This window comes from Mesoplodon mirus (genome assembly GCF_964341445.2).
Source record: "Mesoplodon mirus genome assembly, chromosome: 4".
NCBI lineage: Eukaryota > Metazoa > Chordata > Mammalia > Artiodactyla > Ziphiidae > Mesoplodon > Mesoplodon mirus.
In genome coordinates this window covers 95,409,667-95,933,277 of record NC_138979.1, presented here as the reverse complement: position 1 = coordinate 95,933,277, position 523,611 = coordinate 95,409,667, and the positions used below count along the sequence as shown (strand labels likewise).

The window sequence follows — 523,611 nt, the reverse complement described above, 5'->3', positions numbered from 1 at the left end:
AGAAAGCAACTTACAAAAGAAGGAGAGCAAAGAGCTCTTTTTCTCTTCTTGGCCTTACATTGATCTTTCCAAAGTTATTCCTATAATCTCCAAGCCAGATCCTCTGCCTTAGTCCATGGGGACCCCTTTCCATTATCTAAACATCAACTGCACATCCCTATGTTGGCATCTTTGCTCAGGCCATCCTCTCCTTTTGGGAGACCTTTCCCAACCTGTCCTTAAAGGACCAGATCACACATTCCCTCCTCACCCCTTTTCTGACCATCTTCCTAGCATCTCTGATCCCCCTCTCGTGGGCACTGCCAGAGACCAGGTTTAGGTTTGGTACTGTCCACCGGTCCTTATCCTACAATGTCTGCTATCTTCCCTCCCAGCTTATAGGTTGCTTAAGGTAGGACTGTAAGAACTGTGTCTTCATTTTTGCAAGCCCCCCCCCCACACACACACACAGCCCTACACTGTGAAGGAGAGAGTCAACATTAAGGAGCTACATGTGGTGATTTTTTCCATTTGTTCAAAAGTTTCTGACATTCTTATCATCCTTCCTGAAATTTCAAGACTAGAGTTGGCTTTCTTTGGATTACTAAGCATATTTTTGTTAAATGCTTCTAAGAGATATTATTTGGTCTTAAATGCTCTAGTTATTCATGTACTACCTAGTCTGAACTGATTAAAATATAATATTTCTTTCTAACCAATGACACTGACAGAATGAGGAATCTTAATGGGAGGAGAAAGTATAGAAGGGCTTGCCATGCCTACAGCAAGACCACAAAAGACCCACCTCACGTTTATTCCATGCACAGAAGCTCTCAAAATGCACACGTGTGTGTGTGTGTGTGTGTGTGAGAGAGAGAGAGAGAGAGAGAGAGAGAGAGAGAGAGAGATATTTCTAGCACTGATTCCTTATCATTTTGAAATATTCATTCATTTTTAAATGCAAGTATCTTGCCACTGAATATTCTCTTGCAAATAGATCTTTGAGTGTTTAAATAAAAAAATAATTTTACAGTGTCATAGGATTATGTACTTAAAATCAAAGAGCATCAGATTTGTCCCATCAATTTAAGCCCCAAAGCTCTTTATCCATCTCCAAAATATAAGATTACAGCAGTCACCACTATTCCTCTGCCAGGCTCCCTTGTCACCCACATTTCCCCTTGACTCTCTTCCTCATTTCATTCTGATCTGTGCTTAAAGTCACCCACTCCAAGAGGCCTGCCCTGGTCAGCCCACCTAAAACAATACACACACCCCTATCACTCCCTATCCCTTATCTTCCTTTTTCTCCATAGGAAAAATACACAGCCATCATACTGTGTATTTTCTTGTTTCTAGTCCAGTTTCCCCCTCCAGAAGGTCAGCTTCAGGAGAGCAAGGACTTTGTCTTGTTCACTGATGTATATACCCTGGGCCTAGAACTGTGCTTAGTAGGTGCTTGATGAATGTTGAATAAACAAATGAGTAGTAATAACATAGTTGGTAGCTCTTTGCTGCTTACTAAATATGTATGCATCCTCCTCTACAATGTGAGCTCTTGTCTCATTCTCTGTTGCATTTTAACAGTGACCAGCAGAGAGTAATTCATTCACAATTGAATTAAAGTTGAACTTTCAAGTATAATTATCTTTATGACACTTTCCATTTCTATTAAATTTCCCTTTATATGGTGCTCTCAACTTAATTTCTCTCAGCTCACCTTGTCAGTCCCCAAAGTAGTACCAGTTGACAGGCCTAATTTAAATAGACTTCATCACAGGCATGTGCTTAGAGTGAGATATCAGAACCCTTTGTAGCTACATCTTGCAGCATCAAATTCAGGGGAGGGGGAGGAGGCTAGGGGAAAGGATAGAGGCCTATAGCACATCAAAGGTGAAGAAATAAGCTGCTCATTCTTCAGGGCACAAACAGAGGATCTATATTTGCTCTGGATAACCCAAAAGAAAAGTATATCTCTGCTCAAAGTCACAGGCAAAAATAAGGGTTTAAAAGTTCTGCTTTTTTCCTCTCCTAGGTACAGAACCAAAAGAATTGATGACAGGGTTTCAAACAGATACTTGTGCACCAATGTTCATAGCAGCATTATTCACAATAGCCAAAAGATAGAAACAACCCAAATGTCCATCAACAGATAAACAGATAAGCAGAATATGGTATATACATACAATGGAATATTACTCATCCTTAAAAAGGAATGAAATTCTGATACATGCTACAACATGCATGAACCTTGAAAACATATGCTAAGTGAAATAAGCCAGATACAAAAGGACAAATATTGTATAATTCCACTTATAGGATGTACCTAGAGTAGATAAAAAAATAATAATAATAATAGAGGATACCAGGGACTGGGGGAAGGAGAAAACGGGAAGTATTCTTTACTGGGTATAGAGTTTCAGATTGGGATGATGAAAAAATTCTGGAGATGGAGAGCAGTGATAGTTAACACAGCATTCGGAATGCATTGAATGCCACTGAACCATATACTTAAAATGGTTAAAATGGTAAATGTTATGTTATTCCCACTAGATAATATTACCTGAACAGGGATTAATCTTTAATCTTCATTAGGCAGCATATACATTGTCGGACACCAAAAGTTCCGTGTGTTTAAAAGGCCTTATTTTGCTTTAAAACCTTACTTTTCACAAATGTCCCACCTGTCTATAATCTAGAGTTTCCAAGCATCATTCTCAATGATCACCTCAATTTGTCCTCACAACAATCCAGTGAATTATGTTAAAGGAATTTTCAGAGCATTATATCTCAGCACTTGAGAGAAAAGTTTTTCCTAACTTATTCACCCTCTTACCTAGTCCTACAGCTTCACACACATTTCATAACAAGGAATAGATGGAAATTTTTATACTTAAGAATCTAAATCCACACAGCTTTTCTGAACAGAAAAAATAGCATTATATTTCTTAGAACCTGTGAATATGTCTAGCTTCAATACCAAGACAGCTAAGAAAACTAAAGAATTACTGTTTTTTTTTAATTAATTAATTTATTTATTTTTGGCTGCATTAGGTTTTCGTTGCTGCACACGGGCTTTCTTTACTTGCCTCAAGCTGGGGCTACTCTTCATTGTGGTGCACGGGCTTCTCATTGCAGTGGCTTCTCTTGTTGTGGAGCACAGGCTCTAGGAGCATGGGCTTCAGTAGTTGTGGCACGTGGGCTCAGTAGTTGTGGCACACGAGCTTAGTTCCTCCGCAGCATATGGGATCTTCCTGGACCAGGGCTCGAACCTGTGTCCCCTACATTGGCAGGCAGATTTTTTTTTAACATCTTTATTGGAGTATAATTGCTTTACAATAGTGTGTTAGTTTCTGATTTATAACAAAGTGAATCAGTTATATACATATGTCCCCATATCTCTTCCCTCTTGCATCTCCCACCCTCCCACCCTCCCTATCCCACCCCTCTAGGTGGTCACAAAGCACCAACCTGATCTCCCTGTGCTATGTGGCTGCTTCCCACTAGCTGTCTATTTTACGTTTGGAAGTGTATATATGTCCATGCCACTGTCTCACTTTGTCCCAGCTTACCCTTCCCCCTCCCCATATCCTCAAGCCCATTCTCTAGTAGGTCTGCATCTTTATTCCCATCTTGAGCCTAGATTCTTCTGATCTATTTTTTTTTTTAGATTCCATATATGTGTTAGCATACGGTATTTGTTTTTTTCTTTCTGACTTACTTCACTCTGTATGACAGATTCTAGGTCCATCCACCTCACTACAAATAACTCAGTTTCGTTTCTTTTCATGGCTCAGTAATATTCCATTCTATATTATGTGCCACATCTTCTTTATCCATTCATCTGTTGATGGACACTTAGGTTACTTCCATGTCCTTGCTATTGTAAATAGAGCTGCAATGAACATTTTGGTACATGACTCTTTCTGAATTACGGTTTTCTCAGGGTATATGCCCAGTAGTGGGATTCCTGGGTCATATGCTAGTTCTATTTTTAGTTTTTAAAGGAAACTCCATACTGTTCTCCATAGTGGCTGTATCAATATACATTCCCACCAACAGTGCAAATGGGCTCCCTTTTCTCCACACCCTCTCCAGCATTTATTGTTTCTAGATTTTTTGATGATGGCCATTCTGACCGGTGTGAGATGATATCTCATTGTAGTTGTGAATTGCATTTCTCTAATGATTAATGAGCTTGAGCATTCTTTAATGTGCTTGATGTCAATCTGAACATCTTCTTTGGAGAAATGTCTGTTTAGGTCTTCTGCCCATTTTTGGATTGGGTTGTTTCTTTTGTTGATATTGAGCTGCATTAGTTGCTTGTATGTTCTGGAGATTAATCCTTTGTCACTTGCTTCAGTTGCAAATATTTTCTCCCGTTCTGAGGGTTGTCTTTTCGTCTTGTTTATGGTTTACATTGCAGTGCAAAAGTTTTGAAGTTTCATTAGGTTCCATTTGTTTATTTTTATTTCTGTTTCTCTAGGATGTGGGTCAAAAAGGATCTTGCTGTGATTTATGTCATAGAGTGTTCTACCTATGTTTTCCTCTAAGAGTTTGATGGAGTCTGGCCTTACATTTAGGTCTTTAATCCATTTTGAGTTTATTTTTGTGTATGGTGTTAGGGAGTGTTCTAATTTCATTCTTTTACATGTAGCTGTCCAGTTTTCCCAGCACCACTTATTGAAGAGCCTGTCTTTTCTCTACTGTATATTCTTGCCTCCTTTATCAAAGATAAGGTGATCATATGTGTGGGGGTTTATCTCTGGGCTTTCTATCCTGTTCCATTGATCTATATTACTGTTTTTGTGCCAGTACCATACTGTCTTGATTACTGTAGCTTTGTAGTATAGTCTGAAGTCAGGGAGCCTGATTCCTCCAGCTCCATTTTTCTTTCTCAAGATTGCTTTGGCTATTCGGGGTCTTTTGTATTTCCATACAAATTGTGAAATTTTTTGTTCTAGTTCTGTGAAAAATGCCAGTGGTAGTTTGATAAGGATTGCATTGAATCTGTAGATTGCTTTGGGTAGTAGAGTCATTTTCACAATGTTGATTCTTCCAATCCAAGAGTATGATATATCTCTCCATTTTTTGCATCATCTTTAATTTCTCTCATCAGTGTCTTATAATTTTCTGCATACAGGTCTTTTGTCTCCTTAGGTAGGTTTATTCCTAGATATTTTATTCTTTTGGTTGCAATGGTAAATGGGAGGGTTTTCTTAATTTCACTTTCAGATTTTTTATCATTAGTGTATAGGAATGCAAGAGATTTCTGTGCATTAATTTTGTATCCTGCTACTTTACCAAATTCATTGATTAGCTCTAGTAGTTTTCTGGTAGCATCTTTAGGATTCTCTATGCATAGTATCATGTCATCTGCAAACAGTGACAGCTTTACTTCTTCTTTTCTGATTTGGATTCTTTTTATTTCTTTTTCTTCTCTGATTGCTGTGGCTAAAACTTCCAAAACTATGTTGAATAAGAGTGGTGAGAGTGGGCAACCTTGTCTTGTTCCTGTTCTTAGTGGAAATGGTTTCAGTTTTCACCACTGAGGATGATGTTGGCTGTGGCTTTGACATATATGTACTTTATTATGTTGAGGAAAGTTCCCTCTATGCCTCCTTTCTGGAGGGTATTTTTCATAAATGGGTGTTGAATTTTGACAAAAGCTGTCTCCGCATCTATTGAGATGATCATATGATTTTTCTCCTTCAATTTGTTAATATGGTGTATCACGTTGATTGATTTGCGTATATTGAAGAATCCTTGCATTCCTGGAATAAACCCCACTTGATCATAGTGTATGACCCTTTTAATGTGCTCTTGGATTCTGTTTGCTAGTATTTTGTTGAGGATTTTTGCATCTATGTTCATCAGTGACATTGGCCTGTAGTTCTCTTTCTTTGTGACATTTTTGTCTGGTTTTGTTATCAGAGTGATGGTGGCCTCATAGAATGAGTTTGGGAGTCTTCCTCCCTCTGCTATATTTTGGAAGAGTTTGAGAAGGATAGGTGTTAGCTCTTCTCTAAATGTTTGATAGAATTTGCCTGTGAAGCCATCTGGTCCAGGGCTTTTATTGGAAGATTTTTAATCACAGTTTCAATTTCAGTGCTTGTGATTGGTCTGTTCATATTTTCTATTTCTTCCTGGTTCAGTCTCGGAAGGTTGTGCGTTCCTAAGAATTTGTCCATTTCTTCCAGGTTGTCATTTTATTGGCATAGAGTTGCTTGTAGTAATCTCTCATGATCGTTTGTATTTCTGCAGCATCAGTTGTTACTTAACCTTTTTCATTTCTAATTCTATTGATTTGAATCTTCTCCACTTTTTTCTTGATAAGTCTGGCTAATGGTTTATCAAAATTTTTTTTATCTTCTCAGAGAACCAGCTTTTAGTTTTATTGTTCTTTGCTATTGTTTCCTTCATTTCTTTTTCATTTATTTCTGCTCTGATCTTTATGATTTCTTTCTTTCTGCTAACTTTAGGGGGTTTTTGTTCTTCTTTCTCTAATTGCTTTAGGTACAAGGTTAGGTTGTTTATTTGAGATGTTTCTTGTTTCTTAAGGTAGGCTTGTATAGCCATAAACTTCCCTCTTAGAACTGCTTTTGCTGCATCCCATAGGTTTTGGGTCATCGTGTTTTCATTGTCATTTGTTTCTAGATATTTTTTTATTTCCTCTTTGATTTCTTCAGTGATCTCTTGGTTATTAAGTAGTATCTTGTTTAGCCTCCATGTGTTTGTATTTCATACAGATTTTTTCCTGTAATTTATATCTAGTCTCATAGCATTGTGGTCGGAAAAGATACTTGATACGATTTCAATTTTCTTAAATTTACCAAGGCTTGAATTGTGACCCAAGATATGATCTATCCTGGAGAATGTTCCATGAGCACTTGAGAAGAATGTGTGTTCTGTTGTTTTTGGATGGAATGTCGTACAAATATCAATTAAGTCCATCTTGTTTAATGTATCATTTAAAGCTTCTGTTTCCTTATTTATTTTCATTTTGGATGATCTGTCCATTGGTGCAATCGGGGTGTTAATTTCCCCTGCTGTGATTGTGTTACTGTCAATTTCCCCTTTTATGGCTGTTAGTATTTGCCTTATGTATTGAAGTGCTACTATGTTGGGTGCATAAATATTTACAATTGTTATATCTTCTTTTTGGATTGATCCCTTGATCATTATGTAGTGTCCTTCTTTGCCTCTTGTAATAGTCTTTGTTTTAAAGTATATTTTGTCTGATATGAGGATTGCTACTCCAGCTTTCTTTTTTTTTTAATAATTTTTTTATTTTTTAAAATCATTTCTTCCCAGGAGTTTTTTTTTTTTTTTCTTTTTGCGGTACACGGGCCTCTCACTGTTGTGGCATCTCCCGTTGCAGAGCACAGGCTCCGGACACGCAGGCTCAGCGGCCATGGCTCATGGGCCCAGCCGCTCCGTGGCATGTGGGATCCTCCCCAACCGGGGCACGAACCCGTGTCCCCTGCATCGGCAGGTGGACTCGCAACCACTGCGCCACCAGGGAAGCCCTCCAGCTTTCTTTTGATTTCCGTTTGCATGGGTTATCTTTTTCCATCCCCTCACTTTCAGTCTGTATGCGTCCCTAGGTCTGAAGTGGGTCTCTTGTAGACAGCATATATACAGGTCTTGTTTTTGTATCCATTCAGCCAGTCTATGTCTTTTGCGTGGAGCATTTAATCCATATACATGTAAGGTAATTATTGATATGTATGTCCCTGTTACCATTTTCTTAATTGTTTTGGGTTTGTTATTATAGATCTTTTCCTTCTCTTGTGTTTCCTGCCTAGAGAAGTCCCTTTGGCATTTGCTGGAAAGCTGAATTCTCTTAGCTTTTGCTTGTCTGTAAAGCTTTTAATTTCTCTGTCGAATCTGAATGAGATCCTTTCTGGGTAGAGTAATCTTTGTTGCAGGTTTTTCTCCTTCATCACTTTAAATATGTCCTGCCACTCCCTTCTGGCTTGCAGAGTTTCTGCTGAAAGATCAGCTGTTAACCTTATGGGGATTCCCTTATGTGTTACTTGTTGTTTTTCCCTTTCCTCTTTTAACATTTGTTCTTTGTTTTTAATTTTTGATACTTTGATTAATATGTCTTGGTATGTTACTCCTTGGATTTATCCTGTATGGGACTCTCTGTGCTTCCTGGACTTGGTTATCTATTTCCTTTCCCATATTAGGGAAGTTTTCAACTACAATCTCTTCAAATATTTTCTCAGTCCCTTTCTTTTTCTCTTCTTCTTCTGGGACCCCTATAATTCGAATGTTGGTGCATTTAATGTTGTCCCAGAGGTCTCTGAGACTGTCCTCAATTCTTTTCATTCTTTTTCTTTATTCTGCTCTGCAGTAGTTATTTCCACTATTTTATCTTCCAGGTCACTTATCCATTCTTCTGCCTCAGTTATTCTGCTATTGATCCCTTCTAGAGAATTTTTAATTTCATTTATTGTGTTCTTCATCTCTGCTTGTTTCTTCTTTAGTTCTAAGTCCTTGTTAAACATTTCTTGTATTTTCTCCATTCTATTTACAAGATTTTGGATCATCTTTACTATCATTATTCTGAATTCTTTTTCAGGTAGACTGCCTATTTCCTCTTCATTTGTTAGGTCTGGTGGGCTTTTGCCTTGCTCCTTCATCTGCTGTGTGTTTCTCTGTCTTCTCATTTTGCTTAACTTACTGTGTTTGGGGTCTCCTTTTCACAGGTTGCAGGTTCATAGTTTCTGTTGTTTTTTGGTGTCTGTCCCCAGTGACTAAGGTTGGTTCAGTGGGTTGTGTAGGCTTCCTGGTGGAGGGGACTAGTGCCTGTGTTCTGGTGGATGAGGCTGGATCTTGTCTTTCTGGTGGGCAGGTCCACGTCTGGTGGTGTGTTTTTGGGTGTCTGTGGGCCTAATATGATTTTAGGCAGCCTCTGTGCTAATGGATGGGGTTGTGTTCCTGTCTTGCTAGTTGTTTGGCATAGGGTGTCCTGCACTGTAGCTTGCTGGTCACTGAGTGGAGCTGGGTCTTGGTATTGAGATGGAGATCCCTGCTAGATTTTCACCGTTTGATATTACGTGGAGCTGGGAGGTGTCTTGTGGACCAGTGTCCTGAACTTGGCTCTCCCACCTCAGTGGCACAGCCCTGAGGCCTGGCTGAAGCACTAAGAACCTGTCTTCCACACAGCTCAGAATAAAAGGGAGAAAAAAAAGAAAGAAGAAGATAAAATAAAATAAAAGTAAAATAAAATAAAGTTATTACCTAAAAAATAATTATTAAGAAAAAAACCTTTTTTTAATTAAAAAAAAATGGACAGACAGAACCCTAGGACAAATGGTAAAAGGAAAGCTATACAGACAAAATCACACACAGAAGCATACACATGCACACTCACAAAAGGAGAAAAAGGGGAATATATATATATATATATATATATATATATATATCGCTGTTCCCAAAGTCCACCTCCTCAATTTCAGATGATTCGTTGTCTATTCAGGTATTCCAGAGATGCAGGGTACATCAAGTTGATTGTGGAGATTTAATCCGCTGCTCCTGAGGCTGCTGGGAGAGATTTCCCTTTCTCCTCTTTGTTCACACAGCTCCTGGGGTTCAGCTTTGGATTTGGCCCCGCCCCTGCGTGTAGGTTGCCTGAGGGCATTTTTTCTTCGCTCAGACAGGATGGGGTTAAAGGAGCAGCTGATTCGGGGGCTCTGGCTCACTCAGGCCGGGGGGAGGGAGGGGTACGGATGCGGGGCGAGCCTGAGGCGGCAGAGGCCGGCATGACGTTGCAGCAGCCTGAGACGTGCCGTGTGTTCTCCCGGGGAAGTTGTCCCTGGATCCCAGGACCCTGGCAGTGGCAGGCTGCACAGGCTCCCGGGAGGGGAAGTGTGGATAGTGACCTGTGCTTGCACATAGGCTTCATGGTGGCGGCAGTAGCAGCCTTAGCATCTCATGCCCGTCTCTAGGGTCCACGCTGATAGCCGCGGCTCGCGCCCGTCTCTAGAGCTCCTTTAAGCAGCACTCTTAATCCCCTCTCCTCGCGCACCAGGACACAAAGAGGCAAGAAAAAGTCTCTTGCCTCTTCGGCAGCTCCAGACTTTTTCCCAGACTCCCTCCCGGCTAGCCGTGGCGCACTAGCCCCCTTCAGGCTGTGTTTACGCAGCCAACCCCAGTCCTCTCCCTGAGATCTGACCCAAGCCCGAGCCTCAGCTCCCAGCCCCACCCGCCCCGGCGGGTGAGCAGACAAGCCTCTCGGGCTGGTGAGTGCTGGTCAGCACCGATCCCCCGTGCGGGAATCTCTCTGCTTTACCCTCCGCACCCCTGTGGCTGCGCTCTCCTCCGCGGCTCCGAAGCTTCCGCCCTCCGCCCTCCCGCCCCCCGCAGTCTCCGCCCGCGAAGGGGCTTCCTAGTGTGTGAAAACCTTTCCTACTTCACGGCTCCCTCCCACTGGTGCAGGTCCCGTCCCTATTCTTTGTCTCTGTTTATTCTTTTTTCTTTTGCCCTACCCAGGTACGTGGGGGAGTTTCTTGCCTTTTGGGAGATCTGAGGTCTTCTGCCAGCGTTCAGTAGGTGTTCTGTAGGAGTTGTTCCACATGTAGATGTATTTCTGATGTATTTGTGGGGAGGAAGGTGATCTCCACATCTTACTCTTCCGCCATCTTGAAGCTCCTCCCCCAGGCGGATTCTTAACCACTGCGCCACCAGGGAAGCCCAGAATTACTGCTTTAAGTAAACAGGTTAATCACCTATATAGCAAGCAGAACGCCATACCCATAGTTTGAAATCTATAGTTGGAAGAAATGGATTTAACAAACATATTTTCATTCAACAATGCAGGTACTCTGTTAGGCAATTTGTGAAACATAGAAAGATGAACAAAATGTGATTTTTGCTCGAGACTCTTGTCGTGTGTTGGGAGGAGTCAGACATGGAGATGAGAAGATTCTACCAGGAATTGGAAAACAACAGGCTCTGCTACTGAGAAAGAGACCGCCAAACAGGAGAGTCAGTCACTCTGTGTTGATTAAAATCTAATCACAATGAAATGTACTAAGATTTAATCAATTCCCTGGAATTTAGCCATTACAAGAGTTTTAGGCTTGGGCTTCCCTGGTGGCGCAGTGGTTGAGAGTCCACCTGCCGATGCAGGGGATACGGTTTGTGCCCCGGTCCGGGAAGATCTCACATGCCGCGGAGCGGCTGGGCCCGTGAGCCATGGCCGCTGAGCCTGCGCGTCCGGAGCCTGTGCTCCGCAACGGGAGAGGCCACAATTGTGAGAGGCCCGCGTACCGCAAAAAAAAAAAAAAAGAGTTTTAGGCTTTTTTGTTTGTTTGCTTTCTCACTTTTTAATGCCTACGTAGGAAGATTCAGCTGACTGAAGTATCAAACCAAGGCTTGGTGTCAGCCTGAATGACAGAGAAGTATCTCTGGCCTTAAATTATGATTGGACACATACAATAAAAAAGGAAAGACAATCAGAACACATTATACCCCGATTCTATAAACAACCACCTGCAGTGAGCAGACTAGAAGCCACCTTGAACATACTGAAGAAGCATCTCCTTGAGAGGAACCCTGGAATCTATGCTGTAAACCCACACAGTAAAACGTGGGAAATGCTGAGGTATGAACCATATAATGTTGTGCAAACACTTAACTGCCTTAAACTCTAGCTTCCTGGTTATAAAATTAAGAAACTTAAAACCTTCTTAAGCTGTTTGTGAAGATCAAATGAGATATTCACTAAATGGATAATAAATGAATATAAAGTATAAGTGCATGTGCAAATTGCACGTACAGTGATAGAACAAGAATAAATAACACATAACCCAACATCTGTCACACAGTCATTGTCCAGCAACGGTCAATGTCCTTCCTGCTATCTCTCCAGAATCTTCCCAAATGGCTAGCACATTTCCTATATCAGAAGTGAAGGGAGACCTCCAGGTGCTGAGCTTCTCCACATCTCCAGTTCTTCCCATCCTGTTACAACCCCCAAAGAGAAAAGGAGAACTCTTCTCTTTAGTGTATTCTTTCAACAAGCCATAAAACAGCACAAGAAATAGACAGTTTTAAAGAATGAACTCAATAAGGATAAATAGAAGTTTTAGTATTTTCTTCCTGCACCCCAGGGAATTGTTTGAAAACCACTGCTCCATGACAAGGTTCGGCTGGTGAGAGAGGTGCACTAAAAATGTTCCTGCCCCACCCATGTCCTTTTCATTTCAGTGATTGAAACTTACTCACTTCCTGTTCAGAAATGAGTTCACCAAACCTTGAAATCATACATACCTTCCTTGTCTTTAATATCAAAGAAACAAAAAAAATAGAGAGTTTTCTAACCTCTTGTAGTTTCATTTACTGCCTGGTACTTTCTGTGGTGTGTTGAGCTGAAGTTCACCATGAGAATGTAACTCAATTTCTCCTCCCCCAAGCTCCCCACCAATACTTCCTGTTGGTTAGTTAACCTTTTGTGTAAGGAAGTAACTTTTCTTACATTGGTCAACACCAACGACTGACCCATTGCTGATGGTGCCATTTCCTACGTGTAAATTTCCATCCTCGATGAAAAGACACACAGTTGAGTTTTTGTTATTACTCAACTAACTCACAAAAAGAACAGAAAGGAAACCACAGAATGTACGAAGGAACACATTTCTTTATAAGTTAAGCCCTGATAGGGACCCAGATTTAGGAATAGAAGAGTTTCCTGCTCAACTATTAAAACTTCAGGAATTAAAAGTAAACTAAAAATAATATAAATCCACTACTATACTAAAATTAAGCTGGTGTGATTTTTTAAATAAGATACCCAAATTCCTGGATGCTAAAAGTTATCTTTCGGGATGAACTCCTCCCAGCAATTTGGACGTTCCCTCAAGGGCTCTTCTGAATATCCCTTTCAGTGCAGGCACTCAGACACAAAGCAGAACAGTGGGATTCAGAAAGTTTGTTGTTATCCAAGCCCACTCACCAAAACCAGGTGATTTTTTTTTTTTTCGGTATGGGGGCCTCTCACCGTTGTGGCCTCTCCCGCTGCGGAGCACAGGCTCCAGACACGTAGGCCCAACGCCCATGGCCCACGGGCCCAGCCGCTCCGCGGCACGTGGGATCCTCCCAGACCGGGGCACAAACCCGCGTCCCCTGCAACGGCAGGCGGGCTCCCAACCACTGCGCCACCAGGGAAGCCCCAAACCAGGTGATTTAACTTTCCCTTTCAAATGTATTCTGAACCATGTGTTCCAGAACTAGATGACCCAGTTCTAAACCAGACAGCCTAATCCAAGCAGACCACTGGCATCCCTAGTTGTAAAAGTCATTCTAACAGTTCGTTTCCAAATGACAAATGCTCCACAGCCAAAACTGAATCCTGGAATAGACTGCTGGCACCAGTGAGAGAAACACTCCCAAAAATGATGTATCTCTTGCTATCAGGGAAGCACAGTTTCTTCTTTGTACATAATAACCAGAAGATATTTGGGGGCTCTGCTTTTTTATAGATTGACATCATAAGTCATTACAATAATAGGGGGCATTTACGAGAAAGGAGGAGTCAATCTGGATCAGTTTCAGGGTTCCAGTGGTGCTTGCCATCTCAGAACCTTCAAGACACAGGAGCAGCCAGACACTCTTTTGACACTCACTCCAGCCCTACTTTCTCCTTAGCAGGCTATCATCCAGCAAGAAACAAAGACCAGGGCCACATGGCTTTAAGGAAGCTCTTCCATTCATCTCTTTACCCTTTTAGCCTGCCCTGCACATCAATAGGTATGAACACTCCCTACCCCATGCATGTCATTTGGAAAGTGTAGGATCAAAGTTCAAGATCAAAGAAGTTTGGGCTCCTAATCAGAACTATCTCTAGGACATTTCACACATTTGTCACCATTTTCTAAGCCCCAATTCTGAACCAACCCCTCTGCAAGGCATTAGGGATGCCAAGATAACCAAGACCTGGTCTCTGCCCTAGCAAGAATCTTCCTAGTGGAAGAGAAGTGAGTTGTTGATAAGTCACTGTGATACAATAGAACAGAAGCTCTAAGAGACGTGTCCCCTTTCCAAATATGTTTTGGAACATAGGAGAAGGAGGACTTATTTCTGTGTGTGTGGAAGTGTCAGTGAAAAACCTCAGGATAACATGTGAAGCTGAATCCTAAGAGATGTGTAGAGAGGATCTGTTTAGTTCTATGAGCTAACAGTCCAAGAGGAAAACGTCACTGATAATTTTTATCTCCTCTCCTCAACTACTACCCCATCCCACCTCAGAGAAAAGCAGCCCTCTACTGTCACCTGGGTTTCCATTCCAAATGGCTGGAGTGAGTCACAGTCACACATCCTACAGCATTCATGAATGTGGAGGACAGAAGTGAGGTAGTAAGGTGAAGGTCAAGGTAATTAAGTAAAGGTAAATTTATCAGTAAATTCATCAGTGAAGGTAATTAAGAGGTCCTGGTGGATCAGAAACCAGTCAAGGTTTAGGCAGGAATTGAGTCCTAAAGGCCTCAAGTGCTGTCTTGGGCACCCCACCTCTGAGGAAAGGAATCTGAATGCATTCTGTCCTGCATAAAGTGCTAACACTGTGCTGTATTGTAGAGTGTAAGGAAATGCACCCTATTATGAAGCTGGAATATGGCACGGCACAGGGGGCATGGTGCAGGAGGTGAAAGCTCAAGATGGCAGGAGGGAGGCTGTCTGAAATGGCTACAGAATTATCCCACCCTCTAGAGATATCCCCTAAGGGAGGTGGACAGACCCTATTAAAGGCTTTCTTTGGGGAAATATGAATTCCAGATGAACAATGACAAGGTGTGCACCCCTCCATTTCTGAACACATCCCCACAAATGCTGAGCCACCTTGAGGTAGAATGTGCTCCAGTCTCACTGTAGGCCTGTGACCTACAGTGGCTGAGTGGATGATGCAGCTACTTCTGGTGCCTCCCCATGTTCCTATGCATCCTTAGGTAAGGAAGGTGGTGTTTTTCAGAAATTCCCTTATTGGTAAGCCAATGTTTCATCTTGTACCCACTGTGTCAAGGGAAGTAGGCATGAATATGTTCCCAGAAAAGCAGAATGAGACATGGGGTTATGTCACACCAGAGAACAATGAAGGCAAACACCAAAGTCCTGGTTTTTTCCTAGCTTGGGTGTGAGCTTCAAGAGAGACCTGAAAGATATAGAGGCACCTAGGAAATCTGGCTTAGTGGCTTGTTTCCTCCTGCTCAAAAGGGTGCTCTTGTCCACCATGGCATCAAATCCAGCAAGAATGGAGCAGTAGGAGAGCGCTGAAGGAGGAAAGGGGCTTCAGACACCTAAAGCTATAATCCTGCCCCCTCAAGGCTGGTGAAGGGCAAGGCCTGGGTCAAGATGAAGAGATTTCCTCATGCAGAGAGAATCCAGAGGACCTAGTGAGCCAGGAGGTAGATGGGCCCCAGGATTAGCAGCTGGAGTTTGTTCCCTGTGGACAGATACTCCAAGATGAAGAGGAAGAGGAGCTGAGCCCTGCCTAGCTAAGAGACCACGTATTTCTCATTCTCGAGGGCAAGGAGACCTTCCCAACTACACATGTGCAGAAAGGCTCCTCAGAAGTCAAAAGGGAGGGGGCATCACCTCATAGTAAGTGATGTCACTACCCATAGGCCTCTTTGCTAGACTCCATCTTGGCTAAGAGATGCTCAAGCACACCCGGGAGGACCCTGAGATAAACCAAATACGAACTCAGAATTTGACAAAGCAAGATGACTGGCCAAAGGAAACCCAGAAGAAATGCCCCATATAAGTGATTCAAACTACCACGGGGGCGCGAGTCTTTCTCTGAGCCCACCCGTGTGTCAATCCACACATACTCTTTTCCACATAATAAACACTTCAGTTGTTTCACTACTTTCTGCCTCTGTAGAAATTCATTTTCTGTAAAGCTGACAGACCAGGGCCTTGTCACTGGTCACTGGTCCCTGGTGGTCTAGTGTCTAGGATTCAGTGCTCTCATTGCCGCAGCCTGTCTTCAATCTCTGGCTGGGGAACTGAAATCCTAGCCACTGCAGGCCAAGGCCACTGAAATCACTAGCATGGATCCAAGGCTCTCACTTCCTCACTGTAACAGAATCAAATGAGTCCTCCATTTACCTAGATGCCATCTTGGAGAGGAGCGGGAAGAATAGAAGGATCTAAGAAATCTGGAGTTTCTCTGAGCTCCTGTAAGATGCTGCACTTGCCCATCATGGCATTTGCCTTGCTGTAATCTCCACCTGTCCACTTGTCCAGGCCTGCAACACCTGAGGGTGGCAACTCAATGTCTCACACATAGCACTGGGCTTAGCACAGAATATAAGCCCAGGATCCCTGTGATGAGATTTCCCAGGCGTTGATGCAAGTCACTCAACCTCCTTGGGTCCCAATTTCTTCATCTATAAAACAAGAGTTTCAGACTACAATGTCTAAGCAAACATCCTAAATCTAATATTCCATAATAATAGTGATAGGTAAGAACTCCTAATAGCTATGCAGTACTTACTATGTTCTAAGTGCTTCACACATAGCAACTCAGTTCCTTCTTACAACAATCCTGTGAAGTAAGGCTTTTTGCAGATAAGGAATTGGAAAAACAGAGATATTAAGGAACTTTGATAAGATTGCAGAGCTAGAAGGAGACAGAACCGGAATTTGAACCTGGAAGTCTGGTTCTGGAATCTATGTGCCTAACCTAGCTCTGTTTCTGTGTACTGATGCCTCCTTTCATTCCTTATAGGAGCTGGTGTGAATTTATTCATCCCCAAAAGCTGAGACGTGTCTGATTCCCCACTGATGTGCTAGGAATACAAACTCTAGTTTATTACAATTAGTAAAGAAAAACAGCAGCACCCCAAAACTTTATAATTTAATCTTTAACACCAATATCAAAAAGCATTGGTAGGGCTTCCCTGGTGGCACAGTGGTTGGGAGTCCGCCTGCTGATGCAGGGGACACGGGTTTGTGCCCCGGTCTGGGAGGATCCCACGTGCCGCGGAGCGGCTGAGCCCGTGAGCCATGGCCACTGGGCCTGTGCGTCCAGAGCCTGTGCTCCGCAACGGGAGAGGCCACAGCAGTGAGAGGCCCACGTACCACACACACACACAAAAAAAAGCATTGGTATACTTAAATAGTCTCATCTTCAAACTATTAGTAATATTATTAGGAATAATGCTAACAATACATATATGTACAATTAATAGTAATTATAATATAATTAGTAGTACTTCCAAAAAGATTATGAAATCATGTTGCTATTACTCTTGCATGTTCTCAGATACTTAATATCAGAAATAAAAATGTTTTGTTCTGGAAATTTTAACTGATTATATTTATATTAGACCAAATTTTTATATGGTTTGCCAGATTTATTTTGTCCCTTCAGTTATTTTTTAAAGTTAATGCAAAGAGAAAAAAAAAAAAAAATATATATATATATATATACATTTATGTATATATCCAAATAACTTTGCTGTTCACCTGAAACTAACACAGTATTGTTTATACTATACTTCAATTTTTTAAAATCACTGAATTAAAATTTATTATTAATCTAAAATTAAAAACTAATCCTCAAATCAGTTACTGTAAAACTTTTAAGTATATTTGGAACAAGCTGGGTGTGTGAATCTACTTTTCCAGTGGTAAATTTTATGAAATTTAAATACAGACCAAATACCTCCAGTGAAAATTAAGCACCTGGATTGAGGTGCACTATCCATGTAAAACACACACCTGATTTTAAAGACTCAGTATGAAAAAAAAAGAATGTAAAATATCTCATTGGTAATTGTTTATATTGATTACAAGTTGAAATGGTAATATTTCAGATATACTATATTTAATTGAATAAAATGTATTATTAAAATTAACTTTAATGATTAAAAAAAGTTAATGTGAAAAACTACTGGTTCTATGCCTAATTATAACAGTCACGCTATAATAGTAATTTAGCAATTAGCCTATGGTTTGGCATCCAGGAAGCTGACATAAAAATAGACAATTTATTGACAATATTTAGACACTGGCTGTACTATTAAGTAATTAATATCCTATTTCCTGAATTGCATGATTTGAATGATGAAAAGTACAGAACCAGGCATTCTAAGTTTGTGCTGGAGATATAAAGATTAATTAGACATAGAGTCTTACATTAAAATGTTGGAGTTTAGTAGAAGAAATAAAGCATAAAATAAATTATTAGGACAAATTATGCAGTGATAACTGCCCGTGTAAAGAGAGAAAGAAAGTTACGATGGGAAAGGAAAAAGAGAGAGAGAAGAGACTCATAATCAGAACAGACTGTGGGGATAGAAAGCCTTTGTGTTGGGCTTTGAAGTGTTGATATGATTTATGTATATGACAATAAGGAGTGAAAAACATTTGGGTTGAGAGAACAGCAAGAGCAAAGTCAGAGGAGTCAAAAAACAGTACAGGCAAGGATTATCAAATACTGTGTTTCAGTCTGCCAAATTGAACATATAGAAGGCACTAATGGGAATTAAGGAAGTTGTGATAGTGTTACAATTATCTCGGCAAGTGGTAATAGTTGCCTAATTTAAGGCAATGTCAATGGATATGGACAACAAAGTATAGATTCAAGAGGTATTCCAAAGAAAGAATCAACATTTGGCAACAGAAAGGAAAGAAGGAGGGGACAAGTCAAAGATGATGCTCAACATAATAAAGGCCATGTATGACAAACACACAGCAAACATCATTCTCAATGGTGAAAAAGAGAAAGCATGTCCTCTAAGATCCGGAACAAGACAAGGATGTCCATTCTCGCCACCATTATTCAACATAGTTTTGGAAGTCCTAGCCATGGCAATTGGAGAAGAAAAAGAAATAAAAGGAATACAAATTGGAAAAGAAGTAAAACTGTCACTGTTTGCATATGACATGATACTATACATAGATGATCCTAAAGATGCCACCAGGAAACTACTAGAGCTAATCAATGAATTTGGCAAACTTGCAGGATACAAAATTAATGCAAAGAAATCTCTTGCATTCCTATACACTAACAATGAAAGATCACAAAGAGAAATTAAGAAAACAGTTTCATTCACCATTGCAACAAAAAGAATAAAATACCTAGGAGTAAACCTACCTAAGTAGGTAAAAGACCTGTTCTCAGAAAACTATAAGACACTAATGAAAATAATCAAAGATGACACAAACAGATGGAGAGATATACCATGTTCTTGCATTGGAAGAATCAATATTGTGAAAATGACTATACTACCCAAAGCAGTCTACAGACTCAATGCAATCACTATCAAACTACCAAAGGCATTCTTCACAGAACTAGAAGAAAAAATCTTAAAATTTGTATGGAGACACAAAAGACCCCAAATAGCCAAAGCAATCTTGAGGGGGGAAAAAAAAAAAAAACAGAGCTGGAGGAATCAGACTCACTGACTTCAGACTATACTACAAAGCTACAGTAATCAAGACAATATGGTCCTGGCACAAAAACAGTAATACAGATCAATGGAACAGGATTGAAAGCCCAGAGGTAAACCCATGCACATATGGTCAACTAATCTATGACAAAGTAGGCAAGGATATACAATGGAGAAAAGCCAGCCTCTTCAATAAGTGGTGCTGGGAAAACTGGACAGCTCCATGTAAAAGAATGAAATTAGAACACTCCCTAACACCATACACAAAAATAAACTCAAAATGGATTAAAGACCTAAATGTAAGACGAAACACTATGTAACTCTTACAGAAAACCATAGGAAGAACACTCTTTGACATAAATCACAGCAAGATCCTTTTTGATCCACCTCCTAGAGAAATGGAAATAAAAACAAAAATAAATAAATGGGACCTAATGAAACTTAAAAGCTTTTGTACAGCAAAGGAAACCATAAACAAGATGAAAAGACCACCCTCAGAATGGGAGAAAATATTTGCAAATGAAGCAACGGACAAAGGATTAATCTCCAAAATATACAAGCAGCTTATGAAGCTCAGTATCAAAAAAACAAACAACCCAATCCAAAAATGGGATGAAGACCTAAATAGACATTTCTCCAAAGAAGACATACAGATGGCCAAGAAGCACATGAAAAGCTGCTCAACATCACTAATTATTAGAGGAATGCAAATCAAAACTACAATGAGGTATCACCTCACACCAGTCAGAATGGGCATCATCAGAAAATCTACGAACAACAAATGCTGGAGAGGGTGTGGAGAAAAGGGAACCCTCTTGCACTGTTGGTGGGAATGTAAACTGATACAGCCACTATGGAGAACAGTATGGAGGTCCCTTAAAAAACTAAAAATAGAACTACCATACAACCCAGTAATCCACTACTGGGCATATACCCTGAGAAAACCATAATTCAAAGAGACACATGCACCCCAATGTTCATTGCAGCACTATCTAAAATAGCCAGGTCACGGAAGAAACATAAATGCCCATCAACAGATGAATGGATAAAGAAGATGTGGTACATATATACAATGGAATATTACTCAGCCATAAAAAGGAACGAAACTGGGTCATTTGTAGAGATGTGGATGGATCTAGAGACTGTCATACAGAATGAAGTACGTCAGAAAGAGAAAAACAAATATCGTATATTAATGCATATATATGGAATCTAGAAAATGGTACAGATGAACCGGTTTGCAAGGCTGAAATAGAGACACAGATATAGAGAGCAAATTTATGGACACCAAGGGGGAAAAGGGAGGAGGGACAAATAGGCAGATTGGGATTGACATATATACACTAATATGTATAAAATAGATAACTAATGAGGACCTGCTGTGTAGCACAGGGAACTCCAATTCACTGTACAGTAGAAACTAACACAACATTGTAAAACAACTATACCCCAATAAAAATGAAAACAAAGATGTTGCCAAGTTCTGAGCCCTAATGGCTAAGATAATGTTGGTGACATTGACACAAATCAGGAGAAAGAAGGTGGAACGAGTTTTATTCCATGTATTTGAGCTGTATGTACCAGTCGCAGCTAACTCATCACCAAGCAGGAGGAGATACTATTTCAAGCACAACAGTCACTCTGTGATTCACCATATGTGAAGGTGAAGTTACTTTCACTCTCACAGAAGCAAAACAAAAGCTGCACATTATTAACCAGATCCTTCAGGATGCCTGAATGTTAAGGTGGGCTGTCAAGAATGACTCAGTCTTAACTCAGAGCCTCAACATCTAACATTAGCCTCAACATCTCAACATCTAACATTAGAGGAAAGTTTTAAAGGCTTTATGTTCCCACTCTCTAATCCTTAACTGGTTGAAATCTGTAAGCTATTTTTCTCTTTTGAGATGTAGTTGTGCCATATTAATTTTCAAACTTTCTCAGTTTCATCTACAGTAAAAACTTTGTGTGACATATTCTCAACTTGTAAGTTGATCAAGGAGGTACTCTAGATTTCATCATTTGGTTTTATCCTCTGTCAGTATTCTGAATAGTATTTCCATATTGCTCTCAATCTTTATTCACACCACCATCACTTGATGGTATCACACTTCAGAAAATTTCCATTTTAACCCTGTTTCCATGAATGATTTTCACTGTGGTTTGTGGGAATTGCTTGAGATATACCCAGAGCATTTGACGTGTCACATCTGTCCATCAAGATTGTTCTGGATGACCTTTTCAGTGCACATTCGTGTATGTGCCTAGATTATTTCAAGTTTAAAACAATCTGGGCACAAATTACATATTTTTCCAAAAAGTGTGGGAAGCAAACTGATTGAAAATCCAAGTGCAAGATTTCCACATGGGACTTTGTCTAGCAACACAATAAGCAGATGCTTTATGCTGAGCAAGGAATAAGAGTCTACTTCCTGGACATATTTTTATAGATCATCATAATTGAAACCTGACATACATAAAACTGTAGGTAAATACTGATGCCATTGGAGCAGAGCATCATAAAGAGAAATTTCCTACGTTTCTCTTGTATCCAACTAGGAAACTTTCAGTCCAGTTAAGGGAACACAGATGTGACTTCAAAGGGCCTCAAAAAGGGTGCAAATTCTTGCTGATAAAACTTTATCTCCCCAAGATTAAACTGTGCAGTCCTCAGATATTTAATAATCCTCTCCCATACATTTCAGTGAAAGGTGAAGCTGTTTTATTTACTCCAGCCTTGAGTGTGGAGACTTTCTTCTTCTGAACTATTGATCTAAGCATGACATTTAAATACGCCCAAGTAGCAGCAATTCCATTTGAATATCCTGATTGTGTCAATTACTGTGATGCTAACCATGCCCATTCCACCCTGGAGCTTAAGTAAACAGGACCACCACTCTCTGCTGTTAGCAGGGGATTTATAGGAGCCATGTGTCTGGCATTCAGGAAGATGTTGTCTTGCTCTCACCAGTGACTACATATACAATATTGTCATATAATTTTCAGAATTTTCAAAGACTTCAAAGCTCACAACCTTCTGTGAACTTGCTATCTGGACATGTTTAACATGGCAGGGAATAAAGGGAGGAGTGCTATGCAGAGACTTCAAATTATGGGCATTTCACAGATGCATTCTGTATGTCTATAAAATGTCAAAATGTCCAGGAGAAAAGTGGAAAGGCTAGTCAGTCTACCACCCGTACAGGGAGAGAGCATGGCTGGAGCAAATGTGGCTTAAATATTAGTTTAAAAGGGCCATTTGATTTTTCCATGATCAAGATATTTTGTCCTAAATTGTTTCCTTTGCTAAGTGAGTGGCATTTAATTGGTAAGTAGAAATGAGTTCACTTCCTCTCCTCTCTCTTTTCTGGAAGTGACCAGATGTCCCATTTGGGGGAATTATCTTTGTGACATGGTACTGAGAACACAGAACAGGACTTGTGTGTTTTGTGACAGTGGAGGCTCTGGAGTCAGGCTTGTCTTGGGGTGAAGCCCAGCCCTCCCACTTTGCAGCCAAATACCATTGGGTAATTTACCCTCTGTGTCTCAGTTGCCTCATCGGTAAAATGGGGATAATTATAATGGATCTTACCTCATCAAGCTGTGAAGATTGACTAAAATAGTATGTACCTAGTATGTGGAAAGTATTCAGTGAGTATTATCATTATAATTGAAGCATTGCACAGACGAAATAAAAGTACATACTTCTCACCTCAGGGATTAGGCCTTGAAGGACCAATAAAAATTCTTTTTGGGGGGATTCTGAATTCTATATTCCCATAGCTTTTGTTCATGCTTTACCGGAGCACTTACATTGATGTCCTCCTCTGCATCATGCACTGCAAGAGGCTTCTCATACATGTTATAGACACGGAATCAAGCAATGCATTAATGCCAATCTTCCCATGAATACTTTCCTGTTTATTCTTTCATTATGTTTTGTTCACCCAGTAAGAACCTATTAGTGCCAGTCAATGGGCTATCCAAATGCGGCTGCCCCATATCCCTGGCTCTTACCAATCAATGAGTAAATTTTTCTAGAAAAGCAACATTTAGAGAGATGACTAGATACCCTATGCCAGAATATTCTGGGATGACTCATTCCAAGGGATGGCAAGTTATGCAACTATCTTTCTGTGCAGTGTTGGCTGAGGAGAGCCACTGTGTCCTTTGAATGCTGAGCTTCATGGTGCATCATCATGACTCAGAAGTGATCAATAACTAAGTGGCAGTCTCTGAGGGTAAAAATGCATGTTGCCAGGAAAGGCATAGCAAACAACAGAGGCACAAGAATAGTCTCATTTTTTGTCTGTCTGCACCATGAGCATCTGCTGTCTCTTCTTTGCTAAGAATGGTCACCAGGCTTCTCTCATGAAATATCACACATGTCCCTTATTGCCGTACACAGGGTTAGAGCTGAGAGGGGTGCCATCTTAGAGACAAGTGATAGTCAGAGAGGGGAGAGGGAACTGAAAGGAATCGAACATTTATTAAATCCCAAAGCCAGGCCTCCTGCGTGCCACTTTAATGATCTTTCCACTGTACCACACCTGGTGACAAGTTTTAAAGATTTTCTGCTCAGCTATTCTTTTACCAAAGTTCCCACTGATCAACTTAATTATCAACATTGTGGTAAAGGCCGTGAGCACAGCCTGCCAACTGTAATGCTCATCTCAGTATCACTCTAGCCGTGTAGAGAATCTTTCACTTTTCCTCCTTCTGCAATCTGTAAACCATTCTGGGACAGTCTCTTACATACACTGGAGGTAAGAGGGTGGACTGGTGCAGCCTCTCTGGAGGGCAGCCTGGCAGTGTTCCAAACAACTTATACATGGGTTCCACCTTGGGACTTAATCCTCCCATTTCTGGAAATGTACACTAAGAAATGATCAGAGATGTGGCAGATATGTATATGCGGTTAGCAAATCATGAGGCATCACTTGTCCATATATACATATATAGAGATATATAGATATAGATAACCAAATGAAATATGTGTACACTCACCAGTGAGCCACACTGTTACACCCTGAAGGGCACCACTGCCCACCTGTTGACAGGTACTGGAATTGAAGACACAATGCCAGGATGAACTATCACATAAGAAGTGTATCTTATAAAGTCTACTGAATTTCACTGACTACAAATATTCCAATGTCAAACCATAAATTAGAAAGAAAAAAATATAGTAAAAAAAATCACTTTCCAGTCACTTTTTATATATGTTTTTCTCCCTTTGCTGCTCTCTTATTCCCCCCTCCCCCATACCAACCACCAACAGCACTACCACCTTCATCACCCAAGAAGTCTGTCTGCATTGTAAATCCTTTCTTTTTTTTTTTTTTTTTCAAAATCAAAGTAGGCATGAACAGGACTCAATTGCTGGTATGGAGAAAACTGTGTGAATAAATAAGGTAATTAAATGTATCCATTCTATAGATTAGTCAACACTACTTTGAGTGACTATGATATATCAGAGTGCACATAACAGTGCAAACATTAGGTAGTCCTCACTGTCTGCCATCCTTCTACAAAACCTCAAATTTGAACTTGAGAAAATTCAGATTACCCTAGACTACACATATTAGGGGAAGTAACTTCATTTAACCACTATGTTCTAAATAAAGTATTTTTGTTAGAAATCACATTTTATCTTGAGTCTTAGAGTTCATCTACACAGTGTGATATTTTCTACCTGATGCGCAGATAGAAATTAAACTTGGACAAGCACAAATATGTAGCTTCTTGCACAGAAATAACACAAACAGTAGAGAGAGACTATCCCATGGGGGTTCTGAAAGGAAGTACCTAGGACCTTAAAGCCAAACTTCCACTGTCTAGGCCCAGCTTCCTCTACCCACAGATCCTTCAACTCAGCCCCTACCCACAAGATCCCAGGACCAATCTAGTCCTTTTCTGATCACGCACATCTTCATCTTAATGAAACTAAGGTTCAAGGCTCATATATTTCTGCAGCCTCTACTTCCCTATACTCTTGTAATTTACCTAATTACTTGTAATTTTTTGTTTAATGATATCTATCTTCTCCTTAAGACTCTAAATTCCCTAAGAACAGAGACTGTGTCTTTCTCATTCACAGCTTTATCCCCAGTGCCTAGCGCAATGCTTACCATATTGTTGGTGTTTAATACATTTTGTTCCTGGGATGTTGTGACTTATAATAACAAATATAAACGTGATCTTCATCTCTGTTACTGGCACAGAGCTCCTAAAACCCTTGGAATTTCCTAAGTGATGAAAGCAATTGAGGTGGCTTGTCTTTTTTTATGTTAATGAGATGACTTTTGGAGAGCATCTAAGGATGGGGGCTTGTTGCCAATAGAGCCTACCATCTAATTAGAGGGTTGGGACATTCAGTCCAACCCCTTAACCTCCAGGTACCCCAGAAGCTGGGTAACTTTCTCTCCCACACCTAGCCTTTTGTGTAAGTCTCTGCCTGGAACACACCCCTTGAAGTCTGGGGCTCTAAGTCACTCTTACCAGGCAATCCCCCACCTCCAGGGACTGCAGTCTAGTCCCTGAGCATCCTTAGGCCTCTGAATCACGCTGGTTTCCACGCCCCTGCAAGCTCCACTCTCCCCACTTCCAACAGCTGCATCTTTCCCCAGGTGTGGGCCTCATCCCCTCATAGGCTGTATTTATCTACCAGGCCCTGGTTCCTCCTTATCTAGCCTCTTTTAATACCATTAGAGCTCCAGTTCTCAGTGTGGAGACCTGAAGAGAGACTCCAAGCAAATAGAACCACAAAGTAACTCCAAAATCAAGACCTGAGGCAGTGTGCAGAAAACTATTGTGATATGAGTTGTCAATGTAAAGAAAGTTACATTGAATCATCCACCATAATATACTAAACTGTCTGAAACTCCACTAAAAGTCTCAATAAGAGCATTTAAAACACAGCCTAGAGCTTCCCTGGTGGCGCAGTGGTTGAGAGTCTGCCTGCCGATGCAGGGGACACAGGTTCGTGCCCCGGTCCGGGAAGATCCCACATGCCACGGAGCAGCTAGGCCCGTGAGCCATGGCTGCTGAGCCTGCGCATCTGGAGCCTGTGCTCCGCAGTGGGAGAGGCCACAACAGTGAGAGGCCCACATACCGCAAAAAAAAAAAAAAAAAAAAAAAAAAACACAGCCTACTGGGGAACATATTTTACTCACAGATACGTACATAAAATATTTTTTAAATTCACAAGTTAAGCAAAATAATATACAGTTAAAATAGTGCAAATGTAAGAGGGAGTAACCAAGATGGGAGGGTTATAGGCAAGAGGGCAGAGTAGGAAGACCCTGAACTTACCTCCTCCCATAAGCACACCAAAATGACAACTATTTACAGAGTGACTATGGATTAGAATGACCTGAAGACTAGCAGAAAATATTTTAAATAAGTAGATACTTATATTAAGTATCTACTTATTTGAAATGTTTATTTATTTTAAATTATTTACTTATTTAAAATATTTATATTAAATATTTTAAATAAGTAAATAATTTTAAATAAGTGAGATGGGTAGGAGGGGTGGAGACATGGTATAGTCAAGACTCATACCCTCAGGTGGGCAACCCACAAATGGGAGGACAGAGGGAAGAAGTTCTTCCCAAAGAGTGAAGGCTCTGAGACCCATATCAGGTTCCCAAGCTGGGGGAGGAGGGTCCTGCACTGGGAAGATGAGCCCCAAGTACTGGCTTTGCAGGCTGGCAAGAATTGTGTATGAGATAGCCAGAGGGTTGTAGGAAACAGACACTGTGCTTTTAAAAGATGAATACAAAATCTCACACACTCTAAGACCCAGTACAGACGCAGTAGTTTGAAGGGAGATTGGGTCAGTCCCACTTGCTGATCTTGTAGAGCTTCTCAGAGAGGCAAGAGGCAACTAGGACTCCTGCTGTGAACACAGAGGCTGGCAGCAGCCATTTTTGGCAGCTCATTCTACCACAAGGACATTGGGGCTGACAAGCACCATTTTGGACTCCCCAGTCTAGTCTATTAGCATCAGGGGCTTACCCACCCAACAGCAGGTCAGCATCAGTCCCAGGACTCCTTAGACCAAGTAGCCAGCTGCACAGGGACCCAGTCCCACCCATTAGGCTGCCATCAGCCCAAAAAAACCCCAGCCCCTACAGCCAGGCACTCTATGATGTAGCTCTGCCTACCAGTACCCAGTGGCCTCAGCAAAAGGCAAGACCTGTAAGCCAACCATGAAGAGGGCCAGCTAGGTCTAAAAACACACCCACAATAGTCAGTCCTACAACAACAGAAGTGTCCATGAAGCCCACATAAGAGACACTCCCCTAGAGCATATAGCTCTGGTGACAAGAGGAGAATGTGCTACTGAGTCCCATAAGATGTCTCCTACATAAGGCTACTTCTCCAAGATCATGAAATGTAAACAACCTACCTAATACGTACAAAGAAACACAGAGAGTTAGGCAAAATTAAGGGATAAAAGAACAAGATAAAACCTCAGAAAAAACTAACTGAAGTGGAGATAAGCAATCTATATAATAAAGAGTTCAAGGTAATGATTATAAAGATGCTCAGTGAACTCAGGAGAAGAATGGATGAACACAGTGAGAAGTTTAACAAAGAGTTAGAAAATATAAAGAAGAATCAAAAGACTGAAGAATACAATAAGTAAAATAAAAAATACACTAGAAGGAATCAACAGTAAATTAGATGATACAGAGGAACAACTCAGTGAACTGAAAGAGAGAGTAGTGGAAATCACATGAGCTGAACAGAAAAAAAAAAAAAAGGAAAAAGAACTTTTTAAAATGAGGATAGTTTGAGACCTCTAAGATAACATCAAGCATACTAAAAATTGAAAGATAGGAGTCCCAAAAAGAAAAGAGAGGGGCAGAGAATTTACTAGAAGAAATAATAGCTGAAAATTCCTTAATCTGGAAAAGGAAACAGACATCAAGATTCAGGAAGACAGAGTCCCAAACAAGATCAACCCAATGAGAACCACAAGACAAACTGTAATTAAATGCCAAAAATTAAAGATAGAAAAAGAATCTTAAAACAGCAAGGGAAAACCAACTAGTTGAGTACAAGGGACTCCCACAATTTAATCAGTGGATATTTTACAGGCCAGGAGGGCATGCCAGGATATATTTAGAATTCCCTGCAGGGTACACCATCAGGGCAGCTGCAGCTGCAGCTTGATGGGGGCAGCTTTCATTGTTTACTGGAATGCCAGGAAACATTTTTTTGTCCACAGTACTCTCTACAGGTTAAATAAGATACAACATATAAAGCTGACAGCACAGTACCTGGAATATAAGACTTCAAAAATACTGCTATCGGGCCTGAACCAAGATGGCGGAGTAGAAGGAAGTGCCCTCAGTCCCTCTTGTGAGAACACCAGAATCACAACTACCTGCTGGACAATCATCGAAAGGAAGACATTGGAACTCACCAAAAAAGATACACCACATCCAAAGACAAAAGAGAAACCACAATGAGACGGTAAGAGGGGTGCAATCACAGTAAAATCAAATCCCATAACTGCTGGGTGGGTGATTCACAGACTGGAGAACACTAACATCACAGAAGCCCACCCACTGGAGTGAAGGTACTGAGCCCCACGTCAGGCTTCCCAACCTGGGGTTCCGGCAAAGGGTGGAGGAATTCCTAGAGAATCAGACTTTGAAGGCTAGTGGGATTTGATTGCAGGACTTTGACAGGACTGGGGGAAACAGAGACTCCACACTTGGAGGGCACACACAAAGTAGTGTGTGCATCGGGACCCAGGGGAAGGAGCAGTGGCCCCAGGGGAGACTGAACCAGACCTACCTGCTAGTGTTGGAGGCTCTCCTGCAGAGGCAGGTGGTGGCTGTGGCTCACCGTGGGGAAAAGGACACTGCCAGCAGAAGTTCTGTGAAGTAGTTCTTGGCATGAGCCCTCCCATACTCTGCCATTAGCCCCACCAAAGAGCCCAGGTAGGCTCCAGTGTTGGGTTGCCTCAGGCCAAACAACCAACAGGGAGGGAACGCAGACCACCCCAACAGCAGTAAAACGGATTAACGTTTTACTGAGCTCTGCCCACCAGAGCAACAGTCAGCTCTATCCACCACCAGGCCCTCCCATCAGGAAACTTACACAAGCCACTTAGTTAGCCTCATCCACCAAAGGGCAGACAGCAGAAGCAAGAAGAACTACAATCCTGTAGCCTGTTAAAAAAAAAACAACAATCACAGAAAGATAGACAAGATGAAAAGGCAGAGGGCTATGTACCAGATGAAGGAACAAGATAAAATCCCAGAAAAGCAGCTAAATGAAGTGGAGATACGCAACCTTCCAGAAAAAAGAATTCAGTATAATGATAGTGAGGGATGATCCAGGACCTGGGAAAAAGAATGGAGGCAAAGATCAAGAAGATGCAAGAAATGTCTGACGAAAACCTACAGGAATTAAAGAACAAACAAACAGAGATGAACAGTACAATAACTAAAATGAAAAATACAATACAAGGAATCAATAGCAGAATAACTGAGGCAGAAGAATGGATAAGTGACCTGGAAGACAGAATGGTGGAATTCACTGCTGCAGAACAGAATAAAGAAAAAAGAATGAAAAGAAATGAAGACAGCATAAGAGACCTCTGGAACAACATTAAATGCAACAACATTAGCATTATAGGGGTCGCAGAAGGAGAAGAAAGAGAGAAGGGACCCGAGAAAATATTTGAACAGATTATAATCAAAAATTCCCTAACATGGGAAAGGAAATAGCCACCCAAGTCCAGGAAGCAGAGAGAGTCCCGGGCAGAATATACCCAAGGAGAAACACACCAAGACAAAAACTAAACACAAAGAAAAATTATTGAAAGCAACAGGGAAAAATCACAAATAACATACAAGGGAACTCCCATAAGGTTAAGAGCTGATTTCTCAACAGAAACTCTACAAGCCAGAAGGGAGTAGCATAATATATTTAAAGTGATGAAAGGGAAGAAGCTACACCCAAGATTACTCTACCCAGCAAGGATCTCATTCATATTCGATGGAGAAATCAAAAGCTTTACAGACAAGCAAAAGCTGAGAGAATTCAGCACCACCAAACCAGCTCTACAACAAATGATAAAGGAACTTCTCAAAGTGGGCAGCACAAGAGAAGAAAAGGACCTACAAAAACAAACCAAAACAATTAAGAAAATGGTCATACGAACATACATATCGATAATTACCTTAGATGTGAATGGATTAAATGCTCCAACCAAAAGACACAGGCTTGCTGAATGGATACAAAAACAATACCCATAAACATGCTGCCTGTGAGAGATCCACTTCAGACCTAGGGACACATACAGACTGAAAGTGAGGGGATGGAAAAAGATATTATATGCAAGTGGAAATCAAAAGAAAGCTGGAGTAGCAATACTCATATCAGAAAAAAAAAGACTTGAAAATAAAGAATGTTACAAGAGACAAGGAAGGACACTACATAATGATCAAGGGATCAATCCAAGGAGAAGATATAACAATTATAAATATATATGCACCCAACAGAGGAGCATCTCAATACATAAGGGAACTGCTAACAGCTATAAAAGACAAAATCGACAGTAACACAATAATACTGGGGGACTTTAACACCTCACTTACACCAATGGACAGATCATCCAGACACAAAATTAATAAGGAAACAAAAGCTTTAAGTGACACAATAGACCAGATAGATTTAATTGATATTTATACGACATTCCATCCAAAAACAAGAGAATACACCTTCTTCTCAAGTGCTCATGGAACATTCTCCAGGATAGTTCATATCTTGGGTCACATATCAAGCCTTGGTAAATTTAAGAAAATTGAAATCGTATCAAGTAACTTTTCCAACACAACGCTATGAGACTAGGTATGACTTACAGGAAAACACCTGTAAAAAATACAAACACATGGAGACTAAAGAATACACTACTTAATAACCAAGAGATCACTGAAGAAATCAAAGAGGAAATCAAAAAATATTTTGAAACAAATAACAATGAAAACACGATGATCCAAAACCTATGGAATGCAACAAAAGCAGTTCCAAGAGGGAAGTTTATAGCAATACAATCCTACCTTAAGAAACAAGAGACATCTCAAATAAACAACTTAACTGTACACCTAAATCAATTAGAGAAAGGAGAACAAAAGAGCCCCAAAGTGAGCAGAAGGAAAGAAATCTTAAAGATCAGATCAGATATAAATGAAAAAGAAATAAAGGAAACGATAGCAAAGATCAATAAAACTAAAAGCTGGTTCTTTGAGAAGATAAACAAAATTGATAAACCATTAGCCAGACTCATCAATAAAAAAAGGGAGAAGACTCAAATCAATAGAATTAGAAATGAAAAAAGGAGAAGTAACAACTGACACTGCAGAAATACAAAGGATCATGAGAGATTACTACAAGCAACAATATGCCAATAAAGTGGACAACCTGGGTGAAATGGATGAATTCTTAGAAATGCACAACCTTCCGAGACTGAACCAGGAAGAAATAGAAAATATGAACAGACCAATCACAAGCACTGAAATTGAAACTGTGATTAAAAATCTTCCAATAAACAAAAGCCCTGGACCAGATGGCTTCACAGGCGAATTCTACCAAAAATTTAGAGAAGAGCTAACACCTATCCTTCTCAAACTCTTCCAAAATATAGCAGAGGGAGGAACACTCCCAAACTCATTCTACGAGGCCACCACACCCTGACACCAAAACCAGACATAGATGTCACAAAGAAAGAAAACTACAGGCCAATGTCACTGATGAACATAGATGCAAAAATCCTCAACAAAATACTAGCAAACAGAATCCAACAGCACATGAAAAGGATCATACACCATGATCAACTGGGGTTTATCCCAGGAATGCAAGGATTCTTCAATATATGCAAATCAATCAATGTGATACACCATTTTAACAAACTGAAGGAGAAAAACGATATGATCATCTCAATAGATGCAGAGAAAGCTTTTGACAAAATTCAACTATGATAAAAACCTTCCAGAAAGTAGCCATAGAGGGAACTTACCTCAACATAATAGAGGCCATATATGACAAACACACAGCCAACATCATCCTCAATGGTGAAAAACTAAAACCATTTCCACTAAGATCAGGAAAAAGACAAGGTTGCCCACTCTCACCACTATTATACAACATAGTTTTGGAAGTTTTAGCTACAGCAATCAGAGAAGAAAAAGAAATAAAAGGAATCCAAAACAGAAAAGAAGAAGTAAAGCTGTCACTGTTTGCAGATGACATGATACTATGCATAGAGAATCCTAAAGATGCTACCAGAAAACTATTAGAGCTAATCAATGAATTTGGTAAAGTAGCAGGATACAAAATTAATGCACTGAAATCTCTGGCATTCCTATACACTAATGATGAAAAATCTGAAAGTGAAATTAAGAAAACACTCCCATTTACCACTGCAACAAAAAGAATAAAATATCTAGGAATAAACCTACCTAAGGAGACAAAAGCCCTGTATGCAAAAAATTATAAGACACTGATGAAAGAAATTAAAGATGATACAAATAGAGGGAGAGATATATCACATTCTTGGATGGGAAGAATCAACATTGTGAAAATGACTCTACTACCCAAAGCAATCTACAGATTCAATGCAATCCCTATCAAACTACCACTGGCATTTTTCACAGAACTAGAACAAAAAATTTCACAATTTGTATGGAAACACAAAAGACCCCACATAGCCAAAGCAATCTTGAGAACAAAAAACGGAGCTGGGGGGATCAGGCTCCCTGATTTCAGACAATACTACAAAACTACAGTAATCAAGGCAGTATAGTACTGGCACAAAACCAGAAATATAGATCAATGGAACAGGATAGAAAGCCCAGAGATAAACCCACGCACATATGGTCACCTTATCTTTGATAAAGGAGGCAAGAATATACAGTGGAGAAAAGACACCCTCTTCAATAAGTGGTGCTGGGAAAACTGGACAGTTACATGTAACAGAATGAAATTAGAACACTCCCTAACACCATACACAAAAATAAACTGAAAATGGATTGGAGAGCTAAATGTAAGGCCAGACACTATTAAACTCTTAGAGGAAAACATAGGCAGAACACTCTATGACATAAACTACATCAAGATCCTTTTAGACCCACCTCATAGAGAAATGGAAATAAAAACAAAAATAAACAAATGGGACCTAATGAAACTTCAAAGCTTTTGCACAGCAAAGGAAACCATAAACAAGACGAAAAGACAACCCTCAGAATGGCAGTAAATATTTGCAAATGAAGCAACTGACAAAGGATTAATCTCCAAAATTTACAAGAAGCTCATGCAGCTCAATATCAAAAAAACAAGTAACCCAATCCAAAAATGGGCAGAAGACCTAAATAGACATTTCTCTAAAGAAGATATACAGATAGGGAACAAACACATGAAAGGATGCTCACCATCACTAATCATTAGAGAAATGCAAATCAAAAGTGCAATGAGGTATCACCTCACACCAGTCAGAATGGCCATCATTAAAAAATCTACCAACAATAAATGCTGGAGAGGGTGTGGAGAAAAGCAAACACTCTTGCACTGCTGGTGGGAATGTAAATTGATACAGCCACTATGGAGAACAGTATGGAAGTTCCTTGAAAAACTAAAAATAGAACTATCATATGACCCAGCAATCCCACTACTGGGCATATACCCTGAGAAAACCATAATTCAAAAAGAGTCATGTACCACAATGTTCATTGCAGCTCTATTTACAATAGCCAGGAGAGGGAAGCAACCTAAGTGTCCATCGACAGATGAATGGATAAAGAAGATGTGGCACATGTATACAATGGAATATTACTTAGCCATAAAAAGAAACACAATTGAGTTATTTGTAGTGAGGTGGATGGACCTAGAGTTTGTCATACAGAGTGAAGTAAGTCAGAAAGAGAAAAGCAAATACCGTATGCTAACACATATATATGGAATCTAAGAAAAGATTAAAAAAAGGTCATGAAGAACCTAGGGGCTGACGGGAATAAAGGTGCAGGCCTACTAGAGAATGTACTTGAGGATATGGGGAAGGGGAAGCTGGGACAAAGTAAGAGAGTGGCATGGACATATGTACACTAATGTAAAATAGATAGCTAGTGGGAAGCAGACACATAGCACAGGGAGATCAACTCAGTGCTTTGTGACCACCTAGAGGGGTGGGATAGGGAGGGTGGGAGAGAGGGAAACGCAGGAGGGAATAGATATGGGCATATATGTATATGTATTACTGATTCACTTTGTTATAAAGCAGAAACTAACACACCATTGTAAAGCAATTATACTCCAATAAAGATGTTAAAAAAAAAAACTACTAGCGTTCATTGACGAATTTGGTTAAGTTGCAGGATACAAAATTCATATATAGAAATCTGTTACATTTCTATACACTAACAGCAAACTACCAGAAAGAGAAATTAAGAAAACAATTTCAGTTACCATCACATCAAAAAGAATAAAATACCTAGGAATAAACATACCTAAGGAGGTAAAAGACCTATGCTCAGAAAACTATAAGACACTTATGAACGAAATGAAAGATAACACAAATGGATGGATATACTGTGTTCATGGATTGGAAGAACAAATATTGTTAAAATGACCATACTATGCAAGGCAATCTGCAGATTCAGTGCAATCCCTATCAAGTTACCAATGGCATTTTTCACAGAACTTGAATAAATAATTCTAAAATTTGTATGGAACCATAAAAGACCCCAAGTAGACAAAACAGTTTTGAGAAAGAAGAACAGAGCTGAAGGAATTACACTCCCTGACTTCCGATTACACTGCAAAGCTACAGTAATCAAAACAGTATGGTACAGGTACAAAACCAGACACATAGATCAATGCAACAGGATAGAAAGCCCAGAAATAAAGCCACACACTTATGGTCAATTAATCTATGACAAAAGAGGCAAGAATATACAATGGAGAAAAGATAGTTTCTTCAATAAGTGGTGCTGGGGAACCTGGACAGCTACATGTAAAGGAATGAAATTAGAACATTCTCTTGTTAGAGAATACAGAAGTTTATATACAAAAATAAACTCAAAATGGATTAAAGACCTAAATGTAAGACCTGAAACCATAAAATTCCTAGAGGAAAACATAGGCAGAACACTCTGACATAAACCATAGCAATATTTTTTGGATCTGGTCTCCTAAAGCAAAGGAAACAAAAGAAAAATAAATATATGGGACCTCATTAAATTTAAAAGCTTTTGCACAGCAAAGGAAAACATGACAAAACTGAAGACAACCTACTGAATGGGAGAAGATATTTGCAAATGATATGAGTGATAAGGAGTTAATATCCAAAATACATAAACAGCTCATACAACTCAATATTAAAAAAAAAAAATGGGCAGAAGACCCGAATAGACATTTCTCCAAAGAAGACATACAGATGGCTAACAGGCGCCTGAAAAGATGCTTAACATTGTTAATCATCAGAGAAATGCAAATTAAAACCACAATAAGATATCACCTTACACCTCTCAGAATGGCTATCATCAACAAGAACACAATTAACAAGTGTTGGTAAGGATGTGGAGAAAAGGAACCCTCATACACTGTTGGTAGGAATGTAAATTGGTGCCGCCACTGTGGAAAATAGTATGGATATTCCTCAAAACACTAAAAATAGAGCTATCTTATGACCCAGCAATTCCACTCCTGGGTATATATCTGAAAAAAATGAAAACACTAATTCAGAAAGATACATGCACCCCTATGTTCATAGTAGCACTATTCACAATAGCCAAGATATGGAAGCAACCTACATGTCCATCAACAGATGAATGGATAAAGAAGATGTGAGATTTATATATATCTATACACACACCCACACATACATACAGTGGAATACTACTCAACCACAAAAAAGAATGAAATTTTGCCATTTGCAACAACATGGGTGGACTTAGAGGGCATTATGCTTAGTGAAATAAGTCAGAGAAAAACAAATACTGTATGATATCACATATAAGTGGAATCTAAAAAATACAACAAACTAATGAATCTTACAAAAAGTAACAGACTCACAGATATAGAGAAAAAATTGGTGGTTACCAGTGGGGAGAGGGTTGGGGGGAGGGGCAAGATAGGGGTAGGGAATTAAGAGGAACAAACTACTATGTATAAAAGAAATAATATCCAAGTATATATTGTACAACACAGGGAACATAGCCAATATTTTATAATAACTTTAAATGGAGTATAACCTATAAAAATTTTGAATAGCTATGTTGTACACCTGAAACTAATATTGTAAATCAACTATATCTCAATAAAAAAAAAAAAGAAGTCTATGTCCAGCCAAATGGCCCACCATGTGTAAGAGAGATCAAAGATCTTTCAGACATGCAAGTTCTAAGATAAATTAACTCCCATGCTCCCTTTCTGGGAAAAGTAAAATAAAAGAAAAATAAAGTTCTTAAGGCAATTCTAATGTGCAGACAGCTTTGGGAAGTATTAACTGAGAATGTTTTACAAAAGGACTGATCTCTCGCAGATAATTAGACTGTCCTCAAAAGAGCAAAAAGCTTCTTCTAGAACTCCACCATGGAAGGAACTATGGGTCAGAAATCTCCCCCCCAGTATCTGTGAGCCCCTGGATGCTTTTGGCGCACACCTGCTCCCTGGGCCCTCCTCCTCTCATTTTCTTTTCCCTTTTTCCAAAAGCTGCCTCCCTCTGCCCCAGCCCTTGGGGTTCTGCCATTCTCTGAAAACCAACTGCAGCAAGAGCAGCCATCTCCTCTTCCTCTTCCTGCTTTGCTGTCCGTGTAGATAATAAGCACGCAGGCTGCTTCCCTTTTAAGGGATGTTAACTGATGACTGTTACAAAGGAGCGGGGTGGGGAAAGGCAACAAACGTCGGGGGAGAGATAAAGGTTCCAGACTCTCCCAGGTCTTCCCTTCACAATCCTGGTGCATGGTTCTGGATTCCCATCAGAGAGATGAGCCAGGTGGGAATTTCAACAGTAAAGAGCTGATGGTGTCAAGACGGCGAGGTAGGAAGATGCTGGGCTCACCCCCTCCCAGGAGACACGCTGATTCTGTAGCTATACCTGAAACAACTATCTCTCAAAAACAAAGAAACAAACAAACAAAAAATAAAAACTAAAAACCACCTAACAACTCCTACACATCAGGCAAAGTAGGGAAGGCCCACACGGAAGTGGGTAGGAGGGCCTGGGACGCAATCCTGCCCTAAATCCCACCCCTGGTGCAGCAGCCCACAGTCAGGAGGGAACTCAGACCCCGGGCTTCCCCTGAGGAGTGAGGGTTTGAGACCCCTATCAGGCACCCCAGCTTTTAAGATTTGCGCCTGAGAGCCGAGCCCAAAAATATCTAGCTTTGAAAACCAAGCGAGGTCACGGAATCCCACAAGGCTGCAGGGGAAACGACAAGAAGCAGCTCTTAAAGGCCCCGTGGGCTCAGACGCCCCTGGAGGCCCCAGTCATGAGGAGCCCAGACCTCATGCAAATGAGGCTCATTTGCTAATACTAAAGCATCGGCCTTAGGGGCAGGCACCTAATTTAGCACAGCTGAGAGCCTGCTGGCTTGTGGGCATCATCCTGAGGCTCTACCTCTGCCTCACTCTAGCCAGTGAGCACCATCCTTTTGTTGTTGTTCTCTTTCTTTTCCCAACAGGCACCATCTGTACGCTCTCTCTCTGCCTCATTGCAGGTGGACGCCGTTTTCACACTCCCCGCTCCACACTCCAGAGCACCAGTATCTCTTGCAGGGGAGCTTTTACATGTGTCTGAGGGCCCAGTTTTTGTGGCTGCCGCCAGAGGATTCCGCTTGATCACCTGACTCTGGAGGGTAGGGGGCTTTCGATCCTGGGTCTCACAGGACAGGAACCATGGGAGAGACTGTTCTTGGCAGCCTACCACCCCCAGGGCACTGCACAGAGAGCAGACTGAAACACACCCCAGTCCTCCTCTGAAGGAGGTCTATTTGCTTGTCCAGCAGCTTTGGCCTAGGGGCAGGCTTCTTGTCTGGCACACAACTAGAGGCCAGTGGACACCATCTTTGCGCTCTCCCCTGCCTTCCCCCAATTCCCTGGTTTCTCCTAGAAAGGAGCTCATACTCTTGTCTGGCACCCCAGTTTTTCTGGCTGCTACCAGGGGACACCACAGGGTGGCCAAACTGGCTTACACCTATGGGTGCCACAGGTCTGTAACCAAGAAAAGAAGAGTTCTTAAACAGCTACCACCCCCAGGGCACAACAAGAGGAAACAGACCCAGAGCTCAGTCCTTCTGTGAAAGTGGCCTATTACCTTATCATTATAAATGCAGCCTGAGAGGCCAGCTTCTAATTAAACATACACCTGAGGGCTGACTGGCCAGCCTTTCCAGAGACTTTGGAGGCAGGCACTGTCTTTGTGCTCTCCCCCAGCCATGCTCCAGAGAATCAGTATCTCTGGGACAGGAGTTTTTATATGCATCTGGTGCCCTAGTTTGTACATCTGGTGCTCAGGTTTTTGCAACAAGGGGCCCACCTTGATTGCTGGTAGACATAAATATATAGTAAAGGTAGTAGATTAATTGCATATAAAGCTAGTAGGAAAGCCTACAATGTTGGTGGTAGAAACACAAAGGAGGGGAAAAGTGAAGGACCTTATCAAATAATTCTAGTGAACATGATAGATTTTTGTATTTGCATTTGTCATGTTTTTCTTCATTTTGGCTTGAAAGAATGCTGTGATATAGATGGCATGATTTGCAATTATCTATACTTTTTACACCTTTCCTCCTATCCACAGTGCCTACATTTCCCCAACCCAAAATTCATATCTACTATTTCTTTCAGCACCTTTTTCAAAGCTCACCTACTCCTGGAAGCTCCTCTCCTCTATAATTATGGGAACAGTTGGTTCCACATCATATTACACCATATTCATGTAATATTGTGCTTGGCCTTGCTGGGTCACTTCTGGGGATTGTATTGCCACTTCCTCGAATTAGGGTCCCTCATGCATCAGCCTAGTCAGGGCTATCATGAATCCACGTATGAACCTCAGTAGCCAGCTAGCAAGTAGAATGCAGTGAAAGAACAGGATGAAGAGTAGGGAGTCCTGCAGATTGGCACCTGGCATGGAGTTTCCAGGCCTGCTCCCAAGCTTGCAAAAAAGTGGCTTTTGGCAGTAAGACTAACTCTACATTTGTCTGACTGCTGGGATGAGCCTTCAAATGGAAGATACTTAGTTCCTCTAGCCCAATAGAGTCACAAAAGACCGTAACTGATACTAAATAGTACTTTTTGCAAGATTTTGCTGAATTACTCAGGGGTACGGGTATTACCTCTATAATTCCTGAAAATATTTGCCAGTTCCTAATCTGAGTTAGAATGAATCTTGCAATTTAGTTTACTTTTCAATTTTGTCTATTTTTTTACTTGTTTTTAAAATCAGGATCAAACAAAAATTGAACTAAGAATAAAGGGGTTAAGACATTTTTAGTAAAGAAATTTTAATTAACTTTAGGTATAAAATACATTCTACTGAATCTTAACTTTTTTTAATATTTGCCCTCCATAGCATCTTGTCTGATTTGAGATAACCTATAGATTGATTCAGGGGCATAGTGTCTCTCTCTCTCTCTCTCTCTCTCTCTCTCTCTCTGGGTATAATATTAGATTACTGAAAGATGAACAGGATTGAGAATGAGATTTTTTTTTTAAGTTAAATTGGTATGATCTGAAGAGTATATCCACTTAAAAGATTTCTGCACTGGGCAGGAGACAGTACCAGGCATGCTCCACAGTTCCTTCCTAGTAGGTTTATCCCTTTCTGGGAACTTAGGAACCTTATTCCTGGAGTGTTACTGCCATCTAGTGGAAATTTTATTAAATGCTTTCTCAAGGCGAATTTTCCTCCCTACTTTCCCTCTCCAGCCATTCTTTTCTTTTTGCCTTCTCTGCCTGATAGGTGCCCTCAGGTGCACTCAGAATACAAAATGTTTGGTCAGTCATTTGGAACAACCTTGAAATCTGGGGCCTTGTGCCAACAGGACAATATTTCTATTCAGCCAAAAGTGATTTGGCAGAACCACATAAAGGGAAATTTTAAATATTTTGTGTAAGTAAATAAAAAATAATTCTAAAAAGTGAAAAATTATAAGTATATATGGTACATATATACATTACCAAACGTAAAATAGATAGCTAGTGGGAAGCAGCCGCATAACACAGGGAGAACAGCTCTGTGCTCTGTGACCACCTAGAGGGGGTGGATAGGGAGGGTGGGAGGGAGGGAGATGCAAGAGGGAAGAGATATGGGGATATATGTATATGTATAACTGATACACTTTGTTATAAAGCAGAAACTAACACACCATTGTAAAGCAATTATACTCCAATAAAGATGTTAAAAAAAAGTATATATGGTAACCATAAGTTTGTTCTCTAAGTCTGTGAGTCTGTTTCCATTTTGTAAGTAAGTTCATTTGTATCATTTCTTTTTAGTTTCCACATATGTGATTTCCTGGGGGGAAGGGGTAGTTAGGGAGTTTGGGATTGACATGTACACACTGCTATATTTAAAATGGATAACCAACAAGGACCTACTGGATAGCACAGGGAACTCTGCTCAATATTATGTAACAACCTAAATGGGAAAAGAATTTGAAAAAGAATAGATACATGTATATATATAACTGAATCACTTTGCTGTACACCTGAAACTAACACATTGTTAATCAACGATACTCAAGTATAAAATAAAAAGCTTTTATAAAAAGCATGCTAATAGATATGATAATATAGGCTTGATGCAATGTCATCAGAATGTGTTCAGGAACACTAAGTTCCAGGACTTTAGATAGAAGTCCCAAGAGGTGATCAGATCCAGGCTATTGTTAAGCTATAGAAGAAAGTGAAAAGAGAGAACAAGAGTCAAGAAGTGTTATTAAAAATTGTGAGGAGGGCTTCCCTGGTGGCGCAGTGGTTGAGAGTCCGCCTGCCGATGCAGGGGACATGGGTTCGTGCCCCAGTCCGGGAAGATCCCACATGCCGCGGAGCAGCTGGGCCCGTGAGCCATGGCTGCTGAGCCTGCGTGTCCGGAGCCTGTGCTCCACAACGGGAGAGGCCACAGCAGTGAGAGCCCCGCATACCGAAAAAAAAAAAAAATTGTGAGGAGATTGATAAGTGCACTAGAGCATAAATAAGAATGCTGTCGTCCAAGAAAGACTGCATGAGAGGGAAGAGAAAGAAGAAGAAAGACTGCTGGTTTAAATTGTCTAAGGAAATGGAAAGGAAACGTAGTATGTAGTTGGAGGAGAGTATTGGTTAACATTTAGTTTTATTCAGCATGTCAGTAAAACAGAACTACATATTGAAAAGCATAGTTTGTAGAAATCTAAAAGAAATTTAAAAGGTTTGCAAGAGCTGAAAACATTCATTTGAATATGACATGAAGTATTATGGAGACTGTTATTCTGCAAGAGTGACGATCTCAGCCACATACAATTTTATAGTAGGTGTTGCAAATAAGACTAACTGAAAAATTCTGGAATAAATTTAACTTACACCATTTTTAAAGCAACATAATTAAAACTCAAGGAAAGATCTGTACATTGATTTCTGTCTTAGGAAACTTATATTCACATAACGATTTGTTTCAGTATAAATTCTTTGAACAGAATTTCAGGCCCCACTCTATATCCAGTGCAGGCTCTGGTCACCACAACACCAGTCAAACCCCCTTTCACAGGTCTGGCTTTAGTAGCTGTGGGCTCTGTGGGCACGTACACATGGAGGTAGGGCCAGACCAGAGTTCAAGCTGCCTACATAGCTCCCACAGTGAGTTCAGGTGCACAGCGACTGCAGTCCTGGGACCTAACTTTAGTGGACCTGTGCCATTGGCCGGGTGAAAACAATGCCTGAGAGTCACCAGGGCCGTTGGCCAGTGTACCCACAGTTAAGGCAGGACTGAGAGCAATTCCAGCAACAGTATATTTTGTGAACCCACACAATGGGTGAAAGGGGACACAATGGAGCACAATCATGGGTGAACAGTTCCAGTGGAGAAATGCTCAGTGGCTGCTTTCCCAGTATGAGTGCTCCAATCCCGCCTACCTCACACTGCAGATCAGAAACACAGCTAAGAAACAGATCTGGGGACCTCTACTCCAACAACTAGGGAGCAGACACTGCACCTGATAGGGCAGTGACAACCACAGAGAAAAGGGGAGGCCCCACTCAATATCTAGGGCAGACTCTTATCAACACAACACGAATCAAACCCCCTATCAAGGGGATAACGGCACAAGCCTCTGGACCAACCTCATCCAGGAGGGGGCAGACACCAGAAGCAAGAGGAACTACGATCCTGAAGCAGGCAGAAAGAAAATCACAAACACAGTAAGTTTGACAAAATCAGATGACAAAGTAATATGTTGCAGACGAAGGAGCAAGATAAAAACCTACAAGAACAACTAAATGAAGAGGAAACAGGCAATCTATCTGAAAAAGAATTCAGAGTAATGATAGTAAAGATGATCTAAGATCTTAGAAACAGAATAAAGGCACAGATTGAGAAGATACAAGAAAAGTTTAGTAAAGACTCAGAATAACTAAAGAACAAACAAACAGAGATGAACAAGACAATAAATGAACTGAAAAATACACTAGAAGGACTCAATAGCAGAATAACTGAGGCAGAAGAACGGATAAGTGACCTGGAAGACAGAATGGTGGAATTCACTGCTGCAGAACAGAATAAAGAAAAAAGAATGAAAAGAAATGAAGACAGCTTAAGAGACCTCTGGGACAACATTAAACACAACAACATTCGCATTATAGGGGTCCCAGAAGGAGAAGAGAGAGAGAAGGGATCCGAGAAAATATTTGAACAGATTAGAATCGAAAACTTCCCTAACATGGGAAAGGAAATAGCCACCCAAGTCCAGGAAGCAGAGAGAGTCCCAGGCAGGATAAACCCAAGGAGAAACACACCAAGACACATGGTAATCAAATTGACAAAAGCTAAACACAAAGAAAAATTACTGAAAGCAACAGGGAAAAATGACAAATAACATGCAAAGGAACTCCCATAAGGTTAACAGCTGATTTCTCAACAGAAACTCTACAAGCCAGAAAGGAGTGGCGTGATATATTTAAAGTGATGTAAGGGAAGAAGCTACACCCAAGATTACTCTACCCAGCAAGGATCTCATTAAGATTCGATGGAGAAATCAAAAGGTTTACAGACAAGCAAAAGCTAAGAGAATTAAGCACCACCAAACCAGCTCTACAACAAATGCTAAAGGAACTTCTGTAAGTGGGAAACACAAGAGAAGAAAAGGACCTACAAAAACAAACACAAAACAATTAAGAAAATGGTCATAGGAACATAAATATCAATAATTACCTTAAAGGTGAATGGATTAAATGCTCCAACTAAAAGACACAGGCTCGCTGAATGGATACAAAAACAATACACATTTATATGCTGCTTACAAGAGACCCACTACAGACCTAGGGACACATACAGACTGAAAGTGATGGGATGGAAAAAGATATTCCATGCAAATGAAAATCAAAAGAAAGCTGGAGTAGCAATACTCATATCAGGTAAAATAGACTTTAAAATAAAGAATGTTACAACAGACAAGGAAGGACACTACATAATGATCAAGGGATCAATCCAAGAAGAAGATATAACAATTATAAATATATATGCACCCAACATAGGGGCACCTCAATACGTAAAGCACCTGCTAACAGCTATAAAACAGGAAAGAGACAGTAACACAATAGTGGGGGACTTTAACACCTCACACCAATGGACAGATCATCCAAACAGAAAATTAATAAGGAAACACAAGCTTTAAATGACACAATAGACCAGATAGATTTAATTGATATTTATACGACATTCCATCCCAAAACAGCAGATTACACTTTCTTCTCAAGTGCACGTGGAACATTCTCCAGGATAGATCACATTTTGGGTCACAAATCAAGCCTCAGTAAATTTAAGGAAATTAAAATCATATCAAGCATCTTTTCTGACCACAATGCTATGAGATTAGAAATCAATTACAGGGGAAAAAAAAATCACAGACAAATGGAGGCTAAACAATACACTACTAAGAAATGAAGAGATCACTGAAGAAATTGAAAAGGAAATTAAAAAATACCTAGAGACAAATGACAATGAAAACACGACAATCCAAAACCTATGGGATGAAGCAAAAGCAGTTCTAAGACGGAAGTTTATAGTAATACAAGCCTACCTCAAGAAATAAGGAAAAACTCAAATAAACAATCTAACCTTACACCTAAAGGAATGAGAGAAAGAAGAACAAACAAAACCCAAAGTTAGCAGAAGGAAAGAAATCATAAATATCAGAGCAGAAATAAATGAAATTGAAACAAAGAAAATAATAGCAAAGATCAATAAAACTGAAAGCTGGTACTTTGAGAAGATAAAGAAAATTGGTAAGCCATTAGCCAGACTCATCAAGAAAAAGAGGGAGAGGACTCAAATCAATAAAATTGGAAATGAAAAAGGAGAAGTTACAACAGACACCACCGAAATACAAAGCATCCTAAGAGACTACAAGCAACTCGATGCAAATAAAATGGACAACCGGGAAGAAATGGGCAAATGCTTAGAAAGTTATAACCTTCCAAGACTGAACCAGGAAGAAACAGAAAATATGAACAGACCAATCACAAGCAAGGAAATTGAAACAGTGATTAAAAATCTTCCAACAAGCAAAAGTCCAGGACCAGATGGCTTCACAGGTGAATTCTATCAAACATTTAGAGAAGAGCTAACACCCATCCTTCTCAAACTCTTCCAAAAAATTGCAGAGGAAGGAACACTCCGAAACTCATTCTATGAGGCCACCATCACCCTGATACCAAAACCAGACAAAGATACTACAAAAAAAGACCAGTATCACTCATAAATATAGATGCAGAAATTTGTATGGAGATACAGAAGACCCCAAATAACCAAAGCAGTCTTGAGGGAAAAAACGGAACTGGAGGAATCAGATTCCCTGACTTCAGACTATACTACAAAGCTACAGTAATCAAGACAATATGGTACTGGCACAAAAACAGAAATATAGATCAATGGAACAGGATAGAAAGCTCAGAGATAAACCAACGTACCTATGGTCAACTAATCTATGACAAAAGAGGCAAGGATATACAATGGAGAAAAGACAGCCTCTTCAATAAGTGGTGCTGAGAAAACTGGACAGCTACATGTAAAAGAATGAAATTAGAACACTCCCTAACACCATGCACAAAAATAAACTCAAAATGGATTAGAGACCTAAATGTAAGCCTGGACACTATAAAACTCTTAGAGGAAAACTTAGGAAGAATATTCTTTGACATAAATCACTGAAAGATCTTTTCTGATCCACCTCCTAGAGTAATGGAAATAAAAACAAAAATAAACAAGTGGGACCTAATGAAACATAAAAGCTTTTGCAAAGCAAAGGAAACTACAAACAAGATGAAAAGACAACCCTCAGAATGGGAGAAAATATTTGCAAATGAAACAACGGACAAAGGATTAATCTCCAAATTATATAAACAGCTCATGCAGCTCAATATTAAAAAACAAACAACCCGGGCTTCCCTGGTGGCACAATGGTTGAGAGTCCGCCTGCTGATGCAGGCGACGTGGGTTCGTGCCCCAGTCTGGGAGGATCTCATATGCCACGGGCTGGGCCCGTGAGCCATGGCCGCTGAGCCTGCGTGTCCAGAGCCTGTGCTCTGCAACGGGAGAGGCCACAACAGTGAGAGGCCCACGTACCGCACAAAAAAAAAAAACCCAATCCAAAAATGGGCTGAAGACCTAAATAGTCATTTCTCTAAAGAAGACATACAGATGGCCAAGAAGCACATGTAAAGCTGCTCAACATCATTAACTATTAGAGAAATGCAAATCAAAACTACAATGAGGTATCACCTCACACCAGTTAAAATGGGCATCATCAGAAAATCTACAAACAACAAATGCTGGAGAGGGTGTGGAGAAAAGGGAACCCCCTTGCACTGCGGGTGCGAATGCAAATTGATACAGCCACTATGGAGAACAGTATGGAGGTTCCTTAAAAAACTAAAAATAGAATTACTATATGACCCAGCAATCCCACTACTGGGCATATACGCAGAGAAAACCATAATTCAGAAAGACACATGCGCCCCAATATTCACTGCAGCACTATTTACAATAGCCAGGTCATGGAAGCAACCTAAATGCCCATCGACAGCCAAATGGATAAAGATGTGGTACATATATACAATGGAATATTACTCAGCCATAAAAAGGAAGGAAATTGGGTCATTTGCAGAGACGTGGATGGATCTAGAGACTGTCATACAGAGTGAAGTAAGAAAGAGAAAAACAAATATCATATATTAACGCATATATGTGGAACCTAGAAAAATGGTCCAGATGAACTGGTTTCAGAGCAGAAATAGACACAGATGTAGAGAACAAACGTATGGACACCAAGGGGGGAAAGTGGCCGTGGCGGGGGTGGGGGGGTGATGAATTGGGCGATTGGGATTGACATGTATACACTGATGTGTATAAAATTGATGACTAATAAGAACCTGCTATATAGAAAAATAAATACAATTCAAAAATTCAAAAAAAGAAAGTGAATAAAAACTGTGCATCCAAAAACTGTTTGAAAATGTCAAATGGCCCAATATATGAATATTTGGAGCCATAGAGGGGAAAGAGAGAGAATAATTGGCAGAAGAAATATTTAAGAGATAATGACCAAAAATTTTCCAAAATTATGAAAGACATCAAACTATACATCAGGTTTTCATGGACCCCTGATCAAGACAAATTAAACACTACACAAACACACACACACACACACACACACACACACACAACCCTCCCTAGTCTAACTGCTGAAAACCAAAGATAAAGTGAAAATCTTGAAGATAGCCAGAAAAAAATAAATGATATACAAAAAGATAAGAAATAAACCAGTCATGGTCCTTCCTACTTGATACCCATTGTACAGATTGTAGATCTTGACAGCTATCTCTGAGGAGCAAGAAGTGTAGGCACAGATCACTGGACAGTAAGAAAAAGGGAGGATGGAAGCATGCGTTGCAACTAGGAAGGTATATTCATGCAGGAGTTCACTTGCATAGTCTTTGGAGGAAGACAAACCTTAATTCCATCCTGAATATGTCATTGACCAGTTGTTTTCAGTTTTCCTATCTATCAACCAGAGATAACGATGTATACTCTGGAGGGCCATTGGGAAGACTACATTAAAAGATACATAAGCACTCAACACAGGGTCTGGCATAAAGTTAGTGTTCATAATTGGAAGCTTAATTTTTTTGTTTGCTTTTGTTATTGTTTGCGGTACATGGGCCTCTCACTGTTGTGGCCTCTCCCATTGCAGAGCACAGGCTCCGGACGTGCAGGCTCAGCGGCCATGGCTCACAGGCCTAGCTGCTCCGCAGCATGTGGGATCTTTCCGGACCAGGGCACAAACCCGTATCCCCTGCATCAGCAGGCGGACTCTCAACCACTGCGCCACCAGGGAAGCCCTGGAAGCTTAATTATTAACATAAGTTTTGTGCCTATGTCTTAACAGAAAATTCCAAGCAAGTGCAGAGGCTTCAATAAACTGCCTTGGACTCATCTCAACAGTCTACTTCTATCTCCTCCCTGCAATATTTCCAGCACATTTCTGTGATCAGGTCTAACAGCTTTCTGTTCAAAAATCTTTCAAAGAAAATCCATGCTCTTCTACTTGCCATTCATGGTAATTTCTACTCTTTCAGTCATTCCTACTAATTGTGTAACTTAAATTCATTATGGACTACTCTCTTGAATAGAAGGTACATTCTTTCATCTTTGAAGACTCTGAACAAAGTTTACGTATGTCACCAAGTCACTGCTAACAGCGATCGCCTCCAGAAGAACCTGAGGGACTGGGGTTCAGAAGGGAGGAGCATTTACTTTGCATGGTTTTCCACTCTGACTTTTATTGTTCTTAGTTTTTAACCATGCTCCTGTGCTATTTTAAAATAAAAATAATTTTTAAAAATTATCAGGAAAAAAAAAGAAACACAGCAGTTAGAAACTATGCAAACCAGAAGACGGCAGAGTGACATCTTGAAAGTACCAAAAGAATAAAACTATTCATACCAGAATTCTTTACCCAGTGAAAATACCATTCAAAAATGAAGGTTAAATAAAGACTTTTTCAGAAAAACAAAAGCTGAAAGAATCTATTGCCAGGAGATCTACAGTTCAAGAAAAGTTAGGAGAAGTTGTTTAGACAGAAAGACTATGATATCAGACTTGGATCTACACAAATCTTGCCACATAAGTATGGCAATTATAAATTATTATTTATTAGTGAACAGAAACTAGTCATCCATGACTGCTGTGTATAGTAGCCAGAGAGAACTCAGTGGAGACATTATAATCTGAAATAAACAGAAGAGAAAGATAAGACAAGCCAATTAATGTGTTTTACCATGCCCATAGTCCCTTTAGCGGAAAACTGCCAAGCCTCCACAACTGAGTACCTTGTACAGTGACCATGTTTTGAACTGGGAGACTCCACCCCCTCCCTTTCCCCACCTCCATACATCTCCACGAATACACATAGCTGATTGGACCAAGACTGTGTACCTTATTCAGTTGCAGTAATCTATAGGCTGGACAGCAGCCTATGGATATTTGCTTTAAGAAGTCTACACAATCATGTATATGGGTGATTTGTTTGGGCTACCAGATTTGTTATCTCAAGAATATGAGCTAGATAATAACCTATAATGGAAAAGAATCTAAAAAAGAATATATATATATATATATATATATATACACACACACACACATAACTGAATCACTTTGCTATACACCTGAAACACTGTAAATCAACTATACTTCAATAAAAAATATGAATATGAAAAAAAAGAATATGAGCTAGAAAATTGGGTCTGTAATTGAGCAAGGAGAAAGCCGAAGCTGAAAGATTTGCAGGGAGAAGGAAATAATCACATGCCATAAAGTAATGGAAGACACCATTTTAAGCAGCATCCATGCAGTGGGCAGGGGGAAATGATTACAGAACTGAGGGTTTGTGGCAGGAACACCATTCAGCCCACAACACTTTATAGACCAGTGCCTATAGGAATCAGAAAATTTGAGTCATAATCCCTGCTCCATAACTGACTTGCTGTGTCTGACCTTCAGCACATTGGTTAACCTCTCTGGATCTCAATTCACTGACCTGAAAATGAGAATAATAATATCTGCCCTATCTGCTTCACTGTGAAGTAGTGTTCATCTAGTGCACTTTAAATAAATGCTAAATGAATAAATTAATAAGTGAATGACTGAATAAATGAATTCATATGGAGGTATTCAGTACACCATAACAAATCAGATGTGGAACTCAGGAGAAGGTGACGGCTGAATATTTAGACTTGGGATTCCTCAGCCTCAATAGGAATAGATGAGGCTACCTAGAGAGAAGGAGGAGACAGAGAGAAGAAAGGTAAAGACACACCCTAAGAAATTTTTACATTTAAGAAGTAGGCAAGAAGATGATATTGCAAGACAAGAGAAGGGCAAAGGGGTAAAGAAGTAACCCACACATTCAGGAATGGAAAAGAGTGCATTGTGACTGGGACAGGGAGCTGGAGGTTGTCGTGGGATACTGAAAGAGGACAGAGAGGGTTGAAACCAAATTTTATGAAGCAAGCATGTTAGCACTAGAAGCAATAATGATTCACTAGGATTTTCCCTCAGTTAGAATTCAGCACCAAATCAAAGGCATTCTGATTAGAACTAATGAGGGCAAACGCCTTTTTCTCAAATTGTATTTTGTCTTGATTGTGTAGTTAGTAAGCATCACTGGGATGCAAAAAAAAAGGGGAACCCTACTCCCTCATCTCTAAAACCAACAACCAATTGTTTTCAGTCTCTCCTTTCCTTCATTCTCCAAAAGAAAGGCTAATCTCAGTATACTCCATCTTCACAAGACTCTTACCTTTTCCCTACACATCCTGTACATCTGTACCTGCATGCTACTACATTAGGCATTCAACAGGCTAGCAGGCACCTACATTTCAAGAAATACAATTTGATTCATGGCAGACAACACAGTCAGAGGTGAATCTTCCTATAAACCACTGAATGGATTGGTCACACAAACTTCCTATCTGTACTAAGTAACGTTACATAAGCAACAGGCTTCATAACCTACACATTTTTTGTTGACAATAGTTCCTGTGCATTAGGTGCCGCAAGGCCTACAAAATTAATACAAGGTGCTATGAGAGTTCAGGTAACTTACCTAAGCGTCCTCAGCCAATACATGACAGACGAGGACTTGAACCCAGGTCCTCTGACTTCAAGGCTCATGTTCCATTACTTCATTCCAGGAAACTGAATCCTAATTGGGAAAGCAAAACTGACAGTCATGAAATAATCAAGAGCCAAGCTGTGTGGTAGGTTTCTAAGTCCAGTACAAGGGATAGATCCACATAGGCTGGAGTATTTAGAAGAAAAGGTTATAGGAACACTCTTTTCATGTGAAGTCTACATGATAGTCCAATATGGAAAACAGATATACATAAAGCTCCCCTGATTGGAGCTGGGTTGTGTCCCAGAGTCCCCTTCCCATGCTCTGCAATGAATTTTCCTCAGTGGCTCCTCAGAAGTCCTCAGGCTCTGCTGAGCAGCAGGGAAACCACTGGGTTAAATCAATCGTTCCCAAAGTATAGTCCCTGGACCAAAAGCTACAGCATTTTCTGGTAACTTCTTAGAAATGTGAATTCTCTGGCCCCACCCAAGACTTACAGAATCAGAAATTCTCCAGGTGGGGGCTTAGTAAGCTGTGTTTTAGCATGTACTCCAGGTAATTTTGATGCCCATAAAGTTTGAGAACCATAAAGTAGGAGGAGAGACCACCTGCTTTTATACAGCATTTGAGGTTGGGATTGGGGGCATAGAAGGAGTTGAGAACTGCCACTGGGAGGCTTTCCCTAAGACACCAGCAGAGATGAACGAATGGGGGTGAAGCATCAGGGAAGTCCTGACCCAGTTTAGCAGGTGTCAACGTGCGCTCCAGTTATCACATCTGTCTCCTGAACTCCTCCTGCAGTGCCTCAGGATGGGTTAGAAGAGAGTGGGCACTTGCAGTAACCTAGTGCTCTGGGTAGAAAGTTTAAGGAAACAAGGAGTCCAGGAGGCTGAAGTGACTGGTCAGGAAGGCACTAGAATCTTGATGAAGGTAACAGGTAGGCTCAGTGGCTGTGGGGGCATGGGAGCAGAGGGGACTAGGCAGCCTCACTAAGGGTGTGAGGTAAGGAAGCTCCACGTTTGAGACCTCAGTGATAAAACAATCTTGAGTTATATCAAAGTCCAAGAGGTTTGGTTCAATTCATGCTTCACTATTGAATTTGTATTTCTAAACATTCAAACTTACATAGAAATAATATCTATGGATAATAAACCAATAAAAGTTGTATTTTTTCTGCATTCAAAAATATTTTAATTTCTACCTTTTTTATATGTTGGTATAATGTTGTCTTCATCCTTCCTCGAAAAGGACTATACTTTCCTTTTTGTGTGTATTTTTCCTTTTTTTGTGTATATTTTTGTAGTGAAATATACATAACATAAAATTAACCATTTTAACCATTTTTAAGTGTATGGTTCAGTTATACTTTCCTTTTTTATAATTTTTATTGGAATATAGTTGATTTACAATGTTGTGTTAGTTTCAGGTGTACAAAGTGAATCAGTTATACATATACATACATCCACTCTTTTTTTTAGATTCTTTTCCCATATAGGTCATTACAGAGTATTGAGAAGAGTTCCCTGTGTTATACAGTAGGTCCTTATTGGTTATTTATTTTATATATGTACATGTGTATATGTCAGTCCCAGTCTCCCAATTTATCCTCCGCCCCTCCTCCCCAGTAACCATAAGTTTGTTTTCTACATCTGTGACTCTATTTCTGTTTTATAAATAAGTTCATTTGTACCATTTTTTTAGATTCCACATATAAGAGATATTATACTTTCCTTTTTAATGCTAAAAATGTCATTCTTTTATGAAATAGTAATAAAAACAGACTGTAGTTGGCTAGGGGCAGCTGATTTTACTGGAATTTTTTTTAAGTTGGTACTTTATTTTGAAATGCTACCGGACTGAGAAAACCGGAAATCTGTGAACCACTGCCTTAAGGAGTTGGGATTTAGAGGGGTGGAGAGTTCAGGGATGGAAATAGGCAAGAACAAAGTCATACAAAGAGGAATATGCAGGGCATTTTTAGGAGGGTGCAGACCAGACTCTTCACACCAAAGTGTTCTTGAAAAGGAGTAGTTGCAATTAAGTTTTTATCCATTTTCAAATACTTAGTGCCTCATGATGTTCGGTTCATAGTAGAAACTCAATAAATATTTGTTAACTGAGTGCAGTGAAAGTTCAAGTCAGCATCAGAAGAGCCAGAAATTAAAGTTTGAACTTCATTTTATAAACCAGAGCATCCCAGCAGATGTTTCTAGAATGGGTAACCAATGTGCTAAGCTACCAATCTTCTCCCTCCTCAAGGGAGCCAGGCAGGACCCAGGCATCTGATCAGCTCCAGCCCAGATGTGTTCTAGTATGCTGTACAAATATGACAATTGTCTATAGACGCCATGAGTGGAAGAGGATGGGAAGCAATGAGGGGGTCACTGAAGATAACTGAGCATTGGCGAGATGATGATAGCAAAATTTCCACGAAGACCATTAGGCTGGTGGTAGAGCACAAAGTGGAACCCAGGCTGGAAGCTAGAACCATTGGGAAAAAGAGTTCCAAGGTACATATAACAAACATTAGCTAATTGTTTCCCCAAATTCATTTCTTCTCCCCACTTCCTCTTTAATAAGACCCTGATTTTTCCATAGTATGGTGTAGGTGGGATTGACTGTACCCCCAGTTCCATGGGTGAGCCCTGATTGGCTTAAACCAATCAGCATTTCTCTCCCCCTAGCCCACAAAGACAGGCACATAACCCAGTAAGAGCTTTCTTTCTTCTTTTTTCTCTCTTTCCTTTTTTTTTTTCTTTTTTTTTTTCTCCTACGGAAAAGAATCTTACATTTCTGCCTGAAGTCGACACTGGAAGCAGGTACCCCTAAGGGCCTGGCAGCCATCTTTGGACCATGAGGGGAGAACCAGCCTGAGAACAGAGGAGGCGGAGCAGAGAAATGGAGAAAGGGAAACTGGCTTACCTGAAGCCTATTCTACCCCTGGACTCTGAGTCTCAACTCCTGTGTCTGCTTAAGCCAGTTTGGGTGTTGTTCTCTTTCAGTTGCAGCTGAAAAACTGGATGCACAAGGCTAAAGTGATCCTCAGAGTAAGAGAGGAGAAAGTGGTTATTTGTGGCAATCAAGGACTCTGGGGAAAGAGTAGCTGCTTAAGAACAACACAAGAGAGGTCTAGGAGGCTACACTGAAGTGATTAGTCATGAAGGGACCAGGTGGCTTTGGGATGGAAAAGGAGGGCTGGCTCTAGCTTCAACATGAAAAAAGAGGTGCACTACAGAATGGCTTCTGTCCTGACCTCTATTTTTACACTACAGCCTTCTCCTCAGGGATAACCAAGGCCCCCGGCTCTTCCCCAGGGCAATGACGCAACCAGTCATTAGATAGTAGCTGGATTAGCCATGAAAGAGTCAGGAAAAGGGAAAGGGTTGCTAGAGCAGGTCCCAGGGATAAAAAGAGGGGGATTAAAAAATGGGGGAAGGGGAGATTGTGAAAGGGGGAAAAAATAAAATTGCTAAAGGAAAAAGAAAACATGGATAGAAATCCACAGAATAGGAGAACAGCATAACATGTTGCTACAGTAAAGAGTGGGCCTGGGAACAAAAAGATACCAATTCCAAAATCCCATGCATCACTTACTAGCTGTCTTATTTCACCTCTCTCAGCGTCCCTTTCCTGTCTATAAATGAGCACGAAAGTGCCATCTTTAGATGACTGTGAGGTTCCAAAAATATCATACAGGGAAGCCCCTAGCAGAGCTTCTGGGAGGGGTAAGCATTCATTACTTGTGGTTGTCTCAAAAGAATAAAATGGATGAATGCAGGAAGACAGAGGAGGAAGAGAGTAAAACGCCGCTTTACTTAAATCCTGACCCTTCTCTGTAGCAAGCAGCCAGTATTCACTCTGTACAGAAGCAGCACTAAGGGAAATTAAAAGAAAGGCTCACCCTAAATGAAATGGCTTCTGAACCAACTTGAGGACACAGGGGCAGAAGGGAAGGCTGGGACAAAATGAGAGAGTAGCACTGACATACATACACTACCAAACGTAAGGTAGATAGCTAGTGGGAAGCAGCCACATAGCACAGGGAGATCAGCTCAGTGCTTTGTGACCGCCTAGAGGGGTGGGATAGGGAGGGTGGGAGGGAGACTCAATAGGGAGGGCATATGGGAACATATGTATACATATAGCTGATTCACTTTGTTGCACAGCAGAAACTAACACACCATTGTAAAGCAATTATACTGCAATAAAGGTGTATTTATTTATTTATTTATTTATTTATTTATTTTGCGGTACGCGGGCCTCTCACTGTTGTGGCCTCTCCCGTTGCGGAGCACAGGCTCCGGACGCGCAGGCTCAGCAGCCATGGCTCACGGGCCCAGCCGCTCCGCGGCATGTGGGATCTTCCCGGACCGGGGCGCGAACCCGTGTCCCCTGCATCGGCAGGCAGACTCTCAACCACTGCGCCACCAGGGAAGCCCAAAGGTGTATTTTTTTAAAAAAGAAAAAGAAATGGCTTCTGAGAAATGCCAATAACTTTTACTTAATTTCCTGTGTTGTGCTAGTTTCTCACGGAGCCACTTAGTAAATTGAATTGAACTGGACTGACAATACTTGAGAATTTTCAACATACAAGGAGGGGGGAAGGGGAGATCACTTAAAGAACAATGTATTGTAACTAATCAAAACCTCACCGGAACTTGGTTTCATGGGGCAGTGTGGCGCTACCTCAAGCTTAATCTGGGCTAGCTGGGCCGAAGGGACGTCTCGGATTGGAGCGTCCCATCCTCACTCACTGCCCAGGGGCTGGGATGAGCGGGAGGCGGCAATCGCAGGCGCTTTTGTTCACCCCTGAATTCTTTGTCACAAGAGCCCGCCTGGCAATTAGCTTGGGGGTTGGGCGGGGTCCGTCGGGGTGCGGGGTGTCGGAAAGCAAACGTGAGAAACAGAGAGTAGGCGGAATGCCCCCAGGACCAGGAAGGAGAGATGGAATTCTGATTTGGCAGTGGCACCTGGTGCCCGCTACTAATAAACCATAGGACTGTCTCCTACTTAGAAGGTTCTCTACTGATAATAATCTGTCGTCTCTATAAGGCACTCTGTTCGGGCAGCAATAAATAACACTAGCCCTGCGCCTGCAGTATCTCCTCTAATCTTCTCAACGTCTTCTAAGGTGTCTTACGGTCACCATTTTGATAAGATCACAGCACGGGGGAGTCCAGCCTTGCCCCCAGACCTCCAGACTCGGGCGGAGAGGCGGCCGACGCCCCAGTGAGCCGCGGAGCCGCCTTCCCCGCCTTGGGAGGACCGCAGGGGCGGGCCTGGCACGCAGGTGGCTGCACCCCGACGAGGGGGCGGGCTCAGCCGGCCGGTCGCGTCCCGAAACCCGGGCAGTCCAGACACCGCTCCACCTGCCCGAGAGCACGCAACGGCGCCGGCAGCCCAGGCACTCCGCCGTCGCCCCCACCTCGCCGAGCGCCCCTGCGCCGCCAGCCAGTCGTCCGCCCGGAGCCCGCCCCGCCGCCGCGCTGCACGCCCGAAGCGCGCCCTCTGCCCTCGAGGGACCAGGGGCCCCGGCCGCCGTCATGCTGCCCATCATCTACGCGGTCCTGGCGGGGTTGCTGCTACTGCCGCTGCTGGTGAAACTCTGCTCCCCCTACTTCTTCCAGGACGTGAGCTACTTCCTGTGGTTGGCCAGGATGGCCCAGCAGGCGCGCAGCTATGGGCAGCGCCGGCCGGTGCGCACCATCCTCCACGCCTTTCTGGAGAGAGCACACGAGAGCCCGCACAAGCCGTTCCTGCTCTTCCGCGACCAGACGCTCACCTACGTGCAGGTGGACCGACGCAGCAACCAAGTGGCGAGGGCGCTGCGCGACCGCCTCGGCCTCCGGCAGGGAGACTGCGTAGCCATATTCCTGGGCAACGAACCGGCCTACATATGGCTGTGGCTGGGGCTGGCCAAGCTGGGCTGTCCCATGGCGTGCCTCAACTATAACATCCGCGGCAAGTCCCTGCTGCACTGCTTCCAGTGCTGCGGGGCGAAGGTGCTCCTGGCCTCGCCAGGTGAGCCTGGGGACCGCCGCGCCCTGGCACCGGGCTCCTCCGCGCCTTGACGAGCCCGCTGCAGCGTGGCGGCGTAGGGGTTAGGAGAGGGTGGGGTTCGGCTCGGAACTGGAGGTGTAGAGGGAGGGGATGGCAGCCCTTCCTGAAAACGCCAATTAATGACCATTAGAACCTTCTGTCGTGGAAGCTGACTGTGCCAGACCCTTTGTTAAGCACTACACATAACAGTGTTGCTGTGTATGCTCACACGGGTAGGGTTGACTTTATAGTTGAGGCCGCTCAGGCCAGAGAGGTGGTGCCTTATGCCCCAGATCACAGAATTGAGAGGAGGAGGTTAACCAGATCTATCTACCTCCAGAATCCATGCTCTTAACCAGTGCTGACAACATCTGCGTTGAAATGCAGAGGGTCATGAGTGTGAATTCCGGAGGATCCAGAGAGACTGTTCTCACCTCTGCTGCTTGATTGGCTGTGTGATCATGGGAAAGTCACTTTCCCTCCCTGTATCTTGGTTTCCTCCTCTCTAATGGTCTTCAAGGCTGCTTCCAACTCTCAAATGCTGTTAGCCTCCCTGGATTCTCACGGCAGAGAGAAGGTGACCCCACCTACTCCCCAGGGAGAAGACTTTGGTTGCCTGCTGTGGGCTCTGGTGAGCCCCCATTACATCTATAGCAACAGTGACCTTTGGTTCTGTAGTTACCTCCTGCCACATTTCAACCAGACCCGAAATGGTAACTTCATGCCCCAGTGGTCACCAGTTCAGGAAGAAACCAAGAACCTGTTACCCACAGGACTTCTGGGTTTCCCTTCCCAGAAATCTTGTCCCTGCACTTGAATAAGGACCAGGGGGTTGCTTCTCACTCTGTCAGTAAGAGGAGGCCTAACCAGGTGCAGGCTAAAAGCCACGGAGGAATAGGGAGCCAGGAAGCCTCACCTTTCTGGAATGTCTTTCTGTGCCAAGCCCTATGCCACATGCTTTTATGACCCTGAGAACTAACATATCATTACCCCCTGCCATACAACTGAGGAAACTTAAAACTCCGACCTAAGTCTGTCCAGTTTCAAAGCCCATGACTTTCCCTACGTTACGCTACCTTCCTCTACATGAATGGAAAGTGTTAGAGCTGGAAGAGACTAAGCATCCATCTGCTCTCCCCCTTCATTTCATAGCTGAGGAAACTGAAGCAAGCTAAGGAGTTCGCCTAGTATCACACAAAGATGAGATGTCTATTCACTTGTGGGAAACCAGGAAGCTTACACACCTGTTTCATAGGGCATAAAATAAACAATCCAAAAAAAATGAAGGCTTTGTATAAAAGTTTAAAAGCAGGGGGATAATTTTAAAGGTAGCCACATCATTTGAAGGGGATGGCTTTTCCTAGAAAATTCCCAACCATTTCTAGTTGCCTGGGAAAAGAGACAACTTCACTATTTAGTAACTGGAAGACTCTTAAACCTATTACTTTACCAGTTGATTCAGAGGAAAGTTATTAGCACAGTGATCTGTGTACCACTTCAGGAGGAATTTAAATACTTTTTACCTGCATAGTATCCCAGGCCCCCTGTGAGGGAGGTCAAAGACTGGGAGTTTTATTGACAAAGAAGCTTGGATTTAAATGACTATAATAGAGTTTGGTTCTGTAATCAAATCAGAAACACAGCCAGATATCTCCTTTCCCTCCCAGGCAACAGTCTTCTGTCACTGAGTATTATGCTTTGGTCAGCGTACATGGGAAGTATAACAAAACTCTGACGTTCAGATCAAATTTGAACAGACTTTCCAGTGGACCTACAGCACTCTCTACAGTAAACTGACCTTTGAGAGAGGCCACACATTTGAAAAACATTCTATTTTTCCAAATCACTGAGAGACCATTACACAGCATGCAGAATTACACTCTGATCTGAAACGGTTCCTGCAAAGGGGGTAACAGAGTCCAAAGTTGCACGCTTGTTAATAAATGTGCCCATGCGTAAATGTGCTGAATGGACTGATTCTTAGAATTCTTTAAAGTTGGAAAGAATCTTAGAGATATTCTAATGTTATAATCCTCCAACTCTTAACGAGTGTGTTATACTGCAATAAAAAGTTTAGAAGAGTCACTTTAATGAGCGTAAGGATCACCTGGGAAGCTTATTTTTTTTTTCAACAAAGAAAAATAAATTTATTCAATAAATGATATTGATGGAAAAAAAGGAGTCATGTAGTAACAAACCAAAAATATTGCTTCTGTCATAATTATCAAAACAACCTATAAGTGGTTCCAAATTTTAAATATAAAATAAATCGTAAAAGCACTAGAAAAAATTTAGGTTATAATTTTTATAGATGGTTTGAGAGACTCATTGCTAAATATGAAAAATATTAAAATCAGAAATAACATGGTAATAATTGATAAATTGGACTAAATAGAAATGTTAAAATACGTAGCTAAAACAACAAATACATACATATACAAATAAACACACATATAAAATATAGCTAACAAATCAGGAAAACTTGCAGTGTATACGTGAAAAAACAAGCTTTATCACTAAGACAAATATAAATATTATTATTTTAGTAAATATGGCAAGATACAAAAGAAGAAATACAAGTGGGGAATAAATACATTAAAAAGTAAAAGACACCAGTTGTAATTAAAAAAAATTTTTTTTTTGCATATAAGAGTGACAGAGATTAAAAAGGATACCAAATCTCCAGGTAGGGAAGAGTGTGCAAAAGAGGGCACTTACTGTTGGCAAATTTTAAAACCTGTATCCCTTTGACGAACCAATTTTATTCATATGGCTTTATCCTAAGGAGATAGACTAATGTTGCCAGCATTATCCTGGTCACTGATTTTTTTTTTCTTAGAAAATAGGGTGCATTATAAAGTTGAGCCAAAGTCACTGTGCCCCTTTCCCGTGACATTTGCATTTCCGAAATCAGTGACAAGTAATATGAGATTAAAATGCACTGGGATCAAGGCTCTTTCTTTTTTATTTATTTATTTATTTATTTATTTATTTTTATTAGTTTCTGCTTTATAACAAAGTGAATCAGTCCTACATATACATCTGTTCCCACATCCCTTCCCTCATGCATCTCCCTCCCTCCCACCCTCCCCATCCCACCCCTCCAGGCGGTCACAAAGCACCGAGCTGATCTCCCTGTTCTCTGCGTGGGAAGCTTATTTAAAAAAAAAAAAAAAAAAGATTCCTGAGCCTCATCCCCAAAAACACTGATTCAGCAGGACTGTAGTGGGGCCCAGGAAAGTGTATTTTTATAGCAAGCCCCATGCCACCCCTAGATGATTTTGAAGCAAATCATCTAAGGACTAGGCTTTGAGAAACAATCAGTCTAGTTCCCACTTGTTTAATAGTTGAATGAACAAAGGCCAAGAGGGGTGGTATCAATTCCCTAGGGTCAGAGAGAGCTGGGGACAGAACCCAATTTTCTTCTCACTTCTAGGACACTTTTTATATTCTGTTACACCATCTGAACATGGTACAGAAAGATGAAAAGATTTAGAAATGTTGGAGGGGTGACAGTTCAACAGGGTTTGATTCTTTACTTCGAATTTCAGCCTCAGGGCTCACGGGCTAGTAAGAGCTCTTGAGTTTCAGCTATCTGTCAAATTCTGGAGTGTAGGTAAAGGACCGGCACAGTCGTATTTATCATGAAGATTGATCCACTTGTCATGAATTTGGGGGACTCTTCACAAAGTTTAACAGGGCTCAACCTTATCAGGCATTTCAGTACCCAATTTTTCATCAGAACTTACTATACTTAGAGAAAGCCAAAGACTCACAAACACTTCCCTGAATCAAACAGAACCACCCATCTCCCAGAGAATATAATTTTCTCTCTGTGGTACATTTCAGGATCCTTCTCCATAGAAGGGTATGATGTATGTAATCACATGGAAAAATTGCCTTCAGCTATTGAAACCCACATAATGTTGTAGTTGATAGAAACCAATTTGTTGGGCCAGTAGTTTTTCAAGCAACTTCCCAAACATAGAATATGGGTAAAACAGCAAGCCATATTTAATTTCATACAACATAGGATGTTTTGTAAAAGAAAAATTTTTTAACACCCAAAAGGGCCCCCAAAATAGTAAGTTTGCTTTGTTTCCATTTATGCTAGCATTAAGATTGTCGCTAAGCTAGCTCTTCTACTGGAAGAATAACTCATTCATCAGCTCACTGGCCAGGTCTGCATTGCACGGCTCAACATAATCATGCACAGCTCCCCCAGTGCTGGCACTACTCTTGTACAAGGCTTTAGTAACAAAGATACTATGTCTTTCAAGACTGAGATCCAGAGAGGTTATAAAATATTCCAGATTATCTTTGACCTGGTTTTGCAGGGTTGTGAAAAATAAAATTGGACCTCCTTTAAACAATGTGATAAGATAAAATGCTTCCAATAGCTTTCAAAAGTGTTGCATCATTGAAAGTTCCAAAACAGGAGAACATTCTAAAACTAGTGTCAGGACCAAGGAGAACTCTCATCAAACAAACTTTTGAGGTTAGATGGAGAAAAGCAGATGGCACAACAATTTTGATATCACATCAAGAAATATTTAGAGAGTCCCCACAAGGTACAAGCTAGTTGCCATGGTGGGATGGGGAGAGAAGCTGAATTAGTTCAAGAATCTTACAGTTCAGTAGAAGAACTAAGCCACATACAAATGATTGTGATGCCCAGGAGAATGTGATAAGTATGCTGGGAGAGCTACCGAGTGCTGTGGAGGAAAAAGAGCAGAGGGTGAAGGCTTCTTGGGGACACTGACAACAGAGCTGGGCAAGTGTACTTATAGAGGGGGAATTCTAGGCAAGAGGAGCCCAGAGGCAGTTTTCATCAGATCCCCAACACCAGTGAGATGCTTCATGAAAGAGTTTTACTATGTACGGACAACTGCAGGCTGGACTTAAATAATAGTCATTTTTAAGCTGTTTACTGAAGAGACTCTACTGTAGAGAAAATAGGGACTCAGAGAACCCAAGGAATGGCCAACAGCAGTGGCCTCACTTCCATGCAATGAGATAATTTTCTAGTGCAAACTTATTCAAGGATCAGGGCATAGAGATATCCTGTCTCCATTCCTCTTTCTGGGCTGCCCAAGGAGTAACTTAGATGTGTTGCTTCAATGCACTTTGTCTCAACGGCTTACAGTTTTCTCATATACCTTTGAATAATGCCCTAGTAAGTAAATGTTTGTGGCATTAATGAGTTCCATCATTTTGGTTGGCTGTAACAGGCTTTCTTCTCCAAAGTCTAATAACTATTGGGATGGGCATGACGGCATGAAAAATGATGTTAAAAAAATAAAATATATCCTAATCTGAGAAAATCCATTTAGACCCAATCTCCCCTAGGCCCAGCCTCTCCTTACCACAGACTTGTTTTACCTCCCAGTTTACTTCTGGCAGAGGGCTACAAGAGAGAGGTGCTCTCTCTGGGACTCATTGCCAGAGAGGGAGCTGGTGATGAGCACAGGATGGGCTGGGGAGAGTCTGTGTCTAGGATGGTAGAGGACAGAAACCCAGACATCAAATGAGGAGTATATTCAAGAGCTAGGATCCCAGCCAGGTAACCTAAGCTCTGAAGAGAGAGCTAGCTTAAGGATGTTCTCTAAAATGTTTCTTCTTGCCCTGCTCATAACTAAAGGTGGCAAGGGGGATGGTTGTACATCTCCATTCAAAAACAAAGGAGCACATTGCTGGCATATTTGGGAATGCTTATCAGTTTATTTTCTTGTTTAGAAACAAGAAAGGAGTGAAGAGGTAAAAACAAAATTAACTCTAAATCAGCTGTTTATGTTATTGAATCCGAAGAAGGATAGCGTTTGAATTACTCTGCATAAGGAGTGTCATCGGCCAGTGTTTGAAAAAGACCCTCCCACAGCCTCTGAGAAATAGGGAAGTACACAACTAGTAGACAGGTGACTTGGTTGCTTATGGATATCAAATGATTATAATTATGTAAGGCCTGGAATGACCTGGTAACCTCATGACGAGCCGTTACACTTGATTCCAGGGCTATTTAGAACACAAGACACTTTAACTGAGAGAAGTGAAAAATAATTTTAAGAAATTATATAATTATATAAATATGAGATGAGTATGTATCTCCCTGTTAAAAACCTGCTTACTCCTAGTGGGACTTGACCTTGATTGAACATCTTTCTGACCTCAGGGTGATTTGTGTTGTGGGGAAGGGGAGGGTATGCCATGCCTCTATTTGAAGGGTGTTCTAGCACATCTTGTTGAGGTAAAGACTAGACACTAGGTTATTTTAATTACTATAATTCCAAACTGCCAGGGATAGAAATGCAAAATCACAGTTACAAATGGTATTTTTAAAACTATTTTCAGTCTCTAAGAGCTGTGTTAGAACCAGTTTGTTTCAGTTGCCTTTCTGAGTGAAGAAAAGATAAGTCTTCAGTTCTGATTTGTTCATCCACCAACCATTTCACATCATCCTGAAATTCTGATCAAAACCCATTTCCTTTCATTGCCTTCTTTTCAGATCTTACTTTATTAGTAAACATTCCTGGGGTGTTTTATTTAACTAACTTTGTCAGTTACCCATTCAGTGAGGCAATCTAATAGCAGAACAAGCTGCTAGATTGAATGCTTTTCCTATTAAAAAGCAGCAGGTTTAGCCAGTAGCATCTTGCCACTTTGATGATGAAGACTGATTCAGCTCACCACCTGCCCTCTCCCTCTGCTTTCTAGGAATGGGCCTGTGTACTCAGAAATTTCTCTTCTTCCCCTTCTTAAAAAAAAAAGGTTATGGGTGAGGGAGGAAAATTCCTAGGCTACCCTGATTTTTTTTCTTTTCTTTTTAACAAAATGAATTTTAAGGGGAGCAGTGATTTCATAATCAGTGATTTTCCATCATCCAAAGGTATACTGCTTTCTCTGATATTCTATTTCCATCCATAATTTCAGCCTAGACTAATGAAGAAGTGACAGATCCACTCTACACCCTTTAGGCAACTTTCCATAAAGCTTAAAGTTATGCTCTTCATCAAAAAATGAATGAGGGATTATCCATATTACTATGTAAAGGCAGATCCACATGCTTTAGCCAGCACTGAGCATGTCAAGTAGACAGTGTCTTACGAAAAATCAAGGCACTTTACCAAAACTTGAACTTGAATGTCTAGTACAAGGAGATGGGACTCCTAGAAGCCTGGTATAATTCTTTTCATTTTGTGTATAACCTTCCATACATAGACTCACTGAGCTTCTGTCCTCGCTTGTAAAAACAGGGTTACCATCATCTATAACACAGGGTCGTTGTGAAAATTATGCGAGGTGATGTATGTAAAGCTACTATACAAATTATTCTCCACAAATGAAATTTGTAAATCTTTTATCACTAAGAATGAAAGTTGTGGTGGATGCTGTGATATGCTGCCCAAATCCCCACTCCAGGACTGAGGTACTCATTCCTCAGCTGCTGAAAGCATTGGTAGCTGGCAGCTGGCAGCTAGGAGCCTTTCCAGGGCTTGCCCTTGGTTGAAGAAAGCTGCTTTGCCCAAGGTCAATCAATACCACCCCTAATCTGTATCCAATGACTGGCTGGTGGGAAGGCACGGAGGTAGAATCCACTTCATTTCATTTGGGACAACATGAAGGGCCATCCTGGGCCCAGAGTCCCTGTAGGATCAATTGAGGGAGGCCACTGTGTGACTGCATCACAGTGCAATCTCTCCCTCTATCCAATCTACTTCCCGTGCAACCCCACAGGTGTCATTCCCGAGAGCACTCCTACACACAAATCTCAGAGTCCCAGGGAGCTCAACCTGCAACAAGTAGATTTATTTGATCTTACATGTCCCTGTTGATTGCCAATTTTATCTTAAGTAAGCAGACTTTACAGTAAGAATTACAAAAAAAAAATACACGTGTGAAGCAGAAAACATGGGGCCCAATCATGTTTAGAAAAGACACTAAATATCAAATACATAGTTAATGAGTTGCATTCACATCCAGAATTTCCCTTCAAATTTCAGTTTATATGTGTGTGTATAGATATGTTTATATAAATATTAGCATCTTTAGTTTAAGGGAAGAAAGGCTGCTACCATAGGACATATGAGGTATGCCCTGACACGGCTGGCGAGCCACTGGAACCTCAAGACAATGTCCAAATGCAAATTCTGCACCAACAGCCCAGAGGCCATGTAGGGAAATTGTGTTGGGCGGGGCAATGGCCTTTCCTTCACATAAGCTGACCTCTATGAAACGTCAGGGCTCACAAACCAAAAGCCTGCAGAAAGCCAGGTAGGAACATGCCAAATTGCTTGAACTGTGATCAAGCACGATAACTGCTTAATTACATCTCCTTTTACTTTTATTATTACTATTATTAATTTTTGATATATCACTAATGCCCGAGTAAATTTTCTTTTAAAAAATTACAGAAAAAATTAAAGTCCCTTTTGACCTATAATTTTTCTCTCATCAAGAGTGTTACCAAATCCAGTCTATTCTACCTCCCAAACATCTTTAAAATGCATGTACTTCTCTCTACCCTCTGCTGTTACATTAATGCAAACAAGCTTGCTCTACCAAATGGTCTCCCTGCCTCTGGTCTTGCCCCCTCCAACCCACTTACCTGACCTAAGCCAGGAACCTGGTCCCAACCTACATCCCAGTTTCTTCTCCCAACTTTCTTTCCCTCCCATTCTACACTCCAGTCAGCTTTATCCTCTTTTAGCTACTTTGGCACCATGCTGTTTGCATCTGGGTCTTTGCATAAGCCGTCCCCTCAGCTACAAACAGGCTCAGTCGATCTCAGTGGATCTTCATCTTGCCAACTCCTGCTCACCCTTCAGGTCTCAGTTTAGATAACACTTCCTCTGGGTTGTCTTTGTGCCCCTCCCCTATGCTTCCAAAACACCACCTCCCTCCCCTCCTGTGACACCTATGACACCGTATTTTAATGGATTATTTCTTTGTCTGTTTCTTCCCCCACTAGACCTGGGCTCTATGAAAACAGGGACAGTATCTGGTTTACTCACTGCTGTATCCAGTGCTTAGAACCATGCACATAGGGAACAGTCTTTAAATAGATGTTGAATAAATGTTGGGAAAGAGAGAGGAAAGGAGTGAGAAATAATCCAGGTAACTTATGAACACACTATTTAACTCAGTAGCCTCAGTCTCAGGTGAAGGGAGAGAGGGAGAAAGATTTCTTAATTCTTTAAGTAGCAGTAGAAGTTTTGTTTTGTTTTTAATTTGCTTTTGTAGTCCCTTACTTATATGCAAGGCATACCTCTATCACAAAAATGATTTAATTTTATTAGAGGTTTATCAACTCACAGTATTGCAATATCTAAATCCTTAAAAATCAACAGCTTTAGCTTATTCCACTGTTTCTTCCACATTGACTAATACAATACTTTGTGCAGATTCTTTCAACTGTAAACATTTATTGGGAACTTATCTAGTGGTGGAGGGGTTGCCAAGATGATTATGTTATAATCCCTTAACCTCAAATGTTTCACTGTCAAGTAGAGGAGAAGAAGAACTGAAGCATGTCACACTATGTACTAAACACATGTGATAGAAGTATATGCAAGCTCCTGTGGGAGGGCCATAGAGCTAAGTACAATGAGGCTGAGTCTTGAAGGGTGAGCAGGAGTTTTCACAGTGACTGGGGACCAGAGGGCATTCCGGGCAGATGAAATCACCTGGACAAAGATAGTAAGATGTGAGAATTATGGGTACACTCACTTCACATAGATCAGTGTGGTTAGAGGAAAGGGGACAAGAGGTAGATAGAAGGAGATGACATCAGAAAAGTTGGGGAGGGGGCCACAGACTGTGAAGGACCTCAGGACCTCACACACTGCATAGAGAGTGGCTTCTGTCACAAAGAAAGCCATTGAAGGATTTTAAACAGGGCAGGAACAAGAAGTTGGGGAGCGGTGTCACTGATATTGGAAGTCGGGAGAGGTTAGAGGCAAGGAGATCAGTCAGGAGGCTACTGCAATTATCAGTCTAGGAAATAATGAGGGTCTGAACCAAGGCATTGGCAAGGGACATTAGCACTCCAGTTACTGTTTTTACAACAGTAATATTTTTGATGATCTTCTCAAAATACTGAAGAACTACAGAGCAGTCAAAATACAAGAGGAGAGAAGAGCAACAAAAGGGAGAAGCTGATCTGATGGAGGGTGAAAATAAATTGATGCAGGGACTTCCCTGGTGGCACAGTGGTTAAGAATCCGCCTGCCACTCTCTCCACCATGTGAGGACATAGCAAGAAGATGGTTATCTGTACACCAGGAAGAAAGCTCTCACCAGAACCTGACCCTTGTGGTACCCTGATTTTGGACTACCAGCTTCCAGAACTTTTGAACTATAAAAGAAGGTAGGTGGACACTCCTGCAGCCTGTGGAACAAAAACCACATTCACAGAAAGATAGACAAGATGAAAAGGCAGAGGGCTATGTACCAGATGAAGCAACAAGATAAAACCCCAGAAAAACAACTAAATAAAGTGGAGATAGGCAACCTTCCAGAAAAAGAATTCAGAATAATGATAGTGAAGATGATCCAGGACCTCGGAGAAAGAATGGTGCAAAGATTGAGAAGATGCAAGAAATGTTTAACAAAGACCTAGAAGAATTAAAGAACAAACAAACAGAGATGAACAATGCAATAACTGAAATGAAAACTACACGAGAAGGAATCAATAGCAGAATAACTGAGGCAGTAGAATGGATAAGTGACCTGGAAGACAGAATGGTGGAATTCACTGCTGCAGAACAGAATAAAGAAAAATGAATGAAAAGAAATGAAGACAGCCTAAGAGACCTCTGGGACAACATTAAACGCAACAACATTCCCATTATAGGGGTCCCAGAAAGAGAAAGGACCAGAGAAAATATTTGCAGAGATTTTAGTCGAAAACTTCCCTAACATGGGAAAGGAAATAGCCACCCAAGTGCAGGAAGCGCAGTGAGTCCCATACAGGACAAACCCAAGGAGAAACAAATCAAGACACACAGTAATCAAATTGGCAAAAATTAAAGACAAAGAAAAATCATTGAAAGCAGCAAGGAAAAAATGACAAATAACATACAAATGAACTCCCATAAGGTTAACAGCTGATTTCTCAGCAGAAACTCTACAAGCCAGAAGGGAGTGGCATGATATCCTTAAAGTGATGAAAGGGAAGAACCTACAACCAAGATTACTGTACCCGGCAAGGATCTCATTCAGATTTGATGGAGAAATCAAAAGCTTTATAGACAAGCAAAAGTGAAGAGAATTCAGCACCACCAAACCAGCTCTACAACAAATGATAAAGGAACTTCTATAAGTTGAAAACACAAGGGAAGAAAATGACCTACAAAAACAAACCCAAAACAATTAAGAAAATGATCATAGGAACATACATATCAATAATTACCTTAAACATGAATGGATTAAATGCTCCAATCAAAAGACACAGGCTTGCTGAATGGATACAAAAACAAGACCCATATATATGCTGTCTACAGGAGAACCACTTAAGACCTAGGCACACATACAGACTGAAAGTGAGGGGATGGAAAAAGATATTCCATGAAAAAGGAAATCAAAAGAAAGCTGGAGCAGCAATATTCATATCAGGTAAAATAGACTTGAAAATAAAGAATGTTGCAAGGGACAAGGAAGGACACTACATTATGATCAAGGGATCAATCCAAGAAGAAGATATAACAATTATAAATATATATGCACCCAACATAGGAGCACCTCAATACATAAGGCAACTGCTAACAGCTGTAAAAGAGGAAATGGACAGTAACAGAATAATAGTGGGGGACTTTAACACCTCACTTACACCAATGGACAGATCATCCAAAAGGAAAATAAATAAGGAAACAGAAGCTTTAAATAACACAATAGACCAGATAGATTTAATTGATATTTATAGGACATTCCATCCAAAAACAGCAGATTACACTTCCTTCTCAAGTGCACACAGAACATTCTCCAAGATAGATCATAGATCACATCTTGGGTCACAAATCAAGCCTCAGTAAATTTAAGAAAACTGAAATCATATCAAGCATCTTTTCTGACCACAACGCTATGAGATTAGAAATGAATTACAGGGGAAAAAAATGTAAAAAACATAATTCATGGAGGCTAAACACTACATTACTAAATAATCAAGAGATCACTGAAGAAATCAAAGAGGAAATCAAAAAATACCTAGCGACAAATAACAATGAAAACACGACAATCCAAAACCTATGGGATGCAGCAAAAGCAGTTCTAAGAGGGAAGTATATAGGTATTCAAGCCTACCTCAAGAAACAAGAAAAAATCTCAAATAAACAGTTTAACCTTACACCTAAAGGAACTAGAGAAAGAAGAACAAACAAAACCCAGAGTTAGCAGAAGGAAACAAATCATAAAGATCAGAGCAGAAATAAATGAAATAGAAACAAAGAAAACAATAGCAAAGATCAATAAAACTAAAAGCTGCTTCTCTGAGAAGATAAACAAAATTGATAAACCATTAGCCAGACTCATCAGGAAAAAGAGGGAGAGGACTCAAATCAATAAAATTACAAATGAAAAAGGAGAAGTTACAACAGACACCACAGAAATACAAAGCATCCTAAGACACTACTACAAGCAACTCTATGCCAATAAAATGGATGACCTGGAAGAAACAGACAAATTCTTACAAAGGTAAAACCTTCCAAGACTGAACCAGGAAGAAATAGAAAATATGAACAGACAAATAACAAGTAAGGAAATTGAAACTGTGATTAAAAATCTTCCAACAAACAAAAGTCCAGGACTACATGGCTTCACAGGTGAATTCTATCAAACATTTAGAGAAGAGCTAACACCCATCCTTCTCAAATTCTTCCAAGATATTGCACAGGAAGGAACACTCCCAAACTCATTCTATGAGGCCATCATCACCCTGATACCAAAACCAAACAAAGATACTATAAAAAAGAAAATTATAGGCCAGTATCACTCATGAATATAGATGCAAAAATCCTCAACAAAATACTAGCAAACAGAATCCAACAACACATTAAAAGTATCATAAACCATGATCAAGTGGGTTTTATCCCAGGGATGCAAGGATTCTTCAATATACTCAAATCAGTCAATGTGATACAACATACTAACAAATTGAAGAATAAAAACCATATGATCATCTCAATTGATGCAGAAAAAGATTTTGACAAAATTCAACACCCATTTATCATAAAAACTCTCCAGAAAGTGGGCATAGAGAGAACCTACCTCAACATAATAAAGGCCATCTACAACAAACTCACAGCAAACATCATTCTCAATGGTGAAAAACTGAAAGCATTTCCTCTAAGATCAGGAATGAGACAAGGATGTCCACTCTCACCACTATTATTCAAGATAGTTTTGGAAGTCCTAGCCATGGGAATCAGAGAAGAAAAAGAAATAAAAGGAATACAAATTGGAAAAGAAGAAGTAAAACTGTCACTGTTTGCAGATGACATGATACTATACATAGAGAATCTTAAAGATGCCACCAGAAAACTACTAGAGCTAATCAATGAATTTGGTAAAACTGCAGGATACAAAATTAATGCACAGAAATCTCTGGCATTCCTATACACTAATGATGAAAAATCTGAAAGAGAAATTAAGAAAACACTCCCATTTACCATTGCAACAAAAAGAATAAAATACCTAGGAATAAACCTACCTAGGGAAACAAAAGACCTGTATGCAGAAAACTATAAGACACTGATGAAAGAAATTAAATATGACACCAACAGATGGAGAGATATACCATGTTCTTGGATTGGAAGAACGAGTATTGTGAAAATGACTATACTACCCAAAGCAACCTACAGATTCAATGCAAGCCCTATCAAATTACCAATGGCATTTTTTACGGAACTAGAACAAAAAATCTTAAAGTTTGTATGGAGACACAAAAGACCCCATATAGCCAAAGCAGTCTTGAGGGAAAAAAAAAACGGAGCTGGAGGAATCAGGCTCCCTGACTTCAGACTATACTACAAAGCTACAGTAATCAAGACAATATGGTGCTGGCACAAAAACAGAAATAGAGATCAATGGAACAAGATAGAAAGCCCAGAGGTAAACCCACGCACCTATGGTCAACTAATCTATGACAAAGGAGGCAAGGGTATACAGTGGAGAAAAGACAGTCTCTTCAATAACTGGTGCTGGGAGAACTGGACAGCTCCATGTAAAAGAATGAAATTAGAACACTCCCTAACACCATATACAAAAATAAACTCAAAATGGATTAGAGACCTAAATGTAAGACCAGACACTATAAAACTCTTAGAGGAAAACATAGGAAGAACACTCTTTGACATAAATCACAGCAAAATCTTTTTTGATCCACCTCCTAGAGTAATGGAAATAAAAAAAATAAACAAATGGGACCTAATGAAATTCAAAGCTTTTGCACAGCAAAGGAAACCATAAACAAGACGAAAACACAACCCTCAGAATGGGAGAAAATATTTGCAAGCTAATCAACGGACAAAGGATTAATCTCCAAAATATATAAACAGCTCATGCAGCTCAATATTAAAAAACAAACAACCCAATCCATAAATGGGCAGAGACGTAAATACACATTTCTCCAAAGAAGACATACAGATGGCCAAGAAGCACATGAAAAGCCGTTCAACATCACTAATCATTAGCGAAATGCAAATCAAAACTACAATGAGGTATCACCTCACACTGGTTAGAATGGGCATCATCAGAAAATCTACAAACAACAAATGCTGGAGAGGGTGTGGAGAAAAGGGAACCCTCTTGCACTGTTGGTGGGAATGTAAACTGATACAGCCACTATGGAGAACAGTATGGAGGTTCCTTAAAATACTAAAAATAGAATTACCATATGATCCAGCAATCCCACTACTGGGCATACACCCAGAGAAAACCATAATTCAAAAAGACACATGCACCCCATGTTCATTGCAGCACTATTTACAATAGCCAGGTCATGGAAACAACCTAAATGCCCATTGACAGATGAATGGATAAAGAAGTTGTGGTACATATATACAATGGAATATTACTCAGCCATAAAAAGGAACGAAATTGGGTCATTTGTTGAGATGTGGATGGATCTAGAGACTGTCATACAGAGTGAAGTAAGTCAGAAAGAGAAAAACAAATATTGTATATTAACGCATATATGTGGAACTTAGAAAAATGGTACAGATGAACTGGTTTGCAGGGCAGAAATTGAGACACAGACATAGAGAATAAAAGTAGGGACACCAAGCGGGGAAAGCAACGGGGGGATGGGGGTGGTGGTGTGATGAATTGGGCAATTGGGATTGACATGTATACACTGTTGTGTATAAAATGGATGACTAATAAGAACCTGCTGTATAAAAAAATAAATAAAATAAAATTCAAAAAAAAAAAAAGAATCTGCCTACCAACGAAGGGGACTTGGGTTCAAGCACTGGTCCGGGAAGATCCCACATGCCGTGGAGCAACTAAGCCCTGTGTGCCACAACTACTGAGCCTGCGCTCTAGAGCCCGTGAGCCACAACTACTGAGTCCATGTGCCACAACTACTGAAGCCCATGCACCTAGTGCCTGAGCTCCACAACAAGAGAAGCTACCACAGTGAGAAGCCCGTGCACCACAATGAAGAGTAACCCCTGGTCTCTGCAACTAGAGGAAGGAAGCCGGCGCACAGCTACAAAGACCCAATGCAGCCAAAGATAATTTTAAAAAATAAATAAATAAATTTATTTATTTATTTATTTTTTAAAAAAGAAAGAACTGAGACAAATAGTACATTAAGGAATGATGGCCAATAGAAATTCCAGGAGAAAACTATTCAAGAAGGGAAAGATGATTACTGTGTGTTACTTGGCTCTTCAGTCATATTTACATATAATTTCATTGTCATAATCTTGTCAGTCTTGATGATTGGTTCTAGAGCTTCTAGAGCCAACACACAGCCAAAGCTAGGAAGACAGAATTATAGTCTCAGAATAGATGTAAATACCATTAACCCAGACAATAAAGTGAAGATAATAACTGTTGGGGGTGGACAAGGGGGATGGGGATCATAAATGATAAGTCAAGAGGGAGCAGGAAAAGCACATAATTTGGTGATGGAGAAGTGATTGCTGGAAGAAACAGCTAAAAAAAACTGAAAGCCATTGCCTCTAGGCAGCAGTTTTATTTGTGAGATAAGGGCCTGTTGATTTTCATTATAAACTCTTTTGTACTATTTGATTTATATTTGTCAGGTGTATGATTGTTTTGGTTAAAAAGTTTTAAAACTTTTTAAATGCATTTATCGAGATGATATCTCATGTCTTGATGGAGACATCATACATAAACATGTGAAAAACAAAGCATATAAGATGAATCAGGTTTAGCCTCCCTAAGGTAATTCCCTGGGATATTGAGTCACCTTCCTATTAAGAATAAGCATATTGACTTCAGTTATCACCATTCAAGACAAATAAGCTTAAAGACCATCTCATCTTATGGTTTAGCAGCACAAAAATCCAAGTAGCAAATCTGACATGTGGTTTGCATATTACATGAATGTCTTTTAAATTTTTTGACCTTGACCCACTGTAAAAACTACATTTTTGTGTGACTCAGCACACACACACTCACATGGCTGAAATAAAACTTAAAAAAAAATACTTACCTCTTCCTGTGTGTGATATGCTCTGAAAATTTCTATTTCATTCTATTTTATTTTTTAGAATAATGGTCACTTTAAATGATTTTAACAATCCACTGCTGTATTATGATCCATAGTTTGAAAAACATGCTAATCAGTCCATTTTTTCTTAGGCCAGAGAATGTGCTTGTGAGATTTGGAGCTTATGTCTCAGATCAGCTGAACCTTCCTAGTAGAACTACTTGTTGCTGATATGTAAAAAATTGTGTTATATAAAGTTAGCTTCTATCATCTTTGTTAGTAGCATGGCTCCCCTCTTTTCATTTCTCTTTTTCCTTAAATTTTTCTTTTTTTTATCACTGGTCCTGTGGGGCACATATTAGGAATAACTATATATATATATATATATATATATATATATATATCTCTCAGATATGCATAAAAGTCATACACTTACATAATCTTGGTTTTTACCCATATGTTCATTTGTTTGCACTTGTCATGTAAAGTACAGACTTCAGCCAACCATCTGCTGCTTATGAAACCATTAAAACCCAACCTCCCCTCAAATATTGGGATCTTGGGATATTTTCAAATTTGGTAAATTCCATGTTAAAAATGCATAACTCTAAGCATCACTATATCTACACATTTTAGCAAAGTTTAGGGAAAACAAAATCACTGCAAAATTTATTGCACTAATAGACTTGAATGAACTAATTTAATTTGTTTGGATTTTTTGTCTCATTAAATTAAGAACTACAAGCAGCTGTTGAAGAGGTGCTGCCAAGCCTGAAAAAAGACGATGTGGCCGTCTATTACGTGAGCAGAAGTTCTAACACCGATGGGGTCGACTCTTTCTTAGACAAAGTGGATGAAATGTCAACTGAACCTATCCCAGAGTCCTGGAGGTCGGAAGTGACCTTTTCCACTCCTGCCTTATACATTTATACTTCTGGAACCACAGGTAAAAATAAAGAGAGGATTCTCCAAGAAATGGACCTATCCTGAAAGTGTTAAATGTTGGGTTAGATTTTCAAATGCTCTCTTTCTTCGGCAAAACTTATCAGATAACTAATACTTCAGGGGATTTAGCTCTTTGCCTGTGGGAACTGATCTTGTTTCATAGCATATGAAACCATTTGGGTTTCTCTAAGCTATGCATATCTCCCCCTAATTGGTGTACAGAACAGATAAAGAGGTTAACCAAGAACTACAAAAATAGTTATGATGATGGATAAGATTTGGCACTGAATAGCTTGTTGGAATTTTTTTAATGATTGCTGCATTTTGATTATATTATATCCAGAGTCCATATATAATGTATAACCGATTATAAATGGACCACCAAAGAAGACTGCAGAACAATAATGGGGTTATATTTATATAAATATTTTGACCACTATCTTTCCATGCAACACTGACTTGAAGCTGTTTGGTTCTGTGGGTGTAGGATGGCTCTTAGCTGAGGGCCTAAAATAGTGTATTTCATCAAATCTAGGATGCTTTACACCTTCAGTGTAAGCTGCACCATTATTTTGTAAGCCACTAAGAGAAAACACGGCCAATTATCAGTGTTACTGGAACCCTGCTACATGGAATAGGCAATATTAAAGGTAGGATGTACTAGGTGCTCTTTTAGGAGCTTTACGGCATTTGTTCATACAATTCTCCCACCACTCTTAAGGTGGGTACTACTCTTATTCCTATTTTACAGATTCAGAAACCGATGCTTAGAGAGGTTAAGAACTTTCCAGGATCAGAAGTAGAAGTGTCATGATTCACCTTGGTAGGCTGACTCCACAGCTCATGCAACTGACCACTCTGCCAGAACACCTCCTACTTCATCCATTTAACAGCTATTTGGTGTCTGCCTATTCTAGGCCAGGGGAAATGTTACCAAAACATAATCAAATGAAGCCTGAGTGTTATATTTAAGAGGAGGGCAGGAAGCTAGTGCCAGCATGCTAATTATTAATATTGGGAAATTGACTATGTGAATCATTTATCTCTTTTGGTTAAAATTTTAACTTAAGCAGGTAATACAAACATGCATTCTCCTTGTAAAATTCCGTTAAGACCATACAGAAAACCTGAACGAACTTTTTGGCCAATCAATAGATAAGGGTTGCTTTGAGCCTCATGAGGAGGGGTGGCTGGGGATGACCTATTAAAGCTGATTCGCAGAGCATAATGTCTGTCACTGTTTTGTCAAAAGTTATATATCACCATGCCAACAGAATGGTAGGATGACACCGTTAACCAAATGCTTCCACTACATCCAGACACTACCTTAATATATGGAAATTTTACCCTCATTTTTAATAGAATGGTAAAACTAAACTGAAAACTTTGGTTTGGGAAATAATTGAGATAAAACAAGCCCTTTTAGTTAGTGACTGGGTGTTCTAGTCTTAATACTCTATAGGTAAGTATATTCACAATTGCACGTTTTGACATCACAATTGAACTGAATTCACAATTCACAATTGCAGGTTTTGACATCAAATATAAAACCCATTTTAGGGGAAAAAGAGAATAAGCAGTCTTTAATTTAATCCTATAATTCAGAATTTAGATTTAATTGGAATATAATTGGGTTGATGTTTATGTTACTTTTCTTCTTCTCTCTGAATAAAATATGTTAATTTACTCTTCTAAACATTAATTAAAAGAATTCATTTAAGCAATCAGAGAACAAAATGTTTTCCTTGTTCCTCAAAGGCAGTCAGTAGCACAAAATTATATAATAGTTACCAGATGTTCTTATTTCTTCATTAAAAATTTTAATTAGGAAAGTTTCTGAAAGTACTTCAAACCAGCAAAGGATGTGCATTTCTTTTTTTTTTTCTTTTTTTTTATATAATTCAGAGATTTTACTATCTGGACAATTTTTTCCAAGGTGAATACAATTGAGTTATTGATGCTTTCTTCTGTTTCAACAAAGACCATGAATTGTGAATTGTGTTTATGATGATGGTAGTTTGCCAGCCATACTGCTTTGCCTTATAACAAATTACTTTTATTCAGGCAATATCCAGCTAAGGTACCATCAAATATTGAAGCATCTGAATCTACAGAGAATTGCCTTCCTCTTCCCAAAGCCAGTTTACCCACTCAGGTCTTAAACTCTAGCCCCAGCCCCTTGGTAATGACTTCATGCCCTTCCCAACTGAACTGACTCCCATGGGAAACAATACAAGCATACTCTTTCAATTGAGTCTTACATAAATTATAGTTAAGAAAATGCAAATGTACTTAGTGTAATAAAACTACACTGAGATATGATTTTTCACCTTTTAGATTGGCAAAAATCCCAACATTTGAAAGGCAACCTTGGAAGGGCTATGAGGAAACAGGTGCACTCATGTATTACTGATGGGGGAGTAAATGGGGACAGCCCTTATAACAGGCAATGTGGCAGTGTCTATCAAAATTACAAAGACATATCTTTTGACCTAGCAGTCTCACACCAGCAAATTTATCCTACAGATGGAGCATCATTCATAGTGCACAGTGCCATGTGGACCAGGTTACTCACTGCAGCATCATTTGAAATTGCAAAATAATATGAATAAATTATAACACACAAACAAAGGACTTGATGCAGCTGAGAGAGAGAATAAATGAATGAAAAAATAGGGGAAAGTTCTACATACAAATATGGACAGAACTCCAAAATACATTAAGTGGAGCAGGGACAAGTGCAGAAAAGTGTGCTTTTTTTAAAATGGGGGAAAGGGCAAGAACATATGAGCAAATGAGCCTATATTTGTATAAAGAAACTCTAGAACAGTACATAAGAAATTCATAAAAGTGGTTATGAAGGAAGGAGATAGGATGGATAGGCTATTTACTCTTTCTGAATCTCAGCTTTCTCATCTGCAAATTAGAGAATATAATTCTACTTATTAATTATGAGAACTAAATGAAATTTAGAAAATACAGTTGACACTTGAACAATGTGCAGGTTAGGGGTACTGACCCTCCACACAGTTGAAGATATGCGTATAACTTATAGAAGTCCCTCCATATAGGTTCCTAGGTATCTGCAATTTTTCATTCATGGATTCAATCAATCATGGATGTATTTACTATTGAAAAAAATCCTCATATAAGTGGCCCCGAGCTGTTCAAACCCCTGTTGTTCAAGGATCAACTATACCTTGCAAGGTGGTAGACCCAGAGCAGAAATTCAATAGACTTTCTTTCATTTTATCTTAACTTACAACTGTAATAACCACCTAACTCAGAGGTCAGCAAACTATGGCCTGTGGGCCACAAACAGCCCCACCACCTGTTTTGTAAATAAAGGTTTATGGCAACAGAGCCAAGTCTGTTCCTTTTTGTGTGTGGCTGCTTTCAGCTATAATAGCAGAGTTGAGTAGTTCCAATAGAGACTATGACCCTGCAAAGCCTAAAACATTTACCATCTGGTTCTTTACAGAAAAAAAATTGCCAACTTCTGGTGTAACTGAATGCAATACTCTAATCACCAGCTGATGAATCTTCCTAAGCCACATCTCTCTCCCAGACCACATGTCTGTGAATGACCACTCTTGGTTCACTCATGGCTCCTCTTGTGTGTTTACAAAGGTCTCCCAAAAGCTGCAATGATCAATCATCTTCGCATTTGGTATGGAGCCAACTTTGCTGCTGCCAGCGGGATTACAGAGAATGATGTAGTCTATACCACCCTACCCTTGTACCACAGTGCTGCACTTTTGGTTGGCTTACATGGATGTATCCTGACTGGTAAGCTTTTTCTCTCAACAAGGTGTTGGAGCCCAGTACACATTCAATGTGCTCATAAGGAAAAGTAAAAATACAAAATTTGCTACTTTCCTGTGTACCTGGAACAGTGTTTAATTCCCTGTTGATAACTAGCTTGTTTGGCTCACAATAGCAAGCATCCAAAAGAATTTATAGGGAATTCCCTGGTGGTCCACTGGTTAGGACTCCATGCTTTCAATGCCAAGGGCCCGGGTTCAATCCCTGGTCAGGGAACTAAGATCCCGCGTGGCCAAATAAATAAAAAAATAAATAAATAGAATTTATATTTCCTCATGCCTACTTGTCTAGTAATATAATGCTATAATTGTTCAGTATATCAAAGAGGAAACTTCTTTAAAATATTTTAGGTCTTTATCCAGGTTAAGGTACTTGATCCTTTGATTCCATAAATAATTCTCCTATGTCATTTCTGTCTTCAGAAATCTGCATGTTGATCTCCATTAGCATCTGATTTAAACTTCTCATTCAGTTGTCCCATTCTACTTTATTCTTCCCTACTCCCGCAGGTCCTCAGCTCTGGTCAGAATTCTTAGCTTTCCATCTCTTCTCTCTACTTCTGAAACTTTACCATTTAAATTAGAATTGCCATCCTTTCTCCTGTCAGTAGGATTTCTGCCCTTTGTGTATGTAAAGTCTCAGTCCAATATCCACGTCTTCCAGGAAACCACCTCTAACTTTCTAACTAAGCTAAAAACCTTAATTTTTTCTGCCATGGGACATTTTATTTTAAATAATTATTTACTATATATAGTAGCATATATGCATATGCATATACAAATACACGTATGATTCTCCAAGCCTCTGCTCCTTTCCCTCATCAACTTATTGATCAACTATAAAACCCTTAGCCCAGCATCAGTACCAGTCTCCAAATCAGCAAGGAATGCCTGGGTCTGATCATATTGTTGGGCCCTTCAAGAACAGGGTGACTCTGAAGCTCTCACAGGGACAAATCAATCACTCACACATTTGCTTAAGCACAATTGATATATGCTAAAAAAAGAAAATATAGTATTTTTAAAAATTTCTCCTAAAATATTGGACTTTTGTATATTTAGGAGTAGAAATAAACTAATAATGTGAAAAATATTTGTGACATTTTTAAATTTCACTTTACTACATTTCATACCTATCGTTAGATTGGATATGATAGATATATTGTTTTTACCCACTGTATTAGTTTCCTATTGCTACTGTAATAAATTACCACAAACCTAGTGGTTTAAAACAACACAGGTTTATTCTCTTACTGTTTTGAAAGTCAGAAGTCCTAAAATCAAGATGTCAACAAGGCTGCATTTCTTCTGGAAGCTCTAAGGAAGAATCCATTTTCTTGCCTTTCCCAGTGTTTGGAGGCTGCCTGCATTCTTTGGCTCATAGCCCCTTCTTTCATCTTCAAGCATTTCACTCCAATCTTTTGTTTCTGTCATCCTTTCTCCTTCTGCCCTTGATCTTCTTGACTTCCCCTTATAAGTACCCTTGTGATTACATTGGACTCTCCCAGACAATCCAAAATAATCTTCCCATTTCAAGATACTTAATTTAATCACATCCACATAGTCCCTTTTGTCATGTAAGGTAGCATAGTCACAGGTTCTACGGATTAGGATGTGGTTGTCTTTGGGAACCATTATTCGGTCTATGTCACCCATCAAAGAAGAATATCGCCTGCTTGCTCAAGACCCTGGCTCTCCATCACTTATAAAACTGTCAGGCTCCTCCACCTGGCACTTACAAACTCTCCAGGATTGCACCCCTAGCTGCTTCTCCAGGTTCATCTCCCTTGACCCACCCAGCCTTCACCACTCTAGTCACAGGCCAGCAGAGTCTTGGCCATCCCCCAACCTTCTGGACTGTCCTGTCTTTATGTTCATGCTTTTTCCTCCACCAGGAATTCTCTCATCTTTCTCGATTTCACTTCTCAAGACCTAATTCAAATCCTATGCCTTTCTCAGCACTGGCCCCCAAGCAGAATTAATCTACACACAGAAACACACAGACACACAGACACACAGACACACACACACATGCGCGCGCACTCTTAGGGCCTCACCTAACCTCGTTTATTGCACACTGACTCTTATTAGAAAAACTTGTGTCTTCTCCCCCACTAGATTGGAAGCTCCTATAGGACAAAACTGTCTTATTCATTTTTTTTGCATTGAATATAATTGGTACCCAATACTTGTTTGTGAATATAATTCATATATAAATTTTTTTAATTTATAAATTTCAAAAGTGACAAATATAATTAGGGACTTTTTTGGTAACATTTCTTTATTAGTACTTTCTATGCCTTCTCTGTAGGTGCTACTGTTGTTTTGCGGGCCAAATTTTCAGCCAGCCAGTTTTGGGATGACTGCAGAAAATATAACGTCACTATCATTCAGTATATCGGTGAACTGCTTCGGTATTTATGCAACTATCCCCAGGTAACACTCCCCATGTTTCATTATCTTTTCGAAATGCATAAGATGGGAATTCAAGTCACTTTGGGTCATGCTAGGTTTCAGCTGCTTCTTGTATATCGGTTTTCAGTTTACACTACAGTTACTTTTCATGATAAAGAGCCTGGCACCACACCTACCACAGGGAATTTACCAGATGGCAGCTACTGTAATAACATTATTATTCCCTACCATTGTACCTGTTTTCACATCTGACCCTCTACCTAGCATATCCTCTGCTTCTTTCTCTACCTGTTTAAACCCTACTCACGGTCAAAGCCCAGTTCAAATGATACCTCATATGTTAAACTTATTTGGGTCACCCCAACAAAAGTCATTGCTGCCTTCCCCTACCTCATTTGTTTTCTCCTCCTCTGTGGCCCTTGTCAGATTGCAGGTGTTTGTCTTCATGCCTCCCATCCTCCCTAGGCTGTAAAATCTTTGATGGCAGGGACCACATCTTATCTCCTTGCCCTCTCTTATACCACAGGCATGCAGGAAAATTTACTTAATGTTGCTTAATGAATAAACCCCCATATGGCTTTGAAACCATCTGACAAAATCTGTTACCAAGCTTAGAACAGATGCCCCAAAGGTAAGTAACTCCAAGGGCTTTGGAACTGCCCTATTTGCAGATATCCAGATATCTTGAATGGGGTTGTTTGAAAGAGTTCCTTCTGCCCAGTCCCTCAGCTCTCATCAGAGAAGGCAGCCTGCCTGAGGACCAGATCAAGGTTTCTCAACAGTGGCACTGCTAATATTTGTGGCCAATTTCTTTTTTGCCGTATGGACTTATCCCATGCACTATAGGATGTATAGTAGCATCTTTGGCCTTTACCCAGGACACGCCACTGGTACCCTCCCCATCCCCCCAGGTCGTGATAATCAAAATGTCTTCAGACATTGCCAGATGTCCCCTGGCAGGCAAAATCAACCCCAGATGAGAACCACTAGACTATATAATGCAGTAAACTCACAAGATTCTACTTTCTTTAATCCTTTCACTCATCATAAGAAAACAAACTCAAAGGATCACTAAGTTGATCAATTGCTATTTATAAGAAACTGTTATGTTCAATTTATATACAGCCTACCTCAGAGATATTGCAGATTCAGTTCCAGACCACCACAATAAAGCAAGTCATGTGAATTCTTTGGTTTCCCAGTGCACATAAAGTTATGTTTATACTATACCGTAGTTTGTTAAGTGTGCAATAGCATTATATCTTTAAAATGCAGTGTACATACCTTAATTTTAAAATACTTTATTACTAAAAATGTTAATAATCATCTGACAATGCCAGTTTGCCAAAAACCTTCAATTTGTAAAAAAAAAAAAAAGGAGTATCTGCAAAGCACAATAAAGCGAGGTATGCTTGTAACAGAAGCAGTGTGACATAAAGAATTATAAGATGCTCTTGCCCTAGTTCTTTCTCTCCTCACTTCATTCAGTCTCTGCCCACATGTCACCTCATAAAAGAGACCCCTCCTACAAATTCTCAAACATACCACCCTACCCCTTACCATGCATCTCATGGGTTACTGCTTTTTGTGGCACTGTCACTTCTGACATAGTGCATGTTTATATGACTGTTATCTTTCTCCTCCAGTTAAATGAAAGCTCCATGCATCAGGAGCTTTGTTGATTGCCAGATCCCCTGCACTAAAACCTGTATATGGCACATCCTATGCGTCAACAAATTTTGCTGAATGAACCTCTAAATTCTTTCCCCTGAAAGATATATAACTGACTTGAGGGAAGTAATGTGTTCCCCCCAAATGTTTGCACTTAGCACATATTATTCTGATTCAGGGGGTACATTCAACAGATTTATGAGGGTCATAATTAGCTGTAAGTTGGGTGAGGACCTTTCCCATAGCACTGGTGAATCTTGAGGACATTATGTTAAGTGAAATAGCCAATCACAAAAAGACGAACAGTGTGTGATTCCACTTATATGAGGTACTTAGAGTATTCAAAATCATAAAGACAGAAAGTAGAATAGTGGCTGCTAGGGGCTGCAGGGAAGGGGGGAATAGGGAGGTTAATGGGTATGGAGTTTCAATTTTACAAGATGAAAGGAGTTATGGATATGGATGATTGTGATGGTTGCATAACATTACGAATGTATTTAATACCACTGAACTGTAGAGATAAAAAAGTTGAGAGTAAATTTTATGTTGTATGTATTTGACCACAATTAAAAAAAATCACAACAGGAGACCCAGGTTCTATGAACTTAAAGGGAGCTTAAAGAAAGACTGTATCAAAAGGACTTCTCAGAAGTGGATACAGACAATCCTGCAGTCTGCAGAATGGAAACCACAATCACAGAAAGTTAGACAAAATGAAAAGGCAGAGGATTATGTCCCAGATGAATGAACAAGATAAAACCCCAGAAAAACAGCTAAGTGAAGTGGAGATAGGAAACCTTCCAGAAAAAGAATTCAGAATAATGATAGTGAAGATGATCCAGGATCTCAGAAGAAGAATGGAGGCAAGGATCGAGAAGATGCAAGAAATATTTAACAAAGACCTAGAAGAATTAAAAAACAACCAAACAGAGATGAACAATACAATAACTGAAATGAAAAATACACTAGAAGGAATCAATAGCAAGAATAACTGAGGCAGAAGAATGGATAAGTGACCTGGAAGACATAATGGTGGAAATCACTGCTGTGGAACAGAATAAAGAAAAAAAAGAAAAGAAATGAAGACAGTCTAAGAGACCTCTGGGACATTAAATGCACCAAAATTTGCATTATAGGGGGTCCCAGAAGGAGAAGAGATAGAGGAAGGACCTGAGAAAATATTTGAAGAGATAACTGCTGAAAACTTCCCTAACATGGGATAGGAAACAGTCACCCAAGTCCAGGAGGCAAAGAAAGCCCCAGGCAGGATAAACCCAAGGAGGAGCATGCTGAGACACATAGTAGTCAAACTGACAAAAATTAAACACAAAAAAATGTATTAAAAGCAACAAGGAAAAAATGACAACATACAAGGGAAATCCCATAAAGTTAACAGCTGATTTCTCAGCAGAAACACTGCAGACCAGAAGGGAGTGGCATGATATATTTAAAGTGATGAAAGGGAAGAACCTACAACCAAGAATAGTCTACCCAGCCAGGCTCTCATTCACACTTGATGGAGAAATCAAAAGCTTTACAAACAAACCAAAGCTAAAGAATTCAGCACCACCAGACGAGCTTTGCAACAAATGCTAAACGAACTCCTCTAGGCGGGAAAGAGACCAGCAACTTAAAACAACCTTGTACATATATAGACTGCTATATCAAAACCTCATGGGAACAGCAAACCCAAAAACTACAATAGATACAAACACAACACTAAAGATGGTCATCAAACCATAAGAGAAGAGAACTAAAGAGGAAGGGAAGAAAAAAGACCTACAAAAACTAACCCAAAACAATTAAGAAAATGGCAATAAGAACATACATATCAATAATTATCTTAAATGTAAATGGATTAAATGCTCCAACCAAAAGACACAGACTGGCTGAATGGATACAAAAACAAGACCTGTATATTTGCTGTCTACAAAAGACCCACTTCAGACCTAGAGACATATACAGACTGAAAGTGAAGGGATGGAAAAAGGTATTACATGCAAATGGAAATAACAAGAAAGAGGGAGTAGCAATACTCATATCAGACAAAATAGACTTTAAAATAAAGACTGTTATAAGATTCAAACAAGGTCACTACATAATGATCAAGAGATCAATCCAAGAAGAAGTTATAACAAGTCTAAATATATACAGACCCAACATAGGAGCACCTCAATATATAAGGCAAATACTAACAGCCATAAAGGGAGAAATTGACAGTAACACAGTAGTAGTGGGGAGCTTTAACACCCCACTTTCATCAATGGACAGATCAGCCAGACAGAAAATCAATAACAAAACACAGGCCTTAAATGACACATTGGACCAGATGGACTTAATTGATATTTATAGAGTATTCCATCCCAAAGCAGCAGAATACACATTCTTCTCAAGTGCACACGGATCATTCTCCAGGACTGACCACGTGCTGGGCCACCAAGTGAGCCTTGGTAAATTTAAGAAAACTGAAATCATATCAGGCATCTTTTCCAGCCACAATGCTATAGATTAGAAATAAACTACAAGAAAAAATACTGTAAAAAACACAAACACTTAATTGTGTTTGGAGGCTAAACAATATGCTACTAAACAATCAATGGATCACTGAAGAAATCAAAGAAGAAATAAAAAAATACCTAGAGACAAATGAAAACGAAAGCAAAATGATTCAAAACCTATGGGATGCAGCAAAAGCAGTTCTAAGAGGAAAGTTTACAGCAATACAATCTTACCTCAGGAAACAAGAAACATCTCAAATAAACAACCTAACTTTACACCTAAAAAAACTAGAGAAAGAAGAACAAACAAAACTTAAAGTTAGTAGAAGGAAAGAAATCATAAATATCAGAGCAGAAATAACAGAAATAGAGATAAAGAAAGAAAACAATAGCAAAGATCAATGAAACTAAAAGCTGGTTCTTCGAAAAAATAAACAAAATTGATAAACCTTTAGCCAGACTCATCAAGAAAAAAAGGGAGAGGATTCAGATCAATAAAATTGGAAATAAAAAAGGAGAAGTTACAAATGACACCACAGAAATACAAAGGATCATAAGAGACTACTACAAGCAACTGTATGCCAATAAAATGAACAACCTGGAAGAAATGGACAAATTCTTAGAAACGTACAATCTCCCAAGACAGAACCAGGAAGAAATAGAAAATATGAAACAGACCAATCACAAGTACTGAAATTGAAACTGATTTAAAAACTCCCAACAAACAAAAGTCCAGGACCTGATGGCTTCACAGGCAAATTCTATCAAACATTTAGAGAAGAGCTAACACTTATCCTTCTGAAACTGTTCCAAAAAATTGCAGAGGAAGGAAAACTCCCAAACTCATTCTATGAGGCCACCATCACCCTCATATGAAAACCAGACAAAGATACCACAAAAAAAGAAAATTACAGGCCAAAGTTACTGATGAACATAGGCACAAAAATCCTCAACAAGATACTAGCAATCCAAATCCAACAATACATTAAAAGGATCATACACCATGATCAAGTGGAATTTATCCCAGGGATGCAAGGATTTTTCAATATCCACAAATGAATCACTGTGATACATCACATAAACAAATTGAAGAATAAAAACCGTATGATCATCTCAATAGAGGCAGAAAAATATTTTGACAAAATTGAGTACCCATTTACGATAAAGACTCTCCAGAAAGTGGGCATACAGGAAACCTACCTCAACATAATAAAAGCCATATACAACAAACCTACAGCTAACATCATACTCAACAGTGAAAAGCTGAAAGCATTGCCTCTAAAATCAGGTACAAAACAAGGATGTCCACTCTCACCACTTTTATTCAACATAATGTTGGAAGTCCTAGCTCCAGCAATCAGAGAAGAAAAAGAAATAAAAGGAATCCAAATTGGAAAAGAAGTTAAACTGTCACTGTTTGCAGATGACATGATTCTATACATAGAAAATCCTAAAGATGCTACCAGAAAACTACTAGAGTTCATCAATGAATTTAGTAAAGTTGCTGGTTACAAATTAATGCACAGAAATCTGTTGCATTTCTATACACTAACAACAAAAGATCAGAAAGAGAAATTCAAGAAACAATCCTATTTACCATCACATCAAAAAGAATAAAATACCTAGGAATAAACCTACCTAAGGAGACAATAGACCTGTACTCTGAAAACTATAGTAAGACACTGATGAAAGAAATTGAAGACGACACAAACGGATGGAAGGATATACCATGTTCTTGGATTGGAAGAATCAATATTGTCAAAATGACTTTACTATCCAAGGCAATCTACAGATTCTATGTAATCCCTATCAAATTATCAATGGCATTTTTCACAGAACTGGAACAAAAAATCTTAAAATTTGGTGTTTGGAAGGGGAAATAAGATAGACCAGAACCCTGAAACAGCTGAATAGACTCAGCTCACCTCCCTTGTGTTGTCTGCCTTCCCTCCAAAATTAGATAACCTCTGTGGTCCTTTCCCAGCCTAAAATGTCTGTCTCTACACCACCTCCATTCAGATAGAAAATAGAATGGAGGGGGAATTCCCTGGTGGTCCAGTGGTTAAGACTTCATCTTCCAATGCAGGGGATGTGGGTTTGATCCCTGGTTGGGGAACCAAGATCCCACATGCCTCGTGGCCAAAAAATCAAAACATAAAACAGAAGCAATGTTTTAACAAATTCAGTAAAGACTTTAAAAATGGTCCACATCAAAAAAATCTTTAAAAAAAAAAAAGAAAGAAAGAAAACAGAATGAAGGGATATGTAGCCACACAGAGTAGAGAGTGGCCAGTTTGTCCAGGACAGGGGTAGACCAGGGGAAAGAGGGACAGAGAGCAGAATCAGGGTATGTTTGCCAGAGAGGTGAGTTTTGAAGGGTGCAGAAAAGTTTTCCAGCCATGCAGGGAAAGAAGGGCTAATGATTAGCTGGAACAGCATGGCAGAGTAGTGGAATAAAGCACCTGCCATGTTGGGAACTGCAAGCAGCATGGCAGGAGGCGAGACTGATTGGCTGGGCCAGGTAACAAGAGTTTTACTGTTCTGAGACTCAAGTGTGAATGTGATAAAGCACCACGAAAGGGCCTGAGAGTGGTGTGGGAGGTGGTTTTTAAAGACAATCCCTTTGGGTGCAGTGGGAAGATACACTAGACACAGAAAGCCCTCTTCTGTAAAACGAAGAGGTTGAATTTCACCCTTTCACTCCTGTCAATAGGTGCTAGGTGCTTTCTTTTCTCCTCAGGGAGTCAAGCAGAAGTATAGCATATTAGTTGTTAAGGACATGTACTCAGGAATTTTTCTAAGGTGGTGAGTAGCTTCTGCCCTTTCACCTCTTGGAAGTCTTCCCCAAAATGAGGAGGACAAGAAAAAGCCACACAAGCTCTATCATCCTAGAAACTAAGAGACATTTCAACCAGGAACTACAGAGTACAGAGAGCTGAAAGATGAAGGTCATTGTCATAGCAGGGCTGAGAGGGGTGAAACTTGAGAGGCAATTACCAACAAGAAGGAAGCTGATTGACTTCCTAAAGCCTGCGAAATTGGAGGCACCAAATACAACTGAAGTTTGGATGAGGTACCAGGCTTGAAAACAGGAGAATTTTTGAAAGTCTGTGTATGAAACAGCTATAACTACTGCTCCCCTATCCCACTTCTGTAGGAGACAGAAGGCTTATTCTCTGGAGAAGAGCTAGAGGAGCTTTGAACTCAAGGATCCCAAGAGCAGAGGAGGGCAGCGGTGAGGCACTGAGAGCAGAGATTGAGTAACTGTCTACTTACTGACCAGGGAGACCCCAGCTCCCTTCCCCTGCCCAGCTTCCAGAACTCCAGTAGTCAGTTTATGCTTGCAGGCAAGAGAGCAGAGGAGGGTTATGCTTAGGAAGAACTAAACATTCTCAGAAAAGAAACTGGGGCTTCCCTGGTGGCGCAGTGGTTGAGAGTCCGCCTGCCGATGCAGGGGACACGGGTTCGTGCCCTGGTCCGGGAAGATCCCACATGCCACGGAGCAGCTGGGCCCGTGAGCCATGGCTGCTGAGCCTGCGCATCCGGAGCCTGTGCTCCTCAACGGGAGAGGCCACAACAGTGAGAGGCCCGCGTACCGCAAAAAAAAAAAAAAAAAAAAGAAAAGAAACTGGACATTGGCTCACTGCCCCATCACCAGACAGTGCAGCCAACCTGGCAACAACCCCTCCCCACCACACAAAATGGCTCAAACATCTTTTTGTTGCCTTACTTCTGAATATGAACAGATACCAAAGGACAGCCTCTAACAGGAAAGATCAGTTTCTAAAAAGAAGAAAAACCAGCATCAATTCAAAGAACATGAGAAGACTTCCAGAAATCAATAATTAATATTCTCAGAAATATCAGAGAAGATTTTGTACCCATTAAACAAAAATAGTATGCTACCAAAAAAAAAAAAAAACCAGAGTAAGACCTCCTGAAAACTAAAAATACGATTTAAAACTTACTTAATCCATAGAAAGTTTGGAAGATAAAGTTGAGAAATCTTACAGAAAATTGGAGGAAAGACAAAGTGATGGACACGAGGAGAGACAAAATAAGAAAATTAGAGGATCAATCCAAAAGATTCAATATCTGATTAATAGGAAATAGGGAAAAGGATAGTGAAAATGGAGAGGAAATTATTAAAGAAATAATGCAAGAAAGCTTCCCAAAACTGAAGGACAGATTGAAAGGGCTAATTGAGTAGCTAATAAAATGAGTGGAGTTTTTTTTTGTAATTCTTAACCACTGTGCCACCAGGGAAGTCCCTCTCTCTCTTTTTTTGATAGTCTTAAATATCATCATAGTATATTTTAAGAATTAAAATCTTAAAGAGGCCCTGGAGGCTTCAGAGATGTCTGGTTCTCATCTAAGCTTTTGCTCACCAGGGCCTGAGAGTACTGGTGTTTTTCCAAAAGAAGAAACAGTATTTCCTCACCACCAAAGCCACTCCCCAAGGGCCCATGGGCTCAGTAGTTGTGGCTCGCGGGCTCTAGAGCACAGGCTCAGTAGTTGTGGTGCACGGGCTTGGTTGCTCCGCGGCATGTGGGATCTTCCCCAACCAAGGCTCGACCCCGTGTCCCCTGAATTGGCAGGTAGATTCTTAACGACTGCACCACCAGGGGAGCCCAAAGGTCAAGTGTCACCTCATTTTTCTTTAACAATATCGAACATTCTATTCCACATTAGAGGTGAGGTGCAACATGCAAACACACCTGGGGGATTTTAATCCACCATGGATTGAATGACAGATGAAGGGTGAGAGATCAGGGTGTCCAGAGAGGGTGCAGGTAATCAGAGGAAGCAGAAGACTTTTATTGAGGGCTTTGCTATGTGCCAGGCCTGTCTCTGACAGGCCTCTCCCATGGGGCCTTTCCTTTCTGGCAATTCACTGAGATCCACCAGCCTCATCAAGAAAACAATCAACACATGACTTAAGTTTTAGATTGGATGTGGATTAAATGTTGGCATCATTTAGTTCTGTCAAGTGACAAATCAAAATGGGAAAATCCAAGCCTTTCAACTATTAAATCAGAGTTCCCACTATCAGCTCGTATTGTGTGTGTTGCGGGGTGGGGGAGGTGTAATATGTGTGGATGACAGAAAAGGCATGCACTAAGGTCAGCTCATAACCAACATAAATATGTAGAAACATAAAGGCCACTATTAATATGTAAGTACAGGCTCCAAAGATGTTTCAGCTTGGTCTCTTCTTCGTCCTGCTACAGAAACCAAACGATCGTGACCATAAAGTGAGAATGGCATTGGGAAATGGCTTGCGAGGAGATGTGTGGAGAGAATTCATCAAGAGATTTGGGGACATTCACATTTATGAGTTCTATGCTTCCACTGAAGGCAATATCGGATTTGTGAATTACACGAGAAAAGTCGGTGCTGTCGGAAGAGTAAACTTCCTACAGGGAGTAAGTACTTGAAAAATGAGGGCAGCCAGCTTTCAGCACATGGAGATTTCTTAAAAGCTATGTTATGATGATGTTATCATCAGAATTCCATGCAGTCTCAGAGTCATGGCCCATTCATATCACCAAGAGAGGTTTTGCTCAGGCTCTGTGACAATGACCTAAAAATGACAGGGTCCTCTAATTTTAAAATATTAATTTCTATTAATAACAACCCATTATGCCTTTGCCATCTGCAACTTGTGTGAAGTCTTCTAATGCCATTTATGCTTGTATATGTTAAAACACCTGAAGATTACCAGTTCTGTATGTTTACTATACACTGTGAAATGTGGTACTTCCCTTTCATCACACTGTACGTTACCACCACCAGGGGAATTTTTTATACATATAGGTGCAGGGCCCCCACCCCCTGAGCTTTGGATTCAATTGTTCTGAGGGGGGGCCCAGGCATCAGTATTTTTTTAAAGCTATTCAGCCAGGGTTAAGAACCACTCCTTCGAGATAACCAGGGTGCATCCGAGTTGTAGGATCTTGTAAATATTTGTTTTCACCTAGTAACTACACCAGAAAGATATATCTTATGTGTAAGCCAGCTCTCACAGCATTCTTTTTTCCCTCTCAGTCATTTTATTGCCTCTTCTCCAGACAATCTCTTTGCGTTTTTTTGTGCTCGAGCAGTCAGTCTTCCAGATGACCACCTATTCTGCAAAATTCCAGAAATATTCAGCAAATGCTGAACCTTCACTTGCTTGAGCAGTCATTACTGTGGTTATGCCTTGGGCAGCTCATCCTGCCTGGGCATGAAACAGCCACACCAGAGCTCCCAGGTAACCTGTGCCCCCGGGGACTGACCAGCAAAGTACAGAGGACAACAGTCCATGTGCATAAGAGATCTGGCCCAAGAGATCAAATTCCACTACCATCACAGACTAGCCCAAGGTCATGCCCTTTGTGTTCCTTAGGCCTCAACTTCAGAATCTATAAAAGAGACAGAAAGAGAAAATATAGAGCCTAGTGCCTGGCCCAAACTCAGTGTAATAAGGGAAGAGAGTTGTTGAAAGGATTACATTAAATAGGATATAGCCCAATGCCTGTCATATAATAGCCTTGAAGAGTTATTAGTTGTAAAGTTTATTACTGTTCCATTCCTTGTATTCTGGCCTGATCTCCAGGCATTCCCAAGTCCAAGGAACCTCTCTAACAACAGCCAAACCTACACTACACATGTCCCTCCACTGTGCTCCACACCTGTGCCATCCAATACAGTAGCCACTAGCTACATGTAGCTATTTAAATTATGTAAATTTTTAATCAGTTCTTCATTCACTCTAGCCACATTTCAAGTGCTCAGTAGCCACATGTGTTTAGTGATGACCATGTTGAGTAGTACCGTTATAGGACATTTCCATCATCACAGAAAATTCTACTGGGCAGCACTACTACAGACTGAGAATCAATTTCCTACTCCCCACTGGAATCGCTGCTGAGAGGGTTAATCTTCTCTAGTTAGCATCAGGCCAACCTGAACCAGCCCAAACCTTGGATACCCAGGCTAAATGCAGTTCACAACAAGAGAGGGCAGAAAGCTGAGCTGAGGCCTGGTGCAAGCTATCTATGTTGTCACTACTAACCCTCAGAAAATGTGAGTTGCGGGGAAACTTTCATTTCAAACTAAACCTGAGGACCTGAGAAATTGATGCTGTATATTACTAGTTCTTTGCTTCTCATCCATTAATTGCCATGTTTTATTGTCAGTTTTTCTACTTTAAACAAAACCATGTTTTTTTAACTAGAAAAAAAGGAAGACGATGACCCTGCATTTGATAAGGAAAAAAGCATTACTTACCACCCCCAATTTTTTTACATTCTTGCAAATAAACAAGATCTACATTTGTTGACTATGAATGCTATTTGGTTTCTAATGGTTAACTGCTACTACCAAAGCATATGATTGGTTACTTTATCATACAGATTTGAACACAAATTTGAAATGGACATAGTAATCATGGTTAATAATTAAATCTAAATACTGTCACATTTGTATTTTGCTGCCAATATAGAAAATAGTATACTTATTGCTCTTACTGAATTAAATTTAAACTCTTATGCCCTTGAATTATAGTAACATGAAATATGGTGGAATTTTAATAATTTTATAGCCATGGGCATGAAACAAATTATACCATTATATCATTGAATCTTAAATGTATTGGAGAACATGTCCCTGGAATGTGAAACATCTAACAGTAGTGTATTAAGGTTAAACAAGATTTTTTATAACATTTTTATTGGAGTATAATTGCTTTACAATGATGTGTTAGTTTCTGCTTTATAACAAAGTGAATCAGTTATACATAAACATATATCCCCATATCTCTTCCCTCCTGCATCTCCCTCCATCCCACCCTCTCTATCCCACCCTTCTAGCTGGTCACAAAGCACCGAGTTGATCTCCCTGTGCTATGTGACTGCTTCCCACTAGCTATCTATTTTACATTTGGTAGTACATATATGTACATATATACACTACCACTCTCTCACTTTGTCCCAGCTTATCCTTCCCCCTCCCCGTGTCCTCAAGTCCACTCTCTAGTAGGTCTGTGTCTTTATTCCCATCATGCCATTAGGTTTTTCATGACCATTTTTTTTTCTTTTTTAGATTCCATATATATGTGTTAGCATACGGTATTTGTTTTTCTCTTTCTGACTTACTTCACTCTGCATGAAAGACTATGTCCCTCCACCTCACTACAAATAACTCAATTTTGTTTCTTTTTATGGCTGAGTAATATTCCATTGTATATATGTACCACATCTTCTTTATCCATTCATCTGTCGATGGACACTTAGGTTGCTTCCCTCTCCTGGCTATTGTAAATAGAGCTGCAATGAACATTGTGGTACATGACTCTTTTTGAATTATGGTTTTCTCAGGGTATATGCCCAGTAGTTGGATTGCTGGGTCGTATGTAGTTCTATTTTTAGTTTTTTTAAGGAACCTCCACTAGCTGTATCAATTTACATTCCCACCAACAGTGCAAGAGTGTTTGCTTTTCTCCACACCCTCTCCAGCATTTATTGTTGGTAGATTTTTTAATGATGGCCATTCTAGCTGGTGTGAGGTGATACCTCATTGCACTTTTGATTTGCATTTCTCTAATGATTAGTGATGGTGAGCATCCTTTCATGTGTTTGTTCCCTATCTGTATATCTTCTTTAGAGAAATGTCTATTTAGGTCTTCTGCCCATTTTTGGATTGGGTTGTTTTTTTTTTTGATATTGAGCTGCGTGAGCTGCTTGTAAATTATTGAGATTAATCTTTTGTCAGTTGCTTCATTTGCAAATATTTTCTCCCATTCTGAGTGTTATCTTTTCACCTTGTTTATGTTTTCTTTGCAGTGCAAAACTTTTAAGTTTCATTAGGTCCCACTGTTTATTTTTGTTTTTATTTCCATTTCTCTAGGAGGTGGGTCAAAAAGGATCTTACTGTGATTGATGTCATAGAGTGTTCTGCCTATATTTTCCTCTAAGAGTTTTATAGTATCTGGCCTTACATTTAGGTCTTTAATCCATTTTCAGTTTATTTTCATGCATGGTATTAGGGAGTGTTCTAATTTCATTCTTTTACATGTAGCTGTCCAGTTTTCCCAGCACCACTTATTGAAGAGGCTGACTTTTCTCCATTGTATACTCTTGCCTCCTTTATCAAAAATAAGGTCACCATAGGTGCGTGGGTTTATCTCTGGGCCTTCAATCCTGTTCCATTGATCTATATTTCTGTTTTTGTGCCAGCACCATATTGTCTTGATTACTTTAGCTTTGTAGTATAATCTGAAGTCCAGGAGCCTGATTTGTCCAGCTCCGTTTTTCTTTCTCAAGATTGCTTTGGCTATTCAGGGTCTTTTGTGTTTCCATACAAATTCTGAAATTTTTGTTCTAGTTCTGTGAAAAATACCATTCATAATTTGATAGGGATTGCACTGAATCTGTAGATTGCTTTGAGTAGTATAGTCATTTCCACAATGTTGATTCTTCCAATCCAAGAACATGATATATCTCTCCATCTGTTTGTATCATCTTTAATTGCTTTCATCAGTGTCTTATAATTTTCTGCATACAGGTCTTTTGTCTCCTTAGGTAGGTTTATTCCTATATATTTTATTCTTTTTGTTGCAGTGGTAAATAGGAGTGTTTCCTTAATTTCTCTTTCAGATTTTTCATTATTAGTATATAGGAATGCAAGAGATTTCTGTGCATTAATTTTGTATCCTGCAAATTTACCATATTCATTGATTAGCTATAGTAGTTTTCTGGTAGCATCTTTAGGATTTTCTATGTATAGTATCACATCATCTGCAAACAGTGACAGCTTTACTTCTTCTTTTCCGATTTGAATTCCTTTTATTTCTTTTTCTTCTCTGATTGCTGTGGCTAAAACTTCCAAAACTATGTTGAATAGAGTGGTGAGAGTGGGCAACCTTGTCTTTTTCCTAATCTTAGCAGAAATGGTCTTAATTTTTCACCATTGAGAATGACATTGGCTGTGGGTTTGTCATATATGTACTTTATTATGTTGAGGAAAGTTCCCTCTATGCCTCCTTTCTGGAGGGTATTTATCATAAATGGGTGTTGAATTTTGTCAAAAGCTGTCTCCGCATCTATTGAGATGATCATATGGTTTTTATCCTTCAATTTGTTAATATGGAGTATCACATTGATTGATTTGCATATATTGAAGGATCCTTGCAAACCCCACTTGATCATAGTGTATGACCCTTTTAATGTGCTGTTGGATTCTGTTTGCTAGTATTTTGTTGAGGATCTTTGCGTCTATGTTCATCAGTGATATTGGCCTGTAGTTTTCTTTCTTTGTGACATCTTTGCCTGGTTTTGGTGTCAGGGTGATGGTGGCCTCATGGAATGAGTTTGGAGTGTTCCTCCCTCTGCTATATTTTGGAAGAGTTTGAGGAGGATAGGTGTTAGCTTTTCTCTAAATGTTTGATAGAATTCGCCTGTGAAGCCATCTGGTCCTGAGCTTTTGTATGTTGGAAGATTTTTAATCACAGTTTCAATTTCAGTGCTTGTGATTGGTCTGCTTATATTTTCTATTTCTTCCTGGTTCAGTCTCAGAAGGTTGTGCTTTTCTAAGAATTTGTCCATTTCTTCAAGGTTGTCCATTTTATTGGCATAGAGTTGCTTGTAGTAATCTCCCATGATCCTTTGTATTTCTGCAGTGTCAGTTGTTACTTCTTTTTCCTTTTCTAATTCTATTGATTTGAGTCTTCTCCCTTTTTTTCTTGATGAGTCTGGCTAATGGTTTATCAATTTTATTTACCTTCTCAAAGAACCAGCTTTTAGTTTTACTGATCTTTGCTATCATTGCCTTCATTTCTTTTTCATTTATTTCTGATCTGATCTTTATGATTTATTTCCTTCTGCTAACTTTGGGGGTTTTTTGCTCTTCTTTCTCTAATTGCTTTAGGTGTAAGGTTAGGTTGTTTATTTGAGATGTTTCTTGTTTCTTGAGGTAGGATTGTATTGCTATAAACTTCCCTCTTAGAACTGCTTTTGCTGCATCCTATAGGTTTTGGGTCATCGTGTTTTCATTGTCATTTGTTTTTAGGTATTTTTTATTTCCTCTTTGATATCTTCAGTGATCTCTTGGTTATTAAGTGGTGCATTGTTTAGCCTCCATGTATTTGTATTTTTTACAGATTTTTATCCTATAATTTATATCTAGTCTCATAGCATTGTGGTTGGAAAAGATACTTGATACAATTTCAATTTTCTTAAATTTACCAAGGCTTGATTTGTGACCCAGGATATGATCTATCCTGGAGAATGTTCCATAAGCACTTGAGAAGAAAGTGTATTCTGATGTTTTTGGATGGAATGTCGTATAAATATCAATTAAGCCCATATTGTTTAATGTATCATTTAAAGCTTGTGTTTCCTTATTTATTTTCATTTTGGATGATCTGTCCATTGGTGCAAGTGGGGTGTTAAAGTCCCCTACGGTGATTGAGTTACTGTCGATTTCCTCTTTTAAGGCTGTTAGTATTTGCCTTATGTATTGAGGTGCTCCTATGTTGGGTGCATAAATATTTACAATTGTTATATCTTCTTCTTGGATTGATCCCTTGATCATTAAGTAGTGTCCTTCTTTGTCTCTGGTAATAGTCTTTGCTTAAAAGTCTGTTTTGTCTGATATGAGAATTGCTACTCCAGCTTTCTTTTGATTTCCATTTGCATGGAATATCTATTTCCATCCCCTCACTTTCAGTCTGTTTGTGTCCCTAGGTCTGAAGTGGGTCTCTTGTAAACAGCATATATACGGGTCTTGTTTTTGTATCCATTCAGTCTATGCCTTTTGGTTGGAACATTTATTCCATTTACATATAAGATAATTATCGATATGTATGTCCCTATTACCATTTTAATTGTTTTGGGTTTGTTATTATAGGTCTTTTCCTTCTCTTGTGTTCCTGCCTAGGGAAGTTCCTTTAGCATCTGTTGTAAAGCTGGTTTGGTGGTGCTGCAGTCTCTTAGCTTTTGCTTGTCTGTAAAGGTTTTAATTTCTCTGTTGAATCTGAATGAGATCCTTGCTAGGGAGAGTAATCTTGGTTGTAGGCTTTTCCCTTTCATCACTTTAAATATGTTCTGCCACTGTCTTCTGGCTTGCAGAGTTTCTGCTGAAAGATCAGCTGTTAACCTTATGGGGATTCCCTTGTATGTTATTTGTTGTTTTTCCCTTGCTGCTTTTAATATTTGTTCTTTGTATTTAATTTTTGATAGTTTGATTAATATGTGTCTTGGCATGTTTCTCCTTGGATTTATCCTGTATGGGACTCTCTGTCCTTCTTGGACTTGATTAACTATTTCCTTTCCCATATTAGGGAAGTTTTCAACTATAATCTCTTCAAATATTTCTCAGTCCCTTTCTTTTTCTCTTCTTCTGGGACCCCTATAATTCAAATGTTGGTGTGTTTAATGTTGTCCCAGAGGTCTCTGAGACTGTTTTCAATTCTTTTCATTCTTTTTTCTTTATTCTGCTCTGCAGTAATTATTTCCACTATTTTATCTTCCAGGTCACTTGTCTGTTCTTCTGCCTCAGTCATTCTGCTATTGATTCCTTCTAGAGAATTTTTAATTTCATTTATTGTGTTGTTTATCATTGTTTGTTTGCTCTTTAGTTCTTCTAGGTCCTTTTTAAATGCTTCTTGTATTTTCTCCATTCTATTTCCAAGATTTTGGATCATCTTTACTATCATTACTCTGAATTCTTTTTCAGGTTGACTGCCTATTTCTTCCTCATTTGTTTGGTCTGGTGGGTTTTTACCTTACTCCTACATCTGCTGCATATTTCTCTGCCTTCTCGTTTTGCTTCACTTACTGTGTTTGTGGTCTTCTTTTCACAGGCTGCAGGTTTGTCATTCCCATTGTTTTTGGTGTCTACCCCAGTGAGTAAGGTTTGTTTAGTGTGCTTGTGTAGCCTTCCTGGTGGAGGGGACTGGTGCCTGTGTTCTGGTGAATGAGGCTGGATATTGTCTTTCTGGTGGGCAGGACCACATCTGGTGGTGTGTTTCAGGGTGTCTGTGACCTTACTATGATTTTAGGCAGCTTCTCTGCTAATGGGTGGGGTTGTGTTCCTGTCTTGCTAGTTGTTTGGCATGGGGTGTCCAGCACTGGAGCTCGCTGGTCATTCAGTGGAGCTGGGTCTTAGCGTTGAGAAGGATATCTCTGGGAGACCTCTCATCAATTGATATTATGAGGAGCTGGGAGGTCTCTAGCGGACCAATGTCCTGAACTCGGCTCTCCCACCTCAGAGGCACAGGCCTGACACCCGGCCGGAGCAGCAAGACCCTATCAGCCACATGGCTCAGAAGAACAGGGAGAAAAAAAGAAATAAATAAATAAAGTTATTAAAATAAAAAATAATTACTAAAAATAAAAAAATTAAAAAGTAATAAAAAAGGAAAGAAGAGAGCAACCAAACCAAAAAAGAAATCCACCAATGATAACAAGTTCTGAAAACTAACTGTAGTTAAAAAAGAACAACAACAAAAAAGCGGACAGACAGAACCCTAGGACAAATGGTAAAAGCAAAGCTATACAGACAAAATCACATAAAGAAGCACACACATACACACTCACAAAAAGAGAAAAAGGAATAAAATATATATATCAGGGCTTCCCTGGTGGCGCAGTGGTTGAGAGTCCGCCTGCCGATGCAGGGGATACGGGTTCGTGCCCCGGTCTGGGAAGATCCCACATGCCGTGGAGAGGCTGGGCCCGTGAGCCATGGCCGCTGGGCCTGTGCGTCCGGAGCCTGTGCTCCGCAATGGGGGAGGCCACAACAGTGAGAGGCCCGCGTACAGCAAAAAAAAAAAAAAAAAAAAAAAAAAAATATATATATATATATATATATATATATATATATATCATTGCTCCCAAAGTCCACTGCCTCAATTTGGGATGATTCGTTGTCTATTCAGGTATTCCACAGATGCAGGGTACATCAAGTTGATTGTGGAGATTTAATCCGCTGCTCCTGAGGCTGCTGGGAGGGATTTCCCTTTCTCTTCTTTGTTCGCACAGCTCCCGGGCCTCAGCTTTGGATTTGGCTCCGCCTCTGCGTGTAGGTCGCTTGAGGGCATTTTTTCTTCGCTCAGACAGGACAGGTTTAAAGGAGCAGCTGATTCGGGGGCTCTGGCTCACTCAGGCCAGGGGGGAGGGAGGGGTACGGATGCCGGGTGAGCCTGCGGCGGCAGAGGCCGGCGTGAAGTTGTACCAGCCTGAGGCGCGCCATGTGTTGTCCCCGGGAAGTTGTCCCTGGATCACAGGACCCTGGCATTGGCGGATTGCACAGGCTCCCGGGAGCGGAGGTGTGGATAGTGACCTGTGCTCCCACACAGGCTTCTTGGTGGCGGCAGCAGCAGCCTTAGCGTCTCATGCCCGTCTCTGGGGTCCGCGCTGATAGCTGCGGCTCGCGCCCGTCTCTGGAGCTCATTTAGGCGGTGCTCTGAATCCCCTGTCCTCGCGCACCCCAGAACAATGGCCTCTTGCCTCTTAGGCAGGTCCAGACTTTTTCCTGGACTCCCTCCCGGCTAGCCGTGGCGCATTAGCCAGCCCCCTTCAGGCTGTGTTCACGCATCCAACCCCAGTCCTCTTCCTGGGATCCAACCCCCGAAGCCCGAGCCTCAGCTCCCAGCCCCTGCTCGCCCCAGAGGGTGAGCAGACAAGCCTCTCGGGCTGGTGAGTGCTGGTCGGCACCGATCCTCTGTGCGGGAATCTCTCCGCTTTGCCCTCTGCACCCCTGTTGCTGCGCTCTCCTCCGTGGCTCCAAAGCTTCCCCCCTCCGCCACCCGCCGTCTCCACCGGCGAAGGGGCTTCCTAGTGTGTGGAAACCTTTCCTCCTTCACAGCTCCCTCCCACTGATGCAGGTCCCGTCCCTATTCCTTTGTCTCTGTTTTTTTCTTTTTTCTTTTGCCCTACCCGGGTACATGGGGAGTTTCTTACCTTTTGGGAAGTCTGAGGTCTTCTGCCAGCGTTCAGTAGGTGTTCTGTAGGAGCAGTTCCACGTGTAGATGTAGTTCTGATGGATTCCACATCTCACTCCTCCGCCATCTTGAAGGTCTCCCCTAAACAAGATTTTAAAAGCCCACATGTGACGTGTCCACCAAAAATCATGCATGAGAATGTTCATAACAGCTTTATATTTAATAGTCTAAAACTAGAAACATCCAAATGTCCATTAATAGGAGAAGAGATAAATAAATTGTGGTATATTCATACAAGGAAAGTTGCATGGCAAAAAAAGTATACCACTGACACAAACACCAACAGGGAGGGATGGATATCACAGACATTATGTTGAGTGAAAGCAGCAGATACTAAGGCATATATTTATTTCACTTATTTGATGCTTAAGACTACTTAATGGCAATAAAAGTCAGAATAGTGACTTGATAGAAAGGGGCAGGAGGAAACTTCTTAAGGTAACGAAAATGTTTAGTGTCTTGATCTGGGCAGTAGTTACATAAGGGTATGCATATGCAAAAATTCATCAAGCTGTACACTTAAAGTATGTGCACTTTGTATGCTTTATGTATGCTATGCCACAAGAAAAAAGAAAACTTTGTGAAAGAATATGTGCTCAGAATGATCCATTTTAATTTTGCTAGAAAGTCATAACTTATGAGCTGATTAAATATGATGTGGAGAAAGATGAACCCGTTCGAGATGGAAATGGATATTGCATCAAAGTTCCCAAAGGTACAGTGGATTTTTGTTCAAGTAACCTGTGCCTTTGCTTACCTTAACTAAGTGACTCTTAAGAACTAACATATCACTGCTTAAATGAACACATGGTAAAATTTATTAGAGTGGGGGAAAAAAAGAGGTTTATTTTCGTACTCTCGGAAATAGATAAATTCCAAAAGATAGTAATTTACCACTACACGTAATATAACTATAATTTGAAACCTAGCTTAATAATTTCTTGATTATGAGGTAAGCATTTTGCAAAAGGGGATACGTAATTATGATTGCAAAGCTACAGTTAGCTTTAACGGGCCTTTCCTTTAAGCTTAAACTACTATGCATTTGTCTAATTGTGTGTGTAAATCATTATTCAGTGAAAGATTAGTATTAAAAGAATTACAAATGTGTGGCCATAGAGAATAATGTACTGTGTGTGTGTGCATGGTGTATATATGTGTGTATATGATGTACATGGAAATACATGTACACATGCATGTAAAATGACTCTTCCTGCAGCCAGCTTGTTGCCACTGGGTTGTATGGCATCAGTTTTAAAAGAAGGTTAACACTAAAATTTGCCTACTGCTAGTACATAAAATAACAATTTACTTTCTTCTGTCTTAGGTGAAGTTGGACTCCTGGTTTGCAGAATCACACAACTCACACCATTTAGTGGCTATGCTGGAGGAAAGGCTCAGACAGAGAAGAAAAAACTGAGAGATGTCTTTAAGAAAGGAGACGTCTATTTCAACAGTGGAGATCTCTTAATGATGGACCACGAAAATTTTATCTACTTCCACGACAGAGTTGGAGATACATTCCGGTTGGTTTCTCTGAATTGTTGAGCCAAAAACAAACACGTGCACAATTTGGCTTACTCCTAAATTAGAGTCACATTCCACTTTGGTTATGGTACTCCATTTCCTTCTATCTCTTTGGCGTGTCAATTCAACCTCCTGTATTCCCAGAAAACAAGGAGCAAAATACATAGGGTATCACTCTGCAATGCATAGTTATCTTGGTTGAGCAACACCAGATGAAACTAGGAGAAAAAACCTGTGTCTGATTTTGGGCACCTAAATAACTTAGTCCATCCAATTCCTCCCATTTATCCTCAATTATTACCAGTCACTCAGGTCAGCCAGGGATTTTCATACTGTTTCCAATCATGAGGCTTTTTCTCAGATAAAATCAAATCAAATTAATGTGAAGCTGATCTAGTTGAAGAGGAGGTGAGAGTTCTGAGCCCCATCTGCTCCTCTCCCTCCCACTCTCCATTCCCAACCAGATGCTTTCCCACAGAACCCCCAAGTCAGCACAGTGGAGTTTGAAAGTCATCATAATAGACCATGAAATTAATTCTCAGCAACAGCATGGTCCTCCAGCTTCATGACATTTCTGTTTAACCAGCTTCCTTCCCGTATAAACTCCCTCAGGCCAGACCCTGTGTCTGCTTGTTCGCCCCCCAGCACCTAGTACAGTGATTCCTTTTTGCATGAATGAATGAGGAAGAGATGGAAGTTGTCTGTCTGTAGTAGAAAGAGCATGGATATGAATGAGAAGAACTCAGCTCCTCTTACCCCTGAGCAGCTGTGTTATCAGGCAGGTAATCTTTCTGCACCTCAGTTCCTTCACCCATGAAATGAGGGCCCCAACGATCCTTAGGGTTCCTTCCATCTCTAATATCCCATGACTCTGGATCTATATCATTATTTTATGCCACCTTTATGTTACTAAAAAAGATACTTCTGGGAGATCTAAAGAATTTTTAAATGTAAGACAAAATTTAACTCTTTATTAAAAGAAAAAGTAGCACCTGATTGGGCACTAACATTATTCTCCCTACAAATAGAGTATGATATTTTCTTTCTTATTAAAAGCTTTTTCATTGCCATAAGACCCTAAAATACAAGTATGAAATTCTAGTTATTAGAAATTTACTAACTGAATTAAATAGGAGCCAAAGTTAGTGAATGAGGGAAGTGAGAGACCTAAACACAGCAAAAAGTCATTGAGATTTATTTTTGATTTCTAGTGCCTTTCTTAGGCCAAGCCCATATTTTAACATTAGAACATCATTCTGTGTATCACATTTCACGTGGCAACATTAAAATTCCACATTTTATTCTTTAGGTCTATGCCTTTGTCTTTCATGCCTCAAGCAGGGTGCCTCTCCCATGACTAAGTTGGAGAGTTTGGGGGCCAAGGTGAGGAAGACAAGTGCAGCCACCCCACAGAGGTCTGGAGGAAACACCTGTCACAGACAACCTGCACCGCAGACCACCAGTGACCTCTGCTAACCTTGCCTTTTCTTCCAGGTGGAAAGGGGAAAATGTGGCCACCACTGAAGTTGCTGACATAGTAGGACTGGTTGATTTTGTCCAAGAAGTGAATGTTTATGGCGTGTCTGTGCCAGGTATGCGCAAGATATTATAAATCAATGCCAAAACTCCTACACTAACTGAACATAATTTTGACCCCCAGGCAAAGTTTGTCATCACTTCCTCCTGCCAGCTGGAGAATCAAACAACTCTTTCCCAGCCTCCTGGGAGTAAGGGGCTTATGTCTGGTTTATGTGCCATTATAAATCAGACAGGTCAGTACATCTGAACCTGGTCTTCCTCTGTGGTTCACTCTCCAGCTGTTCTTGGGCTCTCAAGCAAGCCAAATCTCTCCATGATGGAGGTCCATGCAGCATTTGGCATGCCTCAAGAAAAGAGGTATCATGCTTGAGAGCTTGGAAGTGGTATCTTGGCCTCTGAACTGGGAGGCACAAATAAGAGCAAGTCCCGTTGCTAGAGGAAAAAAGCCAGGAAGGAGCTGATTTTTTCCAGACTCTTCTTTTAAACCAAGTCCCTGACCCCAGCTTGCTCCACTGAGTTTCAGAATCATCACACAAAGTGCTGTCACCAAGCCTCTGTCTGCAGAGCTGCCTCTGCCAGCAGAGTGGGGAGGGTGAGGTCTGATTTTGGGTCCTGGCTCCAACACCTGCTGGCTGTTTGACTTCACACAAATCACTAAATTAGAGATAATACCAATCCTGCAGTTAAGATTGTCGAGACAACTAATTCATTTTAATTACATAAATACTAAATGTATATTTATCAGACATGTACATGAGGGTTGTCATGAAAAGAAATCATTTTAATTATAGATGTCAGAGAGAATTAAAACTTCCAAATCACTATCCAAATATAAGGTACTAGGGGAATTGGTATTCCCTAGAACTCAGTATTTGGGATTCTCATCTATACTCAAAATGGACATCCCAAAGTCCCTTTTACCTGAGCTATGATGGTTTCACATGACATTGTGCTGTCCTTTTATTTTTTAAAGAATATTTGAGGCTTTCTCTTGCCTGCTCCTCTCCAACCCGGTGACAATGACTTGACAGGAAGTGTAGCCACATCTCAGGTCAGAGTCCGAGGGGTGCAGAATACTTCTCATGTTGGATTTCAGGCTGAATTAACACAAGGGCCCATGTTGTGGTTGTCAGCCATGGCACCATGCTGGCCTCTCACAGACCCCATCTGGAATATGTTGCATGCCCTTCTAAATGCTGGATTTTTTAAAGTAACAATACAAAAGAATGAGTATGAGAAGGTAAGAGAATATGGGAAATGGAATGGAAAGGCCTAATCCACTGCTCTTCAAAGTGGTGTCACCTACAGATTGGCACTTGCCATCTACCTCTACAAGGATCAAATTATGAGCCGCTATAGCTGCTGACTTTCAACACACCCTGAAAGGAGTTCAGGGTGGAGATCAGGAATGAGGCACTCTTCGCTCTGGGAAAAACTGGCAGAACAGGTCTTCAGATAGATATTTTCAGGAGAAGATTTTATGAGCCCAATTCTTGCATCTCCTCTTATCTAAAAAAGCACTAAAATCCTTCATGGTGACATCTGCTCCTTGTGACTAGCAGAAACCTTCTGCAAAAAATATGTGCCTTGGGCTTCCCTGGTGGCACAGTGGTTGAGAGTCCGCCTGCCGATGCAGGGGACACGGGTTCGTGCCTCGGTCTGGGAAGATCCCACATGTCGCGGAGCAGCTGGGCCCGTGAACCATGGCCGCTGAGCCTGCGTGTCTGGAGCCTGTGCTCCGCAATGGGAGAAGTCAAAACAGTGAGAGGCCCGCGTACTGCAAAAAAAAAAAAAAAAAGTGCCTGGTTACATGTACTCCCCCTTCACTAAAATCCCATGTGTACTGACCTTCTGCCCTACCTCTTTGGAGCAGTGTCTCAGAGCTATCTGAAATGCTGTCTCCCAGGCTATAGTCCTCATTTTGCCCCCAAATAAAATTTAACTCACAACTCTCACGTTGTGCATTTTTTTCATTTGACAGTAGGGTCCCTGGACCAGCAACAGCATCATCGCCCAGGAGCTTGTTAAAAATTTGATATTTCTCATGTTAAAAATGCCCACCCCAGAACTACTGAACCAGAATCTCTGGGGTGGAGCCCAGGGAGCTGTGTTTTAACAAGCCCTCCAGTGATTCTTAAAACAAATGAAGTCTGGTTTTGGAGTGATGAAAATGTTCTAGAGCTAGATACTGGTGATAGTTGCACAACACTGTGAATGTACTAAATGCCACTGAACTGTATACTTTAAAATGGTTAAAATAATGAATTGTATGTTTTACCACAATTTTTAAAAAACACTGAAGTCTGAGAAGCATGGAGGCCTAGCAGTTCTGAAAATTTAGCCAGTCATCAGAATCATCTGGGAAACTTTTTTTTGTGTGTGGTATGCGGGCCTCTCACTGCTGTGGCCTCTCCCATTGCAGAGCACAGGCTCCAGACACACAGGCTCAGAGGCCATGGCTCATGGGCCCAGCCACTCTGTGGCACATGGGATCTTCCCGGACCGGGCACGAACCCATGTCCCCTGCATTGGCAGGTGGACTCTCAACCACTGTGCCACCAGGGAAGCCCTTCTGGGAAACTTTTTAAAGCCCAGATCTGGGGTTTGGGACTCAATCTTTGTGTCTTTTTTTAATTCCCAAGTGGGTCTACCACCCAGTAAAGTTTAGGAGCCATTGATATAGATCAAAGAAGAGGAGGCTAATGGGTTTCAAATGATTGGTAGACAAGTCAGGTAGAACAAGGAGCAGCTGTGTTTATGTTGCACTGGAGAGCAGAATAAAATGGATGGATTGAAATGACCAGGGAGCAAATTTTAGCCTGAGAACTCTCCTGTAGCCAGAGGGACCAACAACAGAATGGTCCGTCTCCTGAGGCAGACAATGTCCCACCAACTGGGATGTGTAAAGAGGCTGGCTGTCCACCTGGGATCCTGTGAGAATTCTTACAGCAGTGAAAGATTAGAGATGAACCCTAAAGTCTCTCCTATTTTCAGATTCTGTGATTCTCAGTGCCACTCTTGCAGCCTAGAAATGTGGCAGGTCTATCTAGAGAAAGGCATCAGTCCACCAGGGTGATTCTCACTACCAAAGGGCTGAACAAGGCCTTCACATATCTCAGCTTTGGACCAGGAAGAAACTTCTAAGTTTGGGCCTAGAATAGAGATGACACCAGAACTGCCAAACTACTCTCTAGAGCTTTATATTATCAATAGAACTTTCTGCAGTGTTCTGAAAATGTTCTATATCTGCACTGTCCAGCATGGTAGCCAATAGCTACCATATGGCTGTTGAGCACTTGAAATGTGGCTAGTGCAACTGAGGAACTGAATTTTTTATTTTATTTAATTATAATTAATTTTAATAGCTACATGTGACCAGTGGCCACCATATTGGATAGTGCAACTCTAGAGAACCTCTGGCCCGAACTGCTGCAGACAGGAACCTTCCCCCTGGAGCTGAACTAGCCCCAGCCAACCTCTGGGAGTCAGGACAGAGACCTGAGATCCAACAGCCCCATTCGTCTCTCTGTTGGGCACTGCCTCTGCCAGAGCAAGAAGCAAGGAGCCAGTTGACACTGAAGATTTCTGTTGCATCAGCCTCTGCCTTAATTCTAAAAGGAGCTCATTGGAGACACTCAAGATTCCTGAGACTGGTACCTTGGAGACTACCAGGGACCCCTAGAGAAAGAGGGTATGATGCCCTGCCTCCCTCCTTCAGATAAGAGGCAAAGCAAATGAGGATGCATTTCCTTTCTTATAATTTTTCCTCTTGTTTTCTGCCTTCTTTAGAGTCATGGGTAAACACACAATCACCATGGGAGAGATTTCAAAAGCTGGGGCCCAGGTGACGAAGGGCGGCTCCTTCCCCCTCTCTGATTACAGTTAAGTAGTTCAGGGAAGTGGACCTGGACTCCCACTGGGTCTGCCGGATCACGTAGAAGAGATATTAATATGTAATTACCACTGTCCTCACAAGAAAACAATGGTAATTGTTCTAAACACCGGGAAGAAAGAGCTGTTAGGATCTGTTTCCCCTGTGGAGAGCACAACCTCTCTGGACTAGAAGGCATCAAGGTGGGGAGGCGTGGTGCGGTGGGCACATACCACTAAACCTTGATCTGCCTTCACCCTCCTGTCCTGCAGCCTCTCTGAAATGCAGAGGCAAAGCTATTAGGAACCGTGATTATATAAGTCTTAGAGGTGCACATTTGTGCCTGGAAGCACAACAGACCTGACCTGCGACCCAAAGAACAACCTGAGCCCAGTTATCCTTGACAGGGGAGCAAGGGTTTTTCACCAGAGTCCAAAAAAATTTTTTAGCCACTAGTTCAACCTTTTTCCCTTTCTGGTGTTCACATCTAGGCTGTCAAGAAGGATGATGTCAATAAGCACAGGATCTTTAGCCAGCCTGCCTCAATTCCATTTCTGGCCCTGCCTAGTATTTGCTGCATGAACTTGAACAAGTCTTTTCTTTTTTTTTGAACAAGTCTTTTAATGTCATTAAGCCTCACTTTCTTCACCTGTAAAATGGAGATAACCTTGGTACCTCTTCGTAAGGTTGTCATGAGGGTTAAATAAGACAGTACATAAAGCACACTTAGTAAAGGACCTGGCATGTAATAAAGATTCAATCAATGTATAGCTTGTTGTTTTGTTGTTATCTTTAATTCACTTTAGAATTTAACTTCAACATATATTTGAAATAAAAATTCCAGCTATCCAAAAGTAACCCATGCCATAATGCTGTCTCAGTTCTCTGTTCTTTGACCTAGCAAAGCATCATAAATAAAATAAATAGTTACAACCCACCTAATTTTTTCTCACTTTAACTCTAGGTCACGAGGGTCGAATTGGCATGGCCTCCATCAAGATGAAGGAAGACCATGAATTTGATGGAAGGAAACTCTTTAAGCATGTGGCCGATTACCTGCCCAATTATGCAAGGCCCCGGTTTCTAAGAATACAGGTGAGACCCCTTGTTCAGTTATCCTCTCTCTTGGAGACACCTGCGTCTTAGGGAACAATTCCTCTTCTACCATGGAGAGCAAAACGGCCAAATTTTCACTACCCTTTCAGGAAGCTAAATGAGGAAGCCGAAATACCAGAAAATATAGCTAGCTGAAACCAAATCCTAATTCCTTTTTCCCTAAAACTACAGGCAGTTCATTCAGCAACAGTGTTAGCAAATAACTCACAAAGTCTGTTTGATGAGGTATAACAAACACATAAAATAGAAATGCTCCGACCCTCTTATTTATTGTTTCCATTTTTAAAGAATGGAAAAATCCACTGAAGTCCTGCACCTTTCTATGATGTGAACTTTAATTGGGCATCATTAGCCAGTAGGAACTACCAAAGGCTAAACTGTCACGGATAGAGATTTTTTTTTTCTTTCTCAAACATTAACCCCTTAGTTTAACACTCTCACTTTTGGACCTTGAGCTGTGTGATTCTGTAGCTGAAGATTTGAGAAAAAAAGTGTTAGATTACCAGATATTGCAAAAGTTAAATGGTTATTTCTGTTGATGTTCATAAAACACTGACATATGCTTTACAGTGATGGTTGAGAGACATAAAAGTTGAAATATCCTCAGATCATCACCTATTTATTGAAGAAGAAACAAGTCTTCAGTGTCACAAACAGGCTGAAAAAAAAAAGTTGTCTGTGTGTAGAAGATTCCTTTCTCCACCCCACCATTAATCAGAATATTCCAGTAATACTGGAAGCTCACCAAGTGACAGACTCTTCTGCTCTGTATTCCACTGTCTGCAGCCTCTCTCTCCCCACATGTGATCGTCAAACTTTAAAGGAAAGAAAAATACCTCCACAGAGGGCCCCCTAGTGGAGGTTCTGAAGACAGGATATCTTGGTATCACACAGAACCTGTTTTCACAGCTCTCAAATGATTGTTTGATGTTTTTCAGGACACCATTGAGACCACTGGAACTTTTAAACACCTAAAAGTGACCCTCATGGAAGAGGGCTTTAACCCTTCAGTTATCAAAGATGCCTTGTATTTCTTGGATGACAAAGCAGAAATGTACGTGCCGATGACTGAGGACATTTACAACGCCATTAATGATAAAACTCTGAAACTCTGATTATTACCAGGAGGGTAACTCAGTGTATTTCTAGAAAGAAACCGAATGGACCTAGTACAGCCACTTGATATAATCCCACTTTAATTTGATTGAAGATTGTGCAGTGCAATTTTTTTATGCATACCAGTAAGGGGAGACTTTTTAAAATTACACCCGAACCTTTGCAAGTGAAAAGATTTATATATAATTGTTTTTCAATTTGCACCTACTGTTTGTATTTGCAAACTAAGCTTGTTAGAGGGCGGATGTTATTTTTTAAAATATGTAATAAAATGGATGAACACCAACATATGCAATGGCACTTCTTCCTGACTTGATTCTAAATGCAAACCCTGAGCCTGACAGTATCATTGGCAATTTTTCACAGGTGTCCCGTTTATAATGCTAATGGTATTCTAAGTAAAAAGTGGTAAGGAGTTGGGAGGTGAGGGGGTAGGTCCCCAGTGAACAACCCAATGGAAATCCAGCTCTAGTGTAAGGCCAACCCTACCCCCAGAAGCATCCTGGCAACTGTCTACAGCATTAGCCAACAAGTGATAAAGCCACCTATAGTCTTTGAAGGAGCTTAAGTCTAGAGCATCAGAGCTCTATACATAAAAGGTATCCAGCAAACTTTTTAGCTATATCAAGGGCTGCAAACTCAAGTGTCTTCAGGATTTGTATTGGTAATGCGGATGAGAAGAGCAGGTCCCAAATGAACGTGGAAAACTTGGGGACAGCCACGACACAGCTTCAGTCAGCTGATTTTTGTCATGGGGCTATATAGCCCAGGTACTTCCAAGATCTTCTGATTATTCACAAAACAGAAATCCAGATATTTATGTGAATCTCCCAATTTTTAACATGTAAATTCTCACATTTTTTATAATTTCCACTCACCCCAAAGAAAATGAAACTGTGCACCAGAGAAGTCCCGGAGGTCCAGCTCACACCCCCAGGCTCATGTGCTCCTCAGTCTAGAGCTGGTTTCACTCCATAGCCAGTCTCCGGCCAGAGAGCCTGTTCAAGACCGAGGGCTTTTGGCGTGGCACGGGAGGATCTGGGAACAGCAAGGAGCTCTCTCAGACAGGCTCTTTGTCCTTACACTCAGCTGCCACCCTTTCTGAGTAGAACCCCACAAGCTCTGCATGTGTCAGTCACAGAGTTCCAGGAGCAGGCCTTGGTGGTGGCCCTCAAGATGACATATTCCTTACTAGAGCTTGTCCTAGGTCAAAGGAGCATCCTGCTCACTAAGTTCACATCTAGGAAGTGTGGCTCGAGTTCACCCCACCCTCCCTAAAACAGGTAGAGTTTCCTTCCCTAGAGAACATCTTCAGATGACCAGGAGCTAGAAAGGAGCCCTAATTTTCCCTCAATTTAGTCCCTGAAAAGCCCCAGGCAAACGTATTCAGGGATTCTCAATGATACATGATGAGGGGCGGCCATCCCCACCCCCAACACAGTATTAGAAATATTTTTTAAACTCTCTCCACTTTTTTAGAGGATTCATGAAGACTCATGACCAGAATGCCCCTCATTATGCCCAACGGTAAACATTCCCTGAGCACTTCATATGCATAAGGGACTTGAGGATGGCCTAAGGAAAACTCTAGATATCACTGCATCTCTGTGAATTTACGCAACAATTTAGAACAACTGTTGCTTGTGGGTCAGCATTTGGGAATTTTTGCAAAATTCTAGGTATCTCTGCTTTTGCTTTATTGATCTCCCTGTGAAAATTTTAACCCAAGTGATGGGAAATAGCCCAGCCTTTGCTTTTGAAAGTATAACATTGTGCAATTGTGTTACCTGGAATCGTGTTAAAGTGAATCAGGTTGTAAGCAGAGATTGTTAAAGCTGTGACATCATTCTGTGTCACAGGGGACATCTTTTTTGGGTGACAGGTCAGCACTTACACCAATATGCAGAACAGTAGTGTTCTAGAACCAAAGCCTCCTGGGGCCTGACCACATTTGACCCACATCTTTGACTTCCCAGTTAGAAACTCAGAAACTCTGCCTCCCAGCCGGATGGCCTCCTCAGTCTCTCGCTTCCCCAAACCTCTGTGATTGAGGCCAGGAACCACAGCTCTACTGGGATGGATACAGACACCCGCACAATATCCTCAATATCTGGGTTTGCATATGTGTAAACAAAATCAAGCCATCCCGTGACAGATAATCCACTTTAAAGACAGATTTTTCTCTTTTAAAAGGGTCAAAAATTGTGTCCGCAGAAATGTCTGTACAAGTCATCTTCCTCATTTGAAAGTACAAGTGGATTTTTTTAATACGCTGATACCCATGTAAATCATTCAACAGATCTCTGATTTCAGGTGTATTGTTTGGAGACATATAATGAGTCTCCAAACCAAAACTCATATGATGAGTCTCCAAACCAAAATGATTTGGGGGTAAAACTAGTAAATGTCAGCATCTGAAATGGAAGCTAACAAGAATCGGTATAAAAACACAGTGACCCTCCCTAAGAGACGATCTGTTACATGTGTTGCTCGTTCGTACATCAGCTCTACGAGCATTTAGTGGATCCCCGCTAAGCACCAAGAGATGAGCTCAGCACAGTATGATGGTGTTTTCCAAGCCTCTATCTGGGAAGTCATGTCAGGGTTTCAAAGAAAGCTGACTGGAAAGACCTCTAGAAGGAAGGCCAGAGTCTTTTCCATGTGTTTGAACTTTTCAAAAATAATTATTTTATCACTGCAGTTGGTGGGGCTGCACGAAGACTGTAAAGAGATAGCTAACAGGAAAGGTGTCCCTCAGCGTCACTGCGGCACTGTTCCAGGGGAGGCGGGCTGACTAGCCAACCCAGGTCTTCTAGTTGATGTGGGTGCTGTCTCCCCAGAGCGTACAGAGTGCCATGTTGTAATAAGGATATATACCTGATGGTGCATTCCATTATGATTGGCAATTGCCCTCTGCATAGACATCATGCTTCTATGAAGCTGTAAGCACCATGAGAGTAGAGAGTCCATCTATTTTGCTCAGCATTATATTCCCAGTGCCTGGCACCAGGTAGGCAATAATTATCTATTGCTTTTTCATCAAGCAATCCTGATAAACATCTGGTTCCCTATGCAAGCTTTGCTATATGTGCATGGGCACTGGGGGAGGCATGTTGGAGGCAGAGAAGATGAGCTAAATAGATGGTCTGAGTCTCCTAGTTCAGGCACAGCAGTGAGTCTCAAACTTGAGTGCCGATGAATTGGGAGACTGGGATTGACCTACATACACTAATACGTATAAAATGGATAAGGAATAAGAACCTGCTGTATACAATAAACAAATAAAATACAATTCCAAAAAAACCTTAACTCTTAAAGGTATTTTTCAATAGTTGAATTTATAATGAAGAGAGTGACACTTTCATCATAACAGTCATTAATCTAGAGAAAGAATTTTGTAAGAGAGGATTTAGGAGATTGATATAGTCTAAAATAAACTATTTAAAGCTTTAAAAGAAAAAAGAAAATTGAGCACTGAGAGTCACCTTCACCAAGAAGTCTTATTAAGACACAGACTGATGGGCCCATTCCCCAGAGTTGAAATTAGAATTGGAATTTGCAGTTCTAACAAATTCCCAGGTGATGCTGATGCTGCTGATCAGGGGCTGCATTTTGGTAAACCAGTGACAGACAGAAAACCATCCTGAGTTACACATCATGTGTGCTTAGTTAGTGTACTTCACTTCCTCGGACATGGATTATCTTTTATTAACTGAAGCTCAGACCTTAGATCTGGTGTGACTCAAAGTGCAGGCGTCAGGAAAGGCCTAGTAGAAAGCAGCACTTTGTCATCTTTAGCCTGAAATTGTTCTTGAAAACTCACATTAACAGTGTCTATTTACTAGATACACACATACGTATTATTTGCTACAGCAAAACTAAAAGCAATCCTAGAGAGTGTCTAGTCAAACCTCTTTGTTTGATAAAAGGAAAAAAAAAGCCTGGGGAGGTGACGTACATGCCTAAAATCACACAGCTCATTGGCATCGCTAAGCTCCTGCCTAGCACTGACAGAAGACCAGAGGGTGGTCCCAGGCCAGCAGTATCAGCATCAGCTGGGAGCTTGTCAGACATGCAAATGACCAGACCCCACCCCAGACCTACTGAGTCAGAACCACTGGGGATAGGCCCAGCAATCTATGTTTTAACAAGCCCTCCTGGTGACTCTGAAGCAGGCTCAATTTGAGAACCACTGGCTTAGAGCAGGGCTTCTCAAGTTTTAAGGTGCATAAGAAGTATCTGGGGGGGCTTCCCTGGTGGCGCCGTGGTTGAGAGTCCGCCTGCCGATGCAGGGGATGCGGGTTCGTGCCCCGGTCTGGGAGGATCCCACATGCCGCGGAGCAGCTGGGCCCGTGAGCCATGGCCGCTGAGCCTGCGTGTCCGGAGCCTGTGCTCCGCAGCGGGAGAGGCCGCAACGGTGAGAGGCCCGCGTACCTCAAACAAAACAAAACAAAACAAAAAAAGAAGCACCTGGGGATGCCAATGCTTCTAATGCACGCATCCCTCAGAACAGCAAGCAGCTCTAGAACAGTACTTCTCAAACATTGCTGCACATTAGAATCACTTGAGGAGCTGTCAAAAATCCCAAAGCCCAGGCCCATCTCATAACAGTTAGATCAAGATTTCTGAGAGTGAGAGCCAGGCATCAGTACATTTTTTAAAGACTCCCAGGCGATTCCAGTATGCAGCAAAGTTCTGCGACCGCCGATTGAGAACAAGGGTAATATGAAACTATAAGGTCTTGACAAAGATTCTCTCCCCGACCAAACTCTACCCAGGCTCCTCTGAGCCCTCCTCCCTACTAGGCCTCAACCTTGGCCTATAAAGACTTGAACAAAACAGTAGCATAATTTCTAACAGCTCAAGGCCACACCCCTGGGATGATCCTACATCCCCTTAAAATGCCTGCCTGAGAAAACACAAGGCTGCCAAAAGATTTACCGTTTATTCCAACCAACACCTGAAGATAGGGCCCCTGTCCCCCAGCAGGAGGCTAACTTCCATAAGCATCAGTTAGCAAACCCAGATGGGCTTCCCATGGACCAACCCCCTCTTCCTGCTTTTTGTAATTTTTCACTTCCCTGACTCTACTAAGTCCCTGCGTGCATCCTTCCTGTTCCCCCATTCTCCTTCTAAAGTGCCCAGTGACCGCTGTACAAATCAAGTTGAGCCCAGTTCACGCCAGTCTCTTTTTTCTATTGCAGTAGCTATTACCGATTAAAAATCTGTCCTGACGGGATTTCCCTGGTGGCGCCATGGTTGAGAGTCCCCCTGCCGATGCAGGGGACGCGGGCTTGTCCCCCGGTCTGGGAGGATCCCATGTGCCGCGGAGCGGCTGGGCGCGTGAGCCATGGCCGCTGAGCCTGCGCGTCCGGAGCCTGCGCGTCCGGAGCCTGTGCTTCGCAGCGGGAGAGGCCGCAATGGTTGAGAGGCCCGCGTACCGCAGAAAAAAAAAAAAAAAAAAAAAAAAAAAAAAAATCTGTCCTTACTACTTTAACTAGTGGCCGGCTTTCTTTACCTTTAACACTGTTAATATAACCAATTTCAGAACCACTCCTTGTAAAAGCACCATCTGAAATGGAAAGAAAAAGATTTTTTTGGCCTATGAACTCACCATGGGTAAGCTGCTTGTGAGCACAGCTTTTATTTGACTATAGTGTGCAGAAAAAAAAAAATGTACAAGTTCCAAACCTAGAGAGGGAACATTTAACTGTAGTAAAGGACTAGAGGGGTCTGCTGAATGATGAACTTCTGATCAAGGACAACCATGAACAGTATGGTCTGCTGGGAATAGCACGGGCTTTACTGAGGACAAGGAGACCTGGGTTTGCCCACGTATAAGCTGTTTGACCTGTGGCCTCCGTTTTCTCATTTATAAACTGTAAGCCACAGTGCCTAACTCAAGCTGTCTGCCTTCTTCATACCAAGGGCTCCTCCAAACTCTTTTTCTCACAATTAAAGTCAAATCTTGAGCACACTAAAAAGCAAAATCCCTAAGTACATTCATTTAGGTTCCAGAACATGCCCTGGTTAGTTAATCATTATTTCAGTGGTCAGCAAAGGAAACCATAAACAAAATGAAAAGGCAACCTATACACTGCAAGAAAATATTTGCAAATGACACTACAGACAAGGACTTAGTTTCCAAAATATAAAAGCAGCTCATACAACTCAGTAACAAAACAAAACAAACAACCCAATCTAAACAGACATTTCTCCAAAGAAGACATACAGATGGACAATAGGCACATGAAAAGATGCTCAACATCACTAATCATTAGAGAAATGCAAATCAAAACTTCATTGAGGTATCACCTCACACCAGTCAAAATGGCCATCATTAAAAAGTCCACAAACAATAAGTGCTAGAAAGGATGTGGAGAAAAAGGAACCCTCCTACACTGTTGATGGGAATGTAAATTGGTGCAGCCACTATGGAAAACAGTATGAAGGCTCCTCAAAACACTAAAAATAGGGTTGCCATATGACCCAGGAATCCCACTCCTGGGCATATATCTGATTATAATTCAAAAAGATACATACAACTCAATGTTCATAGCAGCACTATTTACAATAGCCAAGACATAGAAACAACCTAAATGTCCATCGACAGATGAATGGCTAAAGATGTGGTACATATATACAATGGAATATTACTTGGCCATAAAAAAGAATGAAATAATGCCATGTGCAGCAACATGGATAGACCTAGAGATTATCATACTAAGTGAAGTAAGTCAGAAAGAAACAAATACCATATGATATCACTTATATGTGGAATCTAAAATATGACACAAATGAACTTATCTATGAAACAGAAACAGATTCACAGACATAGAGAACAGATTTGTGGTTGCCAAGGCATGGGAGGGGGGAGGATGGTTTGGGAATCTGGGATTAGAAGATGCAATGTATTATATATAGAATGGATAAACAACAAGGTCCTACTGTATAGCACAGGGAACTATATTTTACCCTGTAGTGAACCATAATGGAAAAGAAAAACAAATATTTCAGTGGTCAATTAAGTGACACAGGATATGTTTTTTTCAGGGACAAGCACAATTTATTTCCACATTATATTTCATGAAACTTGAAAGTTTCAGTGTCACAAGCTTTCAGTGTCACAAGCTAAACCACAGAAGCTGCCTGTCAATACACCACCCTAGACCCTTTCTCTCTGACCAGCCCGCTGGAATCTTCCGGATCATGCTGGCTTAAACTCTCTATTTGTATCCTATCATAGGTCATGAACTTCTATGAGAATCTGATAAGAAATCATTGGTTTTCTCCCAAGAAAAATGCACATAAATATAAGCACATAAATTCAGCATACAATTTTGAGGGCTGCAGAGACTCCCTGAAACACATTCATGGACTCTGGCTGAACCCCCTGGTCTAAACTGTTGCCTGCAGAGGGCAGCAGGGCAGCTGGAGCCCACATTGAGAGCTGCATTCAGGAAAGTTGGGGACACTGTAGAACTTGATTAGTTTTTTGAAGGCACTTTTCTTTAGCATCATCATCTCTTCTGGAAACCTAGAAAAGATTCTGACTCGGGAGGAGCCGCCATTCTTCATAGAGCCATCTGTGGGCAGTGGCTTCTGGTCGCCTACAGGCACGCTGTTGCAACTGAGGGAACGCACTGCCTTCTTATTCTGCACAGACAAATAATTGAACAGGAAGGAGGACAGCTTGTGCTTGGTGAGGTCTGGGGCCTTTTCTGAAAAGCAGTCATCGAGTGGGTCCAGCAGGGTTTCAAGGTGGCGGCTGCCTTCCCCTCTCACGGGACTGGCTCCCACATGTGGAGGCTGCTTGATGATCTTCCTGGCCTGGGGTGGGTCATCTCCTGCCCCGCTGACAGATGGAAAGGACAGTTCCTTGGCCAAGGCTCTGGGGCCCCTGGTTTGGGGGATGAGGCTCCCCCCCTGAGGGCTAGGCTGGGAAGTACAATGCTGACTCAGGATGAGAGTGGCAGCATCATGAATGAGATTCCAGTCTCTCAGGATGTCATCCCTGGTGGTGAACTGGGATGTCACAGTGAAACGGATAATCAGCTTGTCCTGGACAGTGGCTGGGATGAGAAAGAGACGGCCAGCTTTAGCTATTTCCTTTAACACACTTTCTGTGAGGCAATTAGGACCCTGTTTGAAGGATAAAGAGAAGTCAAGTCTGTATCACATTCCCTGTAAGCATCTCCAGAAGCCCAGTATTTACATTTCCAAGAGGCTGAAAATTACCAAATAACATCCTTCACATGAGATGGAAGATGGCATTACCTTTAGACGAAAAACCACCAGGCCAAGGTGCCTCTTGGCAGGAATTTCAAAGAAAGGTTCGTTTCTGACCAGGGATTCAAAATACTTAGCCATTTCAGTACCCTGGAATTGCGAACATCGAGAGAACTGAGATTAATAACAGGCAAGAGACGACCGTGCGTAAACTTCCACACTGTTAAAGGGGTTTAAACCAGTCACACATTTGAACTATAGAGACCTAAGTGGCTTCTGCCTGATTTTCTTCTCCATTTGATTTTGCTCATATTCCAGACTATAAAACCTCCAATGGCTCCCTATTTCTTGTCACATTAGCTCCACTTTGAGAACTCATGTCTCAGGGGCCTCTTTCAATCCACCCCCAGAACCAGAAGGCTTGTGGGATCCTAGTTCCCCCACCAGGGATTGAACCCGGGCCCTCGGCAGTGAAAGCGCAGAGTCCTAACCACTGGACCACCAGGGAAGTCCCAGAAGGCGTGTGCTTTGCCATCAAGGCAATGTACCCTCATATCCCGGCTTCACATATCTTGGCTTACAGACAAGCCAAGAGGGCTAGCAGGGGGCACAACCCAGCCCATGTTCTGCATTCCCAGCCAGGTGCCTCTTACGGGCTACAAATGCTCAGAGGAAGAGACTTTTGTTTCTCCTGTACATAAAGGCACCATGTGAGCTGTCAGCAGCCCTGCCGCCATATCCTAAGTCTACATCTTCCCCTTGCCTCTCAGACCTTTTCACCTCAAATGCCCTTCATCCCCTTTTTTCTGACATTCCACAAAGAACATATTTTTACATATCATACTCATGTACACCATGGAGAAGGCTTTAGACCTGTTTAATGGGTACAGAGTTTCTGCTGGGGATGATGGGAAAAGTTCTGGAAATAGCAGTGACAGTTGCACACACTGTGAGTGTACTTAATGCCACTGAACTGTATGCTTAAAAATGGTTCAAGTTGTAAATGTTACGTTATCTATATTTTACCACAAAAAGTTTTAAAGCTTTGTACCATATTAATCTTTCACTGAAGTTATAATTTTTTAATTTCCTATTTTTTTTACTTAGTATTACTAACTAAACAAGGACAGGACTTGCCCTTTCTCTCATTTTTAAAAATTTCTCCAGGCATCCAGAAGGATCTCAATAAAATATTTTCTAAGTAATTGCTATCACCTGGTTCTCATACTGGGTACTCTTTCAAGAGAAGTCAAAGGATTTAGCTAACAAGTTGCTAAAACCCGATCCAGAACCACTTTCTCTCTCCACTGCATGGTCTGTTTAAAATGGTCTCCAATCCCTACCCTAAGCATTTTTCATCGTCAAGTCATAAGGCTCTCTCTGGGAAAGCACCCTGTTAAATGTTTTCTTACTGTTTTATACTTTTGCAGCTTACTTTCTAATTTTGTCATGATTCTCCCCTGTGCCTCCTTCCCTCCAGGCCCATTTCCATCCTGTCCTGCCCATTTTGAGATCTTTCTGTGTAAATGTTTCTTAAGTCTACATGAATAAGACATCTCAGGTACAGATCCAGAATCAGGCTAGCCAAAGACCATGAAACTGATACTTCTGAGCAAGGAAAGAGAGCCAGAAGTCATCTTTGTTCAACCTCTTCATTTTCTAGAAAGAGCCAAAGGAAAGTGCCATCCCCAAGGTAGCAGTGGCAGAATGCAGGTCTCTGGTCACCAAGCACACCCCCTACCATGCTCTGTTGTCTCCTGTAACACACGCTCTTGGCAACAAGAGAGAAGAGGGGCCAGAGGAGAGAGGAAAGAGCACAGGCAGCATCCCGCCACCAGAAACCACTTACCTTTATGGGAGATGAAAGCAGGGCTACAACCACGGCTCTGTACCATCCTAGGGCAGAGGCGGGCAAACTGCAGCCCCCAGGCCAAATAGAGCCCCACCTCCTTCACACCCATTTTTGTAAATAAAGTCCTTTGGAACACAGCCACGCCTATTTGTTAATGTGCCGTGTATGGCTGCTTTTGTGCTACAATGACAGACTTGAATACTCACAACAGAGACCATATGGCCTGCAAGGCCAAAAATATTTACCATCTGCCTTTTAAAAAATAGTTAAGGGCCTCCCTGGTGGCGCAGTGGTTGAGAGTCCGCCTGCCGATGCAGGGGATACGGGTTCGTGCCCCGGTCTGGGAGGATCCCATATGCCGCGGAGCGGCTGGGCCCGTGAGCCATGGCCGCTGAGCCTGTGCGTCCGGAGCCTGTGCTCCGCAACGGGAGAGGCCACAACAGTGAGAGGCCCACGTACCGCAAAAAAAATAAAAATAAAAAAAATAAAAAAATAAAAAATAGTTAACAAATCCCTATTGTAAGTGATAGGAGATGATGGTGAGGACAATGCTGAATTATTATCATTAGAAGAAGGAAAAATTGGACGAGGAGGAGGAGAAAGGAAGAAGAAGAAGGAGAAGAGGAGAGGGGGAGGGGAAGGGGGAGGAAGAGAAAGTGGGAATAGGAAATATTTGAGTACTTAGTGGAATATTAGGTGTTGCACTAAGTAAGAGCTTTACGTGTTGTTGTTGTTTTTTTTGCGGTACATGGGCCTCCTACTGTTGTGGCCTCTCCTGTTGTGGAGCACAGGTTCCGGACGCACAGGCTCAGCGGCCATGGCTCACGGGCCCAGCTGCTCCACGGCATGTGGGATCTTCCCAGACCAGGGCACGAACCCGCATCCCCTGCATCGGCAGGCGGACTGTCAACCACTGCACCACCAGGGAAGTCCTACATGTATTATTTATCATCACCATAAACCTTTGAGAGAGGTATTATCATTTTCTCATTTTATAAATTAGGAAGGCAAACACGAAAAGTTTAAGTAATTTGTCCAAGGTCACCAAACAGTAAAGGGTAGAACTAAAAAATCAAACCCATATCCCATTCTCTAAAGCACTAATTTATAACAGGGAGATACACAACTTGGTTTTATATGACTTTCAAGAGCTCACATAATAGAAAATAGCCCAGAACTGTAAAGAAAGAGGCCCTCCTCTCTTAAGCAGGGCAATTACCATCTCTGAGCCTCATCCATAAAATGGGGTTCATCAGGGTGACTGCCCCAAGCATTGTTGTAAGAACCTAATGAAACCCCTATAAGTTATTTCTTTAAGACACTGTGCAAGTAAAAATAATTATGATCGCAGTCAAGCTGAAGAGATAAAATTAACTCACATCAAACAACTTCATTTTAGTTCCACCCTTTACTTTTGTGGAACATTGGTAGCTTTTAGAGCTCAGTTTTGTAGGTGTGCTTGAGTAGGTGGTCCTAGGAATACCGAGCAAGCAGAGACGAGGGCAGATGGAATAGTCAGGGGAGCTCCTGTGAGAAGCAGAACTTAATCCATTAGCAACATTTGGAGAAGAGAGGGCAATCCAAGAGGGCACTGCACAGGTGAAGGTGCAGAGGCACACTGACAATGGAGCTGGAACGGGTCAGTGAGAAGCCTGAGCTTAGAGGCTGATAACTGGGTCCTCGAAAGCCAGGCCCAGGAGTCTGGGCCTAGTGTAGGCAAAGGGGAGCCGATGGGAATTCAGGGCTTTGAGTTGGGAGAGGCAGCATGAGGGTCATTAGCCAGCACCTGCACGTTGAATATCCAGTCCTGAGTTGGAACAAGATGATAACCTGTAACCTCCACCACCTCATCCCCCAGCTACCTACTTTCCCGTCTCGAGTCTGAGGATAGAGAGAGAGCAAAAATGCCTAATGTCCCTGGGTGACAGCCACTCGTTGATGAACATCCAGTTGACCAACACCTTGATGTTGATAACAAATGTAAAGTTACCAACAGTAAGCCAGTCATACGTACTGATTCAACCACTGCATTTGGCCTTGTGTTTGCTTGATGAGGACGGAGTTCCCTAGAGGAAAGGTGGCCAGGGAAAGACACGCAGAGGAACGAAGGCCAACATCTATGGAGTAACCCTCTTGTATTTATCAATAACTGTGTCTTTCTCATAGGCACTCATAAAAATGAGAGAAAATTGCTGCTGACCAAAATTCTTAGTTAAGTTCCACCTCTTCCATGAAGACTATGACAGAGGGACTGTGCCTGTCTCATTCACCTCTGGGTCTCTTTCCTAGCACAATAATTTTGTTGTTGAATTGAGTTGAAATAAATTGTACTAAATATGCCTTCAGTAAATACCTCTTGACATCATGCAGGGATGTTTGTTCCAGACTTGCAGGTCTACATGTCTAAGCCAGGCGAGCCCTGTTTCTGGCATAACCATAATAGTGACTAACATTTTCAGACAGCCATGACAATCAGAGTAATTTTTTAAAAGATAGGCTCCTACCCTGGCCACAAGCTGCCCTTTGATTTACTTTCTATTTCTTTCTCTGCAAACCAGGCTCTCGGGCCATCCCTCCCCAGTGCTCAATGACAGCAGAAGGGATGGTGAGACAGTCAAGTGGGGGACAGACACCAGACAGCCCTCAGTGTCATCTTCTGCTCAGTGATCCTCTAGCTAGCAAATAGATGGCCGCCCTGAATCATCAAGTCCCAGGAGCTCACAAACAGGCCCAGGCACCTGAGCCATACATCACACATCCCCCCGGGAAAGGTCTGCAGAGCAGAAACCAGCTTTCCTCCCCAGTAGGCCACAAAGCGAGCCTGGGCTCCTCCCAAGGCCTGCCCACTACATACATGTCTGATGTGCGCTTGAAGATTCTTCACCCCGAAGGACCGGATCACAAACCAGAGTTTAATAGAGCGAAACCGCCTGCTCAGGGGGATCTGCCAGTGCTAGAACAAAGGAGCACAGTGCCATGGTTAGAGACAGGGACCCCTGCTGCTCCCACACACACTCCTGAGCTTTATCATCTTTTGTCTGCACAACCCTCCAGGGATGCACAGTGTCACCATGATGCCCAAGGCTGTTGCTAAGGAGAAGCCAAGGCAAGATACACAAAGGCTTCCTCGTCATGTGACCAAACCCTTGTCCAAGAGCAGCACAGGTAGAAACCAAGTCCATGACCCTGGACCAAGGAGAAGACACTTTGCTTTAAATGCTGCTTTAAAAATTTCATCCCATAGCGTGTTCTGCCTATGTTTTCCTCTAAGAGTTTGATAGTGTCTGGCCTTACATTTAGGTCTTTAATCCATTTTGAGTTTATTTTTGTGTATGACATAAATCACAGCAAGATCCTTTTCGACCCACCTCCTAGAGAAATGGAAATAAAAACAAAAATAAACAAATGGAACCTAATGGAACTTAAAAGCTTTTGCACAGCAAAGGAAACCATAAACAAGACCAAAAGACAACCCTCAGAATGGGAGAAAATATTTGCAAATGAAGCAATGGACAAAGGATTAATCTCCAAAATTTACAAGCAGCTCATGCAGCTCAATAACAAAAAAACAAACAACCCAATCCAAAAATGGGCAGAAGACCTAAATAGACATTTCTCCAAAGAAGATATACAGATTGCCAACAAACACATGAAAGAATGCTCAACATCATTAATCATTAGAGAAATGCAAATCAAAACTACAATGAGATATCATCTCACACCAGTCAGAATGGCCATCATCAAGAAATCTAGAAACAATAAATGCTGGAGAGGGTGTGAAGAAAAGGGAACCCTCTTGCACTGTTGGTGGGAAGGTAAATTGATACAGCCACTATGGAGAACAGTATGGAGGTTCCTTAAAAAACTAAAAATAGAATTACCATACGACCCAGCAATCCCACTACTGGGCATATACCCTGAGAAAACCATAATTCAAAAAGAGTCATGTACCACAATGTTCACTGCAGGTCTATTTACAATAGCCAGGACATGGAAGCAACCTAAGTGTCCATCGACAGATGAATGGATAAAGAAGATGTGGCACATATATACAATGGAATATTACTCAGCCATAAAAAAAACAAAATTGAGTTATTTGTAGTGAGGTGGATGGACCTAGAGTCTGTTATACAGAGTGAAGTAAGTCAGAAAGAGAAAAACAAATACCGTATGCTAACACGTATATATGGAATCTAAGAAAAAAAAAAGTCATGAAGAATCTAGGGGTAAGACGGGAATAAAGACACAGACCTACTGGAGAATGGACTTGAGGATATGGGGAGGGGGAAGGGTAAGCTGTGACAAAGTGAGAGAGTGGCATGGACATATATACACTACCAAACGTAAAATAGCTAGCTAGTGGGAAGTAGCCGCATAGCACAGGGAGATCAGCTCGGTGGTTTGTGATCACCTAGAGGGGTGGGATAGGGAGGGTGGGAGAGAGGGAGACGCAAGAGGGAAGAGATACGGGAACATATGTATATGTATAACTGATTCACTTTGTTATAAAGCAGAAAGTAACACACCATTGTAAAGCAATTATACTCCAATAAAGATGTTAAAAAAAAAAAAATTTCATCCCAGGCTGAAATTCAAGATAGGGGCAATACGTTTTTTCTCTAAAAGAACCTAAGCGGGCCTCCCTGGTGGCGCAGTGGTTGAGAGTCCGCCTGCCGATGCAGGGGATACGGGTTCGTGCCCCGGTCTGGGAGGATCCCACATGCCGCGGAGCGGCTGGGCCCGTGAGCCATGGCCGCTGGGCCTGCGCATCCGGAGCCTGTGCTCCGCAACGGGAGAGGCCACAACAGTGAGAGGCCCGCATACCGCCAAAAAAAAAAAAAAAAATTAAAAAAAAAAAAAGAACCTAAGCTACCTTGAATAGCAGAAAATAGAGTTTGATTTCTCTTCCCCACAAAAATGTAAAGTATAGGGTTCAAGAGCTCAGATGTTGGAGCCTCACAGACCTGGGTTTCTCCTCCATCTCTACCTCTTACTTGAGCATTGTCGCCTCACTGGCTCCTCGTAAGACAAAGAATGAACAGCACCTCCAGGGATGTGGTGTGAGGAGAACCAGGGTGAAGAGCTTCACAGGAAGTTGTCAATTAGTCCTGGCTATTTAGATGATAAAAATGTGAGCCACAAATCACAATGGTGTTTCTGCCTAGAACCAAGATGATTATTATTTAATTTCAATGTCCTGACTTTATTTTTCCTGTGACGTTCTATGCCCTCAGGAGGACACCAGCCCTCAGACTGCAAATAAACATCTATATCTCGGACTTTGTTAGACTAAAACTGACCCTCTGTTCCTGATGACCAAATTCAACAGAGCTTAAAGTTCAAGGTTGCAGGCACCAAAGGTCTGAAAATTTTCAAACCAATTCCAAATCGATTTCTCAGATCTGTAAACAGAGCAAAGGGTTTAGCACACATTTGCAATTATTCTGATGAGTAGTGTGATTTCTAATGACCTCTTCCTCAAATGTCAGAAAGCATCACCACAATTTCTGTTGACTAAAAATAAATATTTTTCCCATCGAATATTTATCTGTTCCTCTACAGGATTGCCTAATCCTCAAAACTGTGCACACCTTCATCCTTTGCCCCAGTTTCCTGACCCAGGCACAGTTTGGACATGACCCCTTGTCCAACATCAACATAGTTGATGGACAATGTTTCTCTATATCAAGCACTAAGCCTTTGATTTCCAAGCAAAAAACTCCAGGGTTGAGGACCAGCATGGGGACTTTCTTTTCCCTGTAACAGGGAGAGCGTCAACTCCACCCTTTGTTAGATGGACACTCCAGATGGAGACTAATGAATGGATAATAGTGACCTCTGAAAACATTGTTTTCCAGATGGTTATGGCCAATTGACTACAATAATTCACGAGCCAATTAAATGAGAGGCAGAGATGATTTTAATTTTGATTTCTTTACAGTCTGACCATATCCCCAGTTGTTCCTCTTGTCAGTATTCCAAAACCAATCCATGCTGACCCAGCAGGGTGGCTCTAGCAGATATTTTTCTGCTGGAGCAGGAAATTTGGACATGGCTCTTCATTAACTCAAGCCATTCCCAAGTCTCCTCTGCATCCTTTCAAGGTTTTGCCGGTCTCACAGCCAAGAACAAGACAATTCCCCCTCCCTAGTTGGGCGGAGGTGAGGGAGCTTCCTGATGTCAGAAGAATCTAGCCCTGATTTTAGGTGGCTCCAGGGCCCGAGGGATGAAGTCCCTAAGTCTTCTCTCCCAGGATGCTGCTCTATTTCTGGCTCATCTCAAAATGGCTGAGCTTTTATTTAAAGCTTCAGCCACCTGGGTGAAAAAGAGCTTGGGGCAAGGGGCAAAGTAGCAGCGAAGACCCCCAGGATCATAACAGACAGCAACTTCAGTTTTCTAGGAGCTTCTTTGAGACTTAAAAATTAAATCCATAGGATTAGAGGTGAGGGAAGGAAAAGATAAAGTAGCACATTCTGGACCAGTGTTAAGAAAAATATAATTTAATATTTTTATAAGTGATCTGGAAGAGAGAGAGCACTGTAAAATCTCTAAACTGATGGGAATGAACAACAAAAAGATCCTGAGATACTGTTGCGGACAAAAAACAAAAACACAAAAAAGTAACATAAAATCCAAAATGGGCCAAGGTAAGAAAATGCTCTTAAGTTACAATGATCCAAGTTCACTTATAGAAAAATGGGCATTGGGCTCCCCTGGTGGTGCAGTGGTTAAGAATCTACCTGCCAATTCAGGGGACACGGGTTCGAGCCCTGGTTGGGGAAGATCCCACATGCCGTGGAGCAGCTAAGCCCACGCACCACAACTACTGAGCCTGCGCTCTAGAGCCGGCGAGCCACAACTACTGAAGCCCGCACGCCTAGAGCCCATGTTCCGCAACAAGAGAAGCCACCGCGATGAGAAGCCCACACACTGCAACAGAGTAGCCCCCGCTCGATGCAACTAGAGAAAGCGTGTCACAGCAACAAAGACCCAATGCTGCCCAAAATAAATTAATTAATTTAAAAAAAAGAAAAATGGGCATTGTTTCACACTCAGGGGAGAAACCTAGAATTATCCCTAAAGGTATCTGGCCCTTGGGCTGCTGTGAAAATTTTTTTAATTAAAAAAGTGCTGAAAACCCATCAGACAGGGCAGTGGAGATGAAAGAACCATTATTCTTCTATTTTTATCAACCTTTGGAGGGTTCTCCCCAACCACTACAAGCTCACTGCCTGAAATTCCAATAAAAAGGCTTTAAAAAAAAAATCTAAAGAAAGTGTGAACTGGTCCGAGGGAGAATAACCAATATAATCCAGAGATGATGCAGTGATTATTTTAGGACTAAAAGGGCAAGAAACTTTAGCCCAAGGAGAGAAGACAGAACCATCTCTTCACAAAGAATGACTCCCAGATGGCAGACACTGCTCTCTGTGCTTCACTGTATTAATTCATTTATTCCTCACAGCAAACCTAACTAAGAAGCTAGTACTGTTATTATCACCCTCATTTTACAGATGAGAAAACCTAAATAGCTTAAGCCATTTGCCCAAGACTACACAAGTTAATAAATGGAGGAGCCAGAATTCAAACACAGGTAATCTGTGTTTTTAACCTCTTTGTTATATAACAGATCTCTGCAGCTTAAAAGTAGAGCTTTTAGAAATATCACACCTACCATTTATTAAGCATGTACCACATTCCCAGTAAGAAGTGATCTACATGTATGTTCCCATTGCAGCCTCACAATACCTTGTGAAATCAGTGCCACCATGCCCATTTTGCAGATGAGAAAGTCAAGGCTGAGAGAGGTCCACTATGTCTCCCAAAAGCCCACTGCTGGTATGGAATTCCAAATCAAGCTCGTCTCACCCTGCCTAGCCTTGGCCATGTTATATGTAACTTATTAGTTTACATCCCTGTCTCCCCTACAATTAAAGGAAGGGCTCATTTTCAAACTGAGGAGTAAATCTGAAGAAGTTGTTACCCCAAGAGATAGTACAGATTGAGAATGTGGGCAGGGTCGAGAGATTGAGGTGCAGCTAGTGGGCAAGGCAGGAATGCTTGAAGGCATCTAGAACCTCAGGAAGGATAACTATTGCCCCATCCCCACCGTGGAGCCTCCCACAGTGCCTCGATGGGGACAAAAGGATGAAAACAGTTTAAGGAAGGAGCCTCTTTTCCTATCCATGGAAATTCTCCACCCTGCCCTGCTGCTTGGGAGTGAGCAGAGAAGATATCCAGGACAGAGGGAGAAGGAAATTGGGAGAATTTTTAAATGCCACAAATACTCAGGAAACTCGCATCCTACCTCAAAGGTTGGTTTCATTCTCTAGGGTTTTTAAAGTTTTCTGGGTTTCATTCTATATGCTTAGGCACAGCTTGAAACCAAAGGTACACAGTGGCAATATTATGGGATGGGCTCATAGTGTGAGGGACGGAGACCCTCATCAGACTCAGGCCATTTCCATCTCAGAGGCTGCCATGTTGCCCGTTCCTGGCCACTCACCATGAAGTCGGTGGCCGCACCCGAGTCGGCGTGCCTGAGGTAGACGGGGTTCACGCTGAAGGTCTGCTGCAGCTTGTACTTGTCCTTGACCCTGTGGGTTTCCAAATGGGCATTAGTAGCTGAGGATGGCTTTCCCACAGGCTGGGAGCTTGGCTGCCACACTCACCAGAACCCAGTACAGTCAAAGTGCACCATCATCCACTTGGAAGGATTAAAGGTGAAGGAATCGGCGTACTCGATGCCCTTCAGAAACCCCCGGAACTCAGGGCACAGGAAGGCAGTGCCTGCGTAGGCAGCATCGATGTGGAGCCACAGCCCCTCGTTGGCACCTGAGGAGGCAAACATCACCTACTGGGGGTGGCACTGGGGGTGTCACTGGGGGCGGGAGTGGGTTGCCACCAGCCAGCTAAAAGGCGTCTCTTGCCTGGCCCATCCAGCTGGGGGGCTGCAAGGGAAGGGCTGGGAAAAGATGCCCATGGCTGAATGAGACACGGAGGCATGTGGACATGGGGGGAGGGTATCAGTGCAAGGAGTGGGGCTGAGCGAGGCACGGCCACCCCTGCAGGGAAAGCCTACAGAGCCTCACCCTGGCCTCTTCTCTCACTGATGAGAGGGTCGACACCGTCTTGGCCTCCACCCAGAGCTTTCTGGAACAGAAACCACCTTACCACTGGCCCAGAGAGCAATGTTAATGCATCTAATACAAATGTTAGAGAGGGGGTGTCTCTCTTTCCTAGTGGGTTTCTCACTTGAGGATTTTGAACAATCACATTTGGGTTTCTTTTCTGCCTTTATCTCCCCCTCACCCCATGGTTTCCCTTACCCTACCTTTTCATTTTCATTTTCTCAGCCTAGACTAGAAAATATTCCACTATGACTCACTCACCCTGTGTTTTGGATATGTCCTGCTTTAAGCAGATTTCAACATACAAGTGAGAGAGTGAGAGACCTGAGGTCCTCCCACTGTTGCCTCTGAGGACAGGATGCAAGGGGGTCAGCTCTAACCCTTGGTCCCACCACTGGGAAAAGCAGTGACGTGGCTGCCTGCAAGAAGGTACTCATGACCTCTGGTGGCTCTTCCTACGCTCTGTGCATTGACCATGGAGGGACCAGAGAATTGCACTGAGCTGCTTTCAGGCTCTTGCTCTAGGGAACATTTTAAAACTCATTACTTGTCTTCCTAGCCAGACAGGGCAGATACTTACAGATGGGGCCCAGCTCTGACAGGCAGTCAAATGCACAGACCCCAGTGGTCCCCAGTGTGGCACAGACCTGGAGGAAAACAGAGGAAGTTAACATGGGAAGGTGGGCTCGTGTGACACATTCGGCCTGAAAAAAAAGATTTCATCACAGATATTATCAACCCCATCCATCCCACTAGAACAGGGTATGTTTCATACTGTATTTTACCATGACCCACAGTAAGAAATACATTTTGTATAGCAACCTGGGACATATACACATGTGTATTTGAAATAAAAGTTTTACCAAACAATGCATATTCTCAACACAGGAACGTACTCTCATATTTTCCGTTCTATTTCTTTTTTGTTTTCTTCTTTTAATGTTGGTTCTGACCCAAAACATTTTTTTCCTAACACACTAACTCATAATTTGTAAAACACTGTATTTGAGGACCTGTCTGCTCTTGTTTGCAGCATGTTACTTACCTGAATTCTGCCAAAATTCCTTCCTCACCTCCCAGCTCTATCATTCTAAGCTCAGAACATGGTCTGACTTACAAAGACAGGCACCAAGCCCTGCTCTCTGTCCTTCTCGATGGCTTTCTGAAGAACTTCCCCTCGGAGTGAGAAGTTGTCATCCACAGGCAGAAATTTCATCTTGACCAGAGAAATCAAACCAGCCTTTTCCACCGAGGAGTGGGCCTAGAAGGACAATGGGAAGCTGTTAGCAGAGTCATCCTGGAATGAGCACTCCCAGAAACTGCTGACACCAGACGAAGGCAAGCAAACACAACATTTGACGTTTGTCTTCCTCCAGGGTTCCTTGGACAACCTCTGAGGCCTGGGCTGTCCTGAACCCAGCAGGCTCATGTCCTCAGGGAAATCACTCAAGGACTAAGACTCCAGAAGCCAAGCCCTACCTGAAGGTTTGGCTTCTGTTGGGCAACTCACCTGGTCGGAGGCATAGGCAACAAGCCGGGCGTTCAGGAAAGACTCATCCGCCCCGGGCTCAGACGCTTTTATTTCCAGGATTTTGTTCTTCCTTGCTGCCAGCAAGGCGATCAAGGTGGACTCACTGACTGTGCTCTGCAATGGAAGAAGTTTCCCAGGGGCAGCCTCTCCATGTATTCCCTTGGAAACTGCCCCACGTTTTGAAGGAGTGTGTGTGTGTGTGTGTGTGTGTGTGTGTGTGTGTTTAATAGCTGTTCCTGAGGAAGTACACAGCTCCTGCCTAAGGAGTTGCCCTTCCCCCCAGCTCACATGCCTACTCTACATTCACAACTTCCTATGCATTCCTGGGACACCTCCCTCTCCTATAATTTTCAGGGAAGTAATGAGAGCAAATTTTCAACATCTTTATTAGGCCACAAAGACCAAAAAGAGAAAGTTCAGAGAATGCTAGATACAAGTCTGCTTGTAGATATGTTCGCTCCCCATGTTAAAAAGAAAAAAAAAAGAACTTTCAGTGTATTAGGTATGGAAATGGAGTTTGTTTCCACAGAGATATCCCAGAGAGAGAGAGGGTCCTGGCCTACTTAAGAGATAACTTTGGCCTCAGTTTTGCTGCCGATGGCTCTTGTGACCTTGAGCTAATATTACCCCTCCAGAAGGCTCGTTTCCATTTATAAAATAGAGAGCATCCCTTTAGCTGCCTACCAGAGTGGGAGTATTGATTAACCAAAAAAGGGTTGGGTAAGATTTTGCTCTGGCCATGATTGTGGGAATCCTGGGGGCCACCTCAGCAACTTCACAGAAATCTTGATGGTTTCTCATCATTCATTTGCTCAGTCTTTGGTGTCTTTGCTTCTTGAAATCCTTAGGTGACCTACAGCTGATTGCTCCCTGCTGAAAAGCCTAGAGACTGTGTCACAGGAAATGCTATAGACCAGATCCCACAAGATATTCAGTGGCTGAAAATTACTCCACAGTAAGGAAGCCAGCAGAATAGTAATAATAATGTAATAATACCACCTTCCATCTGTATAGCTATTCATAGTTCACAAAACACTTCCTGCTATCGCATTTGCTCCTCATCAAACCTGCGACACTTGTGATTCCTGTCTACCTATGAGAATAGTGATGCTCAGAGAGGTTACAGAACTAAACCAAGTTCATGTGGCTGATGGATACAGGAGAAAGCATGGTTTGGATTTAGACAGGGTCAGGTTTGAATCCTCATTCTTCTACTTACCAGCTAGCCGTGTGACCTGGAGCAAGTTTTTAACCTCTCTGAGCTTCAGTGCTCCTATGTCAAAACTTGGGGATGACACTATTTACCTACAGGGTTCTTGAGATAATTAGATGCAAAGCAAGATCATGCCCAGCAGGCATTTAGCATGTTTTTCCAGATATAATATTTGAAGCTATAACTATCTAACAGAAGGTCCACAACATGCAGTAATTTGTCTTTCTTGTGAGGGTCAGATTTTAATCTTGGTACAAGACTGGAGTGAGAGAGGGAGTCACTTAGCAAATGGGCCCAGCAAACTTTCCAGTTCTCATCTCAGGGCAGCATGGCTATTTTTATTTAATAGAAGAAATCTTTGAATCCTCACATCCACCTTTTGAAGGAATTATTATTATTATTATTTCTCTATCTTATATATCATAAGATCAAGAAAATTACACATGACAGAATAATTCAAGAATTTGGGGGTTCTCAAAGGTCTCAGAACCAAACCCTCATGAATGGCAAGGGTTTATAGATGCAAAAGTACCTAGCAACGTGCACAGTCTACAGGAGGCACCCCTCAAGCTCCACTATGCTGCACTACTCTTGATAAAAAAAGAAATATTTGAACAACTGTCATTTGACAGATATTCAAAAGACAGGATTATAAGATACGTCGATCTATATTGTTAATTTCTCTCACTGACAAAAATCTCCTGGACCTAAGAGGGAGGGAAAGAAGTCTCTACTTGCCTTCTCTTGTCTACTTACCATAAGGTGTAAAATGGGACAAGAGAGGGGAGATGTCAGATTATAAACTAAGAAACTTGAATCAAGTAATACTAGAAATGTGATAATGTGTTGACTTTTTAATTTTTTTCAAAGAAAAACTAAAAGAAGAGTGGAGACAGTTGTGGCCATGGTATAAAGGCAATGGAAGCCAAGATGGTAGTGGCAGCAAAGGTGGGAGTGGGGACTGTGGTGGAGCTCGTGGTGTGAGTGATGGTGGTGTCAGTCATGACAGTTATGATGGTGATGGTGCTGGTGCTGGCAGGGATGGTGGTGGTGTGAGTGACATGGGGGAAACTGCATGGAAAACATGAGAATCACCCGGGCAAGTTTGGCTTATCTTTCCCTACTTAGTCCCTATGCTAGGAAGAGCTTTGCCAATGGAGGCACCTGCAAGACGCCTCCCCCCTGGCTGCCAGGGTGGTGGTGCAGGAAGTGCTCTGGAAGTCCCAGCATTTTTGCCAGCCAGTCCATGACATTCATCTCCAGTTCCGTGCACACAGGGCTGGAAGCCTGAAAGAGGGAAAACAATGTCATCTGGATTGCCCCAGGGCACCAAGATGTCCCCACCAGCCCCAGAAACACATCCGTCTCTGCCTTGACCCTCCCCAGGCCTGTCTTGTCCCTGGAAAAGGCATCACTTTTAGGTCCTGTGGTGCCTTCATCCTCTGCCAAACCAGAAAGGGGAAAGAATGTGGGGCTTTGGTTCATGCCATCCTCAATTAGGTGGATTCTCCTGTGACTCCAAGGCCCAATGGAAGAACAGCCCTAGAAATGATTGCTTCCATTTGGCCCCCCAAGTCCCTAAAATACCCAGCTGAAAAGCATTCTAAAGGCCAGGGGGAAGTTTTAAGACTAAGAAAGAAAACACTTCCTCCCGGAAAAGATAGCAAGTCTCCCAGCTTCCAACCCACTCCACCCACCCACCCCTACACACACACACACACACACACACACACACACACACACACACACATCCTATAACAGTTCAGGCTTAAAATAGAGAGCTGTTCTAGGAGGCTTGTGACAGAATTTAAAGCTGATTGGTGCTTAAGGGGTTATTAAGGGAAGCCTTAGGGCATATCCCTAACCCCTCAAAGACAAGAGCAAGAGGAACGTTGTACCCACAGGCACCAAAGTGTTTAGAGAGTGTAACAAATTGTGGCAATAACAAGATCTTGGTCTAAATCTCATCTCTGTCTCGATGAACTATTTGGTCTTGAGGAGATAAATTACTTAAGCCTTCAGTTCTTTTTTTTTTTCTTTTTTTTTATTAGTTTCTGCTTTATAACAAAGTGAATCAGTCATAGATATACATCTGTTCCCACATCCCTTCCCTCATGCATCTCCCTCCCTCCCACCCTCCCCATCCCACCCCTCCAGGCGGTCACAAAGCACCGAGCTGATCTCCCTGTGCTATGCGGCTGCTTCCCACTATCTATCTACCTTTGGTAGTGTATATATGTCCATGCCTCTCTTTCGCTTTGTCACAGCTTACCCTTCCCCCTCCCCATATCCTCAAGTCCATTCTCAAGTAGGTCTGAGTCTTTATTCCCGTTTTACCCCTAGGTTCTTCATGACATTTTTTTTTAATTCCATATATATGTGTTAGCATACGGTATTTGTCTTTCTCTTTCTGACTTACTTCACTCTGTATGACAGACTCTAGGTCTATCCACCTCATTACAAATAGCTCAGCCTTCATTTCTTAATTTGCCCCTACAAAATGGGGCCACTACTCATAATTTCACAGGGTTAAAGAATAAGATGAGATCATTTATATAAAGCTTAAGCTCAAGTAATGTAGCCATTGTTAATATTTAACTTGAAACCCTGTTCAGAGATCCGGACAAAATATGTCTGCCCCAGAATTTCACTTCCTGCCATGTCCCCTTTTCCACTGGTTATAGCTGCAGCCATGGTTACTCACCCAGGTAAATCCCAAGCAGTTGATGGCATCAGCCAGCATGTCTCCCAGCAGTGATGGCCAAGAGGTGAGAGCTGGGTAGTAGGCGTGCATATGAGGGCTTTGCCAGTGTACCACCTGGAAGCAGAGCATGTACACGGGTGGCACCAGGGGCAGCTACCGGAGGCTTTCCTCTTCCAGAGACCCTCCCTGGCAAGGGGCAGCACCCACTCTAGAGACTGGCTGACACTTTTAAGACAACCAACAAGTGACACAAATCCATAAAAGTAAGGCATAGTCACAGTGTTCTTGCCACCCACGTTTCTGATGAGCTAGCTCATCAGTGGAGCTTTGCACACATGCAGAGACCAGAAGGGAATATGCGAGATGAAAATTGCTATGGGAATTAGAGTTGTGGATTCTGGGTAGTGTTTGCATTAGTCTCCAAAGCTTACCCCCCACACTGCTCCTACCCAGTAATAAGAGGAAGGGGAGACTGTGAACTCTGGAAGAGCAGGTTGCTTGTCTCATCCAGTCTCTTGCAAAAAGTATCCAGAGTTCTTTGGGCATGCACTCTTGCAGAGGGCCAGTGTGCCTGGGTTCAAAGCTGTCCTTAGCTTCCCAGTGGGGACGGAGAGAGGAGACTAGAAGACAGAAGTGCCAGCCAAAGGGCATGGGAAACTGCCTCCAGGTTAACCCTTGAGCCCACAGTTAGATTAACTGGAGGAAAGGAGGGGCCCGTGGACAGGAAGGGCCTCCTACAACTGCTCTCGGAAACATTTTCGGTGGCTCATTGGCCGCACTGATTATCTAATCTGGCTTCATCTCACTGTTCTACAATCATACCCTGTTGGTATCTGCATTCATGTCTTTGAGCAAAGCTGTGTCCCCTGACAGCAAGGCACTTCTCATACAGATGGGACCTTTCAAAATCTGCTAACTCTTAGAAAGCCACTAAATATTCATTTCCTCCATGAACCCTTCCCCAGGTCCCCATCTGCCTTTGATCCCTTCCCGCAAGCCCATGGAATGTTCTCATTCGAGATGTTTCACGCTACTGAGAACTCATGAGATAACATTTTAGTGTATTATCGAGTTATTTCATGTACACAAATCCCTTTAACCCTTTAAGAGCAAGGACGGTGTCCTGGACAGTGTGTATGGTAGAAGGAGCGTAAGATTTAAGCCCAAGGACACAGGTTCCAGTCCTACCCCTGCCGTAACCAGCTGTGTGACCCCGTAGACTTATTGTGAAGCTAATGAACTTAAGCGTCAAGGTCCCATGTTTGCATGGGTCTCTTTCAAGATCCATTCTTAATTTTTTTTCCTAAGCGGGGGGGAATCCCAAATTTTTCATCCAATTCCCACCTCATAAAACCAGGATCCTCCCCTGCACCTCTCTCAACCTCAGTTCCTCATCATAAAATAAACCCTGTCTCCTGGGGTTGTTGTGTGGATCAGCCTGGGAGGAAATTTGTAAAATGTAAAGCACTAATGTTAACGGTATGCTAATCACATGGTGATGGACATATCACATATCCTGACTTGACTCAGATAATCAGACCTCATCCTCCAACCTTCACCAGGCAGACGGCGTCATAGGTAATGAAAATATCTTCCACTTTCTATGCTTTATCTTGTTTAATTCTCACAGCACTCCTATTAGGTAGGTTCTAACATTATCCCTGTTTTACAGATAACAGTTGGAGCTGGTGGAGAGAGACAACATCCCCATGATCACGTACACCTCATAGGGACAGATGTCAGAAACCCAGGGCTGCCTGACTCTGGAGCCCAGCACCTAAGCAGGACGGCACCCTGCCTTCTCCCCTTGCTCTCCTCACCCTCCCTCATGAAGAGTAGGTGGGGTTTCTCTAACCAGGGTTGGAATTAAAGCAAAAAGACAGTTTTTCTTCTCCTTGTATCCAGGAGGTGGCATGGAGGGGAAAATTAATCCAGTTTTAAAGGAGGTGCTGACCCTGATGAGAAAGCAAAGGGCCAACGGCTTTCAGGCCAACTCTCAGAGGCTGGTGCAGCCTGAGAGATGAGATGAAAGATTGGGTCTTCATTACTGATGTGACTAGTGACAGCATTTTGGAAACCCCGGAGAAGGACTTCCACCTCCTGGCCCTATCAAGAGGCAATTGTCTGTTCTAATAAGATACATAAGATAAGATAAGCCAGAGGAATGCTTATCAAAACAGACAGACCTCTTGGTCCAGAAATGAGCCTCTTTAATCGTACCCCCAGCAACTGCTGGAATTTCTTTCAGTTTAATGAATCAGCTCATTTCCATCTCTTCTGACAGCTGCTTTCAGTGTCACTACCAAATTACGGTTGGCCCCTTCACAGATTACATTTTACAGAATGAAATCCACGAGATAATCTTATCGGGGAGCTAGCCTCCCTGGTAGAGTTTTACTGATGCCGAAATTTTCAAAATATGCTTACAAAATAGGCTGAATGATCAGAGAGAGATGAATATTTGGCTTTGTACAAACTTGCCGTCACTTTCTGTCTGTGTTTGAAAGAAAACAGAAATATCTCACCCCCTCCTCCAGGTGTATTTCTGTCACATCCAAGTCCAAAGCTCTTTGGGGATGATGGGAGCAAATATCAAGTCATCCTGGGGAAGAGCTGCTGGACACACATTGTTCATGACACCAGTGCCCCAAGCAGGGAGACCTGTGACTCTGGGAAGACAACTAACTTCTCTGAGCCTCAGTTTCTTCATGAAACATGGATCGTAAGGTCATTTGGGGATAAAACAAGCCAGTCTACCATGTGGCTAGTACAGTGCCTGGCACGTGGCATGGAGCACAATAAAAGGCAGCCCTTCCGTGAGAGGAGGATGGTACACTTTCAGCAGGAGCGCCTGGCCCAGCTCCTGGTGGTCGGGGACATTGTCACAGCACACGGCAGCTTCAGCACAAGCCCCAGGCGTCAGCCAGCCTCTGTCTGTTCCCTGGCCCCACTAGCACTGTCACCAGGCTATGCCCCTTGTCACTGAGAGTATAGATGATTCAGGGAAAGCTCCTTCCTACTCTTGAAAAGCAGTTCAATCAGGAGACCTCCCTTGGTTAGGAAGGACGGGGTTCCTACTTCATGGAGGAGAAAGGAGGGGGCTGACCAGGACTTGCTCAGCTTCCCGGCCCACCCAACCTGACAACCGGGGTACCCTCGGAGAGGTGTGCTTTGGCTTCCCTCCTTCCCTTTGGCACGTCTCAGGATTCTGTAGGAGAGTTCCCTGGCTCTACCAACGGGGGCTTCAGGGACCATCTCCCACCTCCTCTCTCCATCTTGCTCCCCACATTCGTCCTTCCCCCTCGGGCCCAATCTTCACTACTCACCTCATCCCATCCGACTTCCACCCTTCTGTCAGACAGGCCCTGGGATGCAGTCCTTTCTCCGTCTTGCTCCCTACCCAACTCTACAGGTCAGCCCTGGCACCAGAAACCTAACTTCAGTCAAAGTCCCGACCCTTCATATGCCCAGAAGACAGTCTGGGATGTCGGGGGCCAAGGGGCTGAGGGCTTATCTTAGGGTTACCCAAGGCTTTCCCGGCCCATCGGCTCCCCCTGCCTACACCCCGACATCCAGAATCACCCTGTGGTGACTGCGTCTCACCCCGGGCATGATGATTCGCTCAATGTCCCCAAAGATGCTGTCCCAGCTGTCGGGCTCCTCGGGCGCACTCTCGGGCAGCTGGGCCCGCAGGTAGCCAGGCCTCACATCCGGAGTCACCCGCCGCTCCTGCACGCTGCTCAGGTACTGGCAGATGTAATCCACCATCTCCTTTCCTACAAGGGAGGCAGAGAAGCCAGGCTCATGTCCCCTGACTGGGCCTGGCCAATTTGTACCCATCGCCCTAGCATCGGGATCAGGAGACTGGGTGAAGAAGGAGATGGATTCATGGGCTGAATGGCGGAGGGTCTGACCCGCAGCACACAGCTTGTCTTCAATTAAGAAATTTAAAAGTGTGCAAAGGAGTGAATGAATGATGGAGGGAGTGTGTGACTCTATATAAATGAATAAGAGGGAAAATCTCCAAGGCATCAAGCTCTAACACCAAAGTAAAGGATTTCTTTTTCCTCCACTTCCCTTTTCCATATTAATCTTGATCAGCTCTCCCACCTTTCTTTTCTTCTCAAAAAACAGAGGGTCTATGCATTCATCACCTTACAGATTCAGTAGAAACGCTGTGGCTCTTTCTATCCAGAAATTGCACACACGCACACACACCCCCTATACTCCTTGTTGGCACAGATGGCAAGCTCCCACACTAGGTTCTGATAAAAGGTAAAAAATGTATTTGTTCACCATTCCCATTGGACCAGTAATTCCCCACATTTTTGGACCCATGAACTTCTTTGAGAATCTGATTAAAACGGTAGACTTGTATACACACAATTTTGTGTGTAATTTCTGAGGTTCATGGACTCCCCAAAGCACAACCATAGGCCCAGACTAAGAACCCTGCACTAGCCTGAAATCTTGGGGAAATGCAGGGCCATGTCTTAATCAACTTATCTCCCTCGCTTCTGCCTCCACCAATACCTCAGTACGTAGAATAGTTTTCAGATGCTCAACAAATTTTATCAAATGAATGAATAAAAGAATAAGGAAGAAAACCAGCCAAGTTGAATACTTGAAGCCACTGCAAATTATCTATTCTTTCTTCCCTTTCATTTCTCCAGGAGAGGGTCTCTGTCTTCAGAGCCTCTGTCTCTTCATCTCTGTCTCTTTTTCTCTCTCTCTCATTGCTTCTCTTCCTCTCTGTGTCTGTGTCTGTGTGTTCATCTCTCCCTCTGTGTCTCTCTCAATATCTATCATTCCTCCTTAGTACTCACTAGACTCCTCTTCCCCCTGCAAAAGAGGGAGAAAGAGGGAGAGAGACAAGGAAAGGGAACCCGATGTCTTCCCACTGCATCAGCTCATACAAAATTCTTATAAGCAGGACCAGTCCCAGACAAAACTGTGAAAACTTCCAGCACCTTTCTCTCTTCTTTGTGCTCTCCTCCAACCCTCCAACAGCCCTATGCCTTTCATAACTGCAGCAGCATCCCTCCAGAGTTCTGAGAGCCCTGGACCTAGCCCTCCACTTACCCAGGGACCATATGGAATGTTTTTGTGTTCCACTCACAGGATAAACATCCACAGGATAAACATCCACAGCTGACAACACCAGCCCTCGGCTGAGTGCCTTTGGAAAGCAATGGAATAAGCTAATGTCCACTGAAGTGTAAAGACCGATAGTCATTCAGCCTGGATGGGAGGGGAGTTTGGGGGAGAATGGATACATGTATATGTATGGCTGAGTCACTGTGCTGTGCAGCTGAAACTATCATAACATTGTTAGCCGGCTATACTCCAATATAAAATTAAAAGGTTTTTTTTTTTTAAAAAAGACTGATAGCCACTTAGTGAGCTATGTCTGGGTAGAGGAAAGAGAGGAAAAGTTGGATTTTAACATGGGACCACGCCTTACAGCAAAGAAATTTTAGGCAAAATAACCTACTAGAGGGGATGAGGATATAAAACTTTATGGAGAGAGAAATTATAAGCAACTACTTACTTTCCCTCTTAGGACAGCCATGCCTGAAGACAAGATAAACATTTGGATTTGCTCATCACACAAGGCTTGAGACAGAGTAGGTGCTCTTTAAATATTTATGGAATGAATGACTAAATGAAAGAACTCTACAGACAGATTCACACATAGAGAAATGAAGAGGAAGGAAGATGAGATTTTGCATGACTGCAGAAGACTTAGGGAAATTCTTTTCTACTTCAGAACATGAATAATCCCCCTTTACCCATTTAGTATTTCAGAAACTCAAATCCCCTATTCCGTGGGAAAGAAGAAAGGAAAAGTCTGGCACAGTAGTGTGGACGCACATGAGAGTTGGTGTATGAGGGGGAGGATGAAAGAGAGGTTGAGAAGAGTTTTAAACCCTGATCCCACATTCCCTTCTCAGGAAAAATTTTGTGGAAGCCAGCTCTCAGAAGGCAATTCTAACACTCCAGTCAAAAGATACCCCAAAGGGCTTCCCTGGTGGTGAAGTGGTTGAGAGTCCGCCTGCCAATGCAGGGGACACGGGTTCATGCCCCGGTCTGGGAGGATCCTACATGCCGCGGAGCGGCTGGGCCTGTGAGCCATGGCCGCTGAGCCTGCGCGCCCAGAGCCTGTGCTCTGCAACGGAAGAAGCCACAACAGTGAGAGGCCCGCGTATCGCAAAAAAAAAAAAAAAAAAAAGATACCCCAAAATCTAAGCAGCAGTTCCTACAAGAGTGGCAGCAGGGAAGAGGGCCAGGGATGCCCGTGCTCACCTCTCCTTCTGTACTCCTCAGGCTCCAACATCTCCCTGGGGCTTGGCTCCTTCTCACAGACAACACGGAGGAGTGGAGGGTGTGGAGGGTGTGCTCCTGGGCAGCCCATGTGCGCCCTTTATTTAAAGGGTTCTCCTCTCTTCCACCTTAACTCCGCCCTTCAGTGGCCCTTCCTCTAGGTTTAATTAATTCCACCCCTCCTTCCCCCAGTCCTTGCTGGGAACAGTGACCACAACTTTAGCTGGTCCAGAGATCTAAGATAAAAGGCACTTCTAAATTAAACAGTGCACTTAGCAGGCAGCCTCCAGGTGGATATGGTAAAGAGCCCTCATTTCTTTCTGGTCCCAGATTCATACAAGAGATCCCGAGCCTCACACAAAGCTCCCAGCTCAGTAGCCCAGAACAAAGGCAAGGGTGTGCAGAATAAATAGCAAGGATTGTTATTATCATTCCTGCCACTGCGTCCCTGTCCATGGCAGGGAGGGAGAAACAGGCACTTACAGCGATGCTGCTCTTCTGGCCACGCTGTGCTCAGGAACAGGCATATGTTATCATCTAACACGATGGATTTTTGTTGTTGTTGTCACTACGTAATACTTATTGCTGTAGAGAGATGAGAAAATGCAGATAAGCAAAAAACAAAAAAACAAAAATTGAAACATCACCCAGATTTAACACGTTTAGCACTTAAAAGACTGTGTATGCGTGTGCTTGTAAAGGGATGTGCAGAAACTACTGTGGGGAGGGGAAACGCTACTCTTGGAGCTTTATTTCTGAGTAAAAAGTGAGTGAATGCTTTCAGGTTGCCAAAGAGACCAAACTATTTGGTTTGTTTCCAATCTTCATCTTCCTTGTCCTCAGGGTGGAGTTTGGTGGTTACTCCTTCCAAGACATCGCCCCTCCTTCTCCACCTGCCACGTCTCTGGCTGTTTGTACCCTCCATCTGGCCCTTAAATGTGGGCATGCTTCAGGGGAGTGCCCTCCTCTCATCTTTCTTCCTCAGTGGCCATATCCATTTCTATGACTTTAAATGCTACCAGGTGATATTCTTATAAGTATAAACCCTGTGTCAAATTTATACCATGAGGCCCTCCCAGTCTTCTGAGCTCCAAAACCTTACATCCAACTGCCTACCCGACAAATAAGCTTGCATGGCTCTTAGGCATCTCAAACTTAACATGTTACAGAACTGAATTTTAGTCTTTCTCCAAAAATCTGCCTCTCGTTCAGTCTTCCCCATCTCAGTTTATTGTACCTCCATCCATCCAAGCATCCATCCATCCGTACAACAGAATATTATTCCATAATAAAAGTGAATGAAATATTGACACAAGCTACAACATGGATAAACCTTGAAAACACTATACTAAGTGAAAGAAGCCAGTCATAAAGGGCCACATATTATAGGATTCCATTTATATGAAATGTCCAGAATAGTCAAATTTGTAGAGACAGAAGGTAGATTACTAGCTAACAGAGTCTGACAGCTAAGGGGAACAGGGTTTGGGTTTTTTTGTTTTTTGTATTGGAGGAGGGGATGGTAGTGATTAAAATGTTTTTAAATTATTGGGATGGTTACCAACTCTGAATATACTAAATGCATTGAATTGGACACTTTAAATGGGGGGATTTACTATGACAAAGGAGACAAGAATATACAAGGGAGAAAAGACAGTCTCTCCAATAAGTGATCCTGGGAAAACTGGACAGCTACATGTAAAAGAATGAACTTAGAACATTCTCTTACACCATATACAAAAATAAACTCAGAATGCATTAAAGACCTACATCTAAGACCAGAAACCATAAAACTCACAGAAGAAAACATAGGCAGGACACTCTCTGACATAAATTTTAGTCATATTTTTTTGGATCTGTCTCCTAAAGCAAAGGAAATAAAAGGAAAAATAAACAAATGGAACCTAATTAAACTTAAAAGCTTTTGCACAGTACAGGAAACCATCAACAACATGAAAAGACAACCTGATGAATGGGAGAAAATATTTGCAATTGATTTGACCAGTAATGGGTTAATATCCAAAATATATACCTCAACATCAAAAAAGCCAAAAAATGGGCAGAAGACCTGAATAGACATTTTTCCAAAGAAGACATACAGATGGCCAAAAGGCACAGGAAAAGATGTTCAACATCGTTAATTATCAGAGAAATTTTGATTTTGCAAATCAAAACCAAAATGCAATATCACCTCACACCAGTCAGAATGGCCATCATCAAAAAGTCTACAAATTGGGCTTCTCTGGTGGTATAGTGGTTAAGAATCTACCTGTCAATGCAGGGAACACGGGTTCGAACCCTGGTCTGAGAAGATCCCACATGCCTCGGAGCAAATAAGCCCATGCACCACAACTACTGAGCCTGCGCTCTAGAGCCCATGCTCCACAACAAGAGGAGCCACCGCAATGAGAAGCCCACGCACAGCAAGGAAGAGTAGCCCCTGCTCGCCACAACTAGAGAAAGCCCATGCGCAGAAAAGAGGACCCAATATAGCCATAAATAAATAAATAAATAAATAATTTTAAATAAAATAAAAGATTCAGATTTTTCTTAATAAAAAAGTCTACAAATAATAAATGCTGGAGAGGGTGTGGAGAAAAGGGAACCCTTCTGCACTATTGGTGGGAATGTAAATTGGTGCAGCCACTATGGAAAATCGTATGGAGGTTCCTTAAAAAACTAAAAGTAGAGCTACTGTATGATCCAGCAATCCCACTCCTGGGCATATATCCAGAAAAAAAGAAAACTCTAATTTAAAAAACTACATGTGCCCCAACGTTCATAGCAGCACTATTTGCAATATCCAAGACATGGAAACAATCCAAATGCCCATCAACAGACGACTGGTTTAAGAAAATGTGGTATATAGATACAATGGAATATTACTCAACCATAAAAAGAATGAAATATTGTCATTTGCAGCAACATGGATGGACCTAGAGAATATTATGCTTAGTGAAATAAGTCAGAGAAAGATAAATACTATATGACATCACTTACATGTAGAATCTAAAAAATAAAGCAAATTAGTAAATATAAAAAAAAGAAAAGAAATAAATGGGAGGGTTTAAAGTATGGCAATCTCAATAACACTATTGATGAAGAAGGAGAAGGAGAAGAAGGAGGGGGGGGAGGAGGAGGGGGAGGAGGGGGTAGGAATGCCCCGGGAGCATAAGGTCTTTGGTGAAAAAATGTCCTAGTGGATTTGGACTCCACTGATATTGTCAATAGTATAAATCTTTCCTAGGAGCAAGAGTAGGAAAAATAGTAATATTGACAGTGATAATAGCTAACATTTATTGAGCACGTGAAAACCAAGTTAGGAACTTTAGATGAAAAAGTATCAGTTATTTTCTCTTCAAGTGTTGCTTCTGCTCCATTTTCTCCTTTTTATTCTTCTGCAACTCCAATTATGCCTACATTAAACTTTTTACCTTATCTCATATATATATAATATTTGTGTATATATATTACATATTATATAATATGTTATATAAATTATATTTTTATATTCTTTTCTTTGTTTTCCATCTTCTTTTCCCTCTGAGTTTCAGCTTGGAAATTATTCTCTGATGTATCTTTGATTTCTTTCTTCAGATGTTTCTAATATGATGATAAACCTGTTTATTGATTTCCTAATATCAGTTATTATATATTTTTCAGTTGTAGAATTTCCATTTGGTCTTTTTTTTTCACAATTCTTATGTTCAACAGAGGACACATCCAGATATATAAAGAACACCCATAAATCAATTTTAAAAGATGGTATACCCAGTAGAAAAATAGATAACAGATTTGAGTAGGTACTTCTTCAAAGAGGATATCTAAACAGTCAATAAATATGCAAAAGATGTTCAATCTCATTAGTCATCATGGATGCTACCACAAAACCCAGAATGGCTAAAATGAGAAAGACAGCAAATATCAAGAGCAATTGGCTCTCATACACTCTGGTGGGAGTATAAATTGAAATAACTATCCTGGAAAATATTCTCTCGTATCTTCCAGAGCTGAACGTATTATATGTGTGTGTGTGTGTATATATATATATATATATATATATATATATATATATATATATATATATATGCTATAACCCAGCAAGTTTACTTCTAGGTACTTAACCAACAAAAACACTTTTATATGATCAACATAAGACATGTGGAAGTATGTTCACAGAAGCAGTATTCCTAACAGGCAAACACTGGATTCAAATGTTAATCAATGCTACAGGTAAATTCATCTAGAAAAAAAATAATAAGTTGCATCCAATCCTCACACCATGTACCTCGGTAAATTCCAAAAAAATTAGATTTAAATGTAAAAATAAAAGCATAAAATTACATGAAACCATCACTATAATCATGGTAACAGACAGTTTCACAGGTGTATGCATATGTCCAAAGTCATCAAATTATATCCATCAAATATGCACATTTTTTGGTATATAAATTATACCTCAATAAAGCTGTTTAAAAAATGACAATGAAAATTACATAAAGAAAATTTAAGTGCTTTTCTGGTTAACTTCAGAGTGAAGAATATCTTTCTAACTATGGCTCAAAAGCCAGAAACTAAATTCAACCATGTTTTAAAAAAACCCAGGGACTTCCCTGGAGGTCCAGTGGTTAAGACTCCACACTTCCAATGCAGGTGGCACAGGTTCAATCCCTGGTCGGGGAACTAAGATCCTACATGCAGAGTAGCACAGCCAAAAAAAAAAAAAAAAAAAAAACCGTAAGGAAAGTCAAAAGACAATGATAAACTGAGGAAAAATATTTGCAAGTCACAGCACAAGGACAAGAAGAAAAAGACCAGCACTCTGACAGAGAAAACGGGCGAAGACTGGTAAGAGAAATTAGCATAAAGGAAAACACAAAACCCATAACTGAGAAAATCAAATCTATACTCAACTACATATCAGAATAGCACACCCCCAGTTTGCTAATACAGCCTGTGGGCAAGGCTGTAGGGAAACGTGTGCTCACATGGAAAGAGAGGTGGCAGGGCAATCTGGAAATATCTACCAAAACTGCAAATGTATACTTGCCTTTGACCCAGCTATTGCACTTCAGGATATCCTTGTACATGTGTGAAATGACAAGCGTACAAGGTTATTTTTTGCAGCACACTTTGTAGTAGCAAAAGGTTGAAAACAACACAACTGTCCATGGCTAGGAAACGAATTAAACTAAGGCACATGCACACAGTGCAACTCTACAAAAAAAGGAGTCTGCTTCAAGGGATGAGGAAAACAGCACGGTGCAGAACAGAGTGTACCACTTGTGAAAAAAAACAGGTGGAAAATGAGAACGCAGACTATATTTGCTTTTATGTGCCCCACACCCCCTGCAAAAAAAACAAAAACAAAAACATTGGAATTATTAGTAAGCAATTAATAATGGTAGTTACCTAGAACAGGAATTGAGCAGATGGGCCCAGAGGTGGGAGGAGGACTTTTCACAGATACCTTTTATAACTTTACTTTTTGCTGTATTTATTTATTTACTTTCTTATTTACTTACTCATTTAATGAGCATTTACTACCTATTAAAATTAAACTAAATAATTTTTGTAATTTATTTACCTTATTTATTTATTTTTGACTGCATTGGGTCTTTGTTGCTGCGTGCGGGCTTTCTCTAGTTGTGGCGAGCGGGGGCTACTCTTCCTTGCAGTGCGCGGGCTTCTCATTGCGGTGGCTTCTCTTGCTGCAGAGCACGGGCTCTAGGCACACGAGCTTCAGTAGTTGTGGCACGCGGGCTCAGTAGTTGTAGCTCGTGGGCTCTAGAGCCCGGCTCAGTAGTTGTGGCGCACAGGCTTAGTTGCTCTGTGGCATGTGGGATCTTCCCGGACCAGGGCTCGAACCCGTGTCCCCTGCATTGGCAGACAGATTCTTAACCACTGCACCACCAGGGAAGCCCCAAACTAAATAATTTTTAAATAATGTAATTATAATAAAATTTAACCTTCTTAAAATGGCCTTCAAGACCTTGCATGACCTGCCTTTTTCCCCGAGCTTCTCCCTCGCTCACACCCCCTACTCCCTTTTGCCACAGCCTCAGGATCTCCTTTTAGCTTCTCAAATAGCTCAGTTTACTCTCAATTTATTTCCCGCCTCATGGGCTGCTTGCCTAAAAGGTGCAACTCAAAATTCAGCTTAACAGCTCTCGTCAGAGGCAATAATGTTGAGGCTGGGCACCAGGATCAGCTCTGTGGATCCCCCCGTGGATTCCTTTTCTCAAAGAAAGAACAAAACATTCCCGGTAGTTTGTTCAGAGGACACTTGGCAAAATCTGGAGACATTTATCGTTTTAAAAGTGGAGGAGGGAGGTGTTACTGTCATCTATTGCATAGAGGCCAGGGATGCTGCTAAACACCCTACAATGCACAGGACAGCCCACAACAAAGAACTACTCAGCCTAAAATGTCAATAGTGTCAAGGTTGAGAAACCCTTGTCTCTTTGGGGGAAAAAAGGAAAAGAGCTAGGGTTAATTTCTGACACTCATTACTTGGGGAATTTTTTTATCTCCCTCATTTCCCTGTCTGTAATATAGGCACAATTAGCATTATTTCTTTTTCTTTTAAACTTCATCTAGAAAAATTAGGAGCTCTGATACACAAGGAGGAGAATGTAAAACGCCCCACCATCCAGAGAACCAGAGCTGATTCTCACCCATTCATTCAACAGGTATTTGTCAGGGACCTTCCTTGTGTTGGGCACTCCTGTGCCCAACATGCTGAGGACGTCATGGTGAACTCCTCACGGAGCTTGCAATCTGGTGGGACAGAGAGAAAATAAACAAAGGAAACACATAATATGTCAGAAGTTATAAGTGCAGGGAGAAAAAAAAAAAAGAAAACCAGGGAAGGGGTAAAAAGGGTGTAAGACAGGATAAGTCAGAAAAGATCTCCCAGAAAAGGAGACATTTGAGCAAAAGTCTGAAGGAGGTGAAAGAAGGGACCTTAGGTATATCTGGACAAAAAATGCTCTAGGTAGAGGGAATGGTACATGCAAGGTGGTACGATGAGAGTGAGCCTCTTGTGTTTGAGGAACAGCTAGGAGGACACTTAGCTTGGAGTTCAGTGATGGAGCCAGAGACTAGGAGGAAATGTGGTCATAAAAGTAATGGCCGCCTGCTGATGCAGGGGACGCGGGTTCGTGCCCCGGTCTGGGAAGACCCACATGCCGCGGAGCGGCTGGGTCCATGAGCCGTGGCCGCTGAGCTTGCGCGTCCGGAGCCTGTGCTCCGCAACGGGAGGGGCCACAGCAGTGAGAGGCCCGCGTACCGCAAAAAAAAAAAAAAAAAAAAAAAAGTAATGGGAAGAGGTGGGTCAGATCAGGGAGGGCCTCTCTAGTCATTATAAGTACTTTACCGTTTACGTTTAGCAGGATAGGAAACCATGAAAGTATCTGAGCAGAGGAGTGACATGAGCCATCTTCATTCTTGAAAGAGTCACTGTGGCTGTTGTGTTGGGAGTTGATTTGGGGGAACAAGGAGTCAGGCAGACCAGATAGGAAGCGATTATAATTATCTAGAGAAGAGATGATGGTGGTACTAATGGACCAGTGTGACGTGATCTGACTCTATATATATTTTGAAAGTAAGACAAACAAGATTTGCTAATGGTTCGCAGATGTGGGATATGAAAGAAAGAAAAGAGTCAAGGGTGACTTCAGTTTGGAGCCAAGAAACAGGAAGGAGCAGAGAGGAGTTCAGTTTTGAGCACGTCAAGTTTGAGATGTGTATTAGAAGTGTCAGTGGGACAATCAAGGGAGTAGTTAGATGAGTCTGGGGTTCATGAAGAAAGCCTGGGCTACAGATACAAATTTGGCAGTCATCAGCCTACACATATTTAAAACCTTGAAACTGGATGAGATCATCAAGCAAGTGAATATTCAGATAGAAATACAAGGATGTTGTGTCATGTAGCCTTCCAAATACTTTTGTATTTAGAGTTCTCACACTTTATTCTCCACTCCTGCCCACTCATACTCCCAGTTTTCCTCCCCATCCCATCTCACCTGCCATACTCATACTCACATTGTACGCCTACTTGTAACTCCCTCCTTGTAACTTGGTGTATAGACTCATCATGTGCACACACCTCACACTTAGACATGTAACATAAAATTTTTGAAAATTTAATCATACTGCATTCAAGGAAAAGAATGTTTAACATTTTAATCGTTGTATAATATTCTATCATGTGCATATACTGCAATCTTCAACCAATCCTGTATTTGGACAATTAAGTTTGGGGGTTTTTGCTTGTTTGTTACTATTCATAAGAATGAGGTAGAACAATTTTGTCCCTTAGATATTTCCTTAAAATAAATTTCTAGAAGTAGAATTGCTGAGTAAAAGAGTTTTGGTTGGTTTTACAAAATGCCTTCCAGAAAGAGAGTAAGTGTATCAGTGTTTCCCCATCTCTCCACACGTAGGGACACTGACTTTTGTTCTCTTTCTTTTAGATGTGAACAGATTATACAAAATAAAACTAAAAGTTGTAGTAACAATTCTTCTTTTATACAATTTGCTGTTTGGAATGTTTTATTAAATTCTGCTTAAGAGAACTGAGATGTGAAGTCTTCCACATTTGGTCCATCCTTCCTGCTTATAGCTGAATTTAGCGAAAAAAAGAAGTTAATGGTGTGTGCCTTAAAGCCAGGCAACAACAGAAATAAAAGCCTGGAACTCCAACTTCACTGAGAAACTCCACAAAGAAGTATTATGCTTGTCTGATTAACGGGGGGAGTGTGAACTTCAAATGAAGTGGTGCAACTGTCACTAAGGAAACAAGAGATTTTACTGGAAACAGAGGGATCACTAGGACTTAAGACAGGGAGCTGTACCCTCCAAGGAACTGCTTAGAACTGAGGAATTGGTTTCATTTTCAACCGTGTATTGAAAGGGGATTTTTGTGCCCATGGTAATGGTATTTTGCCCTCTGAAAAAGCACTGGGTACAGATGTGATACAGATGTAGGCTAGGGTTAGTCTACAAGAGGCTACATGATAGGAGGGAAAAGGAAGTCCAACTTCCTCCAGGGAGCAACCAGCTGTACAAAGAGCAATCAGGCTTAGCTGCTCACTTAGGAAGGTAGCATAAGGATGGAGTTGACAAATACTGCCTGTCCTAACAGCAGAAAATCACACCTTTTTGTCCAGAGGGTGGGGCTGGGATGACTGACAGTCCTTTATATACCTTCAATAGGTTCTATCTCTTCTACATATTTCTTCAAAATATACTTAGCAAATGTCTACTATGTACAGACCACTGTATCTTGCACTTTTAATCCACATGATTAGATTCAATCTTCACAACCTAGTGAAAGCCATCTTCTATCTCATCCTTGAGAAACTTAGTCTCAAGGAAATTGAAACAATTGGCTAAAATTACACAAAATAATAATTGAGGGGCAGGATTTGAACCCAGGATTATCTGATCCAATACCCATGTTCTTTCCATCACACCAGGCTGTTTCTCTCAACTTTGGTATCTACAGACCTCTAGGATAAGGGGCTAGTGGAATTTTAATTTTTGGAGGCTCTGCTAAATGCTTCTGAACACTTTAGTACACATCATGTGCAATAATCCAAATACTCATTGTCCTTTCAAATATAATTTAAAACACACAACTATAAAATATCGAAAGAAAAACTTAGTGTAAGAATGGGAAAAAATTACATTAAGTAGTACATTACATCTTCTAAAAATGGTTTAAGTGTGAAAGTTATATCTTTCCCTCACTAATTATCTGGAAAAGCATATATTATAAAAAACGAGACAGTATTCAGCTAAAAGAGAAAAGATTCAAGTTGTAAATTAAAATTCCAGGGCTTCCCTGGTGGCGCAGTGGTTGAGAGTCTGCCTGCCGATGCAGGGGACACCGGTTCGTGCCCCGGTCCGGGAAGATGCCACATGCCGCGGAGCCGCTGGGCCCATGAGCCATGGCCGCTGAGCCTGCGCGTCCGGAGCCTGTGCTCCGCAACGGGAGAGGCCACAACAGTGAGAGGCCCGCGTACCACAAAAAAAAAAAAAAAATTAAAATTCCATTCCACCTTTAATAGGCTCCTTGAGTGTTAGACCGATATAACAATTGAAATTCTAACTCAGCCTGGTATTGAGAGTTGCACATAATACTCAGTAAACATGTACTAACTGAGACAATTAAAAAAAATTTTAAGTCAGACAGTGGGAGAAGATATTTACAACTCATGCAACCAGCAAAAGATTAGTTTCCAGAAAAATATTAAACTTCAACAAATCAATAAGAAAAACTATCCAATAAAAAACAGGCCGTGAACTAGCAATTCAGAGAAGAATAAATGCTAACGGACCAGAAACAACAGGGAAAAAATGTTCAACTTCACTAATAATAGGGAATTGCAAACAATGAGAACAATTTCATATCAATGTAGGCTGGCAAAAACAGTGTGACAATATCATGTGTTGGTGAGATGTGGGGAAATGAGAATTCTCATCACTATTCAGAGCCACTCTGGAAAGCAATTTGACAATGTCTAGTAAAATTGCCTACCCTCAATCTAACAATTCCATTTTCTGGGGAAACCTAGAACATTCATGCATGTAAGGAGATAAACATACGAGGATGTTCATTACATCACTATTTATAATAGCCAAAAATAGGATGTGACACATCTATACATAGAACAAAGGATAAATACATACAGTATATTTATTTAATTTTATAAGTCAAAATGAATGATTACTCAGATATGAATGTCTAAAATATTGATGAACTGAAAAAATTAATATGCAGAATGACATATGTATAAAATGATAACTTTAACAAAGTTTAAGAACCACAGATATGTTACCCTATATTTATGAAATTTGGTACACAGAAAAAGCATGAAAATGTAGATAGAAAAATACATTTCAACCTCAGGATAGTGGCTGTCTTTAGGAGAGAGGAATGAGATGAGAAAGGGGAAAAAAGGGACTTCAACTACATCTGTAACATTCAATTTCTTAACAGAAAAGAATTGAAGCAAAGAAGGTAATTTTAAGATTTATTAAATTTGTAGAACACTCCTTAACACCATACACAAAAATAAACTCAAAATGGATTAAAGACCTAAATGTAAGGCCAGACACTATCAAACTCTTAGAGAAAACATAGGCAGAACACTATGACATCAATCACAGCAAGATTCTTTTTGACCCACTTCCTAGAGAAATGGAAATAAAAATGAAAATAAACAAATGGGACCTAATGAAACTTAAAAGCTTTTGCACAGCAAAGGAAAACATAAACAAGAGGAAAAGACAACCCTCAGAATCGGAGAAAATATTTGCAAATGAAGCAACTGAAAAGGATTAATCTCCAAAATTTACAAGCAGCTCATACAGCTCAATATCAGAAAAACAAACACCCTAACCCAAAAATGGGCAGAAGACCTAAATAGACATTTCTCCAAAGAAGATATACAGATCACCAACAAACACATGAAAGGATGCACAACATTACTAATCATTAGAGAAATGCAAATCAAAACTACAATAAGGTATTACCTCACACCAGTCAGAATGGCCATCATCAAAAAATCTACAAACAATAAATGCTGGAGAGGGTGTGGAGAAAAGGGAACCCTCTTGCACTGTTGGTGGGAAGGTAAATTGATACAGCCACTATGGAAAACAGTATGGAGGTTCCTTAAAAAACTAAAAATAGAACTACCATACGACCCAGCAATCCCACTACTGGGCATATACCCTGAGAAAACCATAATTCAAAAAGAGTCATGTACCACAATGTTCACTGCAGGTCTATCTACAACAGCCAGGACATGGAAGCAACCTAAGTGTCCATCGACAGATGAATGGATAAAGATGTGGTACATATATACAATGGAATATTACTCAGCCATAAAGAAACAAAATTGAATTATTTGTAGTGAGGTGGATGGACCTAGAGTCTGTCACGCAGAGTGAAGTAAGTCAGAAAGAGTAAAACAAATACCGTATGCTAACACATATATATGGAATCTAAAAAAAAAAAAAAGGTCATGAAGAACCTAGGGGCAAGACGGGAATAAAGACGTAGACTTACTAGAGAATGGACTTGAAGACACGGGGAGGGGGAAGGGTAAGCTGGGACAAAGTGACAGAGTGGTACTGTATATATGGACATATATACACTACCAAATGTAAAACAGATAGCTAGTGGGAAGCAGCCGCATACAGCTCGGTGCTTTGTGACCACCTAGGGGGGTGGGATAGGGAGGGTGGGAGACGCAAGAGGGAGGGGATACGGGGATATATGTATATGTATAGCTTCACTTTGTTATAAAGCAGAAACGAACACACCATTGTACAGCAATTATACTCCAATAAAGATGTTAAAAAATTTTATTAAATTTGGGTGGTAGGTACATGGATGTTTGTTAAATTATTCTCTATGCCCTTCTATATGTTTTGAAGTTTTCATTAAAACAACTGAGTATTAAATTGTATCTAACAAAAGTAGTAAACATTCTTAATATGCTTCAGTGCTTGATGCTGAGAGTCAACTAATCATACTTGGCAGAAATGTTTGGAAGCAGAGTCAGTTCTCTGGCAGACCGAGAATTTTTTATAAAAAGAGACTACAGATTCATTTAAGTGTAAGCTTTCTTAATGTTATTTTTGTATAGCAAAATATGCAAATGCAATTTAAACTTTAAATAATTCTTGAGAGTTATAAGGATGGCAGGCAAAGGACAATTATGAAAAATAGTAATACAAAAAATGAATGCTTTTACTGACTTTTATCTGGCATGCAAGAAAAATATTTTCTTACAGAAAAACCAAGGAGACATTAAAATAATTCATAAGATTCAAAATTATAATCCATGTAATTAATCAGTAGTAAGACTGTAATTGCATATATTTATATATGTAGAAAACATTACATATCAGCCATGCACATGAGATCTAAACTGTTCAAATGAAAATTTGAGTAAGCACTTAATAAAGTACAGTGGATAGAATCACAGAGATCAGGTCAAAATTTTTCCAGGAAGAAAACAGTTTTGGGGGGAATTACAATACTTATCTAAAAATGAAGAGCCCCAAGAACTATATCTAAATTATATTCACTACTTGATTATCATTAATGTGAAATATTTTTAAAGGATCTCAGGGTATCAAAATGAGGTAAAAAACTATAAGACTATCTATATATTTGGAAAATACTTTTAATAAGTCACAAAAATAATGATATCAAAATTTTGACTTGGAACCAGAAGCGTATTTTCCATCACAAATTACACAAAGTAATCTGAGAATGAATTCAAAGAGCTTACGTCAAACTGAGTCCATGTGCATTGAGATGTTCTCACCTAACATAGAGAAAGCAAATAGCAAACATCATTCAAAACTACAAGAGACTAGTTATCTATAATGAAATCCAAGTACAGTAAATATGACTTAATAAAATAACAAATATATTAGTTAGTTCATTCCTAAGTTGATCTGACATGATGGAAGGAGATATTTACTCAATAGAAGCTAGGTGAATAGAAATTTTTTTTTTCTATTTGCTATATAAGCCTGAGTCTCAATGCCTTGGGAACCCATCCATATGGATATAAAGGTTCCTACAATTGTTTTGTGATTTTATCTGAAAAGGGTCTTCTTCTTGATACATTTTGTCAGTTCTCAAGATCTTTCAGGTATTAAGACACAAAGAAACTTTACAGATTTCATCTGGAAGAAACTTTGTACAGAGTAAGACAAAAAATTAGTCATACCAGCATAAAGTATCCATAAATATCTATCAACTCATCAGTTCCTGTTATGGGCAAGGGTTTCTTCTGATTTTCAATAAATAGTACCATAAATGACCATGTTGAAGAAACATACTGGCATAGATTTTCATTAGCAATATGTTTTGGATAAACATTTTGTACACAGACCTTTCTGTTAAAAACAAGTATAGTCCAAATTATATATTCACATTTATTTCCTTCTCTCTTTAGCTGTTATTTTGAACGTCACAGAAGAAAGCTCTCCAACTCCCAACCCTCCACCATCATAAACAAATAAAGCAATCCAGTGGTAGAGTAAAAGAAAAACTACCTGCTGTTGATATCAGGAAAGATTGACATAAAAAATAACTTCTAAAAGCCAGTAAAAATAAATGACAACACAAGCCCTTTGGGGAAGTAACTGAGACGTAAATAAAGTAACAATAAATGAAAATTAGTTGAGAAGCATAGTCTCTGCAGATACCAGTCATCAGATGAGGCTTTCTGAAATCATCACAGACCCAACCTAGAATTTGTAACCCCAGAGTTCTAGCGACTGTATACAGTGAAGTTTTAAAATCTTAAACAATTAGGCAATCAAGACATCTAATGAACTCAGTGTCTAGACAGTACATAACCAGTACTATTCCAGATGCACGGAACAGAAACTAATTCATTACAAGGAATTAATTCATTAGGCCCTAACATTTAGGGCATCAGAGCTTGATTCTCTCGCAGAACCCTGGTTGAGAAGGGCTGCTCAAGAAGGTGTTTGTTCATTTAAAATCAATATCTCATTCCCTTCATGAATATACAAACATCCTCAACCCAATACAAAAATTAATATCCCCATGCATTTTTGTTTACCACCCAAATATTGAAATAAAGGAAAGTGTGGGCTGTTTTCTAAAAAAAATAAAATAAAGAAGGTGTTTGTTCACACATAAGTGGAAATAATTAGCCATCAATGTGGCAACTTGATGACCTTTAACTATGAATCCATTATTATGTACTGGAAACACATTAAGTGTGGATTTCTGAAAACTTTTATTATTTTCTTCTGTCAGTTCTTTTAATCTTCTGCCCATAACACCACTGAGAATAAGTAGAATGCAAAGCTTTCCCAACCCACCTCAAAACGGAAGCTAAAAAGAAAAAGCAAATGCTTTTTTTAATTATAAATTCTTGTTTAAGTTCTGATTTCATAGTACAGTGAATCAGGTGTAGATGATTAAGGAATTAAACAAGTCCAACATACAGACTCTGAAAAACGTGGACTTCCCCCAGACATTTCAATGTCTACGTGATACTATCATACACTTATTCCTCTTAAGTATGAATTATTTTCTCCCATCTATGGCAAATGTTATTATAGATCAAAATTCTTTCGTGCACCAGGTAGTTTCTAGCAGAACAAAAAACTAGAAATCAAAGAAGACATTAAATTCACTTTCAGAAGCTAGTTTCCAACACTTTCTCAAGGATCTTCAGGGCCAATCTGGTCTTGGAAGCAAAACTATAGAGTGGGGTGAACACGCTGCCCCTGCTCTACTCTGACACTGCATACGTTAGGGTACCCTTCCTAACATAACAAATCCATAAATGCACTAACGTACTAAAAAACAGAAACAGAAAAGCAGCTTCACACAACTGAAAATATGCCTTGGCATTTGTAAAACCCAGTTTTAGATACTTTTAAGACTCAGTGTGAAGAATTTATATTTTCATATGTGGAATATGGCCGTAATACACAGAACAAACTTTTTAATGTGAATAAAATGTGGTCAAAATATAAGACTACACTGAACATATGTGGAAAAGATATTTAATTGTAAAATAGAAAAGTAGGGCAGAGTACAGTTTTAAGGGTAATTGCTTCTTTATACAGTATAGGTAATCTAGAAGGGTCTTAGGGTTAAACATTTTCATAAAGCAATAAAACATTAAAAAATAAAACAAGAAAAAGGACTTGAAGTTATGTTTACAAAAAAGAAGGAACACTATGTCAGAGTTTAATGTCCATACACTGTGGAATTGAACAATAATTTGATGAGAGCCAGTCACAGCACAGACATACAGCTTTCACAGGGAAAGTAAAAGTTATGTTAGACATATCTATAGCATCACCGTAGTACAAAAAGTTCCTGTTCTACATACAAAAGCATTTTTTTTCTGTAAGAATAATTTCCTGGGGGGTTAAAGAGTCCATGAAGTACTTCAGAAACCCATATGCTTTGAGTTTTCTGAAAACATTATCTTAAAATCCAGTGCCTTAAAGTGCTTTCATGTGGAAATCATGATGGAAGGCACAGAATAGTTTCACGTCCCCACTATGAAATTTTCAAAAAAGCATAGATTTTGCAGTTTGCAAATTCAAGGTATCTTGTAAGCTGCTCCTTCCAAGAACATTGTCGTTCCAATAAAACCAGCTGCTAGCTTACTTAGTTTCAATGACCTATAGAATAAAAGGGTTTCTTTCTTTGCTAGTAACTTTCAACATCTTTGTGGGAAAAATACCTATGCAAGTGATGCATTTTGAAATTATAAAACATGCAGAATATGTACAAACAGAAAGTTTTAAAAATATTTGCTTCATATACATGTAAATCTACTTGGGTATAGCTGAAATTGAACAAATATAAAAATTTGCTTTCTAAAAAATGTTTTCAGAGAATCTGAGACAACTTAAAGCTGTACAAGATTTCCTGGGAGAAATCTTCTCTTCATATAGAAGTTTATACCTACAGGAGTAATTCCAGCATCAGTCCACCACAGGGTTATTACACAACATTTGGTCTAATCAACAACGATCACCCTTAAAACTGTTCTGTTTCTGAGAAATTAAGGTTTGTACTAAAATCAAAAAGAATTCACAAAAAACAGTGGCTTATTGTGTTTTGGGATCTCTTCAACAATCTTTATCAACGCATTTGGAACTGTAAAAAAAAAAAACTATTTACAGAATTCAGTTTTAAATACATTTCACAACTTCTAAAGTAAAGTTTTATGTTACAAGAATTCAGAGCTCATGGCTTAAGTCCAATTATCAAGCTGCAGTCTCTTTTATTATCCTGTCTTCCCATGACTGCACCTTACTGTGTACAGTTCAAGACTGTATTCTTTCTTGACCAAAAGTAAACTCAAACTATATGTTCATTTCAATTAAACAGCTTCTTTATTAGTCTGAAGACGAGTCATAGCTTCTAATTTCTGTCTGTAGGCCTCTGCTTCCTGTTCTTTCTTTAGAAGTTGCTGTCGATATTTTTGTGCTTCTCGATTAGCTTCATCCAGCTGTTTCTGAAGAGCTTCTCTCTCCTAATTTAAAAAAAAAGTTTTTTTTTTCAATTGTTGCACAAATACAATAACACATACAAGCATGCATCTTTCAAATAAGAAAATTTGTAGTAGCTAAAAGTAGCCACGTATTGATATTTCTAAGACATCTTGCGTTTTTCACCAATTCCCTTATAATTAAAGCCCTAATTTCGAGCTCCACACTACGAGATACAGATTAGTTTCTGACCTCAAGGAAATTATTTTCTAATTAGAAATAAGACTAACATAATGAACCCAAATTGGGTACCTGTACTTTTATACATACTACAAAAACTAGTGAAGAACTTTAACAGGGAAATATACCACCATACCTCTTCACATCTTTCTGTGATGTTAAAAAGCTACTAATTAAATGTTAAAAAGCTACTAAAGACACAGACCTACTTGAGAATGGACTTGAGGATATGGGGAGGGGGAAGGGTAAGCTGTGACAAAGCGAGAGAGAGGCATGGACATATATACACTACCAAACGTAAGGTAGATAGCTAGTGGGAAGCAGCCGCATAGCACAGGGAGATCAGATAGGTGGTTTGTGACCGCCTGGAGGGGTGGGATAGGGAGGGTGGGAGGGAGGGAGATGCAAGAGGAAAGGGAGATGCAAGAGGAAAGGGGTATGGGGACATATGTATATGTATAACTGATTCACTTTGTTATAAAGCAGAAACTAACACACCATTGTAAAGCAATTATACTCCAATAAAGATGTAAAAAAAAAGCTACTAATTACAAAAAAATTAATATTTACTGAGCACCCATTATATATATAAACAAGGTGATTTCCAATAACAAGTCTCTAAGACAGACATTATGCCCATTTTACAGATGAGGAAAATGATGCTTAGAGACAATGCAGCTTTCTCATGGTAACACAATAAGGAGTCAGGGTTATGAGGTTCTAATATTACTGCTTTTAAAACTATCTTTCCTGCACCTAAAGCAATTAGAGAAAGAAGAACAAAAACATCCCAAAGTTAGCAGAAGGAAAGAAATCATAAAAATCAGATCAGAAATAAATGAAAAAGAAATGAAGGAAACGATAGCAAAGATCAATAAAACTAAAAGCTGGTTCTTTGAGAAGATAAACAAAATTGACAAACCATTAGCCAGACTCATCAGGAAAAAAAGGGAGAAGACTCAAATCAATAGAATTAGAAATGAAAAAGGAGAAGTAACAACTGACACTGCAGAAATACACAAGATCACGAGAGATTACTACAAGCAACTCTATGCCAATAAAATGGACAACCTGGAAGAAATGGACAAATTCTTAGAAATGCACAACCTGCCAAGACTGAATCAGGAAGAAATAGAAAATATGAACAGACCAATCACAAGCACTGAAATTGAAACTGTGATAAAAAATCTTCCAACAAACAAAAGCCCAGGACCAGATGGCTTCACAGGCGAATTCTATCAAGCATTTAGAGAAGAGCTAACACCTATCCTTCTCAAACTCTTCCAAAATATAGCAGAGGGAGGCGCACTCCCAAACTCATTCTATGAGGTCACCATCACCTTGATACCAAAACCAGACAAGGATGTCACAAAGAAAGAAAACTACAGGCCAATATCACTGATGAACATAGATGCAAAAATCCTCAACAAAATAATAGCAAACAGAATCCAACAGCACATTAAAAGGATCATACACCATGATCAAGTGGGGTTTATTCCAGGAATGCAAGGATTCTTCAATATACGCAAATCAATCAACGTGATACACCATATTAACAAATTGAAGGAGAAAAACCATATGATCATCTCAATAGATGCAGAGAAAGCTTTTGACAAAATTCAACACCCATTTATGATAAAAACCCTGCAGAAAGTAGGCACAGAGGGAACTTTCCTCAACATAATAAAGGCCATATATGACAAACCCACAGCCAGCATCGTCCTCAATGGTGAAAAACTGAAACCATTTCCACTAAGATCAGGAACAAGACAAGGTTGCCCACTCTCACCACTCTTATTCAACATAGTTTTGGAAGTTTCAGCCACAGCCATCAGAGAAGAAAAGGAAATAAAAGGAATCCAAATCGGAAAAGAAGAAGTAAAGCTGTCACTGTTTGCAGATGACATGATACTATGCATAGAGAATCCTAAAGATGCTACCAGAAAACTACTAGAGCTAATCAATGAATTTGGTAAAGTTGCAGGATACAAAATTAATGCACAGAAATCTCTGGCATTCCTATATACTAATGATGAAAAATCTGAAAGTGAAATCAAGGAAACACTCCCATTTACCATTGCAACAAAAAGAATAAAATATCTAGGAATAAACCTACCTAAGGAGACAAAAGATCTGTATGCAGAAAATTATAAGACACTGATGAAAGAAATTAAAGATGATACAAATAGATGGAGAGATGTACCATGTTCTTGGATTGGAAGAATCAACATTGTGAAAATGACTCTACTACCCAAAGCAATCTACAGATTCAATGCAATCCCTATCAAACTACCACTGGCATTTTTCACAGAACTAGAACAAAAAATTTCACAATTTGTATGGAAACACAAAAGACCCCGAACAGCCAAAGCAATCTTGAGAACGAAAAATGGAGCTGGAGCAATCAGGCTCCCTGACTTCAGACTATACTACAAAGCTACAGTAATCAAGACAGTATGGTACTGGCAAAAAAACAGAAAGATAGATCAATGGAACAGGATAGAAAGCCCAGAGATAAACCCACACACATATGGTCACCTTATCTTTGATAAAGGAGGCAAAAATGTACAGTGGAGAAAGGACAGTCTTTTCAATAAGTGGTGCTGGGAAAACTGGATAGGGACATGTAAAAGTATGAGATTAGATCACTCCCTAACACCATACACAAAAATAAGCTCAAAATGGATTAAAGACCTAAATGTAAGGCCAGAAATTATCAAACTCTTAGAGGAAAACATAGGCAGAACACTCTATGACATAAATCACAGCAAGATCCTTTTTGACCCACCTCCTAGAGAAATGGAAATAAAGACAAAAATAAACACATGGGACCTAATGAAACTTAAAAGCTTTTGCACAGCAAAGGAAACCATAAACAAGACCAAAAGACAACCCTCAGAATGGGAGAAAATATTTGCAAATGAAGCAACTGACAAAGGATTAATCTCCAAAATTTATAAGCAGCTCATGCAGCTCAATAACAAGAAAACAAACAACCCAATCCAAAAATGGGCAGAAGACCTAAATAGACATTTCTCCACAGAAGATATACAGACTGCCAACAAACACATGAAAGGATGTTCAACATCTTTACTCATTAGAGAAATGCAAATCAAAACTACAATGAGATATCATCTCACACCAGTCAGAATGGCCATCATCAAAAAATCTAGAAACAATAAATGCTGGAGAGTGTGTGGAAAAAAGGGAACACTCTTGCACTGCTGGTGGGAATGTGAATTGGTACAGCCACTATGGAGAACGGTACGGAGGTTCCTTAAAAAACTACAATATAGAACTACCATATGACCCAGCAATCCCATTACTGGGCATATACCCTGAGAAAACCATAATTCAAAAAGAGACATGTACCAAAATGTTCATAGCAGCCCTATTTACAATAGCCTGGAGATGGAAACAACCTAAGTGTCCATCATCGGATGAATGGGTAAAGAAGATGTGGCACATATATACAATGGAATATTACTCAGCCATAAAAAGAAACGAAATTGAGCTATTTGTAATGAGGTGGATGGACCCAGAGCCTGTCATACAGAGTGAAGTAAGTCAGAAAGAGAAAGACAAATACTGTATGCTGACACATATATATGGAATTTAAGAAAAAAAAATGTCATGAAGAACATAGGGGTAAGACAGGAATAAAGACACAGACCTACTAGAGAATGGACTTGAGGATATGGGGAGGGGGAAGGGTAAGCTGTGACAAAGTGAAAGAGTGGCATGGACATATATACACTACCAAACGTAAGGTAGATAGCTAGTGGGAAGCAGCCGCATAGCACAGGGAGATCAGCTCGGTGCTTTGTGACCGCCTGGAGGGGTGGGATAGGGAAGGTGGGAGGGAGAGGCAAAAGGGAGGGGATATGGGAACATATGTATATGTATAACTGATTAAATTTGTTATAAAGCAAAAAATAAAAATAAAAAATAAAGATGACAAAACAAACAAACAAACAAACAAACAAAAAAAACTATCTTTCCTGGGACTTCCGTGGTGGCACAGTGGTTAAGAATCCGCCTGCCAATGCAGAGGACACGGGTTCGAGCCCTGATCCAGGAAGATCCCACATGCCACAGAGCAACTAAGCCTGTGCACCACAACTACCGAGCCTGCGCTCTGGAGCCCACGGCCCACAGCTACAGCCCTTGTGCCACAACTACTGAAGCCCGCACGCCTAGAGCCTGCGCTCCACAACAAGAGAAGCCACCACAATGGGACGCCCGCGTACCGCGAAGAATAGACCCTGCTGGCCGCAACTAGAGAAAGCCCCCACGCAGCAACGAAGACCCAACGCAGCCATAAATAAATAAATAAATTTTTATAAAAAATAAATAAATAAAACTATCTTTCCCTATGACAGCAAGCAAGATTCCTCATCTTTAAAATGAAGTGCTGGTCTAGATTAGTGTTTCCTAAATTATACCATTTTACAAACCAATAAAATACTAATTTCTCTACTGTGATTCATTATATTATATGCTGTAAAATATATGTATCAAATTCCTGAACAAACTGAGAGGAAAAACACAAATCTGGTCCAATGTAAGTGGTATTCTTTCTCCTCTCCTCACTCTGCCCCTATACAGTTGCCTAAGGGAAAACACTTCAAAGATTCCTTTCCCATACGTCTAGTAAGCACATGGACAAAAACTCAACTTGACCAGGTCCAAGCTCAACCTCATTACAGAAGCCCAGGCCTTCTGCTTGGGGTGGGGGCTGAGGGTAGGACTACTAATGACAAAAAGAGGCCAGGTTCACACTTTAAGTTCACACTTAAAAGAGAGAACTGAAGGTAAGAGCGAGGGGTAAGAAGCTTGCTGGGAAAGAGGACACTGTGGTCTCTTCCACTGCCTCCTAGACCCTTATCCGTTGTGAACACCAAAAGATTCCCTACCCTCCACTATTCACATGGTCCACAAGGAGGAACATGTATAATACTCCTGCCTTCCTGTGATCCCACTGCCTTCTCCACACTGGGAATGAAGCTAGATCTAACATTTATTTTTCCTATGAGTCCACCAAATGTGAGAGTGATTGATACAAGTAGTCTCCACATCTTCCAATTACACAAAATGTACAAGTAGAAGAAATGCCTACGCCCTACCCTGCTACCCTTTTCTCCTTACTTCAGGCAAGATGCCAGCCTCACGTAAGCAACTGACACCAGTCCCTGGCAGTGAACTATGCAGGACTTTGGGCACCAGTGGAAGGGTGGGAGCTAGACCCCTACCTCTGGCAGGAGCACTCACAGCCATGCATAAGTGTTTTGCACTTTTACATGTACTAAGAAATAAGATCCTTTGGCAGCCAAAGTTTTGAATATGGATAAAAACTTGCCCTGATTTGGTTGGAAATATTAGAAAAGATTAACTCTAAGGTATCTTCTAGTATTACCTATTTATTCACACTTAGAAACAGCAAGAGATTCACAATTATTTCAGAAGATGAAAGCAGTAAGGAAGATACCTTACACTTCAACTCCAAGCCCAAGCAATATACTATGATTACATTAGGCAATAGAATAATAGAACAAAGAAAGACTTCGAGTTTGCTTTTTTAATTCCAAACAAGATTCTTGAATTCTGCTTCAGCTATTAATAATTATCTTTTAACAGTTTTATATGTAATTTTCTAATATTCAAATTTATTTTACTTCAGCTATTATAAAGCAAAAAAAAATCATTAAAGTGATTTATCTTCTACCATACCACAATATAAATTTTAGAAGATGATAATAATACAACTAACAGTTACTGAGCATTTACTATATGCTCACCACTGTACTAGTCCTTCACATGCATTCTCATTTAAACCTTACAACACTCTGATAATGTAGGTGCTATTATTTTCCCCTTTTTACTGATGGGGAAGCCAAGCCTTGAAAGGCTAAATAACTTGACCAAGCACACTCAGAAAATTATCATTCAAACCTAAATCTGCTTCCAGACTCATATTCTTAACCATTAAGTGTTTTTCTAAAAAAGAGAGAAACTAGGCAGGGTGTATGAGCTCTCTGCTTGTCCACTGAGCTGTCCATTTTCTAACTGCCATGGGTCAAATATGATCCTGTTTTTTATAAAGTTTTACTGAAATACAGCCATACCCACTCATTTCCAAATTGCCCGTGGCTGCTTTCCTACTACAACTGCAGAACTGAGCGGCAAAACACACATTGTAGGATGTGTATAGGGTTTAGAAGCATCCCCAGCCTCTATCCACTAAATGTCAGTGGCATGTCCCTCATTGTGACAACCAGAAATGTATCCAGACATTGCCAAATGTCCCCTGGGGTCAAAATTGCTCCAGTTGAGAAGCACTGCTTTAGAGAAACTTTTTGGGTTAATGGCTAAGCAATCACTTAGAAAGGAATATAAAAGTATACCCTCAAGATAATTCTAGATAACTCTATTGGAGACCTCGGAAAATAAAATCAAAAGAACTCTTACGTACTATAAGGAAATGATTACCTGGTTTTAGAAAACATTGGAGGTCTCTCTTCATTCTGTATCCCCTGCCCACCTCTACCATCTCTACTCACTGTATGCTTCAAAGTCTCTCTGTAATAGCTCTAACATCATGCAACTTTGGCTTGAACATTTCCAGTGATGGAGAATAAGACTTCCATTACCAGAAAGCTCTAATTACTAAAATTAAGCTAAAAATAACTCGTGAAGTTCTTTATATCAAGCTAAAATTCCATCTCCCTGAAGTTCTAATCTCCTTGGTTCTAGTTAATTTATATGCCTCAATTCATACTTTCTTGTTATTTGCGATTATTCTCCTTGGTCTCTGAAAGACTGTAAGAGTGGAATTAGGTTGATCTTTGATGAAAACAGCAATTCTCACTGGTTGTTAGGTAAATAAAGGTACAGTCTGCACATTCATTATTTTGAAAATGTTGAATTGACATAAATCCACTATACTTCAATTAAAAGAAATGTTGAACTGAGTCAGTTTATGTTCAATAAAAATTCAAGTAATTTAAAAATGTTTTATTAAATAGTTAAAGCAAAGTACATCACAAAATCTTTCTCACCTTATATGCCAGAAAACAAGATCAACTGATTTATCAGTAAAAGACATTAAAGATTTTTAAATAATAAGTATACTGATACCATTCAATGAAATAAATGATTAGTTTATAAAAACTTCAGTGTACTGAATATCACTTTAAATTTTGATGAAATGAAACAACTCACCCTCAATAATTAAAGTCACAATTTTATCAAACATTCTGGTTAAACCATGAATCAAATTCTTCTTAACTCAATAATATGTCCTTTGAGATTGTGGCGAAAGATGTACCAGTCTTACATGTAAACGAATTTGGGCAAGGATATTTTCTAATTGTCCTCAGTCAGAATTATGTTGCCTTTAGGTGGCATTTTTCTAAATCCTCTCTTTTCTATGATAACAAAGAATTCCTAAATATTCACCAACATTTACTATTCATACATATTAGATATTATGAATGTGTATATAATGAGTATGCTGACTTTTTCAACTCTCATAAAACCCCCAAAATACAGATATTGTTATCTTAAATTCCAATTTGGGAGAAAATAAAACAGGAACTCAGAAAGGTAAGATAACTTGCCCCAAAGCTAATAGGGAGGGGCAAGAGGTGGGATTCAAATCCAGCTCATTTAATTTCAAGTCCAATATTCTTTTCTTTACACTGCAGTTGCTCTTTCAAAGTTATTTAGGAATGATCTTATTTTCATCTGATATAAGTTAATATCAACTTTGGAAAACATAACTTTATTTACAGTCATGTGAGAAAAAAATCTGTGAGGTAATAACTATGGTTTGGTTACACTTACAAACTAGTTTACAATTACAAACTAGTTTGGCAGAGGGAAAAGAAGGTGAATCCTATCACAGTTAGTCTAAATTTAATTTCCTTAAGGGACATTACATTTATCAAATAAGCGGTTACCTATGGCTTTTTACAAAATAACTCAGCTGACAAACTTCAACATTCTTTAAGAGCATCTTCCAGCCCAAATAGTCATTCACCTTTCATTTTTGCAAGAAAAAAATTTTTTTAGTCAATATATAGTGACATTCCTTTTAGTGACTTGGGAGAATGATGTATATACATTTAATAGAAAATAAAGGATGCAGCACAAGAACAAAAGACATTCCAATGTTACCATGATGACAGACTTTGTTACAAACAAATTCTTTACTCATTCATTCATTCATTCAATATTTATTTATTGAAGGCTTGCTATATGGATAAGGCAAAAAAATTAGACAAAAAAGTACTCATTCTATATCAAAACAATACTGTCAGTAATAAATATAAAAGACAAAAAAAAAGAAAGAAAAGCAAATGGAATTTATTTTGGATGACTGCAGCAAAACACACCGGGTAAAAGACTCCTTACTTCTATTTCTGCAGACTCCACCCGGTTTTCAATTATTTCAATACATTGTCTCTTGGCTGGTGGTTCTTCACTTATAACAGTTTCTTCAGCAATGTCTGTTGCTGGTACTGTTAATACTAAAACGAAAAAATGTACACATTACTTCATTTACAGATAGGTTTAGAAGAATTAAAACTAGTCTTGAGATTGTTGATGCAACTCATCTAAAATAAATATATTCCAAAAACAATAATTTCAAAACACTGATTTGCTATTTATGAGAAACGTCCATATTTGTCTTCAACTTCTTGTCTATTTCCTGAAAACTACTTATTGTTTAAGGTACCTACTTATTTTTTTTAATTTTATAGATAATACATTCATTGGCTCAAAATCAAAATAATACTTAACAAGCATATTTTGAGAGGTCTGACTTCACCCTTGCTAAAACAGATACTTTTACTGGTTGCTTATACATTGTTCTTGTGTTCATTTATGTAAAAACAAACATGAATATACATTTTCCTTTTTCTCTCTCTTACACAAAAGGTAGATACACACAAAACATATATTCAAACATACATAAGATAGATACATCGTTCTGTGTCTGCTTTTTTCACTCCATATATCTAGGGTATCTTTCACCAACACACAGAGAGCTTTCTTTCATTTAGCTGCATTATATTCCACTGTGAGGATACACCATTATGAACAATGTCTGTTTATAAACTTTGCTTGTTTTTCCACTGGGTTGTTAGACTGTCCCAATTTTTAGTATCTCTTTACATAAATGTAAATATACAGACAGCGAGAGGCTGTCCTTGTTTTGCATACCAGTGCGGGAACATAAACATGACTGTGCAAGCTAAAACTATGCAAAACAATCTTAATCATCAGTGGGAAAATTACAACTGTCCTACAGTCTTTAAGGTTGTCAAAACATTAAAAACTCTCCTACTGTCATTTATAAATGTAAATAAATGAAAAAATAGTAAAACTATTATTTATTTAGTACAATGTAATTAAAAACATTAGAAATATTGAGAATTAAAGTATTTCTTTTAACTCATACCATATTACATTACACTTATAACTTCACTCAAGAAGAACTGAGAATTATATCTGTTTCACTGGACTATCTACATAGTCTATATATTAATTTGCCAGTTATAATTTTTAAATTATGAAAGCTTTAAAAGTTTATTTTAATATTCAGTAGGTTCCTCTCATTGCTCTTCTTTTCTAGTTATCCTTATTCTTCTTCCCTCCTCCTCCATCAAAATAAACTTCAGAATCTGTTTGGCTAATTCCAGAAAAAGACTTATTGGTCTTTGTTATGGCTTGAATTGTGTCCCCCTCAAAATTCAAATGTTGTAAGTCCTAACCCCCAGTACCTCAAAATGTATTTGGAGATAGGGCCTTCAAAAAGGTTAAAAAGGTAAAATGAGATTTTGGTTTTATTTTTGGCTGCGTTGGGTCTTCGTTGCTGTGCACAGACTTTCTCTAGCTGTGGCGAGCGGGGGAAACTCTTCGTTGCAGTGCACAGGCTTCTCATTGTGGTGGCTTCTCTTGCTGAGGAGCATGGGCTCTAGGCATGCAAGCTTTGGTAGTTGTGGCTCGCGGGCTCTAGAGCACAGGCTCGGTAGTTTTGGTGCACGGGCTTAGCTGCTCCGTGGCATGTGGGATCTTCCCCGACCAGGGCTTGAACCCATGTCCCCTGCATTGGCAGGCAGATTCTTAACCACTGCGCCACCAGGGAAGTCCAAAATGAAGTCATTTAAGTGGGTCCTAATCCAATATGACTGGTGTCCTTATAAGAGGTTAGGTCGCAGACAACACACACAGACTGAGGGCTGACTATATCAGGACACAGCAAGAAGGCAACCATTTGCAAGCCAAGGAGAAAGGCCTCAGAAGAAACCAAACCTGCCAACACCTTGATCTTGGACTTCCACCTTCCAGCACTGTGACAAGATAAACTTCTGTTAAGTCACCCAGTCTGTGGTAGTTTGCTATGGCAGCCCTAGCAAACTAATACAGTCTTTTTTTCCTATCACATTACATTTATCAATTAACTCAGGAAGAATTGAGAGCTTTATAATAGTGAGTCATCCTATCCAAAAACATGAGTTTCTTTCCATTTGTTCATCAATGAGATTAGACTGTGTGTATAATGTCAGGTTTTGGAAACAATGTTATATCTGCTTAAAACAAATACTTTGAAAGTTTCTTCTTTTCTATATAATTAGAATTAGTTATTTAAAGCGTTGTGAAAGTACCTGGGCTTGATCCAAATCTTGGACCACCAGCAGGAGATTTATGCATAGCGGTGAGAAAAGCCTCCCAGGCTCCACAGGTCAAGGGTTTCCTCCTCCACTGCTATGGCAACAAAATCGTTCCTTGAGACCTGGTCTCTCTGCAGGGCCATACCTCCACTATCACTCTAAACCAAACCTGGTTTAGGAGAACTTCTACCTCCAGCCCTTCCCTTCCCTAATTCCTTCACAGGCCATGAAGAGGCTTGGTCTCTGCAATCCCAGTCGTTTTCTAAAAGGTTATGTGTACACATACTTTTTTTTGGTGGTGGTGGGGGGGCGGTACAGAGTACTGGGTACTGGGATGCTTGTTCAGATAGGAACTTTCTGCACCTTCTCTTTCTGCTTCCTCCAGCTTTCATGCTCTAGTCTATCTTAATCCTACTTGCAGCACTTCCTACTCAGATTGGGCCCTGTTTTACTGGAAGTGTATATTTATTGCTGATTTCTGAGCTCAGCCCCTTTTCTTGATGTACGACTGGGGGTTTCCCTGAGGGTTCTACTGCCCTGGCTTAGATCTTAAGATGTTTTTGGCAAGTACTTATATATGGAATTTTGTGGTTTTCTCAGTCTTTTAGGTTCACTAAACATGAAACTGGGGTTTGTTTCATCTATCTTATTACTACTCTCTTATTACTCAAAATGAAAAAGTTGGGACAATTATCAACAAAGCTGCTAAAAGTTGTCACTATGTTCCTACCATAACTCGTCCAACTTCTTTTTAAGTAGCTTTTTTTCACATGGTGTTTTTTAAAGCCCATATGATATCTGAATTGTATTAAATGGCATAGGAAAGTATTGTCCAATACTGATTTTGAATTATTTATTTAAGCTCATTTTCCAACCAGAATACTTTGGGGCCAATTTCTCTTTCTACCTAGTATACGCTCAGAGAAAGCAAGCTAATTTTAACAGTAGCCTAAGCAAATAAAACTAGGCAATTAAGTCTGCTGCAAAAGGTTACAAAAACAAAATTTAAGGCAAAAATAAATGCTTTGAAAAACATGTCACAATTTCCTGAGGATTAAGAATAAATGCAAACTTTATGTAAATGCCTTCTACCAACCTTGTTGTCCATCTGGCATGGTCACAATGATGGGCTGACCTATTCCGCTGGTTGGAATGGAGTGCAAATTTCCAAGCTGAATTCCATCTGTAACTATTGTGATGACTTGCTGACCCCCTGAACTAACTACTTGCTGAATTGCACCATCCACAGATTCTGCAGTAACTACTTCCTCCGTAGCCACTACTGGAAAAAAAAAATATATGTAAAAATCAGTGAACATATATAAAAGTATGAACAGAAGTTTATTTTTGCTCTGCTACCTTTGCTGTCCTTACTTCTTTCTTATACAGAAAAGCTTTTACATGGTTTTTAAATTCAGTCTCCAGTGGTGTTGTAGATACCTATGTAAACAGTTGACTACAAGTCCCACAATTTACAATAAGTGAGTTCCAACTATCTATGCATGCACATGTTTAAAGAAACTATCTTCATTTAGTTCTATGAGGTACGAAATTTAGACGCTCTCTTAAGGTCACAGATATGACAAAGGTTACGCCAGCTTAATAAGATTCCACAATCCAAAAAAGAAAATATTGTATGTGGTTATACTCCATTCAAATTTACATATGTGAGTTGATATACATTTCCTATCCAACAAAACATGGAAATTTGTATTCTTCAAGTAGAGAGAATAAACAGTATTCCCTTTTTGGATTGTGTGAGCAAGGGTTGCCTTCATAATAAGTGGCAAATAGATCTGGTACTGTAGGCTATGAAAAAATATATTAACATTTACATAAATAAAATTCAAAACTATGCTCTCAATGTTTTATGAAAGGTTCAGAGAGGATTCTGGCAGCTGAACACAGCACTCCAGGTCTTGCCTAGGTAAAGAAATTGCCAAAATCCTTTCCCACAAGCAATCCTATGCTCAACTACTGATCCCAAAAGACTACACATAGCAGCTTTACTCATAATAGTCAAAAACTTGAAACAAATCAGATATCTGTCAAAAGTAGAATGAATAAATAAACTGTGGTAGATTCATGCACTGGAATACTACACAGCAATTAAAGTGACTCCTGATGTGATGCAACAGGAGGTTACAAAATATCCCTGTGTTCTTACTGGAAATGTTTGACCTGAATCTTATTATTAAGAAACAAATGAATCCAGAATGTGAGTGATCCTGCAGACAACTGGCTTAAACTCTACAAAGATTTCAGTGTCATAAAGAACAAGTGAGGCAGTAGGACTGTCCTAGATTGGGGGAGACTAAAGAGACATAATAATCGAATACAGTGGGTGAACTTTGATTGGATCCTGGGTGAAAACAAACAAATAGTTATAAAGGACATTTTGGCGATAATTGAGGAAACTTGAATATGGACCATATGCCAGATAATATTACTAAATTAATGTTGATGTTTTTAAGAAACATAATGGAACTGTGAATATGTAGGAAGCTGTCCTTGTTCTTGGTAGATACATGCTGAAGAATTTAAGGATGAAGTGTCATGATGTCTGTAGCCTACTTTCAGATAATTTGGCAAAATAAAAGCATGTGTCTGTGTTTGTGTGTGTGTGAACATGCAGGTGTGGCAAGATGTTAACAGGTGGTGAATACAGGTGCAAGGTATAAAGTTCATTCTCCAATTTTTCTATGGGTTTTAAAAACTATCAACATTAAAAAACGTTTTAATATAACTAGTTCTGAAAAAAGAAATGACAAAAAATATTTCTAAATGATATGGTTTTTTGAAATGTGTTATTTGAGGCAACATTTTATCAAAAGTGTAATGAAATAAAATCATTCTCTCCTGAAGTCATGCTACCCTTCAGATACACAGTTACTCTGAAACACGCTAAGTTGCTACCAAATTCCAGCAGAATGTCATGGATATCAATGACCAAGCGATTTACTAAATACAGAGATGCCCTAATTAAACAAACTCCTTTTTTAATAAAAGGCAAGATAAGTACTGGGACCCTAGTTTTCAAGGATGAACTCATGGTAACAGGCCTGGCTGCAACCCTGTTACTGTGTTATTTGGGTAATCAAGGGTCACAATGCAAACCACAGACGATATTCAAAATGCAAAAACCTTTATGTTTTGAGTTCTCTCATTTTTGTTTGTCTTAAACCATAATTAGGCTTTATCACCAAGCACTTAAGAAAATTTCAGGAAGATAATTATAAAATGAAATGTACGGCATAAAACAGTAATGTATTCAATAGAACAACTACTGAGGTTTTCAAAGACATTAACTATTGCTTTGATCTTGTAAAAAAATATCCATATGAAAAACAAATGTTCACTATGGTTGAATGTTAACTATAAGTAGCAAATATTTTTAAAAACATAATCATATGTAAGAAATTTCTGAGATCACATATAATCAAGGCACAACTCAAGAACTTTCATCTTTGCACTATTTGCAATGACTGTCATTAAGATAAGAGAGTTCTTGCCTTTCATCTAAAAAGCTTTCTTTTTAAGTTGTGCTATGGTAAGGAATTTAAGAAAAAATTATAAGGAAACCAATTATGTAAGAAAACAAAGAACCCCCTCAGTAATCCTAAAAACAACCCAGCAGTGAAATGTTGAAACATGTAAGAATAAAACAGAAAGCCTAAAAACTTTAAAAAGAATGTTATTTTAAAAAATATACATAGACAGATATATCCAAACATAAAACCCCCGGATAAAAAAATAACTAATAAATATTCATTGGTCTAATTTAAAAGTCAAGTTGTAATATACAAAGAGAGCCTAGATAATCTACAGCATCTTTGAAAATGTTTGAGACCTCTTGTTCAACACGACTTTTGAATTTTAATGCCATAAAAGTCAACTAAGACAAGGAAAAAACTGGCTTTCAGATGTTACTAGAAGATTGAAAATTCTATATGCATATAAATATTTCAATAAAACAGAAACTAGGCTTACTGAAGAAAAAAATAACATTTCAAAAGTAGGACTGCCTGCAATTGAACCTGAAATTTTTTTTAAAAAGCAAAAACAAAACAATCTTATGAAGCCCAGTAACATATACCTGAAAGCCAATTCACTTTTATTGATCTACTTTAGGAACAGACAAAAAAAAAAAAAAAAAAAAAACATGCAAAGGGGACCTGACTCAAATTTCACTATTAGGAGAAAGGAGGGAAACAGCCACCAGATGCATTATACCTTTGGAAAAAACCACCTTATTAATAATTAGCTGAAGTTGCTCTAAAGACAAAAAGAAGGGTAGTCACAGGTGTCCATTTAATGGGATTATATAGCTGGGCTGCAAGAAAGAATAAGGCTAAGCAATGCAAAATCAATATAAGACTGTAGGCTAGAGCCATAAAATATTGTTTTATGAGAGCTTCATAAGGACTAAACTACACCGCAGATGTAAGGCCTACATCCAACCAATTTTAACTTCTGATTCTACATCCAAATAACTCTCAAATCTATTCACTTCTTATTATCTCTTTGCCATATCCTAATCCACGCTACCATTATTTCTTCCCCAGGTGACTGCATTAGACTCCTAACTAAACTCCCTTCCAGAGCCCACCAAAGTAATCATTTTAAAAGTTCTGTATAATCTTACCTTCAATTACCGTGAGTTACTCTCCCACTTGCTGAGCTCAGCCACGCTGGTCTCTGAGTCCTCTGAAAGGACAAGCTTTCCTGCCTCAAAAGCTTCACATGTGTCCTCCTTCCTAAAATGTTCTTCTCCCAAGTTTTGCTCCACTAATTCCTACTTAGTCTTTAGTTTAAATGTCTCTTCCTCTAGAAAGACTCACCAACTTGGTCAAAATCCTGTATTCTTTATATATACCATGAATCACAAGAATTTATCTGAGTGAATAACTTTAATATCTCATTCTACTGAAAGACTATGTGTTCCACAAAGGTTGGGACTGTATATGATTGTTTACCAGAACATAAGAGATATTCAACAAAAATCTGTTCAATGAATGAATAGATAATATTTTTCTAATTGTAAATGAACAGCTATTTGTAAACCAATATATGGAAAATTTAACTCAAGAACAGTTTTGAGTTATTCCTTTAACATAAGCACGATATATTCCTCTATGAATTTTTATTATTTGTACATTTTAATTTTGTTCTAAAGCAAGAAGAGAGAGTAAGGGTTAGAGCTTCTTGGAATCTTGATTTTTCAAATAGGAAACACCTGTAACAGACTGGCATGTAAGCTTTGGTAGAAAAATAGGATAACATGATTGCCTCTGTTTATTAATAGTGTACTACAAAGTGGTGGTTTTCTTATGAGGAAAAAGGCAGCTGCAATCCCCAAAAGAAAACATTTACTTTTTTGTATCTTCATTTTGGAATACCTTCCAAAATGGAATAACTTGAAATGAGTTCTTATCTATCTAAATCCTTAAATCCCATTCATTCTTTAGGGTACAACTCAACCTCACCCCATTCCCCTAGCCCCATGCCCCAACTCCAGCTAAAAGTAATCTTTGTCCTCTGAAGAACTATAGTAACTGTATAATTTTTTAATCTCTTATAGAACAACTTTAAAACATTTTAACCTATTCTAACTTTTCACCTGTTTATTTCTCATTTCTTTAACAAGATTATATGTTCCTACTAACTATAACTCTTCCCTCACCTTTTCCCTGACTTCAGTTTCCCTCCTCCATTCCTAGATTGGAATACTAAATTTCAAATGTGTTCACAATTTTTTGGAAAAACAGTAGCTACAAGCTGGCTCCAAAAGAGCTGCCTGATCATCCTACTTCTGAAGTAGAGACATCTAAGCTCCAAGCTTAAAACCCTGAAAGGAAACAAAACCTCCCTGATGTATAGTATCTGTAGCCATTTGTAAGTTCTGATGGCTCAGAAACAAATACAGAAAAAATAGCATAGGGAAGCAGTCACTCATGGGTAGCTCAAAATTTTGTTTTCTGCACATAGCAGGCATAAAACTTAGTGTAGAATACATGCTCAGGTACCTTAAAGTGTATAGGCTGGCCAAAAATAAAGAAATCAGCAGTCACAATGTTTAATCCCTTTAGTTTCATGCACAGGAAAATATACTATGAGAACACTTCAACTATGTACGTTTCAGGAAGATGATGGCTTTTTCCAAAATTAGTGAAATGAACATAAGAAAAAAATAAAGTATATTTAATGGAACCTCTGCACATCTTCCCAGTCAACTGAAATGTTCTATTGTGTCTGAACATATAGAACTTGTATAATATTTTCTGATGTTAAATCTCATCTTCCCAGTCAAGTGAAATGTTCAATTGTGTCTAAACATATAGAACTTGTACATTATTTTCTGATGTTAAGTCTCCTACCTGGCCAGGCAACTACTGTGACAAATCAAATAAAGCAAAAGAACCCAAATACCAAAGAGAAAAAAAATGAACTGAAACTAGACTGCAAATTAGACTCATTTGGTATTAGGTGAAATATCAGCCAGAAGAAGAACATAATTCCTAAAATTATCAAGCATAATGATGGGAACTTCCAGCAAATATGGTAGATACTTTCTTAACTTAGAGGTAATTTAAAAGATGAAAAAGAAACACATCCCCTTAGTTCAAACAGATAACCACATTTACTTCCCTGAAACAGTATGTATGTTTTTTATAAACAGAGGTCAGTAATCTTAATTTTCTTTAAATCAAAATTTTATCAAAGCTTACCAATCAGCAACTGTTAGAGATAAAATTTCATAGGAGTTGCCATAATCTAAAAAATGTTTCTAATCTGAGCAGAAACCAGTGTGTTAGATAACAGTATGTATAAATAAGGGAAAACTTAAAGAGGCACATTACGTTAGAGATACGTAAGCCCTACTGGGTCTACAGACTGTGGGCAGTGAATAATTACTCTGTTTTATATTTAAAGTTCTCAGCATGATAACATTCTTCTCATCTCAATTTGAGAAATGTGGTCTTGACAATCACATTTTTGTTTTAATTATATCCTAATTACCTGAAGCCTGCTCCTTAATTACTCAGTCCTTAAAAAAGATTAAATAGCAGGCATACAGATATACTCAACTATTAAAGCTATTAAGAAAGACATTCCTCTCTCCCACATCTTTTCCTTAGTAGAGATTCACCTATGCACCCCATAAACAGTTGAATAAATATTAAATTACACATAAAAATGAAATAAATAAGAAATATATATTATTCAAGCAAATCTTTGCTGTAGTACACTCACAATCTTTAGATATTTACTATACAATCTATTAGTAGTAAGAAATAGAACTTTAAAAATTTGGGTCAAATTCTTAAATTTTGGTGTGCCATAGGATCACTTTTGAGAGCATGTTAAAAATATGGATGTCAGGGCCCCACCCTAAACTTACTGAATCAGAATCCACTGGGGTAGAACTGGGGCAAATGATTGTTGAGAAGGTGATTCTGATTCACACAAAATTTAAGAATGCTGCTCTTGTTGATATTATCGTATTAATTCAAACTAACTGAGAGGAGTTCAAATTAGTAGCAAACTTGAATCACAGAATATTTAAAGTAACACAGCCTTCTAATCATTGGTACATAAATTAACAAGATTATTTCCAACTATTTCCAAGCAAAAATTCCACTAGTTTGTTTGAAGAACCTAGGGGCAGAACAGGAATAGAGATGCAGACATAGAGAACGGACTTGAGGACACGGCGAGGGGAAAGGGTAAACTGGGACGAAAGTGAGAGAGTAACACGGACTTATATACACTACCAAATGTAAAATAGATAGCTAGTGCAAAGCAGTCACATAGCACAGGGAGATCAGCTCAGTGCTTTGTGACCACCTAGAGAGGTGGGATAGGGAGGGTGGGAGGGAGACACAAGAGGGAGGGGATATGGGGATATATGTATACATATAGCTGATTCACTTTGTTATAAAGCAGAAACTAACACACCACTGTAAAGCAATTATATTCCAATAAAGATGTTAAAAAATAATAATAATAATGTAAAAGAGAAGGACAATTATTATATTAATGTTAGAGCTGCCTGATACTTCTCCTGAATTATTCCACTCCAAAATTACGAAGGATGTTTTAAACAAGTATCTTGAAAACTGTGTCTGCATACTTTTAAAGGCTGTAAATTTTTTCACTGATTTGTTTCCAAAATGAGTAAGGTAATTTCATTTATCAAAAGACAGTTGTATCCTCCCTTAAAAAGAAATTAAAAATAAATAACTTAGTACTTTGATTTATGTATCACTTTCTTATGAGTTTGCTGAGTGTGAGTAGTCCCTTATATTAACCCAAGATATATTAATATAATATTTCTGAAACCTCAGAGCTGAAAACTAAACCTCAGTCAATGGTCAATGATAGTATCTTAATTCAGATGACTACTGTGAGATGAGATAATACACGTAAAGCACTTAGCATAATAACAAGCTTTAGCAAGAACCCTATACATATTAATCATTATTTTTCTATAATTCATTATGCCAAGTTAAATTTATGACTTACATCAAGTGTTTCATCATGTTTTTCTGGCCTGGCCTGGACCTAGATCGATCTAATGATTATTTAATATAATTATGCACATTAGCATAGGCCTGTGGGCTCAGGAACTGAAATAAAAACTCCCAAAAAAACCAATTTAATAAAAATGAACATTAGCAACAAACTCTTCAGGGTATACTGAGATTTATCAAAAATTTTTTTTGTACTTCTATCAAACAGACAAAGAATCATGAAAATTATGCATGGAGATTAAATATTTAACAAGTTAAATGCTTGGAAAAATAAAGGTTTATGAGAAAAGAATAAAACTGGAAATATTTGCATAAAAAATGCTAGTAAGGAAGCAATTCAATCATCAAACATTGACAATCTGAAGTTATATTTGCTTGTAACATCAAGAAGACAAAGGTATCATTTGGTTTCACAATGAAAGCATTATAGTAGACTGATTTCCTTTATAATGTTCCCATTGGACTAACATTAAGATTTGTTTTATATGTCAAACATAGTCCTAATGTAAACATGAAAGAACTATTTAAAGCCATAGTTCAAATGAAACAGCATGGTATCCTAGACTATCATAAGTACCTCCCCTCTATATATAGGACCATGTCAGCCAGCTAGCTTCCATTTCAAATGCAGTCCAATTGCTGCTACACTGGCTATTTATTATCAGAAGGTGTGTTTACTGTACTAATTAGCCAGTAAAAGAAAAGAATAAGAGCAGTACCAATTAGTGTACTGATGGTTTTTATATTTTGTTTTTCAATCATTTAAAAAGGGCAAACAGGAGAACATTTATTTCAAAAGACTGCTCCAAAAGATACACCTCAGAAGTAAAACTAGGAATAATGATGCTTTTGTTTCATATAAGACAAAGTGATGATTACACAAATATTTATTCCTATCACAAACCAAATTATAAACATTCTAGAAGAGACTCATCCACTGATCACCTGAAGAAACTGCATAGAGGAAACAGTATATTTAGTGGTCACAGACAAACAACTTGGGAATCAGTCAGACCTTGAGCACAAACTTCCTTTCACCACTTAATAGCCATGCTACTTTGGACAAAATTATTTAACCTCCGCAAACCTCAATTTCATCATATATAAAATGGGAGTACTACTTTATTTCCCAGATCCTGAGATGTCCTTGAAAAAACATATAAACATTTCTAAATCAGGATAAGTCTGACAAATGATGTTAAAAGAAACTGGACGGCCAAGAGGCAGAGAAATAACTTGACTGAGCATGTGCAAACTGACCTGTGAGAAGATATTTCTTTATGTGATTACACACCTCAGCTGAGTTGTTTATACTGGTGGCAATGTACTCACCTGAATTTTAACTTAATTCAATCTCTTAAAATACCTTCAGAAAGCTTTCACTATGATGTAGTATTGAAATGAAAAAACTTGTGCTCACAGAAGACTGTAAGTCACATGCAATAAAAGTCAACTAAAATTACCAATTCTCTCACACTAGACCACACATAACATTTTCAAAGGTAGAAGTTAGAGAAGTTGGTATGACCAATTTGTGGAGTCAAACATCTAAAATGTAAAAACTTCGAGCTGACTTTGAAGAAAAGATTAATTTTCAGAGATATGTACTTTAATAAAGGCAAAAAATTTACAAGTTTAATCAAATAGAAATCCACCAATGAAATTAATTTTCTTCGATATACTTATGCAGTTACAAAGGTGCTGAAGAGATCCAGGCATAGGTCATAAAAGCAGCATGTCAATAGGATGATACACGTAGCTGTTAATGGCCAAAAGTGATTCAGAAAAATCTTAAGACTCCCAAATATAAAGGTTTAGATGCAAACATTGATTACAATGCTAAAGAAGCTTGAGAATGAATAAATGTTTACTATTACTAGTTGAGGGGCATAGGGGGAGGGAGGGAGGAGGGAGGGGAGGAGGGGAGGGGGAGGGAGAGAGGGAGAGAGAGAGGGAGAAAGGAGAGAGATAAGTAACCACCACCCCCACCACCAAAAAATACATCATCCAATCATCACCTTGAAGAGTTAAATCCAGTAATATCTACCTTCGATCTTTTTGGTGAGGATTAAATGAGACATGTAAAACATCAGCCACAGTGCATAGCACACACAGTAAACATGCAGTGAACTGTAGCTGTTATTATTATTAGTCACATTTTGAAAAAAAATTAAATAATGAATGACAACAAATTATTCTTTACTTTCTTAAGCATTGGTCCAAATAAAATGGCTTAAACTACAGTAAGAAAAATAATTTTGTGGAGTCTTTTAAATTCCCTAATTAAAAAAATATTTTACTTACACAATTATAGCAAGAATTATTTTGTTTGTTTTGTTTTTTTTGTGGTACGCTGCCTCTCACTGTTGTGCCCTCTCCCGTTGCGGAGCACAGGCTCCGGACGCGCAGGCTCAGCGGCCATGGCTCACGGGCCCAGCTGCTCCGCGGCATGTGGGATCTTCCCGGACCACGGCACGAACCCGTGTGTCCCCTGCATCGGCAGGCGGACTCTCAACCACTGCGCCACCAGGGAAGCCCGCAAGAATTATTTTGGTTAAGTATAAAGGTAAACATTATCAAATCAGCTATTAATACTGTTTGTAATCGTTTAACCCCAAGTTATACTTTAATGGTGGTTGTTGGTATGCTATTTCCTAGTTTTGTCAGTCATTAAGATTTTATGTCATTCTAATAGAGCTGCCAAAAATGAAAAGTTATGAAAAAGACAGCATGTTCATATATATTTAGCTAATTTATTTATACAAAAAGTCAGACTAGGGGCTTCCCTGGTGGCACAGTGGTTGAGGGTCCACCTGCCGATGCAGGGGACATGGGTTCGTGCCCCGGTCCGGGAGGATCCCACGTGTCGCAGAGCGGCTGGGCCCGTGAGCCGTGGCCGCTGGGCCTGCGCGTCCGGAGCCTGTGCTCCGCAACGAGAGAGGCCACAACAGTGAGAGGCCCGTGTACCGCAAAAAAAAAAAAAAAGTCAGACTAGTAAAACAAAGCCAAATGCGGTACACAGACATGTTTTCTGTGAACCACACAAGTTTGTTTTTAATTTTAATTTTAATTTAATTTAAAATAATTGCCAAGATTCAATGTTCTTTTAAAATCCAGATTTTCAGCTTCCCTTGAAAAAAACAGAGTCTGGCAACACTGACTGAGCATTTTACTATAATCAGTTAGAGCTGAGCAGGAGATGCACCGTTGCCCTGCCCCTCTCTCCTGAGGTGGCCATAACCTCAACCCTGCCCCCTTTAGTCTTTTAAATTTCCTTCCTGGCCTGTGCAAATATTTGAATCTCCAACTTTCTATGTACACATTTGACTTGTTTTTCTAACCTGGAGTTTCTGAAGAATTGGACAATGGAGCAGATGCTTCAGCTAAGGCAGCTAATGTAGCTAATACTGATGTAGAGGAGTTTCCAAATTGAACAGCAGACACACCCGTTTCATCTATGAGAAAGGAGAAAACATGTTTGAATTTTTAAGGAATTTAATCTAGTGAATTTTTCTGATAATCTGTTTTACTTTATTCAACTCTTAAATGAAGCTTAGATAATATTAGTTTTGTGAAAAACAAGCTCGGATAGCATTAGCTTTTGAAAGGTAATATTGCAGTACATTTTGCAATATCACTTTTCTTTAGATTATTTTGCCTCATAAAAATTTTTTTGCCAATTATAACAAAGAAAACCAAGGTGGCTGATATAATCTTACCCTCATTCTCCAACAGTCCTTTATTAAAAGGATGAATACCTACTAAAGCATAAAATCCCAACAGCTATCCTATATGCATCTCAATACCTGTTGCCTTGGATGAATTTTCTGAAGATACCAGACCTGTTAGGTTCACCACCCCTCCAGGTCCAATGATAAACTGTGGTGTTGCAGCGTGTATCGTCACAGTGTCAGGACTCTCCGGGTTTGTGTTGATTTGGTTCTGCATAGCAATCTAGGGGACAAATTACCACAGTGTTTTCAGAGTTATAACCAGAACACATAGGACAGACTTTCAATGTAACATCCTGCAATCTAAGAATCATATAATACAAATGGAAATCTTTGCTTCTGGTCTACTGAAAGTATAGTGGTAAATCATAGATATGCATTTATATCCTGAGTTCCCCTATTAGGTAAAGCAGCAAAATCCTATGTGAGGAGAAGTAGGTACCTGAAAGGATTTTATAGAACTCAGTTGAGTGAATTCCCTGGTGGTCCAGCGGTTAGGACTCTGAGCTTTCACTGACAAGGGCATATGTTCAATCGCTGGTCAGGCAACTAAGATCCCGCAAGCCACGTGGTGGGGCCAAAAAAAAAAAATCTGTGTTCTATATATAAATAGAACACAGTTGAAAGATATTCCACTGCCCTGCAGCTACAGAAATTAAATTACTTAAATCAAATTATGTTCTCTACTATATTCAGCAATATATAACACTACCTATATAAAGCACATCCTTCCCAGTTCATTGTCCTCCATCCTCAACCCTAGGCTCCAAACTGCACTCTTGGGAGTAAAAGCATTGGAAGAAGCACAGCAAAATTTATTTTCCTGAACACATAACATCTTTTAAGTAACTAGATGAAGTTCAAGAGACTCAGATAGTCTTAGAGAAGAGTTCTACTGGGAAGGAGAACAAGAAGATAGGCAAGAAGAGGCAATAAGTAAAGAAGAAAATTTACATCAATGTTGTCTAGCTAAAGAAAAGAGAAGTAATGTTGGTTAGTAGGAAAACTTGTCCAAAAACCATAAATAGCTATGTTCATAAACAGATTTTTTTGAGGATGGTGAAAAAATAAAACCAATCAGAATGATGAAGACTACATCACTCACTGAGGGGACATGATTATGGTTGCTAAAAAAAATGTTAGTGGAAGTATAACAGACTTGAAAAACCATAAGGTATCCAAACATGCAACAAAATAATTAATAGACTAAAATGTATAGAAGGGAATTCAGAACCTTACAAACACTGAAAGTAATCACTTTATCTAATCTTCTAATGTTACATGCAAAGACTGTGGTCTTACAATTAGGAAAATGAACAGCGATGAACAAAGAGGAAGTGAAAAAGGAATAGGACTGTCCAAAATAAGTCCAAAATGAAAAACTACAAGCTAAATAGTTCAAATCATCCATATGACAGAGATCCTTTTATTTTCTTAAATTAAAAGCCACAAGTTACCTGTAGTATCTCTGCTAAATCTTCATTCCCATTGTCTATTGAAATATCAAACGCAGTTTTACAAAATTTACTTTGCGTGTGTACATCAGCACCATATTTGATTAAGAGTTCCACCACCTCTTGATGATTGTGTTCTGTGGCCCAATGAAGAGCTGTCATCTTCAACATGTCCTTTGCATTGACATCAGCGCCATGCTATACAAATATTTCAAAATAAGAAATTTCTAAAATATGAAATATAAAGAAGTCCTGATATGAAAATACTAGCCACTGTGCTTTAAACCAAGAATTTGCTACTAATATGACCAACTCTTTATTTTTGTGTGTTGAATAATCTACACGTTCCAGGAATCATGACACATCTGTCATGTAATCAGTTTCCTATCATGTTGGCTTTCCTAATTGCATTCCTTCTAATTTCTTAGGCGTACAGCAATTATTTTTTCAGTCATCCAGCCATGAGTATGAAGGGCTAGAATGGCATAAGGTGTGAAGGAAAACTATGAACATTCCTCCAAAACCCTCCAGCTCCTTATTTACACAAAAATATCCCTTGCTTTCAAAACCAGTGCAATATAATGAATTAACAGGGAGCTATCAAGAGATACACTATCCATTATGGTTGTCACTAGACACGTGTAGCCGAATACAGATATGCTGTGCATGTAAATACACACTGGAATTCAAAGACCTCACACCAAAAAAAGGATGTAAAACATCTCAATAATTTTTAAATTGATTTCATGTTGAAATTATAATATTTTATATATACCGAGTTAAATAAAATATAATATTAAAATTATTTTGTTTTTACTTTTTTAATGTAGCTAATAGAAAATCTAGAATTACACGGGACTTGTACTTGTGGCTTACATTGTATGTTTTTTGGATAAGTTGATCTAGAGGCCAGAATAAAAAGAATTAAGAATATCTAAATCTAAAAAAAAAAAAAAGAATATCTAAATCTATCACTCTCTGTTTCAGAATTTTCTCTTTGGCATTTAGATGATTAAAGAAAAAAAGCCCTGCCTGTATTATCTGTTTGTTAATTATTCAAGCCTAACATTCCCTTCCATGTGCGTTTTAAATGTGTTGAGTAAGACAAAGCTGTAGTCCCTCACCACAGCAAAGACCAAGATCTAAGAAATCAATTGTCTGACTTAACTAAAAACATACAATGAGGAAGTTTTTCCCCCCACAAAATAACACTTTAAGATAATTTTCACTCAAATGAATGCTTACACACAAAAAATGAGATAACATGGGGGAAAAAAGTAGACATTCAATAAAACTGAGACAGGATCAGACCTGAGACCCTTTGCTGCAGTGCTTGCACCTGGACAAACATCTCCTCCAGCGATAGAATACAAAGAAACTAATATAAGGGACTAAAATAACTGCGTGCACATGCAGTTGGGGCAAATTATGAACAATAAGATACAAAAAGACCAAAAACCCAACTGTCGCTTCTGAGGTGTGGGGAGCAAAAGCAGGGTACTGCATACAGCACCACTAAGGGGGGTGGGCAGACCACCCAAGCCATCCCCACCATGTGACCGCTGGAGTGGCCCCTACCCTCACCGCATTTAAGGGACCAGCTCTTCCCCCCACAGGGAGCGAGCAAGGGAACCTGTTACTTGTTTTCACTCCCTAGTGCTACAGCACAAGTCCTAATAAAGCCTTGCCTGAATTACTGGTCTGGCCTCTTACCAATTTCTATTGATTAAGGAGTCCAAGAACCCTGTCAGTAACAAAACTAGTTCCCTTCTCCCTCTTATAAAACCACTATGGTTTTATAGCCTTTGGGGTCTTACTTTCAAAAGCAAAGTGCAAAAAGAGAACACATACCTTAAGCAAAACCTCCACTATGCTGGCATGGCCCTCAGAAGCTGCCATATGCAGCGGCGTTCGGTCCACTTTGGTTCTGGCATCCCTACTTACACCAGCTCGGAGTAGTACTTCTGTGGTGGAATAATGTCCGTACTGTGCTGCCAGATGAAGTGGAGAAGTTCCCAGCTATACCACAAGAAAAAAAAATCCACATCTATAGTCATTTTAAAATGACTATTTCTATCTTCTACTTTATATATTCTGTTTACAGAGCAAACAGATTCTCTTTATATCAAATGTTTACACAGTAACTCTCAAAACTGAAAAGGAATAATTTTTGCTGATCACAGTCTCTTCATAGGGGCCTTCAAGAATTCCCATTCATTTCTCAGTGAGGAAGAAATGACAATATTTCATTTAATTCAAACTTGCTTTCTTTATTTTGTTATCAGATAGTCTAAACAAAATTAATTTCATCAGGAATTAGACATAATTAGGGTCTGAGAAATTTTTGAGCATTAGAAAGTTTTCCTCACACCATTCACACAAAACTTTTCATCTATGAAATTCACATCAAATAAATGTAACAGTGTACATTTTTACATTAAACTGTTTCTAGGACTTAAAAATAAATTAATTAAAGCACCTCAGTGATCTTTTTAAAGGAGTTCATACAGTCATTTTTCAAGGAAAAAATCTGATGTGAGGTGCACTTGCCAAAGGTGAGTTAAGACGGAACCAAAACATACAGCAGAAACTAACATAACATTGTAAATCAACTATACTCCAATAAAAATTTTAAAAGAAGAACCAAAAGAGAGCCCAGTTCTCCTGAAATTGGTTCCACATGGCCTAGTCACGCTACATTCAAAATATACAGAAGTACATACTAAAATGTGAAGAAGAGCCTTATCAGAGGTATAATTTTTAATAGGTGAACATTAGAATTACATTATATCACATGCATTTAGAAGCACAAAAAGTCCCTGCAACTCTCTGATTACCAAGGCACTCATGTTCTAAAGAACCAAGATAGTTCACTAGAACATGCAATTTGCTAAGACCACTGCTGTAATAATAGCAACTAAGGTTTTTATTTAAGCACTTTCCATAGCAAGCACTATTCTAAGACCTTTACACCTATTGTATCATTTAATCTCCTCAAAACACAGGTACTATTACTATCCTCATTTGGCAGTAAAAGAAACTAAGGCATGACCAGGGGATAGGGTGGGGTAAATTGGGAGATTAGGATTGACATATACACACTACCATATATAAGACAGATAACTAATAAGAACCTGCTGTATAGCATAGGGAAGTCTACTCAATATTCTGTAATGGTCTATATGGGAAAAGAATCTTAAAAAAAAAAAAAGAGTGGATATATGTATAACTGATTAACTTTGTTCACCTGAAACTAACACAACAATGTAAATCAACTATACTCTAATAAAAATTTTTAAAAATTTTAAGAAAACAAATAAGGCACAAAGAGGTTACTAATTTGCCTGAAGTCACACAAGTAAGAGTCATAATACAAAGCTAGGTATGTGCTCTCAATATATGGTAAAAATGGAAATCATTTACCCTGGGAATAATTATTCTATTACTATTAAAAACCTTGTATTTTTAAGGGAAGGTCATTCCAGCAGATTAAAGAAGATTCTTAAACAATCCTTTCTTCCTCCATGCTCTATCATACTTTTCTAAAACTGGCCCTTTCTATACTCTTAAATTCTAATATTTAATGAAATATCTCCATAGCCTATTTAGCAACCATGAGTTCTGCTCAGTGTGATATAATGGTTTCTTCTGTAATTTTTTCTTCTCGAGACCTTACCTTTTTGGTTGACGATACAAAATATATATATACGTACATATATGTAGTTTGAAGGAGGAAAATAAGGTAAATACCATCACAGTCTAGAAATAAAACATTACCAGCAATTTAGAATTTTCCCACGTGCCACTCCCTAATAAACCCTTCCCTCAACCCCTGAGGTAATTATTAGTCTGAATTTTGTAATAAACATTGCTTTACTTTGCTTTTTTAAAAATTACTATGTATCCCTAAATAATATACTTTGGGTTTGCCTGCTCTGAACTTTATTTAAATAGAATCACATTGCATGTATTTCTCTGAGACTTGCTTTCTTTGGCTTAATATCATAAGACTCACCCATGTTGATGAATATAAGTATAGTTCACTAATTTTCTCTGCTCTATGATTTTCTACCAAATGAATAAGCCATAATCAATTTAACCAATCCACTGTTGAGCATTAAAGGTTTCCAGTTTTTTATTATGAATAATGCTGCTACTAAAAACAGTCTTATACATGTCTCAAGTACACGAACAAGAACTTCCCTTGGAAATATTCTTAGAAGTTCAATAGCTATGCCAGAGGGTATGTACACATTCAAATCTACTAGGTACTGCCAAACTGTTCTCCAAAATGTTTCTATCATTTTATGCATCTCCTCACCAACGGTTTGGTACTGCAAGACTTTTTTGTTTAGTTTTGGCTTATCTGATGGATAAGCAATAGTATTTCATGATTTTACTTTACATTTGCCCAATCATTAATGTAGCTGAGCATCTTTTCATGTTTATTGGTCATTCAAACATTCTCTTTAGTGAAGTACCATATCAAGTCATTTGCCCTATCTTCTTTGTCTTGTTTTTCATCACTGTCATGGGAATCCCTATGTATTATGGACACTAATCCTTCCTAAGATTTTTTTGTCTTTTTTTTTTCAGGGTTTATAGGTATTTTTTAAATTTAAGTATAACTGATTTACAATATTATATTAGTTTCAGGTGTACAGCATAGTGATTCAGTATTTTTATAGATTATACTCCATTAAAAATCATTACAAAATAATGGCTACAATTCCCTGTGCTGTACAATATATCTTTATTGCATATATATTTTATACATAGTAGCTTATATCTCTTAATCCTATACCCTATTTTGTCCTTCCCCACTTTACTCTCCCCACCAGTAACCACTAGCTTGTTTTCTGTATCTGTGAGTCCAGTTTCTGTTTTGCTATACACATTTATTATTTAGATTCCACAAATAAGTGGTATCATACAGTATTTGTCTTTCTCTGACTTATTTCATTAGGCATAATACTCTCCAGATCCATCCACATTGATGCAAAAGGCAGAATTTCTTTCTTTTTTATGGCTGAGTAATAGTCCACTGTACATATACATACCACATCTTCTTTATCCATTTGCCTGTTGATGGACACTTGGGTTGCTTTCATATCTTGACTATTGTAAACAGTACTGTTATGAACATTGGGGTGCATATATCTCTTCGAATTAGAGTTTTCATTTTTTCCAGATACATACCCTGGAGTGGAATTGCTAGATCATATGATAGTTCTATTTTTAGTTCTTTGTGGAACCTCCACACTGTTTTCCATAGTGGCTGCACCAATTTACATTCCCACCAACAGTACATGAGGATTCCCTTTTCTCCATATCCTTGCCAACATTTATTTGTAGACTTTTTGATGATAGCCATTCTGACAGGTGTGAGGTGATATCTCATTGGTATTTTGAAGGCTCTTTTTGTCTTGATGTGCTACAGGATCACTATGATGTGTCTAGATATAGATTATTTTTATTGATCTTGCTGGGGATTTTCTGGGCTACTTGAATCTGTGAGCTGCCATCTTTCATCAGTCTTGGAAAAGCTAAACCATTATCTTTTAAAATTATTTCATCCCTATTTTCACTCTCCTTGTGGATTTATGATTAGATATATGTTAGACTTTCTCATACACTAGCCTTCATGACTCCTGACATCTTTTATATTTTTTTTTCTCTGCACCACATTCTGAATGATTTTTTTTTTGTTTTTCAGTTTACTAATTTTCTCTTCAGCTGTTCCTAATCTGCTATTAAAATCTTATCTAAAGTCCTTATAGGTCTGCTTATGTTGTCAGTTGTTCCAGTGGGTTATTGTCCAAGCTGCCTTGTGTCCTTGTGTGTTCAGTTTTTGTTGGGTTTTTTTTTCGTTTGGCCACAGCACGTGGCATGCGAGATCTTAATTACCCGACCACAGATCAAACCCGCACGCTCTGCAGTGGAAGCCTGGAGTCTTAACCACTGGACTGCCAGGGAAGTCCCAGTGTTCAGTTACTTTTGACGGTTCATTTTCCTTGGAATTTCATTTGTAGATATGAAGCCTGGGATGAAGGCAGTTTCCTCCAAAAAGGATATTCATTTGCTTGTGTTAGGAACCAAGGGTAACCTCTAGTCCAAAGATAATTTTAAATTCATTCTTCAGTTCAGAGTTTTGCAGAATACATAAGTATTTATGAGTTAAGGCCACAAATGTGTGCAAAGGATGGCTTTTGACTCCAAATTCTCATCAACAAAATTTTTCCTCTCTCCATTTGGTACCTTAGTTCAAGCCAGTTCATTTGCCTTGCAGTACCCTAACAACATGGGCAGGGGCAGGGGCAGGATCAGGTAGGAGGAGAGAGGGGGTATTTCTGGTTTACCCTTACAACGAAGGTACCTCTCTTTAGGATTCCAGTATTATGGGGAAAGGATCTCTAGGAGACTTCCCTCTATGAGCAGTCTCAGTTCTTTATCTTAAGTAACCTATGCCGGGGAGGTAAAAAACCAACTGGCAAATTTACTGAGTTAGCAAATGTTCTAAGGGTGAAATTTCTCTGGGTTATGGCCTTTGCTTAGTTTTTCAGGCTGATAATCCCTTACTTTCTTTCTAACTCATCAGTGCCCTTAAGATTTTTTTTTAATATACTCAGTCAAAAAATCTTTATCTTTTTTTTTTTAATCTTTATCTTTTAAAGACAGATGCTGAAATCTATGGATGAAACAAAATGGTTCCTGAAATTTACTTTAAAATAATACTAAACAAAGAAAATAAATGGGGTTATAGAAGAAATAAGATTCATTTGATTTGATAATTTTTGAAGGGTATACAGGGGTTGATTTATGTTTAAAATTTTCCATAATAAAAAAAACTGTTTTGAATGAAAAGTTAAAAAGAACATGGAACAAGTAAGCTAAAAACAACAAAATCAAAACTCTGGAATTTTTAGTTGTTACCAGTGGGAGAGTTAATCCAGATTCCTAACCCTCCATATTCCCAAGAATATGCCTTTTGATTTACCTGCAGAATTAAATAGAGTTGTGGTTTCTGTCTTCTTCACAATTGCCTTCTGTAATTACTAAGAACTCCTTCCCATTCCTTTCTTCCTTCTGGGTGATGTTTGCAATAGTTTTACAAGTATCAATTGAAATGCAAACATTTTTCCTTTTTTAGAATCAATTATAACATTAACACCAAGTTTGTTTTTTCTGAATTATAAATTCTACCTATGCTATTTATAAGGCCTTTAAATTAAATCCCAAGCAGCTACATTTTACATTCATCCTACATTACTGAACTCCGTAATTTAAAAAAAAAACCATGTGTGGACAGAATATTTGGATAAGGTTGTCTAATATAAAAAAATTATATGAACCATTCTCTTTAAAAGCAAGCTATAATTCTAAAATTGCAAACAAATTTGCAAAAAAATTAAATTTTCACCACTTATAAACGCAATACTGACTAAACTTTTAACTGGAAAAACTCAAAGATGAGAGGAAGAAGAAGGAGGAGAAGGAGGAGGAGGAGGAGGAGGGGGAGAAGGAAGAGGAGGGGGAGGAGGAGGAGAAAACAAAAAACAAAAAACCTCACAACATTAAAATCATTCTTTACCCAGTCTGTAGTAAAAGGAGCTCCATTAGCCATCAAAATACGAACTTCATCATCTTGACCTGCTCGAGCCGCTTCTAAAAGCTTCTTTCCCAAATCTACCAGGGACATCTAAACAAAACATAGATGAATTTAACATCTCCATTTATACATTATGACATAACTTTTTTCCCTTCTATCTTTACTAATAAGTCAGTTCTCAATTAGACCTTCAAAAGGTTGTGATACAGTTCCTCTGAAACTACAGATCATACAAAAGCAATTTTTTTTTTTTTTTTTTTTTTTTTGTGGTACGTGGGCCTCTCATTGTTGTGGCCTCTCCCGTTGCGGAGCACAGGCTCCGGACGCGCAGGCTCAGCGGCCATGGCTCACGGGCCCAGCCGCTCCGCGGCATGTGGGATCTTCCCGGACCGGGGCACGAACCCGTGTCCCCTGCATCGGCAGGCAGACTCTCAACCACTGCGCCACCAGGGAAGTCCCCAAAAGCAATTTTTATTTGAATTTTGGAAACAGATTTTTCTTTCTTATCAAATTTTTAGCTAGGATAATAAAATTAATTTGAATTCTCCAAACATTGCTGGTAAAAAATAGAAGAGGTGGGCTTCCCTGGTGGCGCAGTGGTTGAGAATCCGCCTGCCGATGCAGGGGACACGGGTTCGTGCCCCGGTCCGGGAACATCCCACATGCCGCAGAGCGGCTGGGCCCGTGAGCCATGGCTGCTGGGCCTGCACGTCTGGAGCCTGTGCTCCGCAACAGGAGAGGCCACAACAGTGAGAGGCCCGTGTACCGAAATATATATATATATATATATATATATATATATATATATATATATATATATATATACATATATAAAAGAGGTAAGTGGCAAAGAAAGCTTGTCTAAAATTTAAAACTAGCAACAAACTGTTTTCACTAGAGGAGTTGCAGCAATAAAGTTTTCTCACAAATGTAAATAGAAATAAGGCAAATATATTATCCTCTTTAAGTGGTACAAAATTTAAAATAAATCTACCATAACTTTTTTTAGCAACAGTGAATGTGCTCAGAATTTGAAAATGAGTATTTTCAACCCTCGTACAGGCAATGTGCATGTAAGTTCTTTCAGAAAAAGGCACAATTCAGGGCTTCCCTGGTGGTGCAGTGGTTAAGAATCCACCAGCCAATGCAGGGGACATGGGTTCGAACCCTGGTCCAGGAAGACCCCATGTGCCGCAGAGCAACTAAGCCCATGCACCACAAGTACTGAGCCTGCGCTCTAGAGCCTGCAAGCCACAACTACTGAGCCTGCGTGCTACAACTACTGAAGCCTGCACACCGAGAGCCCATGCTCCGCAACAAGAGAAGCCACTGCAATGAGAAGCCCATTCACCGCAATGAAGACCCAATGCATGGGACTTCCCTGGCGGCGCAGTGGTTAAGAATCCGCCTGCCAGGCTTCCCTGGTGGCGCAGTGGTTGAGAGTCCGTCTGCCGATGCAGGGGACACAGGTTCGTGCCCCGGTCTGGGAAGATCCCACATGCTGCGGAGCGGCTAGGCCCGTGAGCCATGGCCACTGAGCCTGCGCGTCCGGAGCCTATGCTCCACAACGGGAGTGGCCACAGCAGTGAGAGGCCTGTGTACCGCAAAAAAAAAAAAAAAAAAGAATCCGTCTGCCAATGCAGGGGACACAGGTTTGATCCCTGGTCTGGGAAGATCCCACATGCCACGGAGCAACTAAGCCCGTGTGCCACAACTACCGAGCCTGCACTCTGGAGCCTGCAAGCCACAACTACTGAAGCCCATGCACTGCAACAGAGTAGCCCCCGCTCACCACAACTAGAGAAAGCTCGCACGCAGCAATGAAGACCCAACGCAGCCAAAAAGAAGTAATAAATAAAATAAATAAATAAAAGGGAAAAAAAGACCCAATGCAGCCAAATAAATAAATAAAATTAATTTATTAAAAAAAGAAAAGACACAATTCACATTCAATGAAAATAATGAAAAGAGAGTCTAACAGTATTATCAACAGAGTATGTGTCTCACTAAGAACCTATAAAGTAAGTATGCCCCACATCCTGAATACAAGATATCTGAAAATGTCACAGCCTAGGATGGGTGTGTGTGTGTGCGTGTGTGTGTATGTGTGTTTGTGTCATCTTGAATAAGAAATATTGAAATATGTGTTAGGGAAAGATCATGTCAGGAGTACATAGGGGAAGAAAGATTTGAAAGTATCAGAAATGCTCAACTTCAAAAGATGACACTTCTAGAAGAAGAAAGTTCCCAAATCCAGAAAGACTATTCAATGATGTTATATGTATCTGGAGGAAAGGCAAACAGGTAGAATTTGAAGGTTGTGGGGATGGGAAGATATGGAACCCCTGAAATTTACACAAGAAAAAAGGTGCCTGGGGTATGAGTTTGTCTCAAAAAGTGAATACTCTTTGAGTTGAGGGGAAATAAATTATAAGAGAGGAATGTCAGGTTGATTAGTATATCCCAATCTGGTATGAACAGGAATTACTCAAGAAAAGAGGGGAAAGGAGTATGTGTGTGAGAAGAATGTTGACAGAGCTTGGAGAGGTTATTTATACCAGAAAGGAACAGAATGCATCACATAATTAGAGGTGTTAGGAAATCTAAAAGGGTTGATTAAAGATTGATTAAAAAATGTCCCCAAAAGAACACAAGTTTGTGCTTAAATTATTGTATTTTTTAGTAGATTTCGTAACACAGAAATAACCAAACATAAAAAGAGTGACCAGGAGCAGATGTTAATACTGGGAGGCACACACAATGATTAGGTGAGATGTACATGTCCAAAACAGGAATTTACCAAACAGGAAAGAATTTTTTATAGTTGTTCTCTTTGTAAGAATAGAAATAATTCATAATATATTCTATGGTGAAGAATAAGAAAAATAACCACATGCACTTGTGGGTTTTATGTGGGGGGTCTTTTATGCCTTTTTGTGACATTCACAACATTTTCACCCTTGAATGTCTGATTTCCTTTCCTTTTTCCTCCCATTCTCTCATTCATACATTGGTGGAATCACTGGAACCCAAAATATTCCTTAATCCCACTAAAAGCACTAAAATCAAGAGATTACTGTTCTTTAACGAAGGATTTTTCCTAGGTAATATGTACCAGCTGGATATAAATTAATAGCATATTCAATAGGCAAAGAATCTGAAATAATAATGTCCTACTAAAGGCAGGATAAGGTTAAAAAAAGCTGATCTCTCTTCTACAAAAATACAGTAAAATCTAAACTGGCCATACTAACAAAGACAGTGTTCTATAGTCTGGATGACCAAAATTTAATATTAACCTGGTTTTACAATGAAGTAAGTCTTTCCCCCAAATACACATTTTAAAATATGTCTTACACAGTAATATAAAATCAATCTGCATTCATTCAGCATACATACTGCCAGATGGTTTAAATATCTGGATATCTTTTTTTTTTTTTTTTTGCGGTACGCGGGCCTCTCACTGCTGTGGCCTCTCCCATTGCGGGGCACAGGCTCCGGACGCGCAGGCTCAGCAGCCATGGCTCACAGGCCCAGCCGCTCCACGGCATGTGCGATCCTCCCGGACCGGGGCACGAACCCGCGTCCCCTGCATCGGCAGGCGGACTCTCAACCACTGCACCACCAGGGAAGCCCCTGGATATCTTTTATGAAGTGGTGGTTTAGGGCTTTTCCTCATTCTTTAGAAATTGGATTGTCTGCCTTTTTCTTAATGATTTGTAAGCATTCTTATATACATTCTGGATATGAGTGCTTCGTCAGATATAATATGTATTATAAATATCTCCTTCCAGAACCCTGATTTCTTGACTCCACATCCCATGTTCTTTCCTTGATTATCACATACTATCTTGTACAAGTAGATAACTGTCGTCTCGTAAAAATACAAATAAAATAATCAAACTAAAATCAAAGATAGCACAAAAATGAATGTAAGAAACATTGAAATATTATTTAAAAGGTCTGATTCGAAAAGAGAAAAAAACAAAACAAAACACCAAGCACCCAACAGATGAATAGTCAAAGGGCAGACCACACACTTTCTAAAAGAGAAAATAGAAATAATTCACAAGAGTAAATGTGTTCAGTATCACTGATGCTCAAAAAATGTGAAGTAAATAACTTTTAAAGTCAATTTGCAATATTTAACAGAAGTTATAAAAAAATGTAAATTTTGTTAAATATTAGCCTAATCCTAATGACCTAATAAATGACCCCAGTTCTGAAGACCTATGCTAAAGGAAAAATGAAAATATACTGAAACGGGTAAAAAATATGTATGTGTGTATGTTTTGATAATGTGAACAAACTAAAGGTAGGAAAATCATTAAACTGTGGAACCTAACAGAATAGGATGCAGTAATTTAAAATAATATTTTTGAAGTTATATAATAATATTAAAAAGTTATGCCGTATTGAGTGAAAAGACACAAAACTAATTTTTGAATGTCAAAATATGCATATACAGAACAAAATACTGAAAATATTAACAGTTGTTAGGGTGGTATGATTATGGGAAAATTTGCCTCCATTTCACAAAGTTTCTGTAATAACTTCCAAATTTAAACAATGGGTATTTTTTTTTTTTTTTTCTTTTTGCGGTATGCGGGCCTCTCACTGTTGTGGCCTCTCCCGTTGCGGAGCACAGGCTCCGGACGCGCAGGCCCAGCGGCCGTGGCTCACGGGCCCAGCCGCTCCGAGGCATATGGGATCCTCCCAGACCGGGGCACGAACCCGTATCCCCTGCATCGGCAGGCGGACTCTCAACCACTGCGCCACCAGGGAGGCCCAACAATGGGTATTTTTAAGGGACAAATTGTGTGACTGTTAAATTAGTAAACGCTGACATTAAAGAAAGTTATATACTACTGACTTACTAAACAGAAAGAGTGGAAAAAATAAAGAATATGGAGGCTACTAGGGACCTAAAATAGCAAACATATTGATCTGCGTATAAGAACTGCAGCAAAACAATGATGCATTTGAACAAATCAACTTCTTACATAATTCTGCAATTTTCTTAACTATTTAAAACATCATATTTAAGGACCTAGGATGCTTAAGTTACTTTGGTTTTGAAATTCCATGAGCAATACAGGTGTGTAGATTAATGTAGCTAGATACTTTTAAATTGGTGGTTCTCAATGGTAGCAGCACTGTCCCCTAGAGGATCCTTTGGATTTATATAGAGGCATTTTAGGGATTACTGGGAGGAGGGATGGGATGAATACTTTACCAGCAATTAAAAGGCAAGTGCCAGAGATACTAGAGGTCCAGCAATGCAGGAAACAAGCCGGTATGGCAAAGAATTGTCACATGTCTTGTTGACTTTCAAAGGTCCCACTGAATATATCTAAGACTAGAACTTAACTAATATGTAAACAAAATGAATTTTCCCACAGTATTAATGCACCCCAAATTTTCTAGACTGCAACAATGCATCTCTTTGTTTTATTCAGAACTTTACTAAGAGTTTTTCACCATTTTGGAAAATCATGTCACCACTGCCAATGCCACTTGGGTATCTGAATCACCAATATGTATTATAATCAGCTTTCACAGCTATCACATTCACAGTGATTCAGTCATTCTATGTACAGGCGCAAGCATTCGACTACCTCTTGTTTTATCTAGTGTAGTCTGCTCCAGTACTTACATATTGAAATACACATTTTATTATAAATTGCTTTCCTTCTACTTCTCCTTTACATTAAAATTAGGGCATCATAATGATTTTTTGAAATTGTGCAGATAGATAATATTAACTATGATTTTCATTTCAAGTTAGTAAAATGGGCAATACAAAATATTTATTATAAAAGAGAGCAATGGATGTAATAATATTGAAAATCAATGGAAGAAAATACATGTGAGATCAAGTAAGAACAAAATCAAAGATGTTCTAATTTTCTTGTCAAGAAATTTAGTGAAAGTTAAGATGACAAAAATACCAAAATGTAGCAATTTCACTCCTGATTCTCACTGGACAGGAACATGCACATCATAGTAGAATAATTCGAACCCTCAGAGGAACTCAATTGAGTTAGGACAACAAAATTGTTCAAGGGGACCATAGTTCCATGTCGAGCCCTCAGTTTACTTAATTCGTTACCTCTATATTTACTTAGTTTGTTACCTCTATATTAAATCCTCAGAGATAAAGTGTTGGATTTACATAAGATCAGTTAAAGGCTTAGCAGAAAAGGTTGCTTTTTTGGTGTGGCAAATAACTTTTCCACAAGCATATGGAGAAGCCTAATTAAATTCAATAAATTTTAATGAATGTTTAAAATACTTACTGAAAATATATTGTGCATTTGGTACTGAATGCCATTTAGTTTAATACTCCATTCTTCTTGAGAAGAAAACCAAAAAACTCCCACTAATAAATTCCACCTTGAATTTCTTTACTACTTCTAAAAAAGCTTATCATATAACCTGATATAAACCATTTTTAACTCCAATTAAAATGTACTTTAATAAGATCTATAGGGGAAATTCAAACTGTCTATAAACTTTCTACTTTTGCTCAAAAGTACATGCTGAGAGGGCCATCTAGTGGTAACAGGAATTACTACCAATAATTACATTTATAAAGTTTAAAGTCTATTTTGTTTTGATTTTCTGTAATTCATAGTTTGAAGAGCCATTGTGAGAATTATAGCATCTACTGGACATGAAAACTCTAAGACTACAAAGTACTAGTTCTATGCGAATTGTTATTAGCACTCAAAAAAGAATATAAATAAAAACACTTAGAAAATGTAAGCCTACTATAACATTCTTAATGATAAACTTTGTCTCACTAAAAATTTTAGAATAGGACTTCTCTGGTGCCGCAGTGGTTAAGAATCTGCCTGCCAACGCAGGGGACACGGGTTCAGTCCCTGGTCCGGGAAGATCCGACATGCCACAGAGCAACTAAGCACGTGTGCCACAACTACTGAGCCTGCGCTCTAGAGCCCACGAGCCACAACTACCAAGCCTGCACGCCACAACTACTGAGCCCATGCACCGCAACTACTGAAGCCTGCATGCTCTAGGGCCCCACATGCCGCAACTACTGAGCCCACATGCTGCAACAACTGAAGCCCTCGCACCCGCACCCTAGAGCCCACGCACCGCAACAAGAGAAGCCACTGCAATGAGAAGCCCACATACCACAACAAAGATTAGCCCCCGCTCGCTGCAACTAGAGAAAGCCCATGAGTAGCAACGAAGACCCAACGCAGCCCAAAAAAAAAAAAAAAGTTAGAATAAAATTTGCAATATCACCTCTATGCTCAATGAGTACAATTATAAATCCAATAAAATTCTTCTAAAGTTTTGCCTCAAGAAATTTAGCACTGTGTATGCATCTAAAGTTTTTATTTTTTGTATAATTTTTAAAAATTTATTTATTTTATTTATTTGACTGCATTGGGTCTTTGTTGCTGCATGCGGGCTTTCTCTAGCTGTGGCGAGTGGGGGGCTACTCTTCATTGTGGTGTGTGGGCTTCTCGTTGCAGTGGCTTCTCTTGTTGCCGAGTACGGGCTCTAGGCACACGGGCTTCAGTAATTGTGGCACGTGGGCTCAGTAGTTGTGGTTTGTGGGCTCTAGAGTGCAGGCTCAGTAGTTGTGGCACACAGGCTTAGTTGCTCCACAGCACGTGGGATCTTTCTGGACCAGGGCTCGAACCCATGTCCCCTGCATTGGCAGGTGGATTCTTAACCACTGAGCCACCAGGGAAGCCCTGTATCTAAAGTTTTTTTAAATGTTCATACTCTTTCACCTAGTAATTCCACTCATATAAATCATAAGAAAACTATTTGAAATATAAATATATTAACAGCAATGTTATTTAAAATAGGGAAAAACTGAAATGCCCTACTACAAACAATAGTTAAATTAAGATAGATCATAATGGAATGTTGTAGTATTTTATTTATATTTTTTACTTTTTATTATGGACAATTTTGAGCATATATAAAAATAGACACAACAGTATAATGAAACTCCACATAGCCACCACCTAGCTTAAATATAGATTATGCCCAGCCCATTTCCCACCCACACTTACAACTTTGTAATAGGGGAGAACAAATCTGACTCCATATTGGATCTGTTTCTTTTACTTTAACCTTTGTATTCTATTGCTTTTGCTACAAGTTAAGAATGTTGTCTATAGACTGAAATGTAAAGGATAGCCCATTCTCAAGGCTCTGACCTTTAAAGGTATAACACTTTTCCATTCACACAGAGATATAAAATTGCAGAACAGATAATAGCATTTGTCTTATTGGAGGTTTACAGGAGCATCAGTGACCTGACCTACTGGACAGATGCAAGAACAAAGGATTCCGACACCAAGAAGTTTGCAACAACCAACCACGCCCCCTCGCCTTTTAGTATAAAAGAAACCTGAATTCTAACTAGGGTAAGATGGTTCTTTGGGTCACTAGTCCACCATCTTCTCAGTCTTCTGGCTTTCTGAATAAAGTCACTGTTCCTTGCCCCAACAACTAGTCTCTCAATTTACTGCCCTGTTGTGTGGTGAGCAGTAAAAGCTTGGACTCAGTAACAACATCGTATCATTTTTTTTTTTTTTTAATTTTTGGCTGTGTTGGGTCTTTGTTGCTGCGTGGGCTTTCCCCAGTTGCAGTGAGCGGGGGCTACTCTTCATTGTGGTGCACAGGCTTCTCATTGTGGTGGCTTCTCTTGTTGCAGAGCACGGGCTCTAGGCGTGCGGGTTTCAGTAGTTGTGGCTCGCGGGCTCTAGAGCACAGGCTTAGTAGTTGTGGCGCATGGGTTCAGTTGCTCCGCAGCATGTGGGATCTTCCCGGACCAGGGCTCGAACCTGTATCCCTGCACTGGCAGGTGGATTCTTAACCACTGCGCCACCACGTAAGTCCCCATATCGTTTTATCTGTAAATATCTCAGTATGTCTGTCCAAAAGATAAAGGTATCTTTTAAACATAATAATGTAGTTATCTAAAAATATTATTTACAAAGAATATGTAATAGTATAAGAACCAGGACTCTAATTTGAATACATCATGATCTTAACTACGTAAAAAATGCATAGAAAAATACCTAGAAACAATATACCATGATAATGAAAATTACGGATTTTTTTCTCTTTCTTTCTAGTCTTCCCTATTTCTTAAGTTTTCCATAACGTGCAGATATTGCTCATGTAATTAAAAATAAACTTTAAGGCCGCTCTCGCTTTCTGAGATGGCCCACACTCTGTCTGTGGAGCATGTTTCTCTCTAAATAAATCCCCTTCAGGACTTCCTGAAGAGTAGCCCCTGCTCGCCACAACTAGAGAAAGCCTGCGCACAGCAATGAAGATCAAATGCAGCCCCAAAATTAATTAATTAATTAATTTTCAAAATAAATAAATAAATTCACTTTTACCTATCAAATAAACTTTTATTAAAAAGTTTTTCATCAAAATTAGATAACATATAAGCCTTTAATGTAGAAAATTAGATGTTGAAAGAACATTAATGGTAAAAAGATGTAAAATGGGACTCCAAGTAAAATTAAGCGTATTATTAACCATGTGTATAACTATATGTATGAAGATATTCTTGGGCATCAGATTTTACATTCTCATAAGAAAACAACTTCAGTAATAATAAAAGTAGTGCCTGGCATCTTGCTAAGTCTTAATCTGCATCTAACCTAGACAGTTATTGACTCCATTTTGCAAAAGAGGCAAGCGAAAAGTAAAAATTACCAAAGAGCACTGGTTTTGGTCAAAAGATAAGATGCATATTATGACCTCCTTTCAATGTAGAAAACACTGGGAATCTGCTGGGATGTAAAAGAGCATGTCCTCCAAGGATTTAAGCTTAGTCTCTCCCTGTGTAATTCCTTTGAAGGGAAAAATCATCATATGAACTCCAATATATTTGGATTTTTCTCCCATTCCCATTTTGTCTAGTGGAATTTTTCCCGGTTTTTAACCTTAAAAATAAAACGACGTTTTCAAATGTATCTTAAAAAAAATGACCTCCCATTTACTTTTTTTTCAGAAAACCACTAGAAGATATGCTCCACCAAATCCAGGAGTAAACAAGAAAGAAAAATTAAGGGCTTCAGGAAACAAGGGATCCAATATAAACAGAGTGGAAGAAGACCCCACAGATGATGGTAAAGGGAGACCCCAACATCCTGCAGACTTGGAAAGCAAATCCAGGCTGGAGCCAGAGGACAGAGTTTCCAAGGAAGGAGGTTCCCAAGGAAAAGACATGCTGGTAAATCTCCTAAGAGTAAAGCTTTTCTCTTTTTTGAAGTGGGTTAATCATGGGTCTAAGAAATCTCAGCAAAAGAAAAAGACTAGACAATTTCTTTTTCAGAGGGAAAAATAACCATACAAGAAAGGAACTGTAATCCCAATATATACATATATGACAGGGATTAGCAAAGAATAATAGTTCTAGGGCTGTAGTAACCAGTGAAAACTAATCCAAGCAAAATTTTTTGTGTAATTCTATTGAGAGGATAAAGGGCAAGGAAAATATGCATAGAGATTGTTTGGTTTAAAAGAACTAAAACTTCATCTTCATAAGTAGGAAGTCAGAGATATCTAAAATAGAAAAATCAAGAAATAGCATACCCTTGTGATTTAGAAATATGAAGGGGCTTCCCTGGTGACGCAGTGGTTGAGAGTCCGCCTGCCGATGCAGGGGACATGGGTTCATGCCCCGGTCCAGGAGGATCCCACATGCCGCGGAGCGGCTGGGCCCATGAGCCATGGCTGCTGAGCCTGTGCGTCCGGAGCCTATGCTCCGCAACGGGAGAGGCCACAACAGTGAGAGGCCCGCGTACCGTAAAAAAAAAAAAAAAAAAAAAAAAAATGAAGGGAAGTACGAGAGAAAAAAAAAACTAAAACATAAGATAGATGCCTCTGGGAAAGAGGGTTCTGGGATGGAAAGGGATGACAGAAGGGACTGCAGGTTTTTTACCATAAGCCTTGTATTTTTTACTTTTTCAACTATGGACATGTACACTTTCATAGAAATAAAATTACAATAATATGTGTTCACTGTATACAAGAAATGTATAGTTCAAAATCAAAGTCATCCCCACACCTCCTTGTGTTTTTACTCCTGAGACGTAACCACTATTTAAATGTTTAGTGTGTATCCTTCCTGATCTCTTCTATGCATGTTGAAAACACACATACACACAATGCCTACTTTTTTTTAAACAAACAAACCAAAAAAATACACACAAAAAGGGAACATATTACATTGTTCTGCAGCTTGCTTTTTTTCACTTACCAAGGATTCCCTTTTTTATCAGTGACATCTTTCTCTGTCAGTATACACAGACCTAAACATCCTTTTTATGCTGCACAATATTACGGAGTGTGGTAGGTAGGCTGAATAATGTCCCCCCACCCCCAGACATCTAGATCCTAATTCCCAGAATCTGTGAATATGTTAGTTTACTCGGCAAAAGGGACTCTGCTGATGTGATTAACTTAAGGATCTTGAGATAGGAAGAGTATCCTGGATTGTCCAGGTGATCCTAATGTAATCACAAAGGTCTTCATAAGAGGGAAGCAGGAAGGTCAGACCCTGAGAGAAGGAAGCACAGATGAAAGAAAGGGAGATCTGAAGATGCTACAGATGCTAACCTTGAAGATAGAGAGAGGGGTCACCAGTCAAGAAATGTAGGCAGGGCTTCCCTGGTGGCACAGTGGTTGAGAGTCTGCCTGCCGATGCAGGGGACACGGGTTCGTGCCCCGGTCCGGGAAGATCCCACATGCCGCGGAGCGGCTGGGCCCGTGAGCCATGGCCGTTGAGCCTGCGCGTCCGGAGACTGCGCTCCGCAACGGGAGAGGCCACAACAGTGAGAGGCCCACATACCGCAAAAAAAAAAAAAAAAAAAAAAAAGAAATGTAGGCAGTTTACAAACTAGAAAAGGAAAGAAAACGGATACTCCCCTAGAGCCCCCAGAAGGAACACAGCCCTGCTGAAATCTTAATTTTAGGTCTCCTCACCTCCAGAACTGTAAAGTAATACATTTGCATTGTTTTAAGGCACTACGTTTGTGGTGATTTGTTACAGCAAATAGGAAACTATTACACTATTGACAGAGGAAACAAATACACGGAGTATGAGTCCATTGATTAATCGATCCCATTTAAAATTTTCATTTTTACAAATAGTGCTGCAACACTACATACATAAAACATGCACTTGTGTTTGCATTTTTAGAGAAATTATTATGAAAAGTTTAGTTGCTAGATTTTTTTAAATCACATTTTAATTGTAACAGACATTGTCAAGTTATCTACCAGAAGATTATATCAATTTACACTCCCACTATCAGTGTACAAGAGTGACTGTTTCTCCATAAGGTTCCCCACTCCCCTAAGAACTTGATCATGGGTCAAGATCTCCTAAAGTCAAGGCCAAGGATCCAGTGAAATCATATTCACAAAGCTGATGAAAAAACTTCCTTCCATAATAACTTTCTTCAGGAATCATAACCTGAAGAAATTTCACTACTCCACTAGGAGAGCAAGACTTAAGTACAAGACACACTCTTTACCATCTTTAAAGCCTCTATTAAAAGGACATTCTTTGCCCCCAGCTGGGAGTCAGGGAGAAAATGCCCTTCTTGGATTCTCCCATGACATTTTTCACCCACTTTGCCAGTGAAAGCCTGCTCAAAACCCTGTGTGTTCTTATTTGACCCACCAACTCACCAATTATTAAATGACAATAATTCCTGACATTTATAAAACAGTCTAAGAATTTTACACATATTAACTCATTCAATCTCACATAATATAAAGTAGGAATTACTATCATCATGATTTTACAGATGAGGAAACCAAGGCACAGTAGGTTACACTGCCCAAGGTCAGCCTGCTAGTGGGGATCTGAACCAAGGCAACCTGGCTCCAGAGTGCAGACTCACAGTCACTATGCTCTACCCTTGGTCTGAACCTCCTAGTAACCATAGGCCAGACGTCCCCACTGAATGCAGGCACTACCAGTGCTACCCCCTGGCCTAAACACTAACCACTATCTCTACCCACATAATTTTATTTCACATTGAACATAGAGGTAAAACAACAAAACTCGCCACCAAATTATACTCTGATTTGCATTGGTCACCAAATAGTTCATGTTTATGTGTCTTATCTAAATTACAAAATGCCTGGAGGCTAGGAGGGTAGCTAAGGTGTCTTTCCACAGGATTCCTTTCCTTTTCCCCTTAAATATTGGCAGTTCCTCAGTGTTTCATTTTTTAGCCCTTTTTTCCTTTCTCTACATTCTCTCCTCTAGCAGATTTTATCTTTTAGCCATGGTTACCTGATGACTTCCAACTCTATCTTCAGTTCAAGCCTCTCTCCAGAGCACTAGACCCAAGTATTCACCTGCATAGACACCTCCACCTGTACATCCCAAGGCACTTCAAAATTCAAATTGTCCAAGTACTGGCTTGTTCCCTAGGGTCAGAAACTTTGGAGTCATTTTTGACTCCTCCTCCTTCCACAACCCCCTCAATTCCAAACAATCATCAAGACCGGCCACTTTTACTCCCTAAATCTCAAATCTTCTACCTCTTTCCACTGATACAGAGTAGGCCTTCAATAAATATTTGTTGACTGGATTTTCTCCTCTGCCACAATCCTTGCCCATGCTTCCAACCTTTCTCTTAGAGTACATCTAAACTAGTGTCTATGCCTCAGTCTCGCCTTCCTCTAATTTATTCTCCACTGTTACCAAACTTCTTAATCATTCTTAAAGAGAAATCATGTCCCTCCTCAGTTAACTCAGATAAAGTCAAACTCTTTGCCATGAGATTCAAAGCCTTTCACATTTGGCATCTGCTACTGTTGCCCCCCACTCACACTGAATTCTATACTCCAGACAATATGTTGCACTAGGCTCTTTTTCTCATCTTTGGGCATCTATACACAACATCCCCTCTGCCAAAAACAGTGTTCTTCTCTCCATACCCACTTTGCCATATTTATTCCTACTTGTTTTTCAGAGTTCAGTTTATCTCCTCAGAGAAGCCTTTCCTGATGGCCCCCAAATTAACTCAATTATCTTTCCTGTGTGTTCTTCTAGCATCCTAAGTTTATCTCTATTATGGCATTTATCAAACCACATTAAATGTGTCCATTTACTTGGCTACAACTTGTTACTGAGCCTGGGCTATGGTGCCTGGTAAATAAGTATTCTTTCACTGAATAAATAAACAATTGTTGTTTGGGCACTGTAGAAACTGCAGAAATACTTGGGATAACCGATAAAGTCACAACATTTGACATTTTAAATGTAAATTAGGCTGAGAGCCTCACAAATTCTAGAAAATAGCAGAATCAATAGAATGCTCAATGAATTCCTATCAACCTCGTAATTAAATTCCTCATAACTGAGTGAGGCTGGGACTTGCCTGGATATTCTCCTTTTACTGGCAGCAACTCAAATTGACAGATTTGATCCAAAATAATCTGAGGTCAATTCTATGAGTCAAAGGAGAAAATTGTGAACATAATCAGTAAGTATGGATAATGGCTTCATCTGGGACCCTCAGAATCACTCTTGGACCTGCCAAGTTAGTAATATGGACAGCAAGCCAGAACTTACCTAATAACCAGCAATAGGAGAGTGAAGCAAGATCAGCTCAGGGCCACTCTCAATGACAGTGGATCAAATCAGTACCAAACTGAGTTCAAAGGTTTCAACTCAGTATGTTCTAGAACTGAACCGTCCAATACAGCAGCCACTAGCCATATGAGGCTACTGAGCATTGAAATGTGGTTAGTCCAAACGTAAAATATCTCAATAATTTTTATACTGATTACATGTTGAAATATTTTGGATATAAGGGGTTAAATAAAATATATTAAAATTAATTTCACCTGTTTTTATTTTTAAATAAATTTTACTTTATTAAAATTTATTTTTTTTTTTTTTTTTTTTTTTTTTTTTTCTTTTTGCGGTATGCGGGCCTCTCACTGTTGTGGCCTCCCCCGTTGCGGAGCACAGGCTCCGGATGCGCAGGCCCAGCGGCCATGGCTCACGGGCCCAGCCGCTCCGCGGCATATGGGATCCTCCCAGACCGGGGCACGAACCCGTATCCCCTGCATCGGCAGGCGGACTCTCAACCACTGCGCCACCAGGGAGGCCCTAAAATTTATTTTAAATAAATTTTTGTGGCTACAAAAACTTTTAAATTAAACATGTGGCTCACATTATATTTCTATTGGACAGAGCTGTTCTAGAACCACTAGTCAAAAATTCTTACAGGCACCTACCTTAGAATTTGCAAAAAGTTGCAACATTTTAAAGTAAGATATGGGGCAGGGGTATGCTGTGGGGAATGAGAGAAATAAGTAAGGGACATTAAGGTGCACAAACTTCTAGTTACAAAATAAATGAGTTATGGGTATGAAATAAGACAATGGGGAATATAGTCAATAATAATGTAATATCTTTGTATGGTGATAGATGGTAATTGACTTATTGTAGTGATCATTTTTAATGTATAGAAATATCAAATCATGATGTTGTGCACCAAGAAACTACCACAGTGTTGTAGGTCAATTATACTTCAAAACAAACAAACTCATAGAAAAAGAGATCAGATCTGTGGTTACCAGAGGCAGGGAGTGGGGGGAGGGGGAATTGGATGAAGGCAGTCAGAAGGTACAAACTTCCAGTTAAAAGGTACTAGGGATGTAATGTACAACATGACATTAATGTTGTACAATATTAATGTAATCTACAACACTATATTAACATGGGTTAATATTATTAACACCGCTATATGTTATGTATCAATATAAAAGGGTTTTTTTGAATTTTTGAATCTTATTTATTTTTTCATAAAGCAGGTCCTTATTAGTTATCCATTTTATACAGATCAGTGTACACATGTCAATCCCAGTCTCCCAATTCATTACACCACCACCACCCCTCTTTCCCCCCTTGGTGTCCATATGTTTGTTCTCTACAACTGTGTATTTCTGCCCTGCAAACTGGTTCATCTGTACCATTTTTCTAGGTTCCACATATATGCGTTAATATACGATATTTGTTTTTCTCTTTCTGACTTATTTCACTCTGTATGACTGACTCTAGGTCCATCCAGGTCTCTACAAATGACCCAATTTCGTTCCTTTTTATGGCTGAGTGATATTCCACTGTATATATGTACCACATCTTCTTTATCCATTCGTCTACCAATGGGCACTTAGGCTGCTCCCATGACCTGGCTATTGTAAATAGTTCTGCAATGAACATTGGGGTGCATGTGTCTTTTTGAATTATGGTTTTCTCTGGGTATATGCCCACTAGTGGGATTGCTGGGTCATATGGTAATTCTATTTTCAGTTTTTTAAGGAACCTCCATACTGTTCTCCATAGTGGCTATACCAATTTACATTGCCACCAACAGTGCAAGGTTCCCTTTCCTCCACACCCTCTCCAGCATTTGTTGTTTGTAGATTTTCTGATGATGGCCATTCTAACTGGTGTGAGGTGATACCTCACTATAGTTTTGATTTGCATTTCTCTAATAGTGATGTTGAGCAGCTTTTCATGTGCTTCTTGGCCATCTGTATGTCTTCTTTGGAGAAATGTCTACTTAGGTCTTCTGCCCATTTTTGGATTGGGTTGTTTGTTTTTTTAATATTGAGCTGCATGAGCTGTTTATATATTTTGGAGATTAATCCTTTGTCCATTGCTTCATTTGCAAATATTTTCTCCCATTCTGAGCGTTGTCTTTTCATCTTGTTTGTAGTTTCCTTTGCTTTGCAAAAGCTTTTAAGTTTCATTAGGTCCCATTTGTTTATTTTTGTTTTTATTTCCATTACTCTAGGCGGTGGATCAAAAAAGATCTTGCTGTGATTTATGTCAAAGAGCGTTCTTCCTATGTTTTCCTCTAAGAGTTTTATAGTGTCTAGTCTTACATTTAGGTCTCTAATCCATTTTGAGTTTAGTTTTGTGTATGGTGTTAGGGAGTGTTCTAATTTCATTCTTTTACGTGTAGCTGCCCAGTTTTCCCAGCATCGCTTATTGAAGAAACTGTCTTTTCTCCATTGTATATCCTTGCCTCCTTTGTCATAGACTAGTTGACCATAGATGCACGGGTTTATCTTTGGGCTTTCTATCCTGTTCCATTGATCTATATTTCTGTTTTTGTGCCAGTACCATATTGTCTTGAATACTATTGCTTTGTAGTATAGTCTGAAGTCAGGGAGCCTGATTCCTCCAGCTCCGTTTTTTTCCTTCAAGACTGCTTTGGCTATTCGGGGTCTTTTGTGTCTCCATACAAATTTTAAGATTTTTTGTTCCAGTTCTGTAAAAAATGCCATTGGTAATTTGATAGGGACTGCATTCAATCTGTTTTTAAGTTTTTACAGGAATAAATCCTAAGAGTTCTCATCACAAGATTTTGTAACTATATAAGATGATGGATGTTCACTAAATTTACTGTGGTAATCATTTCATGATGTATATAAGTCAAATCATTATTCTGTATACCTTAAATTTCTACAATCCTGTATACAATTATATCTCAATAAAACCAGAAGAAATAAATACACACACACACACACACACACACACACACACATATATATATGGCACTCTTTTAGAAAAACTGCATCTGATGAATTTTCCCTGTTATGATACAGGATAGACTTTCCCTCTAAAAACTATAGGAGGATATAGCCTTTGCCCTTGTAAGACTTCACAAACTGATTTGGGGATGAAGGCATCCATAGATTCTACTAAGTTCTCTTCATCTTTGCAACCCACTGTCCCTTTTCCCCATTCAACTACTAGTCTCTTTTAAATCACATGTATTCACTCCAGGAAGAGACTGAGGCTTGAAAGGATTATGAGCAGAGAATGAAGATAAGGCTAGAATTCTATTAGACCTGGACCACTAGATGGTTTTGAATTAATCAGGAAAGCATACCTTACCTGTTTACTATAAAGTGAAACCAACAAACTGATAGATGTTGTAAGTCACAAGAGTGAACCATCAATATCCTGTCCAACAAGAAGAATGCATACACTTTGATCTTTTCTCTCCAAGATTTCTCTCACAGTTATCCCTTCCTCTCCACTACCTCTAGTCTTACACACTCACTGCCTCATACTTTAAACATCACAGCAGCCTCTTAGCTGACCTAACTCTAGTTTCTCCATCCTGCTGCCAGGCAATCCCCCTAAAATACAATTTCATTCAATTTAAACATTTCTATATGGGTCTCTACACAGTACCTACCCTCAAAGAATTCACCATCTAGTAGAGAAGACATACATTTCATGATCCCTTTGTCTAAAATTCTTATCAGTACAATCATTTTTAAGAAAAATTCATTGATATCTAGTAAAGTTGAAGAAGCATCTACCCTTTGATCCAGGGATTCCACTGCTAGGAAGCTAGCCTATTTCCTTGTGTACTCTACAATATGCATACAAGGAGAGGAACATGTACAAGAACGTCTATAGAAACATTATTTGTAATTGAAAAAGAGAAACTACAAGCAACTTAAGTGTCCATCAACAGAAAAACATTTTTAAAGTTGTTATTATAAAAATTTTCAAACATAGAAAAGTATATGTGTATGCATATATGTATGTACACAAACACACATACCCATATGCCTATCACCCACATTCTAAATTAAAAGTTGGCCATCTTGCTTCATCCTACTCCTTTCTAAAAAAAGTACTTTACAGCTGACACACACTGCAGTTGGTTGTTACATCTCTAAATTAGTTTTATTCTAGGTAAATTTCCCTTTCCCCCATCTACCCCACCTGTTTTTCTCCCCCATGACATTAAATGACCAGTTCATCTGTATCTCACATTCTGGATTTTTCTAACTGCTTCCTCAAGGTAGTACTTAATTTCTTTCATCTTCCATATTTCTTTATAAACTGAAAGTCTTAAAAGTTTGACTAAACTCAGATTTTAAATTTTAGACAAAATATTTCATAGATGATGCTATATACTTGATATTGAATCACATCAGGAAGCATACATTTTTTGGTTCATTTTTAGTGATGTTACAATTAAATTAGGTTGGTGATAGCCTGATCTTTCCACTGATCCAAAGTTTTATCATCTTACTTTGAGACCAACCAGTACTCTGTGGAGTTGCTTTGGTTCCATGTGAATATCCAATTCCCAATGAACCTTTTGCCTAATGGTTTTAGCATCCATTAATGATCCTGGCCCAAGTCAATTATTTCATAACAGGTTGTAATAAATTGTGATTTCTAAATCTATAATTCCTTCTATATTTATTACCTGGCATTCCTCATTAACTGTAATATAGTTTCTACTAAAAGGGCAGTTCGAATGTTTAATTACCAATTTTCAGAGTAAAGAACAGGTATAAAGCCCATTTCCATTTGTTTTGTTTTGGTTTTGTTTCAATAAATACTCTCCTTATTCTTTTTGATGTTCAACCTGTCCCAATTTTGGCCAACAAGAGCTTCTCTGGGTTGGTTTTTCGTTATCTTTGAAAGCTTTCTTGCTTCTGGCAAAACATGTTCCAGTTTCACTATGTGTGCTCCCTGCCCCAGTCCTGGAATCAGTCATTTCTTTGAGGAGTGCTGGATTCTAAGTAGAAGTAGTTAAAGACCAAAATTAGAGTGAGAGCAGTACTCATATCTACCAAAGGGACACACTATTTCTAGGTCCTTTCAATGGACAGAGATAAGAAAGAAATATGTATTTGGATAGAATTAAGAAATAAATATTTTAAATCATGAATTCATATTGATATTTATAATTCAAGTTCAACACTGTCATGTTTTTTGCTTAACTTCTTTGATTGTACACAAGTATCTCTACTGCCTCTTAATATATAAACATAAAAACTTATGGGCTTTATCCTACAATACATAACAAATGCTGTCAAAATAAAAATACCAATAATTCCTGAGCATATATCCAGAGAAAACCATAAGTCGAAATGATACATATACCCCACTGTTCACTGCAGCACAATAGCCAGGACATGGAAGCAACCTAAATGTCCATCAACGGAGTAATGAATAAAGAAGACATGGTACATATATACAGTGGAATATTACTCAGCCATTAAAAAAGAATGAAATAATGCCATTTGCAGCAACATGGATAGACCCAGAGATTGTCATACTGAGTGAAATAAGTCAGACAGGGAAAGACAAATATCATATGATATCGCTTATATGTGGAATCTAAAAAAAGAGTACAAATGAACTTATTTACAAAACAAAAATAGAGTCACAGATGTAGAAAACAAACTTATTTTAGTTAGTTACCAGGGGGAAAGCAGAGGGCAGGGGAGGGATAAATTGGAAGATTGGGACTAACATACAAACTACTATATATAAAATAGACAACTAATAAGGACCTACTGTATAGCACAGGGAACTCTTCTCAAGACTCTGTAATGACCTATATGGGAAAAGAATCTAAAAAAGAGTGGATATATATATATATACATATATTGATTCACTTTGCTGTATAGCAGAAACTAACACAACATTGTAAATCAACTATACTCCAATAAAAAAAAATTTTTAATACCGATATTACAACTAGCAATAAAATGAATGAAGTTTAAGATTTCTTTGCAGTTCTTTTTGTCTTTAGCATATATGCCATTTAGTGTTGAGCTCAAAAGTCACTTCAGATAGTGTTTTTCTTCATGTATTTAAATAACTATTTTGATATATACATTGGTTCACTTGTTCAAGTTCTCAATTTTAGGAGTTGTTTTTCATCTACTTTGACTTAGTGTAATTTTTGAACATGTAAAATATTTCCACATTTCAAAAGTCAAAACTAAATAAAAAGGTAAACCCAGAAATCTCACTTCCATCCCTGTTTCCTTCATGTCATTCCCAACCACCCCACACCACAGGGCAACAATTCTATTCTAGTTTGTCTTTTCGGTTTTTCTTTTTGCAACATAAGCAAATTAGTATATATATTCTTATTCCTCCCACACACACACCTCTTAACACCAAAAGAGCATAGTACATACATTGTTCTGCACTTTGCTTTTTTCTACTTAATATATAACCTTGAAAATCTCCTTAGAGATTTTCATCATTCTGTTTTACAGTAGCATAGTACTCAGCTATATGAAAATACCAGTTTATTTTTAATTAAAAAAAAACAAACCTAGCAATCGTTTACTCTCCAGCAATCAAGTCAAGACTTCAACTTACAATCCAAGGTCCTGTATCAACTGCTTCAACCTCACACATTCACCTCATCCAGTTTTCTCACCTCCCACTTAATAACCCCCAACAGTCATCAGAATCTAAACAGTTTTTCCTCATCCCATACATGCCCACCTTATTCCAGACCCAGTGCCTCCCTTCATGCTATTTTCCCAGTTTGGAATGGCTTCATTACTTTTCTCCAAATCCTAGACTCCAACCAAAACCCATTTCAAAAATTCCTCTTCCCCAATAAGCTTTCCTTAAATGAGCTAACTCCTCAACAATCCTTCCTTTCCATTTTTTCTCAGCAATTTATGCCATAGTCCATGTATTTCCCTTTCATTCATTACACAAATGTTTACTAAGCATACACTATCTGCCAACAGAAAGGTGAACAATGACAGACAAATCCCTACCCTCATGGAGCTTGTGGTCTGCAAGGAGAGCCTGGAAATCAACCAATCAATCAGTAAAAGTAGTAGTAGTAGTCGTGATAAATGCTATGAATAAAATCTAAGACGGTAAGAAAATATAAGGCAGGGTAAGAAAATGGAGAGTACTGGATTAGGGACAGAGAACTGCCATTTTAGACAAAGTCTAAGGACAGGCCTCTTTGAGGAGGTGACATTTGAGTAGAAACACAAATGAAGGGAAGAAGCAAAGCAAGGAAGGATTCCAGAGAAAAGCATGATGGATATGTCACTCTTTTAGCTGCTCAACATCAGAACACCCTCATATATCTAGGGAATTCTCCTCTTGAGTCTTGAAAGACAGAAATGGCCACCTGTTACTAAAGCTAGATATATACTTTCCCAGCTTTCCAAGCAGCTAGGGCACAGTCATATGATCTCCTCTCAAACAGAGAAGTAACTATACTGGAATTTAACTTAGATGATAATGCATAAAAAAAGCAGGAAGTACACAGAATCCATTATGGCAAGAGTGGAAGCAGATTCCAACGACAGTAGTGGTAGCAGTTTCTTCCTCTGATAAATTCCTTTTCTGTGAAATTAAGAGGTAGTTTCTGGTGCTTAGAACTAAGAGTTCTGACTGTTCCTGGTGATCCAGGGAGATGCAATAGCAAGTATAAGGGCCCTGAGCTAGAGTGAAGAGCAGGATATGCAATCACAGAGATATGAATGGGCCATTTCACGTAGGGTCTTATAGGCACTACTAAGGCATCTGGATTTTATTGAGTTTACTAGGAAGCTGTTGGAATATTTTAAACATGTGTTGTGATGTGGTTGATCTAGTTTTTAAAAACTACTCTTGTTATTATGTGGGTAATACATAGAAGGTGGCAAGAATTGAGGCAGTAATACTAGTTAGGAAAATATTTTGGGCTGATGGTGCCTGGTGCTAGGATGATACCTATGTGATCATTTAGACATTTTACCTTTAAGTACTATCTATCTAGGTTTAAATCTAGCATCTTATTTTGTGCTTTCCATTGTTCCCTGTTGGGTTTCTTTTCTCTCTTTCTTGCCTTCTTTTGGATTGATTCATTTCTTTTTTTAACATTCTATCTATTTCCTCTACTGATTTGGAAGTTATACCCTCTCTTCTTTCAGTGGTTCCCTAGATATACCATGCAGTAAAGTCTAAAGTTAATCAAAATCTTTAGTTCCCGCTTCCCCAAAGAACCTATAGAGTTTAGAAAACCCAAGCAACACATCAACCAAATGCAACGTGTGGACTCTGGATTCAATTTGAAGAAACTAAGTGTACATTTTTAAAAGTCATTTTTTAGGGCAGTGAAAAAATACTTATATGATACCATAATGATGGATACTTGTCATTATACATTTGTTCAAACCCATAGAATGTACAACACAAAGAATGAATCATAATGTAGACTATGGACTTTGGGTGATTATGATGTGTCAATGTAGGTTCACCAATTGTAACAAATGTAACAAATCCCCCACCACTCTGGTGGGGGATACTGACAATGGGGGAGGTTATGCATATATGGGGAAAGATGGTATATGGGAAATCTCTGTACTTTCCTCTCAATTTTGTCATGAACCTAAAACTGCCCTAAAAAAAAATAAGTTAAAGAAATCATTTTGGAGATAATTGGGGAAATGTGATCACTGCTTAAATATGTACTGATATTAAGAAATTATGTTGACAGTTTTTCTGGATCTGATGATATTGCAGTTTAAGTTTATATCTTTTTAGAGATTAAAAACAATATATTTACAGATTAAATGATGTGATACTTGGAATTTGTTTTAGAATAATTGGGGGATATATCAATATATGAAACCAGATTAGTAATGAGCTGATCACTGTTGAAGCTAGGTAATGAATGTGTGGTTCATTATACTCTTTCCTTTCCTTTTATATATTTAAAGTTTTCCACACAGTTTTTTTTTTTAATTTACCCTCCTTCTAGATAAGGACCCTAAAACCCCACTTATCCCCCTTCTCCTATTGCCTTGTTTTTTAATCCATCAGATATTTTTTACTGTTTCATGCAGTCCATATTCATTTTCATTTTCTAAATATACATCACTTTCTTTACTTTTCAGCCCTTCATACATTTTATTCCTACCATGTGGGATTCATTCTGCCTGATGTATATCCTTTAGAACTGCAATAATATGGTGCATGTGACCATTTAAATTTAAATTAATAAAACATTCAGTTCCTCAATCACAATAACCACATTTCAAGTGCTCAATAGCCCTATGTAACTTATAACTACAATATTGAACAGCACAAAGAATATTCCTATCATCACAGAAACTTCTATTGAATGGTGCTGGTTTAAAATTATCTTTAATAAATGTTGGTAACAATCTGTTTTTGTTTAAAATATCTTTATTTCACCATCATTCTTCAATGATATTTTCACTGGGTATAAAATTCTAGGTTGGCAGGGTTTTTTTTTCATTTCATATTGCAGACATCATTTCACTATCTTTTGATTTCTTTGATGTTGAGAAGTCATCTGTTAGCCTAATTCTTGCTACTTTGATGGTTATCTTCTTTTCCTCCAGCTACTTTTAGATTTTTCTTTATGTGACTGGTTTTCTGCAATTTCATTATGCTATGTCTAGGTGTGGAATTATTTCCATCCTAATTAGGATTCATTGGGATTCTTGAATCCTGGTTTGGAATCTTTCATTGTTTCTGGAAAACATCAGCAATCACCTCTTTAAATGTCCTATTTTCTCTCTCCTCTTCTTCTGGAATTCCAATTAAGGCTTTCTTACTCTATCCTCCATATCTCTTACCCTGTCATCTATACTTTCCATCTTTTTGTCTTTAACCTACATCCTGGATAATGCTGTCTGATCTATATTCCAGTTTAGTAATTTTCCTGATGTGTGCAATCTGCTGCAAATTATATCATTAAGTTTTAAATTCAGTTACTCTATTTTTTATTTCCAGCAGTTGTATTTTTTTTTCAAATCCACAATGCCACTTTTTTTTCCTGTTTCCTGTCTTCAAGTTTGTTATTTATTTCTATAAACACAGTAATCATGGTTGCTTTATCATGTATCTTCTAATTCTAATATATGATGCCTATGACAATCTTTTTCTGCTATTGTTTCCACTGGTTCTTGCCCATGTTTCCTTGTCTCCTTGTATGCTTGGTTATCTTTGACTATGTGCTGGTCAGTGTCCTTCAAAAATTATTTGTGGGGAGGCATAAGATGAAGGAGCATTCCTCAAAGGAACATTTGCATTTGCTTCTGCCAAACACCTGAGGGATAATACCAGTCAGGGACCAACCTAAATTAAGTCGTGACTTAAGTTTCCCTTACATAGCTAGGCTGTGATCACAGTTTTGTAGAGAGTTTTGTTTCCTTTCTTTTTTTTCTCCTGTTCTGCTCAGTACCAAGACAACCTGCCCCGAAGTCCCTTGATATTTGACTGGGAGGTAGGCAATGAAAGGGGATCAGGAGTTAGTTCTGGTTCATCCTTCCCCCTCAGGTGTAGACATATGGAGTTCAAGCCTAACAAGGAAGGATCTCTTAAAAGACTTTACCTGTCCATATGTGGGTAGGCTCTGAGTCTTGATTTCTGTCCATCTCATCCCACAAGGCTGATAAAGAGAAACCTAAATTTCCTGGTATCATCAAACATACTCAAGGCAAAAGTGGCTTTAGTTCTCTAGGTATTCTGCTAACCTCTCTTGGTTTAGGCTTTCTTCCAGAGTTTGACTTACCAGATTCCACTATCTCCCCAGTTCTTCAAAGCTCTTAAGGTAGTGCTTTATATATCTTATCCAGCATTTTCAGTTGTTTCCAAAAAGAGAACTGGTTTAAGTAATCTATCCCACCATTACCCAGATTCAAGATATATTTCAGGGCTTCCCTGGTGGCGCAGTGGTTGAGAGTCCGCCTGCCAATGCAGGGGACACGGGTTTGTGCCCCAGTCCGGGAAGATCCCACATGCCGCGGAGCGGCTAGGCCTGTAGGCCATGGCTGCTGAGCCTGTGTGTCCGGAGCCTGTGCTCCACAACGGGAGAGGCCACAACAGTGAGAGGCCTGTGTACCGCTAAAAAAAAAAAAAAAAAAAAAAAGATATATTTCAAAGTAGAGTTAACAGGTCTTCCTGATGCACACACACAAAAAGAGGAGTCAAAGATAATAACTAAGTTTTTAGTCTGAACAACTTGATGAGAAGTGCGATTATTTACTGAAACAAAGATGGCTAAGTGGGATAGGGTGGGTCATATGTTAAAGAGTTTGGCCACAGACTTGTTAAGTTTGAGATGCTTTAGCTAGGTTTTAAGTTTCTTGTGGGGAGAGACAAAACTTTCTTTTAGTGTCATTTGCACCCATAACTACTTTAGAGCAGTGCTACAGACATAGTGGATATTCAACTAGCAAGGCATTCTCCACATTTAGCAGCATCTCTGGTCTCTACCCTTAGATACCAGTAGCAACCCCCTCCCCATTTTATGACATCAAAAAAATGTCTCTAGATATTGCAAAATCACTCCAACTGAGAACCACTAACTAAATCCTTCTTGAATTAAAGTTAATTTCTATACACTGTGCTATCACCATCCTTTCCATCACCGTCCACTCAACTGGACATATCAAAGATATATAAGATATATATGAGTTGATCCAAGCCAAAACTGTAGCCAAGCCCAATTCAGCGTTTCCCAAAAGCTCCAGAGGACTGCAGTACTGAGAAAAACATGGGGTGAAGGAGTAAGTACAGGTTGGAGGCTACAAAACAGTTTCACCCTCACTCAAATAAGAACATCTCCAGGGGCTTCCCTGGCTGTCCAGTGGTTAAGACTCCACGCTTCCACTACAGGGGGCATGGGTTCGATCCCTGGTCAGGGAACTAAGATCCCACGTGCCACACAGCGCAGCCAAAAAAAAAAATTTTTTTTAACAAAAACAAGACCATCTCCAATTGTTACTTGATCCTATGTAACATTATTTGTAATTTTTAAAGCATTTTTAAAAGAAAACTATTGCCAGTAAAACATATTCTCATCAGATATAAAATGGTTAAAACTTTAAATCTCAAGCAGGAATTACTTAACAGCTCTTTTTTATTGCTACTCCACACCCAAATCCCTGTTAACATAAACCCAGAAAAGAACTACTAATTCATTTGCAAGTCCTGGCGTGTATGTGCTTTATCTGTGCTCCCCTTTTATTTTTTTCACTCTAGCCAAATAGAAATCAAAACTCATATGGATAAATTAGGGCCTCTAAAATCAGATTCTGAACTATAACTCATTCAAATAAAGTTTAAACCCAAAATTATACAGCAAGAGCTTGTTTTAGGCAACATCCATGCATTTCATGATTCTTTTCCTTCATTAGGTTAAAACCTCTTTGTCTTACAGTTACTCCCCAATGTATCATATTAAAAAAATACTTTTATGATCTACTATAAAGTTCCTTAACTCAGCTTTAATATTGTTTTAAATATTATAATATAATCTCAAATACCTTAAAGATCACTTCATTATTCAAAAGCCATTTTTACTTCTTTGAATTTCAGGCATCAAAAGATGTAATTAATTTGGAACCATGTTAATAACTTAAGTTCCTACTTCCCATATAAGCTATGTATTTATCAGACATACATTCTCTATCTACATTCTATCAATATCTGTGCACATCAATGTCCCTATTTGACTGTAACATTATAACATCATTACAAAGCTGTTCTCCAAAAAACCAGAATATAAATGTCTATAATCTAAGCATAAAAAATGTTTATTGATGACTTTTACTATTCATGTTTAAGCTCTAGTACCATATCTAAAGCACATAAATTATACACACACACATACACACAAAAGGACACATACACACAAAACAGAAAAGGAGTAAGCATTCATCAATTGGCATGACCAGAACTTCTCATGCACATGTCAAAACCTAGTCTTCCTCTTGTATCCCTGATGACACTACCGCCAAGTTTACCTCCCAAATTAAGAAATCCAAGAGCTATCCTCAACTCCTTCCTCTCCCTCATGTCTCTACATACAGTTGATCAAGTCCTATACAGGCTACTTCATTTCTCCTTTTCTCTTTTTTCAATAGTTCAAAAATCCAAAACACAGAAATGTATACATTGAAAAGTTTCAATGGAAGTATTTATGCTATTCCCATCTTCCTCCCAGCCACAATTATTCACCTTTACTAGTTTCTTGGGTATCCTTCCAGTATTTCTATAGTTACCAAAAGATTGCATTACTATATACACTGTTCTGCACTTGCTTTTCTTACTTAACACATCCTGAAGATCTTTTCCTATTAGTTCATAGAGAGCTTCCTCATTTTCTGTATAGATGCTTAGTATGCTATTGTGTGGATAAGCCTCAATTTATTATAGGTGGACATTATTGCTATTATAAACAATACTGCAACTAATAAGTTTGTAGATGCATCATCTCACTTCATATAACTGTAGGATAAATTCCCTTAAGTAGGGTTGCTGAGACAAAGGTAAATACAATTGTAATTCTGATAGATACCAAACTGCCCTCATGTCATTTTTTAAATTAGTCCTTTACTCACCATTCTCTCTTCCTGCATTCTCATGCCTATATTAATGAAGTACCCCCTTAACTTGTCTCCCTCCTTCCCCAACCATTCTCCAACCTACTGTCAAGCTAACCATTATTATTTTTTTTTTATTTTTATTTTTTGCGGTACGTGGGCGTCTCACTGCTGTGGCCTCTCCCGTCGCGGAGCACAGGCTCCGGACGCACAGGCTCAGCGGCCATGGCTCACTGGCCCAGCCGCTCCGCGGCATGTGGGATCTTCCCAGACCGGGGCACGAACCCGTGTCCCCTGCATCGGCAGGCAGACTCTCAACCACTGCACCACCAGGGAAGCCCTAACCATTATTATTTTTAATAAATTTTTAAGTATACAATATAATAATTCTAATTTTTAAATTTTAAAGATTATTGAAAAGGCGAAGGCTCCCTGATCATCCCTCCCATCTTTACTCCCAAACCCCAATCCTCTATCCACCACCCAAGAGTTAAGCACTATTATCAGTTTAGTATTTATCTTACCAGACCATATTGTTTGCGTTTGCATGTATGTATCTGTACACCACCTGCAAAATACAGTATTCTGGGTTTTCTCCTTATTTATATAAATGCTATCATACTGTATATACTACTCTACAACTTATCACTCAATAGTATACGTAATTTATTCATTTTTTAAATTGTTACATGTTACTCCATAGCATGAATATACCAATTTACTTGGTCATTTTCCTAATAATGATCAGTTTTATTTTTCCAGGTTTTTTTTTTTTACTACTGTAAACAATTCTGTAGTGAACATACTTGTACATGTCTCCTTATGTACTTATGTAAGTGTTCCTCTAGGCAGAAAATGGACAGATTTGTTGAGAACAGCATTTTAAATTAATAGATACTACCAAACTGCCCAAACCAATTTACATCTCCAAATTGGCTATACCAACCTATACGCCCAACAATAGTTTATAATATTTATTATTTCCTCACAATAACCGATTTTAATATTACCAATCTTTTGGGCTTCCCTGGTGGTGCAGTGGTTGAGAGTCCGCCTGCCGATGCAGGGGACACAGGTTCGTGCCCCGGTCCGGGAGGATCCCACATGCCGCGGAGCAGCCGGGCCCGTGGGCCATGGCCGCTGAGCCTGCGCATCCGGAGCCTGTGCTCCGCAACGGGAGAGGCCACAACAGTGAGAGGCCCACGTACCACAAAAAAAAAAAAAAAAAAAAAAAATTACCTATCTTTTAAAATTTTTGTCTGTATGATGGGTACAAAAGGTTACCTGTTTTAATATGTATCTCTCAAATTTTTAATGAGATTGCATATCTTATCAAATGTTTGTCAGTCATGTTTCCTCTTCTGAAACTGCCTATTTGTGTTCTTTACCCTCTATGTCACTGTTTCTTTGTAGGAGTGTATTTTATGTATATTTCTGGTTTATTATACATGTTGCAAATATTCCTCCCAGTCTGTTTTAAATGTCCATATTTTGAATATTGTCATTGTCTTAAACTGTAGTTTGGTCAAATTTATTAAAATATCTTTCTAAAACATAGACATAATCATGTATTTCAACCACCTATAGAATACAACAGAATTTAGCCATACGTATATTTAACTTGAAGTGAAAAATATTTTAAATCGTTGGCCACCTACCATTCTGCTTTATAAATATAAGTCCCAGAATTAGTCTGAAACGTGAATCTCCCCCATTTCCTCAGTAGGTCTTAGTTCTCAAATGCTTCTTATAAAGTGAACCTCACATTGCAATGGGTGCAAGTTTAATGTTTAACAAGATTTTCTTTTTGGTACAACATAGCCCATAAATGTAGGCCAACTTCCTCTAGGGCACAGCTGAAGAAACAGCGATATGTTTCATCACTAGAGGAAAAGTTGGCTGAATTGGACTTATTGAGAGATGATAGCTCTACTTCTCATGTGGCAACTTCCTACAAGTAATTTTGACTATACATAATTTTCACCTAATTGTATAATCACTGAATTAGTGATGACCACAATGTATTTCAGATCTTTAAAGATATGGCCCATGCCTCACTGCAGCATCATCAACTCACCATTTCCCCCTTGGGAACTCCAACAATACAGTTATATGTAACTACCCCTATGTACTACTCTATCTCACGGGACCATTCCTTTATTCATTATTCTGCCTGAGAAGTCTTCTCGTTATCCTATTTACCTGATCAAGTATTCATATTCTTCCTCTCAAACCCAGTTCAGACATTACCTCCCCCAACAAGCTCCCCTTGACCTTCTTAGCAAAAGGGATTAACCATTTCTCTATTCTCTCATTATGCCCTGAACCTACTTCCATTAATATATGGATTCCACCATATTATGAACAATTGTTTACACAAGCGCTCCTCTCCCATAAGCCTCGGGTAATCAGGCAGGGTTTACCTTATTCTTATGTGTATTTTATCAATAGTATCCAGCAGTTTCTAGCATCCCACTGAATAGCTATTTGCTAAATTAAACAAGTCTTGTCTATTCAGCACTATAGTAAACATTAAAAACCTATACACAAAAAAGTTGAACTCAAAATCTTTAACCAAAAATATTTTACAACTTGAAAGAATATGTAGATTATTAAAAAAGCAGTCTGTAGTTCCACTTTTTTGGTTTGTTGTTTTTTTAAGTGGGTATGTACCACAGATCAGTGTTTTTCAAACTGTGGTCATAACCCATTAGCAGACTATGAAATAATTTTAATGGGTTAAAACCAACACTTTAAAAAATATCAGCATATATCAAAAATAGTAAAGTCGTGTTTCATGAATTTCTTCCAGCCATACACATGTGCACACATACACACAATACACAAACAACAATACATATGTATGCTAACAATGTTAAATACACTTCTTACCGTGGGTCACAATAAAAAGTAATTTGGAAGCTACTTCCATAGTTGCTATGTGGGTTTGGAGAAGCTTTAAATTAACAAACAAAAGTATATAGTCAGGAAGGCTTCTTCAATGAAAGACTTAACCATCTGAAGCATCATCTGGCTCCCCACTACCTCTCTAATCTCATCTATCACTTCCCCTTATTTATTCTGCTCTAGCCACACAGGTCTTAGTAACTATTCAAACAAGCCAAACATGTTCCCAGCTTAGGATCTTGGAGATGTTGTTTCCTCTGACTAGAAAGCACTTTACTTGGATAACTGCATGACTTACTCCTTCATTTCAGGACACCCAAAGAGAGAAGCTTTCTCTGATCACCTGAAATAGGAGCCACTTCCCACCATTCTATCCCCTTATCCAGTTTTACTCTTCATTGCACTCATTACCACCTGACATTTGTTTACTGTGCCCTCTCTCCCCCCACCCTGAATGACAGCTTCAAGAAAACAGACTTTGTCTTCTGTGTTGTTCATTACTGTAACACCAGAGATTAGAACAGAGCCTGGCACAGAGCACTGTTAAGCTGAATAGGTTTTGACAGGCAAGGAAAAGGAAAAGGAAGAACACATAGAGTTATGCCTAAGCATGGTGTAGTACAGAGAGGAAATACTACCTTGGTAATGTTAAGGAGTAAAGAATAAGGTTGAAGAAGCAGACTGTAATATGAAAAGATTTGAAAGCCAGAAAGTAGAGTTTGGACTTTCTCCTGCAGACAATTGGGAGTCGTTCTATGTTTTGAGCAAACGGTGATCCATTCAAACATTTATTCAGCACAAGTTCAATTCACTTTGCTTGGCACAATGCAGAGTGCAAAGGTCAACGGTACATGTTCTCTCTTCAGACTGCTTAGGTTTAGCAGCAATGGGTTCAAAAAAATTTTTAGGAAAATTATTCTGGCAGCCATATGAAGGATGGATTGGAGGAAGGTGACTCTAAAGTTAGAAAGGGCAAATAATAGGCAATGCAGAACCCCAAAAACAGAGATCCAGTAAAGAGTAATCTAAAGGATCATGCTGACTGATGGATATACAAAATAAAGGAGAAACATGTATCACAGACAACTTTAAGACTTAAGCATGGGGACTTCCCTGGTGGCGCAGTGGTTAAGAATCCGTCTGCCAATGCAGGGGACACGGGTTCGATCCCCGGTCCGGGAAGATCCCACATGCCGCAGAGCAACTAAGGCTGCGCATCACAACTACTAAGCCTGCGCTCAGGAGCCCGTGCTCCGCAACAAGAGAAGCCACTGCAATGAGAAGCCCGTGCACCACAACAAAGAGTAGCCCCTGCTTGCTGCAACTAGAGAAAGCCCATGCACAGCAATGAAGACCCAATGCCGCCAAAAATAAATAAATAAAATAAATTAATTAAACAACAAAAGATTTAAGCATGATGATGATAAAACAAAGAAAAACAGAGTAGGTGGAAGGTGGGTAATAATAAATCAAAAAGTGAAGGAAATTCCTTGAACCTCTCAATGGAAGTATTTGGTAAACCACTGGAGATACAAACCTGGAAAGTACATATTGATGAGTCATCAACATATAAAACATCCATGGAGAAGAAACAAAGAGAGGTGAGCAGAGGGCCAAGTACTGAGAAGAATAACGACCGTCGTTAAGAGGATCAAGAAACAACAACCACAAAAAAAACATAAACGTAGTAGCCAGAAAGAGAAAATCAGGATGCACACTAACATGAAAGGCAAGGAAAGAAAGTTAAGAAGCCTAGGTGGAAGTCAACAGTAACACATATACACTGACTGAAAAAATCAGGATGAAGTCAATACCATTGGAAAAAAAGGATGTCCCTTGAGGCAAAAGTCTGAATACGTCACATTCACATGTAATGTCATTACAAATTGCAGTAAGTTAGGGAAGAAGTAGTAAAAGGGCTGAGGGCAACAAGAGCTGAGGGCAGCAATTTTAAGTAAGGTCTTAAAATTTTTGAAATAAAAGAGAAACGAGGAAGATAGCTAGAAAGAACAGTAGCAATAGTTAATCAAAGTTTATTTTGGGCTTCCCTGGCGGCGCAGTGGTTGAGAGTCCACCTGCCGATGCAGGGGACCGGGTTCGTGCCCCGGTCCGGGAAGATCCCACATGCCGCGGAGCAGCTGGGCCCGTGAGCCATGGCGGCTGAGCCTGCGCGTCCGGAGCCTGTGCTCCGCAACGGGAGAGGCCACAAAAGTGAGAGGCCCGCGTACCGCAAAAAAAAAAAAAAAAAAAAGTTTATTTTTTTCTCCCAAAATATGGAAGTCTGTATATACTTGAAGGTAAGGAGGAAAAACCCCTGGAGATAACCATCAAAGTGATCAGACGAAAAGTTAAGTATGGCAGCAAGATTCCTAGAAAAACAAGATTCCTCTTCCATTCAGTTTACAAAATAAGGTGAAAGAATAGAGATTTGTCATGGTGAAAACAAAACAAAAAAAAATGCAAGCTTGTATTCTATTTTTTTTCAATTAAGTAGAAGTCAATGGCACCTTCTGAAAGAGAGGAAGATATATGAGACAAAAGCAAAATATTAGATTAATAAAATGATTGCCAAGTAGCAAGGGTCCATTGGATCTGTTCAGCATAAATTTATAGTGGCCAAAAATTTTCAAAATTACCCACCTTCCTCCACAAATACACTGTGACCTATGAGGAAAAACAGAGGAAATAGATGGGTAGGAAGATTTGACAACAGGAGCCCAGTAAAATATGAAAAAGTGACTGATGCAAGTTCAGGCTATATATAATGCATACAGGAATAAGCTAAGAGAGAGAAATTGAGGGTTCCTATGAAAAAAAATAGATAAAGGAACATAGGTGGAGTAATCACAAAGATCAGAGTTCACATGAGCCAGTTAGGATGTAAGAAATTTTTTAGATCATTCACTTATAAACCACACTGTATGCTATGGTCTGAATATTTGTGTCTCCCCACCCCTCAGTTTTATGTTGAACTCGTAATGCCCAAAGGGATGGTATTGGAAGTGAGGCCTTTGGAAGGTGATTAAGTCTTGAGGGCAGATCACGAATGAGATTAATGTTCTCATAAAATGACCTGAGAGATGTCCCTTTGCCCCTTCTACCATGTGAGGATACAAGAGAGAAGTCTGCAACCCGGAAGAGGGTTCTCACCAGAGCCCAATGATGCTGGCACCTTGACCTTAGACCTCCTAGACATGTGTTTTAATATTTAAAATGTCTTAATATTAAAATAAAATAGGACTCAAAATTGAGTAAATTCTACAGGTTCCTTAACTGCAATTCCAAAACCAAAAAAAGCTCTGAAACCCAAAATAATGCATTTGGCAGTAAAACCTTACCTAAACTGACATGAAGCTATTTATAGTCTTTATTTACCCCATTTAGTGTAAACATTCATACATTTTGCTGCAGAAATAGTAACTTGTTTGAAGAGGGCTACTGCACTGGACTGTTGAAAGGTTACATAACACTACCTTAGCTATATCCAAAAAATTCTTAATCCCAAAACCTATTAGACCACAGGGTTTTAGTTGACTATGATCCTACAATAATTGCTAACATTTACTGAGCTATTAACCATGTGTCAGACACTGTTCTGATCACTTTATATGCAGTAACTCATTTAATCCTTCCAAGCACCATGAGGTAGGTATTATAATTATTCAAATTTTACAAAGGAGGAAAGTGAGGCAGAGAGATTAAGCAAGTCACAGAGCCAGAGAGTGACTAAGCTGGGATGAATACAACATTTAAAATATTACACCTAAGGTGAAGAAAACATAACAAAATATAGAACTGATTATAGTAGGGTGGTAGGAGTCTGGTATTTTTCTCTATTCAATTAATGTATTACTTTTAGAATGGTAAAGAATCAAACACTTCATGTGTTCATTAAATACAGAACACTTCATGAACTTACAAATTCTCATTTATGTGCAATTCCTTAGCCAACTTGCATAAACTGCACAGTATAAAATCCAAACTCCTCAGCTTATGCTAATATTTTTAATTTTTTATTGAAATATAACACCTTAATATCTTTTTAATCACAAGCAATACACAATAATATATATTCATTGTAGAAGTTAGAAAATTTGTATAAGTAAAAAGAAAATAATCACCTATAAAATAACACTCAAAAATAACCACTTAACAATTTGGCACATTTCCTTCCAGATGTCAATGTATGTTATTTAATCAAAATAAAATCATGTTTTTATATTCACTTTTTTCACTTACCATATACCAAGACATAATTTCATGTTTTTATTCTTCTAACCATCATTTTAATGGCTAGGCAGTACCCCACTGTAGGGATGTACCCTAACAATCACTGTGAAATATTTAAGTTGTTTATAATTCCACAGCATTGAGTCACCGGCTCTGGGGGTCAAACTGTTTGGAATCAAGTCCATGCTCTACATTACTAACTCTGCTACCTTGGGCAAGCTACCTAATTTCTCTATGCCTCAGTTTTCTCTTCTGAAAAATGGGGATAGTATAACCTACTACATTATTAATGTGTGGAGGAGGGTCAAATGTGTCAATATACAGCTTTTATTATCAACAATGCTGCAGTTGGTATGTAAACAGCTACCAATTTATTGGCATATCTTTACTACACCAAAATAAATTCATTTAAATAGGAACTTCCACATCAGAAGGTATGCCTATTTTTCAGGCTTTGAATCTGCCAAATTACAGCTGGGTTTAAAACCTTCATCAAATAGCTCTCTCACTTAATACTCATTTCTCTTTATCCAAGAAAATGAAAACTATGATCCAGTTAAGCTAACCAGCTTGCTTCAATTAGCTTTTGCTCTTCCACTTTTGTACCTGCAAACCTAGACGGATTTCATAAAATCTCAGTTTGTAGGGAACTTAACGAAACCTGGCCCAAATCCTCATTCAGCACATCATTTCCTCTACCCTCGAATCCCTAACTTTAACACTGTCAGTGGGAGGGGACAGCCTGCCACCCAAAACAACCCATTATATTTTTACTGTTTTGAGGAAATTTTTCTTGGAAGAATGCTGAAATCTGCCTCCTTCTAACTTCTACCCCTTGATCCTACTTCTTTCTGGTCAAATCAAACCTGATTTTTCTGTGTGACAGACCTCCAAATATTTAAATACTGCTATCATTTCTTACACGAGCTTCTCTTTTTTGGGCCAAACATCACAGTTTTTCAACTTTTCCTCCTTTCCATTTCCCCCATGATCAGAATTATCTGGCTACGCTCTATAGTTCAGTGGTTTTTAAACCTGATTGTCTATCACCTAAGGAATGTGAGAAAAACAGAGTGGCCCAGTTCCTATCTTACTTAAGCTTGGGCCTCCATGGTTTTTTTTAATTAGCTCTCCAGGTGATTCTGATACAAAGTTTGAGAACTGATGCAAGGTCCCACTTACAATATGATATATCATATGCTACCTAAAAATCTGACATAATACCCCAGATATAACACAACCAGTAAAAAGTGGGGCTAACACCTTGCTCTTTCTATATGCTGTTCTACCAACTTCAAAATGACATTTACTTTTTAAACAATTATAAGCGTTGATTCTTATTAAATGTACAGTTAAAATGATCAAGTCTTTTCCACACTCTATTTGTGCATTAGCATCTTGGGCCCTAACTGCTAACCTTTATAATCATTCCCATTAAAAGGTAAGAGAACTCGGGCTAAGAGTTTTAGATTTCTATTTCTAGAAATCTAGATCAATGGCCCTGCATGTGGATTTACCTTCAGTGGAGAAATCACTTCATGCATAAGCCTCTACACTTACATTATGGACATACTCAGCCCAAATAAAAGTGCACTAGCCCACCAACGACTGAACTGACAGTTGACTGCACCAAAGCATCTCCTCTGTGCAGAGCACTGTTGTCAACATTATGAGGTAACACATAGGCCCTAATACTAATAAATTGGCCTTCTAGAGAGTATGATGGAACAAACATCTTCAGAAAAAGTATAATACTAATTATCGTTGTCCCAAGGTAGACACATTAGTGCTGTAGAAACATATGATTACTAGTTGGAAAGCTCTGGGACCAAAGAAATGATTCATTAGAAAACTAAGTTGCCCTGAACTCTAAGGTTTTGTTTCAGTTTGTTTTTTTGTTTTTTAGCAATTGCAGAGAAGAGATGGAGCCCATCCACACTCAAGCTACTTGCAAAAGGGCACTGCACCCTCAAAATTAATTCATGAGTCAAAATTTCTTGCAATGACTTCTGAATCCCTAACGACTTGTTTGGTTTACTTGTTACTATTTCTAACTTGAGGTACTCAAGGGCCAAAAAAAAAAGTCCATTCTATGGATGATGAGGCCCATTATAAATATATCTTAGAGTTGAGGGTAGGGGGGACAAACCAAGATACAATCTATTTATTTTCATTTGAATAGCAAACATCAAAAATATACCTGGCATTTTCTAACAATTACATGAAGAATGACCAGATGCTTCCTGTTGATGGAACAGAACTACAGACTGACAGAATCAGACTAAAGTTCATAAAACAACTAGAAGTGAATTTAGCTTCATTTCAAAACCATTAAACCAAATTAAGTATGGCCTTAAATTTTCATACATTTACAATTTAATTGTCCCTCAACCTAGAAAACCCAGATTGATTCAAAGAGATAGACAATTCGAACTCTAAGTTACAGAGAGTTAACTCTAAGTTTGTATACACATAACAATACAAAAGCACTGTTTCACCCAAGGTTTCACTGCAGGATTCCTTTTAAATCTGGCACTCCTATACTGCTTTGAAAGTGTCCTATCTTCAAAAATTCCATTTATATACAAGTTTTCACAAGCAAATCTAACACGGAATTCATGGTTTACTTGTGTACATCATTAAAAATAAGTTGTGGAATTAAAAATTAAGTTTAATCACTTAAATTTTTTTCAAATGTTCTAAATCCCAAACTGAAAAAAAGTTGGAGTCCAAGAAAAAAGCACAGGAATCAACTTTCTTATCCATATTTTTAAAGTGTGTCTTGTATAACATCCTGATTTGACTTGTATGGTGAGAGCAGGATAGAAACGACACATTTTTTAGTTTTTTAAAAAAGGCATGAGCATACAGTGTTTTCCAGTGGTTACATGGTGTGACACCACATCAGACTGAATGCAGAAGTAGGTTTAAGAATCTAGCTATCTTCTGTTAAACCTGACATTAAAGACTTGCAGAAATGCAAAACAATGTCACTCTTGCCTAAAAGGTCACTGATGTGAACATGCAATGGATTCTTCTTTTGTTATTTTTGGAAAAATAAATACTTCAAATGAGAGAAAAGTTAAGAAAAAAGATAAAGCCGTCTTCAGTTTCCTTAAATTCAAAATCTGAGCCTGAAAGTGGAAGTGTCAAGGTCGATGGTTACAAGTCAGTGAGAAGAAATTTAAAATAAGCTGGCTGGGTCTATGTGTGAGATAAATATCTGCAAAAAGAACTTTTGACCACGAACTTCTGCATAATAAACTATGGTGCTTCTTTAATTCTGGGATGGCAAACTACTGTACAAGGATCATTTACTCACTACATCAAACCATTTTCCAGATAAAAACTGTACTTCAGAAAGTAACTTGCCTGAATCGAGACAGCAAATCAGTGTCCAGAGAGAGCACTTAAAATATTTCCATATTACCAAGCCCCCTTCAGAAGTACTGTGGTCTCTGCCCCTCCTTTGAACAGATGTCTGTTCGCCACAGTCCAATCAGGTTTAAAGCAACAGTCTGTGTACTGAAAACAGGCTTCAAGTGGGAAAACACACACAAAGCAGGCCTATATCGTTCCTTTGGTTTCAGTTTTCACGATGCACCCTTGAGGCTAGGCACGCTGGTTCAACGCGGTAGGAGAGTTTCAACGAAACACACTAAATACACACTGATTAACTGTGCCCAGGCAGAAATGACCTGGCAAAATTCTCAACTTCGTCCCCGAGGCCCTGCACCGCAGATCCCGGCGGCTAAGTCCCAAGAACAGAAGTGCCCAGCATCCTGAGCGGCTGGCTTCGTCCCCTCAGGGACTCGAGTCCCCAAGGCCGAGGCAGTTGACGGGGAGGCCCAGTGCAGGACCGGCCGGGCGCGCCCGTTAACCCTGTCCGGGCCGGCCGCTCCCGCCGCGGCCCGAGCGCCAACCGGCCCCGCGGGCCCAGCAGCACAGCTCACCCGAAGCCGGCCGCCCCCGCCGTCCCTTCCCCGCTCCGGCGAGCCCGGCAGTGCGGTCAGGCCGCCCAGACAAAGAGAGCGGCGGCTCCCGGGGCGGCGGGCGCCAAGACCGTGCCGCGCCTGCCTGCCTGTCTCCCTCCCTCCCTCGCCCGCCTCCCGCAGAGCCACCGCAGCCCCGGCCCGACCCCATCCCGCCCCGGGGCGGCCGCTCTGGACCGGCCGGGCTATGAGCCGCGGGGAGGCCGCAGCTCGCCGGGGCCGAGGAGGGGGCGGCGGCCGCCACCATGTCTGCCCGCCCCTCCCAGAAGCGGGGTGCGAGCGGACAAAGCGCGCCAGCGGCCCGAGCGGAGCGGGGGCCCAGGCCCACCCCGCCGACCCCCGCGGAATAAGCGGGGCCAAGAGCCCCGGAAACCCGGCGCCTTAATGCAATAAACAGGAAATCGCGGGGATGATCTGGGTTCCGGGGGAAGTGGAATTATTTTTTACCAGCGAAGAGATCAACTTCCACATCCGGTGGTAACAGGGCCCTACACAGACCCGCACTGACCTGGAAAAGCTTCGGGAGCGGCGACCGGGGAGCAGCAGGAGGTGGTTCGGGGACCCGAGGCGCCTCGTACCCGGCCGGGCTGACGCGGCCCAGCTAAACACAAAGCGCTTCAGCTGCACAGGGCGCTATTTTCCGAAAATGCCGCGTCTGGTCGGCGCCCAAAATCCCCACCGAAAAGTCCCCCGTGCTGCGCGCGGAGGGACACATGGTATGCGAGTGAGTCAAAGCTCCCAGCATCCCTCCCGGACCCGGCCCTCGTCAGCCCCTCGTCTGAGCCTTTCCGCCCCTGCCCTGGTCAGCAGATCCCTCTCCCACCCACTCCCCGATCCCATTCCGGCGGGAGGAAGGGGGCGAAACGGCCTGATTTTTCTTTTTAACAAAGGGGAGGAAAATATGCCATCTCTAGAACTTGAGCCACACAAAGAAAGCGGCGGAATGATCCGCTGTCGGCGACCGCAAGTCCCGGCTCGCCTGGCGCCTGCGCGACACGGGGGTAGGAGCTGCGGCCGGCCATGTGCGCGGCGGGGCCGCAGGCCGGCCACCTAGCCTTCCCGCCACTTTCTGCGGGGCTAGGGGTGGAAGGCTGAAGTGCGTGTGCTTACGTTATGTCTTCGGCATGAAAGCTGAGAGACGGGGAATCCTGACTCCTTCCAGATTAAGCTGAGCCATCTAGCAGAGTCCTGGGAGACGGAAGGGCAGTGAGAAAGCTAGGATTTAACTTGAAGCCGCCCTAGAGTCCAGTAGGCTGACTGGGACAGAAGTCGCTGTTGAGGTAGAAGGGGAGGTACTACGAATGTTATTTCTCCACTTCACCTAAACTGAACAAGTCAAGTTCGTGACGAAAACGTACATATTCCTGTAGCCACTCCCCGCCTTTTTTTTCTTAAACATTCTTTTGATGCCTAATACGTCATAGACCTTTCGTAACTGCTCGCCGAATTCCCTTGGATTACTGTCACCACAGAGGTAGAAGTCTTGTTTTCCCGTGGCTGGAATGTCAAGATTCTTGTTGTGTTGTATTTTATTAAGAAAGCAGCAAAAGTTTATTTGTGGATGGTGATTTACAAAGTAAGAGTCTTACGAGTTTAAATTACTTGTGATGATTTTGCTAAAATACCCACCACACTAGTAATGTTTTTAACAGATGAGCCCGGGAATGACTTTTCCAACCTTCTAACCTTAAAATTTTTGGCTTCCTATATCTAGGAATTGGCAATATGTGAGAGAGTGCCAAGATTTTAATCTAGAAGAGTTTACAAACAAATGAAATACATGTTGTCTACTGATTTTGGGTGGCCTCAGATAAACAATCTTTCTCCACTTACCCTTTTGTGTTATTGATGTAGAGATTTGTGAAGTCTTTGTGTAACTTATTAAAGCGTTTTGCGTAAAATAGAAACAAAGTGAATGGCATAGGAGCCGTATTCTATTTTTCTTTCAATTTAATATTTTCAATGCTTCTTTCGATAGTCACATGCTTCTCTTTAACATTGAGTTTATCTGAGTAAACATTCAGCTAATGGTTGTTATAGAATCCTTGCCCACATTAATCTTATGCTGTAGAATGCAGACAAGTAAATAGGCATCATCAGTAGTATAATGAGGGTAAACTGCTGAATGCTGTGAAATTTTATATAGGAGAAATCCCTTACTTACCTGTCAGGGAGGCATAGAATGGGACTGGAGAAGCAATTAGCTTTAATAAGGGAGTTGGGGAAGAACCTTCCAGACAGGTGAAGCAACAAATGCAAAGGTTAAGAGGAAAACTCTGGAGAAATTGTTGGGCGAAGGAGATAATGCTTTTTCAGGAATGTCTAGAGATGTGTCTGAAGAGGTCTAGTCATAAAGGCCTTGAATGCCATTTGCAGAAATTAGCTTTTGAGAGTTAAGAGGATGGCATTGAAAGATTTTAAGTAGAAGCATAATCAGATTGGATTTGTATTTTAGACAGATCGCTGTTATGCAAAAATCAGAGGCAAAGAAAACAGTTTGGAGAAAACAGCAATCTGAGAGAGTAATGACTTGGACTGAGATAGTGGCAAACAGGAGTGAAGAATATGACCAAAGATGTTGTTGAGAGCTTGGTGATTCGGTTGACTGGATAGGGAATGACTGAAAAGATGTCAAAGATGACTCCCAAGTGTGTTGAGGGAGAATTTAGGAGGATGTCTTCACTGAGATTGTATGTCTAGTAGGCACTTAGGTATTCTTTCGTGTAAGTTGTCTCGATAGCAACTGTCACTGGCACTGTTCTACACATTAGAACAGATTAAGCAGGAACAAGACCAACAAGGTTCCTACTCCTGTTTCTGTGGAGGGAACAGACTATAAACAAGTTTTATAAAAGAAGAGGAAAGGTAATATCACATAATGTCCTTTATGAAGAGAATAAAAGGGTATTTGGATGAAGCATTTCTCTGGGACGAGAGAGCAGGCATAATTTTGAAGATTGTTCAGAAATGGCCTCTCTGGGAGTTTCCTGGTGGCCTAGTGGTTAGGATTCTGGGCTTTCACTGCTGTGACCCAGGTTCAGTCCCTGGTTGGGGAACTGAGATCTGGCAAGCCGTGTGGCACAGCCAAAATAAAAGTGGCCTTTCTGAGAAGGTATTCTTTGAGCTAAGACCTGAGTGGAAATAAGTTGAAGGCAGTATTCAAGACCAAAGGGAATAGTAAAGCAAAATCCTTGGTGAGAAAGCAAGAAAGGCAATGTGGCTAAAATCTAGAGAGCAAAGAAAGGAATGGTAGAAGATGAAGTCTGCAGTCTTGGTAAGTTTCAGAGCTCTAGAAGCTACTGAAGGCTTTTGAGGTATGGAGTAACATGGATAGTAACAGTAGAGATAAAGCATTGAAGATACATTTTGTGATTAGACCCGACCTATATTGCTAATGAATCAAACAGGGAAAGGGAAAAATCAAGAGTGATTCCTAGGTTTGGGGCATGATTGTCTAGGCCAACACTGTCCAATATAAATATAACACAAGCCACATATGTAATTTTACAGTAACCACATTAAAAAAGTGAAAGAAAACAAAGAAATTTTAAAAATCTTATTTGACCCGATATATCCAAAATAGTATCATTTCATATGTGATCAATATTAAAAAGTATTAAATATTTTGCATTCTTTTTCTCCTTACTAAGTAAGTGTTCAAAATCTGGTGTGTTTTTTACATTTATAGCATATCACAATAATTGATTTCATAAAATTGACAGTTGAAAAAGTAGATTCACATACTCGAATCATTCCAAACATATTTCAAAAGTTTTGCAGTAGTTGAATTATATATAAGATTTTTTATTTTAAATTAAAGTTAAGATTAAAATTTTACTTCCTAAATTAGCCACATTTCAACTGCTCCATGGACACTTGTGGCTAGTTGCTACTATATTGGACAGTGCAGGTCTACTAGAATAAAGAATAGTGGAAAATCAGACCAAAAAAGTTGTGTGGAACCAGCCTGGAAGGCCTTTGATGCCATGTTAAAGGATTGGGATCTTACCCTTTAAGACAGAGGGAACAGTGGGTAGTTTTTAAGCTAAGGAGTGACACAACGTTGTGCTTAAGGCTAGAAAAAGTCCAGTAGGTGACCAGCTGATGACTCAGGACCAAGAGCAACCCTTCAGTAGAGTCTCCACATTCTAGGACCTACCTCAGCCCTTCAAATTCAGAAGTCTGATTTTTGTCAGTGCACTAGAGCAGTGCTACCAAAAGTATGGGCCACGGGCCACTGCCAATCTGTAAACCCTTTATTATTGGTCCAAGGCATTTACAGAAATCGAGAGTAAGAATTTAGAAACTTTTATAGCAATTAGTGTTAGACTAATTTTATATCTATGGTTCTAATAAAAATTGGGGGCTTGTATTGTTGTATATGCCTTTGTTTTCTTTCTTTATTTCCCTTCTCTAGTTAATTTATTTTTATATTTTATAGAAGTGTCTATGATCTTTCACCACAGATTATTTTTGAAGCACTGCTCTGATGAAGGGAGTCAGAAGGACCAAGTTCCCAGAAGACTAAACCCAGTGCCTTTTTTTTTTTTAACTTTATAGTGAGAACTATAATGGCTAAGAGGGGAATGGACATCTACTCAGTTTCTCGCACTATACCAAAGTGGAAGGCTACATGGAAATAACCAAATTTATAATGGCTACCACTTATTAAATGTTCCTGTTTGCCAGCCACTATGCAAAACCTGTTACATATTATTGTCTCATTTAACCCTCATAACAACTCTCAAAATAGGTATTATTAGCCCCATTTTTCCAAAGAGGATGTTGAGGCTAAAACAGTTTAAATAACTTGCGTAAAGTCACCAAGCTGGTAAATGTTAGAGACAGGATTCCAATACAGGTCTCTTTTCAAAGCTGTTGTCCCTAATCACTTTATTTGCCATTATTTTCCTAGTGTCTAGCAGATTCCATGGCACAATAACTCTACATTGGTTTAGAGAGAATGCACAGAGTTGACTGCATTACCTCCCAGAGGGTCATTAGTGAATTTGGGGTTCTGCAGAGTAAGAGGAGTTAGTGGTATTCTAATAGCATCCGGCAAATGCATTCATTTCTACAATAGAAATATGTCTGTTTTGCTGCTATTCAGAATTTATAGACTCCCACAAATCAATAAAAAATAGACAACCCAACAGAAAAATTGGTAAGATTTAAACAGTCACTTCACAAAAGAGGATATCTAAATGGCCAATAAACATGTAAAGGTGCTCGACTTCTGTAATCATTAGGGAAATGCAAATTGAAATCACAATGAGATACTGTGGCACACCCACAATAATGGCTAAAATGGAAAACAAAATGTCAAGTATTGGAACAAATGAAACTATACACTGTTGGTGGGAATGTATATTGGTATAGCCATTTCGGAAAATTCACAGTTCAAGAAAACACTTGAAACCAAACTATTTAGGGATACAGGTTTAGGTAGTAAAATCTATAAAGAAAAGAAAGGAAATGATTAGCTTTGGGTGGGGGAGTAATGCTTGGGTGGGTATGTAGGGGTGCTTCTGGGGTGCTAGCAGCGTTCTGTTTCTTGATGTGAGTGGGGGTTGCATAGATGTTCACTTTGTGATTCATTGAGCTGTCAGTTTTGGGGTGGATGACCTTTCAGTATGTGTATTATATAGTTCATGGTTTTAAGATTTTTGCTGAAGTTAACAAGTTAGAAAAAATATCCCATGCTGGATACAGACTACCAACTATTACCTTACTGTCTGAGCCAAGCATTACGGATGTGAAAGATAAGGCAGGCCTGAATTCTGGGGTTCGCAGTGGTGAAGGAGAGGAGAGACAGATGCAAAAGAGTGCTGCAAAACTTGAGGCAGTATGAGATGGTGAAAGAGCATAGCAATTGGAATGAGGAGTCCCAAGTTCAGGACTTAACTGTTTTTTCATCTAGACTCTAACCACTCTCTAGCTTATGACCTGGGCATATCTCCTAACTTGCCTTAATATCATTTTTCCCACCTGGGGCTGAGGGGAGTTTGATAAAACGTACATTTTTGTTTTGTTTATAACACTTCGTAAGCTATTAAAATGTCATATAAAATTTTTACTGATGTTCAATTGGATGTGATGGGAAAGGGGGAAGAAGTTAGGATGATTGAGATTTTGAGTCTGAGTGATGGAGATTATGGTGATAGCATGAACTAAATGATTTGGAGAAAGATTTTATTTAAACTCTATTTTATACGTGTTGAGTTTAAGATCATGCCAGAACACAAGGTGGAATTTTCAAACAGATTTAGAACCTAAGTTTTGGTACTCTGGAAAAAGGGTCAGAATTGGTGATAGAAATTAGAAATTACCCACATAAGGGTAATAATTAAAGCCATGGGCGTGAATACGATCATTGGAAAAGAATATAGAAAAACAGTACTGAGGACAAAGAAGGAGGGAGGTAAAGGAAAAAGAGGAAATCAGCATTTACTGAGCACCTGTTGAACTGTGTGCCAGCTGTTCTATATTTGTTATCTCATTTATTCCCCTCAAATTCCAGGGTAGCCAGTTGAGCTTCATTTGGTAGACTGACTTTGTAGACTCACAGTAAGGTAAAGAACCAGCATTTAAAACCAGCTTGACTCCAGCTTGTATGTTGCAATACACCATGCCTGTAGAGCCAAGTATCTAAGTCCATGGGGAGAATTTGAGTCAAGGAAAGATATGCCCTGAGAAAAGACCATTGGATTTTTGTGATTTGCGACCAAGGGTTTCTGGAACATAAAGCAGTGCCTGTACTCTCATATTTGTTGTGCTTCTGTGAGCATGGTTAATCCAGACAAACATTTGTGTTCTAGACTTCTGGCAATAAGAAAAAAGTCAAGGTGGTAACTGTGAAAATTAGTATAATGAAAACAAAGTCAGTTATTAAAGCCTAGCTAGATACTTTTTTTGCCAAGTGCATTAAATCATGACAAAGAATGAAAGAGAAACAGGAATAACTCATACGTGATTCATTGTTGTTTGCTGCTTTGTTCGCATACTGCCAAGAACTATCTCGCCTATCACCAGTGGTATGGGTCCTTCACATTGGAAAACACTGAAATGTTATATAATAGTGTTCACTGTTTACAGGGCATTTTCAGTCACCTGAAATTTTAAGGGAAAAGATCAAGATGGCTTTGCCAGCCAAGGGCATTATAACTTAGAATGAAAGATAATTTTGCTGGTGATAAACACTTGCCTTTTGGAAAGCAGCAATATCTCCTCAAAATTTAGAGTAATCCACTGTATCTACGAGGAAGACGAGGAAGACTTTTCCCTACTAGGTTTACTAAAACTATTTACTCTTAGAATGGCATCTTAACATTAAAAAAAAGTAAAAGAAGAATGTTCCACTACAATACAGTTACTGGTTTCTTACTGTGTGTTTTTAGATTTACAGATGAATAATGTGTGCATTTTTGGAAAACAGACTGTTGAGGAATTTTAAATTGATTGCAGGAGCATGATGTCTCCTGTCTTTATCTACTCCCTCTTTCCGAGTTCTAGAGAAGACCTCCAATAAGCAAGTGAAACTCTTTGACATAGTCACTGATCTCAGAATCCCTCAGGAGCACCGAGAACTTTGATTTCCAGGAATTGGTTAGGCACAGCCACTTCACTCAACCTTATATTTTACACCCCAGAGTAAAAGTTGCATTTGGGCAACCTGATTTTCTTTCTTTCTGTTTTAAGGCAGTGGGCAATTAATAATTGTTGGTTGGTTACAGCCTCCAGCCAGATTTGTTAAAATAGATAATCCACCCACAGGTGCAAAAAACTTTTTAAACATCATCACTGTCTTCCATCTATACATTTCCCACCCCCAAGGTAACCTCTCCTCTTACTTTCTTGTGTATTTTTCAAGAGTTTTTTTTCATGCTTATACATGTAATTATTTCATGCCTTTACATGTTATTTTTACCCATTTTTATATAAAAGGGAGGATACCGTATACAATATTCTGCACTTTGCACTTAAGACATCTTGGGCTTTTCCGTATAAATGCATAAAATGCATCCTTTTTTCTTACCCCTGCCGATTATTTAACCAGTCATTATCCAATTGAAGAACATGAGTTTCTTTTCTCTTTTTTCTTTTTTTTTTTTTTTTTTGGCTGCGTTAGGTCTTCATTGCTGCATTACAGGCTTTATCTAGTTGCAGCACGTGGGCTTCTCATTGCAGTGACTTCTCTTACTGTGGAGCACGGGCTCTAGGAGCGTGGGCTTCAGTAGTTGTGGCCCGCAGGCTCAGTATTTGTGGCGCATGGGCTTAGTTGCTCCACGGCATGTGGCATCTTCCCGGACCAGGGATCAAACCCATGTCCCTGCTGTTAACCACTGCGCAACCAGGGAAGTTCAGAACATGAGTTTCTAATCTTTTATATTCTAATTAGTGCTTGGATGGGTATCGTTGTACACACATCTTTTCTTGTATATTTAAGCAGAGATATAAGCAGTTCCCAGACTGGAATTACTCTGCAAAAGGGCGTATGTGTATTTTTAATTTTGATAGGTACTGCCATATTGCCCTCCATGTACCAAATGTTTCTCCACAGCATTGCTGATAGACTAGAGTATTACCAAATTTTTGGATATTTCCCTGTGAACTTTTGAAGGGTGGATTATTTCAAGTCCTACCTAATATTTTCAGGACCAGTAACAGAATCATTTGGTTAAACTGGGGGAAATGAGATTTGGTTTACACAGTTTGTTCAGGACACAAATTATTTGCTGCAGATCCTGCAGCTACACACCCACGACTAGTAAAAACATGGCTGCTTATGCAGTGGAAGCAGCCAGCAAAAACCTGGAAAAGTGCCAAGAATGACTACAAACAGCTCCACCTACTCTTTTTTGTGTGTGTGTGTGGCAAATTTGCAAGCTTAGCAGTATCTAAAAAGATCCTTCAGCCTTTGTTTGAATTACAGAGAATCAACCTGGTAAGAGGGAGGGGGTTACTCATTTCATGAAAAATTCCCCTGATATGATAGGAGCTGAAAATGATTTTTATTTAATTTTGCTTCAGTGCTGAAGTGGCCCAGGGAGGGAGAAAATAGAGCTGTTAGGCTATGGGGTCCACCTGCACTGGGGGTTATGTTAGAGTGTGAAGAAAGATTTCCAGGAATGATAATCTCAGTTACTTGGAGCCAAGGTAATTTACAGAGGGAAAAAAAGAGCTCAATGTGGTATGCTAGCTTACTGGCTTTTCAGACTTTTTTTGTTTTTGTAACATTTTTTTAAATTGAAGTATAGTTGATTTACAATGTGTCAGGTATACAGCAAAGTGATTCAGTTTTATATATATATATATATATATATATATATATATATATATATATATATATATATATATTCTTTTTCAGATTCTTTTCCATTATAGGTTATTACAAGATATTGAATATAGTTCCCTGTTCTATGCATTAGGTCCTTGTTGGCACTTTTAAATCATTTTACAGATTTGTAGGCTTGTTATGGACTGAATGTTTGTGTCTCCCCCTCTCCCCCCAAAATATTCATAACTCCTAACCCTTAATGTGATAGTATTTGGAGATGGTGCCTTTGTAAGGTAATTGAGGTTAAATTAGGTCATGATAATGGGGCCCTTATAATGGGATTGTGGCCTTATAAGAAGAGGATGAGAGAGATCTTTTCTAGCTGGAGCTCAGGGGCACAGAGGAAAGGCCATGTGAGGACCCAGTGAGGAGGCCATCTGCAAGCCTGGAATAGAGCTTCCTACCAGGAACTGAAACGGCCAGTGCCTTAGTTTTGGACTTCCCAGCCTCTAGAACTGTGAGGAGTAAATTTCTGTTGTTTAAACCACCTAATCTATGGTAGTTTGTTATGGCAGCCGAAGTTGACTAAGTGTATCTCTAGTTTTCCACAGATTCATAAAGGTCCATCCAAAAAAAGTTGTGATGACTATTAATAGTGTCATGTCTCGTCAAATTAACTGCAACCAACATATTGTCTGTGTAGTTCCTGCAAAATTTGGAAACTGTTACCTCTTTAGGCATGGCAGGTGACTATTGGGGAATCCTTCCATTTATTTAATATACCCAAATGTTAACTTGCATCTCAGGAGTGGCTTAGAATTTGGAATCCTTCTGTGTCTTGAGTTTGAATAAGAGGCATATAAAGGCAGGCCTAAACTCGTTCACTTGATGGGCTGTAAGTAGTAGTACACCCTGGTGATTGATTGGATATTCAATGATAGCAAGAAAACATATTACTTTTATTGAAATTTGATGTTTTGTTATGATAATAGTATTATGATTAAGTTTTTTAATCCAGAGTCTTTTAGACATGATATTTGGGGTTTGTTTCAAAATAATGTGGTGTTGCAACAGGGTGTAAATTGTTCGCAGTATCAAGGAAATAATAGTGGTCTAGGGTATGATCATTGGAGAAGCTAAATGACAGATACTTGGGGGTTCTTTGTGTTGTTCTGTACTTCTGTATATGTTGACATTTTCTGTACTAAAAAATTGTTAAAATAATTTATCATTGTGTATAACTAGTGACTCATAATTTTACCTGCTGAAATTAACATATAAAGAGTCTTCAACTTAAATGTCTTCTAAGCGTGGAAATTTAAATGCTGGCCATGAGCATGAATCGGACTTCACTTACCATGCATTTATTTAGCAGCTACTAAATGCTTTCCTGTAGATTTTTCTCATTTAATCTCTGAAAAGGTAGGTGTCATCCCCATTTTACAAATGAAGGAAATGTAAACTCTAGATAAGTAGTACACAGTTAGAAAATAGCATAATTGGAATCTTCCCCCCATTTGGTCTGTCTCCCAAAATTCATGTTTTATTTCTACCATACCATGCTGCTTCTCAGACATACCTGACCACCTTTTCCTCCATGCCGTTTTTCTTTTAGTAGTGAAAGCTTGGCACAACAGGTGGACAAACATATATGAAAATGTGGAAGATTTCTGGGGTCTTTGTCCTCTCCTTTCCTGTTAGGGCCGCTAGAGTCCCAAAGCAGGAGTTAAAGGTTTGTTGCACCTAAAGGAAACCATGAAGCAAGGAATTGATAAAATTCTAGACCTAACTCACCAACCTTTGGTTCTACAAGAATTCATTTGACCATTATTACATATATTTGTGTCAGTTACTGTTCAAGATACTGAACTGATACTCTCATCTCACTTTCAGAACATAAATTAAGAGCTCAACCTTGAGGACTTTATGCTAACCTTGAGAGCATTATGCTAAGTGAAGTAAGTCAGACACAGAAAGACAAATTCTATATGATCTCACTTATATTTGGAATCTAAGAAAACCAAACTCTTAGAAACAGGGTAGATTTGTGGTTGCCAGGCGTAGAGTAAGGGGAGGGGATGTGATGAAAGAAGGAGGAATGGGTGAAGGTGGTCTAAGGGTACAGCCTTCAGTTATAAGCTAGATAAGTTCTGGGGATCTAATGTACAGAATAGTGACTATAGTTAATACTGTATTGTATAGTTGAAACTTACTAAGAGAATAGATCTTAAAAGTTCTCACCACAAAAAAAAATACAAGAAAAAATGGTGAGTGTGAGGTGATAGGTGTGTTAACTAAACTTATTGCAGTAGACATTTTGCAATATAAACCTATATAAAATCATCATGATATGAGCCTTAAACTTAATGTTATGCATCAATTATATCTCAGTAAAGCTGGTGGCGGGTGGTGGTGCTCAGTCCTAACACACTTACCTCTCTCCTCCTCCCTCCTATATCCCTACTCCACCCTCAGAAGCAACAGCTACACAGCTCAGGAAATGGACTAAGTGCAAGGTAGTAACACTGAGCAGCCTGTCCAGCCACTCATTGCTTTCTCCTTTCTCTTCCCAAGAACATGCCAAGTTTGCAATATAAGGGAACTTGGGACAACCCCCTACTTCCATGCCAGTTGTAACAATGGAGCTTTAAGAATACTTAATATATAGTGTGGCACAGCTTAACAAAAGTCCCATCCTGAAGTGTGTGGAGGGAAAAGACCAGATTTTATAAGCACTTGTGTTTAAAGCAAGACTTGAATCCAAGAAAGGCTTTATGTGCAATCTGGATGTTTACACTCCCTTTATTCTCCATCACCCACCCATCCCCAAATAAAAATCACCGTACTTAGGCAAATCTAGACTTACCTGTGCTTAAGATAACCCCATGCTGACTAGCCTACAGAGTGGGTCATGTGGGATACACTTTCAGCTCCATGGTGTACTTTCCCTGCCCCTGAATTTCCACATCTCTAGGCCAGAGAAACCTAACATGACAGAGTTAGTAAGAGCACAAACTCCAGTTTTATCCACAGAGCTGTCCTTTGACCAAGCAAGAATGCTGAATTACTGGAGAAACTATAGCATGTTTGATTCTTTAAAAAAAAAAAAAAAAAGATTTGATGCTTAAGCCCAAAGAGTTGGAAAACTAAGAAATGAGAGATTGAGAGTTTCAAGTTAGAGTAAGAGAATACCTACAGATTATTTAAGGGCATAAATTCAAAAATGCCCCTGCCCCGCCTCCTGAGAAGGTTTTCAGTAGGATAGAAAGCTGAGAGCCGCCTTTCCCCCTGGCTAGCCCACCTTTCGCTGGCCGCAGGCAATCAATAGGTGGAGTAATGTATTATTTAGTAAAGCACCGATTTAAATTTAGATGTTTAGTTTTTCACATGTACTAAAAACTGATTTGTCTGCCTTTCTGCCATCTGCACATGTGTACAGGATCTAGAAGAAGGTACTTAGGTTTCGCTCTTCCCCTTAAACTCTTCAAATGAATCTTTTTTGCTTTTCACCTTCCCATCTTTTTTATCTTTACCAAGGTGCCACCTTTCTAAATAGGCCAGGCTCAAAACTTTATCTTCATTTTTCTCATTTAGTTTTTATTTCATAATCATAAACTTAACTATGCAATCCAACTAGACTTGGAGGGGAATAAGGAAAATATAGAACCCAAAGAGCTGCAGCACATGAATAGATGTTGAGTATTTTCAGACAGCACAAAGATTATAGGATAGAGTGAGCAGATGAAGGTGGTGGGGTACACTCCTGAGCTATAGAAGGAATGGTATGGAAGTTAAAACACAAGTCAAATTTATTGGAGTTGTCTGTAGTCATCATTAAAGAGCTTCTTGGTGGTTCTGCCATTCCTGGACTGAAGCACTCCATAGCTTCCACAATATTCATGCCCTCTTCTACCTTGCCAAAGACCACAGGTCTGCCATCTAACCATTCTGTCTTGGCAGCGTAGATGAAAAACTGGGAACAGTTTGTGTCGGCTCCAGCATTTGCCATGGACAAGATACTAGGACCCATATGCTTCAGGATGAAACTCTCATCATCAAATTTCACCCTGCACATGGACTTGCCACTAGTGCCATTATAGCCTGTGAAGTCACCACCCTGGCACATAAACCCCACAATAATTCCGTGAAAGCAGGAACCTTTACAACGAAGTCCTTTATCCCCAGTGCTCAGGGCATGAACGTTTTCTGCTGTCTTTGCAACTTTGTCAGCAAACAGCTTGAAAGAGACATGGTCCAAGGGCTCACCGTGGACAGTGATGTTGAAGAACACAGCAGGGTTGACTGTGGCTGGGTGGTGGTGATGTCTGCAAAGCCAAACTTTCTTCATTCTTTAGTCCAAATTGCTTGTCCTCCTGGGAAGAAATCTCTTGTGTTTTTACCTGTATCTCCACAAGTAAGGACTTCACCCTAAATGAGTCTTTATCACTTTTCCTTAAGGTGACTGAGTCTTGTTGCCCTCTTTGAATTTAACCTTTCCTTCCTGCCTCCCAGACTACCCTGCCTGACTACCATTGTGATTTTCTTCACATATTGCTTTCATCTTGAGACTCCTCTGAGCATTAGCCTACGGAGTATCTAGGCCCTATCCAGCCCTGGGTATGAGCAGACCTGCAGTCAAAGATGATAGGATGTGAAAACACCTAGCATTGTTCCTGGCACATGGCAGGCACTGTTGACTTCTTTTTTCTCTTCTTATCAAGTTAGTTTCTTTACTGTCCCAAAGACTACCAACGGTTATACAAGCCTCATAGATTACAGGCATACCTTGGAGATATTGCAGATTTGGTTCCAGACCACCACCATAAAGCGAATATCATAATAAAGTGAGTCACATGGATTTTTTGGTTTCTCAGTGCCTTTGAGTTATGTTTACACTATTCTGTAGTCTGTTAAGTGTGCAAAGCATTATGTCTAAAAAAAAGACCTTAATTAAAAAACACTGTATTAAAAAAATACTTTATTGCTAAAAAAATGCTAACCATCATCTGTGTCTTCAGTGAGTTGTAGTAACATCAAAGATCACAGATCACCATAACAAATATAATGAAAGTTTGAAATATTGCCAGGATTACCAGAAACATGCCACAGAAACATGAAATGAGCAAATGCTCTTGCAGAAATGGCACCAGTGCACTTGTTTGATGCCACAAACCTTCAATTTGTAAAAAACAGTATCTGTGAAGTGCAATAAAGTGAAGCTCAAGCTTTTTGATAAATGAAATATGCCTGTATTCTCCCTCCAAGAAATATATTCACTCCAATCTTTTGCCTCTCCAAATCTATCAAGCATGAACAAATACAAATTCTATGTTCAAACTTTAAAACAAGCTTGAAGGTCACAGAAGTAGGAACAAATGGAAAACCATACCTTGTTCTTGGCTAAGAAATTTAACATCATAAAAACAATGTTATTTAACATGTCAAAAATACGAATAAGGTTCTGGGGGGGGAACAAAGGAAATGGGAGGAGGGAAGCTAGCCAAGCTGATTCTAAAGCTCATATGGGAAAAATAAAGCAAAAATGGGCAGAAAATTCTGGCAAAGAAGAGCGATAAAGGGAGATGAGCATCTGTTAGATATTAGATTATAAAGCCTAAGTAAGGGCACTAATCTACCCTCATGACCTAAACACCTCCCAATCGTGCCACCTCCAAATACCAATACATTGGGGATTAGGTTTCAACAGAATTTTGGAAGGACACAAACATTCAGTCTGTAGCATCAAATGTCCATCGATAGGGAGCTAGAGGGAAAAAAAACACTAAAAGTATAATATAAACAATATATCATTAAGGGCTTCCCTGGTGGCGCAGTGGTTAAAAATCCACTTGCCGATGCAGGGGACATGGGTTCAAGCCCTGGGCTGGGAAGATCCCACATGCCACGGAGCAACTAAGCCCGTGCGCCACAACTACTGAACCCGTGCTCTAGAGCCCGCGAGCCACAACTACTGAAACCCATGCACCTAGAGCCCGTGCTCCACAGCAAGAGAAGCCACTGCAATTAGAAGCCTGCACACTGCAATAAAGAGTAGCCCCTTCTCGCTGCAACTAGAGAAAGCCCGCGGGCAGCAATGAACACCCAATGCAGCCAAAATAAATACGTTATTTAAAAAAAAGTACACGCACATTTTCTAAAAATACATATATCACTAAGTTAAAAAGTAAGGTGCATAAAGTATATATAGTGTGCTACCTTTTAATAAAAAAAGAAGATATAGATACATGCCCATGGGGACAGTAGTGGGAGCAGGACCTTTTAGTGTACCCGTTTTGATACTGTTTTGTTTTTGAACCATGTGAGTTAAATGTATTACCTTTAAAAGAAAAAAAGATGCTTTCCCAACTATAAATAGAAATTTAAGTTGGGAAGGCCTTCAGAGATCACCTACAAGTTTCTTCATCTTAAAAGTGAGAAAAAGAAAGAATATAAGAGGGAACTGTTCATGAGATAGCATAGCTAATTTGTTACAGAACTAGAATACAGATCTCTTGAGTGCTTTTCTCTTAGGTTTCTTCATAAGTGCTGTCTACTCTAGCCCATGCTGATCTCCCTTTTTACTGATTCACTGATACCTTATTTGCTGATTTCATGGGTCTTAATTTTTTCTCATAAATGTTTACATCTTTGAAGGTATTCCTCTGTATTTTCTATAGCACTGCACACGGTGTTTGGCCCATAACTCTTGTTCATTTATTCAATAATTTATTGAGTGTTCGCTGAAAATGCCAGACACACTGCTTGGTTTTATGGATAGCTGTCAATTGGGATACTGGAAGTGGAGGTAGAAGTTTTCATCCTTGTTCTAAGCATTGAACATAAAGTCAATAAAGCCTGTAATTCATTCACCTACTTATGTGAAGCCATATTTATGTTTACTTTCTTAATAATTCTTTTGGGTAGGGCCTAAGCAGTGGGTGACATACATCCTGCTGCTCATATGTAGGTGTTAGATGAATAAGATTACTGATCATCAAGCCCAGAGTTAGGTAAACAGAGAAAACCTTTAGCCTGCTTGTGTTAGTCAGATTCCCCTTCCATCATACTTCTGGGGACTGGATCACTCTGGGTTTTCAGGAACATTTTAGAAAAGACTCTGTCCCCTGGTACCCAGTCTCCTATTTCTGTCAACAGACTGCCTGTGCCAGACTGTCAGTGTCTTGAAAGCAGGAACTCTTTCTTTGTATTCCTAGTGCCTGTTAAAGTGCCCAGCACAATCAATGTTAGTTGAACTGAACCAAACCTCTAGGGCCCTACACACCGATACTTAAAATACAAATGTGTCTCCTCCAATGTGTTTCCACAAGAGTGAATTTCGTTTCATTTCCAGTCTGTTTTTATGTTTCTGATTCCCAGCTATAAAACCTGTAGCCTCCATTCCCTTTTCCCATAACCATAACTGCCATCTTTCCTCTGTCCCTTCTGGAAAGTGCTCTAACCGTAAGTGCCCTAAGACTACTGGGAAGCAGGTGTTTCCCTGGTGCTCAAGATAAAACTTGGCAAATAGCCAAAGTAATCTCGAGAAAGAAGAATGAAACTGGAGGTTTCACACTCTGTGGTTTCAAACTATACTACAAAGCTACAGTAATCAAAACAGTATGGTACTGGCACAAAAACAAGACACATAGATTAATGGGACAGAATAGAAAGCCCCAAATGCAGCCACAGTTATTGACATATTTTGTTAGTTAATATATGTCAAAGGAAGCAAGAATATACAATGGGGAAAAGATTCCTTTTCAATAAATGGTCTTGGGAAAACTGGACCACACCATATAAAAAAATAAACTCAAAATAGGTTAAAGACTTAAATGTAAGACCTGAAACCATAAAACTCCTAGAAGAAAACACAGGCAGTACACTCTTCGACATCATTCTCAGTAATATTTTTTTGGATATGTCTCCTCAGATGAGGGAAACAAAAGCAAAAATAAGCAAATGGGACTACACCAAACTAAAAAGATTTGTACAGCAAAGGAAACTCAACAAAAGGAAAAGGCAGCCTACTGAATGGGAGAAAATATTTGAAAATCATCTGATAAAGGGTTAATATATAAAATATACAAAGAACTTACACAATAGCAAAAAAAAATTTTTTAATGGGCAGAGAATCTGAATAGACATCCTTCTAAGGAAGACATACAGATGGCCAGCAGGCACATGAAAAAATGCTCAACATCATTCATCATCAGGGAAATGCAAATCAAAACCACGAGATACCACCTCACACCTGTTAGAATGGCTACTATCAAAAGACAACAAATAACAAGTGTTGGCAAGGATGTGGAGAAAAGTAACTATTGTGCACTATTAGTGGGAATGTAAATTGGTGCAGCCACTACAGAAAACAGTATGGAAGTGCCTCAAAAAATTAAAAATAGAATTACCATATGATCCAGCAATTCCACTTCTGGGTATTTATGCAAAGAAAGTGAAAATACTAACTCGAAAAGATATATGTAACCTCATGTTCATTGTGGCATTATTTACAATAGCCAAGACATGGAAACATCTAGGTGTCCCTCAACAGATGAATGGATAAAGAAAAAGTGGTGTATATATATATATACAATGGAGCATTACTCAGCCATAAAATAAGAATGAAATTCTGACATTTGCAGCAATGTGGATGGACCTAGAGAGTATTACACTTAGTGAAATGTCAGACAGAGAAAGACAAATAATGTATTTCACCACTTATATGTGGAAAAAAATAATACAAGTGAATGTATATGCAAAACAGAAACAGACTCACAAATATAGAAAACCAACCAATGGTCGCCAAAGGGGAAAGGGGAGGAGAAAGGGGGAAATTAGGGGTATGGAATAAAGAGATACAAACTACTATGTATAAATTAGGCAACAAGGGGGAAATTAGGGGTATGGAATAAAGAGATACAAACTACTATGTATAAATTAGGCAACAAGGATATATTGTATAGCACAGGGAATTATATTCAATATCTTGTAATAATTTTAAATGGAATATAATCTGTAAAAATACTGAATCACTATGCTGATAGATCTGAAACTAATACTGTAAATCAACTACACTTCAACAAAAACAAAACTTTTTAGAGAAAGACAAATATGTGATCTCTCTTATATGTGGAGTCTTAAAAAGAAAACTCATAGATACAGAGAATAGATTAGTGGTTGTCAGAGGCAAGGAGTGAAGGGTGCGCAAAACGAATGAGGGGAGTCAAACAACTTGCAGTTATAAATAGGTAATGGGGATGTAATGTACAGGATGGCAACTATAGTTAATACTGTATTGCATTTTGAAAGTTGCTAAGAGAGTAAATCTTAAGTAAATCACAAGAAAAAATAGTCTTTAACTATGTATGGTGATGGATGTTAACTAGATTTATTTTAGTGATCATTTTGCAGTACACACAAATACCAAATCATTATGTTGCACACCTGAAACTAATATAATATTGTATGTCAATTATACCACAATTTTAAAAAAAAGATAAAACTTGGCAAGTTTATTTTTGTTACTCAAGGATTTCCTCAATAAAAATTTCATAAAAACCTGATCCTTGGTCCTGGCAGGTTATTCTACCCTAGATTCAAGTGTTTCTCTAGTGGTTTCTCCAGAAACCTTCTGAGTATATTACATGATGAAGTGAGAAAGAGCTTGTGCTTGACAGTCCCATATACTACCAGCCTTCAAATCTCCTTATTTGTAAATTTAGAAATAATAATGCTCATCTCATAGTGTTATGATGATGTAGAGATAAGGCATGTGAAAATCCCTGGCATATAGTAACTGCTCTAAACACATCCCCCTTATCCACAAAGTAGTTTACAAATTAATGAAGAAACAAATGAACAGCTTTCCCAAGCAGTAATATTTACCTTATTTATAGAAACCTGTGCTACCAGTTCCTGAAGAAACCAGGTCTTCAGAAACCAGGTCTCTTAGTAGCTTGCCTTGGCCTGTCTCTAGCAGTTTAGTTTTGGAACATTATGCTCTTGAGGTGTGTCATAGTATGTCCTGATCAAAGGACAAGTCTAGTTTTGTCAACGATATTGGTATGGAAGGATCCCTTTTACTAGGTTCCATGAGGTCCTCAGATATGACAAGGCAGAGTCTCTGCCCCTTAGGTGATAACCATCTATTAGAGAATATAAGGTATTTACATAAATAACAGTTACACAAGGTAGAAAGTAATGTATGTTTTAAGTATATAAGAGATATACAGATAAAAATGCTGTCGCGATTTAATAAGGAAAAATTACTTCCAGCTGGAGAGGATCAAAAACGGGTTCACTCTGGGACTTCCATGGTGGCGCAGTGGTTAAGAATCCGCCTCCCAATGCAGGGGACATGGGTTCAATCCCTGGTCCAGGAAGATCCCACAGGCCGCAGAGCAACTAAGCTGGTGTGCCACAACTACTGGGCCTTCGCTCTAGAGCCCACAAGCCACAACTACTGAAGCCCAAGCGCCTAGAGCCCGTGCTCTGCAACAAGAGAAGCCACCACAGTGAGAAGCCCCTGCACTGCAACGAAGAGTAGCTCCCGCTCTCCGCAACTAGAGAAGAAAGCCCACGCAACAATGAAGACCCAACACACCCAAAAAAATTAATTTTTAAAAATGGGTTCACTCAGTCATTCAATAGACATTTATCATAGATGTGTCTCTGCAAGGTATTAGACTAGACACTATGGATGCAAGATTTAAATTATGTCACACTTGTTCTGGGAGAGCTAAGAGCTTAGTAAGGGAGAAAGTCACAGAAAGAATAATTGCGGTACTATGTGGTAGGGACTGCTTTATAAGTGGGTTGTTCAACGTGCTTTGGAAGTAGAGATCAAGAGTGATTAACTCAGTGTACAGAGACTGGGGAAGAAATGATGTTTGAGCTGGGTCTTGAAGGATAAAGAGGAGTTTCCCAGATAGAGAAGACTGGAAAGGGTATTTATTAAGAAGTTGCCCTTTTATCTTGAAAAATGGGAAGAATTTAGACATTCAGAAGTGGGGAGAATCCAGAATTGCATCAACAAAGATTGGAAAATCAGAAGAAAGTGTGAAGTGAATTAGTTCTCATGGGTGAGTAGAAATGAATGAATATGATCCAGTTTGTGGTGGGATTAAAGACAATGGGGAAAACTATTAAAGATCTTCAAACTGGGACAGGATAAGGTTAGAACTTTGAATTAAGAAGACTGAGCTTATAGTTTTGTACAGGATAGTTTGGATAAGGCCACACTGGGAGCAAGGAGGGCAAGTAGGAGACTATTAAAATAACTAGGTAAGAGGTAACAAAATCATGTAGAAAGTGGCAGGAGGAATGGAAGGGAGAGGCCAAATGGCAGAAGCGTTGCAGACATGGGGTATGGTTATTGGCAACCTGAGTGCTTGAGAGGATGCTGTACCATTAACAGGAGTAAGAAACATAAGAGATAAGGCTCGGGAGAAGTGAAAAGTAGACGCACTAATTTTGAGAATCTGCAATAGACTGGTAGGAACAATAGACAAGATGGGACAAGTGGTTAAGGAGAAATGGGAAGTGAGAAAGAGACAACAAATGTGACTACTTTTTGTGAACTTTGGCAGTGAAGGAAAAGAGTTTATGAGGCAAATCTTGAGGGTTTTCACTGTATGATGAACTGGAGAGATTGAGCTAATTTGTAGGTGGAAAGGGAAAATGAAGAGCAGACCAAAAACTGAAGATGAAAGAGGGGGTAAATGATGGAGCAAGGTCATAGTTTCAGAGGTATTAGTGGAGGAAAGGATATGAACTATTTCTGTGACAATAATTTGTAGGCATAAGAGGTGAAGAATTCCAGTTTCTACCTAAGATGATGTCAGATGATTTGCAGATAATTTTTTTCCAGTATGGAAAATCTCACCCTGTTTTTCCAGTCCCTTGTCAATTAAACCAATTTCTGACTGGCTAACAACATGGCCTACTTAGTAAGAGACACTTTGCTGCAGTAGAGTGGGAGTTGTATAATTGTTTTCCCTAGTATTCCTGCTACAGAGAGCTGCTTGTTCAACCACTTCAGATTTGATATCACAATACCCTGTGACTGGCTCCTCAAAAAAAGCTCTTCAATTTGGATAGATGTTGATTTTCACAACTTTCCCAACTCAGACATTTTAAAAGTCAGGAGTAAAAGAATAAAGCTTCTAGAAGAAAACATAATAGAATAGCTTCATGACCTTAGAATAGGCAAAAATTTCTTAAATAGGACAAAAACCTGCTAATCATAAAGGGGGAAAAACGTGATAAACTGGGACTATTAAACAACTGTAAAGTCTTGTTCATCAAAAGACATCAATAAGACAATAAAAGAGACCAAGACACAGAGTGAAAGATGTTCTCAATATGTAAATAATATAGACACATACTCAGAATACATAAAGAATGTCTATAAATCAGTAAGAAAAAGTTCAATCACAAAATAGGCAAATAATTGAACAGGCATCTCATAAGAGATTATCCAAAACACCAATAAACATTTTACAAGGTACTCAACTTCTTTAGTCATCAAAGAAATATACATTAAAACCACAATAAAATATTTTAGCCATCAGAACTGCTAAAATGAAAACTCAAAATATCAAGTGTTGGATAAGGATTTGGAGCAACTAGAACACTCATACACAGCTGGTGAGAGTGTAAATTGGTACAACCACCTTGGAAAATAGTTTGCTCTTATCTCATAAAGCTGAACAAATGCATACTCTGTGACCTAGCAATTCCAATCTTATGTATCTACTCAGCAGAAACAACTGGATTCTATGCAAATGTCCTAGTAGAATGAATGAATAAATATGGTGTATTCATGCAGTGTAATACTACTCTACAATTAGAATGAATGAACCACAACTACATACAACAACATGGGTGAATTATACTACAACATGATGAGCAAAAGAAGCCAGAGGCAAAAGAGTTCATGCTGTATGATTCCATTTGTAGAGAGTGCAAAAACAAGCAAAGATGATCTGTTCAGTTAGAAAAGAGGATAGTGGTTGCCCATGGTGTGTGTGTGTGTGTGATGGGGCGGGGGGGCAACGGAGCTACTGAAAGGGGGAGCAAGAGAAATTAATGGGGATGGGTAACGTTATCTTTCTTGATCTGACAATAGGTACACAGGTGCATTCAATTCGTGAAATTCATTGAGATGTACATTCATAATTTGTGCACTTTTCTGTGTGCTTGCTATACTTTAGGATTTTTTTTTTTAGTCAGAGTTCTCAAGTCTGTCAACCTTGTTTCCATAATAAGCTAAATCAAGACAAGATCAAGATTGTAATTTATCATTTTCCTTCTGATTTAATCTATGAATATTTATTAAAATTATTCATGTTTCTCAGTTTCTACCTTCCAAATCTCTAACTGCCCAGCTCTCCACATCTTGAAACCCTTTAACGATTTCCACACAAGAGAATATTACCCCAAGTTCTGTGCTTTGTGGTCTGTGCTTTTGTGTTATAGAGCACAGAGTATCTCCCTTAAAATACACAACTCTAGGGGCTTCCCTAGTGGCGCAGTGGTTGAGAATCTGCCTGCCAATGCAGGGGACAAGGGTTCGAGCCCTGGTCTGGGAGGATCCCACATGCGTGGTCTGTGCTTTTGTGTTATAGAGCACAGAGTATCTCCCTTAAAATACACAACTTTAGGGGCTTCCCTGGTGGCGCAGTGGTTGAGAATCTGCCTGCCAATGCAGGGGACAGGGGTTCGAGCCCTGGTCTGGGAGGATCCCACATGCCACGGAGCGACTAGCCCCATGAGCCACAAATACTGAGCCTGCGCGTCTGGAGCCTGTGCTCCGCAACGAGAGGCCGCGATAGTGAGAGGCCCGCGCACCGCGATGAGGAGTGGCCCCCACTTGCCGCAACTAGAGAAAGCCCTCACACAGAAACGAAGAGCCAACACAGCCATAAATAAATAAATAAATAAAAATTAAAAAAAAAATACACAACTCTAATGAAATTGATCAAATAACCAAATGGATAATAACATCCATTTAGTTTGGAGTTCACAACCATAAAGTCCTCTCAGCACTACTACAACTATGGACATCCTCGGTTTGCTCAGTGCTTTTGATGCCTCTTGTTGCCACATGCTAGTCTTCTGGTCTCCTTGAGAACATTTGGATGTTAACACCAAGTTCAAGGGAAAATAATGATAATGGAGGGATATTAAGGTCAGGAGTTCCTTGTTTGGGGCAGCTTCCTGGTTTATTAGTTATTCACCATTCTGGAGAGACAAGTAACTATGCAAAAATACCTTCAATATGAACATCCGGGTACTAGAGGGAAAAAAATGAAACATGAACTAAGTTTTAAAGAATAAAAATAAGCTTAATATCATGGATTCCTGGTATTTTTTAAATAATGCATTACTGGTTCAGAGGGCATGAACATTTTGATTGGTATTGCATTTCACTGAAAATGTGATTTGCAAGAAATGACATTTTTAATAATGTTCCATTTTCTAATCCAGGAACATGGTGTGTCTTTCCATTTATTTTCTTGTTCTAATATGTAAAGTTTTGGGCTTCCCTGGTGGCGCAGTGGTTGAGAGTCCGCCTGCCGATACAGGGGACGCGGGTTCATGCCCCGGTCCGGGGGGATCCCACATGCCGCGGGGCGGCTGGGCCCGTGGGCCATGGCCGCTGCGCCTGCGCGTCCGGAGCCTGTGCTCCGCAATGGGAGAGGCCACAGCAGTGAGAGGCCCGCATACAAAAAAAAAAATAAATAAATAAATAAAGTTTTAAAGATTTCTCATTTAGGCCCTGCCCATTTCTTATTGCGTTAATTAATTTCTAAGTAAACACGAGTGACGACTTTGAAATTCCTGGGGACTCAGGGCTCCCAGGGGAGCCCAAATGAGCACAAAGTGAATCCTTTAACCTCTTTAAATTGTTTCTCTGCTAGTATAATTCAGGAAAGAAAGATTTCCTACTCATGTAGCCTCAGATAAATCTGTCTTTTTATTTTGGCTGGGACAAAGGAAAGAAGAGAAACACATGGTCGTGTTTTACCATTCTGTTGTTGGGGTGAAAATATTAATGTTATCTCTCTTTTTTTAATTTATAAATTATTGGTTCACAGCTTTCATCCTCACGACACTGTGAAGAAAGGCAAAGCATTCTTTATTATTATTATTATTATTATTATTATTTATTTTTGGCTGCGTTGGGTCTTCGTTGCTGCATGCGGGCTTTCTCTAGTCGTGGTGAGCGGGGGCTACTCTTAGTTGCAGTGCACGGGGCTTCTCATTGCGGTGGCTTCTCTTGGTGCGGAGCACGGGCTCTAGAGCGCAGACTTCAGTAGTTGTGGCGCATGGGCCTAGTCGCTCCGCGGCAGGTGGGATCTTCCCAGATCAGGGCTTGAACCCGTGTCCCCTGCATTGACAGGCAGATTCTTAACAACCGTGCCACCAAGAAAGTCCTAATATGTTACCTCTAATCAGCTAATTTTCTCATTATTATTGCCCTTCTACAGTACTGCCATTAGGCCCAGGAAAAAATAAATTATTAAAGAACACAGAAGTGTCTCCGACACTCAGGATGGGATGAAACCCTTAACAATCACTCCCATGATTATTTTCATTTACTTGTCAAGGAAGCACTTCACATCTCTTGCTCTGTCTTTGAAATAAAAGGCAACCGTGTTCAAATGCCAGAGAGCAGAGGTTCTCAAGCGTTTTAACTCAAGAACCCTATACATTCTTAAAAACTGACGGCCCTAAAGAGCTTCTGTTTATGTAGGTTATGTCTATTGACATTCACCATAATCTAAATTAAAACTGAAAAAAATTATTAAATCACTTAGAAATAATAATAAACCCATTATGTTAACATAAATCATATATTTTATGAAAAATAACTGTATTTTCTCCAACCAAAAAAATTTAATGAGAAGAGTAACATTGTTTTACGTTTTTGCAGATCTCTTCAATGTCTGGCTTAATAGAAGATAGAGGGATTCTCATCTGCTTCCACACTCAATTTGTTAGAATATTACACATCATACAGCCTTTAGAAAATTCCATTGTACATTTATAAGAGAATGAAAGTGAAAGTGCAAATGATGTCATAGTATTCTTAGGAAAATAGATTTGAACTTGTGGACCCCCCAAATGGAATTGGTAACTTCCTGGGATCCCCAGACCACAGTTTGAGAGCCACTACCACATTGGGTTGGCAATTTCACATGGTTCAACCTCATATACATCTCTTTCTTCAAAATATTCAGTGCCAATAAGTCAAATAAATACTTACATCTCTTTAAACATGGTATTCACTGCTTCTTAATAATTGCCTTTTATAGTAATGTGTGGGTAGTGTGACACATGTATCCAACTTTTACCCACATAGATTTATGAAATCAGAAAATATACCAGTAGAAAAGTGCTAAAGGATAAATGATACATGTGGGAAATTCAGGAAAAAGAAAGACTAATATACATATAAAAACATTTTTCACTACCGCTACTCAAAGAAACCCAAATAAAGCAACACTGGGTACTATTCTTCAATAGTCAAACTGACAAACTCTTGGGGGTTTTATTGTAAAAATATGAATCCATATCATCATCACATTTAATGTTATCAAGCTTTTGGGAAAATGCTTGATAATGAGGTATGAGCTAGTTCAACCTCACTAAAAGGCAGTTTGATAACAGGCATAAAAAAGCTTGGGATTTGCCCTGCCCTTTGTCCCAGAAATGCCACTTCTGAAAATTATTCTAAGGAGTTTATCATGGATGTACACTAATATTTATATTACAAATCCATAAGAGTATATGTTTTTATATTCGGTGCTTTTTATAATATTGTTAAATAGGAATATTCTAAGTGTCCAATGGTAGAGTTAAATAATTAAGAAATTATTGAATAATATTGTGCAGTTATTAAAAATGATATTTAGAATAATTCAGTAATGACAAGGAAAAGTGTTCATGAAATATTAAGTGAAAAGGAGTATGACAAATCAGTATGTATAGCACAACACAATTGTGTAAATGTATGTGTGCCTTTGCAGAGAAAGGAGGTTAGAAGGCAATTGTGCCATGTCCATGTTGCATGTTGAGCTCTCCATAGGGAGCTTAGCAGAAGGAGAGTTAGAGCAGAGGTCAAGTTGTACTCCATTCGCCTAGCCCTGCACCTTGTGCACAGGGCTGTCTACAGCCAAGGGAAGGGGATATCTTTTTCTGAATTTTTCAGAAGCATCAACTGGACTATTGATAGCCCTGGGATTGTAACCAGTATATATTTTCTTCTCCTGGGTAATCTGTATTTTCTATATTTTCATCAGTGAATAGTATTACTTTTTTTTGCGGTACGTGGGCCTCTCACTGCTGTGGCCTCTCCCGTTGCAGAGCACAGGCTCCGGACGCGCAGGCTCAGCGGCCCTGGCTCACAGGCCCTGCCGCTCCACGGCATGTGGGATCTTCCCGGACCGGAGCAGGAACCCGCGTCCCCTGCATCGGCAGGTGGACTCTCAACCACTGCGCCACCAGCGAAGCCCGAATAAGTATTACTTTTGTGAAAGAAAAAATACAATTATTTTTAAAATTTATTTATTTTTTATTTTTGGCTGCATTGGTTCTTCATTGCTGCACACGGGCTTTCTCTAGTTGCAGCGAGCGGGGGCTACTCTTTGTTGTGGTGCGGTGGCTGCTCTTGTTGTGGAGCACAGACGGGCTCTAGGTGCACGGGCTTCAGTAGTTGTGGTGTGTGGGCTCAGTAGTTGTGGCTCACAGGCTCTAGAGCGCAGGCTCAGTAGTTGTGGCACACGAGCTCAGTTGCTTTGTGGCATGTGGGATCCTCCTGGGCCAGGGATCAAACCCACGTCCCCTGCATTAGCAGGCAGATTCTCAACCACTGTGCCACCAGGGAAGTCCCCAATTATTTATCTTTTTACAAGCAGACAAGTGATAGTAGTTGAAGCTGGGGGATGGGCACATGGGTATTCATTATACTGTTCTATTTTTTCATGTGACATTTCCTCTAGTAAAAATATCTTTTTGACACCCTTATGGACATAATACTTTATATAACCTGCTCTTTGTTAAAATATGAACCCGTATCTCGTCATAACTGGAGTTTTGGTCTCAAAATCTCTGAAAGACTTTATCTAACACCTGAAGAGTCTCTAAAAGATTAACTTTAAAGCTATGCAGCAAGTACAAGCCTCTGCTAATTTAACCTGGAATGTTTCAGCAAGATTAATAGTGACCTTTTAGACTTCAGAAAGCACTATACTTACCTCACGTATCCACTTAAAATCTAAGCCTGTGGGAGTTTTCAATTTGAAAAAGATTAGTAGGTCTTGGTTGATAGTTCTGACCTGTAGCAGAAAAGTATTCAAAACTAGACACAGAAACTCTCTGTCCTTTTTTCCCCTTTCTTTGAGTAAATAAAATAATTCTTAACTTGATAAACTGTTTATTTGACAATTAGCAAAAGCTAAATTGTCACTTTCTGAAATGCTTGCTAGAAATTTGCTATTTTAAGCTGTCTAATTGTCCCTTGTGCTTCAATCAAAAGTGATAGGAAAGTTTTTTCTCTCTTACCAAATGTACTTATTTGCTGATCACTATTCCATCCTTAACTGAGGTTGTCTACTTTAACTTGAATGAGAATTTCCTTTTTCACCTTGACTCTGTGAATTCAAGAGAGGTCAAGTCAAATTTTATCTCTAAGCTCTGGACCCGCATATCCAATTTCTGTAAATATCTAATTCCATTTGGAGGTCTCCTAGCCACTTCAAATCCACATATTCATGGCCGGGAGGAGATGGGGGACCGTGGCTGACTAAATTAAAATTTTTTATTTTTATTTTATTTTTATTTTTATTTATTTTTTTTTTTTTGCGGTATGCGGGCCTCTCACTGTTGTGGCCTCTCCCGTTGCGGAGCACAGGCTCCGGACGCGCAGGCCCAGCGGCCATGGCTCACGGGCCCAGCCGCTCCGCGGCATATGGGATCCTCCCAGACCGGGGCACGAACCCGTATCCCCTGCATCGGCAGGCGGACTCTCAACCACTGCGCCACCAGGGAGGCCCCTATTTTTATTTTTTTAAGTATAGTTGTTTTATAATATTATATTAGTTTCAGGTGTACAGTACAGTGATTCAGTATTTTTACAGATTATACTCTAAGTGTTATTACAAGCTAACACCTGTTCAACAGTGAGTCCTTCCCTTTTCTCCCCGAGCCTGAACTTCTTCTCGTGTTCCCCATCTTAATGAATGGCTCTATCATCCACCCAGTGGCTCAAGTTAGAGTCCTCAGCAGCATCATGTTTTTCCCCTCCCCCGATCTCCCCACATTTCCTCTCACCTACTTCAAACTATTCTCTCCCACAATAGCAGGAGTTATCTGTAAAAAAGCAAATCGGATCATGCCATCCCTTTGTTTAAAAACCCTTGAGAGGGGCTTCCCAGGTGGCGCAGTGGTTGAGAGTCCGCCTGCCGATGCAGGGGACACGGGTTCGTGCCCCGGTCCAGGAAGATCCCACAGGCCGCGGAGCGGCTAGGCCCATGAGCTATGGCTGCTGAGCCTGCGCGTCCGGAGCCTGTGCTCCGCAACAGGAGAGGCCACAACAGTGAGAGGCCCACGTACCACAAAAACAAAAAACAAAAACCTTGAGAGGTTTTTCATGGCTTTTAGGATAAAACCAAAATCCTAAATCCTATGTATGGTCTACAAGGCCCCAGATGATTTGGTCCCTGCCCACTCTAGCCACTCTCAGTTCCTATCAGTTCTCCCAAACACTCTGCACCTCCTTCCTGCCTCAGGACTTTAAATATGATGTTTCCTCTATCTAGAAAGCTCTTTTTCCCCACTCCCAGCTGCACTTCTAATGAATTCCCATTAGCCATCTAGAATTAGCAACAGTTAATAGTTGGCTAATATTTAGAGGGAGCACTTCTTAGGTACTAAATAATTTAATCCCCAGAGCCACCCTGTGAGGTGTGTTATCATCTCCATTTTACAAATGACATAACTGAGGTTGCAGAGCAGTGAAATAACTTGGCCAAGGTCACATAATTATTAACTGGCAGAGCCTGGATTCAAAAACAGCCATCCAGGGCCTCCCTGGTGGCACAGTGGTTGAGAGTCCGCCTGCCGATGCAGGGGATACGGGTTCGTGCCCCGGTCTGGGAGGATCCCATATGCCGCGGAGCGGCTGGGCCCGTGAGCCATGGCCGCTGAGCCTGTGCGTCCGGAGCCTGTGCTCCGCAACGGGAGAGGCCACAACAGTGAGAGGCCCGCGTACAGCAAAAAAAAAAAAAAAAAACAAAAAAACAAAAACAGCCATCTGGTTCCAGAGCCTATCCTCTCTTAAATATTACCTTATGCTGCTCTGCCATTTCATCCAGGAAATCTTTGCTCTAGACCTCGAATTATACTTGCTGAGTAAATGGGAGGAAGAAAGAAGGGAGGAAAGAGAAAAAAAGAAGGAAAGAAAAGTGAAAAAGGGTTCTCAGTTTATGCATGTCAAGTTGCACACTCTAGTTGATTTCAATCTTTTTCGATTGGAGGTTTTCTGTTACAATTGGCCAAAGATTTAGCTTCTTCAGTTTGATACCATTTGCGTGGGAAAGATATTTCCTGGAAAGCCTAAGAAAAAGGCATAAGAAGAAACATTGAGTGTACAATATACTATTATGTAACAAGAAAGAATTGGCAGAGACACATAAAATTTAAAGACATTTTTAGTAAATGTTATGAAACTTCTGTAGACAATCTAGAGCACTTCTGTGTCCCAATAAGGGGAATGTGCACCTTGGGGTAAGACATAGACATTATGAACAGAATGGTCTGGGTTCAAAGGCAATGTCTTTGAAGATTTCCAGAAGATCATCCATTATATTTTGCAAAGACCATCAGATCATTTGGCTGATAGAATGAGATAGCAAGATTCATTTTGATGGGAAGTATGGATTCCAAAATGTCCATGAAGAGGAATGACCTTGGGAGTGGAGAGTAGGAAGGTAGGCTGGGTCAGCTGGGAATGACAGGGTGGCAGCATGAAAGCAGAAAGTGCCTGGTGAGAGGAAGGAGCTGCAGAATAGGAGGGGGAGATAGACTGTGATTTATAGGCTGCAGTTGGTAGACTAAGAAGCAGACAATCACACCAAGTAGGACAAGTATGCAGTGCTAAGGGAACTCAGAGGCAAAAGCAAGGGGATGAGAGTAGTGTCCAGAGGAGAGAGAAAACTTGATATGAAGATTAAAAGGACAGTGGGAATTGCCAAATGGTTTCAGGGGAGGGAGAATATTCCAGGTGAACAAAGGGTACAGAAGTAAATGTAAGAAAGCTAAGCTTACTGAGAGAACTGCAGCTAGTACAGCATGACTAGAAATTCAAGTGCTGTGGAGACCTGATGGGGAATAAGATTGGAGAGGGAGGAGTTCCCTGGTGGCCCAGTGGTTAGGATGCTGCAGGTGTGGCCAAAACAAATAAACAAACAAAGCCTCTTTGCTGCTGCACTGAGGGAGCTTTATCTTGAAAGTGATGGGCAGCCATTTAATATCTTAAGTAGAGAAGTTTTACTTATCAATTAATCAAAAATTTTTTGATCACCAGTTGCCTACCATGTTCCAGACCCTACGCTAGATGCTAGAAATTCAAACAAGATTTTTAAAAGAAGGGAAAAAAAGATTTATAAGGAATTATTCCATAAATAATGTGACCAGTGCTTAAAGGAAGTATTATGTACAAGGTGCAATAGGAACATAGAAGTTGCTTGTTCTGCCTGCCTCCTTCACAGCCTAGGTGAAGCTTGAGCTGTGTTCTGAAGGGTGAAAAGTTTTCTAGATGAACAGAATGCAAAGTTACAGAGGTATAAAAGAGTGTGGGAATGACCAAAGAGTCAGTATGAAAGGAGGAGAAGATGGATGTATAAAAATGGCAGGTGAGGCTGAATAAGTTGAAGACAGTCAGACCATGAAGATTCAAGTGGGTGTGCTAAGGGATTCAGACATGATGTATAGATGATGGGTGTATTAGTCACTGTTCTCCAGAGAAATAGAACCAATAGGAGATAGAGAAAGAGAGAGAGAGAGAGAGAGAGAGAGAGGGAGGGAGTGGGGAAAGAAAGGTGGGAGGGAGGGGGAAGGAAGAAATGATTCTAAAGAATTGGATCACGTATTTGTGGAGGCTAGCAAGTCCAAAATTCATAGGACAAGCTGGCAGGCTAGAGATTCAGGTGAGTTGATGTTGCAGTTTTGAGTTTGAAGGCTGGAAACTCAGGCAGAATTTCTATGTTGCAATCTAGAGGCAGAATTCCTTTTAATTTCTTTGGGAAACCTCAGTCTTTTGCATTTAAGGCCTTCAACTGATTGGATGAGGATGAGGCCCACCCATATTATGGATTGTAATCTACTTTAAGTCAACTGATTGTGTAAATGTTAGTCACATCTGGACAAACCATGACACCACTTATATGAAGAATCTAAAATAGTCAAACTCATGGTGGTTGCCAGGGGCTGGTTAGGGGAGGAAGCAAGAAGGTACAAGGGTACCATGCACTCCTTTGATCAAAGGATATAAGGTTTCAGTTACATAAGATGAATAAGTGCTAGAGATCTATTATACAGCATAGAGCCTGTAGTTAACAATATTGTGTTGTATACCTAAAATTTGACTCAGAGGGTAGATCTTATAATTGTTCTTATCACACACTAGCAAAAAGTTAATAATCATAAAGAAGGCAAGGAGAACATTTTAGAGGTAACGGGTATGTTTATAGCATAGATTGTGGTGATAGTTTCACAGGCATATACTTATCTCTAAATTCATCAAGTTGTATACATTAAATATGTACTGCTTTTGTATGCCATTCATACCTCAATAAAGTGGTTTAAAAAATGTTAATCACATCTACAAAAACACCTGTAATCTAGCCAAGTTAACAAATAAAATTAAATGTCACAATGGGAAAACATACAGGCATAGGTGACTAGTGAGCTGTTTATATATTTATTTATGTATCTGGAGATCTGGGAGGAGTACTGGGCTGAATAACTTAGAGCCAAGGAGTAGTTGAAGTTATGAATGAATGAAATTTCCTGCAGAGAGTAACAGTGTGAGATGGGGAAAGCACTGAGGGTGGACCATGGGAGACATCAACATCTTAGGGAGGGGGTGGATGAAGAAAGTGATATCTTTGAAGGTGACTGAGAAGGAGCTATCCACGAAGTTGGAAAGGTACCAAGGGAGCATAAAGTCGCAGAAATCAAGGGAGGAGAGAGTTAGAATGGATGCTAGAGAAAGGCCAAGGGAGATAAGGACTGAAATGTCTCCACTGGATCTTGCATTTAGGAAATCCCTGGTGACCTCAGCAAGAAGAATTACTCCTGGGCTTCCCTGGTGGCGCAGTGATTGAGAGTCTGCCTGCCGATGCAGGGGACACAGGTTCGTGCCCCGGTCCAGGAAGATCCCACATGCCGTGGAGCGGCTGGGCCCGTGAGCCATGGCCGCTGAGCCTGCGTGTCCGGAGGCTGTGCTCTGCAACGGGAGAGGCCACAACAGTGAGAGGCCCGCGTACCGCAAAAAAAAAAAAAAAAAAGAAGAGTTACTCCTGAGAGAGAGGTGAGGAAAGAGAGACCCTGAATTTAAGGATTCTATTAAGAATGCGAAGGAATCTTGCATGTGAAAGGAAAAAGGGTTAAGAGAGTGATGGTAAAGGAGGATATGGGATGGAAAAAGTTGGGGGGAGGTATGTGTATAAGAAGAACATGTTCATGTTCAGAGAGGAAAGGGCAATAAGAGAGAGCAGAGATAGAAGTTACAAGAAAAAAAGGGTAATTGACAAAGCAGGGTTCCTGAGGAGGCATGAGGGAATGGGATATAGAACACAAGTAGCCTAGGACTAAAAGAGATATGGGTGGTGATAGATAACAACTCTCAGAGGAAGACACGGCTCTATGAGTGTTGGAGAATAATAAACCCTAGAGTTGGAATGGACTTCAGAATGTCTTTAGCTTCAGTCAGGTAGTGCATTAATGTCTCCACTTTATAGATAAGAGGGCTGTGGCCTGGAGAAGTTCATAGTTTACTTATTCATATGACATTATCTTCAGAACCACTTTTTAAACCTTTGGGTAATAAGACCGCCAACTTGTGGGGCTTCCCTGGTGGCACAGTGGTTAAGAATCCGCCTGCCAGTGCAGGGGACACGGGTTCGAGCCCTGGTCCAGGAAGATCCCACATGCCGTGGAGCAACTAAGCCCATGTGCCACAACTACTGAGCCTGCGCTCTAGAGCCTGCAAGCCACAACTACTGAGCCCATGTGCCACAACTAGTGAAGCTTGCGTGCCTAGAGCCTGTGCTCCGCAACAAGAGAAGCCACTGCAATGAGAAGCTCGTGCACCGCAATGAAGAGTAATCCCCCGCTCACTGCAACTAGAGAAAGCCCGCATGCAGCAACAAAGACCCAACAGCCAAAAATAAATAAATAAATAAATAAATTTTTTAAAAAAAGAAAAAAAAAGATTGCCAACTTGTGCCTTCCAGAAAGAACATTACTGCCTAACAGATCTGTGACAAAAACAGGCTCTGCCTTAATTCACTATTTTTCTGATTCCCTATAAGAGAACCCACTCCTGTTCATAAGCTCTACTGACTCTTTTGCTGTATTTAAAATAAGATACTAGTAAAGAGGTTCTGGGAATTCCGCGGTGGTCCAGTGGTTAGGACTCCGCGCTTTCACAGCTGAGGGCATGGGTTCAATGACCAGGAACAAAGATCCTGCAAGCCGTGTGGCTTGACCACAAAAAAAAGATTCTACTCTTACGTTAGTTATGAATATGTTTACTTTCTTGTTATTGTTATGTATCACTTGTGAAAAAATATTTTAGTTAGAAATAACTCCTTTTAAACATTTTTATAGAACCATGGCTATAAACAAAGTTTCTATTTTGCCAAAAAGTTAAATGCCAGTAAAATGTCCTTAAGTCTGTTCCTGACACATAAACTTAGAAAAGTGATAAATAGAACTCAAGGTGCCCTTTAAAATTAAAAGTGTAATATTGTGTGTGCACCTTCTATATCCTGACAGGTCTTTCTTGCCTTTGAAATGCTGTAGGTGGTGTGGCTTCCCTTCCAACTCAGCATTTTTTGTGGGGGTTAGAGAAGGTTTGAGCTAGACTCTGACCATCTCATCCTATAGACAAAGAGTTTTAACCTACAGTTTGCATGTTATCAGCTGTGGACTCTAATGTTTCTAATAATTGCGTAAGCAACAATTTTGTAGTGTTCAAGTGAGACCATTCGTGAATTCATTGTTATCTGGCCCTCATAGACATAGCTTTTTGGAGTTTGTTTCCTATTTTTAACCATATTCCACTTCCTAAATCTGCCTTCTAAATTATACTTTCAGTTAGGCATTAGCCAGCGGTGGATGACTCTTTTCCCAGAGGATAGCTAACTAGAGACACTTTCTTTTTTCTTTTTTTAAAAATTAATTTATTAATTTATTTTTGGCTGAATTGGGTCTTCGTTTCTGCGTGCGGGCTTTTGTCTAGTTGCGTCGAGCAGGGGCTAGTCTTCGTTGCGGTGCGGGGGCTTCTCATTGCAGTGGCTTCTCCTGTTACGGAGCACAGGCTCTAGGCGCATGGGCTTCAGTAGTTGTGGCACACAGGCTCAGTAGTTGTGGCTCACTGGCTCTAGAGAGCAGGTTCAGTAGTTGTGGCGCACGGACTTAGTTGCTCCGCAACATGTGGAATCTTCCAGACCAGGGCTCGAACCCGTGTCACCTTCATTGGCTGGCGGATTCTTAACCACTGTGCCACCAGGGAAGTCCCAGAGACACTTTCTTGATGTCATAAACTTTTCTGCACAAGATGCTGCTTTGGAAATAGCTGTTGTCACCTGAGAAAACTCTGTTATATATGTGAGACATTGAACATCAAGGCAGATGGCTTGAGGATGGGAATTCGGGTAGGAATAAAAACAGGCAAGGAAGCACTGAGGGAGAAACATACAGGTTTTATCACTCTGTGGCCCACTGTTACTGGAATATTATAAAATTGTTGCTCACATGCTAGTATGTGACTTACAAAGCAACAACAGGTGAGATGCATGAGGACATGCATTCCATTTCTTTAATATCTGTGCCCCTGAAATCAATGAAATGATGTAGTGTTGAAGACATGCCTTGCAGTATGCCCAGATGTTAGAAGAAAGCAGCTGTCAGTATCGGGACATTCGCCCACCCTTGGCTCAGGGTCTCTGGCCTGGTCTGACTCTGAAACCTCAGTGCTCTGTCCTTGGACTTGACGCTCAGTGCTGTGTAACCCCAGTGGATCCTGTATTAACCCAGAAATACCTTGCTTGTTTCTGTGCATTTACCTGTGAACTTAAGTACAATAAACCGAATAAATTGTTTGTAAACAAAAAAAGTGGGGAGCTTTAGCCCATGTAACTTCCCTTGTGCACCCATGTGTTCTCCTTTGGTAAGGAGGAGTTCATATGTTCAAATCTCTTTGTGCTGCCTCTCAGCTGCCCAAAGCCTTCTATGAAACCTTGGTTCTCACAATACTCCCATCTTCTTATCTTCACTTTCCAAATCCTATCAAAATTTACCTGTCCTCTGTTTAATTCTCCCTCTTTAATAGAAGGCTGCCTGATATGGGAAACTAGTTTAACGCTAGGAAGGAAGGTTTTTTCAGAGATGCTCCATTTTCATATGAAGAAATGAATCTTTAATGGTAGCATTTCTAATACCATGATAAGTCAGAGGAGGGATTAAAAATGACCTTGTCTGTCTTGCTACTACTAGACAGAAGAACTAAATTAATTGTGGAAAACAAATTGCAGAAAGAAAGCAAGATTATTTCAAAGGCAACACATGTGAGTCAGAGAGCTGTTGGCGGTTCCACAGTTTGTGTATAGGAGGGAGCACTGGAACTGTTGGAAGGACAGGCTTAAAGTTGCTTTTACATGTCACTTTACCAAAAAACTGATAAAAGTGTTAACTGATCCCATTAAAGAACAAAGGGGGGGGTGGTTGCTGATGGAGTCTATTAAAGGGTATTAAACCACGCCTCAATTTTTCCTTTTAGGTGCCAGCCACCTTTACAGTCAGGTAGCGTATTCATTGAGGGCCAATTATGTACCAGGCATTAGTTATAATCCTTTAATTATACTTTTAAATCCATAAAAGTATAAATCATTTGATCTTTTCCATACAGTCCAGTCATGAAGCAGTGGGGAAAAAATCTACTTATGCATTTTTCCCTTATCCCAAATCATCACATTCCTAGACACAGACTGGTAAATAGGCTCATCCAGTCATCCCATTTTTACCTGTGAATATCCTGTACAAAGACAGGCAGAGACACTCACTCTGTTTATGCTCACCTCTCTATAGAGGTACTGCATAATCACTGAGATATTTACCCAGTTCACAGACTAATATGACCCACTGAGAGGATGCATGTTCTTACTCTTTCTACATATCTATATATGCAATATACTCACACCTTTGTAATAAAACCCTAACAGAATAACGGACATGGAAGAAACATCAACCAGAATGGCACCCTGTTTTTACACATCTCAGCCACAAAAAGGACCATTAAAAATGACTTGGGCATTGTAACTCTGCACTTAGCAGATTGTGGAATGACATACTGATGGATTTAGAATTTTAAAATATTACAGGCAAGATTATATACTCCCCAGTAATGTATAAGGAATCTCATCCTCTAGTTAAAATCTCAAAAATCTTCCATACGGTTTCTCACAGACAGCTATTACAAAAGTAAATTCAGATTGAAGAGAATGTTTTGTCATTTCTTCAGGGGGAATTCATGACCGCCAGCATCAGTATCACCATAGATTTTTTTTTTCTTTTTTTTTTGCGGTACGTGGGCCTCTCACTGCTGTGGCCTCTCCCGTTGCGGAGCACAGGCTCCGGATGCACAGGCTCAGCCGCCATGGCTCACGGGCCCAGCCGCTCCGCGGCATGTGGGATCCTCCTGGACCGGGGCACGAGCCCGTGTCCCCTGCATCGGCAGGAGGACTCTCAACCACTGCGCCACCAGGGAAGCCCCCACAATAGATATTTTTAAACACAAATTTGTTGTTCCTTTTCCTTATCTACTAAATGTAAATTAGAGGTTGGTTCTTATGCACACTTGAGTAAAGATACACTAGTCTGTCTGCTGGATAACCTGGGTGCTTTCTTTCTGCAGCCTAGCAACAAGCTAGCTCAGCAGGGTGGCTCTAAAGGCTCAGGCAGAAACTAGAATTGATAAGGAAAACTTCACAGGCGATTGGTCTCAAAAACCTTGTTTTTTAAACCGATAAAATTGTAACCCCAATAAAAAAGCTTAGTTTTCCAAATTGGCTGGGTGATCCCTGCTCCCTCTCCACTCCTCCAGAAGTATGTGAGGAAGCAGGGACTTGGGATCCCTCATCCAGAACATTTCCCAAGGTGCATTCCAGTTGTGCCACGCCCAGGCACAAGTCTCCATGTGTTGGCTAGCAGCTCAGGGATCCCAAGCATTGGGCTAGCCCAGAGTCTGTAAATTTTTGTTTTGGGTCTGCATTGTTGTTGTGTTTATTCAAGCCACATATTGCTTGATAATACTGAAGTTTGAACCACTGGGCATGTATTATTTAATATATTTACCTATAATTTGGAAGACGTAAATACCACATCAAAAATCGTACCCCTATTCCCATAGACATTACATTACTTTAGATAGTTAAGAGTTGTATAAATGGGAATAAATTACAGAAAGACTTTTTTGGAATTTCGACTTAAAAAGTATCTTCTTTAGGGCTTCCCTGGTGGCACGGTGGTTGAGAGCCTGCCTGCCAGTGCAGGGGACACAGGTTTGTGCCCCGGTCCGGGAAGATCCCACATGCCGCGAAGCGGCTAGGCCCGTGAGCCATGGCCGCTGAGCCTGCGCGTCCGGAGCCTGTGCTCCGCAATGGGAGAGGCCACAACAGTAAGAGGCCCGCGTACCGGGAAAAAAAAAAAAAAAAAAAAGTATCTTCTTTAAATTAGGTGCTTCATTAAAATGTCATTATATCGAAAGCTTAATAAGTTTTTTTTTGTAAATATGTAGAAAAGGCTTAAGCATGTGTGTTGATTCTATGATCTCAATTCAGTACACTGATAGCTCAACAGTTCCTGTGGTTATTGAATGAGATTCTCCTTCTGCCAGTTAGAGTTAGCATGACAAAACTGCAGAGACAATTCTTAAGAAGTTTAAGTAACTCTTTGATGACCTCAGTCAAGTAGGTGAAAATTCTGTGATAGGATCAACAAAGTGAAAACTTTATCTTGTTGGGATAAAACCATGTGCATCACCATTTGTAATATTGTATTCTGAGTATTACAAGGAAATATCTTTCTGCAAGGAAAATCTAATGGAAGCAGGAAGATCCAGAAGACAACATTACAATGGGGAACCACTGAAGAACATAATAACCAGATTAAAACTTTTCAGTTTAGATAGAAAATCAAAGGGAGAAAGGAAAGAAGACCTAAATCTGTAAAATCATTAAGGGTTGAAAAAAGTAAGTATAGTTGTTCATTAAACCCTGAAATCATAGAATGAGGACATATCTCTAAAACTTTATTAAGTTTAGGCCAATTAGATAGACCTATAGGGACTTCCCTGGAGGTCCAGTGCTTAAGAATCTGCCTTCCAATGCAAGGAACGCAGGTTCAATCCCTGGTCAGGGGACTAACATCCCACATGCTGTAGGGCAACTAAGCCCACACACTGCAACTACTGAGCCCGCACTCTTGAGAGCTTGCGTGCCACAACTAAGGGCCCACGCGCTGCAATGGAAGATCCTGCATGCCACAACTAAGACCTGATGCAGCCAAATAAATTTTTTTAAAAAAGAAGTATAACTTCACGTTAAAAAAAAAAGAACTCAAATCACCTTAAGTGGTGATATAGTAAATCTTTTACAACTTAAGATAAACCAATCTGGTAGAGTCTTAGTGAAGTACAAAGAGTGGTGAGTGCCTAAACTTTGAAGTTGATATCCAGGAGAATAGCCAAGACTTACCACCCCTTTTCTGGTGATGCATTCCCTAGAGATAAAATGTTTGATGGGCCATGCAACTGGCCCAATGCGATGATCATTATGATTTTAGGAAATAAAACCCAGATGAATAGAAAAGAATAAGTGATTAATAAAAAAAACCACAAGACACTTGTGCTTTGGCTAAAAGATAATTGGGATGAACATATGTACATAATGTTGTACATTTTATTATACATATGAAAGCTAAATTTTCTCATAAAATATTAACTTGTGATTCACTTCTTGTGTTATTTTGAGATAAACATGTTTTATTGGCTTACAAGGCCTATATAATCTGTGCTCTATTCTCTCCCCACCCCTTTGAGATCATCTTCTATCACGATCCCACTCATTCACCCTATGCTAGCTATACTGTCCTCCTTGCTGTCCCTCCAGCACACTCTCCTTTTCCTCCCTCACTGCCTTCACCTGTGCTGCTCCCATTGCCTGGATGCTTTTCCCCCACACGTATCCATGGCTCGCTCCCTCTTTTCACTAAATGCTCTATGGAAATGTCACTTTGTCAGAGAGCTCTTCCCTATTTCACCAAAAATACCACTGTCTTTGCTGGCTGTTTACCCTATTTTATTTCTCTTTTTAGCACTTCACAACACCTAACATAGTATACAGTTGACCTTTGAACAACACAGGGACCAGGGGCACCAAGCCTCTGCAGAGTTGAAGATTCGAATATAACTTAGAGTCGGCCGTCCATATCCCAGGTTCCTCCGGATCCGCCAGTTCAGTTCCGCAACCACAGATTCAATCAATGTCAGATTGTGTAGTACTGTAGTATTTACTATCGAAAAAAATTCACACTTAAATGGACCTGGGCAGTTCAAACTCACGTTGTTCAAACTCATGTTGTGTATGTATTTGCTTATCATATTTCTTGCCCATCTGAATGTAAGTCAGCTCTCTGTTGAGGAGGGACTTTATAACCCAAGTCCAAAATAATCCCTGGCATAGTATACATATTCATCATATACTTGTTGAATGGATGGAGGGTGAATCAGGTTCAGTACGTTTTGGACTACTGCTTATGCTGGATGGCCTGGGTACCATAGATACTGCCGCCTGGTTTGTTACAGTACAAATTTGAACAAGTGTTAGGGTTTATAATTCCATTCAATAAGCATAGTTTCATCTAGGTAACCCTGCTCCTTAAGAACTCTCATTCCACTAATTTTGAAAAGTCCAGAGCCCGTCCCCAGATTTCTGTGAATTTCCCAGGAATGTTTTGTTTTTTCCTGCTTTCACCAACTCAGTTCAGTTTTGGAATCATCTTGTCGTCTTGTGCCTGGTTTCTTTCCCACACCTGTCGACCCACATGTGGGAACTTCTTAGTTTTCAGAAAACGCACGCAAATGACTTATGTTTTAGCAAACTTGACTGATGCTTTAGGGAAGTTGGGGAATTCCACCTACTGAGAGGATGGGATTGGGATTGGGGCAATTACATCAGAGCAACAAAAATAACTTTAGGTGAATGTTAAAGAGTCCTATTTATTAAAACCTTTCTGCCATCCCACCATAGGAGACTCTTCACTGGTAGATTCATTCTTATGGGCTTCGATCTTTCTTTATCACCTCACATTCCTAGGATTCTCCCTCTCCGAGATTGTCTTCAGAGAACTTTTCTTCCTCTGTCTTTGTTTGGTTCCTACTCCCAAACTCAACTCTGGATTTTTCTTTGCATACTCAAATTCATCAAGATGCTCAGCAGACCAAAAACAAACAAACAAAAAGCAAACAACCAATTTACTTTCTTAAGATCCACCCTCGAAAGATGGATGCAATTTTTCCCCTTAGTTATGAAAAATTTGCTAAGGCTTCCTAGTTAGTAGTCTCAGGTAGTATAGTATATTTCATATTATATGTCTTAAATCTTTTGGGGGGCTTCCCTGGTGGCGCAGTGGTTGAGAGTCCGCCTGCCGATGCAGGGGACGCGGGTTCATGCCCTAGTCCGGGAGGATCCCACGTGCCGCGGAGCGGCTGGGCCCGTGAGCCATGGCCACTGAGCCTGCGCGTCTGGAGCCTGTGCTCCGCAACGGGAGAGGCCACAACACTGAGAGGCCCGCGTACCGCAAAAAAAAAAAAAAAAAAAACTTTTGGGAAAATAGTGTATAGCATAGGTATAAAAGAGCTACCATATTTTTGCAGGTATTTCATTGTGATGGAAAGGAAATTACCATTAATGGAAAGACCACTATATGTGAAACACTATTGGGTTAGGTCCTTTCATTTATTCATTACACGTTTACTGAACACCTATGTGACACACACTTTCACTTAACGCATTTGCTAGACCTCGCCTTCCAGCTTTTCCATCCCTGAGACACTTGGACTGCCCCTGGGGACTTAGTGACCATGGCCCGCAACTCCATCCAAGCAACTTTATGTTTACAGATAATCGGAGCATTCAATCACCTACAAAGAATCACCTCGCGAGAAAGTTCAGACCTCTCGTTTTGCTTTTGTAAGATTGGGCTTTTAACTGTGTATGTGTATATATAATGTGCTTTAGAACTGTGTCTATTCTTCTCTTACCAGAGCCGTGGCTTCGGAGAACGTTAAACTTTTAATCAGAATTTGAGATTCAAATACCTTTTCTAGTCTGCCTTAAATCTCCAACCTGAAGAGGAAGAGGCTTAGCTAAGGCGTTAAGAGCAGCCCTGCTTCCTTCACAGCAAGACCCAGGATGCGAGTAACACCAGGGTGACAGAACTAAGCCCGAGAAATGCAGGGTGCAGGGGACAGGCGGACAAGCTCGCCCCAGCTCAGTGTAGCCTGGACACTACCCAGACCGTCCATGCAAAACGTCCTCCTCGGCCCTCCTCCGCCCTCCCGCGCAGCCCTCACAGGCTAGGATGAGGCTGGGAAACAGCAAATAGTCAAGGGCACGGGCACGCGCCCGCGCGCCCGCAGCCCCGCCCCTGCGTGACGTCAGAGACGCGACGCGACGCGTCGCAACGCAGTGCAAATTGGGAAAGAGGGATGAGTTGAGCTGACTTCCGTCGGGAAAGAGATTTTTTTCCTCGGGTTGGTGGGAGATGGGCCTTTGGCGAGGAGGTCGGTATTAGTGAAGCGCGCCCGGCGCCAAGGTGAGTGCGGGCCTGGGTCCTGGCCTTTGTTTGTCGGGAATCCGTCCGCAGTGAACCCCTTTCCTTCCACCAGCTGCTGGTCACCCGGGAGACAAGCCGTGTCCTCGGAGGGGGTGGGACAACCCCGAACATAGAATCGGCTTTTGGAGGAAGGGCCCTACCTCGAGTCTTTCCCGCTACCCACCTAGGGTTGCCCAGCGAGTTCCGTGTGGGCTCCGGTTTTTCCGGTCTTAGAAGGTGGCCTTGACCATTCTTCCACCTTCTTGGACACTCAGACCGACTTTGACCTCTTTCCTCTTGCATCCGTTTTCAGATTTTCTGCCCGTCGAGCCACATTCCCAGGCCTTAATACAACCTCTTAGAGTGTTTTCCAGTCCCTCCTCTGATCCAGTCAAACTTGCTTGTAGTGAAAGAAGTCCAGGTATGAGTTTAAAGAACCTGCGAGCGCATCAGAGTTAAAACTGTGACTTCCCCCAAATAAAAGCTTGTCTTTCCTAAAATGTGGCCTTTCTCCTAGAGTTGTGGGACAAGTTAATTTCACCTCGGAAATTATCAGAACCCTGAATTTGTGCTTAAAGCTGCAGACCACACTTCTCGGTTTATTTCTTACTTCCAGTTCATTTTGTGACCTTGGAGCAAGTCCCTAATCACTAACAAAATATTTACCTGAAGACAGAGGTGTTGCAGAGTCTAAGGAATTTAATATTTGTTAAGAGCCCTGAGGGTTTCAGCTGTAGGGGATGCCGAACTAAGGATTTTACTCTCTATATATCAGCAAGCATCCTAATTTTTGTATACTTTCTGCTGCAGCCATGAAGAATGTCAGGTGATTTTTGTTGGGGAAGTGTTCCTCTTCTAGGCTTGCTCTGCGGCTTTGCTATGTAAGCAGATTTTGCATTTCAACAGATTCTGTTTAAGATTCATTGTTGAATGTCTTGCATGATGGATTTAGATCGTTTCTCATGATTCCAGAGTACTGGACCAGCCTGTCTGAAAGGTTCCATAGGTTGTGCTATGTCTTTAACATGTTGAAATGTGTATTCCTTTTCTTGTGACACATTAGGTGCATCTTTTAAATTAGATAGTAAGGACTCTGTAATAAAAAACAACCTGTGATTAATGATATAAATTTATATTAATTGCACATAGGTATGCATTGTAGTTTTTGAGAAAACAATGCATGAGAAAAACAAAAATATTTTAAAGATGTCTTTCTAGAATTTAATTTTTAATATATTTACTTGAACTTTGTCAGTCATTATGGTCATTTGTTTATTAGCGTGAACATAATGGGAAAGAACCAAAATGGCTTTTGTAAAGTAAGAGTCAGTACATCAGATTTTTTTCCCATAAAATGTCTAGCATTATATTTTATTATGAACATTTTCTACATAAAAATGTACTTATTTTGTAGAGGTGAAAGGGAAAAAAGTGTCTATTAAATATGAGGTGTTAATAAAATTAGATATTATTGAGTCTTTTTTGTTTTAATCTTGGTCATTGTCCCAGTTGCCTATTGCTATATAACAGATCACTCTAAAACAAAGTGGCTTAAAACTACAGTTCATTATCTCATGTTTCTGTGGGCTGACTGGACTCAGCTCGTTGGTTCTCGGTGAGGGTTTCATGTATTTGTAGTCAGATATCCAGCTAGGGTTGGAGTCATCTGAAAGCTCAGCTGGGCAGGACATCCAAGGTGGCTCATTCCCATGGATGGCAGTTGATGTTGGCTGGGAGTTCAGCTGGAGATGTCGACTGGAGTGCCTACAACATAGCCTCTTCATGTGTCTTGGACAGATCATAGCATGGAGGCTGAGTTCCAAGACAAGTGTTTGAAGGGTCAGGAAGTGGAAGCTTTCTCTTAAAGTCTTTTAAAAGCCTGGACCCAGAAATTGGCACAGCGTTACTTCCAACATTCTGTATTGGTTAGAGCAGTTAGAGCCCTCCCCCAACCAGATAACAGACCTTTTGAAGAGGAGAATGCCGAAGGACTTGTGGCCATCTTTAGCCTACCATAATTTTGTTGACTGATGTTTGGATATAATAGTAGATGCAGAATAAGTTATGCTTCTGATTTCTTTAGCCATTTCATGGCATGTTATAATTTTCGGAGCATGTTTTGTATATATTATTTCATTGACACCTTTGAAAACTATAGAAGCAGATGAATTATTCCCATTTTGCAGATGATAATAAACTGAGCAGTGGCCGTGGTTGTGGTGGAGGATTTAAGGAATTTGCCCAGAGTTGTATAATAATAAGTGGAAAATGAGACTAAGACTTTTTTTTTTTTTTTTTTTTTGCGGTATGCGGGCCTCTCACTGTTGTGGCCTCTCCCGTTGCGGAGCGCAGGCTCCGGACGCGCAGGCTCAGCGGCCATGGCTCACGGGCCCAGCCGCTCCGCGGTATGTGGGATCTTCCCGGACCGGGGCACGAACCCGTGTCCCCTGCATCGGCAGGCGGACTCTCAACTACTGCGCCACCAGGGAAGCCTGAGACTTAGACTTTTATAATATAAAATGTATTAGTAAATGATGAAATGTTATGTTAAACTTATTTGTAATAACATTTATAACCATACTAATTCAAGTAACACAGTACTCATGTACAGTGAATAAAGTTAGTGTTGAGATAGCTAAACATTGCCTCTTCTAACACATTACAGTTTAGTCTTTCATAATACTAAATTCTCTGAAATGTACCAACAGTGATGTGAACCTGCATGTCTTTCTTGTTTTTTAAATTGAAGTATAGTTGATTTACAATGTTTCAGGTGTACAGTAAAGTGATTCAGTCATATATATATATATATATATATATATATATATATATATATACTTTTTCAGATTCTTTGGCATTATAGGATATTACAAGATGTAGAATATGGTTCCCTCTGCTATACCATAGGTCCTTGTTGTCCTCGTTGTTTATCCATTTTATATGTAGTAGGGTGTATCTGTTAATCCCAGATTCCAAATTTATCCCTCCGTACCCCCTTTCCCTTTGGTAACCATAAATTTGTTTTCTGTGTCTGTGGGTCTATTTCTGTTTTGTAAATAAGTTCATTTGTATCATTTTAGATTCTACGTGTAATATCATATAACATTTGACCTGATGTCTTTGTAATGTAGTAAAATGAAATTATTATGCATTATAATACCAATTTCAAAACAAATTGAAAAGCTGTGGGTGTAGGAATCCTGGGGTTTTTAATTTCTTAATTACAAAATATTAAAAATTAAAATGATTTCTCATAATTTTGGTAGGTTGGGAGTTATATAACTTAAGATGTTGATTTCATGTAAAATAGATAGCTAGTGGAAAGCAGCTGCATAGCACTGGGAGATCAGCTCAGTGCTTTGTGACCACCTAGAGGGGTGGGATAGGGAGGGTGAGAGGGGCAAGAGGGAGGGGATATGGGGATATATGTATACATATAACTGATTCACTTTGTTATACAGCAGAAACTAACACAACATTGCAAGGCAATTATAATCCAATAAAGATGTTAAAAATAAATAAATAAATAAAAATAAAATTCTACCTTCAAAAAAAAATGTTGGGCCTCCCTGGTGGCGCAGTGGTTGAGAGTACGCCTGTCGATGCAGGGGACACGGGTTTGTGCCCTGGTCCAGGAAGATCCCACATGCCACGGAGCGGCTGGGCCCATGAGCCATGGCCGCTGAGCCTGCGCGTCTGGAGCCTGTGCTCCGCAACGGGAGAGGCCACAGCGGTGAGAGGCCCGCGTACCGCAAAAAACAAAAAAAAATTGATTTCAGCTGAAAACTAATTGTCATCTTCATAGCGTTTTATTGCTTCTAGTAACATGCTTATATCCATTCTTTATGCCTATGGTTCCGTCTTGATTGCACGCTAGAATTCACCTGAGGAGCTTTATAGAAATACCTATGTGCAAGTCTCACACCCAGAGATTCTGATTGAACCATTTAGGAATGGGTCCTGGGCATCAATATTTTTTTAAAGTTCTGTAGGTGATTCTAATATACAGCTAGGGTTGAGAACCATAGCTCTTTTTTTGGTACTTACTAAGTACAGTTGGGTTCCCAGCTCATCCGTTTTGCCTCTGCTAAAAAAAAATTAGATGAAGAGGAGATAAGAAATGGATCAAGGTTATATAGGTAGATAGACACCTATTGTGTAAAACAATTACCCTCGTGTTTTTTCTAGGAATGGTCCTTAATAAAACCAAAAAATTGGGGCATGGTACGTTAGTGCCTGTAATATGGTACTTTGCTTTGTATTACCACTGTGTACTCATCTTTCATCCTAAGAGGTAGAAAATATGTTAGGAGGTATATTCTTTGTGTCCCCTGCAGCCCCCAGTGCTACACTTTGAATAGATGGAGGTATTCTAAATGTTTACCACATTGAAGCTGGTTTTTAATCACTCTTCAGAACTAGGGCTAGTTATTTTACTGTTTTTCTTTTTAGCGTTGTAAGAACTTTGTAACTTTGGACTTCTCTTTTTCTTTGGTTTCCATGATATTTCACTTTCCTGGTTTTCCTTCATTCTGTGTTTCTTTCCTCCTTTAGGAACCACCCCCACTCCCCAAGTTCTGAGCCCTTCAGGTATCTTGTCAGCTGTAGAGAAACAAGATCTCATTTCCTTAGTGATTCATTCTCCTGATTTTAGTTACTAGTGCAAATGATGTCTATGTTTTTAAAACTATTACAGAAGTTTAAAAATATACGTAAAAGTGAAGAGCATAGAATCATTTAAACTATATCCTAGATAGCATATTATTTCAATGTCAATACTTTGTTGTCTCCCAAAACACTGAGGATTATCAAAGTAACATTAACGCCTTAATAGTTGATTTAATATCTGGTCTTTCTGTAAACCTGATGTCTGATTATGTATTTACATCTCTATCAAGGCATCCTTCTTTAGATGTTATTCCTTTTGCATTCACTCACCATGTTCAAATTTTTTTGTAAATCAGTGGTTCTTATTTGGGGGTAATTTTGACACACACACACACACCCGCCCAGGGGACATTTGGCAATGTCTGGAAACAGTTTTGTTTGTCACAACTGGAGAAGGGTGGATACTACTGGCATCTAGTGGGTAGAGGCCAGGGATGCTGCTACACATCCTACAATGTGTAGGGCAGCCCCACAACAAAGAATTATTCAGTCCAGCATGTGAGTAGTGCCCAAGTTGAGAAATGCTGCTGTAAACTGATCAGTTTTTTAAACTTTTTATTTTTGTTAACAGCACTACCATTCCTTTTTTTTTTTTTTTTTTTTTGTTAACAGCACTACCATTCTTCACATTTCTCAGGGTTGAAAGTGTGTGTGTGTGTGTGTGTGTGTGTGTGTGTGTGTACTCAAGAGAGAAAATACTGTTTCAGTCAAAGCACATTTCTACCTTTTTATGTTCTGTTTTGCCATGGCCTGCTAGTTATTCTTTTCTAAAGTATCATTCCCTTGTTCCCGTTTCCTTCAAATCTGTCTTGCATATCCCCACTTTGACCTGCCCAGAGATACCATTTTCCCTTCAAGATCTGGCTTCTTATTGCCTGCTGAATTAAATATAAACAATTTGGGGTGGCTTCAAAATCCTCCATTATGTAATTCCATTTCCTTACCTAATAGAATTTATTATTGTTAGCCAACAGTTATTAAGGGTTGCCTATAAGGACTACTAAGGTAGATGTTAGAGATCTAGCATGTTAGAGTAATGACTTATAAAGACATGTTAGTATAATCCCTTGATCTAATTTGATTATTTCCTAATAATCCCTATAACATTCTTTATTTTTCTTATTACCTTCCCATACTGATTTCTCATTTTGTGTCTTTGTTCGTGTTGATTTCCTCTTCTGGCATGCCCTCCTTTCTCACTCTATTCATAGCTAACTCCTATCCTTAGGGCCAGTTTCTGTCTCTATCACAGCATCATGAAACTGCATGCTTATGAGGTATGAGTATCTTAAAGCCTAGTCATAACTGTCATTTGGTCCAAATTCTGTACTAAAGGAATGCTATAGATAACAAATATTGATAGTATAGGATTTAGATCAAGAAATAAACTCCAGGGCTTCTCTGGTGGCGCAGTGGTTAAGAACCTGCCTGCCAACACAGGGGACACGGGTTTGAGCCCTGGTCCGGGAAGATCTCACATGCTGTGGAGCAACTAAGCCTGTGCGCCAGAACTACTCAGCCTGCGCTCTAGAGCCCGCGAGCCACAACTACTGAAGCCTGCACGTCTAGAGCCCGTGCTCCGCAACAAGAGTAGCCTCCATGATAAGAAGCCCTCGCACCTCAACCAAGAGTAGCCCCCGCTTGCCGCGACTAAAGAAAGCCCGCGCGCAGCAACGAAGACCCAATGCAGCCAAAAATAAAATAAATAAATTTATACATATATTAAAAAAAAGAAATAAACTCCAAGAGCTGAGACCATCAAGGATGGAAGAGGTGGAACTTAAGTTGGTTTTTGCAGGACGAGGGATCAGCACAAAAGAGTACACTCTGGACTGGATGAAGCTCCCCCCTCGCCCCAAGTTACAGTGAATTTTTCCCTCCTTTTGACTTCCCAATGACTGGAGTCACATATTAATGTACAGTGTAGGAATTAATTGTTGGCTTATTATTTAATGAGTATTAATTTGGTCTTGATAAACAGACTAAGGTATTTGTGATCAGAAGCCCTGTGATACTCTGTCTCCCTAGAGCAGTGTTACTCAAAGTAGCCAATCTCTTACAGTCTTGCAGCTTGTGCTAGAATATAATCAGTACATTGCTTTCTTTGTAAAGAAAGTTTTGCTGCTATGAAAAATTCAGTGCGCCTAATAGGTTTACATTCTGTTACAAGCTTATTTTATCACAGACTGGTAACCAACAGTTCCTCAACCAGCACTGGTCTGTGGAGCACACTTGGAGTAGCATTGCTCTGCAGGACTTTTACACTTTCAGTTGTAACCTATAGACATTTCACATTTATACCCAGTGTTCTATATGTGCATACACAGGTACACAGCCAAAACTAAAGTTTCATGAAACAGTTTTAACCTTACTATGTGTGACATGCTCTGATATTTTCTCTTCAGGTTTTTTTTTTGTTTGTTTTTTTAATGGTGATTGTGACCTTCTAAAGGGATTTTTAAAAAACACTGCTATTGTCACTAGACTCATAGTAGATACTCAGAAAATACTAGAGGTTTTTTTAGCAGTGATTAATTCTTAAAAGGGTTGAGCCTTAACTTTAGGATTGCTTTAAAGCAGATTATTTCATCAGTACTTACTTGTCTTGGCATTTTAACTAGAATGAGTATAGAATGGGTTATATGAAATTTAAGATAGCCAGATGATGTAGTGAATACTGTTGCTATCTGAAGGCCAGAGATGGGGTGAGATGAGATGATGGATGGCCAACAAAGACAAACTGCTTTCCTTTCAGTGTTGCCAGCAACCTTGGCGGTGGCTGGTGTAAGGCCCTAGTTAAGATATCAGGACCAGTTTGAATGACAACAAACCTCAGTCTTTACTTTTTTGCTTTTTAGTCATCACTCTGGTTCAGGTCGTCCAATCTCTACTCCTTTCTTTGGAAGGATCAGAAAAATGTCAGAAAGAGAGAGAGAGGGGTATATATGCCTTCCATTTTCTCCCTATTGTCAGCTCATTTTCAGCACTGCCTGTATTTCATTTTTGGAGCATTGCTGTTTGATTAAGCTGTTGTTCTTAAATCTTTATCAGGTTTACACATCTTAAAAAAAATTTTTTAGGAGAACTTTTTCTTACATATACTTAGTTATTTTAGTTTTTGTACTTACAGTCCTTTTTGAAGTATAACATAGTTTTAGTGGGTTATATGTTGTATTTAGTTCTAGAGCTAAACAAGTAGATTTTAAAATTATTTGAGTTCTGTAGTTATTGAACATTCCTGTATAAGTATCGGTGGGTTTGTTTTTACTGTTGCAACCAAAATAAGGAAATTGTAAATCCATTCAGTCATTCTGGCCTTAAGTTATTTTATGGCAGTCTCTTTTGAAATTTCTTTAATGGCAAAGTGCAGCAGAATGACTTATCAAAAATTTAATACATTAAAGTTTACATACATTTAAGTTGGATATGTATTCTTTGCTTTCTCACATGATTAGGGAAAAATACCCTTTACTTTGTGCTTTGACTTCTGCAGAAGTATATGTGATTGTAGAGGCTAAAATAGCAATTAAGACAATGCTGGAAGTATTTTTAACACCAGACATCTTATTTGACAGCATAACGTATAATTTAATGAAGGAAAATGGAAACAACTGTGGTCCTTTGATGACATTATCAGAGCAAGTTCTTTATTTCAGCTGTTCTCAAAAATCAAATAAGGACAGAAAAAGTAACTTTAAAAAAGCACAATCTTTTTCCTGGAAACCCTCATTAAAAACTTTGTTGTCATCATAATCTTATCCCTGTAGTTTCCATTGGTGTGTCTGATCGGTTGTCACTCAGTCGGCGTCCTGTCATTCTACCTTCGCAGTGTCTCTAGTATCTGTCTGCCTCCTCCATTCCATCTCTACTGCCCTAGTTCTGACCTTCATCATCTTTCCTTAGGATCATTATTATGGGTAACTAATGTCTTCCTTATCTCCAGTCTTTTAAAGCCTAACCTTGTACTGTTAGTTTAGATCGTATAACTCTGTTCTTAGAATCCTGCTCTGGTTCTCTGTTACCTTTAGAAAACAAAGTAAATGCTTTAATGTGACATTCACAGCCTTCCATTTATCTGTTCCTAGACTATTTTTCAGACCTTACTGCCTAGCAAATCCTTGTTCATTCTGTATACTAGCTAGTTCCTAAAGATGTTCTTTACTTTTTTGACTTTTTCCTCATACTCTTTCTCATCTCTATCAAAGCCTTCTCTCACCAAGACTCACAGAAATGCTGTCTCTTCCATGATGCCTCCCAAGATCCCTCTAGTCATACTTGATCTTGTTAATTTTTCTTATTGTACATTATTTGTAACTCTTTATAGTTTGATATAATACATGTTGTATTAACACTGCTTACAACTTTCTCTCTCACATTAGTTTTTTAAACTTTGTGAGGAAATGGATCACATCTAACTTTTGAGTTCCTGGGAGCACAGTGTCTTCTGTACAGTAGGATGCCTGTGAATGTTTGAATGGAATTTAACTTTGAAATAGCTAATGATTTATTATTTTAAGTTGCCTAGGTAGCATATATAGTTTTTATATTCTTTTGTCTTTTAAAGATCCAAGCTTTAAAGGTAATGATGAGAAAAAGATTTGACTGAGACATATTCTAGACCTTCATTTTAGAGGGTTCAAATAAATAGCTTTCTTTTCCCAACCAAGAAACCTAATTGTCATGAATCAACAAAATAGACTCTACCTGACTTTTTGAATATATGTCCTGTGGTTAGACTGCTAATACTTAAGACGCAGGTAAAGGATAGAGTAGGAAAAACAGATACTGTCAGACTGGTACGAGGTCACTCTGCCTAACTCTGGCGTTAATCCTTATCTTAGTACATTTAGTGTTGCCAGTAAAAAATCATTGGGCTTTTTGGAAATGACATTTCAAGAGCTAGCCTATATCAGGGGAGCATATGTTGGCTTTTCGTGGTTGAGTAAGCTTAAGATCCTAGCTGAGCTAGGCGGGGGCAGAAAAGTCAGGGATAACTCCTGTTACTATTATCTTACTGTCCTTTAGCCCTCCTTAATAGTCCAAGCTCCAGCATCCCCTGCCCTCTGCCACCATGGTGTCTGTTGTGGCATCAGTAAGGACTCAAGTTTCCTTAAGCATCTTCCTGAAAAGTTAGTTTCTTGGCCTTACTGTGCTTTCCCTTAGTCAAAAGTATTGTTTCTCAACTGTTGCTTCTTATGTTTCAGTAGAAATCATGTTCCTGAAGCACCACTCTATCCCATCATTTTCTTTTTCATTGCCAATTTTTTTTTAAGTTATCTACAGTCTACTTCCATTTCTTTATTCCTTAATGCTTGTGCTCTTGCTTCCACTCACACCACTGTATGGAAGCTGTGCTCAACGAGGTTATATATACTAGGCTCTGAAAATATTCCAAATCTGTTTTTTTTCTTAATGAGTATTTAAAAACATATATATTTTATGTTTGCTTGTTTCAACCATAACTTCCTAACTTTTACATCTCTCTGGGTATTCTTTTCATATTTGTAGACAATTGGATATTTTTATTCATATTTGCATTGTTATATAATATAATTGCTTTCTTTAAAAATTTTTAATGAAATACATTAAGTACATTATGTATTATTTTATGTTATAAAAGCCTGATAATAAAATGATCATCTGTACAAACTATTATATGTAAAATAAGCTACAAGGATATATTGTACAACAGGGAATATAGCCAATATTTTGTAATAACTATAAATGGGATATAACCTTTAAAAATTGTGAATCACTATATTGTACACCTGTAACATATAATGTTGTACATCAGTTATACTTTAATAAATACATAAAACAAAACAGTCATCTGTGAGCATCTGTGAACATACCACCCACCTTGAGAAATAAAACCTTATATATCACTGAAGCTCTTTGTGTGTGCCTCCCTTATTGTATCTTCTACCTCTCCAGAAATAGAATTTTATATTTACCATTTCCTGACTTTATAAATTTATCTGATTTGTATCCTTAAGCAATATATTGCTCAGTTTAGTTTGTTTTAAAACTTCTTACAAATGGTGTCACATTATATGTATTCCTGCTTTTTCACTCAGCTTTAGGGGGATAAGCAGGGGTTGAGGAGGTGGTGAGCATGGGGGAGTAGGGAATGTTCTCTTGTTAAACTGTTTATCCTGGAAGGTCAGGGACCACTTCTTATGTATCCTTCGTGTCTTTAACATGTAACATAATGTTTTTTTACAAGGTAAGACACTCAATACTGTTATCTGTATAAGTATGAGGAAATCCAGGGATCCCTATCATATTCTTTAATGGATGCTCTTAGCTGTTTTGGTGGTGCATTGTTGATGGATTATATACCTAATCAAGAAATGAGAAAGTATTAATATTTAATATAAAATGTGACAAGAATCAAAGCAAATTGGGGTGCTTTTGGAGTTTCACATAGGTGAACAGAAGCCGTTTCACCCCTAAAGTTGTACCTTACTCAGCATTTTAAGATTCAGTGTTCATTGATGTCCATTCGTCTAATAATAGTGAACTGATAGAATGAAGAGCAGTAAGGTAGTGGAAATAAGTGATAGAAAAAAAGTTGTAATCTCTCTTTTCTTTAAATTGAAGTATAGATGATTTACAGTGTTGTGCCAGTCTCTGCTGTACAGCAAAGTGACTCAATTTTATGCATACATACATTCTTCTTTTATATTCTTTTCCATTATGGTTTATCACAGGATATTGAATATAGTTCCCTGTGCTATACATTAGGACCTTGTTGTTATCCATTCAAAATATAATAGTTTGCATCTACCAGCCCCAAATTCCTAGTCCATCCCTCTCCCTACCCCACTCCCCCTTGGCAACCACAAGTCTGTTCTCTGTCTGTGAGTCTGTTTCTGTTTTGTTGATAGGTTCCTTTGTGCCGTATTTTAGATTGCACATATAAGTGATATCATATGGTATTTGTCTTTCTCTTTCTGACTTAGTTCACTTAGTATGATAATAGTTGCATCTATGTTGCTGCAAATGGCATCACTTTGTTCTTTTTTATGGCTGAGTATTCCGTTGTATATATGTTACCACATCTTTATCCATTCATCTGTCGATGGACATTTAGGTTGTTTCCATGTTTTGGCTCTTGTGAATAGTGCTACTATGAACATAAGGGTGTATGTTTCTTTTTGTATTATAGTTTTGACCGGGTATATTCCCAGGAGTGGGATTGCTGGATCATATGGTAATTCTATTTTTAGTTTTCTGAGGAACCGCCATACTGTTTTCCATAGTGGCTGTATCAAAAAAAGTTGTAATCTCTTAAATGTATTAATGCAGCTATTTATTCAAATTGTAATTAGTTCTTTACAACTGAAGACCTTGTATAAATTTACTTGGGTTCCTGAAGTTTTCATTTGGTGACACTTATGATCTTGCCAAGATTCCCATTTAGTGTGCTCCCCTGATCTGCCCCATCTGTATGCATCCCTGCACAGGTACACACACACACACAACTTAATTGTTACATACCTAGCCTTTCTTCTTCTTCAATTTTTTTTACTACCTCCATCTTCCCAGTCAGAATTTCCCAGAGCAGATGAGAAAACAAAGAATGTCATGAAACATCAAAGACCTTTTCAAAGTAAACCAAAGTATTTGGGTGTATTCTACCAGAAACATGTTCATACATCCCCAGCTTCATGTAATGTGCCCTGGCTACCCCTCCCCCCAACTTGTTTCTTTTTGTAAACTGATGAGAAAGAAATATTTCTAAATGAAACTTCCTTCTGTTTGTAAACTATACGTTAATGCAGATTTAACAGAAGAAAAATATAAAAGCTTTTATTATTCTGTTCCTTTGACAGGAAAGATTCCTAATACTTAATGCAAAATGATACAAACAGTAATTCATTTCATTAATGAAAATTTGGAGGGGAAAGTAGATTGTTTATTGATACCCTGTATATTGAACCCCAAAAATAAATATTCAAGATAATGGAAAATTAACTCTGTTAGCAAAGGACACAGTTTAGGAGGTTTGTTTGTTTTTTAAACTGCTCACTTGTTTTATTGTTAATGAGGAAAACTAATGGGATTATTTGTGTTCATTTTGTTTCAGAAAAGAACTACTTTTAATGAAGTACACCATCCATTGTGAAAGTGGAGAAGTAAAGATTATTCATCATGCCTGCTGTGGCTTCAGTTCCTAAAGAACTCTACCTCAGTTCTTCACTAAAAGACCTCAATAAGAAGACAGAAGTTAAACCAGAGAAAATAAGCACTAGGAAGTATGTATACTTTGCTAATTTGAGTCATATACAGGTATCCCCCACTATTCAAAAGTAGAGTGTTCCTATGAAGCCTTTTGTAAGCCAAAATGGCATAAAGTGAGGAAACAATTAACTTTTTTCATGAAAGCAAAAATTGCCTCTGTATTTCTTTCGATTAGTGAAAAAGGTACTTAGGTGTTCTGTAAAAGCAAAGTGGTGTAAAGTGAACTTTTGAAAAGTGGGGGATAGCTGTTAACTTTTAGTTCATTTCCATTTTATTAAATGAGTTAGAGAAGTTCTTAATTTTATCTTGGCAGAATACATATATATTCTGCTAATAAGCATATTATCTGTTTTCTGGACAGTATGTTACATCATAAGTTTAAGAGATGAAGACTGCAAGGATTCTACAAAGCTCATTCAGCCACAGTTAATGTCTTTTCCTAAAACAGTGTAAAAGTACTTCTTAATTAAAGATCATTTTTATCCTTGTGTATTTCACATATAAGATCTAGTTCTAGCATAGTCTTTGATTAAAAAAGAGATACGTATTTTTTATGCAGTATTCAGCAAAGTATTTAATTTTTACCAATTTGACATGAACTTTTAACCTAATGATTTTTTAAAAATTTATTTTACTTATTAATGGCTGCATTGGGTCTTCATTGCTGCACACCGGCTTTCTCTAGTTGCGGCGAATGAGGGCTGCCCTTTGTTGTGGTGCACTTTTTGTGGAGCACAGGCTCTAGGCACGTGGGCTTCAGTAGTTGCGGCACGCAGGCTCAGTAGTTGTGGCTCACGGGCTCTAGAGTGCAGGCTCAGTAGTTGTGGCGCATGGGCTTAGTTGCTCCACGGCATGTGGCATGTTCCTGGACCAGGGATCAAACCCATGTCCCCTGCAATGGCAGGCGGATTCTTATATATCCTGTTTCTTTTTTTTTTTTTTTAAGTCTTGTTTGTTTTATTATTTATTTATTTGGCTGCGCCGGGTCATAGTTGTGGCACGTGGGATCTTTGTTGTGGCGTGCATGTGGAATCTAGTTCCCTAACCAGGGATCAAACCCAGGCCCTCTGCATTGGGAGCACGGAGTCTCTGCACCACCAGGAAAGTCCCCTAATGATTTATTTTATGTATTTTTATTTTTGAGGGCACGTAGTCTATCTATGTTGGGGTAGACTACATGTTGAGGTAGAGGCTAGAGGTGATACTTTCCTGATAACAGTTGCAGAATTTGTCCTGAGATAAAATATAATAGAGATGGAGAGGTCCAGCTATTTTGGTATTTACTGCAAGTTATTTTGCTAAAAATGGGGTATCACTAAAATTGTTAACTTGTTGATAGTTTTATCTCTGTTAAGGAGTGACAGGAGACGATAGGGGAACTTTTCCTCTGAATTTATTTTGACCAACAAAGGAGAAGATTTAGAGATATATAACTATATTATTATAGAGCTGGGAGTAAGAGTTTCAGAAAGAAAGGTGGGTCTAGCCAGCCTTACACCCTACACTTGAGGTAAGCAGATTTTAGAAATCGGGGAAAACAGGTGTTCTGTGGCTGGAGATAAATGTGAGGCTCTAAAAAATGATACGTATGATCCCAAATGAACTTGTGAAGAGGCATCTTAAACCTGTGTTTGCACAGAAACATCTTTATGAGTCATTTTCTAGAGGAAATAAACAAGATGGGAAGGAAATAAAACATTAAGGATGAAGACAGGAGAGTAGTAAGAACTTTAAAGAAGGTCAGGAAAGAAAATCTCAGAAAGAACTAACATTCTTAAACATTACTAAGTATAAAATGGGCTTTTAAAAAGATCTTTGAGGCTTCCCTGGTGGCACAGTGGTTGAGAGTCCGCCTGCCGATGCAGGGGACACGGGTTCGTGCCCCAGTCCGGGAAGATCCCACATGCCGCGGAGCGGCTGGGCCCGTGAGCCATGGCCACTGGGCCTTCGCGTCTCGAGTCTGTGCTCCGCAACGGGAGAGGCCACAACGGTGAGAGGCCCACGTACAGCAAAAAAAAAAAAAAAGAGAGAGAGAGATCTTTGGGTGGGGAAAGGATAGGAAGAGTAAGAGAGGGATTGGCCTACTTCTTGAGCTTAGTTGGTAATGTTGATGGGGTGATAGAGAAAGTAGCGCTGTTTAACTCACTTTGAATGATTTTCAAATAGAAAATAGTGAGAAGGGTAAAACCACCTTGAAGCTTTCTCAGAGAGCTTCATCTAATCTTAAAACAGATAAATCTGTTTTAGCAATGTCTGGTTTAGCTCTAGGACTACCCTGATCCCACAGGAAGTGGTATGTTGGCCTAAATCTACCACCACAACATGTAGCACTATTCTAGAGAATGCTAGAATCCTTTTAGGATATTTGGCTGGTTCACTGGACTCACAGTGACATTGCAGCCATCTCAGCTGGGTCTGCTACATATGGGCCCATGAGATATACATGCATCATAATGAAAGGAATTAGGAAAAACCTAAGGACTGTTGTACCCACTCCTAAACTCTTAGAGAATCTCCTTACTAGCTTTGGTTTGACTTACCTCTATCCTGGGACTTTGATGCCATGCTTAGCAGGGCATGCACACTGACTGAAATTGTCCTTGTGTAGGACCGCCTTTGGTCTTAAAGACCAGTTTGGCCCTGTTCCTTTGTGTGGTGTTCTAGTTCCTTGGCCTAACCAACTTCATCACTAATCCATGTCTCAATCGTAGAGCACAGTTTGAAAAATATAGAAAACAAGATGCACTGATTTGTAGAAATAAGTTATTGATAAAGCATATTGTGTATTAGCATTGGCACTACAGCTTAGTTGCCAAAACTTTAGTCCTAAGTAAATGAATTCCTCTTGCAGAAATGTATGTTTTATTAATTTGCTTTCTGAAGACTCTTAAACCAGGAAAATGTCCTTAGAATGAATGCCGTAGTGGACTTCCTTGGTGGCACAGTGGTTAAGAATCCGCCTGCCAATGCAGGGGACATGGGTTCGAGCCCTGGTCCAGAAAGATTCCACATGCCATGGGGCAACTAAGCCCGTGCACCACAACAACTGAGCCTGCGCTCTAGAGCCCGTGAGCCACAACTACTGAGCCCGCGTGCCACAACTACTGAACCCCACGCACCTAGAGCCAGCCCATGCTCCACAACAAGAGAAGCCACCACAATGAGAAGCCAGCGCACTGCAACAAAGAGTAGCCCACGCTCTCTGCAACTAGAGAAAAGCCCACGCGCAGCAATGAAGACCCAATGCAGCCATGAATAAATAAATAAATTTATTTAAAGAAAAAATAAATGAATGCCGTAGACCCCTCAAATTATTTTACTGAAGTGGAATTTTAAGATGACATGTTTTTAGACTTTAAATCTCTTCTCTTTTCAGGGCCAGTGAATCAGAGTGCAGTTCAGCCATTGTATAGAAAACTCTAAAAGATTGAACTCATGTCCCCTTTCCTGTCCCTAGTTTCTTGAGTTTTTAGGTGGGGAGAATTTTACATCATGATTAGAAAGGAGTAAGGAGAATTGAAAAGTATTTGTTTTAACATAAAAATAATAAATATTTTAGCTCCCCTACTTCAGTACAAGTAGTATGCAGCTATGTTCTTTAATTATAGAGTATGACTATTATATGGATGCCGAAGAACCACTTGCCTCAGGATTATCTATTGTAGCAAATCTTTTAAAACTGGATTTAGAATGCATTTTGTACAGTTTGATGACATACAAACAACTATTAATGAAACATAAGTATTTAATTGTAGTATAAGGGAAATTTTCATGTTGCATCCAAACTTATATCTAACTTTGTATAATTCTGAAGTAGTGCAACCTAAATTATGAAATGTATTTTATTGAGATTCTCTGTGGACTTTATACATGACTTTTTTCCCCCAGATGTCAAGTGTTTTAATTACTTTTTCTCTAATTTTAAGTTATGTACAGAGTGCCCTGAAGATCTTCAAGACCGCTGAAGAAAGCAGATTAGATCGTGATGAGGAAAGGGCCTATGTGCTATATATGAAGTATGTGACTGTTTATAATCTTATCAAAAAAAGGCCTGATTTCAAGCAACAGCAGGTACCTTTTATTTCTATGTTTTTATTTGCTAAGTTATTTTTACACAGTGGAGCTATTGATCTCTAAAATTTTAAAATAATACTGAAATTTAGATATTATGCAGCAGCAAGTTCAAACTTCTGCAGATAGAAAAAGCAAACTAAAGATTTCGTTTCATTATTTGCAATATATGTGTATATGTATGGTTACACTCACACTATATACACATACTTAATTTGCTTTGGACTAGTACAGGTTTATAGCAACATACAGACTCATGATTAGTCTTCTGTTGTAATAAATCACTGCCAGGTCAAATAGAAGGATTCAGTTTACTCATGCATTCAATAAGAAAAATATAACTATAGTTGTACTTTTTCAAGGGTCAAGGTTTAGTCACTTGTTTTTATGTGACAGCTTTTTATATTTAATTGACATTATAGCCATATTAAAGATCTCAGTTTGCAAAATTAATGTTGATTAATCTATTTAATTTAGATAATCATTTTTATCTATTTATTACTTTTTGCTTTTAATCTTTTTCTTTTTTTTTTTCTTTTTTGCGGTACACGGGCCTCTCACTGTTGTGGCCTCTCCCGTTGCGGAGCACAGGCTCCGGACACGCAGGCTCAGCGGCCATGGCTCACGGGCCTAGCGGCTCCGCGGCATGTGGGATCTTCCCAGACCAGGGCACGAACCCGTGTCCCCTGCATCGGCAGGTGGACTCTCAACCACTGCACCACCAGGGAAGCCCCCTGCTTTTAATCTTTTGAGCCAGGTGCCTTTCTTCCAATTTGCTGAAGCGTGAGGAGGGAGGGAGGATGGGAGAGGTGTAACTGGGTAAAGAGAACTGATGACTAGGATAAGTGTTGCTAGAGAAGATGGTTGCATTTTTATTACATCAGAAACAAAAGAAGAAAATAGAGAGTGGGTTAAAGAAATGGGAATAATATTGTGTTGGTGGTTCCACCTTTACCTAGGAATGATCTTGCTACTAGAGAATAGTAGCAAAATACTGCTTATAGATTTCTTACCTGGTAGACAAGCCATTCTTTTATTTTTTTGGCCACGGCATGTGGCATGTGGGATCTTAGTTCCCTGACCAGGGATCAAACCCATGCCCACTGCGTTGGAAGTGTGGATGGAGTCTTAACCACTGGACTGCCAGGGAAGTCCAAGACAAGCCATTCTTGAATTAATATTGAGATTTTTATTTAGTTCACTTTTGGCAGAATTGTCTTGCCTCATTTAAATTTTTTTTTAAATTTGTTTTATTTATTTATTTTTGGCTGCGTTGGGTCTTCATTGCTGTGCATGGGCTTTCTCTAGTTGCGGTGAGCGCAGGCTACTCTTCGTTGCAGTGCTCAGGCTTCTCATTGTGGTGGCTTCTCTTGTTGCGGAGCATGCGCTCTAGCGTGCAGGCTCAGGAGTTGTGGCGTGTGGGCTCAGTAGTTGTGGCTCACGGGCTCTAGAGCGCAGGCTCAGTAGTTGTGGCGCACGGGCTTAGTTGCTCCATGACATGTGGGACCTTCCTGCCTCATTTAAATTGACTTATAGAAGTGAAAAAAAGAAAAAGTTCTCTTATTCTTCGAAATAACCTTTTTTTGTCCACAGCAGTGGGACTAATAAAATTTCTTTTGGTTGTTGGTTATGGGATAACTTTAATGTTTTATTTAATGGTGACAAATGATTGCTGGTGTTTCTTCTCACCAGCAAAATTATGCTGATAATCTTTATGGGGTTTTAGATCTAGCTTTGGAAAGGTAGCTCCTTGCATTTGGAGATTCATCTTCCTGTCTACAAATGGCTGGGTTGGTCCTGCCCTTGGAACATTCTTGGACATGCTTATCTGCAGATAGAGACAGAGGCTTCTCTTGCTCACTCTGATGGTTTTTACAGTATCTGTTAAAATGATACTGCTTAGAGCCAGGATACGGTTCATGTGTTTAATACTTTCTGTCATCACTGATATTTTTCCTAACCCCACTGGAAAGTTTCAGAAAACAACGATGTAATTGTCATTTTACTCAGAGAGTCTTTTGAGTCATGTTGTTTCTGCCCAACATAAAATTGAATAAAAGCTACTCTGCTAGGGGCTTCCCTGGTGGCGCAGTGGTTGAGAGTCCGCCTGCTGATGCAGGGGACGTGGGTTCATGCCCCGGTCTGGGAAGATCCCACATGCTGCGGAGTGGCTGGGCCCGTGAGCCATGGCCGCTGAGCCTGTGCGTCCGGAGCCTGTGCTCCACAACGGGAGAGGCCACAACAGTGAGAGGCCCACGTACCGCAAAAAAAAAAAAAAGCTATTCTGCTATATACATGATCTATGGGATATGAAGGACTACCCACAACTAAAAGTTTGGCTTATTTATGAGATAATAAAGAGAAACCCAGTGCTGGAAAACCCTGGTGGCATGACAAAAACATCACAGACTGGGGAAGAGTAGACCTGGGTTGGGAATGTGCTCTCTCACTTTGGGCTCTCTTACTTCATCTTTCCTGAGACCCCAGTACGTTTATCTCTAAAGAGGACCTTCTTGGTGGGTTGCTATAAGAATCGAAGATAAGTCTTGTATTATCGTTCTTGTCATACTATAAGTATTCTATAAATATTGAATGGGTGAATGAATGGTGGCAATTATTCTGCTTATTACTATTGTAAATGAATATTTTATTTATTAAAACATAAATCTGAAAAAACCCCATAAATCTGAACCCTGTCAGAAATAAAATTTAAAAAAAGATACTGCTTAAAAAGAAGTGTAAAAGTATTTACTGAAATAAATATTTTTGAAAGATTTGCGAATTTGGAGAACTTCGGAAGTTTTGATGTTTCCTTTTTTGTCTGTTGTGGTAGGGCCAATTTTTTATGTACTTATTTAATTTTTGCTTTATTTTTCTAACTTGTTACTTTTTTTATTTGGCAAGATTGGGAGTGGTTTTGTAGCTACCTTTTTTTTTAACTTGAGAAGGTTGGGAGTAAATTTTAATCAGTAAGAAATTTTTCCATTTCCACAGAGTATCTATTGGATTTCCAAAGAGAGTATCTAGTTGAAAGTGGCAGGAGTTGTTCGGGTTAGGAAGCTCCCTGCAAAGGCTCAAGTAACCCAGGCTGTTACTTCATATGCTGTAGATGTTGAGTTCCTGATATTAGTAAAGGGACTGTTTCCATTTGCTCTGTCCAGGGTACCACGTCTGCTTCTGTCTTAGAACTGTTTTTTGTTTTATTTTATTTAGCTCAATGTCTCCAGTGCATTTTAAGTATGTGAAGTGTTAAATTTAGTAACTACATATTTTCTGATTTTTACCCTTTAAATCAGTAAGTGACAGGATGTAATGTGACCAGCCTTCTTCAGAAACTTAACATTTTTCACTTGTTTTACACTAAGATTTAGATAAAACTTTTTAATTTAGGAAACTCACTAGTAGAAAACACATTACATTATTGTTTACTCATTGAAAAAAATTAGTTTATGAACAATTTTTTCAGGGTTATTTGAAAAGGGGGAGAAGGCAAATATATTGAAAATATTAGTATAGCAAAGTCTAGGTACAGTTAGAATATTTTTAAATATCCATGGCAATCATGATAATGCTAAATATTATTATTAGTGAATCATTTTGTTTGGGAAATCATTGGAATTGCTTGAATTTGTGTGTTCAGGAGTAGGAAAGTTCTACTAAGTAAACCTAAGAAGCAAATGTTTTTAGTTGTATAAGAATTGGACTTTTTTTTTTATTCTGCCAATTGTCAATACTATTGAAAATTGGAAAAAAATTATACTTACTCCAACTGTGTTCCTTTAAGAGCACAGAGAGAGGTAATTATTGACAAGAAACTTCATTAATATTAGGGGAGTGTCTTCTGGGAGTTTGTACCAGACATGCCCAAACATGATTTTTTCAGCATTTCAGCAGTGTTAAGCCGGGCTTTTAAATGAGTTCATGTCAAAAAATTAATAAAACAAGTCATATAAAGCAACCGTACTCCAATAAAAATTAATTTTTAAAAAAGTCATAGTGTTTTTTTGGTTTTACTTTGTATTTTGTTTTTATCAGAGAAATATTACAGTAATGGCTAATTTTGTTTTCTCTTAAAAAAGTATTGCATCAGAAGTCAGGACATTGTGATAATGGAAGTAATTACAGTTTCCACTGTAATTTTTAGTTGATATACTATTGAACAAACTATATACTTTTATTAAAAATTACATAGTGAATGGCCCTTTTATATATTTTATCTCTAATCTAGAAGAATAAAATCAAATAAAACATGGTCTACTTTTAGGCTAGATAGACAGACATATGATAACTGTTATCAACAGATCTATCTTACCAGCTCTTTGTAACTGCCTCTCAAACATCCAGAGATGGATATTTCTGGCCTCCTGGCCTTTCTTTTTATAACTTCTGATTACAGTATCATTTGTGATAAACTGTGTTAGTAGGCAAAGTCATAGTGATAAGTTGTGGCAAGTTAGATCCACTAGTTAGTTAGCTGAGTCTCACTGCACTACTGTCATGTTAAACCAGCCTTGATTTGGAAATATCTCTGATTGCAAGATCTAATGAGTGACCCCTTAGGGAAGTGATTTATTTTTTTCAACTCATTATGCTTGTTAATAAATTATGTGCTAAACCTTTTGTGTGTGTATGTGTGTGTTTTAACGTAGATCATACTATTGATTTATTTTCTACCATTTGATTTTCAGTTACTCAGGGTTTCCTCAAGTGTAAAACTTGTTTTATGTCTAAAGTGATTTGACTCCAGTTGGGAGGTAGGCAGGTATTATAAAATACAGGTGGAAGGAAACATCTCAGTTTAAAACAAGTAAAACAAAACAAATTCTATGCTGTGGATCAATACAGAATTTGCTTTACTGCTTCTGAGACTAAAAGAAAAAACTAAGTAACATATTTACAGTAGGAAAATATATTTTGCTCCTAACGTATATGGCTTGCTTTTTGGCACTTATTCAAAAACAATAAGAATAGTATTTACACTTCGTAAAGGTGCCTTACAAATAAGTAAAATTATTACCTACCGGCTTTTTTTTTTAACCTACTAATAGTATGAAAAAATATTTTTGAAACAATTGTAGAATAAGTTGTACACTTTTGTAGGTTAAAAGTTTTAAGAAATATTTTATTCAGTCATAATATTTTTATCTAAACTTTTGTTTATATGAACACCATAATTTTGTGTTTTTAGCATTAGTGCTATGTACAGTGGCTAGTACTAACAGTATAAGATGGTTTTCCTATAATTTTAGGACTACTTTCATTCAATACTTGGACCTGCAAACATCAAAAAAGCTATTGAAGAAGCTGAGAGACTCTCTGAAAGCCTTAAACTCAGGTACAGACACTATTATGAAATCTTTAGAATGTAAATTTAGAAGAATAAAATTATATTTAGAATTTGTCCATTTATATATGACCATGCATATAAATCCCAATTCTTAAGAAGAAGTCTTATATTCATGTGTTACCATTAATGTTCTTTACTGAAAATTTTTAAATGTTTAGACTAATACATTGTTAAGATAAGCATTGGTCTATTAGATTATAGCTCAGGTCCAGTTTTTTCTAAGTTTCTGACAGGAATCTTCAGAAAAACATAATATTCTCATATGCTTCATGTCATAATGTGCTACTGTACACTGTACTTGTGGGAATGAAGTATTTAATGTTAGTTTTGACTTGCCTGGTTGCAGAAGTTACATATTAAAAAAAAAATCTAACTCTAGTATTTGCCATGACTGACTTATCAGGCTTATAAAATAATTAGAAATTAAAAACAGTATGTTTCAATTTTTAGTCATTAGTCACTCTTTAAATAAAATAAAAAGGGAACTATTTTTACTCCACTATTTTTTTTAAACTTGGATCACTTAACTGCTATAGTTACACAGGTTTTCCCCTGCCATCTGAAAGTAAAGTGTTCCTATGAAACTTTACCTAAGCCAAAATGGCGTAAGGCAAAGAAGCAACTACCTCAGGACACGTCTTGCTACAAGATGCACAAAATAAATCAAGATAAAGCACAGATGCTCACAGACACAGTTCAAAGCTATGGCAGCTTGATGCTGAGATGCTTGTGTAATTCCTGGGGAAGGAGCTTGGCGGTGAAGGAGCCACACTGTCTGATCACGGTGTGGCTACTTCTAACAGCTGGCTGCAGAACAACTGCTAAACGCTATTTTCATTTTTCACCTTTTTTCCATAAGTGAATATCCTCTTCAGATTTCTTTCGGTTAGTAAAAACAAGTACTAATGTAGGTCTTTTGTAAAAGCGAAGTGGCATAAAGAAAACGTCTGAAAAGCAGAGATACCTGAATGTATCATAGCCTTTACTTAGAACTTATCTTTTTCAACTAGTGTGTTCCTTGGTCCTTTCCCCAGTTACTAATCTTGAGGCTGGAATATGTTAAGGTGGATGAAGTCATTTAGAATTACTATTCTCTTTCTCCTTTAGCCAGTTAATCAACTAAGTAGAATAGAATTTCTCCTCATCTTTGGGTTACCCATTATTAACTGTTCTCTCTTAGATTGCCTAGTTTTTCCCTAATCGTACTACTGCTAGCAATAATCATGTTCTTTACTCGTCTATCTTTGGGGCTTTAGGTTCTTTCACTTATTTATTGTCTGTACTTTTTTGTATTTTGAGCTATTTAATAAGTAAATCGGGCTTTATAGTTAATTTTAGGATTTTAGGATTGTAAATCCTTTGAAAAGGAAATGGCAGCATATTTGAATCTTTAAAGCGTTGAAATTAGTGGGAGGGAAAGAGCAAAAAGAATATTGAACAACTTCAACTTGAGAGCATAGCGTTTCTTTTCAAGATTTTTGAGCAATCTGAAATAAATCTACAGAGGACAAATTTGTGAGTTGTGATTTATAATGGAACACTGGCAGAGTTGAATTTCAACTGGAGGGAGAAAGAATGCAGCCATAAAATACCTCATGGCAGGATATTAACTTTATAGAACTGGAAATCCTTTACTTTCCACCATCATGCCAATAAAAGACATCCTGACTTCTTTTTTCAACTAGATATGAAGAAGCTGAAGTTCGGAAAAAACTTGAAGAAAAGGACAGACAGGAGAAAGAGCAGCTGCAGAAACAGAAAAGGCAGGAAACAGGAAGAGAGGATGGTGGCACATCAGCTAAAAGTTCTTTGGAAAATGTATTGGATGCCAAAGACAAAACCCACAAGGTATTCCAGATTTATTCTGCTAGGTAAAAAGACTGGTTCTTTTTGTCAGATGATTTGCTTAAGAAGAATTGAGATACCACTATATTGTTCTTTTGGGCAAAAAGGATAAAATTTAATGTGTTTTTATTAGAAATTGAATTAATTATTCTAGCTTTAGTTGATTCTAGGTTTTTCTTGAAACTTCTAAAGAAATATGTTGTGTGTATTTGTTTTTAGCAGTCACTATAGACTTGACTGGAGCAGTGGAAAGAGCATTTGGGCTGTGATTCAGTATATCTGAGTTCTGGTCCCATATCAAGTCTTGCTTAACTGTTTTGGGACTCAGTTTGGCCAATTAAGATCTTGGAATAGATGATCTTTAAGGTCTCTCCTTTCTAATAAATGTAATTTACATTAGGGAAAGATTTGGTACACTATTTGATGTGAAACTTTTTTTCTATTTCTGGCGTCTCATTCTCTCCCCTTTTTCCTCCTTTCTCTGCCTCAGTTTCCCTTTCCTCTTTCTCTCCCTCTTGTTCCATTTGTTCAGCGACTACTTGTAGTCTTTTCAGCTACATCATTTGTTTGCCAGAAACTGTTAGTGACTCAACCTGTACCTGCTAGCTGTCACTGTATCTCCCTCCCTTCGCCTCCTCAGAAACTATTCTTTCTAAAATATAATTTCTTCTGCACTGTTGAAATTCATGGAAAGATTTCTAATTTAATTTTTCTTAAGCATTTTGTAGCTTTCAGCTATCACTTGTATGTGGGTTATCACTGATTTCATTAAGAAGTAGTAGTTGAATTGCTTGTGACATTGGGCTAGGCCCTATGTAAAAAGAAGTGAAGAAATCGGTCTTTTGATTTTAGGAACTCATAATGTAAGATTAATAGTACTGCCTTAGAGACATGTTCGTTTATAGGTCAAATGGCTGATATAAAAAAATACCAAGATTCCAAAGAACTGTATGAAAGGGACTTTTCAAATTCTTCATTTTGTTGCTTTTCCAACAGCAGGGCCAACTACTTTTCGTTACCTTTACTTTTTTATTTAGCCTTTTTTTTTTTTTTTTTTTTTTTTGCGGTACGCGGGCCTCTCACTGTTGTGGCCTCTTCCGTTGCAGAGCACAGGCTCCGGACGCGCAGGCTCAGCGGCCATGGCTCACGGGCCTAGCCGCTCCACGGCATGTGGGATCTTCCCGGACCGGGGCACGAACCCATGTCCCCTGCATCGGCAGGCGGACTCCCAACCACTGCGCCACCAGGGAAGCCCTTGTTTAGCCTTTTTATGTTGAAAAGAGAATACAGTTAAATCCTGTCACCCAGCTTCAGTAATCAACTAACATTTGCCATATTTTTTTATTTGCACCTCTCACCTCTTCAGTCAAATTCCAGACAACATATCATTTTACCCCTAAATATTTCAGTATGCATCTCAAAGAAAGGAACATTTTTTTTAAGCTTTTTTTTTTTTAATTTTATTTTTGGCCGCATTGGGTCTTTGTTGCTGTGCGTGGGCTTTCTCTAGTTGCAGCGAGCGGGGGCTACTCTTCGTTGTGGTGTGCGTGCTTCTCATTGCGGTGGCTTCTCTTGTTGCAGAGCGTGGGCTCTAGGTGCACGGGCTTCAGTAGTTGTGGCATGCAGGCTTCAGTAGTTGCGGCTTGCAGGCTCTAGAGCGCAGGCTCAGTAGGTATGGCATGCAGGCTTAGTTGCTCCGCAGCATGTGGGATCTTCCCGGACCAGGGCTCGAACCCGTGTCCCCTGCATTGGTAGGCAGATTCTTAACCACTGTGCCACCAGGGAAGTCCAAAAGGAACATTTTATTAATAACCGCAGTGCTATTTTCCCACCTCACAAAATTAACAATAATTCCCTGATATAATCTAAAGCCCAATCTATTCAGATATTTTACCCACTTGTCTCATAATGATTTTTCAGAGTCAGTATGTTTGAATCAGGATCCAAACAGGGTCCACTCATTGTCTTTTGGTTGCAATTTCTCTTAAGTCTCTATAGCATTCTCTGATTGAGTTTCCTTCTCATTTTTCATTTCCTGCATTTGGCTTTTTAATACTGGATCAGTTCTGTAAAATCAGCCACATTGTAGATTTGTCTGATTACTTCCTCCTTGTGTCACTTAACTTGTTCTTCTGTCTCCTGTATTTCCTGTAGGCTGGAAGTTCAACCTAAAAGCTTAATTAGATTGAGGTTCAGTTTTTGTTTTTTGGCCAGAATGCTTCATAGGTGATACTGTGTACTGCATACTGTATCATATTAGGAGGCACATAATATACATTTCTTTTCTTTTTTACTTTTAGTGATGTAGAAATTGATCAGTAGGTTCTAGTGGGTCCTTAGTTTTCCCATCTATGAAATGAGTTAGTACGTTAGAGAATTATCCCATGTTATCTTGGTTAGGAAATGCAAATTTATAAAACTTTGTAATACTTCATTTTCCTTTAATTCTGTAATGGAGGACACTGAAGGGATTGACTAGAATTTTTATTTCATTGTAAGAAGTGCTCTATCGTTAAGTTAAATACTAAATTTCTCTAATAATCTGTGCTTTGAAATCATATTTGGTCTTTAACTGGAGAAAATTTTGAGTTAATGACATATGATTGTGATATGCTACTAGTTATTTTAGTTGTTATCAGAGTAATCTGTTAATGCTATTACTGTTCATCTGTATTTTTATAAAATGCCAGTACTCTGCACATTTCATTTCCTAGAAGGCTTTCAGTTTCAAAGAAGTATTAAAGTTGAACTTTTTCTTTCTATAAAAATGTGTGTTTCTATTAAAGTTGAAACTTTTTTTTCCTATGAAATAGATAAATGGTGAAAAGAGTGAAAAAAATGAGACTACAGAGAAAGGTAAGTGTGCCCAGAAAGAGGGAGTTCTTTTAGGCTATTATTAAGATCTTTTAATCAGAATAAGCTTCAGATTTTAGACAATGAGATTCTTAGCATTGCGTTTAGTTTATATATGAGCTTTATCATTTTTCCTAACCTGTACAATAATATTGAAAATGTATTATATTCTGTATTTACATATCATGGGGAATATTTATGGTAATATGCATTTGAAAACATGAAAACCACAGTTGGTACTTGTCATTGCTTTTTTTCAAGATACAGTTTAGCATAGTAGTTAAGAGCATGGACTCTCAGAAGTCAGACTTCCTAGGTTTGAATACAGGCTCCTCTGAGTTTGCATATCATCTTGAGCTTATTACTTCACCTTTCTACTTTAGTTTCCCCATCTGTAAGGTGGGAATAATAATCGCATCTATTTCATAGTGTTATTATGAGGATTGACTGAGTTAATGTATGTGACACTCTTAGAACACAGTAAACTTCATATAAGTAGCCGTTAGTACTTATGACTTTAAGTGGAAAACTTAAATATTTAAAGGCTTTTTCACTCCCCTCAAAAAAAATCTAAACCAGTAATTTGGATGTTATCCGTAGGTAGCGTTGATGCTCCAGTAACAAGTATGTGACCTAAACAACAAGACTTATTAGGCAATTGCCTAAGTTTTCCTCTCTCAGAAAAGGTTTAATTTAAACATTAATTATATGTAACACTAAAATTAATTATCTATTTTAAATGTTTCCATACAACAATTTAAAAAATAAAACTGAGTGTAGTAAGGTACCTTCCTAAAAGTTGTTATCAGTTCATTCTAAGATTAGGGTTTTTTTTTATACATTTATTTATTTTATTTATTTATTTTTGGCTGCTTTGGTTCTTCGTTGCTGTGCGCACTTTTCTCTAGTTGCAGCGAGCAGGGGCTGCTCTTCGTTGCAGTGTGCAGGCTTTGCATTGTGGTGGCTTCTACTGTTGTGGAGCAGGAGCTCTAGGCACACGGGCTTCAGTAGATGTGGCACGTGGGCTCAGTAGTTGTGGCTCACAGTCTCTAGAGCACAGGCTTGGTAGTTATGGCGCACGGGCTTAGTTGCTCCGCGGTATGTGGGATCTTCCCGGGCCAGGGTTCGAACCTGTGTCCCCTGCATTGACAGGCGGATTCTTAACCACTGTGCCACCAGGGAGGCCCTGAGATTAGTTTTTATTCATATGTTCCTTTGTATCTCACCCTGCTTAGGTGTTGCACGTCTTGGTGGTTTGTTCTCCACTTTAGATTGTTTTGTTATCAGAATGATATTGATGGTTAGAAAGGGAAGTAAGATGGTTATTAGCAACTGGGTATTTTAGCTTAGGAGATGGTGTGACTGTGCTCTTCATACAGCTTACTGCTGAAATAGTTCTTTCCATGTTTAAGCTTCCTTTTAGGGCTTTTTAATCTTTCATTTCAGGTGGTAGAACCTGGAAGAGGAAAATAGCAATATAGGGAATATTTATTTTGGCTAAATATTAAAGGGCTAGATATTAAACATTTTAGGCTTGGGGGGCCCTGTTGTCCTTGCATGGAAGCAGCCATAGACAATATGTAAACAAATGAGTGAAGCTGTGTTCCAGTGAAAATAACTGGCCATAGTTTACCAACCCCAGATGTGGAACACAGATAACAAACTTTTGGCTTATTATTCTAGGAAACCTACAAGTTTTTCAGATAGCCCCCATGAGACCCCATGGAGACTTTTTAAAAAGAATTTAGAACCTTTCAAGAACTTTTGAACCACAGGTATTTCTTCTGGTTGACATTTCTCAAATAGCTTGATTTTTTAAAATAGAATATTTTCATGAGACACACATACTAATTTATTTTATACAGCAGCAGAGCCCACACCAGATGTAGTTGTAACATCACCAGCAAGTTTTGGTATTTAAGTCTTTATAAACAAAGCGTTGAACTAGTTTTTTGATAAATGTCAAAAACATAAATTGTATTTAAAATTAGTTTAAAAGGTAATAAATAATATGACAGAATAGCAAGTATATGACACTTCTAGGAAAAGCTATGCTTGTCCTGTATTTAGTGATATGATAGCACACGGAACTAGGTGTTTCTTGTCACTTATATTGTCTCTCTCGATTCCAAGGAGCAATCACAGCAAAGGAGCTTTACACAATGAGGATGGATAAAAACATCAGCTTGATTATAATGGATGCTCGAAGAATGCAGGATTATCTGGATTCCCATATTTCAAATTCTCTCAGTGTTCCTGAAGAAGCCATCAGTCCAGGGTGGGTCACTGTATATTTAGATAAAATGGTAAACTGTGGACAGTAGTAAATATTGCTACTTAGCATCCAAGCTAAATGTGATAAAGTGGTCTTTTCTTTTCCTGTGGACCTTTTCATTCTTTACTCCATAGTGGCACACCTTACCCTTTCTGAAGGGTACTGTAAAGGACATTCCAGTTTGGCTGTTTTTTCTTATCTGTGGCATTTGGAGTCTTATCAGAAGAGAAATGAAAGTCCCTTGTGTGTCCTCTTTCCCCAGGTGTTTGTTGACTAATTTCTCCTGCTATTTTTTATTTGAATTGCTTTCTATTTTGAAATTCCCCATACTATTATCTGTGGTAAAAGATTACACAAATAACTTTTTCGAAGAAGAAGCAGGATAGCTAGGTGATCAAGAAAAAATACAGGCTGTAAAATCAGACTATATTCGGACTATATATTATAACTCTCTTATTAGCTACATTACTTCTAGCTAGTGGCCTAACCTCTCTAAGCCCATGTTTCCATCTGTGAAATGGGAATAATGATAGTACCTATCTCAGAAGTTTTGAGAGATTTAAATGACAAATTTTATATATGCACACAGATCACACAGTGCCTGGCACTAGTAAGGACTTACTAAAAAAAATACCTTTTTCTTTCTTTTTTGATAAGAAGGCCTTTAACCTGTAAAATAATTTAAAGTTAATTGCATGAATATACGGTATATTAGAAACTATCATAATAGTGATAGGACTAAAACTCCAGTCCAGGGCTATTTTCAACTATTAGGAGTGTTATAAAAATTATATAACCTCTCTAGGTCTTAGTTTATGGGACTGGATTAGTTAAAATCTATGGTCCATTCCAGTACTAACTTAAGCAACTTTAAAAAGATATATTTTTAAAGTTAGGTAATAAAATTTGCATGGTTTTTAGCATATTGCCGAGGCTTATGAATGTTCGACCTGAAGAATAAAGTGCTTTGTAAGTATGCTATTTAAAAATGAGATTAGAAAGGAAAACAAAAAATTAAAAGAAAAAAGACAAGAAATTTTTTTTTAATAAAATAAAAATTTTAAAAGGAAAAAAAAATGAGATGAGGGTGCATAGTCTAATCAAGTAGGTATGAATATATTTCCAGGATTTGGAAAGAGAAAGTTATGATTAATCTTTGGTGATCTAATCTTTACTGACAGAAAGCTGGTGACTTTTATTAACTGTTTCCCAAAATGTGAGAATTTGACTAATGTGAAACTCAAGATGAGTTTAGGTTGAAGATTGAAGATGAATTGCATACCAAGAAAATTATTACCTTTTAATTTCTGTTTCAGTCCTTCTGAATTAGTTAAAAGAAGTTTCAATTTGGTGCTAGCATTCCTTTTTAGTATTTGATAATATCCCTTTCTTACTGGAGAGCAGGCCTCAGAGCTCACTGTAGGCAACAGTATCTTCAGCTAGCTGATAGTGAATACTACTACATTACTAGTTTTTCATTGTCTGTTTTAAAATTTTAATACAGCATAATATACACACAAAATCACTCTTATCCTCAGTATTTAGCCCAGTCAGTTTTCAAAAACTGAATGCATCCATTTACCTAGCATCTGGACCAAGAAACAGAACATTACCATCACTGCAGAAGCCTCTCTTATGCCACCTGTCACTTATCCCAAGGGAACCACCAATAGAATAGATTTGTTTTTGTAGTTTATATAAACGGAACCATACAGTCTAAAGTCTTTTATGTCTGGCTTCTTGTACTCAACCTTATGTTATGAGAGTCATGTATATGATTGTGTGTAGTTGTAATTCATTTATTCTCATTGCTATATGGTGATCTGTTATGTGAACATAGCATAATTTACTGATCTGTTTTATTTACTTTTAGGATTATCCTTTATTTATTGGATATGATGCTATTTTCCATGTATATAGGAATATACATTTTCCTGTTAAAACAAATTTAAGTGAAGGATCACTTTCAGTTAAATAATTAAATTAAAACATTATACAGTAGACAGGGTAGAGCAGAGTTGCAGCAGCTTGTGAAGGGGTTACATGAAAGACTGAAGTTTGGGGAGTACTGACTGATATTATTGTTTCCCAAACTAGTATTCTGCAGAATACTAATGTTGAGTTTTTAGACAGAGTGATTTAGGCAGGTATATCCTTAGTGTCAGAAATTGTCCTTAAGAATATCATGTTTCAATTTTTCTCATTCTTTGTTGACCAGGCATCCTTCTAATCTCTATATATCAAGTGAGACTTATTACGAAACAGTATCTTATATTCCTTTTTTTTTCTTTATTTCCTAGAAGGTACGGTAACCAACATTATTATATAGGAACAGGATTTTTTCCCCCTTCAATTAGTTAAACCATTTAGTTTTACTTAGAATACAAGTTTCTGCCCAGCTTGCCAATATCACCAGTTAAATATCTGAAATACCTAGGTGCTTTGCTAGGAATAATATGGAGTTCCTTTCCTGGAGGAGCAAATCTGTATTATTCACTCCATCATTCAGCAGATATTTACTGAGCACTTATTATGGGCTGAGTTACTGTGGTTCTAAGTGCTGGGGCTAAATCATTGAACAGACAAAAATCTTTGCTTCATGGAGCTTATATTTTAACAAGGAGGTGGGATAGGTGAGACAGGCAATAAATCTTAAAATGTGTATCTGCTGTTGATAAGTGCTATGGAGATGGATGTGTCAAGTGTGTATGTTGGGGTGAGCACTGAAAATTTTAATCCATGAAGGCTTCATGGAGAAGTTATTCCTGAGCTAATCTTGAGATAAGGGAAATGAGTGATGCAGTTATCTGAGGGAAGAGGGTTCCAGACAGAGTGGACAGTAGGAGCAGAGGTAATTAGGCAGGCGCATACCTGCATAAACCAGGAATTACAATGGAGCCAAGGGCAGAGTGGAGAAAGAGGGAGTAAGTTAGTAACTAGTGATGAGGAAGTTGAAGTAATAGGACTGGAGAGAGGGGCCATGCATCGGGCCATGGGAAGGCCTTTAGGTAAGAACTTAAGCTTTTGTGTGAGTGAAGGAGAACGTGAACAGCATGCTTTAGTGTAGAGTTGGTATTGTTCACAGGCGATGATGTAGAAGGCAGCACAGCATAACAGCTAAGAGCATAGACGTGAGCCAGATTGCCTGAATTTGAATTCTGGCTCCACTTGGCAACTATAACCTTGGGTAGGTTACTTAACCTCTTTGGGCCTGTTTCCTCATGTATAAAATGAGGATAATAATGCCTGTTTTATAGGAGTATAGTGAGGATCTAGTGAGAGTCAATGAGAAAACATTTAGAATAGCACCTGGCACATAGTAAATGCTGTATGTGTTTGTTAAATAAGCATTTTGGTATTTGGTTAACTATTAATTATCTCTATAGGTATAAGAGAACTGAAATATAAACAGTGTTACCCAGGTGCCCCCCCACCACCACCAATTATTTATATTTGTCTGAGACATACTCAGATGACTTCCTGTGTTTTCATTTTTGGCCCTTTTTTTTTTTTTACATAAAGGGTCAACTGAGTCTATTTATTTCAGTCTCTAATAATTACTAAAGTATATTCCAATATTATGCAGTGGTAAAGGTGTTAAACACTTTAGGCTATATACTATCATAACATACAGTCTGACCTTAGAAAGGAAGCTGTCTTAAAATTTGCTATGGTATGGGGGAAATTTCCTGGCAGTCCAGTGGTTAGGACTTCAAGCTGTCACTGATGAGGGCCCTGGTTCTATCCCTGTTCGGGGAACTAAAATCCCATAAGCCCCGCAGCATGGCCAAAAACAAAAACGTTTGCTATGGTATGATAAAGACTGAAGAACAAAACTCAAAACTCAGTGTCTTATATTAGTATGTTAGGACCTCTCATCTACTTTTGCCCCAATACAAACATTAATACATTTCAGAGTCACTGCTAGTTGGATTGAAGCAAACCTCCCAGATGATTCTAAAGACACATGGAAGAAGAGAGGGAATGTGGATTACGTGGTACTTCTTGACTGGTTTAGTACTGCAAAAGATTTACAACTTGGAACAACTCTACGGAGTCTGAAAGATGCACTTTTCAAGGTTAGCAAGTTTCCTTGTTAGTTTACTGTAATTGCAAGCCTTCTCTGGTTGTTAGAAAGGTATGTCAACTAGTTAATTATCTTAAGGACATGAAGATCCGACATGCTTTGGTTGTGGACTTTTAAAAAATTCAGATTTAAAAGACCAGTTTTGACTCACCCAATAACAATAAACTGAACTTTATAAAGTAGGATATTAGAATTTTCCGAAACATAAATTGTCTGGAAAAAAGTGTTATTTTTTGTTATGAAACATAAAGGCAAAGAAAAAGTCACTAAGGAAAAAGAGATTGATAGATTTGACTTAATAAAATAAAAACTTAGGTGTGCAAAAAAAATACCAGATTTGAAGGCAGAAGACAAAAAAAAATATTTGCAACAAATATGGCAGTGATTTAGAACACCTAAAATCTGAAGAGCTTTTGCAAGTAAATAAGAAAATTACTTAAGATAAAATGTTGAAATAAGCAGTGGACACAGATAGACGTGAACAAAAGATATGCAAGTGACAAAAACATTAAAATGTCAACTTGACTAGTAATCAGAAATGCAAATTGAAACTGTAAATGCCACTTTCATGATCAAATTAACAAAGATAAAAAATAATACTCAGTTTAATTTGTTAAATTATTAAACAATAATAGCACTGAATGCTGGTGAACATGGGTAAGTATAAAACTCAGTCTGCTGGTAGGAGGGTCAGTTGATGGAACATTGCCCTCCAGGAGAGTAATCTTAAAAGCCTTGAAACAAATCATGCTTCAAAGTAAGGAATCTAGAAATATACCCAGATATAGGCCAACATATGAGATTGCCAATATTCAACTACAGTTAAGTCCCCTACATACGAACAAGTTCTGTTCCAAGAGCGTGTTCGTAAGTCCACTTTGTTCGTATGTCCAACAAAGTTGGCCTAGGTACCCAACTAATACAATTGGCTATATAGTACTGTACTGTATTAGGTTTATAATACTTTTCACACAAGTATTACATAAAAAACAAACAAAAAAATAAAACATTTTTAATCTTACAGTACAGCACCTTGAAAAGTACAGTAGTATAACACAACAGCTGGCAAACGGGCTGGCATCGAGTGAACAGGCAAGAAGAGTTACTGACTGGAGGAGGGAGAGGAGGTGGGAGATGGGAGAGCAGAAGGATCGTCAGCAATAGGAGATGGAGGGCAAGATGCAATTTCACTCACGCTTGACTTTGATAGAATGCACATTTATATCTTTGAAAGTTCACAACTTGAAGGTTCGTGTGTAGGGGATTTGACCTAAAAAAGTGGCAGCTTCATAAAGTTACCTGAAAGTTTAGTGTATGATAAAGATGACATAACAGATCAGTGAGGAAAAGATGGATTGAAATAACTGGTTTGAGGACAGCTGGCTAGCCAACAAGTAAAAGAAAGGGGATGCCTACCTTATTTCTTAGACCACACTAGATTCCAAATGGGTAAAAGATATAAATATGTTGATTCAAACAATGAACTACTAGGAAAAAGCATTGATAACTGTTTTTGTGTGTGTGTGTTTTTGTTTTTATTTATTTTTAAATTTATTTATTTATTTATTTTTGTCTGTGTTGGGTCTTCATTTCTGTGCGAGGGCTTTCTCTAGTTGTGGCAGGCGGGGGCTACTCTTCATCGCGGTGCGCGGGCCTCTCACTATCGCGGCCTCTCTTGCTGCAGAGCACAGGCTCCAGACGCGCAGGCTCAGTAGTATTGGCTCACAAGCCTAGTTGCTCCGCAGCATGTGGGATCTTCCCAGACCAGGGCTCGAACCCGTGTCCCCTGCATTAGCAGGCAGATTCTCAACCACTGCGACACCAGGGAAGCCCCTGATAAGTGTTTTATTACCTTGATCCTGAACCAAGAGGCTAATATTTTTGACCATGTTAAAAACACCACAAATAAAGTGAAAAGTCAATTAAGGGAAAATATTTGTAACAAATATGACAAAGACTTATTTTCCTTAATATTCAGAGTACATTCACTGTTTACCAAGAAAATAGCAAATTCTATAGAAAAATAGGCAAAAGATGAGATTAGTTAAGCCATAGAATATAAAGGGTTAATAAACATATTAAAATATGTTCAGCTTCACAAATAAATACTAATTAAAACAACCTGGGCTTCCCTGGAGGCACAATGGTTAAGAATCTGCCTGCCAATGTAGGGCACACAGGTTCAAGCCCTGGTCCGGGAAGATCGCACATGCCGCAGAGCAACTAAGCCCATACGCCACAACTACTGAGCCTGTGCTCTACAGCCCACGAGCCACAACTACTGAGCCCACATGCCACAACTACTGAATCCCACGTACCTAGAGCTCTGCTCCGCCACAAGAGAAGCCACCACAATGAGAAGCCCGCGCACCACAACGAAGAGTAGGCCCCGCTCGCTGCAACTAGAGAAAAGCCCACGCACAGCAATGAAGATCCAACACAGCCAAAATTAATTAATTAATTAATAAAATAAAACAACCCACTTTATGTCCACCAGTTTGATAAAAATTATAAAGACTTATAATGGGCATTCTCATACACTGTTGGTAAATGTGTAAATTGGTATTGTCTTTTTGAAGGGCAGTTTGGTGGCATCTACCAAACTTTTAAGCCAACAGTTCTCCTAGGAAATTATTGTACAGAATACACAAACATTTTTAAAAGATCATTTCAGAGATTAGCAATATACATTAAAAGCCTTAAAATGTTCATGACCCTTGGCTTAGCAGCTCCACTTGTGGGGATTTTCCCTAATGGAGTTGATTGGGTGTGTACATGTATGAGGATCTTTAGTTTTTATCTCAGCATTGTTTATAATTAAATAGGAAAAATAATAATTGTTCAAATGATTGATTCAGTTTTGGCATGTGTGTGTATGTCTGTATAAAATACAATATTATCTGTTCATTACAGATGATGAGATAGTTCTTTAATAACATGTTCATGTAAGAGAAAAGCAGCATAAGTTTCATTGTTTTATAAATATAAAATTTAAAAAGAAGTATGTCTATGTAGAAAACTGTAAAAATAAACTCTAAAATGTTAAAGTGGTACCTCTGGGTGATGAGGTTATAGAAGATTTTTATTGTATATTAAGTTGTTTTCCTATTTTTCTTCTAAGATCATGGATTACTCGTGTGGTTTTAAAAATCTGATCTATCCATTTGTTTCACTTAATGCTGAATTTTGAATTCAGCTCTCTCTCTTTTTTTTAATCATTTAGAAGATGAATCTTTTAAGAGCAATTTTAATATTCAGTTTTGTTGTGTTTTTAGCTGTCAAGAGGCTGCCTCCATGTTAAACATACTATTTCCTTATTTTATAGTGGGAAAGTAAAACTGTCCTGCACAATGAGCCTTTGGTTTTAGAAGGAGGCTATGAAAATTGGCTTCTTTGTTATCCACAGTACACAACAAATGCTAAAGTCACTCCACCCCCACGAGGCAAGAATGAAGAGGTGTCTGTCTCATGTATGTATGTGAAAATTTTTGTTTAAAATTGCTTCGGTAAAATAAACTTTATTTATGTTCTCAGGGTAATGTTCTTGGTTGTGTGTGCATTTGTCCTGTCAGCAGTTTGCTTTTAGGCATAAAAATACAAGATGTCCCCATCCTGGAAGTTAATGTTTATTAATTCTTTAAGGCTGTTGTGGCTGTCATCTCTTAGTTTACATTTAACTATCACGTATAACATGCATGAGATATGAAGTACTATTTATGGGGTTTGCAGTTCTTTCAAAAATATTTTTATTCTTCTGGGGATTTTAGTGGATTTTACTTACCCCTCACTGGAAGAATCAGTTCCTTCTAAACCTACTGCCCAGATGACACCTCCTACAGAAGTCAATGAAAACATAGAATTGATAAACAATCAGGATGAGAGAGTGGGACCACTGAATATATCAACTCCAGTTGAACCAATTGCTGCTTCTAAATCTGATGTTTCACTCATAATTCAGCCAGTGCCTATTATAAAGAATGTTCCACAGGTATGTTCTTGATTTTCTTTTAACTTTATTGTCTCTTAAAATATTATATTAAATATATAGTACAGAAATATGTATCTAGCATATATATGCCTTCAATATTTTAGAAAGAAAAATATTGAGAAATATCTATATGTTTTGGTACCTTTTTTGCTATAAAGAATTTTCATTGTATTTATCTTACTGCCACAGCAATATTAGAATAACTAATTGGAAGGATTTTAAACCCAGCTGGGTCCATTTAGTACAGGCAGTACTAATGAAAGACAGTATTGGCACAGTGAAGTTGAACAACACTTTTCAGGTGTTTTTTATTATAATTTAATTCATAGTATTTTCCCAAATAATTTGCCTTATAGATGATAGATATGTGATGTCAATATTTTGGTTTTGAAATAGTATTTTAGTTCCATTTCCTTAGAATTTGACACATAAATAACAGGCATGTTTTAACAATAATTATTTAAAAGAGTTTAAATAAAAGATGTTACAATAGGGGGCTTTCCTGGTGGTGCAGTGATTAAGAATCTGCCTGCCAGTGCAGGGGACACGGGTTCGAGCCCTGGTCCAGGAAGATCCCACATGTCACGGAGCAACTAAGCCCGTGCACCACAACCGCTGAGACTGCGCTCTAGAGCCCGCGAGCCACAACTACTTAGCCCACATGCCACAACTACTGAAGCCTGCACGCCGAGAGCCTGTGCTCCCAACAAGAGAAGCCACCACAATGAGAAGCCCACGCACTGCAATGAAGAGTAGTCCCCACTCACTGCAACTAGAGAAAGCCTGCGCGCAGCAACGAAGACCAACGCAGTCAAAAATAAAATAAATAAAATAAATAAATTTATTTTTTAAAAAAAGATGTTACAATAAAAAACTTGTAGCATCTTTCTCTTCATTAGATTTTACTTAAAGGAAGGTTAACTGATTCTTTCCTGTGTGTTTTCCAACAAGACTTTTTAGCATTTACTTTTAATTTTTTTTCCTCAGGTATATTTAAATAGTATTTCACATTTGAAGTGGATGACATCTGGTTTGTGGAACAGAAAATTAGTCATTTTTTTTTGTTATAAAATGAAGTGGTTCATTTCTTCATTTTTTACAGCCTGCTTTTAATATTTCTGATTAAATCTTAAGACTAAATAGTATTTGAATAAATTATTCTTAAAATGGAAATTTAAGAAATTTTAAAAAGAGCTTATGATATTGCACTTCCTTTCAACTTAATCAACATGTTATTTGCACCCTAATCCCTTTGTGACTTTCCAAGATATGTACAATTTATCAAACACATTTTGAGGATTTCCTATATGAAACAAAACATGAAGGTTTACAAATATGGGTAAGCTATGGATTCTGTCTGATGTTTAGGAGAGACATGGACAAAATCAGCCACAGCATAATGCAGAATATCCTAACTTTTTAATAGTCACTAGAGCACACGGCAAGGAGAGAAATTCTGACTGAGAGTGGGTATCATCAGGGGATCTTCATGGAGGAGGTAGTATTTTTATCTGAGTTTTAAGGATTGAGTAGGATTTGAGAAACAAGTGGAAAATTGTATGACTGAAGGCACAAAGCATGTTCTGGGGTCAGTGAGTAGTTTTGACATGCTTGGGCACAGCTCTCAGTTGGAGACAGGTGAGTGTGATAGTAGATAAGATTGGAAAAGTGGACAGAAGTCATCAAGAGAGACTTGGATCTCTTTTGGAATTTTATCCTGTAGGTGAAAGGAAACCATTAAAGAATTTTAAACTTGAAAGTAACAAGATCTTAGCTATGCTTTTAATATAAGTGGAAAATGGATTGTTGCCAAAATATGGATGAAAACATTTATTTTGGTTCTTGTTCACCTTTTATTAACCTCATTCTCATAGTGGTTCTTCTCACTTCATTCTCAAATAAATTTAGAAAAGGGGGCGGGGAATAGTTTTGTTTTTATTTTAAGTGAAGAGGCAAAAAGAGAAGTAAGGAGCAAAGGAATGATTCCTTCTTGCTATGGTAGTATTTCTAATGGAAAAACATAGTTCATTTTGTAAGAACACTACACAGGTTGTTCCTGGCAGATATTCTCATTTTTGTTTCAGTAAACTTCATTCTCAAGAAATGATGTTAGGGTCACTTTTAACAATTTCGTATGGTTAGTATGTTGTTAAATTGAGGTAATTACTCAGTTTGTCTTACTAGTATCTTATCTCTTATGAAAGTTATTATGGAATATTTTATTCATTTGCCCTGCAACATTTATTTACTAAGTGTCAGGCACAGTCTCTACCCTCCTGGAGCTTATGTGCTCAGAGGGAGGAAAGATTTTAAACAGACAATTATAGTTATTTAATCAGAATCCCAGTAAGTACTATGAGGGAAAAGAATAGGGTATTATGAGGGCATATATCAGGGGACTTGGCTAATCTTAGGGATCAGGGAAGTGTTTAAGGAAGAGATATTTAAGCTAAGATCTAATGTTGTGGTGGGGATTATCTAGATGAACAGCTGGTATAAAGACCTGAGTTGGGAAGGAGCATGGCATCTTTGAGGAATTAAGTGGAGGGAGGCAAGTATGGCTGGTGTAACAAGTGGTATGAGATAAGACTGGGGAGATAGGCAGAAGTGAGACCACACAGGCATGGCAAGGATTTTAGATGTAATCTAAGTACAGTGAGTGGCTATTTAAAATAAGGTTTTAAGTTGGTGTTTGGATTTGTGCTTTAAAATGATTATTCTGGTAACAGTGTGGAGAAATAAATTTTCTGGTTTGAGCAACTATTTGCACAGTGGTCACACCCATGTGTTTGTGGGGTGAAATCATGAATTCACTTTTGGCCATTTTAGGTTTGTGGTATATGTGAGACACTCACATGAAGATATTGAGTAGGCAGTTGGTTATGTAGAAATGGAACTTTAGGTATGCCCAGGTCTGGGTTTTACGTTTTAGACTGAACTCTTCATATACAGAACATATCAGGGTATTGAAAGTGTGGAATCAAGAGGACATAAGTGCCAAGTGCCTTCTGAGAAATCTTGACATTGGATAATTTACAAGTAGATGTTTTGGTAGATGTTGTCTCCACACAGTGATGATTCTTTTATCACAACTTGATATCAAGAACTGAGGTTACTATGTTCCTGGATTTTGACAAAAGTATGTTTTTCTCTGTTTTTGTTGATATAGATTGATCGTACTAAAAAACCGGCAGTCAAATTGCCTGAAGATCATAGAATAAAATCTGAAATTACAGATAATGAGCAACAGTCTCCTCAGAATGGAAAAGTTGTTCCTGATCGGTCCACAAAACCGGTATTTCCCCTTCCAACTGCCATGTTAACAGATGAAGAAAAAGCTCGTATTCATGCAGAAACTGCTCTTCTAATGGAGAAAAACAAACAAGAAAAAGAACTTAGAGAAAGGCAGCAAGAGGAACAGAAAGAGAAACTGAGGAAAGAAGAAGAAGAACAAAAAGACAGAAAGAAACAAGAAGCTGAAGAAAATGAAATCACAGAGAAGCAACAAAAAGCAAAAGAACAAATGGAAAAGAAAGAAGGTGAACAGCCCAAGAAAGAAGATAAAGAAACCTCAGCAAAGAAGGGCAGAGAAATAACAGGAGTAAAAAGACAAAGTAAAAGTGAACATGAAACTACTGATGCCAAGAAATCTGTGGAAGATAGGGGGAAAAGGTGTCCAACCCCAGAAGTGCAGAAAAAGTCAATGGGAGATGTGCCCCATGCCTCTGTGGCAGGAGATTCGAGTTCAGGCAAGGTAAGCAGAAACAAACAGTACAAGTTGCCAACTAAGTGTAATAAAATGTATATAAAAAGATAACACCAGTAGCATTCCATAAACAGGGCAGGCATTTTAAGTAATTTTCTTAGGAGATGATAGATTTGTACTGATCCACCTACATTTGCTTACCCCTACTCTTATTTGATTGGTTGGGAATGGAATTGCTTTTTGTGTCTATGAAATGCAACATATTTTCGATAATTGAGATAAATAGCTACATTCTTCTTTTTTTAAAAAATAAATTTATTTATTTATTTTTGGCTGCATTGGGTCTTCGATGCTGTGCGTGGGCTTTTCTCTAGTTGCAACGAGCGGGGGCTACTCTTTGTTGCAGTGCTTGGGCTTCTCATTGTGATGTCTTCTCTTATTGCGGAGCACGGGCTCTAGGTGCGAGGGCTTCAGTAGTTGTGGCTCATGGGCTCGGTAGTTGTGGCTCATGGGCTCTAGAGCACAGGCTCAGCAGTTGTGGCGCATGGGCTTAGTTGCTCCACAGCATGTGGAATCTTCCCAGACCAGGGCTTAAACCCATTTCCCCTGCATTGGCAGGTGGATTCTTAACTATTGCACCACCAGGGAAGTTCTACATTCTTTATTTTTATTCTTGATGTATGATCATCAAAAGACTGGAATGAGATATAATACGATCTCCGAATGGAGGAATTTGCTGCCAAATATTTATATAATGAAGTTTGTCTCTGCTTAGAATACGTCCAGAATCAGTGACATCTGAATGAACATTTATCTTTGTGTATAATGATTTTTTTGTCAGGACTATGTCATTTTGTTTGTTGATTCATCTAGTCAATAATATTGGCAATAACCCCATTAATGTTGCCTTTTTCTGCCCTTGGCTATTCCCCAACATTGATTTTCATAATTTTGGAGGAGATTTTTTTTTTTTCTTTTTTTTTGGCTGCCCTGTGCAGCTTTCAGGATCTCAGTTCCCAGACCAGGGATTGAACCTGGCCATGGCAGTGAAAGCACCAGATCCTAACCACTCACTAGACCACCAGGGAAGTCCCCTGGAGATTTTTTTTTTAACCTAATAATATGTATGCTTTTCTTGGGCTTTTTTTTTTGCCTTTTTGTTTTATTTTGTTGCTGTTGTTGTTGTCTATTATGCAATTAACAATGCCTTTCCCTTTTGAACACTAAACTAAATAAGTGTTTTGGGTTTTTTTAATCCTACTTTATTTTTTTCCTTCTAGTTATATTGAGATATGATTGACATACAGCACTGTATAAGTTTAAGATGTACAGCATAATGATTTGACTTACATACATCATGAAATAATTATCACAGTAAATTTAATGAACACCCATCATCTCATAGAGATACAAAATTAAAGAAACAGTAAAAAAAAAAATTGTATGGTAAGAACTCTTAGGATTTACTTTCTTAACATCTTTCATATGTAACATACAGCAGTGTTGAGTATATTTGTCATGTTGTACATTACATCCCCAGTACTTACTTACCTTATAACTGGAAGTTTGTACCTTACAACTACCTTCATCCAGTTCCCCCACTCCTACCTCCCACCTCCGATAACCACAAATCTGATCTTTTTTTCCTATGTGTTTGTTTGTTTTTGAAGTATAAATGATTTATAACACTCTGTTAGTTCCTGTTATACAACATAGCAATTTGGTGTTTCTATACATTTCAAAATGATCACCATAATAAGTCTAGTTACAATATGTCACCATACAAGGATACATAGCTATTGACTATATTCCCCACAGTGTATATATTTCATCACTGTGACATTTATTTTGCAACTGAAAGTTTATACCTCTTAATCTCCCTCACCTATTTCTTTCTTCCCCACACTGTCCTCCCCTATGACCACCTGTTTGTTCTCTGTATCTATAACTGTTTCTGTTTTATGTTTGTTCATTTGTTTTTTAGATTCTACATGTAAGTGAAATCATACAATATTTTATCTTTTTGGGGCTGACTTATTTCACTTAGCCTACTACCCTCTAGGTCCATCCATGTTGTCACAAGTGGCAAGATTTCATTCTTTTTTTTTTTTAATGGCTGACTAATGGGCACCTGGCTTGCTTCCATATCTTGGCTATTGTAAATAATGCTGCAATGAATATAGGGGTACATGTATCTTTTCTAGTTACTGTTTTTGGTTTCTTTGGATAAATAACCAGGAGTGGAATTGCTGGATCATATGGTAGTTCTATTTTTCAGTTTTTAAGGAATCTCCATACTGTTTTTCATAGCAACTGTACCAATTTACGTTCCCACCAACAGTGTTGTAGTAAGGCTCCTTTTTCTCCACATTCTCACCAGTACTTGTTATTTGTGGTCTTTTTCATAATAGCCATTTTGACAGGTGTGAGGTAATATCTCATTGTGGTTTTGATTTGCATTTCCCTGATGACTGGTGATGTTGAGCATCTTTTCATGTGCTGTTGGCCATCTGTATGTGTTCTTCAGAAAAATGTTTATTCACATCCTATGCCCATTTTTTATTTATTTATTTATTTTTGCGGTACACGGGCCTCTCACTGTTGTGGCCTCTCGCGTTGCGGAGCACAGGCTCCGGACGCGCAGGCTCAGCGGCCATGGCTCACGGGCCCAGCCGCTCCGCGGCATGTGGGATCTTCCCAGATCGGGGCACAAACCCGTGTCCCCTGCATCGACAGGCGGACTCTCAACCACTACGCCACCAGGGAAGCCCCTCTGCCCATTTTTAAATCAGGTTTTTTGTTTCTTTGATGTTGAGCTATCTGAGTTCTTTGTATAATTTGGATATTAACCCCTTATCAGATATTATTATTTGCAAGTATCTTCTCCCATTCAGTAGGTGGCCTTTTCATTTTGTTGCTAGTTTCCTTCTCTGTGCAAAAGCTTTTTAATTTGATATAGTCCCATTTGTTTATTTTTGCTTTTGTTTCCTTTCCTTGAGGAGACATATGCAAAAAAATATTACTAAGACCAATGTCAAAGAGTGTTCTGCCTGTGTTTTCTTCTAGAAGTTTTATGGTTTCAGGTCTTACATTTAAGTTTTTAATCCATTTTGAATTTATCTTTGTGCATGTTGTAGGAGAATAGTCTAGTTTGATTCTTCTGCATGTAGCTGTCCAGTTTTTCCAACACCATTTTTGTTTTGTTTTTTGGGGGGGTTTTTTTGTTTGTTTTACATCTTTTCTCTTGTTTTTTTTGTTTGTTTGGTTGGTTTTGGTTTTGGGTTTTTTGGGGCTGCTTCACACAGCTTGTGGGATCTTAGTTCCCCAACCAGGGATTGCACCCGGGGCCACTGCAGTGAAAGCGTGGAGTCCTGACCATTGGACCACCAGGGGACTCCTGGCTTATTTTTAATATTAATAAAATGTCATTGCTCTTTGAATGCTGAACTTTATAATGCATACATACTTTGAATTATTTCATCCAATAAAAAGAAGTGTGGAAAAAAATTACTTCCTTATGTATCTCAAAGACCTGATCCATCAACAACACCATTTATTGAAGAGGTTGTCTTTTCCCCATTGTATATTCTTCCTCCCTTGTCATAGATTAATTGACCATAAAAGTGTGGGTTCATTTCTGGCCTCTCTGTTCTGTTCCATTGATCTGTGTGGCTGTTTTTGTGCCAGTACCATTACTGGTTTGATGACTGTAGGTTTGTAGTTGAAGTCAGGGAGCATGATTCCTCCAGTTCTGTTCTTTCCCAAGATTGCTTTGGCTATTTGGGGTCTTTTGTGTTTCTGTAAACATTTTAGATTATTCTAGTTCTGTGGAAAATGCCATTGGTGTCTTTTTTGTTTTTTTTTCTTTTTTCTTATTAATATAGTATTCATTTGTCTTCCTTCTGTCAAACCCTGAGCTAACCCCTTTCCCCAGGCTGCCTGGGGTGGTACAGGAAAAGGAACATACAGGGCAGACAAGACATGGGAGAAAGAACTATGGGAGGTGGAAACAGCCCCTTCACATGGCAAAGAGGATGAGAAAGGCCACCATCAGGCAAAAGAGTCCCATGGCTTCTGAGAGGCAAAGCCCAGAATGGTGTAGGAGAAGAGCTGTTGCTTCAGAGAAGGGTTCCTGGCATAACCAATGATGAGGCTCCCAAACACAGTCCCAATTCCAGCCCCAGAGCCAGCCACCCCTACTGTGGCAGCCCCAGCTCCAGTGAACTTGGCTGCTGTGTCAGTGTCCCTTGAAATGGCACTGGTTTGGCAGCGGCTAGGAATAAGTGAGGTGGTCAGGGGACTCAGGGCTGCCAAGCTGCTGTGGCTCTCATCTGTCAGCGTCTCCAGTCGTTTCAGCACCACTGCAGACAGTGATCAGCTCATTAGTGGAGAGGTTCTCCTGATCAAGGAGGGGATGGAGACGAACTTGGCGCAAGTGTACATTTTCAGGGGCTGAAGGGCCGTGGCAGGAGAGCTGCTCCCAGTGCAGAGAAGACAGTAGAGAGCACCATTGGTGTTTTGATAGAGATTTCATTGAATCTTTAGATTGCCTTGGGTCGAATGGACATTTTAACGATATTATTTCTTCCAATCCATGAACGCAGTATTATCTTTTCATCTGTTTGGATCATCCTCAATTATCTTTCATCAGTGTCATAGTTTTCCAAGTACAGGTCTTTTACCTCCTTACTTAGATTTATTCCTATATACTTTATTCTTTTTTTAATATTTTTTTTTTCCTTATTTAAAAAAAATTTTTTTTGGTGGCATCAGGTATTAGTTGTAGCACGTGGGATCTCTCGTTGCAGTGCAGGCTCTTCATTGTGGTGTGGGCTTCTTCTCTCTAGTTGTGGTGTGGTCTTCTCTCTCTAGTTGTGGCATGTGGGCTCCAGGGCATGAAGGCTCTGTAGTTGTGGTGTGTGGGCTCCAGAGCACATGGGCTCTGTAGTTTGTGGCATGCGAGCTCTCTCATTGAGGCATGCAGGCTCTCTCGTTGAGGCGTGTGAGCTCAGTAGTTGTGACACGCAGGCTTAGTTGCCCTGTGGCATGTGGGATCTTAGTTCCCCGACCAGGGATCGAACCCACGTCCCCTGCATTGGAAGGTGGATTCTTTATCACTGGTCCACCAGGGAAGTCCCTATTTTATTCTTTTTGATGCAATTGTAAATGGGATTGCTTTCTTAATTTCTTTCTGATAGTTCATTATTAGTGTATACAAATGCAACAGATTTCTGTATATGAGTTTTGTATACTGCAACTTAACCGAATTCATTGATGAGCTCTAGTAGTTTTCTGGTGGCATCTTTAGGATTTTCTATGTTAGTATCATGTCATCTTCTAACAAATAAGTTTTTATAATAGCAAGAACAGCTAGCCCTTTTTACATTTCATATAAATGGAAATGTATTTTTGGTAGTGTGAAAAGAATTTTAATTGGAGGCAAAATACTGTCTTTATTGAATGTCAATTTCTATACTTCTCAAGCAGCAGTTTATGCATATACCCAAATTAACAATTCATATTAGTGCCACATTTATCCAGGGAACACTTAACCTAGTAACTTTAATTATCAAAGATGTAGGTCCCATGCAAAAGCCTTCTAAACATCCAAAGTTAGGAAAATGAAGCCCATGTTCTAAAATTCTCTAACTTTATTCATAGGAGAATCAGAACTTATGAGCTCTTACCACTTAAATATTATTCATTGTGTAGCTAGTATATGCCAGATATTTCTTCTATTGATACATAATCTTACTTATTCCTCCTAATGATAACTCTGTGAGGAATTCAATTTACAGATGAAATTGAAGCTTAGAGGTTAAGTAAGTTGCCTGTGAATCACATATGCAGTTAAATTCCAAAGCCACCTTCTATCCAGAGGCAGGTAGTCTTAAGAATTTAAAGCATTCTTATTTCTGGGGTCATTTAGTTTAGGTGCCAAATATGCATACAAGTCTAAATAGCCCTGAGATGATCACATGTAGTTTTTTTATGTTTCCTATAATGTAACACACTGAAGGAAAGTTAAGATTGCATTCATTGTATGGTCCTTTTAAAAGTAGGCAAAATGTGTGATTTATTCTGGAATAAATTTTATTTAAATTATCACACTTTTAAGTTTTTACTTTACTGTAGTTATTTTTAAAATCTATAAAATTAAAGTGAATTTTTTAAAGCATCTATGAGAAGTTCTAAGAGGATATAAAATGAATTTTGCACTCCTGAATATTGCTCTGTATGAAATTCTATAATCGCTTCATTCTCTTTAATACGTTAATGATCTTAGATCACTACCACTTTCAAGGTAGCCAAAATCATAAGAGATTTAAATAAAAGGATAATGTTCACAAGAGGCCATGGTGTGTGTACACTAATGACCCAACATCTTATACTTGGCCATGTATTATGAATCACTGCTTCATAACCCACTGTGATTCACATCTCTTCCCCACCACTGATTCATCAAAGTTTCTTAGTTCTTTACCTTTGGAGTTAGGAAATCCCACATGGGCCCTGCCACCTTTAATTTTAAGTGTCTAATTTGACAATAAAATCAAATAAACTTTTCAGAGCCTCATTTTTTTTTCTCTCTTTTTACACTTGCAGTCTGATGGATTTGCTTGTATTAGCTAGTGATAGGTAGGTTTATGTTGGGGAAAAGTTAAAGTTTTGTTTCACTTCTGATTTTAATAATTTTACAGCCTGCTAAGATTAAAGGACAACCAGAAAGTGGAATTCTAAAGACTGGAACTTTTAGAGAAAATACAGAAGGCACTGAAAGAAATAAAGTAAGCAACAGTTCATTGGATAGGAAAAAAAACATGGATTATAACCATGTGGTTATCTCTACCATATCATCCTCCTCCATCTTAAGATCTTCTTTCTGAGGGAATCTTTGCTATCTTTGATAGCATTTTTTGCTTGTTTTTGCATGATGGATCCACTTATATGCTAAAGGGAATAGATCCTTATCTTCCTATTTAAAGTAAGATGATATGTTCTATTCATTTTATGAAATTAAAAGATACTTAGGCCTTATTGTATGATCTAGCGATTCTACTCCTGGATAGATACCCAAAAGAATTGAAAGCAGACTCTCAGATATTTATACACCCATGTTCATAGAGTATTATTCATAATGGCCAAAGGATGGAAGCAACTCAAGTATACACTGACAGATGAATCTATAAAAAATGTGGTATATACATACAATGGAATATTATTCAGCTTTAAAAAAAGAAATTCTGACATGGATGAACCTTGATGACATTACGCTAACCAGTCACAAGAGGACAAATGTTCTTTGATTCCGTTTATATAGGGTACCTAGAATGGTTAAATTCATAGAGACAGGAAGTAGAGTGGTGGTTGCCAGGGACCTGGGGGTTGGGAGAAGTTGGGAGTTGTTTAAATGGGTACAGAGTTTTAGTTTTGCAAGATGAAGAGAGTTCTGGAGAGTGGTTGCACAGCAGTGTGAATATACTTAATGCCACTTAGCTATACAATTAAAAATGTTCAAGGTGGTAAATGTTATATTTCATCACAATTTTTAAAATATTTAGGCCTTTTATAAGATGTCTTTGCCTTTGTTTTTTTATTTAAGAGTTTTCTTGAGGTATAATTTGAATACCATAAAAGTAATCCATTTTTAGTGTACAGTTCAGTGATTTCAGTTCAGAGTTGTGAAACAGTTTTAATGCAATCCAATTTTAGGACATTTCTGTCACACCAAAAAGATCTCTGTGCCCAGCTATAGTCACTCCCCATTCCAGGCAACCATGAATCTAATCTTTGTCTCCACAGGTTTGCCTCTTCTAGGCATTTCATACAAATAATATATATATAGTCTTTTGTATATTTCTTCTTTCACCTACCGTAATTTTTTGACATTCATCTATATTGTACCACATATCAGTAGTTTATTCTTTTTGTTGCTGAGTAGTATTCCGTTGTATGGATATACCACATTTGATGGACATTGGATTGCTTCTGTTTTGGGGCTGTTATGAATAATGCTGCTATGAACATTTGCATCTAAGTATCTTTGTATGGAAATTTATTTTCATTTCTTTTGGGTTGGCACCTAGAAGTGAAATTGTCTTTGTGTTTCCGTTTTTTTGTTTTTTGGGGGGTTTTTGATGAAGTCCAATTTATTATTTTTTCTTTTCTTTTATAAATATATTTTTTTCTTTTTTCTTTTTGGCTGCATTGGGTCTTCGTTGCTGTGCACGGGCTTTCTCGAGTTGCAGAGAGCAGGGGCTACTCTTCATTGTGGTAGGCGGGCTTCTCATTGCAGTGGCTTCTCTTGTTGCGGAGCACAGGCTCTAGGGCACGCGGGCTTCAGTAGTTGTGGCACGCGAACTCAGTAGTTGTGGCTCACGGGCTCTAGAGCTCAGGCTCAATAGTTGTGGCATACAGGCTTAGTTGCTCTGCAACATGTGGGATCTTCCCGGACCAGGGCTCGAACCTGTGTCCCCTGCATTGGCAGGTGGATTCTTAACCACTGTGCCACCAGGGAAGCCTGTGTTTCTGTTTTTTTAGAGAAACTTTTAAAAGTCACCGTTATTATAGGCTTGTGCACACACACTCCTTCCCCTTGCTGTGATAATTTTAGGACTTTAAGAAAACATATATAAATGGAATATTACTCAGCCATAAAAAGAAATGAAATTGAGTTATTTGTAGTGAGGTGGATGGACCTAGAGTCTGTCATATGGAGTGAAGTAAGTCAGAAAGAGAAAAACAAATACTGTAATCTAATGCATATATATGGAATCTAACAAAAGAAAAAATGGTACTGATGAACCTAGTTGCAGGGCAGGAATAAAGAGGTAGACATAGAGAATGGACTTGAGGACTTGGGGTGGGAGGGGGAAGCTGGGGTGAAGTGAGAGTAGCATCGACATATATACACTACCAAATGTAAAATAGTTCCTGGTGAGAAGCAGCAATGTAGCACAGGGAGATTGGCTTGGTGCTTTGGGATGACCTAGAGGGGTGGGATAGGGAGAATGGGAGGGGGATATGGGGACATGTGTATGCATATGGCTGATTCGCTTTGTTGTGCAACAGAAACTAACACAGTATTGTGAAGCAATTATACTCCAATAAAGATCTATTTTAAAAAGAAAGAAAACATGTATAGTTCTTCATCTTTGAACTTGTTTTAAAAAATATTAAGGGCAGCAACACAAGGCTTTTTGGTTCTTTGGTACAAGTAGCTTAAGTTTGTATATGGCAAAATGTAATTTAAAAAGCTTTTACTTTTTTGTTTTTTTTTTTTCTTTAAACTAGTCTCGAGAGCCTTTGACAAGAGCACGAAGTGAAGAAATGGGGAGGATCGTACCAGGACTGCCTTCAGGCTGGGCCAAGGTAAAATTCAAAATTAGCACAGAAATAAATTACATGGTCACTGTTTTTTTAAAAAACAAAACATGTATTTGTTTATTCTGCATCTTCTCTAATGCAGAGTCGATTCTGTTTCTTCATTATAAAGGACATAGCTCATTTCCCTAATTATAGCAGGGTTAGATTTTTCAATATCCAATCTGGAATGCTGGCTTCAGTATATGAACATCCTGGCATTTGTCATTGAGAAACAGTGTATCACTTTAAAACCTAAAGTTCTTTGAAAGTTTAATTATAGAAGTGATTATCACCATTTTATTCAAATAATTTTAATCCAGAAGTAAATTTAGCAGTGAAATACTTTTGAGTGTTTTTTTGTTGTTGTTCACTCAATGTTCATCATTTTTTGACCTGTCTTTTTTTTTTCCCCATGTAAGTTTCTTGACCCTATCACTGGAACTTTTCGTTACTATCATTCGCCCACCAACACTGTTCATATGTATCCACCGGAAATGGCTCCTTCATCTGCACCTCCTTCCACCCCTCCAACTCATAAAGCCAAGCCACAGATTCCTGCCGAGCGGGATAGAGAACCGTCCAAGCTGAAGCGCTCCTACTCCTCCCCAGATATAACCCAAGCCATTCAAGAGGAAGAGAAGAGGAGGCCAGCAGTAACTCCAACAGTTAATCGGGAAAACAAGTAAGTTTATCCTAACTCCTAGAAACAGAATCATCTGCTGTATTTGAAAACCTCTACTATAAACATATCAGTTTATTAATATCAGGGCATCAGAAAATTCTGTGGATGGCTATCCCAGCCTTTATTTACTAAAGAGGAAAAAAGAAATAAATGGATTAAATGTCCTTGGTTTTTCTCCCAAGTGCTAACTTAAATATATCACAGAGGGTTATCTTACGTAATAATGTAGATATAAAAATATACACCTTGTTAAGTTTTAAGGCAGTGTGCCATAGACTGCTTAGATGTGTTTCATAAACTTCCTGTGATCCCTAAATCTCCTTTTGAGGACCATAATTTATAGGATTATTGAGTATGTCTTGTTGCAGCTCTTCAATTCCAAACTTTTTTTTTTTTTAACTCAGCCAGTAATGTGGGAGCGAACTTATATAGTATTAAAATAATGAGCATTATAGTGTGTATCGGCTTCTAATCCGTATTGTTTCCTTTTCCTTCATTGTATTTCTGTTACTCTGTTCACAAGTGATCAATACGTGATTCATTAAGGTTTCCCCAAAACAGTAACTCATTTAGATGTATTCCTGGCTTTCTCCCTTATTGAATACTCTAATGCTCCTAGCTTATGATTGATAGGATTATGAGAAGATAGTTTGTTAGTCTATTTACCACTTCTGATCATTAATTTTGGGGAATGTAGGATAGATGGAAGTGAAAATAAATGAATTTTTCTATTTATTAAATACACTCTCTTAATTGCTAAGGAATTCTAACTAGGCTTTTTGGCCTCTTCAGAATCACCTCCACAAAAAGTAGTTAATATATTTTCCTCATGAGAACCTTCTCTGCCAGGTAGGACTTACCTGGAGGAGATTTTGTAAAATCGGTAAATCTAGTTGTAGATTTTAGGGCTCACTATTAAAGCTGGTGAGGTGTAATTCCTTCTTGAATTATCATTCTTATGAAAGTTTGTTAATTTGACAGTTTTAAAAACTACAGCATATGCAGTTCATGTATTTTTTTTATCTGTGTTGAACAGAGAAATAGCACATGAGTGCATACACCTGAGCCATGTGTAAAGAAAAGGTGGTTGCAATATAATCTGTTCTCAATATTCCTTTCAGAGGTGGAAATATACTTAGGATCAATAATAAAAGAAAGACTTATCACTTAGGAGTTCTCTTAATGCTGTAGCAGTTCTAGAAGTTCCACATATAAATCAAATACACTAAGTAACAAAAGTCTTGGAGGCATTCTCTAGTCTAGTGCTGTCCAGTAGACATGTTGATAGAAATGTTCTGTATCTGTGAAGATAGAAATGTTCTGTATCTGTGCTGTCCGGTATGGTAGTGGCTATTTTGAATTGTGGCTAATGTAACTAAAAAGCTAAATTTTAAATTTTATCTTACATTTATATAGCCACCTGTGGCTAGTGGCTACTACCATATTTGTCAGCACAGCTCTAGACTTTAGGTTTTAGTACCCAATTAACCTCTGCCTGCTTAATAATATACTCCACAGTACCATATGTATATACACACATACACTTTTTTTTTTTGATTCCTTGTTTGGCATTCTGGTTGAATACAACATTTGGTAATGCTAAACTTCCTGGGATCATTTAAAGAAGTTTGGAAGAGACTTCTCTACTAGAAGACTCTACCTGTTCATGAGAAGCCAGAGAATCTATCTCGGGGTATCTGTAAAAAACCATGGACTCACATAAGAGGTTAAAGGTGTTTGTTTCATGGGAGGGTCACAGAATATAACCAGTGTTAACCTAGATACTAAATGTCCTGTAAGACCCATTACCTTATGAGCTAACTTAATAACTATTTGCAAGATTACTGAATACTCTGGTACAGATGCTGGAGTTTACTGCCCTTTGTAGTATGAACCTTCATTTCAGGTGCTGTACATTTTAAAGTATCTTGTACACTTTTTTCTTCCTTAGGCCAACAAGCTACCCTAAAACTGAGATCACAAGGCTTTCTGCTTCTCAAATTCGGAACCTCAATCCTGTTTTTGGAGGATCTGGACCAGCTCTCACCGGACTTCGTAATTTAGGAAATACTTGTTATATGAACTCAATACTGCAGTGCCTATGTAATACTCCACATCTGGCTGATTATTTCAACCGCAACTGTTATCAGGATGATATTAATAGGTAAATAAATATCATACTTTTTGCAGTACAGTATTAAAAGGGTGATCTAACCACGCTTCCCTACCAGCCAGTTCCAGAGATGTCAAATTAGGAAAGAGGAAAATATTCTTAAGAACAGTGTAGAAATTGCCAGGACATGGAAGCAACCTAAGTGTCCATCGACAGATGAATGGATTAAGAAGACGTGGCACATATATACAATGGAATATTACTCAGCCATAAAAAGAAATGAAATTGAGTTATTTGTAGTGAGGTGGATAGACCTAGAGACTGTCATACAGAGTGAAGTAAGTCAGAAAGAGAAAAACAAATACTGTATGCTAACACATATATACGGAATCTAAACAAAAAAAAAATGGTTCTGAAGAACCTAGGGGTACGACGGGAATAAAGACACAGACTCAGAGAATGGACTTGAGGACACAGGGAGGGGGAAGGGTAAGCTGGGACGAAGTGAGAGAGTGGTATGGACTTATATACACTACCAAATGTAAATAGATAGCTAGTGGAAAGCAGCCGCATAGCACAGGGAGATCAGCTTGGTGCTTTGTGCCCACGTAGAGGGGTGAGATAGGGAGGGTGGGAGGGAGACGCAAGAGGGAGGAGATGTGGGGATATATGCATACGTATAGCTGATTCACTTTGTTACACAGCAGAAACTGTTAACACACCATTGTAAAGCAATTATACTCCAATAAAGATGTTTAAAAAAAAAAAAACAATGTAGAGAAAAGCCTCCTCTGATTGGTAAAGGACAGACAGGAAAGGAACTACAAGAAGGTGGAACCTCACTGTCATAAACTGGAGCCTGTTGATAAGGAATAGGAGACCGTGCAGGGCTGGCAGCCAAAAGGAAGCAAGTTGGAGGGGTGTAATCAAAGTAAGATTCAGATAGGTATTTGGTAATAAACCTGTGAATAAGTATTTTAGTGTAGGGTCACATATTACAGTATGTGAATAGTTTAATGTTGATGTCAAGAACCCACTGTACCTTGGCTTTTTATAATTCCTGTATTGCTTTTTTGTAACTTTAATTTTATTTGCAAAGGTCAAATCTGTTGGGGCATAAAGGTGAAGTGGCGGAAGAATTTGGCATAATCATGAAAGCCCTGTGGACAGGACAGTACAGGTATATCAGTCCTAAAGACTTTAAAATCACTATTGGGAAGATCAATGACCAGTTTGCAGGATACAGCCAGCAAGATTCACAAGAACTGCTTCTGTTCCTAATGGATGGTCTCCATGAAGATCTTAATAAAGTAAGAAATATTTCTAAGTTGCAAAGGCTCCTTAGGGTTGCTTAGCATTGTACTCATTTTTATAGCAATTTAAAATTATAGTTGGTGATTGTTCGGTGCTAATTTATTGAAACCTAGTGACTCTGTACTATGGCATGGAACTTTAAAACAAATATATCTGATAGGTCTAATATTTGAAAGGAAGTATATGCAATTTGTATTTACTTATGAAAATGTTAACAGGTTGTATTTCTGCAAGAAGTTTGTACATGTTGTAAATTTGTAAAAATAGTTGTCAGAGATGCTGTGTTTGTGACCCACGTGACCAAGTGATTCATGTGAAAAGTTATTACTGAGGCATCTTTGTCTGTGTCCTGTGGCTGCTTTTTAGCACCAAGCTGTCCTCTTTCAGATACCTTTGGGGTCACCTTTCTTACCAGCAACCATATACATACACAAATAGACACACACACTTATATATGTATATGTATGTGTGTGAATATATGTATGTTGTGTGTCTATGTGTATATGTGTGTGAAGGTAGATAGATAGATAGATAGATAGATAGATAGATAGATAGATAGATAGAATGTATCCATCCATGAGACTAGGACAGCAAAATAACATCTGTCTAGTTGTAGCCCTAACTCCCAGCTATATGTGGAATGTCTTTTCAAAACCAGACTTTTCAGCTCTTTAAATAAAAATTTGTTAAGAAATTGCAACAAGTTACATCCTTTTGTTAAAGTGGGTTTTGGTATTTTAGGAGGTTTTTTTGGCTAGAATTTTTTTGTGGCACTTGATGAGATTAGAATTCCTTTCTGAAAAGAACAAGAAGTGTTTCTAAGTCTGCAGAGTGTTTGTATTTAATATACTCTTTCAATTTTATATTAAATGTTGACTTTGAGATATTAATATAGAGTCTAAATTTTATTTCCAGGCTGATAATCGGAAGAGACATAAAGAAGAAAATAATGATCATCTCGATGACTTTAAAGCTGCAGAAAATGCTTGGCAGAAGCACAAGCAGCTCAATGAATCTATCATTGTTGCCCTTTTTCAGGGTCAATTCAAATCCACAGTACAGTGCCTCACCTGCCACAAAAAGTCTAGGACATTTGAGGCTTTCATGTATCTGTCTCTACCACTAGCATCTACAAGTAAATGTACATTACAGGTAAGTTTAGGATTGAGAGAAAATGATTTGTTGAAGAAAAATTCTGTTCATATGCACATAGAGGTGTACTTTATTCAGTAATTTATTTCTCTTGTTTTCCCCATAAACATTTTATAGGTTAAAACTTAAACAAAAATTTTGTTTTAATTAGGTGTCTGTAGATTAGGAAAAAAACGGCATTTTTTAAAAGAAATTTTCCTTTTTAAAAGATTTTCCTATAAAATATTCTTTTAGAGTTAATCATTTTTTTAAAGTTTGTATTTATTGTAGAAGTTTTAAAAGTTAATTTGGAAAATTGTATGTTGACTTTAATTTAGGTACAGTTTTATAGGAATTTGCTCTACATGGGTATATCAAATAAATATGTTTTGCAGACAACAGCGGTGTGATTTAGAGAGCTTGTTGACACCCTTTAGTGTTGGCTTCCTGTTAGTCAGAACTTCCTGAGCCACCAGGTAGAAGTTGTTCCTCAGTGCTCTCAGGGCATGCAGGACTTCTTCCCTCCACCATAGGCAGCACCACCACTCGCCACACTCTGTGTCACTGTCAGCTCCCATCTGGGTCTGCATCCCTCACTAGATCATAAACTTTGTGGGGGCAGGAACTGTTTTGTAATAGTTTACTGTTGTATTCCTCATCCTGGCAGAGTAACTGATTGAATAGATGCTCAGGGAAACTGTGTTGAAAATATTAACAAGTATCTACTACTTGTTTTTGCCTCCAGGATTGCCTTAGATTATTTTCCAAAGAAGAAAAACTCACAGATAACAACAGGTTTTACTGCAGTCATTGCAGAGCTCGACGGGATTCGCTAAAAAAGATAGAAATCTGGAAGTTGCCACCTGTACTTTTAGTGCATCTGAAACGGTAAAAGGGACACGTTTTTCTTAGTGTTTAGTACTTTTTAGATGAAGGACTTCTAAGTCTTTTATTGTAAACACTTTGTTGTACTACCTGCTTAGGATGTATAACAAAGGAAGATTATCTGGTTACGGTATCTCTAGGGAAACTAGGCAGAAATGATTAGATTCTAGTTCACCTTAGTGTTTGTAATAACAGGGCAAAGTGACAGCACCACTCTTTCGTATAATTCTGTTTTTAAAAATCTGTGAAACTAGCGGGGAGGGATAGATTGGGGGTTTGAAATTGACATGTTCACACTGCTATACTTAAAATGGATAACCAAGAGAATTCCCTGGTTGCCCAGTGGTTAGGACTCTGCACTTTCACTGCCAAGGGTGTGGGTTCAGTCCCTGGTCGGGGAATTAAGATCCTACAAGCCACGCAGCACAGCCAAAAAAATAAAAAATAAATAAAATAGATAATGAGTAAGGACCGACTGTATAGCACAGGGAACTCTGCTCAATATTCCATAATAACCTAACTGGGAAAAGAATTTGAAAAAGGATAGATACATGTATATGTATAACTGAATCACTTTGCTGTACACCCAAAACTAACACACATTGTTAATCAATGATACTCCAATATAAAACTGTTTTAAAAATCAGTGAAACTAAATTATTGCATTTCAAATATGAAAATTTTAAATCATTACAAAGCATTCAGTGAAAATGTATAAAATAATGTTATACAATATAACTCTAACACACTATTAGATAAAATTTATCATTCAAACAATATAGTAAACATAACAAAAAATACTGTGCTGAAAATGAAATATATGAGTTTTTTAAAAGTATAATTTTTAAAGGTAAAACATTAAGGATGCCATTGTAGAGTGCACACATATCTTTGCCCAGATTTTTCCAGCCAATGAAAAAGATCTGGACCTATAGCAGTAGAAGAAGAATGGCGAGAGAGTTGTAAAACATGTGCCAGGTCTTTTGCTCTGATTCTTTGTCTTTATGGTATCCATCTGTGGAGTGATAACTTTAAGTCATTTTTTGGAAAAACTTTAAAAGGAAGTTTCATCTGTTTATGGAGAGCTCTAATTTTTGTTTCAAAGAAAACATTTCTTTTAATTTTTTGTTTCATCTTATATTATTGGAGATTCTTAGGCAGTTATTTATGTTAATTTCCACATTGGTATGTTCAAATTCCTCTTATGTAAATTTTCTAACAAAAGCTTATTATATCAGTTGTCCTTTGCTGCTTCTTGCAGATTGTGGAGGTATAAACATTCTATAAATGATTACACATTTGTTCTGTTAAAATTTTTAATGCTGTGTATTACTCTTGGAGAATATCTAAAAGTATAAATGGTTCAGAGTTCATTTTTTAAAAATAATTCTGAAATAACCATATTACACCAACCAAAATACCAGTATTTTGGTGTTTAAAGAAGCAGAATATGTCAGGATAATGGAATGCCATTATTTCAGTCACTAATTTATATGCTCGCAATTACCAGCTCTAGTGTACCCAAAAGTACAAGCTTAAATCTAGAGCAGCTCTCCTCTGTCATTCCTCTGTACTTTTGTGGTGATTAGCGTTATAAATGGGGGTTTTCATAACTTTTTACCTTTGTAGAAGACTAATCTAACAGCTTTAGCTGGTCTAGGGATTAAGGGACCAAGGTATGGCCCTACCTCTACCACTCTAGCTGTTTGACCTGTGGTTAGACATTTAACTGATTATTGATGGGGGATTTTTGCAGAAACTAACGCCTGCGGCTGGCGATTTGTTATGTAAGTGAATATTGAAATGCCTACAGTCAATACGTTCGGGTAACAAAAGACATATTAATACGTCTCTGGTCAATAATGTGTTAATATCTGTGAACAGCAGTTTCTTCATTTGTAAAACAAATGAAACCAAGTACAGCAAGTCCCCTACATATGAACGAGTTCTGTTCTGAGAGTGCATTTGTAAGTCCAATTCATTTGTAAGTCCAATAAGGTTAGCCTAGGTACCCAACTAACTCTGCTATATAGTACTAGGCATACTGTAATAGGTTTATAATACTTTTCACAGAAATAATACATAAAAAACAAACACAAAAAATAAAACATTTTTAATCTTACAGTATAGTACCTTGAAAAGTATAGCAGTACAGTACAACAGCTGGCATACACGAGCACATTCACATCTTTGGAAGCTCACAATTTGAAGATTCGTATGTAGGAGACTTACATTATCTTTTCTTCTTTTTTTTTTTTCTTTTTTGGCTGCGCCACGCGGCATGTGGGATCTTAGTTCCCCGACCAGGGATCGATCCCACGCCCGAGTCTTAACCTCTGGACCACCAGGGAAGTCCGAAACCAGGTGTCTTTAACAGGTCCCTCCACTATTAAAATTCTGATTGTGTGTTTGAAATGGATTTTATGGTCCTGTCTAAAAATCTGGATGGTTAATGAATGAATTAGGGTTCATTCTGATGTCTTTGGTCTGTCAGTGTAATTGCTGTAATGTTATGCTCTACAGTTTTTCCTACGATGGCAGATGGAAGCAAAAATTACAGACATCTGTGGACTTCCCATTAGAAAATCTTGACTTGTCACAGTATGTTATTGGTCCAAAGAACAATTTGAGAAAATATAACTTGTTTTCTGTTTCGGTAAGTATCTCATTAAACTAAATACGTTTTCTTTTGAAGCAAACTAAAAAATCCAGTTTCAAGTGGTTCCTTACCTCATAGGAAAGTAAGAACAACATAATTCTTTGAAATTATTGACATATTTTAAATAATTCAATTTGATTTGATTTTCTGTCTTGTTTGGCACAGAATCACTATGGTGGGCTGGATGGAGGCCACTACACTGCCTATTGTAAAAATGCAGCAAGACAGCGGTGGTTTAAATTTGATGATCATGAAGTTTCTGATATTTCCGTTTCTTCTGTGAAATCTTCAGCAGCTTATATCCTCTTTTATACGTCATTGGGACCACGAGTAACTGATGTAGCCACATAAGGAGAAGTAGGTTATAAGCTAGTTTATCTTTTAACAGGCTGAGCAACACAATTCTTGAAATGCTTAAAGATTCTGGATAGCTATAGCTGGCCATTTAAAGGAATTCTAGGACAGTGAGAGTTGTGTTACTATACCATATACTTCAGGTCAGTGCTATTATCAAAAAACTGACCAAGAACATTTAACAAGTATTGCAGTAAGCATTCCTTACAGGTACCATTTATTTCAAAACAACTTTTTTAGTTTGCTCCAAAGTTAAAATAATTAGCTAAGCATAATTATTCTACTGGTCTAAAAACCATTGTATCCTTTATTTTCCTTTTTACTGTTATGGCCTTTATACATTTCTAAATCCCAGCTTGCTCTATGAATACTCTAGAATGATGTAAAACAGATAGGAATGTATGTGTATATATTTATTGCACACTTGCACATCAAATCGATGTACATAGTATAATATGTGGTCCTTTTGTGAAGCCTAGAACTCAGAGGATTGCTTTTTTCTTTTCTTTCTTTCCTTTTGGCCTATTCTGAGTAATTGCAGTGCTTTCTTAGGGAAATGACAGGGCAAAGCTATTTTTCTGTTGGCTTTGGGCTGTATTTGTGCACTAAATCTTTATTCTAAAAAAATAAATTGAAACTTTTCTTTAATTTTTTAAATGAGAATTTTCATTTACACCTACATTAAAATCTTAATGAGAAAAATAATTTAAAACCCTGTAAGTGTTGTCTTTAATTTTATATTATTAAACATAGAACAGTAGAATTACAGATTTTTATACATACACTCTTTATACCACTACAATGACTTAAAATTTAGTACACTTATTCCTTTGCATCACTTGATTCCACTCATCCTTCACCTTGACCCTGAACTGCATATAGCACTTACGATTCTCTCAGAGTTGGGAGTCAGAGTAAGTTACAAATAACTTAATGCCCAGACTCATTCTATCAAGAGTAGTAGAATTCTTAGGATTAATATAAAAAGAGATGAGTCAGACATGACTGCAAAGTGAACTGCATTATAAACCACATCTTTACAAAGTGATGTATTAAAAGGGATAGAGCAGCTTAGAATTTATCATTTACCTCAGGGACTTAGTTGTTATAGGTAAAGTCAATATATAATATATAAAAATGGGATTCTAAAGGTGCTTCTGAAAGATGTCACCATTAATGGACTCCCAGAAAGAAGATGAAAGGATGGTGTTGAATTGTGAAACTAACAACTTTTCATGTTCTGCAATTAGTCTGAGAGATTATAGTTTCTTGCCTAAATTATCTGAACAATTAAATATTTTCAAATCACATTCCTAACCTCACAGAGCCACTTGAACAAAAGTTATTTTGGTTTAGCTCCATGAAGTATCTTTGGAAAATAATTTGTTGGATATATATAATTATTATGAGATAGTTTATGATAAAAATACACACTAATAAACACTGTACTTTGAAACCTGAACACGATACTTATAAGCTGATTGCTTTGAAGGTCCCCATTCGTTAGCATTGCATCATTTTCATGCTGCCTTTTTCAGTGGGCCAGGACCCATCTTTTTATAGATTTACCTTGTGAAAGGTTGCATAACATGCCAGAAAGACTTAAAAATGTCAGTGATGCAAGTAAGTTGCAAGAGTTTTAATGACAAAGCAAAACTTAAGTACTAGGTTCTAACTGCTAGTTTTGCAATTTTCAGGAAACACCATTTTCCTAGCTCTTGCGTTTTTGTATAGGTATAGAAAAGGGCTGGCAGCTATAGAACAGGAGATATGCTGTAGCAGTTTGAACTGAAGTATCTGGAATCTCACTGACTCGTGTGTCATCAAAGTTATACCAGGCGTGAGTCACTGAGTTTTTGCAGAAAGCAGTGTAGTGGCCACCATCCAGATCGCCAGAGTGGTTCTAGGGGAGAAAGGAATGTCACACAGTATTTACATTTGAATACTTTAACTATTAGAACCCAAACGGTAGGGCCAAGAAATTTTTATAATTGTCCCTTATACAAGCTAAAGGATTAAAAGCTAAATCATACGTTACGTCAAATCATACATATAGCCTGACTGGTATATTTTTCATGTCACTGAAATGGTTATATATTGTGTCCATCGATTATTTAATAGACTCTGTGAATGAAATAGGATAGTATTTGGCATCTTCTAATATTTATCAGTTAATACTTACTGAGTACCAACTGTACATAGACTATTAAACATCAAAGGAAATTTTAAAATAAGAAAATAGTCATCTTTCCTAAATGAGCTTATAGTTTAATCTTGAAGACACTCTAAGATAGACATGGAAAAAGACATTTAACATTGGAACAAGACATTAAAACAACTGCATACTGCTACCACACAATTTGCGGAGGTTGTACAGCAACAGCTCCCTTCGTCATCCAAGGCCCAAAAAAGAACCTGTTCTATTCTCTTTTTCCCATGTCTTCCCTAACCCAGTAAAGCAATGTTTGAAACAAAGGCATTGGAGAACCTCACTTCTCAGAAGGTGGTATGGCATAGAGCAGGGGTTGACAAACCATTTGCCCATGGGTCAAAGCCAGCCTGCTGCCTGTTTTTATATGGCCTGTGAACTAAGAATACATTTTATATTTTTATATGGTTGGAAAAAATCAGAAGAATAATATTTTGTGATGTGTGAAAATTATATGAACTTCAGATTTTTCAATGTCCTTAAATAAAGTTTTATGGGAACACAGCCATGCTCACTTGTTTGTTTTTAAGTGGCTGCTTTCACACGACAACTGTAAAGTTGAATAGTTACAAGAGAGACTATAGACTACATGGCCTGCAAATCCTAAAATATTTACTATCTAGCTTTTTAAGTCTGCTGACCCCTGGGGTAGAGGGAAGAAAATGGATTTTTCTCGTCAATTCTATGAATTCAGCTCTAATACTACACAATGACCTTAAGGAAATTATTTAACCTTTCTGAGCTTTAGTTCCCCTGTCTTTTAAAATGGGTAATAAGACCTTGTCTTATACAACTACTGTCTCTCTTATAGTGCTAGCACATAGGAGGTACTTATTAAGTGTTCCCTTAGACCTTCATCTTCCCCACATCTCCTGTTAAACCTTAGAGAAATATCCCAAAGCTGACATTTTAAAGATTCAGGCTCTGGTCCTGGTCTTGGCCATGTGACCTTAAGCTGATATGCTTAAACTTCCTTATTTATAAAATGGTGCCCATAATAGTGTGATGTAATTTGAGAAAAACAAAACATCTGGTGGATCCAGATGATGAAGTAATGTTCTAAAGTGACTAGACAGATTATGGCTGGAATATGTTCTGTTTTGATGACACTGTAAACAAACAAAAAAATTGACATAATAGAATAGGGTAGTCATTCTAGACTTCCATTCCCAGTAATTTTGGCAGACAATTAGCTAGCCTGAAAGCCTCAGTTATGAAACTGTAAAGAATGCTTGATAGGGACTTCCCTGGTGGCACAGTGGTTAAGAAACTGCCTGCCAATGCAGGGGACACAGGTTCGAGCCCTGGTCCAGGAAGATCCCACATGCCGCAGAGCAACTAAGCCCATACACCACAACTACTGAGCCTGCACTCTAGAGCCCCCAAGCCACAACTACTGAGCCCACGCACCTAGAGCCCATACTCCGCAACAAGAGAAGCCACCACAATGAGAAGCCCATGCACCACAACGAAGGGTAGCCCCCGCGCACCATAACTAGAGAAAGCCCATGTGCAGCAACGAAGACTCAACCAGCCAAAAAAAAAAAGAATGCTGGATAAAACATGGTAAATACCTTTTGAAATATATGGCTAACTTTAAAGATTGTATAGTGAGAGTAATCTCCAGGGGCCAAGAACAGAGGAAATAAAAGATGAGCATGATGTGTGGTTAATGCTGTGACTGCCTGAGAGCAAAGACAGTTCCTGGTCCCTGGAACCACAGTGCTTGGGTTTTAAAGGTCTCACAAGGGCTGGAGGTAAAGTCTTAAGTCCCTGCAAGGTGAGGAGTTGGATTGAAATCCACACACATAGCCACAACCTCTTAAAGAGAGTCACCCTCAATAAAAGAATAAACTAGGGGGGGAACAAATCCATTCTCCAGTGCGTAGCTTAGCTTAGGCTTTGGGTACAAAGAATAAAAGTCATTCCTGGAAAGTCACTACCACAGACCTGGCTTCTCTTTGGTTTGGGATTCAAATTTACACTACCGTCTGTGTCTCAGAATTCTGTGAATTTAAGGTGACAATGAAAAGTATCTGGGGGTTGCTTGGCAAAAGAAAAGAGAATTACTTTCTAATTGATGCACCTTAATTCAGGCTGCACAGGATACCCACATATAAAACCCAGTGATGCTGAACTCACAATTCAGTATTAAAGAGCTCACAAGGAAACAATTCACCATGAGTAAGAGTTAGAAGGCAATAAATAGCAAGATTAAAAACTCCAAGGACTTTAGGTAATAGAGACTATACAGAAAGTGTATAGACATTTAAGAAAAGGAAGCAAACTGAAAACCTAAAAACTTTCAGAAATGATAAATACTTGAAATTAAAAATTTAATATAGAGAGTAAATAGTACATAGAATTGAAGAGAGAATGAATAAACAATAGAAACAAAACAGGAAATTAACCTGAGTGTAGTAGCAACAAGACGTTGAATAAGGGACTTCCCTGGTGGCACAGTGGTTAAGAATCCTCCTGCCAGGGCAGGCGACATGGGTTCAAGCCCTGGTCCGGGAAGATCCCACATGCTGTGGAGCAACTAAGTCTGTGCGCCACAGCTACTGAGTCTGCCCTCTAGAGCCCACAAGCCACAACTACTGAAGCCCACACGACTAGAGCCCGTGCTCCACAACAAGAGAAGCCACCACAATGAGAAGCCTACACACCGCAACAAAGAGTAGCCCCCACTCGCCACAACTAGAGAAAGCCTGCGTGCAGCAACAAAGACACAATGCAGCCATAAATAAATAAATAAATAAACAAATAAATAAATAAAAATGGGCAGAGGAGCTGAATAGAATTTTTTCCAAGGAAGACACACAGATGGCCAACAGGTACATGAAAAAATGCTCAATATCACTAGTCATCAGAGAAATGGACATCAAAACCACAATGAGACATCACTTCACACCTGTTAGAATGGCTATTATTTAAAAAGATAAAGTGTCGGTGAGAATGTGAAGAAAAGGGAACCCTAGTACACTGTTGGTGGAAATGTAAGTTGGTGTAGCCACTATGGAAAACAGTATGAAGATTCCTCAAAAAATTAAAAATAGAACTACCATATGATCCAGCAATTCCACTCCTGGGCATATATCCAAAGAAAACCAAAACACTAATTTGAAAAAATATATGCACCCTTATGTTCATTGCAGCATTATTTACAATAGCCAAGATATGGAAGAAACCCAAGTGCCCATCAGTAGATTAATGGATAAAGAAGAGGTGTGGCATATATACACAATGGAATACTAGTCAGCCATAAAAGAAAAAGAATGAAATCTTGCCATTGGACCTAGCAGGTAGTATGCTAAGTGAAATAAGTCAGCCCGTGAAAGACAAATACTACACAATTTCACTTATATGTGGAATATGAAAAACAAAACAAATGAACAAACAAAACAGAAACAGAGTTATAGCTGCAGAGAGCAAACAAGTAGTTGCCAGAAGGGAGAGGCATAGGCAAAGGAAAGATAGATATGAGGGAGATTAAGAGGTACAAACTTTCAGTTGCAAAACAAATGAGTCACAGGGATGAAATATACAGTGTGGGGAATATAGTCAATAACTATATAATATCTTTGTGTAATGATATAGCATAGCTAGACTTACTGTAATCATTTTGAAATGTATAGAACTATCAAATCACTCTGTTGTGTGACAAGAACTAACATATTGTTTTAAGTCAATTATACTTGAAAAACAAACTCATAGAAAAAGAAACCAGATTTGTAGTTACCAGAGGCGGGGGGTGGGGGAAGGAGGAATTGGAGGAAGGTGGTCAAAAGGTACAAACTTCCAGTTATAAGACAAATAAGTACCAGCGATGAAATGTACAACATAAATGTAATTAACACTGTTGTGTGTCATATATGAAAGTTGTTATGAATAAATACTAGGAGTTCTCATCACAAGGAAAACTTTTTTTCTATTTAATTTTGTATTTAAATGAGATGATGGATGTTCATTAAACTTACTGTGATAATTTCATGATTAAATAATTATGCTGTACATCTTATACAGTGCTGTGTGTCAATTATATCTCAATAAAACTGGAAGAAAACAAAAGAAAAGAAAGAAAAGGACAGAAAAAGAACAAATAATATCATCCAAAAGAAAGCTGGAATAGTTTTTTCAATATCAGACTAGACAGACTTTAAGTGAAATGGTATGGCTAAGTATTTAAAGATTCCCCTAGCATGATAAAAGGAACAATTCACTACAAAGATGTAAAATTGCACACATAGCTTCAAATTATGACAATTACTGGAAAATTTTGGTAAAATCAGTCTTTTTTATCATATATCTTTCAGTTATTAATCTTGTTAAAGCAAACAAAAACTTATTAAGAGTATATATTCAAATAACACAATTAATGAATTATATTTAATGGACATATGGAACCCTGAACCTAATTTAAAAATTCTTTTCAAGCACACACAAAACTATGACACAAAGTGAGTATCAACACGTACCAAGAATGGATAACATTTGGACCATATTTTCTGATAAGAATGCAGTTAAATTAGAAATTAGTAACAAAAAGATGACTAAATAAAATTATGTTTGGAATTTTTCAAATGCACCTCTAAATAACATGTTGATGGAAACTCAAAGAAAGTATAAGAAGGGAAATAAAGATCAGAAATTAATGAAATAGAACACAACGGAATAAAGAATCAACAAAACCACAAGCTGGTTCTTTCAGATAACAAAATAGATAAACTTTGGCAAGACTGACCAAGAAAAAACAGATTAGACACAGATAATATTAAGAATAAACAAAGGGAGAACTGAGAATTCAATAGAGATATTAAAATTTCAAGAGTATAATGTGAGCAATTTTATGCCAATAAATTTGAAAATGTAAAAAATGGGAAGTTTTAAAAATAATTTTTTAAACCATGCTAAAGTAAAACAAAGCTTTTATAAGATAGAATAGGTAAGTGTCTTCATGATCTTTGAGTAGAGCAATTTGTGGTATTTTCACGCAGTGTAATACTATACAGCAATGAGAAGGAATAAACTACAATACATGCAACAATATGAATGAATGTTGCATAATTTTGAGTAAAAGCAGCCAGGCACAAAAGAGTACACACAGTATGATTCCATTTCTATAAAGCGCAAGAGCTGGCAAAACCTATTCTGTCAGCAGCCAGTGGTCTCCTGGACTAGAAGGGGGCACAAGGGCAGTTAGGGTGCTGGTAATATTCTACTTGAACTGTTTTCTGGTTACATGGGCAGGTTACCTTTATGAAAATTTATTGAGTTTTACATTCATGGCTTGCATTTTTCTATATGTATGTTTTATCTCAAAAAGTTTATTTTTTCAAAAATGAAGAAACAGAAACTCCTGAAATAGTCTCATCCTGGCTAAAGCAAATTGACCAAATATTTAAAAATCCACCCACCAAGAATAAAAATTTCAGGACCAGATAGTTTTTTTGTTTAATTCTACCAGCCTTTCAAAAAACAAGTTATTTTTATCTTCTGCAGACTGTGCCAAAGAATAGAAAAGAATGGCCAGTTTATTTTATGAGGCTAGAAACAGGCTGATCCTCAAGACAAAAACAGAAAAGAACAGTATGAGACAGTTACACGTTAGTTTCTCGACTGTGAAAATAGATATAAAAAATGTGAAAACATTTTTAGCAAAGAAAAAAAATTAAGTGTTTTATGTTAATAGATTAAAGGAGAGATTCAGGTCAGTTATCTTCAAAATGTGATCTGGGAGAACACACACACACACACGTATATATAAAGTTTCATGTGTTAGCACATGACAATGCATTATACAATGCAGGAGCAGAATACTGGAAACAACCTAACTGTCCAGCAACAGGAGAAATGATAAATAAATAGACACAACGAATTAGTAAAGCAGGTAAATATATGCACTAAAGCTAATATATCAGTATGGATTAATATCATAAAAATAATGCTGAGGAAAAAAGTTACAGAAGGATATGTACAGTTAATGATACTAGACTTATAAAACACGCAAAATACACTATATCACACATGTGTGATAAAAGTATGAAAGTATAGTATAGACACATACGAAAAAATGCATGGGTATAATTCCCTCCAAATTCAGGACAGAGAAGGGAGGGGACTGGGGTTGTTAAAGATACACAGGGGCTTGATTTTTTCTACAATATTCTATTCTTAACATCTGTGTGCACACTTACTGTATTCTGTTTTCTGTGCCTGAAATATTTCATAATTTTAAAAAGTTTTTTAGAAACCAGTCATCTGAAAAGGGTTGAAGGAGGTAAACATTGTTGGTGTATGATCACTATTTTCAATTTTTTTTTTTTTTTTTTTTTTTTTTTTTTGCGGTACGCGGGCCTCTCACTGTTGTGGCCTCTCCCGTCTCTCCGGACGTGCAGGCTCAGCGGCCATGGCTCACGGGCCCAGCCGCTCCGCGGCATGTGGGATCTTCCCGGACCGGGGCACGAACCCGCGTCCCCTGCGTCGGCAGGCGGACTCTCAACCTCTGCGCCACCAGGGAAGCCCTATTTTCAAATATTTGAAGGGTCATCATGTATAAGAAAGAAGAATGTGTTCTGTTTAACTAACACATATGTACAAGCATTTGTTAACCAAAAAGCCATATACATACTACTATTACTACCTCAGAGGACAGAATTAGGACAAATGGAAGGAGTTACAAGGACGAAGGTAGATTTGTGCCCCATACAGAGAGACAAGTTAACAGTCAGAAGCAGCATAACATGGCAGTGAGAGCAGGACTGTTTGGAGCCAGCCTGCCTGGCTTCAGGTCCTGGCTCTGCCCTTTGTAGGCAGTAGATTGGAGCAGATTATTTAACCTCTGTTCCTATTTCCCATTCTGTAAGATGGGGATAATAATAGTGCCTACACTTCACAGGGCTACATAAGGATTAAATGATTGATTATTCATAAAGTGCTTGGAACAGTCCTTGGTACATAGCAAGCACTACATGTTTGTAAAATAAATCAAACAAATCTGGCAGATAAAGAATCTTCCTTATAAAGCAGGAAGCTCTTTAAGGGCTTATTCAAAAGCTGGATAAATCTCTGTTAAGGGTGGTGTGGAGGTAATCTTTCCCTTCTGGTCTAGCTGAGTACTTCTCAAACTTCCATATGCATTCGAATCACATGGGGATCTTGATAAAATGCAAGTTTCTAGTCAGTAAATGTGGGGTGGAGCCTGAGATTCCTTATTTCTAACAGGTGTCTCCTGGGGACGACACCTTGAGTAATAGAGCTATGGCTGGCCTTTCCCTATGACCATACATCGTAGTTTCTAAGATGCTTAGTTCTTGTTTCTGATCAATCATCAATTTGCAGAAAATTCTAGATATATTTCTCTTTCAAAACCAATTTTTACCCTTCAATTAACTAATAATTTAAACACTAAAAGGGTTAAGAATTTATAGGAAGCTTGGGTGACTCTTTTTATGTAACTGTAGATAATTACCACGTAATTTTTTATAAATTCTGCTTTTGGATTTTTTTTGAAGCAGAAACACTTATAATGAGATGTTAAAACAGTAGAATATGGGGGGGGCGTATCATTTTGGAATTCACATTAGAGTCTTTTATGATAGGGAAGAGGATGTCACTCTAGATTTCCAAATTGGTGAGTGAGAGAAGGAAAATCATATTTAAGGGCAGGATAAATTAGAAAGGAGAATGTCAAGGCTTGAAGTAAAAAGAAAAAAGTAAAGAGGGTTTTTTTTTTTAAGTTTGAAGTATGGTTCTGAGAGATGTTAAAGAGAAAGACCAGTGGGATCAACATTTTATATTAATTCAGTGATAAGCCCAAAAGGGGAATTAGACTTCAGTACACCGGAGGGCTCTGGTGAATCATACTGGGCTCCAGTGGGAGCCCCGCCCATCTGACATTGGACACAACTGGACCTCCAGTTTCAACTGAAATCTGAATGTTCTGAAGCAGATCTTTAACACTGTGATCCAGAATAGAAACCCAGAAAATGTCCTGTTGCTTGGGGTGGTTGATGTTGTGGGAAGTTCTAGGTGATTTGGTCTGAATTATACTCCATGCTTTCTTTCCTTCAGGGAATCCTCAATGATGACAGTTGATTTAGAGCCAAAGGGAACCCCCAGAGTTTCCTTAGGACTGATGCACACAGGCAGTGAGTCTATGGCTACCGTGTACCTAGTGTTTGGGGCTTTCACCATAGAGGGGCTCGTGATTATTCAACATAAAGCTATTGGAACCGACTTCTGCCGCCCCCGGAGCACAGGTCACAAATGTCCCTAGATCTGAAATAGCCTGTCTCTACTATTGTTATAGTATTATTTATTAGTATAAATACTACTAAACAAATACTCTGTAGTAGTATAGAGTAGAGGGACAGTGGGGAGGCAGCATAGAGGACATTGTATTCTTTCATGTATTCTTTCACTGCTCTACTGTTCAAGGTCAAAGCAGGGAGTTTCCAGGCTCTATATTTTGTTTTAAAAAGGGCAGTATAGGAGAAGTCAGGGAGAGATAGAAGTAGTAGTCATTCAAGCAGATAATTCTACAGTTTTCTTTAAACCTGTGTTACTTTAAATAGTTTCAGTATTTTACTCACCACCAGTGCACAGAGGTTATATTTAGGATGTTTCCGAAAAACTGGACAAATGTAAGGAGTAAGGTCCAAGTTAGTGAGCGGGTAATGAATATCTGTCCTCAGTTTCCTTTTCATTGTACCCAGAATGTCAAACCTGCAGAGATATAATAGATGTGTAAAATAGAAAGTAAGTTTGTGAACCACTCATGAATGAAGTCCACATACCTTCACAAGTTCCAAGTACAGTTAAAAGTAATTTCTTGGAAAGATTATTTTGTGTAGACCTATACATAAATTATTTTTTTCTTATCTACATATATTTGAATCTCCACAGCCAAAACTGAGGCTGAAGTGGGCCAAGAACCTGAGTCAGGAAGTGAGACAGGGTAGAGTCAATCTAGCGGGAGAAAAAGAAAGGGATAAAGCCAAGCTCAGCGTCGGGGGGAGTAGAAATCACATTGATAACTTCCAGAAGTCTTCCCTCCATCTGATGCTGTTCACTCTAACCAAGCTGACTCAGCTTTTCCTTATGTTGATTTCAGCACACACTGTCTTCGCAGTGTCCTGTTTTCCAACTTGGAGGTTTTAATATATCTTTAATAAGATAAAATTTTGTGAAAATCTTGTCACATTCTCTATGTGTTATACAGATCAGCAGTTCCCAAATCTGAGTTCATATCAGAATCACCCCAGAGCTTTTTAAAGAATAAATTATGTTCATTTTGGAAAAACAGCTGGTTTAGGTCAGGGGAAAGGAAATTACTGGGTGAGGCTGAGATATTCTTGTGCCAGAAAGCAAGAAATCTTGTTTGCAAAAACTAAGGGAATATCATATCATATGACCCAGCAATCCCATGCCTAGGTATCATCTCAGAAGAAACAAAGACTTACATCCACACAGAAACCTATATGCAAAATTTATAGCAGCTGTATTCATATCTGCCCCAAACTGGAAACAACTCAAATGTTCATCAACTAGTGAATGGATCAACAATTTTGGTACATTCATAGAAGGGTATACTACACAACAATCAAAAGGGAGGAACCATGACTACATTCCACAACATGGGTTAATCTCATTGTGCTAGGTGAAAGAAGCCAAACTCAAAAGGCCATATATGGTATAACATACGACATTCTGGAAAAGGCAATAAAGATGGAAATCAGATCAGAAGTTTCTAGGGGCTGAGGGTGGGAGAAGGAATTGATTATAAAGGAACATGAGAAAACTTTTTGGGGTGATGGAAAGAACCTCTGTTGGCAGTGATGGTTACATTACATTTGTCAAAATTCATAGAACTATATAAAAGAAGGATACATTTTATATGTGTAAGTAAACTTAAATTAACTAATGGGGTCACAGGAGTTGGCTTGAAGGGGATCCCACTGGCCAACTTCTAACAATTTGAACATGGAGAGGAATGATAATAGTAATGGATATTAAACCAATTAAGTTTAAAAATATCCATGAGTCCAGAGTGATACTAGTTACAGAGGGGAAAACTACTATACCTTTAAATGGTGAGATCTTATAGTCACTACCTTAACTAAGTGATCAAACTTAACATTACCAATAGTGGGACAAACTTTTATTATTTGCCTCCTGATGTAATGTAATGACAAGTCCATAACATCAGCTATGGCAAATTCTTGCTAAAAAAAAAAAAAAAGTTTAGCCTGTATCTAACTATGGGGAAACTATTAGACAAATCCAGGATGGGTGACATAATCTAAACAAACTTAAAATGAGAAAAAAAATGTTTAAATATATAAAAAGAGGGAAGGAGTCTTCTAGATTAAAAGAGACAGCCAAATGCAATGTCTGACTCTTGACTGGATACTAGATTGGAAGAAAAGTTATGAAAGATATTTTGGGGATGGGGGAATTTAGATATGGACTGTATCTTGGGTGATATAAAATTATTGTTAAATTTCTTGGGCTATAGATAATGGTGTTGTGATTATGTAGGAGAATGTCCTATTCTCAGGTGATACATGCTGAAGTATTTAAGCATGAAATGCCATGGTGTTTGCATCTTACTTTAGACGGTTCAGCTAACAAAATGGAAGGGAGGGCTGGAGGGAGAAAGAGACAGACAGGAAGAACAAAAGGAAATGTGGCAAAGTGGCACCAACTAATGAAGATTCTAGGGTATATGGGTATTCATTATATACCTTTTCAAATTTTCTGTAGATTTGTAACTTTTAAAAATAAAAACTGGGACTTCCCTGGTGGCGCAGTGGTTAAGAATCTGCCCGCCAATGCAGGGGACACGGGTTCGAGCCCTGGCCCGGGAATATCCCACATGCCGCAGAGCAACTAAACCCGCGCTCCACAACTACTGAGCCTGTGCTCTAGAGCCCGCGAGCCACAACTACTGAAGCCCGTGTGCCCTAGAGCCCATGCTCCGCAACAAGAGAAACCACCGCAATAAGCCTGCGCACCGCAACCCACGCTCCACAACTAGAGAAAGCCCGCACAGCAACAAAGACCCAATGCAGCCAAAAATAAATTAAAGAATAAAAATAATAACTGAGGGCGGTGGGGGGTGTTAAAATTTTAAATAGTGATGCTTAGATTCCACCTCAGACCTGTGTGAACAGAATCCCCAAGGGTGGAGCTAGGGAATTTATTTATTTATTTTATAACATCTTTATAGGAAATTTATTTTTTAAAAGCACTCAAAGTGAGTGCCAAATGTCCATCGACAGTTGGACAAACAAAATATAATGTACATACATACGATAGAGTATTATTCAGCTATAAAAAGGAATGAACTTCTGGTACATGTCCCAACAAGGATGAACCTTGGAAACATGCTAAGTGAAATAGGCCAGCAAAAAGGACAAATGGTGTGTGACTACACTTATATGAAGTACCAGAACAGGCAAAGTTATAGACACAGAAAGTAGACTGGAGGTTACCAGGAGCTGGGAGGGAAGAGGAATGGGGAGTTATTGCTTAATGGTTCCCGAGTTTCTGTTGAGGGTGATGAAAAAGTTTTGGAAAATCGATGCACAATATTGTGAATGTAATTAATGCCAGTGAAATTATATACTTAAAGTGGCAAATTTTGTTATATATATTTTACCACAGATTTTTAAAAATTAATGTAATATACTCAACACCATTGAATTGTACACTTAAATAGGTGAATTGCATGGTATGTGAATTATATCATGATAAAGCTGTTCAAAAAATCTTCTCACAAAATTTCAAAATCCATACCTTTTTAAGTGAAAGACAATTATTTTTGGTGCTTTAGATATACTGGCCTTCACAGTTGTTTTTTCTTGGTTTCGCAAAAGGAACAGTAAATTTGGTTGTTCCAGGTCAGTGTGTCTTGTTGAAAAAAACACTGGAGACAGTCCTGTTGAGGGAAAAAGCATTTGGTGACCAAACTGAATCCACTGCAACCTGGGGTCCTGTCTATATTAGAACTCTGAAAGAGCTGCGGAAATGTAATCCTCGGTGCTTTTCTCCAAGTCCAAGAGATGCCAGCGTCGCAAGCTGCAGCTTGGATATAGTCCACCTGGCAAAGGAGGTGCTGCCTTCTCAATGAGTTATTGAAATAGATCCAAATGTCCATCTCATTTCTAATCTCTGAATCAGCATTTTAACATTTCTGGTTTGTTTCAGAATAATACCAACTATGCAATTTCCACTAACCAAGTCAGGCAGCTGCTTTAAGTTATTCATCTCATCAGAAAAGTGATCTGGGGACTGAAAAATGACCGTATCCCTGTATTTGGGGGTGGCCCATAATAAAGACAGCAGAACAGAGAGAATTAGATCTCATGCCCACAGGAGACATCCTCAACCAGCCAGGCTCCCCGCTCTGCAAACCATTAACCTAAAGAGGAAGATGAGTACAGATTGCCAGCACCTCACTTAGAGGCTTTGGAATTCATCTTCAGTAGTGTTTAGCAGTTTGATCTGAGAACAAAGCCCAGTTCTGAACAAGTAGTAGGATTATTTTCTCTAACTCTGGTATTTCAAGACTTTTAGCAATTTAAGAAGAAAAATATAGGGGCTTCCCTGGTGGCGCAGTGGTTGAGAGTCCGCCTGCCGATGCAGGGGACGCGGGTTCGTGCCCCACTCCGGGAAGATCCCACATGCCGCAGAGCGGCTGGGCCTGTGAGCCATGGCCGCTGAGCCTGCGCGTCCGGAGCCTGTGCGTCCGGAGCCTGTGCTCCACAACGGGAGAGGCCACAACAGTGAGAGGCCCGTGTACCGCAAAAAAAAAAAATAAAAAAAAATAAAAAAGAAGAAAAATATAAATGTGTGTTTTCCTGCAAGGAAACTTATTGCTCCCTCCCTCCTCACAATTCCCTGGCTTTTACTGCCACCTTCCACCCACCCCTGCCACCCACTCCCACCACTCCTCCGTTTACAGATTAACTTTTGGTATTATGGTAAAGAAAACTCGAGAGGTAAACCAAGGCACTATTCCATTCTATCTTCCCCCCAGATTCCTCAGCTTTTTTCCAAAACATAAGAGCTCAAGAATAAGAGTCAAAGTCATTTCCTAATATGTACCTACAGACCTCTGGGATGAGAAAGGGCCATAAAAGTTTTATATGTATAAATTCCCTATATGCACCAAGCTATCTCAATAGACTGAATAAAGCCCACCCATCTTTCCAGTTTTACAGTAAGGCTCTTTCATTGAACACATTTAGAGATGCATCTGAATTCATAGTAACTTTTGGTTGTATGTCACTTTTCTACAAAACATTCTCATCACGGGTTTCCAATTTTTTTAAGTTATAAAGTAGCTCCCTTCATACTAGAAAATGTAGGAAACAGCCTTGGGAAAACCCAGGGCTGGGGTAGAGGAAGACAAAAGAAGTCTCCAGGAGTAAGAATCCCTACCTGAAGAGAGCACTCATATTTGGATGGAATGGGGAGGGAGAGGACGGTGAAGACTTCGTTCCTGTAGGTACAGTTCTCACACTTTAAACATATGATGCTATAATGGGGCTGCCCTTCAAACAGCCGGGTGATGATGGAGGACTCGTTGGCAATCATCTTCCTACAGAATCTCGGAATAGATCTTTTTTCATATGATCTTCTTCAGTGGTACTGAATAAAGGAACAAATTCACCCCAAATCAACTACTGGTTATCAAAAATTTTTTAATAGAATGACCTGATTTTTCTAACAGAATGCTACCCAGAACCACTTAGTTTTGGATTCAGAAAATAAACAGAATAAGAACTTCTTAAGAGCATATGTGTGATTTCTGATAATTCAGTTATTTCCCTCTTTAAGTGAAGCTGAGGAACAAGGACACCCTAACCCTGGTAAAAATACATGTCCATGGTCATAAACTGACAGTAAATGATAATGTGATATAGGGTCCTGCAGGCAGTTTTTCCTGGGCAGAGGGTAAGCTGCAAACTAGCTTCTGGTCATGCAAGCTGATCTAGAGGTAAGATGAAGGAATTGGATCTCTCCTCCAGTCCCTTCAGGTTATGTTCCTTAGTCTCTTCTTTTATTGTTAGAAAAAAATTTTTTTAAAGAGCAAATCTTAAACTCCAAAGGCAGCCCGATTTCACTAGCCTTGTAGCCTGATTTAAATCTAGCTGATGCTCAGGAACAGTATTTCCGGGAGCACACCCTGACTGGTGATTCTACAGCCTCAGCAGAATATACATTCTGAAGGCGCTTTAGCTCCATGGTCAGCTATGCTTTGGAACTGTGCACAAGGCTCCGCTTTGGCTGCTTCTTTCATCACACCCACCTGCCCGTGTCTTCCACCTGACAGTATTTTGATGCCTCTAACTCCAAGTTTAACCTTGAGAACCAGAATGCTATTTATTTCAGACTGGCTGCAGATGAGGACCTCAGTGATTTTTACTGACCATCACCCTCCCCTCTGGCTAAAAAAAGTGCTGCTGTGAATATCTCAGTAAAAATTAAAAATGGAGCTGAGGATTGCAGATGAGAGGGATTAACAGTAATAGTTTGTGGTCTTTCATGATAAATGTCTCCTGGCTATGAGGTAAGCTAACAGCAGCACAAAGACACTGCATAAAGTCTAGGGCATATCTTTGGAGAGTGTGGGTCTCATATCAAGGCTGAAGGTAGTGAGTCTTATAAATAAAGGCAACCTCCTTAGTAACTGGCAACTTCATGTTCTATTAAATATATGTCCTAATCCAGCGAAGAACTCAGGTTAGGCACATTTAGTACAAAGATGAAACTGCAGTTTACAGATCTGTCCTTTCACCTTACACCAAGCTTAATATTCCCTCGGGTTTGTAGCTACCAAGAACACTTGTTTTAAGTTGTAAATTTTATATATTATACCTCATGAGGAATATATTTTTATAAAAAAATGTAATTTTCACTCTAAAAAAATAGTCAATGCAGATGTTACTGCAAAGGAAACTAGACCAGTGGTCCCCACACCTGTTGATTACTGGAAATCCCAAGTGAGTTTCCCCAGAAGACAACCCAGACATTCTAATTCAAGAACACCAGAGGGCCTAAGAAGCTGTGCCATAAAATCTCCCCAGGTGATTCTGATAAACAGCTAAATTGGGGAAATACAGGCCCATTCAAATACTAACTTGAATGTTCCCCATAGTGACCCCAGCACCTGTGTTCAGCACAGAGTAGGCAATACTGACTGAACAAATAAAAGAATGAAAAGTGAAAGTTGCTGATAGAGCTAAAGGTCTATTTCAAGGCCATTAATTCTACTTACCTTTTTCAGAGTTTCATGAAGTTCATTCAGGACATAAATCAAAAATTCCTGAGCATCTTGCTGCATCTTTTTCATAAATGCTGGGTAGAGTTTGCCAAAAGCTGACCAAAATATTTCTGGTGAGACACAGTCAGAGTCTCCAAGCCACATGTCTGTAATCACAGAGGCAAAAGCAGTGGCAACCTCACTGCAATCCCTTGGAAGAAGGAAGGGAAATGATTCCGGCTAAGCATGTGGCATCAGACCCCAAACAAAGCTTCATTCATTTCTTGGTTGACCTTCCCATTTTACTCACCCTAGAAATGGGATCTGGGGCACTGTAGCCTCTCCTAACTGGTTTAGCCCTTCATAGGGACACCAGAGGGTCCCTTCCCTAACCTCACCTTGGAGAGCAGGGGTGAGGGCCCGGCTGCAGGGATGGCAAATGATCTTACTTTTGAAGAGCGGTAATGTACTTTCCAGAGAGAAAGTATTCCACCAGCGGTGAGATGCTGCAGAGACACTGTAAGATGGCATTCATGTAGCATGTGTTGCCCAGGTTCCGCAGACCAGTCACGCCCTGGATATGGGGCTGGTTCTCATCAGCCTCATTAACTGGAAAGGGGTCATAGTGATCTGTGCACTCCGTGCTGTGTTGGTGCCACATGGAAGAAACGACAGCATTTTGAGGAAACAAAATACGTACAAACGAAATAAGGCCGTCTCAACCTAATGACACAAAGAAGAGTCCTTTATAAGACTTCCACCAAATACATTCCCTATTAAAGACAGAAGCATTCGGACTTGGAGTCTAAAATTGCATTACTTTGTTTGGGACTCTTTGAACAGTGCCTGCGGCCAAATAAGCAGAGATAAAGTTTCTTCCTAAAACCAAAGCAAGAGAACAGAAAAAATTGGCCTTTCAGAGACCTAGAATTGCTTTGCTAAAATGCAGACTTCCTCTCTAAATACCAAAGTATTTCCTTTTTTGCTGGGCAAGTAATTTAATTATTATTAGCAGTAATAATAATAACAACAGATAGTTAATAACAATAGCTATCTTGTATTGACCTGACACTATTTTAAGTACTTAACATGAACTTTCCCATTTAATTATTTCAACAATTCTATGGGGTAGGTACAGTTATTTTTAAATCCTGTTTTACAGGTGAGATATCATGTGTAAATAAATGGTTTCATCATTTGCCCATGGTAATATACTAAGGCATGTGCAGTGGCACATAGAAGGGGTATCTATCTATCTATCTATCTACCTATCCATCATCTGTCTGTCAAGAGTTATTTGGATTTATATATCAAATATTAGGAGTATGTATGTGTGTGTATATACATATATATGCCATATATACATTTGAGAGCATAATATATACACATATTAAGAGAATATATACATATATTAAGAGCACATACATATGTGTGTATGTTATATATGTATACATAATACATACATATATAAACACACACACACATACATAGAGAGGGGGAGAGAAAGAGCATTTAGTTTAAATTTTGATGGTCACTTACTAGTTACATGATCTGGGACTCATATCTGTTTCTCATCTATAAAATAGGAATAATGTTACCTGCCTTATAGGATTGTTGGATTGTGAGGATTAAACAATGCAAGGAACGAGGCACAGATTACATAGTTAATGGTAACCTAAAAATATTTCTTTAAAGAAATGACTGATCCAGGATGTCCTTAACAGTAGCTACGGAATTCGTGTGTCCATGTGGATCAACCAGACCTGCACAGAGGAGAGGGTCCTCTTCTTTGCACACAGAGCTTCCTTTTGTAATTTGGCTACTGTACCAGGCAGCCCAGTATCTTCATCCTTTTGGGTTTTCTTTCCACGTAGTATCTAAAACTGGGACTCCAGGAGACAGCTACCTCATGTCAGTACCTCTACTTACAATCCTGCCAGTTTGAAAAGTGCTCTCTTTTACACGGAGGGACATTTTCCCTTTTATTTACCAATGTCACAGGAGGCCCTGGGCTGTCACTCTTTAGGAATAACTATTGGCTAGATATTAAATAACATCTTTCCATCCCTTCCCTTTGGGAGACCCCCAATGGGTCAACCCTGAGGAATCCATTCAAAATTCGGCATGTACCACCTGACCCCTTTAAGCATGGCTTCCCCCCCACCCAAGCCCAGCCCAGCTAAGCTTATCTAGAAAACTGTAGTAGACAGAGGCTCACAGGACATAGTAGATACCAGAGTCATCTTCAGTGAAAGGCTGTTGTGAAGCCATTTTATTGAAACGACGTTGGTCTTTCACTTCTATTCAGGAGCTACGTCTAATCCTTTTAACTTCATTTCTCCAAGCCTGTTACTTTGGCTCTTCTTGTTTGTAATAAACAACTCATATGTTCCTTCCTACTTTCAGTAGCTGCAAACTGATTTCATCCATACTTCAGGTACTTTCCAACTTGGATTTCCCATACATCATAATCCTTTACATTACACTTCAAAGTTCTAGAATGATGCTTGAGATACTGTTACTTGGTTGCTTTAAAACTTAAAAGATTAGATTTCAGAGAATTAACTGAACATATAACCTCTTTTCATCTTTCCAAGTTTCTCTTGTATATATATATTACAGACACACATACACACACACACACACACACACATACACAGAAGATTTGCCTCCACATCAGTGGATACTATGGCAACTCTGTCCCCTTAGGGCACTCATCCAGCTTCCCAGTGACCACACCACTCCAGGGGCTTTGAGGGACTCTGTCTCACACCGGGGAAAGAGGCAGATGGCTTTTGCTGCTTCCCAAAATGCATAGCATTGGGATAGACTGGAGTATTTCCCTTCACGGTCATCAATTACAGTGCAAAAGAGGTATACACACACACACACACACACACACACACACACACACACTCCACTAATGCCACACTGGGCAAATAAAAATATTCATCAAAGAAGAAGTCATAAGCTGAGAAATACCAAAGCGCACATGAGCTCCTGAGCTCTCATTTTCTTCACAGAGAACTGTACTTAAGAAAGCACTTCAGCCGCATAGCACAGGGAGATCAGCTCAGTACTTTGTGACCACCTAGAGGGGTGGGATAGGGAGGGTGGGAGGGAGATGCAAGAGGGAGGGGATGGGGGATATATATGTACGTATAGCTGATTCACTTTGTTATACAGCAGAAACTAACACACCATTGTAAAACAATTATACTCCAATAAAGATGTTTAAAAAAAAGCACTTCAATAGAGAGGGACCCCCCAACCCCTGCAAAGAACCTCTACCCAATGCTCTGTCTAGATGAAAAGGGGTCAGAGAATACATGTGACCAATAGCAGTGATAGCAACCTGGTCGAGGAAGTGGCCTTGTTAGAAAGGGGGAGACTCTGGAGTTCCGGAGCTAATACCAACATGTTCTTCCTCTGAGCTAACTTAGAATCTGTAGAGAGTAGGTAAAGAAAGAGCCATTAGGGCCAATTCAATTCATCTTTTCTCAACTCTACATCTAGTAAAATAAATGAGGTAACAAAAGGAAAAAACTCTTCAAAATTGTCAATGACAGGAAAGAAAGAAGGCTGAGAACTATTTCAGATTAAAAAGAAACTAGAGAAACAAGACAAATACTCAATCCTGGGTGGGATCCTTGGTCAGGAAAAAGAATAGTATAAAAGGACATTATTGGGGGCTTCCCTGGTGGTGCAGTGGTTGAGAGTCCGCCTGCCGATGCAGGGGATGCGGGTTCGTGTCCCGGTCTGGGAAGATCCCACATGTCGCGGAGTGGCTGGGCCCGTGAGCCATGGCTGCTGAGCCTGCGCATCCGGAGCCTGTGCTCCGCAACGGGAGAGGCCACGGCGAAGGACATTATTGGGACAACTGATGAAATCTGAATATGGATTATATAAGAATAGTTTTATTCCTGAATTTTATAAAACTGTATTCTGTTTATTAAAGATAATGTTCTTGTTTTTAAGAAATACACACTGAAGGATTTAGGGATAAAGGGGCATGATTTATGTAACCTGTTTTCAAATGGATCAGGAAAACACACACAGACACAGACACACATGAGGAAAGGAGGGAAGGGGGAGTGATAGAGCAAATATGAAGCAGATGCAGCCCAAGTGGCTGCAATTGGTGAATCCGAGTGAGGGTATATTGGAGTTCTTTATCCTCTTCCTGAAATCCTCTGTAAGTTTGAAATTATCTCAAACTAAAAAGTTTAAATAATGAGAATGTAGTAGACATATTTGTAATTTGGATTTATCTCCAAGATACAGTACTGGTAAGTCAAAAAGCAAGGTGCTTAAGAGTTTGCCTATAGTATATCCAAATGGTTATACATATACATTTAAATTTATATATTTATACTCAGGCTACACAAAGACATTAAGAATAATCACTTTTTGATGCCAGGATAAGGGATCCTGGCAACTAGAGGTGCTAACTCTTGCAGCTATTTGATCTTTGCAGCCTATTTACAGAGGAGTTTCTTGAAGTCACCACAGTGGTGATTCTGGAGGATGTGAATCCTATCATCCTGCTCCTTTTGTCAGTGAAGTTCTCCCAAGACCTTCAGTTTCTCCTAATCAATATAGTCTTGCTAAAATTTCATTTTAATTTGATGCTGGAAGGTAAAAATACAATTCATATTCATATGTTGATCTTGTATCCAGGAACCTTTATAAACTTACTTAAGTCTAATTTTTATTTAGGTTCTTTGGATTATTTCCTTTCCAATTCTTATGCCTTTTATTTTTTATCTTTTGAACTAGCTAGCACCTCTAGTAAAACATTGAATACAAGTGGGATAGTAGGTATCCATAGCTCATTCCTGAACTGAGGAAAAGCTTTGTATAATTCACCATTAAGTGTGATTCTTACTAAAGGCATAGTTTTTTTGAGAGTTGTAATCATGAATAGATTGTGAATGTGATCAGGTTTTTCTGTACCTTTTGAGGTAATCATGAGATTCTATCTTCTTTATTCTGTTATCATGGTTAATTATTGATGATGGTCACATATTAAACCCATATTCTATTTCTCAGAGAAACCTATCTTACTTGTGATGTAGCATCATTTTCATGAATTGCTGGATTCTATTTGCTAATCTTTCGTTCAAGATTTTTGTATCTATGTGCATGAGTAAGATCACCCATGGATTAGTGTTCTATGCTGTGTAACAAATTACCAAAAACTTAGTGGTTTAAAACAACACCCATTTACAATATTATCTCAGTTTCTGTAGGTCGGAGTCCGGGCATGGCTTAGCTGGGATCACATATTGCATTTTGTTATCACATCTCTTTAGGATCCTTCAACCTGAAACAGTTCTTATATATCTCCTTGACTTTCAAGAACTTGACCCTTTTGAAGATTACTGGCCACTTATTTTGAAGAATACCCCTTAATGTGGGTTTGTCTGATGTTTCCTCATGATCAGATTCACTTCATGCATTTGTAATACAAATATCACAGAAGTGATGCTGTGTTCTTACTGCATCATATTAGGTGCAACACAATTTTGATCTGTCCCAGCACTGGCAATGTTAACTCCAATCACTCAGATAAAGTGGGGCCTTCCAGGTTTCTCCAATGTAGTTACTTTTCCTTTTTCTAATCAGTATTTTGTGGGGAGGACTTAGAGACAGTGTAAATGGTCCATTCTTCATCAAACTTTCACACATTAATCAATGTTGCTTGGCTGGATTAATTATCACTATGGTGGTTGCCAAGTGGTGATTTCCTAATGCTGTTATTCCAATTACATTCATTAGCTGATCCTCTACTATAAAGATAAGTTTTCTCTTTTCCTTTTTTTTTTAAAAAAAATTAATCATGGTGGACTCATGAATTTCTGTTTTATTCACTGGATTAGAATCTGTTATTATTATCATTTATTTTTGATGTATAAATGGTCTCAAGATTAGCCAGCAGGAGGGCCTTCAAGATGTTTTTTGTACCCATTTGACATGTCCCCATCATTCTTTGGCCTCTTCCTTACTTTTTGGTACAGCAAGGTCTTCCAGACTTACCTTGTATTGTCCCTGTCCCAGTCCTGAAGTCAGCCATTTCTCAAAGAGCCCTGGTTCCTGTTAGAGGAGAACAGTATTTAGAAGATCTGGGAGCTAGGTATACTCACACTATTACAGTGTCACAGCCCCCCATTACTCTCAATGTTTCCTTATTTGATCAACCCCTATGCATGTAAATTATCTCCTGTTGCTGCCACCCCTGATCCCCACCCTATTACACTACACACAGACACCATCCTTACCCTGCTTCTCTGACGCCGCACATCAAGTCACTGTTGCCCTGCAACAATATGAGGCCTAACTAGATTGGTCTCAACTATGGCTTTTAGACTCAAGTGTGAAAGAATGAAGGAAGAGAAAAAGAAAGGAATCAGGCTCTCCCTGTTATTTTCTGCTTCTGATTTTGATGGATTACTTTTTTTTTTTTTGGTCTCTTTTCTCAGATGGCTTTAACTTCACTAAAACTGCACCAGAAACTAAGTAATATGGCTTTTTAGCCTGAGAGTGAGTGTACAAGTATTGGGGTGGGATGAAGCTGTCAGCAATTGTAGGCAAGTCTTGGCGGACTTTCAGTGGGAACAGGCTGCAAAGACGTGTGGGAAAAGAATTCTAACACATGTGGGTAGATTGCAAGTGTTCTGACAGAGGCCAGTAATGCCCACAGAGGTCACTCACACTTTGTCATGGGAAGAACCCAAAAAACATGGGTCTGTCCTGCAAATGTCTGTTGTTGTACAACTATTTGAAGTATTCTCTTATGATTGTATATCTTATCTGTGATATTGATTGTAACTTCTCTTTCATTTCTAATTTTGTTTATTTGGGCCCTCTCTCATTTTTCTTAATGAGTCTGGCTAAAGGTTTATCGATTTTGCTTATTTCTTGAGTTAGGCCTGTATTGCTATAAACTTCCCTCTTAGAACTGCTTTTGCTGCTTCTCATAAATTTTGGAAAGTTGTGTTTTTATTTTCATTTGTCTCAAGATATTTTCTGTTTTCCTCTTCAATTTCTTCATTGACCCATTGAGGTTTTTTTTAGTAGCAAGTTGTTAGGTCTCCAGATGTTTGTTTTTCCATTCTTCTTGTAATTGATTTCTAGTTTTATCCTGTTGTGGTCAAAAAGCAGCTTAATATAATTTCAATCTTCTTAAATCTATTGATAATTGTTTTATGGCCTAGCATGTGATCTACTCTGGAGAAAGTTCCATGTGTACTTAAAAAGAATGTGTATTCTGCTTTCTTGGGGTGGAATATCTTGTACATATCTGTTAAGTTCACCTGTTCTAACATGTCATTTAAGGCCAATGTTTTCTTATTGACTTTTTGTCCGGATGATCTATCCACTGATGTAAGTCAGGTGGTAAAGTCCTCTACTATTATTGTATTACTGTCAATTTCTCTCTTTATGTCTGTTAATATTTGCTTTATGTATTGAGATGCTCCTATATTAAGTGCAGATAGGTGCACATTTACGAATTTATAGCCTCTTTTGGATTGACCCCTTTATCATTATATAATGCCCTTCTTTGTCTTTTATTATAGACTTTGTTTTAAAGTCTACCTTGTCTGATGAGTACTGCTACCCCAGGTTTATTCGTTTCCATTTGCATGGAACATCTTCCATCCCTTCATTTTCAGTCTGTGTTTTCAGCTGTGAAGTGAGCTTCTTGTAGGCAGCATACAGATGGATCTTGTTTGTTTTTTTTAAATCCAATCAGCCACACTATGTCTTTTGGAGCATTTAGTCCACTTACATTTAAAGTGATTATTGATAGTAGATACATATTGCCATTTTGTTACCTGTTTTCTGGTTGTTTTTGTAGTTCTTTTCTGTTCTCTTCTCTTAGTCTCTTTGTTGTTTAATGATTTTATTTAGTGTTATGTTTGGGTTCCTCTCTAAGTTTTGAATATATATTTTAGGTTTTTGATTTGCGGTCACCATGAAGTTCATATATATTGACCTATATCTACTTGTTTTAAACTGATAGTCATTTCAGTTCAATACATTTTAAGATCTCCATTTTTCACTCCCCCAACATGTTTTATGTTTTTGGTGTCATATTTAACTTCTTTATGTCTATCCCTTTACTGTTTATTGTAGTTACAGCTGATTTTACAATTTTGTCTTTTAATCTTCATGTTAGCTTATTTCAGTGGTTGATCCACTGCCTTTACTGTTATTTGCGTTTGCCACTGAGATTTTCCCTTTCGTATATTTTATTTCTTGTTATAGCCTTTTCCTTTTCACTTAAAGAAGACCCTTTAACATTTCTTATAAGGCCAGTTTAGTGGTGATGAACTCTTTGTTTTTGTTGTCAGGCATACTATCTCTCCTTCAATTCTGAATGATAATCTTGCTGGGTAGAGTATCTGAGGTTATAGGTTATTTCCTTTCACCACTTTAAATATAGCATGCTACTCCCTTCTGGCCTGCAAAGTTTCTGCAGATAGTCTTATGGGGGATGTCCCGGATGTACCGCTTTGTTTTCTCTTGCTACCTTTAAAATTCTCTTTAATTTCTGCTGTTTTAATTATGGTATGTCTTGGTCTCTCTTTGGATTCATCTTGCTTGGGACTTTCTGTGCTTACTGGACCTGGGTATCTGTTTCTCTCTTTGGTTTAGGGAAGTTTTTAGCCATAATTTCATCAAATACATTTTCTGCCCCTTTCTCTCTCTCACTTCTCCTTCTGGGATCCCTATAATGTGAACCTTAGTACACTTTATGTTGTCCTAGATGTCGCTTTAACTATCATTAAAAAAAAAAATTTTTTTTTTGGCTGTTCTGATTGGGTGATTTCCATTATTCTAACTTCCAGATCAATTGTACGTTTTTCTGTATCACCTAATTTGCTATTAATTCATTCCAGTGTATAGTTTTCATTTCAGTTACTGTATTCTTCAGCTCTGATTGGTTCTTTCTTATATGTTCTGTCTTTGTTGAAGCTCTGAGTTCCTCCATTTTTTTCCCGAGTTCAATGAGCATCTTTATGACCATTTCTTTATACTCTTTATCAGGTAAATTACTTATCTTCATTTTATTAGGGTTCTTCCCCCCTTGAGGTTTTATTTTGCTCTTTTGTTTGGAACATATTCCTGTCTTCTCATTTTGTTTGATTTTCTCTGTCTCTATGAAATTAGGTGGAAGTTACCTATCCCAGTCTTCATGGTGTATGGGAATATCCCTATGCAGTTTGTGTATGGCCAGTGGCTTTAGTGGGAGAGCGGGACATGAAGTGAACAGGGGCCATGTCTTCTCCTGGGGTGCATCGGCAGCTGCCTCCTTGGAAGTAGGCCTAGGGTTGGAGGGGCTAGAGTCAGTTGCAAGTTAAGAGCTTCTTCTGGTTCAGTGGTGGTTGCTGCCATCAGGGGGGCGAGTCCAGGGCCCAAGGGGCTGGAGCAGGAGCCCTGAGGGAGCTGGGCTTCTTCTAGGAGCAATGGCAATCTCTGCCATGGTTGAGGGCATGGCCGGGGTCTGAGGGGAAAAATATGGAACACTTCTCAAATTTGTGTGTAATCCTTGTGCAGGGGCCATGCTAATCTCTGTATCATTCCAATTCTAGTATATGTGCTGCTGAAGCAAGAATTAGATTTTATTTTTCTTTTTGCTTGAGTTTACCCTTAATATTTTCCAAGAAAATTGTGAACTTTCTGAGAAAGCCATTAAATAGCTGGGTTCAAGCTCCCCCTTTTCACTTAACAATATTGCTTTGTTGTCTCCTAGATACTATAGGACAGGTGAAAATTCTTGTCAATCTGATTTTTCTCTCCTTTGTATACTTACCTTTTTTTAAAAAAATTATTTTTGGCTGTGTTGGGTCTTCATTGCTGCACATGGGCTTTCTCTAGTTGTGGCGAGCAGGGGCTGCTCTTTGTTGTGGTGTGTAGGCTTCTCATTGCGGTGGCTTCTCTTGCTGCAGAGCATGGGCTCTAGGCACATGGGATTCAGTAGTTGCAGCACATGGGCTCAGTAGTTGTGGCTCTTGGGTTCTAGAGCACAAGCTTGGTAGTTGTGGCACACAGGCTTAGTTGCTCCATGGCATGTGGGATCTTCCCAGACCAGGGATCGAACCCATGTTCCCTTCATTGGCAGGCGGAATCTCAAGCACTGTGCCATCAGGGAGGCCCTGTATACTTAATTTTTTGCTCATTTGCGGAGTGACCAAAATGTGGCATTAAGTAGGTCTTTTCACTTATTTCCTCTCTTCTAGGTCTTTTAATCTGGAATGCCTATTAAGTAGTTATTATATCTCATTTATTAATCTAGAAGATATTTATTGTGACTCTACTTTGTGCCAGTCTCTGTGCTGGGTGTTTAGCAGTGAATAAAATACAAGTCTCTACCTTCATATAACTCACAGTCTATTGACCACTTAGATTTATTCTCTGTGCTTTCAACTCTTCCCACAAATTTTCCATTATTTTGACTTTCGTACACTTGCATTTGTATGGTTACTTGAATTCTCTTGATGTTTTAGTTTTACCTTTGTGCTTATGGCAACTTCTTAAATCTTTTTTTTTTTTCCTAATCTCACTCTAAGTCTTAAAGGATAATTTAAAAGTGCCTTCACGCAAAAGGGAGGGGATATGGGAACATATGTATATGTATAACTGATAAAATTTGTTATAAAGCAAAAAATAAAAAAAAAAAATAAAAAAAATAAAAGTGCCTTCAAATGTTGAGATGAAGATGGAAAACACATACACTTTGAGCACATTATACACATATACATGTCTCTTAAGCATGTGCTGATATTTTAACTATACTAACAAAAGAAGCTACAAGATAATAAGCTCCTTTATAAAGAGAAAAATCACTCTCAGAATGTTCTCTATTCTTCATCATACCCTCCTCTATTGGAACTTCCAAGAGATAAAAAGGTAGCATGAAGAGACCTATTATTTGAGTACTTTTATTTGCTGAGTACTTAACTCACTGCACCTTCACAACAATGAGACAAATATTGTCAAAGAGGCTTGCTCAATAAGTTGGTCAGTCATGGAATAAGTGGCAGAGCAAGAATAAGAATCCGAGTCAACCCAGCTTCATTTTGCACTGTGGTGTATACACAGTTACTACAGAATTGAAAGGCCCATGGGATGTTGTAGGATATATCAGTACTTCCTTTTATAGCCAGACAATATTCTACTTTTGGATATATAATATTTTATTAATCCATTCATCCAATGGACATTTGTGTTGTTTCCACTTTTTGGCTGTTATCAATAACACTGATATCAACATCTGCATACAAGGTTTTGTGCAGACATTTTCATTTCTCTTGAGTATAAACATACACCAAAGATTAAAACTGCTTTGTCATGAGCTGCCTTTTTATTGATGTAAGTTCTTTACACAAGTCCTTTATCAGATATATTACTTGCAAAATTTTTCTCCCATGCTGAGAGTTGTCTTTTCACTGCTGATGGTGTACTTTGAAGCATAAAACTTAAAAATTTTGACAAAGTTCAATTTGTCTATTTTTTCTTTTGTTGCCTTTGCTGTTGGCGCCATATCTAAGAAACTATCACCTAATCCAATATCACAAGAATTTACACCTACATTTTCTTCTAAGAGTTTCATGATTTAGGCTCTGACATTTAGGTTTTCAATCTTTTTTTTTTTTTTTAGCTGCATTGGGTCTTAGTTGAGGCCCACAGGATCTTTGTTGAGGCATGCGGGATCTTTCCGTTACAGTATGCTGTCTGCTTGGGCTCCTCTCTAGTTGCGGTATGTGGGTTTTCTCTCTAGTTGTGGTGTGTGGGCTCCACAGCACATGGGCTCTGTAGTTTGCGGCAAGCAGGCTCTCTCGAGGTGCCGAGCTCAACAGTTGTGGCGCGCAGGCTTAGTTGCCCCGCAGCACATGGAATCTTAGCTCCCTGACCAGGGATCAAACCCACATCCCCTGCATTAGAAGGCAGATTCTTTACCACTGGACCACCAGGCAAGTCCCTTCAATCCATTTTGAGTTGACTTTTGCATATGGTGTGAGGTACTTGTTCAACTTCATTCTTTTGCAAGTGGGTATATAGTTGTCACAAAACAATTTAATGAAAAGTCCATTCTTTCCCCACTGAGCTGTTTTGGCACCCTTATAGGGTGCCAAAATTAACCACAAATTTCTGGACTCTTAATTCTATTTTATTAATCTATAAGGCATAACACAGTCTTGATTTGTCTAGCTTTGTTTGGGAAGGAGTATTTTAGCAGGCTTTTTAGATAGTTGTGGATATTCTTATTTGAGACAATACCAAAATTTGACAAATGGTGGTTTCTTAAAGGTCAGCTGCAGTGTAGAATCTGAAACCCCTGTAAACTTCTTCTACCCTGCTAGAGTTTCACTCACGGACCATTTTGTAATCCATGCACAGAGCATTTGGAGAACATTGGTTGTTTTGCAGATCATCCAAATGTTGACACATTTCATATAAACTATCAAAAATAACTTGTTAAATCAGCACTGACTATATTGGAAAAGTACTGGGAAGCTGTCATGCTACGGTGTTAAGAGGCAAGTTTTCTAGAATTCCAACTTTCTCTTGAAAGTTCAAATTTTAGCAGTAACAAGTACTGTTAGTTTTCTGCCAAACACACAAGTCAGAAGAACCCTGGTTTGTCTGCCAGTCATTCTTCCAAGTAGATATGTTCAATGAAAAAAGTGACTAGTTCAGTTTGTAACTCACACAATCACATAATTGCCTTTCCTTTGAAACAATCATCACACTTCATCATGTAGCAAAAGTGCTTTATGCATATTTTTCATTTTGTTCCACAGACTATTAAAGACATGTTTTCAAGGTCAAGATTAATTAAAAATTGAAATGAACTTTAAAAAAATAAACTGGCATGAAGGTGAAGACTATAATGAACAATAGTACAGTTCGGTGCTACTGCCTTGATTCATGCTAAGGTACCAGCAGCTTTACCCGTCAATAATTTTGCTACATCAATAAAACTTTCAACACATTGAAAAAGGTAAATAATAACTTAGAGTTATGAGAAGTTTTGACCTTGTAGGCCCCGTGAAAGTGTCCTGGGGACTCTCAGGGTCTATGGTCCACTTTGAGAACCACTGACCTAATTAATACATCTAAGCAATGACCACCAAAAAGACAAGACCTGTGTTTCCTAGTGGAAGTATACACCACCACCAATGAAGCATTCTTCTCAAAAAATCAATCTTGAATTTGACCAAGCCACTAAACCTAACAACTAGTTTATGGCATATACAGGAAACATAAACATAAAATGACAACTAAGGAAACAATCAGCAAAACCTTTTATGTGGGAAACTTTTTAGAATGAATGAGCTACTTCTTAAAAAAATAAACTGGAAGAAAAAAGGTGGGAGGAGAAACCTATATATTAAGAGAATTTAAAGACAAATCAAGCAACTGCAAAACATGAATCTTATCTGGGTCCTGATTCAAGCAAATTATAAAAAAAATTTTTTTTGGAGAATGACTATATTATCTGATATTAAGTAACTTAAGCTTTTTAGATGTGAAGATACTACAGTTCTTGTATTTCAGAAACATATACTAAAACATTTATAATTGAAAGTCAAGTTCCATTATGCAGGACTCCACAGAAATTCCAATGAAAAAACAAGGGCGAGAGCTAAATGTGGGATGGGACAGTGCATGAAAGTACCCTGATGAAAAGTACTGGTTACTGTAAACTGGCGCATGTAGCTTTTCTGAAGAATAACCATACCCTTTCCCACCCCTCTCATGCCCACTAAGGTAGAATCAAGAACCCCAGGAAGGAACTCTGCTTTGAGGAATTTCCAAAAGGCCTAGAAGGAGGAAAACATATTCCAGAGAGGATCAGAACCTTATCTTGGGATTTCTCCTAAGAAAAAGCTCACAGATCATCTAATATTGGAAATATTCTGTGGTACTTCTTCAATACGTACTTATTGAATACCTATATTGTATGCTACGAAATCCAGCAAGGCTCCAAGGGAAATACAAAAATAAGACAACTCTTTGTTGGTAACACAGACGATCTAGTTTTGAGAGACACACACAGTTGTTGAGTTTTATTCCAATATATAATTACTGAGTATTTAACTAGGTGGTTAATCGTGACAGATCTGAGGATCTGGGCTCCTCAAATACAGATGCCTTGTGTGAAATCTACCTAGGAAACAATCAAAACAGATGTGGTAAACAAGTACTCAAAAATCCCTCCCTGCCCACAGATGCACCCCTTTCTGCAAATAATTATTTCATCTGTCTTGTGATAAACAGCTATTTACTGGGTGCTTTTGCCTTGTCTACATAAATACACAAGATGGTATCATTTTGATCTATCTTCCTCAAGAGAAAGTTTGATATTGTGGAAAAACATTTAAAAACTCAATTATTTTTATGAAATGTCTGTCACAAGGCATGTGGTATACAAGGTGGTGGGTGCTACAGCAGCGAAAAATCTTAAGGGTCCTTTCCTCTGTGAATTGTACAGTCTACTGGGGTATAAAGATACATAGTAACTATGAAAGCCACATAGTTCAACTTAAAGGTCGAAAATGAGGGAAATTTTATATTTTTCTTTACACTTAAAATTGTTTCCATATGTTCCAATACAAACAACATGCATTATTTTTAAAATAATAGTGGCTCACATATACCACCAGACTGAGGAAGGCATATTATTAGAGAACATCTGCAGAAGATATTTTATGAAGTAATATTTGGTAAAGAGGTAGAGCTCTGTTCTAAGTAGGATGAGACTGACAAGAAATGTTAAAGAGATTAAAGTAAATGACACTTTCAGACCATGGAGTAATAATGATGAACTTGAGTAATCTAAAAACAACACTTCTTTGGAAAGAGAAATGTGGTTTTCAGGTAAACTGTTACTTTCTAGAATTAACCAAAAAAGTTAATGGAGAAAATTGTTTCAGAAAAGTGACTAGGAACTCGTACAGAAATCATCAGTCGTCATTATGCTTGAAAGTTAATACAACACGGGGCTTAAAAGCACAGATAAAAGCCTACCTGCTGCTCATCCACCACAGGGGAGAGAGCAGAAGCAAGAATAACTATAATCTTGCAGCTTGTGGAACAAAAACCACATTCACAGAAAGATAGACAAGATGAAAAGGCAGGGGGCTATGTACCAGATGAAGGAACAAGATAAAACCCCAGAAAAACAACTAAATGAAGTGGAGATAGGCAACCTTCCAGAAAGAGAAATCAGAGTAATGATAACGAGGATGATCCAGGACCTCGGAAAAAGAATGGAGGCAAAGATCGAGAAGATGAAGAAATGTTTAACAAAGACCTAGAAGAATTAAAGAACAAACAAACAGAGATGAACAATACAATAACTGAAATGACAACACTAGAAGGAATCAATAGCAGAATAACTGAGGCAGAAGAACGGATAAGTGACCTGGAAGACAGAATGGTGGAATTCACTGCTGTGGAACAGAATAAAGAAAAAAGAATGAAGAGAAATGAAGACAGCCTAAGAGACCTCTGGAACAACATTAAATGCAACAACATTCGCATTACAGGGGTCCCAGAAAGAGAAGAGAAAGAGAAAGGACCCGAGAAAATATCTGAAGACATTATAGTTGAAAACTTCCCTAACATGGGAACGGAAATAGCCACCCAAGTCCAGGAAGCACAGTGAGTCCCATACAGGATAAACCCAAGGAGAAACACACCGAGACACATAGTAATCAAATTGGCAAAAAATAAGACAAAGAAAAATTATTGAAAGCAGCAAGGGAAAAATGACAAATAACATACAAGGTAACTCCCATAAGGTTAACAGCTGATTTCTCAGCAGAAACTCTACAAGCCAGAAGGGAGTGGCATGATATACTTAAATTGATGAAAGGGAAGAACCTACAACCAAGATTACTCTACCTGACAAGGATCTCATTCAGATTTGATGGAGAAATCAAAAGCTTTATAGACAAGCAAAAGCTAAGACAATTCAGCACCACCAAACCAGCTCTACAACAAATGCTAATGGAACTTCTCTAAGTGGGAAACACAAGAAAAGGATATACAAAAACAAACCCAAAACAATTAAGAAAATGGTCATAGGAACATACATATCTATAATTACCTTAAACGTGAATGGATTAAATGCTCCAACCAAAAGACTCAGGCTTGCTGAATGGATACAAAAACAAGACCCATCTATATGCTGCTTACAAGAGACCCACTTCAGACCCAGGGACACATACAGACTGAAAGTGAGGGGATGGAAAAAGGTATTCCATGCAAATGGAAACCAAAAGAAAGCTGGAGTAGCTATACTCATATCAGATAAAATAGACATTAAAATAAAGAATGTTACAAGATACAAGGAAGGACACTATATAATGATCAAGGGATCAATCCAAGAAGAAGATATAACAATTATAAATATATATGCACCCAACATAGGAGCACCTCAATACATAAGGTAACTGCTAACAGCTATAAAACAGGAAATTGACAGTAACACAATAGTGGGGGACTTTAACACATCACTTACACCAATGGGCAGATCATCCAAAATGAAAATAAGGAAACAGAAACTTTAAATGACACAATACACCAGATAGATTTAATTGATATTTATGACATTCCATCCAAAAACAGCAGATTACACTTTCTTCTCAAATGTGCACAGAATATTCTCCAGGATAGATCACATCTTGGGTCACAAATCAAGCCTCAGTAAATTTAAGAAAACTGAAATCATATAAAGCATCTTTTCTGACCACAATGCTATGAGATTAGAAATTACAGGGGAAAAACCGTAAAAAACACAAACACATGGAGGCTAAAAACTACGTTACTAAATAAACAAGAGATCACTGAATAAATCAAAGAGGAAATCAAAAAATACCCAGAGACAAATGACAATGAAAGCACAATGAATCAAAACCTATGGGATGAAGCAAAAGCAGTTCTAAGAGGGAAGTTTATAGCTATACAAGCCTACCTCAAGAAACAAGAAAAATCTCTACTAAACAATCTAACCTTACACCTAAAGGAACTAGAGAAAGAAGAACAAACAAAACCCAAAATTAGCAGAAGGAAAGAAATCATAAAGATCACAGCAGAAATAAATGAAATACAAACAAAGAAAACAATAGCAAAGATCAATAAAACTAAAAGCTGGTTCTTTGAGAAGATAAACAAAATAGATAAAACATTAGCCAGACTCATCAAGAAAAACAGGGAGAAGACTCAAATCAATAAAATTAGAAATGAAAAAGTAGAAGTTACAACAGACACCACAGAAATACAAAGCATCCTAAGAGACTACTACAAGCAACTCTATGCCAATAAAATGGACAACCTGGAAGAAATGGACAAATTCTTAGAAAGGTATAACCTTCCAAGACTGAACAAGGAAGAAACAGAAAATATGAACAGACTAAGCACAAGTAATGAAATTGAAACTGTGATTAAAAATCTTCCAACAGGGCTTCCTTGGTGGTGCAGTGGTTGAGTCTGCCTGCTAATGCAGGGGACACGGGTTCGTGCCCTGGTCCAGGAAGATCTCACATACCGTGGAGCGGCTTGGCCCATGAGCCATGGCTGCTAAGCCTGCGCGTCCGGAGCCTGTGGTCCGCAATGGGAGAGGCCACAACAGTGAAAGACCCGCATACCACCAAAAAAAAAAAAAAAAAATCTTCCAACAAACGGAAGTCCAGGACCAGATGGCTTCACAGCTGAATTCTATCAAACGTTTAGAGAAGAGCTAACACCCATCCTTCTCAAACTCTTCCAAAAAACTGCAGAGGAAGGAACACTCCCACACTCATTCTATGAGGCCACCATCACCCTGATACCAAAACCAGACAAAGACACTACAAAAAAAAAAAAAAATACAGACCAGTATCACTGATGAATATAGATGCAAAAATCCTCAACAAAATACTAGCAAACAGAATCCAACAACATATTAAAAGGATCATACACCATGATCAAGTGGGATTTATCCCAAGGATGCAAGGATTCTTCAATATATGCAAATCAATGTGATACACCATATTAACAACTTGAAGAATAAAAACCATCTGATCATCTCAATAGATGCAGAAAAAGCTTTTGACAAAATTCAACACCCATTTATCATAAAAACTCTCTAGAAAGTGGGCATAGAGGGAACCTACCGCAACATAATGAAGGCCATATACGACAAACCCACAGCAAACATCATTCTCAGTGGTGAAAAACTGAAAGCATTTCCTCTCAGATCAGGAATGAGACAAGGATGTCCACTCTCACCACTATTATTCACCATAGTTCTGGAAGTCCTAGCCATGGCAATCAGAGAAAAAGAAATAAAAGGAATACAAATTGGAAAAGAGGAAGTACAACTGTCACTGTTTGCAGATGACATGATACTATACATAGAGAATCCTAAAGATGCCACCAGAAAACTACAAGAGCTAATCAATGAATTTGGTAAAGCTGCAGGATACAAAATTAATGCACAGAAATTTCTTGCATTCCTATACACTTATGATGAAAAATCTGAAAGACAAACTATGGAAACACTCCCATTTACCATTGCAACAAAAAGAATAAAAGACCTAGGAATAAACCTACCTAGGGAAACAAAAGACCTGTATGCAGAAAACTATAAGACACTGATGAAAGAAATTAAAGATGATACCAACAGATGGAGCGATACACCATGTTCTTGGATTGGAAGAATCAATATTGTGAAAATGACCACACTACCCAAAGCAATCTACAGATTCAATGCAATCCCTATCAAATTACCAATGGCATTTTTTACGGAACTAGAACAAGTCATCTTAAAATTTGTATGGAGATACAAAAGACCCCGAATAGCCAAAGCAGTCTTCAGGGAAAAAAACGGAGCTGGAGGAATCAGACTCTCTGACTTCAGACTATACTACAAAGCTACAGTAATCAAGAGAATATGGTACTGGCACATAAACAGAAACATAGATCAATGGAACAAGATAGAAAGCCCAGAGATAATAAACCCATGCACCTATGGTCAACTAATCTATGACAAAGGAGGCAAAGATATACAATGGAGAAAAGACAGTCTCTTCAATAAGTGGTGCTGGGAAAACAGGACAGCTACATGTAAAAGAATGAAATTAGAATACTCCCTAACACCATACACAAAAATAAACTCAAAATGGATTCGAGACCTAAATGTAAGACAGGACACTATAAAACTCTTAGAGGAAAACATAGGACAAACACTCTTTGACATAAATCACAGCAAGATCTTTTTTGATCCACTTCCTAGAGTAATGGAAATAAAAACAAGAATAAACAAATGGGACCTAATGAAAGTTCAAAGCTTTTGCAAAGGAAAGGAAACCATAAACAAGACGAAAAGACAACCCTCAGAATGGAAGAAAATATTCGCAAACGAATCAATGGACAAAGGATTAATCTCCAAAATATACAAACAGCTCATGCAGCTCAATATTAAAGAAACGAACCCCCATCCAAAAATGGGTAGAAGACTTAAATAGACATTTCTCCAAAGAAGACATACAGATGGCCAAGAAACACATGAAAAGCTGTTCGACATCACTAATTATTAGAGAAATGCAAATCAAAGCTACAATGAGGTATCACCTCACACGTTAGAATGGCCATCATCAGAAAATCTACAAACAACAAATGCTGGAGAGGGTGTGGAGAAAAGGGAACCCTCTTGCACTGTTGGTGGGAATGTAAATTGATACAGCCACTATGGAGAACAGTATGGAGGTTCCTTAAAAAACTAAAAATAGAATTACCATATGATCCAGCAATCCCACTACTGGGAATATACCTAGAGAAAACCATAAATCAAAAAGACACATGCACCCCAATGTTCACTGCAGCACTATTTACAATAGCCAGGTCATGGAAGCAACCTAAATATCCATCGACAGACGAATGGATAAAGAAGATGTCGTACCTGTATACAATAGAATATTACTCAGCCATAAAAGAGAACGAAAACGAGTCATTTGTTGAGACGTGGATGGATCTAGAGACTTTCACACAGTGTGAAGTCAGAAAGAGAAAAAATATCATATATTAACGCATGTATGTGGAACACAGAAAAATGGTACGGATGAACCGGTTTGCAGGGCAGAAGTTGAGACACAGATGTAGAGAACAAATGTACGTACACCAAGGGGGGAATACTGCGGTGGGGTGGGTATGGTGGTGTGCTGAATTGGGCGATTGGGATTGACATGTATACACTGATGTGTATAAAAGTGATGACTAATAAGAACCTACAGTATAAAAAACCAAACAAAAAAGCCTATCTGCCTGTGTTCAAATTCTAGTGCTGCTACTTACTAAGTACAAGAATCTGAGGAAAAGTTGCTTTACCTAATGCCGTGATCTTCTAATCAGCATCATAGGATAATAATAACACCTATTTCATAAGATTGTTCTAAGGATTAAATGGGTTAATGTATGTAAAGTACTTAGAAGTGTACCTGACACATATTAAGTACTAAATAAGTGTTTAAGTACTATTATTATTGTTTTTAAATTAATTAATTAATTTTATTTATTTTTGGCCGCGTAGGGTCTTCCTTGCTGCGTGCATGCTTTCTCTAGTTACAGTGAGTGGGGGCTACTCTTCGTTGCGGTGCGTGGGCTTCTCATTGCGGTGGCTTCTCTTGTTGCGGAGCACGGGCTCTAGGCACGCGGGTGTCTGTAGTTGTGGCTCGTGGGCTCTAGAGTGCAGGCTCAGTAGTTGTGGCTCACGGGCTTCGTCGCTCCGCGGCATGTGGGAACTTCCTGGACCAGGGCTTGAACCCGTGTCCGCTGCATTGTCAGGCAGATTCTTAACCACTGAGCCACCAGGGAAGCCCTCAACTACTATTATTATCATGGGAAAATAATCAACAAAAAATTAAATATCAGTAGACAATTCATATCCCTCTTTTCTGACATAACAAGAAACAGATCCAAAAATAAATAAAGACACAGTAGGAAATCAAGATCACTTTAAACATTGTATAGGACAGACCAAAATGCACAGGTGTACAAATGGTTCATTTGAAAAGAACCTGATATTCTGAAAAAAAATTAACACTGAAAATATTAATTTTTCAGAATGACTATACTCAGTAAAACATCTTTAAACAAGAATAAATTTATTTAATTTCTTTTAAAGATTTAATGATATACAAAATGTATATAGTATAATATCTTTAATACATTTTTTCTTTCTCCCCCCCATCAATATTAAACACTATTTGAACAGCTTATCTCTTTTTCCCTTGTCTGTATCTATGAGATACACTACTGAATACAAATAAGATTTACACTGCTCCCTCCCAAATAAAAATTAAAATTAGTACCTAGGGGAAAAAAAAAGAAAGAAAAATAGTCAAAGCAAAGTACTTCAGACAGATGAAAAGCTTTTCTTGTTGTTGAGTATTCAACAATATCTGGGGCAGTTAAATTACATTTTATTGGCATAAAGTTGCATTGCAATCTCCCAACATCACGTAATGATAATCCAATTCAATTTCTTCAGTACCACAAACAATATGCATGTTCAGATGTTCCTACACAATTTTAAATATATGCAAGAATTCATGTTTACATTCTGATTTGATATACTGGTCAATAAAATCTTTTGACGAGTATGTAACTTCCAAGTTGTAACTATAGTAGATATAGATAAGAAAAAAGCACTTTAACTTTTCTCACAAGGTAACTTCTCTTAGACAGTGAAGTTTCTCCTTTGATATATTTAGGTTATACCAGTCTACCATGGCTTTCTTCTACTTAACAATGTTTAAAAAAAAAAAAAAAGCACTAATACTTTGCACAATTTGGGCTCTATTTAACGAAAAAACTGGCTCTATCTTTTAAATAGGAGCCTAACCCTGATTCATAAGGTCCCTCTTAGAAAATGGTTTTCGGCTTGGGCTTTCTATATCCCTGTAGATCTAGAATTGTAACAAGCCATCTCCTTTCCCATGAGATGGGAAACAAGAGGCATCTAGCTGGGCACTAGTGACATCATCACTGAACACACTAAAACACACTGAGGAAGACACCTGACTGCCATTTAACCAAAAGACTGGGTGATTTCTTCATTTCGCTAGCTGAATGGCAGAAAACCAGCTGCCAATAAAATCTGCACGGACACCTAACTTTGGTTAATGGTATTGCACCACATGAAGAGAGGGTATTACCCTCACCAGAACAAAGTCAAATGAAATCCTCTGTTAAAAAGAGCCCTTTAAAAAGTTATAAATACTAATTTTTCTTTACCTTTAAAATTTAACAGCTGCCAGCTGTATTGTATAGGGAGTTCCTGACTAATTTAATCAGGTCAAAAGAATATTGACCTTTTAAATGTGCCAGTTCAGCATATTCAATTAGCACATGCTTTTCTTTATTACCAAACAATTCCCTCCTAAATGAAAAGTGACAGTAACATTTTTGTGAGGTGTAGGCAAAACCGATGATTCAGTAATATTATAACATCAGACGAATAGAATTAGTTGATTCTGATTCTTTGGTGGAATTTCCAGGCTGAAGAGTCAAATCAGAAGGCTCATCCTGAGGAAATATAATTTTGTCAGGTGTATAGTCATTCCTCTTCAGATCTATATTCATGACCCCCAACAAAAAAAAGAAAAAGAGTCAGTATCGTTTAGAAACAGAAAATTAAGAACATTTTCTAAATCAATTTCCCTCTAAACATGCCAGATCTATTTTCTACAAGGTTTTTATAAATTCAAAAGTCACAAAATTTATACACATAAAAATGAAATCATTCAACAAATAATTATTACACTCCGACCATGAGTCAGTAACTCATGTAAGTGTAGAAATGCAGCAGTGAACAAGGCAGGTAAGGTCCCTGTTCTCATGGAGCTTATATTCTTGTAGGTGAAGAAAAACAAATAGAAAAATGACAATTATAAGTAGTAGCAATGCTTTAAAGAAAATAGTGTGATGAGGGTCAGGTGGGAGATGGTATAAGGTGATTCTTTTAGATAGGGCTGGGCAGAAAAGCCACAGGAGGTAACATATAAGAAGTCCTGAATACTAAGAAATGACCTATCAAAGTCCCAGGAAGAGTACTCTATGCAGAGAAAGTTAACTGCGGACTGCAAAAATGAAATGGACTTGGTGTGTTCCAAGAATGGCAAGAAGCAGCATGGCTTGCATGTAGTGAATGAGGGAAAGACTAGGAGGAAATGAGGTCAAACAATCATTAATGGTCAGCAGTTGTCAAACTACAGCCTGTGCGCCAAATCTGGCCTACTTATTTTTGTAAATAGTTTTATTGGAATGCAACCATAGAAATTTGTTTACAGATTGTGTATGGCTGTTTTCGTACTACAATGGGAGAGTTGGGTAGCTGTGACACAGGCCATATGGCCCACAAAGCCTAAACTAAAATGTATACTTCCTTTGTCTTTTACAGAAAAGTTTGCTGACCTCTGATTCATGGTTTGCAAGCTAAGTACAGATTACGGTGAAAATCCACTGGAAAGTATTAAGAAGTCTTAAGGGAGGAATGTAATCAAATTTGTTTAAAATGACCATTCCAGCCGTCACATGAAGTCTTGTTAGAGGGCAACTGGTAAGAATCCAGGAAACAAAATGGTGGCAATGACGATGAAGAGAAATTGATAAATTCTAGGAAGATTTCAGAATTTGAGCAGACAGAATTTGACAGATTGGTTATGAAAAGTAAGAAAACAAAGGAACTGGCTAGCTTTTAGGTTTTGAGCCTGAGCAACTGGGTAGCCATTAATGAGACAGGGAAGCAGAATTTCGTGGGTAGGGGTGGAAAATGAAAGTCAGGAGTTCTGGAGCAAAAGTGTTACTTAAAAGTAATTCAAGTAGCAATGTAGGAAACTCAATATAGAAACAGGAGCTCAGGAAAAAAGTTAGTCTTCAGTTAAATTTGGTACTATCAGGATGTAGACTGCCTTTATAGCTATGGGATAGGATGAACTCAGGGAGTAACAGACATATATGACAATGGTTGCAGAACTGGAAAACAATGTAGTAGTATCAAATTTATACTTTATAAACAAACCATAGTCGTGCATATACTCTTATACTTTTATCTCCATGTAAAACAGAACTAACACTCAGAATATGAACTGTTAATTTTAATTTCAGTAATAGTCTATATTCAATGATCCAAATACATATTTACTACAGTATGAACAATTTTTTTTTTTTTCTGTACGCGGGCCTCTCACTGTTGTGGCCTCTCCCGTTGCGGAGCACAGGCTCCGGACGCACAGGCTCAGCGGCCATGGCTCACGGGCCCAGCCGCTCCGCGGCATATGGGATCCTCCCAGACCGGGGCACGAACCCGTATCCCCTGCATCGGCAGGCGGACTCTCAACCACTGCGCCACCAGGGAGGCCCCAGTATGAACAATTTTTGATAAACTTTAAATTCAAGACTTTGCCAGTAAGGCCTTAGGGAACGCAAATTAATTTGTAGCTGAAGTGTACACAAAGAACAATGTACAGAAAAAACACAATTATAATTCAATTCACAATTATAATGCTGTTAACTAATGGTGTAACCATGGGCAAATCATGTAAACTCTTATTTTATGTTCTGTAAAATGATGGATTTGGACTGGGTTGCTTTTAAGGTCCCTTCCAAGCTGTAAAATCCTGTAAATGACAATTTAAAAAACAGATATGCTATTAAATATTGCATTGTATCAAAACCAAATAAAAATTGTATCTGGGCTGCCTGTTAAATTCATCATTGTGTGTTCTACTTCTGGCTTAAATGGACTAAGCATATTCCATCCTCTCTCTCTCTCACTGATTACAAGTAAAAACTGATTACAAGTAAAAACATGATACATAAAGCAACTATCTCAGATTTCTGAAAAGTAACAGCAGACATATAGGAGAAGGAAATCAGAACTTGAAGAACGATTTATATGGTGGTGAGCTTCCTGTTTTTTTCCCATCTCTTATTTCTGGGCTTAGACTTGAAGATAGCTCAATCACAGAAACATACAGTGAGCATGGACACAAAAAGCTCCAAGACCTTCTGGCCACAGGATAAGGAAGGAGGACCCTGTGGGATGGAAAATGTTGAGGGGAATTCCCTTTTTCATTATTCTTTTTGCTCTTCTGCCCTTTACCTAAGCCCTGGTCATGAAGAAGCATTCCTATAGTGGTGGCAGTTGGGCAAGAACCTACAACTCCAAGAGAAAACCCTTCTCTCTGACCAGAAGAACTGAGAATAGGTACCTCTATGATCCAAAAAGTATTATTTTCAGCACCAGAAACAGACCTAATTGCAGAATGTGTGTGACAGTGCAGGGATGCCAAAATCCTGGCTTTGTAGTCAGTGTACCAAAAAAAAAAAAGGAAAGAAGAGGCCCCCGGGAGTCACAAAGTAAGGAAGAAATCATGGAGAGGAGGAAAATGGAGAGAGAGATACCCTAAATTTATGTATGAAATCCCAGACTCATGCTTGAGTGGCACATATGTGGAAAGACGGCATAGCATAGGCTTTGAGAACTAAACTATGGTGCAGACCTTCACTCGTGTCCCAGACTTGCCCTTGTTTGACACACATGAGAGAGACCTGATTAATAATGCAAAGGCTTTAAAAACTAAACTGACATTAGAGGCACAGCCACACAGAAAATAGACTGGGACTTGTAAACTGAATTTAACTGAGTTGACTGCCTGCTAACACCAAAAATCTCAAGGATTCAAAATTCAAAAATTCAAAATTCTCTATAGAGGATTTTTAATAAGACCTCAAATCTTATAATATAATATTCAAAATATCCAGGACACATTCTAAAATTACTAGAGATACAAAAAACAGGAACATTTCAAAGATTCTAAAAGAAAAAGACAACCAAGAGAAGCCAATCCCAAGGTTACCCAGATGGTAGAATAATTAAAGACTTTAAACTAGCTACTAGAACCATACTCCATGACGTAGGACAAAGACTTGAAATGAAAGGAAAAATAAGTTTTCAGCAGAGAAATAATCAGTATAAAGAGACCAACAGGAAATTATAGTACTGAAAAATATAACTGAAATAAAAAATTCAGTGTATGAGCTTAATAGCAGAATGAAGAAATAAAGAATGAGGAGTCAGTGAATGTGTGTGTAGATCAATAGAAATTATCCAATCTGAACAAAAGAAAAAAATTAATTTTTAAGGAAGTAATCAGAGCCACAAGTTCCTGGGTGACAATATCAAAAGGTCTAACATTCTTTTTATGAGAGTCCAGAAAGAGAAGAGATTGATGCAGACAAATATTTGATGAACTAATAGCTAAAAACTCCCCAAATGTGATAAAAGTCATAAATTGGCAAATTCAAGAAGCTTAGTAAAGCTGAAACAGGATAAACTCAGAGAAAGCTACAACTAGACGTAACTGCTACCTGCAGTTAACATAACCACAGAATCAAACTGCTCAAAACCAAAAATAAAGAATAAATCTTGAAAGAAGATAGATTATAATGATACATCATGTATAAGGGAAGAACAATTCAAATGACTGGAGTTTTCATCATAAATAACAGAGGCTAGAAGACAGCAGAACATTTTTTAAGTGCTGAAAGAAATGTCAACCTAAAATTCTAGATCCAGTGAAAATACCCTTCAGGAATGAAAGTGAAACACATTCTTAGGTAAGGGGAACTAAGATCAACCACTAAAAAAACTAACATAAAGATAAAACAGAATACTAAAACAGAGCGAGGGGTGTGGGGTGTGGGGTGGAGAAAACAACAAAAAAACCAAACCAGAGACATCAATCAGAAAACAATAAAACAGCAGATCAAAATCTAACCATATCAATAATTACATTAAATGTAAAGGGTCTAAAACAGCTATTATAAGATGGAAATGGTTAGATTTTAAAAAACAAATTAAACCTAGGAGCTAACTATATGCTGTCTATAAGAAAAGCACTTTAAATAGAATTAATATATACAGGTAAAAAGAATGGGAAAAGATACCTGATGAAACCACTAATCACAAACTATGTTAATATCAGACAAAGCAGACTTTAGAACAAGGAGAATTACCATGGCATTAATTTAATAAAAATTAAATCACCAAGAAGTCATAACAACTGTAAAACTTTATGTATCTAAGAGCAAAGCTTCAAAATACATGCAGGAAAAATTGATAGAACTGAAAGCAAAGCAGATAAATCAACAATTATACTTACAGACCTTTCTTCTAAGTAATAAATAGAATAAATAGACAGAAAATCAGCAAGGATATTAAAAACCAGAACAGCACTATCAGAAAACTTTCCTTCATTGGGACTTCCCTGGTGGCCCAGTGGTTAAGAATCCGCCTGACAATGCAAGGGACATGGGTTTGAGCCCTGGTCTGAGAAGATCCCACAGGCCGCAGAGCAACTAAGCCCGTGTACCACCACTGCTGAACCTGCGCTCTAGAGCCTGTGAGCTACAACTACTGAGCCTGTGTGCTGCAACTACTGAAGCCCGCGCACCTAGAGCCCCTGCTCTACAACAAGAGAAGCCACCACAATGAGAAGCCCGCACACCACAATGAAGAGTAGCCCCCGCTCGCCACAACTAGAGAAAGCCCATGCATAGCAATGAAGACTCAATGCAGCCAAAAATAAACAAACAAAAAAGACACCTGTAATTAATCCATAGGTCAAAGAAGAAATCTCAAAGGAAATAAGAAATATTTAAAAAATAAAACTAAAACATACCAAAAAAAATTTTTTTAAATACCAAAATCTGTGGGATGCAGCTAACACAATGTTTAGACAAAAATTTACAGCACTAAAATGTTTTGTTAGAGAAAAAGTCTCAAATGAATATTTTAAATTTTTACCCTAACAAACTAGAGAAAAAACAAACTAAACCCAAAGCAATCAGAAACATGGAAATAATAGAGAATAAGTCAATGAAACTGACAACAGAAGATAGAGTAAAACAATGAAAACAAAAAGTGGTTCTTTGAAAGTATCAATAAAACTGATACACCTTAGCCACACCGACCAAAAAACAAAAAGCACAAATTACCCTAATGAAAGATGGGATTCACCACAGACGCCCCCACAGACATTAAAAAAAATAAGAGTAGTATCATTGACTCTATGTCCATAAGTTTGACCATTTAAATAAAATGAAGACAAATATTGTATGATCTCACTTATACATGGAACCTAAAAAAACAAACAAACTCACAGAAACAGATGACTTGTGGTTACCAGAGGTAGAGGGTGAGGGGAGGGAGAACTGGAGGAAGGTGGTCAAAAGGTACAAACTTCCAGTTATAAGATAAAAAAGTACTACGGATGTAATGTACAACATGGTGACTACAGCTAACACAGTTGTATGATATACAGGAAAGCTGTTAAGAGAGTAAATACTAAGAATTATCGTGAGGAAAAAATTTTTTTCTTTCTTTTTATTCTATCTATACAAGAAAATGGGTGTAAGCTTAATCTAGTGTGGTAATCATTTCACAATATATGTAAATCAAACCATCATGCTATCCACTCTAAACTTACAGATATGTATATCAATTATTTCTCAATGAAACTGGAAAAAAAAAATGGACCAATTCCCCGAGAGACACAAACTACTAAAACTCACTCAAGAAACTGACATCTATTTTAAAAAATTAAACTTAATTAAAAAGCATCTGACAAAACTTCAGACTGAGATGGTTTTGCAAGACAATTCTATCAAACATTTGAAGTGGATAATATCAATTCTATACAATCTATTCCCCAAAACAAAAGAGGTGTAAACACAACTTATTTTTAGGGTCAGTATTATCCTGACACCAAACAAGACAAAGACAGTACAAGGAAAAAAACCCCATAGACCAATATTCTTCATGAACATAGATATAAAAATCATCAACAAATATTAGAAAATTGAACCCAACAACACATAAAAAAGATAATATACCATTACAGGGACTTCCCTGGTGGCGCAGTGGTAAAGACTCTACACTCCCAATGCAGGGGACCTGGGTTCAATCCGTGGTCAGGGAACTAGATCCTACATGCATGCTGCAACTAAGAGTTCATATGCTGAAACTAAGGAGCCCGTGAGCTGCAACTAAGAAGCTCGCCTGCCACAACAAGGACCCAGCACAACCAAAAAATATATATATACATATATATATATATATATATATATATATATATATGTATATATATATGTATATATATAAAATATACCATGACAAGTGGAGTTTGTCCTCGGAATACAAGACTGGCTCAACATTTAAAAAGTCAATCAATGTAATTCGATGTAATACTAACCAGTTGAAGAAAAACCAAATGATCATACAAATAGATGCAGAAAAGACATCTGACAAATTCAGTGAACATTTAGGATAAGCGTCTTCAAGAAATGAGGCATGGAAGATGTCTACTCTCACTACTCCTATTCAACATTGTACCTGAATTCCTTGCCATTACAAAAAGTCAAGAAAAAGAAATAAAAGGCATACAGATTGGAAAGGAAGTAATAAAACTGTCTCTATTGTCTACCCAGAAAATTCCAAGGAATTTACAAACAATAAACAAGAACCAAACAAACAAAAACCTCCTAGAACTAAGTGAGTTTAGCAAGAACACAGAATACAAGGTCATTATACAAAAATAAATAATTTCTGTATCTATGAACAATGAACAATTTTTAAAAATTTACAGACAGTAGTATTAACATGCTTACTATGTGCCTGTCACTGTTCTAAGTACTTCACAAATACCAACTCATTTAATCCTCAAACAAACAAAAAACAACAAACCTCTATGATGTAGGTATTCTCTGAGGCCCTGGAGTCTGGCTCCCAGGTCCAAGCTCTTGATTACTACTATATTATTGGTCATAATGATAGGGACTTTTAAAAATACAGCTCAAGGGTGAGTGCCAGGCACCTGTAATTTTGAAAAAGTTCCCCAGGGGATTCTGACACACACCAGAGGGTGAGAACAACTGGTTTGTGATATAACTTATGATTCAATAATAACTTGTAATTCTTCAAATATAAGATGAAGTTACTATCACGAGAGACTGTATCTGCAGTTCCTCTTCCTGTTTCACAGAATACTCTTTTCCCAACTCTTTTCCAGGCTAACTTGAAAGTCTATTCATCCTTCAGTTTTAGGCAAATCTGTTAGTTCCCCAGGTAGCATTCCCTGACTTCTAAGTTTGTCTTAAGTGATCTGCTTACCTGTTCTATTTTTTCTGCTTGGCATTTATGATCGTCCTATAATTCTCTGTTTATCTTGTCAGTATCCAAGACCTGGCTAAACTCCACCGAGTGCAGGGACCATGTTTGCCTTGTTCACTGTGCATTAATATCTAACACAATTCCTGGCATCCAGCAGACACATAATATATATGTATTAAGTGAATGGACTTTGTGGTTTTATAAGTAATTACTGAAAGCATAGATCCATTAATAACCAAAAATATGTATTTATGCTTCTGGCCTTATGAAATTCTGTAGTAATTAACTTTGCTAACAATTTATATATTATACTGATTAAGAAAATGCTTACCTGGAAGTTTAAGCTTTCTACAGCAAGAATTACAGTGATGTTTTGCTCTGAAGTTTTTTATTGCATCCTCTCCTAGGTTTGCTGGGCCAAAAACCATATCACAGGATCTGTGGAATTGGTAGTTAAAAGAAAAAGTCAGTTAATGCAAATAGAAATATAGAATTTGAAATTACAAAAATGTCTTAATGAAATTATTAAAACTTATTACCTCTTTTCTTCTGCCTTTATCACAGATGGGTCAGTCAAATTTTCACCCACACCTTTATATGTATATATTAAAAAGACAATTTATGTTATATAATTGATATAAATACATAAGTATAATAAAAAGTCACAAGAGATTCTATAGCATCATCAACCATTACACAATGTTAAATTATTCAGAAGAGGACAGTTTTTCACTCTTGATATTTCATAACTTGACTTATGACCTCAACATTGCACTAGGAACAAACACAGTTCCTACGACATGAACAACAGTTAAATGTCAGAATAGGTAGGTAGGCATCTAATCTCTTGGTGACACCAGTTTCTGATGCAACAAGGCCAAGCTGGAAGTAAATATCTCCTTATTTACAATCTGCCCTTGTTTCACCGTAGTTAGCAAAGAACAATTAGGTACATGAAGGCATGATCTATAGGTCATTTTCAAAGTCTTTTGGATTTTTTAAAATCACAGGCTAACATATAAATACATTTTCTTGCAAAAGATTCAGATTTCATAAAGAGTAAGATTGTGAACATCTTCCTTCATCTCCAGCCCTCTCCAGAGGTGTTAAAAGTGTGGTTAAATCTTTTCAGTCTCATCTATTCATTCATATAAAGAACAACTACTGATATTTGAATAATCATAAAATATTTAACCCATTAGAATGAAACCTAATAAAATGGGTAGAATTTCACAATAGGAAAAGCTAGAATTAAAACATGAGTCTAATTTCTACTCAGATTGGCAAAGATTCAGTAAATATTCAGTAATGAAGAGATGGTGAAGAAATGGGCACAGTGATGAGTGATCACAGTGCTGAGTATGAATTCATATAACCTTTTGGAAAAGTAACCTGGCCGTTGCTATTGAAATTGTACTCATCTCTAAAACTAAAAATAGGGTGACTGTCTCATAACAGAGGATGTAAATAATGCTATGCCTCCATACTACAGCTGTTAAAAGGAATGACTCAGATTTATCAATAATGATCCAGAAGATGGCTATCATGTATTATTAGGTAGAAACAAAACAAAACAAGTGAAATACACACACACACATACATATATATAGCATGATCCCAGCTGGAGGAAAATCACAACACAAAATGATTAAAAATAAGTTTAAAAATTTGTAATTTGTCTTCACAAAGGTAGAGGAACAGTAAAGATGGGAACATTTTGTTCTTTATATATTTCTATATTGTTTAACTTGTTTGTAGTAATTGTCTAAAATATTTCTATGAAAAAAATGGCTCCATGAACACATTAATTTTGTAGAGAACATCACTATTACTCTGCTTATTAAAAATAACTGCCAACTTTTAGTGGCCTCATTTTCTAGGCATATTTGAAGATGGATTCGCCTGTCTAATAATATACATCAGAGATTTCACTATATATATCACTTAATCATTTATGTGAAATGATGAATTTACTGAAAAAAGGACAGCTATTTTTACACAGATTTTCTTTCTTGAGTTGGTATTGAAACTCAATACCAACTGTTTGCTTTTCAACAAATTGTTTATATTTGGGAGTATCTATATAATGAAAGAAGTCATCAAGTGACAAATATTCTAAACAATTGTTTTTATGTGATTTGAAATCTGGTCTATGTTGACATTTGAAATTAAAGCTGCTCTTTAGGGACAAAAAAAAAAAAATGGAACCTATAATGTGAAAGTATCATCCAGGCAGAGCTGGCAATTTGCTCAATTTCATTTTTCTTTGACCTTTCTGTGAAGCTGCATAAACATTACTCTAAGCAAATCACTGCTCTCCTAGTCATAATTTTTTTTCCCTTTTACATGTATGAAGGAATCTGTCTACAAAGATAGCTATGCTCAGTTTTTCCCTCCTTGTATACATGCTGCTCTACCTTCCAAGTGCTTGAATCTATTCCCTACCTCTTGAATCTGAGCTGTCCTTATAACTTACCTTGACCTGTAAAATGTGGCAGAAGGGATGTGGGCCCACTCTGGTCCTAACCTAAGAGTTTCTGCTTTCTCTCTGGAGGAAGCCAGCTGTCATGTAAGAAGTCTAACTACCTGAAACTACCATGCTACAAAAAGTTCAAGCTACCCAGCCATGTGGAAAAATCACTTCGTGGCGAACTGAGGAATTCAGCTGTCTTGAACAGAGACCTAAGACATTTGGCTCCAGTCAAGCTGTCCAAACTAGTCTCCAGCCATTCAAACCCTCCAAGGGGACAGTAGAGATGAGCCATCCCCAAATTCCTGAACCAAAGAAGTGTAAGCGAGCAAAATGGTTGTTTTAATCCACTATTAGGTAGTTTAGTTCACAGTAATAGATAACATAAACACCAGGAACAATACAGATAGTTGTTATTGTTTTAAAGAAATGGTCTTTATACTTTTAAAGAAATTAAGGCTACAGATCTATGAGTGGAATAGGGGATTTCACATGTTTTTGCTTATTAAAACATCTGTATTACCTAAATAACAATTAAGATAGCATCCCACTCTTCAGGGCCCTGATAGCTATATACTATGGCTGTTATTGACTTGCTCTTTTAACAGCTTCTGCTGACCTAAGATTTTACCCATCCATAAATTAGCAGATTTCTATATATTGCTCATAACACATGAATAGATGAGAACCTAATGCATAATTCCCTTTTAGCAGTTTTTTAATAAATTTACCTTGTAAATCAAGTACCAGTAACTCCCCTCTTGTATATTCATAAGTCCAATGGCTAAAGGCTAGCATGATCTCTTCCAGTGTATTTGTTGGGATAATCTCATCACCATTATTGTTGTTATATTTTCTAAATTCTCCAGTCATACATTCTTCCACAGCAAACCACTGTCCTGCTGAATGGCAATACAGCAGGAAAACTTCAAGGAACCTTATGAAAAACAGTCATAGATATTACTAGTAGTTTTTTTTAATGATAAACAACCAAATGACAATTTTTATTGATTTAATCTTAACCAATACACAAAATATGCCATATATAATTCTTTCAGCTCTGCAAACACCTACACTTATTCACATTTTTTAACTCAAGTTCAGTGCCCTCAGAAAGGTTCCTGCTCAATTTAGTCATTTTATCCTATACAAGTAGTTTTCTTAATAAAATTAGAATCCATCTTTAAAATGGGTAAATAATGAAATATTCAGCATCAATAATGAAGGTCAAAAGAGAATGCTATCCACATAACACTAAAAGATCTCAAAAATGTTAAAAGATTTACCTTGGAGAATATGGTATGGATTTGGGTTTCATTTGGTTGAAGGCAAATGTGAGCTTTTGTGCTGCTCTCTGTTGTTGAATTTCCTACAGAACAGAAAAAAGAAACCCTCGTTCAACACTGAAATTAAGACTATTTGATTTATCATACTTCAGAAGTGAAAACATGAAGCTCAAATAATGCTTCACTGTATGCATTCACTAGTACTTACTCTAAGACAAAGATGCAGAACTGTATCTTCTTTATAAATACTTGACCATGTATTAACCACCTCAGGAAGAAAAGATTTGATAATATAAAGATGTCCTGATTTGAGGATATCATGTTCTGACCAAGTACACTGTACTTTGACAGCTCTTCGTAAGCCTCCTCCCATCTCCTCTTTACTTAAAAACTCTATTTTGGCACAGAGGCCTAGCTGTGACCACGAAGACATGCTGTTATTCAGTATGTTGGGAGAACTCTCTTCCAAGCGATACACTGTGACAGGCTCACCTGCAACATGAATAGACATATTTTAAAGTCAAAGTATGACTCTGAAAATCACAAGGTAGAAATTGGCAGGTATCTTTAGTTAAGATTAAGTGAGGAATAGAAGATGAGATGGATCAAGTTGTAGTTTTATAAAAGAAGTTTAAGGGCAAGAAATACTCAGAAACCAAGGATCTAATCTCTCTAAATTCATCTGTATTTGGTAATAATAAGCATTTTTGAAATCGTGAACATTTTCGAGAAAAACTTTTAGAAAGCAATTAGACTTCTAAACACTTCTAAGCTAAACTTTTTAACAGGAGGTTAGATCTGTTCCACAAACCCTGTGATATCAATTTATCAACGCTTTCATTGCTAAACTACGGATCAAGAGCTTTTCTAAATTAAAATACACCACTGCTTCCGATATGCCAGAAACAGAGAAAATCAATACTTCTGATGCTTCCTTCAGTTTAAACATACCTGAATCTTGTAGTAATCAGGCTGATTAAAATTTATATGAAATTAACAATTCTTAATGTGATCCTTCCTCTTTCCGTCACCATCCATGTTCTATATTACAGTTAAAACCACATGTTAATTAAAGGTTTATTTTCCCTCTTATTTCTTTACTTTTTGGATTTACCTCTTGGAGGCACAGGTGTAAATGGAATGCTCTGGGATAATCTCATCAAGTTATTTCTTTCCACAGCTGCATAAAAATGAGAGAGAAATAATGAAATCCCCAAAAGCTCTATGAACTACTAAATTTTGTTTTTAATATTTACTATTACTAACCTGAGTAATAGTAATTTGTATCCATAACTGGTTTAAATGGAGAAGCAAGACCTAAAACGGTAAATAAACAAATGAGACCCTTTTAAAAGTACTAATGCAGCATAAATTTTTGTTTGAGCATTCTCATTTAATCATCCCAAGTTTCCTTCATGTAACTCTGTTCACAAAAACAGAAAAAAACAGTAATAAATTATGACCATCATGTGCTTTATTACCCTATTTCATTATGCCAGATTAGTGGTAACTGTGTAGTATGACACCTGGAAGGGAAAAAGCACATGATGTTTCACACTCTCCTGTTATAAACTGCATTCTTCCCTTATTCCCTACTCAAAAAGAAAAGTATCAGACCTTTGGGGTGTGGGGCTGTAGCCCTGTAACCATTTTAATGGGCTGACCATGAGAAGATATAAAATAACAAAAAAGCCCCTCTTCCATCTCTAAGTATATCTGAGGACTTTACTTTTTTTTTACTTTTATTTTTTTATTGAAGTATAGTTGATTTACAATGTTGTGTTAGTTTCTGTGAGGACTTCACTTTTTTTTTTTTTTGGCCACGCTGTGCGGCTTGCAGGATCTCAGTTCCCCAAACAGGGACTGAACCTGGGGCCGTGGCAGTGAAAGCCCGGAATCCTAACCACTAGGCCACCAGGGAACTCCCGAGGACTTCACTTTTTAACTGTACTGAGAAAGATGGAGAATAAATTGAACCTGTTATGTGTTAAATTTCTAGAATATAAATGAAAAAGAACCTATCGTCTTGCAGAAGAAGAAAGCTAGTTAACAGTTATATCATTGTGTGAGAGGTATAAAATATAGTGTGTATGTGTGTGCGTATGTGTGTTCTCACACATGCACACAATACAGGACTGTAGAGGAGGGGTACCAAATGTCTCCTGGTTGAAGAAAGGTTGAAGGATATCTCAGAGGAAGAGGGCTTTGTGAGTGCAAGGTCAAGGGTGTCAAGAATACCTCCTGCTCAGGTTTCACCTAGCTGACTGAGAAAGTACCATTCACTAACACAGGGAATATAAGGGAAGAAGCAGCCTGGGTAGCAAGGATGAAGGGGAGTGGGGAGACTTTTGTAAAACGATCATCATTCACACGGTGAGTTCTTGTATTTGTGAAACACTTATAATGAAGAGAAACAAGCTGAGGGGAGAACTTTCTACTACATTGGCTTTTTCAAATACGAAGTCTAAAGTTTCTTACTTAGGACAATGTAGTATTTGCTAAAGTAGATCATACACAATCCTCAGTTTTTCACATTAAATCTACCACACAGACTCACCATTTAACGTTCCTTCTTCAGATGGCCTAAAGAAACAACAAAAAATATGTTACAATTTTAGTAACTTAAAATTAGTTTTGGCTACCACAAAATTTTTAATTTTATGAAGTTACTGTTATTTAATATAACATTATTAAAGGAATTCTGAGATTCAGATTCACTTTTGTTTGAATATTTGCCGCTTCCCTTAAGCTTGTACCAAATTTATACACAGATATGTATAAATCCATATGTATATACTTTATCAACAACTTTTACCTCCAATTTATGCCTACATAAATATTATTAGTAGTTTGATACCAAACTGAAGGTTCAGTACTAATACAGTAAAATATTCCATGACTCCTCTATTTGTGGAGATTCATTCCAGTACTTTAATAATGACTTGAAATGACTTCGCAGGATTCTAAAAATACTTCAACAGAATTAATGGGCAAAGAACAGAGAGAACAGCATTTGTATATCATTTTGCAAAATTCAATTGCTAATGTTGAAAAAAATTTTTTTCCAATGTTGAATATGTTTATTTATAACAACATATACTGGTACCAAGTGTAGGTTCTATTAATCCCAAAGATTCCAGTGCAAATTAGAGACAAGTGTAGTGGAAAGGAAAGGGGAATGGGAATCAAGAAAAATAGATTAGAAGCTTAGCTCTCCCATTATACAGTTATGTGGCCTTGCTCAGGACTAAAAGGACTAGATCCAGAAAGGACCACTTGAGTAGGAGACCTTGGTAATCTCTTTCTAGCTCTTACATTCTATCTGATCCTGATATTTCCTGTTGGCTTTCACCTTAGTAACATAAATATTTCCTATAGGAAATACTTTGACCCTAGCATCAGCCCTTTGTCTACTGCTGATAAACCACTCTTAGCACCCAAAGAGTACTGACCAACTCCACCTTTCTGGGTACTTCTATGGGTCAGCATTCTGTAACTCAGTGTTCTCTTGTTAGCTGAATTAACATCAACTTTAAGTAGATTCTGCATTTACATCCTACAGTTCTACTTATAAAAGACATTATTCTCTGAAGAGGTCTGATTATAAATAGGTCTTCCAAGTGCCATTCAGGGCCAGGATACCACCACAATTTGAACAACTGCATACCCACATAGCACCTGGTTTATTTTCTTCTCTATATATTCACATCTATTTCTGATACAGAGAAGGAAATAGGGAAAACACTGTATAATATATAATAATTTCCCTCAAACTGGCTTCCCTTCTCAAGCAGTTCACATTGGAGAGTAACTTTACTATGCTTCTAGTATCAAAAGGGTGTCAAGACAAGACTACTCTTTTTTAATTACTCTTTTTTAATGTCCTTTGGAATCCTAAAATACTAATTTCGAGGCTGGAAAACAGAGAGATTATCTTTGATTCTTCTTTATGTTTAATCTGTACCGAAAATTTTCACTTTCTGGGGATGACTACTTGTAAGATTGCCTTTTGTTTCTACTTTTGGTTCTGGATTACCACATCAGCTTTCTCGTGGATCTTCCTGTATGCAGGCTTTCTAATGTACACTGTGTATTACTGCTCTAATTATCAAAGTGCTTTCCAAAAGCAGAAGAAAGGCTTGTTGATTAGAACGATGGGCAGAGAAATTATTAGCTAAAGTGTCAAACTAAGTTGTTGAACAAGTTTATTCAAAAGCAAGTTGGAAACAGGACTAAATAATAAAATCATAATTGTATCATTATAATGAAAATTTTAGTTGAGTTGTGGTTATGACTAATATAACTATATAAAATCATAAATTAAATATATACATTAACTTATAATAAATGATTCCCCAATCTTTTCTATGTAAAGACAGGAGATCACAAAATAAATAATCAGCAATAATTTCAAGAAGTGTTAAAAAGGTGATGCAAAGAGCAGGAAAAAAACAACATTTAATACCTATGATACTTTTCACACTAACGATGAGAAAAGGCTTACTTACATTTCTCTATTTGATGGTCTATCTTGTAGCCAATCCTTTAGTCAGAAACAAACACAAACAAAAAGTTAAAGAAAAAAGTCTCTAGATAAAGCATAACTGTTTATCTCTGTTTTGTATCCTACACGTTTGATGAATGAAGGGTTGAAAAGTTAATATAAATTTGTTTTATACAATTGAACTAATAAAATAAAAAACTGGTATAAAAGCTACCATAAGGCCATTCCACAAGGTAGAATAAAGAATTTCATGAGTGTTATTTCCTACAACATAATTGTAATTGTCTGCTGACAATTTTATTTTCTTAAAATACATATTTGTTTCTATGACTCTAAAAAAAAATATGTGCCTGTTGCCAAAACGCATCAAAGTATAAAGAGAAAAATTAAAATCATGCAAACTGTGACAAAGAAATCACTAATAACAAGCATATTTCATTGAAGCCCTTTTGTGTGTGTATGTGGTGGGTTTTATTCTGCAGTTTTATAATTATTTTTCTAGGTGTGGATTTATTTTTACCTCCCCACTATGGGACTTATGCTTCCTGAATTTGAATCTTCATATATTTCATCAATTTGGAAAATTCTAAGTCATTTATAATCTCTTCAAATTGTCTACTCTCTCAAGGCCAATTTAGAGGTATTTTTCCATCTCTTTACGTTTAACACATTTTCCACCTAATTATAATTCTATGTTATATTGTGGTCCAATTTAGCAAAATTCTGCATTCAGCTGTGCTCAATCTGTTATTTTTAACCCCCACCGAGATTTTTTTTTTTAATTAACTTATTTTATTTTTGGCTGCTTTGGGTCTTTGTTGTTACACACGGGCTTTTATCTAGTTGTGGCGAGCGGGGGTTACTCTTCGTTGTGGCGCGTGGGCTTCTCACTGTGGTGGCTTCTCTTGTTGAGGAGCACGGGCTCTAGGCACGCAGGCTATTTGTGGCACACGGGCTTAGTTGCTCTGCGGCATGTGAGACCTTCCCGGACCAGGGCTCAAACCCAGGTCCCCTGCATTGGCAAGCAAATTCTTAACCACTGCGCCACCAGGGAAACCCCCAACTGAGATTTTTTATTTTTTCCCAAATTTTCCAGTATTTTTGAGTAGTATCTTTTCTTTTTTAGAAATGTTTATAATACTTTTTAATGGCTTTAATCAGACTTATTTTATAATCTGTAACCAATAATTCTACTATCTCAAGTTATCAGAGATCTAATACTGTTTGTATAAGCTGGCTTCCACAAGTTTTGTAATTTGGCATTGTGAGGTCATCTTCAATGGAACCTTATTTGTAGCAAAACTGTGCAGCTTAGGTTCAGGATGAGTCCTTCCAGAAAGGAGGATTTGTTACTGTGAAACTCTGAGTTCACTGAACACCCTTCCCATTGAAATAATATTTTTAATAAAATGATTTTTAATAATACAATCTATCTCCTTACAGCACAATGTAAGTTAATATGGTTAATATGTTCTTTTCTTCAGGCTTCTAAAATGTTTTAATAATAATGGGCATCTGGGGGACTTCCCTGGTGGTCCAGAGGTTAAGAATGCACCTTCCAATGCAGGGGATGCGGATTCGATCCCTGGTTGGTGAACTAAGATCCCACATGCCACAGGGCAACTAAGCCTGAGTGTCGCAACTACTGAGCCTGCACGCTGCAATGAAAGAGCCCTCATGCTGCAATGAAGATCCCGCATGCCGCAACTAAGACTCAATGCAGAGAAATAAATACATAAATATTAAAAAAAGAAAAAAAGAAAAATAGAATGGGCATCTGGGACAACTGGCAGGCGAGTGAGCAGGGCAGATTGGGATCACTGGGTGGCCGGGACTCCTTGATGGACCCGATCCTCCTGGTGAGCATTTCTCCACTCAGGGTCACACACTGCAGACAGGACAACACTTTTCTCAAATGTTCCTGGGCAAGGTACGACTGCCGGGGAGGGGATGGATTCCTCACTCCCTATGCTGGGCCGGTTCTGGGCACCAGAATTCACTTCCAAGGTTCACTGCTGGCTGGCCTCAGCTGGTGCGAGCGTTGAAAAATTTTTCCCATCATCTTCAGTAAACATCACAACCTTTGTGCATGCGTGAAGTTTTCTCTCCCCCAACCCCCTTGCTGTGGCCACAACAAAGGAACATGCATAAATGAGATGAATAAAAATACAGTAATACTAAAAAAAAAAAAAAAAAAAAAATGGGCATCTGATGGGCTTAGAAGATCCTCTTGTTTCCTTTCTGCATAAGATGATGGAAATGAGTGAAACAATAGCAGCAGCAGGTCAAAGACTTCTAACAGGATAAGATTAAAAAAAAAAAAAAAACTGGTGTACAAATACATTGACTGGAATATCCAAAGGGTTTCCCTTTCAGTTTATCACGGAGATGAATCCACATCCCATTCGCACACTGAACCACTTATAGTGCCCAGTTCTATGCACAACCTGGGATTTCTCCCCTGCCTGCTCTGGCAGCTTCCTGGAATCTTCTCCATCACCTTTGCTTGCCCAACCTGGGGCTGATAACACCTGATTGAATGACCTCTTTGTCTTCTGAAGAACCTCCAGGCTCTCATGGTTGCCTTGCTTGCCAGGGTGGGAGCAAGCAAGAGGGTGTGAGTACATGTGTAGCGTTCAGTCCAGAGGGATGGGGCCAAGTTAATATGTTCTTGATGATCCAGGATCATAATTATGAGCACTAATTTCTATACTTGACTAGAAAGGACCAACTGTTTTTGCTTTCTCCCAAGCTATCTGTCTTGGTTGCCAAAGTCTGCTTTAAAAGAGTGTTTGTAAAATCAAATATTACTCCAGTTGGCTGGGAATAGTTTCATATCATTAGCTTCAATTAAAACAGAGATTCCTACCTTTCTTTCTTCTGCATGCATTTTTCTTTAATAATTTCTGACTATTCACTACAGGAAGAAACTCTTTTCCATAACTGCTATTATGCACTGAGGTCAGTTTTCTAATGTTAAAAAATTTTTGAAAGCTAGATGTAATCTCAGATAAAATATCACCATCTTTTAGCTCTTCTCTAATAAATATTTTTAAATATGCATATGTTTAATTGAAATATACAAACCGGTAGTAAAGCTGCTTTGGAATCTACTTCATGAGTGTCTTCTATAGATGGCCTTCTACTGTTACTTTCCACTAAAAGAAAATTTAAAAAAATAAAAAAGTTATACAACTAAAAAAAATTTTTTTAATACCAACTAACCAAACACAAAGTGTTTCAAGGCATAATATAACTTACCTAAGATAACTTATCCTCTCCCCAACACTGCTGAATGTAAGAGTTATATAAGTCTCATGGGTCTCTTGACAGGATATAAAAATTATTCAATTTATTTTTGTGAAAAGGCAATATGAAATAAAAGAGTATGGAAAAAAAAAGTCTTGCTCTTCCTCTGTTCCCAAATTTCTTGTGTATCCTTCCAAAGATATTTTGTGTTTCTATATATACCCCTGAATCTTCTTTTTTTAACATAAATGCTAGTATAATATATATATCTTCAGGTTTTTGTTGTTGGTTTTTTAACTTTAAGCTTGGAGATCTTTCAATATCAGTACACAGAGGATTTCTCTATTCTATTTTGATATTATGCTGAACTTCATACAATGGATATACAATAATTTATTTAACCAAACTCCTATTGATGGACATTTGGCCTGATTTCAATCTCTTGCTGTAACAATGTTGCAATTAATTATCTTAAACATCATTTTACAGTAATGGAAAAAAATAGTTCATCTTTCCCCTCATTTAAGATGCCACTTTTGTCACATTTTGCTTGTTTATACTAAACAAACTTTAGAATTAAGCCTATTTTCCAAAAAAAGTGGATGTTAAATTTTAAATTAATTTAGAATTTACAATCTCATGACATAATAAAGGAAAACCACAGAAAGAACAGTGAAGAGAAATCTTAGAACAAAAGAATGAATGGTGAAAGGAAATCTTAGAACGTTCCAAGTATAGAGGGCAAAAAGAACAGATTGATATATATTAGGAGACTCTGGGCAAAACTTTTTCAAGATGATGAAACTGAATACTTTGAAGAAATTTATTCAAAGAGCAGAGAATCCAGTGTTGATCTAACCAAAATCATGACATAACTACACTGGTGGGAAAGGGTAAAGCCATCTGTGCATGCATGTGGGCTAGGGAACAGAGAGGGGTGGGGACGGCGGTGGGGAAGAGCTCAATCCTTGTCTTTAGTGGGAGGTCAACGGATACTGCCTAAAATTGAAATACAAGGATATAAAATTACAGGCATCCTAACTTTAGAAATAATATCCATGTTATCCAAAAATAGTGAGTTTTATTTCTTCCCTCCTAATCCTTCTACCATTTATTTTTCTTCCTTTTCTTCTTTGGCTAAAATGTTAAATAAAATCCTTGTCTTGTTCTCCTTCTGGGGTGTTCAATATTTCACTATGAAGTATGGTATCTGTGGTAAGTTTTTGTTAGATACCCTTTATTCAGATTAAGGACACTCCATTCTATACTTACTTTGTTAGGAGTTTTAATCATGAATGGATGTTGAATTTCATCAAATTCAGCCTTTTCTGCGGCTATTAAGATAATCATATGATTTTCTTCTTTAATTTGTTACTATCATGCCTTATATTTTTGAATGTTAAACTAATTTTCACTCCTGGAATAAACCCAACTTGAAGAGAATAAAAGGAGAAATGATGGTGAGGGGAATAAGGAAGTACTGCTTTTCTTAAGGAACCTTATAAAGATTACATGTACATAACTGAAAAGTTAGATAACAAATTTATACGCATATAACTATGACCCCAAAAAAGCATGATATGGAAACATCTCCAGATCATTAAACTTTCTAAATGAAAAATTAAAGGTGCAGGACAACATGTATGGTATGCTACCTTTTGTGTAAAAGATGAAGAGGTAAAAAAGACTATTGTCATATATGACTACATAAGCATGAAACTCTAGAGAAAAAACAAAAATAACAGTGGTTACACATGGGGTTGGAGACTGAGACTGATTTTCAAAGTGCTTGTGTGTGTGTGTGTGTGTGTGTGTGTATTTTAATTTTGAAGCAAATAAATGTATGTTATTTTTAAAGGTTAAAGCAGAAAAATAAGTTGACTAAATGACTATACAGATTAAAATACAACCAACTCATTTGTAAAAAAGTCAGGAGTAAAAAGCGAGTCTTTGCCTTTCATCTTTTAAGTCTAAACAATTTGTTGAAAAATATTAGAATGTGCAGATTATGTATTATTCAAGGTTAAGAACAACAATGATGGACCAGAATCTTCATTTTCTGACTTCTGAAACATTCACTGCTCAAGTGTGTGACATACATAAAATACATTTAAAGTTTAATGATGTCCATAAATACCTGTAAAGCTTAAATGAGTATGTTTGTGTTAGCATAATTCATGAAGTCAAAATACTCACCTCGCTCTGAATGAAGAGGAATAGAAGTTTTGTGACACTCAGTAAATCCAGCATGAGAACTCACATGTTTCAGAGTGTTTTCAGAAGGAATATCATTCTGCATATCATACATATACACAATTTTAAAACAATTGAACTAAATTTCAAATCATTGCTCTAAGTAGTATAAGAGCCTCTGGATCTATTTAGCTCAATATGCTTTAATCTACCTGGACACCAAGGGGTATATTACAGATTACAGTTATTTTCTTCAATGTCAATTTCAAAAACTGCCATCAAAACACCCTACTTGCTTATTGTTCATAAATCCATCTGAATGAATCCTTTTTCATAGCAATACAAGTTCATTTAAAAAATTGGAGGAAAATAGGAAACTGTAGGGAAAATAATAAAACATTTATCAATTCACCTTAAAAAGAAAAAACTACTATTTTACACTAAAATTGAAACAGCAATACTTTCTTCTTTGGAGAGTAAAAAAGTGGAGGGGAAATTTATTTTGGGGAGTTTTGGTAGCTTTCTTATTGCTTTGTATAAGCTATTTCTATAACAAAGATCTATCTGGTCATTATTTGTCAAATTTCAATTTTTTTCAGATTTGTTTTATCTATGCTTCATATTTTTAGGTACTCATCTCTTTACACCCGTCCCTTAATATTTGTTTTAAAAGCCCTCCTGGCTTTACTGACTTAATATTTCTATTTTCTTAAGTTTTTTTTACACTTTGAGTTTTTATATTTAAATCCGGAATTCATCTGAGCTTATGAAGCGATATGAAACAGACGTTTCCAAATTTCTACCCAGTTGTCCAATTTGTGTGTTTACTGACAAAGCATTCCTTTTCTCATCAATTTCTAATCCAACCCTTATTAAATTTGTATTTGTATAAGGGTTATTTTGGAGTCACCAAAACGTTTCACTGAATATTCATGTTTCAATTGTACCACCTGTATAGATATCTTAGTATCTAACAACTAATTCTCTCCCATTTTCTTCTTTTTACCTATTCGTTTTTCCAGATGAACTAACGAAATTCATTAAACTAATGCAGAAGATCTGATACCTTCACCCTGTTTCTTCTTTTCAGCTATACACAGGTCATACTACTATGTAACTTTAAAATATTTCCAAACCTCTACCACCCCCTCAGAAACAATGAGTTTTAAAATGTTACTACCACAATAAGCTATTACTTTCATTAAATAAATTTAACTTAAACATCTCAAGAAAATTAAGTTTTTCTATCTTTGATGTTTCACATTCTTCACATTACAGCTGATTTATTGATATATAGCCAAGCAAAAAGTGCTAACCTTTTCCCTATTGTCACAAAGCAACTCTGATTTCCTTTCTGATTTTAGTTGTTCCTTTTGGAACCAGTTCTAGCTATTTCTTGATTGTTTTACATAAGTACTTTCCTTGATATATACTCTTTGATGCAATGACACATCAATTTCATAGAACCATCTTTGATAGAAATTCTAGTGTGGGACTGATGAGTGGGCTTCGAGGTATTTGTAAAACTCTGTACTTTAAAAGAAAAATATCTGTATATGTGCATTTGCCTGGGAAGGTGGTCTGTAGTCTTCATTACATTTTCAAAGGTATGTATAACCCACAAATGTTCAAGAACTCAAAACCTCTAACCGTCATGAGCTAGAGCTCATTATTCTATTATTACAGTTCTTTTCCTCTAAGTAAAGTACCCACAGTTGTTAAATTTAAAACATAGCCACCACTTTTCTTCCCACTCACTGAAACTTGTTATTTCTTCTTGTTTTTACCAGGAAGTTATTTGCTCACTTAAAAATTTTCAGCATACTCCTGTTTTAAGTTCATTTAATAGGTTCATTGTTAAAAGGTGCAATCTGTGGGGAAACCCTAACATCTACCATTTACCATTAGGAAATGTCCATTTATTATAAATGATTTCCCACCATATATCAAGTGCTTCACAACAGCAAAATGCCGTCAGAGTGTCGTCAAATTCCTTCAACTGCTGTTGTGACACCTTGTTAAAGATACCTTAAAAGTTCAATGAAATATAAATTAGAGAATTAACAGCCTAAGTCAGGGTAACTATAACTAAGGATTGAGAAAAGTAGAGACACTAAAGAAGTATTTAGGAAACAAAACCAGGTAGACTTGGCTGTTGACTGGAAGGGAGAAGTAAGAGTGCAAGTTTGCCCTGGTAAACTAGGATGCTGATGCTATTAACAGAGGTAGGAAATACAGGAGGAAAAGAAATATGTCTGCTGAGTGGGGAGATGATGGTGAATTTGAGGTTTTGACATGGTGAGTTTGACAACTCTCAGAGTTCCAGCTAGTTAGCAGTTCTAACCTTTTACTGTGGTGTCATGTCAATTCTCTAAGTCATAATCACTCCAAAGATTTCCTTTATCCATATCGATTCCTAGCCCTCAGAATTTTCCTGGCTAAAATTCAAGTGTACAGGTTTAGAGTCAAACTTGGGGTCAAATGCCACTTAGGCACTAATGCCCCTATTACTAACTGCTAAAAGGTATCAATAAATATCTCTAAAATTCTAGGATACCAAGTACCCAACTATAAAATTTAAACATTTAAAAAATTACTTTCACTAATAAAAAGTGAACAAATATACTACCCAAATTATCATGTACATCTCTCTTGAACAACTAATTATACTATCAGGAAGGACTAAAATAAGAGAAATTGGGCTCTCTTACACTGACACGAATGGACTCTACAATTGAGCAATATAACATACTGGGTCCATATTTTTAATTAAAGGGTATTTGCATATAGGAGAAAGAGAGTGTGATAAGAAATTTTATTAAACTTAAATAATTCCAAATTACAAAAAAACTCTATTAAAAGTTATGAAGGTCCACAAAACACTTCATTTACTGTAAAATCCACTTCAGTTAAAACCTGTTCAAGAAAAACCCCATATGGAATGTAGACATATCACGTCTACATTTTAAGAATTATAAAACCAACTCTGGTAGAGCTTTGTCAGTTCTTTTTTCTACTTATTACTTTTTCTCATTCATTTTTTCTTCCCTTGTTTTTCATCATCATGTGTCAGCTAATGCTACCTAAATGCATTCAACCTATTTATTTAGTTCTCTCCCTCTCTGTAAGGCATCATATATAATGGAAAATTCAGATCTTTAGAAGTATGTCACAGAATTAAAATGGTTAGAATACATCATGCAAATTACAGTCTTACGGTAAATTTATCTTACCTACTTCCTCCATCTAAATGTATATGTATTTTGTTTGTTTGTTTGTTTGTTTGTTTTGCAGTACGCGGGCCTCTCACTGTTGTGGCCTCTCCCGTTGCGGAGCACAGGCTCCGGACGCGCAGGCTCAGCGGCCATGGCTCACGGGCCTAGCCACTCCGCGGCATATGGGATCTTCCTGGACCGGGGCAAGAACCCGTGTCCCCTGCATCGGCAGGCGGACTCTCAGCCACTGCACCACCAGGGAAGCCCTATATGTATATTTTAAGTTAACTTTTTGACTCCCACAAATACTAAAGAGACTTTACCTGATATTTACGCATCTTTGAATACTCCATAATCGTATTTCTTACATCATTCTGATGGTCTTATTTGAGGTAAGAAATACAAACTTAAAGGCAAATATGGAAAGAAAGGGATCTCATGGAATCACTACATCTCAATTTCCATAGAGTCACCAATTAAATCCAAAGTTAACAAAATCTAGTTAATAGACATTAGATTATTCACTTTCATACAATATTTCAATCAAATTATATGCTATTAAAAATACAAATGTTGGGGAATTCCTGGCGGCCCAGTGGTTAGGACTCTGTGCTTTTACTACCAAGGGTGCAAGTTCAATCCCTGGTCAGGGAACTAAGATCTTGCAAGCTGAGTGGCACGGCCCCCCCCCAAAAAAAGTTGGTATTTATATGATAAAAAATGCACTTGAGTCTACCTTTTAGATGTAGGGTAATAAGTAACATGTCCTGACAGCAATTTCACAATTAACTATAGATCATATGAGAAATAATCATTTATAAAAGCTTGTATCATTATCATTTCCTTGGCTTTAGTTTTAGGAAAAACTTTATTTCCGTTGTATTTATCACTTGATCATTTCTACAACTTAAGTTCTTAAGGGATGGAGAAGCTTAGCACTTTTCCAGGTCTTCCTAATTATCTTGATGTAGCTGTAATTACCCTTAAAGCCCAAATTAGTTATTGGTAATTTATGAAAGCAACAGTTAAGAAATAAAAATTTTCAGCCAGGAAACACACCTTTTTGCTAGGTGTTCTGTATACTTTAAAACTCATTTAACCAACATTTATTGAACATCTTACACTTGCACATGATACTGGCATATTCAGCTTTTTATTGCTAGACCACAGGGTTCTTGATAAGCAGGCTTATATTCTAATGAATTTTGGGGCCTGGGAAAAAGTTGAGTTCAATGAGTAGTCTGTGGAAACCATATAGGGAGAAGCATTTTTTAAGAGAAATGTTAAATAGGTGATTTTTAACTTCAGTTAAAAAATGCAAGCTATTTGTACATTTTTTCATATGCTTCAACTGTTTCTTCTTTTTTTCAAATATTTGGAACTCTCATGTTGATGATGGTTTCTGCTAACACTGTATTTTTCCTAAAAAATATGTTTAATTCTGTTTTTTTAAAAAAATATAGTTTATGTCCTTTATTAGATTCCCTTAGTGAGTACCTTCTTTTTTTGTTTGTTTTGTTTTTTTTTAAGAAGATGTTGGGGGTAGGAGTTCATTAATTAATTAATTTACTTTTGCTGTATTGGGTCTTCGTTTCTGTGTGAGGGCTTTCTCTAGTTGTGGCGAGCGGGGGCCACTCTTCATCACGGTGCACGGGCCTCTCACTATTGCGGCCTTTCTTGTTGTGGAGCACAGGCTCCAGACGCGCAGGCTCAGTAATTGTGGCTCACGGGCTTAGTTGCTCCGCAGCATGTGGGATCTTCCCAGACCAGGGCTTGAACCCGTGTCCCCTGCATTAGCAGGCAGATTCTCAACCACTGCGCCACCAGGGAAGCCCTGTTTAATTCTATTTTGAACTAAACTCCAAAATAGCAAAATAATCGCACTGCTATAAGGATTTACTTACAGATAATATTTCTTTTATTTCTTTTATCTTGTTTGACGTTTCTTTAAACCTCTGTAAATCCATGCTATCTCTGTGTCCTTAAAAAAGAAAAAAAGAAAAGATTACAACAAAATACTAGTTTTTTTTTAAATTCTATCAAAATAATGTCATTGCCTAGTCTATTCAAACAAGTGACGTATGTTGTCTTGTAAGTAGTTTTGATGGCTCTGAAGTTTCCTGTAGCTTTCCTGATAAATACTGAAAATAGGTATCAAAAAGCTGGAGAAGATGAGTAGTTCAAGCTTACAGTAACAGGATCCTAAAAGAATCCAACATGTGATATGAAGTGAACTGCTTGAAATTTAGAAGAGGGGGAGCAATCATTTTTACTCTCAATAAAAAAAGCATTATATATATTTATTATATATATATATACATATTACATATAAATCTAGACATCAAACATATAGATATCTATATCTACATATCCATACCAGTGACAATATATTAACAAACAGACTAAAATATGTTTTTTAAAAATAAATTGGGATAGATTTTATGTAGAAAAAGTTGTCTCTATAAACCCACAGTGAACTCACATAGCCTAGCAGTAGAGATCAGCATGCTTAGTACCTAGATAATCCATGGGGTTGGCCCTAATGTGGAGATTTTTACATAGACATAACATTCTGTGAACCATCTCTATAAATGTTCCGTGACTAGGTAAATTCCTAGGCTGGGAAGGCTCATATAAGTGTTAAAGACAAGGTTAGGAAGCCACCTGAAGAAAAATTCATCAAACTTGAAGAGACAGAGTGCCTTCTTCAAACCTTGGAACATTCTGGTTATGTCCACGAACAACCCAAGTTGTTTTCTAAGAATTCTTTGTTAAATACTTTTTTTTTTTTTTTTTTTTTTGCAGTACACGGGCCTCTCACTGTTGTGGCCTCTCCTGTTGCGGAGCACAGGCTCCGGACGCACAGGCTCGGCGGCCATGGCTCACGGGCCTAGCCGCTCTGCGGCATGTGGGATCTTCCCGGACCGGGGCACGAACCCGTGTCCCCTGCATCGGCAGGCGGACTCTCAACCACTGTGCCACCAGGGAAGCCCCTGTTAAATACTTTTGTCTTTAATAATCTAAGAGGAAAGCTGTTAGAACACTATATTCTACAAATATTTGGGGCTTAGCTAGCTCTACAAAGCATTCCCTCTTCACCTTTTCCTTCCATGTGGCATAATGTCAACATTTAAATAACATCATCATTAAAAACAAAACAAATAAAACCTTAAACATACAAACCACAATATTAGTTCTTTCTTTTTGCCTTCATTGCCAAGCTTTTAAGAGTCGCCCCCCCCAGTCACTCTCTACATTCACTCCTCCCATTTGTACTTTATTTCACTATAATCAGGCTTCTTCCTCTATCACTTCCTTCACTGAAACAGTTTTCACCAAGGTTATAACATGTTATCACTGCCAAAATAAATATATTTTCAGTCCTTATTTTACTTGAGGTGAGGTATAAGAATGAATCATTCCTTTCTGAAATGATCTCTGGGTATATACTCTCTCTGGGTATATAAATGGGTTGACCATAAATACTCATTTTCCAAGTAGAGTCTTGGCTTTCCCTATTATCCTAATGTAAATATTAGTAACACACCCTTTCACTCTCAAAAGTGTACTGGTTTGGATGAAACACTATATGGTCAGCCTATTTATAAAACACTGCTCTTTTCCAGTTACTTCCAGCCTTCCCTATACCTTTGTTTTGCAACACTTACACATCATTAAAGTTCTTTCAACAAAAGTTGATCAAATTCAAGAGACTATGCTTAAATTCAAAAGACAGAGTCCAAATAAGTTTTCCATACAATTGTTATTATAGTAAGTTGCACCAAAGAGGTATGTGCTAATATAACTAGTATAGCCCAATTCAACCTACTTCCCCAACTTTTGACTCCTTAAAAAATTTTTAGAACTATACTCTATGAAAATGTAGTCCACTTGTCACACAAGTACATGATTTTATTAATTAGCAATTTATTTTTATTTCTAAGGTGATAATTATAATTAAAAATAAATAATGTTGATATACAAATATCAGTTTGCCAAACTTACCTACAAATGCTCCAAATTCTACATTAGCTCCTTCTGCAGCTTTAGAACAAACAGTTTCTTGATCTTTGGTTATAGTTTCCAAGTGGCTTTTGCAACTTGGTTGGGATGGTGTACTAACAAAAAATTTGGTTGGTGGGGATGATAGATGTGGTATACTATTAGATGAACCGCCTGATTTTTGATTTTTACTAAACATTTTTAAGGTTTCCACTCCATGTTGTCTCTGTCGCAGTTCTGGAGGAGAGACAGCACTTGGGAATAAGGCACCACAAGAGGAACCAGCCTCTGGTAAATTGAATTCTTTTCTCTGGGGTATTACAGGTAAATCCTGACCAGATATGTTAGATTGGGAATCTTTTTCATCTTTCATAAAAATATTACAAAGAAAAGGATTATTACTTTCAAGACCACCTTGAGGAAGAGAGGAGCTAAGTGTATTTACAACACTGTGCTTTTTCCATACAGAAGGTCTTACAGGACCATCATCAATAAGGTTTTGAGCCAAATGTTTGGAAATGCTCAATTCTCGTGTGATTTCATTGTGAACTTTGCTAGCTTCTGAAGCTTTCTGGGCAGTGAGTGTTTTTAACGTATCTACAGTCAGGGCCGAAAGATCTTGCAAATGGCCAATTTGAGAATCTAATGATTGTAATGATCTTTTGATATAGTTGACACGATCTCCAACTTCTTTAATCTGAATGGACATCTGCTCCACTCTGTAAGGGAAACACAGGAGTTTTACATATGTTAAAAATTAATGGTTTCAAAATATCCACCTGCCAATGCAGGGGACACAGGTTCGATCCCTGGTCAGGTAACTAAGATCCCACGTGCTGTGGGGCAACTAAGCCTGTGTGTTGCAACTACTGAGCCCACAAGCTCTGGAGCCCACACACCACGACTAGAGAGCCCACGCACCACAACGACTGAGCCCGCACGCCCCAACTAGAAAGAAGGCCACATGCCACAACCAGGCAGAAGCCTGCACACTGCAACAAAGAGTCCGTGCGCCGCAACTAAGACCCAACACGGTCAAAAATAAATAAATAAATAAATAAATAAATAAATATTAAAAAAAAATCAAGTGCTAATCCTATTATAATAAAAATATAAGATTTTAAAACACACTTTTGTACCATAGGCTATTTATTCCCCCATCAGAGTAACACAAAACTGTGTATTCAGCTACATACACATAAACTATTACCATTATTGTACTTACACAAATACCATATACTTTTAGAACGTAGCAAAACTAATGCAAAGAAACATGTTTTAAAATAATTAAGACAGTTTAACTTTTCTCCACCAACTCTTTTCTGCCCTCTGTAACAAGGGTCAAAAAACAGTTAAGAGACTGACTGACTGACTAACATGAAGTCTTAGAAGTAAAGAACTGAACTGTCTCCCAATATATTATGTAAAACCATTACTAAACTTACTTGACAAACATAAATTGAACAATGACCATGCGTAAGAGACATAAATAAGAGAACCCACTCTGACATAAAATCAGTTATAATTAAAGAGTTTCTGAACCTTTCAAAAGTGACACGAATTCTCTCTTCACTCCCAGAATGGAATTTGTCATCTTTTTCATTAAAATACATCTCAACACACTGCTCTTCAAAATCATGAAGTTTCTTTTGATCTTCTTCTGTTAAAAAAAGTTCTAAGGAGGGAAAAGAAAAAAAAATATCAACAGAGACATCAAGATAAACTTTAGCTCATGAGTTCTATGTTATTTAGAGTTCATAAGGCTATGTAAATCATCTGCAATTTTTTTTCTCTTTTTACTGGTGTGTTTCTAAAGCCCTAAACAAGTATTTCTACTTCTTTCTTCACTCACAGTGTGATGTTGGAAGAATAGTTTCCAGTACTTCCTCCTTTTCTAATCTCCTTTTCCTATAAAATACCCTTCCCCATCTATCTCTCACACCTCTCCTTCGCATATCCAGGTAGAAGAATATAAGAACTGATTTGGTAGAATAAAAAGCCACTGTAAAATTTTAGGCAGAGTTTATTATGTCTCACGTAGTATACAGAATGTACTAAAAGTGTTATTGTTTACACAGCAGTCAAAATGGTTTGTAGAACGGCAAGTGTTATGGTTTACACTAGCATTTTAACAAAACCGAATTGAGATGCCATACCAAAAAGGAAGTTTAATACTAAATTTACTTTTATAGATAACCATATTGCACTTTAAATTCTTTTATGTTTAGGCAAATTCAACAAAAGCCTTTACAATAACATTAACCAGTTAAGTCTTCTGAATAAAATTAATACTTAGCTTTCAGGGACTTCCCTGGTGGCGCAACGGTTAAGAATCTGTCTGCCAATGCAGGGGACACAGGTTCAAGCCCTGGTCTGGGAAGATCCCACATGCCGCAGAGCAACTAAGCCCATGCGCCACAACTACTGGGCCTGCACTCTAGAGGCTGCGTGCCGAGAGCCTGTGCTCCACAACAAGAGAAGCCACCACAGTGAGAAGCTGGCACACCGCAACAAAGAGTTAGCCCCACTTCACCGCAACTAGAGAAAGCCCGCGTGCAACAAAGACCCAATGCAGCCAAAGATAAATAAATAAATAATTTATTAAAAAAATACTTAGTTTTCAGTGTAATACTGATAAGTGATAAAATAAAAACATTTGCCTTAATATATTTTACTTACTTGGTCCATCCGAAGTCTTGTCCTTTTTTCTTCTTTTACATATGCAGCAAAACAGAGAAACTATATGGCTGAGAATGATAAGTGGCGGAGGCAGAACTGGTTTCTCATGATAAGCCATAATAAAATGATAACGTTGGTACTTCCATACAATATTGGAAATTGCCTTCACTTGTAAATACACATTGCTTGAATAACAAAGAATAAAAATAAACAAACTTAGCTAATCACATTTTAAAGTTTTAAATACTAAAATTGTATTGTAATTCTGCTCTAAACAAGGATTCAAAGGAGTACCCCACCATAAACAAGACTAAAAGGCAAATGCGAAACTGGAAAAAAATACATGCAACAGTATAAGGCAAAGTTTGATATTGTTGAGGGTCTTAATTATAAACTCCCAGAAAAACAGGCAGAAAATATGATTTTAAGCTTTTTAAGTTATATATAAATGACAAAAACAGAAGAAAATATTCAATCTGAGTAGTAACAAAATAAGTGCAAATAAAAACAAGACTCTTATGTACTGTCAAATTAGCAACCATTAAAAAGATAATACCTACTGTTAGCAGAGATTTGGAGACACAGGCCTATTTTGACTTAAATAGAAGAAGTCCGAAATATACATATATTGAATAGTTCTACTTTTAGGAAAACACTCTAAGGAAATACGTAAGGATTAATAAAAAATTTAACCACAATATGGTTTTGGGGAACAAAAAATTATAAACAATCGAATGGAGCAATATAACACATTGGCTTAAAAATTACAGTCTATATCATGGAATACGAGGTAGTCATTAAAAAACTGGAGAGGGGTATTTATTAATGTAGGATAATATTCATGTTTTGCTTAGTTAAAAACAGTATACAAGATATAAAAACATTATTTTTGAAAAGAAAAAGTGGTTCATATATATAAAAGATAAAAAGGATGTATACCAAAATACTAAGAATGGGATTACTGAAGAATTTTCTATTTGCCTTTCTGTTTTGTACACTGCATGTGTATTCCCTGGCCACCTTGTAATAAATACCAAATAAAGATTAAATTTATAAAAGAACAGCATGTTGGAAGACAGAGTCTCAAATTTAGAATTTGATTTTGAAAATGCATGCTTTCTTATTTATAATTTTCAAAAATAATTTTTAGTAGTTTAAGCCTCAATAAAATCTTTATATTTTAAATTTTGTATAGTTCCTTCAAAAAGAGAACTATATATTAAGTGATCTCACTATAATAAGCAACCAAATAAAATTCTTACTTGAAAAATGCAATAAGAAGATTGACCATAATGATATACTGTACAAAGAGGTAGACTGCTTGAAGAAATGGAGTCAACCATGTCCCAGGACCACAGATTTCAGTGATAGTGGAATCCTTTGCACAAACTTGAGAAAGAAAAAAAAAAAAAATTAAAACAGTAATTTACCAGTTACTGCTTCTAGTCAATATCTGTGTATGTTTGTTTGAAGGAAGTTTTGATTATGTACATATCTGTTTCACAGATTCTAGCAAAAGCTTCTGGGCAGGCAGCCATACAAACCCCAACTTAAAAGAGTATTCCAAAAGAGAAGAATTTTGTGAAGGATGTGGGTACTATTCTACGACTCTACTCCACACAAGGAAGTATATATTTCTGTATTATGTCTACCCGCCAAGGTAGGGTTTAGCCAGAGGAGCATTAAGAAGAATAAAACTCCCAGATTCAGCCACACATTTCTATAAGAAAAATAACTGAACCAAAAAAGAGTATGATAAACTCATAGTAAATCTACAAACATAATGATTACTGACTTTAGCTTATTATGCCACAAAGGAGGGCTGAAGGAATGGTTAAAGTGCCTCTTAAATATACAATGATTAGATTTGAATTCCTTGCATTTCATTGCCTCCATCTGGAATGTTTCTGAAGCCATAACACAGCTGAATTAAGGAAGGGAAGAGCTTTAATAGCCACCACAGAGTTATGAGGAATAAAGTAAAATAAATTCAAGTAGGGCAAGGATTTGAATTAAATAATCTTGAATTAGTGACAAGTTTTATACAAATATTTATAATACACTTAGCATCTGGTGTTTTGTAAGCATTTAAAAAATATACATCATTGAAATTCTCATCATGGCTGTATCATTCCTTTCACATAAAATGGTTTTACGGGCAAACTGATGCATAAGGTCCTTTCACTCCTATAAAATTTTATGAATCTATTTCCACTCTATTCAGGTTAGCTTGATGAAGCAAATACCCAAGAAAGAGAATGCAGGAGAGTAAAAAACTATATCCAATGCTTTATAACTAATCTAGAGCCACATAAGAAAAAGTAGACAATAAAAACCTGGAAATGACACTAAACAGGAAGCCATTAAACACAAAATTTTACCAGGCTGGTAAAACCTCACTGTTTTAACCAACATCTCGTAACAACTGATGACTACTATGTGACCATTCCCTGATCTAATCACCTATAAACAGGTGGGTAAGGAGCAACACAGAATGGGGGTGATGGAGGAGTAAAGTAAGATGGGAGAGAGAGAGCAAGAGAGATCATGAGCAAACTAACAAAATAAAGATTCTATAACTCAATGTGAAGGTCAGAAGAACATCCTTGCAAGTTGGCAGTATCAACTATGTCCACAAGTTATCTAGTCTTTTTAACTAAAACAATAGAATAGCTTTATGCAGACAATGTATTCAGAGTTGAATTTTACAATTCAAGAGTATATACAATCCGGGCTTCCCTGGTGGCGCAGTGGTTGAGAGTCTGCCTGACGATGCAGGGGTCACGGGTTTGTGCCCCGGTTCGGGAAGATCCCACATGCCGCGGAGCGGCTGGGCCCGTGAGCCATGTCCGCTGAGCCTGCGCGTCCAGAGCCTGTGCTCCGCAACGGAAGAGGCCACAACAGTGAGAGGCTCGCGTACGGCAAAAAAAAAAAAAAAAAAAAAAAAAAGAGTATATACAATCCAACTTATCAATGTAATTCCATTACCCTTGCCCTGTTTAGAGACAGGCAGACTGAAGCCAATTTGAGCTAAGGAGATTAAAAAATAGGTTCAATAGAAGGCATCTGGTAAAGGGACTTTTTCCCCTGAAGAGAACCAATGGAAAACAGTGTCTCTTTTCTCCTGTTGCTTGTGATAGTCCTACAACTGTAAAGGAAAACCTGTATGAATCAGACACATATTACAGAGGACTGGGATGAAAAAGAATGTGTCCTTAGCATGAATTAACCAATCCCAAAGACCACTCTACCTCTGAACTTTCTGTTATGTGAGCTAATATATGTCCTTATTGTGTAAGCCGGTTTAGGCCAGATTCCATTATTTGCAGCTAAAAAAAATTCTGAAATACTTTTTTTCAATTAATTTTTGTTATGTTTCTTCTGGGATTAACTAATATATCATGGGAGGACTTAGGGTGGTTAACAGTTTGATTTGTGAAAATTTGTAATATTACTATAATGCGATTTTGACTGTGAAATATGAAATAACCAAAAGATATATCTGTACATATAAATCCTTACCATCAATTTCATATGCATAAACTTCACCAAAAATCATCCAGTATGGATGAAAAACTATGTCTTTAGCAAGAGTCCAAGATGGTGCTTCGCGAGGATAAAGTATTGCCTTTCTGGGAACACCAAAACTAAGTAATACAAGAGCCATAATCACTACAATGTAGAACATATTGGCCACCTGTTAAAAAATGAACACTGTTAAAATACATGGGAATTTAAACATAAAGACAATCCTTCATCTTAAAAAACAGTTTCTAATGTTCCAATAGATAACTTGAATCTTTCAGTTTCTTTTTATTCCTAGCATTAGCATTCAGGAAACCTCATCACTACATAAACCTTAACATCCAGGCAATTATGTAAAAACTGATCTGTAACATCAGGTAAGTCATAGGCATCTTCTACATAATGAACCATATCACAGGCTCAAACTGGAGTCTGCCTATCTCACGTCCATGAAGATTTTAAAGAAGTACAGACATAAGGGGCAGATTCAGGGAACCAATTTCCATGAGAGTTCTTTTCTAAAACTGCTCTGTTCTTATACAGGAGGTGCAGACTATCTTTTCTACCTTCCTTTGATAGTATCTTTTGCCCACTTCACAAAAGAAAGGCATTCTTCTCACCCATCCTGAACCCTACCATGGTGCCTTGTCTCCTGGGCTGTGAAAACCTCCTACGAGGTAAATAAAACAACAAACTGAATTATCAGTATGGGTGTTGAAAAAATAAGTGATACCCGTGTATCTGGTTAACAGATTCTTTTGCAAGTCACGTAGTTTGCAATTCTTTAATTTCAACAAAATTGAAAAAGAGCCTAACTGAGCTATCACATAATAAATAATTAAAAAACAATTTTTATTGCTAAATCACAATGTGAATGTTGACATCATTACTCAGGAATTCAAAGAATTAAGTGAAATGCTATAATGAAGCTTCAATTTCTATCCACTTATTTATGTGTACAAGTGTTCAGCACTTACATCTAAGAAAGTGAATGTAGTGTCACTCTAGTAATATGTAATAATATTCATCCACAAATAATAATCTAAGGGGAAAATCCCATGGAGATCAAGAGACTACATTTACAATAAATCTGTACTTTAATCTACTATGAACTAACAATAATTGCAGTAATAAATCAATCTGAAAGAAATTACTAAGACATTTTCATGCTTTGAACAAGTATATAGTGAGAGTAGAAATGGAAGGTAGGACTGTGAAAAGTAAAGAGGACAGTAAATCTAGACTAGATGTAGAAATTATAAAATATTTATATATAATCATTTAGTCTTGATCCTTTACCTTTAAAATTGCTAGATCTGCCAATAAATTTTTTTAAAAATTAATTTAGAGTTGAGTCCCTGTGACTTACAATAAAAAAATCCCATACACCCCCCAAGATTCAGTTTTTTTCTTTGTAAAATGGTTAAATAATGCCCTATTTGACCACTTAAGAGAAATACTAAGAGAATGTATGTTTTCAATAAACAAAATCTTGGGATAAAAGATTTTTAAAAGACAAATAATTCATCAAAACATTATTCGCGGCATTTGCTGTAATTTGGAATCTAAATTAACTAAAGAAAAAGCCCAACTCAAAAATTCAAATCAAAACCCAAGCCTGAAATATTCTAAAATTATTCAAGGTCTGTTGGCTGATGATTCAGAGGTCTCTGGATTTCATACCTTTCGCATAAAGCCTATTTGACAATCTTCCTTATATTTGACCTAAATTTAACTAAGTAAAATATCTGAATATCCCATTTCTTATATCTAAAATGAGGGTTCCTAGCTTGAATGTATAGGTATATGGAGTAGGACGAGTTCAGCATTTACCAAGTAATTTTCATTAGTCTGATCTCTATTAAAGATGTCAAATGTGAAGATTTCTTCTACTTTAATCTTTCATATCTTTATGAAAGATACGAAGCTGTTTTCTCTGATTAGAAATTCCCTGCTCAGGAAAAATTCCTACCTATTTTCTAAACTTTTTTCAAATACCATGTTCCTTGTGAAAGCTTTGTCTTCACAAAACAGTTTACCATATCTTTCTCTATCTGCTCACATGCTTGTCTTATATACTAGACTGTGAATTCCATGAGGATCTGGACCACGTCTTATTCATCTTTGTAGTCTCAGCTTAGTATAATGCATAGCATATGACAGATATCCAATGATTAAAAAATGTTAAGTTACTCTAGGAATCTACTACATACTATAAAATTCATCTCCTTTATTCATTAAAGGTATACTTTAATGAAGGATTTCTTATACTTTGCAGCATCTACTTTAAGCAGACAATTAGAACATTAACCATCTGAGAGTACTGAAGGGGGCAGAAAGGGAAGATGGCACTAGGAGAAAAAAGATAATGATATGATAAATAAATGGTTGACAAGGGGAAAGACATAATCCTGGTGGAGGGTGGTTCTAAAGAAGATCAAAGGTAAAGAAGAAAATGAAATATATATTTCAGCTCCCTATAATTGGGATGGGAGAACCGGTGGGAGTGTTGGGAGTACATTAGAGGTAAGATTCAGATGGAAATCCAGACAGCTCCACTTTCTCTTGGCTTCCTTACTTTTCCCATCTCCATCTGTTATTAAGATTGTTCACTTTTATACTTCCTGCACCTTCCATTTACTGTATATCACCATTAAATTAACCCAATAACACTAAGTCACTAAATAATCTGGTAGACAATGAGAGCTAGAGCAGTTTTTTGCCCTAAAACATTAGGCTAAAACCAGTTCCTCGCCCAAAACCTTAACTCCCCTAACTTTTCCTGGAAATATCACTACTTCATGAAAGAATGCAAAATGGATGAATATAAAGTACTTCTTTGATGTGACAAATAATAAACCAGTAATTCTTAACTGGGGAGAGTAGGATACACTCTCCTAGAGGGAAAATGTGTAGTGTGGAAAATCAAGTATAATAAGGAAACTCTGTATTCAAAAAATGTAAAAATTCTGTCTTCATGATGCAAAGCAATGCTGATAATCCTGTGAGCTAGTGGGGTTACTTAAAAGATAAATTTAATCTAGAAGACCAATTTTAAAAAGAACTGAGAAACAGCATACACATAATGAGCCCATTTCGATAAAACTATTATATACATTTATTCGTGTGAAGTTTAACACAAACACACGTATTCATATATATGTCTTGAAGGATGGAAAGGTATACATCAAACTGTTAATACTGGATGTCTCTGTAGGGTAGTTTGTCTGCACTTACTAAAATTTTCTACAATGAATAGTAATTTTAGAATAAGGAAAGAAAAGTTACTTTCACAAAAGCAACAGAAGCATAATAGAGTTTGCCTTTTTCAACTGAAAACCAAAAGTAATTTATGGCAGGAGTAGGCCCAGTACATTTTAGATTTTTTCAGCTCAGTGCATAAAAAATTGCACATTAAACCTGACATCTGTATTTAAAAAACAAAACTTGCCAGTTGGCTAAGCCTATGGGAAAGAGCAAAATATTGGGCATATTGTATCAGGAAAAGATTAGATGTTCTGGATATAAATTTTAAAAACAGTCTGGATCAGTAAAGATAGGAGGAAAGAGGTACCTAAAGACATAAAGCACTGACAGTATTTGTTTAGTTAGCATTATCTTGCAAAGTGCATTAATAAGGGACAAGATTAGTGTGGTGGGTTGGAATTGAGCATGAGGAACCCTTGTGAGACTTTTTCAGACTGCCCCACTGGTTGAAAATCATCATAATGAACAATCTGACTAGCTGCTTTCAATATCCATACACTGAAAAGTCACTCCAAGATGATAAGGAAAGACAGAGAAATGTCAACCTATTTCTTTTATGGTAAAGAAAAATTAAAAATTGGGGGGAAAACTCTTCAATGGTTTCCCCTATATTTTTCTTCTCTAAAGTCCTAGTTTTCAATGTTCTATATACTCCAAGCTACTACGCCCTGTCTATCCAATTTGCTAACAAACTATACCTTATCACAAAAAAATTTCCAGTCAAGCTGTTCCTTTTTACTCCCATCTCTCTCAAGCTTTCGAAGAATGGCTCAGATTCCATTGCTTTAATAAAAACCTGCACAAATTTCTCTCTTTCCATGAATCCCTATATCCTCTACTCATTAACTTAATCAATAAACCACACTGATAGTTTTACTAATATCTCATATAATTTCCTAAAATACTTTATATAGGATAGGCTCCTCAAGCTAGATTATGCAACTGTTAAAAATAACTACAGGACTGATAAAGTCAAAAAAGAAAAATGTGGTTTCACAAAGTTCAGGGACAATATCCTAATAACCAATCTGCATTGTCTTGCATAGCAGTGAGAATATAATAAACATTAAAAACTACTTGGTGAACAATTACAGTTTTTTAAGTTTATAATCTGCTGCTAAGGATATAAAAATAAGAGGAAAAAATCTTAACTACCAACCTATGAAAATACAACTAATGTTCAGTATTTTTATGTTGTTTTTTTCCTATTTGAAATGGCTTTATCCACCAAACCAACAAATATTTACCAAGGAGAAATCTACTAAAGTGATAAGTATTGAGATACTAGAGATATAAAGGTGACCAACACCAGACAAGGTTCCTACTCCAAGGAATTTAAAGTCTAGAGGAGAATATAGATAATACAATAAGAATGTAGTTTAAAATACACTTAGACACAGATAAATATTCTGAAGGGAAAAACATGGGTCCCATGAAATTATACAGCAAATAAACTTGATCTAGTTGAAAAAGATCAAAAAAGCTTCCCTGAAAAAAACCACGTTAAAGCCAAGATCTGGAGGACAAAACTAAGTTAATTAATGAAAAAAGCTAAGGATATGAGTGTAGATGAGGGTGATCATTTTACCCAGAAAGAACATGAGCTATTCTTGGTTCTCTGATAGGGGCTGTGTTAAAGGAAAAAGACAAAGGTTTGTGTGACTAGAACACAAATAAGAGGTCAAAAATGGTTAAGAGGTGAGACTTAAGAAAGCAAGGAAGATGTTACTACTGGAGGAAACTAGGTAAAGAGTACACAGAATAGCTCTGTATTATTTCTTATAACTGCATGTTAATCTGTAACTATCTCAAAATTTAAAGGGAGGGAGGGAGAGAAGAAGGGAAGGAGGGAGGAAGAAAGGAAGGAAAGCAACAGTCAAATTGGACAAGGCTTATGGGTTTCATTGAGTACACTGATTTCCATCAGTAATGCAAAATCATTAAAAGATTTTTTTAAGAAAGGAGAACTGACATATCCAGATTTGCATTTTGAAATATTACTCTAGCTATAATATAGATTGAAGACAGGCCAGAGTGCTTGTGAGTAAACAGATTACTATACTACTGCCAGTGCCAGATGATGACAGATTGGGTTTAGGGTAGTGGTAGTAAAGATGAAAAGAAACTCATAGATTGGAGCTGGCAAGTTCATATTTTTCAAATAGCCCTAGCAAGTAACATTTAAAAATTAAAGTATTTCAAGAGAAAACAAATAAAATAAGGTTTCCTAACTTTATCCCCTCAAATATTTTCTTCAAAAGTTAATATCCTGGGCTTTCCTGGTGGCACAGTGGTTAAGAATCCGCCTGCCAATACAGGGGACACAGGTTTGAGCCCTGGTCCGGGAAGATCCCACATGCCACGGAGCAACGAAGCCTGTGAGCCACAACTACTAAGCCTGCACTCTAGAGCCTGTGAGCCACAACCACTGAGCCCACATGCCACAACTACTGAAGCCCGCGCGCCTAGAGCCCGTGCTCTGCAACAAGAGAAGCCACCGCAATGAGAAGCCCGCGCACTACAACAAAGAGTAGCCCCCGCTCACTGCAACTAGAGAAAGACCACGCGCAGCAACAAAGACCCAACTCAGCCAAAAATAAATAAATAAATAATTTTTTTAAAAAGCTAATATCCTTAGGAATGGGTCTATTTGCAATATAAGGCAAATAAACATGAACTATCATTCTCTGGTTCAAGTAAAACTATATTAATAACATATTTTTATGATTTTAAGAAAAAGTATCAATAAACCCATGAGTATTATCAGACACCTCTCAACTTACCATTTTTCCAATCATCATTACATAAGGTCCTGCCTGTTGATTTACAGCTAGAAAATCTAGCAAACGCACATACCAAAATATTATGTTAAGACAGTAAATTAATCTTCCAGCCACAAAAACATGATTATCATATGCATTCTCAAAGTTCCATTTTGCTCCAAATCTTAGTCCAAATCCAATGAAGAAAGAAATTATGGCAATTGTATCACTGATATTGAAGTAATCACTAAACCACACTTTAATCTTCTGGCTTATTTTTCCAGCTTCAGACATAAAGATCTACAGGTTTAAAAAAAAAAAAAAAGTTTCATCACTTTCTTCCTATTAAAACATATACCAGAATTCAATTATACTGTCAGAGCAGAATTTTATATATCATTTAATATTTCAAAGTATTTTGACTGTCTTGGCATTTGATCACCAAAACAATTCAATAAGATATCAAAGACAGATACTTCTCATCCTCATTCTCTATATATAGGGGGAAAAAAAGAAAAAAAAAAGACCCACAAATAAATGACCTGCTCAACCAAGGTCATCCAACTAAGACACTGAAAATCCTAGATTAGAACACAATTCTCTAGACTTGGAATGTGAGATACCTATCAAAAGTTGTTTTATTTTTCACTGAAACAAAACTAGGATATCCAAGTAGGATCTTCCAAAGGTGCCTTATTTGCATAAAGTAAACAACTCAATGGTTTAAGTAGCTATACTCAGCTCTTTAATATAAAAAATATTTTAATTTTTTTGTGGGGAATGGTAATACATTTACAGCTTCAAAATCATAGTGTATCAAAAGTAAATACTGAAAAGTCTCCCTTCCACTCTTTACCACTAGCCAACTAATTCTCCTTCCCACTAGAGGCAATCACTTTTATTACTATCTAATAAATCCTTGCAGAACTGTTTTATGAATAAAAAATTATATGCAAGTTGCTTTCACAATTTAACTTAATTTCTTCAAACATGTTAGTAAGACAACAGATTTCATAAACATATGGACTGTGGCACTCAAACGCATTTAAAATGCATAAGCTATTAAATTCCTATTATGCCTAAGTGGGAGGGAAGTACAATGCCTTCTATTTTTGCAATTTCATGTATTCTCTTAATGTAGAGACATGAAATAATTCACGTGTATTTAAATAATTGTGTTATAAAACATTTATATAGGTACTAGATTAAACAGAAAGTATAAAAATTTTTTAAAAACCTTTTTTTCCAAAATCAGGATATTAGAAAATTTACAATTTTAAACTAAAAACTCTGATAGACATAGGGACATAGGGATCTAAATCTAAATGATAATTCAATGGGCAATACAGTACACTTTAGAGCAGAACAACCTAAGAGCAAAGTAAGAATATACTTATAATTTATCTACCTGATTGGCTATATGTATATTTAATACTTTTTGAGAATGGCAAAGAACATAAATATGAATGTTGAGGAAATAAAACAAAAACAAATCTATTTTTTGAGACAAATCATTATGTTTGTAATTGTGACAAAGTAAACAACACAATCTCTATTCTTTGGCCATCACTTTTAGAACAGCAAAACCAAACAATCTATACTTCAATAACATCACCTACTGGGTGATGTAGGTGGGTATATGAATATACTCACCTACATCATGGTTATGTGTGTGGGTATGAATAACACATACCCACACACATAACCAAAACAAAACGTAACACCCTCCATATATACACTAAGTTACTGGTAGGAAAAACTAAAGACATACCTCACGGACTTTCTCAATAGCATAGGTAAAAATATAAGCAATAACAATCCATTCTTGAACTGAAGGTAACTGTTCCATTTGTACAAGAACCACAAATGTATAAAGCATCAGAAATCCTAAGTATGCCAACTAATAAAAAAAAGAAAATACAAGATATGAATAACATTTATTATAAAATACAATTTCTTTACTATGAAAATTTCCAAGCATACACAAAGAAAGAGACGAAATGAACCCCTGTGAAGTATCTCCCAGCTTCAATCATTAAAAAAGTTTCAGAAGTAACTCTTCTTCCATGCAGACATTGCATTTATCAATCAACCATTTATAAATGGTCCCCAAGGTAAAAGTGTGTTATTCTAGACTTTAGTTGACTTTTTAGTACTTCTCATAGGAAGAATTTTATAATACCAGGTTTATGTTCTCAGTAGAGTCCACACAATTTCACTTAACTTATATTATACCTCAAGTATCATACTATAGAACTTCATCACCATCATCAAGAAACACATAATATGTGGCTCCTCCTTCCCCCAACCAAGTAGTATTCCTAAGAAAGACAACTGGTATTGGATTAGCCAAACAGTTCCTTTGGTTTTTAAGTAAAAATAAAAGACACATTTTTCATTTTCACCAAGAACTTTATTGAACAACGTAGTCACCCTTTTGTTCCACTACCTTCTGCCATTTTTCAGGCAACTTCATAATTCCATCTTCCCCAAATTTTTGTATTTTTGAGCAAAGAACTGTTCCAGATGCCTTTTACAGTCTTCCAGGGAATGGAAATTTTTTCCATTAAGAGAAGTTTGCAAAGACCAAAATAAATGGAAATCTGAATGTGCAATGTCTGGTGAATATGGCGGATGAATGAGAACTACTCAGCCAAGCCATAACAGTTCTTGCCTGGTCATCAAAGAAACATGTGGTCTTGTGGTATCCTGATGGAAGATTATGCATTTTCTGTTGACTAATTCCAGAAGCTTTCCATTGAGTGCTGCTTTCAGTTGGTCTAATTGTGAGCAGTACTTGTTGGAATTAATCATTTGGTTTTCTGGAAGGAGCCCATAATAGAGGACTCCCTTCCAATCCCACCATCTACACAACATCGCCTTCTTTGGATGAAGACCGGCCTTAGGTGTGGTTGGTGGTGGTTCGTTTCACCTGCCCCATGATCTTTTCCATTCCACATTATTGTACAGTATCCACTTTTCATTGCCTGTCACAATTTGTTGTAAAAACAATGTTTTCATTACGTTTAAGTAGGGAATCGCATGCAGAAATACTGTCAAGAAGATTTTTTTCACTTATGTGGAACCCAAACATCAAAGTGATTAACATAACCAAGCTGGTGCAAATGATTTTGAACGCTTGATTTGGATATTTTGAATATGTTGGCTATCTCCCATGTGGTATAATGTTGATTGTTCTCGATTTCTTGATTTGATCACTATCAACTTCAACTGGTCTACCCGACCACGGAGCATCATCCAGCGAGAAATCTCCAGCATGAAACTTCGCAAACCACTTTTGACATGTTCAATCAGTCACAGCACCTTCTCCATACACTGCACGAATCTTTTTTTGAATTTCAGTTGTGTTTTTACCTTTCTTGAAACAATAAAACATAATATGCTGAAAATGTTGTTTTTCTTCCGTCTTCAATATTAAAATGGCTACACAGAAATTCACCAATTTTGATAAGCTTTTTTAAAATGCACATTGATATGACAGCTGTCACAATACAGTCTAACAAAATTGTTTCGAATGAAGTTAAAGACAACTAAGCGCTACTAGAGCCATCTTACAGAAAAGACCCAACAAATTTTTTGGCCAACCCAATATTTTCTTAGCTCCCAATCACTGAGGTTGAATCCCAAGAAATGTAAACAAATATGGAAAACATTCTCCCTAGGTAAGAGAGCATCCCACCTTTGAGACTCTTAACAAGAAAGGTTATAAGGAGATGATAAGGACCGATATGTAATAACATCTGAAGAGTCATTTCATTTCAGAGGAAAATCCAGACTCTCTGACCCTTGAACAATTGTGGCTGAGAATTCTCTCATCGTTTTCCTTGCCTCTACCAGTTTTAAAATAAGCCATATCTTTGATTTGAGCTATGGCGGGGTAGAGAAGTAAACTGCAATAAGCAAAGAAAGAAAAAAGAAATTCCTAGAGCCACCTGAACTGTCCATTTTTAAATAGCTGTTCATACGAATGCAAACATATGAAACCTATGTTATTTCCATTAGTGGAGACAGAATTCGGGGATTATATTAGGTAATTCAGATTTACAATTTTAACATCTGAACAAGATGGAGCAAGAAAATTTTCGTACTGGGAAGGAAACGTAATGAATTAGTCTCAGGTTAATGGGCATGTATGTAGGTGAGAAAGCAATGGTTGAAGGAACAAATTCTCAAATGTTCATATTAGCATAAAGCTAATAGAGAACATTTGCATACTTTGGCAATTTAAAAAAAGCCTGATAATGATGAAAACGAAACACAACAAACATGACAACAAAAACCAAAAACAACTTAAAAGTTTTCCTGGGGAGTAAAAACTCATTCACTTGGCCCCTGGATAAAAGTAGGCACCAATCTCATGTGTTTCTCAGATGGTGTCCATTCCTCTAAGGACATGTATGCTCTTTAACCTGGTAGTAAAATTTGTTCTTCCATTGGCAAGGGAAAAACCAATTATGTGACAGATAACCAAACATGTACTATGATTAAAGAAATAAGCTATCATACCACTGAAAAATAAAACTATATGAATGATCTAGATTACTTTTCACCATCAACTAACACTGCAAAAAGGTTTATTTCCAAAATTTTAACATTATCTGCAAAATCCAAAAGCACGAAGAAAGTATAATTGTGTATCAGAGAACATATTGTTCTTTTAAGTGGAAAATGGATTTCCAGTGATCTAAGTTATATCAAGATTAGTATGGACTCTAAACCAAAGTTACCCTTAAAGCCTATCTTTTAAAAACATTTTGCTGGCTCTGCGGGGACCTGGGCTCCAGCTCCATTCCCGGCGGGGGAGCAGTGGGGGCGGGGCCTCTCTGCCCGCAGTCACTTGGGGGAGGGAGCAGAATGCACGGCCCCACCTCTAGGGGGGTCCTGGAGGCGGTGCCCCAAACCGGGGATGGGGGGCAGGCGCCCACTGCAGCCGCAGCCCCAGCCAAATAATACCTAAATGTTGGAGTTTGGAGCAGAGAAAGGTTTACTGCAGGGTAATGCAAGGAGACCAGTGGCTCATGCCCCCAAAAACCCAAACTCCTGAAAGGGTTTCAGCAAAGCATTTTTAAAGGCCAGGAGCTGGTTATTCCTGTATTTCTCCTGAGACAAAGGATGGGAGAGATTGGTCTTCTCAGCATTTCAAAGTCAACTATGAAAGTTCGGCTTATGGGTAGGAGCTGGTGAGGGAGATGTGCTGACACCTTTGAAGGTATATTCTCAAGATGCTGATGTGTTTCTTCAACATAATACTGATGAAAAAACAACCCAGAGCAGGAGGAAGAACAGGAGGAAATGGAAGCTTCTCAGGGACTGCTGACATTCCAAGATGTGGCCATAGATTTCTCTCAAGAGGAGTAGGAATGACTGGACTTTGATCAATGGGAATTGTACAGGGACAGATGTTAAGAGTACTATAGGGACCTGGTCACCTTTTTGGAGCAAAAAAAGGATCTCTAGGATGTGAAGGGAATGGAGACAGTAGCCACATACCCAGCTATGTCTTCTTACGACACCCAGATTTTGATGACCACAAAGTAGGCACGGAAGATTTATTCCAAAAAATGCTGCTGGGAAAACATGAAAGTTGTTGACTTGGAAATTTAAACTGCAATAAACTGTGTAAGGTCTTAACCAAGAGCTCTATTTTTCAATAACTACAACAGCATTTATAATGGAGCAACAAGCTATCCCTGCATTGAATCAGACAATAACTTTGACCGAGACTCAAGTGTTATGAAACATCAGGGCACTGAATTTTCAGAAAACCATTCTAAAAGTAATAAACACAGGAATGTCTTTTATCAAAGCTCAAATATTACTACATATAAGAGGATTCATATTGGAGAGAAGACTTACAAATGTAGTGACTGTGATAAAGGTTTTAATTAGTCTTCAACATCAACTTACTCAACATCAGAGTATTCATACTAGAGAGGAACATTACAAGTGTAATAAATGTAGGAAAGTCTTTAATCAATCATTAAATCTAAGTAGACAAAGGAAAATTCATACTGGAGGGAAACTTTATAAATGTAAAGACTGTGGAAAAGCCTTCAAGTGGTGCTCAAAACATACTCAACATCAGAGAATTCATACTGGGGAGAAACTATACAAATGTAAAGAATGTGGCAAAGCCTTTACCCAGGGCTCAAATCTTAAGCAGCATCAGATAATTCACACTGCAGAGAAGCCTTACAAAAGTACAGAATGTGGCAGTACCTTTAATCAGCATTCATATCTTATTCAGCAAAGATCTCATACTGGAAAGAAACCTTACAAATGTAGCAAATGTGGCAAAGCCTTTAACTGGCTCTCAAAAACATAAGAAAATAACAGTAGAAAAAAACCATAATAGCAAAAAACGTACAAATGTAGAGAATGTGACAAAGCCTTCAACCAGAGCTGTTACCTCGCTCAACATCAGAGAATCCATAGTGGAGAGAAACCCTACAAATGTAATAAGTGATGAAAGACATCAGTCCTAAATATATACTTCAGAAAACACCTGAAGAGTTCACAGTGGAAAGAAACTTGAATGATGGAAAAAAATGTGAAAGTACTTAAAAGATCAAATCTAAATAAATATCAGAATACATAGTAGAAAGCATTAAAGTCAATAACTTTTCTGGCATTACTCTAATTGAGAATATTACAGAAAATAATCTAAAGTTAAAACACTTATAAAATTTGTTCGTATTGATCACAGGATCACAGGGAATGATGTTTGGGCAGGTGTAATGATTATCAGCACCTTTTTTATATTGGCATTATTTGAGATTATTTGAAAATAATATTAGGTAGCAGTCATTTATTTTTACTACTCCATGGATGTTTAAAGACCCCGTAATGTAAAATGTACAATGAAAATCTAAATGGAGATGACATCTGTCATTGATTTAAATCATTCCTATAGATCACCATTAGTTAAGTGTTCAGGGAATCATTCTTTGTATTAAAGACAGAGGATCACTGTAAATTTTAAATAGTTGTGACCATTTGCTTTTAAGGATAAAAGGATGTTAATTCATTAAAATCTTGATAAACATTCATTAAATCAACGGATAGAAGTCATGAATATTAGCTGGCATATTTGAAACAAATACATCTTCATCAATAACTAAGAAAAATACAGGTAACCCTTCCATAAGAAGTTATAAAATTACTGTACATCCATGTTTACTAAATAACTAGGCTTCTTTGTGTAAATCATAAAAATCACAATTCTCAGATCATTCTATCCAAAGAACAAGAATTCTTCTGAATTACTGTAATCTGTATTTTGATAGAGAATCATAGATGGATTGTTAAAGGTTTATTTAGACCATGTGTGAACTTAATATATTAATAAAACTGAATGGTTTTTAATGTGGTAAAAAAAATTTTTGCTCAATTTTAAAATATACCATGTTACTAATTTGAAAAGATACATGCACCCCAATATTCATAGCAGCATTATTTACAATTGCTAAGATATGGAAGCAACCTAAGTGTCCATCAACAGATGAATGGACAAAGAAGATGTGGTAAATATATACAATGGAATACTACTCAGCCATAAAAAAGAATGAAATTTTGCCATTTGCAGCAACATGGATGGACTTGGAGGGTATTATCTTAAGTGAAGTCAGACTGAGAAAGACAAGTATTGTATGATATCACTTATACGTGGAATCTTAAAAATACAACAAACTAGTGAATATAACAAAAAAGAAGCAGACTCACAGATATAGAGAACAAACTAGTGGTTACCAGTGGGGAGAGGGAAGGGGCGGGAGGGGCAATATAAAGGTAGGGGATTAAGAAGTACAAACTATTAGGTATAAAATAAGCTACAAGGATATATTGTACAACATGGGGACTATAGCCAATATTTTATAATTTTATAAATGGAGTATAACCTTTAAAATTGTGAATCACTATATTATACACCTGTAATATATAGTATCAATTATACTTCAATAAAAAAAATCATACCGTGTTAAACCAGAATTTTACAATTGGTGCATGATAAAAGGCATAAAACTTTCGTGTGATTGGAAGCTTTTTTGATTTTATTTGTATCTCCATTTCATTCTTCCCTTCATTCCTGTCCAATATTCTTACTTCTTTAAATACTTCCTAAAATAAAAAGAACATTTATTGTACATTTATTCACAACAAATTTATATTTACTTTAAATTTTTTTTCCTCCTTACCATGGGAATCTCTTCTGTTATGTTTTGAAAGTTGTTCTCACTATCTTCCATTGTCATTTGATGAGCATCTTGAGATTGTGGAATATGAGACATTTCAGCCTTAGTTTTATATTCTAACATTAATATGGCAGGTGGAACTAAAATGCTTAGTATGACCTAAAAATTTTTAGAAACACAGAAGTTTACATTTTAAAATTAATGGCCTTCAAGAATATAATAAAAGCAATAAAAAGGTATAAAATCTCCTGATTATTAGTTAGCCATTTTGCCCCTGGTGGTGCAGGGAAAAAACAAAAACTTCACATTTTACTTATATATAAAGAGGCCAGGTTGAATTGTTTTAAAGAGTAACAAAACATTTGAGTATTATGATATAAGGGTATAGAAAAGATTTAATAATTATTATAGACTTGTCCTGTTAAAAAATCCGGTTACAATTTGTTCAGAAAATACATTTTTGTCTAAATAAAATGTAAGCCTTATGAAGTTAATATGTGCTTAATTTTATCCTAAATCTCTCTGCAAGTGTTCCATGTCACAATGTGATTACTCAGCTTGTGCCTCTATAAACAAAAAGGTTTATTTCTAAAATTTTATGTATTACCTGCAAAATCCTCAAGCACAAAGAAATTATAATTGTGTGTCAGGGTATCTATTATAATTGTATATCAGGGTTAATCCTTCACCATTATTTTTAGTATTTATTATCCACTTACAACGATCAGTGATTAAACTACTTGCCTGATTTCTACCTTCTATATTTCTATACCTTTTTTCAGACATAAAATAACAAAAAGGAAAGTTTAAAGTAAAATCTCTCACTGTAATGAAACTGAAAGTACCAGACATTTTACCCCAATTTTTAACCATAAAAACTGAGCCGATCCAATATACTTCAAGCAAATTAAAAGTAACAGATTATTAAGTTAGTAGATAGGTCCTGAATTTTAGAATTTGGGAATCAACTTTTCATAAAGCAACAACTTTTTTTTCATGGCTGCTATAAATGCCAATACTCCCATTTGTTGCTCTCATGCTTCTGGCTCAGACTGGGGAAACTCACTATACACCACACCTGAAAAGGATTCAGAGTAAAGACTAAGAGGGATAAAATGCCAACACCACAACCCCTACCACCCTCACAAATCAAGGCATTTTACTATACAGCTGAGCTAATTCCTGTTCTTTTTTTATCTAATCACACACTTCATATTAAATTATTTCTAAGGTATACCTTGTACCAGGAATTTTTCCTCATATTCAGCCTTCCCATCCACATATCAGATAACAACATTTGTGTACAGGTGTGGGCTACAAAAGGTCTAAGTCTTGAAGAAACTGCTAACTTAAGACAGGTGGAATTACTCCAATTTTTCAGTTCATAAGTGAGCAATTTCATAGCCATGGTTTCATCTTGTCTGAAGGATTGTTCTAATAATTCAACTGCCAGTTGACCAAAATCACTATCAAAAGATAAAAGCCAAAACATATTCAGATTACCAAATTGCAGTTTTAAGCCATTATCCTTAAGTCACTCATAACATGTTCCAGTTTTTAATATTTTCACACACACAGGGAATTGTGAGGCATCAGAATCATAGTAGCCCTACGTTTTCAGATATCCACTACTATGTGAAAATTACAAAATATTAAAATATGCCACATTAGGAACAAGACTGAAAATGTGACTCCAGAGCACTTTCCCCTGGTCCTAGAAATAAACCTATAGACTCAAAAGAAACCAAAACTGACAATATTCAGATGCTCTGTTCAGAAAGTCTCTATATAATATTTCAAACATAGAAGAGGGTTGGTACCCAGTAGAGAGGAAGAATAATGTGAATAGGAACTAACCTAATATGAAGAACATCTTAATCTTAAATCCCTGGTAACATGATCACTGGATCTCTATTTGAGTTATTTCCAGTAACAACTCTTACTCTCTTCCAAAGACAGCCCATTTTGGGGGAGGGTGGTCCTATTCTCTATTATAAAGCTTCCTACAAACTACCTTTCTAGCTTAATATTCTATTACTCCCCTAAGTAGACTGCAAAACTTGTGAACTATTTTATTCTTCTACATATGTAGTTCCACCATCTGAAATGCCCTTCCAGATGAATTAAATTTATTTCCTTAGAATACAGCTCAAACCTCACTTTCTTCCTTTCCCTACCACTTCAAATGGAACTTTTCCTATCTAATTGCTATTATGTACAACTAATGATTAAACTGATCTCTGGCATTTCTTCTTTCTTGTTGAGATATTTAACTCTTGAACAGCAAACAATATACATGCCTAGGCAGCAAAGTTTCTTTCTGAGATTTTTTTTTAAAACTTAAGCATTTAGAAAGTGGGTTTCTCTTAATTTTTCCAATAAAATTATAATACGTAACCTAATTAGTGCATGGCACTATAATCTCCACTTAAACCCCATCTATTTTGTACTTTACAATGTTTCAAATGATAAAATGTAACTTACTTGGAATATTGTTTCAATTCCTCTGAAGTATCATCTACAAGGTCACTCTGCTTTGCTTCATATGCCATTGAACGATAGATCTTACAGGCAACTAATGCTTTAGCCATTGATTCTTCACCATGCTGCCACAAAAAACGGGCCATGACCTGCCTCTTCATAAGGCAAGCCCAAATTAGCAGTTCATTAAGTGGATAAGGAAAGCGCTTGGTTTCTGGATCATCAATATCTACAATTTCATCTTTGGTTCTTTTCTTCTTTCCTTCTTCCACAGCTGTATCAATCTTTAAGAGAAAATAAATGTTATAAGGCTCATCAAAATAAGGCCATATGACATTCATGTGAGAATTTTAATAAAATACCCTTTATTCTTCAACTTCATACAGCCGCACAAATCAAAATAGTATAAATTTTACATATTTGATTTTTATTATAGCTATTCATTTTATAGAAACGTCATTTCCAAAAAAATGTCTTTGCAACAAAGTTTTCCAAGATTAAAGAAAGGGCCTAAATATTTCAACTAATATCTGATAAAACACAGTTTTAATGAAAGGAGAGTTTGGATAACACCTCTGTCTTGCATGTTGTTAATCAAGTAAATATGGAATAAAAGGAGGCAGTTAAGCAATAATCAAAACATCTAAAAATTCTGGTCATTATCATAGTTAAATACTAAAAAATAACAGAATCATTAACTAACAATGAATATCTTTTGGCATATAGGAAAATGAAGAATCAAGGATATAATATCATATCTAAAAACAAAAGATAACTCTTACTAAAACAAGTAGTTTTTTGCTTCATAATACTAAGTAATTTAGAAAGAACAAAATGAGAAAGCCAGAAAAGGTAATACTTAAACAAATATACCTTTGGTCGGTAGGGCTGTGCTGTTTTAATGAAATGATTATGCCTCATTTTTTCCTTTTTATCTGCTCTATTGCCAAAAGATTCCTGACTCTTTCGCAACTGAGGAGTGCTGCTGGAGGTATTTCTGCCAGACCTCTGAAAATAAAAGCTTATTAGATTTTATAGATTTAAATATGCTGATATGCTATAAAAATCAGTTTTTACACATGTATATATAAATATGTGTGTGTACGCACACCAAAAAATATACAGTTTCTTCAGGATTTCAATTACAAAATATTTCTAAGTACTCTTAGTTTAAAATCTCATGTTTTTAAGGCAATCCCACATTTACCATTCTAAGTAATTTTTTTTTTTACATCTTTATTGGAGTATAATTGCTTTACAATGGTGTGTTCGTTTCTGCTTTATAACAAAGTGAATCAATTATACATATACATATGTTCCCATATCTCTTCCCTCTTGCATCTCCCTCCCTCCCACCCTCCCTATCCCACCCCTCTAGGTGGTCACAAAGCACTGAGCTGATCTCCCTGTGCTATGCGGCTGCTTCCCACTAGCTATCTAAGTAATTTTTAACTTTTAAAGTGTGTAAGTTCATTTTAAAGCACATCTATAGACTTTCCCCCAAATATTACATACCCGATTATTTCCACCAAGACTATTATATATTAATCGAAAACGTTTCCGAGTGTAGGTGCATCTATAGGTTCCTCCCATAAGATATTCAATAACAAGTCCTATATCAATTAGAGTGATCTTATATCCTGGAGGAAGATTTCCCTGAAAACAAAGCATTAGTTTTAAAAAGACAAAATAATATTTCTCAATATTTCCATGTTATGCCTAGAAATGTGCCTACTACTCTCCAAAATAACAAATGTTTACTTGTTACAGGAAGCTGGAGTTACCAGCAGCTACCTTTACAGAAGAAGGGAGTGACTTGTTTCTGTTTCCTTTTGTAAGAAGAGAGATTCTGAAGTTTAGAAGTCCCAACGGTGTGGCTCAGGACAGGAGTATGGCTTACAACAGGAAGATAATTTGATCTCTCCACTGTACTAATACTTCACACACACAGGCAAAGAAACCTCTAAATGCCAAGTATTCTGTTTCACCGTGGCACATAAGTTGCATTTTCCTGCATAAATAATGCTATAAATGTTTCCTGAGGGGCCCATTAATATTTATAAATATTTTGAACCAAAATTATATTGGCCATATTGTAGATTACACGTTTTTATAGCCTTGACTACAATTCAACTACCACCTATAACATTGTTCAGAGATAAAACTTCATTTTCCCAAAGCATCAATTTACAAATGAACTTTTGGAACATAAGCCATTTGTGAGTTTGGAAAGACTGTTTCAGAATGAATTATTGGTTAAAGTGTTTAATCATCAGATGAGTTATATATATTAACCAATTCTGCCCTCTTACACCATCACCATTCTTTCATTCCCCTAATTATAACTTCATGAACTTAATACTTTTTAAAATGCTTATACTTTTTATATTTTTGCTGCATCTGTGAAGTTTCTAATTTCTAGATATCTATATTCTTTAGATTGCTAATTTTAAAACTAATCAAAAAACATATTTTGGGGCTTCCCTGGTGGCGCAGTGGTTGAGAGTCCACCTGCCAATGCAGGGGACACGGGTTTGTGCCCCGGTCCGGGAAGATCCCACATGCCGCAGAGTGGCTGGACCCGTGAGCCATGGCCGCTGAGCCTGCGCGTCTGGAGCCTGTGCTCCGCAACAGGAGAGGCCACAACAGTGAGAGGCCTGCGTACAGCAAAAAACAAACAAACAAAAAAACCCATATTTTCATCTTAAATACAAGATTTTTGTTTTTATTTCATCTTAAGCAACCTCAAAATATGCTCTACGATTAAGGATGTCAGGTATGATAGATATTTTAGTTTTATTTTTTTTTAATCTGACAAATACCCTTATGTTATGAATTCACTTGAATGGGAAATACTTAATTTAAGGAAAATAATGTGAGTTATCTAAAAAAAATGATAAGCAATTTCTCAAGCTATACAAATAACTTAGAAAACTCATTAATTTGAATTAGAAAATATTCAATTACTGCTTTTACTTCAGGATTTTTCACTTATGCAAGTAGAAAAACTGGGCTTATTATTATAGCCATCAATGTAAAAGAAGTTAACATATAACAAATCTCCTATGTGAGGTTCCCAGAATTAACAACTATAGTTCTGCTAAACCACATAAGTAAATCATAATGCAAATGTGTTTAAGAAATCCCCAGTTTGAAGGTCTCCCTCATTATTCAAGCTTTCTGGGAAGAAAAAAAAAAAAAAAAAGAAAGCTTTAGTTACTTAAACAAAACAAACAAAAATTAATGTGAATTGTCCAGAATAGGAAAATCCACAGAGATAGAAAAGAATTAACAGTTGCTTAGGGCAGGCTCAGAGGCAAGGAGTAGCGAAGGAGCAGGAATGGGGAGAGACTGCTAATGGGTATGAAGTTACTTTGGGGGGTATTGTAAATACTCTAAAATTGTGGTGACGGTGGCACTACCCTGAATATAGAAAGTCACTGAACTATATATACACTTCACATGGATGAATGTTATGGTATGTGAAATACATTTCAATAAAGCTACAAAAAAAAGCACATGGAAAAAAATAAAGAAAAAAATTTTAAGTATGACAAAGTCTAAGTTCTTTTTATGAAATGTTAGTTTAGTATTAAACATATTACAAAACACAGAAAATGACATTTCTATCAAGTTTTCCATTTTTTAGTAGTACACTCACTCACACTTAATGGTAAGTAAAACATTTGAATGAAGAATTCCAGAAGGAAAGCATTTCAGTTCAGAAACTTTAAAAATAATTCAATCAACTAAATATGAGTACTTTTTCATCAAGGGAAATAAAACTATTGGATATCAATAGTTTAAGTTGTTATAATTTTTAAGTAAGTGTTTAAAACTATTAATTCACAGAGAATCCAGTAGAAAAGAAGAGGAATATCAGTGTATCAAGTTTAGTCACCACAGAATGGCTTCAGACCATATGAGAGCCTTATATATGAAATCACTACCAATAGTGAATATAAAAGAAGAGGGAAGAGGGAGAGAGACAGAGACAGAGATGGTAGCGGGGGGGGGGGGGGAGAAAAACATGCACAGAGAGAAAGACAGAACATTTTCAGCCTTTTTATTGGCAAAATCTGCCACTGAAGATCACCAATCTGTGTTTCTCTCAACGTCCTTTACATGCCCAGGGAAAAATTTCTTCTTAACACAGAGAAAGAAGATCTTCCTTTATGAACAAATGAGCATTATGAAATTCATCATACTATATCCTGGATGACTAGAAGCTCAGGTCTTAACTTCATAAACTTTCCTTTCTCTTGATTTCTGATACATTATGCTCTTTACTCCTGTATTACTACAAATTTATCCCTTATTTTAATCTCGATCTAAAAAAAGTCACTGGGCTTCCCTGGTGGCGCAGTGGTTGAGAGTCCGCCTGCCGATGCAGGGGACGCGGGTTCGTGCCCCGGTGTGGGAGAGTCCCACCATGCCGCGGAGTGGCTGGGCCCGTGAGCCATGGCCGCTGAGCCTGCGCGTCCGGGGCCTGTGCTCCACAACGGGAGAGGCCACAGCAGTGAGAGGCCCGCATACCGCAAAAAAATAAAATAAAATAAAAATAAAAATAAGAATAAAAAAAGTCACTTTATTGCTAATTTTAAGATGCACTGAAATGCTTTCTAGGAACAGATGAAGTATAAATGACTTTTCTAAAATAATATTTTTCGAAAACAAAAATAATCTCTTACCTGTTTGACATCTCGAACAAGATGAAATAGCATTGGATTAGTTGGGCCTTGTTTCTTTAAGGAGAAAATAATTAGAGCAAACTATTATTTTTCTTCTAAAATAACTTAAACAACTTCCTTTTTGTTACAGGACTTTTGTTCTTACACAAATTATATTGTTTTTGAGTTATACAAGTTCTGTGCATAAAATGGAACAATGAAAAAGAGGTAACTATTTCATGTTGTCATATTTACCTTTAACAAGATATATAATTTCTTATGCTCTTACATTTTTACTTATGCAAAACACAAAAGCTTTTCTTTTCTAAAAGTCATGCAAACATTGCAAGCTTCACAATTAAATGTTAAATTTAATTTATATTTCATTGATAATGGAGGCATACATTCTCTTTCCTCTTGTTAAAATGTCTGTACCTCTGTTTCTGCCACTAATCATCAAGCTGTAGCAATACATTAAATATTTTGGGTAACAAACTTTTAACATTTTTATATATGCCATCTTTTCCATATTATCTTAATTCTATTTAAATATAATATTACAGTAGACTAATGACAAGTTTCATTTTTACATTAATCTTATTTTGATGGTATCCTGTATTTTGAAAAAATACCCAGGAGTATATCTCCCCCCAACAAAACTGAGATAAATGGGCCAAAAAGATATTCTTCTAAACTTTTTAGACAGTGCTCTGACCTATATGAAATTTACTGCAATTGATTCTATGCAGCACAAATCAAGAGAATTATTGTCAACTTTAAATCTATTGTTTAAAAGAAATATCAAATGAGATTTTTCTCCCACCATTATGTTACTGTTAATTTTTATGAGGTTATTGTAGTAATCAATTCAATGTACTTCTCCATTTTGATTACATATACTTGGTAATACATTTTCAAATCTAAGTGGGTAAACTTATTATTCCTTTGAAAACAATATTATTTTCTTTGATATTATTGGCTTTCAAATTCTATATAATATCTAAAAATGGATATAACTGATACGGCATTCTTTTTATAGTATTTAGTCTATAGACTTAAGAGCTGAGTTCCCTCAGCTCATTCTCCCCGTAAGTTAATTTTTTTTTATTTAAAATGTCATTTATTTTTAACATAAAGAAACAAACTTAGTAGAAATATTTACAAAAAATTGGTAATATTTTAGTGCACTTAGATAGACTTACAAAATATTTACAGCTGAAACATTTCTGAAATGCAAAGTATTATAAAAAATAAAGACAGAAGACCTGTAAGTTAATTTTTAAAAAATAAATGTGTCTTCCAAGTGAATGTGAATTATTTCATACTTTTTAAGTATTAGGAAGCTTCATTGTATTTTCTCTAATAGTATATAACCAGAGAGAAACGCAATTTTTGTAATTCTATTTTATCTTAATCCATTAATGTTTATTCATTAAATATAACTTCTTAGTAAAAAATAAGTACACTTTAACACAGCAGTTCTCAAAAGTGCAATCTGGGGACTCCTGAAGGCCCCCAAGATCCTTTTAGGAGGCCCATGAGATCAAAAGTGTTTGCAGAATCATGTTAAAATGTTATTTGCATTTATTCATTCTCATTCTCTCAGTGTTCAGTGGAGTTTTCCAGAGGCTTCATGATGTGTGATATTGTGAGATTAAATTCAAAAGCAAACATGAGAATCCAGCTGCCTTCTATGAAACCAGACATTAAAGAGATTTGTAAGCCATAAAAGTATTCTACTCTCCTCACTAATTCTTTTTTGTTTTCTTGAAAAATGTTATATACGTTAACACATAATGGATTTATTATTTGTACTGAAGTACAAATTAATAAATATTTTTAAAATTTCTTGGTGTTACATTCCAATATGGTACATATCAACACACATAAGCAAAACCTCTCTAGAACAGCTCTTTGATGTCCTCAATAATTTTTATGTAATAGGATCTTGATAACAAAAAGTTTGAGAACCACTAATTTATCATGTTATATATAATCCCTTAAACTTTAAAAAATTTTATCAATAACTGATGCTGAATGTTAACTATTATCTTAATAACTTTGAGTTATACAGTTAAAAAAATTACTTGCCTTGCTAATAGAATCAATTTTTATTTTTAGTGTTTTATATTTCCTTTACATTTCAGGGATAAACCTTACTTTGGCACAATGAATAATCCTTTTAATTTTTACATCTATTTGCTAGAGACAGTAGAATGCCAACAAATCCCTACTCAAAGGAAATTTACAATCCACAGTGGAAGACATAACTGTACTTAACAAACTGCACCACTGGGCTTCACTGTAGCACTGCCTTGGCATTTGAACTAGGTTCCAAACAAAGAATAAAATCCAGTAAGTGGGTAGTAGTAGTAGCTGGAAGAAAAACACATACCAGCACTGTGTAAACAACTAATGCTTTTTAAAAAAGTTTATATTTTGGAGAAATAGTAGGTAGATGATGTAGTTTAAATATCCACCATGCAGAGGTGGGAGATAGGAATTAAAAGGCCAAGTGAGAGAAATAGCTGAGGCAAAATTTCAAAAGCTGAAGAGCTTTGAAAATCAAGCGAAGGCTTTGAGTATTATTCTACATACACTGGGGAGCCATCAAAAGTTTTTAAACTGGAGAAAGATATAAAATATGTCACTATAAGAATATTTAGGTTAAAGATTTGAAAATAGACAAGGAAATTAGATTACTGAAGTAGTATAGGCTGGAAATGATTGAGTAGTACAAAGACATTAGGAATGAAAAGAAAGAGATAAATAGGTAGAAACTGATAAATAAAAGGAAACAGCTTTGCAGAGAAGTCAAAGTTAGAAAGCTAGGATTTGGTCATAGTACTCCTCAAGGTATGCTTCTATTAGTAATGAAAAACCATTAAGAATAGTAGTATTTACTCTCTCCAATGTTAGTGATATGAAATTTGAAACAAAATGAGAAAGGCTTTGTAAAAGGAATAATTAGTTTTCAGGAGCTCTTTAAAAGAAAAATTGAAGAACAGTATGTAAGCTGAAAGTACGACACCACAAGGTCAAAATCATGAATGTAAACAACAAAAAGGAGAAAAGAAAAAGCAATGTGTAATTTCTCCATTGGTCAAAGGAATCAAAAGAAATTTGGTGTAACAAATGACCACCAAGAAAAAGAAGAAATATAATGACTCTATAATTAAGAACTTGATCTTATAGTTTTAAAAAGGGGTGAGGTGAAGGAAAGGGTTAACACTAACTGCATCTCTTTCCTATGTGGTTATGGTGACAGAGAAGGTCTCCAGAAACAGGGAAAGGGTTCCAGACTGTCATATAAACAATCTATACTAAGACTGGCTGTAATTTTTCCATGTAATCCAGCAAAACTTTAAAGGTTTTACCAATAGGAATGAATATACTCAGGTAAAATGACACTTTCCAAAGATGATAAAACTTAGTCCACAAAGAATTTTAACATACACTTACAGTGTTGTAAAGTTCTTCCAGTCTAGGAATGGTAAGGAATTTATGCATGCTTACTCCATTTTCAATAAGAAGTTTTACAAATGCAACTCTATCCATTACAAGAGCATCAAGCATAGCTTGTTCCAAGGATCCAACCTAAAACAGTATCAAAATTAATAAAATTATACAAACAGTTCTATATGCAAGTCCTTAGGATTTATACATATTTGTTCCTAAACAGTTTTAGAACAAAATTAAAAAGATGCAAAGTAATAAAAGGCTATGACTTAAGGTATATAGGGAATAGATAAAAAGACCTCACTAGAGTAGCATTCCCTAAAAAACATTCTGTAGGACAGCAAGGGTCACGTGGTGGGGGAAAACAAGAAAGAATCCACCATCAAGTAAATTTTGGGAAAAATACCTTAGAGCAATGATTCTCAGTGTTTAAGAAAGGTTTTTTTAGAGGGATCATTTCAATAATTGGGGGCCACTACTACATTTAATGGACACAGTCAAAAGATACCAGAAATCATGCAATATGCCAGACAATGTCACTCAAAAAGGAATTGGCTTGCATCTCATACAACTTTCTATTATCCTGTTAGATTCTCACAAATGAAAATCCAGTAATTCTGCTTTACATATAAACACAAAGTATTCTGTCACAAACTTCCCAAAAATACAACTACTATATAAGTCAGAAAAGACTGTACTTAGTTTTCTTTAAAACTTTAACAGAAACCATTCACCGTCAGAGAAAAATTATATCTCTTAACAGCAATACAACATGCGGCACTGCAGTTTAATATAACACCCATATCAGTCGGCATTTGTAGCACCCCCTTGTAAGTTTTTAGAGACACTTTTACAGACTTCAACAGACACTGAATCAAATACTCTAAAATCAGTGAAGACACAAATACAGAAATTTCACTGAGAAGCATTATAAAAGTCATCTTACTAATGTAATAATATTAGTATATTTAGTATTACTGATATATTAATATTTTAGTAATACCTCATTGCTTCTGTATAGTTTTAAATATTTTGGTATCATAGGATAAAAAACTTTGTCGTGAAAATCAATACCAAAATCACTGGGTTTGGGCTTCCCTGGTAGCACGTGGTTAAGAATCCGCCTGCCAATGCAGGGGACATGGGTTCGAGCCCTGGTCTGGGAAGATCCCACATGCCGTGGAGCAACTAAGCCTGTGCGCCACAACTACTGAGCCTGCACTCTAGAGCCCATGAGCCACAGCTACTGAGCCCGCGTGCCTAGAGCCCATGCTCTGCAATAAGAGAAGCCACCACAATAAGAAGCCTGCACACGGCAAACGAAGAGTAGCCCCCACTCCCCGCAACTAGAGAAAGCCTGCGTGCAGCAATAAACACCCAACGCAGCCAAAAATAAATAAATAAAATAAATAAAAATTTAAAAAATCATTGGGTTTTTTCACCTGTTGTTTTTAAATCTTTATTGTCTTCAGAAGTTTACCATACTACTTTACTATACAACTTCTCTACAGCAGTTTCTATTACCATTTCTTTACCCAATCTACCCTTGATTTCCATTACTTTGCAAAGGATAGGGTCTCCAAAATCTTTTTAGTGTACAGACTAAATGCATGCCTTATGCATGATGCATGATGATCAGACGGCAGATATGTTTTCTGGCATTTTTTTTTCACCACTCAGTTCTATTTCATAACAAGGAAAATATTTTGGCATTGCACTTAAAAACAAGGCACAACTAACTTATAAGAATGTAATACTTATTCAATTTCTCATATATTAACAGCCTGTAATTGATCATGGCATGTTATTCCTATTTTAGTTAAGATTATCTCCTACTTTCTCGTATCACATACAAATCTGATTTGTTATTAACTTATTCTAACATTAACAACATTTACTCTATTGCTCAGTTGGTCCTCTCTCCTTTCTTTTTATTTATTTATTTATTTATTTATTTATTTATTTATTTATTTATTTTTGCTTTATAACAAATTTAATCAGTTATACATATACATATGTTTCCATATCCCCTCCCTTTTGCGTCTCCCTCCCACCCTCCCTATCCCACCCCTCCAGGCGGTCACAAAGTACCAAGCTGATCTCCCTGTGCTATGCGGCTGCTTCCCACTAGCTATTTACCTCACGTTTGGTAGTGTATATATGTCCATGCCGCTCTTTCACTTTGTCACAGCTTACCCTTCCCCCTCCCCATATCCTCAAGTCCATTCTCTAGTAGGTCTGTGTCTTTATTCCTGTCTTACCCCTATGTTCTTCATGACATTTTTTTTTCTTAAATTCCATATATATGTGTTAGCATACAGTATTTGTCTTTCTCTTTCTGACTTACTTCACTCTGTATGACAGACTCTAGGTCTATCCACCTCATTACAAATAGCTCAATTTCATACTTTTTATGGCTGAGTAATATTCCATTGTATATATGTGCCACATCTTCTTTATCCATTCATCCGATGATGGACACTTAGGTTGTTTCCATCTCTGGGCTATTGTAAATAGGGCTGCTATGAACATTTTGGTACATGTCTCTTTTTGAATTATGGTTTTCTCAGGGTATATGCCCAGTAATGGGATTGCTGGGTCATATGGTAGTTCTATATTGTAGTTTTTTAAGGAACCTCCGTACCGTTCTCCATAGTGGCTGTACCAATTCACATTCCCACCAGCAGTGCAAGAGTGTTCCCTTTTTTCCACACCCTCTCCAGCATTTATTGTTTCTAGATTTTTTGATGATGGCCATTCTGACTGGTGTGAGATGATATCTCATTGTAGTTTTGATTTGCATTTCTCTAATGAGTAAAGATGTTGAGCATTCTTTCATGTGTTTGTTGGCAGTCTGTATATCTTCTGTGGAGAAATGTCTATTTAGGTCTTCTGCCCATTTTTGGATTGGGTTGTTTGTTTTTTTGTTATTGAGCTGCATGAGCTGCTTATAAATTTTGGAGATTAATCCTTTGTCAGTTGCTTCATTGGCAAATATTTTCTCCCATTCTGAGGGTTGTCTTTTGGTCTTGTTTATGGTTTCCTTTGCTGTGCAAAAGCTTTTAAGTTTCATTAGGTCCCATGTGTTTATTTTTGTCTTTATTTCCATTTCTCTAGGAGGTGGGTCAAAAAGGATCTTGCTGTGATTTATGTCATAGAGTGTTCTGCCTATGTTTTCCTCTAAGAGTTTGATAGTGTCTGGCCTTACATTTAGGTCTTTAATCCATTTTGAGCTTATTTTTGTGTATGGTGTTAGGGAATGATCTAATCTCATAGTTTTACATGTCCCTATCCAGTTTTCCCAGCACCACTTATTGAAGAGGCTGTCCTTTCTCCACTGTACATTCCTGCCTCCTTTATCAAAGATAAGGTGACCATATGTCCGTGGGTTTAACTCTGGGCTTTCTATCCTGTTCCATTGATCTATCTTTCTGTTTTTGTGCCAGTACCATACTGTCTTGATTACTGTAGCTTTGTAGTATAGTCTGAAGTCAGGGAGCCTGATTCCTCCAGCTCCATTTTTCGTTCTCAAGATTGCTTTGGCTATTCGGGGTCTTTTGTGTTTCCATACAAATTGTGAAATTTTTTGTTCTAGTTCTGTGAAAAATGCCAGTGGTAGTTTGATAGGGATTGCACTGAACCTGTAGATTGCTTTGGGTAGTAGAGTCATTTTCACAATGTTGATTCTTCCAATCCAAGAACATGGTACATCTCTCCATCTATTTGTATCATCTTTAATTTCTTTCATCAGTGTCTTATAATTTTCTGCATACAGGTCTTTTGTCTCCTTAGGTAGGTTTATTCCTAGATATTTTATTCTTTTTGTTGCAATGGTAAATGGGAGTGTTTCCTTGATTTCTCTTTCAGATTTTTCATCATCAGTATATAGGAATGCCAGAGATTTCTGTGCATTAATTTTGTATCCTGCAACTTTACCAAATTCATTGATTAACTCTAGTAGTTTTCTGGTAGCATCTTTAGGATTCTCTATGTATAGTATCATGTCATCTGCAAACAGTGACAGCTTTACTTCTTCTTTTCCAATTTGGATTCCTTTTATTTCCTTTTCTTCTCTGATTGCTGTGGCTAAAACTTCCAAAACTAGGTTGAATAAGAGTGGTGAAAGTGGGCAACCTTGTCTAGTTCCTGATCTTAGTGGAAATGGTTTCAGTTTTTCACCATTGAGGACGATGCTGGCTGTGGGTTTGTCATATATGGCCTTTATTACGTTGAGGAAAGTTCCCTCTATGCCTACTTTCTGCAGGGTTTTTATCATAAATGGGTGTTGAATTTTGTCGAAAGCTTTCTCTGCATCTATTGAGATGATCATATGGTTTTTCTCCTTCAGTTTGTTAATATGGTGTATCACGTTGATTGATTTGCGTATATTGAAGAATCCTTGCATTCCTGGAATAAACCCCACTTGATCATGGTGTATGATCCTTTTAATGTGCTGTTGGATTCTGTTTGCTAGGATTTTGTTGAGGATTTTTGCATCTATGTTCATCAGTGATATTGGCCTGTAGTTTTCTTTCTTTGTGACATCCTTGCCTGGTTTTGGTATCAAGGTGATGGTGGCCTCGTAGAATGAGTTTGGGAGTGTTCCTCCCTCTGCTATATTTTGGAAGAGTTTCAGAAGGACAGGTGTTAGCTCTTCTCTAAATGCTTGATAGAATTCGCCTGTGAAGCCATCTGGTCCTGGGCTTTTGTTTGTTGGAAGATTTTTTATCACAGTTTCAATTTCAGTGCTTGTGATTGGTCTGTTCATATTTTCTATTTCTTCCTGATTCAGTCTCGGCAGGTTGTGCATTTCTAAGAATTTGTCCATTTCTTCCAGGTTGTCCATTTTATTGGCATAGAGTTGCTTATAGTAATCTCTCATGATCTTTTTTATTTCTGTAGTGTCAGTTGTTACTTCTCCTTTTTCATTTTTAATTCTATTGATTTGAGTCTTCTCCCTTTTTTTCTTGATGAGTCTGGCTAATGGTTTATCAATTTTGTTTATCTTCTCAAAGAACCAGCTTTTAGTTTTATTGATCTTTGCTATCGTTTCCTTCATTTCTTTTTCATTTATTTCTGATCTGATTTTTATGATTTCTTTCCTTCTGCTAACTTTGGGATGTTTTTGTTCTTCTTTCTCTAATTGCTTTAGGTGCAAGGTTAGGTTGTTTATTCGAGATGTTTCCTGTTTCTTAAGGTGGGATTGTACTGCTATAAACTTCCCTCTTAGCACTGCTTTTGCTGCATCCCATAGGTTTTGGGTCGTCGTGTCTCCATTGTCATTTGTTTCTAGGTATTTTTTAATTTCCTCTTTGATTTCTTCAGTGATCACTTCGTTATTAAGTAGTGTATTGTTTAGCCTCCATGTGTTTGTATTTTTTACAGCTCTTTTCCTGTAATTGATATCTAGTCTCATAGCATTGTGGTCGGAAAAGATACTTGATACAATTTCAATTTTCTTAAATTTACCAAGGCTTGATTTGTGACCCAAGATATGATCTATCCTGGAGAATGTTCCATGAGCACTTGAGAAAAATGTGTATTCTGTTGTTTTTGGATGGAATGTCCTATAAATATCAATTAAGTCCATCTTGTTTAATGTATCATTTAAAGCTTGTGTTTCCTTATTTATTTTCATTTTGGATGATCTGTCCATTGGTGAAAGTGGGGTGTTAAAGTCCCCTACTATGAGTGTGTTACTGTCGATTTCTCCTTTTATGGCTGTTAGTATTTGCCTTATGTATTGAGGTGCTCCTATGTTGGGTGCATAAATATTTACAATTGTTATATCTTCTTCTTGGATCGATCCCTTGATCATTATGTAGTGTCCTTCTTTGTCTCTTCTAGTAGTCCTTATTTTAAAGTCTATTTTGTCTGATATGAGAATTGCTACTCCAGCTTTCTTTTGGTTTCCATTTGCATGGAATATCTTTTTCCATCCCCTTACTTTCAGTCTGTATGTGTCTCTAGGTCTGAAGTGGGTCTCTTGTAGACAGCATATAGATGGGTCTTGTTTTTGTATCCATTCAGCCACTCTGTGTCTTTTGGTGGGAGCATTTAGTCCATTTACATTTAAGGTAATTATCGATATGTATGGTCCTATTCCCATTTTCTTAATTGTTTTGGGTTCATTATTGTAGGTCTTTTCCTTCTGTTGTGTTTCTTGCCTAGAGAAGTTCCTTTAGCATTTGTTGTAAAGCTGGTTTGGTGGTGCTGAACTCTCTCAGCTTTTGCTTGTCTGTAAACGTTTTAATTTCTCCATCAAATCTGAATGAGATCCTTGCTGGGTAATCTTGGTTGCAGGTTTTTCTCCTTCATCACTTTAAGTATGTCCTGCCACTCCCTTCTGGCTTGTAGAGTTTCTGCTGAGAGATCAGCTGTTATCCTGATGGGGATTCCCTTGTGTGTTATTTGTTGTTTCTGCCTTGCTGCTTTTAATATGATTTCTTTGTGTTTAATTTTTGACAGTTTGATTAATATGTGTCTTGGCGTATTTCTCCTTGGATTTATTCTGTATGGGACTCTCTGTGCCTCCTGGACTTGATTAACTATTTCCTTTCCCATATTAGGGAAGTTTTCAACTATAATCTCTTCAAATATTTTCTCAGTCCCTTTCTTTTTCTCTTCTTCTTCTGGAACCCCTATAATTCGAATGTTGGTGCGTTTAATGTTGTCCCAGAGGTCTCTGAGACTGTCCTCTGTTCTTTTCATTCTTTTTTCTTTATTTTGCTCTGCAGCAGTTATTTCCACTATTTTATCTTCCACCTCACTTATCCGTTCTTCTGCCTCAGTTATTCTGCTATTGATCCCATCTAGAGTATTTTTTATTTCATGTATTGTGTTTTTAATCGATGCTTGATTCATCTTTAGTTCTTCTAGGTCCTTGTTAACTGTTTCTTGCATTTTGTCTATTCTATTTCCAAGATTTTGTATCTGGGAAATAGAATCTTGGATCATCTTTACCATCATTATTCTGAATTCTTTTTCAGGTAGAGTGCCTATTACCTCTTCATTTGTTAGGTCTGGTGGGTTTTTATCTTGCTCCTTCTCCTGCTGTGTGTTTTTCTGTCTTCTCATTTTGCTTATGTTACTGTGTTTGGGGTCTCCTTTTTGCAGGCTGCAGGTTCGTAGTTCCTGTTGTTTTTGGTGTCTGTCCCCAGTGGCTAAGGTTGGTTTAGTGGGTTGTGTAGGCTTCCTGGTGGAGGGGACTAGTGCCTGTGTTCTGGTGGATGAGGCTGGATCTTGTCTTTCTGGTGGGCAGGTCCACGTCTGGTGGTGTGTTTTGGGGTGTCTGTGGACTTTTTATGATTTTAGGCCACCTCTCTGCTAATGGGTGGCGTTGTGTTCCTGTCTTGCTAGTTGTTTGGCTTAGGGTGTCCAGCACTGTAGCCTGCTGGTCGTTGAGTGAAGCTGGGTGCTGGTGTTGAGATGGAGATCTCTGGAAGATTTTCGCCGTTTGATATTATGTGGAGCTGGGAGGTCTCTTGTGGACCAGTGTCCTGAAGTTGGCTCTCCCACCTCAGAGGCACAGCACTGACTCCTGGCTCCTCAATTTGGGATGATGTGTTGTCTATTCATGTATTCCACAGATGCAGGGTACATCAAGTTGATTGTGGAGCTTTAATCCGCTGCTTCTGAGGCTGCTGGGAGAGGTTTCCCTTTCTCTTCTTTGTTCTCACAGCTCCTAGGTCTCAGCTTTGGATTTGGCCCCGCCTCTGCGTGTAGGTCGCCGGAGGGCGTCTGTTCTTCGCTCAGATAGGACAGGGTTAAAGGAGCAGCCTCTTCGGGGACTCTGGCTCACTCAGGCCAGGAGGGAGGGAGGGGCACGGAGTGCGGGGCGAGCCTGCAGCGGCAGAGGTCGGCGTGACGTTGCACCAGCCCGAGGCGCGCCGTGCGTTCTCCCAGGGAAGCCGCCCCTGGATCCCGGGACTCCGGCAGTGGCGGGCTGCACAGGCTCCCGGAAGGGCGGTGTGGGCAGTGACCTGCGCTCGCACACAGGCTTCTTGGCGGCGGCAGCAGCAGCCCCAGCGTCCCACGCCTGTCACTGGGCTCCGCGCTTTCAGTCGCGACTCGCGCCCGTCCGTGGAGCCCCTTTAAGCAGCGCTCTTAATCCCCTCTCCTCGCGCACCAGGAAACCAAGAGGGAAGAAAAAGTCTCTTGCCTCTTCGGCAGCTCTAGAGTTTTCCCGGACTCCCTCCCGGCTAGCTGTGGCACATTAGCCCCCTTCAGGCTGAGTTCTCGCCACCAGCCCCAGTCCTCTCCCTGCGCTCTGACCGAAGCCCGAGCCTCAGCTTCCAGCACTGCGTGCCCCGGCGGGCGAGCAGACAAGCCTCTCGGGCTGGTGAGTGCCGCTCGGCACCGATCCTCTGTGCGGGAATCTCTCCGCTTTGCCCTACCCAGGTATGTGGGGAGTTTCTTGCCTTTTGGGAGGTCTGGGGTCTTCTGCCAGCGTTCAGTAGGTGTTCTGTAGGAGTTGTTCCACGTGTAGCTGTATTTCTGGTGTCTCCTTTCTTTTCTTATCCTGTACTTGTAAGGGGTGTTCTTCTGTTCCCCATGGATTTTAAGTTACCAACAATAACATTCCTGTATTAGTCTGGTTAATTGAAAAAATCATCACCAAAACCTATGTCAAGGATCTTACCACCTATGTTTTCTTTTAAAAGTTTTATGGTTTCAGGTCTTATGTTCAATTAATTATGAATTAATTTTTGTGTGTGGTATAAGACAGTGGTCAAGTTTCAGTCTTCTGCATGTGGCTGTCCAATTTTCCCAACATCAATAATTGAAAACACTGTCCTCCCATTGTATATTCTTGACTACTCTGTCCTAAATTAATTGACCATATGTGCATGAGTTTATTTCTGGGCTCTCTATTCTGTTCCACTGACCTATTTATCTATTTTTATGCCAATACCATACTGTTTAAATTACCATAACTTTGTGACACAGTTTGAAATCAGGAAGCATAATGCCTCCAGCTTTGTTCTTCTTTCTCAAGATTGTTTTGGCTATTCAGGATCTTTTGTGGTTCCATACAAATTTTAGAATTTCTTGTTCTATTTCTGTGAAAAATGCCATTGGAATTTCGATAGAGATTGCACGGAATCTGTAGATTGCTTTGGGTAGTATAGACATTTTAGCAATACTGATTCTCCCAATCAATGAGCACAAAATATCTTTCCATTTCTCTGTATCTTCTTCAATTTCTTTCATCAACATATTATAGTTTTTAGTTCACAGATCTTTCATCTTCTTGGTTGAATTTATTCCTAGGTAATTTATTCTTTTTGATGCAATTGCAAGTGGGATTGTTTTCTTAATTTCTCTTTCAGATATTTTGTTATTAGTGTATAGAAACACAACAAATTTATGCATATTTATTTTGTATCCTACAACTTTGCTGAACTCATTTATCAGTTCCAACAGTTTTTTGGTGAAGTCTTTAGGGTTTTCTACACATAGTATCATGTCATCAGCAAAGAGTGAGAGTTTTATTTCTTCCTTTCCAATTTAGATGCCTTTTATTACTTTTTCCTGCCTAAGTGCTGTGGCTAGGGCTTCCAATACTATGCTGAATAAAAGTAGCAAGAGTGGGCATCTTTGTCTTATTCCTGATCTTAAAGGAAAAGCTTTCAACTCTTCACCACTGAGTATGATGTTAGCTGTAGGCCTTTATTATGTCATATATGCCTTTACTATGTTGAGGTGCATCCCCTCTATACCTGCTTTGTTGAGAGTCTTTATCATAAATGGACATAGAATCATGTGAAATGCTTTTTCTGTATCCACTGAGTTGATTATATGATTTTTATCATTGTTTTTCTTAATGTGATATATCACGTTGACTGATTTGCAGATCCCTGGAATAAATCCCACTTGATTATGGTATATGGTCCTTTAAAAGTATTGTTGAGGGCTTCCCTGGTGGTGCAGTGGTTGAGAGTCCGCCTGCCGATGCAGGGGATACGGGTTCGTGCCCCGGGCTGGGAAGATCCCACATGCTGCGGAGTGGCTGCACCCGTGAGCCATGGCTGCTGGACCTGCGCGTCCGGAGCCTGTGCTCCGCAACGAGAGAGGCCACAACAGTGAGAGGCCCGCGTACCGCAAAAAAAAAAAGTATTGTTGAATTCAGTTTCCTAAATATTCTGTTGAAGATTTTCAAAAGATGTTGTCTGAGGGCATGGATTCCAGTCAGTCTGAATCTGGATGCTGAAATACTCCCCTTAGGGACACTGATAGGTAACTGCACATTCTCAACTACTGGGGCTAGTAAAAATACAATATGTTCCTTGAACAAGCAGAAAGGTTTGAGAGAGAACAAAAAGCTGAGTCAAGGTTGATTGATAAGGCTCATCCCCTACACAAAGCTACTTCTTCAAGACTGGAAGAGGTGGTTATTTCATCTACTGTACAGAAACCAAAACACAGTCAAGTAAAATGGAGAAACTGAGAAATATGTTCCAAATGAAAGAACAAGATAAAACCTCAGGAAAAAACCTCAATGAAATGGAGATAAGTAATTTACCTGATAAAGAGCTCAAAGTAATTATTATAAAGATGCTCACCGAATTGTGGAAAAGAATGAACACAGTGAGAACTTCAACAAAGAGATGGAAAATCTAAGAAAGTACCAAATATAAGTCATAGAGCTGAAGAATAAAAAACTGAACTGAAAAATATACTAACAGGGTTCAAGAGCAGACTAGATGAAGCAGAAGAAAGGATCTGTCAACTTGGAGACAAGGTGGTATAATTCACCCAGAGTAGCAAAAAGAACTTTTAAAAAAGTGAAGTTAGCTTAAGGGACTTAATAAGGGACAACATCAAATGGACTGATACATTTTAGGGTTCCCAGAAGAGAGAGACAAAGGGGCAGAAATTGTATTTGAAGAAATAATGGCGGAAACTTCCCTAACCTGGGGAAGAAAACAGACATCCAGATACAGGAAGCTCAGAGAGTTTCAAATAAGGTGAACCTATAGAGACCCACACCAAGACATAATTGAAATGCCAAAAGTTAAAGACAAGGAAGGAATATGAAAAGCAGCAAGAGAAAAACAACTTGTTACATACAAGGGAACCTCCATAAGACTATCAGCATATTTTTCAGCAGAAACTTTGCAGGCCAGAAGGGAGTGGCATGATATATTCAAAGTACAGAAAGAAAAAACTTCCAACCAAGAATACTCTACCTGGCAAAAATTCTTATTCTGAATTGAAAGAAAGACTTTTCCAAACTAGCAAAAGCTAAAGAGGTTGATTACCACTAAACCAGCCTTTCAAGAAATGTTAAAGCAGCTTCTTTTAAGCTGAAAAGAAAGGGTGGTAATTAGTAACAAGAAAACATATGAAAGAAATCTCACTGAAAAGGTAAATATATAGTAAAAATAGTAGATTAATCACTTATGAAGTTAGAATAAAGGTTGAAAGACAAAAGTAGTAAAAATAGCCATGATTACAATAATTAGTTAAGGGATACTTGAGGTAAAAAGATGTAAACTGTGACATGAAAAACAGAAAAGAGGAAAGGGGAATATAAAAATGTTGAGATTTAGAATGGGATCAAACAAGTGGTTATCAACATAAAATAGACATTATAGATATGTTATTATATGTAACCCTCATGGTAAACACAAAGCAAAAACCTATACACAAAAGACAAATACACAAGACAAAGAGAAAAAAATATAAGCATATCACTAAAGTCATCAAATCACAAAAGAAGAGAGCAAGAGAGAGAGAAAAAAGGAACAGAATGGAACTACAAAAACAGCCAGAAAACAATTAACAAAATATTGGTAAGTACATACTTATAATAATTATTTTAAATGTAAATGGACTAAGTTCAACAATTCAAAGACACAGAGTAGCTGAATGGATAAAAACACAAGACCTATCTATACGCTGCCTACAAGACACTCACTTTAGATGTAAAGACACACATATAGACTGAAAGTGAAGAAATGGAAAAGGATATTCCATGCAAATGGAAACCAAAAGAAAGCTTACTTATATCAGACAAAATAGACTTTAAAAAAAAGACTGTAATAAGAAACAAAGATGGATGGCACATAATGATAAAGGAGTCAATTCAACAAGAAGATACAATATACGTAAATATTTATGTACCCATCATAGGAGCATATAAATACATAAAACAAATATTAACAGTCTTAAAGGGAGAAACAGACAGCAATACAAAATAATAGGGGACTTTAATACCCACTTACATCAGTGGATAGATCATCCAGACAGAAAATCAGTAAGAAAACATCAGCCTTAAATGATACATAGACCAATGGACTTAATAGATATATAGAACGTTCCATCCAAATGCAAGAGAATACATTCTTCTCAAGTGCACATGGAAAATTTTACAGGATAGACCATGTTAGACCACAAAACAAGTCTTAATAAATTTAAGAAGATTGAAATCATATCAAGCATCTTTTCTGACCACAATGGTATGAAACTAGAAATTACACAAAGAAAACTGGAAAATTCATAAATACATGAAGATCAAACAACATACTACTCAACAACCAATGAATGGGTCAAAGAAGAAATCAAAAAAGAAATTAAGAAGTACCTTGAGAGGGCTTCCCTGGTGGCAGTGGTTAAGAATCCACCTGCCAATGCAGGGGACACGTGTTCGAGCCCTGGCCCAGGAAGATCCCACATGCCACAGAGCAACTAAGCCCATGCGCCACAACTGCTGAACCTGCACTCTAGAGCTTGCGTGCCACAACTACTGAGCCTGCGTGCCACAACTACTGAAGCCCATGTGCCTAGAGCCCGTGCTCCGCAACAAGAGAAGCCACTGCAATGAGAAGCCCGCACACTGCAACGAAGAGTAGACCCCGCTCACTGCAACCAGAGAAAGCCCGTGCACAGCAACAAAGACCCAATGCAGCCAAATAAATAAATAAATAAAAAGTACCTCGAGAGAAACAAAAATGGAAATATAACATACCAAAATTTGTGGGATGCAGCAAAAGCAGTTCCAACAGGGAAGTTCACAGTGATAAATGCCTACCTCAAAAAACAAGAAAAGTCTCAAATAACCTAACTTTACACCTCAAGAAACCATAAAAAGAACAAACGATACTCAAAGTTAGTAGAAGGAAGAAAGTAACGAAAATTAGAACAGATATAAATGAAACAGATTGAAAAGACAACTAGAATGAAACTAGAAAAGATAAAGTTGACAAACCCTTAGCTAGACTCAGGAAGAAAAAAAAAGAGAGGACTCAAATAAATAAAATCAAAAATGAAACAGATGTTACAACTGATACCACAGAAATACAAAGGATCATTAAGAGGTTAATATGAACAATTACATGCCAACAAACCGACAGCCTAGAAGAAATAGATAAATTCCTAGAAACATACAACCTATCAAGACCAAATCATGATGAAATAGAAGTTCTGAACAGTCTGATTACTAGTTAAGGACCAGACAGCTTCACTGGTGAATTTAACCAAACATTCAAAGAACTAATACCAATCCTTCTCAAACTCTTCCAAACTCATTTTATGAGTCCAGCATTACTCTGATACCAAAACCAGACAAGGACCCCAGAAGAAAAGAAAATTACAGGCCAACATTCCTGACAAACACAGATGCAAAGAGCACTATTTCTAAAACTTTTTTCAGTTACAGGATTTTTAAAGATCTATACCCTATAAAAATCACAGTTTTTATCAAGAGGCAAACAGAACTTATTAAATCCTAAATGGATCTGAATGTTGCAGAAATGTTTGGCTACAATAAGTTTGCACTTTTGACTGACAGGTAAATGTCAAGTTAGGTCACAGTTTCAGCAAATACTTTGATATTAACTTAGCTTAATTTAATTACACTGTTTATATAGATTATTTACATACCAGCCACTGCTGTCCATAAACAAATACATGATTTTTGGCAATGTCAACTCTATCCCATGCCAATGTAAGGATGAGCTGGTCAAATGCAGATGCATTAGTGCCTAATCGAATAAAGAAAACAGTCGACAAGTTCAATTAATTTATCTCCATAAAATATGAACACATGAATTCCCCTCCTCCCCCTTTAATTAACTTACACAGCTGGTGTTAGTCACTATTCAGAGGTAGCCTGCCTCAGAAAGATAAGGTTACCCCAGGGTTGAGGACTTTTATTTTCCAACTATAGCAAAGACACAGCCTCATCCATCGCAAACAATTCAGAATGCACAAGAATGAATAGAAAAGAAAGAGGATCTGTTTCTATCACAGCAATAGTATTGACTGTTAATATTATGAAAAATATCCTTACAGGTGTTTTCTGTGCATATATAAGTTCATACATATATTTTTAATTGTTTATGCAAAAGTAGGTCATACTATACAAAATACTCAGCCTGCTTTATGTATATTTAGTTTTCAATAACAGTACATATAGATGCACCTTATATATATATAAATACCTTTTAAAGGTGAACTAAAATTTATTCAACAAATGTCCTAACTAGTGGACATTTCACGTTATTTTGAATTTTCTGGTGAGTGTATCTTTGTGCACATATTTAACAGGATGAATCTGTAGAAGCCAAATTGCTGTGTAGAAGGGTATATAATTTAAAGCTTTTGATACACTGCCAAAATATATTCCAGAAAGGTTATACCATCCATCAGGAGTATACAAATACCCAGTAGGAGGATAAAAAGCTTTTTTTTTTTTAATTTGTTTTTTTTAAAATTATAACATCTTTCCATCATTTCCACATTTCCCCCAAGCATTTGTATTCTGCTAAAATCTTTTACTTAAATTTTGACTCATTCTTCCATGAGGTATTCATCTTTTTATTACTAATTTACACCTTTTTGTGATCCTTCCACATTCCTGTTCTTAGTTTTCTCATCTATAAAATGAGGAAAATAATAGGAAATCTTCCTCTTAGGGTTGTCACAAGGGTAAACAACATAAACCACTAAAGCACAGTAGCTAGTACACAGAAAGTACACAGCAAATATTAGGTGCTCTCTTTTAATTTTTTATTTTTATGCAATTGCATTTATTGATCTTTCCCTTTATGGCTTCTGGGCTTCCTATTGCTTATGATCTCTTATTCTCAGATGTTGTACATATGTTATATTTTATTATAGTATTTTTCAAATGTTTGATCTATTGGCAACTCATTGTAGTCTAATATTTGGGAAATTCTTGTGAATGCTAAGATAGTGCCCTCTTGCTCTGCTTCTACCACCTCACTGCATACTTGGACTTTCAGGTACTCAGAACAACATTTTAGTTTCTAATTTTTGAAAAGATTTTTCACTATAGTATTGTTTGTCTTATCATTTAGATGTCTTTGGAAAGATAATGAGAGGAAAACAATTTAACTGCATGTGCATTAACCCCTTAGTCCTAGAAGATACCATTAGTTTTCTTTCCAAATTTTCCTTCCTAATGAAAATAGCACATTTAAGAATGCTATCCTTAATTTCTATTAACTAATACTCTATTACTTTTAAACACTTATTTTTCAGCCAATTAAAAATGTGACATGTTTGACACATTCATAACAGGATAATTAAATAGGTCTAATGGCATAAATCCTGGTATGAACTTTTTTAAAAGTTATAAGATTAAAAACAAAAACATATTTGTCAAAGAAAGTGAACACTGTGTCTTTTTCAAAGAAAAACTATTAAAAAATTCAATTCTCATTTAGTCAAATTAAAAAATCCTAACTTATATAAAAACACTATAAATGAGAGACCTAACAAATAAATTTTAAGTCTTACCTTTAAGCAGTGCAGTAAGTATTGCTACATCTATATCTTGATGTTCATCTGATCCAATGTGGAAAACAGTAATCTATTTAAAGATCAATTCATAATATTATGCCTTTATATTTTATAACCTAAGACATAGGCATATAAATCACAAAGTAACTGCAAACTACTTGGCAGATATAGTTTTTTTGGGTCAGAAATAATTTCATTACAATCAAAGCACAGAAAATTAAAGAATTTGTATCATTTACCAAATAAAATTCAAGTAGGGACTTCCCAGGTGGCACAGTGGTTAAGAATCCACCTGCCAATGCAGGGGACACGAGTTTGATTCCTTGTCCAGGAAGATCCCACATGCCACGGAGCAACTAAGCCTGGGCGCCACAACTATTGAGCCTGCGCTCTAGAGCCCGTGAGCCACAATTACTGAGCCCACATGCCACAACTACTGAAGCCCGTGTGCCTAGAGCCTGTGTTCCGCAACAAGAGAAGCCACTGCAATGAGAAGCTCACACACACTGCAACGAAGAGCAGCCCCCACTCGCCGCAACTAGAGAAAGCCCACACGCAGCAATGAAGACCCAACACAGCCCAAAATAAATAAATTATAAATTTTAAAAAAATATAAAATAAATAAAATTCAAGTATATTCAAAATGTTTGGTTTCATATTATATTAATTTTTTATATATTTTATGTCCATTACTAGAATAAGCAATTTATGAGCTAAGGCTATATAGATTCTAATCTGAGTAAATCCTGCTGTTTCTTCTGCAGAGTGGACACTTACTCAGTTCAAGTAAATATATGTGTTCTTGAATGAGAAGTGTTTTGTTGAATCCTTTTACTTGAAATTTATTTAAGGTTATTTGAAACATAATACCATTAGAGAGGTTTTCATTTAATAACCTTTTCATAAAATAAAAGTCTATTGTTATAACCCCAATACAAATTTTTCAACTAACTTCATTTCATAGTATACAAAAATGAAATGCATGAAAGAAAACGGCAGATCAAACCATGTTATCATCCATCTACTTAGAGAACTGTTAAAATTTTTTGTCTCTGTAAACTTAAGCCCATGTCTAGATGACTGAAATTAAGCAACACTGGTCTCTATTTTTTTTTTATTGGAGTGTAATTGCTTTACAATATTGTGTTAGTTTATACTGTACAGCAAAGTGAATCAGCTATACATATACATATATCCCCTCTCTTTTGGGATTTCCTTCTCATTTAGGTCACCACAGAGCACTGAGTAGAGCTCCCTGTGCTATACTATACAGCAGGTTCTCATTAGTTATCTATTTTACCCATAGTATCAATAGTGAAGCAGCACTGATCTTTAATTTGAGCACTCACTCAGAGGAAAATAGGGTTTTTTCCTCCAAATATATTTTAGAGAAGCCAATAATAACTCTTTAGAGTTCTTCCTTGATCCTGGACATAATCTACTGAGGCTTAGTTATGAAACTTTTCCAAAAATAGAAGTGTAATACATGTCTCCACACCATATAAAAACTATATTCTAGGGGCTTCCCTGGTGGTGCAGTGGTTGAGAATCCGCCTGCCAATGCAGGGCACACACGGGTTCAATCCCTGGTCCGGGAGGATCCCACATGCCACGGAGCAACTAAGTCTGTGCGCCACAACTATTGAGCCTGTGCTCTAGAGCCCATGAGCCACAACTACTGAGCCCGCGTGCCGCAATTACTGAAGCCCACACGCCTAGAGCCCCTGCTCCACAACAAGAGAAGCCACCACAAATGAGAAGCCCGCACACCGCAACGAAGAGTAGCCCCCGCTCACAGCAACTAGAGAGAGCCCGCACGCAACAAAGACCCAACACAGCCAAAATAAAGAAATAAATTAATTGATTTTTAAAAAAACTATAATCCTTCTATGCTATCTCTTAGCTTGAACAAAATTATAAATTACATCTTTACGTGGTTAAAAAAGATTTTAAAATTTTAAATCCAAAGTTTTTAAAAAAGTATTTCTCCAACTGGGAATTCTCTGGAGGTCCAGTGGTTAGGACTCCATGCTTTCACTGCAGAGGGCCTGGGTTCAATCCCTGGTCAGGGAACTAAGATACCATAAGCTATGGGGAGCAGCCAAAAATTAATTAATTAATTAAAAAGCAATTTAGAATGTACTTTGAATGAAATAAAAAGGCTTATTCTGGGCTTCCCTGGTGGCTCAGTGGTTAAGAATCCACCTACCAATGCAGGGGGACACGGGTTCAAGCTCTGGTCCGGGAAGATCCCACATGCTGCAGAGCAACTAAGCCTGTGCACCACAACTACTGAGCCTGTGCTCTAGGGCCCGTGTGCCACAACTACTGAGCCCACGTGCCACAGCTACTGAAGCCCATGTGCCTAGAGCCTGTACTCCGCAACGAGAAGCCACCGCAATGAGAAGCCCACTCACCACAACAAAGAGTAGCCCCCGCTCGCTGCAGCTAGAGAAAGCCCGCGCACAGCAACAGAGACCCAATGCAGCCAAAATAAATAAATAAATTTATATTTTTAAAAAAGGCTTATTCTGTGAAATCTACTTACGAGCTCCTTTCTTTTCATACATTCCATCAGTGTTTGAAATAAATGAACTGCTTCACTCTGGCCAAAGTTAAATGTTTTTTTGATGGTTGAAATAATATCAGGCTCTGCTGCATCATGAAGATTCCTGAAGTAAGAGGAAACATAACTCAATCCACTGATTTCAAATTCCATTATTTGCAGAATCTAGTATCAAGTCCTAGTGGATCCAGGCAAGACATTTAAAGATACTGTATTAATATTAAGTACTTGGCCCTGAGTGAAATTTTCTCCTTCATTAGACTCCCACTGTAAGTCATAAGGGTGGAAAATGGAATGGAGTGATTTTTCTCTTTGAATTATTTCTAATTTTTTTAATAAGGCATGTGTTAATGTTATCAGTTATACAATATCTTATCATGTAAGATTGTATAAAGATAATTTTAAGATATTATGGTGTAAAAAGCAGTATTTTATCAAAATGTGTTAAATATCAGCACATTTGCATTTTTATTTCTTTTTCTCAATATGGAATATATTTACATGGCTCAAAAATATGATATAATATAAAATACAATACTGTGAAAATTCATAGTGAAAGTGTCTTTCCCACTGTCTTCCATCAGCCATTCCATCTCAACTGCTTTCAAGAAACACTAATACTTTGTATAATGTTTGAGGATCTCTTTCAATACATACAATTATCTCCTTGTCTTTTTTCCTACATAAAAGGTGCCATAATATACATGTTACTGTACATTTTCCTTTTTTTACATACAAATTTTGGTAATCTTTCCAAATCTAGTATACAGATACCTTATGTAACTACAAACTACTCCATTGTGCAGATGTACCATAAGTTATTTATCTAGTCCCCTTGATATAAATGTTCTATTTTGTTCCAATCTTTTACTGTTACAAACCACACTGTATTGAGTAACGTTATATATGTTATTTCACATGTAGGCAAGTATATTTGTAGGAACAATTATCAGAAATGGAACTGTTGGGTCAAAAGATACGTGCCTCTGTATATTTAACAGGTCTTTGAAAATTGTCCACTATAAAGACTTATATTTTAATTCATTCCAATAATGTATCAGACAGGCTATTTCCTCAAGACTTAAGAAGGTATTTTCATATTGATAAAACACTGAAAGAATCTAATATTCTAAAAACCACAGCCTCATTACATAAAATTATTAAAAATATGTTGTAATCATACACTTACCCTCCTTCTTCTGTTTGTTTATGAATATATGCTAGTAGATCTGCAGCCCTGCCTGTTCCTTCACATACGACGACTGGAACAGGAGGACTTTCCTGAAGGTATTCTAAAACTGTGAGGATAACGTTTGGCCCACCCTCAAATATAAGTGCCACCACAGGAACACCTTGACCAATTCCTTAAAAAAGGTAAAAGATTAATTATGATATTAGGCAAAATTCAGTAATTTAATCTTAGTTTTCACTCAATCAAAAATAAAATGCCAAAATATAATTTCTTATAAGACTGTGTTGACTTAATTTTATGTACTCAACATGATATATAGTCTGATATAAATAAATACTGAATAAATTACTTTTACACTGACTTTAAGTCTGTTCTAAATAACAAAATTAGAAAATCCAACATATGAGGCACACTATAATTTATATATTCACTGAAAAGCAATAATTATTTTGTATATTTCACTAGTTTAACTTGACAAGAAATTAAAACACCAATTTGGTTTTCAGTTTTTTAATACTTTGAGTTGAACTTCTCATATGTATTTGTTTTTAATCACTTTTAAAATGTCTATTTTTTATTCCAAATGCATTGAGACATTAATAGAGAAATTAACAATGGAATCAGGATTACATAGACAGATCAATAAAATCCAAGACCTCTATTAAGAGTAGCAAAACATTTAGTGAATACCAATTTTTGTTTTACAATAACTTGTATTGCAGTGAAAGAATCCAAAATATAGGCATTCCCTAGTGGGGTATGAAGGATTCTAAGACATTCTTAATTTTTAGGAGATGCTATGACTCCATCATAATCTGAAAATACTGTTCTATGAGTTTGTATTTCTATTTCACTTTGTCATAGAGCTCACCTGCTTGGTGTCCTAAAATTATAAAATTTCCTTTTTTTTGAAATAAAAATCCAGATGTTGAGCCAGAAAGTTTGACCATGGTCAGAAAGGAAGACCAGTGTCAAAAATACTAACTTTTAAGACATATCTACCAGAGTGATACCTACTCGTGTTATCAACTTTAAGCAAGGTGATTCTTACTTCACAATAAAGTATGATTTTTCCTCTTCAATCTTGAATTTCAAAGTCGGGTATTGGAATATATCATACATTAAGAATATTTCTGAATTCCTTGAGCTGCAGTGGGATTACAATAGCAACAAAGCTTGCAATGGACCTCTGTGGCTTTGGCTTTGTTATTTGAGTACTCTATTTAATCTCAGACTTCCTTTCCTAGATCTTACTTTGTGTAAGGTCATTCATGGTTGTTTTGTATGTTATCCTGCTACATAAGGAAATGAACACTTAAAGAACAGTCTACCTTTTTTTAGAATGCTGCTTGCAATTAATACAGCCCAGGATAATTTCAACAACAACAAATTTATAAATTCCCTTACTAGCATGAATTCTTTGCTGATTAATAGTTTTTTCAAGTTCTCTTCTCAGTCTGACTTCTGCCCCATACTTTCCAACAGTGCCATCATCCACCAATATGAAATGGGAATGTAGATTATTCAGAACATTCAATTTGCTCAGAGGGTTCAATAAGGTTTGGTAAGGAGCAACCACCTAAACAATAGCAAACATGAGAGTTAGTGGGCAGGAGTCAATTTAATATAAAGTAAAAAAAAATTCTGAAATAATCTGTAAAGGCAAGTAGGAGGTAAGATTCTATTTATGCATAGCAACAAATAGAAAATGTAAAAGAATATATCAAAAAGCATGAGCTTTTAAGCAACTGAAGATTATTCAATAATGGGTTGAACCACAGTATTGTATTTCGGCTCTCACTGCAGAATATACCATATTTCATCATCCCATGCAAAGGAAACAGCAGCAAACAAGCAAATAAACGAACAATGTGAAGAAACTATTATTAGTGAGTAAAGTGAAATATATAAAGGACACTGAATAAAAGCAATCAAATGTCATATTGTTATTTTTCCAGTCATAAGTAGAATCTTTAAAATTGATGTTAGAAATTTAATTGCACTTGAAAGTGATCATTATAATTCAGTAATTCCTTTTTAATAATCTCTTGAAAGATATCTATAACCAATTCACGTCTTTAACCTACTTGAATAAAACACCGGTATTTGATTACTACTCTTAACAGACAATACAATTAATTCTTAATAGAATGTCGTCATTAAAAATTTAATTACAAAGACTGGCATGACATGGAAACGGTGTGAAATAGTTATACAAAAAAAGGCAGAAACAAAATGTATTAACACTACTTTTTGTATCTATGAATGCATTTTCGAAAGGGTCGTGGTATGATCATGAATATTTTAGGTTGACTTCGCATTATTCTTGCTCTAGTTTTGTTTATACGTAAGTTTAAATGTAAGAAATTTTAAAAAGCACTCTTACATCTCTCCCAACAAGATCATTTTTGTTTTCAATCACTCCCCATGGAGCTATTCCGATAGTGCAAATCTTTCGAGATGATCTGGAAGCATGTTCTTTAAGGGCATCACCAACATGTTTTGCCACACCTGTTCATACAAAATTTAATTCACTTTATTTGAAAGCCTTTACCGTGCTCAGAACAATCCTTTGCTCGATAACATTCCAATGGTGATATTTTTCTTTACATACACTAGATAAAAGGCAACAAGGTCCAAAAGACAAACTTACAAAAGAAAACACAAGGACAAAAAAGAAAAAAAACCCCACAATGTCCAATCACTACAACTGCCTGAAACACACGTAAAACTAACTTTTACCATGTTGTTAGGCCTAGTCTCCTCTCTTAGATTCCTCATGTTAACTGTAGTTTTTGTTACTGCTCTAAACATCATCTAAAAAAAAAGAAGTGTATGGCTCAGGACTATAAGCAAAACACACATGCTCACAAAAAACTACAAAAGTTTTCCAACTGAGTCAAAATTGGGGGGAAAGTAGAAAAGATAATTCAAAAGAGCACATAACTTCTCATTATCACTTGTTATGGACTGAACTGTATCCTCTCCAAAATTCATGTTGAAATCCTAATCCCAGTACCTTAGAATGTGACTGTATTTGGAAATAGGTTCTTTAGGTTATCATGTGAAAATGAGGCTGTTAGGGTGGGCCCTAATCCAATCTGACTGGTGTCCTTTTAAGAAGGGGAAATTTGGACACAAAAAGAGACACCAGGGATGCACAGGGGGAAGACCACAGGAGGACACAGTGAGAAGAGAACCATCCGTAAGTCAAGGAGAGATGCCTCAGGAGGAACCAAACCTGCTAACATCTTGATCTTGGGTCTCCAGAACTGTGAGAAAATAAATTTCTTTTGTTTAAGCCACCAGGTCTGTGGTATTTTATTATAGCAGCCCTAACAAACCAATGCATCACTCGATTTGATTTTTATAATGCATTAGATCTCATTCCTAACATGGATTATGGAAACAGCACCTTCACTGTTCTTCCAAGTGATGCCTTGCCTGTTTACAGTCTATTTTTAAACAATCATTCAAGTGATCTTTGCTCTTGTCAACTCTCTGCTTAAAACCTCCCCTTCCCATTCGATTAAAAGTCATAGTGCTTATAATGGCCTACAAGGTCTTATATGATGATCTGTCTATTGCCCCTGCTATTCACCACACCACTCCACGCCAGGCCTACCACCACCACCACTCACCCATAACTTTCTGATTTCATCACTTGGCACTCCTTGCTCATTCCACTCAAGCTACACTGGACCTTTCTCACTATTCTTCCAACACTTGCCACTTCTCATTTAAATGCTCTGTCCCACATTATTCTTATCTTGCTCACTTCATTTCCTTCCATCTCTACTCAAATGTCACCTTATCAATGAAGTCCCCTCGACCATCCCTCACTATCCCTCCTCTGTATTTCATGTGTCTCCAAAGCACTTATCATCTAATTTATTATACATTATTTAGTTATGTTTGTTGTTTACATCTTCCCCACTAGAATATAAGTTCCATGAAGGTAAATATTTTATTTTGTGGAATGATATATTTTCAGCAGCCAGAAGAGTGCCTGACACACAATGAGGTTCAAAACACAGTTGCTGATAACGAATTAGATTTTTCCAAGCTAATTTAAATAATAACTATGTTTTACTTTGGATATTAAAATTAATTTGCCTTCCATATATCCAACCTGTATATCTAATAGGGAAGACTTAGAATGAAAGATTATAGTACATTAAAAATTAATTTGAAAAGCTATTTCTTACCAGTGTCTAGGCAATGAATTGCCATTCTTCTCTCAATTTACCAGTAGTCAGAGTGATAAGAACAACACTTCGCTTTACAGTAGGGAGTCAGCAAACTTTCTTATAAAGGACCAAATTGTAAATATTTTAGGCTTTGCAGCGCATACAGTCTTTGTTAGACCACTCACCTCTGCTTTTGTAGCACAAAAGTATGATACAAAACAATACAGAAACAAATGAGGGCTTCCCTGGTGGCACAGTGGTTGAGAGTCCTCCTGCCGATGCAGGGGACACGGGTTCATGCCCCGGTCCGGGAAGATCCCACATGCCGCGGAGAGGCTGGGCCCGTGAGCCATAGCTGCTGAGCCTGCGCATCCGGAGCCTGTGCTCCGCAACGGGAGAGGCCACAACAGTGGGAGGCCCGTGTACCGCAAAAAAAAAAAAAAAACAAATGAGTGTGGCTGCGTTCCAATAAACCTTTATTTACAAAAATAAGGAGTAGGCTGGATTTGGTGCATGGAGCCACAGTTTGCAAACCCCTGCTCTAAAGCATATTATTCTTGGGGATTCCCTGGCAGTCCAGTGGTTAGGACTTGGCACTTTCATGGAGGGGCGAGGGTCCCGGATTCGATCCCTAGTCCGGGAACTAAGATCCCACAAGCCGCACAGCATGGCCAGAAATAAATATATAAATAAAGTCTTAATAAAAAAAGTGAATGATAAAGCGTATATTATTCTTTTAAAAGAAGAAATGAAAACCAAATACTTTTTCAGTTAGCATTTATACTTAGGAAGTAGATTATTTAACAGAAGAATATATTTAGATTCAGTGTTGACTTTTCAAATATCTAATTGATATTATGAAGAATTTACAAGCACACCGAATAAAATTGGTGTAATCACATTACCTGTGTTTACTCCCCCTGTTAAAATCCAGGCTCCAGTTGTAACTGCAGCTTTAATAAGACCCTTTCCAAGCAACTGCTTGATTCGTGGGTGAAGCTCAAATTTCTGCATGCCACCATGTACAGAGATAACAAGTTTGGGTAATTCCATTTGCCATTCTTTAAGCAGAAGTTGTAGAATTACTTCAGGTTTGGTGTCATATGATAGCCTCACATACTAATAAAAAAGATTTTAAAACAATAATTAATAATTGAATATTCATAGGTTTCAAAATGCAACATTATATGACTTAAGAAAAGTTTTGTTTGGATCAGATTATTATAAAATAGATTTCATAGGCTACTTGCAATATATTTACACTTCTAGGAATAACCAATAGCAAATGATTTTAAAGTTGGAAAATCATTCTATAAGAGCTATAGAAGTAGTGGTACTGTAATTTTTAAACCAAGATGTAAATGTGTTACTCTTTCTGTTTATATAAACTTAATTACCATTCATCTGATTTACAAATTTATCCACAGTACTCACTGCCTTGTTTAACTATGAGTATGCATTGAGTGAGAAGTGTTAAGGATAGGTATGATGATGGGAAAAGGGAAAATAAGAGAAGAATGGTGAAAACATGGAGACTTCTACAACTCTTGCAACTATGAGAGGCAAATACTGAATTATCTGTTTGAAAGTTTGATCAGAGTTGTGACTATGCAGTAAAATAACACAGATTTTTTAATACAGATGATTGTTTCCTTCACTGGAAGTAACTGTGGATTTGATTCACAAATTACTGAAAATAATAAATTTTGCTCAGTATTTCAAGGTATTCAGATGGAATCACCACTTTAATTGTTGAAAAATCATTCTATAAGAAAAAAAGCTATCATATCTGTGGAGTAAGTTCCTCTGGTTTGAAAGATTTAAAAAATGATCTTTCTGGTAAATGACATCACAAAATTTACTTGCTATGACTACTGTAATTCATTTTCTTTATCTAAAGCACCTATGACTTAGCTCATAAAAAATCTAAAATATTCAGATGTTGGAAGAAAAACACTTTTAATCATCTCTAATAAAGGTTCTTTGCAAAACAACATATTGCCAATTTCTTTACAAATAGAGATCAAACACCAAGGAAAGTTATCCCAAAATATCAGAATTATATAAAACTGAGAAGACTCTAGAATCCCTTAAGAATGATTTGTAATGAGATTTGTTCTGTACTAAGTCTTTCTGCATTAGTTCTGTTTAACTCATTATTATACTTGGGTACATTAGTAGTGTTTGGAAAACAATCTGAAGTTAATTTTTTTTAAAAAAAGATTATGTTAGTAATAAATGAGGAATTCTGTTTCCAACAATGATGGACTAGGTTGTTTTCGACTAACTGCCCCTGGGAACTAGAGAAACTAGAAACTAGATAAATAACACCTGTTGTTAAGCTATCAGTGAGCTACCAAAGCAGTGACAACTTGTGGAATCAGGATCCAAGAGAACAGAAAAAATGGAGAGACAGGCCCAGCATTTGGCACTGCTTATCAAATCAAGGCAGGGAGGGAGGCAGGTGGAACAATCTACAGGGTAATACGTTGATACATCTAAATGAATAATAATTATGATTTGGAGGTTTAAAATACACGAAGAAATAAAATTCATGCCAACAAGAGCACATTAGTCATGAGGGAAAAAAGTGTAGTCACAAGTATTCTAAAGTTTCTTGCATTCTCCAGGAAATGGTAAAAGTACTAATTTATAATAGTAACAAGTTATAAATGCATTTTATAGTATTTATTATAAGATTAATCTAAAGAATAGAAAAACAATGTATGAATAAGATGCTATAAAGAAGGAAAGCTTAACAAAAAAATACTTAATCCAAAAGACCAAAAAAAAGGAAGAAAAGTGAGATAGTAGGCTAAACTAAAAAAAAAGGTTTAATTCAACAAGATATAACAATTCTATATTCATATATGTACCTATACAAAGAACTTCAAAATACATAAGGAAATGATTGAAACTAATTTTCTGACACAATATTATTGTCAGGTAATAAACGTACATTATTAGGTAATAAGGTAAATGAAGAAACTCAAATACATGACATACCTTAGCTCTGTAGGAATGAGAACCCCCTTGAAAATTTATGACTCCATAAGCATCCGTTGGGCTCTGTTCTGTATGTTTTTCCACAGACCACTCTTCTAATGTCTGATTAAAATGGTCACCCAATTTCACATCTGAGTATTTCATGGCAAGACTTGCAGTAAAACAAGCATGCTGCTTGACCAAGCGACCACAAAAACACCTAAAGGAAAAAAGTAATAAAATTTTAAAAAGACCTTTTAAAAAATCAGTCAATGAAAAACCATACAAAAATAAATGAACTCATAAAGAGTATGAAAATTAATCTTTTTGATTTTAGGATATCAGTAAATTAATACCTTCACCGTAGAATTAAAATAGTATAAATACATTAGTATTTGATGATACAGTCTTCTAAATTTAGTTTGGGGCATCTACTTCCTACTGGATGGGCAAAACAGCACTGGAGATTGCAGAAATAAGTGTTAGTGAACCTGAAGACAGATCAATACAAATGATCTAATTTAATAAATGGGAAAAATTATTTTAATTAAATAAAAATGAAACAGGGCCTCAGTGACTTGTGGAAAATATCAAGCAATCTAATATATGTGTAACTGAAGTTTCTGAGGGAGGAGAGAGAATGGGGCAGAAAAGTAATTTAGGAAACAATGGCTGAAAACTTATAAATTTGGTGAAAAATATGAACTTGCAGATATTTATGCAAGAAGAAGTACAAAAAGAACCATTCCTAGGCATATCACAGACCTGCTGTTGAAATCCACAATTACAGGGGAAAAAAAAAAAATCCTTAAAATAGCCAGAGGAAAAAAAGACCCATTACACACAGGAAAGCAACTACACTAACGACAGCTGACTTCTCACTAGAAACCAACAGCTAGAAGACAATATAATGGTATCTTCAAAGCACTGGAAAGAGAAAACTGTCAACTCAGAATTCCACATTCAGTGAAAATATCCTTTAAAAATTAGAGTAAAATAAACATATTTTCAGATAAATCAAGCTGAGAAAATTCCTCTTCAGTATATCTGCATTATACCAAATGCTAAAGGAAGCTCTTCAGCCTGAGTGGAAAGACACCAGACAGAAAACTTCCCATCTAGAGGAACAAATGAATAGGACTGGAGATGGTAAAACAACTCCATATATCTAAATGAACGTATTCTATGCACTTTCGTTCCTAGCCCACCAAGAGACCTTCTCATCTTCCTCTTGTCTTCTTTCATCACAGTTTAAAAGAACAATATTACTCTTTAATTAGTTGCCTAAGTAAGAAATTTAGGTACCATCCTCAAATCTTCCCTTTCTCCATACATCCACCAAATCCTATTGAATTTATCTGATTAATCCCTTCAAATATGCCTACTTCTCCTTCATCACCATAGCCACTATCTTAATTCAGGCTCTCATTTTTTGCCAGAATTACTCCAAAAGTTTCTAAACTATTTTTTTCTCCCAATCCAATCTCCTCAAAATACCAACTGCTTTCGAGGAAAAAAAAAAACTAAACATGTTACTTCCCTATATAATACCCTTTTAACATGAAATCAAAACTGTGTGGCATAGTACACAAAGAGCTTAAATGATCTGGCCCTACTTATTTCTCCAGACTCAGATCTCTCCAATATCCATCTTACATTCTACAGCCTGCAGTTTCCTGACAGAACTATAATCTCTTTCACTGCCAGGCCTTCCCACATCCTGTTCTCTCTGCCTAAAATTCCTTTCCCTCAATCTTTACCTGACTAATTCACATTCAGCTTTAGAACTCTGCTCAGATACCTACACTTGAGTTTCAAGCAGCCTTGCCTGATCCTTCACCTCCCAAGTCTGAGTAAAGTAACCCTTAAACATAATGGCCTGTGAATTTATCCCAATGTATTCTGATTTTTTTATACATTAGTTTTATTTTTCAAAATTTGTGCAATGCAGTTATGAAAATTACCTGACGAGTTGTTGACAAATTTGACATCCTGGAAGGCATCTATAAAACAAGGTAAATCTATTACTTAAAGGGAAAAATTTTTTTTAGTTTAAACTATATAAAATCCATAAAAAAGTACAAAACAAAGGAAAAATTATGTATTTAGTTTTTCAGCAGATAGCACAAGTCATTTATACCTTAATTTACATATTCAAATAACTACTTTTTAAAACTAACATGATTTTCATATTTTAAATATAATTAGTTGTGACTTAAAACCCAGAAACCATAAGAGAAAAGACTGACAGATTTAACTACATAAAAAATACAACATTTTTATGTGGCAAAAATATGTCACGCATAAAGTCTAAAGGTAAACAGAAAAAATATTTGCAGACAAAATGTCAGTTTTCCTAATATATAAGAGCTTCATTGAATCAATATAAAATAGGAAAATATATGAACAGATAATTCACAGTAAAAACAAACATATGAAAAGGTATTTGATTAGAAAAAAAATTTTTTTAATCCTTTAAGACAATATCTTGGTGAGAATATAGAGGACAGTAGCCTCGTATCTGCTGGGAGGAGTATAAATTGATAAACTCTCTATGGAGGGCAATTTGGAAATACTTATCAAAATGAAAAATGCAGACTCTTTCTCTAAGTCTAAAGTACTAAGAGTGAAGGTTAAAAAATATCTACAGCATATGTGTAAAATGATTCATTTATAAGGTTATTCACTACAGAATTTTTTTTATTCATTCATTCATTCATTCATTCATTCATTTGTTTATTTATTTATTTATTGTGGTGAAGGAAAGTGCAGCATTTATTGTAAGGTGCCAAACAAGGAGTCAGGGACAGCTAGTGCTGAAAAAACCCAACAGAATTTTTTTTTTCCTAACAGCAAAAAAACAGAATAGCTAAAATGTCCTAAGGGAATACTAAAATTATGATCCAGATATATAATTAAAAAGGATGCAACAATTAAGAGCAAAGTGGTTATTGCCAAGATAATAAACACAATGAGATAAACAGTATGCATTTAAAAGGGAAGAGGGAGGAATAAATATACATCTGCTTAGTCAGGCAAAGAGTTTACCTATTTCTGAAAAGTATCCCAAGGAATAGGTAACACTTTCCTTTAGGGAGGGGAACTTATAGTTAAGGCACAGTGGTAAAAACAAGGCTTTCACTTATAATTTTTGGTACCTTGTAAATCAATGATTAACCTATTCATATTAAATTAATTTTAAAATCCAATTAGTGTAGGAAAAAAAGACCAGCTAATGGTGTTTGTAAATTAGGTCTCATATGGATGGCTACAGGCAAGGGTATTTAATAACAGCTTGAGATTTCTTTAACACCTAACGAGGACTTGTATTATTTCTACTGCAAAGTAAAATTAACAAAATTGCAAGAAATAAGCTCCTTAATGATAATACAATCTATTTTTTAATAAAGGAAAACCATAATTTTCCCTCAATGAAAGAACAACACAGTCTTATTTAGAACTGGCAGATCTAAATTCTAATCCAATCTTTATGAATTATTAGCCATGTGACCTGGGAAATGTCACTTATGCTCTCTGGTTAAGAAATGTAATCTTATCTTGTAACAAAACCTATCTTTAATAATTAGTAAGAAATACAAATAGATCATAGAATAATGATTGGAAGAGACATTAAGGTTATCTATTTTAATGATCTAAAAAGACATTTACAGAAATTAACAAAAATTGGGGGAATATTAAAGAATATTAAAAATGTTGGGCCTCCCTGGTGGCGCAAGTGGTTGAGAGTCCGCCTGCCGATGCAGGGGATACGGGTTCGTGCCCCGGTCTGGGAGGATCCCATATGCCGCGGAGCGGCTGGGCCCGTGAGCCATGGCCGCTGGGCCTGCGCATCCGGAGCCTGTGCTCCGCAACGGGGGAGGCCACAACAGTGAGAGGCCCGCATACCGCAAAAAGGAAAAAAAAAAAAAAAAAAATGTTTTCTCAACAGTAATCAAATAAATGCAAATTTAATATACTATTTTCTACTCATCACTTTTTCTTGAAGATGATGGATCATATTACTCTAGTCAATATTCAGGCATTCTCGTCACTACTGGTGATAATGTGTATTCTTTAATCTTTCGGAAAGTTTTTTGGCATTACACATACTAAGCGGGAATAAAACTTTAAACACAAAAAAGTTTTATCCACTACGATCTCCACTGTGACCTAATTTTAATTTATAATTCTAAAAAATGGAAATAACTCAAACGGCCAAGAGTAAGATAGGTATATGAATTGTGATACATACACTAACAGAATATTAACTACCATTCTTATAAAATATCTATATCATGAAAAAATGTAATTACTATAACATTTTGTTAAAAAGCAGATTCAAAGTTTTACGTATAGACCGAATTTAGCAATATTTTAAAACGAAAGCTATGCACTGAGGAAAGATTAAAAATAGGTGCAATTAATGTTATTAATAATGACTGTCCTCATGTTTTGAAACTGAGTATTGCGCCTACTTTCCTTTTTTTAATGATAGAGTAACTTTTTTATTATATTTATGTATGTATGTATGTATGGCTGCTCTGGGTCTTCGTTGCTGTGCGCGGGCTTTCTCTGGTTGCGGTGAGCGGGGGCTACTCTTCATTGCAGTGCGTGGGCTTCTCATTGCAGTGGCTTCTCTTGTTGTGGAGCACGATCTCTAGGTGCACGGGCTTCAGTAGCTGTGGCTCGCAGGCTCTATAGCGCAGGCTCAGTAGTTGGGGCACACGGGCTTAGTTGCTCCGCGGCATGTGGCATCTTCCCAGACCAGGGATCAAACCAGTGTCCCCTGCATTGGCAGGTGGATTCTTAACCACTGCGCCACGAGGGAAGTCCCTGAGCCTACTTTCTGCATCTCAAAACTTTCCAAAAGTTATCATGCACATTCCTCTTAAAATGGAAATTTGTTTAAGTGAGAGATATATTCAAAATAGGTATTTTTTGCTGTTAAAAAAAAGAGAAATGTTGAATTCAAACAGCAGGTTTATGTAATGTAACAAAAGGTTTAGAAATTCTATTCAACAAATATTTACCGAAAACCTACTATGGACAATAATGGTGACAGGTGCTATAATTTAAAATACATCAGTTAATAAAAGATTACCTACTTGGTTGTATTTTCATAAGAGCCATATAGCAAATGGAAGTAAAGATGCAGAGAAGATAACTACATAGAAAACAAGGTTTAATAGGAGACAGGAAAGGTAAGAAGACTAAAAATCCTTGTAAATGCCTTTTTCAATTAATTTTTCCTAAGTGCCTGTGAAAAGAGGTGCTCTGTAGGCCAGAAAATAACTGTATTTTTGATTTACCCTTTTAAGCTTCTTGCTTTTTTAGGTCTAAAGAAAAAGAAAAAAAAATAGGAAAAATGTTTCTTCAATAAATACCTCAACAGATTTTTTTCTTGAATTCTAACTACTGTCCTTCACTTAAAATTTTTTCTATTATCAAAGCCATTTTAAAGACCAAAAGACAATCAGAGATGCCAACAGAATCTCTGGTGATAGGTTTTCCAATAAGTGCTCATTATAGCTATATTTTGGCAAACAAAACCAGCAACTATTAGGTTCATATTGGTTTCTTCAGCATAAACCATAGTGTTGGGCACTCAGTATATGCCCATTAAATCGATACACAAACTTTTTAAAGTTCTCAGTATGAGTGAATCAATTTAAAAAGAGAGCCTTAACTGTCTCTGTAATACACTAGTATGATATGGGGGAGATTAGGGATGGAACAACACTTTGAAGAAGAGGTTTTATGTTGTGAAATGTCATTAAGAACTCCAGAACACTGATATTTTGCTAATGATAGCTCCTTCTCCTAATCCTAAAAGAATAATTAACATTAAGCACAAAAGTTAACAGTAACTACAAATAATTAATAATTTAAATTTTTAATAAATAAATAGCAATATAATTTACATCTAAATTTCTAGAAGAGGGACTTCCTTGGTGGTCCAGTGGTAAAGAATCCGCCTTCCAATGCAGCGGACACGGGTTCAATTCCTGGTCAGGGAACTAAGATCCCACATGCCGCAGGGCAACTAAGCCCACGTACCTCAACAAGAGAGTCCGCGCGCCACAACTACAGAGCCCACGTGCACTGGAGCCCTCACGCCACAACTAGAGACAAAAATGCCACACACCGCAACTAAAGAGAAGCTCAAATGCCGCAACAAAGAGACCGTGCTCCATAATGAAAGATCCTGCATGCCTCAACGAAGACCTCGTGTGCCGCAATTAAGACCCAACGTAGCCAAAAATATAAGGTAGGTAGGTAGGTAAGTAAGTAAGTAAGTAAGTAAATAAATAAATAAATTTATTTATTTCTAGAAGAACCCAGAAGAAAGAGAAGTATGCTTACCTGTGAGGGTCTTTTGAACTTGGTATAATGTATACACATTCCCTCTTGGTCAAAGTGCTTTCTATCCAGGATTTCTGGGACTAAAACAGAAAGTTTAAAAAAGATGGTTTATAAATTAACCAACTAATATTACAAGGAAAAATTTAATGATAAATACATTAAAATAATTCAATTTTTAATTCATTAAATATTTACTATATACAACATGTTTACTGACAACAGCACACCTAAAATATTAGAATCATTCCACTTAAGTCCAGTGAGATTGAGATTACTAAATCAACAGCGCTATGCAGATACTGTGGCTTCAAATAACCAGAGAGGAGGGAAATCGAATTTCAGCCAGAAACCTCAAGAGGGGCTGGTATGATCCTGGGAAGTGGATCATTTTAAGGCCAATTAAAAGTGACTGTCAGATTCAACTAAAAATAAAATAAAACCTAATAATAGCTATACTCTGTTTCTAAGACAAATACCTAAAGCATAGGGCATGGAATGGCTAATGGTACAGGGATAGAAAGAGATATCAAGCAAGTTCTAATCAAAAGAAAGACAATACTAAAAAAAAATAGATGCTAAACATCAATAGGGATAGTGCAGGTTATTACATGATTTCAAATATCTGATTCACCAGACTACTACAACAATCTTAAATATGAATCACCAAATAAAGTAGTCTCAAAATGCATAAAGCAAAAACATCAATACGGAGAATAAGACAAATCTAAGATGACAGTGGAAGATTAACACCTTTCCATCAATTACTGTAAACCTGAAATAATTTCAATTTAAAAGTTTTTTTTAATTACTTTTTATACCACCACTTAAGCTTCTGCCTGGATCCCTAGACTCTGTATCCTGCTATTGGTGATTGATTAAAAAGGGATGAGGTGGACTTCCCTGGTGGCTCAGTGGTTAAGAATCCACCTGCCAATGCAGGGGACACGGGTTCGAGCCCTGGTCTGGGAAGATTCCACATGCCGCGGAGCACATAAGCCCATGCACCACAACTGCTGAGCCTGCACTCTAGAGCCTGCGAGTCACAACTACTGAGCCTGCGTGCCACAACTACTGAAGCCCGCGCGCCTAGAGCCCATGCTCTGCAACAAGAGAGGCCACCGCGGGGCTTCCCTGGTGGCGCAGTGGTTGGGGGTCCACCTGCCGATGCAAGTGATGCAGGTTCGTGTCCTGGTCTGGGAGAATCCCCCATGACGTGGAGCGGCTGGGCCCGTGGGCCACGGCCGCTGAGCCTGCGCATCTGGAGCCTGTGCTCCGCAACGGGAGAGGCCACAGTAGTGAGAGGCCCGCGTACCACAAAAAAAAAAAAAAAAAAAGAGAGAGAGAAGCCACCGCAATGAGAAGCCCGTGCACAGCAACAAAGAGTAGCCCCCGCTCATTGCAACTAGAGAAAGCCCGCACGCAGCAATGAAGACCCAAGGCAGCCAAAAATAAAATAAAATAAATAAATAAATTAATTAATTTTTTTTAAAAAGGGATGAGGCATTACATACTGAGATAGGTGAAACTCCATAAATTCGGACTGAGTAGATTGAAGATCTTGAGCTTTATCCTCCACATAATATATATATTAGACATAGATAAACATTAGATAGCTCATATATCTATAGATATTACATATATATTAAATATAGACATTAGCACACTCTCTCTCTCCAAATCTCTCCCCCCCATCCCCCTCTTTCTTACCAGTACAGTACAAAAAGGAAGAGCCTGTATTCCAAAAAGAAACCTCTAGGGAATTCCCTGGGGGTCCATTGGTTAGGATTCCTCTGTGCTTTCACTGAAGGGGGCATGGGTTCGATCCCTGGTTGGGGAACTAAGATCCTGCAAGCCACCACCTTCTTTTTCTAACTAAAGTCTGGTAGTATTCCTTTGAAGAATCTGCTTCCCTACATACCCCTCAGGGGGAGAAGAGAAAAAGAGAAGGAATCTCTCCAGCTTTACTGTACTAGGAATACACCTAGCAAACCCAACCCTGATTCAATCCAATTCCCCACCTATTCCATAACTGCCTATATTAATATGACTACAGAAACAAACAAACAAAACAACACCCTCTGGTTTCACTTTAAAACCCTGACCACAAACCTCATATGTCCCTTAATGATGCCCAACAGTCACACCATATTTCCCTGGTCCATTTTCTCATTCTTCTGTATGATTTCACACCATCTCCTCCTCTCCTCAAACCTCCAACACTCCTTCACCATTCTTACTCTCAACTGATGACCTACTTCCCATTTCACTCAGAAAATTGAGCAGCAAGAAGAGAACTTCTACAAACTTCTACCACATCTGTCCACCAATGAGTATCTATACCCACACATTCTGCCTTCCTTCCTGTGACTGACTGTGTTCCTATTTAAGTCTAATCACTCCTCTTGTGCTCTAGACCCCATACCCTTACTAACTCTCCACCAGTTCTCCTTGATTTTTTCCCCTTCTTTATTAACTTATTCCCATCAGCACGCAACATGCTATTATTCTTCCCATTTTAAACACAACAAACTTTGCATGACTCCACTTGCCCCTCAAGCTAACACATAATGTTTCTGCCTCCATCTACAGTAAAGATCATTGGAAAAAGTGTTTCCCTCTTTTCTTCTCCTCCTATGCTTTCTAAAACCCACTCCAGTCAGACTTGCAAGGCAAGCACTCTCCTAAAATAAGTTTCAACAAGATCACCAACGATTTTCTCTAAATCCAAAGGTCAACTTTCAGGACTCATCTTCATTGATATATCAGCAGCATTTAACAAAATCAATCATTCTCATCTTCTTAAAACATTTTCATCAGTTAGTTTGATTTTCTTCCCTTCACTGGCCACTCCATTTATATCCTTGTTGATTTCTCCTCTTCTCCTCAATCTTTAGACTTCTTTTTTCCAATTATATTCACTCAGACTTTGGACTTCTTTTTTCCGGTTATATTCACTCAGACTTTGGACTTTTTTTCCAGTTATATTCATCCTCTTAGTGCTCACATCCAGTTTGCCATCAATACACTGGATGACTCTCTAATTTGTATTTCCATGTCAGATCTTTCCCTGAACTCCATGCTCACATATCCAGCTGCCTACTTAACAGCTTCATTTTGATGTCTAACAGGCATCACAAACGTTAACATAGCCTAAACTGAGCTCACCTTTCACCCAAACACTATTTCTCATAAAGTCTTCCCCATCTCAGTAAATGGTAACTCTATTCTTCCAGTTGTATTCTTTCTTTTTTTTTTAAAGGCAAAAATCTTTTTTTTTCTTTTTTTTTGGCTGTGTGGCATGCAGGATCTTAGTTCCCCAACCAGGGATCGAACCTGTGCCCCCTGCAGTGGAAGTGTGGAGTCTTAACCAATGGACTGCCAGGTAAGTCCCTTAAGGCAAAAATTTTAATGTCATCCTTGATTTCCTCTTTTTATGTACTTCATATATAATCCCATGGCAAAACCCGTCAGCTTGCCTTCAAAACACATCCAATATCCAACCACTTCTCACACCTCCACTGCTACTATTCTGGCCCAAGCCATCATCACCTCTTGCCTGGCTTACTGCAGAAACCACTCATGCCACCCTTGCCAAAAGAAATAAAATAATCTTTAAAAAATTTTTTTATTTTATTTATTTATTTTTGGCCATGCCACACAACATATGGGATCTTAGTTCCCAGACCAGGGATCGAACCCATGGCACCTGCAATGGAAGTGCAGAGTCTTAACCACTGGACCACCAGGGAAGTCCCTAAAGTAATCCTTTTAAAATATGTCATTATGTCACTTCTCTGCTCAAAACTCTCCAATATTTTCACATTTTACTCTAAGAAGTTTTATAAAAGCCAAAGTCCTTACAATAACCTTTAAGGTCCTAGTGCTCTGCAACTCTGCATCCTGACTCATTACTTTCATTCTATCACCTCCTTCAAGTCTTTGAGCAAATGTCACCTTCTCAATGAGACTTACACTATTTAGGAATGCAATCTCCATCACCCCCTACTCCCTTATGCACCTGTAGAGCAATGGAACCATCCCCAGGATCACATTTAGAGCATTCTCCTGAGAATCAAAAGATCTGGCCATGTCAGTTAGACTGCTGGTATATTATTGCTATCCTGGCCACTTCTCCCACTCCACAACCATAGTACACTGAAGGTAGGCAGAGCATCTGGACCTGAAGACATTTATTCATGTGACTTCTGCTTGTAACTTGAAAAAAATATCATTTGGTAGGCTGCTCTGACGCATGATAATGTGAGGTTGAATTTCTACCAAAACCAACTTAACCTAGTGCTTTAAACTCATGAAATTTTCATTAAGCTCCTATTATTAAAAATGCAGGGTTTACGGGTAGCACTAAAATTATACTGTGATTTATAATTTAAAGGGTTGCTTCCCTCTTCTGGAAAAAATTGGAAATGGTTTGGGGGGGGAAACAGATTAGTGATTGTACTTGCTGCTATATTTTTACTGGTTGTTAAAGCAAGACAAAGATTTGTTTGGAATTTCTCCCTGTGAACTTATTTGCAAACAAATGGCAATGACCACAGCTCAGTCCCATGCTACAGTAATGAAGTCCACCAAAATCAGATTCTAGAACTAGACACTTAACGTATGCAAATAACCTACTAAAATAATGGCAATATACATGCATGAGAAGCACTCAGATTACTCCGGTATGAATTATATATATATATGTTTTTAACTAAATCATTTGCAGTTCATGAGCATATGCCTAAAGCCTACAATATGAATGAAAGACGGGCAAAAAGTGAACACAACATGAGCAAATTTATTAATTAACAGTGGGCTTTTCTAAGGAGTTCTGTCAAAAGACAACTACTTGACAAAAGAGGAAAACGTCTTAGGGAGAACTTGGAAATATATGGGCATAGATAAATGCTATGAAATGCAATCTTGTACAATTCACATCCCTTTTTTTTTTCCTAACTTCGTCTTTTTCTTGATAGGAAAACTGGAAAGAATAGAGTAGACTTAACACTGTCAATCAATTTTACCTGATGGAACTTATAAAATACTCCACCCAAAACAGCATATACTGATTTGGGACTTATTTGCAGATAAGTTAAAGGACTCAGAAAACTCAACATTAAAAAAAAAAAAATCCAGAGCGAGAGCGATAAACAGATACACCAGAAATTCATCTACACGTGGAACAACTCCTACAGAACACCTACTGAACGTTGGCAGAAGACCTCAGACCCCCCAAAAGGCAAGAAACTCCCCACGTACCTGGGTAGGGCAAAAGAAAAAAGAATAAACAGAGACAAAAGGATAGGGACGGGACCTGCACCAGTGGGAGGGAGCTGTGAAGGAGGAAACGTTTCCACACACTAGGAAGCCCCTTCGCGGGCAGAGACTGCGGGTGGCGGAGGGGGAAGCTTCGGAGTAGCGGAGGAGAGCACAGCAACAGGGGTGCGGAGGGCAAAGCGGAGAGATACCCGCACAGAGGATCCGTGCCGACCGGCACTCACCAGCCCAAGAGGCTTGTCTGCTCGGCCGCCGGGGCAGGCGGGGCTGGGAGCTGAGGCTCGGGCTTCGGTTGGAGCGCAGGGAGAGGACTGGGGTTGGCGGTGTGAACACAGCCTGAAGGGGTTAGTGCACCACGGCTAACCGTGAGGGAGTCCGGGAAAAAGTCTGGACCTGCCGAAGAAGCAAAAGACTTTTTCTTCCCTCTTTGTTTCCTGGTGCGCAAGGAGAGGGGATTAAGAGCGCTGCTTAAAGGAGCTCCAGAGACAGGCGCGAGCCGAGGCTAAAAGCGCGAACCCCAGAGATGGGCATGGGACACTGGGGCTGCTGCTGCCGCCGCCAAGAGGCCTGTGTGCGAGCGCAGGTCACTGTCCACGCCCCGTTTCCGGGGAGCCTGTGCAGCCTGCCACTGCTGGGGTCCCGGGATCCAGGGAAGGCTTCCCCGGGAGAGCGCATGGCGCGCCTCGGGCTGGTGGCATGGCAACATCATGCCGGCCTCTGCCGCCGCAGGCTTGCCCTGCACTCCGTACCCCTCCTTCCCCCCCGCCCCCGGCCTGAGTGAGCAAGAGTCCCCGAATCAGCTGCTCCTTTAACCCCGTCCTGTCTGAGCGATGAACAGATGCCCTCCGGCAGTCTACACACAGAGACGGGGCCAAATCGAAAGCTGAGACCCGGGAGCTGTGAGAATAAAGAAGAGAAAGGGAAATCGCTCCCAGCAGTCTCAGAAGCAGCAGATTAAACCTCCACAATCAACTTGATGTACCCTGCATCTGAGGAATACATGAATAGACAACGAATCATCCCAAATTGAGGAGGTGGACTTGGAGAACAAGATTTATGATTTTTTCCCCTTTTCCTCTTTTTGTGAGTGTGTATGTGTATGCTTCTGTGTGAGATTTTGTCTGTACAGCTTTGCTTCCACCATTTATCCTAGGGTTCTATCTGTCCGTTTTTAAAAATTTTTTTTTCTTAATAATTATTTTTTATTTTAATAACTTTATTTTATCTTTATTTTATTTTACTTTATCTTCTTTCTTTCTTTCTTTCCTTCCTTCCTTCTCTCCTTTAGACAACGAATCATCCCAAATTGAGGAGGTGGACTTTGAGAGCAAGATTTATGATTTTTTTCCTTTTGCCTCTTTCTGTGAATGTGTATGTGTACACTTCTGTGTGAGACTTTGTCTCTATAGCTTTGCTTCCACCATTTGTCCCACGGTTCTATCCATCCATTTTTAAAAATTTTTTGCAATAATTATTTTTTATTTTAATAACTTTATTATATTTTATCATACTTTATTCTATTTTACTTTATCTTCTTTCTTTTTTCCTCCCTCCCTCCCTCCCTGCTTCCTTCCTTCCTTCCGATTCTTTCTTTCTACTTTTTCTCCCTTTTATTCTGAGCCGTGTGGATGAAAGGCTCTTGGTGCTGCAGCCAGGAGTCACTGCTGTGCCTCTGAGGTGGGAGAGCCAACTTCAGGACACTGGTCCACAAGAGACCTCCCAGCTCCGCATAACATCAAACGGCGAAAATCTCCCAGAGATCTCCATCTCAATATCAGCACCCAGCTTCACTCAACGACCAGCAAGCTACAGTGCTGGACACCCTATGCCAAACAACTAGTAAGACAGGAACACAGCCCCATCCATTAGCAGAGAGGCTGCCTAAAATCATAATAAGGTCACAAACACCCCAAAACACACCACCAGACGTGGACCTGACCACCAGAAAGACAAGATCCAGCCTCATACACCAGAACACAGGCACTAGTCCCCTCCACCAGGAAGCCTACACAACCCACTGAACCAACCTTAGCCACTGGGGACAGACACCAAAAACAACGGGAACTACGAACCTGCAGCCTGCAAAAAGGAGACCCCAAACACAGTAAGATAAGCAAAATGAGAAGACAGAAAAACACACAGCAGGTGAAGGAGCAAGATAAAAACCCACCAGACCTAACAAATGAAGAGGAAATAGGCAGTCTACCTGAAACAGAATTCAGAATAATGATAGCAAAGATGATCCAAAATCTTGGAAACAGAATAGACAAAATGCAAGAAACAATTAACAAGGACCTAGAAGAACTAAAGATGAATCAAGCAACAATGAGCAACACAATAAATAAAATTAAAAATACTCTAGATGGGATCAATAGCAGAATAACTGAGGCAGAAGAATGGATAAGTGACCTGGAAGATAAAATAGTGGAAATAACTGCTGCAGAGCAGAATAAAGAAAAAAGAATGAAAAGAACTGAGGACAGTCTCAGAGACCTCTGGGACAACATTAAATGCAACAATATTCGAATTATAGGGGTTCCAGAAGAAGAAGAGAAAAAGGAAGGGACTGAGAAAATACTTGAATAGATTATAGTTGAACACTTCCCTAATATGGGAAACGAAATAGTTAATCAAGTCCAGGAGGCACAGAAAGTCCCATACAGAATAAATCCAAGGAGAAATATGCCAAGACACATATTAATCAAACTGTCAAAAATTAAACACAAAGAAAACATATTAAAAGCAGCAAGGGAAAAACTACAAATAACACACAAGGGAATCCCCATAAGGTTAACAGCTGATCTTTCAGCAGAAACCCTACAAGCCAGAAGGGATTGGCAGGACATGTTTAAAGTGATGAAGGAGAAAAACCTGCAACCAAAATTACTCTACCCAGCAAGGATCTCATTCAGATTTTATGGAGAAATTAAAACCTTTACAGACAAGCAAAAGCTGAGAGAGTTCAGCACCACCAAACCAGCTTTACAACAAATGCTAAAGGAACTTCTCTAGGCAAGAAACACAACAGAAGGAAAAGACCTACAATAACGAACCCAAAACAATTGAGAAAATGGGAATAGGACCATACATATCGATAATTACCTTAAATGGAAATGGACTAAATGTTCCCACCAAAAGACACAGATTGGCTGAATGGATACAAAAACAAGACCCATATATATGCTGTCTACAAGAGACCCACTGCAGACCTAGAGACACATACAGACTGAAAGTAAGGGGATGGAAAAAGATATTCCATGCAAATGGAAATCAAAAGCAAGCTGGAGTAGCAATTCTCATATCAGACAAAATAAGACTTTAAAATAAAGACTATTAGAAGAGACAAAGAAGGACACTACATAATGATCAAGGGATCAATCCAAGAAGAAGATATAACAATTGTAAATATTTATGCACCCAACATAGGAGCACCTCAATACATAAGGCAAATACTAACAGCCATAAAAGGGGAAATTGACAGTAACACATTCATAGTATGGGACTTCAAACCCCACTTTCACCAATGGACAAATCATCCAAAATGAAAATAAATAAGAAAACACAAGCTTTAAATGATACATTAAACAAGACGGACTTAATTGATATTTATAGGACATTCCATCCAAAAACAACAGAATACACATTTTTCTCAAGTGCTCATGGAACATGCTCCGGGATAGATCATATCTTGGGTCACAAATCAAGCCTTGGTAAATTTAAGAAAACTGAAATTGTATCAAGTATCTTTTCCAACCACAACGCTATGAGACTAGATATCAATTACAGGAAAAGATCTGTAAAAAATACAAACACATGGAGGCTAAACAATACACTACTTAATAACGAAGTGATCACTGAAGAAATCAGAGAGGAAATAAAAAAATACCTAGAAACAAATGACAATGGAGACACAACGACCCAAAACCTATGGGATGCAGCAAAAGCAGTTCTAAGACGGAAGTTTATAGCAATACAATCCCACCTTAAGAAATAAGAAACATCTCGAGTAAACAACCTGACCTTGCACCTAAAGCAATTAGAGAAAGAACAAAAAACCCCCAAAGTTAGCAGAAGGAAAGAAATCATAAAAATCATATCAGAAATAAATGAAAAAGAAATGAAGGAAACGATAGCAAAGATCAATAAAACTAACAGCTGGTTCTTTGAGAAGATAAACAAAATTGACAAACCATTAGCCAGACTCATCAAGAAAAAAAGGGAGAAGACTCAAATCAATAGAATGAGAAATGAAAAAGGAGAAGTAACAACTGACACTGCAGAAATACAAAAGATCATGAGAGATTACTACAAGCAAACTCTATGCCAATAAAATGGACAACCTGGAAGAAATGGACAAATTCTTAGAAATGCACAACCTGCCAAGACTGAATCAGGAAGAAATAGAAAATATGAATAGACCAATCACAAGCACTGAAATTGAAACTGTGATTTAAACTCTTCCAACAAACAAAAGCCCAGGACCAGATGGCTTCACAGGCGAATTCTATCAAACATTTAGAGAAGAGCTAACACCTATCCTTCTCAAACTCTTCCAAAATATAGCAGAGGGAGGAACACTCCCAAACTCATTCTACGAGGCCACCATCACGTTGATACCAAAACCAGACAAGGATGTCACAAAGAAAGAAAACTACAGGCCAATATCACTGATGAACATAGATGCAAAAATCCTCAACAAAATACTAGCAAACAGAATCCAACAACACATAAAAAGGATCATACACCATGATCAAGTGGGGTTTATTCCAGGACTGCAAGGATTCTTCAATATATGCAAATCAATCAACGTGATACACCATAACAACAAATTGAAGGAGAAAAACTATACGATCATCTCAATAGATGCAGAGAAAGCTTTCGACAAAATTCAACACGCATTTATGGTAAAAACCCTGCAGAGAGTAGGCATAGAGAGAACTTTCCTCAACATAATAAAGGCCATATATGACAAACCCACAGCCAACATCATCCTCAATGGGGAAAAACTGAAACCATTTCCACTAAGATCAGGAACAAGACAAGGCTGCCCACTCTCACCACTATTATTCAACATAGTTTTGGAAGTTTTAGCCACAGCCATCAGAGAAGAAAAGGAAATAAAAGGAATCCAAATCGGAAAAGAAGAAGTAAAGCTGTCACTGTTTGCAGATGACATGATACTATACATAGAGAATCCTGAAGATGCTACCAGAAAACTACTAGAGCTAATCAATGAATTTGGTAAAGTAGCAGGATACAAAATTAATGCACAGAAATCTCTGGCATTCCTGTACACTAATGATGAAAAATCTGAAAGTGAAATCAAGGAAACACTCCCATTTACCACTGCAACAAAAAGAATAAAATATCTAGGAATAAACCTACCTAAGGAGACAAAAGACCTGTATGCAGAAAACTATGACCCTGATGAAAGAAATTAAAGACAATACAAACAGATGGAGAGATATACCATGTTCCTGGATTGAAGAATCAACATTGTGAAAATGACTATACTACCCAAAGCAATCTACAGATGCAATGCAATCCCTATCAAACTACCATTGGCATTTTTCACAGAACTAGAACAAAAAATTTCACAATTTGTATGGAAACACAAAAGACCCCGAATAGCCAAAGCAATCTTGAGAACGAAAAACGGAGTTGGAGGAATCAGGCTCCCTGACTTCAGACTATACTACAAAGCTAAAGTAATCAAGACAGTGTGGTACTGGCACCAAAACAGAAAGATCAACGGAACAGGATAGAAAGCCCAGAGATAAACCCACGCACGTATGGTCAACTTATCTTTGATAAAGGAGGCAGGAATATACGGTAGAGAAAGGACAGCCTCTTCAATAAGTGGTGCTGGGAAAACTGGACAGGGACATGTAAAAGTATGAGATTAGATCACTCCCTAACACCATACACAAAAATAAGCTCAAAATGGATTAAAGACCTAAATGTAAGGCCAGAAATTATCAAACTCTTAGAGGAAAACATAGGCAGAACACTCTATGACATAAATCACAGCAAGATCCTTTTTGACCCACCTCCTAGAGAAATGGAAATAAAAACAAAAATAAACACATGGGACCTAATGAAACTTCAAACCTTTTGCACAGCAAAGGGAACAATAAACAAGACCAAAAGACAACCCTCAGAATGGGAGAAAATATTTTCAAATGAAGCAACTGACAAAGGATTAATCTCCAAAATTTATAAGCAGCTCATGCAGCTCAATAGCAAAAAAACAAACAACCGAATCCAAAAACGAGCAGAAGACCTAAATAGACATTTCTCCAAAGAAGATATACAGACTGCCAACAAACACATGAAAGAATGCTCAACATCATTAATCATTAGAGAAATGCAAATCAAAACTACAGTGAGGGCTTCCCTGGTGGCGCAGTGGTTGAGAGTCTGCCTGCCGATGCAGGGGACATGGGTTCGTGCCCCTGTCTGGGAAGATCCCAAATGCCGCAGAGCGGCTGGGCCCGTAAGCCATGGCTGCTGAGCCCGCGCGTCCGGAGCCTGTGCTCCGCAAGAGGAGAGGCCACAGCAGTGAGAAGCCTGTGTACTGAAGAAAAAAAAAAAAAAAAAAAACTACAATGAGATATCATCTCACACCAGTCAGAATGGCCATCATCAAAAAATCTAGAAACAATAAATGCTGGAGAGGGTGTGGAGAAAAGGGAACACTCTTGCACTGCTGGTGGGAATGTGAATTGGTACAGAAACTATGGAGAACAATAGGAAGGTTCCTTAAAAAACTACAAATAGAAGTAACATATGACCCAGCAATCCCACTACTGGGCATATACCCTGAGAAAACCATAATTCAAAAAGAGTCATGTACCAAAATGTTCATTGCAGCTCTATTTACAATAGCCCGGAGATCGAAACAACCTAAGTGTCCATCATCCGATGAATGGATAAAGAAGATGCGGCACATATATACAATGGAATATTACTCAGCCATAAAAAGAAATGAAATTGAGCTATTTGTAATGAGGTGGATAGACCTAGAGTCTGTCATACAGAGTGAAGTTAAGTCAGAAAGAGAAAGACAAATACTGTATGCCAACACATATATATGGAATTTAAGAAAAAAAAATGTCATTTAGAACCTAGGGGTAAAACAGGAATAAAGACACAGACCTACTTGAGAATGGACTTGAGGATATGGGGAGGGGGAAGGGTAAGCTGTGACAAAGTGAGAGAGAGGCATGGACATATATACACTACCAAACGTAAGGTAGATAGCTAGTGGGAAGCAGCCACATAGCACAGGGAGATTAGCTCAGTGCTTTCTGACCGCCTGGAGGGGTGGGATAGGGAGGGTGGGAGGGAGGGAGACGCAAGAGGGAAGGGATATGGGAACAGATGTATATGTATAACTGATTCACTTTGTTATAAAGCAGGAACTAATACACCATTGTGAAGCAATTATACTCCAATAAAGTTGTAAACAAAAAAAATCCAATTCACAAATGGGCAAAAGACATGGAGAGACATTTCACCAAAAAGAATATGCTTACTTTACCAAATAAGTATAAGAAAAGGTGCTCAACTTCACTGGTTATTAGGGAAATGCAAATTTAAAACTACAATGCAATACCACTTCACAACCACTAGAAGAGCTTTAATCAAAGGCTGACAATACCAAGTGTTGGCACGAATGTATAAACTGGAATCTCATACTTTACTAGTCGGAATGCAGAATGGTATAAACACTTACAAAGGAAAAGTTTGGTTGTTTACTGAAATGTTAAACATAAACTTACATATGACTCCAAGATTCCATTCCTAACTATCTTCCCCCCAAAAATGAAAACATGTCCACATAAAGACTTGTATTTGAATGTTCTAGAAACATTATTAATAATAACCAACAAAGTGATATATCCATACGATATATACTACTTAGCTGTAAAGAGGGACAAACTAAAGATAACACGCAACACTGCTGGACCTCAAAAACATTATGGTAATGGGAAAAGCCAGACATAAGATATTATGATTGCATTTACATGACATTTCTAGAAAGGCAAAGCCATAGAAACAGTAAGTTTAGTAATTGCCTGGGGCTGAGAGTGAGAGCAGGGATAAACTGCAAACAAGTACAAGGGAATTTTGTGAAGTGTCTAAAACTGGATTGTGTTGGTTATAAAACTAAATAAATTTATTAAAAAACATCAAATGGGGAACTCCCTGGCAGTCCACTGGTTAGGACTCCATGCTTTCACTGCCAAGAGCCTGGGTTCAATCCCTGGTTGGGGAACTAAGATCCCACGAGTCACACAGCATGGCCAAAAACAAACAAACAAAACAAAAAAACCCATCAAATGTGTATACTTACAAACGGCAAATTTTATAGTATGTGCATTATTCCGCAACAAAGCTGTTTAAAAGGCAGGGGAGGATGAGAAAACAGAATGAGACAATCAAACGTAAGTTTAATCAGAGTTCCAGAAAGAGAAAAGGCAAGGTATGGGCAGAGACTTAGACATGAAAGTTACAAGACTGTCCAACGTCACACAGCTAGTAGTTTACCCTGACTCCAAAGCCTCTACTAGCTTTCTTTTTTTAGCTTTTTAAGAGAAATTTAAGATAAGCATTTCAAAATCATTTGATGATATGCTTTAAATAAGCACCTTTCTTACATCTTTTTTGAAACCAATGAGTAGAAATATATTAATTACTTTCAAAAGTGGAATTCCTATGTAATCACTATGTATTTAATTTTCTGAACACGGAGAAAAATAAAAAGAACAGAGAGCTAACATATCTCTCCTAAAAGGTATTGTTAATTGCTAACTACTGCTAACCAGTATTAGCTTTTCCCCTTTTCTTTCTCCAATTCCACTCCTCAGCAACAGTCTACCTGAAGCAATTCTAACTATAGCTATTCAAACCCAAGTGGTGATAGGGATGGAAGAATTATATCAATAGATTTCAAAATGACTGTTCTACAGCAACGAACTAATGCCCCAGTTAAGTCTAAATGCTGGCTTGCAAAACTTTGGATAGTTACTAATTGAAATACTCATGAAAGTGAATCACAGGTATATATACTTTTCATACCTTATGCCTTCCTATTAAATGTAAATATAAGGGGCGAGGCGCCCGGCAGCACCAAGCGGCAGCCACCCTCCTCCTTGGGCCAGGAGCCTGTCCACTTCCACTCCAGCCAGGGCTGCGTGACCCTCCTCCTGAACCCCCAAGGCGAGGACGTGGGTCCAGTTGCCCCGCCTGAGCACCAGAAAGCTCCTCCACCAGCGAGAGGTGCCAGCGCGGCCTGAGGGCGCCGCCGAGACCCACCCAGAACTCCTGCCCACCAGCCCCATACCCATCCCCGGGAGAAGAAGGCCAGGTGAGCTGAAGGCAGAGATTGGGGTGATGAGTCTACAAGCCAAGGAACGTCAAAGGTGGCCAGCAAACCCCCAGGAGTGAGGAGTGAGCTGGGTTCTCCCTCTGCCTCAGAAGGAGATACACCTTGATCTTGACTCGTGGCCTCCAGACCTGAGGGAGTCAGTTTCTGCTGTTCAAGACACCTGGTTCGTGGTGCTTTGTTCAGCAACCCTAGAAGACTAGCTACCACACTCCCTCAGCCCACCAACGTGGCTGCAGCAGCCCTAGGCATGGGGATGGGGGCCACATCCTGAGGGGCCACCGGCTACGTGAGCCACCACCGGGCTCCCTGTGTGCCCTCAGAGACAGGGATTCTCACCTGTTCTGTTCCCTGACATATCCTCTGTGCTTAGAACAGGGTTTGCCCCGTGGTCCTTAGGCACTTAAGGGATAAACAATTTCTCACTGCTCAGGCCAGTTGGATGCAGGTTTCTGTAACTTGCAGCTGAAAGCATTCTAACCTATAAACTTTACAGAAGAAGTTTAAAGACTCTATTAAAAACATTACAGCACACATGAATGGAGAGCTATACCATATTCATGGATGTATATAATATAAAAATTAACCCAAATGAGCATGTGACTTTAAAAAATTCCAAAACAAAACAAAACAAAATCCTGAAAGATAAGGGTGTGTGAAACCCAGCAAACTATCGTAAAACTCAAATGCAAGAATAAGTGCTCAGGAATAGCTAGGTCAGTCTGGAAAAAGGAAAACTACGATGAGGGTAACAGATGTTACAGACTAACACAAAGCCGCACCAATGAAGACTGTGATGACGGAGAGCTCCTCACTCCACCAGCGTGTCTGCATGGGCCTGGGGTAGACAATGCTGGGAAAACCGACTCACCAGGTGGTGCTAAACAGAACTGGGTCCCCATCTCATATCAGGAGTGGAAGCAACCTCACAGATAAGTAGGATTAAAGACTCAAAAATGAAAAGTGAGACCATAAGTGAATAGAAGAAAAAGTAGAATATCTCCAAGACCTTGGGGTGCGGACAAACCTCCTAAAAAACACCCACAATACCAGCCAGAACTCATGGACTGGAACAAATCAAAATGAGGGGTTTCTGTTTAAGTGAAAGCCACCATGGTCTGAGTTCACGGGAGGAGGAAGGGTGAAGAGTCTTCAGGGGACACACACACGATTAAGTTGTAGTGAGAACTGTCCCTTCAATCATTTTAATGATCTCCAAGTTAGTTGTTGAGTTTCAGAGATTGTTACTGTGGTTTCCCCACACAGTGGTCCTGGTGAAGGATGCTCTTGTAGGATGCTGGTTGGCCTGGAAACCAGCCCCATCTGTCCTCACGTCAGTGACGCTTTCAGGGGCTGAATTCTCTCTCAGCTTCAGATGAAGTGACAGCCATCACATGAAAATTACTTTCCAGTCCTCATAACACTGCCTGAGGTTTTAGTGTCTTAACTATCTCTGTCATCAGCTAAGCTGTAATACTACTTCATTGCACTGTCATATTGAATTAGTTTCCTTTTACAAATATTTGTTTACTATCACTCCGTGGAGATTTGCAAACAACATTTAGCCAAGTTTCAGGATTCGCTAACAGACAACTTAAAGATTCCTTACATTTTTCACTGTCGTTATCAAGGAACAGAACACACGTTTTATATAAATCATGATTTAATTTTTTCTTGGAATTGATTTTATTTGAAATCAAATATTTGTTACAAATGGTAACAAATACTTAATTTTATACCTTCCACTTCTCTTTGTAGTTTCCATCCTTTATTTTATATGTTTTCTATATATTTTATTGTTCTTTGAGCTAATTTGTAAGCCTTAATAATGAAGGAGTAAATATGATTGTGTTTTGTCTTTGTTAACTTAAAGTATTGACGTCTCTGTCAGAATATTGCTGAACCATGTATCGGTACTAAAGGCAATTCTGAGAACCTGCTTTCCAAACCCTTCGTTGCAGGCCCAGGAGCCATGCAGGAGCCGTGGAAGCTGGCATCCGCCTGCCTGTCCCTGCCTACAGGGGCCACGCGGCCTCTGATCTTCTTTGCTTCCACTTCTAGGCTTTCAGGCGTTTTTCAAATTCTTTTTGATGTTTATTCAACAAACAGCAGTACAAACAGGAAAAATCGTGCAAGGCTGCTTAATGAATACCTTTATCATCTCCTCTGGAAATGACTGGATACTTACAGCCCATTTAAAACATCAGGAGAACTTTCTAGAATTGGGACTGGCCTCCCACTGACCCCAGGACGGCTGTCTGGCCTCATAAAACCAGCAGGGTTGGGCTTCCCTTGTGGGGCAGTGGTTAGGAATCCGCCTGCCAATGCAGGGGACGCAGGTTCGAGCCCTGCTCCGGGAGAATCCCACATGCCGTGGAGCAACTAAGCCCATGCACCACAACTGCTGAGCCTAAGCTCTAGAGCATGTGAGCCACAACTACTGAAGCCCGCGTGCCACAACTACTGAGGCCCACGCGTCTACAGCCCATGCTCTGCAACACGAGAAGCCACCGCAATGAGAAGCCTGCGCATCGCAACAAAGAGTGGCCCTCGCTCGCCACAGCTAGAGAAAGCCCGCACGCAGCAACGAAGACCCAACGCTGCCAAAAATAAATAAATAAAATAAATTTATTTTTAAAAAAAAGGAAATCCCAGCAGGGTTTTCCTGACACCCATTTTGTTCAAACACCCAATAAACTCTGATATAACTTCAAAAAAATGTAAATATAAACATTTTCATTGACATTTTAATTTACATACAGAAGAAAAATGAATCCCAAGTAGCATTTAACATAAGGAATCATCAGAGCTCTCTTTAGGAAAATTAATCAGGGAGATAAGTAAAAGTAAGCTAGAGCTGCCAGTCTTTGGGGGAGGGGCAATGGGAGCGTGGACTAGTAAAGGAATGGATACAACAGATAATTTCCAAATCCTTTACAGTTTAACACGATGCCTTACAAAAAAATAAACACAACAGATCAATTATTAACATAGTCCTGGTTTCTCATCCTTTCTTCAAATTCACCTCTGCAATTATTTGTCCAACAACAGACAACTCATCAGGGCCCAAAGGAACACCTTTCCCCTTAAACTGATGCTTCCTTCAACTTCCCCACTTCTTAGAGAAGTATGGCTATACTCTAAATGGGCAATCAGTAAATTTTTTCTATTAAGAGCCAGATGGTAAATGTTTTAGGCTTTTTGAACCACATACTGTCACCATCACCTATTCTTTGTTTTGTTTTTTAACCACTAAAAACCATAAGAACCATTCTTAGCTCAAGGCCATACAGAACAGGCCTTGGCCAGATTTAGCATACATGACATAGTTTGCCAACTCACGCTCTAAATCCCACAAAAGCTTCCCACAAAAAATCTCACCATTCCACTGAGTCAATTCAATCTAACAAGTATGTGCCAAGCCCTTCAGATTCTTCCCCTACACTGTTTCTTGGATATTACTAATGTCCCTTCTACCAGCCATACAATCCCAATAGATCCGTGTATTATGAGTTGCTTTCTAGAGGAGGAACCAAGATGGTGGAGTAGAAGGACGTGCTCTCATTCCCTCTTGCGAGAACACCAAAATCACAACTAGCTGCTGGACAATCATCGACAGGAAGACACTAGAACTCACCAAAAAAGATACCCCACGTCCAAAGACAAAGGAGAAGCCACAATGAGATAGTAGGAGGGACACAGTCACAGTAAAATCAAATCCCATAACTGGTGGGTGGGTGATTCACAGACTGGTGAACACTTATACTACAGAAGGCCACCCACTGGAGTGAAGGTTCTGAGCCCCACGTCAGGCTTCCCAACCTGGGGGTCCGGCAACGGGAGAAGGAATTCCTAGAGAATCAGACTTTGAAGCCTAGGGGGAATTGACTGCAGGACAGGACTGGGGGAAACAGAGACTCCACTTTTGGAGGACACACACAAAGTAGTGTGCGCATCGGGACCCAGGGGAAGGAGCAGTGATCTCAGGGGAGATTGAAAGATACCTACCTACCTGCGAGTGTTGGAGGGTCTCCTGCAGAGGCGGGGGGTGGCTCTGTTTCACCATGGGGACAAGGACACCGGCAGCAGAAGTTCTGGGAAGTACTCCTTGGCGTGAGACCTCCCAGAGTCTGCCATTAGCCCCACCAAAGAGCCCAGGTAGACTCGGAGGTTGGGTTGCCTCAGGCCAAACAACAAACAGGGAGGGAACCCAGCCCCACCCATCAACAGTCAAGTGGATTAAAGTTTTACTGAGCTCTGCCCACCAGAGCAACATTCACCTCTACCCACCACCAGTCCCTCCCATCAAGCCTCTTAGATAGCCTCATCCACCAGAGGGCAGACAGGAGAAACAAGAACTACAATCCTGCAGCCTGTGGAACAAAAACCACATTCACAGAAAGATAGACAAGATGAAAAGGGAGACAGCTATATACCAGATGAAGGAACAAGATAAAACCCCAGAAAAACAACTAAATGTAGTGGAGATAAGCAACCTTCCAGAAAAAGAATTCAGAATAATGATACTGAAGATGATCCAGGACTTCCGAAAAAGGATGGAGGCAAAGATCGAGAAGATGCAAGAAATGTTTAACAAAGACCTAGAAGAATTAAAGAACAAACAAACAGAGATGAATACAATAACTGAAATGAAAACTACACTTGAAGGAATCAATAGCAGAATAACTGAGGCAGAAGAACGGATAAGTGACCTGGAAGACAGAATGGGGGAAATCACTGCTGTGGAACAGAATAAAGAAAAAAGAATGAAAAGAAATGAAGACAGCCTAAGAGACCTCTGGGACAACATTAAATACAACAACATTCGCATTATAGGGGTCCCAGAAGGAGAAGAGAGAAAGGACCAGAGAAAATATTTGAAGAGATTATAGTCGAAAACTTCCCTAACATGGGAACGGAAATAGCCACCCAAGTCCAGGACGTGCAGCAAGTCCCATACAGGATAAACTCAAGGAAAAACACGCCGAGACACATAGTAATCAAATAGGCAAAAATTAAAGACAAAGAAAAATTATTGAAAGCAGCAAGGGAAAAATGACAAATAACATACAAGGGAACTCCCATAAGGTTAACAGCTGATTTCTCAGCAGAAACTCTACAAGCCAGAAGGGAGTGGCATGATATACTTAAAGTGATGAAAGGGAAGAACCTATAACCATGATTACTCTACTGGCAAGGATCTCATTCAGATTCGATGGAGAAATCAAAAGCTTTACAGACAAGCAAAAGCTAAGAGAATTCAGCACTACTAAACCACCTCTACAACAAATGCTAAAGGAACTTCTCTAAGTGGGAAACACTAGAGAAGAAAAGGACCTACAAAAACAAACCCAAAACAATTAAGAAAATGGTCATCGGAACAAACATATCAATAATTACCTTAAACATGAATGGATTAAATGCTCCAACGAAAAGACACAGGCTTGCTGAATGGATACAAAAACAAGACCCATTTATATGCTGTCTACAAGAGACCACTTCAGACCTAGGGACACATACAGACTGAAAGTGAGGGAATGGAAAAGATATTCCATGCAAATGGAAATCAAAAGAAAGCTGGAGTAGCTATACTCATATCAGATAAAATAGACTTTAAAATAAAGAATGTTACAAGAGACAAGGACACTACATAATGATCAAAGGATCGATCCAAGAAGAAGATATAACAATTATAAATATATATGCATCCAACATAGGAGCACCTCAATACATAAGGTAACTGCTAACAGCTATAAAACAGGAAATCGACAGTAACACAATAATAGTGGGGGACTTTAACACTATTTACACCAATGGACAGATCATCCAAAATGAAAATAAATAACAAAATAGAAGCTTTAAATGGCACAACAGACAACAGAGATTTAATTGATATTTATAGGACATTCCATCCAAAAACAGCAGATTACACTTTCTTCTCAAGTACGCATGGAACATTCTCCAGGATAGATCACATCTTAGGACACAAACCAAGCCTCAGTAAATTTAAGAAAACTGAAATCATATCAAGCATTTTTTCTGACCACAACGCTGTAAGATTAGGAATGAATTACAGGGGAAAAAACATAAAAAACACAAACACATGGAGGCTAAACAATACGTTACTAAATAACCAAGAGATCACTAAAGAAATCAAAGAGGAAATCAAAAAATACCTAGAGACAAATGACAATGAAAGCACAATAAATCAAAACCTATGGGATGAAGCAAAAGCAGTTCTAAGAGGGAAGTTTACAGCTATACAAGCCTACCTCAAGACACAAGAAAAATCTCAAGTAAACAATCTAACCTTACACCTAAAGGAACTAGAGAAAGAAGAACAAACAAAACCCAAAGTTAGCAGAAGGAAAGAAATCATAAAGATCACAGCAGAAATAAATGAAATACAAACAAAGAAAACAATAGCAAAGATCAATAAAACTAAAAGCTGGTTCTTTGAGAAGATAAACAAAATAGATAAACCATTCCCCTGACTCATCAAGAGAGAGAGGCAGAGGATACAAATCAATGAAATTAGAAACGAAAAAGGAGAAGTTACAACAGACACTGCCAAAATACAAAGCATCCTAAGAGACTACTACAAGCAACTGTATGCCAATAAAATGGACAACCTGGAAGAAATGGACAAATTCTTAGAAAAGTTTAACCTTCCAAGACTGAACAAGAAAGAAACAGAAAATATGAACAGACCAATCACAAGTAATGAAACTGAAACTTTGAATAAAAATCTTCCAACAAACAAAAGTCCAGGACCAGATGGCTTCATAGCTGAATTCTATCAAACATTTAGAGAAGAACTAACACCCATCCTTCTCAAACTCTTCTAAAAAATTGCAGAGGAAGGAACACTCCCAAACTCATTCTATGAGTCCACCATCACCCTGATACCAAAACCAGACAAAGACACTACAAAAAGAGAAAATTACAGACCAATATCACTGATGAATATAGATTCAAAACTCCTCAACAAAATACTAGCAGATAGAATCCAACAACACATTAAAAGGATGATACACCACGATCAATTAAGATTTATCCCAGGGATGCAAGGATTCTTCAACATACGCAAATCAATCAATGTGATACACCATATTAACAAACTGAAGAATAAAAACCATCTGATCATCTCAATAGATGCAGAAAAAGCTTTTGACAAAATTCAACACCCACTTATCATAAAAACTCTCCAGAAAGTGGGCATAGAGGGAACTACCTCAAAATAATAAAGGCCATATATGACAAACCCACAGCAAACATCATTCTCAATGGTGAAAAACTGAAAGCATTTCCTCTCAGATCAGGAACAAGACAAGGATGTCCACTCTCACCACTATTATGAAACATAGTTTTGGAAGTCCTAGCCACGGCAATCAGAGAAGAAAAAGAAATAAAAGGAATACATATTGGAAAGGAAGAAGTAAAACTGTCACTGTTTGCAGATGACATACTATACATAGAGAATCCTAAAAATGCTACCAGAAAACTACTAGAGCTAATCAATGAATTTGGTAAAGTTGCTGGATACAAAATTAATGCACAGAAATCTCCTGCATTCCTATACACCAATGATGAAAAACCTGAAACAGAAATTATGGAAGCACTCCCATTTACCATTGCAACAAAAAGAATAAAATACCTAGGAATAAACCTACCTAGGGAGACAAAAGACCTGTATGCAGAAAACTATAAGACACTGAGGAAAGAAATTAAAGATGATACCAACAGATGGAGCGATACACCATGTTCTTGGATTGGAAGAATCAATATTGTGAAAATGACTACACCACCCAAAGCAATCTACAGATTCAATGCAATCCCTATCAAGTTATCAATGGCATTTTTTATGGAACTAGAACAAATCATCTTAAAATTTGTATGGAGATACAAAAGACCCCGAATAGCCAAAGCAGTCTAGAGGGAAAAAAGCAGAGCCGGAGGAATCAGACTCCCTGACTTCACGCTATACTACAAAGCTACAGTAATCAAGAGAATATGGTACTAGCACAGAAACAGAAACATAGATCAATGGAACAAGATAGAAAGCCCAGAGATAAACCCCCGCACTTATGGCCAACTAATCTATGACAAAAGAGGCAAGGATATACAATGGAGAAAAGACAGTCTCTTCAATAAGTGGTGCTGGGAAAACTGGACAGCTATATATAAAAGAATGAAATTAGAACACTCCCTAACACCATACACAAAAATAAATTCAAAATGGATTCGCGACCTAAATGTAAGACAGGACACTATAAAACTCTTAGAGGAAAACATAGGAAGAACACTCTTTGACATAAATCACAGCAAGATCTTTTTTGATCCACCTCCTAGAGTAAAGAAAATAAAAACAAAAATTAACAAATGGGACCTAATGAAACTTCAAAGTTTTTGCAAAGGAAAGGAAACTATAAACAAGACGAAAAGACAACCCTCAGAATGGGAGAAAATATTTGCAGACGAATCAATGGACAAAGGATTAATCTCCAAAATATATAAACAGCTCATGCAGCTCAATATTAAAGAAACAAACAACCCAATCCAAAAATGGGCAGAAGACCCATACACATTTCTCCACAGAAGACATACAGATGGCCAAGAAGCATATGAAAAGCTGCTCAACATCACTAATTATTAGAGAAATGCAAATCAAAACTACAATGAGGTATCACCTCACACCAGTTAGAATGGCCATCATCAGAAAATCTACAAACAACAAATGCTGGAGAGGGTGTGGAGAAACCCTCTTGCACTGCTAGTGGGAATGTAAATTGATACAGCCACTATGGAGAACAGTATGGAGGTTCCTTAAAAAACTAAAAATAGAATTACCATATGATCCAGCAATCCCACTACTGGGCATATACCTAGAGAAAACCATAAATCAAAAAGACACATGCACGCCAATGTTCACTGCAGCACTATTTACAATAGCCAGGTCATGGAAGCAACCTAAATGCCCATCGACAGACGAATGGATAAAGAAGATGTGGTACATATATACAATGGAATGTTACTCAGCCATAAAAAGGAACGAAATTGAGTCATTTGTTGAGACGTGGATGGATCGAGAGACTGTCATACAGAGTGAAATAAGTCAGAAAGAGAAAAACAAATATCGTATATTAACGCATGTATGTGGAACCTAGAATAATGGTACAGATGAACTGGTTTGCAGGGCAGAAGTTGAGACACAGATGTAGAGAACAAACGTACAGACACCAAGAGGGGAAAACCGCAGTGGGGTGGGGATGGTGGTGTGCTGAATTGGGCGATTGGGATTGACATGTATACACTGATGTGTATAAAACGGATGACTAATAAGAACCTGCAGTATAAAGAAACAAAAAAACTAATACTAAACTCTCTTTGGGTTATTTGTATGGAAATATGTTAATATAAATGTTTCAGACATTACATGAAATTTCTAAAAATCTTATATGTTCTGATATAATGTTGTAAGTCATAATTCTAGTTATTACTTTAAAATGTATATCTCAGAAATAACTAAATTTCCTTGTCAATTGCATTATTATGAACTTTCATCCAATCTTTAACCGTGGTCATTTTTAAGTCTTTTGTCATTTACAGACAGTTCTGGGTGTACTCTGATGCTTTTGCAAAAATGTTCCCATAAAAGGGTTTCATCTTCAAGGAATTCATGGAAAAGACTCTGACAAGTACAGGTTTCTGGTAACTGACTATACTGCTGAACTGAATGAATAAGCATTTTCAGAACTCTAATGGAAAACTGATGAATTCATAAAAGTGCCAACAAAAGATCAAGATAAAAAAAATTAATCACATGGGACTGAGTGAACTGATGAGGATGATTATAATTTTTGTGACTTTCTGTTTGAATAAAAAAAAAATCCCACAAGGACTCAGAGGCAAAAAATATACAAATCAATTTTCACTGCAAAGTAAAGGAGCTGTTACAGTGGAGGATTACTGGACTGAATGTCAATATTATAACATAGTGTGAGTGTGTTTCGTGTTTGGTAATTGCAATCATTGTTGCTTTTGTTGTGGTCAAAATAAATAAATAAATAAATAATTTTAAAGAAAAAAAAGAGTTGCTTTCTAATGAGGTGAAAAAAGAGGTGGGGCTAAAGAGTTTTAGATGTACATTAACAAAGTTATTTTTCCTGCAGGTTTCCTATAGCTGATAGTCACATATCCCAGCTGATAATTGCAAATCCTTCCCAATGATTGGTTTCTGCAATTCTTGAAATTCTGAGTTTCTGCTCTGCCATCAGGTATCCAATCAAATGTACCCTGGATTACAAATATATGTATATTTATAGTCCTGATTTTATACTTCTTTTGCTAGACTGCATTACTGAATTTTACCAAAAGGTGGCACACTACAAACACAAATCTGAAAATTCCTAAACTTAAATGTTCTAGGTAAAGTAAAAAGTAACTATATCCACAGAACATTAGCAAAAGAGGGAAACTTAGGGATCACTTAGTGATCTTCAGAATCTTCACAGATTCTGGACTCAGATTAACCTGTTAGAATTCTAGCTTTGTTGTTTATACTCTCGATGCAACCTTAAGCAAGCTTCTGAACTTGTACCCTCACTTATAATATAGAAAAATAACAGTACCTAACTCACAATGTTGCTCTGACGACTATGATCCGTGTTTTAGCAAAATGCCACACACACAGTCATATTTCAACAATTCTTCAAAATTCAGTTATAAATTCTTCCTATCTGTCTCCTAGCAATAAGGGGCACATATGCTATAAATAAACCTTCTAACCACATGCTACTCTTCAAACAAGTCAGTAATAGCACATCCTTCTTGCCTATATGCTGACAGCAAAAATTGGGGGAAAAAAGATTGCTTTAAAAATTCTACTTTCAAGATAACATGTGAAAATCAATCTATTTTTACAACTAAATACACTCTATGGTTCTATATATTAATATTAGAAAGGAGCTTCCAGCTATGGAGGTTCTACTGGATTAACCCTCCCACAGATAACCATAAACTCAGGACAAAAAAAAAAAAAAAAACTACTTAACGGCACTGGAGAGGCAACCAAAAACAAGCAGAAATCAGATGAAGTCTGTACTTAGGATAAAGGGACAGCACTGAGTGAGTTTCCCATTTTTTGCCTAAGACAGGCCCCACTCCACACCTACTAAGTAGCTAAAACTCCAATAGAAATCCCACAGTCTTACTCGCTTGAAGAACCAGAACAGCAACTTCAAGGTGACAACAGCAGCTGGCAGGTGATGGGAAAAGTGACTCTGCAAAGGAGAGAGTCACAGAAAGGGAACCTTAAATGCTGCACATTAACTCTGTTCAAATCTAGCTGACCCATGAAGTACATATACATGGGGCAGATTTCAAGCATGTCAGTTAAGAATAAAATAACTGAACTGATATTTTTGCTGCCCACTGAAGGAGACACAGTTTGGAATTTGAGTACAGTCAAGTTAATCAACTACTATCCTCGTCTGCTTTGACTGCTGTAACAAATACTGGAAGACTTAACTTTGGTTTCAACAACCAAAATTCATTTTCTCAGTTCTAGAGACTGGAATCCAAGATCAAGGTGCTAGTAAGGTCTGTGTCTGGTGAGAGACCCCTCCTTGGGTTGCAGACAGCTGTCTTTTCACTGTGTCAGGGAGAGGGAGCAAGCTCTCTGGTGTCTCTTCATATAAGGACCCTACCTTCATCACCTCATCTAACTCTAATTACCTCCACAAAGCCCCATCTTTAAATACCATCAACACTGAATTCTGGGAAGACACAAACATTCAGTCCATAACAACTACTTTAAAAAACAAAATCAGTAGGCTTCAGAGGACTATAACAGAACCCAGAGTCTCTCCAAGGTAACATTCACAACACCTATGATAACAATCCAAAATTACTAGATATAAGAAGAAACAGGAAAATGTGACCCATACTCAAGAGAAAAGGCAATCAAATTAAGAGGAAGTTTGGCTACTAATAAAATGCAATAGCTTAAAAAAGTTAAATGACACTACAGATCTAGAAATTTTGAGTTACATGATAATTTTATACATAGGTCAACACGCCTGCCAGCAACAGCACAATGACAAAGAAAAATTAAGGCTAGCCTGAAGCAAAATGTTGAAAACAGCTGGCACTCTTTGACTTCCTCTGTCAGAGTCCAATTTATTTGATCTCCTGGCACTCCTACAGGCCCTTACGCTAGAGTTCTGCTCTTGTGCTTAATTGGCTGCCAACCACTTAACTAATTATTACATATTACTGATAATTCAAATGTGAACCCTCTGAACAGGTTTTAAAGACACTGTTGAAAAGCTTCTGTGGAATGATAAACAGTTGGGGAAGTTTTATATATTAAAAAATAAACAGAATCAGATTCAGACCATGACTATGCTTGTAAAGAGTCCAACTGCTACAACCCATCTTATTTTCTGTTGGTTTTGCTGTCCTGCTGACCTCGTGGAGATTGCTACCCTGACTGCTTACCAGCCCAATACTGCCCTCAATTAAGGGATAGAAAATGTTTGATAAAGGTAAGTATGAGCAGTTGCCATCATGCCATACCATGGAGTCCAAGACATTAAATAATTGAAGACTAGACATTGAGTCTAAAAAGTGACCAACCTCAATTTAGCTCAAACAGCAGTAATTTTTCCCTCAGGTATTCCAGATAAAGTCTTACCCAGAATAATTCATTTTTACCATAAAAAATTATTATTAAAATGAAAAGGGATCAAAATTCATCATTTTAGGAGAAAAAAAGATAAGTATGTTGGCAAAAAAAAAAATTAAATTTCTTACACTAACTCAAGAAATTTTACCAGACTCCTAAGATTGCTAAAAAATCCAAATAAATATATTGACACAAAAGACAAACAGAACTGAGTAAATCACTTAGAAACTTGCACTTAAGGAAACTTGGTGTGTGACAGACACAGCAATACAAATCAGGAGATAATACCAATATACTATATGTATATGAACTATCACACTAGATTTCAAAATAAATACTAGATGGGTTAATAAAGTCATAACTTCAAAACTTCTACCAAGGGGCTTCCCTGGTGGTGCAGTGGTTGAGAGTCTGCCTGCCGATGCAGGGGACACGGGTCCGTGTCCCAGTCTGGGAAGATCCCACGTGCCGTGGAGCGGCTGGGCCTATGAGCCATGGCCGCTGAGCCTGCATGTCCGGAGCCCGTGCTCTGCAATGGGAGAGGCCACAACAGTGAGAGGCCCGCGTACCGCAAAAAAAAAAAAAAAACTTCTACCAAAAAATAAATAACTTTATGACCTCAAGATAAGAAAAAGCACATGCTATAAAGAAAGTATTGATAAATTATTACACCAAAATTAAAAACCAATGTATACCAACAACCTAAAAATAAGTAAATAGCCCACCATTAAAGTAAAAATATAAAAAGCTTGAGACTGAAGAAGGTATTTGTAGCTCATAAAACAAAAACAAACAAAAAACAAAAATTAGTATCCAGAATACATAGAGAACTTCTAGAAGTAAATAATAAAAAAGAAAAAAATAATCCATTAGAAAACCAAACAAAGCAATTCATCAGAGAGGAGGTAACCATAGCCAAAAACTTGTAACCTGAAATGATACACAACATTATCGGTGGACAGGGACATGCAAATTAAAACAATGAGGAACTACTACACATTCATGAATCTGGCAAAATAAAAGAACCTCATCAATTGAGTGCTGGCAAAGACGTTGGGGAGAAAAAAAAGAATTCTCATATATTTCTAGAGGGAGTGGTCAACACTTTGGCAATATCTACAAAGATGAAGATGCACCTACCCTATGACCCAGCAATTCTACGTCTAGATATATACTTCCTAGAAAAATTCTCACATGTCTACATAAGACGATACATACAAGAATGTTACATCATTATTTGTAAAAAAAAAAAAACTGGAAACAACCTAAATGCCCAATAACAGTAAAATGGACAACATACAGCATATTCCTATCATGGAATAATATATAGCAGCTGAAAGGGATTAACTAGACCTTACAGGTATCAACATGAATTAATCTCCAAAACCGAATGTTCATTAAAAAGAAAAAAAAGAAAAAAAAAGCTATAAGGATACACTGTTCAGCACAGGAAATATATTCTGTATTTTATAATAACTTCATTTTTTAAATATCTTTATTGAAGTATAATTGCTTTACAATGTTGTGTTAGTTTCTGTTGTACAACAAAGTGAATCAGATATAAGTGTACATATATTCCCATATCCCCTGCCTTATAATAACTGTAAATGGAGTATAAGCTATAAAAATATTGAATCACTATGTTGTACACCTGTAACTAATATTGTATATCAATTATATTTCAATAAAAAAAGAAAATGAAAAAAAAGATCCATAAAAAGATGTACATAATTCTATATATATCAAACGTAGAAATACCAAAAGACCACTATATAGTATACATACTCTAGGTAACAACATTACAAAAGCATCCAAAGGAACAATAAAGGCTAAATTTAGGACAAAAGTTATGTCTGAAAAAGTGGAAAGTGGAATGGGATTTTGATGGGGTACATCAAATTTTGTCTGTAATATTTTATTTCTTAAGCTGGGTGATAAGCACTGTCTGCTATATTATGATCTACACACCTGAATTCCATAACAAAAAAACCCAGCAAAGAACTCAAATTATATACATTTATTTTTAAATATTATGTACTTTCAGTCAAATAGTATACAATTTAAATTCTGCACCTTTTTTCCTGGCTCCTTATTACCTAATAAAATATTTTTTCAAAAGCAACAGAATCTGTTGAATTAAATGGATCTATCGCATATACCTAATTCAATGACCACTGATTGATACGTTTTCAGATGATACCACAAAAATTAATCTGAAAAAGAGAAATCTAAAGAAGTATTGGACATTCTCTATTACAAATCTTGAGCCTTCATATTGGAGTAAACCATAACAACCTATTCTCTATCCCTGAGTAGTGTGATGATACTTTGTTGACACACTCATTATAGGCATCTATGGTTTTTATTAATGAGTTCTACCTATAACAAAATCTATTTAGTTTAGTTAATAACTTTTCCAATCTATTAAGAATCCCCTCAGAATAGTAAATCTCTGTACTTCATCAAAATACCATGTATACAACTGAGTTATAAATAACCTATCCTAAAGTTATTACATAGAAATTTGGTAGTAAGGGAAATTCTACTAAGCTTTATAGCATTTAAAGAAAATATGGTATGACAAAATTTTTTTAAAGGTGACACATTTTTTTAAATGACCTTAACTTTTTTACTTAACAGTAACTAACACCTGTCATCTGACATCTCGCTAATATACATGCCCCTGAATATCAAGATTCTTCTCCAGGTTTCTATAATTTGGCAAGTCAACACCTACTCTTCCACTTATCAGCCTTATGACCTCTGGTGAGTGATTCTGCTTCTCTGTTCTTTATATAAATAATGGAGGGCGGAAAAAGTGTCTACTTCATAATGGAGTCTTGAGAGTGATATATGTAATTGATATATGTAAAGCATTTAGAACGATGGCCACAAAACGCTAATACATGTTAGCTAATATTGCGAAAATTTGTCTAAAGCCTATAACACACTTTGTTTAGTCAGGAGTACCTTCTGGGTAGAGCACCTTCCAGGTACTGGCTATGGTAAATTATACTTAAAAACAAGGAAGACTGCTAGTTCACATAGTGAAAGGTAATTTACAGTCCTATCTTTCTATTCTAGTTAATGTCTCCCCAGTCTCCTCCTTATAGTAATAGTCTGCTTCCCAGATAACTTTCCTTCTCTCATTCCTAATGTATTACCAAACTGTCAGAGAAAAGTAGGTAACTAAGCCTATTAAATTTCACTTTGCACATATTTTTCAACCAGTGAACTCTGGGCTTAAGGGTGCTATATTTCTGATAATGGCTTGGCTCAAAAGCTTTTTTTCTTTCTATGAGGAGTTGGGTTTCCAAAGGTTGAAGTTTTCAGAAGTCTGGCAGCTGGGATAGTTGAGGTGTTAAGTTATTAACATGTTTTCATGACGCAAGGAGGGACAAATAGTGTTTCACAGACTTTAATCCTAGTACTGCTCCTGAGGTGAAGTAGAAAAAGATTACCATCTGCCTTTCACAGAGTAACAGTGACGCTCATAAAAGAGTGTGACTTGGCAAAGATGCTTAGGTGAACAGGCAAGTCTATCAATTTCAAAGAACTGCTTACCTCCATACACCAAAATTTCTTCAACAGGGTTCTAAAACCTTTAGATAGTCAGGAAACTAAACACATATTCCCCCAAAAGATCCAGAGGAATTTTCTAAATCCTAGGTAAACTGAACCAAAGGGTCAACAAAATATCTAAAAGTAGTAACTTAATTCAAATTAAACCAACATTTTTATAAACATAAACTAGAAGAGGTCCAATTCTCCAAGTCACACATTTCACTCATATTCAAACTAATCTAATAGTTACAAAGCCCCTTCTAAAAGTGACACACATCTAAGTGTTTTTATACCAATTCATATAAATGACTCAGTTCAAATTCCCATAGACAGTCAAATGTTGCTCACGTTCTAAACTAACCTCAACCACTCTGAACTTTGCCTCCAGGCAACAAACTTAAAACAGTCATTTAAAGAGCAGTCGCTAATAAACAACAACAACAAAGAACACTGTAAAATTTAATCATATGCTGAAAGGTTCCCCCCAAAAGAAAGGAGAAACAGAAACCCAGAGTGAAATAACTGAGCAATGGCAATAATCATCAATTGCTACTGTTATGTGAATGTATGATGGGGAACTTCACAACTCAAAATCAGGCAGCTGACAACACCAACCCACTGGTCAATCTTAACATCAAAAAAAGAAAAACAACCAGGCAGCATGTGCCTCTTAATGTAATGCAATAAAAAGTACACAGCACTACCTGTGAAGCAGTCTTGCCAAAACATCAAACTAGAATCTCATAGAGTCTTTAGATTAACCACTCGTTCACAGGAAATACAGAGGAGAAAGGAACATGTTACAGGATGCTATACAGATACATTCAACAAAATCCAAACTGTGGGAAATTCTACAGGGCAAATGATCTGGATTTTTTTTTTCATTAAATAAATGTTAAATGACAAGACCAAAAAAGCGGGGGGAGGGGATACAAGAGACTGAGACTTATTTATCAACCAAATGCTGTGTGGACTTCTTTGGATCCTGATTCAAACAAACCAACTGGGAAAAAAACATGAGACAATTAAGGAAATATACTGAATATTTAATGATATCAAAGAATTATTAATTTTAGGTGTGCTAATAGTACTGTGGATGTGTAAAAGTTTTAGAGATACACATAACGAAGTACCTGTAGATGGAACATGTCTGGGATTTGCTTTTAAATTATCCAGTTGCGGAGGAATGAGAGGAATAATAGCAGAAACAATATTCACATGTTTCAAACTGTTGAAGAGGGTCATGAGTATATGGTGATTCATTTTACTATTATACCTTTGCAAGTTTGAAATCTCCCACATTAGAATGTTAAAGAAAGAGAGTATCAGTACTGTATCAAAAATATCTATGGTTGGCAAAACTCTCAAACTTAAATTTTAGAAGTGTTTGCTTCAATAGACCTTCATTTAAAAATCAAAACCAGGGACTCCCCTGGTGGCAGAGTGGTTGGGAATCCGCCTGCCAATGCAGGGAACAAGAGTTCAAGCCCTGGTCCGGAAGGATCCCACATGCCACAGAGCAGCTAGGCCCATGCGCAACAACTACTGAGCCTGCACTCTAGAGCCCGCAAGCCACAACTGCTGAAGCCCGCATGCCTAGAGCCCATCCATGCTCTGCAACAAGAGAGGCCACTGCAGTGAGGAAGCCCGTGCACTGCAACGAAGAGTAGCCCCCCGCTCACCACAACTAGAGAAAGCCCGCGCAGCCATGAAGACCTAATGCAGCTATAAATAAATAAATTTGTAAAAAAAATAAATCAAAGCCAAAAATACAATTTTAAGTACTGCCTTTAAGTATTATATTTGCACATATTAAGTAATGACTTCAACTATTACATGTTTTCATTTTATGTCTGGTTCTTATTACTGACATTTGCTAACACACACACACACACCTCCTCGAAAGGAACCAAGTTCTAAATATTCTAATGCCTGAACATCTCAATCAGTTCCTTCTTTTCTTCTACTACTTCTTTACTTCAAGCCCTAAATATTTTGGTCAGTCTTGCTACAGCCTCCTTATGGTCTCTCTTTTCAGCTTAAACACACACGGTCACTCTCCATACTGATTCCTCCTTCAGTGGACCCCTCATCTCCAGAATAAAATCCGAACTTCTTTGCATAACATACATTGCCCTCAGAAATCTGGTCCCTGCCTATCTTTATAACACTCCCAGACTAGTACCCCATAAATCATCCCATACTCCACTCTTTCTACATACAGTACTCGTACAACAGATTTTAAGATAAACTATGGATGCTCTTCGCTCTTTTTTTTTTTTTTTTTTTGGCTGCACTGCACAGCTTTCAGGATCTTAGCTCCCCGACCAGGGGTCGAACTCAGGCCCTCAGCAGTGAAAGCACCGAGTCCTAAACACTGGACCAGGGATTTCCCTGGATGCTCTTCTCTTCTAAAGCTCAGTTCCCTTAGACTAAAACCACCAATACCAAATTCTACATACCTTCTATTTCCAGGTTAATTAATTTCTATTGCCTCTACGACACTCACTTCTCCTATCAGCTCCTTTGCAAGCCTAACCAGACTTTCCTTTCTCTCTCCCTGACTACCCTATACATTCACAGTAATCTATGCAGTAATATCACACCTTTTTGCTTTTTGCATATCTATACTGCCCTTCAAGACAGAGTATCACAGAGCCTGCTAGACACTAAATGTTTGTTTTGTGATGTATGCATCTTCCATTGACAACAGACAGGTAGTTCTTTTATAAACAACTGGAATGTAAGCGGTTTGAAAGTGGGAAACTTATCTAACACATCTTTGCCACTCCAGTGCTTGGAATATATTAAACACTAAGTGTTTACCAAATGAATGAAACAAATATTTCTAATAGCCATGGTTTTTAATTTTGTAACAAAATTTATTCCACTCCAGTTTCCCTTGTGTTTCTTGGTATTTTATTTGTTTTGTGTTGTTTTTTGGTCTGTTGGCTGATTAGTTTTAAAGCAAAGGCCTTAAACAAGAGTTTACAATAAGAATTATACAGTGTAGCTACAACATACTTCAGGAAACTTTCAGGTCACAGTGTTGACCTTAAAGTTGAGGAGGCTCAACAAATTATCATTATTGGAGAACCTCAGTATTAGGTTATCCTAAGGTTTCACTGTAATTTAATTGGAAATTGTAGGGAAAATCACAAAACTCAATAGCAGTCAGGACCCAAGCAATGTAAAAACTAAAATCAGATTCTTAATTTCAAATTTTAAAGTGAAAATTTCTCCCTGTAGAAACAACAGTGCTGCATACAAACGTTGTTTCGGGGGCGGGGGGTGCATCTGCTACAAAAATGGAAAGACAACAAACACAAGAGAAATTCTGACCACATCAGTTTTTGAAGGTTAGATTTCAAAGTGTGTAGATAGCGACATTAAGAGGCTGAACTTAAGAACAGCACCTGAGGTAAGACTAAGAAATTGACTTTAACTAGAATGTCACTAGAAACAAAGTCATCTGGTTGCTTTAACCAAACAGTAGGAAGCAATGGCTTTTAAGATGGTGAATCGTCTTCATTTCCATCTTCTAACGTATCTAAATTTTTTTCTAAATACTTAAGTGGTATGTTCAAATGTATGTTATTTACCATCTAAAAAAAGGAAAACTAGACACATCGCTGAACAGTATTAATGGTTTGCTTTTTTTTTAATGAAAGGCACTTTGATTCAACTTCCCCACCCCCCAAAATAGATTCCCTTAAAATCCACTTAAGTAATAAATGTTAAAATTTAGCGTCGGTAGAGGAACTTAACAAATCCTTTTTAAAATTACGAAAAAAGGTAAAATGACGTTTTTATTGACTTTACATTACCCAAAAATGTGGAAAATAATGGAAAGGTGTACTATTTATTCAAAGCATAACTACTTACGTGGTTTCAATTTGTACGGTACTTGAATTAGTTTCTAGAGAAAAGTAAACCTACCAAACTCCAGCAGAGGGAGAATTGTTTGCATGAAGCCTATCTAGTTCAACTACTGACCAGGAATACCTACCCGCTCTTCAAGTCTCTGATCTAAATGACTTTCTTTGTGAGAAAACTTCTAATTTTATTCCTGGCCTTAACAAAAACCTCTATCAAAAGGTGAAATGCGCCGCATCCCTCTCGCAACTTTGGTTTAAAACACGACCAACCCTTCTCTAGGGCAACGGATGAGGCAGTTCGACATAAATCCAGACAACACATCGCCTCGGTACCTACAGCAGCGCCCCAATAAAACCCTTAATTCTTGCTAAAGAAAATTCCAAACCAGATCTAGCGTCAATATCGTCTAATCCCTCCTCTTGGGCTCCAGAGGAAAATGGACCTGTGGAGTACACGCTGCGCAGCAAACAAGGCGCAGCTCCAAAGCCGTATCCTCTATCCCGTTTTTGCTCCCTCTCAGCCCTCCCTCCGCTTCCATGCAGAACTTGAGCAGAGCATTTGGCTGCCTTATCTGCCAGCAACAAGCGCCAGGAGGAACGCGCTCCCGGGAGATGCGGAGCTTGCAGGCTGAGCGCTGCCTCTGGCGCGCTGCGGCCGCTCAGCTCTGCCAGGTCCTCCGCGGCTCCCGCCTCTGCCGCCCCGAAGAGCCCTCGCTTGAGCCCGGGCTCCGCTCAGGGGATTCCCGCGACGAGGTGTCGCGCCAGATTTGCTACCTGCTTCCTGCTCCTCACCCGCGAAAGAACTGCACTCCCGTCCCGCCACGGCAAGTCCGGAAGCCTCAAAGCAAACCGGCGGTCCATAGCCCCAGGAAGAGCGGCTCCGCGCACACACTTGCCAGCCGAGTCCTCCCCCTTCCCTGCCCGCAACCCCCAGGGCCATTCCCCCGCCGGGGCCTGCGTGGGTCCAGTACCATTCTCCTCACGGGGCGAACTCCGGAAGAGCAGCAACTCCACCTCCTCCTCCTCCGCGGCCTGTAGCCATCTATCGGGAAGCGTCTCCGGAGGCGGCAGCAGAGGCCGCCGGACAAGGACAGCCCAGGGAAACCTTCTCAGAACTAACTCAGCTCCGGCGCTAGCAGCAGAAACTGAGTCTTTCATAATTGTGCGACCAACTCCGCCGGGTGACTGGGCACAGGGACGCGCCCGCGCCCGCCTCCGCCGGCGACGGGGTTGGAGACAGACCACGTGAGGGGCGCGTCGTGTGCGTAGCCGCCTGCGGGCCGGATCACGTGAGGGGCGCGCGCTCCCTCACTTCCAGGCCGCCTCCCTGCGCGCCGTGCGTACGCGTCGGGCACGAGCGTCCTCAGTCCCGGCGCCTCGGGTCTGCTGAATTGGCTAAGGTGTTCTCCCCAGTTCTCCGTGGGATACCTAGGCGGGACTTGCACAAACATCTGCCTCAGCTCGAGGAGTGGAACTTAAGGAAGCGATAGTTGAGGGTTAAGGTTTCAGGCCCCTGGGATCCCCCCCGGGAGTTGTGGCGTGGTCTCGTCTCTGCTAACTGGGCCTGGCGTCTGCCTGCACTCTGGAGCAGCGTTCTCCAGCCCCGTAGCTGTGCCTCAGCGAGGGTGGAGGCCTTCCATGTTGCTCTCTCCTAGTCCAAAATGGAAAATTATCTTGACCCAAATCATGTTCTTCCTCTAGCTTCCCCTGCTTGTGCCAGCAAAAATTCTTCTGGCTTTAACTGTGGGCACTAGCCTTTCCCTCCAGAGATATCTCCCACCGGCGCGGACACACCACACACCTGAACCTAAGACTGTGGCTTTTCTGTCTTTCCTTTTCCTTTGCTCTCACACCAGCCCAGGGTTGACTATTAGGGATAGTTTACTAACTGTTGCTTTTCACCCTCGGGAAAAACGTCAAGAGTTCCTCTGTCTGATCCTGATCTTATCTCTTTTTTAAAAACAGTTTTATTGGGACTTCCCTGGTGGTGCAGAGGTTAAGAACCTGCCTGCCAATGCAGGGGACACGGGTTTGAGCCCTGGTCCCGGAAGGTTCCACACGCCAGCGAGCAACTAGGCAGGTGCGCCACAACTACTGAGCCCACAAGCCTAGAGTCTGTGCTCTGCAACGAGAGAAGCCACCTCGATGAGGAGCCTGTGCACCGCAACTAGAGAAAGCCTGTGAGCAACAACGAAGACCCAATACAGCCAAAAATAAATAGATAAAATTATTTTAAAAAAAACAGCTTTATTGAGGAATAATTGACATGTCAATAAGTAACCTATGCCTATTTAAATGTACAATTGGACAAGTAGTGACATATTTATACACCCATGAAATCGTCACACTCAGACAGTGAACGTATTCATCACCTCACACTTTCCTTCTGCCCTTTATAATTCTTCCATCTTGTCCCTCCCCATCTCCATCCCTTAGCAACTACTGATCTGCTTTCAGTCACTATAGATTAGTTTGCATATTCTAAAGTTTTATGTAGTGGAGTTATACCATATGTACTTTTTGGGGGGAAGGGAGAGGAGGTCTGGCTTCTTTCACTCATCATAGCTATAACCTTGTAAACCTTTTAAAACACAATTCACTGAAGTAGGATCTTCTCCTCAACAAAACTGATCCACCCATTTTCCCTAACAAGCTTTGGCCATACTTGTGAACAATCTTCAATTACAGACATACCCTGGAGATTTTTCGAATTCCATTCCAGACCACTGCAATAAAGTGAATATTGCACTAAACTATATCACATAAATGTTTTGGTCCCAGTGCATATAAAAGTTATGTTTACACTATACTGAGGCCTATTAAGTGTACAATAGCATTATGTCTAAAAAAAACTACATACCTTAATTTAAAAATACTTTATTGCTTTAAAAATAGTACCTTTGAAGAGCAATACAGTGAAGTGCAATAAAACAAGGTACACCTGTATTGTATATTCCTTCTCCATCTGGCAGGTCCAGCAGGACCAAGGTTAAAAAAATGGGGTTTTTTGTTTTCTTTTTTTTTTTTTTAATTTTTGGCGGTATTGGGTCTTTGTTGCTGAGTGCAGGCTTTTCTCTAATTATGGAGAGCGGGGGCTACTCTTTGCTGCCGTACGTGGGCTTCTCATTGCAGTGGCTTCACTTGTTGCGGAGCACAGGCTCTAGGCGCTCAGGCTTCAGTAGTTGTGGCACGCAGGCTCAGTAGTTGTGGCTCACAGGCTCTAGAGCACAGGCTCAGAAGTTGTGGCGCACTTAGTTACTCCGCGGCATCTTCCCAGGCCAGGGGTTGAACCCGTGTCCCCTGCATTGGCAGGCGGATTCTTAACCACTGCACTGCCAGGGAAGTCCTAAAAAAACGTTTAAAAAAATTTTTTTTCCTACTAGATTGTCAGCCCCTTGGGGCAGGGATCTAAATGTTTATTTTCTAGATCTCAGCTGGGCCTACGCACTTCCTGCCTTTAGGGAGTTTATAATCTAGAAAGTGGAAACAAACCAGAAAATCAAAATAAAATGAGATAAGAGTGCGTTGTTCTCCTTGGTCTTTGTGTCTCTGGCCTTTTTGTACCCACAAGTCAGGGATGGTGTAGAAAGGAAACAAGAATAGCTCCATGATAGTTGGATGGTGTAGAAAGGAAACAAGAATAGCTCCATGATAGTTGGTCTCCAGAAATTTTTGGTAAATTGCAGCATTTAGTTTAGAGTTAGAAATGTTGCTTGCCATTTCAGTAAACAGCGAATGTTGCCCATGATCAAGCCATCAGCCACTATCACCTTGTGCTCTGAGGGGAATTCAGGATAGAGAAAGACAGGATACTGGCTCTAGATAGTTAAGATACATATCAAAGGAATAATTTCAGTGAGCCCAGACCCTTTTTTATTTACTTATTTGGCTACATCGGGTCTTAGTTGAGGCATGCAGGATCTTTCGTTGTGGCACACGGGCATCTCTCTAGTTGTGGTGCGCAGGCTCAGTAGCTGTGACATGTGGGCTCTAGAGCGCTCAGGCTTAGTTGCCCCGCGGCATGTGGGATCTTATTACCCCCGCCAGGGATTGAACTGGCATCTCCTGCATTGGAAGGCAGATTCTCAACCACTGGACCACCAGGGAAGTCCTTCAATGAGCCCAGACTCTTGCATCTTCCCATACATAGAAAAGCACTAACATCATTAATTTGAGTTGTCTTTTTTTTGTAATTAGCAGTAATGTTTTGATGTTCGACTACATGCCTTTTTCTAGCAAAAACTCCTAGATAACCTGGCTCCTCCCTTACCTCTTTGAAACAGTTTCTCACAGCTATCTGAGAGTCTGTTTCCAGGCTATAGTACTCAGTAATGTTCTTGAATAAAACATAATTCTCAACTTTTAGGTTGTGCATTTTTTCCCACTGACACCTTAATTGAACTACTGAAAATAAATTCTTTAATTTACAGGTGATCAGACAGCCCTGAAGTTCACATATGCTGACCTTCAGTGAGCAATCAGGTCTGGAGGATGAATATATTCATTCAAAAAAAAGTGTTGGGACTTCCCTTGTGGTCCAGTGGGTAAGACTCTGCGTTCCCAATACAGGGGATCCAGGTTCGATCCCTGGTGGGGGAACTAGACCCCACATGCATGCCGCAACTAAGACCCGCCTCAGCCAAAGTACATAAATATTTTTTAAAAAGACACTCAAACAGCCTCTGAAGAGGTACATGTGGCAAGAGGCTGAGACCTCCCAACAGCCAATACCAAGTTACTGGCAAGAAAGTGGAGCAACAGGAACTCTTATTCATTGCTTGTGGGAATACAAAATAGTACTGACACTTTGGAAGATAGTACGACAAAAAATAAACATACTCTTTTGATAGGATCCAGCAAGTGTGCTCTTTGGTATTTACCCAAATAAGGTAAAAACTTTTGTCCACATAAAAACGTGCAAACAGTTGTTAATAGCAGCCTTATTTATAAATGCCAAATATTCAGAGCAATCAAGATGTCCTTCAGTGAGTGGATAAACTAACTGTGGTACATCCACAGAATGGAATATTATTCTGTGATAAAAGAAATGAATTATCATGCCATGAAAAGACAGGTAGGAAAGTTAAATAAATATTTCTAAGTGAAAGAAGCCAATCTGAAAGGCTACAAACTGTATGATTCCAACTGTGTGACACTCTGGAAAAGGCAAAACTATGGAGACATTGAAAAGATCCGTGGTTGCCAAAGGTTTGAGAGGAGGGAGGGAGGGAGGGATGTATAGGTGGAGGACAGGGCGTTTTTAGGGCAATGAAACTACACTGTATGATACTGTAATGTGGATACATGTCATTATACATTTGTCAAAACCTGTAGAATGTACAACGCAAAGAGTCAATCCCAATGTAAATTATGAACTTTAATTAATAACAAAGTATCAATATTTGCTTATCAATTGTGACTAAGGTACCACACTAATGCAAGATGTTAATAATAGGGGAAACTGGGGGGAGGGAGGAGGGTTGTGAAAGGGGTATACGAGAACTTTCTATACTTTCTCACTCAACTTTTCTGTAAATATAAAACTGCTCTAAAAATAAAGTGTATTAATTTTTTAAAAAGCATATGGGCAAAGTAGAATAGAAACACAAGTTAAGCACAAAAAAAGAATAATGCAAAATTTCCTATTCTTGAGAAGTTTATCTTTCTTAAATGAATAATGATGGGTATCAAATCATATTTAAAATCTAAGTGATAAAATTTACATTTTAAAATCTCTAAATGTTTAATATTCTGTTAATTACATTTATTGCAAATATTTTAAATTATGATAAAATATACAAGAGTTACATAGTGTTTTTTACACTGATACATATTTTGTTGAGATATAATTGACATATAATATTATATTAGTTTCAGGTGTACATCATAATGATTTGATATATGTATATATTGCAGAATGTTCACCACAATAAGTCTAGTTAATATCCATCCATCCATAGTAGTTTCTCAAAATTATTTTAAGTGGTATGTAAACAAAATTACTTGGGGCTTCCCTGGTGGCGCAGTGGTTGAGAGTCCGCCTGCTGATGCAGGGGACACGGGTTCGTGCCCTGGTCCGGGAAGATCCCACATGCCGCGGAGCGGCTAGGCCCGTGAGCCATGGCCACTGAGCCTGCACATCCGGAGCCTATGCTCCGCAACGGGAGAGACCACAACAGTGAGAGGCCCACGTACCGTAAAAAAAAAAAAAAAAAAAAAAAAATACTTGAAGACCAACACTCCAAGTCTCTTTCATTATTTTGGAAGAAGATAGATACAGCCGTAGTGTTTTAGACTTCAAGTTTCATAAGGACATTTAAAAAAATAAAATTAAGAACCATGAGAAAAGAAATGGATTATATAACTCCCAAGCTGTAGAGAGGAGAAATGGATTAAAACAAAAACAAAAAGTCAATCTAAAAAATGTCAGATTAGTCCACAATTTCCTCTTGGTTTTTGTAACTTAAATTTGTTAACAAAAATATACAATACTTGGTGTTGTATTTACATTTAGAATGTTTCAGAAGCACATTTTGCTGTTTTAAACACATCAACAGCTGCAGTAGGGATGTGGCAATTATAAAACAACCATTTTAAACATTAGCAGATTCTTTGTGGTTTTAAGGTATTTAATAATAAAGGGGCTAAATTTTAACCTAGGAAAAGTATTTTTAGATTGCTGCAAGTTTATTGTAATTTATATTTAAAGGGACCGATAAGTAGTGCAGTTTATGAGTGATGACTATCTCTGACACTAGCCAGGTTTTATGACTTCTCACAATTATTTAAAACATGTTTCACCTTGATGTCCACACAGATGTGTATAGAGGTTTACATTCAGATAAGTAAAAGCAGGCTCCATAGTAAAACAGTTGGAAAGCATCAGAGTCCTTACTTTCTAACACTGAAGAGCAAGCATTTATTGAATGGTTTCTCTCTGCCAGGTATTATTCTAGTCACTCAACATGTATTAACTTAAGTCCTCTGAACTCTATGAGCTACATACTATTATTGTCATCCTTATTGTACAGAGGAGGAAACTGAGGCACAGGGCAGAACCACGGTTTCAACCAAGGCAGCCTAATTCCAGAGTTTATGTCCTTAACCCTTCTGCTATATTACCTCTTGTGACAGTAAAACACACTGAAAAAGCTGTCACTAATAATAGAGAACAGATTATATATGATGCAGCCTTTCACAAAATCTTTTCTTCAAACTATTTAATCAGCTAATCAAGATTCTTTATTTACTTCACTAGGTCCAAATATTTGGCTTATATGATTGTTTTCACATTAATCATGCTCTAATTTCTCCCTAAACGGATTTGCCACTAGTGTTAAGTCCCTGAGCAACCTGAGAAGGGGACACTGTGTCGAAAACTGAAGAACACTGGCAACATTAAAACAATTAAAATTGATTAAAGCATCAAAACAATTAAAAAGAGAGCCAATATATGAAGTATATGTTTTATGTACAATTTCCCTGTCACTTAAAATTAGACCCTCATAAATGTTTGGCAAATCCTTTGTTTGTATAAGCAGAGCGATTAAACCAGTTCCAAGAAATTTTGCAGTAATTTGGATTGAGGATTAATGGATTTTCTTTCTTCTGCATTCTTTCAAAAGAATTAACCTGTTTGTAAGAGGAAAGCTAATAAACTGGCACCAAAAATACCTGGAATGTTTCAAATTTTTTAAAATTAATTAATTTATTTTTGGCTGTGTTGGGTCTTCGTTGCTGCGCGCAGGCTTTCTCTAGTTGGCGGTGAGCTGGGGCTAGTCTTCATCGTGGTGTGCGGGCTTCTTATTGCGGTGGCTTCTCCTGTTGCGGAGCACAGGCTCTAGGGCACGTGGGCTCAGTAGTTGTGGCACACTGGCTTAGTTGCTCCGCGGCACGTGGGATCTTCCCAGACCAGGGTTCGAACGCGTGTCCCCTGCATTGGCAGGGGGATTCGTAACCACTGCACCATCAGGGAAGACCCTCAAATATTAATCTCTAACCCCAATAGTTTAGTACAGTACCTGGTATATCATAGGTATTCAATAAATAGTTCTTGAATAATTGAGAGGATGAAAATCAGGCTTCTTGAACTAGAGTGTATGCATATATGTTATTTATGCAATATACAAGTAATAAACATTTTTTATAACTGTTTTCATTGGCCCTAGTTTATTTTTAAAAGAAAAATATTTCTTCCTAAAGTTTTAAAACTCTACTCCAAGTGACTAGATTTGGGTAAAAGCTGGAACAAATTATCAGAAAACATAGAGAGAAATTTCCCTTTGAATTTAGCAAAAGCTTTGTGTTGATAAAGAATGTTATTTTGGGGACTACAAGAACTTCTCTGAAGCATATGTGAGTGTACAATGAATGGATTACTTTGGTTGAACAGGAAATTTAAAGGGGTCTAAGACTAAATGCATTAAACTATGATAAACAATGATAATTTCCTAAAACGAATTTAGATGGTGTAGTTAGCCCTAAATCATTTGACTCCACTTCCCCAGAAAGTGGAAAAAAAATAATGAAGTTTATGTAAAAAACTAATCTTTAAATTTCAGTCTGAGACAGAGACTTAATCACATGAAACTGGGGGATCAACAATTAAGTTGTACGTAAAAGTGATTTTGAATCTTAGGGATCATGAGTCTGTGCTATATATTTTAATTTTCATGGTCAGTTTTTAAATTATTAATTGGTGGTTCTAGTTGTGAATTGTTATTCATTTCCACTGGTACATCAATATTTTTAAGCAAATTCAGGTAAGATACATAAAAAGGTAAGTCTGTTTAAAGTTGATTGTCTAGGGACTTCCCTGTTGGTCCAGTGGGTAAGACTCCAAGCTCCCAGTGCAGGGGCCTGAGTTCAATCCCTGGTTGGGGATCCCACATGCCACAACTAAGAAGTCCTCACGCCACAATTAAAGACCTTACATGCTGCAAGGAAGATCCCGCGTGCCTCAGCTAAGACATGGTGCAAAAAAATAAATAAATAAATAAATATATTTTTAAAACTTGATTATCTAGTTTGACACTTAAGCTGTTTGCTTTGATAATTATTTTGGATCACACACAAAAAAAGTTTTCTTTAAATAGGATATTGGTAACAGTTGAAAAAAGGGATCTCAAAAAAGATCTGATTTTCTGATACTGGATACCATTATTGCTACTATGTATTAGCAATGCTAATATGTATCTCCTAACTTAATACCGATTTATTAACATTTTAACATTATAAGGTTATCTAAGGAAGGTCCTAAAATGCAAGTTAAATGGCATTAAAATGGAATTGCTATAAGCATATATGTTTGTTTATGTGTATGAGTATGTATATACTTGCCTCACTATTAACAGATTTTCATCTTGTTTCATGAAGATCTCAAAGGGGTAGCTTTCAGGTAGCTAATCTTAACCTAATATACTTTAAGATCACAAAAGCCTATTACAGTATACCTTACACTCTGAGGAAAACGTAAACATAAAATAACCAAGCAACCAGGTATTAATTGGATTAATTAGCTCTGTGTTTTGAATACTATTTAAATACAATATAGGTGCTTAACACCAAATTACTACAAATGTATAGCTGAAGAAAAAAGTTAAAACATAAGGAGAGCTGTATATGAAAAGTGATGAATTAACACACATCTAATTTGGCTCCCTTGTGAAAAACTCCATAAAACAATATTTTTCAAAGATATTTAATTAACGCTTTCATACATATACAAGAGTAGAAACAAGCACCCACCACCTAGATTCAATGATTATCAACATTTTACTGCAATTTATCTGTTTTTTTCTTGAATTTTATTTTTTATTTTTTATACAGCAGGTCCTTATTAGTCATCAATTTTATACACATCAGTGTATACATGTCAATCCCAATTGCCCAATTCATTACACCACCACCCCATCCCCCACCACTTCTCCCCCTTGGTGTCCATATGTTTGTTCCCTACGTCTGTGTCTCAACTTCTGCCCTGCAAACCGGTTCATCTGTACCATTTTTCTAGGTTCCACATACATGCGTTAATATACAATATTTGTTTTTCTCTTTCTGACTTACTTCAATCTGTATGACAGTCTCTAGATCCATCCACGTCTCAACAAATGATTCAATTTCATTCCTTTTTAGGGCTAAGTAATATTCCATTGTATATATGTACCACATCTTCTTTATCCATTCGTCTGTCTATGGGCATTTAGGTTGCTTCCATGACCTGGCTATTGTAAATAGTGCTGCAGTGAGCATTGGCGTGCATGTGTCTTTTTGAATTATGGTTTTCTCCAGGCATTGCCCAGTAGTGGGATTGCTGGATCATATGGTAATTCTATTTCTAGTTTTTCAAGGAACCTCCATACTGTTCTCCATAGTGGCTGTATCAATTTACATTCCCACTAGCAGTGCAAGAGGGTTTCTCCACACCCTCTCCAGCATTTGTTGTTTGTAGATTTTCTGATGATGGCCATTCTAACTGGTGTGAGGTGATACCTCATTGTAGTTTTGATTTGCATTTCTCTAATAATTAGTGATGTTGAGCAGCTTTTCATATGCTTCTTGGCCATCTGTATGTCTTCTTTGGAGAAATGTGTATGGGTCTTCTGCCCATTTTTGGATTGGGTTGTTCGTTTCTTTAATATTGAGCTGCATGAGCTGTTTATATATTTTGGAGATTAATCCTTTGTCTGTTGATTTGTTTGCGAATATTTTTTCCCATTCTGAGGGATGTCTTTTCGTCTTGTTTATGGTTTCCTTTGCTGTGCAAAAGCTTTGAAGTTTCATTAGGTCCCATTTGTTTATTTTTGTTTTTATTTCCATTACTCTAGGAAGTGGATCAAAAAAGATCTTGCTGTGATTTATGTCAAAGAGTGTTCTTCCTATGTTTTCCTCTAATCGTTTTATAGTGTCCGGTCTAACATTTAGGTCTCGAATCCATTTTGAGTTTATTTTTGTGTATGGTGTTAGGGAGTGTTCTAATTTCATCCTTTTACATGTAGCTGTCCAGTTTCCCAGCACCACTTATTGAAGAGGCTGTCTTTTCTCCATTGTATATCCTTGCCTCTTTTGTCATAGATTAGTTGGCCATAAGTGCGGGGGTTTATCTCTGGGCTTTCTATCTTGTTCCATTGATCTATGTTTCTGTTTTTGCACCAGTACCATATTCTCTTGATTACTGTAGCTTTGTAGTATAGTCTGAAGTCAGGGAGACTGATTCCTCCGGCTCTGTTTATTTCCCTCAAGACTGCTTTGGCTATTCAGGGTCTTTTGTGTCTCCATACAAATTTTAAGATTTTTTGTTCTAGTTCCATAAAAATTGCCATTGGTAATTTGATAGGGATTGCATTGATTCTGTAGATTGCTTTGGGTAGTATAGTCATTTTCACAATACTATTCTTCCAATCCAAGAACACGGTATATCTCCCCATCTGTTGATATCATCTTTAATTCCTTTCCTCAGTGTCTTATAGTTTTCTGCATACAGGTCTTTTGTCTCCCTACGTAGGTTTATTCCTAAGTATTTTATTCTTTTTGTTGCAGTGGTAAATGGGAGTGTTTCTTTAATTTCTCTTTCACATTTTTCATCATTAGTGTATAGGAATGCAAGAGACTTTTGTGCATTAATTTTGTATCCTGCAGCTTTACCAAATTCATTGATTAGCTCTAGTAGTTTTCTGGTGGCATTTTTAGGATTCTCTATGTATAGTATCATGTCATCTGCAAACAGTGACAGTTCTACTTCTTCTTTTCCAATTTGTATTCCTTTTATTTCCTTTTCTTCTCTGATTGCCATGGCTAGGACTTCCAAAACTATGTTTCATAATAGTGGTGAGAGTGGACATCCTTGTCTTGTTCCTGATCTTAGAGGAAATGCTTTCAGTTTTTCACCATTGAGAATGATGTTTGCTGTGGGTTTGTCATATATGGCCTTTATTATGTTGAGGTAGGTTTCCTCTATGCCCATATTCTGGAGAGTTTTTATGATAAGTGGGTGTTGAATTTTGTCAAAAGCTTTTTCTGCATCTATTGAGATGATCAGATGGTTTTTATTCTTCAAGTTGTTAATATGGTGTATCACATTTATTGATTTACATATATTGAAGAATCCTTGGATCCCTGGAATAAATCCCAGTTGATCATGGTGTATGATCCTCTTAATGTGTTGTTGGATTCTGTTTGCTCGTATTTTGTTGAGGAGTTTTGCATCTATATTCATCAGTGATATTGGTCTGTAATTTTCTTTTTTTGTAGTGTCTTTGTCTGGTTTTGGTATCAGGGTGATGGTGGCCTCATAGAATGAGTTTGGGAGTGTTCCTTCCTCTGCAATTTTTTGGAAGAGTTTGAGAAGGATGGGTATTAGCTCTTCTCTAAATGTTTGATAGAATTCAGCTGTGAAGCCATCTGGTCCTGGACTTTTGTTTGTTGGAAGATTTTTAATCACAGTTTCAATTTCATTACTTGTCATTCGTCCGTTCATATTTTCTGTTTCTTCCTTGTTCAGTCTTGAAAGGTTAAACTTTTCTAAGAATTTGTCCATTTCTTCCAGGTTGTCCATTTTATTGACATACAGTTGCTTGTAGTAGTCTCTTAGGATGCTTTGTATTTTGGCGGTGTCTGTTGAAACTTCTCCTTTTTCATTTCTAATTTCATTGATTTGAGTCTTCTCCCTCTTTTTCTTGATGAGTCTGGCTAATGGTTTATCTATTTTGTTTATCTTCTCAAAGAACCAGCTTTTAGTTTTATTGATCTTTGCTATTGTTTCTTTGTATTTCATTTATTTCTGCTCTGATCTTTATGATTTCTTTCCTTCTGCTAACTTTGGGTTTTGTTTGTTCTTCTTTGTCTAGTTCCTTTAGGTGTAAGGTTAGATTGTTTACTTGAGATTTTTCTTGTGTCTTGAGGTAGGCTTGTATAGCTATAAACTTCCCTCTTAGAACTGCTTTTCCTTCATCCCATAGGTTTTGATTCATTGTGCTTCCATTGTCATTTGTCTCTAAGTATTTTTTGATTTCCTCTTTGATTTATTCAGTGATTTCTTGGTTATTTAGTAACATATTGTTTAGCCTCCATGTGTTTGTGTTTTTTACATTTTTTTCCCCTGTAATTCATTTCTAATCTTACAGTGTTGTGGCCAGCAAAGATGCTCGATATGATTTCAACTTTCTTAAATTTACTGAGGCTGATTTGTGACCCAAGATGTGATCTATCCTGGAGAATGTTCTGTGTGCACTTGAGAAGAAAGTGTAATCTGCTGTTTTTGGATGGAATGTCCTGTAAATATCAGTTAAATCTATCTGGTCTATTGTGTCATTTAAAGCTTCTGTTTCCTTATTTATTTTCCTTTTGGATGATCTTGCCATTGGTGTAAGTGAGGTGTTAATGTCCCCCACTATTACTGTGTTACTGTCGATTTCCTCTTTTATAGCTGTTAGCAGTTGCCTTATGTATTGAGGTGCTCCTATGTTGGATGCATATATATTTATAATTGTTATATCTTCTTCTTGGATTGATCCCTTGATCACTATGTAGTGTCCTTCCTTGTCTCTTGTAACATTCTTTATTTTAAAGTCTATTTTATCTGATATGTGTATTGCTAGTCCAGCTTTCTTTTGATTTCCATTTGCATGGATTATCTTTTCCATCCCCTCACTTTTAGTCTCTATGTGTCCCTAGATCTGAAGTGGGTCTCTTGTAGACAGCATATAGATGGGTCTTGTTTTTGTATGCATTCAGCAAGCCTGTGTCTTTTGGTTGGAGCATTTAATCCATTCATGTTTAAGGTAATTATCAATATGTATGTTCCAATGACCATTTTCTTAATTGTTTTGGGTTTGCTTTTGTAGGTCCTTTTCTTCTCTTGTGTTTCCCACTTAGAGAAGTTCCTTTAGCATTTGTTGTAGAGCTGGTTTAGTAGTGCTCAATTCTCTTAGCTTTTCCTAGTCTGTAAAGCTTTTGATTTCTCCATCGAATCTGAATGAGATCCTTGTCAGGTAGAGTAATCTTGGTTGTAGTTTCTTCCCTTTCATCACTTTAAGTATATCATGCCACTCCCTTCTGGCTTGTAGATTTTCTGCTGAGAAATCAGCTGTTAACCTTGTGGGAGTTCCCTTGTATGTTATTTGTCATTTTTCCCTTGCTGCTTTCAATAATTTCTCTTTGTCTTTAATTTTTGCCAATTTGATTACTATGTGTCTCGGTGTGTTTTTCCTTGGGTTTATCCTGTATGGGACTCACTGCGCTTCCTGGACTTGGGTGACTATTTCCTTTCCCATGTTAGGGAAGTTTTCGACTCTAATCTCTTCAAATATTTTCTCTGGTCCTTCCTCTCTCTCTTCTCCTCCTGGGACCCCTATAATGCGAATGTTTTTGCACTTGATGTTGTCCCAGAGGTCTCTTAGGCTGTCTTCATTTCTTTTCATTCTTTTTTCTTTATTCTGTTCCACAGCAGTGAATTCCACCATTCTGTCTTCCAGGTCACTTATCCGTTCTTCTGCCTCAGTTATTCTGCTATTGATTCCTTCTAGTGTAGTTTTCATTTCAGGCATTGTATTGTTCATCTTGTTTGTTTGTTCTTTAATTCTTCTAAGTCTTTGTTAAATATTTCTTGCATCTTCTCGATCTTTGCCTCCATTCTTTTTCCAAGGTGCTGGATTATCTTCACTATCATTATTCTGAATTCTTTTCCTGGAAGGTTGCCTATCTCCACTTTATTTAGTTGTTTTCCTGGGGTTTTATCTTGTTCCTTCATCTAGTACTTAGCCCTCTGCCTTTTCATCTTGTCTATCTTTCTGTGAATGTGATTTTTGTTCCACAGGCTGCAGGATTGTAGTTCTTCTTGCTTCTGCTGTCTTCCCTCTCCTTATCTGTTTTTTTCCTTTTTTCTTTTTTTCTTAGCTGAGGTTGATTTATTTTAACGAAAATCATAGGGCTTCCCTGGTGGCACAGTGGTTAAGACTCTGCCTGCCTGTGCTGGTCAGGGAAGATCCCACATGCTGCGGAGCAACTAAGCCCATGCACCACAACTACTGAGTCTGCACTCCAGAGCCCTCGAGCCACAACTACTGAGACTGCATGTCACAACTACTGAAGCCCACACACCTAGAGCCGGTGCTCTACAACAAGAGAAGCCACTGCAATGAGAAGCCCGTGCACCACAACAAAGAGTATCCCCCTTTTGCTGCAACTAGGGAAAGCCCATGCCCAGCAACAAAGACCCAATGCAGTCCAAAATAAATTAATAAAATTAGTAAAATTATTTTAAAAATAAAATAAAATAAAGTAAATCATAGACATCATGCCATTTTGCTTCTCTATACTTCAAAATACATCTGTTTAAAAAAATGGACATGATGCCATTATCACATCTAAAAAAAACAATATTATTTGGTATTGTTTTATATCTGGTTTATAACTAAATTTTCCCAGTTGGCTCACAAATGTCTTATTTAATTGGTTTATTAAATTTGGATCCAAACAGCGTCCACGCAAGTGATTTGGATGTCATGTCACAGAAGAGTCTTTTAATTTAGAGCAGCCCTTCCTTCCACACTTTCCCCCTATAGTATTGATGTATTACAAGAACCAATTCAGTTGTCCTTGAGAATGTTGCATATTCTGTATTTGTAAATTTGCTCCCTTGAGTGTCATTTAACTTCTCCCTTCATCCTCTATATTTCCCATAGTTGGAAGTTTGTGCTGCAGATTTGATGAGATTCCAGGTTATCTTTTTTTTGGAAGAACACTTCATAGTGCTTTGTGCTTCATAGAATACCATGTTGAAAGGCCTACAATGTCTGGTTGTCCCACACTTAATAATGCTAAGATTAATCAATGATTTCAGGTGCTGACAGATTTAGCCCTCCTCTCATCTAATGGTTTTATACACTTATGATCATTGCCTAAACCAGTTATTTCGTTTGGGATTACAAAATTGTTATTTTCTAATCCTATCATTCATGAAGAGCCACACATCTCCTCTTGTACTTCATGTAGCTGGGCAAATTTTTTTCCCTGACTCTGGCAGAAAACTGGAGGTTTGTTCTTTGGAGAGAGTAAAACAGGGGTTTTACTGGCTGGGATGATACCAGTTACAATCGAGGGTGTGCATGGGTAACAGACTGAAAATTGTGTTTGAGTGAATGTTTGCATGTAGAATGCTGAGACCCTCAACACTTTCCCAACCACATGACTCCAAGAGATTTGGAGACATTTTTCTGAGGAATCTGATCAGCCCAAGAGAAAACATTTAAATATACTGGTATTGGGGTTTCCCAGCAGCAAAGCCAGATCATCCTACAATGTACCTCACATTTAATAAGCCCATTTATATGCTCAGTGTCCAACTGTATTTTTAGCCTCTCACTCTTAAACATGAGCAGAAAACTAAAGATTACCTTCTCTCTGAAGAAAGCTTCTAAGAAATAACACTCAAAAATGGAATTGGAAGGGCTTCCCTGGTGGTGCAGTGGTTGAGAGTCCGCCTGCCGATGCAGGGGACACGGGTTCGTGCCCCCTTCCAGGAGGATCCCACACGCCGCGGAGCAGCTAGGCCCGTGAGCCATGGCCGCTGAGCCTGCGCGTCCGGAGCCTGTGCTCCGCAACGGGAGAGGCCACAGCAGTGAGAGGCCCGTGTACCACAAAAAAAAAAAAAAAAAAAAAAAAAATGGAATTGGAAGAAAACGGTGGTTATACACAGGACAATTTCAAAAACAAGCAAACAGAAACCCTACGATTAATATTTTCAGAGCGTTAAGAGAATATATGGCACCAATGAAACAGCAATAGAATACAATAAAAAATAAAGTGTCAGAGAGCAAAAAGAGCTCTTGGAAATTTTTAAATGTTAGCAGAAATAAATTCAATAAAAGGATTAGATAATGTTAAGGAAATCTTCCAGATAATGGGCAAAAAGACAAGAGGTGGAATATTTGAGAAAACAGGTAAGACAGGAGGTACAACATCAATATATTAGGGATTCCAGAAAGAAACAACAGAGAAAATGAAGGGGAGGAAGTAACCAAATAATTTAAGAAAATATCCCAAAATTGAAGGACAGAGGTTACTAGGCTGAAGGGTCCCATTGTAAGATCAGCATAATGGATGAAAATAAACCCATTCTAAGTACACTTTGGAACATACTTATACTAAGAAGTATCCATTGTTTATCTAAAATTCAAATTTAAATGGGCATCCTGTATGTGATCTGGGAAACCTACATTGACCTTATCATTACCAGTAATGGCAATTCCTCATAATTTCCATTTCTAACAATCATCTTGGACCACCACTTTCCATCTACTGAACTTTTTCTACTATTCCAAACCCAACAATCATTCAGTTCTATAGGTATCTATAATGCATTTATCCTAACACCTTTTCACTATCATTTACTGCCCCCCCCCAAACCCTCATGTTCTTCTTTACCTAGCTTAAATTTCATGGTTAATAAGTTATATTCACTCCTTCACACACATCCTAAATTCCCTTGCTCCTCTTTTGCTTTTGAATTTGCTTGGCTAAATCACAGCCCTGGTTCAATTCAATATTATACCTGTATAACTGAATGTGGCTGGGGAAACACACACATACATACACACACAAACAGAAAGTCCAATTTAAATTTAAGACCACAGACCTCATGATATGCCCCTGATGCAACTATATCATACTATATTTCCTTAGACCAGTAGTTCTCAAAGTGTGGTCCGCTGGCCAGCAGTACCAACTTCATCTGGGAACTTGTTAGAAATGGAAATTCTTGGTTGGGTTCCACCCCAGACCTGAATTAGAAAATCTGAGACTGGGGCCCAGCTCCCTGTGGTTCAATAAGCCTTTCAAGTAAGTCTGATATGCCTGGTCTCAAATTTTAGCTTGTAAAAGAATCACCTGTAAAGCTTGTTAAAAACCAGATTGCTGTACCCCACCCTTGGAGTTTCTGATTCAGGTCTGGGTGGGGACCAAAATTTTGCATATTTAACCAAGTGATGCAGTTGCTGAGCCAGAGACCACACTTTGAGAACCTGTCCCTATACCAATCATTCTTGCTTTTGAAAGATTAACTTTTTTCTTTCTCTTCAAACTTCCTGCATCTGCTCCCAAAACTGACTCAGCTGATGACCCTGATTAGCACTTCATTGGCAGACTATAAAAGCAATCAGAATAGAACTTCCCATGCCCACACCTATCACATCTACCTCCCTATTATGCATTTATACTTACATACACTACCTTATCTCCAGTTACTGGAGGTGAACGCTCCATATTTCTATTTAATGCAAGCCCTTCCACTTGGGCACTAGATCCCATCACCTCTGGCCTACTTAAGGAAATAAATTTAGTTAATTCTCCAATCTCTTTCCAACATCATCAAAATATTCCCTTTTATTGGATCCCCATTAACATTCAAAAATGCTGTTATTTCTTCCCTTGTCAATACCCCACCCCCATTCCAAACTTCTTTCTTTTTTAAAAAAATTTTTAATTTTTTTAAACTTTTTATTTTATATTGGAGTATAGTTGGTTAACAATGTTGTGACAGTGACAGTTTCAGGTGTACAGCAAAGTGATTCAGTTATACATGTACATGTATCTGTTCTTTTTCAAATTCTTTTCCCATTTACCAAACTTATTTCTTGAGCCCATTTCTCGTCTTCCTTTTTAATAAAACTCCATAAAGGAATTGTATTTGTTCTTTCCACATTTATCTCTTCCCATTCCAAACAGTGATACCTAAACTGAGATTTGAAGGGTCTATAGGGGATGGCTGGGTGTGGGAGGTGGGAGTGTGTGCAGAAGAGCTTCCTAGGAAGAGTGTAAGGGGGCAGGAATGAAGGAGAGGAAAATAATGGGAGATTAAGTTGGAAAGTAACAGGGACTAGAAAAACCACATTAAGGTATTTAGACTATTCTTAAACAAATTTGGTGCTATTAAAGGTTTTTTTAAAGTGCTTGAATTGCATGATCTGATTTTCATCTTGGAAAGATCACTGGCTATGATATGGAAGGGGGATTGATAGTGAAATTAATATTTGGAAGACCAGTTAAAAGTCTGTTACAGGGCTTCCCTGGTGGCGCAGTGGTTGAGAGTCCGCCTGCCGATGCAGGGGACACAAGTTCGTGCCCCGGTCCAGGAAGATCCCACATGCCACAGAGCGGCTAGGCCTGTGAGCCATGGTCGCTGAGCCTGCGCGTCTGGAGCCTGTGTTCCGCAATGGGAGAGGCCACAACAGTGAGAGGCCCGCGTACCGCAAAAAAAAAAAAAAAAAAAAAAAAAAAAAAATCTGTTACAGTACAGATGAACTAAATTGAGTTAGTGGCAGTGGGGATGGCGAGTACCAGGTTTCTCTGAAAGACGTTTGGAAGAGTATGGAGAGGACTTGGCACCTGCATTTGTCTATTTTATTTCTTTGCACTGAAAGGGGCTGGAGTAGATTTTATAGAAAAAATAATAACACGTGAGGCTTCAATCAGTGTTCCAAACACATATAATAAATTTTTGGATGAAGCACTCATTTGTAAAAAATTACTTGGTTTTCCATAGCTAGCAGAGCCTATTAACACGTAACTATTAATTAGAATCCAATTGATACCTTTCCCACTTATCTAAAGAAGTGACCCTATGATCTAAATTGGAAAGTTGTTTTTAACATAATGACATGCCAAACCATAGACTTTCATTTACAGCTAAGGTTAAGAACTATTTACAGTAAACTTTCAAGTTGTGAACTTTCAAAGATGCAAACCTGTGTTTGCGTGTCCAATCACGTAAGTTAGTTCACATGTCTGGCGTACGTTGTCACGTGCATGCATCCTCTACAAGTGGTTGTGCTTTTTTGTACCAGAGAAAGGACGAAGAGAGACAAGAGGAAGAAGTAACTGAAGAACTAAAGAGATTCACTATGCAGGAAATGGCAAGGGGATTGTCTTTATTTGAGGAGGCACTATTCGTTTTCTTTTGTTTTTGTTTTAATTTATTTTTGGCTGTGTTGGGTCTTAGTTGCCGCACGTGGGATCTTTTGTTGCAGCACACGGGCTTCTCTCTAGTTGTGGTGCATGGGCTCAGTAGTTGTGGCGTGCCTGCTTAGTTGCCCCGTAACATGTGGGATCTTAGTTCCCTGACCAGGGATCGAACCCTCATCCCCTGCATTAGAAGGCGGATTCTCAACCACTGGACCACCAGGGAAGTCCTGAGGCACTGTTAGTTTTTGAGACACAGGACCAGAACATAGAATGGTACACGAAGTTTGCAGCAGCCGTTCAGAATGCAATCCAGTGCTATCGTGTCATCTATGATGAGAAAAAATGAGCTACTACCCAGACATCACTGGATCGTTTTTTCAAGAGGGTAGATAGAATTGAATCCAGCAAGGAAATGGAACCCGTGTCATCTATGTCAGGCATGAGTGAAATTGCAGCTTGCCCTCCTTGTCTCCTATTGCTGACGATCCTTCAGCTCTACCATCTCCCACCTCCTCTCCCTCCTCCAGTCAGTAACTCTTCTTGCCTGTTCACTCAATGCCAGCCCCTGTATGCCAGCTGTTGTACTGTACTACTGTACTTTTCAAGGTACTGTACTGTAAGATTAAAAATGTTTTATTTTTTGTGTTTGTGTTTTCTTAATGTATTATTTGTATGAAAAGTATTATAAACTTATTACCCTATATAGCCGATTGTGTTAGTTGGGTACCTAGGTTTTGTTGGACTTACGAACAAATTGGACCTATGAACACGGTCTCAGAATGGAACTCGTTCGTATGTAGGGGACTTACTGTACGCATAACCTCCTAAGAGAGCTGTTAAGAATTAGTGCCTTACTGCAATTTACAGACCTCTCTCTCCAGAATTCTGCTGAGTCTGGCTATTGCTGCAAGTGCAAAGTGTCTATTCTAAGAGCTCATATGCAGGTAGTTGAAATTTCCAAAATTTTTAGGGAGGATACTTTGTTATCATTAGTGTTGCCTGGAATTGGACATTGTTTTCCATTGTCAATGCTTTTCAGTGATTCATTATTTTTACTTTTGCCTTTTGTTTTTGGCTGTGCCACACAGCTTGTGGGATCTTAGTTCCTGGACCAGGGACTGAACCCTGGCTCCGGCAGTGAAAGCACTGAGTCCTAACCACTGGATGGCCAGGGAATTCCCACTTTTGCTTTATTTTTAATTTGTTGTGGGTCATTTGGTTAAGGGCCACAAAGAAATATTAAGTTGAGAACTTCTGATCTCAATTCTAGAGTCTTCATGGGATTCTAGAAATGGGAATGAGCTCATAAAATTTAGTTCTACTCTTATTTTCTAGCAAAAAATGAATTTCAAGCTAATAAATTTGTACAGAACATAAATTTTAAGACAAAAAACATGACAAGTAGTTAAATATTTCTCCCTTTACTCCCACTATACATATTAGACTGTTTCCAAGGCTTACTATCTTAAGGAAAATATATGAGTAATTTATTAGTTAACCATCTATTATTATGAATACCTATTAAGAGGAAAATAATTCAATAGATTTTTATGATTTGTATTTTTAATGTTCATAGAAGTATATGATAGAAAATGTAAAAGGTACAAGAGTATACAGTGAAAAATGTCTCGCTCTCACTCCTGTGCTCAACCCATCTTATTCCCTCTCTTCTTAAAGAGCGCCTCTCTTTCCAGTTTCTTATGCATCTTTTCAGGTATATGGGCCTGTGGGATGAAACAAGGTTCCTCTGAACAGGACTCCTCAACATATGGTCAAGACAAAACCACTACAGATACATATCTGGGCCATCCACAACTAAGTTAAAAAAAAAATACCCTGTACAATGGCAGCAGGGATCTTAGTAATTTGTGAGAACATAATAAGCAAAGCTGCAAATGTCAGGGATGTTCATTACAACAGGTAGGATAGTTTCTTGGTAAAAAAAGTCTATAGATATATCAATCCAATAAATATTTATTAAGAGCTATTATGCATCAATATAAATTTCCAGTAAATGACACTTATGGAATCTAGGTTTTATGGATAATTTGTCAGATTTAAAATAACTACACAATTTCATAAGTGATTATTATCATTTTCCCCTTATGTGAATATGATCTAGTAGCTTTTAGTTCTTCAATTATTTTTCACCATTCAAAATAAAACAAACTCGAATTTTATTTTAAAATAGAATTTATTGAATACCACAGTGAATTCAATACATTAAAAAAAACTGTTTTTCTTGTTAGTATTGGCACATAATGAAGAGTTTTAAAGCACTGCCAAATTAACACTTCAAAAAATTTTAAATCATGTTCCATAAAAAAATAAAGCCTAGTAGTGCTATAAAAGTACTAATTTACACTAACATATCAAAGTGTTAAAAGAAAAGAATTTCACACTCAAACCTCCATCTAAGAAGTAAAAATTCAATCATGTACTTTAAAAAAGATTCTCATATGATCAAAAGACAACAGAAGGTATAAAACAAGCAAAACCCACCTAATTTACATTGACTTGTCTCATTGGGAAATCTCAAGGCTAACCAGATAAACTTTAGATACTGAAAAAAAATCCATATTCCAAAGGAAAATAAGTTGTTTATTTTTTATGCCTAATTAAAGAAACAAATAATGACATTAAATATTCCACATTTTTTTCTTTTAGTTGCCCCTTAATTGCAAATAATGTAGGACTATTCTAAAAAATTTAGTTAAAAAAATTTTCCCCAATGAACATTTTCTTAGATACAGAAGCTGTCCTTATGGAAACATTAAACAAGAAAATTTACATATATGATTTTCACTGTAATATGGCCTGTATATTACTCTTATAAATCATTTTGTTTACTCTGAAAATTCAGTAATCCAAATTGTGAGTACTACATAATTTCTTTCAAATTCCAAAAGGTTAAGTCATTTGATTCAGGTCTCTTGAATTTATAGAGTATCTTTCTTCCAGGAAGCATAAACTGATTTTTATTCAGTATTTTGATTTTATTTTCATTACCCTCCCCTACCTCCTTTAGAATTACCTCTGAGGTAAATAGAGCACTGAAAATAAATTTTTTAAACTGTAAAACGGGTTGTTTGGCATAACAACTTTTTTCCTTGTTAATGGGAAAATATAAAGCCTTTCAAACTAGTACAATCCACTAGTCTGAAAAGCAATTCCTGTTTGTGAAGTCTCATTAGCTGAGATCAAGTTGACAGTTTAGAGACGAAACTTAAATAAATTAGTTTCTGCTTATATCTAAGGCAGAAATTAAAAAAACAAAGGAAAACTGGAAAGCTCATTTGTATTTACTCTAAATGTACAATTTCATCAAAATCTCTATGAACATGTAACTAAAATCAATGAATGCCAAGAGCAGATGGGTTAAAATTTTCTTCCTTCAAAAGAGAAATAAATTGCCGAGTCTACTAATAAGGTATTGCTAATCTAAAAAAAAAAAAAATCTACAAGCTAGAAGGAAACATAACGTAGCAAAATATCAAAGTCCTTTCCCACTAACCTCATATTTATCTTTGCCAAACTAAACTGAAGTAAAAATCATTGACTTTACAATTTGAGGTATTTAATAATTTCTGTTTGATAAACTACAAAAATGTTTATAGGGAATTTCTCAGACTATTTTTATTTATTTATTTATTTTGCAGTAAGTAATCTCCTACAATATATCTTATTGTTTTAAAGACATGTTTAGGAAAAAAACAAACTTCTCTTCCCCTTAAAGTTATTGGTGGTGGGAGGGCAAGAGAGGAAGAAATAATACAGTCTTCTAAAGCCAAATTTCCATCTCTGTTATCTTTTGCTTATATTTTGATTCCCCAAATAAAATATTTCTGCACTTTATTGTAATTTCTATAAATATTTTCAGTTCAGTTGCTAGAAGGCCTAAGTACAATATAAAGTTGATATTGAAGATGGAGAAACTTAAGAAATTTCACTTTTTATGTTATTTCTATTTAATCTGTAAGATTTAAATAGCAAACTAGAACAAGGTTATACCTTCTTGATAACTAATGGTTGGATAAAGTAGAATTTGCTTCAAAGAATTAAGATTCCAGACTTCTAGATGTAAAATTTTCTCTTAACATTCTTCATAAAATGTGGTTGAGGGTTTTGAATATTCTAAAGCTGGGATAAGAGTGCAGATAATTTTACTTAAAAAAGCTGTATTTTGGCAAACATTTTATTGATATTATAAATGAAAATATAGTTGGAGCTTTAACATGGCACTTAATCTGTTCTATCAGAGTCTGCCAAATAAATTAAATTCTTTGGAAAAAATTCAAACTTTATATTATAGAGGCAAAATTAACATGAACTCTTACTTGTCAGATACTTATTTGTCATTTGCCATAAACCAAATGACCCATAAGTGTATTAAGTAGAAAGAAGGGCTGACTGTCAAGGGAGCTTCTACATCTAAAAATTACTCAGCAACTTAACAATTAATCAAAAGCATCTAATTCCCTCAAATACTAAATTTAGTTCAAACATCAAAGGTCTGATCCATTTTTAAAGGCATTAGCTTTATCTTTTAATCAGTTAAACTGGCCTTAGGATGAAAAATCATGGATTTGTTCACATATCTTGTACATTATTCACAGAGAAATACAAAATCCTGCTGTCTTTGCAATCACTTTTCATTTGGGAATTTCTTAGAGAAAATAAAAGAAAATGGAAAGATAATGTGACCTATGACTCCCAGGATAATGTTCAAGTCCACATCTGAGATTTAGCAAAGAATGAGAAAGATTTTTTCAAGTTGGAAGATACCAAAGGGATTAGTTGCTCTAACATACTCATTTTGCAGATGAGAAAGCTGAGATACAGTTTTATTGAGCTAATAAAATTTACTCAAACTCTTGTAATTGAATTGAGACTAACACCCAGTCTCCTGCCTTCTGTCTCCAATTCTTTTCTCTGAAGCACACTTTGTATATTAGTAAACCATTCTCCATCCAAATTTTAAAAAGTTAACAGTGGTTTACTATGGAGAAAGGAGTAGGGATCAGGGGAAAAAAAGGTAGGGGAGGGGATTATTAGGGATGTTAACACTCAAACAATGAGTCATATGTATTAATACATAATTTAATAAGAAAAATAATTTTTATAAAATATTAAGTCTTAACATTAGCAGAACCAAACTTCAGAGATCAGAAATACCATAGTGGAATTAAATGTTAGTTTAGAAATTTAAGCTACATCTTCAAGGAAACAGCAGAACTGAAAACTGTGGATTTCAGTTTTTGTTTCCTTTTAATGACTAGTTCTATATATTATGTTTCTCTATATCTGGAAAAATATTCTAATATAATACATATGTAGTCTGAAGTAATTTAGGTTCTCAAGTTTAAAAAAGGATTGGGATTTTTAAAAACTTATGCTACAAAAATACACATTTATTTATATTCCCAAATTATATATTTCTAACCTCTGCAGTGATAAAAGGTCTAAAATTCC

At 38.3% G+C, this 523,611-nt stretch overlaps 6 protein-coding genes and 2 pseudogenes across 21 annotated transcripts; 2 read left to right on the top strand and 6 right to left on the bottom strand.

Moving 5' to 3' along the window:
- The first annotated feature begins 56,135 nt into the window (after positions 1 to 56,135).
- SLC27A2 (solute carrier family 27 member 2) lies at positions 56,136 to 109,278 on the top strand. The gene is made up of 10 exons (XM_082619665.1): positions 56,136 to 56,794; positions 74,221 to 74,430; positions 78,060 to 78,218; positions 80,565 to 80,689; positions 90,069 to 90,263; positions 100,448 to 100,538; positions 101,151 to 101,349; positions 102,845 to 102,942; positions 107,725 to 107,855; positions 108,815 to 109,278. Exons 1-10 carry the CDS (start codon positions 56,317 to 56,319, stop codon positions 108,989 to 108,991), a joined length of 1,863 nt encoding a protein of 620 aa, XP_082475791.1. The 5' UTR covers positions 56,136 to 56,316; the 3' UTR covers positions 108,992 to 109,278.
- A 6,956-nt stretch (positions 109,279 to 116,234) lies between these two features.
- On the bottom strand, positions 116,235 to 139,989 carry HDC (histidine decarboxylase; the record flags this gene model as incomplete). Of its 2 annotated transcripts, XM_082618442.1 has the most annotated exons (12): positions 116,235 to 117,134; positions 117,270 to 117,371; positions 121,928 to 122,026; positions 127,580 to 127,670; positions 127,746 to 127,908; positions 128,785 to 128,851; positions 129,322 to 129,465; positions 129,715 to 129,849; positions 132,113 to 132,235; positions 133,653 to 133,766; positions 137,256 to 137,428; positions 139,959 to 139,989. In XM_082618442.1, 12 exons carry the CDS (start codon positions 139,987 to 139,989, stop codon positions 116,391 to 116,393), a joined length of 1,986 nt encoding a protein of 661 aa, XP_082474568.1. In that variant the 3' UTR covers positions 116,235 to 116,390. The 2 variants fall into 2 exon arrangements, with proteins under 2 accessions (XP_082474568.1, XP_082474569.1); XM_082618443.1 differs by lacking the exon at positions 121,928 to 122,026.
- A 15,556-nt stretch (positions 139,990 to 155,545) lies between these two features.
- GABPB1 (GA binding protein transcription factor subunit beta 1) lies at positions 155,546 to 229,778 on the bottom strand. 9 transcript variants are annotated; one of them, XM_082616893.1, is made up of 9 exons: positions 229,703 to 229,778; positions 189,237 to 189,344; positions 183,497 to 183,664; positions 181,649 to 181,843; positions 180,267 to 180,414; positions 179,802 to 179,915; positions 169,023 to 169,208; positions 165,663 to 165,778; positions 155,546 to 157,051 (listed from the first exon to the last, which is right to left on the bottom strand). In XM_082616893.1, exons 2-9 carry the CDS (start codon positions 189,342 to 189,344, stop codon positions 156,899 to 156,901), a joined length of 1,188 nt encoding a protein of 395 aa, XP_082473019.1. In that variant the 5' UTR covers positions 229,703 to 229,778; the 3' UTR covers positions 155,546 to 156,898. The 9 variants fall into 9 exon arrangements, with proteins under 9 accessions (XP_082473019.1, XP_082473021.1, XP_082473023.1 ...); XM_082616895.1 differs by lacking the exon at positions 229,703 to 229,778 and adding an exon at positions 229,101 to 229,292 and having other exon boundaries at positions 169,023 to 169,205; XM_082616897.1 differs by lacking the exon at positions 229,703 to 229,778 and adding an exon at positions 229,101 to 229,292 and having other exon boundaries at positions 169,023 to 169,205; positions 180,303 to 180,414.
- Positions 229,779 to 229,788: 10 nt separating this feature from the next.
- Positions 229,789 to 331,276, top strand: USP8 (ubiquitin specific peptidase 8). 4 transcript variants are annotated; one of them, XM_082616884.1, is made up of 20 exons: positions 270,903 to 271,037; positions 271,351 to 271,458; positions 283,798 to 283,966; positions 287,879 to 288,023; positions 293,273 to 293,358; positions 295,056 to 295,218; positions 298,029 to 298,071; positions 300,202 to 300,346; positions 304,260 to 304,422; positions 307,837 to 307,900; positions 308,198 to 308,418; positions 311,588 to 312,172; positions 321,419 to 321,496; positions 321,910 to 322,172; positions 324,124 to 324,336; positions 325,385 to 325,595; positions 326,515 to 326,751; positions 327,476 to 327,618; positions 330,139 to 330,271; positions 330,440 to 331,276. In XM_082616884.1, exons 3-20 carry the CDS (start codon positions 283,863 to 283,865, stop codon positions 330,623 to 330,625), a joined length of 3,183 nt encoding a protein of 1,060 aa, XP_082473010.1. In that variant the 5' UTR covers positions 270,903 to 271,037; positions 271,351 to 271,458; positions 283,798 to 283,862; the 3' UTR covers positions 330,626 to 331,276. The 4 variants fall into 4 exon arrangements, with proteins under 4 accessions (XP_082473009.1, XP_082473010.1, XP_082473007.1 ...); XM_082616881.1 differs by having other exon boundaries at positions 307,756 to 307,900; XM_082616883.1 differs by lacking the exons at positions 270,903 to 271,037; positions 271,351 to 271,458 and adding an exon at positions 229,789 to 229,872 and having other exon boundaries at positions 307,756 to 307,900.
- Positions 241,679 to 242,498, bottom strand: LOC309802873 (peptidyl-prolyl cis-trans isomerase A-like; annotated as a pseudogene). The gene has a single exon. The product of its transcript is annotated as a peptidyl-prolyl cis-trans isomerase A-like (transcript).
- On the bottom strand, positions 315,835 to 316,615 carry LOC309801850 (ATP synthase F(0) complex subunit C2, mitochondrial-like; annotated as a pseudogene). Its single transcript has one exon. The product of its transcript is annotated as an ATP synthase F(0) complex subunit C2, mitochondrial-like (transcript).
- Positions 331,277 to 331,330: 54 nt separating the features above from the next.
- USP50 (ubiquitin specific peptidase 50) lies at positions 331,331 to 350,382 on the bottom strand (the record flags this gene model as incomplete). Its single annotated transcript, XM_082616901.1, is given in 9 exon segments — positions 331,331 to 332,531; positions 341,432 to 341,564; positions 344,640 to 344,703; positions 344,706 to 344,781; positions 346,287 to 346,487; positions 346,491 to 346,496; positions 348,127 to 348,322; positions 348,561 to 348,755; positions 350,330 to 350,382. Coding segments are annotated over 9 exon segments (1,116 nt in total). The 3' UTR covers positions 331,331 to 332,339.
- An 18,311-nt stretch (positions 350,383 to 368,693) lies between these two features.
- On the bottom strand, positions 368,694 to 499,238 carry TRPM7 (transient receptor potential cation channel subfamily M member 7). 2 transcript variants are annotated; one of them, XM_082616879.1, is made up of 39 exons: positions 499,155 to 499,238; positions 463,386 to 463,465; positions 458,987 to 459,025; positions 457,044 to 457,242; positions 454,943 to 455,156; positions 452,234 to 452,358; positions 451,255 to 451,426; positions 449,845 to 450,019; positions 448,638 to 448,761; positions 446,087 to 446,159; positions 444,206 to 444,306; positions 430,322 to 430,456; positions 426,881 to 426,934; positions 423,705 to 423,845; positions 423,063 to 423,197; positions 422,193 to 422,473; positions 420,946 to 421,174; positions 419,712 to 419,867; positions 419,491 to 419,634; positions 413,267 to 413,395; positions 411,517 to 411,795; positions 405,464 to 405,638; positions 403,204 to 403,330; positions 401,942 to 402,126; positions 400,805 to 400,937; positions 399,266 to 399,981; positions 397,165 to 397,241; positions 392,049 to 392,145; positions 389,691 to 389,761; positions 386,608 to 386,642; positions 384,657 to 384,682; positions 383,366 to 383,416; positions 383,214 to 383,279; positions 382,308 to 382,591; positions 382,100 to 382,182; positions 381,545 to 381,750; positions 378,883 to 378,934; positions 378,675 to 378,781; positions 368,694 to 370,742 (listed from the first exon to the last, which is right to left on the bottom strand). In XM_082616879.1, exons 1-39 carry the CDS (start codon positions 499,155 to 499,157, stop codon positions 370,612 to 370,614), a joined length of 5,610 nt encoding a protein of 1,869 aa, XP_082473005.1. In that variant the 5' UTR covers positions 499,158 to 499,238; the 3' UTR covers positions 368,694 to 370,611. The 2 variants fall into 2 exon arrangements, with proteins under 2 accessions (XP_082473005.1, XP_082473006.1); XM_082616880.1 differs by lacking the exons at positions 411,517 to 411,795; positions 413,267 to 413,395.
- Between the last annotated feature and the right edge of the window lie 24,373 nt (positions 499,239 to 523,611).

Coding starts and splice junctions, on each gene's coding strand:
- SLC27A2 (XM_082619665.1), top strand. CDS start 56,317: ATGCTGCCCATCATCTACGCGGTCCTGGCGGGGTTGCTGCTACTGCCG. Junction 56,795..74,220: donor GGTGCTCCTGGCCTCGCCAG/GTGAGCCTGGGG, acceptor CATTAAATTAAG/AACTACAAGCAGCTGTTGAA. Junction 101,350..102,844: donor AGAGTTGGAGATACATTCCG/GTTGGTTTCTCT, acceptor CTTTTCTTCCAG/GTGGAAAGGGGAAAATGTGG.
- GABPB1 (XM_082616893.1), bottom strand. CDS start 189,344: ATGTCCCTGGTAGATTTGGGAAAGAAGCTTTTAGAAGCGGCTCGAGCA. Junction 183,665..189,236: donor CTCCTTTTACTACAGACTGG/GTAAAGAATGAT, acceptor CTTGTGGTATAG/CTGGGAACTTCTCCACTTCA. Junction 180,415..181,648: donor ATTTAGCAGAGATACTACAG/GTAACTTGTGGC, acceptor TTTGTCCCCTAG/ATTGCTATGCAGAACCAAAT.
- USP8 (XM_082616883.1), top strand. CDS start 283,863: ATGCCTGCTGTGGCTTCAGTTCCTAAAGAACTCTACCTCAGTTCTTCA. Junction 307,901..308,197: donor TGAAGAGGTGTCTGTCTCAT/GTATGTATGTGA, acceptor TGGGGATTTTAG/TGGATTTTACTTACCCCTCA. Junction 321,497..321,909: donor TGCCTTCAGGCTGGGCCAAG/GTAAAATTCAAA, acceptor TCCCCATGTAAG/TTTCTTGACCCTATCACTGG.
- TRPM7 (XM_082616879.1), bottom strand. Junction 430,457..444,205: donor TTTATGGACAGCAGTGGCTG/GTATGTAAATAA, acceptor ATACTGTTTTAG/GTTGGATCCTTGGAACAAGC. Junction 382,183..382,307: donor TTCTGCATCTTTGTCTTAGA/GTAAGTACTAGT, acceptor TCTGTTCTGTAG/GAAATTCAACAACAGAGAGC.